General features: G+C 40.1%; 68 protein-coding genes, 18 long non-coding RNA genes and 1 pseudogene across 163 annotated transcripts; 40 read left to right on the forward strand and 47 right to left on the reverse strand.

The window, feature by feature from the left end:
* Positions 1-457: 457 nt before the first annotated feature.
* Positions 458-11,148, reverse strand: LOC124207538 (DENN domain-containing protein 2B-like). 2 transcript variants are annotated; one of them, XM_046605054.1, is made up of 10 exons: positions 10,982-11,148; positions 4,226-5,507; positions 2,741-2,835; positions 2,450-2,660; positions 2,152-2,376; positions 1,760-2,049; positions 1,512-1,689; positions 1,193-1,438; positions 886-1,114; positions 458-795 (listed from the first exon to the last, which is right to left on the reverse strand). In XM_046605054.1, the coding sequence occupies exons 2-10, from the start codon at positions 5,438-5,440 to the stop codon at positions 761-763; spliced, it is 2,724 nt and encodes a 907-aa protein (XP_046461010.1). In that variant the 5' UTR covers positions 5,441-5,507; positions 10,982-11,148; the 3' UTR covers positions 458-760. The 2 variants fall into 2 exon arrangements, with proteins under 2 accessions (XP_046461010.1, XP_046461009.1); XM_046605053.1 differs by lacking the exon at positions 10,982-11,148 and adding an exon at positions 6,442-6,645.
* Positions 11,149-11,319: 171 nt separating this feature from the next.
* LOC124207537 (neurobeachin-like protein 1) lies at positions 11,320-28,145 on the forward strand. Of its 4 annotated transcripts, none has more exons than XM_046605051.1 (44): positions 11,320-11,460; positions 11,682-11,873; positions 11,948-12,278; positions 12,348-12,436; positions 12,519-12,668; positions 12,735-12,870; positions 12,939-13,036; positions 13,104-13,187; positions 13,280-13,542; positions 13,608-13,794; positions 13,865-13,967; positions 14,031-14,163; positions 14,242-14,406; positions 14,474-14,561; positions 14,653-14,753; positions 14,825-14,925; positions 14,990-15,133; positions 15,209-15,393; positions 15,458-15,623; positions 15,700-15,833; positions 15,899-16,315; positions 16,382-16,540; positions 16,613-16,772; positions 16,831-16,973; positions 17,033-17,284; positions 17,353-17,398; positions 17,483-17,559; positions 17,643-17,839; positions 17,908-18,018; positions 18,078-18,598; positions 18,674-18,829; positions 18,895-19,073; positions 23,337-23,486; positions 23,986-24,143; positions 24,227-24,351; positions 24,613-24,760; positions 24,919-25,204; positions 25,275-25,427; positions 25,501-25,702; positions 25,776-25,890; positions 25,960-26,200; positions 26,274-26,383; positions 26,459-26,896; positions 26,967-28,145. In XM_046605051.1, the coding sequence occupies exons 1-44, from the start codon at positions 11,458-11,460 to the stop codon at positions 27,757-27,759; spliced, it is 8,190 nt and encodes a 2,729-aa protein (XP_046461007.1). In that variant the 5' UTR covers positions 11,320-11,457; the 3' UTR covers positions 27,760-28,145. The 4 variants fall into 4 exon arrangements, with proteins under 4 accessions (XP_046461007.1, XP_046461008.1, XP_046461005.1 ...); XM_046605052.1 differs by having other exon boundaries at positions 14,993-15,133; XM_046605049.1 differs by having other exon boundaries at positions 17,353-17,559.
* LOC124207540 (repetitive proline-rich cell wall protein 2-like) lies at positions 19,096-21,288 on the reverse strand. Of its 3 annotated transcripts, none has more exons than XM_046605057.1 (4): positions 21,171-21,288; positions 20,310-21,074; positions 19,932-20,279; positions 19,096-19,825 (listed from the first exon to the last, which is right to left on the reverse strand). In XM_046605057.1, the coding sequence occupies exons 1-4, from the start codon at positions 21,192-21,194 to the stop codon at positions 19,367-19,369; spliced, it is 1,596 nt and encodes a 531-aa protein (XP_046461013.1). In that variant the 5' UTR covers positions 21,195-21,288; the 3' UTR covers positions 19,096-19,366. The 3 variants fall into 3 exon arrangements, with proteins under 3 accessions (XP_046461013.1, XP_046461014.1, XP_046461012.1); XM_046605058.1 differs by having other exon boundaries at positions 19,932-20,096; positions 20,127-21,074; XM_046605056.1 differs by having other exon boundaries at positions 19,932-21,074.
* An 857-nt stretch (positions 28,146-29,002) lies between the features above and the next one.
* Positions 29,003-31,573, reverse strand: LOC124207543. Its single transcript, XM_046605062.1, has 5 exons — positions 31,272-31,573; positions 30,273-30,444; positions 29,891-30,033; positions 29,627-29,822; positions 29,003-29,536 (listed from the first exon to the last, which is right to left on the reverse strand). Exons 2-5 carry the CDS (start codon positions 30,434-30,436, stop codon positions 29,332-29,334), a joined length of 708 nt encoding a protein of 235 aa, XP_046461018.1. The 5' UTR covers positions 30,437-30,444; positions 31,272-31,573; the 3' UTR covers positions 29,003-29,331.
* Positions 31,574-32,752: 1,179 nt separating this feature from the next.
* Positions 32,753-35,293, forward strand: LOC124207542 (procathepsin L-like). Of its 2 annotated transcripts, none has more exons than XM_046605059.1 (8): positions 32,753-32,784; positions 33,291-33,428; positions 33,775-33,900; positions 33,959-34,108; positions 34,169-34,357; positions 34,416-34,607; positions 34,665-34,830; positions 34,891-35,293. In XM_046605059.1, the coding sequence occupies exons 3-8, from the start codon at positions 33,799-33,801 to the stop codon at positions 35,097-35,099; spliced, it is 1,008 nt and encodes a 335-aa protein (XP_046461015.1). In that variant the 5' UTR covers positions 32,753-32,784; positions 33,291-33,428; positions 33,775-33,798; the 3' UTR covers positions 35,100-35,293. The 2 variants fall into 2 exon arrangements, with proteins under 2 accessions (XP_046461015.1, XP_046461016.1); XM_046605060.1 differs by lacking the exon at positions 32,753-32,784 and adding an exon at positions 32,815-32,923.
* A 326-nt stretch (positions 35,294-35,619) lies between these two features.
* LOC124207539 (coatomer subunit gamma-2-like) lies at positions 35,620-39,769 on the forward strand. Its single transcript, XM_046605055.1, has 13 exons — positions 35,620-36,124; positions 36,311-36,444; positions 36,507-36,734; positions 36,793-36,959; positions 37,022-37,151; positions 37,236-37,484; positions 37,538-37,726; positions 37,793-38,320; positions 38,389-38,754; positions 38,827-39,001; positions 39,070-39,164; positions 39,227-39,464; positions 39,533-39,769. The coding sequence occupies exons 1-13, from the start codon at positions 36,085-36,087 to the stop codon at positions 39,667-39,669; spliced, it is 2,676 nt and encodes an 891-aa protein (XP_046461011.1). The 5' UTR covers positions 35,620-36,084; the 3' UTR covers positions 39,670-39,769.
* A 370-nt stretch (positions 39,770-40,139) lies between these two features.
* LOC124206970 lies at positions 40,140-49,639 on the forward strand. Of its 2 annotated transcripts, none has more exons than XR_006879702.1 (5): positions 40,140-40,274; positions 40,366-40,467; positions 40,527-40,649; positions 40,728-41,098; positions 44,072-44,271. It is a non-coding gene; the product is annotated as an uncharacterized LOC124206970 (long non-coding RNA). The 2 variants fall into 2 exon arrangements; XR_006879701.1 differs by lacking the exon at positions 44,072-44,271 and adding an exon at positions 48,969-49,639 and having other exon boundaries at positions 40,141-40,274.
* LOC124206971 lies at positions 45,425-46,089 on the forward strand. 2 transcript variants are annotated; one of them, XR_006879704.1, is made up of 4 exons: positions 45,425-45,464; positions 45,572-45,614; positions 45,676-45,812; positions 45,883-46,089. It is a non-coding gene; the product is annotated as an uncharacterized LOC124206971 (long non-coding RNA). The 2 variants fall into 2 exon arrangements; XR_006879703.1 differs by having other exon boundaries at positions 45,443-45,489.
* LOC124206973 lies at positions 46,786-47,793 on the reverse strand. Its single transcript, XR_006879706.1, has 2 exons — positions 47,729-47,793; positions 46,786-47,288 (listed from the first exon to the last, which is right to left on the reverse strand). It is a non-coding gene; the product is annotated as an uncharacterized LOC124206973 (long non-coding RNA).
* On the reverse strand, positions 48,051-48,654 carry LOC124206972. The gene is made up of 4 exons (XR_006879705.1): positions 48,595-48,654; positions 48,400-48,489; positions 48,275-48,317; positions 48,051-48,213 (listed from the first exon to the last, which is right to left on the reverse strand). It is a non-coding gene; the product is annotated as an uncharacterized LOC124206972 (long non-coding RNA).
* On the reverse strand, positions 49,411-54,190 carry LOC124206969 (leucine--tRNA ligase, cytoplasmic-like). Of its 2 annotated transcripts, none has more exons than XM_046604199.1 (17): positions 54,056-54,190; positions 53,702-53,988; positions 53,522-53,645; positions 53,282-53,451; positions 52,981-53,225; positions 52,682-52,907; positions 52,443-52,615; positions 52,195-52,367; positions 52,002-52,140; positions 51,631-51,935; positions 51,314-51,554; positions 51,039-51,239; positions 50,821-50,975; positions 50,320-50,753; positions 50,039-50,251; positions 49,723-49,957; positions 49,411-49,654 (listed from the first exon to the last, which is right to left on the reverse strand). In XM_046604199.1, the coding sequence occupies exons 2-17, from the start codon at positions 53,984-53,986 to the stop codon at positions 49,446-49,448; spliced, it is 3,528 nt and encodes a 1,175-aa protein (XP_046460155.1). In that variant the 5' UTR covers positions 53,987-53,988; positions 54,056-54,190; the 3' UTR covers positions 49,411-49,445. The 2 variants fall into 2 exon arrangements, with proteins under 2 accessions (XP_046460155.1, XP_046460156.1); XM_046604200.1 differs by having other exon boundaries at positions 54,042-54,163.
* Positions 54,191-54,847: 657 nt separating this feature from the next.
* Positions 54,848-56,014, forward strand: LOC124207679 (phosphoserine phosphatase-like). Its single transcript, XM_046605248.1, has 5 exons — positions 54,848-55,108; positions 55,181-55,238; positions 55,306-55,382; positions 55,445-55,752; positions 55,813-56,014. The coding sequence occupies exons 1-5, from the start codon at positions 54,969-54,971 to the stop codon at positions 55,905-55,907; spliced, it is 678 nt and encodes a 225-aa protein (XP_046461204.1). The 5' UTR covers positions 54,848-54,968; the 3' UTR covers positions 55,908-56,014.
* Positions 56,015-56,247: 233 nt separating this feature from the next.
* Positions 56,248-57,223, reverse strand: LOC124207681 (mitochondrial import receptor subunit TOM22 homolog). The gene is made up of 4 exons (XM_046605249.1): positions 56,880-57,223; positions 56,708-56,819; positions 56,481-56,608; positions 56,248-56,413 (listed from the first exon to the last, which is right to left on the reverse strand). The coding sequence occupies exons 1-4, from the start codon at positions 57,081-57,083 to the stop codon at positions 56,333-56,335; spliced, it is 525 nt and encodes a 174-aa protein (XP_046461205.1). The 5' UTR covers positions 57,084-57,223; the 3' UTR covers positions 56,248-56,332.
* Positions 57,224-57,375: 152 nt separating this feature from the next.
* On the forward strand, positions 57,376-59,699 carry LOC124207677 (ATP-dependent RNA helicase DDX24-like). The gene is made up of 5 exons (XM_046605246.1): positions 57,376-57,528; positions 57,591-57,779; positions 57,849-58,468; positions 58,531-59,131; positions 59,196-59,699. The coding sequence occupies exons 1-5, from the start codon at positions 57,520-57,522 to the stop codon at positions 59,628-59,630; spliced, it is 1,854 nt and encodes a 617-aa protein (XP_046461202.1). The 5' UTR covers positions 57,376-57,519; the 3' UTR covers positions 59,631-59,699.
* LOC124207678 (alpha-(1,6)-fucosyltransferase-like) lies at positions 59,697-62,639 on the reverse strand. The gene is made up of 7 exons (XM_046605247.1): positions 62,292-62,639; positions 61,534-62,114; positions 61,304-61,469; positions 61,057-61,243; positions 60,754-60,991; positions 60,514-60,690; positions 59,697-60,433 (listed from the first exon to the last, which is right to left on the reverse strand). The coding sequence occupies exons 1-7, from the start codon at positions 62,295-62,297 to the stop codon at positions 59,959-59,961; spliced, it is 1,830 nt and encodes a 609-aa protein (XP_046461203.1). The 5' UTR covers positions 62,298-62,639; the 3' UTR covers positions 59,697-59,958.
* A 709-nt stretch (positions 62,640-63,348) lies between these two features.
* On the reverse strand, positions 63,349-67,404 carry LOC124207682. Its single transcript, XM_046605250.1, has 16 exons — positions 66,745-67,404; positions 66,573-66,671; positions 66,323-66,502; positions 66,042-66,248; positions 65,894-65,978; positions 65,714-65,822; positions 65,452-65,641; positions 65,307-65,385; positions 65,175-65,240; positions 64,993-65,111; positions 64,814-64,925; positions 64,577-64,750; positions 64,358-64,514; positions 64,188-64,295; positions 63,965-64,117; positions 63,349-63,894 (listed from the first exon to the last, which is right to left on the reverse strand). The coding sequence occupies exons 1-16, from the start codon at positions 67,240-67,242 to the stop codon at positions 63,840-63,842; spliced, it is 2,391 nt and encodes a 796-aa protein (XP_046461206.1). The 5' UTR covers positions 67,243-67,404; the 3' UTR covers positions 63,349-63,839.
* A 1,394-nt stretch (positions 67,405-68,798) lies between these two features.
* On the forward strand, positions 68,799-73,297 carry LOC124208201 (serine/threonine-protein phosphatase 4 regulatory subunit 3A-like). The gene is made up of 9 exons (XM_046605948.1): positions 68,799-69,305; positions 69,378-69,532; positions 69,597-69,740; positions 69,802-70,179; positions 70,256-70,333; positions 70,395-71,163; positions 71,238-71,526; positions 71,588-71,966; positions 72,035-73,297. Exons 1-9 carry the CDS (start codon positions 69,164-69,166, stop codon positions 72,224-72,226), a joined length of 2,526 nt encoding a protein of 841 aa, XP_046461904.1. The 5' UTR covers positions 68,799-69,163; the 3' UTR covers positions 72,227-73,297.
* Positions 73,298-73,453: 156 nt separating this feature from the next.
* On the reverse strand, positions 73,454-74,221 carry LOC124208203 (cytochrome c oxidase assembly protein COX20, mitochondrial-like). 2 transcript variants are annotated; one of them, XM_046605951.1, is made up of 4 exons: positions 74,131-74,221; positions 73,946-74,011; positions 73,710-73,882; positions 73,454-73,644 (listed from the first exon to the last, which is right to left on the reverse strand). In XM_046605951.1, the coding sequence occupies exons 2-4, from the start codon at positions 73,970-73,972 to the stop codon at positions 73,512-73,514; spliced, it is 333 nt and encodes a 110-aa protein (XP_046461907.1). In that variant the 5' UTR covers positions 73,973-74,011; positions 74,131-74,221; the 3' UTR covers positions 73,454-73,511. The 2 variants fall into 2 exon arrangements, with proteins under 2 accessions (XP_046461907.1, XP_046461906.1); XM_046605950.1 differs by having other exon boundaries at positions 74,077-74,196.
* A 264-nt stretch (positions 74,222-74,485) lies between these two features.
* LOC124208202 (proteasome subunit beta type-2-like) lies at positions 74,486-75,449 on the reverse strand. The gene is made up of 3 exons (XM_046605949.1): positions 75,241-75,449; positions 74,927-75,120; positions 74,486-74,849 (listed from the first exon to the last, which is right to left on the reverse strand). Exons 1-3 carry the CDS (start codon positions 75,329-75,331, stop codon positions 74,529-74,531), a joined length of 606 nt encoding a protein of 201 aa, XP_046461905.1. The 5' UTR covers positions 75,332-75,449; the 3' UTR covers positions 74,486-74,528.
* Positions 75,450-75,576: 127 nt separating this feature from the next.
* LOC124206967 (microtubule-associated protein RP/EB family member 1-like) lies at positions 75,577-78,998 on the forward strand. Of its 2 annotated transcripts, none has more exons than XM_046604197.1 (5): positions 75,577-75,721; positions 75,972-76,138; positions 76,278-76,384; positions 76,848-77,106; positions 78,277-78,998. In XM_046604197.1, the coding sequence occupies exons 2-5, from the start codon at positions 75,979-75,981 to the stop codon at positions 78,624-78,626; spliced, it is 876 nt and encodes a 291-aa protein (XP_046460153.1). In that variant the 5' UTR covers positions 75,577-75,721; positions 75,972-75,978; the 3' UTR covers positions 78,627-78,998. The 2 variants fall into 2 exon arrangements, with proteins under 2 accessions (XP_046460153.1, XP_046460154.1); XM_046604198.1 differs by lacking the exon at positions 76,848-77,106 and adding an exon at positions 77,655-77,901.
* A 516-nt stretch (positions 78,999-79,514) lies between these two features.
* Positions 79,515-82,076, reverse strand: LOC124206966 (guanine nucleotide-binding protein-like 3 homolog). Its single transcript, XM_046604196.1, has 9 exons — positions 81,929-82,076; positions 81,256-81,822; positions 80,937-81,185; positions 80,785-80,872; positions 80,541-80,721; positions 80,321-80,463; positions 79,966-80,251; positions 79,724-79,901; positions 79,515-79,620 (listed from the first exon to the last, which is right to left on the reverse strand). Exons 1-9 carry the CDS (start codon positions 81,942-81,944, stop codon positions 79,556-79,558), a joined length of 1,773 nt encoding a protein of 590 aa, XP_046460152.1. The 5' UTR covers positions 81,945-82,076; the 3' UTR covers positions 79,515-79,555.
* Positions 82,077-82,319: 243 nt separating this feature from the next.
* Positions 82,320-83,036, reverse strand: LOC124208333. Of its 3 annotated transcripts, none has more exons than XR_006880422.1 (3): positions 82,925-83,036; positions 82,634-82,780; positions 82,320-82,570 (listed from the first exon to the last, which is right to left on the reverse strand). It is a non-coding gene; the product is annotated as an uncharacterized LOC124208333 (long non-coding RNA). The 3 variants fall into 3 exon arrangements; XR_006880423.1 differs by having other exon boundaries at positions 82,852-82,975; XR_006880424.1 differs by lacking the exon at positions 82,925-83,036 and adding an exon at positions 82,881-82,898.
* Positions 83,037-83,100: 64 nt separating this feature from the next.
* LOC124208330 (protein bicaudal D-like) lies at positions 83,101-87,244 on the forward strand. Its single transcript, XM_046606118.1, has 10 exons — positions 83,101-83,565; positions 83,729-83,923; positions 83,986-84,156; positions 84,215-84,452; positions 84,515-84,885; positions 84,955-85,161; positions 85,214-85,427; positions 85,495-85,794; positions 85,862-86,031; positions 86,104-87,244. Exons 1-10 carry the CDS (start codon positions 83,365-83,367, stop codon positions 86,470-86,472), a joined length of 2,436 nt encoding a protein of 811 aa, XP_046462074.1. The 5' UTR covers positions 83,101-83,364; the 3' UTR covers positions 86,473-87,244.
* A 302-nt stretch (positions 87,245-87,546) lies between these two features.
* On the forward strand, positions 87,547-90,085 carry LOC124208331 (F-box only protein 21-like). The gene is made up of 7 exons (XM_046606119.1): positions 87,547-88,163; positions 88,252-88,624; positions 88,689-88,825; positions 88,895-89,258; positions 89,319-89,408; positions 89,472-89,646; positions 89,715-90,085. Exons 1-7 carry the CDS (start codon positions 87,862-87,864, stop codon positions 89,867-89,869), a joined length of 1,596 nt encoding a protein of 531 aa, XP_046462075.1. The 5' UTR covers positions 87,547-87,861; the 3' UTR covers positions 89,870-90,085.
* A 263-nt stretch (positions 90,086-90,348) lies between these two features.
* LOC124208332 (adhesive plaque matrix protein-like) lies at positions 90,349-91,154 on the reverse strand. Its single transcript, XM_046606120.1, has 3 exons — positions 91,059-91,154; positions 90,845-90,958; positions 90,349-90,769 (listed from the first exon to the last, which is right to left on the reverse strand). Exons 1-3 carry the CDS (start codon positions 91,062-91,064, stop codon positions 90,416-90,418), a joined length of 474 nt encoding a protein of 157 aa, XP_046462076.1. The 5' UTR covers positions 91,065-91,154; the 3' UTR covers positions 90,349-90,415.
* Positions 91,155-96,119: 4,965 nt separating this feature from the next.
* On the forward strand, positions 96,120-160,638 carry LOC124206976 (titin-like). The gene is made up of 17 exons (XM_046604204.1): positions 96,120-96,385; positions 97,575-97,701; positions 98,407-98,922; positions 98,995-99,281; positions 100,697-100,967; positions 156,500-156,637; positions 157,704-157,901; positions 158,074-158,195; positions 158,315-158,402; positions 158,485-158,547; positions 158,657-158,754; positions 158,842-159,016; positions 159,120-159,247; positions 159,320-159,443; positions 159,547-159,636; positions 159,740-159,784; positions 159,866-160,638. The coding sequence occupies exons 1-17, from the start codon at positions 96,278-96,280 to the stop codon at positions 159,991-159,993; spliced, it is 2,706 nt and encodes a 901-aa protein (XP_046460160.1). The 5' UTR covers positions 96,120-96,277; the 3' UTR covers positions 159,994-160,638.
* A 4,812-nt stretch (positions 160,639-165,450) lies between these two features.
* LOC124207520 (flocculation protein FLO11-like) lies at positions 165,451-168,922 on the forward strand. Its single transcript, XM_046605031.1, has 6 exons — positions 165,451-165,608; positions 165,702-165,760; positions 166,663-166,821; positions 166,930-167,011; positions 167,098-168,561; positions 168,714-168,922. Exons 1-6 carry the CDS (start codon positions 165,584-165,586, stop codon positions 168,818-168,820), a joined length of 1,896 nt encoding a protein of 631 aa, XP_046460987.1. The 5' UTR covers positions 165,451-165,583; the 3' UTR covers positions 168,821-168,922.
* Positions 168,923-174,946: 6,024 nt separating this feature from the next.
* LOC124207027 (Down syndrome cell adhesion molecule-like protein 1 homolog) lies at positions 174,947-204,900 on the forward strand. Its single transcript, XM_046604272.1, has 8 exons — positions 174,947-175,407; positions 198,922-199,065; positions 199,170-199,249; positions 199,614-199,670; positions 199,743-199,821; positions 201,175-201,308; positions 202,747-203,005; positions 203,087-204,900. The coding sequence occupies exons 1-8, from the start codon at positions 175,302-175,304 to the stop codon at positions 203,176-203,178; spliced, it is 951 nt and encodes a 316-aa protein (XP_046460228.1). The 5' UTR covers positions 174,947-175,301; the 3' UTR covers positions 203,179-204,900.
* LOC124207029 lies at positions 189,711-190,495 on the reverse strand. The gene is made up of 2 exons (XR_006879728.1): positions 190,357-190,495; positions 189,711-190,290 (listed from the first exon to the last, which is right to left on the reverse strand). It is a non-coding gene; the product is annotated as an uncharacterized LOC124207029 (long non-coding RNA).
* Positions 192,728-194,066, reverse strand: LOC124207028 (prismalin-14-like). 2 transcript variants are annotated; one of them, XM_046604273.1, is made up of 5 exons: positions 193,958-194,066; positions 193,316-193,477; positions 193,164-193,219; positions 193,055-193,084; positions 192,728-192,979 (listed from the first exon to the last, which is right to left on the reverse strand). In XM_046604273.1, the coding sequence occupies exons 1-5, from the start codon at positions 193,970-193,972 to the stop codon at positions 192,943-192,945; spliced, it is 300 nt and encodes a 99-aa protein (XP_046460229.1). In that variant the 5' UTR covers positions 193,973-194,066; the 3' UTR covers positions 192,728-192,942. The 2 variants fall into 2 exon arrangements, with proteins under 2 accessions (XP_046460229.1, XP_046460230.1); XM_046604274.1 differs by having other exon boundaries at positions 193,164-193,207; positions 193,313-193,477.
* A 3,690-nt stretch (positions 204,901-208,590) lies between the features above and the next one.
* Positions 208,591-215,342, forward strand: LOC124206985. Of its 3 annotated transcripts, none has more exons than XM_046604214.1 (20): positions 208,591-208,750; positions 208,918-209,225; positions 209,361-209,429; positions 209,639-209,862; positions 209,934-210,031; positions 210,108-210,286; positions 210,369-210,774; positions 210,836-210,955; positions 211,028-211,153; positions 211,227-211,998; positions 212,087-212,235; positions 212,298-212,518; positions 212,595-212,745; positions 212,819-213,028; positions 213,111-213,322; positions 213,404-213,637; positions 213,720-213,995; positions 214,066-214,383; positions 214,453-214,746; positions 214,819-215,342. In XM_046604214.1, exons 1-20 carry the CDS (start codon positions 208,667-208,669, stop codon positions 214,964-214,966), a joined length of 4,599 nt encoding a protein of 1,532 aa, XP_046460170.1. In that variant the 5' UTR covers positions 208,591-208,666; the 3' UTR covers positions 214,967-215,342. The 3 variants fall into 3 exon arrangements, with proteins under 3 accessions (XP_046460170.1, XP_046460171.1, XP_046460173.1); XM_046604215.1 differs by having other exon boundaries at positions 214,069-214,383; XM_046604217.1 differs by lacking the exon at positions 209,361-209,429.
* Positions 215,343-216,599: 1,257 nt separating this feature from the next.
* LOC124207672 (cytidine deaminase-like) lies at positions 216,600-218,810 on the reverse strand. 3 transcript variants are annotated; one of them, XM_046605240.1, is made up of 4 exons: positions 218,689-218,810; positions 217,589-217,633; positions 217,239-217,516; positions 216,600-216,816 (listed from the first exon to the last, which is right to left on the reverse strand). In XM_046605240.1, the coding sequence occupies exons 2-4, from the start codon at positions 217,629-217,631 to the stop codon at positions 216,685-216,687; spliced, it is 453 nt and encodes a 150-aa protein (XP_046461196.1). In that variant the 5' UTR covers positions 217,632-217,633; positions 218,689-218,810; the 3' UTR covers positions 216,600-216,684. The 3 variants fall into 3 exon arrangements, with proteins under 3 accessions (XP_046461196.1, XP_046461197.1, XP_046461198.1); XM_046605241.1 differs by having other exon boundaries at positions 218,665-218,796; XM_046605242.1 differs by lacking the exon at positions 218,689-218,810 and having other exon boundaries at positions 217,589-218,522.
* A 284-nt stretch (positions 218,811-219,094) lies between these two features.
* On the forward strand, positions 219,095-220,189 carry LOC124207671 (coenzyme Q-binding protein COQ10 homolog B, mitochondrial-like). Its single transcript, XM_046605239.1, has 3 exons — positions 219,095-219,333; positions 219,397-219,585; positions 219,638-220,189. Exons 1-3 carry the CDS (start codon positions 219,233-219,235, stop codon positions 220,098-220,100), a joined length of 753 nt encoding a protein of 250 aa, XP_046461195.1. The 5' UTR covers positions 219,095-219,232; the 3' UTR covers positions 220,101-220,189.
* Positions 220,180-225,797, reverse strand: LOC124207669 (splicing factor 3B subunit 1-like). The gene is made up of 15 exons (XM_046605237.1): positions 225,672-225,797; positions 225,088-225,462; positions 224,463-224,542; positions 223,724-224,395; positions 223,366-223,659; positions 223,174-223,302; positions 222,729-223,109; positions 222,373-222,669; positions 221,979-222,308; positions 221,646-221,909; positions 221,347-221,583; positions 221,096-221,285; positions 220,755-221,028; positions 220,474-220,690; positions 220,180-220,412 (listed from the first exon to the last, which is right to left on the reverse strand). The coding sequence occupies exons 1-15, from the start codon at positions 225,760-225,762 to the stop codon at positions 220,254-220,256; spliced, it is 3,990 nt and encodes a 1,329-aa protein (XP_046461193.1). The 5' UTR covers positions 225,763-225,797; the 3' UTR covers positions 220,180-220,253.
* A 393-nt stretch (positions 225,798-226,190) lies between these two features.
* LOC124207670 (GPI inositol-deacylase-like) lies at positions 226,191-230,276 on the forward strand. The gene is made up of 15 exons (XM_046605238.1): positions 226,191-226,509; positions 226,571-226,724; positions 226,789-227,012; positions 227,073-227,342; positions 227,422-227,470; positions 227,530-227,654; positions 227,720-227,985; positions 228,075-228,225; positions 228,293-228,669; positions 228,753-228,968; positions 229,040-229,237; positions 229,300-229,462; positions 229,549-229,709; positions 229,791-229,886; positions 229,975-230,276. The coding sequence occupies exons 1-15, from the start codon at positions 226,369-226,371 to the stop codon at positions 230,120-230,122; spliced, it is 2,739 nt and encodes a 912-aa protein (XP_046461194.1). The 5' UTR covers positions 226,191-226,368; the 3' UTR covers positions 230,123-230,276.
* Positions 230,277-230,291: 15 nt separating this feature from the next.
* LOC124207674 lies at positions 230,292-231,450 on the reverse strand. 2 transcript variants are annotated; one of them, XR_006880079.1, is made up of 4 exons: positions 231,277-231,450; positions 231,127-231,205; positions 230,816-231,040; positions 230,292-230,737 (listed from the first exon to the last, which is right to left on the reverse strand). It is a non-coding gene; the product is annotated as an uncharacterized LOC124207674 (long non-coding RNA). The 2 variants fall into 2 exon arrangements; XR_006880078.1 differs by lacking the exon at positions 231,277-231,450 and having other exon boundaries at positions 231,127-231,270.
* Positions 231,451-235,412: 3,962 nt separating this feature from the next.
* LOC124207058 (cytochrome P450 3A24-like) lies at positions 235,413-237,742 on the forward strand. The gene is made up of 10 exons (XM_046604321.1): positions 235,413-235,605; positions 235,673-235,781; positions 235,841-235,893; positions 235,973-236,069; positions 236,131-236,235; positions 236,314-236,481; positions 236,555-236,746; positions 236,800-237,143; positions 237,211-237,351; positions 237,426-237,742. Exons 1-10 carry the CDS (start codon positions 235,535-235,537, stop codon positions 237,664-237,666), a joined length of 1,521 nt encoding a protein of 506 aa, XP_046460277.1. The 5' UTR covers positions 235,413-235,534; the 3' UTR covers positions 237,667-237,742.
* On the reverse strand, positions 237,706-239,231 carry LOC124207059 (p21-activated protein kinase-interacting protein 1-like). Its single transcript, XM_046604322.1, has 5 exons — positions 239,073-239,231; positions 238,849-239,011; positions 238,365-238,759; positions 238,107-238,301; positions 237,706-238,044 (listed from the first exon to the last, which is right to left on the reverse strand). Exons 1-5 carry the CDS (start codon positions 239,187-239,189, stop codon positions 237,724-237,726), a joined length of 1,191 nt encoding a protein of 396 aa, XP_046460278.1. The 5' UTR covers positions 239,190-239,231; the 3' UTR covers positions 237,706-237,723.
* A 1,048-nt stretch (positions 239,232-240,279) lies between these two features.
* LOC124207096 lies at positions 240,280-241,051 on the forward strand. Its single transcript, XR_006879748.1, has 3 exons — positions 240,280-240,419; positions 240,503-240,620; positions 240,691-241,051. It is a non-coding gene; the product is annotated as an uncharacterized LOC124207096 (long non-coding RNA).
* Positions 241,052-241,787: 736 nt separating this feature from the next.
* LOC124207095 (monocarboxylate transporter 10-like) lies at positions 241,788-244,635 on the reverse strand. The gene is made up of 6 exons (XM_046604384.1): positions 244,110-244,635; positions 243,817-243,968; positions 243,297-243,737; positions 242,852-243,218; positions 242,511-242,774; positions 241,788-242,418 (listed from the first exon to the last, which is right to left on the reverse strand). Exons 1-6 carry the CDS (start codon positions 244,366-244,368, stop codon positions 242,198-242,200), a joined length of 1,704 nt encoding a protein of 567 aa, XP_046460340.1. The 5' UTR covers positions 244,369-244,635; the 3' UTR covers positions 241,788-242,197.
* A 4,116-nt stretch (positions 244,636-248,751) lies between these two features.
* On the reverse strand, positions 248,752-264,744 carry LOC124207693. Of its 11 annotated transcripts, none has more exons than XM_046605266.1 (34): positions 264,140-264,742; positions 262,631-262,705; positions 262,460-262,567; positions 262,235-262,375; positions 261,924-262,106; positions 261,681-261,827; positions 260,994-261,308; positions 259,820-259,893; positions 259,640-259,748; positions 259,441-259,572; positions 259,301-259,374; positions 259,127-259,235; positions 258,928-259,059; positions 258,677-258,859; positions 258,460-258,591; positions 258,185-258,373; positions 257,971-258,111; positions 257,582-257,902; positions 257,303-257,488; positions 256,413-256,463; positions 255,236-255,613; positions 254,878-255,009; positions 254,631-254,813; positions 254,424-254,564; positions 253,996-254,325; positions 253,739-253,924; positions 253,532-253,660; positions 253,279-253,461; positions 251,502-251,642; positions 251,323-251,418; positions 251,141-251,215; positions 250,911-251,018; positions 250,274-250,414; positions 248,752-250,200 (listed from the first exon to the last, which is right to left on the reverse strand). In XM_046605266.1, exons 1-34 carry the CDS (start codon positions 264,342-264,344, stop codon positions 249,848-249,850), a joined length of 5,583 nt encoding a protein of 1,860 aa, XP_046461222.1. In that variant the 5' UTR covers positions 264,345-264,742; the 3' UTR covers positions 248,752-249,847. The 11 variants fall into 11 exon arrangements, with proteins under 11 accessions (XP_046461222.1, XP_046461221.1, XP_046461223.1 ...); XM_046605265.1 differs by having other exon boundaries at positions 251,323-251,421; XM_046605267.1 differs by lacking the exon at positions 256,413-256,463 and having other exon boundaries at positions 251,323-251,421; positions 264,140-264,743.
* A 5,126-nt stretch (positions 264,745-269,870) lies between these two features.
* LOC124207691 (PDZ domain-containing protein GIPC3-like) lies at positions 269,871-276,454 on the forward strand. Of its 2 annotated transcripts, none has more exons than XM_046605263.1 (8): positions 269,871-270,805; positions 271,456-272,031; positions 273,347-273,443; positions 273,514-273,647; positions 274,410-274,548; positions 274,752-274,858; positions 275,621-275,702; positions 275,777-276,454. In XM_046605263.1, the coding sequence occupies exons 2-8, from the start codon at positions 271,615-271,617 to the stop codon at positions 275,935-275,937; spliced, it is 1,137 nt and encodes a 378-aa protein (XP_046461219.1). In that variant the 5' UTR covers positions 269,871-270,805; positions 271,456-271,614; the 3' UTR covers positions 275,938-276,454. The 2 variants fall into 2 exon arrangements, with proteins under 2 accessions (XP_046461219.1, XP_046461220.1); XM_046605264.1 differs by having other exon boundaries at positions 269,958-270,747.
* Positions 276,455-276,959: 505 nt separating this feature from the next.
* Positions 276,960-280,773, reverse strand: LOC124207689 (ATP-binding cassette sub-family G member 5-like). 2 transcript variants are annotated; one of them, XM_046605259.1, is made up of 8 exons: positions 280,614-280,773; positions 280,280-280,377; positions 280,053-280,170; positions 279,425-279,504; positions 279,231-279,348; positions 278,756-278,895; positions 277,433-278,645; positions 276,960-277,331 (listed from the first exon to the last, which is right to left on the reverse strand). In XM_046605259.1, exons 2-8 carry the CDS (start codon positions 280,343-280,345, stop codon positions 277,138-277,140), a joined length of 1,929 nt encoding a protein of 642 aa, XP_046461215.1. In that variant the 5' UTR covers positions 280,346-280,377; positions 280,614-280,773; the 3' UTR covers positions 276,960-277,137. The 2 variants fall into 2 exon arrangements, with proteins under 2 accessions (XP_046461215.1, XP_046461216.1); XM_046605260.1 differs by having other exon boundaries at positions 280,280-280,381; positions 280,616-280,768.
* Positions 280,774-282,657: 1,884 nt separating this feature from the next.
* LOC124207687 (ATP-binding cassette sub-family G member 8-like) lies at positions 282,658-294,136 on the forward strand. Its single transcript, XM_046605258.1, has 10 exons — positions 282,658-284,113; positions 286,805-287,220; positions 287,605-287,925; positions 289,048-289,587; positions 289,672-289,916; positions 291,689-292,076; positions 292,187-292,370; positions 292,520-292,820; positions 293,220-293,325; positions 293,411-294,136. The coding sequence occupies exons 2-10, from the start codon at positions 286,965-286,967 to the stop codon at positions 293,917-293,919; spliced, it is 2,850 nt and encodes a 949-aa protein (XP_046461214.1). The 5' UTR covers positions 282,658-284,113; positions 286,805-286,964; the 3' UTR covers positions 293,920-294,136.
* A 758-nt stretch (positions 294,137-294,894) lies between these two features.
* LOC124207690 (rhodopsin, G0-coupled-like) lies at positions 294,895-305,629 on the forward strand. Its single transcript, XM_046605261.1, has 12 exons — positions 294,895-295,438; positions 298,670-298,805; positions 298,893-298,983; positions 299,049-299,115; positions 299,328-299,466; positions 299,771-299,808; positions 299,931-300,064; positions 300,297-300,419; positions 300,560-300,657; positions 302,800-302,967; positions 303,117-303,231; positions 303,791-305,629. The coding sequence occupies exons 1-12, from the start codon at positions 295,345-295,347 to the stop codon at positions 303,941-303,943; spliced, it is 1,356 nt and encodes a 451-aa protein (XP_046461217.1). The 5' UTR covers positions 294,895-295,344; the 3' UTR covers positions 303,944-305,629.
* Positions 305,630-309,313: 3,684 nt separating this feature from the next.
* On the forward strand, positions 309,314-314,413 carry LOC124207007 (histone-lysine N-methyltransferase 2D-like). Of its 2 annotated transcripts, none has more exons than XM_046604244.1 (3): positions 309,314-309,689; positions 309,807-312,139; positions 312,201-314,413. In XM_046604244.1, the coding sequence occupies exons 1-3, from the start codon at positions 309,656-309,658 to the stop codon at positions 313,923-313,925; spliced, it is 4,092 nt and encodes a 1,363-aa protein (XP_046460200.1). In that variant the 5' UTR covers positions 309,314-309,655; the 3' UTR covers positions 313,926-314,413. The 2 variants fall into 2 exon arrangements, with proteins under 2 accessions (XP_046460200.1, XP_046460201.1); XM_046604245.1 differs by having other exon boundaries at positions 309,355-309,689; positions 309,810-312,139.
* A 1,921-nt stretch (positions 314,414-316,334) lies between these two features.
* LOC124206974 (transcription factor SPT20 homolog) lies at positions 316,335-319,333 on the forward strand. 2 transcript variants are annotated; one of them, XM_046604202.1, is made up of 5 exons: positions 316,335-317,614; positions 317,698-318,123; positions 318,211-318,465; positions 318,555-318,869; positions 318,977-319,333. In XM_046604202.1, the coding sequence occupies exons 1-5, from the start codon at positions 317,243-317,245 to the stop codon at positions 319,127-319,129; spliced, it is 1,521 nt and encodes a 506-aa protein (XP_046460158.1). In that variant the 5' UTR covers positions 316,335-317,242; the 3' UTR covers positions 319,130-319,333. The 2 variants fall into 2 exon arrangements, with proteins under 2 accessions (XP_046460158.1, XP_046460159.1); XM_046604203.1 differs by having other exon boundaries at positions 317,141-317,614; positions 318,980-319,333.
* Positions 319,334-319,925: 592 nt separating this feature from the next.
* Positions 319,926-320,696, reverse strand: LOC124206975. Its single transcript, XR_006879707.1, has 3 exons — positions 320,579-320,696; positions 320,357-320,505; positions 319,926-320,278 (listed from the first exon to the last, which is right to left on the reverse strand). It is a non-coding gene; the product is annotated as an uncharacterized LOC124206975 (long non-coding RNA).
* A 57-nt stretch (positions 320,697-320,753) lies between these two features.
* On the reverse strand, positions 320,754-322,106 carry LOC124207648 (glutamate receptor 1-like). The gene is made up of 6 exons (XM_046605219.1): positions 321,910-322,106; positions 321,723-321,829; positions 321,570-321,657; positions 321,320-321,478; positions 321,069-321,237; positions 320,754-320,998 (listed from the first exon to the last, which is right to left on the reverse strand). Exons 1-6 carry the CDS (start codon positions 322,042-322,044, stop codon positions 320,754-320,756), a joined length of 903 nt encoding a protein of 300 aa, XP_046461175.1. The 5' UTR covers positions 322,045-322,106.
* Positions 322,107-325,518: 3,412 nt separating this feature from the next.
* Positions 325,519-331,306, reverse strand: LOC124207094 (interferon-induced very large GTPase 1-like). The gene is made up of 4 exons (XM_046604383.1): positions 331,163-331,306; positions 330,809-330,950; positions 326,876-330,659; positions 325,519-326,799 (listed from the first exon to the last, which is right to left on the reverse strand). The coding sequence occupies exons 2-4, from the start codon at positions 330,905-330,907 to the stop codon at positions 325,808-325,810; spliced, it is 4,875 nt and encodes a 1,624-aa protein (XP_046460339.1). The 5' UTR covers positions 330,908-330,950; positions 331,163-331,306; the 3' UTR covers positions 325,519-325,807.
* A 9,518-nt stretch (positions 331,307-340,824) lies between these two features.
* Positions 340,825-346,934, reverse strand: LOC124208210 (V-type proton ATPase 116 kDa subunit a1-like). 3 transcript variants are annotated; one of them, XM_046605960.1, is made up of 15 exons: positions 346,631-346,934; positions 346,164-346,469; positions 344,082-344,173; positions 343,664-343,790; positions 343,319-343,588; positions 343,133-343,252; positions 342,780-343,070; positions 342,357-342,709; positions 342,160-342,290; positions 341,973-342,088; positions 341,785-341,895; positions 341,602-341,724; positions 341,448-341,535; positions 341,199-341,370; positions 340,825-341,125 (listed from the first exon to the last, which is right to left on the reverse strand). In XM_046605960.1, the coding sequence occupies exons 1-15, from the start codon at positions 346,742-346,744 to the stop codon at positions 341,029-341,031; spliced, it is 2,511 nt and encodes an 836-aa protein (XP_046461916.1). In that variant the 5' UTR covers positions 346,745-346,934; the 3' UTR covers positions 340,825-341,028. The 3 variants fall into 3 exon arrangements, with proteins under 3 accessions (XP_046461916.1, XP_046461917.1, XP_046461915.1); XM_046605961.1 differs by lacking the exon at positions 344,082-344,173 and adding an exon at positions 345,268-345,353 and having other exon boundaries at positions 346,631-346,924; XM_046605959.1 differs by lacking the exon at positions 344,082-344,173 and adding an exon at positions 345,268-345,434 and having other exon boundaries at positions 346,631-346,912.
* An 86-nt stretch (positions 346,935-347,020) lies between these two features.
* LOC124207586 lies at positions 347,021-349,743 on the reverse strand. The gene is made up of 8 exons (XM_046605126.1): positions 349,265-349,743; positions 349,035-349,067; positions 348,841-348,961; positions 348,652-348,718; positions 347,861-348,573; positions 347,743-347,796; positions 347,546-347,685; positions 347,021-347,479 (listed from the first exon to the last, which is right to left on the reverse strand). The coding sequence occupies exons 1-8, from the start codon at positions 349,412-349,414 to the stop codon at positions 347,438-347,440; spliced, it is 1,320 nt and encodes a 439-aa protein (XP_046461082.1). The 5' UTR covers positions 349,415-349,743; the 3' UTR covers positions 347,021-347,437.
* A 324-nt stretch (positions 349,744-350,067) lies between these two features.
* Positions 350,068-350,978, forward strand: LOC124207590 (iron-sulfur cluster assembly scaffold protein IscU-like). The gene is made up of 3 exons (XM_046605131.1): positions 350,068-350,227; positions 350,321-350,545; positions 350,610-350,978. The coding sequence occupies exons 1-3, from the start codon at positions 350,138-350,140 to the stop codon at positions 350,787-350,789; spliced, it is 495 nt and encodes a 164-aa protein (XP_046461087.1). The 5' UTR covers positions 350,068-350,137; the 3' UTR covers positions 350,790-350,978.
* LOC124207588 (ADP-ribosylation factor-like protein 13B) lies at positions 350,962-353,137 on the reverse strand. Its single transcript, XM_046605129.1, has 9 exons — positions 352,726-353,137; positions 352,598-352,668; positions 352,432-352,519; positions 352,300-352,345; positions 352,091-352,206; positions 351,851-352,021; positions 351,564-351,786; positions 351,354-351,494; positions 350,962-351,279 (listed from the first exon to the last, which is right to left on the reverse strand). The coding sequence occupies exons 1-9, from the start codon at positions 352,767-352,769 to the stop codon at positions 351,094-351,096; spliced, it is 1,086 nt and encodes a 361-aa protein (XP_046461085.1). The 5' UTR covers positions 352,770-353,137; the 3' UTR covers positions 350,962-351,093.
* Positions 353,138-353,187: 50 nt separating this feature from the next.
* Positions 353,188-354,617, forward strand: LOC124207591. The gene is made up of 2 exons (XR_006880056.1): positions 353,188-353,373; positions 353,853-354,617. It is a non-coding gene; the product is annotated as an uncharacterized LOC124207591 (long non-coding RNA).
* LOC124207582 (kinesin-like protein KIN-7O) lies at positions 353,676-361,968 on the reverse strand. Of its 2 annotated transcripts, XM_046605120.1 has the most exons (14): positions 361,813-361,968; positions 361,037-361,740; positions 360,654-360,973; positions 360,376-360,573; positions 360,182-360,314; positions 359,663-360,051; positions 359,383-359,592; positions 359,194-359,313; positions 359,022-359,128; positions 358,552-358,957; positions 354,698-358,489; positions 354,446-354,589; positions 354,124-354,370; positions 353,676-354,062 (listed from the first exon to the last, which is right to left on the reverse strand). In XM_046605120.1, the coding sequence occupies exons 2-14, from the start codon at positions 361,728-361,730 to the stop codon at positions 353,809-353,811; spliced, it is 7,014 nt and encodes a 2,337-aa protein (XP_046461076.1). In that variant the 5' UTR covers positions 361,731-361,740; positions 361,813-361,968; the 3' UTR covers positions 353,676-353,808. The 2 variants fall into 2 exon arrangements, with proteins under 2 accessions (XP_046461076.1, XP_046461077.1); XM_046605121.1 differs by lacking the exon at positions 353,676-354,062 and having other exon boundaries at positions 354,228-354,370; positions 354,446-354,573.
* A 1,668-nt stretch (positions 361,969-363,636) lies between these two features.
* Positions 363,637-366,605, reverse strand: LOC124207587. Its single transcript, XM_046605128.1, has 5 exons — positions 366,398-366,605; positions 365,797-365,879; positions 365,305-365,373; positions 365,124-365,220; positions 363,637-365,040 (listed from the first exon to the last, which is right to left on the reverse strand). Exons 1-5 carry the CDS (start codon positions 366,456-366,458, stop codon positions 364,091-364,093), a joined length of 1,260 nt encoding a protein of 419 aa, XP_046461084.1. The 5' UTR covers positions 366,459-366,605; the 3' UTR covers positions 363,637-364,090.
* A 1,045-nt stretch (positions 366,606-367,650) lies between these two features.
* Positions 367,651-372,164, reverse strand: LOC124207584 (DIS3-like exonuclease 2). Of its 2 annotated transcripts, XM_046605123.1 has the most exons (13): positions 371,903-372,164; positions 371,554-371,827; positions 371,431-371,484; positions 370,930-371,352; positions 370,607-370,864; positions 370,312-370,544; positions 370,073-370,243; positions 369,801-370,011; positions 369,560-369,736; positions 368,983-369,492; positions 368,729-368,919; positions 368,467-368,659; positions 367,651-368,392 (listed from the first exon to the last, which is right to left on the reverse strand). In XM_046605123.1, exons 2-13 carry the CDS (start codon positions 371,671-371,673, stop codon positions 368,189-368,191), a joined length of 2,745 nt encoding a protein of 914 aa, XP_046461079.1. In that variant the 5' UTR covers positions 371,674-371,827; positions 371,903-372,164; the 3' UTR covers positions 367,651-368,188. The 2 variants fall into 2 exon arrangements, with proteins under 2 accessions (XP_046461079.1, XP_046461080.1); XM_046605124.1 differs by lacking the exon at positions 371,903-372,164 and having other exon boundaries at positions 370,939-371,352; positions 371,554-371,690.
* A 131-nt stretch (positions 372,165-372,295) lies between these two features.
* Positions 372,296-375,314, forward strand: LOC124207585 (vacuolar protein sorting-associated protein 52 homolog). Its single transcript, XM_046605125.1, has 13 exons — positions 372,296-372,446; positions 372,499-372,767; positions 372,836-372,950; positions 373,036-373,172; positions 373,237-373,339; positions 373,430-373,607; positions 373,678-373,931; positions 374,003-374,157; positions 374,221-374,311; positions 374,370-374,418; positions 374,485-374,660; positions 374,735-374,912; positions 375,001-375,314. The coding sequence occupies exons 1-13, from the start codon at positions 372,312-372,314 to the stop codon at positions 375,264-375,266; spliced, it is 2,106 nt and encodes a 701-aa protein (XP_046461081.1). The 5' UTR covers positions 372,296-372,311; the 3' UTR covers positions 375,267-375,314.
* A 23-nt stretch (positions 375,315-375,337) lies between these two features.
* Positions 375,338-377,236, forward strand: LOC124207589. Its single transcript, XM_046605130.1, has 3 exons — positions 375,338-376,741; positions 376,802-376,983; positions 377,054-377,236. The coding sequence occupies exons 1-3, from the start codon at positions 376,005-376,007 to the stop codon at positions 377,170-377,172; spliced, it is 1,038 nt and encodes a 345-aa protein (XP_046461086.1). The 5' UTR covers positions 375,338-376,004; the 3' UTR covers positions 377,173-377,236.
* A 1,046-nt stretch (positions 377,237-378,282) lies between these two features.
* Positions 378,283-383,023, reverse strand: LOC124207068 (RNA polymerase-associated protein CTR9 homolog). The gene is made up of 15 exons (XM_046604332.1): positions 382,848-383,023; positions 382,659-382,757; positions 382,355-382,594; positions 382,081-382,291; positions 381,768-382,021; positions 381,562-381,705; positions 381,290-381,505; positions 381,051-381,229; positions 380,772-380,986; positions 380,506-380,708; positions 380,195-380,431; positions 379,670-380,122; positions 379,367-379,609; positions 378,942-379,300; positions 378,283-378,852 (listed from the first exon to the last, which is right to left on the reverse strand). Exons 1-15 carry the CDS (start codon positions 382,884-382,886, stop codon positions 378,357-378,359), a joined length of 3,588 nt encoding a protein of 1,195 aa, XP_046460288.1. The 5' UTR covers positions 382,887-383,023; the 3' UTR covers positions 378,283-378,356.
* Positions 383,024-383,315: 292 nt separating this feature from the next.
* On the forward strand, positions 383,316-384,742 carry LOC124207082. Its single transcript, XM_046604376.1, has 2 exons — positions 383,316-383,486; positions 383,550-384,742. Exon 2 carries the CDS (start codon positions 383,580-383,582, stop codon positions 384,660-384,662), a length of 1,083 nt encoding a protein of 360 aa, XP_046460332.1. The 5' UTR covers positions 383,316-383,486; positions 383,550-383,579; the 3' UTR covers positions 384,663-384,742.
* A 104-nt stretch (positions 384,743-384,846) lies between these two features.
* On the reverse strand, positions 384,847-387,841 carry LOC124207074 (electron transfer flavoprotein-ubiquinone oxidoreductase, mitochondrial-like). The gene is made up of 10 exons (XM_046604357.1): positions 387,527-387,841; positions 387,353-387,466; positions 387,121-387,273; positions 386,869-387,027; positions 386,610-386,806; positions 386,325-386,537; positions 386,077-386,258; positions 385,630-386,021; positions 385,349-385,570; positions 384,847-385,286 (listed from the first exon to the last, which is right to left on the reverse strand). The coding sequence occupies exons 1-10, from the start codon at positions 387,561-387,563 to the stop codon at positions 385,123-385,125; spliced, it is 1,833 nt and encodes a 610-aa protein (XP_046460313.1). The 5' UTR covers positions 387,564-387,841; the 3' UTR covers positions 384,847-385,122.
* An 8,882-nt stretch (positions 387,842-396,723) lies between these two features.
* LOC124207081 (protein spinster-like) lies at positions 396,724-401,455 on the forward strand. Of its 2 annotated transcripts, XM_046604375.1 has the most exons (11): positions 396,724-397,003; positions 397,299-397,431; positions 397,492-397,707; positions 397,782-397,982; positions 398,073-398,207; positions 398,736-398,997; positions 399,095-399,193; positions 399,268-399,390; positions 399,457-399,500; positions 399,733-399,831; positions 400,457-401,455. In XM_046604375.1, exons 1-8 carry the CDS (start codon positions 396,928-396,930, stop codon positions 399,301-399,303), a joined length of 1,158 nt encoding a protein of 385 aa, XP_046460331.1. In that variant the 5' UTR covers positions 396,724-396,927; the 3' UTR covers positions 399,304-399,390; positions 399,457-399,500; positions 399,733-399,831; positions 400,457-401,455. The 2 variants fall into 2 exon arrangements, with proteins under 2 accessions (XP_046460331.1, XP_046460330.1); XM_046604374.1 differs by lacking the exon at positions 399,733-399,831.
* Positions 401,456-401,561: 106 nt separating this feature from the next.
* On the reverse strand, positions 401,562-404,441 carry LOC124207075 (annotated as a pseudogene).
* Positions 404,442-405,089: 648 nt separating this feature from the next.
* On the reverse strand, positions 405,090-407,618 carry LOC124207078 (carboxypeptidase B-like). Of its 2 annotated transcripts, none has more exons than XM_046604370.1 (11): positions 407,404-407,618; positions 407,182-407,292; positions 406,931-407,077; positions 406,679-406,847; positions 406,417-406,620; positions 406,167-406,277; positions 405,967-406,093; positions 405,814-405,863; positions 405,611-405,730; positions 405,454-405,538; positions 405,090-405,354 (listed from the first exon to the last, which is right to left on the reverse strand). In XM_046604370.1, exons 2-11 carry the CDS (start codon positions 407,253-407,255, stop codon positions 405,179-405,181), a joined length of 1,263 nt encoding a protein of 420 aa, XP_046460326.1. In that variant the 5' UTR covers positions 407,256-407,292; positions 407,404-407,618; the 3' UTR covers positions 405,090-405,178. The 2 variants fall into 2 exon arrangements, with proteins under 2 accessions (XP_046460326.1, XP_046460325.1); XM_046604369.1 differs by having other exon boundaries at positions 407,370-407,611.
* Positions 407,619-407,927: 309 nt separating this feature from the next.
* On the reverse strand, positions 407,928-410,304 carry LOC124207080 (carboxypeptidase B-like). The gene is made up of 10 exons (XM_046604373.1): positions 410,146-410,304; positions 409,865-410,005; positions 409,581-409,749; positions 409,302-409,505; positions 409,062-409,172; positions 408,855-408,978; positions 408,733-408,782; positions 408,511-408,630; positions 408,341-408,425; positions 407,928-408,257 (listed from the first exon to the last, which is right to left on the reverse strand). The coding sequence occupies exons 1-10, from the start codon at positions 410,220-410,222 to the stop codon at positions 408,082-408,084; spliced, it is 1,257 nt and encodes a 418-aa protein (XP_046460329.1). The 5' UTR covers positions 410,223-410,304; the 3' UTR covers positions 407,928-408,081.
* Positions 410,305-411,011: 707 nt separating this feature from the next.
* On the reverse strand, positions 411,012-413,463 carry LOC124207079 (carboxypeptidase A1-like). The gene is made up of 10 exons (XM_046604371.1): positions 413,328-413,463; positions 412,947-413,087; positions 412,699-412,867; positions 412,421-412,624; positions 412,188-412,298; positions 411,888-412,011; positions 411,757-411,806; positions 411,555-411,674; positions 411,388-411,472; positions 411,012-411,291 (listed from the first exon to the last, which is right to left on the reverse strand). Exons 1-10 carry the CDS (start codon positions 413,405-413,407, stop codon positions 411,116-411,118), a joined length of 1,260 nt encoding a protein of 419 aa, XP_046460327.1. The 5' UTR covers positions 413,408-413,463; the 3' UTR covers positions 411,012-411,115.
* Positions 412,997-414,215, forward strand: LOC124207086. The gene is made up of 4 exons (XR_006879746.1): positions 412,997-413,133; positions 413,198-413,233; positions 413,296-413,782; positions 413,912-414,215. It is a non-coding gene; the product is annotated as an uncharacterized LOC124207086 (long non-coding RNA).
* A 14,463-nt stretch (positions 414,216-428,678) lies between these two features.
* Positions 428,679-432,215, forward strand: LOC124207076 (trichohyalin-like). Of its 9 annotated transcripts, none has more exons than XM_046604361.1 (12): positions 428,679-428,929; positions 428,989-429,304; positions 429,372-429,428; positions 429,506-429,721; positions 429,809-429,970; positions 430,050-430,250; positions 430,338-430,499; positions 430,570-430,779; positions 430,867-431,330; positions 431,404-431,590; positions 431,645-431,935; positions 431,993-432,215. In XM_046604361.1, the coding sequence occupies exons 1-9, from the start codon at positions 428,795-428,797 to the stop codon at positions 431,055-431,057; spliced, it is 1,650 nt and encodes a 549-aa protein (XP_046460317.1). In that variant the 5' UTR covers positions 428,679-428,794; the 3' UTR covers positions 431,058-431,330; positions 431,404-431,590; positions 431,645-431,935; positions 431,993-432,215. The 9 variants fall into 9 exon arrangements, with proteins under 9 accessions (XP_046460317.1, XP_046460320.1, XP_046460322.1 ...); XM_046604362.1 differs by having other exon boundaries at positions 428,685-428,929; positions 430,041-430,250; positions 430,579-430,779; XM_046604358.1 differs by having other exon boundaries at positions 428,686-428,929; positions 430,041-430,250.
* Positions 432,216-433,541: 1,326 nt separating this feature from the next.
* Positions 433,542-437,630, reverse strand: LOC124207071. Of its 3 annotated transcripts, XM_046604336.1 has the most exons (13): positions 436,905-437,629; positions 436,441-436,824; positions 436,268-436,384; positions 435,956-436,194; positions 435,672-435,883; positions 435,513-435,609; positions 435,112-435,459; positions 434,932-435,049; positions 434,772-434,863; positions 434,484-434,712; positions 434,229-434,420; positions 433,974-434,162; positions 433,724-433,899 (listed from the first exon to the last, which is right to left on the reverse strand). In XM_046604336.1, the coding sequence occupies exons 1-13, from the start codon at positions 437,236-437,238 to the stop codon at positions 433,859-433,861; spliced, it is 2,592 nt and encodes an 863-aa protein (XP_046460292.1). In that variant the 5' UTR covers positions 437,239-437,629; the 3' UTR covers positions 433,724-433,858. The 3 variants fall into 3 exon arrangements, with proteins under 3 accessions (XP_046460291.1, XP_046460290.1, XP_046460292.1); XM_046604335.1 differs by having other exon boundaries at positions 433,542-434,162; positions 436,441-436,821; positions 436,905-437,630; XM_046604334.1 differs by having other exon boundaries at positions 433,542-434,162.
* A 4,654-nt stretch (positions 437,631-442,284) lies between these two features.
* Positions 442,285-444,553, reverse strand: LOC124207084. 2 transcript variants are annotated; one of them, XR_006879743.1, is made up of 5 exons: positions 443,818-444,553; positions 443,492-443,757; positions 443,141-443,402; positions 442,973-443,065; positions 442,285-442,900 (listed from the first exon to the last, which is right to left on the reverse strand). It is a non-coding gene; the product is annotated as an uncharacterized LOC124207084 (long non-coding RNA). The 2 variants fall into 2 exon arrangements; XR_006879742.1 differs by having other exon boundaries at positions 443,141-443,757.
* Positions 444,554-446,226: 1,673 nt separating this feature from the next.
* On the reverse strand, positions 446,227-447,665 carry LOC124207083. The gene is made up of 3 exons (XR_006879741.1): positions 447,543-447,665; positions 446,536-447,466; positions 446,227-446,473 (listed from the first exon to the last, which is right to left on the reverse strand). It is a non-coding gene; the product is annotated as an uncharacterized LOC124207083 (long non-coding RNA).
* Positions 447,330-449,333, forward strand: LOC124207085. Of its 2 annotated transcripts, XR_006879745.1 has the most exons (4): positions 447,330-447,469; positions 447,538-448,262; positions 448,325-449,156; positions 449,221-449,333. It is a non-coding gene; the product is annotated as an uncharacterized LOC124207085 (long non-coding RNA). The 2 variants fall into 2 exon arrangements; XR_006879744.1 differs by having other exon boundaries at positions 447,538-449,156.
* Positions 449,334-452,781: 3,448 nt separating this feature from the next.
* Positions 452,782-455,524, reverse strand: LOC124207077 (ammonium transporter Rh type A-like). Its single transcript, XM_046604368.1, has 10 exons — positions 455,246-455,524; positions 454,846-455,029; positions 454,613-454,763; positions 454,317-454,482; positions 454,060-454,253; positions 453,854-453,991; positions 453,735-453,775; positions 453,549-453,644; positions 453,294-453,475; positions 452,782-453,163 (listed from the first exon to the last, which is right to left on the reverse strand). Exons 1-10 carry the CDS (start codon positions 455,454-455,456, stop codon positions 452,982-452,984), a joined length of 1,545 nt encoding a protein of 514 aa, XP_046460324.1. The 5' UTR covers positions 455,457-455,524; the 3' UTR covers positions 452,782-452,981.
* Positions 455,525-457,324: 1,800 nt separating this feature from the next.
* Positions 457,325-463,963, forward strand: LOC124207072 (protein spinster-like). 17 transcript variants are annotated; one of them, XM_046604344.1, is made up of 13 exons: positions 457,391-457,602; positions 458,092-458,258; positions 458,344-458,671; positions 459,421-459,553; positions 459,614-459,829; positions 459,902-460,102; positions 460,193-460,327; positions 460,835-461,096; positions 461,193-461,291; positions 461,366-461,631; positions 461,698-461,741; positions 461,974-462,072; positions 462,703-463,430. In XM_046604344.1, exons 3-13 carry the CDS (start codon positions 458,353-458,355, stop codon positions 462,834-462,836), a joined length of 1,908 nt encoding a protein of 635 aa, XP_046460300.1. In that variant the 5' UTR covers positions 457,391-457,602; positions 458,092-458,258; positions 458,344-458,352; the 3' UTR covers positions 462,837-463,430. The 17 variants fall into 17 exon arrangements, with proteins under 17 accessions (XP_046460310.1, XP_046460306.1, XP_046460300.1 ...); XM_046604337.1 differs by lacking the exons at positions 460,835-461,096; positions 462,703-463,430 and adding exons at positions 460,431-460,695; positions 463,580-463,963 and having other exon boundaries at positions 457,405-457,602; XM_046604340.1 differs by lacking the exons at positions 460,835-461,096; positions 462,703-463,430 and adding exons at positions 460,431-460,695; positions 463,580-463,963 and having other exon boundaries at positions 457,405-457,602; positions 458,092-458,228.
* Positions 463,964-464,123: 160 nt separating this feature from the next.
* On the reverse strand, positions 464,124-469,211 carry LOC124207069 (structural maintenance of chromosomes protein 4-like). Its single transcript, XM_046604333.1, has 13 exons — positions 469,052-469,211; positions 468,369-468,965; positions 468,078-468,289; positions 467,827-468,013; positions 467,267-467,761; positions 466,980-467,204; positions 466,575-466,904; positions 466,301-466,505; positions 465,961-466,229; positions 465,623-465,889; positions 465,285-465,544; positions 464,957-465,221; positions 464,124-464,891 (listed from the first exon to the last, which is right to left on the reverse strand). The coding sequence occupies exons 2-13, from the start codon at positions 468,933-468,935 to the stop codon at positions 464,232-464,234; spliced, it is 3,942 nt and encodes a 1,313-aa protein (XP_046460289.1). The 5' UTR covers positions 468,936-468,965; positions 469,052-469,211; the 3' UTR covers positions 464,124-464,231.
* Positions 469,212-469,416: 205 nt separating this feature from the next.
* Positions 469,417-473,500, reverse strand: LOC124207100 (integrator complex subunit 6-like). 5 transcript variants are annotated; one of them, XM_046604390.1, is made up of 12 exons: positions 473,204-473,500; positions 472,765-472,842; positions 472,401-472,640; positions 471,992-472,304; positions 471,750-471,931; positions 471,523-471,675; positions 471,188-471,418; positions 470,875-471,124; positions 470,613-470,810; positions 470,413-470,549; positions 469,800-470,223; positions 469,417-469,640 (listed from the first exon to the last, which is right to left on the reverse strand). In XM_046604390.1, the coding sequence occupies exons 1-12, from the start codon at positions 473,321-473,323 to the stop codon at positions 469,579-469,581; spliced, it is 2,388 nt and encodes a 795-aa protein (XP_046460346.1). In that variant the 5' UTR covers positions 473,324-473,500; the 3' UTR covers positions 469,417-469,578. The 5 variants fall into 5 exon arrangements, with proteins under 5 accessions (XP_046460346.1, XP_046460348.1, XP_046460347.1 ...); XM_046604392.1 differs by having other exon boundaries at positions 469,755-470,226; positions 471,855-471,931; positions 473,204-473,498; XM_046604391.1 differs by having other exon boundaries at positions 469,803-470,223; positions 473,204-473,498.
* Positions 473,501-474,494: 994 nt separating this feature from the next.
* LOC124207098 (prostaglandin E2 receptor EP1 subtype-like) lies at positions 474,495-486,546 on the forward strand. 2 transcript variants are annotated; one of them, XM_046604386.1, is made up of 8 exons: positions 474,495-475,051; positions 477,364-478,549; positions 479,628-479,948; positions 481,753-481,886; positions 482,050-482,108; positions 482,283-482,701; positions 485,164-485,419; positions 485,733-486,546. In XM_046604386.1, exons 2-8 carry the CDS (start codon positions 478,313-478,315, stop codon positions 485,876-485,878), a joined length of 1,572 nt encoding a protein of 523 aa, XP_046460342.1. In that variant the 5' UTR covers positions 474,495-475,051; positions 477,364-478,312; the 3' UTR covers positions 485,879-486,546. The 2 variants fall into 2 exon arrangements, with proteins under 2 accessions (XP_046460342.1, XP_046460343.1); XM_046604387.1 differs by having other exon boundaries at positions 477,369-478,549.
* A 2,913-nt stretch (positions 486,547-489,459) lies between these two features.
* Positions 489,460-490,516, reverse strand: LOC124207066 (DNA-directed RNA polymerase III subunit RPC1-like). The gene is made up of 3 exons (XM_046604328.1): positions 490,243-490,516; positions 490,001-490,154; positions 489,460-489,936 (listed from the first exon to the last, which is right to left on the reverse strand). Exons 1-3 carry the CDS (start codon positions 490,284-490,286, stop codon positions 489,850-489,852), a joined length of 285 nt encoding a protein of 94 aa, XP_046460284.1. The 5' UTR covers positions 490,287-490,516; the 3' UTR covers positions 489,460-489,849.
* Positions 490,517-493,112: 2,596 nt separating this feature from the next.
* On the forward strand, positions 493,113-494,161 carry LOC124206999. The gene is made up of 3 exons (XM_046604236.1): positions 493,113-493,213; positions 493,293-493,520; positions 493,605-494,161. The coding sequence occupies exons 2-3, from the start codon at positions 493,326-493,328 to the stop codon at positions 493,788-493,790; spliced, it is 381 nt and encodes a 126-aa protein (XP_046460192.1). The 5' UTR covers positions 493,113-493,213; positions 493,293-493,325; the 3' UTR covers positions 493,791-494,161.
* An 8,545-nt stretch (positions 494,162-502,706) lies between these two features.
* LOC124207014 lies at positions 502,707-503,754 on the forward strand. The gene is made up of 7 exons (XR_006879725.1): positions 502,707-502,783; positions 502,849-502,946; positions 503,018-503,097; positions 503,186-503,278; positions 503,331-503,428; positions 503,500-503,579; positions 503,670-503,754. It is a non-coding gene; the product is annotated as an uncharacterized LOC124207014 (long non-coding RNA).
* On the reverse strand, positions 502,871-503,523 carry LOC124207015. Its single transcript, XR_006879726.1, has 4 exons — positions 503,497-503,523; positions 503,126-503,426; positions 503,015-503,052; positions 502,871-502,944 (listed from the first exon to the last, which is right to left on the reverse strand). It is a non-coding gene; the product is annotated as an uncharacterized LOC124207015 (long non-coding RNA).
* Positions 503,755-507,427: 3,673 nt separating the features above from the next.
* On the forward strand, positions 507,428-510,035 carry LOC124207063. Of its 3 annotated transcripts, none has more exons than XR_006879738.1 (7): positions 507,428-507,814; positions 507,875-507,974; positions 508,064-508,407; positions 508,470-508,611; positions 508,677-508,870; positions 508,933-509,559; positions 509,622-510,035. It is a non-coding gene; the product is annotated as an uncharacterized LOC124207063 (long non-coding RNA). The 3 variants fall into 3 exon arrangements; XR_006879739.1 differs by having other exon boundaries at positions 507,875-507,959; positions 508,027-508,407; XR_006879740.1 differs by having other exon boundaries at positions 507,875-507,959.
* Positions 510,036-529,672: 19,637 nt separating this feature from the next.
* LOC124207019 (solute carrier family 22 member 13-like) lies at positions 529,673-533,117 on the forward strand. Of its 2 annotated transcripts, XM_046604254.1 has the most exons (5): positions 529,673-530,182; positions 530,967-531,181; positions 531,306-531,487; positions 531,665-531,837; positions 532,038-532,862. In XM_046604254.1, exons 2-5 carry the CDS (start codon positions 530,968-530,970, stop codon positions 532,054-532,056), a joined length of 588 nt encoding a protein of 195 aa, XP_046460210.1. In that variant the 5' UTR covers positions 529,673-530,182; position 530,967; the 3' UTR covers positions 532,057-532,862. The 2 variants fall into 2 exon arrangements, with proteins under 2 accessions (XP_046460210.1, XP_046460212.1); XM_046604256.1 differs by lacking the exon at positions 529,673-530,182 and having other exon boundaries at positions 530,716-531,181; positions 532,038-533,117.
* A 3,973-nt stretch (positions 533,118-537,090) lies between these two features.
* Positions 537,091-537,726, reverse strand: LOC124207531. Its single transcript, XR_006880025.1, has 4 exons — positions 537,623-537,726; positions 537,495-537,555; positions 537,323-537,398; positions 537,091-537,259 (listed from the first exon to the last, which is right to left on the reverse strand). It is a non-coding gene; the product is annotated as an uncharacterized LOC124207531 (long non-coding RNA).
* A 2,715-nt stretch (positions 537,727-540,441) lies between these two features.
* Positions 540,442-543,210, forward strand: LOC124206988 (acyl-CoA:lysophosphatidylglycerol acyltransferase 1-like). Of its 2 annotated transcripts, XM_046604220.1 has the most exons (7): positions 540,442-540,949; positions 541,212-541,277; positions 541,346-541,551; positions 541,622-541,827; positions 541,917-542,181; positions 542,272-542,420; positions 542,497-543,210. In XM_046604220.1, the coding sequence occupies exons 2-7, from the start codon at positions 541,264-541,266 to the stop codon at positions 542,737-542,739; spliced, it is 1,083 nt and encodes a 360-aa protein (XP_046460176.1). In that variant the 5' UTR covers positions 540,442-540,949; positions 541,212-541,263; the 3' UTR covers positions 542,740-543,210. The 2 variants fall into 2 exon arrangements, with proteins under 2 accessions (XP_046460176.1, XP_046460177.1); XM_046604221.1 differs by lacking the exon at positions 540,442-540,949 and having other exon boundaries at positions 541,005-541,277.
* Positions 543,211-543,301: the final 91 nt, after the last annotated feature.

Here is a 543,301-nt window from a genome sequence, read left to right on the forward strand (position 1 = left end):
GTAAATGAGATAATATAGATGGAAGAAGCCACCTTCATTGACGGTAGTTCTAATCACGTAACGTAAAGGCCCTTCTCAAGTGAAATCAAATTTTTTACCCTCGTTACAAAACATAACATTAGCACCCCATTGGAGAATGGAGACTCTTTAAAAAAATTCCCCTCTCCCTTTTCCCTTTTTAAAGCTAAATTTTTGAAATCGAATGAAAAGATTAATGTAAAATTGAAGAAATTATAAATTGTAGGGGGGTGGAAATTAATAGGATGGGGGACACTAACGAGAAATAACTGGGGGATACGTTCAATAGGGAAAAGGCCGGAAATTTATTCTGGATATCCTTAAATACGAGCAGATTAGTGCGAGTAGTATCAGATTTCAAAATGATGACACTACTATCGATTATTTCAACTCTGACTGTTATGTAATTATTTGCATGTAACAAAGACGAAAATAAAAGAAATGTTCACTAAATGTATGTTCAGATCGTATTTTAACGTGTACAGAGATAATATATTTGATAAAAAGAAATTCATTGAATTTAGCATGAAGGCTTTTGTCTCAGCATATCAGACTCGTCCATATAGACGAGAGTATTTTAAACCAAAATTGTATTTTACAGAAACGAATTGAGGCGTGACTAGCAAATTAAATAAGGTCATGTTTCGTCATGGAAGCGGAGGGGGTATCCCAGCCCTCAAGAGAGCGTGATGTTATAATGAAGCTGTGGTGAAGATGATAGTCAGTGTCCAGCAGCAAGCAGTCAAGCAAACATATTCATCTCCCTCAGTTTGTCCCCTTATTTTTGTTTTCAAGGAAAATGATATATAAATGTATGAATGATTTGCCCTTCACCAATATATATATATCTCGTAGAAAATTAGATACCTATAGTTTTGATCTTTCGACCCAGAATCTTGGAATTGGGCAAAATCAGTTGAGTGTTGGGCCGGACAATTTGCATTGAATGTTCTAGGATTTTGTGCTCGAACAAGGTTTGGACGGCGTCGTGCCTCAGGCGAGATTCAATAAATAAATTGAACATGGCCGTCTCAGTGAACCATTCAAGAAAATCGCGGACACTCGAATTAGAATGGTTCCGAGTAAATACTGCTCGCTGAAAAATGGCCAGAATAAAGTTATTTTTCATTCAAATTTGACGGTCGACCAGACAAGTTGGTTATAACTGAATTACCTCAAAGTATTTGTGGCCAGAGTCGCTACAGTGGATGTTTTGCTCGTAGTGACCGCACAGGTCGACAAACATCCGCAAAAAGCTCTCGCTGTACAAAGCATTGCGGGCAGTTTCGGCTTGTTGCGTAATGTTGACAGTCACCTCCCAGTCGGACATGAGTTTGCGGACACTACGTCGAGGCAGGATCGTCGATTCATCGCCGACGCTGTGGAGAACTTTGCCGCTATCCAAATCAACCAGCATACCCTAGACAATCGATCGAACGTTGATTTAAAATAAACCCGCGAAGTTTAAACATTATTAAATTTTTCTTTCGTACCTGATCAGGGTAGATCGATTTCCAATCTTCGACGTTTTTGGACAAGAGTCCCAAGATGAAAGGTGTGGGAGCCGATGCGATTTCCGTCATAGACTGAGGGAGGACGGGAACGATCGTGTGTTGCCACACAAATGGATACAGCATGGATTGAACAGCGTCGATGCAAAGCGATAAAGCACTGAAAAATCCAAAATCCAAATATTAAAAATGACAACTTATACACCCAATTAATTCGTATGAATTTTTACCTGAGATTCTGACTAACAAAAATGAGTTTGCGTTCGAGCAGCACTGTGCCCAGAACGTGTAGGACGACCGTTTCGTTGAGTCGTTCAAAGAGGACCCTCAGATCGATATCCTCTAGTCGTCCGTCGAGTAATCGCTGGACTTTATTGACCTTGTTCCCGTTGCCGGGAGTTTCGGCGGGAAATTCAACAAAACGTCCCGGATTGGGAAATGGTTGTTTGTGCAAACAATCGAGCAAGGCTAGACGCTGGGAGACGGACGCCCCGTGACGCGACACCATGACGTTCAACAGCTGTCGAATTTTCCGAAAACGGCGATTAAAAAATATTTATAAAATTGGTCGAGCTAATAATAAAAATCGACTGATTTAGTTCGCATTCGAGTCTCCATTTACCTTGTTGTAAAATCCGGCCGCTCGATGGCGGCTCAGCAAACAATAGGTGATGGGAATACAGGTCTGAGCTCCTTCGGGAACCACCCGGCGGCAGTAGCCGTACATTCGATCGCCTTTGGAATCGGTCAGAACGATCGTGTACGGTTCGCCGGCCGTCTGCAGCGGCGGCGGCCAATGTGTCGAATCCGGGAAGCAGAAATGTTCCATTCCAGAAGGGACGGCCAGCTAAAGAACGAGACATGATGGATCGATGTCAAAAATAGATGTCGTTTGTAGAAGGCAGCTTGGCGCACGTTACCGAGTTGGGATAGCTGGACTTGATGTACGGGGTGTGAAGATGCTGATGGCGGTCGTAAAACAGGGCCACTTCCAGGAAAGCTTCAAAGAGACCGGCTCCGGGTTCGACATTGACTTTGATGGTCAACGGTCTCGAAGCTTTCCTCAAATCGGCTACGTTGCTGGAAACCCGGCGCACGTAAATTTTTCTATCTTCCACCAGCTGACTCTTTCTGTTTCCGAGCCAAAATCAAAAATTTTAAAAACCAGTAGAATAATAATAAATGCTGACCACTTTAAGATACTATTATACCTCAAATCGTTTTCCGACTCGCAGTCGCTGTCGTCGGTGACTCTCGAATCGTGGTGCCAACTGTGAATATCGTTGACTTCCATAATAGGGGAACACTGTTCAAAGAAAAACAATTGAAAAACGATTATTTTCATAGTCGACTAGAGGTATTATATCTACTGGCGAACATGAAGAATATTCGGGTAATATTCACGAAAGAAATATAGCGACTTTTAGTGTCGGTCAAGAACGTAACGGGCCAAAAATCGACGGTTGCAGCTGTTAATATTCCTTTCGGGTTAACGGTGGTTGAGCAGCAGCAGCACACACACATGTCACACAAGAGAGAATCCCTCGGCCTGGATGAACGGAATTTTTGTCTTTTTCCTTTTGCTGCCCGCTGAGAGATAGCTTCGCTATTTCTGTCACTGACGTGACGTGAGTCACATATAGGATTTGCCTTTTTTCAACCCTCGGTCACCACCTTTTCACCGTTTTTTCCCCCCGTCATCTGTTTTCGTTTGATCTCCGTCCTTTTGACGCGCACGAACGAGATGGATGAACGCCCCTAGCGGAAACGGAAGTCTCGAGAGATGGAAAAAACATTCGGTTACCAGCTACGATACTACACGTACAATTTTTTTTCCTTGTGTTAACCCAAAGTACCGAAAAAACCGACTCGAGGAAAAAAGAAAGAAAAATAGGCAAATAATCACAAGGGAGAAAAAAAGAAAAAACGTCGCCTTCTCACGGTCAGTTTGGGAATAAATATTAAAAATTCACATTGGGAACTAGTTTTACGACGACGACGACACGGCGCTTGGTAGATATTGGAAAACCATCGTCGATTGCCGTACTGCCACCACCGACCAGAGCAGATAGCCATCGTGAGAACCAAAAAAAGATCTCAAGAAAGAAACGAAATAAAAACGACGAGTCAGCTGTGGATGGCTTGGGTTGTTAAGCGACTTACTAGATTTCCACCCTCTCATTTTCTCCCTTAAGGCTCGTACACCTATCATCGCCATGCCTATTAGGCCAATGTGTTACGGCTTCTTTCCCCCCACTTGCCAGAGACCACCCGCAATAGCCCCAAAACATGTTTGAAGTTAAAACGCATTCTCGGCCGATCCGCGTTAATTCGTTTGGGATATAGTCAAGGACGTGTAGTCTTATTATTCCTTCACTTTTTTTCCCAGTGATTGAAACAATGAAGATTAGTACGCGACTGCCCCCCATGTGTGATGGATCGGCCCTGGAATTTTCTTTTCTTTTTTCGCAATGGCGTCGGTATTCGTTCCAGGCTCGTGTTGTTGTTGCAACAATATCATGTTTTCTATTCTTTTTTTCCATATAATCACACGAATTTGATTGTTGCATGTTGGCTGTTGTTTGAATCGATTGGCAAGAGAGCCGGAACAATAGAAACTGGTAGGGGCGGAATATATCTCGGCGAAAAACGAAAAATAAATAAAAACAAGAAAAAGGTCAAGAATGTTGCCTTACCATGTAATGGAGGCCACCTTCGAGCGTGGGTTGGTCGTAGACGGGTGGTTCTTTACGACTGTTGAATCTCTGCTGCAGTCCTGTTGTCGGCGACTGCTGCCAGGTCAACTCACTGGGACGGCGCCTCCCTCCATCGCAGCTCATCCTCCTGGTTGGCTCGTGTAATGGATGGCGACCGGCCAGCAGTAGGCTCTTACCGGCATGATGACGCGATCCGTTCCGTCCTGTTTGCAATAGAGCCGGATCGGCTATGGTCAGCATCGAGGTCGAAACTCTCGTACTGGACGTGCTGGTGGGTTGTTTCTTTAAAGGAGAGGATTTGGTCACGCCCGGACTGGGTGAGAAACTGTTCCATTGCACAGGGTTCAACCATCGGCTTTCATGGAAGTCGAATTCCACGTCGTCCAGCGGCGATCGCCTCAGGTCTTCGACGGCTGGCAGCTCTTCCGATTCCGTCGACTTTTTCCGACCCAACAGAAACGGTTCCGTTTTGGAGCGGCTCATCGTGAAAGGCGATCCCAGGGCGATGCTCGTCGGTCGTGAAGGTTTCGCCGGATTCGCTTGCTGTTGTTGTTGTTGTTGTTGTAAGGCTTTGTTCCGCCGGACGGGACGTGTGGGGCTGCACGAATCGGAATCGCCCACTTCCTTGGGAGTTTCTTGCTGCTGTTGCTGGATGAAGGCGTCGTGCACAAATGTTCGCGGAGGCTTTTTAGGTGCTGGTCCGGTCGGAAGTGGGGCTTTAAGGGCCTCTTCTATCAACGGATCAGCTTCGAGGTTTTGTGGCTCTGGACTGAGATTGGGTTTGGAGGTTCGATCGACTCCGGGCTTCCGTCTGAGACTCGGTTTCTTGTTGTTCTTGATGATGATGACGTTGGGGTCTTTCAGGCCTGTCCGTACCAGGGCCGGCTTCTTTAATAGAATGTTCTCCGGAATGGATTCCTTCTGGCCAGTTCGGAATGCCGGGCTTCGTTTGATGCTGGTGCGATTGTGCTGCTGGAATCCGCCACCACCGCTGCTGCCACCACCGCCAGTTGAACTGTGGTCACTTTCACTGGCGTTACTCGATCCGCTATGGTTCGAGTCGACTTCCGACGACGGTTCCGCCGGCTGCTGCTCAGCTGCACGAGTCATGGGCGGAGTTTGTCGCTGCTGGATTTCAAATCTTTCTCGAATCGATTGCACAGTAACGCGTCGAGGTTCGCACACGTTATCCATTTTCCTTTTTTTTTCTCTCCCGTTTTCTCTTCCACACGTTAGTCCATCTTGGCTTCTCTGGTCAATCCTGTCGTTAAAAAAAAGAACCCAAAAATAAAATAAAAATCTCAAACTCATTAGAAAAAGGGTTGACACTGGTTTGCTGATGATGGCAACTCACTTCACAAGATCATAAAAAAACCCAAAGCAAAAGAAAAAAAGAAGAAGGAAAAATATATAAGATGGGAAAGTCGTTTTCCCAGACCGCAAAAGACTCTCAGCAATCGAATATAGCCTGCAGGGGGAGGGTTTTTTGGTGGTCGACCGTCGAAGGTGCCAAGGAGGATTTCTATTAACGCCTTCTTCTTATTTGTATGGAATCAAACGAAATCTTGCAAGGGATTTCGGGAGAAAGAAACAACATTTTTCGTGAAGAAATATATAAATCAAACGTGTTTCTTTGACGCTTTCACAACAACAACGAAGAAGATAGTAGTTAAGTAGGCGCGGTAATTATCCAGAGATTTTTCACTGTCGTAACGATTTTTGTTTCGTCCCAAAATGAATTTTTCACCTCTCCAAAGAGTCTCTCTCTCTTGTGGTTTTCGTCGGAGGAAAAGAAAAATGAGCGGGCGGTGTGACCTACTTGAACAAACACACTGGGATAATAAAAACTGTACAAGTGGCAAAGGGCAGGTAAACAAGAATGGAAATCTGGTAATGAGTTTCTCGTCTAAAGTGACAACAGAGACAGAACGTCAGTTTCCACATTCACAGATTTTCCAATTTTGTTTCTTTTTCGCAACGAAATTTATAATCGAGTGAAAGGAAATGACAGCAGACGACGTACTACACAGCAAGATTACATATATTTCGTTCGTTTTCCTAGTGTGGCCGGCCTTCAAAAAATTGTTTGGGGTGTTTTGATTCAACAGTCGTCCATATTTGGGCAAAGGAATAAAAGCGAAAATCCCTGGAGATACCGGTTCCAGTTCACCGTGGGCGAGGAAATGAAAACTTACGGTTTTTATTATCTTGACGAAACTCCTTGACTTTTTGCACGTACAAGGAAACACACAAAACAAACAAAAATATACACCTCCAACTCTGACGGTAGTTCCAACGCAACTGACTCTCCCTTCCCTCCTCACTAGCAACTGTCATTTTCCACCCAAGGCGAACTGGTCGCACAGTTGCCATTTTCCACCGCAAGTGGCGCTGCAACCCGACCAACTCCCTTCTACTGCTGGAACTTGCGTAATTTGAACTCGGCAACGATCAAACAAGCGAAGAAGAAAAAAATAAAATAAAAACAACAATAGGTTAACGAAGGCGTCAGGGGGGGGGGGGGCTTCGGCTTTCCCTTTCTAAAAATAAAAAAAAATGACTTAATTTCCTTTTTTGTCTCCAAAACACCAAATTTTTATGACCGACCCCTTCTCAGGTTATTTTATTTACACACATGTATGTTTTTTTTGTTTGGGAGGTCTTTAATTGCGAGTACGGCTGTGTGCTTCGTGCAGCAGCAATCTCTCCACGACTTTTCACTTCATCTTTGGAAACTTTCTAAGTTTTTCACGAAGAAAAAACAAAAGCGGAACAATGGAGTAAGGGAATCTCTCATTTTGTAACGACAAAATCATGAACACGCTTGATCACCAGTCTATACAGTCAATATTTAACTTTCCAAAGCGATCTACATTACGACAAGATTTGTCCAAACTGTGTCTGGAAAAATGTGATGTCGAATTGACACTGTAGACGGCGGGAGAAATCGCAAGATAAACAAGCGAAACAACAAGGTAGTAATTGGATGCCGCCCCGACGTATACACCTATTCTATTCGTAAAAGTATAAAGTGTTGTAAATGGTCCAAGACTTAAATTCTCTTTACAAATGCAACACGATCCAGCGCTGGAAGGAGGAGGAGGATTATTCTATACTTAGTTGTGTGTGTGTGCGCTCGGCGTTCAATAGTTTTGAAGGGTTTTTCACCGTACATGGTCATATTGTTGAGTATTTCCAGCTGCTGTCGAGTCTATGTATCGTATGACAGGCCGCGCAGGAAATGCGACAGGTAATATAAAGTAGCCAGAGGTGGGATCAGAGGTTGCAACCTACGCCAAAGTAAGAACCCCTCCTCGTTTTATTTCTTGTGGCTTTTTAAATGTGAAGAAAGTAACTTTTAAATTTTTAGGCCCATCTGGTAAATATATTTTTAGATTTTCATCGCCGGTGTATTTTTCAAAGGTATAAGCTTTGGAATGAATTCCAAATTTTTAAATGAGATGTTAAAAAGAAAGGAAAAAATATTCCTAAAAGACATTGATGGAATGATGCCGCAACATTTATATACACACACAAGGATATGTTATGTACAATGTACGGTAGCCAGACGAAACTCGGAAGACCGTGACGAACCGGAGAGAACCTTCCCCCTCGCTCTTCCGGTTCTACACCGCGACTCGAACTCGGCAACACAACAGAGAAAAATATGTCTAGTATATATTCAAATACCGACAAGTTTTCTTTTCATTTTCTATCAACTATTTTTATTTTTTGTTCAGTGTTCACTCTCTAGTTGGACAGACTCTCTCTCTCTCTGCTTTTCGTATAAATAATGATGATGGAATCTAGTTTTTTTTCTTCTTTCGTTTCTTATTTAATAGAATTAGGTGAAATCCACCGAAACGGAGGCTCACCCTGCAGGGTTCCCCCTCTTGCTGCTGCATTCAAGATTATTAGAGCTCTCCAGTGATAATATCTATTGCCCGGCAGCCAAGCAGCAGCAAGTCTAATTATTATTAGAGAGGAGTCCCATGATGCAACAGTATAGGCGATTAACCCGTCCATGCTTTCTAGGATAAGTATAAAATGACTAATGAGATATATAAGAAAAAGATTTGCGGTTGCTCACATTTTATAGGGGCATGTAAAAAGAAATAAAAGAACGTTTGATGGATTCAACTTAGCCAGCACCAAACTTTTTATCCATTGACTAATCCATCAACAATGTCAAGGAGAAATCCGTGCCGTTCAAGTAGAAAAAGTTAAGGCCATAAAGTCTTTTAAGAAGAAGAAAAAAAGCTTTTTGGGTGCTATAGGTACATAAGGAAAAAGGGGAAGACCTCGATAAAAAGGAATGACAAATAAGAGGGCCTGGTATATAATATAATGACTGGGGGGGAAATAACGACGACCGGCTAAACATCTGAACCGTACCACCACGGCGCGGGAATATAATAGCAACCGTAATTGTTTTCTTCTTCTTTTTCCTTTTGGTGTTGTAACATATACACAAGAGTTTAGTGTCACGAGGAAGAAGAAAAAAGATTTGCTTATTCAGCTGTTTGCCAACTATGGGGGGGGGGGCGGAAGCGTGACCGTGAAAATGCGGCTATCGCGCGACACAATTTGCCCTTTTTTCTTTCACAATAAAAAGGAAAAAATAAAACTAACAAGACAGTGAAATTTGACCGAATTAATCGTCTACACTTTTTTTTTTCTTTGAAGACTTTGTGTTGCGCCACATTTTCCCTTACTGATGACACCAAAAATTTAAACAACAACAACACGAAAGCGGAACAAAAAAATGTAAGTCCGTTAATAGCACGGTGCATCTCGACTAGGGCCCAGTCTTCTTTTTATTTTCCAGTAATGTGAATTAAAAAGCCGCCCAACGGAGCGTAAAGAACCGGGTCATCCGCAGGCCTCGGCCATCATTTATCTTTTATTTCAGGTAGATAATATTATTTTTCCCAGCCGTTTTAAATAGGAATCGCTCTATAAAACATGGAGGCAATCGAATAATATAATATACGTACGTAGGATTGTATTTATCACCATCTGGAGAAAAAGAAGAAATAAGTCGTGTGGTCACGTAAGCGGCAGCAGCAGCACAGAATAACCGTTCGTTTTCTGTGTCTCCGGCTGGTTTTTCTAATGGCACTTATTTGATAATGTAGGATGATTGCACAGGTAAGTTCGCATGTTGTACATACAAAGCGAGCGTTTTTGGTCAAGAAAACAAAGACCTTCGTTGGCTTGTTTTTCTCTTCGATTGAGAAAAAAAAAGAACCGGTTATAATAATAAAACAAAAATTAAACCGCAAATGCCTTGCGTCAATATGCGCCTGGCCAACCAACGACCTTCGTCGCATTACGTCGACCTCCGGGCGGAATAGATATATACACCAGCAGTCCATGCGGTTAACTTAATATACAATACGAAGGGAAAAAATAAGAAACAACAAACATTTGGCGTCCGATGTTGCTGATCACCGAGTCGTTCGTATTTTTTCCGCAAAGGGAAACGACAAAATTAAAAGCCGGGGAATATATAATAATCTATCGCGGTCGTCGTTAATCCAATTATTTCTCGTTTACAAACAAGGAAAGAAAAAAACACACAATTCTCGATCCGGTTTTTTTTTTTTTTGTAACATCTTTGATGGAATTATAAATTTAGAATTTCCGATTGAGTTACCCCGACGAGCTGGGCTGCGCCGGCTGCGGTGTCGGATGTCAGACCATTCACCCATCGTGAAAATGCATCAAAGACAATGAAAAATAAAAAAGGCAGATGGGATAGACAAAATAAGAAGAAACACGAGCCTAACATCGGCCTGGCTTCGGTAAATCACGACGAGAGAGAGATCGGACTCTCACGACGTCACGAGACCAACACAGCACACGAGACTCTCCAACTGCTCCGGGACTGGATAGGAAATCCTGTTATCTCGAACCGAATTATTCTTGGCGGTCGCGTTTGTGAAGAGGAACTTTTTTATTTTAAATTTAAAAAAAAGAGAAAAAGAAGTAAAAGAAAAAGGGGGAAAAAATCCCACAGAGTGTTGGCGACTAGAGTCGGCGCGGTCTTGTTGTTTCTTCTTCTTTTGGAAACAATTTCTAGTTTGGCTCTGGGCTAAATAAGCAACTCACGCCGGCTGCTGCTGCTGCTGCTCTCACTGCTGTTATATTCAAACTAAGGGGGAGATGATGCCGAATTATAATAAGCAGTTAGACCGCTGAAGGGCACACATGTTCTTAGGCTCCATTGCCGATCGTCACATTGGCAGAGATAACCAAATTATATAATGCTGTAAGGTGTATACGTATAGTGGTGGGGGTACTACTCGGTCATGTCTTTTTATCAGTTTCGGTTGTCACGAAACCTTACAATAACAATGTCCGGGAGTGAGAGAAAAAAAAATTTTTTAAGCGGAAAGAAGGTCAAGTGAGCAATGAATGGCCGACGGTGACTTTCACCGAAACGTGGATAAGTTTATACATTTTTGTTTCGTTTTGTTTTCGTTACTCACCTGGACTAAACCGGAGCAGATGGTGAAGCAACAAAAAGAGAACGAAAACTTTGTCAGAAATCACACAATACATTATAACGAAAAGGAAAAACACACGTTTCACTCTAAGGTTCAACGATCCTGTTCCCATATTATACGATTTCGCACTGCCACTTTCGTTTAGAGTTCAGTGGGTTTCCCGTTTGCCGATAACAAGTTGGATCAAATAACAGTTTGCTATTGTTGATAACGTGATTCTTACCTTGATTTATTGTCGAATTGCTATAACAGTAGGCTGTATTGATTCATATAAAATCAAATATTTTGGGCGCGAGAGAAACACTTAAACTGTTCGATGCGTGTAACCGGAATCAACTGAACGGCTAGACAAAAACCCACTCGATAGTCGAAGAAACTGGTTCCCGTTACCTCCCACTCGTATACTACAACAGAAAAGGCCAAATGATGATTGGTATATTGTGGGTTGGGTCAGAGAAAAATGAACCGAAAAGAAAAACAGCCAAGGAAAAAATCAAAACTGTTGCTTTATTTGACCGATAGATGGACTGACAAGTATCGATCAGCTGTGAACGGGGATTTGTTTTTTTATTATTACCCTGCTGATCGTCTGTTGAAATAGGCAGAAACTTGAACAAGTTTCAATGTCACGGATGTCAAAAACGCGGTGATAACGTTAATTTTGATTTTTCTGCACACTGACGTACAACACAAGGCCTTATGGTAAGTTTCATTTTTCTTAAACATTGTTACATATGTAGTTTTAGTAAACATTATTTACAATTGATTCGCGTCGTATTACCGAGTGGTGCACGCAACATACTTTTTCATGACTTTTGATTGACAGTCAATCTACTTATAGTGTGCATTATCTCTATACATGTGTGATTGTGGTTTTGTGAGCAACAAGCTGTTGTTGATTATTGATTTGTAATGCTTTATAGGCTGATTTAAAGTTTGGAGATTTTGTTGGAGAATTTATTCGGCTTTGGGAAACCCAATTGGAAATCAGCTGGGATGCTGGAAAAGAATTTGTATGCATGTCTGAGGAAGGACCACACCTGTCCTTGTTACCAGATGAATTTCTCCCGTCCTTGGACCGTCACCTATTTCAGCTTAAGACACAGATTGAAAATGTATGGCATTTCATTTATAATTAATTAGTTTATCTAAATAATCGTAATATTATAACCAACATGTGTTTCTAAAGGATGTCAGTGGGCAAAATGTAGATGCTTTCACTAAAATCGTAAAGGCTCTCTTCATAGTGAGCAGAAACTTGGACAACATTCCATTTATTGCATCCTGTCAACTGATTCCATCATGCATATCTGTTTCATCAAATATTTTAACATGCATGATGAGCAGACAACTAGAAAAGGATGAAGTGGCTTCCGTTGTTTTAGTTTGCTTGTTCCTGGAAGCCCTTTATGATCCTTATTTTAGCTACCGGAAGTCTATAGTCAATGAAACAGTTGACACATCAAAAATTAAGTATCATCCTGCCCTGCTGCAAGCAGAAGTAATCCCTTTTATCTATGGTATTAATTTTTACATGTTAATTACATCTAATGAATATCGCTTAAGCATGAGTAATTACTCTCTATTAGATTGCTTTCAACATTTGAATGCCACCTCCATTCCAGTGATTGCTCTGAGTTTATTGCATCTATTTGGAGGCATCATAAAAGGAGGAGAGGTGATTATGACAGTTTAATCCACTTTTAATAGGTTTATTACTGTGTGAATAATAACATTTAAAACAAACCATATTTTATCAGCATAATGCAGCCAAAGCTATAGCTCCTGCCACAGTGCAGCTTTTACAAAAAGCCTTTCTTAATTCCAATGACAACCTTCAATTAGCCAGTGCCGTCTTACACTGTGAAACTGCTGTAGTGCATACGTTGATGAACACGCGACCTGATCAGGTATAAGAATTGAGACTATTTGACATTGTGGTTCAAATTAATAACAACATCTGTTTGTTCCTACAGTGTCAAATTGAGCTTGGTGAGGTGATGGAAATATATCAAAACACTGTAGGATTATTAGCCAATCAAGAAGCCGAGTTATTGATTCAAATATCAACGAACCGAACACCGATTCTTTGTCTCGCCGTGCAATCAATAGGTTGGCTCGATTGTTTGCTGCGTGCCATAAATTTGTAATTCTAATCCTACAACGCTTTGTTATTCTAGTTCAATTTTTGCGACACCGGCGCCGAGAATCGCTTCAAATTCTTTTAGTGCGAACGGGAGTGGTCGACTTTTTAATCATGCTTCTTTTTGATGCCAAAGTAAGATTTGTTGCTTCTTATCCATCATTTTCTCTAATTGATTTGAACTTGCTTTAACAAATTATAGTTGAGTCCCGAGGACAAACGAGTATTGGTTGTTTCTATTATCAGAGCCCTAACGGCTGTTTTACAAGATAACAAACAAGCCCAGGTGAGTCATTACAAACGTTGGAACTCATTATTAAAGTGGATAACTGTACCTTTCATTATTTTGACGTCTCTTATTACTACTTTTTATTATAGGAGCTGTTGTTAAGTAGTGGTGGTTATCAAAAATTGTTCGAGGCGATAAAATCTCTAGGAGAGCCTACGCGACTGATGATGGATAGCCTGATTGCCATGGCAAATGGTCGTGATCACGATGGCGGAGAAGAACGCGAGTCGATGGTTCGCAACGTGGAGCCTATTGCACACTTAGTAGATTGGCTTCCTGAAATCAACGACCATGAGCTGCAATTTGAAACTGCCTTGGCAATCAATCAGATTTGCTCTTCTTCTCTTCAAAGGTTACCATTTTCCCGCATAGCGACAGCAATAACAACATAAAAACTTGTGATTTTCGTAATTATAGCAAAGCGATGTGCTGTCAGCGTGGTCTGCTTCGTCATGTGATTTCTGTTCTGGAGTTTCACGCTAAATTAAACATCCGAAGTATCAAGCAAATGTTGCGGTTGATCCAAAGTCTCGGCTCCCATTCAATCACGGCAGCTGAACTGAAGCTAATATTACGACTCATGAGGGACACCAACGACGAAGAGGTACTTTACGAAATAGGTTTTGGCCATGGATCATTTAACGTTATCGAAAAAAAAATAATGTGATTTCCAGTTTCCGTATTCTTCGTACGTGCTCCACTGCTTGTCGTCTATGGCCAAAAAAGACGCTGCGTGTCAGGAATGCCATTACTACTTTGACATCCAATATGAAACGGGTAATTTTAAGAAAACAAACTTTTAAGTGAATTCTTTTTTGAAATTATATTATTTGTTTGTAGAAGGAATCTCAATTTCTGATATTGCGCAATGGCAAAATCCTGGGTATGCACTTTCTGTATGCTCGTGGCTGCGCTTGGATGCTTTCGAAAATCCGAGTTCCCCTGGCAGTAATTACAGACGACAATTTTTCAAGTACAGTTTAATATTCATAAGATTAAATGATAAATTTGTTCGGGATATATTTTAACGGTATTATTTTATTCGTTGCAGCTTGTCTTCGAACAAGGGCCACAGTTTCGAAGCTTTTTTCCTGTCTGACGGTACTTTGGTAGTAAGCGTCACTTGGAAAAAGGAATATACCACAGCCATGGTTCACAGTGTGATTTTAAACGATCATCAGTGGCACAGCGTCTGCATTTCATTTATTCCATCCAGGTGGGAAATTTTTTTAATGGCGATATTTTAATCGTTAAAGAGAAAACCGCATCGTTTCTATTTTCAGACGCCTTTTCGGTCAAAGTCACCTTTCGGTTTATGTGGATGGCGCTTTGCGGTTGACGGTGAACGTCCGAATCCCTCCAGTTGGTGAGGTAATAATCTCTGGCAGTCCAGTCGGTCTTGAGGCATAATGGATTTTAAGAATAATTAAATTATAGAGGGAAAAAAATTCTTGTTTTTCAGACATTTTCTTCTTTTACCATCGGTGCTCCCGCCATCTCAGACCAAGGCAATTCAAATAAACAGGAAAGCAGCAGTGCTTTTAGTCTTCCAAGGAAAAAGAGGTATGATCCGATTTACAATGAAATCATCTGCGTAACCAATTGTTTAATGTGATGTAATCTTAAATCATTAGTGACGCCCGCTCGCCAGGATTGTCGTCTCACATTCCCAATTATTTCTCTCTGCCCATAGCGCTCTCTTCACTAAAAACGCCTGCCAGCGAACAGCATAATGGTACATACTTTAATTGTATTGTTGTAAGATCATCCTTCAAAGACGATTCTTTGTTCGGAAAAAGTAGATCCTGAAGTCCGCATAATTCCCCAAGGAAGCCAAGATTCGATCTGGGGAAAGCCTACTTGTTTGCACGGCCAAATTGGACTTTTTGCCTTGTTGCAAGACTCTTTGAACCCACAGAACGTTCGAACTTTTCACGAAGCCGGTGAATATGATTTTTTTGGGGGGGTTTTCTCTCTTTGAACACACAGTGACATTGATTATTTTTTTGTTTTATCAGGAGCGAATAGTATGTCAATATGGAACAGTGAAGACGCCAACCTCGATGTTTTAGAATTCTATTCAAAGGTAGCAATTTGTCTCTCCGCCAGAGCTCATTACAATTCGTATTGTATGGATCTCTCATCCACTCACCAATTTAACGGAAGCACTAAAGCACCCGTCTGTACCGCATGGGATGTTAAGGTATTCCAACTTGAGAAATTTAAATATAAATTTAATTTCCAGACTAAAATCATTTTCTTTTTAGGAGGTTTTGAGCTGTATCGGTGGCGTTCAAGCTCTTTTTCCCATTTTAGATACCGTCGTACAAAGCGACCTCGTAAATCCACCTCTTACTGGTCCTTTGCTGAGTCCCGATTCTGACAAACCCGAAGTTGATGGATGGGAAGTTCTGCCTTCCTCGTCGTATGCAGGTTAGAAAATTGTTTCCTGATTTCCATGCGCTTGCAAAATAGATCATATTTTAAAATGTCATTTTACGTTTTTTAGATTGGAAACTTGAACAGAATCCAGTTTCTGGGTTCCTGTCATTACTAAGGAATGTTCTGCATCATCACTCAACCAATACTGATCAATTGGTCAGAGGATCTAACATAGCGATTATTGGAAGCCTTATGCAAAAGGTGAAAAATGGATGCTTTTCCTATAATTAATTCATTCAATCCAATATTGTGTGATTGAAATTCAGGTTCAGCCATCATTGATCGATGTGCAAGTTCTAATGGCTGTTCAACTCCTAGTCGAATTCGCAAGAGATGCTCAAGACCCCGCATTCCTACAAAGTCTCTACCAGCATATCCTATTCGATATGAGGATATGGGGTAGATCACAGTTCCACGTTCGTATCGGCCATGTGCAGTACTTGTCGAATTTGATTCACGAAGACCGACATTCATTCCGGAAAAAATACGGCCCCCAGTACTTGCTGGATGTAATCAAACAGCATTATCAAAATGACGACCAATCCGATTTGAGCATCGATGACAGAAAAACAATGCGCCTAGCTCTACTAGGCATTTTAAAAATGTACATAAATAAGGAGATTACCGCTGGCGACATTTCTGCCATCACGGGATTTCTCTGGTCTGTTCGTGACAATGAAATGGTAAGTTATACTTTTGGCGATATAAAATGTATCGTGACTAATCGCGTGTTTCTATTTGCTGAAAAGATCACGGAGATATTGGATGTTCTTTTAACTTACATTGAAAATAAGAGCCCAAAAGATCAATTTTATTTGTTAATGCTGGAGCCACGTTGTGCTGAAATACTTTACGCTCTGTTACTGGAAAAAATATTTTCTATCGAACTGCGGGAGAAAGTCTTAAAGGTAATTATATTTCGGCCTAAAGATTAAGATAAGATAAGTGAGATCTTTTTCTAATTATTGGTCTATATGCAGTTGCTGATCAACATTCTTAAAACGGATCGAGCCTATGAAAAGAGTAAAGTACGACTTTACTTACACGACGTAGGATTCCAAGGGCTACTCATGCTTATGCAAGGACAGCCGTCCAGCTTAGAAATGACGCATTTACTGACCGACATCATTCTTTCAAGAGGTTTTTTCAAACAATATGATCCTTCAAATACCTTCCTTATCTTTATATTTCTAAACAGATCATCCAAATAGTTACACTGGAGCAATGGCACTTGCCTTTTCTCTTGCTGAAGAAAATCTGGAAATCAAATTGGAATTCAGTAAAAGGCTTTTGGGATTTATGCTTTCGAGACCAAATGCTCCTTCCACTTTTGTCAAACAAGTAAATAACTAATAATTATTCTTCCAAGATAGCTGATTAATGTCTTTTAATTTCTTTAGACTAGCTGGCAAGAGTGTATTGCTCGCTTGTTGATTCGGAAACCGATCGCTTCTTCAGCCAACACGGGAATAAAGCCAATGGTACCGGATTTGATCGACCTAGATGTGGAAGCAGCCACCTATCGCGTAATATCTACTCCAACAGCTACCACACCCATGTCTCCATCTAAAATGTGGCCAACTACTCCTTCAATGAGAGATTCAACTGGGCTGAACCTTGGTTTGGGTGCTACACTGGAACAGGACATCAAAGTATTTTCCCCATCAGATCCGTATTTATTTGGTAATGCTAGACTATATTATTATGTTCTATGACACAGGATGTTGCCGAAAGTGTTAGCAATTTGGTGGCAGGTGCCGTGACTGGTAATTTAAATAATATTGCCATTGCAACCGGCAATTTACAAAATGCTGCCGAAGTACTTACGGACAATTTGCACAATGTTGCAGGCAACTTGCAAACCAATATCCATAGTGCCGTTAACAGCGCTTACAGTTTATTTCGTCAGAAGACGCTTCAAGTACAAGTAAGTTTTATCTAAAATTCTAACCACGTTAACGGTATGATATACTGAGTGCATAACTGCACATGCAAATTGTTGTCTTTTAGGGGAGTTTGGAAGAATTAGGTGAGAATACCATTCAGCGACTGAAACGCCGCAGTCAATCGGCTCAAGGAGCCCCTGATACTACCGATGCTACAGACACAGGAGCTTCAACAAATTCTTCTCCTCGATTGAAACATCCTTATAGATTTTTAGTTGCCCCTCTTGAAGTGGCTGTTGATGCATTAAACATCGATCACAGGTAATCAATAGTCTTCCATTAATCCAGTTTATTTTATTAGATTTCTAAATTATGATTGCGGTTTTCAGTGACGATGATTGCCCAAGAAATAACAAAAGGGAATCTTCGGTGAGCATATCTTCACGAACATCCGGACAAGTAACCTCAAAGAATTATAATGACTTTGGTCCTAGCGAGAGGTATTTTATTAAGTACACTCAAATAACAACTTAAAAATTAAATTATTGAATTATTGCAGTTTGGACGTTGAAACATACAGTCTTATCTCGGAAGTTTCTGGTCAGTGGTCAGGTTTAGTGCTTGACCCTACTTTGGATCCGGAAGAGGATCTCTGCTCGACAGTTCTTAGCATTTATCTTGTATTACTTTGGCGAGGCATCCCGGGTTGCTCGAAGGATGATTGGCGCGAAAGAAGCCAGATTCTAAGTTGCATCAATCTTCTTGGTCTCAACAACGAATTATACCGTTCCCATTTGGAGATTAAACGGCGTTTAATTGAAATGATCCTGCAAGCCGCTGGCAACGAATTGAAACAACTAGCGGTTAATGCGGCTTCCCGGAGCAACGTCTTGGTTAATTGCCAATACGCCGCTCGTTGGGTCTATGACTTGGTTGTACTAGATCCTCATGAAGATGAGGCTAAGAAGATGTCGCTGAAACTTCTAGAACTTACCCTTGCCGTTTTTGACGTCATGAATATTTTCCAAGAAGAAGATTTTGCATCAAGAAAATCGACTGAAATGTATCACGTCGCTCTAGGTATTGTTGCTTTAAAATTTTAAGTGCTTCTTTTTAAATTGATTGGGGTATTTCTAACTAAATCTACTAATACAGGGTTGCTTCTTCGATTCGCATCAAGTTCCAACTCGGAACTATGCGCAATTGCCGCTGCCCGACTTCATGCTCTTATTCAGTTCAAAAGCAATCCGGAAATAAACGAAGTTGCTTATCTCATCTTTAATATCAATTCCAGTCTACTGGCTGTTCAAGGTAAAACTTACATAAAAATACAAATGTTTTAAATTGTCAAGTAAATATTTTCATTATTTTTTAAGGAAAGGAAGATAGCTCCGACTGCTACGCTTGTCTAATACCAATCATGAAAGCTGCTCTAGAAAAAGTTGGACCGGAATTGGAATTCGAGCCGATATGTTCAGCATTTCCCGCAAAGCTTTTTGATCAGTTTCAACAAGTCAGCCAAGAAGAAGCGTGGAAAACTTGGATTGACGAAAAGGTATTTAAACGATTTTTTTTTAATTATTTAGGTGTATTGCTTAAATTTGCAAGGTTTCACATAAGAAGCGATACCTTATCATATATTTCTATATGATTAACCTCCATCAGACTGTAACAGAAACATCGACTGATTGAACAATATGTACATCATCAATGAGAGGAATAAGATAACTGAAAGGAGGGAAGGGAAGGGGTAGCAGGAGTTAACATTGATTAAATGGTTTTTTAAATTAAATTTTTCAAATGAAAACAAGCAAATATTCATGTTTGCAAATGATTTGAGCATTTTGTTCATCCTCTTAGCATTTGCTTGAAGAAATCGTCGAAATTGGGAAAATCGTTATTGTTAAAGAATCCCTGGTTACTAGGCCCGTTTGGATACCTGTTACGCTCGGGCTGATTGGGTGCGGGCTCATCCTCTGTTGCAAAGGGAGACTCAAAGGGAGACTCGGTTGGTGGAGAAAATGTGGGTACTACTTCGGTGAAGGCGGATGCCTCGGTAAAGTTTGGTTGCTCGGTGAAAGCCTGAGGAGGAGCAAAAGCTGGAGAGTCAAAGCTTGCAATATGTGGAGGAGAGAAAGGGGCTTCTGTATGAACAGGGATATCATAGCTCTGAGGAGGGTAGGTTGGTGCTTCAGTGTAGCTAGGAGGCGAATGTGGCGTTTCGGTTGGGAAATAATTGGAAGGCTCGTAAGCTGGTGGGTTGTAGGACTGGCTGTAATCTGCCGGTGGTCTCTCGTAGTTGGAACCCTGAGAGAACAAATTTGGTAAAGAATTATTATCGTGTTGCCAGATTAACTTTAATCGGAGATTATGTTGTTAATGGACGAATGGTTAAATTGAGCCGTATTTATACCTGTGATGCTGGTGGGAAGTTGGGCTCGTAATTGGAGGCATAACTGGATTCAGGCAATCCTGATGGTGCTGGCTGACTGTATTCAGGAGCGGGATAAGATGGTGTGGTGTATGCCGGAGTAGAAGGACTGTAAGCTGGAGCTGGAGGGCTGTAGGATGGAGGGCTGTAGGATGGAGGGCTATAGGATGGAGGGCTATAGGTTGGGGGTTTATAGGAAGGAGGACTGTATGATGGAGGATTTTTGGAAGGAGGGCTGTAGGCTGGAGGACTGTATGCTGGGGTCTCATAGGCTGGAGGACTGTAGGCTGGAGGGCTGTATGCTGGGGTTTCATAGGCTGGAGGGCTGTATGCTGGAGAACTGTATGCTGGGGCCTCATAGGCAGGAGGACTGTATGCTGGAGGGCTGTATGCTGGGGGGCTGTATGCTGGGGGGCTGTATGCTGGGGTCTCATATGCAGGAGGGCTGTAGGCAGGAGGACTATATGCTGGGGTCTCATAGGTTCCCTTAGGTGGTCCGTATGTTGCCTTGGGTTTTTTGTGGTGGGCCTTGGGTGCGCCATATTCAGTCTTGGGTGGTTTGTGTTGGGCCTTAGGTGCGCCATATTCAGACTTGGGTGGTTTGTGTTGGGCCTTAGGAGGTTGGTATGCTGGAGCGCTGTACGCTGGAGGATCGTAGGCCGGAGCGTTGTAAGCTGGAGCTTCATAGGTTGCCTTAGGTGGACCGTGAGCCTTTGGTTTGCCATGAGCCTTTGGTGGACCGTACTGGGCTTTTGGCTTTTGATGATGAACCTTTGGTGGTCCATATTGAGCCTTGGGTGGTTTCGGATGAGACTTGGGTGGGGCGTATTGTGGCTTAGACGGAGCGTACTGCGATTTTGGGCGCTTGAATTTGTCTTGCCACTTAGATGGACGGAATCCATGATCAGGATGTTGCTGTTGTCCATGATACTGCTGTCCATGTTGTCCGTGATGTCCGTGGTGTCCGTGGCCGTCACGAGTCTCTTGCTGCCGAGTTTCTTCCATTTTTGAATCATCCATTCGGTGCTCGACTTGCAATCCTCTCGTTTTGCTTTCTTGCGCTAAATTGTCATCCAATCCAGCGACTGTTAGAGCTAGAAGGGCCAGCAGCGTTGGGATAAGAAGCTGAAAAAATTGAACCGTATCCGTTTTTTTTTTTTATTTAATCCGTTTTTTTTTCCAAATAAAATTAAAATTATAGTTTACTTTAGTCAAAATTACCTTTTGAATTCCGGAACGTGTCATGTTGGCCGGATTTGCTGGTTTTACTTGGTAACTCAGTGCCAAAGAAGATGTGTTGTAGTCAAACTGGAGAACTTTACTGATATGAATTCCAAGTGCACCGATACCGGCTTATATCCAGTTGAGTCAAGCTCCACCTCCGCATTAAGACAGCCCATCACCCAGAGTCACGTGACTCTGGTTTCCCGCGTGCAATTGCTCATGGGTTGCGCTACTGACCGCTCTCCCGTTTCAATAATATTCTGCCATTCAGCGGCAGATTGAAGCCTCCTTCTTTTTTTCATTTTCTATCTCGAATACGGTATTGACGAAAAGGAACCGCATTCCGGAATATATCCCTGTTCTTCCTGACGAAGAAAAAACAAAAAAAAATCGTGCGACTCGATTGGCAAGAACGATATGCCTCAATTGCTTTTCTGTACGCCTGCAAGGCTTAGTTGTCAACTTTAGAAAGCTGGATGTCACTAATCGTTCTCTACAATTTTTTTTTTTCAAAATCGACCAAACACTTTTGATTTATGGTTAATGTAATTCGAGTAGAATTGAAAAATTATTTTCTTCACTTGTCTTGGACGACTTGTTCGTCACATAAAAACGTTGCGTTAAACTCTTCTCTCAGACTTGCAGCAAATTGCCAGAATATGAAAAACCCATAGCATATTGTCTTAAACATTTTTCCAGAAATTTGGGTTACATTCTCTGTTAAAAATAGGAGTGCTGTCATCGCCGTGCGTTTAAAATGATGTATTTGATGGAAGGTTTTTTTTTTCCCTGTTCCTGTAGTCAAGCAGGTGACGACCTAGTTTTATCATATGGTTCCTAAACTCAGTGAAGCCATTCTGCCTTTCTGTAAAAAAACATTTCATCGAGACAGTATTTAACTGCTGTTTACGAATGATTTGCTGAGCTCCGGCGTTTTGCGTTTTCTCAATTTTCAGCCGAGCAAAGAAAAACATCGATAATAGCCAAGAAAAAAAGTTTCTCTTCGCTTAAAATTAGATTTAGCTCCTATAATAGCTAGTTTGAAAGGGATACACGTTAGCGTAGTATAGTTAATAACGAATGCACTCTGTGCACCTGAGATTTAATAGACTATTCAACTGCAAGTGATTATTGAGGAAAATATCAACCAAAATTCTTTGGTTTCCTGGTTTTGTTTAGGAACATATCTTCATATTTTGTTTTCTTGAAATTAGAGCGCAACAATGCATTTTCTTCTATCTGCCAGGCTACACCAGTAGTTGCCTATCTTGGTCATAGAATGAACACACAATGTATAGGACTGTCGGAAGAAGTCTTGATGAGCTTATTTTTGTTTTTGTTTTTTTGTTTCCTCATTTTCTCATATGGATGTGGAGCATGCGGTAGTTGCTCATGTCCCCGCATCCAATTCGGGGTAGGAGAAATGATCGACAGACTTTGCGGAGTGGATGGTTTCCCTGTCAACAAAAAATACGACTCGAGTAGATGGTAGATGTCATTCTGTGGAGCTGAATGATTGCTGTTCGTTGCTACCAAGTCGGTCAGTCGAGATGTGAATTCATGGCTCGAATTAAGATTAAAAGAAGATCAAGATAGAAACATATTGGATCTATTTTGTTGAAGAATTAAGAGAAAGCGTTACCATTTCTGAAAGGGTTGTATTTCCCCTATCGCCGGTCATGGCTCACAGATTTCTTTGGCCTTTCAGTTAAGTGTTGACGATACGTTAACGACTTTTCGGGGAAAGCAAGTCATCTATAATGTGTGTACTAACTGCAACCCCTGCCAAAAAGCTATCGCCCGTAAGGGAAGAAAATCTGGACTTTTAAGCGTGACTTCGCATATGGTCACACATATTTTACCAGTTCATTTCTATGTTTATACTGTAGGAGAAAAGTCGTAAAGTGAACAACTCACGCTCTTATTCTTCTGCTGCGTTATTATACACTGTGGGACAGACAACCAGGAAATTTCGCCTAAGATTATTTTTAACGCAGTTTTATTGATTTTTAAAATTTTCTCTTTTTAGCGCTTTTAACAGTGGTTTTTTTTTACCAAACTAATAAGTAAATAACAACAAGTGATCCATTGAATTCAATCTTGTTTAAGAGGAAACAATCAACCAATTTTCTTTCAATTAATTTTATGATTTTTAAATAACAGATTCGTCCGAGGAGCGATCAGTTTCGCGCTCTTCATCTCCAAGCACTACCCGAGATCATGAACAGAAGCTGGGCCGAGAGTGACGAGTTGGCGATGTTAGCTGTACATCGAAGATGTCGAGAAGTCAACGAATCCAAAATCAAATTTCAGGTGCGACCTCATTTAAACGATTTCATGTGCAGTCTTAGATCTTTTCCGTTGTTTTTAGATTTTATTCATTTTCACCATATTTTTTCGGCCAATAACAAAAATATTCCGAAAGTTTTCTCTCATTTTGCCGTTGACTGGCAGCTGTCTTCCTAGACCGCAATAAGTACATTGTGTGTGGCCAGCTCTCTTTCTCTTTGAAATTGTATCCTTTATTTTTTTTAAAAACCTTACGGTTACATTTCCTGACCACCTGACGAAAAATGAAATCTAGTCTATTGATTGTGCCCTATATTATTATCCTCGAAAAGCTGATTGAAGTCTCATTTTCACGTCCGTATTCAACACAATTTTTCTTTTGGCGGCTGCTTCGATCACATTCAGTGGCTAAACTTGCGGTTTTGATTTCTAGCACCCCATGAAAAGCGATATTATTTTATAAAATTGGGACGACGATTTATATGGGCATCGAAATTCAATTGATTTTTTTTTCTTAAACTAGATGCAAATCCTGGATGCCTTCCGGAGTAAACAGTCCGAAGAGCATGTCCGATTCAATGCCTTTTTGAGTCATCAACGTGGTCACGCATTGGTCATTCGCAAGAAATGGCGTCAGTTGAAACAATTCCTTATTGGACCTCGTGGCTCTTGGGCTCAGCGGTAATAAATATTTGCCATTTCCTAATTTTCATTCTACCAATTAAATGCCTAATAAATGTACAATAATGTTTTTACTTCCTTAGAGTCGACTCGGAGAAAAGGTGGAAGTTGTCGCTTTGCGAAAATCGTTCTAGGATGCGCCTCAAACTTGTACCAAATCCACATTTTGATCCTCACATCCAAGCTAGTCGACTGAGAGATAATGCAGGTTAGTTAATTGCATTAATTTAACTAAAAATCTACTCAATTGTAAAATGTTAAAATGAAATTAATTATTTAAAGCTTTCAAAAAAGGACGTCAAAAGTCAGGTATACTAATCAAAATATTAACAAAAATCTTGGTGAATGGCATTTTCTTAGTTAGTCGGTATTAATGTGCATGAATTATTAATGCACATACAATTTACAAATTGATCACGAATTATTGTGAATAGGAATGTGATTCATTTGTTTGTTGTTCACCTTTCAGGCATTCAAGTGGACATTCAAAGCCCAGATTCACTCAATTGCCTGTTGCCCAGCAAGGTGGCTAATCAAGCGCTGAAACGCGCATTCAATGCTCAGGAGCCGGAAGACAGTTTAACGGAGGAAGATTTTGCTTTAGCTGCTTCCCTAGAGTAACATTTATTTTATTTAATAGTGTAGTCAATCGAGGCATTTTATTGATCTTGCTTTCACCAACATGTTGTTTGGTGAAAGTAGAATTCTGTCTAAAATGTCTCGGAAGAAGATTTAGTGTTCGGAAATAAAATTGAGCTTAATGTTTCTTTAACAGGAAAGAAGAGCTCAGTGAAGGGAAAGAGAAAGTGACGACAAGTGAAGAATGCGAACTGGTTACACTGATGTCAATCGTTAAAGGCCGCTTAGAGATATCACGCGGCTGGATCTGTTTCTGGGATGCTGGCCTCGGTTGCGAATCGGCTGATAGAGAGCGAGCTGATTTCAAATTCGCACTCAGCCAATTACAGGAAGTCCATTTGCGCCGTTACAATCTCCGACGTAGCGCACTTGAATTTTTCCTCATAGACCACACGACCTACTTTGTTAATTTTAATACCAAAGTAATTAACTTGGAAGTTATAAGTCATTCAAATTCACTGTAAATTAATATCTTTTTCGTTTTTTTTTTAGACGCGTAATCGAATCTACAGTCGGATTCTGAGTTTGCGCCCGCCCAATCTGCTTTACTACAGTAGTAGATCGCCAGCTGATGTGCTCCGTTCATCTGGACTAACCCAGCGCTGGGTTCAAAGAGAAATCTCAAACTTTGATTATTTGATGCAGGTAAAAAATTTTGTCACTTCCACTAATGTTTTATTTTGAAAGAATGTTTAAAATATTTATAAAAATTGGGCAGTTGAATACTATCGCCGGTCGGACGTACAATGATCTGTCGCAATACCCAGTTTTCCCATGGATCTTGGCAGATTACCACTCCGAAACTCTGGACTTAACTAATCCAACAACCTTTAGGGACCTATCACGACCCGTCGGTGTCGTCAATCCCAAAAATGCCAAAGAAGTTCGTGCCAAATACGATCATTTTGAAGATCCTTCAGGTACTGCTATTCATTTTTACTCATTTTTCTAAACATAATTCTCAAAGGGAAATTTTCCATTTTCTCATTACAGGTATTATTGCCAAATTTCATTACGGCACACACTATTCGAATGCGGCAGGTGTGCTTCACTATTTAGTTCGAATGGAGCCGTTTACTTTGCTGCACATTGAACTCCAAAGCGGCAGGTACGATAAATGTGTTACGACCAAGATTATTTAGTGGATAGCTATTTTACTGTTTCCATATTTCCACAGATTTGATGTAGCCGATCGACAGTTCCACTCTCTTAATTCAACTTGGCGGTTGCTCATGGATAACCCCAATGACGTCAAAGAACTGATTCCGGAATTCTTTTGCCAGCCTGAATTCCTGATCAATATGAACCGATTAGATCTCGGTATTCTGCAGGCCACTAAGCAGCCGGTTGACCACGTTGAACTCCCCCCTTGGGCGAAATCACCTCACGATTTCATCGATCAACACCGCAAAGCACTGGTCCGTTTTCCAGCAAAGTCACGAATATTTAATTTGATAGTGTCTTAATAATTTTTTTTTCTGGCTTTTCCAGGAATCTGATCATGTATCAGCACACCTGCACGAATGGATTGATCTCATATTTGGTTACAAACAAAGAGGACCCGCTGCGGTAGAAGCTCTCAACGTGTTCTACTATTGCAGGTGACGACTTCTACCTTTGCTTTACTGTTGATCGACCGTTATTTAAATTTGTTTTGTTTCATCTTTCATTTACAGCTACGAGGGTGCAGTGGATCTCGATGCGATATCGGATCCAGTGGAACGGCAAGCAGTGGAAGGGATGATCAATCACTTTGGTCAGACGCCCTGTCAGCTTTTTAAAGAGCCTCATCCGATGCGTCTCAGTCAAAGCGAAGCTCTAGCCAAATCCAAATATCCGCCTTCTATAGAACTGTTCTTTGACGGGCTGTCATGCGTTCACATTGCCGATTTGACTGTCGAAACGCGAGATTCCATCGTCTATTTGGGCATTCCTAATTCGGATATCGATTCTACTCGTAGTCGTGGCTATGGCTCTCAAACAGCTTCCATTCCAGACGTCTTGGTCAGTGTCAGTCGATCCGGTTGCATTGGCCTCCATGCGTGGGCTTCTCATGACAAAATGCTGCCCTACGGGTTCTCCTTGGAACGCGATCCAACGCTCAGCAATCCTAGGTGACATTCCGTTCATTCATTGCTGAAATTCGAGGATTCTAACATTTTTGCTTTGCAACATATTTTCCAGAAACCGGAGACGAATCAACGAATCTTTTCATCCCAGTGTCAAGCTCAATAGTCGATTGATTAGCGTCTCGTCTGACTGCAAAGTTTACGTCGGCGGCCAACTGGACAACAGTGTGAAGGTGTACGCTCTGCCACGACTGAGGCTGCTCAGTTCAGTCACCCAACACATTGACATCGTAACATGTTTAGCACTGGACGAGAGCGGATCTCAATTGATGACTGGATCGCGTGACACCACTTGCATCGTTTGGGATCTGTCGTCCACGGTGCTCAAATCCGTCCAGGTCCTCTACGGACACGACAAAACTGTCACGTGCGTTGGCCTCTCTACGTCGCTAGACATGGCTGTCAGCGGATCGCTGGACGGGACGGTGAACGTGCATACCATCAAAGAAGGGCAATACATCCGGACACTGCATGCCGCCGGACGAGCCGACTTTGATCGCATTGTCATCACCCAACTCTGGTTGTCTGATCGAGGCGATGTCGTCTTCGCTGCCGAAGAGAAAGACAATTTTTCCATCCAATCCTACTCCATCAACGGCGAAAGAATTGGCCTCTCGTACAGTCCGTTCGCGTTTACCGCTTTAGCTTCGGCAAGTGACGGTTACGTAGTTTGCGGGGACTCTAATGGTAATGTAACCATCAGACGCATCATCAGCTTAGTTCCCGTCTTTGACATTCCAATGCAAAGCTGTATCGAAGATTTGGTAATGGCTCCTCGCAATACCCAACTTTTAGTAGCTCTTCGAGATGGCAAAGTAGTAGTTGTCGCACCCAATATTCCGCAATAGACTCGACTCGTGACACGGATGAGTGTTTCGAGTCGATTATAAAAGTCATGAGCCTAGTGATATGAATCATGTCAAACGAACGAAACATTTTTTTTTAAGTTAAACATGTCCTGTGGAAACTTCCGAAAATTTTATGATTGCGGAAAATGTAGAGACTGCAATTTTTTTTTCTTGTCTGTTTATATCATGTCTGTGAAATTGTCAATGTTTTATGTTCACTAATCCATCGTATTTTCCCGTCATTTGCGCGATGCTTGTCGTGACTCTTCGAAGGGCTGTACAACAACCGTAATGAATTTTTTAATATCATTTAATATCTGTTTTAATTTATGATTAAGGCAGACACCGATTGTAAGTGATTTAATACATTCTATTTTATAATTCAACCTCATCGAACTATACAGAAGGTTATTCGGCCGAAGACACAGTGTAACGGGAATGCACATTTAACTGTTTATCCGCGCAGACACTGTAGCAACTGAATCAAAACGAAATTGTTTTCGTCATCAATGAAATGTACGTAATTTTTTACAATTGTTTTTACTTTTTTTTCTAGAATGCATTGAAGCAGCTCCTCATGGACTGGTCAGCGGTCGTCTTTGGTGGTAAAATAAAAATACATTTTTACACTTCCGGAAAAAAAGAGCATCGAATCGAAATGGAGGAAAAAGGTAGAATCATTTTATCTCTTTTCTTTTTAAAATTTATTTTTCCTTATTTCCTTTCATTTTCGTTTGTAGTACCAAAGTAGCTGTAAAATATTTTTTTCACTATCTCCCTATTTTCTAAAAGTCAAGAACACCAGCTCGTGTTGATGATCGGAATGGACTTAGAGCTGAAATTTTTATTGATGCTTGCTTCATTATTATTTAAAGTAGTAAAGAAGAAGTCACTTCAAGTCTCAGAAAATGGATTACTTCCTTCTTAGTTCTGACTAAAATCATTTTTTTTTTCACTAAGGTAGCTATCAAAGTAACCACTTTTCGAATATTCTTTTGGCTATAATTTTACTTTATTACAATGTTTTTACCTGCAAAAATGAACAGCTTTTTGTGGTAGAAATAATTTACATTGGGGTTTGTGGTTCAACACAAAAAATTCCTTCATTCACATATCATTCTAAATTACTGAATTGTACAGCTTGGCAAAAATATTGTATACAATAAGGAGATAGAAGTTGCCAACAAAGAAAACCTGCGACTTCCGGTTTCAAAATTTTTCTTTTGTATTCAGAACACACAGAAACAACAAAGATTTTTTTTTAGTTTTCATTATTATGTACAACTTTTTTTTTAGCATTACGGTTGTGTTTCTAGTAGATAGAGGAATGGAGAACACGCTTGAACTGGATTGTTTTCGTCGTTCTTTTTTGTTTGAGACGTGCGGGGAATGATAAATAGTAAAAATTGAAATTTCGGCGCGGCGGAGTTCGTTGTCTCCAACACTGCGCAACGCTGTCGTTATAACATTTTTTAAAAAAGAAAAATTCCATCACGGATGGATTTATTCTGTTCTTTTTCAGGGATGTTATTGTTTCATCCATGAAGACGAGATAGGCTACGTACTACATTATCAATTCAAACCGGGGAGGACTTCAGACAGTGAGGATTCCTGCTGGCCAACAGGGCGAGCGTACTTTGGACGACAGACGCAGCCGTTTTCCACCAAGACGTAATCTTGTCCGGTTAGCGTCACCGGACCTAGCGGGATAACCAGGAACAAATAGGGGACGTAAGTTTGAACGCACTCACCGTGCACGACGTCACACTCGGCCGAACTGTGTACAGACAAGAAATGACCACACATTAATAAAAAGAAGCTCTATACCCGCATCGCCTTTAATAAACACAAAAGGTGTTGTACTCACTCGCAAACCTCAAAAATGACTTGCTGCAGAAGATCTGGAAACTTTTGGACGATGGTGACTGGCTGGCCGGAAGTCAATGAAACGCCGTATAACGGGGCTGTTGTGTTGTACCGCGTTTTACAGAGACGACCGCCCGGTGCCGAACATCCAGTGCTGGCCCGGAACTGCGATTGTGGCAGATCAAACACGTTCCTTTCTGTAAATTTGAGTTTTATATTGTTGTATACAGTTGGAGAGAATTGGCCATTTCTTCCAGTTGGTTACCTTGGCGATGTAGCACCTGGCTCGAGTCTCCGTAGTTGGCAGCCTCGTGAAATTTGAGCAACGTCCGTTGCGTTTCCGCTGGATCAACAAGACGTGATGCCCGGCCTTGTCGATCCGATTTAAACATACGTGCGATGGCAGCCCTGAAGTAAATTTACGATTGAGTAAATTTTGATATTTTGTTACAGTGTCATTAGCCATATTTCATGGCCAACATAATTGATGATGTCGCAATCACATCAATTTTCTGGTCGTGAATGATTCACCAAAATTCCAGTCATGAACACGACAGTCAAGGACATGGGATTTCATGACGGATCCGGTTAAATCCATTCGGGCAGAGATTGATCACTGAATGTCAAATTTCGCAGTGTATACTTACGTAGGATAGGGTATGTTTTCTGGTCCCATACATGAGGTCATTCCCGACAGGGCGTCGCCGTTGAGATATTTTAAGCCGGCACCTTGACACGAGCTTAGCTCACTGTTGGCCAGACTCAGGAGACAAATTAAACTGAAGAGCGTCAAGTAGAGAGAAATTGCCATATCTGAAACTAAATAAGGTCATTACAGATTAGTTTCTTTGAGCGCATACACTGACCATTCAATCTATGTATGTGGGGCAGTGTATAAAGAATAGTGGGCGATTTTCCTATACTTGGATGCGAGAGCTTCTAGCAATAACGGGCAGCAACATCTTCCAAGGTTAAACTGATGCAGAGAGAGGGGTGATGGTTCATGAAACTTGGTCAGGTAACGGCACTCGAGACTGCGGCACGCAGCAGCAGTAAAACTAACTAACCGAGGGTCATTTTATGTCTGTCTATACATTATTCTTCAAACTGGTTATTCTTTTGTGATAAATCAATTGCTCAAGCGACTTCCGCAACTTATGACGAGTTTCGACATGGAGTCTAACGGCATCAGTGTTTGACTCGGCACATATGTATGTCAATGGTATTGTTACGAATTGCTCATGATGACAGAATCACCTAAATGGAACCCGCGCAGAAAGGATGTGATCCCGTTAAAATATTCATCAGTCGTGAATAATACGATCGTCATTGAATTGGGAGTCAACGAAGCTGCTGCATAGAGTTGTGGACGCCTTTTCCTCCTTCCTGGTCCAACTTTATTTTCCCCCTATTCCGCCTGAACACAGACGAGGGTCAAGAACCAAGAGGTCAATGTCACTGTTGACACGAGTTCTTTTCTTTTGGTAAGATCTTACGTTGTTTTTACTAGGCCCTAAACAATCAAACCAGGAAACCCAAATCTCTCTCGGAGATGTTGCCCTCTCTTGCGTCATTATTTGAAAATCATCCCCAAGTAGTATAATTGGGGAGAAAGATTTTAACCAACATGAGAAATAGAATTTTACCTTTAAAAGTATTTGTTGATTATAATGTTGGAAACTGGGCTAGAATCGGCAGGTAATCACTTTTAGACTTTTGACGACCATCAATTTCCAATTGATTAAGGTCGACGCGTTTACCACGACAAGAGAAGCATATCGAATAATTGATCTAAATGACTGGGGTTTTTTCAACGTTTTTCAAGAAAAGAATGTTTTAGATGTTTAGTCGACGCTACACCGTCAAGAACTGAACTTCAGGTAAGTCCCTGCTGGCAGCTTTTAACTTCCCAGGTTGTTTGGTTCTTCCCTTTTTTTCTCTTCTACTTCTGGTATTCCTTCTCTCTTTTTGTCTTGTATTCGTACAAAGACGGGTTTTCTTAGTCAGTGGGGACTGGGGGGGCTGAATGCGGATACTTGGGAATTTTTTTGAGACGGATTCACACCGCTTCTGAAGTCGCTTTTCCTTTTGTTCAAAGCATTCAACGTCGATTTCCATTTTGCCCTTGGGGTCGATTACCTGCCTGCTCATATTATTGTATACCCCATGATCGGCCAAATCGCTCAACTGTTTGAAGAAAAAAAAAATGTATTTACTACTACTGGTTTTAAGGTTCGACTAAATTGGAAGATAAGCTTTCAAGATCGTGAATAACTTTAGCGAGTCTCTGTTTATACATGATAATAACCAGTCGTCTCGACTGGGCATTTTGGAAAAAATTCAGTGGAATCGTGTTTTTTAACGAGGTCAACGTTTCTTCGGATCCGCACCGGATGTATATGTCTCCTTGTGGGTGTTTAATTGAAGGATTCCTTATAGGTCACAATTATCTTAATGGCAAACACAAATATTGCTCACTGTTCAATTTGTGTGATTAGTTGTATAGACAGTACTTTGGAAAAAAAAAAGGCTACGTTATGAACATTGTTAGCTGCTATTTTATCAAATAAATGCAAAACTGGGCTACAAATTAGCATAGCCTTGCTCAATCAAGAAATTCGAGAACTAGTTATCCATCATCTAATAACGTGTATCCTCTGCTGCACTAGCATTGGCTTGACAACATGTTATGTTCGTTAGGTTAAAATATAACAAGGAGCTTGCGCCATTCGCCTTGACGTCACAGTCGAGATCGTTGGGAATTCTTTCATTGCTTGCCGTACGCATCCGTATGGTTTTTCAAAATGAATCATTGACCTCAGCTCGATTCGTTTCCGCACACGAAAAAATGGCGTTGTGAATGCTCAAATAATTCTTCTATCATATACGGCCTTGTAGTTTTGTGGTAAAAACAAGTGAATTGATTGATGCACGAACAACTGTAGCGCTATGGCACAATGCGCTTGCCGTTGGCGCTTGGAGATGAAAACATTGACCCCAGTGTGAGTAGCCTACATACGAACATATCGATTTCTTTCAGACATCGGTATTCGACCTCGGCTGACCTTGTGTTTATCTTGGTATTGATCAATCCCCTGGATAGATGACGCTAAATAAAAATTAATCAATCCGAGCTGGATGGAGTTGTTGACTGGGAAGGTTTGGCAAATCATTTCATCCCTTAGATAATAATGACTAGCTGGGGCAGTTTTAATTCCTCTCGTTTTCTCTTTTATCTGTTTAAGTTTATTACTGGGTTCTGGTGAATCAAAATGATGGGAAAATTTAATTACGCAACGTATGTATTCAGTGCGCGCTATTAGAAATGTAAAATCTTTGGGTTAACCTAGATTTCCGCAGATGTTTTATTATCTTAAGAATAACAAGACAAACATGAAAACTTTTTTAGATTATAATTTGTGTTTACTGCATGACTCAGTTTTATTCTTGTTACGTCAACTCTACCCCGTTTACATAGTTGCATGAAATATAGTGTTGATTTTTATAATTTAAGTCTAACAATCCTTGATTTCTGGTAGATCTACTCAATTAAAATAATTTATATCTACTTTCGGAATGTTATTTTTACATAACTCCTTGAAAAAATCGTAAAACCAAAACAAAAAAAATTCTGAATTTCTTTTGTTTATTTTACTTGAACATAGTCGGCAACCTCGCTCTCTGCCCCCCTGTTTAGTTTATAAAGGAGGAGCAACAAATCAAATTGTTTCATTTACGTCGTTACATCTGGTCATCTACGTCGTAGTTTTCATCGCGAACTGGTTTGAAGGAAAAATAATCTGGTTAGTATCATTTTTTCTGTTGTACACGAATTGAAAAATATTGCTGAGTTGTACTATCATTCATTTCCTTCTGACATTGACAATTCTGAAAGCATTAAAAATGTAAACAACCATTACGATCGTATTACGAAATAGTTCTTTGTTGTTGATTCTCTAGAAAGTGCGTTTAATCGTGGTCCAATTAAGTAGCGTCACTCAAAGACGTAGGCACTTGCTAATCTATACTTTTAAGTTAGGTAAATTGTTAGATTGTGTATAGGAAAGATGTCACTTTGATATTCAGATTTATTTGATATTGCTGTTCTTTGTTCAGTGTTGGTCACTAACCAATTTAATTTTTTTTCAGGTCTGTGACAGTGATCCATTAAAAATGAGGCATCTTGTTCTTTCTGTCCTATTGGTGGTTTCCATTGGAATGGCTACTGCTGTATCTGTAAATAAGCTTTTTGCTGATGAATGGAATCTATACAAGGTGGGTTTTGTAATTTTAATTTATTAGGTACATTTGTTAACTAGACTTCTTGTCACAGGATGTCCATTCTAAGTCATACACAGAATTTGAGGAGAAATTCCGCCAGAAGGTGTACATGGAAAACCGCCACAAAATTGCTCGTCATAATGCCAGATTCCAGAAAGGAGAAGTAACCTACAGCATGGAAATGAACCACTTTGGGGACTTGGTATTAATGGATGAGTTACTTGTTCAGTCCAAATATTCAATGTTACTCTTTTTGTTGTAGCTTCATCATGAGTTTGTTGCAGTTATGAATGGATTTAAGGGCAAAAATTTTACCAAGTCTGGTGAGGGTGCATTTTTTATGGAAGCAGCTAATGTAGTCATCCCAGATTCGGTCGACTGGCGTACTCAAGGAGCTGTAACTGAAGTAAAGGATCAGGGCCAATGTGGATCCTGCTGGGCATTCTCATCGGTAAAAATAACTAAAGCACTTTCTCTTTCTCTTTTACTAAATATTTTTACTTTTAAAGACTGGTGCTCTTGAGGGTCAAAACTTCCGCAAGTCAGGAAAGCTCGTGTCTCTGAGTGAACAGAACCTAATTGACTGCAGTGGTAAATATGGAAATGAAGGTTGCAACGGTGGACTAATGGATCAAGCTTTCCAGTACATCAAGGATAACAAGGGAATCGATACCGAAGACTCTTACCCTTATGAAGCTGAGGTATGTTTTCTACATTGTAAATTAGAAGCTTGTGTTGATATCAGTTTGTGAATTCAGGACGATACCTGCCGTTACAACCCGAAAAACCGTGGTGCCGTTGACAGTGGATTTGTTGACATTCCTTCTGGCAATGAGGCTAAGCTCATGGCTGCTCTCGCAACCATCGGACCGGTGTCGATCGCTATCGATGCATCGCACGAGTCTTTCCAATTCTACTCTGCAGGTACTTATTGCATAATGTTGAATTTACAGTGGTTGTGTAACTGTCAATTTCCCTTTCTAGGTATCTATTTCGAACCTGAGTGCTCTAGCGATGATTTGGATCATGGAGTTTTGGTAGTCGGCTACGGAAAAGACAAAGCCGGTAAGGACTATTGGCTAGTCAAGAACTCGTGGAGCGAAAAGTGGGGCGATAAGGGCTACATCAAAATTGCCCGTAACCGCAAGAATCACTGTGGAGTTGCCACCGCTGCAAGCTATCCTATTGTTTAAGCTTTCATATTTAGAAAAAGATGCTCAACATATGTTTTTCATCTTGTCTGTAACCTTTCCCATTCTGTTCCCCTCGAATTCGTTTTTAAACCAAATTTTTTAACCTTCTTTCGGCATTCTTAAAATGGAAGATGTTGATTATTTTCTGAAGAAAACCTTGAATCTGTGAGTAAATACACCCCCTGACCAAAAAATGTGCGGTGGTTGCTGTAATTCGTTCTTCAGTAGGGCGTTTTATTGCTGAAATATGTCTAAATTAATCCCAAGTAAGGGGCGTAACCCCTGTCGATATTTTGTTACGCGGAAACCACCCTTTTATTACGTAAAATAATTTCAATTAAATTGAAAACAAAACTTGAAATATAAATTTGCTTTTCTCTCATTATCGGTGTAATGAACCACGTGCTTTAAACTCGAGACAAGACGATCTCTCGGCAGGTCTGATGGCACTTGAACTTGTTACCTTGAAATCTATGAGGGTACTTATAAAATGTAAAGCAATAACAAAACAAAGTAGAATAGCCGATGAATCTGGACCAAATTTGGACCTGCAGCTTCAGCTTCACTGACACATCTCATTCCTTGTTTTAATTCGGACTTTCAGTTTCATATAAATTGGTTGGATTTGGAAGTAGTCAACCTTTTAAAACAGATTGGATTAGGCAACATTTAAAAATAACCCTATTGCAAATTGAGGATTTAAAACATTTATGTATTCAAGGTTCAATTAATCTAATTTGTTGTATTTCGTAGTCTTTTTTTCTTCATTTCATATTTTTAGCCATTGCCACCCACCACCACTAGAGGGGTGTAGTGTAGAAGCAAATTAAGGAGTGGCGAGAAGTGAATATGTAACAGACGAGCCGCTCCAAGTTCCGCTCAAAAACATCTGTGGGTTTTGACAGAAAAGCAATCCAATACCAATAGTGACGTGGAAGTTGACGTTGAAGACCGGTCTATTTTAACATAAAATTTGCTATTTAAAATGATGGGAATGAAACGTGATAAAAAAGATGAAGAAGACGGTATGTTGTTTTATTTTATTTTGTTCACTGAATGGTTAATGTTAAACTTTCAAGAACATGATTGATCAGTATGTTCAGTATGGTGAAAATGTGTGTGGTTGTGGTAAAATTTGTTATAAATTATTTGACATAATTTAACTTCTCTTATTTTAGTCTAGTCTAGTCTAACCAGTCTTATTTTTACAGCGAGTGGAGGCAATCCATTTCACAATGTAGAGAAAACTGCCGTTCTTCAAGAAGCTAGAATCTTTAATGAAACACCAGTAAAGGCACGAAGATGTACTCATGTTTTGACCAAGATCCTTTATCTTATTAATCAGGTAAGAATATCAATCTTTATTGTGTGGATGAAGCTTTTTTAAAAATTAATCGATATTTATAGGGTGAAGTCCTTGGAACAACTGAAGCTACTGAGGCCTTCTTTGCCATGACCAAGCTTTTCCAATGCAAAGATGTTGTTTTGCGTCGGATGGTGTATCTTGGCATCAAGGAGCTGGCAACTATTGCTGCAGATGTTATTATTGTCACTTCTAGTTTGACCAAAGATATGACAGGAAAAGAAGATACTTATCGTGCACCAGCGATTCGTGCTTTAACAGCCATTACTGATGTAAGTCACGAAGAAGAAATCTCACTGTTATATAATAAATTGAATAATTTCTGTCTAGAACACATCATTGCAAGCCATTGAACGATACATGAAACAAGCAATTGTTGATAAATCTCCTGCTGTGAGCAGTGCAGCGCTAGTGAGCAGTCTGCACCTGTTCAAAACAGCACCTGATGTCGTTAAGCGCTGGGTGAATGAAGCACAAGAAGCACTGAATTCTGACAAGTAATATTTTGCTATTATTCCAGATTTGTTAAGTTACTCAATAATTCTTTATGCTTTTTCAGTGTTATGGTTCAGTACCATGGATTGGGTCTACTCTATCAAATCCGTAAGACCGATCGCTTAGGTGTTACGAAACTAGTGGCTAAGCTTACAAAAATGCCGCTCAAGTCACCTTATGCAGCTTGCCATTTGGTAACTTTTGTTTTGTCTCTTTGTGTATTTTATGTATTTATTATTCCAAGAGTATAATGCAATATCTTGTGGCCTTGATGACAGATCCGTATGGTTTGTAAACTTATTGAAGAAGAAGAAAGTGCTGGTGGAGAGGTGACATCGCTAATGGATTACCTTGAATCGTGTCTTCGCCACAAGTCTGAAATGGTGATCTACGAGGCCGCTCACGCGATTGTAAACCTTCGTCGAACTGGACCTCGCGAATTGGCTCCTGCTATCGCCGTGTTGCAGCTTTTCTGCTCCTCACCTAAGCCTGCCTTACGCTTTGCTGCCGTTCGGACCCTATCAAATGTAGGTATAGATTTATTTGTGCCTGAAAAAGCCATTCTAATAATATTTTGTAGGTGGCAATGACGCACCCCGCTGCTGTGACTGCTTGCAATTTGGATTTGGAGAATCTTATTACGGATTCAAATCGTTCAATTGCCACTCTCGCCATCACAACTTTGTTGAAGACTGGAGGAGAAGCCTCGGTTGATCGGCTCATGAAACAGATTGCCTCTTTTGTCTCAGAAATCTCGGATGAATTTAAGGTTTGTCTCGATTTATTTTAAAAATGTTTCATATCTCCTATTCTATAATTTAAAAAATTTGAATAGGTGGTGGTCGTTGAAGCTATTCGATCGCTGGGATTGAAATATCCGCGCAAGCACAGTACACTGATGAGCTTCCTGTCAGGAATGCTTCGTGATGAGGGTGGACTTGAGTACAAAGCTTCAATTGCTGACACTATCATTGCTATCGTAGAAGACAATCCGGATGCCAAGGAGGCTGGATTGACCCATTTGTGCGAATTCATCGAAGATTGCGAGCACACAAGTCTAGCCGTACGCATTCTACACTTACTTGGTCGAGAAGGTCCACGCACTAAACAGCCTTCGAAATATATTCGATTCATCTACAATCGCGTCATCCTGGAAAATGCTGCTGTTCGAGCAGCTGCTGTGTCAGCTCTGTCACATTTTGGTGCGACTTGCGAAGATCTGTTGCCTAACATTTTAGTACTACTTCAACGAAGCCAAATGGACACCGATGATGAAGTGCGCGATCGAGCTACTTACTTCTATTCTGTCCTTTCCCGTAAACAAGCGGCTCTTAACAGCCAGTATATTTTGGAAGGACTTCAGGTATTATCTATTGATTTATTTATTTTTTCTTTGTGAAAATTGAAAGTTTAATCGTTATTTGTTTTTAGGCCTCTCTTGTAACACTTGAAAAAGCTTTGTTGAACTATGTTCATCAACCAACTGATGCACCATTTGACCTCAAATCGGTCCCGCTTGCGCCGGTTGTCGAAGAACGACTTGTAGCTCCTACTGGACAAATGGATGGCGCAGGTTCGCGTGCGGCTCCGGCTAGTGTCACGGCTCCGACGGCTACCCGTCTTCCAGCAACTGCCACTCGTCAAGATGTTTACATTGAGAAGCTTAGCGCCATTCCCCAATTTGCTTCTTTCGGTCCATTGTTTAAGAGCTCTGCTCCTGCTGAATTGACTGAGTCTGAAACCGAGTATGTGGTGCGCTGCGTGAAGCATACTTATGCTCAACATATGGTTTTGCAGGTAGATTTTCAGTTACAACGATGCTTTTTAGTTTGAATAAGTAGCTTACAAAATCTTCTTTATCCTGAATAGTTTGACTGCACAAACACTCTGAGTGATCAGCTGCTGGAAAACGTGAATGTCGCTGTTGAGGCACCGGAAGGATTTGATATTCTCTTATCCATTCCGTGTCAAAAATTGGAGTACAGTGTCTTGGGAACTTGCTACGTTGCTTTATCTCTTCCAGAATCAGTGCTCTCCAGTACAGGTATTTGTCATTTCATAGACTGAAAGAAATATGAATGCAAAACATTCAATTATTAAATATGCCTGCAGGAACTTGTAGTGCCACGCTAAAATTTACCGTCAAGGATTGTGACCCGACTACGGGTCTACCTGATTCAGATGACGGCTATGAGGATGACTATGTGGTAAGCAATTGAATCTCATAAAAATTATGTCGGCTCCTCCACTGATCCTCTGACTTCTTTAGCTTGAAGATGTTGAGATAGGAGTATCCGACCATATTCAACGATCGGCTAAAGCCTCATTTGGCACTGCATGGGAGGAGATGGGTTCTATGAACGAGTTGCAAGAAACCTTTTCGTTACCTGCTATTCGTACCCTGGATGAAGCAGTTCGTAACATCATATCTTTCCTTGGCTTGCAGCCTTGTGAATGGTCGGACAAAGTACCAGAAGGGAAAAGTGCCCATTCCCTCCTACTTTCAGGTAGACAATAATTGCATTTTTAGTTTGACATAAATATTATATAATTTTATTTAATGTCGCTGTCGCAGGAGTTTTTCGGGGTGGATACGAAGTATTGGTGAGATCCAAATTGGCCCTTTCACCTGAAGGAGGGGTTACCATGCAGTTGTCTGTTCGTTCTGGCGACGCAGAAGTTTCTGAGTTGGTCGCTTCCGCTGTTGGTTAATTAATACTTCCCCTTTTTGGGCATTTATACGTTATCCGTTTGTTCCACTATTATGTACGGAATAAATTGGTCAATAAAATACAATTTAGCATAAAACGAACTTCACTTAATACTATTTATTTACAAAAAAAAAAAAAAGATTTGGTTTCATCATTTCTATTGCGAGTCGACTGACTCGATGTTGACTCGATGAAACGGTAGGGCGACCGTAGAACTCCAAATACAGAAGGACTCCACCGACAATAGAACCCCAATATTTTAAATAATTTTTAAAAATTTCTTTGTATGCGACAGTAGAACTCCAAAGATATAAGAACACCTTTTTTAAATATTATTAAAATTACCCTACAATGGAACTCCAGTGCCCGACACCGACAGTACCTATCCGCCTTATTTTTGAAAAAAAACCCGCAATTGCGATCCGTGCCGGCCATCTCGTGGCAGTCATCGAAAATTGATGTCTGATTTGGACCTCTTAAAAGAATGGCGAACACGTTGCGACTTGCAAGTGTGTGTCTGTCTGTGTCAGATTGTCAGTTGTCGCGTAACATACGATACGCTAACTAACATCAACAATTTGTGCCGTAATACCAATGAATACATAGGTAAACTCGAGTGATTTCGTCTGTAACTTGTAGGTGATGTTCTATTCCGTGTATATATTGAATAACCTTAATGTTTTTCATCAACTTACAGGAGGAAACGTGAAAGTCGTAGGGCCTACAGGCTACAGCCTACCATCAACAATTTTGTTCAAAATCACTGTATTCTGCTGAATATGCCATCGAAATTATACAGGTAACAATCAACCCTAGCTTTATATTGCTGAAACATATATTCTTCTCATTTTTTATTAGGATTCATCACAATTATCTGCTGTTTGTATTGGACTTGCTCGATCACCAACCCTGGCATGTACCAAGCTCTCATCTTCTAGAGTACCTTGGGTAACTAATCATCACTGATCAGTGGTTTCATGTGTAAGTTCACTTGTCTTTATTGCAGTCTAATATGTATTTAAAGTATTGATCTGCGCTTACACCTATCAAATGTTTAAGAGGCAATTCCGTTGTAATACTGACAACTATTTAATGAGAACAACAACAACAACAACTATTGACCGGAAGACGTCCATCCAGGAGTCCATCCGATTTTGGCAATTGGAGCGACGGACTGGCAAAGACCCACCCCGAGATGATCGTTGTCTTGAGCACTCCGCCCAACACCAACTTTATCCCTGCCATTGGGCGTCTTATTCCTCACGTCGGAGCGGCTCCGTTCCTCACGCCGTCTGCCCCCACGTCATCTTCTCTCTGCAGCCCATCGCTGCAGTTAACCGCAACAAGTTACTTTCTGCTGTTCTCCGCCTGATCCTCAATGCCACTGAGACCACCGAGATCCGTATCGCCGCCGTCTCCACATGTTCCACGTAAGTCCCAATCCAATCGAATCATAATAACATTAGTACATTGTTTTACTATCAACTACGCCGATTCCAAGCAATCCTTGCATGAAGCCTATTTGAACGTCGCTCGTGATGCTGTAAGAGCTCTGTTTTTACACCCGTTTCTCATTGTGTTCGCATTTAACGGATAAATGCATCAAAACCTGACTGGTATCTTTAAGTATTTAAGTCCTTTAAGTCCTTTAAGTCATCCTGTTCTCACCACTCGAAATGGCTCTCCATCTCTGGTTTCCGATTTTGACTTTCGATTAGCAGAAGAGCTACTACGAAATGTAAATGGAACAAGAAGAAATATGCGGACATTTTTTTTTTTCGCGGCTATGCGTCGCGAAGAAAGGAATTGTAGTATTTGCTTCTAAATCGGATATTTTTAAAGCTAACCAGGCCTCACCAAGCATTTAGTTGTTGAGAAGTAGTTTTGATAGAGTGTTGGATTAAGTTCAAAAATAATTCACGTTTGTTGTCTTTTTCTGGTCCCTCCTCCGTTTTCCCTCAATTAAGACCCAAATTTAAGTAACTTGATCCATCCTGTGATTCACGGTGCTTATAGCTTTGAATGCAATCAGTAGTTTCCCAGAAAAAGGAATGGGGGAAGGGTGTTTCATGTTGGAATTTACCCCTCTCACAAAAAAAAAAGGTTCAGAGTGGCTCGGTTATATGTTATTCTGCGATATCGAAAACTAACAGATAAACTTTCTTAAATTGTATTTTCATATTAGGTATCTGATTTAGGTAGTCAAGGAATATTCAATTATAAAATGTGTAAAAGAACTAAGTTGAAAGGAATTGTGTTTTAGTGTAAATGAGATCAAATTGATAAAAAGCACTAGCTTAAAAAATTAGGTACTTACAGACGCCGATGGGTTAGTGGATAAGGCATCGGCGTCGGCGTTTATCAGGATCTGGTCGCCAGGGTGGCTGATACTGGTTGGAACTCACGGTGACGGCTTCAGGGGGGGTTGGCGGTTAAAAGCGGGATCGAACTGCTACTTGGCAACCTTCGGCATAAGAAACTCGATCCGTTGCATGCAGATTGTTCCTCAGACCCAATTCGATAACGTTTTGTTAGAATTTTCAATATTTCCTTTCGTTTTGAATAAAGACGGCAAAAATGGGATGCGTCGTCACCTAAGAATCATGTCAGTGGTTCAAAACTTTGCACATGCAAAACTTTTTTCCAACACAGATTTCCATTTTGCTGTTTAAATCGATTACTTTTCCGCTTAGGATATGAAAAACATTATGTTGTAATTGTTTCAGAAAGTAGAAACTCATTTTGACGCGAGAAAAGATAGCTACTGAAAGCTACACCAAGCTACACAGTACACACGACACAAGCCCTTCCAATTAATTAATCAATCGCGCTCATTATGGATTTTAAGTTTTTAACTTAATCAGCGCATTATTAAAATGCGTAAAATAATTTCGATTTTCAAATCAAGGCTTGGGGGAAAGTTGTATAATTGAGATAAAATTGAAAGAAAGAAAGACTAGCTTAAAAAAATTAGTAGTAGTAGTATAGACGCCGATGGGTTAGTGGATAAGGCATCGGCGTCGGCGTTCTTTGATTTGGTCGCCAGGGTGGCTGTTACTGGTTGGAACTCACGGTGCGAAGGCTTCAGGGGGGGTTGAAAGTTAAAAGTGGGTTGGAGCTGCTACTTGGCAACCTTCGGCATAAGAAACCCGATCCGTTGTATGCAGATTGTTCCATACTTAGACCAAATCCGACAACGTTTTGTTAAAATTTTCAATGTTTCCTTTTGTTTTGAATAAAAGGCGACAAATGCGGGATACGTCGTCATATAACAATCAAAGTCAGCGGTTCAAAACTTAAAATATGAAAAAAAAAATTTTTAACTCAGATTTCTATTTTGCAATTTATTTTAGATTTCTTTCCTGTTTAAGATTCGAAAAAAACGTTGTTGTAATTGTTTCGTATCGTAGATCCTCATTATGGTGCGAGGGAATATAGTTGCTGAAGCTACCCAATAGCCCTAATCGCGCAATAGCACAATTCCAATTAATTAATCAAGTTCGTCGTAATTTCAAGTTTAATTTATTTAGCGCATTTTAAGAATTCGTTGAATAATTTCGATTTTTTAAATGAAGGCTTAAGTAAAATAATATGATTGAGATAAAGTTTTTAAAATACTAGCTTCAAAAATAAGATAACTTTGGGCGCCGATAGCCTAATGGTTAAGGCGTCGGCGCCTACGTTGTCGGATCTGGTCGCCAGGGTGGCAGATACTGGTTCGGAACTCACGGTCACGGCTTTGGGAGAGGTCGGCTGCTGCTGTTAGTTTAGGATAGGGTATTAGGTTAAGGTATAGGTTAGGGGTTATAGGTCCTCATCAAAGCCTGAACCGTTGCATGCAGACTATTCCTCAACAGACCCATCCGATAACGTTTTGTTAATATTTTCAATAATTTCTTTTGTTTTGAATAAAAGATGCGAGATACGTCTTCACCTTACAATCATGTCAGTGGTTCAAAACTTTGCACATGCAAAATATTTTTTCCAACGCAGATTTCTATTTTGCCGTATTTTTCTATTAAAATTTGATTTCTTTTCTGTTTAGGAGTTGAAACAAACATAGTTTTGATTGTTTGCTGACCTAGAAACTCATTTTGACGTGACAAAAGATAGCTGCTGAATAGAAGCTACATCAAGATTCAAGCTACAGGCAAGCCCTTCCAATTGATCAATCACGTTTGGATTTTAAGTTTAATTTATTTAGCACATTTTTAAATTTCGTTAAATAATTTTTATTTTTTAAATTAAGACGATTAAGACTTAAAGAAAATAGTATAAAATTTGAGATAAAATTGATTGAAATATTTATTTGATCAAGATTCCAATTTTTCATGTTGTTACGGCTTACTTTATTCATCAGACTTGGTCAAATATTTGTTTTTATTTGTTTGTCTCGCAATCAGTGTTGGTTCCACGTCGGGCACCCTTTCTACAAGCAGCACGATGACAAGCAGCACTTCGAGAAGTCTTTTACAAAGTTGAAAACTACTTCGGCGCAAGTAATACCAACAACCACGTTGGTAAGCTGAGTAAAAATCAGGAAAGACGACTCGATAATATCCAGGCGTTCAATCATGACTATAATCATCAAGGGCTCAAGGCGTTGATGGCAGTAATTGAGCTAAACCAAGAAGAAGATAACCAGCCATCACATTCAAAATTTCATGATAACTTAAGTTTGATTTCAAATCATAGACCAGGTGGGGAATCAATACTTGAGAGACTACACAAAAAAGAAATAAAAGATGGATGATGCCAAATGCTTGGGTTGGCCGCCCATATTCAAGTAATCGTCAATCTGATGCCCTTTGAACCAATATACGTAAGTGAAGAAGAAGCAGCAACAGCTGCCCTATCTTTAAAAGTGATCTCCAGTTTAATACAGCTGCCGAAATTGTCAGACACGGATTACGAACTTAATTCGCCCGTTTAGTGTCACTAATTTGCCATTATTTTTTTGAACGCTTGCAAAGCATTGGACTCCAACATCCCCACAATTAACCGACACAATTAACCGAAATTCGGACGCTATATTCTTGCCGGAAGGGACAACAGATATTCTACCGGGTAAAATTCCATTGGAACTATTTATGGCTTAAATGTATTCCCTATTTTTATTAAAATGCCAAAATTTTTCCATTCCAGGTTCGCCATCTCTCATATCGGTCTATTACAGCGGTAATCAACACTCAAGTACAACGGCGTATACAAGATTGTTCCTCGTCCGACGGTACGTAATCGATCTGGCTTATCTCATGTTTATTCTATCTTAAATGCTACATTAAGTTTTTTTTTGTATTTTAAGACCAGTCCTTCAAAAACTGAGTTTTGAAACGTGTCAAACAGATGGCGTGTTGATTGTGTCAGTTATGGGCTTATCGCTCATGGCGGTTTGCTGTCAAAACCTAAGCTATCTTTTCTTCGAAAATTACCAAGGAATTCATGGGTAAATTCGAGTGATTTCGTCTGTAGCTTGTCGGTGATGTGTTCTATTCCGTGTACATGTTGGATAACTTTATTGTTTTTCATCAACTTATAGAGGAGGAAACGTGAAAGTCGTGCAGCCTACCGTCAACTATTTTGTTCAAACTCATTGTATTCTACTGAATGTGCCATGGAAATTATACAGGTAACTAACAACACTAGCTTTATTACATGCTGAAACATGGATTCTTCTCATGTTTTATTAGGATTTACCTTAATAAATGGCTGTATATTTTGGATTTGCTAGATCACCAACCCCAGCATGGACCAATCTCTCATTCCATCCTCTAGAGAACCTTGGATAACTGATTGGTGGGCAGTCTAATATATTTTAAAAGTATTGATCTGTACTTACGTCTATCTAATGTTTAAGAGACAATTTCGAGTGTGTACTGATAAATGTTTTATTATTCTTTTAGATCATGGATATCAAGAACATTGATGGCACCAATTATAAACAAGGTGACTTATTTTTTTGTAATTTACAGGTTCCAAATTACAGGTTTCTAAATTGAAATTACAGACTTTATGAGAACTCGTATGTCATTTCAAGAAAAAGGACAGGATTATGCAGTCAATACGATTCATTGTTTGCTAACCGTTGGCTGCCACCATTGAATCTCCATTTTTACTTCCTTAAACGGGCCCTCTTGATTTGAGGTATTGTTTTCTGTTGCTTCAATTTTTTTAAATTATTGTCATCCAAAATAAATGTTCTTTCTGCTTACAGGGTAATCCTTCGCTACTTATCGTGGACTTCATCCATTGCTGAACACCGACGAGAGCATGCAGTCATTCAAGACTGATGAATTGTGTAGTTAGCAAAATTACAAGTGCATATGTGGGCTCCCTTCTTTTCTGTGGCCCTGTTTCCCTAACTAACCACTAACCAACGCCCGCCGGTGGTCACTCACCCGCTGTGAAACCAGGAGGAGGGGAGGGCTCTGGTCGAACGGGGACTTGGAAGGCGCATGATCCGATGAAAACTTTTGGAGGGTCATGAGTCTAACCCGGAAGCCTAGTATAACTACATCTCCCCAGTAAAACTGGCCTCGTACTTCTCTCTTCTTCTCGGTCCAGATACTATCTCTGGGGGCCGTAGACAAAACCTACAATTGCATGTGCGAGTTAAAACAAAGCAACCCACTACCCAATGAAACAAAAAGCCATGGTTTATTTCTTGCGGAAATCTGCATCATTCAAGATACAAATTTTTCTAATTCAACAACTCGCGTAGCATTTTGCATCTAGTCTATTAGTGCAAATCGCGATTCCATGTGTTTGGTAGTTAAGAAAATAGTTGTTTAAAAAACAAACAATGGGGTGTTCTGAGTAGCCAAAAAAACTCACCATTGTTTGTTTTGTAAACAACATCTTCTCAACTACCAAACACAAGGATCGCTATTTGCACCAGTAGACTAGATGCAAATTCGACAGAAGTTTTGAGTTTGAAAAATTTATAACTTGACTGACGCAGATTTCCGCAAAACTAAAACATCGCTTTTTGTCTCGTTGCCGCAGCGGTGGTGGCGGGTTGCGTTTAAACTCGTACAGAAGAAAAATGTCTTGAATCGGACGCTCTGTTTATTGAATTATTAATTTTTGTACATGACAGAAAAATAATAAAAGCTGATTTAATTTATAATTTTTTATTGATTACAGACATAGGGTTTAACACTGGTTTATGTGGTTTAGGGTATAAATTTGAGGGTTGGTAGGTGTATGATTGTGGGGTCTGAAGAATTGGAACTTGAAAGGTATAGGTTTGGTGGGTTTGGAGATTAATTGGTAGGGATATGTTTGTAGGGTTATAAATTAACTGTGTTTTATCCAAACTCGAAATATCCCCCCTCAAACATCTCCACTTTCCTTAATCCTTTCCCAACCCCGAAAACATGTTTATTATTTGTTTGACATAAGCATCCCATATTTGTTTTTGTTGCTTCTTAACTTATAAACGGTAAACTGCATAGTCACGATGACAATTTAACATAATAATGATGCAACTTCGGTAACACGACACCAGCATCAAGGAACGGCCAATTGAATTTGATGCAGAAAGATCTTTCTAAGGCATAGGCTGCGCGCAACAACGTACCACAGCGGACAGCAACTACGCGAACATACACGATAAACCTATAACCGAAATGAAATGAATTAATGTTCAACATCAATGGAAATGCTGTCAATGAAAAGACAAATTAATGACACTCTATGTGGTTTTAGTTAAATCAATTATTCTGAAAACAATATCTGATACTGATAGCTATTGTTGAAACAAAAACCAAGTGTGTGATTTAAACTACAAAAATGAAGATGGAGAAGCTAAGACTTTAACTGGATGTTAATCCTGCTTTAAAAAAATCAATTACTATCAAGCAGTGAATTCTCATGCGAAGATAACAAAAATGACACAAGTATAGTTAAACTACGAAATCTCTCAGTGTCAGTTAGCAAGCTTTTTGAATCAGCCAGACAATTAGAAAGTTGATTGAAATCATTACTTTGGTTGTTCATGTTTCTTCATAACACACAGCAGTACAGGTAGCAAGTGGAAGAGGAAGAAGATCCTTTACCAGCTGGCTGAATCAAATCCATGTGTACTTTGGGCAGCCACGACGAAGCTCAGACCTCACCAGACCGTTTATCAAAAAAAAAAAAAAAAAAAAAAAAAAAAACTCAATTACTATCAGGGACACAGCGTCTCAAATGACGAAAACAAAAATACAGAAGTTAAAGTTAACTATACAATCCTTCGGAATAAATTTTGCAAAGGAACCTACAGCTAGCAAGCTTTTCCAAGGAAAACAACTTAAGTTCTACAACAGAGGCAAGTTAAGACATAGTCACCAACTAACTAAGTCTAACAGTTAAAAAGTTGCACATATTTACCTGATTTGTTCTGAAGTGTTTCTTACAAAACATATAGACGGTACAGGAAAAAGAGACGACATCTTGGCAAAATGTTCAGATGCTCAGGCTCTGCTCAGAAGTTAATGAATCATATTGACTGCATAATCCTGTCCTTTTTCTTGAAATGACATACAAGTTCTCATAAAGTCTGTCATTTCAATTTAGAAACCTGTAATTTGGAACCTGTAAATTACAAAAAAATAAGTCACCTTGTTTATAATTGGTGCCATCAATGTTCTTGATATCCATGATCTAAAAGAATAATAAAACATTTATCAGTACACACTCGAAATTGTCTCTTAAACATTAGATAGACGTAAGTGCAGATCAATACTTTTAAAATATATTAGACTGCCCACCAATCAGTTACCTAAGGTTCTCTAGAGGATGGAATGAGAGATTGGTCCATGCTGGGGTTGGTGATCTAGCAAATCCAAAAGAAACAGCCAAATAATTAAGGTAAAAATCCTAATAAAACATGAGAAGAATCTATGTTTCAGCATGTAATAAAGCTAGTGTTGGTTGTTACCTGTATCATTTCTATGGCACATTCAGTAGAATACAATGAGTTTGAACAAAATAGTTGACGGTAGGCTGCATGACTTTCATGTTTCCTCCTGTAAGTTGATGAAAAACATTAAGGTTATTCAACATATACACGGAATAGAACATCACCGACAAGTTACAGACGAAATCACTCGAGTTTACCTATGCATTCATTGGTATTACGGCACAAATTGTTGATGTTAGTTAGCGTATCGTCTGTTACGCGACAACTGACACTCTAAGACACACACTCGCAAGTCGCAACGTGGTCGCCATTTTTTTTTAGAAGGTCCAATTGGATTTTGCATCAGCAATTTGAACTAGTTCAAACAAATTTGCTTATTATATTTACACTAGGCTCTGGGGGTAAACTTTCGTCAACCACTCAGCAATCCGCCATGACATGACATCACTTCATGGCCTAGACGCCTAGATACCAGTTTCTACACGCGTAGTTCAAAAAATGATCAGCGCCATCTAATGGTGATGAATTGGTTAAATTTGACCGACCCACCATCTACTGGCGAAAAAGTAAACAGTCACCTATTGCTGAAATTTCGAACTAACCCTTCCGCATCCGTATGTGCAAAGTTCCTCCCGTACCCGTATACCAAAAAACCTTTACTTTATTTTTACAGAATCCCTAAGGGAAACAAAGAAATTTAAATTAATACAAAGAAATTAATTAATTTCATTATTATTTCATTATTTAAAATATCGGGGTTATATTGTCGGTGGAGTTCTTCTCTCTTTGGAGTTCTACTGTCAGCAACCCGATGAAACGTATACGGCACGCAAGTGAGCCCAATTGTTGTATTTTTAAATCCTTGAAATTTACAATGCAACAATATACGTCAAACTTGACCCAATGTCAATTTGTACCCCATTTTCCTCGACCGCAACCGTGTTACTTTCAACGTTCACGAAGAATGTACTTGCTTCAGTCAGCTGAACCTTTCCTCTTTCTAAATCGTCACTCGTAGGAATTTTTCTAGGGCCAAGAATAGGGTCTTGGAAGCGCCAAAGGCTAACGCGTTTGGGATCTAAAATACAGAGTAAGTTGTAAAATTGTATTGATTATTTTTATTTCTATTTATTACTGCCAAAATACCTTTAATTTGTTTATGATGTTTAACCAAACGACTGACTAATTTTGCCGGAGTATCACCCTGCATTACTGTCAGTTTTACTTCAAACAAACCAGAAAGAGGTTGAGGATTGACGAAGTTGATGGAAACTCCAGGTTGGTGACGGAAAGTAATATGAGGGGTGCCAGGAACGCAGTCTTCTTTAATCTTCTCATCAGCCGTTGAATCATCAGAATAAAGGACGTTCAAACCCTCTAACTGCTCATACCCAGTCCCGCATTCAAATGAATAAAATATACAATCATATGCACACATATTTCGTTTCCTATGTTAACTTACGTCTAACGTTGCGGTGAGATACTCTATGTTCTTCGTAATTACTTCTACTTCGTCGAAATCCATGGTTAGATTGAGGGCACGAATGCCGTGCTTGGCAACTTTTTCTTTCGCCACTTGAACAAAAGGCATTACTTTCTTTAGAGATTTTTTCAATTCTGGTTTCGAGCTTAGTTCAGTTGACAGCCATTTGTTGTCAGGCATAACTCCGTCTTTCTGAAATCAAAACGAAAATAGTGAAATGAGAAACACACACGCAAGTTATAATTCCAGCTTTTTTTTACGTTAAATCTTTCTTGAAGCAGGGTCAGAATAATTGATTGCCAAGTAGGGTAGCTTTTGGCTATCCAGATAGTTCCGTGGGTGGGTTTTCCAGTTGGTACATTGACGGCTTTTTTAGCGCCTTTCGACGTAAGTGATGCCAAGTATGCTTTCAGTCGCAAGCGGAATTCGTGAGCAGCCTGGTCTAAATAAGCGCCCGCGCTGATGAGAACGCTGTCGTATTCAGGAACTGTCGGCCACCGAGATTTCAATATGCTTTCTTTATGACCAAGCAGTTCCCAAATATGTTCCGCGACGTGCGGACAAATCGGGGAGAGAATAACAGCTTGAGTTTCGATATACTTCAAAATTAGTTTTTTATGAACGTTGCCCATGCTTATTTCTCTATAGGTGTCACGGATGGCTTGGTATTCAAAGAACCCAGTTCGGAGAGCCTCTGAATAAATTAAAAAGAAAAGTTAGATTTTTTAGAATTATAACTTCGGCTCCATTTAACTAAGTACCTTTAAAGAGCATGCGATCGTAATTCTGATTTGTCTCAACGATTTTGAGATTCATTTCATTATCAAAAACTTGATCGTTAAACGTGTAATCCGAATCTCTAAGTTGATCCACTGTTGCAAGGCATTCTTTAACCCAATCAATCAAGGTATACAACCTGTACAAATAAAAAAGGGTCAACTCGTACGTTAATTCTAATTGCAATATAATATAACGCTACCTCAAAATACCAGCGTCTGCCATTGCTTCAACGAAGTTTGCGTCTTCCACAGAATCACCCGAATCAGCCAAGGCTAACCTCATACCGTCAGCGCTAAACTTATCAATAGCGTCAGAAAGAGTCAAGAAGTTGCCTGTTGATTTTGACATTTTTTCAGAATTGAGCAGCAAGTGACCATTGGCTCGAATGGCTTGAGGCCACCTGGAATATAAAATTTGTAAAACAACAAACATTTATATTGGTTTACTTATTTTTTCCAGCATATTGTTGATTACCTGTTGGGTTCGTTTGGCCAGATGGCAACATGGTTGTATAGAAAATAGGTCAAATGGTTGGGAACCAAGTCCTTGCCTGATACGCGCAAGTCTACAGGATACCAAAAATTGAATTCTTTCTTCAAAGTACTCAATTTCTCTTGAGGAATCGTAGTCTTGGGTAGGGATGCTTCTTTGAAGAAAATGTAATCCCAGACCTCGGGTGTCATTTGATCGGCTTTGATCCCCAAGGCGTTTTCTCCTGAAATGTAACATCATTACGAAATAAAAAAATGTTTTAACTAAGGTTGGATGTTTATAGATATTTGATAATGTACCTCTTCCATCAAAAGTATTTCCTTGCAACAAATGCGCGACCGTATAGTACGCCATATAAATGGTGGAATCTGAAAGCGATTCTATTAGCCATTTTTCATCCCAAGGCAACTTCGAGCCAAGACCATAAGTTCGCGAGCACGCATGCTCTTTAAGCCAATCTAGGGTGGCAGTAAAGTTTTTACGAACTTCGTCGTGATAGGTTTCAGTTTTCGCCAAAGCTTCTGTAGTGCGTTCCCTCCAAACTCCCTTTCCGTAATCGAGATACCATTGGTCACAGAGAGCAACCACGCACTCGTCACCTGATCTATATGTCCAATATTTTGCATTAATATAACACGACAGAATAAATATGTGAAAGAACATTACACACCTTGAAATGATCGTTTTCTCTGGTTCCATGTAAACAACTGCTTGCGCTGCTTCAATCATTTCCTTCTGAATCACTTTTTTGACATCTTGCACTTTCTTGCCCTGATGAGGTCCAACAAGGAGAACGCCATCGTAGAACCCTAAAACTCAAAATTAGATCTATTTCTAACTTTCGTTAATGAAAATTATTATACCTTTCAAATAAACAAGTTCTTTAGCCTCTTGGAGTTTATCTCTGTCATTTTGACTCTGGATTTTGAAGCGATCGCATGCATAAACTGCACTCAGATTCCCCAGTTCAGGAACTTCTACAATTGGAACAGGCTCAAATGGTAAAACCATTTCATCCTTGATTCCGTATTTTTCTCTGTAAATAATTTTAAAAATCCGAAAAATGTTTAGAAAAATGTGGAAGACTGACGAACAGGAAACTTGTAAATACCTTAAGGGAGCTTTGTTTTTCAGATCCCGCAGAGCCGCATAATCATCTGGAGAATCAGAAGGAACACTGGTTACAATACCAGTTCCTTTATCTTCTTTGATTGTCAACATAGGCAAAGTGTAAATCGGAGAGAAACTAGCCAAGGGAGACTGTAATGCCGCACCCAGTATTTGCTATAAAAAAGGGGTAAGATATAACAAAATGTAATGGTGAAAACAACAATATAACGTTAGACTTACTTCGCCCTTGATTGTGGCTAAAACCACAACTGTTCCCACGTCAGCTGTCATTTTCTGGAACGACATGTTCAAAGCTGCTCGGTAGGTGCAAACAAAAATCTCATTGGATTTTGTTTCAAAGACAATATAATCCATGTCAGGTCGCAACCAGCAATTGGTTTGACCATACATTGTTTCCGGTCGAAGAGTAGCAGCTACCAAATAAATGGATTTCTTATTAAAAGGCCTGAAAATGAAAATACCAATTAGATGCATATAAAATAGAAAGAAGGAATTGGCAATCATTGTTAGCAACTTACTGCAAGACACTGGGTAATGGATCCAACACTTTCATTTTGATTAGTGTGTATTCCATAGGACCAACACCTTCTCCCGATGCCCGGTCGTGATCCATGCATGGTTGGTCGTCCTTGGGTGAAAAAATGGTGTACCTTTCACCAAACTGGATGTGACCACGATCTTTTAAACGCAAAAACTGCCAACGAACAAAGCTATCGTAAAAAGGATTTACGTCTGTCGTAATAAACGACCGTCGCCAATCAACCTAAGAAAAATACCGATTTAATCAACAATTTAAACACTGGAATTGAAGGAACTCACGTGCAAGCCTAACTTCATCAAATCTCTTTTAGCTAACGGAGGGAAAAATTTAAGCCAGTATTCTGCATTAGCGAAGGGCTTGATTTCCTCATCATTTAAGCCAAGACTTTGCATAATTTGCCATTGGTATTTGGCTGTGCCTGATTTAGCAACAGCCTTGCTTTTTTTGCCTATGACAAAAATAAATAATTTAGTCATTATTAACTACTAATTTACACAAATTTATAATAAGGAAGATACCCTTGGATTTATCCTTAGGAATTGAATTATCCTGAACTTCCTCTACTACTTCTTCCACATGTTCCGGAAACTTTGGTGGGAATCCAAACTGTTCCATCTCTCGTTTCAGTTTATCTGCACATGCCTGAAAAAATTTCATTAAACAACTTGATTTGTGATTTCAATAGATTTTAAGTTTACCTTAATTGGCATTCCTGTGCAATGAAATCCAAATGGATACAAACATTTTTTCCCCTTCAATCGCTGATAGCCCACAGCTAGATCACACTTCATTAGTGTAAAAGTATGTCCTAAATGCAACAGCCCGTTCATGTAAGGATATGGAAAGTTAACAAAGAATTTTTCAGCAGTTTCATCTTCAGGTGCATCTTCTTCAAATATCTTGTCATTTTCCCATTTTTCTTGAATCACTCTCTCAAGATCCAGAAGAAAATCAACCTTGAATCGCCCCTTTCTCTCAGTCATATCTAATATAAATCAAATAAATACAATATTATAGACACTGAAAATCAGAAATAACCTGAGGTATTTTACTGATTGAAAAAGAAGAAAATCCAAGAAGTTATCAAGCGATGACTTTTACGTCCGGCAAGCAGACGACAGAATATTCAATTGGGAAACGCAAGTCTTGCCTTGCCTCAGCAATTCACGATTATCTGATTGACCGATTACACGTGTGCAACACGCTCTAGCGGCTATATAAAAAGGCCAGGAATCTCGTTTTATTTATGTGCACATTACATGCATGTTATTTTTTCTTTAATTAATTACATATTTATAACATACATGAATGGGGATTCGGCGAAAAAAGAAATTCGAAATCGCAAATTAAAATCCCTTCCTCAACGTTCAGCGATTTAATTATAATAAAGACGGAAAAGGGGCGAAAGCCTAAAGTAGCGCAAATGCGCAACCAGCAACGTCTGATAGCATCTCAATTGGTTTGAAAATGGTTCCAATTTCCAAATGATCTTTGCACGAAAAGCTTTATCTGTACAAATTGAATGGCAAGCTTTTTATTTTTATTTCAAATCGCGCATTTCGAAGAGAACGAAACTTTCATATTTCCAAATCTTTCCCCGATAGGTATCTCACAAACAATAATTAAATTAATTCCTATCTTTGCAGCATTAGAATCGAATCGCCTTGCGATTTTGCATAAAGTAGAGCTGTTCCACAATTTTTTGAGTCACTTTCTGGGTTCCTTTTTAAAACACCGGCTTCCTAATAAAAAAAAAAGTTTTTTCTTTAGGCCTATCACTTAAGTGCTTGAAAATTTTTTCCGGGTTCCGTTTCCCGCGTCCCACTGTTTAGTAACCACTTACTTTAAAAGTATTAGTGGAAGAGAATAAAGGGGGAGGTTTTTGTATTCTTTCGAAGCCTCAGAAACGCGATCATTCATTGCGCTTAAATTTTCAACGGTTTTAGATCTATTTTATAGGTGGAAATGAGCACAAAACAAGCCGTTATTACATTGCTTAAACAAGCTGATGCAGTTTGCTTTGATGTTGATTCTACTGTGTGTATTGGAGAAGGAATTGATGACTTAGCACTCTGTTGTGGAAAAGGACAACAAGTGAAGGAAATGTAAACACAACTAAATTGCTTATCTTTTCAATTTTGAGTTTGTAGCTATTTTCTATACATATTTTATGATAGGACAAGCAAAGCTATGTCCGGAAACGTGGATTTTAGAGAAGCCCTTAAACTAAGACTTGTATATTAATTCATGTTAATTAAAATTTTATTACATAATACTTTAAATGATTATATTGTCTTATTAGAACCTGATTCAACCTCACTATGATCAAGTAGTGCAAATTGCCAAAGAACAACATCTCAAGATAACCCCTCATTTAGAGTAAAAGCAGTTTTTACTTAATATTTCCATGAATTTTATTTGATCAGTAATTTTATTTTTAGAACTTTAATAAAGACCCTTCATGTTCTAAACAAAAAACCATATTTAATATCTGGTGGATTTGAATCTTTGATACAACCAGTTGCAGATCACCTTGGAATTCCCAAAGAAAACATTTATGCTAATAAGCTTAAATTTTATCATGATGGAACCTATGCTGGATTTGATGAAGATCAACCAACTTCCAGATCAGGAGGAAAAAGCAAAGTGATTCAAACAATTAGGGAAAAATTTGGCCATTCAATTATTGTGATGATAGGTGATGGGATAACGGACTTGGAAGCATGCCCACCTGCTGATGCATTCATTGGTATAATCTAAAAAGAATGTTTTGTTATTCTATACCTACAAGTCCTTATTTTGGTAATAGGATATGGAGGCAATGTCGCGCGAGAGGTTGTTAAAGCTAATGCTGCATGGTTTGTTACAGATTTTCAAGATTTGATAAATGTTCTTACAGATTAACATTGTCTACGAAAATTGTCGTCTTCTTTGAACTATTTGTTATTGATCTAATAATGCAGTTACTGATTGCACTGGATGATAACCTAGTAATATACATCGATTACAAATTTCCGTTACCGCTATTTATTCATCTTCGAGTCGTTCGTTCTTTTTCAGGGGCCATCAATGTAAAACAAAAAAATATGTTTTAAGTAAATTGCCATTAGAAATACTAAACTAGACAAACTTCTTTTTACAACTATTAACTGACTGTTAGGCCTACAAAAAAATTAAAAAAATAGGCTAGTATAATGTGTGTGGAAGGGAGAACTAGAAAAACTTTTGTGGCTCTTGAGACAAATAAATTTTTTAAATGTCATTAGTTGTAATTTATCAAGCCAGTTACATAAAAAAAGACTACGGCGAACGAAGAATCTGACGAGATCTTAACGGATAGGTGATGGAACTGGTGCCATTCCTGGATGAGGACTGCCTCCTGACATGGCAGCACCAGGGCCCAACAATATCTTTTAAATTTCAGTAATATCAATATCAATTGGATAAGAGTATAAATTGTGTTTTTCACAAATATACCTGTCGTTGCTGTTGTTTCTGCATTTCTTCCATTTGTGCCCTTTCAACTTCAAATATAATTGGAGCAAAGAGGATTGCAGATGTGCTGAATATAACCCATGAAGCAGAACGAGCAAAGGAATAAAAACCTTAATAAGAAAAAAATGTTAAAAGGCTGTAGTTAACAGACAAACATAATTAACAAATAAACCATGTAGATCAATTTTTTCATTAATTGGTGTACACACCTTTAGCAGATGAAAATGTACCATAAAAGAGTTTAGCAGTTGCAACTTGTAAACATGTTGGAAACATTTCTGTCAGACCAACCAATCTTTCGAGTACTGTTTCATCAAAATCCTGAAATAAAAACATAACAGTGAATGATGATTTTTACATTACAGAACTGTTCTTATTTACATCATCATCTTCGTCGTCTGAGTCTGCTTCGTCTAATGCTTTTGATGACGACAAGGCAACGACAGAGGCATCAGCCGATTCAGAGTTTGGTCGTTCAGGGGCACGTGCCGGACTAGACGCGTTTTCTTTGGGTTCTTCTTCTTCATCGTTGATACTATTAATAATCTCGACACTGAGATCGTCAATTTCTTCTATAGTTGCCATTCTTACAAATTCAACAAATTCTTACACGTTTTTGTATTACACTACTTGATTTTGGCAATGGAAATGTTTCCAGATTACACCGCTGACCAACTGTATCAGTGTATCACGGAAGAGACGACATTATCGTCTGCTAAGTATTAATGACAGAGAAGCCTGAGGCACCGGGCAACCGGCTGTAGCCTGATAATGAGAAAATAATTTTTATGACAACTATCTACAATAAAAAATAAATTATTGTGATTTTTTGTAGATACGTGAGTTTCTAAAAATTAACATATTTACTTTTAAGATAGTATACAGATTTGTATATGATGGCAACGCCACGAAGCTAAAATCGTCTGCACAATTCATGTTGGTTGTGGGTTCGTCAAGCTGACACGTGTTTTTTAAGTCAAATTATTGTTGTCAGTTCAGCACTTGTGCTTTTTATTCCATCATGATGAAGGTAAAACTTGTTATTTAATTTTTCACTGCATTTTTGTGTAAGCATGTTTCTCAATTATATAGGAAGAATCTAAGAGCAATCAAAACAATGATGAAAACAAAAATGAAAACACGGAAGAAAACATAGAAGAAACCAAGGATGAACCATTTGAAATCACACCTGATATGATTATTTGGAAAGCAATGTATCTTCCAGATCCAATAGTCAGAGCTGTCTGGGAGCTTGGATTCCAAACCCCAACAGCAATCCAGGTATGCTAGAGAAAAGATTTTGTTTGTATGATCTACACATGCAATTTCTTGATTGGTCTCATTCTCTAGCTTGCCTGCTTACCAACAGCAATGAAGGGAAGAAAAGACATTGTTGGAGCTGCAGAAACAGGGTCAGGAAAAACCCTTGCTTTTGGGATTCCCATACTGAATGGCATCCTTAAAGATAAAGAATTTGAACTGAAAAAGCTGAAACAGAATGAAGAAGAATCTGAAGATTCTGATGATGCAGATGATTCAGATGAAAATAATGATGATGGCCATACAAGCAACAAAAAGCAGCGAGTTGAAAAAAAAGCAGTTGTTGCTGAAGAAGATTCTGACGACTCTGGAGGACAGATGGAGGATTTTGGAGGTGGAATTGGGAGAGTGAGAGTATTTGATGTAGTTGAGTTAGGGAATCAAAAAACCAAAATAATTAAAGGACAGAAAAAATTACGAGCATTGATAATTACTCCCACTCGAGAACTGGCAGTTCAAATTGAAAAACATTTAAAGGCCGTTGCAAAGTACACAGACATATCCATTTGTCTCGTGATTGGTGGAATGGCAGCGCCTAAACAAGAAAGAATTTTAAGCAAAGGGCCAGACATTGTAATCGGAACTCCTGGTCGACTCTGGGAAATGATTGAAGGCGGAAATTCGCATCTTTCTCAAATTAAAGATATTCGGTTAGTTAATCAACATTTTATTTACTCTTCATTTAATAATTATTTGATGTTGTCGGTTTTAGATACCTTGCACTGGACGAGACCGATAGGCTTTTGGAGAAAGGTCATTTTGCCGAAGTCCGTACTCTGCTTGAACACATTAACAAAGACGAAGAAAAAAAGCGATGGAGACAAAATTTCGTTTTCTCCGCTACACTTACTCTGGCACATGACTTACCTAACCGATTGGGTAATCTCAAATCGAAGAAGAAGAAAGAAGCTATGAAACTTGACAAGTTGCTTAGTTTGGTTGGCGTCAGACCCAAAGCAAAAGTAGTTGATTTAACAACTCAAGTAAGATCGCTGAAACCCGCATCGCTTTCGGAAATGAAGTTGTACTCGGCCACCGTTGAAGACAAGGATTATTATCTCTATTATTTCTTGCGACACAATCCGGGTCGTACTTTAGTGTTTTGCAATTCAATCAACAACGTGCGCCGTCTCACATCTGTATTCACTTTGCTGGAAACTAACCCTCTTCCATTGCACGCGCAAATGCATCAGAAACAAAGACTCAAACATCTTGAGCGTTTTTCAAGTCTAGATAACGCGTTGCTGATAGCCACTGATGTAGCTGCCAGAGGACTTGATATCCCACATGTTCAACATGTAGTCCACTTCCAGGTAAATTTGTATTCCGATATCTTCAAAGGCTAATGTATTTAAAAATCATTTATTCGCCCACTAGGTCCCTCGAACATCTGAAAATTATGTCCATCGTAGCGGTCGTACAGCTCGAGCTTCTCGTGAAGGATTAAGTTTAATCCTGATTGAACCTGAAGAAGCGACAACATATCGTAAACTTTGCTCCACCTTGAAGAAAGACAAGAATGATCTACCCGACTACGACGTTGACATGCGAATTTTTGCCGCCATCAAACAACGAGTAAATTTAGCCAAGGCAATAGAATCATTGGAACATCGAACCAAACGAGAGAGGTCAGACAAGAGCTGGATGAAGCAAATGGCAGAAGAAGCAGATTTAGTAATTAGTGAAAGTGATCAGGATTCCGACAGTGGTAGTGCTGCTCAGAGCCATTCTCAGCTTTTAACAGAGTTGAAGAATAAACGCAAAGAGCTCACGAAACTTCTTGCACGACCATTTAAACGTTCAGTCAAGTAATACTAATGACAGTCGTGTACCAATGCTTTCCAATGTTCGAAATTGACAAAATAAAAAACAATAAGAAAATCTTGTGAATATATATTTAGCAGAAGAGCACCCTGTACAAAGAAAAATGCACTGTGCAATGTGTCAAGTCATAATCCCAAAGTCCTTAAAAGCTGTGTGTAGTGGCCAACCGGTAAGTAACCAGTACGGCACTCAAAACAGTGTATGGAAAGCGCTTGAAACCAAACTCAAGTTACCTTGATGTGACTGTGACTTCAGCACGTTTCAATCTGGTTTACAAAACTCAACGCAAAATGTTATTTACCTAAGCAGTCGTCACTCATGCAGCGACGGCCACCTCACTGTATGGGGGGAAATCAATTATATTGTACTTGTCCACGGCTTTGAAGGAAGGGTAGAGTCCAGATTGCTTGGTCCGCTCATTTGTACCCTTGGAGTAGCCGTCCCAGTGATTACCGGCTATCCCTAAAACATCACCTACTTCTACAGAAATCTCGCCAGGCCTATGGGCTTTGTGCGAGTACATAGCTATTTGTTGATGAGGACCTTGTCCACCGTAGTAGTAAATATCATCCAAAGACTTGAATTTGCTTGATGCATCAGGGTGAAGTGTTTGCATGATCTCGTACGCCAACCGACACACTTGAGACGAGAAAGTGCAAACGAGATGATCGCTGTGTGCAAGCATGTGAATATCGACCAAGATGCCTCGCAAGGACGAATCTGTGTAACGCGTTGCTACAGCCGCTCCTTTGGCTATCGACACATCACCAAGAAATTCATACTCCGGATATCTGTCGGGGGAAAATAAACCAGACAAAAGATCATTTAAGAAAATAAACTTAAAAAAGGGCATTACAAAAAGGGAGCTTACTTTTTCTTTGCTTCTGGAAGAACAGAAGGATCATCGGAAGCCAGGTAGACCCGTCTTACTTTGATTTGTTCTTTAATTTCTAGTTTATCAAAAAAATCTGCTACGTATAACATGTACTCGTCAATCGAATGAAATGCAGCCTCTGTTCCAACTTTATCAGTCCGCCGCACGTGGACACTGCAATAAAGTTTTTTTTTTTTTTTTTAAATCTTGACTGAAGTTATTGATCAAGCAGCTTACCCAACAACAGGACTCTCAAATTTCATTTTTTCTTTTGCTTGATCTAACATCTTCTGAGTCTCGGGCTGATATCGCAGGAGGTACTTCATAAACTGACCAATCCACCACACCTGAGGATCACCATGTAGTCTGATCATCCTCTCCGACAAGTCCCGAGGAATTGCTAATGGCAAGAACGGAGGCCGAGGAGACAACATATCCACTATGGGTAATTCGATGACCTGGGTTTCATTTGTTCCTTAAAATTGTACAAACTTTTAATGTCAAATGGTTCGTTCATTAATAAGAAATAATTTTTTTCACCAGGCCAATTACTCCTATCCAAACCAGACGGATCAGTGCAAGTATCACTAAGTGGCAAAAATACTTTCTCCCATCCACCACGATGGTATCGCCATTTTTTCGAGTTCAATATCAAAGTTCTCTTGGTGGCATAGGCCATAATGAAACAATAGGCAGCATGATGTATCTGGCAACCATATCCACAACTCTGAAAGAAAATTTCTATGTTAAATTACTTTTAATAATGTTATTATAAAAATCAACAGACCTTGTTAAGATTACAGATTAATTTCCTAGCCTTGGAACAGTCAGCTGGATTTTGAAGATAATGTAAGCGTCTTTGGACCAAGTCCGACAAGGCACGTGATTCTGTACTTCTCCAGGCATCATGGTTTTCCATGTTGCTAAGCTCTTGTATGTCATTCAAAAGAATACTGACAGAAAGGAATAAAATTAATTAGTTTGAAATTAACCTAGAATAATTTAAAAAAAAATTACATTTCATGCTCTTTTCCTGAGTTCAAAATTTCTTGAATCAAATTTGATATTTCAGGGGCACTTTGATCACGCCCTGATTTCTTCAGCTTTTCTAACTCTTGTTGCACGAAATACCAATTCTCTTGAACACCTCGGTAAATAGCTCGTCTTCTCACTTCATACTCCTTACTAGGTCCAGATGATTTCTTTTCAAGACCGTTAAAGTTAATGGGTAGTCTGATGTTGTCCTCTAATGTTGATCTAAGTCGCTCAACAACACCTTCTTTTATTTTTCCTGACTGAGCTTCATGACTGAAGTTTGTCAGTATCCACTGGAGTTCCTGATTTCTCACTTTAAGACTTTCAAGTTCTGAAACTGCTTTTGAAAGTCGCTGAAGCACATCACTGCTAACATCACTCTGTGGACTATTTAACAACGGTCTTGTCAATAGAATCAAAGCGACAACCCAAAAGAAGAAAAGAATTATGGCTGCCTGAGCCAGAATCTTGTTGGAGCTTCGTAAATTCATAGTCATTGTTGAATTGGTTTTCGTAGTCCAATTTGTCTTCAATTCAGGACAATTGAATTGGACTTTTTCGCCCTAAAGATAATAAAAAAAAGACATGATTGAAATCACTTGTAATGGAAACAAAACACATTCAAATTATTGTGACAGATATAACTAAACTGCAGTCTGCTAAAGAGCCTTTAAAGATAATAAAGTACATACATATTTTTTACATGAACAAATTTGAAAAGTTGTTAAATAACTACATACTTGCATGTTTTAATTTACCTTCACGTTTCAAAAAGTGATCCATAAATCATCAACCACGAATTTGTCAAGTGAACTATGGGCTAGAAGTACTCAGGTCATTGCGGAAGACGAGACCAATAGCCGAACAACAACTCAGAGAACGGTCCAATCAATTTTGACGAAAACTACGGCCTATCCAACATACAGAAAAACGTGACGGGTCTACAGCTACAGTCGTTGGCAATATCCGTGTCGTGAATTCAACAAAAATATCGGATTAAGCAACGGAGTGAACGAACGCACAAAAACTCTGAATACTAGTCAGCTCCCATCAGGAAATAAACCGCGGGAGACGTCAACAGCGAATGCCGAGAGTCCCTCCCACTTTTCTGTTCTTCCCTTTTCAATTGGCCAATGAAAAGCAAAGGGCTGTTTACCATGACCTGCCACCTATAGTTAGAAAACATTATCTTCAATTCAATTCAATAATATTTCGTTTATCTTACGACAATTATCAATATCAGAAAGTAACCAAAGCAACCATCAGTTATCTAAAATTTTGATTCCTAATAACGGAACGTCCATTGACTTTGTATTGTTTGTTATGCATGCTTTGTGCATTCACTAAGTTTAAGGGACATTTTCTCATTTTCTGTACCTCCTTCAAAAACGATTAAAAAATAAATAAACACAAAACAATTAAAATTATCTTGATTTTATTTAGATTAGTTCATTTGCAGCCAAATAAAAAGGTTAAAAAATAAAAATGAGAAATAAATCTAAAATAAAAGGTTAGTATTTATTTTCCACCGCTTGGGGCAGGTAAGTATTAACGGCGACCACACTAAGGACAATTCACCCATTCCGGATGTGTATTTTTTTTTAAGCGAGTAGCGCGGATGTCACAACACGCCCAAACAGCTGGAGAGTTGCAGAATCTCTTCACTCGTGCAAGTGTGCTGGAGATAAATCTCTTGGTTGCCGGGGGGAAAATAATTTATTAGAAATAATAAGAATTTCAAAGAATGATTATTATTACTATATCAAATCTCGAACAAAATAAAAATATTTACTGAAGTGGTTGCCCCATAAGTTTTCCACTTATGAATGTATTGACTTCTTTTCTCCCTGTCGCGCTACACAATTGCATGGATACAGTCAACCAAGTGGTATCGACACGGTATCTAATACAACAAATTCCATGTGGTAAGCCGACGACCCACTGATGAGAATTTTTTAAAATTACGATAGCACGCCGCAAAGTTTATAGGAACAGATATCGCGGTTTATTAGTTTACTTGAACGTGTGTTAATAATAAGAGGGCTTAAATTGAGGTTTTGATCAAACATGGCTGTAACGTTAAGGGAGATAAAAGTGTCTTACTTTGCGTTAGTAATGAGCTTAAAAGTGATAGCAAACATTCAGGTAATAAAAACATAGCCAAAAGCTTTCTAAAGGGCACCTCATACATCTAGTATGTATAAACGGTAAAAATTTTCTGTCCAAAGTAAAAGATAATACAATTTTCCACAATTTGTTTGCGTTTAAGATAACAGACCGTGTAACGTTCAATTGCGCCGTAGTTTTCGGTCAACAACGGCCGATGTGTCTTCAACGTATTCCCTAAATTCATATTTATTGGATTGTGTTTTTATCATTTCACGAGAAATGAAATAAATTCTACGAAACTTACAATTCCATAAAATGGACAGTAGAATTGGGGCACAAAGATTCCACTTTGACGTGACAAGGTTTATGGCAACGCAACATGCAGTCACGACACTCGTAGCCTTGCTTGCCAGGACGCCTTGCCAGAGGGGTTCCGCACACCTGGCACAAAGATCCGCTGTGCAAAAATCACGAAAACGAAAGAAAAAATAAATTGATGAATTCTAAATAAATATGGTCAATTATACCCAGTAAGGTGTTTGGCAACAAAGACGTGATCGCTAAAGATGTGCAATTTTGTGCCTTTCTTTTTCCACTTGCGCTTCTCAGCCAGCGCCATGGGGATCAAGTAATGTCTGTTTTTTAATAAATGAAATCAAGGAAAACAATTTAATCTGTAATTTGGATAAGAAAATACTTTTTAATTCCATTTTCAGTTGACTCTAGAACAAGAGTTGATGCTTCGTCAAGATAAGTTTTTGTCGATGCATTACTGATGGCCGATACTTCACTCAGACTCGATCTTGTCGAGTCAATTTCACCGCCCAGACCGGGGACAGCAAGTAATGATTGCCCTTCAAAATAATTTCATTAATTCAATTAAAATTCTCTGAATTAAAAAAGAAAATTAACACACCAGATCTACCGCGATCAGCCGAAACGGATCGAACAAGTGGATCATCTCGGTTAAGAGAATCATCTCGTCCTGGTGTTCCAGGATCTACGGATCTCGATCGGTTCTTGGATCGACTGAGACGTTCTTTCAGATTACGGAAGAAAGACCGTCTACGAGAACGTCCTCTATTACGATCTACCAAAAATAGTAATAAGACAACGTTTAACTAAAAACATCTTGAATAAAAGCCATTACTACCTTCTTCCTTTGAACTAAGTGATGACGCCATACTACCCATCAGCGGAGTGTACTGGTTTTCAGAATAATAATTATCTTTGAAAGATTCGGCGCCATCGGTAAAACCAGTTTCCTTAAAAATGTATAAACATGTTTGAATTAGAAAAATGGAAAATTAAATTCTTCTTTAATTAATATACTCTTGATCCGGGTAGGGTGTTCAAGCCTCGACGAGGACTTGGTCGTCGCGCTTCAAAATGCCTAGAAGCTGATGCCGCTGTTGACGGTTTGTCGTTGAGCTCATTGAAATTATTGATATCTTCAAGGAACATAAGAGTGGCTTAAATGCGGATAGTCACTTAAATAATAATTAGAAATTTACCTGAATGTCGTTGAGTTGCACGATTGTATGAATCTCTTCGCACTAGGCGGCTTTCGGCATCCATAGCTAAACAAAATTGTTAAATGTTAACAAATGGTGTTTGATAAAATTGAATTATAATAGCGTAATTACATGAAGTCATTTTGGTAGCGGAGGTTGCTACACCGGAAGGCAGACTGTTGGGTACATCGACTCCATCAATAAAAAGAAACTTGATTTGAAACCAATAGTTAGAAAAACCAGACGCATATTGGTGGATTTTTTGAAATGTAATTACCTCGACTGTTAGTGTTCCAGAAACAGAATCGTTTTCGTAAGGTCGGGATTGGAGCGGGATGATTTGACGTTGACTAGGATTCATCAGCAATTCTTCCATGCCCACAATTCCAAGTCCCAAGAAAGTGTTGCGATTTTTATCGCGATCGTAAAGCTCAAACATGATTTCTTCTGTATTGGGTCCTAGATCGCTGAAAAATAAAGAGTGTATAATTGCGCAATCGAACGTTTTGTAATTATTATAATTTTAAATTTCTATTTACAATAAGAAATTTTCATCCCAGAACGGGTTTTCAGTTCCTTGCTTTATTGTCGTTTGATGACGTTGGGGAGGATCGTCCATTTCGATGATGCTGTACAACTGGTGGCAACCTTTTCATTCAATAGAATTTTGGTCTTATTGTTTTGGCGAAGAATCGTGAATTAAAAATAAGTTGGTTTACCTTTCTGAGAGCCAAGGTTGTTGGCTTTGACTATTTTTACCAGCAATTTCTTGTCCTTTGAGGAACGCCTTAATCTGGTTTCTAGCTGTAAAAATGAACGACACTAAAATAATGGTAGCTTATTATTAAATGGATGAAGGAATCATACCATGCTATCGTAATGCACCGGAAGAATGGGTTCGGCTGGATTGACACTTGGAACAAATCGCGGAGAGTCGGGATAACGAGACCAATGCAATTGATTAGTGGCGGCTCGCAATGCGGCTGTCACCATCTCAATGATGATGTCTTGAACGAGCTGTTCATCGCCGCTTATATTTCCTGCTGTCTCATCTTTTATTATCGATAGTCTTACCTGAAATTAAACAGAAACACCAATGAACAAATGGACAGTATTATACACAACAATTATAGATTTAAAAAAATTACGTCTGGCCAGCCGTCAAATTTAATTGCAACTGCGCCATCACGGAAATCGGTTGAAGCGTTCAGACGACCCCGGAGTCGTTCAACTTGAAGACGATAGTCGGATATCGTTTGATGATCGCGTTGTTCACGCTTAGCACGAACAAGAATATTAAAACGCGATTCAAAATCTCCGGTGATAGTCTGTAAAACATCAGAATAAATGAATCAACTGAAAATGAATTGTAAGTCTGAATTGCTGCATTAAACTTACAGCCCTTTCATTTGGGGTTAGTTCGCAAAATACGTTGTTCAGTCGCGGGGGAAGGTCATCATGAAATAAAATCTGCTGAATTTCAACAGATACTCCAGTCTAGGAAATAAACAATAGCCTTAGTATACACAGTCTTTTAAATCATTAGTGTAATATAGACTATTTAATTTACTTCAATTTCCGATTGTTTGGTTTGATTGTTGAGCGATTCCTTCCATGTAGTGTTCAAGTCGGTTAAAATTTGAGTCTTTGCGTAGACATAGCTCAGGCAGTTAGTGACCCACTTGACACAATCTGAATTAGAACCTGTTACTGAAGGCACATCTGGGTGTTGGTCATCCGACTTTGAGACACTCTTGGATCTCGTAAGTTTTGGCAGGGCAGGAGGGGGATGCGATTTGAGAGTATTTATGAAACGTTCAGTGTTGCTTATGTTGGGCTTTTCGACTGTTGGCGATGCAACTGCTGCAGCCGATGTGGGGGGAACTGTAGAATTCAATGCATGGGTCTCCTTTGGTGGGTCCAACAGTAGTCTGGAATACACGAACTTTCCAACAATTGTCAAAATGGTACCAAATATAATCCAGCCGAGTAAGAGAATTGCAAGTGTTTCCATTGCGCTAGCCCCCGGATGGAAAGTACAAATCAGATCATCCAAGCGATCGGCCATATCTCAGCCCATTGTCATGGACTTTGAAACTGGCTGATAAAAACCAACACTGCAGATCGAGAAACGTTCAATGAACTTGTAAGAAGAATCGCGACTGAGGTGCAGCTACGATCACTCGTACATGGAAATCTTTTCTGCTGGCCAGAGACGAAAAGCTAAAAATACTTGGTAGCCTTGCTGGTTCATCACGGGCTAATAATAGATCCCCTGCACCTATCCTATACACATGTGCGATAATCAACTGTACTCGAGAAATAAGTACAGAAACCTACACATCCTTCCAATGTATATATTGTGTGAGTATACCAATGTTGTACAATACTGAAATATCTACTAGGAAATCGTATAGGAAATAAAAAGAATTAGAAGGAAAGCGATATCGAAATTTTGGTGTCGGTAAGTATATAACATTTCGGAACTGTTCTAAATAGCACATTGAGCCAATCTAGGAAAAATAGCTATCCGTTTTAATGAAATGCATAATTATGAGAAAACGAACGATAATCTCAAGTTTTTAAAAAATGTTGCATCGTTTATTTCTTTTACTTAATAATATTAAACAGAGGAAAGGCAACCGCGTGAACCCTATTCTACCCGCGACATTCAACTCAGAATGTTATATGGAACATGGGGAAACACTGGAAACAGTCCCAAACGTCTCCCAGGTTGCTTATGTTAGAGTTCTAAAACTTTCCTCGATTTTAGCTTAAATTTAAAAAGGAACAGTTAACCTTCAAAATTTTGAATAACTTAGACTTGCTGTCTAATAAAGTACACTCTCCATTTCTTTCGGATTATTCATCTATAAAGTAATAAAAGTAAAAAGAAAATTAGAGATCGGACTCGCCGTGAAAAATACTTTAGAAAATAATTCTTTGCTCTACTTCAAGTTCTGCTAACTTTCAGTACAATAGAGACTATTTTTATCCATTTTGATGGATGCAATATAATGACAAAAATAAATAAATACTGCATTAATTCTTGCCAAAATTCGTTCCGTTATTGGTTGCCATAACAACTTAATATTTAAGTTAAATGTAATTGGGTCTAGAAATTGCAAGTTGACGTGTATCAATGTGATGAATCGAAATAACACAATGTGGATTCTACGCGGTGAATTAAGGTATGTATATGCTTGGCACACTGACAAATGTGAAAGAGCCAAAATAATGATTGGCCAAAAGATTTTTTCTAATATAAATTTTTGGTAAAATGGGAATTTTTTTTTAAATGAGAGGTAATGTGAGATGTGACTAGCCCAACCCACCGAAAAAATTACAACTCCGTACGTATACAACCGCTTTGAAAAATTCGAATTTGGCGCGCACACAACAAAATGCGCCACAAACAGAATCGAACACAATGGAAGTTGGAAAAAATAATTTTCTTTTCACTACGATTGAATTCACGTCTCCTTTAAAACAAAATTATCCAATTAACATAAAATAACAACGACTTCATTTTATTTTACAAGAAAACTGAGATATTTAAAATTTGTATTTTAAAAATTTCGGCCATGATCCATGAATCTGTTTAGGTACTGAGGTGGCCCTCTTTCGGTAGCCGTCTAGTCAGAGCAAGCTCGAGCAGCAGCTAAAGCACTCAAAAGCTAGCCCGTGACTTTGGACCGAAAGTCCCCAACTTAGGTTTGGACAAATATGGCGGTTTTGATGTTGTTGACTTGACGCTAGCGTCCCGCTTTCCTTGACTTTTGTAAATCGGCGCGATAGTTTCCAAGTTGAGTGGATTACATGAATCGTTTAGTCCAGTGACAAAAATCGAGAATATTTCGTACTTATTTGCTGCTTTGATCAACTACAAGTGTGGCGTCGGGGCGTGCTTTTTTGATAAGCATTGACAACCGACAGACAAGAGCTGTTGTGTTTGAAGATTCGCTTTACGAAATACAAAAGTAGACAATATGACTGATACTCGACGACGAGTGAAGTTGTACGCTCTTAATGCGGAAAGACAGTGGGATGACAGAGGTACTGGACATGTCACATCTTCATATGTTGACAGGCTGAAAGGAGTTTCACTCCTAGTCAGAGCTGAAGTTGATGGTAAATATACCTTATCTGTAAACGTGCTTCAACTTCATTGAATGTAACAACAAATTTTTATGCAATTTTTAGGTTCACTACTTCTCGAATCCAAAATTCAGCCTGATACGGCATATCAGAAACAGCAAGAAACGTTAATAGTCTGGTCTGAAGGTGACAATTTCGATTTGGCACTTAGCTTCCAAGAAAAAGCTGGTTGTGATGAAATTTGGGAGAAAATCTGTCAAGTAAGCATTGAATGAGATTCAAATTTAAATATTTTATTATATTTATGCATGCTTGCTAATTCAGGTACAAGGCAAAGATCCTTCAGTTGACATTACACAAGATTTCGTTGAAGAGTCTGAAGATGAGAGATTTGAAGACATGTCCGACACAGCTCCGCCTGTGGAGTTGCCACCTTGTGAACTCAACAAGCTAGAAACCATAAATGAGGTATTTCTTTATTTCTATGTGTTTAATGAAGCAGGATGTGCTAATTGTTTGAATCTTGTAGTTGATTGCAAGCTGTCTTTCGTCAGCTGTAAGAAGAGAAAAATTGTCTACTGCTCTTGAAATTGAGGGTTACATTCGAAAGTTGTTGAACCTTTTCCACATTTGTGAAGATCTAGAAAATCTTGAGGGTTTACATCACCTGTTTGAGGTTTTCAAGAATATCTTTCTTCTCAACAAGAATGCCCTGTTTGAAGTTATGTTTGCGGAAGACACAATTTTCGATGTCGTCGGCTGTCTTGAATACGATCCAAATGCTAAAATCCGGAAGAAACACCGTGATTATCTGAGACAAATGGCGAAATTCAAAGAAGTTATCCCAATTACTAACCCAGAGCTATTGGCTAAGATTCACCAAACGTACAGAGTACAGTACATCCAGGTGGGTTGCCCCTTATATCACGAAAGATTTGAAACGTGGTTCTTGTGCTAACTATTATTTTTTAATTTGTATCTAGGATGTTGTCTTGCCGACGCCTTCGGTATTTGAAGAGAATATGCTATCGACGCTTTCTAGTTTCATATTTTTTAACAAGGTAATTATTATTTTTTCTGGTATCATTCGATTTCTTTGATTATACCATTCTTGTATCGTAGGTTGAAATTGTCAGTCTCATACAGGATGATGAGAAATTTTTAAATGAGTTGTTCACTCACTTGACGGACGAAACTATGGAAATCAGCAAACGACGGGATTTGGTTCTTTTCCTTAAAGAGTTCTGCACTTTTTCACAAACTCTACAGCCACAGAGTCGTGAAACGTTTTTCAAAACACTGGCCAGTCTAGGCATCCTTCCAGCGTTAGAAATCACACTTGGAGTTGACGATTTGGCTACCAAATCGGCCTCGATCGATATTTTGTCGTACATTGTCGAATTTTCACCATCGATGGTTCGGGACTACATGCTGCAGCAGGTCAACAGCGCTGAAGATGAAAACTTGCTTCTCAACATCATCATTGAGCAGATGATGTGCGACTCTGATCCGGAACTAGGCGGCGCTGTTCAACTCAGTGGCATTTTACGATTGCTTATCGACCCAGAAAACATGCTTGCATCCATCAACAAGTCAGAAAAAGCCGATTTTCTTAACTTCTTCTACAAGCACAGCATGCACGTGCTAGTAAATCCACTATTGTCTAATACAACCAATGATCGCCCGACGAAAGAAGACTACCCCACCGTTCAACTGCTGGGGCTCATCCTTGAACTCTTGTCTTTTTGTGTCGAACACCACACGTATCACATAAAGAACTATATCCTCAATCGCGATCTCCTTCGGCGTATCTTGGTCCTTATGAGGTCTAGGCACACTTTTCTTGTCCTCAGTGCCCTTCGTTTCTTACGGAAGATCATTTCACTTAAAGGTAAGGTTAATGTGTGGACTTGTATCTTTGAACCATTTAAAACTAAATGAATTTTTATGAATAATCTTTTGCAGATGAATTCTACAATCGCTACATCGTGAAAAGCAACTTGCTTTCGCCGGTCGTGGATGCTTTCTTGCGCAACAATGGCCGATACAATTTGCTTGATTCAGCCATTCTTGAACTCTTTGAGTTTATTAGGTCGGAAGACATCAAATCTTTGTGCGTTTACGTTGTCGACACCTTTGGCAAGGCACTGGATAAGGTCGAGTACGTCCAGACTTTCAAATGTCTTAGGCTACGATATGATCAACAGCAAGATAGAATAGGCGAGAGAGAACGATCGACATCAGCACTAGACAGGTAAAGTAGACGCACACAAACGATGAATCTTGAAATGCTAATCAATTTGTTTGTGCAATAGTGTCCCCTCAATACTGCGAACCACAAGATACCGACGTGATCCCCGTCAGCTGGAAGAGGAAGAAGAAATTTGGTTCAATTCAGAAGATGACGACGCCGAAGACAATGGGACCGACGCCGTGACACCTTCCCATACGGCATCAATACCCTCCAATACCCAGCAGGTGCAAACAGTCGCCCCTACAACATCTCCAACATCGCCAATCGCCTTTTCAAAGGCTAACGTGATATCCCCGAAAGCGAATCACAGCGGTGGCTCAAACAGTCCCATAATCGGTGCATCTTCTAATGGCGGCAGCTCTTCGCCTTCAACGTTGTCTCCTACGACATCTCCTGTTCCTCCATCAACAGATGTCCAGTCGCCCTCTACTATGAAGAAGGTAATGCGACTCGTTTATTGCTTGTTTACACTCATCTATAATTTTCATTTTGTAAAATTTATTTCAAGGCGTTGGTTGATTACGACGGGGACTCTGAAGAAGAAGAGGAAGCAACAGCAGCAGATCCAATCCCTGGGGAAGTAGCAGAAGAAGTGGAGCCTAAAAAGGACATTGATTCTGCTGTCCCTGTTATTTCCCCTGTTGACGCTGGCGAAGATGACGACGCGGAATCACCGAACAAACGCGCCAAACTGACCTGAGCTACTCGTCCATCTCTTAATTTTAATACTTTATTAGCTCCACTTTCTTCTCTCTTTCATTCCCCCTCTCTTTGTCCAGCTAGCCCCTAAAAGTTTATGATTTGCGGGTGTTCCCATTGGGAGTGCGTTAACGAGGCGGTAGTTTCAGTGCATTTTGGGCGGGGTAGAAGGGGGAAGAAGAGCAGCAAAAGAAGTGGCGAAAGAGTACATCCTCGGGCTCTCTTTTTTCATTCTTTCGTTTTGTGAAGAGAGAAAACAGTGTAGCATAGTAGCAACATCGACAAAGAGATGTATCAATGTGTTTTCGGACCAATATGAACGTGTGCGCATCGCATGGAATGTAGTAGACGAGAATCAAATGATGTAAGAGCGAATGTGCGGTCACTTGTGGTGTTGCTCAGTGATGTTCTGCTGCCGAAAAGCTTGCTGCTCTGTACATTTTTTCCTTTATTGTTATTTGATAGATTAGATGGTTGAATCTTGACGTCCGGCGTCCTCTCATCTCTCCCCGCTTGGATCCTTTTCCCCATTAGCTTTGCTCGACGACGCCTGGCACCTGACGACAGCTCCTTCTTTTCAAATTAAGCCTACCTACTCTCCCCATATATTATCCATCTTTTCTCATACATACACTCCCACCTTCCACTATCCCAAAATACCAATTGCTGTATATTGTATGTTAAGCCATACAGTTATAGCCGCACAACCTTTTTAGGGAAACTGCTGCGCTGCTCTTCTTCTTCCTTCTTTTAAATAAGTTAGACTGGATTTGTTCATGTGACACTGCTGGATTGACGGATCATGCGGACTCTCCTAATTGTTTCAACAGTTTACTCGTGTTCTCTTCTTGTCTCCTATCCTTTCCCCCAAGCGAACCTTCTTCACAATGTCCCTTGATTGTTGTCCTTCCTCTTCTCCCACCAACCCTTACAATTTTCATTATTTTCGTGCGTTTCCCTAAAAAGGCAGGATTGTGTGCGGTCCTTCCTCCTGAAAAAACTGTACTGTAATCGCGATTGTAAGATGTAATCGTATCGCGCGGTTTTTATAAAGAAACTTCACGGTCTGACAGTTTGTGTTATTTTCTTTTTATTACGTCAATTGAACAAACATTTTAATTGCCTTTTAAGTGCGACCTATCAAAGATAGACCGTAAATGTCAATTATAGTCATCTAGAACCGGATAATTTGGGCCTTATATAAGAATGAAGGAATCATTCCAAACACTTTTAGAAGTTTCTCCAATTTTTATTACATCAAATCAAATACTAATAATGATACAGAATCAACTTTTATCTTGTGGTCTGCTGAGTTGAAGATCAGTGTCAGTTCCTTCTCTGGCAACTTGTTCTTTCATGGCTGTTTTAAGCATGGTCACATTGAATTTGTTCTGTGACCAGGAATATCTGCAGTAAACCCTACACATTGAAATATTAAACCAATGTGAATTATATTACATTATCACACACATTTAAATCTTTACCAGTATGATAAAGTGATCCCAGCAAATGAAAGAACAGCTGTATTGCAGGCTTGCTTTACCTTACTGGTAAACAAAAAATATGTCAGTCCAGTAGCAAACCCGCCACCAATTCCATTTAAAAATGAACTTCGGAAACAAGGTATCGAACCCAAATCCCTCCCTAAAATCGATGCCTGAATATAACACAAAAGAGATTATCAAAATGGTTTAATAATTAGTATCTTAGATCAACTTACTTTGACTTTGTTATCATCGTTAGACATATTGCTGTGTTAGAAATACGTACGGTGTAAATCACAAACCTATTAATGTGTAAAATAAACATAAAATATAGTAGGTGTTCCAAAAATAAAACAATTGTTCTAACCGGATTTTTTAAATTCCGTTATCAATACTCAATAGATCATAAACAGTTTCCTACCTCAAGTCACAGAACAGAGAACAAACAATACTAACGCTGTAGCCTACGAAGTTTCGTCTGCGACCGGCGAACTTTCTTTATGTAACCGTATATAAATACTAATATTATAATAGATAACCATCCCTTTCGCTCTATGCTGGCATTACTTTCCTAGGCGGAGAACCTTTTCAAATGCCCATTTCTGATTTATCTTTTATTCTAATCTTTCCAAAGATTTTTCCAAACAATTTATTTTTAAAAATAAATTTTTTTTATTTTCTGTTGGAATTGCTCAAATTCAAAGAAATTTGGATTGTAACAATACTATAACCTAGATCATTGACGCTTAAATAAAACTTTTTTCTCGGAGTATGTATTAAACAAGTGCAAGACGTTTATTGTTAACCCATATTAATCGCCTAGGCAGTTAAGTTCTGGGATCTTATGACATCCAAAGCATGAATTCCATTTTTGTCCAATACTTTAACTTGAAAATTAGGAAGGTTGATAATAAGACGCTTTTGGATTTCCGCGACACACTTCTTCATGATATCATAGGCTTCCTGTTCTGTCAGATCTGGACGGTAATAGCGATCCATAATGCCGATGCTGAACATGCCTCCATATCCATGAGTAGCAAAGGGAGTTTTGATCATAGATGCTAGATAATCCATCCAGTAAAGCTCTGGGCCAGTCCTCTCACTGTATCCAGCTAGAAGGAAGTTGACCATGTAGGGTGACTAAAAACAGTTAATACAGTTAATACATGACATTTCAGAGAAAAACTGCAACTAAAACTATTAAGGCAGATATCTACCCTGCTACGAAGAGAATCAGCCAAGTTACGACGTGTAAAGTTAGCTGCTGCAGGAGGTGACAACTCATAACCATTTCTCATTTTGTAAAGCTGGATGTTTTTTTCAATGTATTCAGCAAACTGAGTGGTATCACCAGATTCTCCAGTTACTGCCATCAGCAGTCTATCGGACAGCTTGAACATTTTGTCCTCATCTGAAGGAAAAACAAATATTAATTTACAGTAACTCGGCGTACACTTCCAATAAATTTATAGTGGTGTTACATGAGATCAATTAATGATAACTAACTATCACTTCATGTGAAGAAACATACCTTGTTTATTGACAAGAATGCTGTGAGCATTAGTCATATCTGATGCCAAAATGACAAAATCATTGCAAGCAATACCCAAAACACACTCCATAATTAATATGACTTTAAAAGACTGAAATAAATGGAAAACTTCTGAAACAAACTGTCTGATCAGAGCGTAAATGCCGAAATTTTTCGGAAAGTGCAATGTCAGTTTTCCACTCTAACCGACGTTGCTATCAAAATAATAGTCGTTAAAATTAATATTTTAAAAATTGTATCTTAATATTTTTAGAATTTAAATAATAATCAAAACGCGTAATATAGAAAACCCTTAAATTTGTTTTATTAAAAAAAAATTGTTTACGAACCATTGGAAATATGGCACATTTGTAACGAGAATTTTCGTGTAATAAGACAGTTAGAGTCACCGGTTCTCGGCGTTTGGAGATTCGGGACATCTCTCGAGTTAAGTTAATTATTTCAAGCCTTTCAAATCCAGGTATGTGAAACAATGTCAAGTGGTTTATTAGAATATTTTGTGTTAAAAGTTTGATTGTGTTTCCGCGATAGTATTCTTTAATAAAATATGATAACGGAAAAATTATCCATTGCCTTAGGGGGAAATTTTATCGGATTAGGATTCTTGCCCTGCCTGTGGGGCTGGGCTCAAGCATAACTACCTTTTATGGCTTTTCACTGGCAGAGAAAACCCATCATTTAATCTTTTGTTCTGTTTTTCTTTTTTTCAGAACAAACATGGCTGTAAATGTGTATTCAACTAGCGTAACAACAGAAAACCTTAGTAGACATGACATGTTGGCGTGGGTCAATGATTGCCTCATGTCAAGCTTAACGAAGATTGAGGAAATGTGCACAGGAGCTGCCTATTGCCAGTTTATGGATATGCTTTTTCCAGGTAACAATTCCTCTTTCATTTGTAGTGGTTTCTGGTATCATTAAAAACAAATAAGTCTGCCACACCTTCTGACATTGTTCTTGATGTTTGATTCATTTGTTTATCATTGGTGATTCACCATTTCATTGATTTTTTTCAGGATCAATGATGGTGAAAAAAGTCAAGTATAAAACAAACCTTGAGCACGAATACATCCAGAACTTCAAACTCCTTCAAGGATCTTTTAAAAAAATGAATGTCGATAAGGTATTATCATTTATTTAATTATGACAAACCATTTGGGGTCCTGTTAAGCTAGTGACCCTGTAAAAGCTTACACATTTCACTCTGCAAACATATGCCACATAAATTTACGATCATCTATGGTTTAATTATTCCATATGATTCTTCAATTAGTGTCCCTTTATTAGAAAATAGTATTATTTAATCCTGAATAGTTACTTCCCCTATGATTTTATTATTTTAGTTAATTTATTAAAATTAATTTAGGAAAAAAAATCATACTTGGATCCTTTCCAAGTTTTTCACAAAGTAGAAAATTAAAGGCTTTACCTGAATTTACGAATTTTTGGTTTTACATGGAAAAATGATTCCGTGTTTTCTTTCTCGTAATTTGCTCTCAGCCCGTGCTTCTGTTACCAGTAGTTAGTTAGTTGGTTTTCCTGAACGATAAAACAAAACAAAAAACATCCCTATCTGTCGCTCACAGATCATCCCTGTGGACAAATTGATCAAGGGTCGCTTCCAGGACAACTTTGAATTTCTCCAATGGTTCAAGAAGTTCTTTGACGCCAACTATGATGGTTCACCATATGATGCACTCGAAGCTCGCGGTGGCGAAGTTTTGGGTCTTGGGCCAGCAACGCAAGGTGGATCCCAGTCTCATTTGGGAGGATCGGGTCGGCACTCGCCGTCGACGGGGTCTTACTCGCGACAGGCTTACAACAAGCCTGCCCCTCACAGAACTGGTACAACACAACACAATGGTTTTGCATATCGAAAGATCCCGTTGGAATCTTCTGTTATAGTCTTCTCACTACTTATTTTGTACATGTAGAATGGTGTTTGGTATTTAGTGTTCGGTTCTCTTACGCACCACCTTACCTCTCAAGCCACTTTCAATCTATATTGTCTTGTTATTTATGCTGTATTTCTTCGCACTGAATTTAGTGGTTGTGTCAAGCTTGAAGTCCCCGTAAATTGTTGGCGATCAAAGTCGTGTGTATCGGTTTCCCCTTAATTTAATTATTTTCAGTTGAGGAACCGTAGTTTGCTCTAGTTTATGGCGGATACACATTAATTTCATTCATTTAAACACCTACAGCTCCTTCCACGAATTGATAAAATACTCTTAAATGAGTAACACACGTATTTTTTTTTTTTTTTTACGTTTAAATTTTTTGGTTCCTTGGTATGTTTTTGTCCACTAGTCGTACCGCTTATTAGTGGCCGGCTTTACATTACGCCATATTTCTCTCCTCTACCATTCTCTTATTTATTTTGCGTGTCCTATCAGATCATCCCGATCGACAAGTTGGTGAAAGGTCGATTTCAAGATAATTTCGAGTTCGTCCAGTGGTTTAAGAAATTCTTTGACGCCAATTACCAAGGGCAGGACATGGAAGGGTACAACGCCCTAGAGGTCCGCGGAGGCGAGCAATTGGGTTGGGGAACCGGAGCAAACGTTCCGCGTTCTTCGCATCCGCCCATTACCCCTGCCACCGCTCCTCGGGCCCCTCCTCAAGCGCTGGCCAAACCACAGGGTACCATTAACCTCATCTTGCTTCCCGCTTTTCTTCAAACTGCTTCGTCGTCGTTCTTTCAGCATTTTGACTATTTATTTCTGTTTCTTGTTGCTTGATGTGTTGTGCTGCTCATTCTTGCTTTCTAATAGCGTCTTCTTGACCTTTTTCCCCTTTTGCCTTCAAATTTTTAAATGTTTGGGCTCACTTGTCTTTTGATCACCATGAATCCTCTTAAACTATCACATGAAATTTATGTCCAAGTGTAATTTTTTTGGTATGTTTTGACGGTCCTGTTCCTTGGATAATGGAGGATTCTGGTTGATCCAGGGAAAGTGTCCGAAATTCATATTCCATTTATTTATTCTTGTTTTTTCTTAAATTTTATGTCTAAAGCTGCCCGGCCTGCTCCTCCTAGGAATAATTCAACTCCAGCCTCCAACATGACAAGTGCAGCTCGAGGAGGTGCAAGTGTTGGAATGAATTCGGCTGGAAAGATCCATGAAGCCAAGATCGAAGAGTTGAATTCTTCGATTATGGAAATGAAATTAACGCTGGAGGGCATGGAAAAAGAACGTGATTTCTATTTCGGAAAACTTCGCGACATTGAGCTATTGTGTCAAGACATCACTCAAGAAGATAATCCCATCATTCAGAAAATTTTGGCGAAGCTTTACGCTACCGAAGATGGTTTCGCAGCTCCCGAAGAAGTCGAAGGCGTTCCTCCCCCGGAAGAAGAGTATTAATTCAAACTGGATTTGTTCCGATTTGCTATTCCTTCCCTCCCTCTTCGCCACCTTTCAATTACTTTCCTTTGCACTTTTTTCGCAACTTACAAGTAAAATCCCATTCTTTTATCTAAAGGCGATTATTACATTTTTGTGATGTTTGAATCGTTTCGTTGCGTTTTCTCCTCTATTTGCCCTCTTCATGAGATTCACAATAAAAAAACCTGCTCGCGTATGCATTTTGAACATTTGTGTAGCAGGCTCATGGCTATTAACGTACTGCATGGATCGGGAAAAAGCTGCCATTCTGTGGAGGAGTGTGGTCAGTATAGGGAATAAAACAGTTTCTTTACTTGTTCCATTACCGGAAATACAAATTATTCACAAATAGCTCACTCTTGTTAAATAAGTCATTGTTGAACTTTTTGTAAAGCTTGGATTTACGCATTCAGTCTAAATAACGGGAAAATGTTTCGCTGTAACATGTAATAACTAAAGAGTTAACCGCTTTTTCTCGTGAACCCGCTTGCTTGTCGACTTTCTGTTGGCTTAATAATCTCTTTTTAAAGCCTCAAATAACGGAACAAACGTCGTGACTGTCATTGCTGTTTTACTCGTTTAACATCAGGAAAAATTTCCGAGCGATTTTCTCAAGACGCCTATAGGAAATTGTTTTTTCTTTGACCAAATGTGTGGGATGTAGATCTGACATTACGTTACATTTCAGTAAAATACAATCCGTTTTGAATAAAAAAATCTTAACTTAACGTTTACTGTTTTGTTGTGTTAAAAGAAAAATTTTTAAATTGAGATCGAAACAGTTCAGCTATAACGAAAGTCCCACCAATATATGCCACAGCCAAGAAGGCTTACGTTAACTTGAAAAGAACTGAAATGAAATTGAGCTCGTCATAATGTCAGTTTTATTGATACAAAATGCGAAACGATTACATGGCTCCAAGACCACTAAACGCCGCTTCCATATCTGAAGACAGTTTCTCACCGACTTTTTCTGTAACAAGATAAAAGGTATTTAAGAAAACGAGACGCAAAAAAACTTTCAAGAATCGTTGTCGATCAGCGCTAGTAAACGTCATCGAATTGATTAGATTTACCTCGCCGTGCATGATCCTTTTTCGCCTTCTTCATCTGCAATCTTTTAGCCTTATTTGAACGTTGGTTTCCGGGCAAAAGAAGCTCTGGATTGCTTTTCTTCTGAAACACTACACTTTTCTTAACGCGATCCTTGTTTCCAGTGGCTGATTTCAGACTGCTTATCTTAACCTTTGTCGGCTAAAATAAATTTTAATAATATTGCTACGAATTGTTATTGCTATGGAATAAATTTAATACATACCGCAACATCTTTTCCGGATTCTGATTCTTTGTCATCGTCATCGCATTCCATGGTTGATTCTACTTCCTGGGAATCTGATTTTCCCTCAAAGATACCCATGGTTTCAACAGCTACAGTAGTCGATGGTCTAACAGATGGTAATTGTTCAATGTCATTCGTCTCCTTTTGATTGAAATCGGCGTCATCCAAAGAGAACTCTTTAGCCATGTCAGCAACAATAGAAGCAGCGAGATGGGTAGTCGGGGAGAACGTTTCCGGAGGGCATGTGAAATACTTGATCTTTCCTCTATAAATAATTGAACAACTCGATTCGTATTAACGAGCTAATAATTTGAAGAACAATTAAATTTCTTACGTATTCCATTCATGAAGAATTTTCTTCGCAGCACCTAATACATCTGGAACGGCTCCCTTTCTTAGTTGACCAGTGCGCTTGGCGAGAATGCAAAGAAACTCTTGCGTCGTTTCAAAATTGCTCAGACCATACTGAAGCATCATCTGTTAAATTAATTGTTACAGCATAAAATTTTGGGTATTAACTACAAATAAATAAATTTGAAAAATAAGTTATGTACATATTCTTTTCCGGTACGTTTCAAAATCACTTCGACCGGAGCAATCGCATCCTCCAGATTATCAATACGAAGAGCGTTTCGGAGAGCGATTGTTGTATCTGATGCATCTCCTGTGGCCATGACAATGCCAGGGCTATCTAACAGCATGATTTTCGAATCAAGGGCCACTTCCTGCATCATCCTGCGTTATTGAAAGGGTAAAGATTTTGTTTCGAGAAGATTAAAAATTTCAGAAATATCTTACTTGGTGACTCCAGGTACGGCACCGACATTGCAAGATTTGCTACGTTTTAAGCTGTTGATGATGCTGCTTTTGCCAACATTCGGCAAACCTTATCGATTAAACGAAACAAATAAGCTTTACATTTACAACTTCAAAATTAATGAGAAATTTACCAACTACACCAACTCGTATGGCGGTTTTGATTCCTTTATTACGAGCGTAGTTTCCCAAAAGAGTCATTAAAGTGTCAGCTCCCAAACAATTGGAAGTTTGGATTTCAGGTTGACTGCTTTTGAGAAATTTACTGCGAACACGTCCAAGTTTCGTTGATTGCATTTGAGTGCTGGCTTTGAAGGCAATTGCAGGAAGCTCATTCCTGAGGTATTTCAACCACTGTGTCAAATTTTCTTTTGGAACCAAATCTGAAAACACATGTGAAACAGAAATTAATAATAGGAATGCAAGCAACACACAATGAGAATTTTGATTTACCAGCTTTATTTAGAAGGAGAACAAGTCTTTTGTTTGCTCCTGCATCCAATACAGCTTGTTCAACTGTTTTACATCTTGTTCCAATGGGATCTCTAGCATCCAAGACTTCAAGAATAACATCTGCTGCCTCAATAACTTTACGGAACTCTTTGTAGAAGGCCTTTGCAGAATTATCATGCAAAGTTTCTGCTTGCTTTTGAACTTCAATGCATTCAAAATTTTTCTTCTGAAACAATGCATCTCGCTTTTCAGCGTCCTTGGCCATAGTGTCAATATTTCCTATGGATCTGTTCCCATTAAGTTTGGCCTCCCTAAATTCTTTCCGTCTTGCAAGGACTTCAGCTCGTTTTGCTTCTTGCTCTCTTTCTTTAATTTGTTTTAGTTTCTCCATATCCAAAAGAATTTCCTCCTTAAAAGGACATGAATTTGGCACCCCACGATCTGTACGAGGCTTGCGTTTCTTTTCTGGATTTCTTCTCAAATCACGATTAACCTTTCTCTTGTGTTCCTTGATCTTTTTAAGGATAGTATACTTCCTCCTGAGAGGCAATCGGTGACTTTTAGCGCCTAGAGAATTTAAAAAGGAAAATATATTTGATATTCTTAGGATTATACAAAAGAAAAAAACTCTCGAATAAGTGCGAATACATAAAGTGAATGATAAATAACATACGTAATTGTTTCTTCATTTTAAAACTGCTTGGTGACGAATGTTCAACAGCGCACGTGGCCAAGTAACACTAACAGAAAAGCTAGTGGACTAATGAGCAGACGAAAATCAATTTTTGACATACCGTTGTGAACTACCGATGCTGAAGCCTTTTCTGACCATAATTTTTCTTCCTTCATTATTTAAAATTTTAAAAAATTCTGACTAAATTTTAAGGGTTATTTGTTATTGATTATGTAATACAATTCGCACGTTAAGCAGAAATTTTTTCTTATTTGTCAATTGTCAGTTCTTAATAGGCTTGAATTTTAAAATAAGAAGCAAGCCAAGAACCTGAAAGACTAGAGAAGAAAGCAAAAGCACTTCCAATTTCTAAAGAATGACAAAACAACTGTTGAACCAAACAAATTTATTGACTCTGTAAACAATCTTTGGAAACAGTAGTTGAAACTGGTAAAGGGAATAGACTGGAAGGTGTTTTGAAATCAATGCTGATTACATCACTAGATCTCAAAAGAGATTGTTTACAGTTCCCCAAAGGAGTTTTTAGGCCAGAGACATGAAAATATTTTAAATCAGCACTGGAGCATTCATATTGACCAGTAACTGTAATATTTTCATGCATAGTGAAAACAGCTTCCACTCCTATAAATAGAATAAATAACAGTTAAAATACAATTGGGTTATGTTATATAAAGCTTTGATTACCATTGAGTTTGGTTAGTGTTCGCAGAAAGTGTTCTCTTAACCAGACTCGCGCTTCTTCATCTGATGACATTCCTACTCGTATTCAGAGCTCGTATTTGTTTTTTAAGATTACAAAACGACCGGCAATCAGGTTCTCAGGACGATCATCTGCAATTTACCAAAACACAATAAATATTGACTGATACAACTAGGCTATAGTGGATTATAAAACTAATCACCAGAGTTTTTTTATTAATGAAACAAATACTTAATTAGCTAAAAGCTCCAATGAGAAGAACAATACACCAATACCTTGTAAATTTGAAAAAGTATCAAAATATTCGCAATCAGAACAGACGAACTATTTACTCTTGGTTGCCACACCTCCTCGCTACTTTGTTGTGATTTCTCAAAACGTTTCACGACTGACACTAAAAATCATAAAATAAGTCTATTTTTAAAACAAATTTTTTTTCAAGTTAAAATAACGAGAGATTCATATTTTTAATAGATTATTATTTTTGTTAAAGTTTTTCCTGGTTACCATGCCTTTCTTTTGAGGGCATATGTGGTCAGCTGTTCAGTTCATTTTTTGCAGGGTCTGGTCTTGACAGTTTCACTCATGGCTACCGTCCTTCACCAATCCTCGTGAAACCTCTCGTTTATTTTCGCTGCACCCATCGTTTTTAACTGTTACAATTTCCCTCCTTATTAAGCACTGGTTAAGCACTCGTTTTAATTGATACCATAAAATGGAAGTGGGTAACGTAGAAATTTTAAACTTGGAAATCGAACGGTTGACGAGAGAGCTGGACCAGACGAACAGTGAAAAAATCCAGTCCGCTCAATATGGGATTGTTTTACTGGAAGAGAAAGAAAATCTTCAACACAGATGTGAAGAACTTGAAAGTCTCTTTGAGAACGCTCGACATGAGTTGGCATTAACCCGTGAGGTAACCTTCTATGCTTTTTATTTAAATGGATTGCACCATCACATACCTTGTGCTATCACCCTGTATATCTGTTTAGTTACTCTACATTGAGTTCTTATGTTTTATACATCAGATATTTTTTCTTGATATGTCTTAATAATTTGATGTAACATTATGTATACAGGCACTTGCTCGCTTCCAGAATAGTCACAAGGTTACAACCAAGAGTGGCATAGAAACCGAAGAATCTCTTTTATATGAATCAGCTGCAAGAGAAACATCTCTCAACTCTCAAATCCTTGATCTTGAAGCTGACACAAAGCATTTGCGCCTTGAACTGGAAAGGGTGACAGCTGAAAGAGACCAACTCACTCAACAAGTAAAGTAAAATAATATGCAAGTCTCACTTGTGTAATTATATTTTATTCACTTTTGAATTAGTTAAATGATACTGGGAAAGAGAGGGAAGTCTACATTTTTGAACGAAAAACTTTAAAAGCTGAATTGAAAGAACTCAAATACAGAGAGACCCGCCTTCTTAGTGATTACTCAGAGTTGGAGGAAGAAAACATCAGTCTTCAAAAGCAAGTGTCTGTGTTGAGGTCTTCTCAGGTAATGTTGAAAATGATTTTCCTTCCAGTATTCCATTTAACCAAATATTTTTGGCTAGGTTGAACTAGAGGGAGACAAACATGAACTACGTCGATTGCAAGAAGAACTCGAGCTGCTCAATCAACAAAATGCAGAGTTGGCGCATTTGCGAAAATTAGCTGAAAAACAGATGGAAGAAGCATTAGATGCCCTACAAGCTGAAAGAGAAGCCAAATATGCTATCAAGAAAGATCTTGATGCAAGAATGACTAGTGAATCCATGTTCAATTTGAGCAATTTAGCATTCAGCATTAAAGGTAATTGTGAAACCAATTTTTATTTAATTTATGTTTCTGTCATTTCCTTTTTTGTATTAAAGGACTATCTGAAGAACATGGGGCAAGTGAAGGTGAAGACGACGGTCCACTGTTGCAAAAACTTGAAGCCTCATTCCTGAAAACTGGTGGTGTAACCAATGACGGGACAGAAGGGGGCGATGGGAACAACAAGGGTGGTGGAGATTTGTTTAGTGAAATTCACTTGAACGAAGTCAAGAAACTAGAAAGACAGCTAGAACAAGTCGAAGCGGAAAAAGGGATGTTGTTTCAACGTCTACGAGATGCCCAAGATTCCTCCGATGTTGCCCGACACGAAGCAGCATCCAGACATGTTCAACTGGCCAAACTGGATGCGTATTTGGCTAGCCTACTTCACCTTCACGAAACTGTGGAAACTCCTACTAATGCTTCGGTAAAGCTATTTTCTATTTTTTCTGATTTTTTTTTAAGGTTTCAAATGATTATTTTTTGTTTTTCGTAGGAAATTGATCGGACACCATCAGAGCCGTCTTCTGCTCCTGGCAAGTCTACGTATCTTCAGCAATTGGTTGATAAATTCAAGCATCGTACCGCGCTGGCTGTTAGGGAACTTCAGCAAGCTCAACAAGAATTATGGGCTCTCCGAGGAGCATCTACCGGTCAACTACCAACTGATATGGAACAAGATTTCATCGCGTTGAAGAAGAGGGTAATTTTTGTAATACCTTTTTAATTAGACATTTACTCACCTTTTCGTGTAGTTGTTAGATACAGAGCAAAAAGTGTCAGTTCTTCACTCTGAAATTGCGGCCTCCTCCGAGTCGGCTGGTGATAGTCGAGCTACATTGGTAGCACTTCAGTCTGAACTATCTCCTCTTGTAGATGACATCACTGCCCTTACGCTACATCTGTGTGCTGCCGTAGGCATTCAGGCAGGATCAGGGTCCCATGCAGGAATTATCCGGAGCTCAACTGGTAAGTAGAACTTAGTTAAAATGAATTTGCTTTTGAATATTGACTTAAGATTCAACAACTACAATAGATGCTGGCAGTGGACCTAGTAGCTTAGCTTCGGATGTCGCTGGACCAACCTCTATCGGTTCCGAATACAATAAGGAGAACATCTCACCAGAATCCAGTGTTACAGTCACTTCTCTTCAAAATCCTACTCGACTCTTGCACATGCTTCAAGAGCAAGTTCGTCTGTTGCGCCGAGCTGCTGAAATGCTGGTCAAACAAAGCCACACCAAAGACACACCCAACGACTTGGTATCAGACAAGGATCGAGACAACTTCGAGTCAGATGTCGCTGAACTCCAAGAACAAATTGTTAAGCTCAAAGGTATATTATTGTCAAAAAGTATTATTAGGATTATCAAGTGTAACGGGAAACTTTGTTTTTGCTTCAGCTTTGCTCTCAACCAAAAGAGAGCAAATTGCCACTCTACGCACTGTCGTCAAGGCTAACAAACAAACAGCCGAAGTTGCACTGGCAAATCTTAAGTCAAAATACGAGACAGAAAAGTCGATAGTCTCTGAAACGATGAACAAACTTCGTCTTGAACTAAGAACTCTGAAGGTAAAACTTGAAATTGCATTTTCCCAAGTGATCACTTGATATTTTACTCGTATTTTCTCTCCGTTTTAATAGGAAGAGGCAGCTACATTTTCTAGTCAGCGAGCTTTGTTTGCTGCCCGCTGCGAAGAATACGTCTCTGAGAATGACGAGCTTGGTCGGCAGTTGAGTGCTGCTGAAGACGAGAAGCGGACGTTGAATTCGTTGCTACGAATGGCTATCCAGCAGAAACTTTCGCTGACAGAGCGCCTGGAAGATCTTGAAATGGATCGTGAGCGTTCAAATCTACGACGACAGCCTCAAAGCACACGTTCCACTATTCCAGCTGGCGGAGCACGAAATCCTGCACAAAGCCAGGGACAGGGAGCTGGATCTGGTCATCGATACCCTCCTAATCGTGTCCCCTCGGCATTCCGGGACTCCAATAGCAACCGCGATTATTAGAACCGAATTTTTATTATTGTTTAATCGATTCAGTAACCTAAACCGAGGTTATGAAGTATTTTTTGGTAAGTGAATCTAATGTCTTAACGACAGCTGATTAATGGAGGACGGGTTTCCAACATGTCAGCTTTTGGATCTGATCATAAGCAATATCGGTGCAGTTTTTTGTATTATCATAATTTTTTTTGTCATGCGAAACATTCGTTTACGAGAAGAGCAGAAAGGGCTGAACGTAAACGGAAGATTGCTCAGTGCATGTTATAATTTTGTTGATCAAACGTCCGTTTTACAGCTCGGCAGGTTACAATCACATGCTTGACTGGTACGATCAGATGTTTTTGTTGGGTAATTACGTTCTCGAGTTTTTGGATGAAACCGGTAGCTGCGCTAATTTCTGAAACCCTATCTTAATGAATTTGGGAAAACGTCCTATTACTGCCGTTCTTAAATGAATCCATTGTGTAATTGTGGTTTTTTCTTAGTTTTAACTACCCTTTATTTTGAAACAAATTATTAGTTGCGTTTCAAGGTCTTCGCGTGCCCCGTGTATGACCATGGTAAACGTACTTGTCCTTCACAGAAACGTTTTGCTGCTGACAACTAAATATCTAACATTTGATCCATTAAAAATAATGGGAGGATCCTTTGTCCTTGGTAACATTTTAAAAATATAAATTATTTACAAGTTTTTACATGGGGTTCATTGAGGATTTTTGCATGTGCCGCCATGTGCAAAATTGTGAAATGATTCAATAAAATCGTTCCAAACTGATCTTTTGTTGAATTTATTATATGGTAATTCATTTGAAAAGGTGAAGAATGATTGATTTGCTACAACAGCGAATGGAATACCTATAAATAAGGGTTACATTACTAGATCTTATTTGACAAATTTTGCATACTTTTTTATCGTCGGTTATCTTTTTCTATGTTTTTTTTTTCTTACGTCACAGATAGAGATATACTAAAAAAAACGGTTGAACTTCACACGCACGGTAAAAATTTAGTCTGCACTCTGCAGTGTGAGATACTAAGTTTGATCGTTTGATTATTAGAGGAGGAGAGAAACAAACTGGTCTGAATTTTGAAATAATGAATTTCGCAGATATTTATTATGTAGCTATATTTAAAAAATATCGTTTTCCAGCTGAAACAATAGATCAGATCACGATGAACCTGCCTGGGGCAGTCTATACTCTATAGCTCTGCCTGGGGGGAATATCGTGGTAACAATTACGTCATCCGTGGAAATCAAATTTGACCTGGCAACGTTGCTTGCATTGCAGCCGATTGCAGCGTGACATTGTTTGTTTGTATACGTTTGAAAAAAGAGGCTATTCGTTTTTTCTAAGTCTTTCCTGTTAGCACATTCTTGCTAGTAAATTAAAAATGGATCGTCCTGGCTTCCTCTCATTGCCAAACGAAGTTTTGTGCCTCATTTTCGATTCCATCATCAGTTTAAGTGATTTGTACAGTGTAACATTGACTTGTCGTAGATTCTTAGAAGTTATTAGAAAGAGCAACAACTTCTGGAAACTGAAACTGAAGGTTAGTGATACTCTTCAACGAATGTCTTCAATTTGCTATCCCGTTGGTGAAGTTCCCTTGGAAATTATGGACAAGCTAGTCATTGGCCCAATCCCTGAGATGGTTGAAGACATTCTACGAGAAACAATTTTTCACAAGGAGTTGTAAGTGAGAAGCACAAGTATCTGAAACACTTTCAAGTTCTTAATTTCTTAAATTAATATGCTGTTGTGTTCTTATTTTTTAAACTAGGAATGAAAACTTGACGATCAAATTCTATGCAAGAAAGATGCTGCAGCATGTAAGAGCTAGAAGTCTAGAAAAAAAGTTGTCGGAGTGGATGTCATCAGATTTTCAGCCACTCTTGGAGGGAGCCATTCTCATCTCGCAATATGGCCAGATGATGGAAGAAGAAGATCTCACTAATTTGAAGTCAAAAGTTGAGAAAAATCTGGAACACATCATCAACCAAGTGAATGCTGAACTCATCGTTGACAAATCTGATGTCAACCACAAGGAAAAGAAGATTCTGGCCTGCATTCGTCAAGTAATGTTTGTTAAAATGGGGTTCCAAAAGCAAATTTTGGAAAGTGACAGTTCTTTGCACAACTTTTACATTGACAAGGTAAATAATACAATTTTTAGTTTAATAAATACAGTTCTATATTTATTTGATGTATTTTTCTCAGGTACTTGAAAGGAGGACGGGTAATTTGCTGATGCTCGCAATTATCTATAAAGAGGTCGCGAAAAGACTTGGGATTGCCGCCATTGAATTTGTCTTCTCAAATACCGATGATGGTCGCCTTCTTCATCTGAGATGGAGGTAATATTTGAGAATACCACTTGAATGTCAGATTATTTTAATCCATTTTGTGAATTGGTACTATTTCAGTGAGAACGAAGATGAGTTCATTTGCCTAACTTTAGCTGGTGGTGATCTCAACTCTCCGGGCAACCCAGCAAATGTGTACGTGGTCGTTCCTGTCCAGCAAGTGTTTCGGTGGATATGCAACAAATTGATTGAATGCAGCCAAAAACAAGACAGAGAACACGACAGAAAGATTGATCGAAAACTTGGAAGTGATTATGCCATGCGATTCCTCTACGTCCTGCGCTCACGAAACTTGATTCATTTCCGTCGGTTGGCCTGCGCAATTTTTCCATCTGCTGGCACGGCATTGAAGTATGCCAAAACCGTCCGAACTTGTCACCCTCTCTGCGGCATTAACGTTGAAGAAGCCATTCACTTTCTTCAGGTATTAATGAAAAACGGACCATTAATTCATTCAAAAGTAACTAATTTTTTTTTCATGCAGTCAATCGAAGCTTTTGTGCGGTCAAACCCTCATAGGAGTTCCTTTTTGGATGATTGCCTTCGTGGTCAAATTAAGGCCGGAAATTTTGTCGTATGAAGCATTGTCATTTATTCCTTGTAAGGCTTTTCTTTTAACACATATTGTTCTTTTCAGAAAAATCAAGATGTCCACCGTCGGTCTCCTTCAACAATGTTTGCCGTTGGTCTTGTGGTAATCTACACAAGTATGTTCACTGGTGGAAAAGTAGTGGGTGTCATCGACTCGCGATTGGAAGGTTGTTTTCACCACGTTTTGTTGGAAGGAGGGGACTCTGATATGCTTCCTGAATGTACGTATATCAATATGTTGTCGTATGTAAAAAAGGTGATGCTAAAATTTCTTTTGATTTGTTTTTAGATGATTTGGAGCTGCATCCACAAGGCATGGTCGTCAACCACCCCTTGATTGGATTGCATTTTGAGCGTTTCAATGGCCGCCGTTACATCCCCAATGCGGAATTGAAGGCCCTTTTCCCAGACGATGATGCATACGCTTCTTCCTTGGTTGGGTAACTTTCTCAATTTGATGTAATGGTATCGTCGTGTAGCCTACTTACAAAATTTGTCATTGAAGATTCTACTTGTATTTTCTTCCTGCTTTTTATATTTTTCTAAGGTGTAATATTCATGTGTAAATTTTGCTTGTGTAAATTAATGTTCAATCCAGACAATGAAGTTTGATTAAAGATAAAAAAGCTGAAAGTGAAATTTGAGCTGGATTCATTTTTCCGTTGTCCTTGCGTTTTTAACTTCTTAGTTTTGCAATAATCCGAAAACCGAGACAACATTTATGTGGATTCGCATTTCTTTTTCGCCGATTTCGTGGTCAAGTTGGGCGTTGAATCGTCAAAAAAGAAACAAAAATGGGGAACTCCCTCCATGTTTGCTAATTTCCCATGTTACCAACTGGCCGGCAGCACTCAATGAGTTATGAGTTGTTTGGAAAGAAAAGAAGGGAATCAGTATCTTAAGAAACTAAAGACAACTTCGACTGGTGGAATAAAACATTTCTATTTCGTTCGATTTACAAATTTTAAATTATACAAGAAATGCATCCGCTTAATATTTGGGGTAAGCCGGAGCAGGGTAGGCGGGCTTATAGGCGGGTTTGTATGCGGGGTAAGCGGGGTAAGAAGAGGGATAAGCTGGGCTGCTGGGGTAGGCAGTAGCGGGCTTGTATGCCGATGGCTTGTACTCGGTGGGGTATTTGGCCTCTCCGTCGTATTTGACGTCGGCGACGTATCCGCTGTAGTCGTCGGCCTTGTAGGTGACCGTCTGGGTCCGGCCGTCGGGCAGGAGGGTGCGGTAAGAGCCGGACACGTAGCCCTTGTCATCGGCCGTCTCCTGGTGGGCATAGTCGTTGTAGGTGTAGTCGTCCTTTACGGCCCAGGCGAAGTTGTAGGGCATTGCGGCCTGCCGAAATCAATTTCATTTAAAAAAGGTCAAAATTTAAATTGTAGTTAATGAAATAAAAAATAAAATCCTTACATAATCGTAAGACTTGCTGTAAGATGGGTAAGCCGGGGCTGGGTAGGCCGGTTTGGGGTAGTAAGCATTTGAGGCCACGGTGGCAATCAAGGCAGCGGCGAGGACGATCAATACCTTTCAATACATTATTCAGATTTAATTAAGATAATAATTTATAAAAAAAACTTGAGACGCGATTGTAATATAGTCGATGGAAGTGGACCAGCTTATATACCTGCATGTTGATTCGAGTTTCTGGTTGTTGTACAACTGATAACTTTGAGACTTTTGGCTTCTGTTTTTATACCTGGTGTGGGGACTGGGACCTTCCTCTGAAACTCGCCATTCTATTTTCAGGTGATGCACGACGAACATTTTCGCACGAATAAGATTGTGCTTGCACAGATGGGGATAGAAATTTCGCTCTCGTAAAACTGGGTGGGGTCTCCGTTTTGGCTCTTTCGCCCTTGTGGTGAATTCTGACCTCATTTTCAATCTTCACTGGATTACTGCAAATAGGCTATCCGTTTTCATTCTGAAAAACGTTTCTTCCTATACTTTCGTTCAATCACGACTTGTTTCCTTCCCTAACCTTGATCCCGATCAAGATGAGTGAAGTAGCGAATCAGAAAAATTTTGTTGCGATACGAGGATCGATAATACGTGTAGTTGTGCTTATTTTCGTCGACCCATTTTGCAGAGTGCAGAGACGATGAGGCCTAAGTAACATTTTTAATCTATTCTTTCCCAGATGAACTGACACATCAAGGCGATGCCTTGAAAAACAACTGTCGTTTTTAACATTTTCTTTAATTATCGAGGCTATTAGTTTTTTTTATGAGAAAAGAGGTACTAACCATCGTTTGAAACGTTTGCAACTTGTTGTTGGCCTGTAATAATAACAATTATTTATAGAGAGATAATGTAATTAATTTAAAATACTCTGTAATTCAGGTTTTGGGTTTTTCTATTTAAATTTTCGTACGGGGTATGTGTGTGTAATCTAATGTCACGGTCGACTACGAGATGGCGCGTGACGGAATTGGAATTTGCAAAACTGGTACTAGAATGTGGGAAAAACCATAAGAACACTTTTAGAATTAAACGTTAAGGGGTTACTTATAACTTATAATTCACTTTTTAATTTTACTTAAAATAATCCTAATTGATCGCTTTACAAGAATATTAAGAGCGTAAATATTGCACTGCAAATAAATTCATGATTTTTTCTAGAGACACTTCTGGGAACTGAAATACCGTGTTTTACTGGATACTTTTCCTGCGCTGCATGGTTCTGAAATACTCAACTGCTGGCTTGCATATATAGTTATATACAAGCCGTCGAAATCAGTCGTTGACATATAGAAATAATTTTCACGAATTATGAAACCCTCGCCCACCCCCGCCATTGCCACGCGAACCGTCTTTTTAAAAAACATCGAAAAAAGCATATATGCAATTGCAACAGCATTCAATGATATTCTTTAATATAGTGGATAAAAGTATACGGTCTAACCTAAGTAACTACTGAAACCCTGCGACCTGCGCGTATAGACTGGACAATATCTATGAGTTGACTCGATCCTTCCGCTCGTCATTCCACCCCTCATCTGCGTGACGATAGTGTAATGGTGTATGACTCATATTCATGTATGGGGAACGGCTGACAACCAGCATCGCACGCGGCAGCATTTAGACGAGACGTTGATGAAGAGCCTGTCACTGTCACTCTGACTGGGCTCCAGTGTTAACGCATCCACCGTCCTATTTTTATGTACTAAAAGCCGGTTGCGCGGTAGTTAAAGCCGTAATAAAGCCAGAGAAGAACCGCAATATTACAGGACAATCTGCATAACTATATACATGCACGTGTGAGCGAGGGAAAACATTAATATTAAACCCTATATTTATATCAGGTTCTGTAAATGAGGGGGGAAGAGTTTGTAGAGTTGAGTTCAATCGACATCAACGTAACTGGATTGTTCATCCGCTATGCTTTAATATAAGTATTTTATAATAAAATTTTTTAACAAGAGTATTATATTTAAAGTGCATGTAATTGGCCTTTCGTTGGACTACAAAGTTCACCATCATTATAAAGTCCTTAACGAAGTGAAAAGGTGAGAAAAGTCACATGGAGGAGACACAACTTACAAGGTCTGAAGTGCGATCCGCCAAGACAGGCAACATGGTATATAGCAAGGTGAAGAATAAATGTCACAAGATATACTGGTGCGGTGCACGCACTGCCCCACTCGTTTCTCCCGTTTACGACTTGTTGTATTCTGAAAATAAAATTTATATTTCAAAGTTGAGAATTTCAGGTGATACGCATATCCTGCCAAGCTCGGAGCATCTTAATGTAAATGATGAATTATTCTCTATATAAAATAATCCTTTTCCAAGAATATTAGTGTTCGTGGAAATTTAAAATCACGCATGTTTTATAAGAAGCAGATTGCTGTTATCGAACGACGCTTTAAACGGAAAGATGTATTCAAAGCGGAGGGGTGAGACGGTCAACATTTCCAGCAAGTAAGGAAGAGAACCGAATACTAGATAGGGAGGTGGAGAAGAAAAGGGGAAATAGATCACCGATGGAACTCGGAAGTCGGAACTGTATACATAAAGACACATGAATGCTGTCCCTTTCATGTTTCTAAATGCGCCGGCGGTATATATACAGCATACACTACATGTAGCTTAGATATATCAACGATGCCATCTCGAAATGAAAGGGGTGGCTTTCTATAGGGCGGGCGAACGGGCTGTTGGAATTAGCTTTCCCTACCAGAGCTTTACCATCAGATATAAATGGATAGGAAATCGCCCTCAATTTCTAAACGTGAGAGACATGCCATAGAAAACGGACAGTACGTACTACGTAGTATATAATACCTTGCGGGGTAGATAGCATAGTTTCTGTGTATATAGAGTAGATGTCTAAATGAGGTGATGCAGGCAAATGAGCTCTACACAGACGAAGGGCCATGGCACGGATCACGTCCGACTCACGCCACCCGGTCATTAGCGTTTTTACCCTTACTTTTTTTCTTCTCTTTCTTGTTCTTCTATGCCCAGCTTATAACGGTGGATTTTTGGAAAAATACACGCTACCATTAGATCAGCAGAGTCGGTGAAAAGTCGTTTCAGATAATATCATCATCGCCGATGCGTAGGAAGGCCGGCAACAATATTTACAATAACCGGATGAATCAGATGCCATATTATATATAGGCACACCCAACAACAGTTAAGTAAAACTGATAGCGCAATCGGTTGTGTCAGCCGTATAGTTTTCTTTATAAGTCTTATATACTGTATAAAAAGGACCGATTCAAAAAGCATCTATATGGTGCAATAGCCGTATGCGCTTTCACTATATATCCTTTCACTAAAAAATTCAAATGATATTCCACTGATCAGTGTTATTTTCTCCACTAGCTATAGATTTATGGACTACACTATATAACTCACTAATGAACTTTGTCGGCTATCAAGCACCAGTCTAGCTACAAAATTATAAGAGTATCAATGATCAGTGGGTATTTGCCGCATCTACACGTAATACTACCAGGTTGTTGCGCTAGGTTAAATCACCTTGAGGGCAAAGATATAGATAGAGCTCGGATGGGAGAGAGCGAAGTTTAAAGGTATAGGGAATGACGGTGCGTAATTGAAATGCGGCGAAACATCAGCGGCTCCGGCATCGTTATTCAAGCTTCAAAACACACGCAGATCGTATGGTTTCCCCCGTCTCCTTAATATACATATCCTAGTCTCTCGCTAACGCTATGATAAACCCTGTGATCGATGTGCAGTCGTCTGTTTTGACGGGATACTTGGACCGAACGAGTTATCCGAACTTTGGCTGACTATATATGAAATGTACGCGCGTGTATAGTCGTCGTAGTCGTCGTCGAGGCTTTTCTACATTGACCAAAGGACGGAAGATGACGACGGGGGGATGAATCAGCTCCTGGCGTGGATGGGGATCCCGCGTGTTGTGTGTTTTCCGGACGTCAACGACTCAATGTGATATCTTTTGATGGTGACCGCCATCAACCCCGACAAGTGGATACATAACGAGCGTCGTACGGGACATGGGAAAAGAAGGACATCAGCGAATGATGATCGGATAGGACGAGCGATGTTGTTGGAAAGGAACTTTTTATTTTTAGGAAATAGAAAGACAAAAAGAAAGAAAGAGAAAACAAAAAAGAATGTCTTCTTCCTCTTCTTTGATCCTTTCTCCCGTGCTAGAGAGTCACAGAGTAGTGCTCTCTTTTCACAAATCTATATCAGACTGCACTTCTCTTTTCATCTTGCCCGAGACTCAGCTCAGTTTTGCTATTAGTCGTTAAGGTCCATCGTCTTTCTCGTCGACTCGTTCGTTATCGACTATTTTGCGAATTGATGTCATTATTTTTACGTTAATCGTGGACCACATTTCGTGATGTACTTTACATGAAATCGGAACTCTTTAAGCGAGAGCATATTAACAAAACAACGAGTCATAATGGCTTGTATAAAAATAGAAAAGCAATTGATATCGATTTTTATTATTTCGCCCCAATCCTGCTGTTATATCCCTCAACACCAGTTGAAGATCTCTTTTCCATTTCAGATTCGAGAGCAAAAGGTGCGGACGGGAAAAGTGAGCAATCACGCAGGCTGAGAGTGAGAGGAAGGACTAATCCTCTTAGACATCGTCTAAAGCGTGAGGTGATGAGGGGGAAATTATAAAAGCTTACAGCTAGCTCGTTGAGTTGGAAGCTCGAGGGAAACGATCGAGTCAGGGCAAAACAGGAGGAAAAGGATATAGAAAACTAATTAACAGCCGATCATTCGTCAGCATGAGTAATGAGCGCCTACTAAAATCAATTATTCAACTTATCCTCTAGGGTGTCTAAATACTTACTTGACTTCTGCCATTTCCAACACTATAACAGCCACCAGTTTTTCTATTTTCCATCTTCCAAACGTCATCTCTTATGTAGCAATAAAGATCTGAGTTTTAAAAAAGAAGCCGTTGACAGCACTGAAACACGCAAATTTTTATTTGATTTTATTTTATTTTTATTTTAAACCGAGAAAACCATAAATTATAGTGGAGCAATATAATTTATAACCACACACAAATTGCAAGAAGAAATTTGTTTCATAAACTTTGTTTAAATCAAGATTGATATTCAATAATCAAAACCCTACCGGAAAATATTTCAGAAAAAAAAAAAAAGAAAAAAACGGGAGAAATTTCGTGGAGATATTTTAGTACTAGAACCACCGCAAATACGTCCAATAGCTTTTACTGTCACAACACGTTTTGTTTTCTGTCTTCAGTCGGTTCCATCTCATTTGAATAGTCTTTGAATAGTTTTTTCTTTGGAAAGGAACAAAAGCTATTAGACACTACCATTTCTTTCTATTGACATCAATTTTCTTTCTCCTGAAATGGCCAACAGTGAAGAACAGGGAGAAATAGCGCATTTACGCTCATTGCTTAAAGACAAAGAAGATGAAATTGTTCGGCTAAAGCAACTCATTGGAACTGGTCTACATGTGAGTATACACAACACTTAAGACTGCCATTTCAGTTTTTCAGACCATTAAAATTTGTTTTTTACCCTGTGACAACAACTTTCTTTGTACAGCAAAACCAAAATATCCGAATGAAATTTCTAGGATTGAACTTGGGGTCCTATTAATTCATTACGGTGTATATTTTACTTAAGCTTGCACTCACATTATAAACTCCTTAATTTAAGAGAATGAGGCAGCGTGGATTACTGATGAAAATTATTCACTATTATTTCGCTTTTGTTTCAGTGTTTGAAAATTATGGGGTAGAATGTTTTCGACATACTGATTTATAAACTAATTAACACAAGTAACATGTCAATATTTAGATTACTTTCCCCGGGTGTGTGGGTGGGTGGATATAAATGAAAAATTAGCCATTGAATTTTTCTGTTCTTCAAAATAACAAACTCTGTTTTGGGCTGGCTTCTCCAACCTCTCGTTAGATGCCGTCGCCTCATCGTGAAATTCATGATTGGCATTCCGACCCTCAGAAGTCAGAAGAAAAGTCGTGAACCGAAACGTGCGAAAATGCCTCAACAACCCATTCTGTATATTTACACATTCTGACTCATTTGTATTCATGAAACGAAGAAGGATTCTTCGAAATCGATTTCAGAATAGCAAATCAAGGTTTCGGGTGCTAGGTCGGGGAAATGCGTGGGTAGGCTGATGCTCTGCACAAACGGCGAAAGAAAGAATGAAAGTTGTTGTTCACAATGCTCAGTGATTTTTACTTTATTATTTATCACTCGTCTTGTAGTACTGTTGACATCTCTCCCTCAGCGCCAATCGTTTCAAACAGGCTTCTATCGAGTGGCGTCGAGATTTGGAATTGGGACGGAAGTAAATGCGCAGTTTGTATACTTCGCATGTATAGATTTGCCCCAACTCGGCGGAATAAAATTACGCCACGCTTCAGTCTAGTTCTCTCTCTTTCCATCGTCTATTCTTTCGCCTCCAACCTACATCACAACCAGTTCTAAACACAGTCTTGCAAACTTTTCCAGCTCCAGGTTGCCTAAATAGTCGAATTTCAGGATGCAAGAGAGTTAAACTTGTCAAAAACTTAACTAAAAACTAACTTTTTTTTCTCTTCTTTTATACATGTTGTCCCTTTGAACTACGGTTCCATCTCGCTGTCGTGGAATGCCGAAATCGATCAACCTAGGAGATTGACAAAGGAGGTGATTGTTCTTCAAGAACGGAGAAGCTGCCCGCTCGCCCCGACTCATTGACGAAAGAAGAAGTATCGCGCTACAGCAGGCAATTAATTCTGCCTCAAGTTGGTGCTGAAGGTACATATGAAGCTGCTATCAATGTTTAACTTCTCTTTCTTTTAGTTTCCCCATCCCTTTTCTGTTTTAATGATTTAAACCAAAACAAAAAGTTCGATATGAGAACAACGGAAAAGAGCGTGGGGGAAAAAGTTAATTGCGATACTTTCCAATCGGCCATGCATGACGCCAATTGTAAATCATCAAAGAATTCCGTAGTTTCGATCGAAACAATTTTATTGTTTGGGCCTCCGTAGTTATTTAATGAGTGAATAAATCATCCAATAAGTGCTCCGATGAAATTCCTTCGGTTCGGTGTCGGACAGGCGCAAGCGATTGGTTATGCAAAAAACCCCTGGCACCAGCCGTAACGAGTATATTCCGCCTGTACCACCGCTGGGGACGCTTCCGCCTGGATGTACTTTTCTACTACAGGGGCAAAACTTTTTTTTTTAATTGCTCCACATAGTCTTGCTCGCAGACACACTCTACATCCACCGGTTGTAGAACTTGCATTTAAAAAATGATTACTTTATATCCCCCCCTTTGCCCTCTTCTTCTTTTTTGTTGTTAATGATGGTGTTATGGCGTGCAACTCTTATTCCCGTTGCGGAGCTCAAAGGGAGGGTCCCTGTTGTTTCCCGAACTTTATACGAAATGCCTAATTAAAAAGCTAAAGAATTTGGCAAAGTTGCTCACTTTCACAATGTTGAATCATTTCCACAGGGCAGACGCAATTGCGCAAGAGTTCGGTGCTGATTCTAGGAGCCGGAGGACTGGGCTGCCCAGCTGCCATTTATTTAGCGGCCGCCGGAGTTGGACATTTGGGCGTGGTCGACTACGACGTCGTTGAGCTGAGCAATCTCCACCGGCAGATTATGCATCGCGAGGCGGGCGTCGGGACCTCCAAGGCCGCATCGCTGGCCCAAGCCGTCCGCTCTCTGAATTCCCTCGTCCGGGTGACCACTCACGACGTCCAGCTGGATGGCAGCAACGCGATGGAAATCGTTTCTGGCTACGACGTCGTGCTGGATTGCTCCGACAATCCGGCGACGCGCTATTTGATCAACGACGCCTGCGTTCTCTCCGGCCGGCCTTTGATCTCGGGCAGTGCCCTCCGCTGGGAAGGTCAATTGACGGTCTACAATTATCGCGACGGACCTTGTTACCGCTGCTTGTACCCGACGCCACCCAATCCCAAGTTTGTCACCAATTGCTCCGACGGCGGAGTCATCGGAGCAGGTACTACGATTGCCACCCTCCGTCCAACCAACGAACGGGCCATTTGATTCGATTTGTTCCTTTTCCGTTTAGTTCCAGGTTTGATTGGTACCCTTCAGGCGATGGAGACCATCAAGCTTCTTTTGGCCGAGACAAGCAAGTCGACCGGAATGTCCAGCGATTGCCGAGTGGCCAGCACTGGCCCATCGTTCAGTCGCCGACTCTTTGTCTTTGACGGAGAGAGCGGAATGTTTCGTACCGTTTCGCTTCGCCCCAAGCAGTCGGACTGCGCCGTCTGCGCCAGTCCCGAGTCGAGGACCATTAGCCGCGTCGACGATGTCGATTACGCTCTTTTCTGCGGTCGAGGCCCGCACGACAAGGTTTGCGTTTTAAAAAACATCATTACTACTCGTTTTCTTTATTTGTTTTGTTTTCTGGTTTCATTTTCTTCAGTCGACAACATTTTTTTAAATTTTTTACGTAAAAACATTCAGTCGAATTGAATCGGCCGGAACTAGCCTGGGACGTCTCTCTCGCTCTTTAAGTCTGGCCTCATCCACTTGAAAGAGCCGCCTATACTTTCTTCTTGTGTGCTGGATGCCAGATGAAAAGCGAGAAAGAGAGCGGGGGATCATTTTCATCACTGCTTATACACTTTGCGCGCCATGTCTGCTAGCGTAATTCCACCGTCTTCCCCGTTTCATTTACAATATGATTCCCTGATACAGTCAAAGTGACTTCCTACGCGTACACTTCTTCCGTTGCCTTCGTACATCTTCTTTTCTCCGGTTTTTTTTCTTTTTTCAGTTCCGATTTCACTCTTGGAGCTGCAACTGATGTTGCCAGTTGTTGCTCACTAGATAAAATGCCGAGTTCTTTTTCTTCTTATTCTGGCGTCCGGGTCCCTATGTTACACCGACGCGCTTCAGCACTCTTACTAATTAAACTCCCTTCTTTTCTATTCCCAGCGCGTGCTGCTTTTTACCCACCCCCCGTGCACATCAACTGATCGCAGTTGTTTTGGCTCTGCCCCTTTTTTCTTCCTACCGTCGACTGGGTGCACGCTAATTGTGCTCGACGGGGATGACGATTGCTCGAGCTGCTACTTACCTTTATCCATAACATCTATTATGTAGTGTAGTTGCATCTCATCTTTCAACGGTTCCCATTGCGTATGGGTACATCTACTCGCCTTCAATTTAGCCATCCTTCTACAAAGGACTTGGGTGGGAGGGCGGAGAAGCTGCCTGCCGGAGTGTTCCGGCTGTGTTTGCCCCGCCCTTGTTTGTAGCTGTCGCGTGGTCTCGTCTACGTTTGTTTTCCTAGGGCTTTGGCGCACGAAAAAACAGAAAAAGTTCACGACTTTTGTGCGGCTTTCTGGGCTTTGCCTTAAAGTATAGCGTATAGTGCGTATCCCCATCCACCCCCTTTTGCGTTTTTCGCGTGACTTTACTCGTCAAGTCACAACTTTTTGGCATCGTCAAGTCAACAGGATTTGTTTTTCTCTGCCTAGGGATGAGTGTGTGGGAGGCGGGGAAGAAAACAAAAAAAGAAGGATCAATACGAAGCAGTCAACAGTATTTAAAAAAAAAATATGTATATAGACCCCGGCTCTGCCATCGACACAAGCACCTAGAGTGTGAAATGTATATAGATCCGGTTAACCTGTTCCAAATCACTGTTCAATCGATTTTTTTTTCACCCCTAGCTGTTGACTTTTTGATCTTGTTATTGGGCGTTGTGTGTTACAGTGTTCAAGCTATTACTTTATGTATTTATTTTTTTGACTGGGCAGGAAGAAGGATTGCAAGTGTTAAAGATGGAGGATCGCGTGACTGCAACAGAATTCCGAGACGCCGTTCAGTCGCTGTCATCGCAGACGACGACGACCATCACTCGACCGTATTTGCTGATTGACGTCCGTCCTCACCTGGAGACGACCATCTGCCGTCTGCCGGACAGCGTCAATGTGCCATTTGAGAGCCTGGAACAACGTGCCGACGAGCTTAAGGAGCTGGTCAGCCAACACTTGCCCCGGAAGGAGACGGGGCAATCCCTTTTGCCAGGTTAGTTATCATAAAAAAAACGAAGCGTACATCAACCGTAAAACGACGCACACATGTAACACAAACAACACCTTGAGATCGAAATAATCCTGTTAGACCGTGATAGTTCGTATAGTTCGTCATAGTCAAGTCTGGATCTTTGCCTCTCCTGTCCATTTTCGTTTTTCACTTTTGTGGTCTTCTCTCACACAAATGATTCATCGTCGGACACTGATCCCTCTGTGACTCTTTTGTCCGTGCCTAACTTGCCCAGTTGATCCAGGGTCTCGTGTTAGTGTTTCACTTGTTTTTTTCTTTTCTTTTCCTTCCCCCGACCGAGTCTATGGCCCAAATCGGTCGACTGGAATAATGGGCACGGTCCAGTGGATTTTACTTTTTTTTTTTCAAAGTCTGATGTATGACCATCTATCAGTCTTCCACTGCGTATTTATTGCAAACACCTTTGGAGCGGTGTCGGGAGTAAACTGGATCCAGACTTAATCCACTTTTATTTATGACTCTTTTTTAGTTAAGTATATCGTGGGTCTACTTAAAAGCAAAGAGGGGTTGTTGGAGGATTGATACTTTTTTGTCTTAAACGCTCTAGTACTTAAATAGCGAAGGGAGAAATGAACTGGGCTGGGCCAGCTCGCAATCTGCCGAGCTCCTCCACAACAGATGTCTTTGCCTCCAGACTTGCATAATGACGACGCCACCCTAGTGGTGTATATCCCCGCTCTTTTGTCATTTTCTTCTTATCTTGGGGTTCCTTTTTTTTCTTTATTTTCATGGGTGGGCTGTGGGGGTTGTTGTTTTTGTTGTCATTGTGGCCCGTCTGATGTGTTTTGTTTTGGTTTCCTTGTCGCTCCTTGGCAGTGTACGTCGTTTGCCGTCGTGGCAATAACTCACAGCTGGCCGTCGAGAAGATGCGGACCCTCCTGCCAGCCGATTGGCCAGTCCTCATCAAAGACATCGTCGGCGGATTGCAAGCCTGGGCCCAACAAGTCGATCCATTGTTCCCCACCTACTAGTCGTAGCCTCTTGTCAAATACAATCATCGCTCGAGCCCATACCAACTTTTATATATCGCCTTCCGCGCTCACAATTTCATGGGAAAAACGGGAATCAACAACCCGGAAAGTCATCTCAAAAAAGGTATAGAATACAGCAGCCCAAATATTCGCAATTGCGTTGTACTTGGTATATTAATAAAGTAGGTCGAGGAAGAAATAAAAAAGGAAATGAAGGTCTTCTAGGGGGAAAGTGAGCAAAATGAAAAAAATAAAAGACTATTATTAAATGGGGTTCTTTGAGACCGCGGAAACATAACTAAGGAATAACTTAATCAGATACGACTAACAGTACAACTTTTTCTTGAACTTTTTCAAACTAATCTTGATAGACTGTCAGTTCTTGGAAACGGTTTTTTGGGGTTGGATTGGACGCAATATCTAAAGTAAATCGGTAGAGAAGAAAAAGAGGTTGGATCCGAGTCAAAGTTCTTTTTTCTTTCTTTATTTTTTGTTTCGAATCCCGTTGAGTCTGTTTTTCATTGCTCTGGTGAGCTTGACTACGCTTTCACGATCCATTTCCAATTGATGGGCAGATCGTGCGGCTGTGAAATTCTTCCCCAAACGACCGGCCCGCCGACTCTGGCTGCATGCTCTCTGTTGAATTCTTAATGCTACACCATTGACACCGCAACGATTGCATACCCAAAAAGTCATATAATAAAAAGAGCTGCTGGCCAGGCCGCGCATCATCTTTTATTTTATTTTGTTTTATATTATATTCCAGACCAGCCTCCCCTCCATCAACTTTGCTCTTCTTTCCTGCGGCTGCATCTTGGCCCTATAGTCCATCATCTTCTCCTTTTTCTTCATCCTTATATTCTTGAGGAGCCCATTGTCAAGGACTTGTTCCTCCTGCTCATTTTCCCAAGTCATTTGTTCACAAAAACGTGGTGAGGAGCGTGCGGCTATGCGATATACAAATACCTATAGATACAGAGACCCCATATATACGGCGCCCAGCCATCTCAAGTATAACAACAAGAGCTGCCAAAGAGAGACGGGCTGCAGCCTGAAGAATAGAGTTCGTTTTCCCCCCACTGCTTTTCCGTCCCAATACACTCGAGAAAAGCACTTGAAAAATCTATTCTTTTATTTATAGGAAACGCTCGGAAAGTTCCGTCACATCGCCGTGTAGGGAAACGAAAAGCAACTGTGTTCGATACTACGCGGGACGACATTGATTCGCCTTTGTCTATCTTCTTCCTTTTAAAAAATACAAATAGTCGATGAAACACTTTATTTTTTAAAATCCGCCCGGCATGTTCGGTCGTGATTGGCGTGAACTAGACGCGAAGGGCACCACACTGATATTTGATGTATAAGGTATATATACCATCATCCATAGTGAATGGTCGGAGAGAGTAGCAAGTTTTGGAAGAGACGGACGAAAGTAGAAACGCACGTTACATCCCCGATGAGTTTTCATTGTAGAGTTAAGTCCAAATGGGCACCAAATGCAGTCAATTTAGTGTAGACATAACGAGGCAGCAACTGACGTATGGCCATGTGCGCTGGCCTTCTCCTCCCCCCCTTCGTCTATCACGTGAGTGTAGAGAAAAATATGAATTTTCTCGTTCAATTGAACGTCAGCACGACATATGTATAACTATCCCGAGCCATTTTTCTTTCGGGGTTATTCACAACCCTACGGGGTTTCTCTCTCGTTCATCTCGTTGTTTTCCCTGTGTTTCCCGTCTGTATTCCTGTCCGTCTTCTTCGTATTATTCAAAATTGACTGTCGTTTCCTCCTTCCTTCCTTCCCTCCAGAAAAGAAAAAATAAAGCGAGTCTGCTGAAACGCAAATTACACCGGACACGGAAAGGAACGCGAGACGCCCGCAAACGCGGCGGGTCTAACGAACTCGGCACAAAACCACGCCACACGTGAGCACACAAACAAAAAGAAAATGAATGAGTCAAAACGAAAGAGAAATGAAGAAAAGCGATCAAACGAACCAAAGCGCGTCCGACTCTTTTCTTTTCCGCCCCCCTTTCCCGATGTCCAGTATTTTACATAACCCCATTTCCGCCCACTACTATATCGCTAGCTCCTTTTCCCACCCCTTTGAACAATGGGATGTTATAGGCCAGCGCCTTTTTTTGTTTAGTCTAGTTAGACTTAACCAGGGGTTGGCTGCCAGCCATCAGGAAAAGAAAGAAATGAACGATCCGTGAAAAGTCGTAACGATTGTCGGGTCGCGTGAGTTCCGTGTTTGTGCCACCCTCCGTCGTATACACATATATATTTCACCTGACGTTGTGTGTGTGCAAGTCGAGTGTGCACAGAGACATACACCGGGGCCCCCAAGTGCGGACACACACGGTATAAACCTTACGCCTCTTTTTCGTACCTCTATGTAGATCATCTAGCTTATGCGTTCCTTTTTTTAATAAAACATTTTGCTTCGATTTAAAAAAAGAACAAAAATGTTGAAAAAGTGTTGCGTGTAAGAGCGTGCGAGTTATTTCATCACGTTTTTGTTTCCTTATATGTTACATTTTCGTTGCTGGCCTTTGGTGTTGTTTGAAGGGAAAAAGTTTTATTTTATTTTGTTCTTTTGGGGGGTTTTCTATTGATGTTCGCACCTCTTCTCTTATACTATGCCTGGCGCACAGACTCCGGAACTCGTTGCAGATTCCCAGTGTGACTTGGCCGAGAGTCGTAGACGGTCGCAGTTTTCACAAAAGTTTATTCCTCTAGCTCTCTTCGCCGAGGTTTGTTGTTGCCAATCCAATTAAAGAGCCGAGAGAGAGACGACCCCTCTCTCTGCCTGGCTTTGCTTGTTTGTTTGTTTGCTGTCGACACAACGACACGTATATATACCGTAGATATAGTTTACCCCCGTCGTCCAAACGCTTCGGGTTTTATCTGCACTTTGGGTTTGTGTTTTTCTTCTTTCCGACTGTCTTCGCGCGCGCTTTACCGCGGCAATTTCACGGCTCTCCTTTGGCCGTTTCCGGACTGCGCTATTTCCCCGTAGGATTGAATTGTTTCCGCACTTCCAGAATAATATATATATAACATCAGCAGCGGACTCTCACAAATTTGGGAGCTATTACATTTGTGATGAATGAACTGTGTGCTTGTGCAGCAGCTTTTACGGCCAAAACAGTTTCAAATATATACGTATAGGATAATAAACCTCAAGGCGAGTTAATTCATTTGAAATTTCTTTCGCTTCCGGAAACAAACAACAACACGTAAGTCGTTGAGTCTCTTGTGGATCAAAAGGTTGCAAGCTATATATAAAAGGTTTTTCCGAAGGAGAAAGTCATTTCAGTTCAGCTAAAGTCAAACAATGGAGAAAATCAGCAACTGCGCGCTGTGTGTGAATAAGAAAAGTCATCCGAGTGCACACATTAAATTAAAACTACGCGCAAGAGAGGCGCTAAAGGGTAAGTAAATTGTTTGCACTCCTATTACTACTATATAACAAACCTATCCATCTGCTTTTCTGTGAACGAACCGCCAACGCGCCAAAGTTTTCCTGTTTAAATAAAAATAGTGTCGGCATCGTTATAAAATCATTGAAGTAAAAAGACTCGCGTAACAAAACGAAACGATTTAAACAGAGTGGGAATCTAAGGTCGATCTCAAGTTAGAGTCGATGAAACATGAATCTAATTCTGAAGAATTCAACCCGTTTTAAGTGAAAAGTGTAAATCCGCACATGTTTAATTCTTTATTCACCGTTGACATTTGACAAAAACTTTCATCCCACGAATTTTTAAAATTTAGTTTTCCCACCAGTGAGTTGTGTGGGGGCCACTCGCGGGTGTTACATAAAATAAGAAATGGAGCTTGAAAAAATTCCGAGCTCAAAGCGCGGCGATTATTTCTCTTGCCTTTTCTAACTTTTGCGCCAAAGTTTGAAGGTTGAATAAGGCGATATAAAGCTAATAAATTTCGTATAGGTTTTTTTTTATTTTTTCAACGATGAAAAAACAGAAGCGATATATAATGGAAAGACCATCCATCATCATGAATTCCCGTCCAATGTTTTCGGCTTCTCCTTGTTGTTGGGAATATTAGCCAACGCGTGAAACCATATACTCTCTATATACTAAAAATCTATTATTCAGGGTTGCGGGGATCAAGTCTTTTAAGACCTTATTAAGGTTCCAGCAGAAAATGCTTGACACAAAACACATTTGCCGTCGTCTTGTTTAGCTGGGAATAAAAAAGGGACGCCAAATGGAGCGCAACAGGGAGAGAGGGCTGAACCGTTGACAAACTTCTCTCATTGTAATCAAGTGAGGTAATACGAGGACATGCCACTAGACCGTCTTACTGGCCGCGGCTGGATCCGTCCCAACATTCTTTTATTATACACAATGCTTAAATGTTACTTGCCATCCTATATAGAGATAGTCTCCTGGGCTTCACCCCCCACGCCCCCTTCGCTGCTGCTGCTGTCTACTGGAGGAGAAAAAATAGGACGTCTCAATTATTCGGTAAGTTGAAACCTATGGGTCGTCCGCTGTAGATCGTCGTCGTCTTCGATGGCCAAGAAAGAAACGAAAAAAAGATGGCAGGACTTTTGAGAAGAGGCTCTTTTGGAAACCCATGTGACCCTCAAGCTCCTAAATATATTTTTGCTTTTTTTATTTCGTCTTATAATATCTCTTTTTCTCTCTTTTGCCAACGCTAGACTTGTCCCCAAAACTTATTTTTTCCCCGTCTAGAGTAGTATATATATATATATTTTGTCTTCCCTTCCATCCCCTTTTGCGGCTGCTTCGACGAAGCGGAGCTGTTGAGAGCTCTATATGTTTCGTTAGATGGTAACCGGAGCGGTTGATGTGGGTGAAAGACGCAGTACCACCACCTATACCGTCCCTGTAGGAAATGTGCGCGTCAGAGTCGAAGGCAATCCCACATAGAGGCCTATAATATACCTAGAAAAAAGAATCTCTCTCCATTATTTGATCTGCCCGTGGAAACCTACCGGGATAAAATAAAACACATATATAATAAAACAGATCAAAGAAAAGAAAATCGTGTCTAAAAGGCTACACGATATGTCGAACAAAAAAATTCGCCACTTTGTCGATGTACAAGTCCAGTAGATACTCTGCTGTAAAGGGCCGGGCGCAGGAGGTGCAACGACGAGCAGCGCAGCAGTCAAATAACAAGAGGGAGAAACACCCACCAAATCGGAGGGTTGCTGCTGCGCTTCGCTTATACCGCCGACTGCGCTAGTCTCATACGGTTCAGTCCATCGCCGACCGTCTTGCAGTCCACACGCGCATTTTCGAGCTCTCCTACAATATACTGACAGTCGAGTATAAAGACACAACTATTTCATACAAGTGTGTTTGGGTCATCGTGGTGTGCCACTGCTACTATTAAACATCGCTCATCTCTACAGTGCAATTTTCCGAGTTTGTTGTTTTCTTTCACGCGGTTATTATTACGTGTCTAACTCAATCGGCCAGTGCATTCGATTCCCCGACACGCTCGATCAAACTTGTTGATTAACCGGCCATTGCGTCTAATAGAAAAAGGAGCTGCCAGCACCGTGGTTTTTGTTTTATCCTTGACTTTTGTTGTTGCATTGATTCAATCAGCGAGATGACTTCCATCCGACCGTGTGCGTCCGCACTTGTTTGCGTCCTGCTCATCCTCCAGCTTCAAGGTAAGAGCCCCCCCGGAAAAATAAAAACGAATTTAGTCGTCGCCATTCAATCCAGCGCATGATGGAATCCATCCAATATCTGAGAAAAGGAAAAGATGGAAAAGCCTCTTTTTCCCTCTTGAAAATCCCGTCGGGTGTTTTAATCGAAAAATGTTGCGTCTGGTCGTTGGTATTTAACAAAAAGAAAAGTGTCAGCGCGGCGGTGGTGAGGAGAGAAAACGAAATAAAAGGAATCAAGAGAAAATGTATTGGAACGGAAGACGCGGAGAACGAAAAAAGAAGCGGATGGAAGAGACGCGAGGCCTCGGCGAGATGAGTGCGCGCAATATCCACAGGGGGGTTGACAGGTCCAGAGCCCAGCGCGGCTGACACAGTCGGTTTCGTTCGCACACACACAATTGTGATATGTTGTGTGTGTGTGTTTTTTCTCCGTATTTATCTTCTTCTTCGTTTGTACTTTTTCCCTTTAGTTGTTGGACGTTTTCTTTTGTTGCTGCCGTGTGCGCAACTTTTTCCCCGTCTTTGCTCAGTTTTCACATCAGTCGGACGGGCAACAGTTCGTCCGAGTGAGTCGCTTGAAATCGATAACTTGACCGAAGAATATCAGAGAACGAGACTGTCGCGAGTTGTCGCCCTTTTGGGTGGTCCTCTCTTCGCGTGCTGGCAACCACTTTTGATATCAACATTCTGTTTTTGTCCCTTTTTTTAGTTTCTAATAATGTTATAGTTGTTGGAATTCTTTTCCAACAGCAAAACAGCCAAAAAGACAAACAAGTTTATTTTTTTCTTTGGGTGCAAATTGAATTATCAACGATGCTGATGGCCGAGATCAGCCGCGGGAAACGTTCCAGCGTATATTACATTGCGCATCTTTTTTTTAATTATTTGAATCGGTTGTACAACAACTCAACTGGGGAACCTCCGAAAAAATATACCAGAGTGTTGGATGGAGTTGAAAGCAATTTGATGCGAGAAAAGAGAGAAGAGAAATGATAGGTGAGTGTGCTGCTTGAAAGTGAAAGAAAATAAATACAATTGAGCTATAGACGGCCGAATGCGGCGTTCATCTGACCGACTTGTGTGATCACGCTGGACTGCTGATGCTGCAACGAAAGTTCTTTTTATTTCTCCCTCATTCTCTCTTTTTAGTAGTTCCCCCACTTCCCCCCTTCCCTTGCTTGTTACCGACGTTGTTGGCGACGTGTCACTGATTGGATTAGCCCCAGTACAGTCGGCGGGGATGAGGCGAGAGAAGAAGAAGCAAAAAGAATCAAAAAGGGAAAGAAAGATTCAGATGGAAGAAGAAGGGCCTCCGCACCCTCCACTTCTGCATCTCGCACGTGTCGAGAACGCAGAAGCCCATCGGCAGCGACAGCCCAAACAACAAACAAATCATAATAGATGTGTAAGGCTATTTGGTATACACAGCACAATGAATATCCCAAGTCAACAACCAACTTACATCTTAGGCTGCTAGCTGCTGGCCATCTGATTTTCAGTTATTTCATCACCACATCCAACAAATATATAAAATAACTCGACACAGAAGAGTAGACATATTAGTCACGTAATTTCCTGTTGGTTCAGCTGTGCGGTTGTGGTGGTGGTGGGGTTATGACATCGGCATCATTAGCTACATAGGCCGCTTTGTGTGTGCATGTGTGTCACGTTGAACTCTGCTGTTACAGAGCTGCTAGCTCTGTGCAGACAGTTGTGTGAAGCCGCAGGAAAGTTGAAACAAATGATGGTGTAACTCGAAGACACAAGTTGCGGGGGGAATTAGAACGGCGAGGCGGAGTCAACCCGAAACGGGAGAAACCCGAAACGCGCAGCCAAGAAAGAAAAAATAGCAGCCGAGAGTCAACAAAATCCATCATCGATTTTTGATATACAGTATATCCTATTTGCACATGCAGCTACTATTTATTCGGCGGAGAAAGCGCTGATCGATTGTTATAGAGAGACTACACGTACAGTGCTCAGTAGCCCAGCACTCGAGTGAAAACCAGACAGCAAATAGTTGTCGGCGATCGTTTAGATATTCAAAGTGCTCATCAGCTCCCGCATCTCCCGTTAGGAGACCAGTTGTCACTTGTGTGTTTCACTCTCTCCAGCAGCTTTTTATATTCACTCGGATGGCATACACTGATACTCCATTACAGCGTACACGTTGAGTCGCTTTTAGACTATAGTTCTCACTTCATCATTCCACTTTGGCGTCCAGCACTACAACTTTTTCACCACCCTTTCTTTTATTATTATTAGATTCTATAGACGTGAAAGTATATATACCACCGGGTTTCGTTTATATGTGGGCTTATTATTCGACATCGTCGCGGAATTTCTGCTAGAGATGTAATATACAACAATAGCAAAGTTGTTGCAACGGTTGTCAACCGGCCGTCAAACTTCTCGGTTCCGCACGTTCTATTTGATTTGACTTTTGACTTTCCCCCTTTTCCGGAGTGGGAGAAAAAAAATGTTTTTGGCCGTTTTTTCCACCTTTCATGTCAATAACTGTCGCCAATCTGATGCCTTGCCGGTTGGGTGGCTGAGAGAAGGAGGGCGGAGGTTGACGCTATTATGGTTCCCCCTTTTCATGAGCGACGCTATTGAATTGACTACAGAGCGAAAAATGGGAGGTCAGAAATAAGGCAGCCGACCTTATTTCTGATCGAATCAAAACGACTGACAACTGCGACACATGTCCCCCCCATCTTTTCTTCTTCTTTCGCAAAATTCCTAGGAATATTTGGCGTAAACGGGGTATAAAAGAAAAATGTAAATTTAAAATAATGTACTTCCGATTTTCCTTTTCTCAATTCAACGGGGGAAAATGGAATGTCTGGCGCGACAGCACGGGATGTCCATCACCTTTTTCTTCTTTCGTTATAAAAAAGAAATCTATCTAACACGACATTATTCAGTCGAGTGTGTTATATTTATTCCAGCCTGTGTGTGTGGGTTGTACTGCTGCTGCTGCTGCTGTTGGATGTGAACACCGACAAAGACATTTCTACATCTCCGCAGTGTTGTTGCCCTATGGCTGTCGCTGTTGTTGTCACCTACCACGTGCATGTTGCCGGTTGGATGAATTGACGACGTCAAATATCTTCGGCTCACGCGCGCGCGTGCGGTACAAGTTTGTTTTTCTCCGCCGCGCTTCGTTCAAGGTATTTCCTATAGACTCGGCGGCGGAGGCGTCGAGTCGTGACGTTGACGACGGGACCGACGGCCTAAACTTTTTGTTTTTTCAAAAGTCGAGAGAGACAAACAAATCGGGCCGTTGCATTGTGTCAAAATGGAAAGTCGTAATGTTTTTAGGAACGTGTAAGCAGAGTGATAAGAGTGTGCCGCTGTTGCGGAGGGGCTGCGGATGTATAAGACGGCGGAAGGCGGACGATGCGTCTTCGTCAAGTTCACGGTGTGCGACGGGCCGGCCGCTTTCTTCACGAAAGCCCGGCAACACAACACAACACAACAACAACAACAACATCTCGGGTCGAAAAGGGACGGACGTCCTTTTCAAAATCCGTCTCTTCTTGTGCAACTCACACACATCCACAAGATGAGACGGAAAGAAAAACGGACAGACATCAAGTCAGGCCGTCCTCCAGCGACTCCTCCCGCTGTGAAAAACAGACCAAAGAAATAATCATCATCGTCAGAATCAGCGGAAAAGAGTCGAGAGAACGAGACGAAAAAAGAAATAGTAGCTAGTGCTGCAAGTGAGTTTTAGTGGATAGAACGGGTTTCGGGTTTCTCCCCTTCGTTTGGTTTTTAAAAGAATGAAAAAAAGGGCCGTTTTGCCCGCCCCTCTCCATGAGCTTCTGCTTGTGGCCCAGGCGCTCGTCGGGAGAGGCCACTAGAGATTGCCCAGTCATCCATCAATGAGCTATATAGCGCCTATGCGGCCTCAGCCTCCTCCCCACCGAAAAACTAAAAGCGATTCTCTCTCTATGTGCGCCCATTGCCGTTTGCCCGGCTCTTTTGTCATTCGCTTCAACTGCTTCTCCTTGGCCATCCTATTGCAATGCCCATGAAAATGGGCAGATCCAATATCCTTTTCGCCTTATCTTTTTGCTCTGCTCTGCTCTGCTCTGCTCCCCTTTTTCCCTTTGGATCGTTAAGACACTTGATAATTGGCACCAGATCTCTAATTACCTTTTCTAGACGTTCTATCTCATCTCGACGACGGGATAGAGTCGGAAACGAGAAATTTCTTTTCCCTTTTTCCTCCCGATGGGACCACAGCAGCGAAACTGCAGTGAGATCGAGCAACGGTGTCGCCCGGCATTAAATAGACGTCGTCACCTATTTGATTCCGTCCTATTAGGAATCGCCCACCATATATTTCTGCATCCAGCGGTATTATAGAACGCATCACACTATTACTTAGATGTTGACTAGTATATTTATAGAGTTGGGCAAGTCTTTTTAAGATATTCTGTAACGAGAAACTCGTTGCTGTTATATGTGCCCGGCTCCGCGTTCAATTGCACACTATATACCCACAGCAGCAGCCGAGTGCTGGACTGCTGCTACATGGCCGCATCACGTTCCTCTGATGCTGGGCCTCCCCGGAGGAGGACTTATACAGATGTTCTCATTTGAAAGTAATAGAGCAACGCGCCCATATATATACATATAGAGCCTATAATAGCCTATAGCCTCGGCTGCTGTGTGTGTGTGTGTTTGATGCTTCTAAATTCCGGCTGGATACTCTTTCCGGATATACTATACATCGAAGAGGAGAGCATCCGGCGCCACGCCACCCGCTTCGGGTTATATATTCGGGTCCAGCATTACAGCACAAGGCCCGGCGGCAGACTATCCACCACCACCAATCATCATCAGCAGTACACACTCTTACACCGGCTGTGCCGCTTCTCCAGCAGTAGTAGTCCGATTCATTACGGATTCTTAACCCGTCGTTTATATTTCGGAGGGGGTGGCCGGAATTGCATGCAAGGAGAGGCCGGGGGAGAGGGAGGGAGGGCGAAATGGCCGCGGCCCTTTTTTTCCTTTTCCTCTTGTCAAGTTGCGTTAATACTCCGGGCACCCTTCTTTATTTATCGTCCGAGCCGGGCGTCACGTTCTTCATCTTGATCATCAACAATGATGATGATCAACATCGTATGTGTGCTGCTGCTCCAGGAGAGTCCAGGAGCAGCCGGAAAGGAGCAGCTTGATTTGATTTCACATCAATTTGTTTGCCTACCCATCCATATATATAACATCAACACACACAGCAGCATATAGGCCAGCAGCACAGCTCGGATGAGTTCGTCCGCCGTTGTTTTTCTTCGCCACCGCACACGGCCGGACCTATAGCGATACTTAATATTCAAGCCCACAACGCTCCTGGTGGTGGTGAATGTTTAACAAGAATAAGGGCGAGGCACATTAGAGAGCAAAACAGTCCGGCCCTCTGATCGGCTTAATGCATCGGGATTCCCGGCCCTGCTCTCTCTAGCGGTGTGTGGGAGTCGATAATGACTGGGCAGCTGCATTCTCCCGTTTGATGCTATCTAGAGAGATCTCGTCTCATTTAGTATATGGGTCGTATATACGGGGAGCATGCATCTCAGTTGTTCGTCCAACCGAGTCCCGCGGCCACTACACAACTGTAGGGCCTTATATCTGCCCAGTTGCTGCTCTCGTCTGTGTCTCCTTGTGGAAAACAAAAGAGCGTCTACTCGCTCCCGATCCTCAACGGGCGCTCTTGATTCATTTCACTTGTGCCGGCCGTACACTCGTAACACTTCGCTCGTAACACGCGCGCATACGGTCGCCCCCTCAATTGGAGCCCGCAGCACTTTGGCCCACATCTTCACACTCTTCCTTAACGGGCAAACACATTCTACTTGATGATGCTGCACTCGCCGCGAGTCTGACGAAATTCGAATTTAATTTCATTGCGCGCCGGGGCCATTTTTATTCCGACCGCGCGTGGATTGTCCAATTTTCAAACTCCCGCCACTGATATGGCTTGATTTAAATGGGGTGTAATGTCGTGCGGGAGTATTTTTATTTCGATTAATTCCATCCGCAATTTTGATCCGATTTGTAAGCCTATTAAGGATATAAACGAATCGACGTCCAATCTTATCTACAGCCGATTATATGCGGCGGCCTATGGCCGGCATCTAATATGTATAGTACACTGTTGTCGCCTTCGGATCTAATAAAGGAGCCAAATAATACACGACAATCAAAGAAATCAAATCTATTTTAATAAAAAAATAATTAATTATATTTGCTTCGCTGCACCACACCCTTTTTATACATGCGCATTTTAAAAAGAAAAATATATAATCTATAAGCCATGTTCATCAGCTTTTCTCTAATGTACGAATGTAATCCCGTCATTGTTGTCTAGGAATTGTTATAATCGGCGCAATCCTTTTTATTTCGCCGGAGAAAAAAGAAGAGACGCCGGGCCGAGTGACAAAAAAGTTCCGATTTTATCCATTTTCTTTTCTTTTCTCTCTCCTCCGATAATATAAAATATCTCAAAGAACAAAAGGAAACAAAAAAAAAAGAAAAAGTCACGAGTGAATAGGTTCTGTGATGTTGCACACACCATCCACTGTGTGAGCTGTTCTTTTTTGGTGGCTGGTAGAGCTCTTATGTAGATTGGATGGAACTCACTTGACAAGCCCCCAGAAAAAGAATTGGGAATATAAGAAAAGCGAAAAAATATATATAAGGCACACACTTTCTTTTTATTACACACAGTGCGCTCGGTACGTATAGCCTATATCTATACACACTAGAATGTATAGAAAGAAGAGATCTAGAGAGAGTATTCTATATTTAGGTTCGCCAAAGGGGGATACAGATACATAGATAGCGATATAGATACTGCACTAGCGCGTGTATCTAAGACGTGGCTGCATGCCTTTTTACTGACTGTAATGTAGTCGTCCCTGTACGCCATATAGTGCGCGAGCGGGCTCTATAATCTAAACGTATCAATCAGCCACCACCAGCACCCCAAGAGCCTCTGCTCTTGTATGTTCCTCCTCCTTCTACAGCAGGGAGAAAGGATTCTATATATCGTCTCGAAGTGAAACAGAATGAAAGTTCAAGAGGGCCCCCCTAGCACTATGCACAAGTGTACACGTCTCTATACACTACGTGTGGGTGCTGTGCTGAGGGCATTAGCATTAGCGGCGTAACGGCAGCACAGACGAGACGAGTAGAGAGAAACGGGCGGCCGCAACTCACGACATTTCCAGCCAAGCCACTCGGGTATATATGTGCAGCAGGGCCCATTGAAATACATCGCAGTCGACTCTAACGACAGTAGACAACAATGCTGCTCTGCTCCGGGGAGAGCCCCAGCAGCACTCGAGTTGCGTGTGCCCGAAACGACTAGGCGATGTGCAACTCTCGAGGCCACCAGCAGCGCACCCATCTTATTGCTCCCAAGTTATTTTTTTCTGGTATACAACAACAGAAGAAGAACAACAACAACAGCTTTCAAATGTATACAGAGACACACAAGCGCAGGGAGTAGAGATATAAGTGTCCGGACACAGGACAGCATAGCAGACGTCCGCCCGCGCAAACCAATTGACTGCGCGGGTGCGTAGTACTATTTAAAATGGGACGGAGAAACTTTAAACAAACGTTTAGCTTTTTTAACTCTCAAGTTCAGAGATATATACGAGTGACTGGAGTGCAGCACGTGCTGCTGGACGGTCGGCAAAGCGACAGCAGCAGATCGCTGTCAAGCCGTGAAAAGACTGAAATCCTCTGGGACTTTGGGTTGCTGCTGGTATCTTAAGTTTGTTATGTTTAAATATAGTTTGAACATTACTTTTTAGAAGGGACGATAATATACTATTCAAAGAAAAATGGAAATAGATCAACGAGAAAAAGCAGCTGCGTGTTATTCTGATTTCAAGTTTTAGCGCAGCCCCTTATATTATCTGACGTAATTGTTGTTGGCCCCCCTACGAGAATTAGGAACGTTATTTTATGCCTTGCGTCTTTGAATTGTTATTTTTTTTTCTAATGTAATAAGTCGCGAGTCGTCTAAATTGTATGTAATGTTGGTTATTGTTAATGTCTCGGGCGGGTCGCGTGATGTTTCCCTTATTCTATAGTGGGTGGCCTATCCCTTCCTTCCTTCCTTCCTTCCTCTTTATTCCTTGATGGAGACAATGTCGCTTTTCCTTTTCCCTTCTGCCAGTTGTTTCCCCCCTCTCTCTCTGCTGTGCAACGTATACACACATGCACATTGTGTATAGTATATATACTTGGGCGATATATCTAAAGAATACAAATAATAGGGCGATATATCTAAAAATACAACACAAATACATAAATCGTGCTGTAGACTAGCCAGAGAGATCTTTTCTCTGTTGCACCTTTATATAGATTTCTCTCGCTTGTTGGCCGTGTGTGTGTGTGCATCGTACAGAGTGCAGCAGCAGCACTTCATTGAAGGCCTATTGAAGGCCTTTTATTTTCTGTTTGGCTCACCCCAGTCCCTCCTCGAGGTTATAGGGGGGAGCAGCCTATAACCTTTTATAGATATATAGGCTCGGGGTTTCCCTTATTTTATAGATCTAGTGCTGCACACACTCGATGGCTTTTTCTATTGTCAAATGTCTATCGCCAGGAAAACGTTTCTTTTTTTACTCAAAATAAGAAGAAGAAAAAAAAAGCCCGTCGTCCTGTACTGCTCCTGTACTTGTATATAAGACCCCATTTTTTCTCTCCCCTCAGAGTCATTGGCCCTCCACGACAAACGACTTCAACCCTGCCCGCCTTCAAACTCGTAACTTTCCTACACTGCTGGAAAGAGAGGGGGGAAGAACCGATATTATTCGGTCAGCAAAGTCGACATCACACGGTATTAGGTCGCTGTGCTGTAATAAGACGCGTAGAGAGAAAATAGTAAGTCGATCGAAGAAAATCAGGGACCCAAAACTTTTGGGCAATCGCCTTAGATATCCGCCCAGCCATTCGTATCGGACGTAATTTATGTGTTTTCCCCCCCTTCGTTATATAAGAACAGAGTCACCCCGGCCGGCGACTGTATATGCCAAATCTAAAAGAGCACGGCGATACAACACAGAGAGAAAGGAGAGCGAGACTGCGATATGATATACACGAATAAATAGACTTGTGACTCTTGTGCTGCATAGCCTTTTCTATTTTTCTTGAATGGGCTCGCGACTCTCATTGCTGCTGCTGCTGACTGTCGCATCCAAGTTGGCCCAGCCCTTTATCTTCTTCTTCTTCATTCCGCTTTTGTGTGTTCTCTCATCCGCCCCTTTTTTATCGATATGGATCATGAGACTGGGCGACCTCCGTCAACTCCCCATTGTTTCACCGACGTTATATACAGAAGCGCGGAACGGCAGATATATTCACTCTCTAGACTTTGCTGGCCCAGCAGTTACACAACAGCAACTCCAAAGAGATAAAAGGGGAGAGGGCAGGAAGAAATAAACGCTCCTGTCGGGGGGGGCGAGAGACTTTTTCAATAGGACAAACAAATTGACATCCACCGGGGTACATGCAGACAGTCAGCCGGTGCTCGCCATTTATATAAGAAGAAATTGTGCGCAGATGCTCTGTATTATAAGGCCGTGATCGGGTCATTTCTCCAGCACTCGGCGCATTTCTATCGTCTCTTAATGAACCACACACACAAGTTACGAGCGTTTTTTTCTTTCTTCCCCCCTTTAACTCGATTCGACTAGTAACAGCAGTCTCTCTTTTCCTCTATACGTAATTCTTCTCTCTTCACGGCAGGGCAGCAGAGAGTGTCGGGAGATATACAAAAGACTGTGCGCGTTATCTTATCTCACCGCAATCGCACACAGCAGAAGCACAGCAGCAACAGAAAAAAATAGCTATAAATAACATTGCTGGCATTGCTGGAGGGCGCGGCTGTTTAACGAGCTATTGTGTAACCGATTGCCACCGCGCGCGCCAGTTTATTGATTTCGATTGGAAATAACCAAAAATCGACTCTTTTTTCTCTCCTTTTTTAGTGTATAGGGCTATAAAACATAAATTTAGTGTCTAGAGACATCTGTGCTTTGCGGTCAATTATATAGTATAGGAAATAGTATATAGTTGGAGGACTGCTGTCGCAGCACGGGCTTCCGGCTACTACCATAGTTAGTTGCCCCTTTTTTGTTGCTCTCGAGCGCTCATCATATTTATTTGACCAATCGAGTGGCCATCGCCAGATAAGCCTTTTGCTATTATATACAATCGCGTCTGTGCTGTTGTGTGTGTGCTGGAGCGCGAGCGGCTATATACACTATATAGAAACGACCGGGATTTCTCCTCGGGGCATTGTGTGTCTGGGTATTGTAATGGACGCCCGGTCCTTTTTTTACACGATACAGCTATATACACACAACACAACACAACACAGCACAGAACACAATATTTGACTATAAATTATTTATTACGTAATAAATCGTGTGCGGGTTTTGCGGTATTTCTGATGGCGGGTTGTTATTCCGTGTTAGCGACAAATGTATATGTTTCATTATAACAACAACAACAACAACAACAACACGGAAAAAAACGAAGAAAAATACACCCTTGTCCTTCTGCTGATGGTATAGTTATACGATGTGTTTTCCTTTGCTGGATGGCTGGCTGGATACATGTCGTACACACAGCAGGATCGAATGTATACAACGCTCGGACTCTGTTTCCTTATATTTTCTTTCTTTCTTCTCATGTCTCCTGATGGATATGTATGGCCCTGATGGCCCTAGACATTTCTTTTGATTATTTGCCATTTCCTATTTGATGCACAGCGGCGAGCACACAGTCGATGTCTATACCATAGATACGATACTACTTTCTTTTTTTCGCCCGCACAACCGAAGGCTGATGGATGGCGACCGACGACGACGACGCTCGCAAGAGAAAAATACAAAATAAAAAATAAAAAAGAGGAAGCTGGGCTGCTGGACTTGATGTAACGTACAACGCCTCGACGATTTGTTTCTCGTGGCTATTAGATATCCGCCCATCGGGATCCGTGGGCCGGATCGAGTCGGAAAGATTTCCGGCAAATGAAAAACTGGACTGGGCTTCTCATTTCTTTTCTTGGTTGAGAAATACAGACGCCGGTTGTTGTTTTTCTTGTAACCTCTTTTCCTTTTTTACTGCTGCTGCTGCTGCTGGGCTCCTTATAGCTTCTAATATAAATGACATGTTGTTTGATAGAATTACGATCGATTGCTCTCCTATATAGTATAGTTCCTATATGCTGGTGCGCGTATTAGAGTGTTGACGTCTATAACGCAGAGAACCGCTGTCTACACAGTTGTGTGCAGAATTATATTGGCCGACGTGGCTGCCCCACCCAATATGCAGCACGTCTCTCTCTCGTCTCGTCTCTCGTCTCGTTCGCCAATAAACTCAGACTAATCCCGAAGATGGAGCATCTAGCAGCAGCAGCAGACCAAATGCAATTATGCATTAAGAGTCGGCGGGGTGGGGCCAGCCAGCCACCCAGCACTTTATATAGTAGGAAATATGTACATACTAGGAGCTCTACTCCAAATTTATTAGTTGATTAGGGGGGACTTGTTGTTGTTCATTTTGACGAGCGAGTTTGTTTGATGTGTTGAAGGGCTGCGCCGGGCATCAGCAGGGCGAAATTTATTTATTAATGCCCAATAACGACATTTGCTTTGCTCTATTATGATCCATCATCCATCAACTTTGAATCTAAACTTATTGATGATGTTTATCCAAACATGTTCGAAAAGCCTTTCTCTATTTAGATTTGGACGCCATTTTACTTTGTAGAGTCTTGTGCAAACAAATCATCTCTATAATAAGTATTTAGATGCGTATATAACAATAACAGTCGTAAAAATGATTTGGGCAACTTTCCTTTTTTCGATTGTGTAAATAGGGGGGTTGCTCTTTTATTTTCTTATTTTTGTTATTTTTCGTTGAATAAATATTGTTCCCATTTTTCTGGCGCGGGGTGTTTGGGTGGAATTACCATTTGAAAAAGAATGTTGTATAATAATAATCATCGAGGGCACAGGCGTGCCAGGGAAATGACGCGCAAGGTGGGGTCTCTCTTATCGCATATAGGCCAGCTGTTGGCCGTTGAGTTTCACGCGCACAGATCGAGTTCGAGATGTGTATCCCACGTCTAGTAGAATTTTTACGATGTGCCGTACTGATTTTCCTTTCCATATTTCAGTCGTTTTATTCGCCGGCTGCCTTGTGTAGCGGCCCCCCCCCCTCCAACCCTCGATTATATTATATAATGCAGCAGACTGCTATAATAAAAATGCATAGAGAGGGAACCCTAGATACATATACTTGGGTCCCATAATCCGGATCGTATAGGTCAAGTTTCTGTCATCTATTTTTTTCTATTTTTTACGAGGCGCAGATGAGAGCGTTTTGTCAATGAATGGGTCTCTATAACCGTTTCAAATTTCCCGCTATTTTTTTCAATTCAAACTTGGCAAGAAAAAAAAAGATGATAATAATTAGCGTTGAATTGGATTTCATTCGGTATTGCGGTTTCTATAATTCGGCACTTTGGGTGTAGTAACTGCTGGCCAATGATGGCTGTAAGGCCTAATTCACATCGTCACATGGGGTGGTAATAGGAAGACCGTCGGCTATATTATAATAGAGCTCGCCGATCAAAAGGAATATATAAAAACCACCCATGATAAAACTTTTCTCTCTTTTATATTATTTGGGTATGTGTGTGGTTTTTGGAGAGATCTATCACCGGCGGCAGAGTGTGTGTGTGTACAGCCACTAGAGAAATGGATGGAGAGCGGGTGACAGAGGGTGGAGTAGCAGAGGGAAGTTTGCTTTGATAGCAGCTAAACAGGGCGACAATAAAAATACCCAAGTGAAAGAAGTAGAGAGAAGAGGCCTTTGCGAGCCCTCTCCTTAAATGTCCATTATTTATACGATTATTCCGCTCTAGGGGTTGCATAGAAAAGCACAAGCAGCCAAAAAGATGCTGCTGCTGTGTGTACACACACATAGTTATATAGGCTGTGTTGGTGTCTAGTTTTGGTAGAAATGACATAACTCATTTCTCCGAGTTCTCTTCTTCCCCCCCTAGCTCTTTTCTTTATTTCATCCGGACGTGGGGCCGCTGGGATGATGTCGCCCCCCGACCAAAGGGACAACAGAGAGGACAGATAGTTTTTCCGGGTCGAGAAAAAATGAATACAAATTTGCCGCCTCTTCTTTTTCTTCTTAGACATTGGCGGATCATCGATCAAATTTCCCTCTTCTTCTTTTTTCGCCCTTCCTTTTATTTATTTATTATTTATTAATGCAGCACACAAAAGAAAGAGCATTAGCTTTTGTGCATCAGCTTCTGTGAGAGTGTAAAACTTTCTGGCGTCCATCCGGTTTGTCTCTTTTTCTTGCGATATGCTGGGCCGATATTTTTTATACGACGAGTTTCGGCTGTTGTACATTGAAACTCTGCTGCACATACAGACAAAACGGTGGCAGGGTTTGTGTGGCTGGCAATCAAGCGGAGCCGGTTAGTATATAGAGACACCAGGGACCGCAGCATACATCGCCCCAAAACCTTATTCTCCTTCATCTCGATCAAGCAGAGCAGCTCAGCAGACAGACAGACAGACAAACACACAAATATCTCTCTGCTGTCTGCTGTCTACTGCGTGTGTGTACACAAGCAGCGACAGACAATCAAACCATCCATCTATATGCTCTTATAGAGTAGCTACAAGGAAAAGGGGGTTATAAGCATTTATATATATCTCTACGTATATCGATGGGTATAGATTGATATTAAGGTGGAAACTCACGGGATCCCACCCGCAGCGACTCGATATATATGTTTGTGTACACTGTGCTGCAGCTGGGGTTGCTTCCCGGGATCTATACAATATATAACATGGTCAAAATAAAAGGCCTACTGAATAATATCAATGTATATGCCGTGGAGCTGCTCTCCTATATTCATGGGCCACACAGGAGTGAATCGAAGAAGCAGCAGCAGCCATACATGTAGATAGATGTACATATGCATTTTAGATTGCCTCCTCTGTTGCTGGATATATTGTGTATTATATATATCCGCGTCTGTGTAGATATCATCAAACGTCAGGCTGCTGCCACATCGAAAGATCGAAGCCGAAACCGGGCGCGGGAGCGTTCAAAAAAAGGTGCCGAATAGAATAGACGGGAGCTATTATAGCAAGAGAAATAGAAACGTTGAAATATTGAAATGTATTCACCGCGTTGCGTGATGCTGTGTGTCGTCTCTTCTATTCCATACAGTCGCGGTTTGATGTTAAACAGTTTTTTATTTTTTTTATCCTGGCCGTCTCTGCTGCATCATGCCTACTTACGTATGGCATATTTCATTGTATGTTGTCTAACACACAGTAGCTGACTGGGTGTAGACGTCGACGGGCGCCATACAACAGCTGCCGTATCGACTTTCGCCCAATTCCCTTAGATTCTTTTTGATATTATCCCAGCACAGAATATAATACACAAGTCTATACTGCTGGATATGTATTCCTGTGCGTATAGGCTGGCGCCACTGCTAGTGTAACTTGATTTCTATCTCTTCTTCTTCTTCTTCTCCATATTTCTTTACATTAAATACATCTATGGCTATTGCATGAGGCCCGTCTCTTTTTATTTTTCTGGGGGCCTCCTGCCCAGCTCCTGCCGCAATAATATAATATCAGAATAAGACAAAACAAAAAACGACTTGGAGAAGAAAGAAAAGAAAGAAAAAACGTTCACACAGAGTGACTGATGGTGCACGAAGCGAAACAAAGAGACGACACACGAAACAAACGAGATAAAACGTGTGGAAATGCACAACTCAAAGAGAAATGAATACAAACTAAATCTATATAAGGAGAGAGAGAGAAATAAGCGGACGGACGCGTGCCGGGCTCATCCAACACGAATGTCTGTACAGCACACTTTTCCCCTGCTTCTATAATTTATATTTTAAACAATCGGACGAGAGAGTTAGCTAGGCGATGGGAAATGAGGATAGATTTCCATATTTCCATGGGCTGATGATTTTCTTCCAGTCGGTCGTGCCTCAAATGGTTTTCCCCTTTCTCGGCAACAGCAAACGGAAATTTCCTCTTTTGTGCGCTGCTGCGCGTATCTTGTATAATATGCAAATAATTATTTAAAAATAAAAAAGCCAAGAAACAGGAAGGCAATTTGAATCGGCTGATGTGCGCGCGCTTATTTGTTGTTGTTGTTGTGGTGTATAGCCTGCGGGCATTCCAGCAAACTTCTAAGAATAGCTCCAACAATTATAGACGAAACAAGATATAAGAGGATGTGAAAAGTTTTTGGGAAAGAGAAATTAAAATTTTGACAAAATAAAACAAAAAATTGATTAAATCGTTTTATTGCCTCTATCTGCTACAATGTAATTTTATGATGTCAAATGAACAATAAGTATTCAGATGTGACGCGTAATAAAAACTTATTGAACTTTGGATAATCGTATAAATTAGTTGATTCCTTACAGTTCTAAAATACAGATCTCATCACCCTTGGTATTAGAACTTGTTTGCATAAGATTAGGTTTATTTCTTCATTAGTTTAAGAACGGCTGGTTCAACTTCGATATGTCCATTTAAACACGAAGATCGCATGAATGATCATTCATGGGTGGATAAAAGGACAAAGAAAACCTCAAGCTTAACTAGCCGGCATCTTTCTTCAATTCTTACTAGATATCAATCTAGAATATAAAAGAACGTGCATCCATACACCCTCTAGTAAATTTACATAGAGAGAACCACAGTTATAGGACATATAGTACTGCCGAATCGCATAGATTCTTACATTGATCCATTGTCCTAAATTGCATGTATATTGCTCATTATACAAAATACAGTAATTTTTTATATTATCTGATAATGAAGCAGGTTTTGTGTTTTTGAAAGTGAATACGGGGAGAGGACGTGCATATTGGTTCGAGCAACGACGCATAAATTAACCGACGAAATCAGAAAATCTCTAATTTTTAAATTTTTATGTAAAACCGTTGGAAAACAGACACCGGACATGTAGAGCAAAACATAACTGATAAAATTGGCCAACGGGAATGACTTATTATCTTTTTTATTTTTTTCAAATAAAAACTCGGTGTGTATGGGAATTTTAAATATATGAATTCGCTTCTTCTGCGTGACCAACTGCGGGATGCACTACTGCTGATGTTGATGACGAACTTGTGTGTGTGGTCTCTCGCTCGCGACATGGCCAGCGCAAAACGGTTGACGTCATAACGTTCATAAATGATGTGCTAGCCAGTCCTTTATCTATAGTAGTTGATGGAATATAAGAAAAAAAGGGAGCCAAATAAATAAATAAAAACAAGTATATAACCTGTAGACAAGGCCCAGGGGTTACAGCACAATATGTGCTGGACATATTTTTTTGGGTGCTGTGTAATAGTCTATATCTACTGGGCATTTCCCATTATAAAGTACAGGGGAGTTGGGGTCCGTTTCTCTAACAACAACTAGACAAGAAAAACGTTTGGCCCTGTCTCTATCGACTTGTGCTGGCCGTTTTGCGCTTTGCCCCCGAAGGCGCAGCGGATGAAAAGCGGACGAAGGGGGAAGCAGCGCGTACATATAGGAAAAGGGAAGAAATATCCGGAAACGGGAAATGATGACGGCCAACAGCAGCAACAGCAGCAGCAGAAACGGACGAAAATCGCAGAGACGAGCGAGCTGACGGGCTTCTTCGTCCGCTTTTGTGTCGGTTTGGCTGCTGGCCGTTTTGACAAGAAGAAGGAGGGGTCGGGCTGGGCGGTATATAGGGTGAAGGGGGGGTGGGAGGAAGAAGAAGAAGAAGAGATAGACGACGTCGTATTTATCGTCGTCAAACGAACGGTATTACTGAGACTGTGCACGCCGTCCGTTCATCGATCTCCTCCTCTTTTTCTTTTTGATAAAAGAAAAAAAGCCCAGCACATATAGAGTCGTGATTCCTGGCGGGCTTCTTTGATATTCTTTTTCTATTTACTTCCTTGCTTCACTTGATTCTCCTTTTTATATATACTATATCTATATGTATTTATATAACGCCAACCGAGTTGCTACATCAGTATGGGCGGGCATGGACAGCATACAGCAGCAGCTATATGTTTTCTCTGGTCGGTTGTGCAAAAGCCGGATGCTGGCCAGTCCCCCCCTATTCGCCCAGTCTAGTCTTCCATTAGGTGCTTATTCGGCGTTTTGAGACTTGTCAAAGTATAAAAAAGGGGATTGCAGCCGACGACTGCTGTGCCAGAGCGAATACACAAGTCCGTGTGCTGTGCTGTGTCCGCCATCAGAGAGAGAGAGGGGGGTGACTATGTAATAAATTCGGATGAAACCAGATATATATGGCACAGCGCTAAATGTATTGGCCAGCAGAGTAGCAGCTACTTTGTATAATCAAGCAGGAGCCATAGCCAGTGCTTATATATAAGAGCCATCGGCGCAAGACACTTTAACACAACATTAACATCGGGATCAAAGTTGATGGAATAAAAAAAGAACCCTGCACTGCTGCACCCCATTAAGAGTGACATGTCCATCAGGACTAGCCATTATGTTATACACAACGCCTTAACGTTTCGAATCTAGAAAACAACTTGTGTCTTATATAAATCTAAATTCCATCTAGACGCGTACATGTTATACACTGGGCCTGTACATTTAATATTCTGAGCAGACCGACTGGATATTACATATTTTCCTTATACATCTTACCACAAGTTATAAGAGGATTGAATGAAAAAAGAGGGGAAAAAAGAAGATAGAAAACATCACAGCACACACAAGTTCAGAGCTGCGCGCTGGACAATATGTATTATACAAGACTTTATATAGGCCTTCCTATATATACATGGACATGTACGGCCTATGTGAAGATTGCATGACGCCGGCATGAACGTGTACGTGGGCAGAAGCAACTAGAACCGCCGCCAGGCCACAAAAAAAAATCAAATAATAATAATACAAAAGAGAAAGAGAGAAAAACTTGTGCAGTATAGTAGAGAGCTCTATATATATGGGTAAGAGTGTGTGTGTGTGCTGGATCGATTCCGGAGCGACACTATATACGCGTATATACATCTACTGTACTGCGGTCGCATTTATATCTCGCATAAAAGTGTATAGCTGTTGGTTTCATTCGAGACGGTAAAATACGTTGATGTAGAAGTGCAGATGCTATTTTCGAAGCGTATAATATGTTGCCTACTGCCTAGGGTGTCGGATAAAGAATAGACAGTAGCGAAATGTTATATTGATATATATATTTTCATACACGACCTTTTGTATAAATCTACGTAGAAAGAAATACGACAGGCAAAAGGGCAAGGGTAGTATATATTTCCTTCCTTCCTAGAGGACCACCTCCTTTTGTGTGTGTCGTCGTCTCCATAATCTATTTTCAAGATTTATTTACACGCTTGTAGAGTGACTATATAAATAGGCAAGTCTCTCGTCGGCTGAAAAAGAATACGAAAAGTCAAAAAAGTAAAAAGATGGCGGGGAAATGAGGCGGCAAACGGAGTCTCTCCTTAGCTTACTTAGAGTGCAGCAAAAAAAAAAAAAAGAATTGTCGAGAGCACAAGTGTGTCGTGCAAAATGTCATTGGGCGGCAAAGGGCAAAATGAGGAACATTGGCGAGCGTCGTCCTTTTTTGGCTCTCTTCTTATTCTTTCTTTTTCTTTTGATTCGGCCCGCTTGCTCATTGTCTTCTGTTGGATATGAGATGTCTTGTTGGATTGTTTCTGTTGTTATGCTCTATACATACACACACGCAGAGAGCATGCACACCAGAAGATATATATAAACAACTGCGCAATATTTGTTGCCGGATGAGCGCCCGCCGCCTCGAGTGGATATGCTGGAGTAGGTTGAATGGACGCTCGGCGTACATACATATATATCAAAAAGAAGACTTTTGGGCAGAATAAAAGCGTGACATTGCCGTCGACAAATGAACGGAAGGGCGGGCGCTCGGCAGCATCATATCTTTTCATTGCTTTCCTTCAAAAAAATAAAAATAAAATAAAATAAGTTTTTTATAAATTCTATTATTTGCGGCTGCTTTTATGTTCCGCTTTTCTATATTTATTTGATCAGCCTTTCTTTTTATGATTACGATTATTTTTATATGTACACGGACGACGTCGTCATCTACTTGATGCATTTCTATAAGAGATCGAAAGGTCCATCGGAGCTAGCGCCCAGGGCAGCCTGTGCAAAAGTGGAGAGTCGAGAAAAAATGTCTATAAAAGAGAAATGGGTGGTGGTGCGTCAATCTTGATCAGGACTGATCTGACAAGATGAGGCTCTTAATGGGAGAATTAAGGAGAGGGGGGCACGAGACGTCACCACAACAACCAGGAGCTCGCTGAGTGACTGTGGTGGTGGTGCACATCCCCCCCCCCCCCTCCCTTGATGTCTCTGCCCTGCCACACAGTCTGTCACTTTCATCCCGCAACGCATCTTTAAATGTAGATTGTATTATATAACACTAGATTACAATCCCCCCCTCTATACCTCATCTAGCTCTTGTTGTGTGGCAGTGGCAAATCCCCGGGTCTTCTTCCTTCTTTTATATTCTATTCTTATAATATTAGATAGAAATATAGTCCCCATTCTGGTTGATATTATATATGCTGGTGATGGAGAAATGAGGGGGAATAACAGTCGAATCTCATCAATCTACGATTCGACGAACATGCCTACAAGCTCCTCCTATCGACTCTTAGACGTACATCGGGGGGTTAGAGAGAGAGCCTACCACAACCACTGGTCACCGACTGCTGCTGTGCTGCTGTGTAATTAAATGCGGGAGACTATAACATCCAAAAGAGATGGTTGATCCCCAAACCAGCAGATCAAGTTTTATTTTTTTGTGTTTAGATTTCGTGACCCGCGACATACACAGACTCATTTGCGACGCACACTGCACAGCCCAAGGAATTAAAAGGGCAGCAGCGCTCGTCACACGAAAATTTGATCAATTTTCATAGAACAACAGGGTGAGCCCGGTGCTGCTAGCTGAGGCTGGACGGATTAAGTGCAATCGGCTTGAAAAGAAAGAGCGCTCGCAGCTATATATGCGGTCGTCTATTTCTATAATATTCGTCTCTCCTTTTTGTGATTGCATTGGCTATATGGCGGTCGCGCCGGATATCTCTGTGTGCGCTCTGCGGTTTCATTTTGTTTTTTAGCCGCCGCTGCTGCTGGAAGGATTGACGCCTCCACACACATCCGCGTTGCGGCTCAAAAGTCGTGACGCATGCCAATACGACTGGGGGAGAAAAACAAACAAAAGAATATAAGGAAAAAGTTTATAGACACTTGATCCGGTTCGATATCTATAGATAGACATCCGCAAAAGTCTATCTAAGCACACACACGTGCCGTCCTTATATATTCCACGCGCACTTATAACAAACGTTACACTATAAAACCCACTACCCACGTGCGGAAATCATTGAAATAATTTCCGTTTCAAGATATGATATGCAAATATATTCACGCCGGGTGTGGATAATACATAATGATTTTTTTGTTAAATAAAAAGAGAATAGGAAGAAGAAGAAGAAGAAGAAGAAGAATGGATGAGAAAATTCAGTTGTCGGGGAAAATGAAACAAAAGCCGCCGGAGAGAGAGACGGATGACACGCTCCGAGCGACTACTGCAACAACAACAACAACAATGGCTTCTATTATATACGTAAATAATTTACATATCCGAGAGAGAGAGGCGCATTTTGAAAAAAGAATAAAACAAGAAAAGTTGATGGAACTTTACACGAAATAGACGGAGAAACAAGAGAGCGTAACGAAGCGACTCTTTCACTTTTCATTTTTCGATTTTTACATTTTATTTTCCGTGTGCGGTTATGTAACCAAACAAAAATTAAATAGACGCGCAGCCGTGGGCACAGCAGCACAAGTCAGAGGTTATATAGAGCTGCTGGACTTGTTTTCTTATGGGTGGCCACAGCAGTTGACTGCTGTTGGCTGTGTCCTGGGCCCCGCCGCATTAGACTGTCAGTTGTTTGGTATAGAGCCGGATGATGCATTCGGCCCTGGCCGGATGATGCATTCGGCCCTGGCCGGAGAGTGACATGGCTCGTTCATCACATCCAAGCTCGGCCTTTGAGTTGTCCGTCTTGTCTCTCCTCTTATATACATATACACAAGACCGAGAGGGCTATATAGCTGCTGGCCTTTTTCCCTATTGTATACATCTAATTCGTCATTTTGGTGTGGTGCGCTGCTGCTGCTGCCGGATGATGCAGTGGATGTAAATTCAATTGTTGGAGGATGAGCCGCATACACACTGCCCCCCCCCCCCATATGTGCGCAATGACATTTAGCGATGAGCAGTGCGTGTCTTTTCCTTTATCCTCTTGATTCCACCCCCGAAAAAAAAGAAAAAAGATATTATTATGAATCTAAAAGAAAAGTTTGGCCGCCGCCGCCGGCGTGCGCTTTCATTATGAATCTTTTCTTGGCTGGGCCAATCAAAAAAGCTCTACGTATATAACTTTAGATATATATATATATATATAATATGGAATGGCGTTTTGTTTTTGTTCCCAGCTCTTGGTTTTCTCTATACTACACCTGCAATGCGTGCCGCACGTCATCCACACACAGCGCAAAGCTGATTGCAAATGGTCCGCCGAAAAAGAGAAAAACAAAAGAATTTAATGCGCTGCGCAATCAGAAACGAATGTCGACGAAAATTGAGATTAGTCCGTTATTTAAAATGAATGCCAGACATTATACAAGGCCAGCAGCGCATGAGCAAAAAAAAAACGCGCGTCCGATAGATATATCTAATATACAAGTGCAATTCTTTTCTCTCCTTTTTTTATTTTCTGCTACTGGCCAGCAGCATAGAGGATGTCACTCAGCAACACAATACGGTTAATGGCAGTCGGAGAGGTCCTCTAGCATATAGCAGCCAGCCAAAAAACAAAACAAAAAAAGGATATGTGTGTGTGCTGCTGCTGGATGGGGAGTGTGGATTGGGAGACGGCCAGAGTGCTGGTGTGTGTCTACATGTCGAGGGTTAGAAAACAAGAGAATGACGGTGCGGATGAGTTTATGGCGTGACACATTTGACCATCCAACCTCCCCCCTCTCCTTCTTCTTCTTCTTCCACACAACAACCACCAGACAGCACCACAACCCACCCACCGTACATACGTAGTACGACTAGTCGAAGAATAATAAGGGAGAAGAAATATTAGATTTAAAAGGATATACTATCTTTGCTGAGCTGCTGGCCAAAGTTTCACTCTCTCTAAGCCAAAAAGAAACTCTGGCGAAAAAAAGGGCAGTGCCCCCCTATAAGTTTGTGAAAGAAGAAATAAGAAGCAGAAGAAGAAATAAGAAGAAGGAGGAGGAGGTTCTGCGGTTCGCTTCATGTTTAGTCGTCTGGTTATGGCTTCCGCTCCCTAATGCTGTTGAAAGATGCATGTAAGACCCAGCACAGCAGCTCTTTTGGCTGCCGTTTTGGCTGTTGGATTCAGTGCTGGCTGGGTTGTGTGTCTAGAGAGGACTCGACACATCTCGAAGCAGTCGAGTATACTCTAGCTACTCTATAGTATTATTACGTCGCTCCCATGGAGTAGAGAGAGAGAGAAACTGTACACACAGCAGGATCATCCAATGTAATACAGTAGATATGTGTAAACACGGGCGACGAGAAGAAAAGAGAGAGGGCAGTTCCAGCTGGTTTCCTTTTAGACCAGCGCAACCAGTATATATACTATTATTTGGCATATATCTTTTTTTTTTTAAATAATAATAAAATAGAATTTCTAGACGGGAATAATATATTTTCTGAAAGGTGATGGGGTATATACACCCAGTATTTTCATGTTTTTTGTCCTTGTACATTCCTTTCCGGCGTCTTTTCTACAAGTTGACGGGCGAAAAAGAATTTTACGACCACTGTGTGGCCCGTTTTTAAAAATAATCATTTCGCGCCAATGTCGAGCAGCCCAGCAGCCACTTTGCATTTCACAACGTCCGGCCACTTGTTATATTATTATGCTCCTTATTATTATTATGATGATTATCGCTGGAAGCGTCATCGCCGCCACCGTTTCCTTTTTATGTAAGCCAACACGCCCTCAGACTCTAGACTCTCCTCCTCCGTACGTACACATCAAAATGGTTATTGCTTTTTGCTCGACATGAAAAGAGAGCGACGGCCGAGAGCGCCAACAAGCGAATCGCATCAAAATAACAAGCTTCCACAAAAAGAAAAATAATATAAAAGAAAAAAAGAAAAACCCTGTATGAATAAAAGAACCAGCAAGCGGCCGATGACGTAAAAATACCAACTTTTTCTTTGTATTTTGCCTCGTTTTTTTATTCTATTTTTCTAACGAATCCGTCGCACATCAAAACTTTGGCGCACCGTCTATCTCCGTTTGACGTCAATAATACACACTTGAGTCACTATATCTAGACATATAAATAGACGCTTTCTATTATATACATCCCTATATCGATAGACTTTTTTTATTTCTTTTTTCTTTTTTGGGTTCGGTTGTCAAGTTAGCGGGAAATACGAAAACTCTAGACACATGTCCCGACGATGCTCTACTGAGACTCTCTCATAATGAGAATATACACATAGGCAAACAAGGCGACGCGGATGCTGGGTATAGCAGCAGTAGCCCGGCCAACGCGGAAACTTGTTGGCGCCCCCCGAAAACTAGTTTTCAAAATCATTCAAAGTTTGACATGTATTCACCAACTTTTTCAGCGGAATTATCGGCGTCTCTATATACGTATGTGCTATATAGGTACCGTTTCCATTTTATTCTCTTGACTGATATTATAAACGAATAACAAAAAGCTCTGCGGGTCGTCTCTTTTCTAACTTGTTGGTTCGATATGAAATAAGCGCGCGGAATAAAAGAAAGAGAGGAATTATGATGATGATGGCCGGAAGACGGATAGTTGATATAATGATGATGAACGATGAAGGAAAGTAAATGAAGTTTTAATTTTGTTCAAAAAAAGTAAAAAAAAAAAAAAGAGTTTCGCCTGGCGCGGTTGTTTTTGTTATTATAATTTCTTGAACAAACGAAAATTTAAAACCGGACGCGCTTTGTAATAGAATTTCATATGGGGAGGAACGACAACGAGCGATACCCAATCACTTTTTCTTCTTTGCGTATACAGCATAACCATAAAAACCGTTAGCTGCTAACCCCCCACCAGTATATAGTTGACTTTAATTTTTTTTTTAAGGAAAGAAAAAAAGTTTGAAAATGGGAAATCTGGGTGCCGCATGGTGAGTGTTGGGCGTCGGATTACCATCAGTCTCTCTTGCTTGGCTTTTTCTTTATTTTTTCACTCATTTTATTTGGGTTCATAATTTCCCATTTTTTACGACGCTATACATTTGTCAATTTCCGTCGCCTACACAGCAACATGGACATGTGTATTTTTATGCTCTCGCAGTTCTATATACACATGCATGCGTAAAGAGAGTTTATAGCCTGCTGCTGGGCCAGTTCTAGCTGCCATGCGTTTTTATCGTTTTATGATGATTTTGTCTCGACCTCGTCTAGAGCTCTGCTCCACTGCTGCACGTCGTCTCGTATTCACACAAACGTAATTCCTCGACGCTGTCGCCCCCCTTTAGCCTTTTTTTTTCCTTTTCCTTTTTGCCCACCCACTCACCACTCCATTTTTATTTTTCCCTCGTCCCCACCCGGTTCTTTTTTAAAAAAAATCAAATGTTCCATACTCCTCCCACTTGGGCAAAGAGAGCAGCAGCAGCTAAAGCAGCAGACAGTAGTAACACGGTTTTGATGGATGACACCGGAAGCGGGATTTTCCTAGCCCACCTCGTCGTCATCATCATCATTCATATCCCCCCCTCCCTTTTCTTCTGGCCCCTATTTTTAAAAATAAAAAAAGGGCGAAATATCTTTTTTTATTTTTATTTTTATTTTTTTTTGTCCTGTTGAATTTTCATAATGATTATCATCATCATCATCATCATCATGACGGTCATGATAGGATTCTCGATTCATCCGCCCCTGTTTAGCCAACCCCCATATCCTCCTGTTTATACACACACACACCCATCGCATCATTTTCCGGTTAGATATAAAACCGTGTTGTGCTGGGCATAGACGGAAGAAGCGGCGGATCCATATATATTCACCGGCCATGCATTTATTATATAATAGCCTATCCGGTTAGACGTCTCTTATATTAGATTCTGACGCTCCTCTTTTGCTCCTGCTCCTGCTCCTGCTCCTGATGTTGCCTGTGCTACACATTTATTTTTTAAAGATGGATTGGATAGACATCGAAGCTAAACACACATTAGGGCGACATGTGTGCTGTGTGTGTGGGCCGGCCGGCCTGCGTATATATCTAAAAGATTTACATGCACAATGGGACCTGACGGATGCGTGACACGCATCAACCAGACGGACAACACATCAGCCTATATAGAAACGCATTGATTTATTTCAAAGAGGAGGTTTGAATGAACATCAACCCGACATTTAAAAAAAAGACTAGAGACAATTAAATGGGGAGAAAATATAACGGCCGTTTGAATTCGTTCAGTTTTACGCGCCATTTCCTATAGACAAGTGTGGATGGGGTATATATAAAACACGCTCGTTTAGTTGTATATAACCTATACACATATCCCAGGCTGACCGGACGCAATCACGCGCTTTGCTTTTATATATGAGGCCTATCGTGTTACACATTTCCACAGTACTATAGGCTATATATACAGCCCGTGACTGTGTGTGTGTGTCAAGCTCGACCGCGGGAAAAGAAAGAAATGTGATGACACATTTAGTGCCGTATTATACGGCGCGGGAGCTGTTTGATACTAACGACTTTGAACAGCCGCGCCGACACCAAAACCAAATCGCATTACATTGATTTAGCTGGGCCGATTCTTACATGTACATGTACACGTGTTCCAGAGCTATAGGCTATACAGCAGCCAAATGTTGCCGGCATTGTGCGTATAAATCAAAGTCGCGGAAGCTTTTTGCCACAGTCGAACGACGATTAAGAGGCGGGGCCGGTCGTGAACGGCCGCGTTCATCTAATGGATGGGCCCCAAAGTGAAAACAGAAAGAAGAAGAAAAAATCAAATAAAAAAGGGTTGGACATGTACAACATACCGATGATGCGCTTGTATAATATAATACAACACAACAACGTCAACATCTATCCCCTTGTGTAATAGTTATTACACAAAATGGTCAGCAGTTTCACCTTACATATTTTTTCGGCAGGTAACTATACAATAGACGCGTGCAACGGTCCTATTCAATCAGAAAAAAATACATTCGAAACTATAACAAGCCCCAGCATTATATAATGTCTTGTACCCACACAAACTAAACATATATTAGAGACTGGCCGGTGTACCGTGTATAGTATAGAAAAATATAACAAAAAGTCACAGATGTGTATATGTAATGTATATAGTACCTAACGGGTTTCCATTTTGGGTTACTTTGGAGAACTGCCAAGCAACACGCATTCACGACCGGCGTCTAGACATTATATACAGTACACATAGCCAATAATAAAATAAACATTTAAAAAATAAAAAAGAGAATGATTCGGGTGAAAATGATATTGTGATGAAAAAAAAGGGGGAAATACAAACACAATAAAAGTGATCCCCCCTCAGTTCTGTTAGTTCCGAAAAAAATAAATATATAAGAAACTTAGATATATATAACGGTTCGTCTATATAGATTTGATTGTGAGCTGTATAGCTGCTGTATATTAGATACATAATAGAGCGCAACTGTTATTATTATTATCGAAGGAAGCGACGTATAAAGGGAGAGAGATGGAGAGAGGTGCGGGATAAATAGCCGTTTGGTGGGTGGGTTGGGGGGAGGCTATATAACTGGGAGGAGCTGGCAACACGCCCATGATTTCCGGAACTGCCGGTCGCTCTGTCACGGGTCACCTATTCAACGGCGGCTATAATATAACGAGGTCTATTTAAACAGTGACCAGTCGCCTATATATACCAAACTACATTCTATTGTGGGCGATATATGGCCGTCTCTATTCAACTGTATTTTATATAGGTAAAAGGATTAGATGTATAGAATACGTCACACGGGGTTGTATGGATGTATCATACCATGCGGGTTGAAAAAAGGTAAATAGCGGTCGTTTGCTTTTGATGATGAGGGTCAGAGAGGATCGTCAAACTATTTGTGGAAATCATCACATCAAACAATCATTTATTTCAATGGCCAGCGCTCAACTCGGACGACGGCTGTCACCCAGCTTTTATTGATGTTCTTCTCTCTGTCGATTATTTACACATGTTGTGCTGGCTATACCGTGGAACAATGGAGCCTTGTTATCATTACTTGTGTTTAGCATGATATCTTTCACACGGCCATCAGCAAGCGTGACTCATCCTTTTTCCGGCTTACATCGAATAATATATAAACTCTTGGCCGGCAGCATCATCAAAAGTCCGGCTCAAAAATGATTTTCTATTCTTGCATCTTGTTTCCGCCTTTTTTAAAAAAGCCCGCCATTATCCTTATACGATGCAAAGACCTTTTTTCTCAGCTTAGAATATTTTTTAGGGAGAGCCAAGACAAAAATGAAATCTAAGAAGCCAGTAGCAGCCAGCCCAGCCAGTGCTGAGCGCTTGAATGTATATGGTGTAGTATAAAGTGTCACATGCCGTCCCATTATAGTCTTTTTTGAAAATGCCGCGGGATTTACGGGGCCCATCCAGCAGACGATATTCCGCCAGCAACGGATGTCTTACAAATGTTTCTCTTTTTTCCCTTTTTCTTTTTGGAGGGGAAACTTGTTCAGCGGGAAGAGGCCGCGTTTGTTGAATCATTATTCTTTTACGATCTGCTCATCCTGTGATTTATGACAAGGGCCTCCCACTCTGTTTTTCGGCTGCTGGCCTATTTATATATCTATTTTATTTTTATTCCCCGTTGATCTTTATATGCGCATACATAATTCCCCCTGCTGCTGCTCTTTTTATTTAGGCGATATACATCTATATTTCTATATTACATTTGTGATTTTATTTTATTTTTGGCTCCCCCGGCCGCTAGACTGTGAACGCGGGAGCGCAGACATCACAGTAGTCTTATATAAGAGATGAAAATCCGCGCTAAATATGACGTGTGTGGCTTTTCTATCCAGCCGGGACGATTTCATCCCTTTTCGTCGACAGTCTTTTCTTTATACTATGTACATAATAAAGTAGACATTTGCAGCTGTAGAGCTAGAGAGACAGAGCCGAAACTTGTCTCATTATAACTCATAACAAAGTCGTCGTCTTTCTGGCTGCTCCTTTGGCTGGCTGGCTGGCTGGGCTCGCCTGATGATGGAATCGGATCGAGATCATTTTTATTATCCGACTTTTCTCTCTCTAAATCCCCCCAAACCAACCGAAAGTCATGAGTAGCGTTTCTCTTTCGTTATCATCTTGTAGTATATAGACGTTTATTATATATCTAGTCTTGTCCGGGCGTCTAAGATATAAAACAATAGCCAATCTACAGTCTAACACATGAAATATACCAAAGCTATATTATTGTTAATAGCTCTGCCAACCATAGGCGGTTGCTTTCATTTTCTTTTCCTGCAATGAAATTGCCGCGGCGTGTGGATTTTTCTTGGTGTAATCAAATAAAAAGGGAAATGCAGGGCCCAATGAAATTGATAGCCGCGCTAGTTCTTATCATTTGCTGCTGGACTAGAGACTAGAGAGATCGCCCGGCGTCCCGTCGACCAAAGGCGTAATTGCGCCAAGAGAATATCGAAGGGCGTCCAGCTCATATCAGAAAATGTTTTCCAAGACCCCAAAAAAAAAATAAAAGAACCAAAATGGTTGTTCGACATTTTTTAAAAAAAGAAGAAGACGCCATAAAAATGGGGGCCGTAAAAATATATACCAAAGATGGCGCGCAGCACATCAGACGGAATAATGGATACACACCAGCTATATAGGAGAGACTATATATACTTGGAATATATGGCCGACGGCGGGAGCTATAGCGCAGCAGGAATAACGGAAGCCGGAAACGATTCCGGCGCTATACGTACGTACACTGTGTCCTCTCTCCTTTCTGCTTGATTTTTCTTTTCTTTCTTTTATTTAAAAAATAGTTTTTTATTTTATTTTAAAAAGAAAAACCTTTTCCTGTGCTCGTATAATGACTACTCGTTTTATTCTGCTTTGTACATGTCATTAACGACCACGGAAAAAAGTGGGGGGGACTAATAATCGTAAAAGAAGAGTTTGTTATTATCAGCAGACCTTAACGCGGACACGATCTGATGACTCTGGTGCTGCTGGCCTGTGTGTCGACGACAGCGTTGCACACACGAATCTCTCTATCTGCTGTTATGTAAGACACACGCGTGTAAAAAAAAGTCTACAAATTGCGGTTGTGTGTATATACATCGTTGCCATGACTACACGCTTTTTGATGAAGACAAATTTCTTTTATAATAATATTTTTTGATATCAACCGCGGATTCGTTGAATTTTGGTGGCGGCTGACATCACGTGCTGTCCAGTTCTCGGTGAATTGCCGTATCGATTCACAAGGAATCGGATCACGTGGACTTTCTTCTTCTTCTTCTTTGAGAGATATTCACCACCACCGCCTTTTTATTTCAAACGTCAAGATTGATAAACGTTTTCTGCTTCAACGGGGGCGTATCGAATAGACATGAAGGATAGAATACAACAGAGTTAGACATATAGTACGTTTATATAAGATATGTATAAGAAACAAGTTCTATTACGTATATATAGGCGTGCACGACTTGTTGGCCGAGAGGCACATCTGATAGCTGTCCGGCCTCTTTTTATTTTATTTTCTTTTCTTTTGACGTCAAGACTTGCGTCTCTAAGGTTATGGCATCGGTTGTTGGGCTGTTGCTGGCCTGGCTGTGCAACTGCACGCACAGCAGAGGCGGGTGGGCACGGCTGTACGTATATATATAGTCGATATAGTCTCTCCAGCACACAGCACAGCAAATCGATTTCGCGACCTGCTGAGTGACATTCAAATCAACTAGCTGCCGGCAACGCGCATTCACTTTCACACAACAGCCGAGCTCTTTTTTCTATCTCTCTCTAGTCGATAGAGACTCGGCGGTCGCGTACTCTGTACACCAATGGCCGTCTGTTGGGAAATATATACAATCACCATGTATAGAATAGTACTACAACATAATAATAATACATCTTCGCATTATAGATGCTGTAATAGAGAGGGAGAGAGAGACGGATGAATTTCAATGGAGATATCCTCCTCTCAGCATCAGCATCACAGTCCACATAGTCTATAGAGTGTAGGATGCTCCGCACATTCTATGGGTAGGATCAAACCCCTGACAGCAAATAATCAGGACCCATTTCCTTATGCACACATCTGCACTGAGCTGCTTTTTTCCACCGAGTGTAAAATTCTGAGAAATATAATAAGAAGGACGCAACACGGCGTGTATTATATAAGACCGTGGCTGTGTGTGTGGCTTATTATACCATAACCGGAAGAAAAAAGGCGTCGAAGTTTATTCCATTTTTCTGTCAATATTATTTTTTTTTTATCCTTCAAGTCGTCGGCGGGAGTGTTGATGTTGGCGGCAAGCGATTCAAATGGGCCAGCCCAGCAGCATCAGCGTGTATAGCGACGATTGAAAAGAATTTTCGATATCGATCTCATATGCTGGGCTGTCACCGACATGCAGCGGCGGCAGTCGCATATTCTCTATTTTCGCTTGTGTATTATCAATGGATATAGGCGATCAGTCGGTATGACGTTCTACATTTCCCTGCGTGAATGTGCCAAAATGAGAAAAATAAATAAGCGACGCCCACAGTGTATACCAACAAGAGGGAGCGGCGTCAAGTTCTCCCGCCGTTTGACTTGGCCATTTTTTAAAAATACATCTTTAGAAATGTCTATAATTTTTAACTTCTTTTTCTTGTTTCGTTGCAGCCCTTTTTTTATTTTTATTTGGTTGTATATTATAAGAGTTCCCCATAATTTGAATGGCGCTATATAGCTGCCTCGCGCCCTCAGATGTATAAAACTCGGCTTCTCTATACTAATGGCCGCCACCAAAGAGAAAATGATGGGCTCTTTGGTCTATATAGTTTGATTGCCGGGCCCCTCCGTTGGCTCTATATGCTGTGCTGTGCCTTTTCACCATCGGCAGCTCTTATATAGCGCGCGGGTTGAATCTATATAGATGTATTTTCACGAGCGACAATCAAAAAACGCCGGAGCGCAGCAGCAGCAGCAGAGCCTATTACGTGCCTGTCAAGGGCTTGGCGGGAACAACTTCATTTTCAAATATATATTCCGAGATATATCGCCGGTTGGCCGTCGCCATGTAGATTTCCATTTCCGCTCCGCTGGGGAAAAAAGGGGAAGAAAAGTGATGGACGAAAATTCCGGCGGAGCGGCGGGAGGAGAAGATGAAAACGAGTTTTGGGCGAACGCGCGACCATTTTGGGGAATATATATCTAGCTATAGCTATAGGACTACTCTTGAAATCTATTTGCTGATCTCCAGCCGTGCTATGATGATCCAATCGCGGGCCATCGCTATTTGATGAACTGTCCAAAAACGCGTTCGACTAGATGAAAAGAGTTCTTGGTTGTTGTTGTTGTTGTTCCACAACTGTGTTGTTGCCGAAACTGCACCCCCTGTTGTTGGGTCAATATATAGAACGGGTGCTATGGGAAGATGAAGGAAGAGAGCGTGGGCAGAATACACACAACACACACATCTACCGAAACAAATCTAAAAGAATATAAAGCAGAGCGGGGGGAAAAGAGGAGGAGGATCGATGATGATCCATCGCGAGCGCAATAGAGGCAGGAGGGCAGGAGCATAGAGCGGCTCTCTTCCGCTTATAATCCGCCGCCTCCGCATCTAAAGCGCAGAGTTTCCGCTCCCGTGATCGGCAACAATTGACCGCAAAGCACACAGCAACAACAACAACAGTCTGTGAGAGCAACTACAGCAGTCAGCACCGCGCCACACACCTCTCCATTCCAGCATTTGCCCATTAACTCTCGTCCCCCCACCGATTATATATTCTCTCTGATATACTTATTCATAGACTACACGAAATGCTGGGCGTTGTGGAAGACGGTGGTGGGGGTTACCCAAACCAAAACAGTTGCTGTGGCCCCCCACTTTTGGCTAATATTTATCCATTTCTATTCAAATATTAGACAATGGTCAGTCCAGAACGCGACCAGTTATATAGTGTAGGCCTATAATATAATAGAGTAGGATAGGTATAGATAGCTTCAACTTCTGTCTATCTATGAATGTTTTGCCCTGTGACCATCAACCTAATAATAATCACATCAACCATAGTCACAACAATACTATACAGACCTATACAAGGAAAAGTAGTGTATGGAAGAAAATCTGACAGTTGAGACATCAATCTATTTTCTGTTTGTAGGGGTACAGTACCTATATGTGTGACACTAGACGGGTATTATTATAATGGCTATAATGTGCTTCTATATAGGCTTGGAAATTGACGGGGGGTGAAAGCTTCTTCCTTCCTTTTTTACTTTTGGAGAATAAGGAAAAGGGAAATGAACACCTTGTCAATCCCATTTTCAAAACAAACACAACACACACAGCAAAGCTCGGTATACATATAAATATATATAATGCAGCGGGGGAACGCCCAGCAACTGCTGCTGGCTGTGAACAGTATAAGGGTGTTATGCTGTGCTGCTGAGCTCTGCGTGCTGTGGTTTCCTTGTTTCCGCTAGTCTCATTTCCCCCATCTTTTGTCCTTCTTTTTTGAATGATGACGGAATAAATAATATAACTCGCCATTATCACCACCGTTTTTTTACGGTCAGCTGCCCACACGTTGCCCTTTGGGGGCTCAACAGTTTGACTCAATCGCGGACTCTCAAAGTCCCCCCGTGCTCTTGGGTGGCCCTCAAATGAGTCCATCCAGACAGTCATATATAATTCCAGTTCTGCGCCAATAAAGGAATTAAAACTAACGTTATAAAGCTCTACAAATAACTAATAGAGATTAGCCAGCAAAGAAGAAATTCATGATCGCCGTACCTGTACAAGTTGTTGAATCTAAGTTGAAACTTTGAGAGGGCGCGTGCTATATACGTAAGTAATAAAACAGGTGGATAAGCTAAAGCTGCAGGAGCTGGACTTATACATATTTTGGAGAGAACTGCGTCCGGCGTTGAATTATTCGTTACATTATATAGTGCTCAGTGGCTAATGCGAATATGGTTTGCCCAAATGGATTTGTCATCATTTGCACTGGCCAGCAGCGGCGGACATATTCTATATTCGCCGCTCCTTTTATATATATAACTGATGCTCATATCTCGCTGCTGTGCATTTATATATACCGTAGGAATCATCAATTAGAGACGTCCTCATCTCGTTCTCGTATATAGTTGTAGTTGATGGGCGAGTGTCTTCTGTGTATAAACCCCGGCGTCGTCTCTCTCTCGGTCTCAGCAGTGAAAAGAGCCCGAAGAAAGTTGGACCGTAATAAAGGGTCACGATGATGTGCTCCGTGCACTGGCGCACTTGAAAACCGGTCAAAATGCGACGACGGCCGAGAGCTTATAAGGATTTAACTCCTCAGCGCCAGTCGTCTGATGATGGTAGTGGCTCACAAACAAAAGTTTGGCTCGCAGCAGCACTCCATCATTTATTCAATTGGACGATGGCAGCAGCAGCAGCCAAAGGTTCTATGGTACTACGTACATACACTACTGGTGCTCTCCTCTGAACCTCCAAATCCTATTTATACTGAATAAAACAACGGATAGAAAACAGAAAAGAAACAAGAGAAAAATGAAATGAATTTTCAACCTGCTGTGAGTTGTTTGTTCTTTGTGAATAATGAATTATAAGCGCACCAGCCTTTTTCCTAAATGGATTTCAAATAGTCATCATCTATACTTGAGCATAACACTTCACTCTCTCTAAACAATTGAACCTCATCCAGCTGAAATTTGAAATGGTGACACTGAATCATTTGTACTACATCTCAATTATTACTCAACCCAAAAGACCTTATCGGGTCGGGAATAGAAATGGCGAACCCCCGCCTAAAATAGAACGGGAGTGATTGGATAATCATGAGACTATCATCGCATAAATCATCGCGTACGCAACAGCTGATCCGACGCTAATCTTAATGATATGCTATTGGATCCGACAGCAACATCAGCCTCCCTGCCGTATATTCTTTTCCCCAGAGACGAATCAGACCTATACACAGCAGCGAATTTATAATGTATACAACCACCAAAACCACGATATACACCACAGATGTTTTATCGCTCACACAAGAGTAGCAGCAGTTGCTATATCAGAGCTGCGCCAACGTGATTACATATATCATCGACATCACAAGGTCCTTATATTATTATACAATTCCCTCCTTTTTTTCGTTACCCCCTTACCGCGCCTACACGCTATATTTTTTATGCAGTTTGTTATATATTATGTTACCTCTCGGCTCCCTGAATAAAAAATGGGAATAAAAATTCGGTCTCCACGGGTTATGGGGTCTCGGCGAATCAAAGGGAAAAATGGAAGGAGGGTCAATCGCCCGGGTCTTGTGTGTGGGGGGAGTGTCAACTGCTGTACATGTATATAACTAGACTTATACACTGCATCAGCCAACAGCTCGTATATACATATATATAGAAGATGGATGGATTATGTATGTATATATGTAGAAGAAAGCCAACCCCCACAGCGCAGTGGCACACACAGGATTTCGCTTGTTATTTTTTGTCATAATTGATCACGATCTCCTGCGTGACCTTTTCTCCAGTAGCAATTAGTCCGCTATTGTAGACGCAGAACTTCCTTTTTTTCTTTCATTTTTTCTTTTTTGTTTTGTTTTTTAGTATTCAAATATCCCGCCAAAACTCATAACTAACTAGCGCATTCTGGAAATGACAGATAGAGAGAGAGAGAAGCGTCGCTGTTTAATAACCACACGACGCCCAACTTCATTTCCATATAGCTAGCTACATAGGAAACAAGAAATTATGCCGGCCATGATTATACATTCCGGATTGAAGAGGATGATAATGGGATGGGAGATCACATATAAATAGAGGAAGAAACGACCCCCAAATTTCTATTCGAAATTTATCTAAGAAAATTCCTATTTTCTATTTCCTAGACTTATTTCCCCCATTGTTGCAGTTTCTAATTTCATTTCGTTCGGCCGAGTTTATTCGCCATCATCCGAGACGTCAGCCAAAGCATTATTAAAGATGCATACACGAATGTTTTGCACCGCGGGAATGGCCGATGACGGCGTCGTCTGTTCGACATTGGACGGAGTTTTGTTTTGTTTTTTCTTTGCCTTTTTGTTGCCACCAGACTTTTGTCTAGTTGAACTTCTCTCAACGGTACGTTTATTCTTTATGTGCATTCGTGAAAATTCTCTCGACGACGACAAAGCGATTCGTCGTGTAAGTACATGAAGAGACGTTACAAATTCAGTCGTCTCTCCCAGCTTCCATTATCAGGTGACTCACAGCCTATGCAGTATACACACTCTGGCTATATACAGACGACGGCGAAACTGTTGATTTATTGTTTATTGATGAATGGATTCGACGAGGGACGACAGCGAGCAAAAGTCCACAAGTTCCCAGTCAAAATGTCACTGGGTTTTCTAATGAGCAAGTTCGGCTTTTTGCCTCCTACACAATAATACACAATAATACAGGAGACGACAGCCTCTGAAACTGTGTTGGTCTGTTGCTAATAATAGCCTTCGTCTCTATAGCACGCGTATATATAAAGTCACGAAACAGTGATACTATATATGAAATATCGATTGTTATTTTCCCCTCCGGCCGGATTGGCGAAAGAGAAGAAAAAAGAATAAAGGTGAAAAATATCCTATAAGAAATTCAATTCAATTTACAACACCATCAATAATAGTGGCTGCTGTTGTCACGAACAGAAATGTAATATTGACACATGACGGAATTCAAAAAAGTACATATACAGATAAATAAAGCGCGCCAATAACATTTATTTTTCTTCTCCACCTTCTTGTTGTGTTACGTATACATTTTCGCGTTCCGGGAAATTCGGAAGGCCAGACAACAAGTCGCGTGTTTGAAGTGAGCGAGAGCTATAATAGGAATAAAGAATAAAAAAGAGCGACAAGGAAAAATGTCGCCCGCAGATCGAATTGGATCTCTACCATCATTTTGGAATTGTTAAAGCTGCTGCGCACGTCGATTCTAGAAAGAATAATAAGAGTCTAGTCTAGACGGCGCAAAGCTTTACGATCGACTGAACCAACACTTGGTAGAGACTTTTCTTTTTATTGTTTGCTGTTGCCTCCCATTGTTGTTGCATCCGTCATCCATCGACTTTTTTTTTTCCAATCAATCGCGCGAATTGACAACAAAAAAAGAAAAATTGTTTTCGTTTTATTCCAAGCATTGTTATACTGATGGGCTGCCTTAAGTCCACACAATCAAGTCGACTTTTTTTTTCTACCCCGGCCCATTCGATTAATTGCAAATTTCCCGTTAGACATTTAAAAGGTCATATATGACGCAGGACGGTATCGACGGCCATATCTGTATCAATATATAGATGCGCGCAAAGTAGAATGTGTATTAATATAGAAGAGAGCAGAAAATGAAATAAGGAAAGAAGGAATGAGATTGGGGCGGGTGGTATAAATAAGAACAGCACAAGTGACGGAAGCGTCACTCTTTGGCGCTATCCATCACGGTATCAACAGTATAGCCTATATAGCCCTATATATACAGCAGCAGCAGATAGATAATATTTTTTTGTTTTTTTTTTTTTTTTTACTGAGCGTTACCTCCTGCAGGAGTGTCGCTCGAATGTATTGTACAGTTTCATGGCAATATAGATACAACACATATATACAGGGAACATTGTGCATGGCGAAAACTAATACACGAATAAAACAACACGAATAAGACAACACGAAAAGGGAAACTGGGCCTATTTACACCACGCTGGGCGGATAGATAATATAGAAAAAGAGAAAGTCTTGTTGGCAGTAGAAGAGAGTCTGTATCTAGGCAGCAGAGAGTCCCGGAGGTCCCCTGGTGTTTGATTAGCTGAGTCGACCGCATAGAATAAGAGTCCGCAGTCGACGCGTCAAGATAGATATAGTACTATATGCTGTGCGGTCAAAACCCATACGCCTTTTATATAAGCTAGTCTGTTGTCTTTTTCCCCCCCTCTCTCTCTCTCTCTCTCTCGACAACCGGCACTACGCACTCGGTAGAAAGCCATATCCGACACTGATACATCACCCAGCATGATCCAGCGTCCTATATACTTATGCAGTTGCTCTTCATAGACGCAGTCCTCCTCCGCGCCTGTTGGATTGAATGGAAAGTGGAGGGGACCCCCCAACAAAAATTTGATTTAACTAGACTCTATCCAATGGTAGAGTGAACACACAGAAGCGCTTGATGTATGCTACCACCAAGCATCGCACTTGGGCCTATACATTATATATAAGGGTAGAACTAGATTTTTACACCCCGGCAGATGGCCGGTTTGAATAATTGAAATCCAGCGGCCGAAACGATTCAGCACCCTCCGCTTTCAAAACTCAAAGTTCTTTTTTTCCACCCTCTTTTCTTTCTAGAGTAGTGCCACTTTTTTTAATGCCTCCAGGGGCCGTGAAAATCGTTGGTATTCAGGGAGTTTTCCTACCGAATTTTCGCTTTTAGTTTTTTCTTATTATTTTATAATTCATCGAGGATAGTGGGCCGGGTCTAATCGAATTAAATGACTATCTAGTCCTCTCGCCCATTGTAGGATATATATATACTGCAGTGTCGTTGCCCTTTTAACTGCTGCTGCAAATATACTCTATATAGCCTACGTATTATACAGGCGAGAAAGACGACTAAGGAATAATCCATGAAGTCGTACAGCAGCAGCAGCTTTCCATATCTATTCCCCTGCGATCTCTCCTTCTCGCCCTGAATATTATTAGGCGAGATGGAAATGCATGCAAACACACCGCCATAGCCTATATATATATATATATATATGTAGCAGCCGCATCTGCATCAAACAGGTTGAAAGATTCTTGTCGGCAACTGCATTCAGCACGTCCTTTTTGCGACTTGGCGACTATATTTCAACTCTCGTTGGTGTCTTTTCATTTCACATTACGCCAACGCAAATGGCAGGCTACAGATAGACACACACGGTGGGCGCGTATTAATATCAATAACCTTCTTAGACGGATATAGATAGATACGTGAGATGTACACAAAAGAGCCTGTATGTAAGTACATGATGGCAGTTGCTGGAGATAGATAAGAGATACGTCGAGGTTGAATGCGCACGGGTCGAAACCAGAGGAGGAGGATATCGATCGGGCCCATAAGACGAGCCGAGTCAGCAGCAACACAGCAGCGGCCACAACGATCCAAACGTGTGTGTGCTGTCTATCAAGCAACATTGTCTCACCATCAGTTTCACCATCGTGCAAAGCGGAGCAAGCGAATGAGAGCTTGTGTGATTCATTTATATCAAACGCTCTTGAACGCTCCCGACTTGAATAATGCACCAGCGTCCATTGTTCGATTATATAGCTCTCGTTCAATCGTCGATAGGTATACACTCTATAGACACAGCAACACTGTGCATACACGCTGCCCGAATATTCTCCTTGATCCATCGCAAAGGTTAAAAGATCTCTGTCAAGTTCGCCGTGAGGTCTGTTATAGATTTAAATATCGATTTATAGCTGTTGACATTTAAGCGACGATCAAACAAGTCGATGAAATGCTTCAAAATTCAACCCACATCACGTGAACAATTTGAATGATTTCTCTTTGACATTCAGACCATAAAGTTCAAAGTGAATAAATCTACAGAAAATAGTCGAATTATTTGATTGGTAAATGAAAATTCTCTGATTGCCTTGTTTATAGTTTTAAAGGCTCAAATTAAAATGGTTCCCACAGTATATCAAGTCTGTCGCGTGCCGCGTATGTCCCCAGTGCTCCTGTGATGTGGCATTAACCAGCAACAGGAAGTCGACAGGTAGACTGCTGCTGGTTGTTATAAATGTTTTAGTAGACTCTAAAAAAACAAACCTATAATAACGGCATGGGTCTACATCACGGCGGGGCATATATACACATATAGAATGCCCCAACACCTGCTGAATGCGCAGCACCGGCTTGGTGTAGGCGCTAGATCGACCCAGCATGGATACCGGTCCATCTACGCGTTAGCTTATTGTATAGATATTCTCATTCTTGGAAAATAAGAAAGAAATTACGGAGTCTCAACTGTATAGGGTCTCGTTAAAAGCAGCAGCACTCTATTTGGAACGGAAAAGAAAAGTAGGTATATATGGCCTCATTATTTATTATTAGGTGCTGATGGCTTTGACTCTTGATATAGGCTACCATTTGATGATGGGCCTCATATATAGTTTCAGTATCAGAAGCGGCGCGGAGCGGAGAAAGCCAACTTGTGTGTTAACTGTGTACAACAATTCGAACGGGATTGTCATGTCGATAACGAGCAGGTGCAGCATCAAATATGAAAGGCACTTTATGGGTTGAAAAAAGTAAAAAAAAATGTTTAGAAATCGATAGATAGCGACGACCCGTTTATTCCCCCCTTTTCTCCTATATATACCCCGGCCAGCATTTGAAAAGTTAAGTTTTGTATAGGCAACGCGACAGTTTTGGGAGGAAGGGGGATCTACTAGATACAGAGAATGCGCGCGTTTCCATAGACATTTGAAATTCTATACAACTCTCCATGGAGTAGCTATAGCACATTTAGAAATGTAGAGTAATAGCCCCGGTCATAGTCGTCGCATATACTGTACACGGACTCTATACAATATTCCAATTTCGGAGTTTTATCTATTCAACTTGGCACGAAAGTTAAGACTCTTTGATGAATCGTGCCGAAATAGCTCAGAAATTTACGTCCCAACATTTTCGTAGGGACGTTGCGTAGTTTCTAGTTAGCAGATGGCAAACTGTCACAACGGAGATTTGATACGGCGACAATCGACAATAAATCAGCGCGAATACCTTGGTTGCCATAGAGCAAACATGCAAACACCGCATAGATATATGTACAATTATATGATGCTGCGTAACAATAACACTGCGGCATGGTAGATTGTTATAATGTAAGAAATATAGGCAGCAGCCAGAAAGGATAGAAAAGTCAAAAAAAATAAATAAGAAAAGGTAAAAAAAAAATGACGTCACCGAGCAACCTGAGTATCAGTCATATTATAAGTCTCCCCCCCCCTTACAAAATGAAATGTTCTCGACATAATAATAATCCCCTGTATAGAAAAAAAAATTTCCTTTATAAGCTGCAAAGTCTTTAATCATTTTCAAGGGTCGTGGATTAAAGTCTGAAACTTGTCACAAGATCAAAACTCGACGGAGGAAAATGTGTCAACAAAGTGATGAACGCAAATTGTTTTAAAAAAGTCACGGGATAATATCTAAAAAAGAGCGTGTCGACTTGTGTTTTCTTCCGCCCTTCCGGCGTTTCCGAGACGATGGAAATGATACAAACAAAACTCTCGGATGAAGCGCCCAATGACGAGAGAGAATAACAGAAGAGAGCCAATGAACTAACGCTCTGTCAGCGCTCTTTGTTTGTCAGCCATCACCGTTTCATCCTGTTAATAAGGAGCTCTTAATCAGCTTCGTTAACCTGTTTTATAGTACGTGGAAATATAAACTCCAAATATTCCCCATTTCTATTTATAATTCCGTTTGTGTTGTCGGTATAAATTTACATGGGTCTGTCGTGTTTCATTTGTGGAAACTCTAAACCTGCCAAGTTCTGTTTGACAAGATACATCATAGAACGTTATCTATTATGTCATTTTTATTATGTTCCTTGTTTTCTCTGACTATAGCTACTATAGTCGACTATACTAAGTCGATTTGAAAAAATGGCTGCGTGCGCGGGAAAGTGGATTTGAGTTGAGCTTTTAGAACGTCAACCCGCGTGTGTTATTTCCTGTTTGCGGTTTTTTTTCTTTTTGTTGAAAAGCACACACACGGAGGGCCGTGCATAATACAAAGAATCTGATGCGCCGGTAAATAAACAAAAGCCGGCCAAGTTTCTTGGCTGCTGCTCTGCATGCTGTCTCTCATACTATTTTCCGCGTGTCTATAGGAGAACACATCCAGCAGCAGCCCTTAGGCCGCCACTGATCTCTGAGATGCATCTCCTCTGTTGCTGCTGCTGCTCTTATATATTTTCTACCCCCTCGCAACTTCTCAAGTTTTTCTTGTGTACACACTCAAACAAACTCTGGGAAACTGTTGCTGCTCTAGTTATTAGATGTATAACTTTTCACAGAAACAAAAAACCGGCCAGATTTTCCCTTTTTTGTCTTCCTCCCCAGAGGCCAGCAGACGCCAAAAGACTGGGTGCGCGTCTTGTACGCAGTATATTATGCAATGCAGCTAGGACTATATATACTATAAGCTCTTTTTTTATTATTCTAAAAAGAGATTTAAAGAAAAATTTCAATTCGAAAGCTGCTGCTGTCGCTGTTGTCACGCTCAGTCGAGCAACAAGAACTGTATTGCATTTAAACGGCCCGCGTCCTTGTGATGATGGTCTTCCCGTCGCATTGGTGAACTCAAACAATCACCGCCCTTCTTCGCTTGTGTGTCTGTGTGTCTATATACAACACAAATGTTAAGAGAGAGAGAGCAGCAAGTGATGTACGGCAAGGAGCAACAGTCTCGCCTTCATCTTCTTCTATTCAAGTTCTGCTATTTATCGCATGTTGTTGCAACCGCCCAGCAGCCAGCCAGCCAGCAGCTGCTTTAAATACTGCTCTCCCTCTTATATATTCTGGGTGGCTCCGTCTTTCCCCCGCTCGTGATTGTTTATGTGATGTGAGTTTAGGCAGCGCAGTGACAAAATATATATACGCCGCCAGAAAATTTATGCGGCCACATTTTTCTTCTTTTCCTTCCTTCATTTTCGCCATATTTGTCATCTATCTAAGACCCTGTTGTGCGGCGGTGGCCCATCAACTCCTGCGTAATAGACGTCATCGCTCTCTTTCATATTGAGGATGTTGTTGGGCGTCTACCCCCCAAAAAATCCTGGCGCGCGGCTTATTGAATTTTGAATCGTCTAATGAAGGGGGCGGGTGGGCGTTAGCGAAGGCTCAATAGATTTGCGGCAAGTGAGTACTCTCTATACTGTTGTGTTTGATATATTAAATCCATGTTGCCAAACAGGGCCAACTATACAACAACATCACAGGAAATGAAGCGGAATCCGGCCGGAATGAAGGCTGGATGGATCCTCCCCCGATGACATTTACCGCTAGTCGATAAGTATATAGTAGACCGCGTATATGACGGGACATTATTCAACGTCTATTATCGAGTGAAAGGGGTGTTGCTGCTGTGCTGCCTAACTGTCGAGTAAAAAGTCTGACATTCAACCTCGTCATCATCACGCACCGCTGTGCGCCATGTCTAACGAGTGCTGGTGGCCTCCATCATCGTGAACTGAACTCATCACACAGACAGTTGTGAGAGTTTGATAATAAAAATGCCGGGCAGGAGGTTCGGCCGAGAGTTTTCGGCCAGGTGCCCGCCGCCTGCCGTGCCGAGTATAACTGATTGAATTGCGCCTGGCGGTGAAACTTTGCCAACATCACGGCGCACGTGCTTTACAACTTTATCCACACACGATAGACGATAGAGTATAGAAGGATATATAGAGCCACTATTAGTTGATGGCAATGCCCTTTCTATCTCTATATAAAGAGACTATATGGGCCGTGTCAAATAAAGCGACCGAGCCGCCAGTTGGCTGTCAAACTACAGTCAAGTGCTGGTCGGTGCTGGTCGCATCACTGACCCCACAGGAAGAAGAAATAAAAGAGAAATAAAGAGCATATATTAAAATAAAGTGGGAAACTTTAAAGGACTTGTCAAACTTGAGCTTTCAAGTGTATAGGCCATATACCCCCCTGGGTAACATATAGTAGTCATTAATTCAAATTCTATAAATACTCTATTTATATGTCGAGCGATATACGAGCCCTCTGAAATATGCAAATCTACAGCAAAGAGTTGTTCAGGTGTTTGCGTAGATAACATCTGCAACCAGCGTCGTCAATGCCATCGAGTTGCGGCGCCGCGTCTCTTACGTGTGTGTTTTCTTTTTCTTTTTTTGGTTATTTCAAAGCAGCTCGAGAGTAGATCGACGGTATATAACGAACTCATTACACGGTCGAGAGAACCGTCAAAAAGAAGATTTGAACAGAGCGCGCGCCGAGTTTCGGGAGGTATATATCTGCATGTGCTGGCGTCGTGTATTGATTGCCCGCGACCGGGGTACATTCACCAAGACGTAAAGGAAAAAGGAGAGAAAGAGAAATGAAAAAAAAAAATAGAAAAAGGAATAAAATGGGGGGGGGGGAACGAATCTTGTTTTGATACGGACGTACAAAGTGATGACAGGTGACAGCGGGTGACAGGTTGAGAGAAAAACCAACAGCCCCCCCTCAAAAAAGAATAAAAACTGGGAGGAAACATGCAGAGACAGGAAGAGAGTGGAGAGGTTGAAGAGTGTATTATGTGCGCGTCTAGAGAGAGAGAGAAGGTTTTGTATGCCGTCCACGTCATATGCACGAATAGCGGCAACGCGATGGGTGAATCTAACAAAAGAATACAAGACCATATGTCTAGGAGAACAGAGACGCGTATATAGTTAGGTTTAGATCCTGAAAATGGAAAAGTTTGATCTCTTATTCGACCCATCAAGTTGCTATGTGTTTTCTGGGCTGGTTGTTGATTCACAAGGCGTCGGCCTCTCTTATATATCAGTCACCCCCGCTCTTTTCTCAGCCTATCTCTTGCATTAGATATTTATAGACTGAAGCAACAATCAACAGTTTGATAAAAGACGAGGGGCGGCTCACAAGAGTCTATCAACACGTCATTCAACCAGCACTCTTTGGCCATTCATTTTTGATGTTTCTCTCCTATCCGGCAGACCCACATATACATACATACTGTACGATATTAAAAGTCGTCGACACAACACCGACAAAGAGAATTGACAAAACAATCACTCAAGTCTATCAACGTGTACTTCTTCTTCTTTGTATTTCTCATCCAATAATAAAAAGTCTAAAAAGCTCTCGAGGTGTAGAGTGACAGCGATATAGGGAATACACGATTGTCTTTTCTCATCCACAATGAAATTTTAACTCGCGTACACATAGAATCCAGTTTTCTCATGGCGCGTTAAGCCGATTCTCCGGTGTAAAAGATTTCCTATACACTTTTTTTCCCGGAATTGCCGATTATATTTTTATCTTTTTTTGTTTGGCTTTTGTTTCAAGCGACTGACGTTATTCCCTTTTATTTCGGATATTCGTGGAATCGGAGCCAAACTAGCTTACAGCGACGACACAACTAGAGCGAGCCAAAGAGAAACATCCGGTTGTCGTCAACTTAACATTTTTAAGAGACACACAGAAACTAAAAGGGGGAATTGAAGAGAGACAGAAAAACAAAGGATCTTGTCACCTTGGAGCCCTTCAGCGTCCGTAATTCCGCCGACGGATCCATTTTCTATTTTTCTTTGATAACCACATATCCAGCAGCCAAGTTTTCTCCGGAATTCTAGATGAGAAAATTAGGGAAATATTTCGAAGTTGCGGAGGGGGGTCACCAAAGCGATGACATCTCTTCTTTTATTTATATTCTGCTCCGGCAGATTGCGAGTTAAAGGAACCGCGTCGTCACAAGACGCCGATGCTTTTCGGTATGATTTCTGTGTGTAGATTTGAAAACAGCATATCATCCGGCAGCTCTTCAGTTTTTGATTATTCTTTCTTTTTTCGCTACATCAAAAAAGGGAAATTTAGAATTTAAAAAAAAAAGTCGCTGACGATCAATAATAAGCCGAGCGGCGAATGTTTTTCCAAAGACCAAAGAAATATAGAAAAGAAAGGAAAATAAAAGATTGCTCATCGTTCCGTGTTGGATTGGGAGAGACGGTCGCGGGTTATATTTATACGTAGCTGATTTAGCAGTCGAAATGATATTGGCCAATTGGGAGCGGCATCCCACACAAATCCCCCCGCCCGCCCCCTCCAAAATCATTCTTTTATTATAAAAGCTTCTGTAGATGAAAGAGAATCTTGAACATTTATACATTATATTCCCCGATTCGGCAATCGCTACTTTCTATATGAATCGTTTTCGCTCCAATCACAAGACTGACAGTTTTGTGGGAGACTCTCAAATGATGTACTTCGTTAAAATGAGTCTTAAGCAGTATGGTACGTACAACACATCGATAACAAATCAAAATAAGAGAGAAAAACCCGAGTACTTGTGCAAGGGAGTAAAAGACCAGGAAATGTCACGAATCAGGTCTTAACAATAAATTTCCTATTATGCGCGTATATATAGTTGAGGCTATAGAGCATAGCCGAGGCCGTGCTGGCATTGAACACGAAAGCTCTGTGAGCACATCAGACAAACTATTAGCTGACATTCCTCTTTGACATGCGCCCACCCCCGACCGTTCGTCTATAGACGAAATCTCCGAAATGGGAACACTCGAACCGAGCGCACGTTTCCCTTATTTCTATGGCCTATACAGCACACAGGAGACTCTTGATAATCATTTTTTTGTGTTGCCTCCTCCATGAACAACATATTCGTGCAGTTCTCTGTGTTCAAGTGACCGACCCATAGAAAAAAAGGGGCGGGATGATTTGAGAGAGTACACTTGTTTTTTCTTTTCCTTTTTTTCCTGATTCTTAAATTGTATTCCACCTGGTTGTTGATGGCGATCGTGTCCGCTCTCTCTAGGGTTTTTTCTGTCTATGGCTGACGTCGCTCTTTTTTGTCCTTCATCCATCCAGCATGCGCTGGATCACGCGATAAGCCATGATTTCAGATCGTGACGCACACCCGCGGATGGTTCCGATTGTGGACTCTCGGACGCGCACATCATACACAAAACCGCAGTCAGAAAATGAAAAAGCGGAGAAAGAAAGAGAAGATCTCGATTCCAATAAAAAGGAATCCAAAGTATCAAATGGGTGTTCCGTAATGCATCGTCAAAAATGCAGACGTTATAGCTATGTATTATATAAGTTGGAGGACGCACAGCACATGATGGCCGTATTATACAGATGATTACAACAAAGAGGGGATAGAAACAAAAAAAAAGAAACAGATCGGTGAAGTAGAGACAGTACTATATACCGTATCGAGCGCGTGTGTGGTGCTCTACTTCTCAGATCAGCGTTCCATCATGTACTACATATGACATTATTCGCTCGTCTGGTTTTTCTCTCTCGTTTATCACAAGAGTTTTGCATTCGACGAGACAAGTACCATTCACGTCATGTTTCTTTGTCCTACACATACATATACGTTGGCCAAACTTGAATGGTTCCGCTCTCTGCTTTTAGATTATTCTATCCGTGAATAAATGAGTCGATGGATATTACAGAGTGGCTGCTGGCCCACTGGCTGATGGGTGATGGACACGAGACACGCCATGTTTGATGTCGTCATTCTATATGATGATCGAAGAGAGCGCTAACGGCCGATGATGCTACACTTTCACTTATTAATATTATTTGCCCATCCCGTGTCTAGTTTGAAAAGCAGCGGCGGCCCGCGCTTTTCAAAGGGCGTCAACAGTGCCAGCATTGACTCTATTTAGGAGCCACGACTTTTGAAATGGAATCAATACTCAAACGGCCAACTTTTTAATATCACGAAAACTTTATGCGCGCATCGCAATTTCTAATACTGGGCGCGCCCCGTTATTCCGTTTAGACGATGACCTAACTTTCTGGTCCTCTCCAACTTGACGTTTGGGTTGAAATTTACATATCAAACTCCCGAACGGCGCATTGTCCCCCCTAAATGAGACTCTGCGCATATACAGACCGTCAAGAGAGAGCTCTAGTGTGTCTAACATGTTGATACAAGTTGAAGAATGCAATCAGCAACTGATGTGTATATAACGAACAAAAGCGATCTGCGCTAGCTGTGCGCCATCAACATGTCGGTTGTTATCTTGATCGACGACGACGGATAACAACTGTTGGGCTAGACGCCGTCATCCGGAACACTCTATATACACACACGCTGCTGCCGCTGCTATAGAGTGTAGCGCTGCTGCGTGATGTGCAAAAGGAGAGTCGACGACAAAGAGAGAGGCGGATGCCGGACGTCTTAAATGCATGAGAGAATTTCCGAGAAGAGCGATGTTAGCGCCCGGCGACGGACCGGAGCACAGCAACAACACACACACACATACTATAATATGAAAAAAAGCCAACTCTGATTGACTTTTTTTTGTGTGTGTTGTTTCGTCTGGGTGTATAACCTTTCGCTCTGCAAGGGAAAACTAGCGGAAAGTCATGGGGGGAAAAGCTAAAGGGACACGGCAAATGGCAATTGCTGGTAACAGCTGGACCGACGTCGACGACGCCTCCCTGCGGGATTGCCAAGGAGGGCAGCAGCAGCTAGGCAGTCGGAGGGCCGTCGGGACGGAATTGGTCTTTCCCCTCTAGCGCATACGAACTGCACGCGCTTCCGCCCGCAGTCACAAACAGCGCACAAATAAAAGTAGCCAATCTCCATTGGCTCGGCACAGTCTAATTACCTCAGACTAATGACATCACCACAGCGCGCTAGTATATAAGTTAAGTTTTAGCCGGCGACAGCTAGACAGCAGCAGCAGCAGTCTCTTGTCGACAATCCCGGCGGATTTACTTATATATTTTTATTTCTTGGATAGTTGGATATGTGTGTAGCTATAGACGTTCACGCCGGTTGCACAAACCCACGCTGACGTTCTATCGCTCACTCGGAGCAAGATGTAATTCTCGAAAGTCTCTTTTCAAAAAATTCAAAAGAATCGCGACTCGCGCCAGCAGAGAAATGAGTAAATAGTATTACGTTTGTTACATTTTTACATGTGTTACATGTACCGGGAAATTCTTGGTGGTGAACTTTGCCAAACATTTGATGCACACAAACGGCACTGAATAACTGTTAAACAGATGTTACACGCATATTTGCAATGTTGTGTAAGAAACACCTGGTAATAAAGCTCGAACTTCGCTTTCATCTTCCTTTTTTTATTCCTTAGCTTCTTGATAAAATGAAGTTGCATCAAATCAAAGAATAAGGAAACACCGTTGGCTGTGCTCTCGAAAGAAAATTTCAATTCCTCTTTGTTATTTGAATCGCGTTGAAATTTGGTACACGTGGATGTATGTGTATAGACGAGGAATGCCGAATGCGAAGCCAGCAGCAGTCATTCCAAGCGTCTCTTGTATTTCCCATCTGAAATTCATTTTGTGTGTGTGTTTTTTCAAAGGAAAAGATTGGATACATATCATCACCGCGTCCTTGGCAGGTGTATTGTATTCCAATAGCTTGACTCCCATATTTGTTGACCAAAGACAACAAAGATGAAAGAAAGCGCGTGTTTCCAATAAAGAAATAACTTTATTGGTTCCCACCGATACTCGTATAATATGCCAAGAATGCCATGTCTGTATAGTTGTTAGTTGATAATATCCGACTATTGATTCCCCGCGATGTTCGGCATCCAGTCGTGTTTGCGTTTCAATATTTACATGATTTCACCTGTTTTTTTATTCAGATGTTCGCGGAAACCCGGCCGTGGAGTCGCAGACATCTGGAGCTTACACCATCATCCCCCAGTTCAGCAGCCCTAGTCAGACCGTCAACATCAAAATCGGAGAAACTGCCCGTTTACCCTGTGAAGTTCAAAACCTCGGTAAGTCGATTACAAAGGCCAGCTCAATAATGCCGTTAAAGTTTGAAGATTTACCGGTGACCCGATTCATATACCGTAAAGTAAAACCACAATTTCTACCAACGTGATCGTTTATTTCTTGATTGATGATGAAGTTTAGCGTCAGAGTGAGATAAAAGTGGAGCGCTCGCTTAATATTTTGACCAGAATGGTGATGCAATAAACTCAACGTGAATTCTACGACCCGAAATTGCGTTTGTACATGAGAGATCTTCATCAAATGAGATCAACTAGTCCGGCAGCTAGCGCTAGAATATATGACGTAATATGACGTTTGAACGATATGTGAACATCACATTTATGTAATTGACAAACCGACGTTAGGAATCAAGGGAGTGGCCCAACTTTGTCAGTTACTTGGTTATTTCGTACTAAAGTTCATCTTGAAACCCCACGGATTCTGTAACGTATTGCCGTTCAAAGCGCGTGATGAATGCATCGACTCGTACCCTAACTAACATATTACAAGAATCGTTATCTAACACGATAACTAGGGAGATGAAAAAAAGTAGTCACTTTTCGTTTTCTTTTCATCCTCCGATTCTTTAATTGGCTTTCGCTACTACTCATTTTCTCTGACTGTTTTCGGTCGTATAAACATATATCAAGCGAGTAGAGCATACAAGGCTTATTCATCTAATTAGATGAAAAGTTCCAGTTGGCATTACTTCCATCCTGAGCGTCATAATTACGAGACGAGAGTTTCATTCCTGTGCAGTTGCTGATTGCCGAAACGCATATTCTACTGTAGAAAACCAGGCATTTTTTGTTTGCAAATTTCTACGAAGTACGTGAGGTACCATCTAGCGAGAAACACGTTCAATACTCTTCCGGAAAAACAGCGGGATTATCTATCTCTACTCTGTTCTATTGATTTAGTTATACTGTATTTACGCAATACCTGGAAAATTTGTTACAAGTTTTTTGTGAGCCATTCGACAAGTTGTGCCACTTGGACAAGATGTTGTCCTTTTTTGTTCCACTTGTTTGCGTAATAAACATTCTGAACATTTGTCCTTGTTTACAGGCACTTTTATGGTTGTGTGGAAGAAAGAGGCGACGCTCATTTCGGCCGGCAGCACCAAGGTGATCCGCGACAGTCGCCTCACCGTGGTGGGAACATCGCTGGACATCGGCAAAGTAACCAGCAAAGATTCGGGCAATTACACGTGCGAGATCAACACCGACGTCCCTTCTCACGTCAATATAGTTCTCAATGTCCTTGGTGAGTTGTTTTCACGTTCAAATGACGCGCGGTACATTTTTTCCTTTCTCATCCGCAAAGAGCGGCAAATTGAAACAGAACTCTAAAATTATACACACAACGCCGTTCGTGTATACATATTAGACAAAGTCCGACTAACATCATTTTGAATTTGCCGTTGCGTATTATTTAGAACCGGCGAAAGTCCGTCGATTTCCAGAAGAGGGCCGCATCCAAGCTCGCAAGGGAGATCCGGTTACTCTGAGATGCATTGGCGAAGGTAACCCGCCTCCTTCCATCAGATGGAGCAAACCCGTAAGTTGATTCTACACTATCTGCAACATGTTTCTGTGACACGTGTAGATTAGAACTGTACAGAAAAAAAGAAAAAAAATGTATTATTAATTTTTTTTTCCAATTAAATGACGACGTAGGGATATTACTTCCAAAACGGTGATGACAAATTTCAAGGATCAGTGCTCAGTTTCCAGGCAGTCGGTCGCCAGGACGTCGGTCTTTATGGTACGTAATAAATACGCATTCAAATGTTGATCTGCTCTCGAATTTGAATTTGATTCTTATTTTTTTATTTTGCGCGCAACAGAGTGCTCGGCTGATAACGGAGTGAGCGAACCTGCCACGGCAACGATCGACGTGAAAGTTTTATGTGAGTATTGAGCGTCGAAACTATTCGTTTAACGAACTGGGGAAATGATTAAGTTTTTATCTTGTTTATTATTATTATTATTTCCGACGCTTATTGACGTCGTCGACAGATCCGCCAGAGATTGAAATTGAACGAAGCTGGATTCACACCGGAGTTCACCAGGAGGCCTACCTCACTTGCATCGTTCACGCCGAACCGGGAGCCAACGTAATATCAATACGTCTAATAAAATAAATAATTGAAACGTTTTTTAATATAGCATTATTATTATTAACTTGTAATTTCGAAATATAGGTTTTGTGGTACCGAGAGGAGCGAGTGATTGTTCCGTCTGACACGCGCATCCTCGAATCTTCCAACAACAAACACACTCTCATTTTGCGCAATGTCGAGGAAGCCGATTTCGGACTCTATTCGTGCACCGCCGATAATCTTCTTGGACGGTCCTCTCAGAATATTGAACTTTCAGGTATTATACAACTTATTCCCTATATAGTTTTCCTTGATGTATAGATCAGAAATATCGATTTGAGGTATTAACGAGAGCTTTTCTTGATACGTTTTTGATCCAGGTCGACCGAGCCGGGCAATTTTCAAAAGTGAGCCGATGGGTAACTCGGCCGACTCTTACAATTTGACATGGAAAATCGACAGTTATGCGCCCATCGAAGAGTACAAGCTCATGTTCCGCAAACTGTTTGTATGTCCCAATTATACCGTTCGTTTTCGTTTGATTTGTTTCTCTAATAACTCCGAATCAATTAAAAATTAGTTCAACGAAACGGACGACCTGAACCGCGTCTGGAAGTCAATGATCATCCCGATGAACCAGGGAAGTTCTAGTGGGCGTCACCTTCATCACAAGCAGTCTTACATGTTCCTCCAGCTTGAAACAGGTACTATATTTAGGCTGTGACGACAACATCCACTTTTTTTTTCAAAAACTGTCGGGAGGGAATTGGCGGCATAATTAATTTTCTTTCGAAATCATTAAAAAAGGATCGATCTACGAGGCTACCGTGACGGCAAGAAATCGTTATGGCACTTCCGAGGCTAGTGAGGCGTTCCAATTTCACACACTTGGACCTGGTAAACTATCGATTTCCTCTTCTTTGTTTTTTTTTTGAATTTCTTCCCCCATTTTTTAATTAAGAGACGAAATCTAATTTATTCTTCGACATTGATTGCGCAGAATCTGTGCCGAACGCCAAGAACCTGGAAATCAAAGACGTCGGAGGTATATATATCATCATATAATGTCCTTTCGGAGAACTGCGTTAATAAGCTCGATGAATAATCAATAAAATCTCTTACGCAGGAATTGACATTGGCTTGATGGGCAGCGGCAGTAGCAGTCCCGCCTACAGCAAGCGGATCAATGGACTCCAATGCTTGAGCTTTGCCCTTTTGGCAGTTTTGGCTACCAAGGCCTTTGTATCCGTTTAATTTCAATTCAATTTTATCGGTGTGTCTATTTTTTTTTTCCTCCCCCAATATTTTTTAAACAAACAAAAAAAGTATCTTTTCCTTTCATCTCGTCGTGAGTTGTGTGAACGTGTGCGTGTTTCACAAGTTGAATATCCCTTTTACTATAAATATTTAAATGAACCCCTCATAAAAAAAAATGAAATAACAAACAAAAAAAAATAATCAAATAAACGAGACGGACGAAGAGCATCAGATTGACACGGGAGAGGCGTGTTAGGCATCAGATTTTGGTATCACACAGCAGTCCTTTTATACAGCATATATATATTTATATGTTGTATCAATACTTTTCGGCGTCCATAATATGTACTACTCGATATAACTAAACAAACTACACTCGATCGTATCCGATATATATTTGCATAGACTGTCTAGCTGTCATTACGTTATATATATTATTCGTCTCATATTCCTTCATTCTTTTTTTCCATTTTGTGTTACATTGCGAGTGTCATCCTTTCAAAACTGTCGTATCCTCATCTTTTTACTAATAACCCTTCGTCAAGTCTTTAAAAACAAAAAAATTCTTTGCTTTTTTTTCCCTCGATGCCCACACACACATATACACCGACGAGAAAAAATATACGAAAAATGTCCGAGAGACTTTCCATTTTTCTTATAGATAACTGTTGTTTTTTTAAAAAAAATTTCGCTCCCGCTTCGTCATGCAAGCGATTTTAGACAAGAAGGGCTCGGATGTTGCTTATTAGTTATATTATTACGGCATACCGCAAAAGGCGTCGTTATAGTCAGTCACTAAAACATTTGAAAAAAAAATATTGACCGGATGCCAGAAATTTCACTTTCATTTGTTAATCAAATGAACTCTCTTTAAGGACATAAAAAGCAGATGGCTATAGTATATAATGTATTTTACTAAAGGAAAATGGGGAGAGACCAAAATAAAAGGGCAGAGGGAGTAAAAGGACCGGGGCAGAACGAACCGTTTAGAAAGTTGTAAAAAAAAAAAAAGAAAGACATTTTATTTTCGTTTCTGGTAATATTCACAATAGTCATACATGCAATTTTGATTATTATAGACGACGAGTTAACGCCTTGTGAGGCGGAGGACTCTCCATTTTCTTTATTGCCATTTTTTTTCTTCTTTTCGAAACGAAATTTGGAAAATGGATTCAAAATTTATTTGCTGGGTCATCCCGCTCTAAATAGGACGGCGGTGAAAATATTACAGTGTCGTCACATACGTGTAGACTGAATTTCCAAAGTTATCTTCGTCATCTAACTTGATGATCTATTCAAGCAAACACCGTCCAATACTGCACCGTGGTTATGTATGAATAGGAAAGAGAAGGTGAACTACATAATGAAAATTTCCCCCTTCCATTTTCAATTCAGAGCTTCTAAAAAAACAAATCGTTCATCAGCAGTCTACAGAACAAACTAACCGAGCACATTTCCATCGATGTGCCTTGTATTGTTGTTGATTGTGCTGGCGGTATATAGTATACCCGAGAAACAGCAGCACTGATTGCCGTTTCTCCGAAGAGAAACAAAACAAATGATGCAATAATCTTTTGTAACGACAACACAATATGAAATAAAAGCGATTGAAAGGGAACGTGCCCGACTAGACAGAAAAAACAACAACAAGGCGGCCGACTGATCGAAATGACCTAGTTCTTCGCTCTTCTAACACGACAGCAAAAAATTCAAAAAAAAAATGGGAACGTTTTAAAGGTAATTAAATCTCAAGCGTGAACAGGACAGGCCGTGAAGAAGAGAGACCCCGGCCGATATATTTTTGACAAAAAAAAAATATCACTTCTCTTTTTTTTTATATATATACAGCACTTGCCGGTGATATGTATACACACACAGCAGCACAGCAAGACATAATGAGGAACAAGAGAAAGGGAGAGAATGGACTATTATCATTATTATGTCGCATTAATATTTTTCATGAGCCAAGGTCTCCGAGCTTAATATCTCTCTGGCATCTCTCTCTCCTTACCGAGAAAAGAAACAACAACTTGGCTTTGATGTCATTTCTCCGCGTAGTTCTTTTTCTAATTTTTTTTTTATTATTTATTTTTGACTAGAAAAGTTCCGCACGGAAGGTTCCGTGAACCAGCGGAAACAACGCGGAGAGAGGCCATTTCAGCATTTCATCAACGCGTAAAATGTGTAAACCTATTATCCACTCTGCTCTTTAAACGAGCGGACCTCGTTCCATGTTGCGTATATACCCGGGTTTTAGTTACACTGTGACACCGTAATCGTGTCAGTAAATCTTTGAATAATGAGACTCTCTTACAAGAAGGAAAAACCAGCCTTTCTCGTCAGAGAAAACGGGGCGAAACTTGTCAACAAGCCTTGACTCGCTGTTCCAGCCGACATGTTTCGATGGCCAGTTGCAGTGTAATCGGAAAAAAGATATCCGAATTTCAACTTAGCCCATGTGCTGAGTGCTGTAATCATTGGCACAAATCAAAAGTTATTAATGTCGCCAAAATAACCACCGAAAGTTCTGTCACATTGCTGCTCTTTCCCGGACTGTAATATCTACAAGGATGTGTGAAGGAAAGTCAATCGCCGTCGAAACTGAAAATACAAATGCAACATAATGCGGGATGTGTGGCGAATATTTCTTGTCAAACCGACGCTGTGAATGGGTTGGAACAACAAACATGTGACTTTCACCGAGCGCAACGCGCGCACCACCTGCATCGAAATGAAATGCGGACAACGTCAAAAGGTTCGCCAAGCACGCCGGGGCTCTTATAGATTGGAATAAAGAGACCACTAACAAACACCCAAACCGGAACCGTCGAATAATTAACCTCATTTAAATGGTGACACAATAGCCTCGAATAATGCATAACAACCAGTCAACCACTGATCTCCACAATGGCCAAGTCCTTGAACTTTTCACTTGAAATCCTGTGGTGTTACACTGTGTATAGGCTCGCCTGTCACCAAAAAATCTTTGACAAAGAATCTATGACGGATAACGTTCCCGTCGAATTCTCAGACTAGTTGAATTTAATTTGATGTTATTGTCCAGATCTGACGAAATAAACCCGACTAATTAACTAAATGACTCATTAACTAAATGGACATAACAATTTCATTTGTTATGTCGTCGCATCACAGTATCGCACTCGCACATTTTATTATTATGTTAATTGATAGCTATTTGACTGCTGTTTTATGTTGGTGTATGACACGAAGAAACGTGATACGGCGCACTCATTCTTGTTAAATAAATACCTACCACTTTGCAACAAAGACAAGTGACGTCTGTGTCTATCTTTAATATCCTTTCCAAAAAACTGATTTTGTCTTTTTTTTTTTTTTTTTTTTTTAATGGGCTCCGGTGGAAAATTCGGTGATTTCATTTGACCGTTTCATTTCCCCCCAAGGCCGTGTTTTATTATATAAAACATCACACATTTCTCTAAGAATTTTGGAATGCACTCAAAAGAAAAGCGAAACAATTTCTCGTGATGCTTGTCCGTCCTGGTTTGACGCTGAAACATGCGGAGAGTAATTTCACAAGGCACGGTGAGAGACGTTGGTCTAGCACCTTTAATATGTCTACCTGCTTATTGTGTACACACAAACACACACTTGGGCATGTACATATACCTTGTGGACGAGATACACAATAGTTTTTATTTTATATAATAGGGCTCTTCGCCCATTGCGTTAGCAACGGCTGTGCGGGCTTGCCGGTCTGGCGGGTTTCATTGTTTTGCGCTTTTTTTTGTTCTTTCTATTTCATTTGACGTAAACAAGCTCTTTAATCTCCGAGAGAGGCATATGTTTTTCGGACGCGGAGGGGGAGCTATAATGTGACGCGCGTATCCGAAAATCCTATCTACCGAGAACAACCGGCAGCAGCAGCGCGTCAGCAAACATTCAGCACGTGAGAAACTTTCACGGCGAGGAACATAAATTTCGAACGTTGAGATGGGCGCAGCACCACACCTGAAACAAAAAAATTATTTTTTTTTTTTCGTTGAACATCCCTCTTTTGATAATATTCTCTTTATGGAAAGAAGAAAACAATAATAACAAAACTAAGGCAGCGCGATATAATGCGGCCCTTGTTTTCGGTGTGCAAGAGAGTGCTGGCTCTCTTTGAGCACTGCTGTTGGATAGAGACGACGGCGATTGCGGTTAACCGTGGCTCTGTCAAAATAAGTAATAAGCACCAGCTGATCTTGGGACCGCAGAACATTGGTCAGCATAAAGTGTGTGAACGAACCTTGGATGGCAAGACGAAAACGAAAAACACGTGCAAGAGCAGCAATTCCGATGGATAAATCATCACCATAGAATTCGCTGCTGGAGTGTTGTCGGCTTCTGTAAAAATCTAAGCTTCGTTATCACGACTCATTGACGAATCAATTCAGGCATCACCGCGTTTCGTAAGCGCTTGGCAAGACAATGTCTAATATTCTTATTTAGCTTTCTTGCGCACTAGCTCAAAATAAACCTTATAGAAGAAAGACGCACATCTGAATTAATTAACAAGTTTTAATGGTTTGGGTTGCGTATCCTTTGAAGGGAAAACATCTGACATTTTTGGAAGGGATTAAAGCAGTTCATTCGGTTCATTCGGTTCTCTGCCAAATTTAATGAACATAATTACGGTTTCTCGGTAGATCACTAAGTATTTTGCCTATACCGAGCCCTGATGCCATGCCTACGAATTAAATTTTTTTTGTTTTTGTTCTTATAAGAAAGAAAAGCCAAATCGCACAGGAAAAATGATGAATCTCATAAGTTGTAAGGAGAGGGGGAAGTTGGGAGTATCGGCCAGCAGCACACGAATCACAAAAGAAATTCGAAATAATAGGAAACCGTTATTATCTTTCATCGGCTTCAAAGAGCTGGAAATTGATGGTTGCACGGCTCCGCAGACATTTGATTCAGCTGGTTCTCCCAGCCAAACTTCTAGGAAAGAGTATATAGCGCAAGTAGCCAATCTGATTGAAGAGAAAAAAAAAGAAGAAGAGGCTTTTTCAAATCTATAGCGAAAGTTGTTGTTTGTGTCGCCACGGTTTTAACCTGAAAGAGAGAGCGCTCCTCGATACACTACTATACTTCAAATTGTCGATTCATTTCCTGGCTTTTCACGTGCTGCAGCATCGAAACGGCAATCTAGCGTATATGCGTATCATCTACTTCCCGCGTGAATGTTGGTGGAAATGATCACAACTTTTTTAGGCTGCTGTCTATAGACGATCTCACAGCATTCGATCGGTGTGTATATACTGACGTATACACTGGCATATGCATCACGCTCAGGGCCACACCTCTCTCTCTCTCTCTCGAAAATTGGTGGGGATATACCGTAACTAAGAAAGAGAAAGAGAGCAACAAAAAAAAGAGAGAGAGAAAGAGAGAAAGGGACGTCTATATAAGACAGTTCTTTGCTGACCAGCCGGACACTGTCTCATGCGTGTTCGCTACTTATAGTGCCAATCTGGAAACAAGTCTCACGATATTAAGAAACTATATTTAAAAGTTGAATACCTTAATTGCTTGCTGCGGAAAACCTTAAATTAAACAAAGCACGATGAGTCTTGCAAGCCTTTATTTGGGTAAGCAGCGAGTTAATCAATGCATCGCTTTGCTGTGTCTTCGCTATCTCCAATATTATATCTGATTATGTTCTATATGGCTCCGCTCTACAGGTGTATTTGTTCTAACATTCATCGTGGTTGACTGCGCCAGCATCATGGAAAACACAAAGGTAAGCTTTTCATTGATTTCTCCTCTTTTATAATCAAAAGCTAGTCTAATAGTAGTTCTGTTAATTTTATTTTGGAGTTCAAAATTTAACTAAGTCTAATCAAATTGAAAAAAAAAGACACGAATAAGGGTTATTCTAGACACTGAAGTGTGGTTAAACGATGTTATTACGTCCGAATCTAAATTTTTCCTTATCTCAAAATTTTAACTTGCAAGAAAATGTACAAAAGTAGAAGAAAGTGAAGAAAGTTTTCCTAGTTAAGTTTTTTGAAGAAACAAATTTCCTATTTTTTAATTTTTGGTACTAAACAGACAAAAGTATTTCTTAAAAGTGTACTCTGCATACCTCTAAAAGAAATTGATTACACAACAGAGTTGTTGGTTATGGTTACCGACATTTGACAGAATGAATTAATATGAGCATAATCTCTTCAATTTTGAAACATAGAAACCGAAACCCCAATAGGGAGGGTTTAGTGAGTAAGAATCTACCAAAGACCTCGGACTAGATTTTCAATCTATTGAGCATTAGAAAAGAAAGCCTGCCATGAGTGACTGATTGAAAAATCGTAAAACAACCCAACCGTGTAGCACAGTGCGCGAGTAACGAAATGAGTTGTCGAATTCATCCGAGCATAGGCGTTAGGAAGTTTGTGGCCAAATAGATAAAACCTATAACGGAAAGACCACCAGCAGCGGTGGCTGCACACTGATGTGTAAATCGTATACAAATGTATCAGCAATTAAAGATTATTGCAGTTTCAGTATATAGAGCTATACAGCATTTCACTTTAATCTATATAGTTCAGTCTATCGATGCATATACGCAATAGTTCTGTGTAAACGTTGACACTGACGTCGCTCAATTTCATAGTAATGATTAATCATTTGTATACTCTAAAGACATTGGGAGAATTTCGCCGTCAACCGTCTCGAATCGGCCGTAAACTCCTCGGAGTAGCCGGGGAAGATTATCCAATGTTCCCAGTCGTCCCGTCTACAGCGTTCAAATGCAGCCCAAACAAACCCGGCTACTACGCGGATGTCGAAGCCCTTTGTCAGGTTGGCCTTTGCCTCATTCGTCCCTTTTGTGGCTGTTTCATTTGTCGTGTTTGTGCTGTTCCATTAATATTAATCGAACGTCACCGGTGATGGTTTTTCCGGGAACAGGTGTTCCATGTCTGCCAGATCGACGGACGTCACGACAGTTTCCTCTGCCCCAACGGAACGCTATTCAATCAAAATTACTTCGGTAAGTTTGGATTATGATTAAACTGTACGTGATGCCAAATATGTTTTGACAAATGACTAAAGTGTCGAATTATTAACGGGCACCAGTTTGCGATTGGTGGTACAATGTCGACTGCTCCGCCGCTCCTTCGCTGTATATCCGCAACGAGATGTTATTCCAGCATCCGCAGCAAGTATTATCTTCCCGGGCGCACGCCAATTCAAACACAAGACTTGTCAATCCTGATCCATCGACAGAGAATTACAACGCTCCTTCCCAGCATATTATCTTGCCCGCCAGACCGGAGAACGTCGCCGCCAGTAATACCCACCACCAGCAACAACAAACGGTTACCGCAACCGCCGCTAGAGAGCAACAACAACATCCAATGACGTCGAATGCCGGAGACAAATACGTATCGAAAATTCCTAGCGTCAACCGAATGGGCGGACTCGACCCAGTCGAGATTGAAAATCTGTTCGATAATCACAAAATCGCTTTCGTCGCTCCTGTAACCGAGTCGGAAATCTTGGTGGAAACTACCGAAGCGAATCCGACCAGCACAATCCAGCCGTTTGACGAGGAAGAATTCACGTCCAACTTGAAATTTCAATTGAATGTCGAAGAACAGCAGCAGCTCGCCGTTGTTCCAGTCACGACCAACGCCCCGGAAGAATTCGACGATAGCAAAATCAACGACGACAAACTAGTCGCTCCACAAACCAACAAGGAATCCTACAACAACTTAACCACAGAGAAATCAGCCGAGTCATCAACGGTGGACGTTGGAGTAGAGTCCGTCCAGAATGTCCTGACCGCTAACGAGTCGCAGCAGCCATTGAGCGAGGAGTTGACTACCACCGTCCAACCTAATCTAGCGAGCGCGGACGCTCAAACTTCAGCTGTTGTTGTCACGTTAAATTCCGTGTCTGAAAAGGATTTAGATGCTGACGATTACAGGGCGACAACTCTGGCTAGTCCCACCACTGATCCGGCAGCTCACTTTCTTGAACTTCCTGACGTTTCACCAACAGAAGAGTCGACCGAGTTCAGTTCGTCGACAAACAAAGCCATCGCAGTCAGCAGCAGCTCCGACCTGGTTGACGATTCAACCCAATCAAACTTTGTGACTGGATTAGAGACGACGACTTTTATTCCGGACATTTCCTCCGTGCAGAGCACAGGATCAGACAATAACGGGCTGCAGGACGAGCTGACGGAGTTGAAGGCGACGTCGCCCATTCCGGATGTATTCTCCTCGCCGATCGTTGAGAGTTTAGATTTCAACGTTATCGCCGACAGCAATTCTTTCAGTTCGGGAATAATCATCAGCGACGGCAATGCAACTGCTAACATTCAAGTTTCGTCATTCGCTGAAAGTTCCAGCGCGCCGGGCAATGGCAGCCAATTATTAACGCCCACCGCCTCGTCTGCCGTCACGTCCACCACAGCATCCTCCTACACAGAAACAACGCCGTCGGCATCAACAACGACTCAACCCATCATCAAGACTACTGACTCGGCTGTCATATCGTTGATCGCTTATAAGGACGGAAAACGAACTCTTTACGGTAATGACGAGCGCCACTGTATATTTTAAAAGGCTTCCGTTATATTTAGGGTGCGAGACAACGAGCTGATTAGCTCCAGTTTACACATCATTTTGTATCATTTGCATACATCACTCAAAATAATGCCATTTGAATTTTGCGCTATCTTACAGATAAACTTAAACCGGCTATAGTTGGAGACGTTAGGCCTATCGTCCCGGCCATGTACGGAAGGAAAATTCACCCGAGGAACGGAAACAAAATCCCCAAGTCTTTTTAACAAATTTTGTTTTTTATTAACGTGTATAACCTCATATCCAAGTGAACATAACCCACATATATAGATATATAAATATATACATCGCGCTTGCTGTATTCAGAATTCTTGGTTTATTATTATATGCTAGCTATCTTCGAAAAAATGTTTAAGTCTAAAAAGTGGAAATTTGCGTGAAATGCCTATTGTTTAGCTGGTTTAGTTGGTTGCGCTTTTAACTGAGCCGTAAAAATTTGTCTTGTCGATTAACTAGAATTTGCATGCATGAACATCACTAAGGCTACATTGTATAAAAACATTTATACACATGAACAACTAAGTGAACTGCGTTGCATAAACAAACTGGAAATCACTGAACGGGAACGGAAGTGGTGCTATCACGATTCTTTTATATAACAGGAGACGCAACGTCTATAGTGAAACAAAGAAATCAGCAATCCGTCAATAAAACAAATTTCGTCAGAATATTCTTTCGCTTCAAAATGCAATTTTCAACTTGGCCGAGATTTCCTGGACGATGACGGTTATTGGAAGGCAAGAAAAATGCGTTCATTTGATGGCGCGCTGTATATTTATTAAAGTTTATGCGCACCGGTATAAAAAAAGATGAAATGGCGCATCTAAAATCTCGACATTGTTTATGGCGGTCTAAAATAGACCCAATAATTCCGATCCAGAATATTTTCATGTATTCTATTTGATGTCTTTTACTTTTATACAGGGCAATGTGACATACGTGGTTGAAGTGGAAGCACGTGTGCGCCGCGATGAATATAAATGGGCTCAATTACCTGTTGAATAAACAATTTGATTTTTTCCGAAAGAAAATAAGTGAATCAATCGGTCCATTCTTCTGCCCATCGCACAGCGCACACGCGTGGGTGACCTCTGGCAGCATACATCCTTCCTTATTCGACATGCATTATTTAAAAGAAGAAGAAGAAAGAAAAATGTATCCTTATATATCCCGACTCCGGCCCGTCAAAAGGGAGAGAAGGGTGCCGGATGTCACCCAGCGCAGCAGCAGCAGCGGCACAGCACATGAACTCGTGACACTGACTCTGATAAACGACGAGTGACATACGTGTCCTAGCGCTCACTACTGCTCACGTTCAGATTTTGATGGAGTGTAAAAGGACAGCCAGAATTATTACTAGCGTATAGCGCAGGCCGTCAGGTTGGTTTCATCTATTTTCCATCGATTTCCGTGAGCCACCGATTCCACAACAGCGGTGATACACACACAGCAAAACGATGCTGGGGCTTACGCTCACTGAAGCACTTCAATCACTTCGCTGATGCACTCGAAACCCACAACAACAAACAATAAGCCTGGCCGTTTGGTCGCAAATAATGCTGTGGCAGGTCTATTTTCGAGTGTCTTGTTTTATTTATCATTCGAATCGCCTCGATGCAGCACAGCAGCAGCTGTCAAAGTTTCTCCAACTGTACGTGTCCTGGAGAAATCACCTGTGACTTGTGCTCTCTGTCTGATTGTTTGTTGGCAGGCAATTACGTATCGGAACATGACGGGCTCATTTAATATTTCATCGAAATACTCAACTATATAAACTTCTCTTCTTTTCCGCTTTTTCTAGTGGTGGCTACTTTCATGTTGTTTACCTGTACGATTTTATTTAATAACATTACCCCATTCTTTTATAAATTGGTATATAAAAAACAAACAAGAGAACTTTAACATTTTTAAAAAGAGATACAGGAGTGAACAAAACAGTTTTGTGAAAAATGTATCATACAAGACAATAACTGCACATTTTCTTTGATATGGTCTCGAGCAGAGTATGAAAATGTTATGCTCTACCACCCCTGCGATCCTGTATATTGTAAACATGAATTGTAGGTACACACAGGATAAAGGATTTGTCTCCACAAGGAAATCCCCCTTTTTATTTTCGGAACTACCGCAAAATTATACGCAGACATAAAAGTCGACCCTATTTTTTTATATGCCAACAACATGTATGGCCTACACATGCTGGACTAGACATGTCTTCTTTTTGTGGCCAGTCCTGTCCTCTAATGATTATTTACCGGCATACAAAATTCCCATTAAATTCACAAAACCGAGTTTAGAGTTTACCTTTCTTCCATTAAAAAACAGCCAATTTTTCTTGCCGTCATCCTGCCGGAGACTTCCACCAGATGACATCCATTACAAAATTCGATTGTATTTATAGTTGGTCTGCGCGGTCAAAGGGGATATATAATACAATGCGGCGGGTGTATTCATTTGTTCCGTGTACTGTTACGTGCGCGGTCACTTAATAATTCGGTTCCGCTCTCTGCGTGGGGCTGGTGGGCCTTTCAAAAAAATCAAAATTGACAGAATTTCAACGATGAACAATTTGCTTTTACTTGATGGCGCGGGGATGAAAAAGCAACTTGCACATTATCTAATAATCGAGAGAGAGAATATCCTTTTGCACCCGAAAACTCTTCCATTATTGGCAAATCGCTTTCATGTGCGTATATGTAAGGATCGTCGTCGTCCCGTGACCCGACCCCAAAATTCAATTGTCAATGCTAGGCGAATCGAATCAACTTTCCCGTCACCTTAGGCTATTCCCATGAGTGTAGACGGTGTGTGCGCCCAACTTCTTGCAGGCAAAAGAACGGGACTCTGTATAGGTCTATATATACACTATACATACACAATCCAGTAATCCCCTTATGTACATGTATTCTTTATGGGCACGAAGAATTTTTCTTCACTAACAAAAAATCTGATATCAAAAATGAAACAAAAAAAAAAAAATGAAATAGCTTTCCACTGTGTTTTTCCCGGACGACAGGAAAAAAACCTAAAAAATCATGTCAAAAATGTTGAGCGTATAAAGTACAAACGGAAAGGAAAAGCCTGTCACTGGTGTACAAGTCGGAATCATCTAATGCGCAAGTGTTATTTTTTCACACATGAATTTTGATTTGTTGCAGTTGGGGACGGTTCTAAAAGCTGCAAGAAGCCGAATGCTGCTGGTCTATACAGTCCGATACATCCATTATAAATATAGGCCCAGAATGCCATAGTATAGTATATGTGGGAGTAGAGATATAGTCTGTCTATAACATCTAATATTCTGTGTACACAGACATGTACTCAGCGGAGCATAGTCTAACAGGTCCTATAGACATCCATCAGCAGCTACATATTACTGGGGCATAGTCGCCGGAGAGCACCAGCACCAGCGCAAAATAAACAAAACGCAACTCTATCCACGGACGACGGTGCATGCGAGAGAGCGACTGAAGCGACGCAGAAATGCTCGGCGAAAGGCTTATTCCATTAAGCCGGCTTTCCTTCCTCTTCTCCTCCCGCAGAGGCCGGCCGGAGAGCACATGCAGCAGCAAGCAGCAGCCTGGGAGCCATAGAGTCTAAGTGCCAAGTACTGTTTACATCTAAACTTGTTTTATTATAGATGAAGCTGTTGGGCCAAACTATCGGGGCAGCGCTCAAGTTCTATTACGCTCCATTCCGTTACGCCGTTACCTGTTGAACAGGTTGTCAGTTCGAGTCAATCGCATATCTTATTCGTTTTATTTCTTGGTTGCTGGATCAAGGCTAAAATGAAAAGGGTAGATGCGTTAATCGTCGTTATGGAATCGTACCATTCAATCATCGTCAGCCCCTTTTCGTATTAAATAGAACCCTATAACTTTGTAAGAGAGTCAATTCAATTTGATTGTTATAATATCTTTTTTTATTATTTTCTCTTTTCCTGAATTTCAATTCAGTTTTTCTTTTTGTGAACTACACGCCGGGTAGGGACCTATTTATTGTGAGAGATTTTCATAAACAGGCTCGTCACGTTCCGGCTGGAATCACAGCACTGTGTAGTGTGCGTCAATCCTTTTTTTTATTTTTTATTTCGTGACTTATGTGGGACAGACGACACACGGAGGAGGACCGTCCCTCCAGCACTCGGCCAACATCAACCCGCTGAATGTGCATTCCCGGTTTCCGTCTTTGTCGAGAGGGCCAGCAGCAGACAGTCCAGCATCTCTCCATCGTTTCTTTTTTCAAGGGGGGAAAATAAATTCGCGGCCGTTAAAGCTTTTCTATAGGAAAAGTTGATTCTTCTTTTGTCGTTATGTGTTACGTGTATAGGGGCAACAAACATTAAGCCGAGTCCAAATTGGGGCCCATTGCCAACTATGGACTATATTATACACTACGTGGCAGCTCTGAATTATATTTTATTTGGTTGACATTGTGACTCAAAGGAAAACAAGCTTACATACGACGTTATAAACTGTCGCCCAGCGTTTCCTGGCACCCGCCAAGTTTGAAACCGAGTTTTTATTTCTCGTGAAAAACTTCTCGGGAAGATTCTAACAAGCGCGCTTTTGAAATGTTTGACTTTTTATATCCGTACGAGTATGCATGCCAATTAGCCGGGCACACCGGCAAGAAAAATTAAAAATGGGAAACGTGAAGAAGAAGGTTAAGCGATTTTCGGAAAATAAATAATTTGAGAAGGTCTCCACGCGCCGTAAATAATAAAGGAAAAACAGTTAACACTTGATGAAGCATTCGCCAAGTGGCAGTTTATCCTCTCCGCGTGTAAGCCCAATCAACTTGAAAGAGTTTTTCTCGGGATCAGATAGTGTATCTACACGCAGACTTTGTACTGGGCGACACGAGAAAAATGACGATAGTAGTTGGATATATAGTACAAGTTTTTTTTCCGACTAAATTCCCTTGTCCTTAAAATATTAAAAAAAAGGGTGGGGGAATTATTGATCTTTATTTTGTTTTTGAACCAAAGTTTTTTCTCCATAATGAGATTTGGATTATGTATTTCCAAGCTGCGCACATTTCTGAGGAAGAGCAGCATCCGAGTTGGCTAACATCTATAACATGTTTCCTATATGTAGGTACCAGAAAACTGGCTGAAATATTCCCGACACTCTGCCCTGGTTATATTCCCAACGTCGTTTAGTAGATATACTTTTGGGGGGTGTACAGGCTTCATATGCATGGACACAACGCTCCGAGAGAGAGCGAAAGAGTTGAAGAAGCGCTTCAATCGATAGCGCATAAATAGGAGGAACGCGGAATAATAAAAAGAAAAGAAAAGAAAGATGAGAGAGGAGAGAAAAAAAAATAGTAGCTGTATGTATATACCGCAGGAGACTTTGAGCTTCGATGAATCTTGCGTATGACGCCGTTTCCCTTTGACAGACATCGATCGCCTTGTGCCTCCACTTTTATGGCATGTTTTGGCATTCGCCAACACGCGCCCCCACGTCCAACACAAAAACCGGACTACCTTTTCTTAGTGGAACACTTTCCCTTATTACGTTGGCGAGGTCTAAACTATTTACCGATTTTTTTTTAAATCTTTCACTCGATATGCGCCAAAAAATCCAGCTGTCCGCTTACGTTTCAATTTCAATTTTCTACTCAAATTGAGCGCGCGGGGGTCAAAAATTTGAAATTCAAAAGGATCGAGTGCGCTGGCGACTTGTCAAATGGGCGCCCCCAAAATAAAAATTGAAAAATCAAAAAAAGTTAGAAAATAATAATAATAACAATAAAAACGGCGGGAAAGAGAGAAGAGATTGATTGCGAAGGCAGCTGGTAAAACATTGGTGGTCCCCGCGGCGTGAATAGCGACAGTTTTATTTTGTTTGATCCGCCCTTGTTTTACCGTTCACGTCCACCTCTCAAGTCGTCCTCTTCTTCTTCTTGTTTTAGCTTTGCGCATTCACGGCAATTTTCCCCGTGACGAAGGTGATGGGCAAAAGAAAAGAGGCAGAAAGATTTAACACAAGAGATGGAGAGGGGATGGATGGGGGGATGTTATTTTTCTTTTTCAAAAACCTGTGTTATTCACAAGCGAGAGTTCTTTTTTAAAAAAAAAAATAAAAAAAAGGATGTCCTAGACGAGCCTGTGTGAGCTTGTCACACTTGATCTCAGCTCGTGTCGTCGAAGCGCCGTTCCTTTTATTTTTTCGCCTTTCTTCCCCCTCACCCCACCCATCGCGCGTCTATATAGGAAAAACAAGAAAAAATCCCGGAACATGAGGACGAGAGAGAAAGAACGAACGAACTGGGGCCCCGCCCCTATCATCATTGAAATATGGATGTGGAAAAGGGAGGCAAGAGGAGTAGAGAAAAGAGGAGTAGAGAAGCAGCCACCAGCAAGCGAAGCGTAGAAACAACGCGGGGGCTCTGATAATGTTCCGGGCAGAAGCAGCAGCAGCAGAAGCATAGAGAAAGAGAAGAGGGTGCTGTATAACGCCGACATAGGCGACTGCATCAACTGGGCGGCCCACGGTCCCTTCAGTAGTGTTTCACGTGTCGCACTGACGAGTCGCATACACTCCATCTCTGCTCGGCTCTTCTCTCTTCTCTCTCGTTTGTTTTGACTCTGTCACGCCAAGTCGAAGACGAATTCCTTTTGATTCTCCCAGCGCGTTCCCTCTCTCATTCTCTCGACTCTCTCTCGTACACGTCACGATGTTTCCCTTTTTGTGTCGGTCCAGCAGTCAGCGACGCCGTGAATCTACAAGTTTCAACGCCGCCGCATTGCCAGCAACCGCTCTCGTCTGCTTCCTCTTCATCGGTGAGTGAGCAAGACTTTAGACTTGATTGCACCCACAAACTGCCCCCCATGTATAGAATGTTTTGACTCTTATTATGTCGCCAATGCGGTGGAAAATACCACGCCGGGATTTAAATCGAATCAAAACTGAAAATCCTTGTATTTAGTTAGGCTATACTACGTAACTATATCGACAGTTTATCTAAGGCTTCCAGTTTTTAAATTCCGTTTGACCTGATTTTTCCAAAGTTTTGAAAAAGTTTGGCCGCCGTCAGCGCGCACCCGAGTGGATTTACGTCAATTTCAAAATTAAGTCGGGAAGATTATCTCGCGAAGCCTCAATAGTGTATATACATAGCGCTGCTAATAGAGATTTGGATAATGTTATAAAGACGGAAGCGGGCCAATGCGGATATACCTTACGACTTTTTTTTCGTTTTTCTTCTACCCCACATTGACATGTCCGGGGAGGAAAATTCGCCTTGTCAAATTAGGCGAAACCTTAACAAAATGGCAAATGGGCGGGCCGTCGGTGCTTACACGCGAAAAAAAGTAAAATATTTATAAACGTTAGTTTGATGGCCGATTTTATTTCTCGAGTTATGTTGAGTAGTGCGCCACACTAGAGTCTATAATATAGCTACCTGGGACTGCTGAGCACTGTGATGTTCGTTAAATGTCAAAAAGGTCCCAAATTCCTGGGATGCATAAGACAGTGATGGACGGGTTGTCGAGTGTGTTCCACTTCACCCCCGGCGTGCAGCGCAGGGTGGCTCTCTTTGATAAGAATAGGAGAGCTGCTACTATACTACTAGACGACTAGTCTATACTATGGGAGCTATATAGTGTTACACAGGATTAGATCATTCCCGAGATATTTCTTAATGCTGACAGACTTGAGACGGGACGAAATTTGACAGAGAGGAAAGTGATTCAATCAAGATGGCTATCAGCAATCTAACCCATTTTGCTTTCGGCTGGGGCTGGGCTGGAGCTGGAGGAAGATCTTATCTTAACCATTTTTTCCCGATGCCGGAATTCTTGATTATCAAGAGGGAAGAAAGACACACACAGGGCCAAAGGGCCCAACTAAGATGTAAATATCAAAGAAATATATTTACGGAGCGAAATTGCGCACAGCACAGCAGACACAAGGTCCCCCCACCCCACCCCACCCCTCAATAACTCATTCAATACTATTATGCAGTCGAAAGTCTATATCCCCCCTCTTTTGATGTCCGTTATTTCGTGTGCTGCTGCACAAGGTATTTCCACAGAGGCGCGGAGGATGTATTATAGATGTGTGTGCTCTATAGTGTGTAAAGTTGAGAGAGAGCCTTCTTGGTGGAGCGGGAAAACGCGCGGGAATATTATTCGGAGAATTCAGTTTCAAAACGAAAAGGCAAGGAATTTGCCTAATGAAGTCTACAGCAGCAGCAGAAAGACGTTGCTTCGCTCATTTCGGGATCCTGTTGAGTGCAATGACTTGAGTCTTAATAGTCTATCCAGCGTCCATCCCATCCCATCCATCCATCCAGTCAAAAGAAAATCAAGACTTTTTTTTTAGAAACGAGTTTGTTATCATTCCAAAAGTTGCGCCACACCGAATCAACTTGATTTTCATTTTTTCTTCTGGCCTGAGAACATGCTCGTTAAACAGTTTATCGAGTCGACCAACACGATTATGCGCGATTCTATAGGTGTAAAAAGGGAGAGAGACGTCTATAAATTATTTGGATATTTATGCGCACGTACGGCCACGCGCGGAGAGCCTATGGAAGAAAAAAGGAACACACATTTAGGCATCAGCATCCGTCAAGGTCCATTCACTACATAAACAAAGTGTAGCCGGGCAAATAAGACGGGCCCCAACGGGATACCGTATTCCTGCTTTTCAGCCGTGAAAGATGCTAGTAGTACGTAGTAGTAGTAGTAGTAGTAGATGTTTGAGTTTCCTATTGAGGCCGGCATCTAAAAGAGAGAGAAACCATTCAACAAGGGTGGAAGGAGGAAGTTATTCAAACCAGCGCGCCTTCCCATCAAGTCCAGTCAGTTTTCCCCATACACACATCTAATAATATTCTATGTAGTACAAGCTTTGCGATAGCTGGGCTCATCATCTCTTTTCATCCTGTACATACATACACGCCTCTATAAAACTGTAAGAGCTGCACACCTTGTCAAGAAGAGGAAAAAAAATGAATTTGAAATACGCGCGCTTCAGCCAGAGAGTCCTGCATTAGTCCGTGGAGAGTATCTATAATATATATATATTATTATCTAGCCAAAGACAAATTCAATGAGCGTCCAGCACATACACATCTAGACACATAAAGAGGAAACTCTGCTGCTGGACTTTGGAAGGGGGGAATTTGATTCAAAAGCCGGCGACGGACCAAAGCCAATGGCAAATGGATCAAACCCGAAGAGAGATAGAGAGAGAGTTAATATGTATAGCCATGAGGGGATATGTATAGAGAATGACTCCCCTTTTAAAAGGACCGCCATGCAGATATCTATATCCACCAAAGTACAAAGATGACATCCATCTCTCTCTCCAAGTTCTCCTCTCGTCCAGTCGCCGAGGATACTAGAGAAAGCGTCTAATTTTCTCTGATGATTTTGCATCAGCGCTGCTATAGTCCAAACGAAGTTATAGAGATGCTCCTCAAGGAGCGCCGGAATGACAAAGATGTATATGTATAAGCCATGTTCTCTCTCAACTACGTTGTAGCTAGCTTGTAGCTACGTTGTATTTTCATTTCATGCCACCTTCTCATTTGGAATTCTTTTTCGACCGACGGACCCCGAAAAAGTCCAACAGCAAAAAGGGAGGGCAGGAAATTTTCCGCGTTCCAGCCAATATATTTGATGCACTGTGTGTTTACAGACGGAATAGCAGAAGACGGCCGGAGTTATATATCTATCTATCTAGCGAGCGAGAGCGGAATGAGATTTTGTATTTTTATTTCTTTTCTATTTCTTTTGGCCTATCCTCCTCCGCTTCTGTAAGGGCCTTGATGTCATTGTCGTTTTTTTTAGCTTAACTCGATTTCAAATTCCAATTTGGCTCGACAATCTTGAACGGGAGTTGTCTCTACAGCCCCCCCACCACCCACCAGCCCATTGATCTAGACACACATAAGGCGAAATCCATCAAGTTGATGCTGGCAGTAGACTGTGCTGCCTAGAGAGTGATTGCATATTGTGTTAAGATAACGTTGATGTCTTACGGATTCCGGAATAGAGCAAAAAAAGACCCACAGCCGAATAGGAGGAGGATACACACGTATACATGTGAAGGGTGGAAGAAGCTACAACATATGAGAGACATTGGCTCTGATCAGATTCCGCGAGCAGCAGAAAAGGGCGGGGCTTTTTTTCTTTTTCCTTTTTTTTCTGCCCGCGTGCAACCTACACCGGACGTCGGGACGAGCCTTTCACGCGACGCCACTATATACATGATCGAGTGTAAATCAGTGGGCGTCCTTATAAAGAGACGCGCGAGAGAAATGTCAACTTTTTCCTCTTTTTTAAAAAAGAAAATCTAAAAAATCAAAGAAGGAAATGAGGAAACACAAGGGTTGTAGGAGGAATATGTTGGAGTAGTAGTAGTAGCTATATGTATGATGGGATAGCTCTTCTCCCGCACGTCGTGCGTGAAAGCTAAAGAAGAAGAAGATGACAAGAGAGGGGGGCCGGAGCCGTGGAGGTCTGACATGTCACATGACAAAGGCATACCGAACTTTGATTGCGCCTCGCCCCACTGGACAAATGAACGCACGCAACGATGGCTGCTTATACACACACACTTCCGGCCAGCTGCTACTGCTGTGCGCGGATCAAAGCCCGGCCCTTCCCCAACACACATCCATGTCAGACAATATATATATAATATCAACCAACTCATCGGCAATCTTAGATAAAATACGTATATCGATTGCGTCTACACTTTCAAACTGTCATTATGTGCAACTGAATTGAAAAAAGTTCTTTTCAGCCTCTTTCTTATATAAGACACACAAGTGGACAGCCCACCGGAAAAAGCCTAAACGTTCTCGTCACATCTTGAAAAGAAAATTAGAGGCCCAGGTGTGGGATGTGCGCTTAGACATAATAGCCTATACGTGGAAGACGGACTAATAAAGAGATGTGAGGTGTTTGGCTGGAGGTGTAATATTCGTTACTTGACACGTCGGTCGAAACTCGAGAGGCTTCTGAATGGGCGACACACACACAATGAGCTGTACCGAGAAGATGAGAGAGGAAGCGCCTCGTTAAGGCTCACAACTTCCGTTCCCTTCCAGCCCCCCGCCGGTCGCTATTTAGCGCAAAACTTGCCGTAGGGCATATATATCGGGTCCCAAAATATATCTGGGTCTTATACATATATATCTATCTGGCCTGCCCGTTGCTTGATGATTAACCTGCCTTGACAAAAGAGCAATTTCATACATGTAACAACGACCGAAGCCCCGCGGATTGGATGGGACAATCTACTGTCAACAACAAGGATCTTGTGTTTCCATTTTGAATGTGGGTGGAGTCAAATGGCCATTCTTTTTTGAACATCATTGGGACTGTGTGTAATGCCTTTCACGTGGTGGAGAGAGAGAGAGAGTCCAGCAACAGTTGACTGAGTGGCAATTCTTTGAACCAGTTGTGAAATAAGGCGCCAAAATTCAAACGTTTGACATTTAAACCATTTCTATAATTAGTATCCCCTCGCGTTAGACGAGTTATAGGCGTTTCGTATATCATTGTTGGTCTCTGTATATGCAAATGCGTACCGTAACTACCGGAGGGGCGACATTATATATACAAAAGAGCTCGTTTTATTCATTTGAATACATTAGACGGCGTCGACTAATTTACGCGTCTAATCTCTCCTCGGCGCCGTGTCTCACCAGTAAGCGCTCAAGAGTTACGTGTGGGCGCGCTTGATTATTAAAAGTTGTTCGTTACTACTTTTGAATAAAGTTCGACGACACATCAACGCCTTTTTGTACATTGAATTTTTATTTTTATTATTTCCCCAACCGATTTGCATGCTTGCGCATTATGCGCAACACCCCCGCAGCCCTTTTTAAAAAATAAGAAAAAAACCGGATGGGGGAGATCAAGGTCCTCTTAATTGTGATCCATTATGCACGACACTCTTCAAACATCTTCAGCCAGTCAACAACAACGTGAACGAAAATAAGCCGATCGCTTTTAAATCTAAATATCACAACTCGGAAAATATGAAAGAGAACGGACCCCAGCAGCGACAAATTTGTATATAACGGGGGTGTCATCATAACGTGCCGATTAAACGACGACGGCGCTGTATATAAATAATGCGCCTACGCTCCATCAACCGGGACACGTCGAATGACGTGAACGAATAGTTTTGGCAAGAGGAGGAAATAACAAAACGATCGGCCGCTCTTTTATTTTTCTTTTCTTTTTTTCTCCCGCTGTGAGCGACGATCGTTTATTTCCTATCGATAATGTTGTGTAACCTCTTTAGTGTCGAACCAACGACTGATGAGTGGCGTCTGGTAGTTAGCGCGCTCGATCCAGCAGCCGCGCTCCATCTTTCTATGTGTGTGGACACACTCCACAGCCAGTCACGATGATTGACTCATCCATAATCAGCGTGTAACAGTTGCACAGCACTGATTCAACTTTTGCTCTCTTCTCCCCTTCTTGTAGTATATGTTGTCTTTTCCCCCTTTATTTTTTTATTTATATTATTAGGGCGACTCCTGCCGTGCGCATCAGTCTCGTCGACGTCGTGCACACCCGCGGCCAAAACAGTTAACCGGAGAGCTCTGCCGCCCGCTATATAGTCCTCTAGATAGTTCCCCCCAATGTTTTTATTTGTGGATGGATGGCCGACATTGTTGTACTATAAGAAGAAAAAGGACATGAACAGGAAAACTTTAGTAGCGCGTATAGATGGAATAAATAGTCTTGGAATATAGACGACGAGCCGGAATGATTGCATCCTCTTCTTCTTCTCCCTTCACGATCCATTGTCATCATATAGAGAAGGAGCAAAAGAAACCCCCCCGTCAAACTATAGAGTGTACATGTCGACTACTACTGTACACTACTACTACTACTAGACTGGTGTATATATGGTCGTAATCCTTCGTTCTCCTTACCACCCTCGTTTTCCTTTTATATATTTGTCCTTTTTTGTTTCTTTTCCTTTTCTTTTCTTTCTTCAGTATTATTTAGACTGGCCTTTTTTCCTTGGTTCTATTCTCTTCTATTCCGGTTCAATCCATTCAATCGAACGCCCATTTGTCGTCACTTGTCCCGGCTCCGCTGATGCACTATTCTTGTTAGTTCTCCTAGCTATCCATGTTGATACTTTCAGACGTTTCTACAATCTCAAATGGCCGAGCTCCGCTTGTTTTTTAGTATCCCTGTTGTGCTGTTTCTCTCGACCATTTGGCGGTTTGCGGTGGGGTTAAGTTTACATCTTATATTATATCCCCTCCCTCTTCACGTTGAATTAAAAACTATTTCGCCGAGCGCCAATGTTTTTTAAGTTCACATCATCACAGCCCGCCCGGGAATGACGTCATTTAATATTTAAATCTCCCCGGCTCGTGCTGATTAAATTCGTCAAGGAAAAAATGAAAAAAAAGCTTTTAGACTAATCAATGTCGCTTTGTTTTTCATATTAAAGTCACGCCAGTTTTTGTGTAGTATAGTTCTAACGCAAAAAAAAAAAATAATAAAAGTAAATCATCCGCTTTGCTGCTGGGACGAAGGTATTAATATTTTTGGGACACGAATCAGTCAATCAAAACATGGTAGATAGAAACGGGCGGCCGTAGATAGCTACTAATTAATCTCGTTGGCGACAGCCCTATATCAAGTTAATGAGCTTTGCAAATGGTGGGGGGGGGGACCATTGCTGGTGGAGGGAGTCCTATACATAATTGTTGGGCGGCCGGCGCGCCCGCCGACGCTATAGACACACACGGCGCGTGCCGGTTGTTGTATAGGAAAAGGTCGCGTGTCCGTTTGTTATTTTTGTTGGCCACGATGACGAGCCGCGTTCGAAAAGAAGAAAAAGGGAAGGAAAAGAAGGAGGAATAATAAAAATAAGAGGGACGATATATAGACCATCAAACTGGGCAAGCGGGCTGGCTGCTGCTGCTGTCCGACGCTTTGAAAAATATAAGGTTTCACCCCCCTCTCTCTTTGGTGAATCAGGTTTCCTTTTTGTTCATTCTGTACTTTTTTCTTTCTTATTTCTTTTGTGTTGTATGTGATGGTTTGACTGGTTGACTGTTATATCGAAAATGGTCGGCCGACCGGCTGCTGGACTGGGGCTGGACTGAGGCTGGACCATGGGAAAAACGGATGTTTTATTTATACAAGCGCGGGATACTCAAAAGGGAAAAATCCTGGCCAACGAGAAAAGAGATGGGCGATGAGAGGTTCTTATATTATATCGAAAAAAAGAGGCAATTCTACACACACACACAGTCTGTGTGTTGTGTGTGTCTAAGGTGGAGGGGGGTATATATACGGGTCGTCGGTTTTCCTATCCCTCTGATGTTGGATAGATCCAAAAGTAAATCGATACTGTATAAATAGAGACATCCCCAAATCTTATTTTTCCCGTGGACGATGGGATAATGAAATCTTTGGGGCCGCATCTTTCAATTGGATGTCCGTCCTGCTGTGCTGATGTATAGAATATAGGCCCATAGGGGTTTAAAAGGCAACCTATTATGTGGACACTGACAGACCAGACCAGTCTGGGATATCTATCTATAGATAGAAGACCAACTGATAATTGATTAATAATAACGTTAGATTTATTATATTAGAAAATCGCCGTTGTCGATGGTCAGTCTGGCTGGCTGTCTATTCCCCCGGTGATGGTCGATCCTGTATAAATCTTGTGGCCGGCCCAACGAAAATATAATTTGCTCTTTGGTGGTTTGATATGTTGACGTCTGGTCAACACACACACACACAGTGGGCAGATCGACAGCTTGATGGAGCCCCACCCTGGCTAGCAGCTAGTTCTCTTTACATATAGAGCTACTTCCGTCTATACGTGTACACCAACCACGCCCTTGAGGGAACACAGCACGGCGGAGACTTGTCTCTCTCTCCTGCCGAGTCATTCGTGATCATATTGAAAGCTTCCCCCCGCCAACAACAACAACCCAAAAGGGGTTCGAACAACAACCAAACAAAAAAAATGAGAGAGAAAATAATAAGAAACGACGTTGTCACATAATACACAAGCAGAACCCCACACCAAGCCTTATAGGACGACGCCACGCAAAAAAGGGGTTGGTCGGCCTTTCTAATGTATTGATCATCATCAAGCAAAGAGGGGCGGCTAATACAATCATTCATCATCACGGCGAGCGGGGCATCTCATCATCATCATTATTGCACCGGCGGCGGCGGGGGGCTCTCTAGGCTGCTGCTGCTCCGTTATTTCACTCGATCAGTCAGTGTTGCTCCTGCATCGGGATAGTCTCTCTCATCGTCTCTCCACGCCCGAAACTCTCTCCCAATACGCGACGTTACTATCTAGAGAGATCCCCGGCGCGCCAAACTTTACACTCAGCCAATAAAATAGATATAGGCACGCCGCTGAGAGAGAGAGAGAGAGAGAGAAGAAGAGCTCGATGATTGTGTGTGTGGTTTTCACCAGGGCTATAGTATACCCGTTGATTTCGCATGCAACTGCGCTCTCTATTTATAGCTCCTATTATATTTGATTTATCCCTTGCTAGTTCTATATCAACTTGTGTGTGTATCACCAAATCGAAATGGGGTCGTCCCGCTCTAAGTTTGGGACTCCACTCTAAAGATCTCGAGTAGATATTTATTCATTTGAAAAATGTATCAAATGGGCCAACTTTGTGAGTTGAATAATTTGACGAGGTATCGGGTTCGTCGAAGGATATCGCCGTATTTTTTAGGCTTTTTTTGTTTCCCTTTTGAAACCAATATCAAAAGGGGCTGTGCTGTGAACATAATAGTAGATTGTGGGATGTATAAATCCGTGCGGCGAGCGTATCAACACGTTTATTGGCGGGGAGGAAAAACTGCGAGTCGTCGGTTAGGACGGCCAAGAAACGACGTCAACGATCGCGTCTCTCGCCCGCTCCGCTCTCTCTATTTCTTATCCAAGAAATTTGTGGAAAGTGGCCCCTCGCGCGCCAGCACAGACTAATGAAAAAAGCGACACACTCGGATTCGGCGCAAACGGCCGTCGGACGGACGGGCAGGGGTGTAAAAAACAAACAAAAAAAAAACGTCCGTTTTCGTGAGAAGAGCCTTCGCCATATCCTGAAAACACTTTGCAACTTTGAAGATATTGCTCACAGCACACAGCACAGGACCATCAGCTTTTCTAAATAAGCAGTCAGCTGATGGAACAGCTCGTCTTTTAAGCGTTCGGTCCCCCCTGCCATTTTTGTTTATTTATTTATTTATTCTTCTTCTTCTCTGTAGCGCGGGATTCAGGAAATAGCCTCAAGTATATCACGCGCTCTTACCGCCCGTTTGATGAAACCACTTTTGCTTCCCCCCCGACCGCGTGTAACCACGCGCTGGAATTCCATTGTGTCCATCATTCTTCTCGTGCGGGACCCGCCGGGCCTATATAGAAGAGACCCCGACCCCAGCAACAATAACCTCAAAAACTGCGCTCGCCCGGCCCATTTCAAATGCCAAGTTGAATTCAAATTATATACGTACGTCCGTGTGTGTATATAAAGTTCTCCTTCTTCTTGCAAAAAGTAATTTTTTTTTTTTGGGTTGGAAGTAAAAAAGAGAAAAGTTTATTTTCAAAACTGAATGGCTTGGCAGTCGGCCATTGTGGTGGGAGACCCGCAGCAGTCTCGAATATATAAAGAAAGAGAAAAAGGAAAAAATGCAACTATGTATAATGTATATTATTCGAGTAAGTCATGACAATATAGCGGTGGCCAATGGACCATCACGTTCCCCATGTCTGGTCGTGCCATCTCGAAACATCAGCGCTCCTAGCTGCTCCTATACTACTACTCCCTACTACTCCTACTACGCGGCTCCTAATAATAAAAAAAAAGGGAGACGGAAAGAACACACACACACACATTTATACCGTGGCGAGAGAGAGACAACACAAAAGAAGATTGTGTGAAAAAAAGGAAAAGAAAAGAAAACTGTGCATTGCATAGACGACATGTGTGGCAGAGAGAGAGGAGGGAACATAAGAGCCTCCCAGCAGCGTAGACTTGTGGAGATGGCCATCACCACACACGCGAGTTTGATACAATGAACCTCATAGCAGAGCTGCTGCTGCTGCTGCCAAAAAAAGAAGGGAAAAAGCTGCACTTACACTTCATAACAATTAGTTAGTGTGTACACAGCAGTCAGCCAGCCAGCCAGCCAGCGCCAGCCCCAGACAGACAGACACAACGCAAGAGGATATCCCATTGATTTCAAGCAGAGACTCTTGCGTAGAGTATATATATGTGTATGACCGTTTGCTGTCAACGATGGCCAGTTCCGAGTATGTTCTATTTATATGTTGTGGGGGGGTTATTATTCTTTGATTGTTGATGCCAAAAGGAAACCCCCCTCTCTTCGTCTATACACAAACACTGGAACTGGAACGTCTATTCTCCGCTTTCTTATTTATATATTTTTGAATGGCGCGCGCGGGTGTAGGATTCTCTTTGAACCGCTGGTGGTGGTGGTAGTACAAGTACTCTAGTACTTTCTCGGTGTGGTGTGTCATATAGTCTATTGGAGCAAACAATAGACCCCGGAAAGTAAAGGAAAAATAAAAAGAACATACTGAACTTGAACGAAAGGCCACAGCTGTCGCTGGTTAATATAAAGGCTGTACCCTCTATAGTCGAGGTTATACAGCGAACTAATAAATATAGTACTAGTGAATTCGAATATAGTAGCTGGACGCCGAGAGATGATCGGACTAGATATATCTGCCACCCTCGCTTATTTTCGGTATAGATGTCAGTTTCATCGCGAGCGGGTGAATGACGGCTGGGCAATAGGTTATTTGGCGCGGGTGATCCTTTCATTTGATATCGGGCCCCAGCGGGTTCTTCAACCCCTCTCCGCTGGCCATCGCAGAGATGACCAGAGCAGCCGCGATAGAAAACAAGGGAGGAAAAAAAGATGCATCCGGTTTTTGGGACAAGTTGACGTTTTACTTCCTAGTCCGTCTTTTAATACATATTTATTGGATCAGCTAGCGGCGAGCGGCGGCGTCTAACCGTAAAACTTTTTGGGAACCGTCTGGCAGCAGCAGGTCGTTGATCCTCTCGGAAACGTCAATTCACAGCGATAGACACACGTAAATCAAAGATTAAATATTTCATCAACTTGTGTAATATCAATTGACGCCAGGGGAAATGTTTGCTGCCGCTGGTTTTCCGATCATTTCTAATCGAAATTCAATTCATATTAATGCTGTGAATTACAGACAGGGCGTATAGAGCATCATCATATGTCTACTCTGTCATCATTTGACGCAGTGTTAATGTACAGAAAAACTCCTTTTCTTTCCACAGTAGCCGAGAGGGTCGATCGACCCAGATTCCGTCTCGATTGTCGATGCCTTACTGTTGATTGTTTTTGTTTATCTTGAATGTATACCATTTTTTCTAGCTCTACAAAACAATGTCAAGCCTTTGGCCATGGCCCGAGGGTCCTATCAATATCATGAGAGGCGTCAGAACATGTGTCGGAGATGTTTTTTTCTTTTTTCTTCTTTTTTCGTCCGTCCGTAATCACCGTGCCCATGTTCTAAGAGCATCCAGCCGGGATGGAATGGGATGGAATGGGAGGGGGGTGTTCTGTGTTTTGTTTTTCTGATGTCCTTGTGCTTGTGCTATATATGCTTGTTTGCTTTATACATTCTATTATTTAATGATGTTACTCCGGGGTCGAGGATCAAAGGGGAAGGAGGATGGCAGAGTGCTTCCATATAGAGCCGCTGCCGGAATTCTACACATCATGGCCTTTTTTTCTTTTCTGTTCCTTTATTTTTTGATTAATTCCAGCTCCGCTGTGTGGGCTATACGATCGATCCAAAAGTCTCATGCCATGGCGTCTAGCTAGATAGTCTATAGTAGAGTTGGAGGCAATCTATTTTCTCGGCCCTTTTATCACGCCAAATCTATCAATGATATTCCCCCCCGCAAATCGGGTGACGACACCCTTTTTAACACAAACACACAAACGAGTTGACTTGTTAATTGTCAGGCGCACCGCGCAAAAACATCAATAAATGTTAACCCCAAAAGACGTTTGAAAATCCCGCCATTTTTTTCAAAAAAACTTTGGGCGCCACTCGCCCAAGAAGAATTTTTTAGGTCGTGGGGGATCTTAAGAAAAAGGAGTGGCCAGTCTTTTGCCTTGAACTTTGATCCCGTTTTTTTCCGTTTCCTTCTCCTATTTCGTATGATCCCATTTTTATTTTTAAATTCTGATTATGTATATTTATACTTACGCGCGGCTGATTGGTGTCTCCCACTCCAAGAGAATGGCCTGGAAATTCATTAGAAACGAGTCGAAATGGAAAGAGATGGGCAAATGCCGCCCAGCGTAGATAGTAGTCCATCAACTGGAAAAAAAGGATATGGAGGAAACTATATAGCCATAGCATATCTATATGGATGGATATGAATCTCTCCTCGTTGCGCAATACCGCAGTAAAGTGCTGCTGCTGCTGCTGGCTATATATATAAGAGAGTTGACAAATTGCTTTGGCTCTCCTCCGTTTTTCCCCACTTTCTCTACATGTTTCTTCTATTTCGTCTTGATCGAATCAACGCGCCGATAAAACTGCCAGCAGAGAAGCTCCTACACATAGTCGACTGGCTCCGCGTCTCTCCCCCACCGCCAATGATTTAATCAAATAGATACCCATTCGTTTTGATTTGATCCAATCCCTTTTGCCTGTTGGCTTCACCCGCGCGCCTGTCGCTAGCGCCTATTTTGACTTCCGGTATACCTCACCACTGCAGAGACAAACTACGTATCATACATTTATCTATTTATATATGTGTGTCCTGTGTTATTTATTGGGAACAGTCGGCCGATTTCCATCGCGCAACTATAGCGCAGAAATATTATTGAACGAGACCGTCAAAGCAATGTTTGAATGTCAAAGAATAGCGCAGTCGTTTTCTCCCTTTCATCACGAAAGGGGGGAAATTATTTTGTTCGGCTCTGTGTATCACTACAACTTTTATATTGCCACATAATGCGGCTCAGAACTTGAATATACTATACCCATATCAGCGGGTGGATTGCAACGTATATATAATAGTAATTATGACTCCTGTTTTCCGGTTCGGCAATTTCATATGAGTCGAATGACGACAACTTTTTCGTAATAAATAAAATTCGCCGCGTAACATAGTCGCAGAGTGAACTTGAATAAGAGTAGAACCAAAAATAGAATATATGACGCAAAACAAACAAACAAACAAAAAACAAATAGTCGTTCATGTCATATACTATATATTTATTTCCCAATAAAGTATATAGCTAGATATATATATATAGCCGGCGTGTATTGAATATATAACCGTTTAGGACAAGTTATATGTCATTCATTTTGTCGTCAAGTATAACTTCCACCTGATAAAACATGTTGAATTCCAGTTGAGACCCAAATAAACTGCGGTTTAATTTCACATAATTCATACAACGCGGCTGAATTTGCTTTTTGGAAGTCAACTGCGTATACAAATGGCAGACTGGACATTGTCGGTTTACAAATGTGCATCTTATACTTCAAAATGTGTAGTCAAAATTGTTGGATCAAACAAACGGTAGAGTCATGAAACAGCCAACAATCGAATTTATATGTCAATGTTCCATCCATAATATAATAGATGGCGGTTTATGTAATAACTATAAATAGCATACTTGATGTTTGCTACTTTGCTGAACACAATCGATGCGCTCAGCATATTAGGCAGCGATTTCTTCTTTTAGAACTCCCAATCGCATGCCCAGTCACATCAGCAATCGCACGTGACTGACGATAAAGGCGCAGCAGTTTGAGTGTGCGTCAACTCAGAATTGCCAAGTAATAAAATTTCAAATTCAGTCGAGAGGTTCATATAGAATTTCAGATGATATGAGATGAGATATTTCATTGACTTGAGATAGTATATATACGAGTTCGTTCCAGATATATTAATAATTGCGCTAAATTGTTATACGGACCACTAATTTTGATTTGACATCATCGCATCTTTGAATTTTCGTGTCGATATTCAAGTCCCAGTAGGAATATAAGTTTCAAATAATACCGATTCGTTTTCAACAATTGAGTGTATTTTGGTTTTGTTTTGCTTTGACATTTCGGTTGCCATGGAAACAGAGGGGCAGCCAAAAGAGTACACAACAGATCAGATTTGAGACAAACTACTTGCTCGTTTCGTTGTTTGTTATAGTACTTGGAAGTCGGTCAGTATAACTGTCAATGTCGGTAGTACAACGCACACTCAAACCACAAAAGATCAGAATGAATACACTAAATTAGAGGGGGGGGGATCGTATATATAAACAAACACTTTGAACAACCATCGGTATTATATAATTTGAATTCATCGTCTCCTCTTTCTACCATTTCCACCACCAGACTTTCTTGTGTTTTCCTTCCCATTTTTCGCCGTGATGTTCTCCGTGCTTTTTCTTGTCCCAGTCGTGCTCCTTTCCGTACCACCACCAGTGCTTAGTTTCGGCTGGCGACTGGTCCGCTGTTCCCTCCATGGCTAGCTCTTTCTTATCGGGACTCAAAATTCCGGCCGGCTTCTCCAAGTCTGTCGCAGGATTGGCGTCGACCGCCAGGCAGCACAAGGCTCCGATGAGCAACACGATCCAACCCGCAATCTGTTTAAACAGAAATCGATCAGTTTGTTTTAAGAAAAATAATTTAATGAATTTGCAGTGACTTACTACGTAAGATTTCATGTTGGTGTTTTTAGAAAAGTAGTTGGATATGTTCAAGCTTTGCTGTCGATGTGTCGAACAGTTGTGAGTTGATCTACGGTGATGATTTCGGTTTATAAAGGATGACTAGATCAGTGAAAGTCTTTAGTGTGACCTTCGTGGACTGGAATTAATTACCCAAATGTTAAAAGCGCTTTAATCATTCCAAACTCGTCCCACATTCGAGGTGAGATGGAAAGTGGAAACAGCTGATTTCCCATCGCTATATACTGTGTCACAGCTGTGCTTTTTTCATTTGGCAGGCGTGGGTCTACCACGGTGAACTCAATAATTATGTAACGCCGGTAAGGCCTAGTTCAAATCATTAGTAAGTCCACCACTTTCCTTTTTTTTTCTCTCCATCTCTAAAAGTTAACGCTCGTCATGTGACAAACCTGAATTTTTTGTATTTGGCGAAGGATTTTGATCTGCTGACAAAAGATTTGGCCCACACACGAATTGATAATATTATAGACACAAATTCGCACCCACCGGCGTGTGAGGCAACCGAGGTTCAGGCGACGAGCCGAAATCCGTTTTGACTGCATTATGTGATTATAAAAGCCCTTTACAAAAATCATAACACACACACAAAAAAAGTAGGACGAACATTCCAACTTTGTGTGAAAAGTTTGGCACTAGAAGCAAGCTAGAAGGTATAAAGCCCCCTGCTGCCTCCTTCGCATTTATACTCCTATATACATATAGACAAAAGTGAGTTGATTTTCAACTATTCTTGAAAATAAAATATTGTATTATAAAAATGTCCGTGTTGGAAGCAGATGCGCGCACGTGGGATGTTTACAAACTACTTTGAAATTACAATACCCCGAATCGGCTCGCTCTCCTGAATGTCGACAGATATTTTTATTCTACGGAAAAGAAAAACAAAAATTCTCACATTTCATTAATTTTTTTTTTAATTCTCTGATGCCGTTATTATTCGTTTTTTGTTACCGTCATGTCTATAGACGTTTTAGGTTATTGGCAATTTTTCAGTTGATATAGTGACGCAAAGAGGGGAATTTTTCTAAGCCTAGACTCTTTCGACAACAGAAGGTAGTGTCATTAAAAGAGGCTGGATTTCTTTTAGTTATATATGTAGGGAAAAATCGTGTGAGAAAGAAGGCTGGTTGTTCTATATATCCTCTGCTCTCTCTCCGACAGAGATGACCTTTGGCTGTAGAAAACAGACAGCGATCAGCAAAAAAGAAATAGCAGACTGTTCGGTAATAAATAAAGTCATTTTCTGGCATAATAAAAAGGTTTCTTACTTCCCTAGCTTTATTTTTCCGAGTTGCTCTTCTTCAGAGCTCATTTCGTCTTCAATTTGTTATTACTCTTTGCATTTTTTGGTGCATTATTTGTCATCGAATGCGTTCGCTTGAAAGTACTACATTATATGGCATAATATCATGTACAGAACTTTGTGCAACCCAACAGAATGTGTGTGTAGCGCAATGACGGCTATTTTTAAACCAATGGAATTTTCCCCCCAGAAGCTAGAAATTACTTTTGAATTCCGGGCGCTATCCGGCTATCCGCCCGTACCCAACAGACCTTACAGTACGCCCCCAAAAAGTTTCGATGTCAGTTACGACGGGGAGAGGGGGGGGGATGAATGCAATTAAGTGATAAAGATTTCCAATTATCAGGGACCGTAAGAGAGAAATACGTGCACAGTCGTTTCTACCGTATAGACTACCGGTATATGCCACTTTATTCTGGAAGAAACTTTGGTCCGCCCCACGCCCTGCAGCAATTTGACATGACGTCAATTGTACACAAGGAAAATAGTGGAAAATAGTTGAGGCTATACAGGAAGAAATTGTTCGTCTCTTTTTCGCACTTGTTAATGGATTGAGAATAAATAGCAGAAGCGAAAAAAGTTAACAATGCCAACAAAGGACAAAGCAAATTTGTGAACGACTTGCTACTGCACTTGTCAATCTAATCACGTCATTGCTCTCTAATTATCTGTCGATTCATCCTCTTGAACTGCGAAAAACGCATCGTCATGACCTTGTGTGTTATCGTTCGTGACATGCCCGTGAAAGAATCCAAACCAGTTTTGGTATATCCTAGCGCTTTTGGATTTATACGCAATTTATAGGCTTGCACTGTTATTTTTTTAGTGCTCAGCAGTAGTGGAGTTCTCAACCTTTTGACAAGTTAATTGAAAGATTTGGAAAGTTGAAATATTTTTTTTTTGGTACGGCAAATGAATGTAAATATGCGCTAATTGTTTCTATCGTTAAATAGACTCACGTATTCTACGCCGCTGATGTTTTGTCAATCATGCGAAAAAGAATGAAAGTATTAAAAAACACGCAAGCAATTAAAAAGCGAAACTGTTTTGTATTTGCTAAATGAATAAGGCACCGGGATTTTTCACAAGTTGAGATATCAAAACACTTGTTATGTAATTGTGTTCAAGGTAAATGACGTTATCCGGATATCAAAAATTACTACATTTAGCTGAAGACGCCACTTGGAAATAATTGGAAAAGGGAGTCAGAAGAGAGCCATTTTTGTCAAGTAGTCGTTATCCTTTTAACCGTAAAATGGTCTGTGACCATAGCCGTAGCCTCTGCAAAAAGTAAAACACGTACATCAATTTAGCAAGGCACGAAAGATTATTCTTTTCGTAGTAAATTAAAATTACCCGAAACCGCCGCCGTAACCACCGTAACCCCTATAGTTAAAAAAATTTCATTTCATTTTTTCATTTAACAAGAAAAACGTTTTAATATAAAAGGCCTTATTTTAATTACCCGCCGTATCCACCGTATCCACCATAACCCCCGTATCCGCCGTAGCCACCGTAAACCTTTATATAAGATAAGAAGAAGAAAAAATCGATAATGATTAAAATTTAATGAATAACGGCATTTTTAGTCAATATTATTATTGAAAAATTGCTAACCGGAAATGGTCTGGGGAGGATGAAGACTGGCCGATGTTTGGTCTCGTCGACGTTCAATCCTTCCATTCCGGCTGCGAAATCGTCAGCAGTCGAATCCTTGGTCATTTTCTCATCAGCACGAATCGGTGACAGCATTGCCAAACTCACCAGAACCAAAGCCATCTAAAAAATTGATTTAAAAAATCAAAATTTGGCGCACAAAAATATAAGTGTTCCGGTAAAAAGCGTCGTGGGTAAATAATATATAAGAATCAAACTGAAAAAGTCGACGAGAACTATAGATATCCTGGAGTTCATTCAATTCCCATCTCGATCCGTCCAAGCGGAAAATACAGCTGATTTATGCAATATACATGTGCCGTAGTATACACACCATAGCTTATTTCAAAGTAGGATTGCGTAATAATAATATACAGATATTAAAAATAAAAAAGCTGCACGAGGGTGGAAAAAAAACTACTACTATATGGAGCCTATAGATAGAAAGAAAGTGAATTTCACGTGAATCGATCTAAAAGGTTTGCCTCTGCCTACTACGTATAGTATAGTGAAGGCGAAACGGGCGTGCAATCAGAGCGCATTAGAGACGGTTGTTTTTACTTATCGAACTAAACCGAAAGCGATGACACGGAAATCACCTACCAGAACGAGTTTCATTTTGAATCGAGTGTGTCTTGTCAACGCTGTGATGCTGCTGCTGCTCTATACACTTCGCTTCCAACCGGAGACTTGGCGCGTTCATGTTCAACCAGCCGATCGAAACGCCCTTTTATACTCCACGAAAAAATAAAAAGTGGAAGGCGTATTGATTATGCAAAAATATATGGGAGAGTTGGCCCTTTTTATTTTTTTTATTTTTGTTATAAACTTATCTTATATTTTTCCTTCAACTGTGTACGGGGGTGGGGGCCTATGTTTCGCCACTTTGTCGTGTCGCACGCTCCGTGTGTATATCGAAACTCGATATAGCAGGAAAAAGGAAAAATAAAAGGTACGTTTCCAGACTTCCAGTTGATAGAGTTCCGATGGATAGATACACCTGGATAGATAAGCTGACGGTGGAGGGGAAAAATACGGAGAAGTTTGTTCATTATTCAGATGGAAATCAAATTGTTTCCTTTTACTTTCCTTGATTGTGCTGTAGCGCTGGCAACAAGTTCCTGTATGTGAAAAGGAGGTTGGCACAACAGATGATTGACAAAATCTGCACTGTGACAAAAACAACTTTTAATGGCCTTTGGCTATACAAAATAAAAGAATGTTGTGAGCTTTCTGAATAAAATACACCCACATTTTTTTATTATTGCAACTCCTGCGTATTTTGATGGGGGTTAAAGAAAAAACTTGAAATTATACGCAGGGCGTATCCGTTCACTTTCCTATAAATAACTTTATATAATAATAGGTGGTCAAAACGTTCCAGCCGTCATTGGTTCACAAAGGGGATGAGCCCATTATTAATAGAGTTTTGATGTATGGAACATTCAAAATCGATTTGATTTTGTGTCAGGGTCATCCAGACGAAAGGGGAAAAAAAGCCCGCGCGTTTATGTAATTTTAAAAAAATCTTTTGAACTTGGATGTTTTGTTTTTCGTCACAAAGTTGTTGTCGGCCAAGGCCGCATATTAAATCACGCCCAGCCCAATAGCGCGTTGAATTCTTAAGTGATGAACTATTTCCCGACTGTCTAGACAGCTGTCTTATTGTCGTCACTCTCTCTCTATGAATTGCCTATGATACCCATTGCGCCACTTTAGCTGACAAGCTAGATTGCCTATACGTTGCGTAACCATTTGCCGTTTGAAATGGCAATTGGCAAATGGCAATTGGCAACCAAGTGGCACAACACTTCCTCGAGAGCTAGGCAATCATACATCAATACATTAAAAGTTTATTTCGGATGAATTGCGTTAATTATTCTATAAACGGTATAATAATTATTGCCGTTTAATTTATGTGTAGATAAATACTCCGGAGCGGAGGAAAATAACCATCTTAACTCCGAAGCGCAATTGATCGCGTCATTACTTAACTTATCGCTTCCAAGCACATACACACTACGTCTAAACATATATAAACAGGGGCATTGTTTGGACGGTTCAGATGCTGTTCTCCGGCTCCAAATGCAGTCACCCGCAATCAAAGTTAACTCAGTCGTCCCGCTGTGTGTGTATACATTTGATTGCTCTTATTGTCAGCGGTGATCTGTTGGCTGCGTGTACCTACTATACAGCGATGTCTCACATCAATGGAACCACTAACCGTAGCCATCACCATAAACTATCGACGAACCAACCAACTGGCTACCAATTGTTTTCAATCGATCGCGGATGCTTATATACGGAGAGATGAATCACAAACCCACATCACAAAAGAGCAATAGGACTCAGGAAGAAAAAGAAAAAATCCTGGCCATCCGAAATCCACTCGACAACATTCAGGGCACGTGTCTTGATGTGTTTTGAAGCCACGGTTAGAACTCTGTGAAGTTGAAACCGTTTGCGAGTCCTCGGCATATAAATTTCTATAGAGGAAAACTAATCGCCGGATCGCTGTGCAAGTTATATAGTATACCGAGTCCTCCGTTGGCTCTCGAGTTTTGTCTTTGCTTTTATAAACGAGCCAATCGATTCACACACACACACACACACAAAGTTCATTCATCGTTTCCCCCCTGCAAACAAATCTGTTTTATTTATTATTTTATTTTAAAGATTTATTCGAATGGTATGAAAAATAAGGCACTCGTGTTGATCACTCGACTGATCCTCTGCTGGCGGCGTAGTTCACTACTACTCTACTTTTTCCCTATTAGTTTCACCCCCTTACCATGCTGTACATAGCCAACTCTTCTCGTATTGTCGTTTTATCTTTTGTTCTTTACCTTTTCTATGGTTCCACCTTTCATGTTTATTTCGATGACTTGGAAGCACGTTTGCTGTGCTCCTTCTTATTCCTACCATTGAAGCAACTTGAAAAGTTGAACGAAATTCCCGCGTCTATCAACTTAAAAGAAAAACATAACCAGCCCTTCTTGGGATAGATTTTTGTTTGTCTGTATATACCAAACTCTAGGACGTAGACATACCGTCGCTTTCATCCCATGTTTTTTGATCAAATCGGGCCTTGTTATCCGCACACTCCCGCGTGCTGCTGCTGCCTATATAGACGCGCTCTTAACACACGTGAAATAAGTTTCAAAAGTCGACGACGCCAGTGTCAATTGCAGCAGTGGGGGGTGATCTTCTTGGATGCGAAACATTTTTTTCTTATCTACAGACGGAGCATCTGAAAACGGCAGATGTTTGGCGGTTTTTAAAATATACGTGAGCACTTGATTGTCTCCAAAAAAATAATTGAGCCACTTTTCGGTCGAATTTGAACAATGAAATAAATAGAAATATAATATGTAGAAACGAATCTTTTTGATTTGGGGGCGACCACATAAAAGACGGCAGGTATACTATAATATAGTACCGTGCATGCCTTATGATAGAGCCTAATCAGCCACAGAGATCCGTGTACGAGTGAGTATAGTCCGTCTAGGATATTATAAGAAGTCTACTTTCAAAGCTCACAGCTCACTTGACTTGATGAATCGCTCGTTGTGCACGTCATCGTCGTTTGATGGATGGCCGGATCGCAGCATATAAGACTAGAGTCTCGACCAGAATGGTACTTCTGCGGCTCTCGCAGAGATTTGTTTTATATGCCAGACTGTATACTATCCCTACTCCGCGGCACTCAAATAAATAAATGTTACGTCATTAATTTTTTTTTCCAAAAATTTTCTTCACATTCAGCTGGAATAATGGCGAGACAATAAAGTAATAGGCTGTGGCATTTTTTTTTTTGGGGGGGGGGGGTGCCGTCTGTTTCGTCATTTCCCCACAAACTGTAGACGTCATCGAAGGACAGTTAATGATATACGACATATCTTTAATGAATAATGGGCTGCCAAAAATCTGGTTTTAACACAAACCGGAGAATTCGTCCGCGTGTTCTTTGAAGCCAATTCTAAAATAATTAGAATTCGAAACTACAAAGAAGAAGAAATAAAAAACACAATTTCTATAGAGGGAATAATACACTTCGAATACACTCTATGGCGTTTTCAAAGCTGATGTAATAGCGCGCGGGCGGGGACAAAAAAGCTTTATGTATCACGGAGACATTTATGGAAGTAGCATGTGAATATTTTAACCATGTAAGTAAATCTGTATTATGACGTGCTTCCCTGTTGTATAGCCTCGTTCTATGGAGGCGGGGAGAGTACTATATACTACTATTATATATATACAATACATATATAGAGCTGGTGCTGCTGAATGAAATTCATTGATTTACATGCGACTATAAAAGTGTCAACCGAAATGAAATAGTCAGGCGAGCCTTTTTGCCCAGCTGTCTGTGGCCCATCCTAAAGATCAAAAGAACCCATACATATATATAACTAAGAATGGATAAATTCTGATTATTATAAGCGAACGGCACGCGGTCGGAAACAAAAAAGTGCTGAAGGAGCCCATCCAGCAGAGTCCAAGAAGGGAAAATAGCCTACGGATCTCAAGAACAAGTCGTTGAATGTGCAACGTATTCTTACTCAATACCGCATATACGTTAGACATGCGTAAATGTAGTACAAGTAGCGCTGTGTATACCTACGGTGTGTCTAGTCTACATATGCTGCGTAGAAAAACCAGATGCTGATTTAAATACAAAATATAGACCGTCTGAGTGGATGGTGCTCTTTGATGCCATCATGATCCGCCATAACAACTTGCCGATTCAAAAGTCTCGCTTCCGTAAAAATAAAAAAAAAAGGAAAAAGTAATCTACACGAATCATCAGAAGAAGTGATCTGTTTACAGCTGTACACACCAATTGACGCTATATTACATCTGTATATATAGGCACTCTATCGAGTTTTTATCGCGACGCTTTTTGCCGCCTCTCCCGATTTAGCATAGTCCACAGTTCCGCAACAAATATTCATGAACGAATTTATGCTGGTTGCGCTAGATCCTTTTTCTGTCAAGTCCGTCAGGTTCTTCTATTTCCCTCTCTTTTTCTTTTAAAAGGGGCTTAGATTTAATAGACGGATGCATATGAGCTTTGATTGTTATTTACAGCGCACATTACCCGATTTGAGAACTCAATTATTATTACACTCTAGCTCAGTCTGCATTTAAGCTCCCGCCCAGCATATGCATTAGAGTGGGAAAATAAAAGGCGGAATTCGTCGCAAATTTTCTCTCGTCTTTTGACGCAGCGAAATGTTTCCCTCGGAGCTGAGAGCTGACGTCCCATTAAAAAATTAAGGAGAATTAGTAAAATGATAGCTTTATTGATTCACGATATCCCTGCTAATTTTTATTATTAACAGACAGAGACCTTAATTCTTCTTAAGCTTAACGGCGAACTGAATTTCCCACTTGTACAGTATACTACAGGATATATGAAATAATAAGGACTTGGCATTATTGGATATTTAACTATAAATATAATGTTGCATGTTATCTAGCGTCTCTCTAAATGCAATAGTGATAAATCACCAGCAGCGCTAACATTCATTTCATTATAAATCCCATGTTTATATTGATAGGGTGTGGCTGGCATGACGGCGTCGACGGGCTAAAGCTACTGCAAGTGCAAGTGCCAACCGAAGTGGAAAGGGGCCGTTCGGCCGTGCTGGGCTGCCGGTTCGAAATGGAAGGCGACACCCTTTATTCCGTCAAATGGTACAAAGGTATAAATTGACCCGCTCGCCACACATATATACAGCAGACTTATTCAGCTTATTAGGTTTCCAGCGGGTTGACTTATCGGTATTGTTACATAATAACATTTCAGGTGGTAAAGAATTCTTCCGTGTGGTGCCAAAAGATAATCCTCCGGCCCAGACATTTAACGTCGAAGGAGTCCAAGTTAACGTAAGCAAACCGAACCCCAGGGCAACATTTTTTTAAAGAATGATATATAAAACATACGTAGTTTGGTTAAAGGTATTTTTCAATCGTCAGTCCTTTCCAATTCTAAAATAAAACATCGCCTGATGACTGATTGATCGATGGCTTGTCTTCTCATTCGTTTCGAGTTTCTTATTTTCGTTCCGCTTTTACTTGTTTTAAATCAACAGTTTTCACGTCAAACAAACTCGTTTGTTTAGTTTTTTTTTACATTCCGCAACATTCTATTTCCTTGTTGATTATAAACACTTGGGTCCAGTGGTCCACACGTTCTTCCGCTTGTATTTAATTTTTTAATGTTATGTTTAATTTCATCCTGTTTTATTAGTTGGCGGCCTCCGATCAAAACCAAGTGGTCCTGGATAATCTGAACCTCAAGAGCGAGGTGATTTCCCACAATTTCAATCCATTCATCGAATTGTCATAATTTACACGTCATATTTATTCATGCCAACAGGGTCGCTACAAGTGTGAAGTCTCAGCGGAATCGCCCAATTTTCAAACCGTTTACGACATCGCTGAAATGAGCATCGTAGGTAAGGGCGTTCAGAAAAAAATGTTCGATCGAATTAACTTTAAGCCTAGTATATTCCTATACATGAATATACGACGCCGAATCGTAGTATTCGGAGCTCGTGAAAAATAACCAAATTATAGAGCTTCAAAGAAAATGGTGAATACTCAAATCAAGTGACCGCAGCAACCGAATGCTGCCATTTTGATATATAATCAGGGAAAAAAACCAACGCGCCGCGGGACTTTTGAATTAAGACTGATGATGAATCTCGGCTTAAATGCGGGGCGTATACAAAAGAGCTCTACCATCAGCAGCGTCGACTGTTGGGTATATACCGTCTAGAGTAGACCTTTTCAGCATTCCGTTTTTCTTTGACTACATATACCACACGGTCTACATACTATATGAAACAAAAGGCTACTGATGAACGAAAACACGATACAAAACATCATCATCTGTCGTGCTGGGCCCGACGCCGCCGCCGCCCTCCTACACATTGGCGACGTCTTTTCTTGAAGAATCTCTTCGGCGAGGCTTCTCTTTATTTTTTGGAGGGGGAACTCTCGGGGTGCGAGTGTTGATGACTGCAAAGTGTGAAAGGCCCAGTGAACCGTGCTGGCGTCTCTATACACCGCCCATGCAGTACGTATACCGTCAAAGAGCTCAGTTCGATATATAAGGAGTTGAGAGTGTGGGCTGCAGCAGATCAGAACACCATTAGCTGATTGAAATCTAACACAATATGTGGGTTCGATGGTACATAACAGGCACAGGCACATAACAGGGGCCGGCAAAGGCTGGAAGGGAGAGACCGAGAGAAAAAAGAATGGTATATAGGTTATACAAGCGCAGCAGAGGACGAGCGAGCGCGGGCGGGCGGGGTTCTTAACTGTCACTTGCACAACAGCGGCGGGCTCCACCAACTGTGAATAACTCGTCTACTCTCTCTGCTGCTGTGCTGCCCTATCGTTCAGCAGACATTATCTGAAATTGTATATACTCAGCGCATCACGGCTGTATGACGCATGGATTCGAGTTCCGCCCCAGTCGACTGAGCATCAGATTAGAACGGACATTTCGATTTCGAATGCTCTGCTTTTGCGCATAAATATGCCGGCCAGATATGTATATGTAGTACATATACATGTTGCAACATGTAACACGCGCGCATGTATAATAATAACGGAATCGAAATAACTTGAACAGACGGGGGTTATTTCCTCCCCCGGTAATTGTTGGGAATCGATAGTCAATTTTCAAAACGCAACTACCCATATTTGAGGGTCTATAATATAGGCTACATCGTTCCGTGTTGTTTCGGCTATTTTCTTCCCCGCTGTATTGATTGTATTCTTTTCTATTTGGATGGCAGTTCCACCGAGAGATTCGCCGGTGATTAATTCGCCGCAAACGGTTTACCGCATCGGCGAAGAATTCACAGCCAACTGTTCGTCTTATCCGTCGAGACCGCCGGCCACCATCACCTGGACAATTTCAGATAAACCGGTAAATTAATAAATAGAAATCGTTTGATTAGATAGAAATTAAATCCCATAGATTGGAGTATCAATTTAAAATGCTCTTTTGGTTATTATTGCCAGCCGGATGACTTAACTTCCGGTCTGTACGGATATACTAGCGCTAGTTCCGTGTTGGCAATGCTATCGACTATGAGCCAAGAAAATGCATCTTTTATTTCTTCCCACTATAACCAGTACTATATAGAAATATTACATGACGATGCTGACCGCGCGCGAATATCGATTGATTTGAAAACGTCCGAATCAATCATCTTTTGGACAAAATAACTGAGGAACAAATCAAAGAGCTTCCTTCTTTCTTGCGTATAATACTGTATAGTTACAGTGTGGCTCAAGGTGACACCAGCTTACAAAAAAACAAACAGGAAACACAACAATCGCGCTGCAGCAGCATGCACCCCGTGAACCGAATAATAATAATAGCGAATAGTCGAGCGAATACGCAGCGGGTATTTTGTTATTACCTGCGCATTACTAGGCAACGCTCGGCGATTCGCCTTTGATTGATTCGTCATCAAACATTTCTAGGAATCAGCGATCTTTACAAATATTGACATATTACAGCTATGCAGCCAGCACAGTCCAGTCCGTGGGCGTCGTACAGTATTGGGCTGTTTATGGGAACTCCGTTTACGTCACTTGAACGCGGCCGTTTTATTCCCTCAAAGCAGATCAGGAATTTAACCTATTCATATTATATCTCGCGCCGAAATATTATTCGACTTGTTCTTGAAGAACCGACGAGTCCGCGCTTGCGATCTATATCGGGATAACAGCAGTATATAGGCCGGCTATATAAATATATCCGTATAAAACTGGCATCACCCCCCGGATGCGCGCCGCGGATGAAAATTCAATTTAAAAAACGAAATCGTATGTGTACATCCTCTATGTGTAGTACTGATTTCCTCCTTTTATAGGCTATATAGACACGGATCTGCAGGTTATTTTCTCTTGACGTGGAAATTTTTCAATATGGTGAATTCATGCAAGATATTCAGCTAGGAACGTGCTTCTTCGATTCCATTCACGTCATACTCGTCTATACGTTTCACTATAGCTATATATCCTATCTTCTTCTTCTGCTTCTTCTTCTGGGACTACTAAAAGATGATTTGAAAGCCGGCAGACTAGAAATGATGTACATGTGAGGACGTGATGCGTTTATTTCTACCGAAATGGACGCTTTCAAAGTCATTAAATCGTGTAACTTCTATTATGTTCCGCGTTTGTTTGTGTTGACTGTAATAATTAAACCGAGAACGAATGTGCCGAGACAACTCAACTAAATGAAAATTTCGGCTTTACGTTCGCCGTCATAGTATATACTTACTACTGCTACTACTACTGTAGTGTACTTTTCGGCGAAATGATGATATGATTGTGGGTGTCTATTTAATTAGGTAATGAAAGAGGACCTAATACAATATCCATCCACACTGACTGATGGCGGCCTGGAGGCTTCCGTCGTGGGTTTGCACCTCAGACTTCGGGATGCGCATTTCGATCGCAAAGGCAAGATGAAGCTCACGTGCACGGCTTCGGTCGGAAGGATGCGCATCGACGGGCGGACCGATGTCAACATCAGCGTCGCCGACCTACCCGTCAATGGCGACTACCCCAGGCAGAGATCGTTGACGCTAGACAGCCGGTCGGGCGCTGGTAATTTTTTCTCAATTATTTTTAGGCAACGTGATTTGGCATCATATAATATTATTTATAATTTGTTCTTTTTCTATTTAGGAATGTCACAACAAATGACATTTTGGAACTGGAGGTTATTCTGTCCGGCGATTCTGCTCGTCGCAACTCTTCTGTGTCAAACGTTTGGTTAAATTTTGGGAATTTCTTGGCTACTATTATATAATGAAAAACCGAGACCTTTTGACAACGTTGATTTTCACTTGTATGAGAGAGAGAGCAACACCTTTTCTCCTTCAATTTATAGAGTCATTTTCTCTCTTTCCCGTTTGCGATTCCCGTTTTTCTTTTTCTTGACGTATGTTGTATCCAGTCATCGATCGAGTCGCATCCCTCCAAACGCCCGCGTACGTTCGTTTCGTGTGCAAAATAAGCCACACCCCAGCAATTTTGCGTTGCAAATGTCATTTGTATAATATTTGACACTTGATTCCGATGCGATGATATATAGGCTTCATCCATATATATATATTTTACGAGATATGTTTCCACTGTAAAACACACACCCGCTCGTCAACTTATTCACTTCACTCTATAACGAAATGATATGGAGTGTTGTTTTGTTTTTTTACTTTAAAAAAAAAATGCGTGTGACTTTTTCTTATTTTTCTTTTCACGTTTGCAAAAAGAGTGATTGTTTTTTAAGTTTTTCTTTTTTTGTTTTTTGAAGAGCTGCCCGGTTTTGGTGGTATATAAAAAGAAAATAACCAGGGCCTAGAGTTTTTGAACAAGAAGCCATATTATTTAAAATAATAATAAGAAGAAAAAGAAAATAATGTGAACTGTTGCATTGTCACTTTGTTGGAATAAGCGCGCCTGCTGTGTTATTGCTTTTAAATCTCTTTGTTTGACTATATGACACGTAGCTTCTAGATTATTACATCCAATTAATAACATTGTATATGAAAAAAAAAACGAGCTAAAGGTACGATTTTATCACAGTCATTTTGTTCATCAAAGTTCTCTTTTTGATTATCTTCAAATTAATGTTTGTATTTACCGCGGATTGAAAACTCGGTTATTATTCATTCTTTATTATACGAGTCTTGTTGAGGAATTTGTTTTGCGTTGGAGTGCGACTATACTACTATATATATTTTAACTTCAAGTCTTACATCATGGCGATAACAGACGCAAGAACGACACCAGTCATCACAGTCACACGTCATATTTCTCTTTCCTCCAAACTATGGTTATTATAATACTTGAATTCAAGAGACTCCCCCCTTTTCGGTTTGAGCCTTTCATTTCCTATACGCGTGTACCATCATCTGAGATAAGGCTTCCGTAACTTGATGCTATAACGGATTTGTATTGGAACTCGGCAAACAAAAAAGGAAAAAAAGAGAAAATCGAACCGAACGATGCTCTCGCTCCGATCTTTCCAGCTTTAGCGGATGTGCCACTATCTCGTTGTGTCCTTTATAAATCGCTATTGCCATCAGACAGCGAGGAAATGCGCCAGCAGAATACTCTCGCGCGTCCATATTTAACTGCCTGCTGATGCCATAATAATACAAGCCGAAGAAAAGATCCAGCAGATTTGGTGCGAGAGAGCGCGCGGTATATCCGTTGGCTACAAGTTTGACGCGTTTCTTCATTTGAACTGTAATTGTCGCGCGCCCTTATTGTGACGAGATCTGATTCCTTGATAAAAACACGCGGACGACGGCGGCAGCATTTCCAGATGGGGGCCCACATTCTGTTATATTGCGTTTTGGGTGTATCCAACATGTGCTGAGTTCATATTGTGTTTCCCCTTTCCCCCCACATGCATTGTCACTCAAACCATATGTAAAATTTTATATATATGAAAAGAAAAGAAAAACGGAATACACCGCTGTAACTTCCTTCAACTCCAACGTCAATCAAATTATCAATGCGCCTATAATATCAAATTCATTTAAATGTTCATTAATAGTCGAAATAACAGGGGCAAATATAATCAAATGAGTGTATACTGTTGTTTAAAAGTCATAAGGAACTTTTAAGCGTGAGTGAGTTTATAACTTAGTACAAGAAAAGTGTGACCGTGTGAAGTGTGACCGTGTTCGAATAATTCTTTACGCCGACGATTTTGTTAAAGTGCCGCGATACATCAATGCGCATGTATTTCAAGGTTTCTTTTGTATTGAAAAGAAATGACTAGTAGACGTCGTCGTGTAACTGCTGCTGGGCGATCAGTGAATTTATAGGTGGGCTTTTGTGGCCAAATTGCCAGTTGGAAAGGAATTCGGATGTCCTTTTTCTTTTTTATTGCAGGCCGCTAAACAGCTTATCGGGACTCGAACAGTCAAACACCCAATAAAAGCTGGCCATATAGTATGTGGCTGTGGCCATCTATCGAAAGTAAAAGACCCATTCAAGTCAGTTCCGGCAGTTCACGCCATGGATGGTTTTTATCAACTGCTTTTCAATAACGTGGTTATAATATTGGCCTACCTATTACTCCGATAGTAATCGGCAATATGTTATTTAAACGTGCCATAGGACTTACATTCGACATATACGTGTGCTGCACGTATACGGGAAATGGAGCGTGAAACACTCAACGAGTGTTCAGTAACTTTTTGGTAATAAAATAAAACTGCGGGTTTTATCATCGTACACAATGGCGCTCTTTTGAATTATCGTAAAATATCGACCCCAATAACGCTGTTTACAAGCAATCCGAAATCAACATTGAAATTTATCAATTGGAGAGGTAGGAATAGTTACTCGTAACATTAATTGCAATATAAATTTTGGCCATGTGAAATTTTACGCATAGCCTAAAAAATATGCGCTGAATAAGTTTTAATCCAAAAAGAGCGCGCTCGAAAGGGATAGCTTACATTTAAATCAATCACGAAATTCAATCACAGCAATGTTTTTTTTACTCCTAAACAGGAAAATAAATTTAATGTAATCAATTTTAAAATAGAAATCTGCGTTGAAAAAAGTTTCGCATCTACGAAGATCAGAACCACTGACATGGTTGTAGGGTTATATAAGACTATACCCGATTAATGTCCCGCGTCTTTTTCTCAAAAGTAAAGAAATTATTGAAAATTGTAACAAAATGTCATCGGATGAGGAATATTATTTGGCCGATTTTCCTTACAACCTACTAGATCTGCCGTGGTGATCTCGTGTTAGCTTAAGTCTAGCTTGCCCATTCAACGTGTCATCGGACACAGGTTATAACCTTATTTCGAAATATCTATAACCATGGAAGCTACACTCATTATAAACAGCTACTTTTCGTCAAAGGGCTTGATAATTCGGTAGGTATCGAATCAAGCTGGAACATCTACGGACGTTTCTTGAGAAACTAACAAGTAATATCATTTCTTGAACACTGCACAACCTTTGACGACACACTAATTATAAAAGCCACAAGATTTTGGGTGATCTAGGCAAGCCCGATACTGCCCGGTCCCTCGGGGTTCCCAAAGTTTGCAACTATTATATTTGGCATACTTGCAGAAGTCGGGAGAGACACCCAACTTCAATATACGTAACTCAACCAATTTACTCACTTTTTCTTCTTGTCATCTATACATAATTTGGCCGAAACCCATTTTTTCCTTTCCATCCCATTGCATGCAACGATTCAGCCACCCTGGCGACCAGATCCGAAGCGACAACACCGACGCCTTACCAACTAAGCCATCGACGTCATAATGAAACTAACTTGTAAAAGCTAGTATTTTAACAAATTTTATCTCACTTATACTATTTTTCCTAAGTTTTAATTTGAAAAATCGAATGAAATTATTTAACGAATTAAGAAAATTAGCTTAAATAAGTAAAACTTTAAAATTTAAATCCATAATGAACGTGACTAATTAATTGGAAAGGTTTGTGTGTAGCTTGATGTAGCTTCAGCAGCTAATTAATTTCCTCACGTCAAAATGAGTGTTTACGTTAAAAACTATTACAGCAATGACTTTTCGACTCCTCAATAGAAAATAAATCTAAAATAATTTAAAAACAATCGAAATCTGCTCTAGAAAAAGGTTTGCATCTGCGAAGATTTGAACCAATGATGTGGTTGTGGGAAAAAATTTCATCCCGCATTTGGCGTCTTTTATTCAAAACAAAAGAAACTAATTGAAAATATTAAAAAAATGTTATCGTATGGGTCTCTTGAGGAATAGTCTGCATGCTTTTTATGGGGCCCTAACCTAAACTTAACCTAACACCCTATTCTAACCTAACATCAGCCAACCTCTCCCATAGCCGCGACCGTTGAATTCCAAACCAGTCAGCCACCCTGGCGACCGCATACGACAACGCCGACGCTGACGCGCTATCCATTAAGCCATCAGCGCCTAGAAGAATATAATTTTTAAAGCTAGTGTTTTTTATCAGTTTTATCCAAATTTTTATTTTCTCTGATGATTCTAACAAGAAAACTAAATTCTGATAATATTGATACATCTTGTGAAATAATTGGCCTTAATGTAATATAGATGTTTGCAGCAGTGGTTAATGTACAGAAGAAATTATAATTTTATTATATTGGTTTGTAACCATTCATTATTATTATTCTTTCCCTTAAATGCAGCAGATATTCCATTCGAAAGAAATTTTATTCGCGGGTTTTTGTATTGATAGAATGCTACGCCACCTATCTTGCAATCAATGAATTACAAGGGTGATGAGCAGAAGACGCTAGTCTATGTTTCAAAACTGTTTCAAAACTTTCAAATTTTAATCCATAATGAACGTGACTAATTAATTGGAAAGGCTTGTGTGTAGCTTGATGTAGCTTCAGTGAAGCTAATATCTTTCCTCGCGTCAAAATGAGTGTTTACGTTAAAAACTATTTCAGCAATGACTTTTCGATTCCTCAATAGAAAATAAATCGAAAATCATTTAAAAACAATCGAAATCTGCTCTAGAAAAAGGCTTGCATCTGCGAAGATTTGAACCAATCTTCTTGATGTGGTTGTGGGAAAAAATTTATCCCGCATTTGGCGTCTTTTATTCAAAACAAAAGAAACAATTGAAAATATTAAAAAAATGTTATCGTATGGGTCTCTTGAGGAATAGTCTGCATGCTTTTTATGGGGCCCTAACCTAAACTTAACCTAACACCCTATTCTAACCTAACATCAGCCAACCTCTCCCATAGCCGCGACCGTTGAATTCCAAACCAGTCAGCCACCCTGGCGACCGCATACGACAACGCCGACGCTGACGCGCTATCCATTAAGCCATCAGCGCCTAGAAGAATATAATTTTTAAAGCTAGTGTTTTTTATCAGTTTTATCTAAATTTTTATTTTCTCTGGTGATTCTAACAAGAAAACTAAATTCTGATAATATTGATGGATCTTATGAAATAATTGACCTTAATGTAATATAGATGTTTGCAGCAGTGGTTAATGTACAGAAGAAATTCTAATTTTATTATATTGGTTTGTAACCATTCATTATTATTATTCTTTCCCTTAAATGCAGCAGATATTCCATTCGAAAGAAATTTTATTCGCGGGTTTTTGTATTGATAGAATGCTACGCCACCTATCTTGCAATGAATGAATTACAAGGGTGGTGAGCAGAAGACGCTAGTCTCAATGTTTTGTGTCGTCAAGTATTTCTTGCCAAGCGACATCTCAATTTTTTAAGAAAGATGGCCCGTTTTAAGACGGTCCATCCCACTTTGGATGAAGAGTTTAAGTTAAGTGAGGGAGAAAATTCTATCAATCAACCTCAGGTGAGAATAGTTTCGTCTAAAACGATTGTTTTAGACCATGCAAAGGAAATGGTTCATGTCCCTCCCTGTCTGTCATCTTATATCTGCACTCCATGTCTGCACTCCTTGTCTTGCGGGCGATCACTGTAATATTAACAATTGTCCTGTTTCATTTTCAATTATTGCAGAAAGAACCATTAAGATTTCACCTGGATACTACTCTTCTAGCTCCACATCTTGTAGATCTTGTTCTGGAAATCCAGCGAATAGCAGAGAGTACCCTCTTTCATTGGAAAACCTTTCCTCTCAACCTGCCCCAACCCATCGCAGTTCAAGAATTCAGTGAAGGTTCAGCATCCACCAGACGGAAACCCCTGGTTGTGGAAAACCTTTTTGACATTCCCTCATGGGATGACCTGGATGTTGTATCTGTTGATGCACATGGTGAAGCTAAACACCTCAGCAATAAGCAGTTGACATCAGTTAGGCAGCATGGGTACGTGTGATTTATTTCCATTCAAGTATTCCACTTATTTGAACACTCTTCATTTCAAGCGACAAACTAATGTGCAATTTATAGAATGTATCATAATGATTCTATTCTTCTTATTTTCCCTATCACATTCATTAGTATAACACAGAAAAATGGTACTTGGAGAACATTAACAGCCGATCAACTGCGTTCCATAAGCAAAACAGGGTAGGAGTTTTGGGAATCAGCATGCATATCTGGATATTTCCTTGAATATGCATGAATGTTGCACTATCTCTGTTGTTTTTCTTTTTATTTCCAATATTTAGGATACTGTGGGAAGGGTGTCAATTTCGTTCTTTTTTTTTTCTCGGTTAGGTGCATGTTCCCGTTTTAGTTAAAAATATATTTTTTTTTGTGTGTTGATGTATATGTAGGTCGTTCACTGTGGCCAGTGTAAATTTCCCCGGACAGCAACATACCTGGCGAGTGAATCCGCTATTGCAAAAAGGCTCAGAGGTAGCGATGGATTCACTACTCAATACATTGGCCTGGTCAGCCGCAGTTATAAATTTGACAGCTAGCGAGAGGTTCACCGGCGATGTGTTTAGCGTTCGCAAATCAATCCGCAGCCTCCGCATGGGATTTCATCGCTTTCTGGGTAGCTTGCACTTTGAAATTTCAAGTCGTTCTCTCTTATTTATATCGGATTTCTTATTGGATTTCATGTAGATTTGATATTCGGTATGCCAAGTTTGCAGCCACGAGACTTCGAATCACGCCTGCACGAAGAGCGAAGCCGCTATTTAGTGGCAGAATTGTTATGCGCGGTACTTAGAAACAAATCAAAAATTAGAAAATCATTCAAGGGAAAAGAAAATAACAACTGACATTTCCTTTCGTTAGGTTGAATGCCAGGAAGAATATATTGCCTTGTGTCGTTTCATTCGCCATTACCTTGCCCACCAGCAAACGTCTGGGGGTAGCGGGCGACTGTCGGATGTCCGACAACAAAAGCCCCCGCCTCTCCCTTACATCTTCCAAACCCCCAAAGGTCTTTTGATTGACCTTCGACTTTTTTCCAGGTACATTTTTAGTTGCACAACGTGTGTAGAAGGCTATGTTTAAACTCCATGTGTTTGGGTTTCTATTTTGGGTTTTTCGCAGAGATATCATGGACAAAGTCAAGCCGGTGGTAAATATGGTGTTGCAACAAGAGTCTAAAACACGCTGGTCACGTCATCACGTCCCAGAGATTAAAGTTGATCGGAAACGTAATGAAGCCGGTCAGAGCGGTCCCGACGACGACTTTCAGGATTTAATGAATGATGAGCCCCTGAATCGTATTTGGGATTCAGTTCTTCACAACGCCGATGTAGAGCAGCTAGGGCCCGGTATTGCCCAATTGCTTGTCGATCAAGCACGAGCGACTATCACAATGAAGAGAGCTGTTGCTAAAGTGCGTGAAAGATTCACTGCAGACTTGATACAAGCCGAACTGGACATTCGCTTGCGTCATCCTATGCTCTCCCTTGTCAAACCCTGGATGGATAAACAACTTTACAGCGTTAAGGTGAGATGTTGTCTTATTTACAGGGTTTGTGTATATAACTTGAATTAAACTCTTTATTCAGACGAAGCTGGCTAAAGAATACCAATGGAAATGCCATGAAGAAGCTATTGAGGCGTGCCGCCGCAAGTCACTCGATCAGTTTGTTTATTTCCTTTCCCGGGATCTTGCCTTCCTCAGAGATGTATATCAGAGCCAAACGTCAGAGTATCTGCTTCTCTTTCACCTTACCTTATTTATGTTGCAATGTTTTTAGCGGGCGCCCATCTTGAGTAAAGAGCTCTGGGCAGACAAACAGGCCACTCGCTCTTTCATTTGGGACACTTGGATTTGGAATCCCAGAGCTTGGATCATCCGCCGTTATTTTCAAGGCACCGCTGAGGTACGAAATTCATTCCACTACCGTCAGGATCGTCTGAGGTTTCATTGGTCGTGCAAATTATTTTTCTTTCCAGGTAATTCCTACCCACCTCAGTGGGACGCCAACTTCTATCACCAATCCAAGATGCAGCAGCAGTGGCAGTGACGGCCAAGAGCAACCGGTTTACACTTTAGAAAGAAGTAGCAGAAGAACGACGACGACACAATGGCCGCTCTGGCGCTGGGCAAATTTTTTGCAGCGGGCCTGGGTCTGGTCCTGTAACGGCGCCTACGCTTGCGGTTATCTTGTTCCTTGGTGCAGCCCAATCGGTTTAAGAGCTCTTGTGGCGAATCAACCTTTCTACGCCGATCTTGAACTGTCGCAGGTCAACGGAACCCTTTGTCCTCGTCGCTCGGCTTACACGCCAACCCTCAATTCACGTTTGGCTTCACTCTGGCGTCACATTTCAAAGTCAAGAACCGAATTTGAAACGAAACCCGACACGGGTTTCATGGGCAAAGGCTTAACCCGACAGCTCAATAGAGCCTGGAATTACGGCTTTAAAGGTCTCCTATGCAGTTTGTTGTTTCTACTCATCTTCCCGGTTATTTGTATCCTATGCAGCGCCGGAGGCATTTGCCTGGCGCTGTCCGCTCCTGTTTGGGCTCCTGTCTTCGCCCTGATCTACCAGGTCTGCATAATCCTAGTCTGGGATGTGGATAACCCTGACCCTAAGCGTGGCCCCCTCCTTCCTATGATCCGTGTCCTCGTTCGTGACCTGCTACTCGATGGACTCCTTCAACCTATCGCCTGCTTGGTCACTGCCTTCATTGTTTGTCCGCTGATATCCCTACTCTTGGCCGTTTGTAAGTCAGGCTCACAAATTATTACTAGCTTTACTAAATCCTTTTTATTGATGAAATTTATCCGGCATTTCATATTTTATTTATATAGATGGTATGCTTCATTGGATGACGGTTCGTTCTCGAGACGCCATTATTTACAGTCTCGCCATCCGCCCAAGAGGTCGCATCCCTGCATCAGAAGGCTTCCTAGTCAAGCGCATCGCTGGGCCAGGATTGAATACCGAGTTTCAATACCAGGTAAATTTAATTTGTTTCTGTTATTATTGTGAACTAAAAGACTGTTTTTTGTCCAAATGAAGATTTCGAAAGAACAAGCTTTGGCTGCGTTTGAAGCTCGCTTAGAATCGGACCGTCTGATTGCTTATCGCCGACAAACGGAGCGCTTAATCCGCCGCCCAGCAGAAGAATTTCGTCTCTTCGTTCAACAAGTGTTCTCCCCTTTCTCGGGAACTGCTTGGTGTCCTACTCCGGTCACTGAAAAGCCCGTCGACAAGGCAGACGCTACTGCATCGAACTTCAAGTAAGTTATATAATATGACATAAAATTAAAAATTTGATAGTTTGAAGGTAATCAAATACCTAATACTTTTGACTAGGTCATCGAATGTCGCTGCACAGCTGGAGCGCGAGACGCAAGCTTTATTAGCGTCGCTGGAAGAAAAGGTGGAACGTCGCTTGGAACAACTGCGAATGTCATTGAATAGCAACGCCTTGAAAAAGATTCGAATGTCATCTGCCGATTTAAAAGTAATTTTTCTTCTGCCAACCACTTCTTTCTAACGTTAGCTAACGTCTTAACGCATCGTTTAAAAATGTATAGATGGTATTAGTGCGATCAGCAATGATGATGCGCACTTTCTACCCGACTGAAATTCTGGTGCGCCTCGGTGTCAATGAGTCTGAACTATGGGAACGCTACAACGTAGAAGAAGGAGATTGGCTTGCTTTGTCGGCCATCTTTCTGAGTGAAATATTTAGTTCCTCAATCCTTAATCCCCTTAATGATGAAGAAACTCGCATTCAACTCCAGGTAGTACAACTTTCGTATTTTCGTAATACCGTGATGAGATTGCGTAATTATTCGTTTTTTCCCCCCTTTTCGGCACGTGTAGGCAAAAGATCTTAATCTGGGTCGTTATGGGGCCATGTTCACTCAATCCGATCTTGACAGCGAGCCTTTCGAGTGGCCGCAACGGGCGTTTCAACCAGCGGTTGTTCCATTGCCTGATTTCTCCTATTTTAGTCCAGTGGGTCGCGACGCGGCCAACAGCAGTCCGCCGTGGAAGAAAAAAAGGACGACACAGGTGCATGGCCATTCAGGACGGTAATGATGAAATTTCTTTAAAAAATCTGTTTCTGGTAGATGAGTAACTAATTAATCAATATTTATTTTTTATTTTTCCAGTCTTTCCGAAGGAGTAGCTTCGTGGATGGGAAAATCCGTCACCGTTTCAGAGCCGAGCCGAGCTGGATGGAATTCGGAGCTGCTAATACCCCTACCGGTCTCCCATCCGGTGCTCATTTGCATACTCATCTACAACCGTCATCGAGATGTCGGTGCCATTCCCTTAGAATCGGAATCGTGCCGCCTTCTCATTCGTTTCTTGGAAGGATCGGTCACACTTTCTCGAAGAAAAGAGTAAGTTTTAATCCATGTGTATTATTCATGGCACAATTTTCATTTAACGAATTTCTGTTCGTTTAATTTCCCCACATAAAAGAAACACAATATCTCGGCCACCCATGTTGCTGGATGCTGCGGCTAGCAGAAGCCCAGCAAGTCACAAACCTTTACTGGGCAGTTCGGGATCGGATCTGGCTTTGTCACAACCTTCACTGGCAGTTGATTTCTCCAACACACCCAGCACTAGCCCCTCACAGCACGACACGCTCGTTTCTATTGCCCAGGACGGAACTCTTTCGTTGGTCGGTACACTCGTCTCGGAGCACGCTTCAGTCGATATTGACATGGGCTTAGACCAGGAAAATATTGCGCAGTAAGTCAAGAATTTAGAAGAGAATTTAGAGTTCTCAAAAATTCATTTCTATCACAATTTTCTTTTCTAGAAGTTTATCAGCTTCTAGAGATGTTGATGCTGATACGGTACTATCGAAGAGTCTAGGTTCAACCTTAGCTCGAGCCGCCGACACGTTGCGCATGGCTCTTTTGGGAGAGAAAGCAGAAGAGACGTCGTCTGCGTCTGGGGGTCGTAATAAATATGCAGTTGAGAATTTCGAGCTTTTACCCAGCAGCGATGAGCACCTTACCGCCACTAATACTGCACCAGAGAGTCGCCCAGAAGCGACTGAAAAGAGTAAGAAGTTTCCCACTTACCAACCAGCGTCTTTCCGTAGTTGGCGTATGAATCTTCCTTCACCGATACGGTATGAAAATTTGTAAATGCCTTCATTTGATTGAAAGTATTGACAACCCATTTTTTCCCACTTTGCCAGATATGATTCTGATCCGAGGTTGAGGACCTCCGTAGACTCAAATCAACCGCAACCGACGAGTCCTCGACCACTTGGTCTTTTTGAATTAAGCAGAGGTTTAGCCCTAGATCGTGGGCCTGCATTCAGTCCAGCCCAACTGTCGATCGGTAGACGTTTGATGGAAAGGGGCGAGATGGCGGCATCAGGCAGCCAAGATAGTTTACCTTTTGCCGAAGAAGACGCGTCTTTAGTCGATTCACCAGATTGCGATCTTTCAAAAAATGCTCCGATACGCAAAAATCCAGAAACCTTGGGGTTCGTATTTAAAATTGATTTGATTCCCTTTTCAATGCTTTCATGATTAAAGTCATTTGATCTTTTATTTAGGAATACCGGCCAGTCTTATTGTGAAGTCCAGACAGTGCAGCAATCTCGACCGGCTGCCGTTTTAGCATCGATCGAAGATTTGAGTCTCAGTATTGACAGTCAACATACTCACTTAGATATTACATCTCAACTTGGAACTCAAGTTTGACATGGTTTTTCTTTACACAATTTTTTGAGTTTATATTCTCTACACATTTACAACTGTTGAGCCCGGAAGCGATCCAGCCCAAGACGTCTTATGTTTCATTTATATTGTTTGAAAAACTCCGCGTGTGGCTCGATAATCTATCGCCTTTTCAATAAGCCAAACTATCGCGGTTATTAAAAAAAAGAAAAAAAAAAGGACAAATTTGCGCTGACGCTTTTTCCTGTTGAACACACGGCTACGTTTTGTTGATCTTGATGCTTGATGTTTTTAATTTTCTAATCTATTGCGATGACTTTTTCATCTGCTCGTGCAATTGTTTCTTTCCCCACTCCCCTCGCGATTCTAGTCACTTGAACAATATACATTTTCCTTTTCATTTTCAAGTTTTTCATTTTTTTCTAACAAAATCAAACTAATCAAGAAGAAATTGAGTTTGGGGCACCATGTTTACGGTACTAAAGAAGATTAGACTTAAAACCAAGTTATATTGATAGCAAAATTATAGTAAAACTCGAACCAGAGCTCGAACCTTCATTGAATTTTGTGGAATCCCTCACTCAGATGGAGAATTCGATTCCTTCCAACACCATCTAGCCATGAAGACTTAAGTACATTCTGCACTTCATGATCTAGCGAAGAAGAAAACAAATACGGAATGCTGCCATCTATAACAATTAAAAAGACAAGAGTCCGGGAAAATCGCAAAACTGCGCAGTATTTGAAATAAGAATTTATCAATGGTCTTAAAATAATTTCTAGGTTCCAGACTGTGCTCGTCCAAGCGGGAGATCTTATACCCTATCCATATTTCATATCTCATATTCCAATTCCATAACCCAGGGGAGCGGAGGACGGCGAATATCCCACCGCTTCCGTCGTCGAAGATGTCGTTGCATCAGTTACCAATGGGCCCATCCTTCGCCGCATTGGTCACATCCGGAAGCGTATCGCACGGACGCGACGTGTGATTGTGTGTTTATCTAGTCGTTTCTTTGCCCCTGAAAATCCGACTCAGACACAGTTAGTTGGTTGCCTTCCATCACACTGCAAATGTTGTATATTCAATATTCAACCGATAATAATACAATCTACTTTTTATCATTTTCCCTTTACACTTTCCAGGTCTACTTTGTCCTCCCAGAGGCCTACCTTGAAACATCATTAAACTATAATCGTCTTGAATGTCTAGCAAAAAATAGGGTATGGCGACCGTAGAACTCCAAAGACAGAACTGGCGTTCGAAGAGTTCTATTGTCGGAAATTCAAAATATTAAAAAAATTATTGGAGTTCTATTGTCGCGTTGTGGAGTTATACTGTCGGGCAATGGAGTTCTATTGTCGGGTATTTTTTTAAATATTTAAAAAAATGAGTTCTTGTGTCTTTGGAGTTTTACTGTAACTGTAGTTCTACTGTCGCATACAAAGCAATTTTTAAAAATGATTTAAAATATTGGGGTTCTATTGTCGGTGGAGTTCTTCTGTCTTTGGAGCTCTACTGTCAGCAGCCGAAAAATAGTTGTAAAATAAATATCGTTTTGAATATTATTTAAAGGATCCGTAAAATCAAGAACATACAGTAGTCAATTGCAAATGACCTAACTACAGTGAATCTCAACAATGAACTTTACCCATGTGATTTTCAGCGACGTTTTTATTTTTCGCATGAAAAAAATACATGTATATTTCATACTTGTGCTTTACATGTTATTCTTTGGATCTTATTGTGACGAAAACGAAACTGAGTTCGGCGAGAAAAATAGCGGCAGTAGTTTATCCATTGAAGTTTTAAAGATTTCGTTATTTGGCTTGCACAAATAGACATCCATATTGATATTAAACTCAGCTAGTACCTGAAAAAGAAAATTGCAAGTTTGATTTTGGACATTTATAAAATTTTCTTCAAAATAGCAAATTGATTTTTAAAAGCATCAAAACTATTCTAGAACTGCATTCTTAAGTTGGGAAGGAGAAATTATGTAGTACGGTAAAGTAGAAATAGAAAAATAGATCTAATTTCTCGAAGAATTCGTGCTACAGAAAAAAAATTTAATAATACGTAATAATTGTATCCGCCCTATTTCAGCAAAATTTAACTTTTTTAGTAACCAACTCATCTACTTTTTGGTTACAGCTAGAAATAGTTATGATTTATGAATAAAAACATGTTCCTTCCCAACTTGGCTACTTTGAATTTGATCTATACCAGTATCTTTTTTATAATTTAAAAAAAAAACCTTCATGTTAAGATGAATTTAAATAAAGAGATTTTTACCTGGCGACACGCTCCACAAGGACTAACAAAATGTTCTTTCATCTCAGCACAAATTGCTATGCTCTTGAAAACCTTCTGTCCTTGTGAAACAGCTTTACATATAGCAGATCTTTCTGCACAGATTGTTAAACCGTATGAAACATTTTCAACATTGCAACCATCAATTATTTCTCCATCGCCACACAACAATGCAGCACCCACCGAAAAATTGCTGTATGGGCAATATGCTTTTTCTCGTACTTCCTTTGCTTTGTTCACAATTTGTTTTACTGAAGCGTCTGAAAGATGAACTTATCGTTAGAAATAATGGTGCGTAGTGATAGTGACTGCATCAATAATTATGTTGTTACCTAGATGTTCAAATTGTACCGCATCCTGATATTTGTCTTCCATTTCTGTAAATATTCCTCAAATTATTTTTTTTTTCAGTTTATTCGATGTTATATCAAATAGAATTTATGTTTCATTATTATCATGCATTGATCAGTATTGTTAATTTTTTTTCTGGGATATCAAATGTTACATTTTTCTCTTATATATTCTCTTATATATATAGCATTGCGGCTCGCTTGGTCCGACTTGGTCGATTGCCCCACTCTTACAGCATCTGTAATACCACGACACGGCAGACCGCAGACTGCGTTTTGCGAATAAAACAAAGTTTAAAAAGGTGTCGCACAGCCCTAATATAGCTCAGGTAAGAGCCAGAGACATTTCCAGGGAAATGTCTCTAGGACCAAAATACTACTGTTTTTTTTTGTTTGTTTGTTTGTTTTTTAAGCATAGAATTTGTAAGTTGCACTGCACTCAGCATCTGTTACTGGGCTATAGTCTATAGACCACGAACGGACGCTGCGCTGCCAAGTGTGGAAAAGGCCAAAATCTCAAATGGGCTCAAAATGAATAAAGCATACAGTATGCATATGATTATGTACAACTTTCTTATGGAGCTTCCTTTTCAATTGAACAATTTTATATTTTGTTTTTCCTTGAAAATTTGGCGTATGAAAAAGGGGGACCCATATTTTCATCTCTCTATTCTTCCCTCGGACCAATTTACCCGATTGCTCTATGAATTAGGTCTCCAAACTTGTAAACATCTCTCGAAAACAAATATTTCCCCCAGTTTTTAAGGCCTTCGAAAAAAAAAAGAAATTTAGTAGAATAATGGATCACAATTCACATGAAGAAAAAAATAAGAAGGGGTGTTATAGCTAATTATTTAATCGAAAAGGAAGCTTTATAAGAAAGCTGTACTAACCACAGGTATTTGAACCAATGTGAGATATTTGTTCTTTACCTTTTCTTTCCACGACTTAAAAAAATTATTATTGTGATTGAGATGTGTACGGAATTTATCAAGACAGTTCTTCACATTCGTACAATAACATAGACAAAACACACAATTTCAGCAATTCACTTATACCTAGCAAAAACTTAAGGTTTGTACTTTCCAACTGCTGTGCGCCACTGCCACGTCTTGATAGCTGAAAGATTCTGAAGATCTATAAGTGTAACCGTATTTATGCGTGCCGTCAATGCCCGCTTAACGGTCACTGAATCCGCTAGATATAGTAGATAAAAAAATTGCCTGCAGCAGACATTAGCTATAACCTCATTCTCCTTCCTTTTTTTATATTTGTTTTTTATTTAAAGAGTCCGGATACGCTTTTGATAACCTCTTCCACTTTTAAAAACTCGTTGCCTAAAAATATTCGGCAGTCAAATCCTAAAAGCTCACTTCATCTCTGATACCACAAATAAATACCATTAAAAACGCTCAAAAATTCAAATAAATGGTTCAGGATGGGGGGGGGGGGGGCGCTTTTAACGCCAAGAAAAAAGAGAAAACCGGCAATGCCTGAAATCACTTTTCACTAAGATAACTCTTGCGAAGTCGTCTGCAACCATTCATATGTTTTTATGTTATTCAATCAATTCGGTATGATGGAGTAAAAAATTCGGATTGATTTCAATCATTTCTAATACTAGAAATGTCAAGTTTCACGCTGCCTTTCATTGCCATTGCAAGACCCGCTCGTCGTAGCTGGTGCAAGATGTTTCATGCGCATAGAAATTTCATTACCTTATCTAGGTAAATAATCTTTAATCTCTTCATACAGTTTGGATTACATTGTGTAACCTCTCTTTTATGCAGGAAGTTAACTGTAATTCAATGTAGTGCATTACAATATACTGGAAGCCATTCTGCTTGTCCAAGAGTAGTTTCGTCAAGTAACTCAAGTTATGGAGCAATTGACCTAGCTATTCCTAGTCGTGGTTTTCAGTTGCCTGGACTAGGAATTGGAAACAAAAGAAAAGACTATTCTGAAAGAAGGTTGTTGGGGTAATATAAAACAAATTAATTTTGCAATAGAAATTAAAAATGAACTTTCTAGGTATTCAATGGAACAAATGTACAATGTTGTGGCCGAGGTGGAGAATTACAAAAATTTTGTTCCATATTGCAAAAGCTCTGTAGTTACCTCACGAACTACTGGTCATCTTAGAGCTGATTTAGCAATTGGCTTTCCTCCTTTGTTAGTAGAAAGCTATACAAGCAGTGTCATGCTTACCCCACCAAACATGGTGAAGTCTGTGTGTTCAGAAGGGAAGCTATTCAACCATCTTCTTACTATTTGGAAATTCAGTCCTGGACTAAAGGGAAATCCTAAAAGTTGCACATTGGATTTTTCCATTTCCTTTGAATTTCGGTCTGTACTTCACTCTCAACTGTCACATGTTTTTTTTGATCAGGTTGTTAGGCAAATGGTTACTGCATTTTTGACAGAGGCTAGGAGACGTTACGGACCAGCGTCAATTAATGGTCAAAGGCCACAGATGTTATCTACACACGCCTAATGACTTAATCAATAATCACTAGCTAAATTGAAATGTTAAATAATATTGTATCTAAATTTGATGACATTACACGAATTGCGACGGCTCAAGTGAGTTTATTTTTAATGAAATCAGTACATGAAACTTGTGTAAAAATGTAGTACAGAAAGTGAATTACAATACATAATCGAGTTCATAACGATTAAAAGTGTTTTTCCCTTCGTTGGACACTCGAGGGTACCCACACACCAGTGAATCTTGACCGCCGATGTATAGTGAGTTGTAAATCTTCCAATACACGTCACGAACTTTCCGGGCCGGATGAAACAGACCCTATATAGAAAAGAAAATGGTTTAAAACTGAAATTCTAATTCAATCAAATAATTAAGTTACCTGCAGTGCGTATTGTAAGACTTTAATAGGGCCCAGGGCTACTCTCATACCCTCCACAGCATCCATAAAAGCTTGAACCAAATGAGGGGATGTTTCAAAAATATTGGGCCAAACGTAGTTCAACAGGTGTGTGAGGGCATCTTCACAACCAAAGCCGAAAACACCCAAAGCCATGTGCTTGATGGCTGCACAAGCAGTTTGACGATGGACCAGGTCACTAAAATAAACAGATGTGCTTCATTAACTAATTAATCATAAATTCAAAATAACTAGAAACTTACCGATCCATCAAAGCGTCTTCTAAGAGCGATGTAACTGAATAAATGTAATCCTTCCCCATCTCGCCAATGTACTCGAACAAGAATGACATCGACTTCAAAACACCATTTTGAACATTAAGTTCCGGGACTCTATATTCGTTCATAAGACCAGGGAGGACGGTGAAGGGCGAACAAGTTTCAGCCACAATTGCAATGGCAACGGTTGTACAAACACGATTTTGGCGCTCCTGTACCTTCAAATTATTAAGCAGTGTAGCCAATACATCGTGTGGGCCTGAAATTTGTTGTTGAAAAATAAATAATTATATTGTACATAATAACCATGACAATTTCGGTCTCACCAATTGCTTTGGCGATATAACCAAAAGTGTTGACTGTAGCTCGTCGAATGGCTTTCTTGTGTGCTTTCAAGAGTTCTAAAAGCTCAAAACAAATGCGCATCCACTCTCGAGCTGAAACGTACTCTGGCCCACGATCGGCAATACGCCCAACCAAATCGATGCAATTTTCCTGTACTTTTTCATGCCGATTCTAAAATGATAATAAAACCACAATAAGAAAAATAAATTACTGATATGTTAAAAAAGCGAACCTTCAAAATAGGTGTTAATCGGGGAAGTAAATCTTTGATTGGCGGTGTCATCTTGTGCATGCCAATTACGTTAACAATAGCTTTAAGAGCAGCTAAAATAGACCCAAGAACTTCAGGGTACTCTTCGCCAAGATATTCATAGAGAACAACTCCCAGATGCCCCATGAGCTTTTCTTCCTGACAAGTTTTCATTACTGCTGCAATACGGCTAATCAAATCAGCAGCTTGTTGCCGAACCTATGGAATAAAAATCATTATATTAAAACGAACGTTTACAAATAAAAGTTGTATAACATTACTTTTGCTGATTTGTTGTTCAAACGCCATAAAATAGTACCACAAATTTGTGGCAAATAAGGTTTAACTCGTTTGGAAAGTGAGTTCACGATTGTACCGAATCCATTTAGCATCACAACATCTTCAGTCGTTTGTTCCTGAAATGCGTAGAGAATACCGTCGATGAGCTGCTCTTCCAAGCGAGCGTCGATATCAGCGGCACCAAGATTACCCATGATCTTTTCGACCGTTTCCATAACCATTTTCCGGTATTGTTCATTTTCGTCCTGTTAGGAAAAATATTCAACATGTTATTTGACTGTCACTGAATTATAAATAATGAAAATGAATAAAACCTTTAAATCGTCAACCACTCGGCCAATAATTTCCGCTGCACCAACACGATTAGCGATTTCAACTGTTGTGTCAACTAGCTGGCGATAGTTACGTCTATCTAATGCCATTCTATGATTCCAGAAACTTTTGAAGAAATGTGGCAAAATTTCTGTTTTAATATACTGAGGTTCCACACCGTCAGTTGCGCAACACTGTTTCACCACTTTAAGTACAATCTTTTTCATTTCTTCGTCAGGTGACTGAAACTCGCGAATTAAAATTAACATCACTTCGCGAGTGTAATAATTGGCGTATTCGGCATCCATGAGAGGAATCAAATAGCCAATAGCCTATTTTTTTTAAACAAATAATATTACAGTATGCAGGATAATATTTTACTTTCAATTAACATACCTTAAGGAAAGCAGCCAATCCCTTACCACGATGAGTTCTTATACCCTTCCACAACGGTTTTAAAACAGAGTCAAAGCTCTCAATACCGTACGGAGTCGCGGCTTCTGCCAGCGCAGCAATGGACAAGGCAGTGATGGTGCGCACTTTCTGTTGCTCATCTACCAATCCATGTTCAATGATCTCAACCAGATTTCGCAAGTGAGGTAAAATAGCACATCCCATAAGAATAGCAATTTGTTGGACGATTTTGATGCCAGTATGGCGAGCTTGCCATGACTTTTTACTCTTGCAAACGGCCTAAAATAAAAATAATAGATAAGAACAAGCCCATCTTAAAACTGAAACAAACTATATACCTTTAGAAAGGGAAGAAGGGAAGGAATTCCCAGTGCAGAAGCTACCACAGCAAAAGCTCTTGCAGTAGTGTTACGAACATATTCATCAATGTTATCGATATCAGGTCTCATGGTAGAAATCATAGTTGCTAAACCAGCTGCTTTGGCTAAATTAGAGATGATTTCTCGACCTTCAACACGAGCATAATAGTCTTCGTCGATTAGCAGCGGTTCAATAACGACAAGGATTTTGTGGACGTATGGACGCACTAGATCATCCAATTTGTAGAGAATGCGATCGATAACTTTAACGAGCAAATGTCGCTCTTGGTCTTCAAGGGTAGGAGACATCAATAAAGGAAGGATCTGATTGAAAAGTGGACCAGCTCCGAATTCTCTAGCCTATTGAAAAACATAAACGCAGTTTGAAGATACAATTACTTTAAAATAATATATATCAGTTTACCTTATCAGTGATTTGTCTTAATGCAGATTTACGCATAGGTGGGGTACCGTTCTTGATTTTAAGTAAAAGAGTCATGATTTTTCGTTCTTTAAGCTCTTCTGGGCTCAATGAATCTTCATCAACATCAATCTGCAAAATAATAGAGTAAAAACTTTTTAATTTTACTTAAAAGAAATAGTTAAGTATAATTACCAATAGCTTGTCAAAATATTGGGCATCTTCTGGCTTCAAAAAGGGCAAGTTACCGCCTTTGGGTTGTGTGTCCATGTATTTTGAGGCAGTTTTATCTTCTTGTTGCATGTAGAATCCCGAATTGGCCCCAGCTAATGGAGTGGGAGTTGCAGTTAATTTGCGCGCCGGGGTACGTAGAGGAATGTATCCAGCTGGAGGAGGCAGGACCTTGTAGCCTTCTGGAAACATCCCGTCTAGTTCATCATCTCCAATTGGGCGGTTTCTTTCGTCGATTTCTCTTTCCCATCGGTATGCCTATTTCGATAAATTTCATTGTGGGTTACATATTGAACATCAAAACGGATAATGCACTGATTACTTGTAGTTGTTCAGGAGTCATGGTAACAAGGTGTCCTGGAGTTGGGGTAGCCATGGCCATAGCTTTTTGTCCGATTGGAGTAGCTCCACCCGGTGTCATTCTTGGAGTCATAGCTCCAGATAGTGAAGGAGTTTGCGGAGTCATTCCACCAGACGGTGTCGCACTGGAATTAGCTGGTGTTTCATCCCAACGGCTGCGACGTTTCGATGCCGAAGGAGTTGGTGTCTCCTGGATTGTGTCTCCTCCACGATCTGTCCGTGGTGTCTCAGCCCAACCAGAACCAAAACCAGGAGTAAATTCGCCGGCTCTTTCAGTTTTCGGTGTTTCGTCCCAGCGATTCCGTTTGCGGGAGTCGTCATTTCCCGGCGTAGCATCCCACAGACGACTTCCAGGGGTAACACCTCCAGCTGCCGGGGTTTCAGAGCCTTTGGAGCGAGAAGGAGTTTCATCCCAACGAGCTACTGCTGGCGTTTCCACTTCCCAGGTTTTCTTCTTTACCGTAGGAACAGTTGGTGCTGCAACTGGAGTGGCAGCAGGACCTGTGTCACCTTCACCTGTTTGATCCCAACGGGCTGCACGTTTCCGTGGCGCTTCATTTGATTCGCCGTTTGATGGTACCGTTACAGCTTTTAAGGTACCATCCTTAGCTTTGTCGGCAAGCTTCCGGCGGACCTAGAAATGAATACAAATGATTACATGTATAATCTCAACTACACCATAAATTATCCATTGTCATTACCTCTTGCTCTTCTGCGCGCAACTGTTGTTCACGAATAATATGAGCGTAAGTGCGAGATCCAACGTCTGGGGTTTTACCGCCTGCACAGAATAGCAATATAAAAAAGGAAAATGGGTTATTATTCAAAGTAAGGAAGATTTTGTAATCGAAATTTAAAGAAAAAATTGGCAGTCGAGACCCAAACTCCCTGTGAGCGACGGAAGTAGAAAAAACTCTTAAACCAGTTTCTTCGCCCACAAGAAGTTACAAATACATACGTGGTGATGATTACGGAAGGGGAATTTGAGCAGATCAGCTCCTGGCCCACAAGTGAATAATCCACCTATAATTAAGTAGCTTGTTCTAGGTTAATATTGGCTTCTAGTATCCTTAATAGTTTCTTGTAACAATTCCCCTTTGAGAGCCTTAGATTACTCACCTCCAAGAGCTCTTAACTTAACTGGTTGCTATGGCACTCTTTTAATTTGCCATTGGGTCACGACATGAGAATATAGATAAACAAAAAGAGTTTACTTCACAATCACAGATGTTCTTAATTCTAAAATAAGATTAAATTGAATAATGTGTTCCACTTTGCATTACAACAAGCAAGTATACTAAAATGAATAAAAAATATTAAATTTACCTTCAGCAAATGGATCAACACGTTCTGGGGAAATAATCAACTTCCGACGCTTTGCTCTGTATTCATCTTCTCTGTCAGCAATAGTTGGTCTGCGATGTTCAGCAAATGGGTCAAAGTCTTCTCCTGCCACTTCATTGAGAATCGCAGCTGGTGCTGTGAAAGTTTGCCTGCCTCCAGTGGCAACTGCTCCATCATAATCTTCTTCTTCAACTTCATCAGTTGTGGCAATTGAAGTTACATATCCATCAAATCGACTTTGAACTTCACCGTAGATTTCTGAATCAAAAATGCCTGATTCGCCAAATCCGATGCGATCTTTTTCAGATATATCTACCTTGCTCCTTGACTGGATTTCCTGAACTTGAGCTGCAATTTCTGGAAAGACATATCAAACCACATGTTAAACACAGTTAATATTATGGCATGTTCAGAGTTGTTATGAGACACTTATACACATGTGCAACTAGAGGTAAATAAGTTAACCAAATAATCCAATGATAAAAATTTGGGTAGCAAAAAAAGCTGTAAATTATCTTATCTTTGAAATAATTGCCAATATGATGTAAATAGAAAAACAATATTACCGTCGTACGTATTCGGTGCCTTATTATTCGCGTCCATTTTTAGAGCTTCTCCACTCTTCTTTACAACGCACTTTGTTGCCAGATCATGCATGAAGATTTGTTGCTGCTGTCAAATCAAATCTCAAATGCGTAGAAATGCAAATTATACATTTCATCGTCGAATTCCACCAAATTGTGTGTGTCTATAGTTTCTATTTGTAGACGAAAGTTTTTTTCCGTTTCTGTATTAAATATTTTTTATAGAATAATAAATCTGTATTTATAAAATGGCCGGTGCGGACGTGCGGCTCCGGTCAGCCTCTCTTGACTCTTGACTCTTGAGTTGAGTCTTTAAACGCTTGAAAAATAATAGTTGAAGGCAATTTCTATCGAGTAAGAGTCATGAAATGCCTTTTTCCATACTATATTATGATTTCCTAATCCTTATTACTCATGGTTGTTATCGAATATCGACGAGTCAAATATTTTTCAATGATTTCTACAGCATATTGGCAACAATGCAATTCGGATGTGCAGACGACATTCTTAGTAAGTATTTTGAAATGTCAAATGACAATATTTTCCTTTTTGTTGTCATAGTTTTAAGCTAATTTCATAGTTTACAAAAAATATATTTATCTTGGTATAATATTGCTTAAACTATTTACTGGTGAAAAGTGTATTGTCGTGAAGGGAGACACATAAATTTTACGTGAAAATGAAGAAAAACAATTTGCTCAAACTGTTAGTTGGCTCCCTTCTCACGTTCTCCTTCATTCGAGGGATTCATCGTTTTGTTTTCGAATTGGAAGACAACAAATGCGAAATGACCTTCATGTTTGAATATCCGCAATATATTGTAAGAGTATTACTTCTGTCCTTATTAAAGATTGCCATTTTTAAAAATTCTGTTATTATAGAAAATCAAATTAAATGAACCAACATCAACTGAATTCCCTAATTACAACTTATTTGTTTACGGAGAAGGAGAGCAAGCTGAAAGATATAAAAAGGGTGAATTTACTGGAATTCCAGTTCTTTTTATACCAGGAAATGCAGGGTCTTATAAACAAGGTATAGTTTCACTATGTCATGAACTTGTTATAGCAAAAATTAATTTAATGTGTGGCAATTACAGTTCGGTCTCTTGCTTCTTTTGCTTATCGCAAATCTCTGGATTCAAAGAAACATTTTCACTTTGACTTTTTTACAATTGATTTCCATGAAGAGTTTTCAGCTCTGTATGGGGGTATACTGAAGCAACAAACTATGTTTACTAGTAGTTGTATTAACAGAATTCTTCATCTCTACAAATCTACTCATCACCAACAAAAGTCACTGCTTTTAATTGGCCACTCTATGGTTGGGTACTGACAAATTTAATATCCAACATTTTGTATAATTATTCTTTATATATTTCAGGGGGGAATGGTTGCTAAAGCAGTTTTTAGTGAAATGGATTTTGATTCTGCTCTAGTGACCACCATTATCACTCTAGCCACCCCACACAAAAGTCCTGTTATAGTGCTAGATGAGGACATGGACAGTTTTTATCAAGAAACCAGTACATTTTGGAACGAATCGACAAATCGAACAAAACACGTCGCTTTAGCATCAATCGGTGGAGCGGACAGAGATATTCAAGTTCGGTCTGGGCTTACTGCTGCTAATTCACCAACAATCAACGTTCTGGTAAATTAGCAACAATTAAAATATAAATTTGTTAAAATAGATTCAGTCAAAATGTATAAATTCGATTTTTATTTGCCAGACTACCGAAATGCCGACAGTTTGGCTTGCTGTTGATCATCTGTGTATAGGTACGGTACTAAGAAATGCTAATTACGCTTATTTGTGTAAGTAGTAATGTAGTGTTTAGTGTGGTGTAAACAGGTAGTTTCGACAGTAGTTCGATCTCTATTCGATATGGTTGAACCTTCAACGCAGAACTGGATTGAACGGGTTGATCTACGAAAAGAAATTCTCCTCTATCACCTCATGAAGGTTATTAATTAATCCAAATTTAAATTTCATATTTTCCAACATTTTTTTTTTCCAATTTACAAAAGCGCAATGAAGGGAAAAGCTTTAAAAATTTCCTGAATGTAAGAGAAGTCGATTTTGATCCAGAAGGACGATGGAGAGAAGTTGTTGTGCCACATTTCACTGCCAGCATTGAACAAGAAAAGGAAAAATATAGCAATAGCTATTATATGATTCCGTTAGTCGACAACGCTTATCGAGATCGTTTGGCGGCTGTAGCATCTGGACTACCCATTAAATATTGGGTTTTCGGCTGTGTTGCTTTGACTTGGCACAAAAATACTAGATTCTGGTAATTATCACACATTTTTTATGATGAATTTAATCTTAAATTTTAGTTTTTCTTCATGTATTGTTGTTTTTTAACACTCTAATATGTAGTGAGCGCGGTATCGATTTATCACATCAAACTGTTCTGTTACCGAATGCCGGTGATTTTGTTAAGCGGAAGTTTGTCTACCTGGACTTGGTCAAACTCAAAGAGAATGGTTTCACTCATATTGTATTTTTAATCCCCAAAAGTTATCAAAAGGTACTTCGTTAAGTTCTTTTCTACAATTTAATATTTAATAACTTTTCATGTGTGCCTTTTACCATAGGGATCTATTTTGTTTGATGTGCACCGCTCTATTGATAGAAACGTTGAAATCCGCTTCCCTTTCGCAAGATACATCCCATTTGCTTCAGCTGGAAAGATAGTGGTTCCGAGTAACGCCGTTTCATTCAACGTAACTTTACCAGACCTCAATAGATCATGGCAGTCAATTTTCCTTAAGATCAACGGAAACGATTGTCCTATGGAAAAAAATGCAATTGTACGAAAAATTGTGCCATGGTCTCATGAAAGCCAATACTTTCTGTCAAATCAGAGCTTCTCTGTTCACCTTCATGTTCCTAAAGCTCCTGTCGATAGCGAATATGATTCAGTGCATCTTCAGTTTATCAGTCCCAATCCAAAATGCACTTACGAAATCGAGTATGAATTGCGGTTTTAAAAGATTCTTATAATTTATCATGTACATATTCATAAATTAAATTTTTTTATTATTTTCCTAATAGAGTTTCTACTGACTGGATCGGCATGTGTGCCCAACTGGCCCGGTTTTATTCGCCTTTTCTTTTGCCGATGCTATTTGCAATTTTTTTGTATTGTTTTTCAAGGCAACTTAAAGAGAAACAATCTAATAATGCAGTCCCGTCCATTTTAACTTGCCTTGTCGAAATGCCAGTCATCAAAATGGCCCTTATTCCTGAGGCTTTCTCTATTTGCTTTGGGTATTACTTGTTGAATTTAATGAGACCATAGTATATATTTTTTAAATTATTGACACTTTTAATACTTCTAGAATTATCGATTCGTTACATCTACCGGCGTGGCCTTTTCTGCCGTCCGATGAATTTCTTCTCCGGAATCATGGGCTTGGCTTTCCTTTCATGTACTTCATTCTTGGATTCATTGCCTGGAGTTTAGCCATCATGCTGTCCGTTATTTTCTGCCTGGGAATATATATTGGAGGAAATGTTTTGCACACCATAATAATCCGGTAATAAGTTTCTATCTTCGTAATTGGAAAATGTTTGCGTTTATTTAGTGTTTCTCTTCTAGATATCTGAGGAGTTCCTTCGGAATATCATTGATTGTTGCCGAGGTTGTAGCGATTGGCCTGTCTCGGATACCTTTAGTCATATCAGTGGCTCTCATCGCAATCGGATGCAGTACCTGCGGTTCCCTAGCGCTGTTTCTTGGCCTTGGTGTTTATATATGGAAGGTTATAACCATTCATTATATAATAGTTAATTTATAATTTTTTTTTCTATTTCACACCAACTAAGAGTTTTTACGTTTTATTTCAAGTTGTTCGATTATTTTGAGGACGAATTGGAATCTATGTTGGGTGACGAAGAAAACCAAGAAGTTGATGATGACTTTCATATTAATACAACAATATCCTTACTATGGTTTTCTACAGCCATCCTCAGTCTTCCAACTCTTGTTGTGTGGAGCACAAGCCCAAGGTATTACTTTTAATTTAAAAATTTTGTTAATATGATTAAGTAACCACTAACCACTCTCTTATCCTTTTTGTGTTTTTACAGCTTAACTTTGCCGAATGATTATTGGTTGGTCCCTAGTTTCGTCTGGAATATATGCGGAATGATGATTTTACAAAAATCGAAATCTGTCCATGATAGGTGCGTCTCTTTTTGTTTTTGTCTTACAAGATAAAAAAATCCGTTTGATAGTTGAAATTTAATGTTGTTTTTCTATATAAAATCGTAGTGCTGCTGGTTCCTATGGCTACTTGGGTAGCGCGTTCGCGGTTCTCTCCGTTTTATTGGTATCCTACAGTTTAGTCTCGATCTATCGCATCCAGTACTTTGTTACAGCTGCAATCACCATGTATGCTGCATTCAAGTACATAATTTGATTCTCCAGTTGTAAATGTATGTTGGTTTTTCTGGTAACCCGTTTGGCCGTATTATCTTTTTCTTAACTAGTAGAATTCGCCAAAACTAGTGTTTCCTTTTTTTTAAATAATTCTTATCGTGATAAAAATAAAAACGACAAAAGGTTCACGATTATTAATGGCTTCATTGTACGATTTAAGATTCTATATTGGAACATCAGAGGCAGGTATAATTCTCATAGAAAATTCATTTTAGCACGTTACATTTCTTTTTTAAAGATAAATTTGTGTCGTAAAATGATGTCTTCAAAATTAATTGAAATGTCAATCAAATTAAAATAAAAGCAAAAGAAGAAAAACTGACAATGGAATTCAGGACAGAAAAATTATTATACAGAATGTGGGTGGACATTGAACTGAATTTTGACTGAGTTTCAAAATTCAGGGATCAAATCCAGTGCTTCTTGTCCAATTGGCACAGCATGGTGAAATGCCGAACTTGGCAAAAGGCCTTCGTGAGTGCGAGAGTTTTCGGCAATGCTGATAGTTGCCACGATGAGCATCACCAACAGCATGTATCCAAATCCTAGCATCTTCGATTTATTTTTCCCGACGTTTCCCACGACAGTAAAATAACTGTATTTTTTAAAAAACAATGAGCACTCCTTTTGGGACTAAAAGGATCTTAGAACAAACTGTCAAAATCTTACATACCTTACTCAACAGCAAGCTTCACAGTTAGAAGAAACGTTAACCAACGTGCCTACTGATACGTTGCACTTTTAAAAATTGGAACTAGGATCGGACTTTGTGGAATTAGGCCGTACAAAATATCAGAGAAATCTCAGAACTCCAGGTGAAATTTAATGTCGTCTAGTTCTTGTCTTACTTTATCCGGCTTTATCTCATGAATTAACGCTAGTTAAAGTTCACTGAAGTCTGAAGAAAATGGAGTGAAAGTGAAATAGAATTAGTTGCAGTTGGTGTAATAATGAGAAAAATTGTAGAGCGTCAAGCTAACAAACCTGTCACGAGGTTGTCGGGTTATTACTGGTACGACGGGTACGACGGATGATTTCGATCGACCTCACTGTTTCCTAATTCCTATTCATGAAATAATGGAATAAAGGTGTAGCGCACCTACCAACACATTCACAGAACACTGACGCCCATACCTTTACTACGCGGATATCTTTACTAAATTTTGTCTTCGTTGCTGTGATTGGTTTAATGGTCCATAATAGCCTTACCGCCTTTAATTTTGTAAAAAAAAATTATAAACGTTGCAATATCTAGTTATATTTTCTATTGTTGTAGGGTGGTGTATGTATTAGTATTACTAGAATGCGCGTGCGCGTTGCGCGGACACTAAAATGCGCGGAATTTGTTTTGCGCGCAAAAAACTAAAATGCGCGTCCCAAATTCTGGAATTTTTGCGCGGAAACGCACTAATATGCGCGCATTGCAGGGGGAAAATGCGCGCCCAGACACTAAAATGCGTGCTGGTCGAAGGAAATATGCGCGCACCCATACTGAAATGCGCGCAAGGCCCAAACTTGCACAGTTTAATCCAGCGCACAGCCAACACTGATGCGCGCAATCAAACGGAAATTGCACGCAACTAAGCGCTGGACTTTTCGATCCATTATTTAACCCGGAAATAAGACTTTTTGACGAAGAATTTTAACTTGTTATTTAATTTGCTGTTTAAGACTTTTATTGAAAGACTTTTTTCACGAGAAAATCCATTTGGCTGTATCAATGGATCCCATGCTGATGCATTTTGACGGCGACGGTGGCAAACTGTGCTGTGCTGGATGCTGGAAGCTGCTGCTGCTGGATAGAATCTATATAGGACGCAGGGGCCCAGCAATACAGTAATATTATATAAGAAAAGAGCGAGAGAAACGGGCCAACGCGATTTTTGGCACAAGAGATTCTCTCTATATATTGAAAAGCCCCTCAGCAAACAGTCGGCACGTCATTTATTGATAAAATGCACACCACGCCAATGCCGCCGCCCCGGTGCTGCTGGCCTGTGTGCTGTGAGGAGCGCAAGCGAGCACAATCACATCGCACAATATAAAAACCAAGTATATGGCAAGACAAGCGGGAAGCCTAAACTATATATTTTTCCTATTATTAAAAAAGAAAAAAAATCGGCTTAAAAAGCCTCATGTAATTAATAAGCACCCGGCGCGCAACACCGACCGACCAAACAACCAACAAACACATCCCGCGCGGTCACAATTTCATTTCTGCGGCCCATCGCGCAACTTTTTCCTCATCTCTTGGCATCTGCTGTGTGATCGCTCCTTTAAACTTTTTTTTTAAGGGGGATATTAATCTCGCGCACAAATAAATCACGAAAGATTATGCACACAGCAAGCAGCTCTCGCGCGCACTTGTTGTAAATCTTTTTTGACGTGGGAAAGAATAAAACGATCGTCGATTTCATTCCCGGCCGTTTTCCTTTTCCGATTAGCCGCTTTTTCTGGTACATGCCATCGATCCAATCAAATCTTTGATGGATTTTCAATTTTCTTTACTTTGTTATTCTCAACGATCGAAAGGTGCAGCCATTAGAGTTGATTGCCATCGATTGGCCCAGCAGGAGTGGCGCAGAGAAACTGAATTGTACACCTGCCAGGTGATAGTGCAATACGACGTTCAATTCTCGATTTTCAGTTATTTGTTTCAACTATCGACCCATTTGAAAGTTTTTATATAATAATAAATGAACTGGATAAATGAGAAGTTTGGGTGTCGGTGCTTGTCGCCCATTCAAAATTCAGTGCAGAAATGAGCGAACTGCAGCGTATTTTCTTTTGGCGTAATAACTAATAAATTTTAGACAATTGGAACGCTTATGAGAACACATTTTTACTTTTTCTTCTATCAAAGGCTGAGGATAAGGTCAAAATAATGTTTTCAAAGAGCAACTCGGTCGTAACGCAATGTACATTGCGTTATCAGTTGGTCCAAAATCTAACCTTCCTCCATGCTATGTCTAATTCTACTGGTAAAATCTCCCAGAATATAAATTGCACTACGTCTCAAAATGCGTTGATGTGAGATCATGACCGGCAACTGTGGAAAGTAGTAACCCACTAAATTGATCATGAATATTTTTAGAAGGTCCGTCATCTCCTAATAGTCTTTTATCTTGCTCATTGATTGGAAATGACGTCATTGTTTGTTCAAGGACAACATTTGTATTTCGGTCTCTCCAATTGACCAATCTCTCTCGGATGAATCAAAATCTCGTGTGTGTCGTATCGCTCGAGGCGTGGCGGGTAACGAGAAACTGCAAAAGGTGTGTGTAATACGTGTACACTGTACCTATATTGACGTTGCCATGACGCAATGGCGAGTGATAAGGAGGGTATATGTCTTGAATACCGAGCGCAGCGCCAACTACTTAAATGTTGGAGCACAAAGGGACGGGCGCAATTGACAGACTTATACGTAGTCCTCCAGTGTTTTCTATCAAACATTTTTAAAGCGAATTCCGTTTCTTTTATTTGTTTTTCCCGCCCATTTTAGCAAACAAATTTTTATTTCCGGCCGTTTTCCTTTCCGATTAGCCACCTTTTCGGTATTTACCATCGATCGAATCAAATATTTGGATCGAGTTTGGATTTTAAATTTTTTTTTTGTTTTTTGCGATCGAGTGTCACAGGAGTGGCGGAGAGATAATGAATTGTACACCTGCAGGTGATGGATGAATTATTATGGTTTATTCTTGATTTTCAGTTATTTGTTTCAAAAACTATCGACTCATTTGAAAGTTGTAAGATAATAATAAATGAACTGATTTAATCATTTAATGAGGAACTTGGGCGTCGATGTTTTTCGCCTATTTCAAAATCAGTGGCGAAATGAGCGAGTTACATCGTGAAATCACTTTGTGTAATTGCGATTCCACTATTATTTATTGTTATCGATATAAGGCATTTAAATTATGTCAATGGTAACAGCTGATGAAGTAAAAGCGTCAGGGAGAAATTCATATGATGTTGGAGCAGGCAATATTCCGAATTTCCATTATAAGTGATATTACCTGAGTACCTCATTGAATGCTCATTGCAATTGAACTGTCAAGCTGTGTCTTATTTTGCAATGGAAAACTCCCCGAATATGAACTGTATTTCCTCTAAATGTCCGTTGACGTGGATGCACGATCGGTAATCTTCGTACGATGAAATCCAATTAAATACCCGTGAACATTTTCACAATTTTCGTCATCTCCGAATGGCGTTCCATCCTGTTCATTGTTAGGAAATGACATTATTGTTTATTCAAACAGAACATTTAGGTGATCTCCATTAAGCATTAACCGAACTCTCTCGGATGAATTGTTTTCGATTGACGAAAATCTCGTGTGTGACCTACCGCCCGAGAGCTGTCGGGTAACGTGAAACTTGCAAAAGGTGTACATTATACGTGTATGTACACTACCTGTATAGACGTTGCCATGACGCAATGGTGAGTGATAAGGAGGGACAACGGACCGTCTATATTAATACCGAGCAGCGTCACAACTTGAATGTTGGATCAAAGGGACCGGTGCAAGTGAGAAGCTGCTGGGCAGAGCTGGGCTGCTTGTAGGTACTTAGTCTTCCAGTGTTAGTTATTTGTTTCAATCATCGACTCACTTGAAAGCTTGAAAGTTTTATGAATTCTAATAATTATAAATGAACTGGAATATTGAGAAATTTGGGCGTCGAAGAATGTCTCCCATTCTGACATCAATGGAGTTATGAGGGACCTACAGTCGAATTTCGCTTTGGGTGAATACTAATTCGTATATCACAATAGGAATTTTCTTAAACAATAATTTAAATTATTTTGTTAACACTGACTAAGGATATTGTAGTGTGGGCGTCGATCTTGTAAAAGAAATTTCTGTAAACTTTCGCCGGTCAAGCCGGCGATAGTTTTCGTGTTTTTCATCAAGAAAACCCGTGGCAAACCTTTTCCTTAGTTCTGTCTAATTTAACTGGTGAAAACTCCCAGAATATCAGCTACATTGCCTTAAAAAGTCCATTGACTTGTAATCACGACCGGGAATTACTGAACGATGTAAACCGATAACTTGGCCGTGACCATTTACGCAAGTTTCATTATATCCAAATGGCGTTCTAACTTGTTCATTGTTTCTTTGTTTGGAAATGATATCATTGTTAATGTCATTATACTTATACTTACTTTAGTAAATACTAAATTCCACGGTATAATTTTATCCCCCCGCGGCTTTTTCACACGCGAATTGGCTCCTCCCCCTTTTTTAGGGGAGGAGTTTGCTATTCCGCGGTGCAAATTTCTGGGACCAAAACAAAAACACAAGATTACAACGAACATGTCCAACTGACTGAAACTCCATTCTAATCATCTCTCTCTGACGTTTGCCTTGTTGTTTAAAGAAAAACTATGGGAAATAACATTAGCGGGTTTTCTTCTATAATATGTGCTAGTGGGGTACTTATTTCAATTTGGGTTTTGTAAGTAAGAGTCGATCGAAATCCTTAAATATATCTGTTTTTATCCATTTATTTTTATTTTATATAGCCAAAGATGGAAAGCACTAAATTATTTACAATCGTATGGGATTGTTTGCCCAAACAAAGCTCACTTTATATATGGCAATCTCCACCAGCTGCGATGGTCAAAAACCAAAGTATACTTGTATACTCAGTTAAATCAAATTTCAGTTTAATAATTAATTAATTCTGACAGAGTATTCAAGAAAAACAAACTGAATGGCTGACGAAATATGGGAAAGTTGTGGGGTAAGACAACATATATGAATTTGAATTAATTTATTAGAATAAATATGTTAATTATGTTTTTTTCACATCTTTGTAATAGCTATTACATGGGACTTAAACCCAGAATTATGTTGGCTGACCTTGACATTTTGAAAGAAGTTCTTATGAAAGATATCAATATTTTCACCAATAGACCAGTATGTATAAAGGTTATAAATGTTATGCAATTTTTTAAACTATCCCTATTTCCATATTTAGGATGTCCCACGAGGTATGCCAACACTAGTTTCTTTGAGAGATGAAAGGTGGAAAGAAGTTAGACATGTCCTAACACCAACATACAGCCTTCTTAAATTAAAAGCAGTAAGTCTATGAATTAATGCCTCATCTATTTTACAACAATATTAAACAAACTTTCCCCTTTCAATTTTTTTTATATAGATGTTCCCTACCATAAACGAATGCACCGATCTCTTTATCAATATCCTGAAAGAGAGATCAGATCCTTCAACTGAGCTGGAAATTTATGAACCATTTCAAGGTCTCACGCTTGATGTGATTAGTCGTTGTGCGCTCGCGCTTCAACTTGATTGCCAAAGAAATATTCAAGTAAGCTTAACTTGGCTTTGGTTAAATACCATAAATACTTTCCACAGTAAACCAAGCTTATGTTTTAAAATAGGACGAAATTCTTGAAGCTGTCAGAAAGTTTTTTCGCCTGGATCTCAGTCGGATTGTGGTCATGCTTGTCTGCTTCCCAGGACTTCGTTCTTTTTTTCGGATTCTTTTTCGTTTCGCACCGTCTAATAAACTCATCGCCTTTGTCCTCAACCATGTTCGACTTGTAGTTGACCGGCGCCGTCAAGCTAAAGAGGTAATTACCGAACTAATCTCACTGATACAAAAATTACAAACTATTTTTTGTAGGCCCCTGCATTGATTGACGCTCTGCACTTGCTTTTGGAAGCTTCTGAAGGAAAGCATTCTGAAATCAAAACAGGAAAACTTTCGTCAGCATTATTGAATGACGACGAAATAGCTTGGAATGCCTGCGTTTTTCTTCTGGCCGGCTACGAAACTACTTCCACTGCATTGGCATACGTTACGTACTGCCTTAGTCTTTATCCCGACATCCAGGAAAAAGTCTTCGACGAAATCATCGAAAAAATTGGATCTGATCTTTCAGCTCTTAGCTATGATGACGTTTCCAAGCTCCAGTATTTGGAACTAGTAATTCTGGAATCTCTACGTTTATTTCCGCCAGTGCCACTGTAAGCTGCTCATTATATAATGTATATATTATGTAAGTGCACTAAAAATTAACTATTCTTTGGGTAGGTTCGTATCGCGAGAGTGTAAGGAAACCACAACAATCAATGGTATTACTATTCCTGTGGATTGTGCTATAGACGTTCCTGTATGGAGCATTCATCGCGATCCAGAGCTGTGGGAGGAACCTTTGACTTTCGACCCACTGAGGTTTAACAGTCATTCAATTATATATTGTAAATATGTGAGCCGGTATTAAATTTATTTATATGTCTACTACACAGGCACTTACCGGAGGAAAAAACTAAAAGACATCCATTAGCTTTCCTACCTTTCGGCGCCGGCCCTCGCAATTGTATAGGAGCTCGCTTCGCAATGCTTGAAATGAAGTGCACAATTGCGAATCTCGTACGCCATTTTACTATTAAGACAAGCGAAAAAAATCCTGTACCGTTGCCGACGGTGGTGAGAACAACTATAATGAACCCTTCAAATGGCGTGTGGATTAAACTAGTTAAACGATAGAACATGTATAACTGATCGTGTAAAGAAATTTAAAATAGATACAATTTAAGCTGTAATTTATTCAGTGAAGGTCAAACGAGGTCGTTTATCATCTCTAATTTTTATGGGCTCAGCTATGAATGGCCCAGATGTAGTTTTCACAATTACTGCCTTATTACCAATCTTTCGTTTCAGCAACGACTTAAGTTTTAGGGGATCATTCTTGTCCGGGCTGGATAATTCAACAGACACTCCGGAGGAATTATGGGACTGAATGGTAAGTGGTTTAACATCCTTTTGCATAGACGGGTTGGAGTTTTTCTCAGTCCACAAGGACAAGCATGTGATCCGACAAGTTGAGTCCACTTGAGTAACTAAAACAGGTTCCTCATTGATGTCCTAGATAAAAGGTTGAATTATGTTAGTGTTGTAGAGTAAATTGAAATGAATATAATTTTTACAAGAATTTGCCAAAGTTTGATAAATCCATCATTTGACACTGTAACCAAATGAGGTTCTTCCAGTGTGTTTAACTTAGTAATGGCTGCAGCTTTTACTCTTCTCTCATGTGCTTTGAACTGAGAGAGAAGTTTTCGTTGACTAATGGAATGGGTTACAATATTAGGCCCTTCTCCTCCAATCAGCAAAGTGTCTTCCTGTTAATTGATAGCATAAAAATATAATGCATGTTCAAGAGGTAAATACACAAAAATACTAACATTTAAAAACAAGACAAAGTTGACTCTTGTTTTAAAGTCTATTGTATGCTTGATTCCTGCAGACTTGACTTCATAAATGTTGACTACATTGTTGATGGATACTGCCCATACTGTTCCTTCGGGACTCCATTTTACAGAATCAGCAACAGCCTTTATGTTTGTCACATAAGCTGTTCTGCCTTTTATCAAATTCCATGTTTTCATAGCTCTGTCTTTTCCAACAGTGAGCGCTAATTTTCCAGAAGGGTGAATTGAGATGGCAGTAACTCCACCTTCATGGGCTTTAAGTGTTTTCTCACAATTCCATGTCCTTGTGTTCCAGACACAGACATTTCCGTCATCACTTCCACTAAACAGAAAGCTTTGCTGGAAAAAATCCAAGCAAGTGATTGTTCCTATTACAAATTAAAAGTGAATGACATGCACCATTATTAATAAACTGCGCTATTCAGATTTCAGAAAACCACACAATATTGAAACATACCATTATGCTGTTGAAGAAAGCCATATTCGGAGCGAGTTTTTAAATTAAATAAACGGATGGATTCGTCGGTACTTCCAGAAGCCAAGAACTGTTTGCAAGTAGCAACTGAGCGAATACTTCCACAGTGGCTATGATTGGTAAAGCTGGGGACAAAACTTAATCCCTGCAAGATGGTATAATGTTAAATAAAAAAATAAGGAAAAACACATGTAGTGGTCACTTACACCTTCAGGATTTTTGGTTAATCTGAATCCCAAGTTAAATTCTTCATATGTACCTACTAAAACTTCCAAGTTGGGTAGAGCGTCCGGAACACGTGTGTCTTCAATTGAGACCGCCATTTTAAACTAACGTTGCCATGTCAGTCGAAATTACGCTATTTACCTATTTGACAGCCAACTAGCCAGAGGCCAAGAAGCCCCAGAAGCAGAGTCATCTAGAACTAGAAGGCAACAGCAAACAGGAGGAACAGCAAAAGCAGAGCTTTTATAACTATTATAACTCTGGCCAAAGCGTTCTCAAGCCCAACTTCTTAAACCCTGAACAATTTAAAAAACAACAAAAAATAGTTTTAATATTTTAAAACAGTTTACATTACTGCACAACACAGTTTATACAAATTTCAAATGTCAAATAATCCAACCCGTCATTGCCGATGGCCGATGCACATTCATTTAGTTTAAAAAGAATTTCCAAAAAATCAATTTTTTTCCGTTTTTGAATCAAGTAAAAGTAATTACTAATTAGGCGTCTATCTAGCTGGATATAAAAATATTTAATTGCTGAGTAAAGGGTAACCAGAAATGGAATAAATTCAGAGTCATGAACCACCTCCATGAAATCTATGAAATTCCTAATACCCAAATTTAACAACATTCACTGTTGACACATGCCGTTCGTACTACTTTGCCCTCTCTATAACCGATTCAAATTATTTTGCTTTTTGTGTGCTTACAAATTGCGCATTGTTTTATTTGTGTGCTATTAAATCTGCGTTTTATTTAATATTTCAAAGCAACTATACGTAAATTTCTTCGGCTTCTATACAACATCCTCATCAACATAAGTACGGTAGATGGTAATTAGTAAACAAAAATTGTACGGTGAATAAGTTTCACGCATACTTCAATAGCGGTTGCATAGAACAAGTATATTATCAAAAGCTGTAATGTGGAATTTGACTGGAATTTTCCGGAATTTTCTTCGGGCGTATCTTTTTCGCGCATATCTTTTCTAGAACGTTAGTACCTTGTTCTTATACACTGTTAGTTAAGTTCACTGCGAATAGCATGACGAGGAGAAAGTGAAAGTTAGTCGAACTGTAAAAGCTGTCTAGCTCTGCAGAAAAAGGAAATTGGCCTTGGTTTTAAGTATGGTTTCTCCAGCTCCTTTCCTGTTGGATACCAAATATGGTCTATTTGATGACTAAAGTTGGCTACAGTAACATGTATAAAACGGCGTTTTGCAGTTTAGTGATCGCAACAGTGTTTACTGAACCACCGACAAAAGTGGAAGGCTGAAATCTGAGAATAGCGGCTTTTGAAGACAAATAATCGAAAATGAAAGTTTTAGTAAGTTTCACTTGAGTCTGGCTTTATAAATTTGCAAACCATATTTGAAATTACAATTATTTTTTTTTTTAACTTTCCCGAAGGTCGTGGTTGCATTGCTGGTCTCTCTGGTAGCTTGCATGCCCGTGAGTGACGAACCCTCTGACACGGCCGTCGCCAGCGCAAAAACGGAGGAAACAGATATGCAAACTAGCGAATACTGTACGACTTTGTAAAGATATTTTCTATTATCGGAATTCTAAATAATTGTTATTTTTTTTTTAAATTAAAGATTTCAATCCATATTTTGGCTATGGCTATGGATATGGCTACCCTTCATATTATGGATATGGATACCCTTATTATTATCCGCCAGTTTACCATCACCACCACAGTTACCCGTACTCGTACTGGGGGTAGATTAATGGAAACAATGATCAGACTTTTTATGATGAGAAATCATATGTCTTCATTTCCTTCCTTAATAATTCTGCATCCTTAATTTTGACTAAATTCAAAAAATTTGTGCATGTTACCTATGCCTATACTAAAGTTGTTTTGTACATAATACGAGGTACTCGACTCAAGATAATAATTTATTTAAAGATATTTAGTGTGCATATGGCGTTAATTTCCTGAATAAATATCGCTGTTAAAAATTTTTGTTTTCTTGTATTGAGCTTAGAATCTTTCATGTGGAGGGTTTTGAAATAATTTACTCATGTCTATTTTTTTCTTCGCTCAGTCGTTAAATTACGATGATTTTAATTCAGGCTGAAAGTATAGCCCTATAAACTAGAGGGAGGATGTGACTTTTAGCTATCCCCTTAGTTTTTATTAATTTAAACAAAATCATTTGTTTCGTCATCACTTTGCATTAAAAGAGAAATTCTGCACAAATAGATTTTCGAAATACTTTCATACCTCCAAAAACACGCAAATATGTATTACAAAAACAACAACATATTAGTTTTTTCTTGAATATTCAGACGTTGACTTTGTATTTAAATAGTGAAGTGTTGACATTCGGAATCAATTGAGCCTTGCTGATCAAATATTTGCACATTTTATTGTAGTTCCACATTCTTTTAGCTTTTGCAGTGAAAGGATCTGAGATTGTTTGCACATGGTTACGTAATTTATACCGGTCCAGAGAGAGTTTCGCCGAAACAACGATGATGGCAGCAATGTCCTCATTTTCAAAAATAAGTATTTTACTGCCACCCGTAGGGCTTGTCTTAACTGGGTGCGTCCTTAGCACGAGCAGCTGAAGGGAGAGTAAATTACTACTTGGAAACTCGTTGAAATGACATGAAATAGCGATTATTGATTGAATTCCAAAATAAACCTGTAAACATTCTATTAATGATATAAATGATAGATTTGAAGTCATAGTTTTCACTTTTATTCCGGTACCTCATTCATGTGTGTGACCTATTTACATAGATCCCAATTAAAATAATAATGGAACAATATATTCAGGTTTCAGCTAGTACGCAAAAAATAGGAAGTAAAAAAATTTCAAAATATTTGCGGTTAGCTTATTGGCGAGGAAGAGAAAATACTTTATCTTGACAAAAAGATAGCAGTTGGTGTGTTTAGTATACCATTGCTTTTCTGTATAAACTATTATTAATTCGTTTCAATACAAAGATACTTTAAAGGAAGAGGTAGGACTGACCAGCCGACCATGTTCCTTATCCAATGTATCGTATTCTGTCATTTTTATTATTAAAGAATGAGATTTTCTGCGCGATTGAGATTCCAACCTCTTATACATCATTCTGCTCGACTATTATTCACCATAATATGGAAGATGTGTTTGGCTGGAAACTAGTAAGAGAAACTGGATTGGGGCTCCGTTCCGTGGTCCCATAAGCCATCGGTGGAACGACGTGGTACCTGCCAACAGCCGGAGACCAGTTGTTCAAGTTGGCAATAACAGGCTTCCGGTTGGAAATGACCACTTCTGTCTGGCCCAGAACGAGTCCGGAAGTATTATTTGCAACCACGCATTCGCCTTAATAAATAAAAAATACATAACATGTTTTAAAAGTGTGCACGAATTAATCATCATTTGTTATTCAAACAAAATTGAACAGAAAAATCAACCTTTCAAGTTATTGGGCGAAATGGCTTGAACGCCGTAAGATGTCGCTGGTTGAATGTTCTGATTCCCGTTGACATCGGGTTTCGAACTGGATTTGCGCTTGATTGAATTATTTGCGCTCCCGACAGATCCGTCAGATTCATCCGATTCAACGTCTTGGTCTTTAACTCGATGGATCAAAAGCATAATGAATGCGCAAATGATGAGCGGACATCCGGCAAGTAAAAACGGAATTCGGTAACTTTTAAGAGCTCCGTACATCGCACCTATATCCGACGAAATAATATGTTTGGTTACAATTTGATTTTACTAGGTTGAAATTAAAAATAAACAAAACATTTACCTGCAACAGTCGGACCAGTAGTCATGGGTAGCGAGTGAAGTCCCAGTAAAAATCCTATAGCCTGGGAAGCGTTCTTTGGTCCACAAAAGTCAAAGGCTATGGGTCCGACGAGTGCGATCAGACAGCCATCGAACAAGCCCAGGAAGAGGCATAGGATAATAAACCAAGTAAATGAATTGGCCAGGGTCAACAGCATGGTGACAACTCCAATGGATAAAAAGGCTATCTGCTGAAGGATAACGCGATTGACTTTAGGATGGTCCCCGACTTTGCCAAAAATCAGCCGGCCGATGCCGGAAGACAAGCCGATGCAAAGGACCAGAACTTTCCCATCGGCCTCTGGTAGGACGTCTTTAACGTAGGAAACCTATTTCATTGTTGTTGTTTTTTCAAATTATACATTTTAATTAAAAACGTCTTTGAAAGTTCGCATCATTCAACTTACCAAATGGACGTATGGGACGAAATAGCCGAGCATAGCAATAGGGATGGCAATGGCCCAGATGACGTACTTCTTGTTTTTCCATATGGAGAAGTTGATATACTTCTTCCACAGCCTTGAGCAACCTGCACTTCCCTCCACTGTACCGGCACCATTGATTTCGATGGTCGGCGGCAATCTGGGCACGAAAGTGACAGCGCAAACCATCAGAAGTCCCATCATTCCGGCGAGGATTCGGAGCGTCGCTTCAAGTCCGAGACCCAGGATGAATTCAAGGAAGAACGGCAAGGTGAAAGTGAAAACCGAACTGCCAGCTGTCACCAAACCGCTGACTAAACCCAAACGTTTGCGGAAATAATGGCCCAGGATCACTAGTGAAGGATTGTAAGCCAAAGATGTTCCAGCGCCGAAGAGCACCCCGTAAGTTAGGTACAAAGCTTCGACCTATTGATGCGTAAAAGATTTGAATGACATTGTAAAACTTATTATCAACAGTAGAATCAATTTGTTTGAATGCACTAACGTGAGCTAAAGCAAATGAAGAGGCCAGCATGCCTACGGTAGCGATTGCGCCACCCAAAACGGCCGTCCTTCTCAATCCTATCGAGTCGATCAAGATTCCGGCGAGGGGTGAAACGAAAAAAGTCATTCCAATGGAGAGAGACCCGACCAGTGCTGCAATGGAGAAATATAATAAATCAAGTTCACGCGTTTACGCAATCGTCATTGACAAAGATTTGGACAGAGTCCAAAAAACAAAGGGTGGCTATGAAACTTTAGAACGGCAAACGAAGGATTTATGTAAGAATGACTTGCATGCTTTCAAGGCTGCGTCAGCGACTCCAGTCCGCTCCAATTCCATCCTGAGACGAAGGTAGATGATTCCGTAACAGTTGTGGATGCCGAAGATGATGCCGTTGGTCAGGAAACTGGCGAACACGATGAACCAGGCGTGGAGTCCACCATCGGGCGGAGCGCTCGGATGCTCCAACTCGCTGCTAACTTTTCGTCGGCTCCTGTCGTTTGCTGCCGACGCTTCCACATCACTGCTGATTTGTTTCACGGGCTCCGTCATCTCGGCCAATTATTGCGCGAATTAAAATTTGTCCACTGTTTCAATATCCTTCGCTATATATCGTCTAAACGATAAAAATTGATGAAAACCAGGTTGTAGGTTCGAAAGACTTAGTCGAAAACAGGAGAAGGATCTTATTGTTGCTTCAAGAGGACTTGAACAAGAACTGACTGAAATGGACCGACGCAAGCAGCATCACATCACTTAGTTAGGCTCCACCTCTTGCAGAGGATGAGGAAACAGCCAAGTGAGGAAAGGTAGGAAATAAGAACAGACTTTGAAACGGTAGTAAGTGAAAGAAACCAGCGGAAAACACCTGAAAAACAGAACAAATCCAATGGTGCTCAACATGTATGTGCTGCCAAGTCTCGCCAATTGGTTCCAGCCTTGAAACAGCCTTCTGGTTTGCTCAGGTGGAGAGCGAAGGTTTTCCTTTCGTTTTGTTGTGTTGTTTGTTAGAATTTTACGCACTCGAGTCGTTTCTTGGTCATTTCTTTTTTATTCCTTCTCCTTTCAGAGTTCCGGCCAGACGTGAAATAATAAGAGCGGAAGCTTATTTAATTTCGCTTCGATAATTTCAAAAGGATTTGTTTATTTATTTTTTAGAATTTTATTAATTGTCTCATTATAGAATATCCATTAGAATGAACCTACATCCAGGGGCTAGGTGATTGAATTCATGATGGTGCAATGCCACCAAAGGATGGAGACGAATGAATGGAAATTTGTGTCAGTTCCCGAAGTAGAAAATAAACATTATTAATGTGACCTCATACGGTCCGTAATCATGCAGTCGCATTTATTTAAATCACGGTTAAAAAAAAAAAAAAAAAAAAAAAAAAAAAAATTCAAATCAAGCTCGTTTCTTCTTTACTACACCATCATGTATCATTTTCTAGCGGTGTGTTTTGAAGCAGCAATAAGTCCTTCGCATTAAATTTTAGAGCAACAGTAGTGGAGGCTCTGGACTTGAATAAATGTGCAAGAGACAGCTGTTGAAATCAGGCGACTCCACAGAGAAAATGGTGTTGAAGACTAATATCTCAAGAAATCGGCGGAATATAATAAATGCAGTATATTGAAACTGGCACCAGCATTATATTAATACTATACGAAATAGTCTACATGATAAATCGAACCTGTCTGGTCTGGGATCTGAGGAGAAAGACCGCATGCTGTTAAATAGGATTGTCGTATTAATAGTTCATACCCACGGAATCCGCTTAATAGGTAGTCGTGACGCCAGAAGGACATATTTGCAAACAAAGTGGTGGATCAATTAGCGAATAGAAGAAGCTTGTATAGTATAGTGTGACCCGACGGATATATATACATATGATGGGATCTCCCTAAGGAGCTCATTAAAGTTGAATTTGGCAACGATAAAACGGATGGCCGTGACTCTACTTGTTATCAGCACAGCCATCCTTGACATAATGAGTCAGCCAGCGGCAGAAAACAAGTCAAACAGCGCGATACGGTCTGATGTGATGCAAGACGTGATCTGTTCAAATCTCGTCTCGTCTTCCTTTGTCAAAAAAGATACACGAGAATTCGTGATTGGAATCGAGACAGCGTGCGCGAGCTGACTGGGTGTGACGGTTGCGTGTCGCCAGCCACCGTCAGCATCGTCGTGAGCGACCTTCTGCAAGGGTCGAATGCGTTTAGAGTGGAGGCTGTGCACAGCAAGCAGCGCGGCCGCCGAGGTTGATTTTATACGCCCATTATTCAAGACGTTTGGTGGGAAACTCGAGGGTCGACAGCTCAGTTTCAAGGTGTACTAGACCACCATTCTCAAGAAATCCAACTATTTTCAAAATAATTTAAAAGACCTAGTAACCTTTATGCTGCCATATTTATTTTTCAACCAAGGAACTCAAAAGAAATGAAGTGCATTTATAAAACAAACCCGATTCATCCCCGGGAGGCGAAATCAACCAATTCTGAATTATTTAAATTTATTAAGTTTTGACGCCACAGAAGGGGGAGTGACTGACAAGTTCTTTGAAAGCTATGTTTTTCACTTCAGCAAAGCAACCGACGAACTATTGCAAAAAACAAAACATCTAACTCAAAATCTTTGAAAAATCAGCTGAATGTAGAAAACCACTGAACTGGATATATAGATCACGTGTTCTCTCCCAAGTTTATTTGGAGCAAGGTTGATGACGCTGCGATTCCGCTTTAGCGGCTGTGGTTGGTTCTCAGTTCCCCAAACGAAGAGACAATTAAAACGAAAAACATTGATGTATTACAAGCACTAAAGGAAATGGACTGCAAGTTAAATTAAACAGCAATACAATAATAATGGCCGCATAAAGGGTCTATAAAAGCGGAAAAAAACGGCCTTTTCAGCAGGAATATAACCTAAATTAAAAGGTAATCGAACGTTGGAAGGCCGGCGGTCGATTAAACTAAAAAACATCACCTTGGAATAGCCGATATAGATAACGAGGCTGTTAGAGTAGTCAAAACTAGTGGTACAAGGCGTTCCACATTCGAAGAATCGTGTATATACCGTCAAGTGGTAACACAATATAATAAATACCAAGCCTATGTACTAACTTGCGTAATAAATGGACTACTCAATGTCACATATATCTGTCCGTGAAATTAAAACAAAATTGTGCGCTTGCTTATTTTCATTAAGTTTAAAATCATCCGATTCAAGTGAGACTACGAAAATATTCTAAAATACTGTATGTATCATTTAAAAAATAACAAGATATTATTCCATAACTTTCCTACACTACAAATATACAATCTATTTAGTCTTGATTTCTGGTAAATTTTAAAAGCTGATTTTAAAATGAATAAATCCTGAATATTAAGAAAGATGATTTCCACTTATACATTTTGCAATCGGCAACGCACTTTGGGCTTTTTAATTCATCAAAACGGCTCACACATACCAACTGAAATAACAAGTTTGTTTTGACATGTTTCCTTAACACAACGTTCGGGTCTGTTCTTTTGGTTATTTGGACACAGTTACCATATTAGGTGTTTCCCGACTCAACAGATTGTTTGGTTGCGCGCTTCTCCATTCTTGACGTGCACTTATTGCGCAAAATGTGGTCAAGCAACCTTGGTCATCCCTACTATATCCACGAAGGCTAAAAAAATGTCAAAATGGGATTTTTCGGATTTTTTCTTCAACACATTTGCATGATGAGGAAGTCTAAATATATAAGACGCAAAAATCGTTTCATTTGTGTGCACCACTAGTTTTTTTTTCTTTTTTTCAATTGACGAAATAACGAAAGTGGGGGCTTTCCAATCACTATATACACACTGGATATAAAACGCAGATGGAACATTCAACTGGCAATTTCGAACCCGTTATTTACTCCAATTAATCAAGATTGATGCAATTGCTTACATTAGGGTGATAAAGGACTAATGAACAAGAGACTGCGCAGTAACATATCGTCATGTGCAAGTCACTGTCAAATAGAGTAACAAAGAACGGTACAGACTGATATTGATCGGAAAATGTCTCCAGTGAATACTCAAGTGAATTTATCTTTATTGCAGTGCGTTGTAGGAAACAAATGGTGGTTTTAAGAAGGTGAATAAATCAAAAATTTGTTTCCTATAGCGGCACTAAACGCTGACAACAACCTTTTAGCCACTTTTAGCGTTAGCGGCGTTACACTGATGGCACAACCAGTTAATGGAAAAATATTGTAACCTTTTAAACTTACCCGGACTAAAGAAAACAAACAAAATTTAGTGTGTTGCAACGTGCAAGAAGTGAAACGCAGTATATACTAACACTACATGTTCTCGCATTTTCATCGCTATACTTTCCCTCTGATCGCGTCGCAAAAGAGATTCTATTTAATTATGTTATCACATCGATTTGGTGACCCAGGATTTTGACGATCGAGTTGTGTCGGCAGCTTTCTTTCTTGTTGGCAAACGCAACAAGGTCAACCGAAAATAGACTTTCACTTTTTGCGAACTTTTAAAGTTGCAAGTCATCGTTCCTGATCAGCGCAACTCTTACATATTTGATAAAAATGTGCGCTTATATAAGTTCGATAACCTTAACATTTGAATTAAAGACTCATTTTTGGACACGATTAATTTTTTTTCATTTTGTTGTTGAAAGTAGTGGTATTGCGACATGGCGCTTAACCTAGATTTAGCGATTTATATAACCATTAAAAAATCCCCACGTCTTTCAAACTAATAAAGACATTAGCTTGAAAACAAAAATACAGATAATTACATGCAATGAGACTTTCACTATCAGAACCCAACTCCGAGTGACATATCCTGCAACTAGGTAAACTGGTGCCAGAATTTTAGCTATAGACACTTGGGCAGCTCAAACGAAATCAAATCAAGCCGGATATACAAACTGGGTCAGTCGAGTGGACGTGTGACATTTCGTGTGTAATTGATCTCACCTGACTCACAGCAAAAAAAGGCACAACTTTATACTGGCAATGAATCGAGAGAAGATGAAGTATAGTTTAAAGATATAAGATTGGGCTAGGAGAGAGACGGGCGCATAGAAGTTAAAGAGGACAATGATAAAACCCACAAAACTATTTGCCCCATCAAACACAAAAGGGAAGTGCGACAGGAGAGAGGAAGTAAAAGAGTTTGGAAACCAGAAAAAGAATCAATAATCAGGGCCAATCCATTTCATGTTAGTGTGCGACGTCAGTAAAAACGAAGAATCACGCGATGGCAGTATAAGGTCAAAAATGTTTGAGAGAGGGGGGAACAAAGAATCGTAAAAGTTAACACAAGAGTTTGTAGAATGCGTTTTTTTTTCTTTTCAAATTAGAAGAGGAAGCAGACAAAAACTTGTTATTGGCACTGCGGTAAAACGTGACTGTACAGCCCTGTTGTTATCTCTTTTTTTTTATTATTATTATTTTGTCGTGAATATTTTTAGATTCTTGTTCGGCATCTTTTCTGGTCTCAAATCCTTTTCGATAATGGATTTGAAAACTTTTGAAGCAGGAAGAAGCCAGTTCAAGTCAAAAGGAGACAAGAGAACAATTACCCTTACACAAATTATTAGTCACACTCTGCGTCGTGTTTTCCCCCATTCTCCTTGATCTGCCGTCAGCACAAGGCTAACACACAGTAGCAGCAGATTATCAACGAAGAAAAAAAAAACAAAAATTGCGGCCAGAAAAAAAGAACCCCAAAAAACATGAATACGTCAATGAGTTTGTCATTTATCTAGTAATATGAACAAAAAGTATTTGTTTCCATCTTTTTTCACTTCGTGAATTTCGCGGTGATATTTTGAATTCAAGGGGATCAAATTTCAGTCGTTCTTTTTTTCAGGGGGCAAAGTATGAGAGAGAGACGAAGGGATATATGGGACATGCGTATCGACTCTTTTCTCTTCGGGTAAACAATCCAACGCATCGACTTTGTGTTCCTGTTTTTTTTAGAAGGGCAATTGAAATGGATTTAACGCACGCGGAGTTACGGGGCAGTGATTTGTTTAGGCAGTCTTTTGATGGGGTCCTTTGAAGCAGAAGAGAAGGAAAATGGTGTAGAAGACAAATCCCGACGTGATGCCGCCAAGGGCGTACATGAATAGATTGAGCTCTGGTTGCTTGAAGCGGTTCTTTTGAAGCCACTCGAGCACCTCCTCCTCGGCCATCAGATCGCCTCGGTAGATGGACGGGAAACGACGCCGGAAGTAGACCATGGCGGGGAACTTGGTGACGCCGTACTTGCGGGCGTAGCGGGTGTCGCGAATCTTGACGAAAGTGATGTCCAAGTTGTCCGTCTCGGCATCGATGTTCTCCAGCTCTTGCAGCACCTCCTGGCACTTTGGGCAATTGTTCTCATCTGTTGAAATCGGACTAATCTGATTAAAGAGTTCATCAAGCCAACGGATTGCTATTTTTATCAGATGACATACAAAAGTAGACGGAGACGAATTCATTTTCGTCCAGCAATTTATCCAGCATCTTACGGTTGACCTCTTCAATCTCGTCCTTAATCTCGAAGACGTCCTGCGAAGTTAGCCAACCCAGGACACGCTGCTCGTCCAGCAGATCACCTTGGGAAAGAGGAAATGGTTTTTTTCGTGAAAAAATAAAACTGGAACAACAGAGCGCGACATTTTGATTGCTTCACGTGTTATTCGACTTAGTGTGCACTTGTTATCGACATCATTCTCTCATAAATAATGGGATAAACTTCCTTTCATTCTTTCCGAAGTGGCCCGCCGGAATGGATGGATGACGGTGACAAGATAAAAATAATTTGACATTGAATGGTAATTCGCGTTTCGTATTATATGATTCGGATGGCTAGCGAAGTGAGAGATAATGACGCAAAGAGACCATGAAAATGCAACGCTGGCGATCCCCGCACAGTTTCGTTTGGAGGCAATTTCCTGAATGTCAGCTGCACGGTGGCTTGTTTTTAAGAGATAAAACCAAGTAAAGGAGATATTGCGCCACTTTGTTAAAAACCCACCCCCGCCAAAGTACATGTCGATTTGAAACGAGTATCTAAACTGAAATGGATCAAATGAAAAAGTGATGACCTACCGTCATAGATCATGGGTGTCCGCTTGCGGAAATAAACCAAGGCCGGGGTGTGGACTATTCCAAACTTCTTTGCCGTCTCCTCGTCGTTGATCTTGACGAAGTCAATACCTACATTAATCCGTGAAAAAAAAAAAAAAAAAAAATACACCATGACAAAAACCGCAAAATACTACAACGTACTCACGAATCAATTTGCCATGCGATTAGTGTGGTTGATTTCCTTGACTTACCAAATTTATCTGCTTCGTCGTCAATGTTCTCCAATTCGGTCAAGACGGAATTGCATTCAGAACAATCATTGTCGTCTATAGAAAATATTTTTTTTTGTGTGTGCAAAATAATGTGTTGAAAAAAGAAACCGGTTACTCAAGCGAGTATGAAATAAGTCTTATAACAATCGGTTACAAACGACCTTCCTCATTCTTATACTGGGAACTTCTAGCCGCTAAGAGACCTAAGACTAAGCACGCGTTGTTTAAGGCACTGGAACAAGGGAAACATGAATGACCTGCTTAATATACGAGTGAGACGGAAACATGTTGTTGAGAGTTGTTATAGCGACTAGAGTGAGTCGGCACGCATAATACTTACAAAAGAAGACGGCTAGAAAAGGCGATTCGTCGAGGAGCCGTTCCAGCATGCGGCTGTTGACGGCCTCGATTTCGTCGGCCAGTTCTCGATTCTCGTCATCCGACAGCCACTCCAACACCGAATCCTCGTTCTTTAAGTCTCCTATTGTGTACATACATAAGTCCGGATTCTGTTAGGTTTTTGTTTTTAGACAAAAGACAGCACACAGTTTTTATAACAGTCAACGCCGGTCAATTTTAACTCGCCCGGACGTGAACGGAAAAACGTCTGCTGATTTTGATTAGTTTTTTTTTTGTTTACCATAAAACAAGCATAACACTTGACATGTTTTAATTGGCTGGTTATGTACAATTCAACACTGACGGACATTTTGGCGCGCCAGATTTTATTTTTATTTCGGAGGGTTGATTTCTCAATGATAAGAAATCATGAATTATTCATGAAATTCAGGTTTCGCAACAAAAAAATAACGAAGTGAAAGAAATGAAAATGAAAAACAGTGAGAACTTGATTAGAAAGAAGCCAAAGACCTGTGATTATTCATGTGTTTGTTAGATGATGACTCATTTAAAAAATGAATTCAAATAAAAACGCTAGAAAAATAAAGTTATAAACCCAGACGATTACTTGATTAGTTGACTTTGAGAAGTGGAGCAAAACGAAAACTAGAAAACTACCACTACACACGTAATTAAAAAGTTGTTTAAAAAAAAAAGCTCACAGGACGGACAAATTAGGACGCAACAAATCAGTTCTTAGATTCAAATCAAACGCCTTACCTTATGTCAGGGGGAGCCCCACAAGGATATTGTAACGACTTTTCTGTTTGTTTCTTCCTCGTCTAATTAAAGCCAGGTCTATTACCTAGTAGCCTAACGAAGCATACTATATTTACTAGTTGTGTATATACTAAGGAAGCATTTTCAATTAAACTAAGTGGTTATTAGATCTAAAATCGCTAGGGGATGTTGCTATATAGTCAACTACTGTAATTTCTTTTTACATTTAGTTGAAGCCGGTAGAAAAAAAAAAAAAGAGTAGAGCGCGTTTCATTTGTTGCGGTTCAGTGCCATAATACAATTATATAAGGAGTCAAGTTCAACCGCTGTTGGAGTGAGATGTTGTTATATGAGAAACAAGACTGGAGATATGATAGGAAACTGGTACTTACAAAATAGGACAGCTAGGGAGTCGGAGCCTTCAATCAGCTGATCTAGCATGTGGCCGTTGACTCGCTCGATTGCGTCGACCAGCTCCCGATTATCCTCGTCGGTCAGCCACTCATAAAGCAGTTTACCGCGTCGCAATTCGCCTACGCAGATCGACGACAGGGGAGATAGTGGTTGGTCGGGAATATGTGGTAGATGAATAATAGAGGGGGGAGATATCCGTGAGTTTCAGTGAGGGACCGATCCGGAAGCAATTCAGAATCATGGAAGTCAATATTATACGGTGCCAGTCACATCACATCAGAGAACGATGCCGGCCTATTGTTGTGTGTTTTTATGTAACGACACCATCTGAAGCTTTTTTCTTCGTGGGACATATACGGTGTTGACATTCAGCAAGACAATTTCAGTTTTGTTGGTTGAATAAATCAAAATTTGCTAATTCAAATCTACTGGGTCATGCATTGCGTGTACTATTAGAGAGAGAGAGTCGATGGCTTCTTTCACTTCTTTTCACTTGACTGAATTTGAGAAAACGTTTACCTCCCTTATCCTAATGTAATCACAATCCTTTCAAGGGAAAAATATGAGAAAAGTTCCATTGTTACCGTCGTAGAGGAGTGGATTTCCATTGCGGAAGTAAACCAAAGCCGGGAAGGTCTTGATACCGTAGCGCTTAGCCAACTGCGGGTCCTGAATTTTCACCATTTGAATGCCGAATAGATCACATTCGTCATCAATGTTTTCCAGTTCCACGAGGACCTGGTCACAGGCTTTGCAATTGGGCTTGTCTGGGAAAGTAAGTTAAGGTGAAACTATGGCGCCATCGCACCCAAAAGAATGTCGAGGTTATTAACTTACAGAAATAAACGGCGAGATACTGGACGTTGACTAGGAGGCTTTCGAGCATGCTTCTGGTCACTGTTTCGATGCGGTCTTCCGTCTTTTGCTGGATGAGCCATTGAAGAACATCTTCCGAAGTTAATTCTCCTACGCCAAAAATACAAATGAATTATTTTTCGTTCGTTTGTCCAGTTTGTTTTTATAATGTTGACTGCCTGTATTTACCTTCGTAAATGCTGGGCACTTGGTTCTCGAAGTAGATCACCGCCGGAAATGAGTGCACTCCAAAGTTGGTGGCGATGTTAAGGTCTTGAGTCTTGATGAAACTGATACCATGGCGATCTGTGTCATCGTCGATATTCTCCAGTTCGTCCAAAATGACGGCACATTGCTCACATTCTTGCTTGCTATCTGGAAATGATCAATCAAATGTAAACTTTTAAGTAATGTTTTAGTCGGTAAAGATGAGTTGGGATTATTACAAAAGTAAACGGCGACAAACTCCTGCTTGCGGATGACTTCCACCAGGGCTTCATCTTCGTATTCCTCGATCATGTCGCTGGTCGGATCTTTCTGGATGAGAAGCCACTCCAAAAGACGTTCTTCGTTCTTGAGGTCGCCGGCGTAAATGACGGGATCCAAATGACCGTGCCGGAAGAAGACGACCGCCGGCAAAGCGAAGACGCCCATTTGTCGGGCGAAATCCTTGTCGTCGATTTTCACGAAATCGATGCCGGCCGAATCGGCTTCGTCGTCAATGTGTTCCAGTTCTTCTAGCACCTTGTCGCATTGTTTGCAATCCACGTCGCTATCTGAATAATTTTTTAGAAATTTTAAACGGAGAAAAATTCGAAATATTTGTGGATAACATTTCGACTGTTTCCAATTAACTCGGAATTCACTGAATTACAGAAAAAGGCCGCCAAAAAGTCGGAGCGCTGAAGAATTCGGTGAAACATTTTTCGATTGACACGTTCGATGCGATCCATCGACTCCATATTTTCCGGATCGGTCAACCAGTCAAGAACTTCTTCTTCGTCCATTAGGTCTCCTAAAAAAATAAAAAAATAAATGGCTTGAATTCTTTGAACAATTAAACTTGTTGCACGATTCAAACCTTCGAAATGGAGGATCTTTCCGTGCCGGAAAAAGACTAGACCCGGAGTAGAACGATGGCCATATTTCTTCGACATGAGATAGTCGTCACACTTGACGAGCAAAGTTCCGTATTCTTGAACTTCCATGTCGATGAGTTCCAGACGACGCAAGACTCTTTCGCTTTCCTCTTCGCCGACGGAATCTAATGAAAAATGAAAACCGGTTAAAACTCACCAACTTTTTTTTTAATGTAATCATGTTCCTACAGAAGACAACGGCTAAATAGTCATAGTTTTCAACCATGCTCATCAGCGATTGGCGCGAAACGTTCTTCATGGTGTTGCCGTGATGCATCTCCAGAATCCAGTCGAGCACGTTGTCCTCTTCAAAGACTTCCTCTGTCATTGAACATTTGACCGTAAACGGCCCAATAAAAATGATTGAATTTTCAACACTACAGACTTTAACATGAAACAACACGGCGCCTCCAAATGTACAGTTTTATGCGTATGCTCTAGATGGAAACTTAATCATTAAGAGGCTAAATAAATAAAATTAAGAAGTATAGGAATATGGTGATGGATGGGAAATTTGATCTGATGCACATGTACTGTGTGTGAATACCTGCATCAGTGACAAACTCATCATCAGAAACGTAATCGTATGACTGAGCGTGCTGTGGCGATGGTGTACTAGCGGAGTGGTCGTGCTGGTCGGGATCGGGTTGGGATGGGTGCGGTGGTAAGTCGTCATTGTCATCGTCGTCATCGTCGTCGTCGTCGTTTTGGTCATCGTCGTCGAGGAAATCGTCGTTTTGCACGTAGTCATCGCAGTCGTAATCGTCTTCATCGCCGATGAAAGCCACCCCTTTGACTAGATTCTGCTTCGACTTCTTATTGGAAGATTTCACCGGGCAGCATTCGAATTTCCGCAGTTTTCCCGGCTGATTGGGGTCCTCCATTCCCACCGTTTGGCACCGCCTCCCTCCGGTTTGCTTGCGGCCTATGGACACATACAGACACACGCAGATGGAAGCAACCAAACGAATGCACAAATGTTCCAGATTTTGTAATTTTTTTTTTGTCTTTTGACTTTTCTGTCGATTTTGCTTTTTGCTGTTTTTAATTTTCTCGATCATTTTTTTCTTCATTTTTTGGTTTTTTCATTTGAGATTTTTTTATTTTCAAATTTTCTTCTGAAAGCACACATCTCTCTTGCGGTCTCCGTCGTTTGATTTATTTTACACCCGGGGATGCGTCGATGTCAGAAAACGGGTGCGGCGTATAGTATAGTTAATCGAATTATACATATATATATACATAGTTAGTAGATTATGCCTTGAACGGAATTAAAAAATAACCCAAGAGATGAAGAAATTATGGCTCGATAGGTTCCTTCCAGACTCAAATCCAATAATCCACTTGTCGCGTTGTTTTGTGTTAAGATCCAGTGAAATCGGCGTTAGGTAACTTTGGGTTTCATCAGAAATAAAACTAACACAGACAATAAAGATAAAACAAGCAGCAAAATTGGCGTTTTAAAGTAGATACAGCGGATGCAGCGGACTACGATGACTTGTAACATGTCACGGAAAAGCCAGACGAAAGCAAGGCAAATTAATTTCAAACCACGAAAAAAAAAAAACGAAACGAAACGGGGAGACGCGAAGAGAGATGAAGAGGACTTCACAAAGATCGACTGATTTCATAATTTCCTTTTCTAATAATTCTTTGCATAATTTTTTTTTCCTTTGAAAGTCGAAAGACATGGAATTGAAGTTGGATTGATTTGGACAACTTACTTTGACGGGAAATCAGCCAATCCAGAGCGTCGGCCTCCTCACTCGGATCACCTGTTGGGTGGAATTAATTTGTTTGTTTTTCTTGTTTTGTTTTTGCTCTTGATTGTTTTTTTGTGTGTGAGCTATAAGTTACAAGAACACGAAAGGGATTTGACGGCGGCCCCGTGAAATAAGCTTCGTAAAAAACAATCACTTGCTACTTGTAATGGAAGGCGACAACCGACAAAAAAAGATTAGCCAAAAAGAAAAGCTTCAACATCGCAAGCGACGGAAAACGGGAAAACCATGAAAATTAAATAGAAATGTAAGTATTATATAACTTTTAGACATTGGTTCAGCCCCAGCCCCATAACCTTCAAAAAAACCAACCACGAAAACAAATAATTATGCAATGGGCACAATTGTTAATTAAGGTCAAAGTTGTTTCCGTATTTGTCGCGAGCGTGTCTAGTCATTTGACTGCTCAAAACATTTACTCGTCGGTGGAAAAAAATTTCGTTTCTCCAATCTCTCAGTGAATGAAAGTTTGGGATAGTATAGCACCGTTTCCATAAATTCGCAATCGTCCAAAACTATTCCGTATTGCGGTCGTTTGTTCTTTCTTGCTAGGATTTTTTGTTTTTGTTTCAAATGCAGGGAATTTTTTGTGTTCATTAAAAAATAATAATAATTAAAAAAAAGAGAATATGTAAATAAAGAGAAATTGAAGAACGAAAAAGCAAGGGGGTGTTTTTGGATGCCGGGCAAAACTACGTGGAATTGAATTTCCGGGGGGTTTTCGTAAATTAGATATATAAATATAGACTGCAGCTGAAAATCATTCTAGATCATGGCCACGTTAGGGAGGCGGGTGACGACTTTGGTTGGCCGTTGATTGCCGGCTTTTTTACCGTTGTATCTGACCGGCTGGCCATCCTCGAAGTAGACCAGCGCGGGCAGTGGGTCGATGCCGAGCCGGCTTGCCGTTTTCACTGCCGTTGATTTGACAAATTGGATTCCATGGCGCTCAGCGTCGTCGTCAATGTTCTCAAGACGGTTGAGTGCCACTTCACAGGATTTACCGCAGCCCTTGGGATCTAATTGAGGTATAAGATATAAATATATAAGTATGCTATTATATATATAGAAGCGGGCATTAAAACGAGTCGAAGGTAACGGGTCTAACGTACAAAAGTAAACGACGACATTGACATGATCGTGGAGCATTTTCTCCAAGGTGGCAACATCCACTTCCTCGATAACATCCACGTCCTGCTCTTTGGTGGTCGTGACCCAGCTCAGAACGCCTTCCTCATCCGTTAAATCTCCTTCGAAACGGATGGGCACCGAGCGCCGGAAGTATACCAAGGCGGGCAAAGTTGTGAGTTTGAATGCCGGCGCCACGCCAGGGTCGGAGATTTTCACGAAATCGACGTTGAGAGCGTCGCATTCATCGTCGATATTTTCCAATTCCTTCAGGATGGCCACTGCTTCTTTGTTTTTCTCTTCATCTAGAAATGAATAGGGAAATTTGGGTCATTTCTAAAGATACGTTCTAAATGGCAACACAATTGATTACAAAAGAATGCGACGACGTGAGCTGATGAACCAATCAGTTTTTTTAGCATCTTCTCGTTGACTTCCTCGATTTGGTCCGCCAATTCCAAATTGCCTTGGTCGGTAAACCAGGCCAATACTTTCTTTTCATCACCAATTTCACCTGTTTCGTGAAAAATAAACACACGTACAAATATGAGAAGGATTGTGTTTTAAATGTTTAATTTTCAGCTCACCTTTGTAGATTAGAGGATCTTGATTGCGGAAGAAAGCGAGAGTCGGGAAAGTTTTGATGCCGTAACGCTTGGCCAGTTCAACCTCCTCAGTGGTGACGAGGTGAATGCCATGCTCGTCGGCTTCGTCATCAATTTCCTCCAACTGGTCGAGGATTGAATCGCATTTCTGTCCCTCCTCACACGGCCCGCCTGTAGTAGTAACGCAGATGGATAAAATCAATATAAATAAATGCATTGAAATTATTTGGGAAGTAAAATGCCAAAATGAAACTAACTAAAATAGACGACGACGTATTCGTTTGTTTTGATAATGGTCTCCAAGAGCTCGTCGGTCAACTCTTCAATGGTGTCGCTATTTTTCTGTTCAATGAGCCAGGTCAATACTTGCTCCTCCTCGCTCAAATTCCCTGATTTAAGAAAGATAATTTAATACAAATAAATTCTTTTACACAAGCTGCTAACTTTTTTGAAGAAGCCCAAAATACACCTTACCTTCGTAGACGCTGGGAATCCTGTTCTCAAAGTAGACAAGTGCCGGTAATTCATCAAGTCCGTATTCTTTAGCCTCGTCGAGGTTGCTGATCTTGACAAAAGAAATTTCGTTGCTATCGCACTCGTCATCAATGTTCTCCAACTCCTTTAGGACGGCCAAATGATTGGGCTTAGTCTTGTCGTCTGTAATTAAGTTATGATGAGTATTTGCATTTTGAATAAGTTTTTTTTTTAAAGAAGAAAATACTTACAAAAGAAAGCAGCCAAACTCGGTGACTTTTCGATGAGCATGTCCAGCATCTCGTCGGTGACGTCTTCGATTTCGTCGCTCTCCACTTGGTGCGTTAGCCAGGCCAGCACACTTTCTTCGTTCTTCAGATCACCTATGATAACATTCGATCGACGACTGATTGAAAATACTAATCAGATAACTATCCAAAATGATTTTACCGATAAATAGACTCGGGATGCTGTTCTCGAAGTAAACCAAACTAGGCAAGTGATCAATGCCGTATTCTTTGGCTTCATCTGCATTATCAATCTTGACGAAAATAATACCCTACATCCAATTGAGAAGATTAAAAATCTGCAGGGATAAATGAATAACATTTAAAAAATCCAAACCTTTTGATCACATTCATCGTCAATGTTTTCTAATTCAGCCAGAGTATCTACGCTGGCTTTTTCGTCTTTGTCGTCTATGTAATCGAATCAAAGTAAAATTTAATCACAGTGAAAACAAACAAAATAATTAAGCCTATTACAGAAGAGAACGGCCAGATGCTTGGATCTCTTGATCAACATGTCCAGCATCTCATCGGTGACATCCTCAATCTCGTCACTCTCCACCTGATGGACAAGCCACTCGAGGACCTGTTCTTCATTTTTCAAGTCACCTGTTAATGGAAAAATAAAACCATAAACATTATTAAAAGTTGAGATGTATTAGAAGTATAGTGCTACCTTCGTAAATAGACGGAATGCCATTTTCAAAGTAAATGAGACTGGGTACGTCATCGATTCCGTACTCTTTGGCCTCTTCTGGGTTGGCGATCTTGACGAAAGAAATACCCTGAGAAAAAAAGATTCAAATGATGGAATGTCGTTTATGACTCGATGGTAAAAACATCCGGTTCTTTTCACCTTTTGGTCGCATTCGTCATCGATGTTCTCCAATTCGGCAACGACTGCAGATGATTGGCTATCTTCTTTATCATCTAGAAAATAATAATAAAAAAAATATCAAAGAAAAATGGAGTCCACAGCGAAGAGAAGTTATGACACAACTCCAAACCGGCTACTCGCGCTATCTCCGCGATAACAACCTCGGTCTCTATGAACTTCCAGACCCGTCCAGACCAATGTCGGAATTCCAGGTCACGGTAATCTCGTTAGAACTTTGAATACTTCCGCTCTTATAGCTTCGGTTTCCTCGAGCCTCAATGGAATTAGTACGTAAGGTATTTCAAAAAAATGACAAAAGAAAGAAGACATTGGTCGCGTTGAACTTGCGGCTACGACGGCAGCACAATGCCGGTCTCTGGACAAACCACTTTGACACCTTTTTCCTATAAGTTCTTGTATCTAGTTCCTACAGACTTATATCTCACACTCGCACGGTTGAATCTATTAATACATGGAATAGTAGTGGCGGCATATGGTCCCGGCGAATGGTAGTCGCACATCGGCTGAGCTGGTTTTTTAAAAACAAAAGCAAAGAAAACCAGAAGAAAATGTCGGACATTCTTCTACAGCCGATATCAATTTCTGTCTGAATTACAAAGGAAAAAAGGAGCGTCCTATTTTATTTTTTTTTTTTTCTTTTATCAATTTTAGGAATCAGTCCGTAAACATATCAAAACAATTCACAGAAGAAACAAACGAGTTCAATCCGGATGAGCAAAAAAAAAAGGGTAGCTCATATAGGAGTAGCAAAGTATTTTCTGGGAACGCAAACTCTCTCGTCGAATCGCGAACAAGAGAAAGAGAGAGAAAAAAAAAAGAGTAGCTATTTCTGTCGTAGTCTCTGACGTCCAGCTAGACGACGAGTCATTCTTAAAACCTTTTGGATAAAAACCATCGTCAGTTTGAGACGGCGCGGAAACTGCTGGCGGAACGATAAACGCAGACTGTAAATGTACTGCTAGGCTTCCTAGACCGTCTCGTCTCGAAGCCTATTAATCAATTACGTGACTCCTTGAAATAACTTTTCGTTCTGACGTATTGGCCGCTGGATAAACCGCTGGAAAATTGGGACCGACAGCCAGCAGCGCGGAGGATTTCAACCATTTGGTTATCAAGGTGGTGCCAGACTTACAGAAAAGGACGGCCAGATGGGACGATTTCTTGATGAGTTTGTCGAGCATCTCATCGGTGATGTCTTCAATCGTGTCGGAGGCCAGTTGCTCAAACAGCCAGGCCAGCACCTCTTCCTCGTTGGCCAAATCGCCAAAGTAGAGGCTCGGGATTTTGTTCTCAAAGTAGACGAGCGTCGGCAGGCTGTCGACGCCGTATTCTCTGGCGACGTGGTCGTCGTCGATCTTGACGAAGGCGATTCCCTTCTGGTCACACTCATCGTCGATGTTCTCCAACTCGGCCAGGATGCGCTGCGACTCCTTGTCGTCGTGGTCGTCTGGTGAATTGCCGTCCGTGAGTCAGCAGTCCAGGGCCAGATCAGATATGAAAATCGCAACAAGATAGATGCGGTGAATACATGTGTCATCAAAGTGTAGATTGGCGAGTGCTAGCAAACAGGAGGAGGCTGGTGACAGCACACGGACGAGTATATCGCAGCAGGACAACTGTCAAAACAAGTTGTGTGACTCATGCTGCTGCTGCTGCTGGAATCGACTGCTGGGCGAACCAACGCCATCCGTTTGCATTTCGGTTGTGTTGAAGAGACATACAAGAGTTTACAGTGCGTGGAACTAGATGCACCGTGTCGAGTTTTTGGAAAAATAAAAAAGACCCAAGCGTTGGAACAGCATGAAAATAGAAAACTCACAGAAAAGGACGGCCAGGTGTTGAGCTGTGCTGGTCAGGGTTTCGAGGGTTTTGGCCGTTACGTCCTCGATCATGTCCTCGTCCTCGCTGGCAGTGTTCTTGTTCTGTACCAGCCATTCCAGCACGTCTTCCTCGCGCATAAGATCGCCTGTAAAATATTTGTACCGTGATTTAGTCAAACGGTATATTGCGAGCTGGACAGCAGGCCAAGCCTTTTGTGTGTGCCGTTTCAGTTGATTTTTACCTTCGTAAATGACGGGGATGCTGTTGCGGTAGTAGACCAAAGTGGGCATAGTGCTCAGGCTGTATTCTTCGGCCAGTTCCTCGTCTGCGATTTTGACGAAAGCGATGCCCAGCTGGTCGGCCTCGTCGTCAATGTTCTCCAATTCGCGGAGGACTTTTTCGCTCTTTTTGTCCTGCGGCCGATCTGGCAGCAAAAACATTGAGAGAGAAGAAAAAAAGTGACAAATGAAATCAACAGACAAACAAAAACAAGTTGAGGTTATTTGGCCCGCAGTTGCTCTCAGTGTACATAACTATGTATAGGTTATTTACAGAATAGAACGGCGACGTAGTCCGTATCGTGGACTATCTTCTCCAGGATTTTGGCGTTGACTTCTTCGATCTGATCGGGCAAATCCATGGCTTCTAGACTGGTCAAGAATTCCAAAACTTGCTCCTCATCCAAAAGGTCGCCTATAGTTCACGAGAATTCGTTGGTTTACGTCAATTTATACATCGTCCTGTCCGATTCATTTCCTAAAATCCACTATGACATACCTTCGTAAGCGATGGGTTCCTTATTGCGGAAATAAGTCAGGGCTGGATATGTTTTCACATTGTACTGCTTAGAGAGCTTCTTGTCGTTGATTTTGACAAAATGGACTCCTGCGTGGGAGTGCGTGTTATTCGTTAAAAATCAATCAACAATATAAATGATTGCAAACTCACCAAAGTGGTCCGTCTCGTCGTCAATGTTCTCCAATTCGCGCAAGACCTTGTCGCACTGCCGGCAGTTGCGTCCATCTGCGTGTGACACAAAAAACGGAGCCAGCAATCAATCTCAATTAAAGTAAATCTGAATACATTCGAGGAGATAATTTTGATTCTTTTTCGGTTGTTGAGGCTTGAGGATAAGCGAAGGCGATTTGTTTATTATATAATTTCTTTCCGTCATCTTCACCTCGTTTCGTATATACACGACAAAAACGAGGCGATGCGCACGGAATGGATTACAGAGTGTACACGGATGTCGAGTGGGATGGGGGGAAGAAAAAATGGGAGTGAGTTGGGTGGGCGTAGGGCGGTGGAGGTTTTTTGGGAATCGGTTTCTCCGAGAATAGAAGCGATATTTTTAAAAGTTCCTTGCGCTGCGCCCGGCACACTCTCAGCATTTCCCTCCTGTTTGGGGGTTCTTTTCTTTTTCGGCGCGTCTACCTCAAAATCCCGAATCTCATCGTGGGAGGCACTGTGACGTAATCGACATTCGTCCATTTTTTTTTTTGTGTCTAACGTGACCTCACGGACTCTTTTTCCAAAAGAGATTTAACCTCCTTGGGGGGCACTTGACTCCAAAGGCAAACGAGGTTAAACGACGACGATGGATACGGAAAATCTCTTTTTAACAAGCCAGGCTGTCGTTGGATGGGCGGTGTATAGAACTTTTTGTACTGTTTATCCGTTTGTCATCGTGAACTTGTTATAAACATCGCAACTTACTGCAACATGTGGGCTCGAGCAAAACAACAACAAGCCGCCCATTCGGAGGCCAGCCGACGTCAAGTTCCGCCTGTATGTACAGCGTTCCTGGATCCTTTTTTTGCTCAGGTGCGTGGCCGACGAATTATAATACTGCCAACAATCTTCCGCATAGTTTCGCCGTCTCCGCACAAAGTTATTCGGTGGCGCAAGAGAGTAGTATGTGCGTTTGGGAACATGCGAGACGACAAAAAGGAAATCTGTCGGGCCATTTTGGGGTTTCTCGAGTGCTGGGTGGCGCAAAAGCCGCCAATGCGCCGCTCTGCTCTCTTGAGCGTTGGATAAAGTCTGCTGGAGAACTTTACACTAAAAACAGGGAGTGTGTGTGTATACTAGACTATAGCAAATGGTCAAACCCCCCCGCCGTATGTACGTCAGAGGGAAGTAGGCAACCGAACTTATCGGGGTATATAGGTGGTAGCGGAGAGAGAGCGGGAGAGAGTAAGAATAGCGTCCGCCACATAGTGTACGGAGCCGCGCGCAACCTAAAAATACATCCGGAATATCCTCTTTTCCCTTTTCATCAGAGGAAAGACGAGAGAGAGAGAGAGAAAATAAAATAAAGATGCAGACGCGATTATGGAGATTCCTCATGGCCTATATACCGCTGCTGCAGATGAGGCATAGAGGCAATTAGAAAATATTCTGGAACATTTCAAAGACGACGGGGGGAATATAATCATTTGATGGACAGACACTTACACCAATAGACGGCCACATAGTCTTTCTCGTCCAGTAGCCTTTCCAGTTGTTTGGCATTGACATCCTCGATGACGGCCTCGACTTTCTCCTCGTCATCGGCAGAGCCCGCTTTGACGGCTGCTTTCTTCTTATCGGCGGCCGATGAGACTCGATGGGCGGCCGCCACTAAACACACGCACACTAACCAACACCACGTCACTTTCATTTCGTTCCGCTTGTTTCCTGGACGCTTATTTTACCGGGGGGTGATTGTGCGATCGACGAGACTTGTCTTCCAGATCTAATTGCACCCACACATCGGTGACGCACAACACTTGACTAAAAGATTCAAAAATCAAAAAATCTTGAAATCTTCTCCTTCCTGTTCTACTCGGGCTAGAGTCAACAGGGGTGGGAAAAGAGGGATGATGTGTATAATAGTCCTTTGCTGGCGGCCGATATATGGACGGACACGGCAAGTCAAAAAGAAGGGAAATAAAGGAGGAAAAAAAAAGGGAAAAAGAATTAAACTGAAGTAGAGCAAGAAGAAGAGTCGGTGAGTTCAACTGCGGCCGCTAGCCAGACTCACTAGACTGACGAGATTGCGGCAATCCGAGCGCTCGACGTCTCCGAGTTCTGCACGGCAATTTCTTACCGTGTTTTATTCTTCTAAAAAAAATCTCTCAATGTGTGGCGGGTAGCGCCATCTTGAGGCAAGACTATCGGGTGCATTCCATGGACCGGCGGCGTCTCTCCGGAGATTTATTTATCTGGGAAAGGCGGAAACGAAAAAACAGCAGACCCCCAAAAACACCCACTCGACACGGCGTGCGACGAACGGGAGGATCCGAAAGGCGCCGAGATGCAACGGACCGCCGACCTTCCGGGTTGTATATGGTCGCCATTCGTTAAAAAAAAAGGGAGAAACATAATCAAACAGAAACGAAAGCGGCTCGCTCTCTCCTTTTGGTAGCTGGAAAATATAGTCTACAAAGACAATACTTGTCCTGGAACAGAGGGGGCTGCTAGGTAAGGTGTAGTGTAGTTCTCTGCTTCTATACACAGATTATAGTAGAGAGAGAGAGGCGGGCGCCAGAAAATGGACTCGGACGGGTAAAAAAATTCCAACAAGAGAACAAGGAACATAACAAGAGAGAAAGAGAGGTGTAGGCTAAATCCTATTTATAGTGAACGGGTCTTAGTCTTACTCAGGGAGCTGAGCGTCAAATGACTGGTCGGGACAACCGTCAACATGTTCATCTTTTTTTTATTTGTTTTGTTCGGTTAGTTTTTCTCTTCGGCCGCGGTGAGAACCATGTCGTTGCGTGAGGAGTCAATCGGCCGTCAGTCTTTTACCCCAGAAATGCTTTGAAAGGAAAAAAAAAACCATCGCAGATAAACGCTGGATTTATGAGCCAACTGTGGACTACCTAAATATAAGAGAGAAAACGGTGCTCGGCGAATTTACTGACAAATTGTTTGATTTAACGCTCCTTTTCCTAGCAGACAGTCGCCCCCTTTGCAACAAAAGAAATATAACAAGAAATGATGATGAGACAGTTGGTCCCATAATAACTTTCAACTGTTGTTTTTGGTGTCCGGCCGTTCGTTGAGCGTTTCGAAATCCCCCTTGTTTGCCTAATTAGTTGGATGACCGTTAGGATCTTTTAACCGTGTAACGATTTCGTCCCTTAGTTACATCCGGTTGTTGTCTGTTCACGTATTTGTTTGGCATAACGAAATATTCGATAAAATCAGCAACGAGCAATTAGAAAAAGGAAAAACAACCATAGATTTATACTGATTTAATTAATTAAAATAATTTGTAACGAGGAAGTACGTCAGGTGTGGGGGGGGGGTCCCTCTTGGACATACAATTTTATAGACTTTGCACATTGTTTGAAGTGTTTAAAGTTAAACAATTTTTTGAATTTGATTATTTACCTACCGACAAAGTTGTGAGGTACAAAAACATGCCTGATCTGCAGTCGCTCTACAAATGAGTTAACACCCTGATTGAGATAACAGTCTAGCTCAGGAATAATTGTACTCCGTAAGGTTTTATAACCAACGCCACCAAAAATTGTCAAAAAGGAAAAATAGGGATCAATTTTGTCCTACCTTTTATAAGCCCGTGAAATTCACAGCCAGGCATCCACAAACTGTGCTCTATTCGCAGAAATTAAGTGAATCCTCCAGTCAGGATAGGAAAAAGGGGTGAATATACACACACCTTCGCACGGGTGTACACGAGGACAGAGTTTTACCAATTAAACTGGATGCTGTTTATCTAGACAAAAAATAAAAAATTGGTTACGAAAAAAATATTGCAGAGACAAAAAGTAAGGAAAAGTGGCTGGCTCAGACCTGAAATCTGCACAAAGGTAAAGCAGGTTAACAAACTTTGCCAAGCATCAAATACAAGCATACATGATGATGATACAAGATGATGAGTCACTGTAGTTGGGTACCAACATTTCACAAATTTTGAACAGGTTTAACTCTACTGTATAAGCTCTCAAAATCATTCCATTCGTATTCTTAGTTTAATTTACCTGAGAAACAGCATGGAGTAGAGAGCATGGTGGAGTCAACAGGCTTGTCAACAGGACACCAAAGTTCACACGACGACCACATTTTATTTTGTTCACTTCTGCTATTTCTCTTGCAGACACGTACAGGTTTCCGTGACCAGTGATCCGTTCATTTTTCTACAATAAGAAATATCTGAAACACTTCGTCTCTTTTTGCTTTTTCGACTGTGAAACAAAGTGAAAGCAGACGACACAAATATTCTAATTAATCACGCTTTAACATATCGATATTAATAATTCCCGCCAAAATCAAAATGCAAAAAAAAAAAAAAAAAAAAAAAAACGAAAAAAGCGGTTTAATCACCAATTCGCCAGTGCTCAAGATCCGCTGGACAGATTGGGATTATTTTAATTTCACCAACACGGGCAAGATCAAAGTAACAAATTTAACGAAACCCGCCCTAATAACACCCCTGCAGGACTCTCTTGGAAGCCAAGATTTTTTAAAAAAGATATTAACAACAAAGTATTCGTATTTAAATTGTGTTTGCAAAGTTTTTAAGTTAGAGACCGAAGTAAACTAAATGATTATATATTTAAACTGGTCGAGTGGAAATCGGTTAGTGCAGATTCGCTATGTTACCTCCGAGTTCTCGGTTACTAGCACGGCTAGCTGTGTAGAACACATAAGGAAAATCAATTAACGACGCTGACTTCCGCGAATTGCAAAAAAAAAATTGCTGGTTAGTCATTGAAACGGCTAACGAAAAGACCCGCTCGTAAACAATAGAGCAGACGCACATTTACGTTACAGGTGCTATTTTGCACGCCAACGGTTTTTATATTCTCCGAGTTGGCCCACAAAAAAATCACATGTTCATATTTGCCATATTCCCAATTAGGCTAGTTAAAAAAGCACGATAACATATTTTTATTATTATTCTCAAAGTTTCATTGTTTATTTATATCGAGTAACCACATATCCTTAACTGAATTATTTTCATTGGCAATCTTTAATCAAGCCAGCAAAAACAAGTATACACCTTTACCGTTATAGTACCCGCAATCGGTCAGGACAAGGTTATTCAGGTGACATAGTCATATCAGCGAAGGCCAAACTGAAAACGTCCACTCGAATTTTTTGGCCGACAATAGTAAATGCCAATATAATTCCGTCCCGTTGCTTTTAGCGCTTCACCACCAAGGGGAAAAGAGGACGCAGCGCTATACTGACTGAGGGGTTGAAAAACACAAAAAATCATCCAACCCTGCGTTCGGGCGCCGTGCTTATTATTGCGCCAATGTGTGGGAAACGTTCACTCTCGACCGACGGCCACCAAACCCACAAAAAAGGAAAAAAATAAACGAACATATGGTCCAGTCCAGCACGCAGCAGCAGCGTCATACGTTCATTGCGCTTTGCACAAAACGCCCAATAGACGGAGCTGCAAGGCTGAAAAATTTGGGGAGGGCGTACAATACATTTTCCCGGAGATTCAAACGAAATAACAAGACGTTGAATTGGTGTGTGCGTATACATGTAACGTTATATCAATAGAAAAATATATATCTCCCACCTTGTGACGCAATTCTCTACGTTTTAACGTGCGACATTCTGAGACCTACTTCGGACTCGCTGGGTGGCTATGCTGGCGACGAATGAAGCGAAAGAATGAGGCAAAATAATAATAAGTCGACATCGCCCTTGGTATCATCGGTGATTTTTCCGTTTAGTCATGCGAAGCGCGCGCTATACAGTCGAACGTGGACAACAACGAAAAGAAGAATAACAAAAAAAATCTTCTTTTTGTAAGAGTCAAATTAAGGGGCAATCAGGTAGCTCAGATTGGTGATGTTTGGCTGGAGTCTGCTGCTGGAACGGTGGTGGGAAAAGAAGGCGGAATGAAAAGAAGCCGAGTGAGCCCTGAGCCAAACAATTCCGCACCATGTCGCGCCCGTCTTCTTAGAAACAAGATATTTTTCTTTTTCTTTCACCTTCTTTTGTGTTGTCTATTATTAACTACTTTTTTTTTCAGACTTCCAAAAAAAATTTTTTTTTTCAACATCCAGCCGAGTCTGGCCGTGGCAGTCGAGCGGAACTCTCTCCGTTCAATGTGTATATATGCAGAGCCTTTTTCTGGAGGGAATTTCTGTGCTACACACAACAGTCACACACAGGTATAGTTATACCACTTGTAACATCCAAACAGAGAAGCAAAGGGGCTCGCGCTCGGTAGCAACTATACACTCTTTTTTCTAGATTTTCACGGTTTCGAATTCAATATGACAGACTATATAATGTTACACTCACTCCCATGGCAGTGGCAACGCCAAATTAAAATGAGCCATGGCACGAAATGTGTTGCATATTTAAAAAAAAAATCGGGACAGTTTCATTTGACTATTGAAATGTATTTTCAATAGGCCTCTTGATCTGATAAGCTGATAATCAAAGGAATGCAAATGATTTTATGGTTGACGAATGTTTTATTTTCAATTCGATCGTCCTATACGAAATAAAAAAATAAAAAGTCTAGCTCCTCTTTTGTTCAAGTGAATGATTCGTGACTTGATGATTTCCGGTTCGTGTCGATTCGGCAATCGACACGTGAATGATCTAGTCAATACAACAACAGTAATGGTGTGTGTGTGTGGAATACCAGACCAGACAGTTGTTCCATATGACAGGGGGATTGGCAGAGATTGGCCAAATAGAGGCGGCCGTGATGTGTGAATACATAATGTAAAATAGTAGTAGTAGGCTAGTATAGCCAGCGCACCGCGGAGCTCCAGCTGGAGGGGCTGGATGGAAACGAGTTAGGGGGCAACCGACTGCAGGTGAGTCGAGTGGTACTAACCGTTCATCGCTAGCCACACTGCTGCCCACCTGTCACGGTCTACTGGCTGACTGGCTCGCCTCTGTACATCATCCTTCTATTCCCTCCATTCCTCCATTCCTTTTGATTCCTTTTTGTTTTCGTTATTTCTTATTTCCCCCTCTTCTCCTTTCCATCCGTCAGCGTTGACTGCGGTGTAAACGAACGCGCGTGAGCCATAGCCCCCGCCGCCGCTTGCGCATGGTGTTCTCGTCATCCCCCCGGCAGGTAGCGCAACCGTGTGCATGCAACGGAATAAAGTAGGAGGCGGCCAGCCCCATCAGCTGGCCCAAACCATTTTCTCTCTCTCTCTGCGCTATGTGTGTTGGGTGTTGTTGTATTCTCTTTTGATAATCCATCCTTTCCTATGGTCCCTCTTTTTCTTTCTTTCTCTCTTCTCTCTTCTCTTCTCTCTTTTCTCTCGGTCCGCCTAGATTTGTTCAGTGCGTCAGCGGATCCCGGCCGATTCGGCTCGACAACCTTATCGCTCGCCGTGTGCCTTCTTTTTTCCGTGTGCGGTTGTTTGCCCAGTTCTTTTCTTTTTCTTTCCATCCCACCTCACGTCATTATTTTCCAAAGCTCGCCATCTCTATCTCAACAGCCACGCACGACCTATCGGCTTGATCCTGCGTCAATGTAATCTCGCCGGTTTGTTCTCGTTTTAGACTTTGTGCCAGCGTGAAACTGCTGCGCTTCGTTGGCCTTTTGATATTTTTTTGTTTATCTCCATTTGGGCGGCCCTGGAAAAATCAGCTAAGACAAGGGCAGGCCAGTCAAGCTCAACTCCGGCTCAGTGTCATGACGGACTGGTTTCCATAGTTGAACGTTTTTGTGTGACCACCTCCAAAGTGTCGAGTATTCATCGCCTTTTCGTCCGTTTTTCGTCAGTGCCTTTTGATTTCATTTGTCGAATTGAATCATCAGTTTTTTCTGGCCAGCTGATAACAGTTTTGGAATATCTAAGTCGCATATAGACACACCTGCAAAACTCTATTCATTCCGAGTTCTATCTATATTTGATCGAGGTTTATTTCCATTCGTTTCGTGTTGGTTGGTCAACCCCAGCGGCTGGGGGTTTTTCATTCCTAACAGTTCTGTGCTGTGTGTGAGTGTGTGTCTCTCCCCGTGTGTGTGCGCTAGTGTTTTTTTTTTATTCCAACTCGAAATTGTGCGACAGGTGTTCCAGGTCTACCCACACACACAGAGATACGAGTGAACAGTGAGCAGCTTTGCTTGCCTTATTTTCTTGTGTTTCTCTAGATCATTCCATAGTCCAGGTGAGTTGCTGTTGTGTCCAGCTCTTTGTCGCCCTTGTTCTTCTCCTTGCAGACACATTTTATTTTTTAAGTTACACACGTGCCATTTTTTCTTTTTCAAAGAGAGAAATAAGTTAACTCGTTTTTTTTTTTCTACTGCTGCGCTTGTATCCGAAATGTTTGTTAAACGGTTTGTGGGACGCGAGGAACCATTCCCAGCCTATCTGGGCCATTGCCTACAAACTCAATTGAACCAAAAGCTGTTTGCTACATTCGAATTGATCAAGTCTGTCGTTCCTTTTATCCTTATATTCCTATTATTTGAGTTCGATCAGCAAACAAAAAAGAAAAAGAAAGGCATGATTGACTATTTCCAACCATCAAAAGGTGTTTATTATTGCACGTTAAAATCGATTCGTTGAGGTGTGCGCTCATTGAGGTGATTGTGTTTCATTCTTCTTCATTCCCGATTCTGAAAATCAATTCGAGTGAACGAACTCGAAACGGTTTCGGTCTTTATGCCTACATGCAGTTCCGTCTTCATGCTCGCTTGTTCCGTCTGCCATATCTCAACGCTTCGCCTTTTGTTCGCCCATCACCCATGTTCCCAATTTTTCAAAAGAAACGGAAGGAATTAATTCCATTCATTTTCATTTTATTTATCGCGACAGGTTTTTCAGAGGAGGTGATTTTCCGATTTCGGTTTTGCGGCTCAGCGGGTCGAATCGCCAAAGTCAAACAAAACAAGACGATTATATAACATTATCACTTTTGGGCGATATCCAGAGAGAGTGAAAAGGAGTTCAACTTGCAATCGACATTCGGCCAGCATGTCGCTCTTCTCGAAGAAACGCAAGCCGGTCAGTCACATGACGGGCGAAACGGATCATCACCACAACAGCGGGAGCAACGGACCGTCGTCCATGATGGAGGAGACGGCGATGAGTGGCAGTGGCGGTGGACGCCATCCGCATCACCCACTGCCTCCCATACCCACTAACGGGCACCACTCGATGCCGTCGACGCCGTCACGTCACCAGCACCAGCAGCAGTCTCAGCACTCGGCGCCGGGCGGCAACAGTAGCGCCGCCTCGTCGGCGGCCGCGGCAGCCAAAGTCACGCAACCCAAATTGGTCTTCCACTGTCAGCAGGCCCACGGGTCGCCCACCGGACTCATCTCGGGCTTCACCAACGTCAAGGAGCTCTACGAGAAGATCGCCGAGTGCTACGACATCCAACCGTCCGAAGTATGATGAGTCACCCTCTCTGGCCGCGCGCCATTTTTGAATTGACCTTTTCCTTATTCTTTTGCTGCGCAACCCGGAATCATAATTATTTATTATATCTAATAAGCCGGGCGGTGATCGCGGCCGCATATTTGTTGGCAGACGTCACAGGAAAATCTTATCTGCCGTATATATATTTTTTGACGGTTTATGGATGCTTAATAACGTTGGTTATCTCATCAGTATTATCGTCGTAGGTTTGCGGAGAGATGGGAATGAGAAGCCGGCAGCGGGGGGAAATTATTTTTCCGAGTTCTTTTTGGGCGGATGACGAGGAGGGTCTCTCGGACTGTGTTTAAACGTGAGATGCCGTGACGGTCAGACGAATGAAGGAAGATGAATAATAACTGAGTTAAGCCCCTCTTTTGCCCAGTTGCCCGTCGGCTTGAATCCAGTCGAGGAAAAGACCTGGAAGGGAATCTGAGAGATGCTGTCTTAAAAAATAAAAAAATGCCGACAGCAATTCAACACTTTCTGGAGGTTAACTCATCTGTACCATATACACGAAGAGAGAAATTTGTAGCCAAGAATATATTTTCCCTTTTTCAAATGGTCAATAATGGCCCGTTCTATACCTCCTACGGACATAAAACGCAGACAGAAAAATAAATAGATTTCCAGCTAAAGTCTACGACCGTTTTCTTTGCCTCAATACTATAGACGATGGGGTTCGGGCCTATACACAAAAGGGGCTTCTTTAATAATACAAATGTGTTTAACTACGCACGGGTCTTCTTCCGCTTTCCAGTGGCTTCTGAGCTGCTCCCACCCCATTTGTGTCTCCAGTTCGTTCCACCCACGTACGATCGTGGGACGGTTCCATGAAAAAACTCGGCCCGCGTTCGCCCCGAATTGCTTATTAGTATTACCTTCTTCTCAAATTCCCATTTCGCATTTGATTGAACTCGACGGGCCCGGCGCTGTCGGTGGATTTCGTCTCTTCCTTCCCCCCCCCCCCCCCCTTTCTGTCTTCTTCCTTCCATATTACGCATAAATTAACCGGGGGAGACATTTCGACAGACTACCAGCACACGCTTTTTGTATAGGGAATAACTGGAAATCTGGTCTCCGCGTTCGTCTACCTGTAGATGTATAATTCAATTAGCCTGAAGGAAGGGTGGCATTTGGGTCACTGAATTTTGTAACACGTAATAATAATACAAAAAGAATCCCGCGTGCTCTCACGAGAGAGAATACCGGTTGGCGCACGAGTGATGTTTCTTTTTTTTCTCAAATAATAATAATTGCTGTTGCGCTCTGCGTAATATTTGGACAGATTTTGTTCTGCACGCTCAACACCCACAAAGTCGACATGAACAAGTTGCTGGGTGGACAAATCGGGCTCGACGACTTTATATTCGCACACAGGAAAGGTATGACAATGATTGAAGTTGTTGAGTTCAGGTGAATCTGATTATCAATTCATTTGCATTTCTTTTAAAGGGCGACCAAAGGAGATTGAAATTACCAAGAGCGAAGATGCTCTCGGACTGACCATCACAGACAACGGAGCCGGCTACGCTTTCATCAAACGTATCAAAGAAGGAAGCATCATCGATAGGATGAAATACATCAACGTGAGTTATTTCGGATATTTAAAAAAACAAAAAAGTGGAAATGTTTTTGAATGACGATTTTACAGGGAAGATCACGTTGTTAGTCTCAAAGGTCTCTTGAATTTTGATTTGATTCAGTTGAACGAGGGTCTAGAATGTCGTTAAAGGTCATAAAGATCGTCTTCGTCTTATCAGTCGGTGAGACGGGGATTCTTTTATCAGTTTATAATTGTCTTCCATTTCCCAAGGTTTAATGTCATAAAGTGTTTGTCCAACTACAGGAAAAATGTGAAGGTGATGACATTCGGGGATCTACAGATCGAGTCTATTATTTGCCATTACGTCACATCCTTTTGCTTTAGCCGGAATACTTTTCTTATGGAAAAATCTGGACACAGTTGTTGGGGGACGTTGAATTTTTTTGTTTTCAATTTTTTGTTACATTTCGACAAAAATGGGTTGGCTATTTGAGATCCGATCCGTTATATATACCTGTTGAAACTGTCGACTAGCTTATACTAGACGTTCCTTATATGGCTGTTGGATGTTAAGAATACCTTTCAGCCAAAACAGCTGTTTGTCGGGGCATGCAAGAATGTTTCGCAGTTGTTGAGTCGACTGGCGACAGATTATCCACTTCTGAAATTTGCCAGTTGGCCATTCATTCGCTGACATAATGGCCGAGCTCCCAATAAAAAAAAAACGGAAACCTTTCCCAACAAATAGATTAGACACTTCTTCCATTCAGATTCAAAGTGTCTAAATGTTTTCTTTTCAACAAAGGTCGGTGACCACATCGAGCGTATCGATCAAACCAGTCTGGTGGGTTGCCGACACTACGAAGTGGCCAAGATGCTTAAGGACATCCCGAAAGGCACCACGTTCATCATGCGGCTCGTCGAACCCCTTCAAGCCGGATTCTGTAAGAGCTCCTTTTTTCCAAAAAAGAATCCCGTTCTTTTTGTTGTGATGTATAAAAATAGCTCACCACCATCTTCTAATTTGAGATTGCATCTTTTTTTCCTTGTATGTTTTTTTAACATATTTTTTCTTCTTCTTCTTCTATTTCGCCTCTCATCTGGAATGCCGAATCACATGAATTTCTAAACAACAACCAAAAAATAGCCAACATTGGGCCGAGGACGAATCCCGGTACGGCCAAGAAATCATACGGTTCTGGCAAAGAAACGCTGCGTCTGCGTGCCAACGGACCGGCTCGTGTCGAAGAAGCTGTAAGTATATCATATTCCGTTCGTATTATTTTTTATTCTTTAGCTTATACCTGGAATGATAAACGTATGATGTCACGATGCCTATACAAAGGGAAAAGAGAGAATATCGGACTGTGATTTGTTGGTCATCCTTTATTAAAGAGAAAAAGAAAATAATATACGTAAGCTGTAATAACAGACCCCTCAGAGGGTGGTATAGACCAAAGATACTTTCAACCGTGGCCTTCACGCAGGTTTTTCTTGTTATCCACCAATTATAATTCTGGGCTATTGCTATTGTGTTAACGTACTCATTTCTCTTTCTTCTTCTTCTTCTTCTTTGTATTTTTTCCTTTTTGACCGGGAGCTAAAGAACGATGAAAGAGGAGAAATGAGGAATGAAAACGAGCTATAGACAACAAGAGAATGAAGGTGATACTAGACTTTTAAGGTGCGACTACCAGTGGCGGACGGAAGAGTTGCGGTTTTCCTTTCCGGAATTGGAAGGAAGGAGACGAGAACTATTACGTGTAGTAAAGAAGAAAAACAAAATTCGAATTTCCCAAAGGCTCTTTTGCGGCTGTTGAGGGCAATCGGAATAGACTAGATACATGGAAAAAAAAGAGAAAAATCATCGGTCGCTAACCAAACACAAATCGATAAAATTATTCTAGCGAGTCTCCAATCATTTGAAAGGATGCGGTTGAATGACACTTGAAAACGTCACTGCATTTCTTACATATTTTTATTTTATTTTTTTGTATTTCTATGTTTTACGTACAGCCGGACAGCGTAGTGGAAGCAGCCGTCGAAAAAATCAACAGTCTTTTGGAGAGTTTCATGGGTATCAACGATGCGGACCTAGGTAATAATTCATTAATTTGGTTAAAGAGCCAATGAAAGTTGTAATGACGAGAGTCTATTGTTTCACGTGAATAGCAACCCAAATATGGGAGATGGGCCAGGAGAAGACAAACACAATGGATTTCGCCGAGGCCATCGACAATTCCGACCTGGAAGCTTTCGGCTTCACTGACGACTTCATTTTCGAACTGTGGGGCGCCATTACGGACGCAAAAGCCGGCAGATTAAGGAAATGAATCGAACGATGAAAACAAAAAATGAAGAAAAATTAAAAAATCAAGAAAAAAAAATCGAGAAGGAAAAATAATTTTGAAAAAAGAACCAAATAATGAGAACATCTTCGACTTCCAGGCTAATAATGTCGTCATCCTTTCCTAACCTACCGACGCCCCATTGTTTTCTTTTTTTTTAAATGCCACTTGTTCCTGTAATTAATACCTAGGAATTAGGATTTGAATGCGTTCATCTTTCTTGGCTCTCGTATTATTTTAATATTCTTATACCTTCCTGCGTAGTCGTCATTTGTCCGTTTCAGATTTCTATTATATACTTAACAATAATGAGCCCCCGCTAACAATAACTATATATATATGATATGCCTATGGCAAGAGTAGAGCATCCGCCGGAGGTCTAGAATTAAAAAAAAAAAAAGCTATTTCCTTGGGTTGATACTTTGATGCAAATAGAAATATATAATAACATGAGCTTTTCTCTTTTGAAATGCTAAACAATATGTAGGTACCGTATTCTTTGGAGAAAAAAAAACATGTGTGAGTGAGTGCGGTATGCGTGCGTAACATGTTTCGTCGACTGATGCTATTCCTTTAATTCTTGGAAGAAGTGAAAAGGCAAAAGAATAGAAATGCTAAATCACCATTCCAACATCATCCAAGTCCAGTTATATAGGTGTTATTTACCATATATACTAAACTGCTGCAATGTGCAATCTAGCGTTTTCTTAAGATTATACAGAAGAAGAAATTAACATTCATGAAAAAATGTTCTTATATATCGAAAAAACGAATGTGTGCGTGAGAATTTGAAGCGGTGACATCTGGGCGCAAAAGAATGTTTCTATAAACATATGTCTTTTATGTGTTATTTCCACCCCGTTTAATACTTGTTTTTTTTTAATATCCTGTTTTCTGTTTTTTTCGTTTCATTTCTTTCGTTTTCAACTTATATACTGTATACCAGTTTGAAATACAAAGAATTGTCTTGTAATTTCCTGTATATATATTGAAAAACGACACGGCAATCAAAATTTTATAACGTAGGTGTATAATAATATATTCATAAACGTACAGGTAATTTTATACAGTAAATACTTTACACGTCGAAAAGGAGCGGTATAGATTCAAAACGGGTATAATATTCGATGGGGGGGGGGGATCGTTGTATAACGTGATTATGTGAAAAATCAAATAAAGACGGAATCAACCGCGGAATTTCGATTTGACGAAAGCCGGTAACGGCACAATATGCAAAATGATGTTGGCGAAGAACATGGCGCCGGTGAATAGGAAGTTGAGTCCGAAATTCAACCAGAAACGCAAATCGTCGTCATAAGGCGGATGCGTCAGGTGGTAGCGCTCCATCAGATAATGAGTTCCGTTGGAATATCGGCAACCTAATTTAATTAATTAAAACAAAATAAGTCGGAATTATTCAAACTATTTCCAAAAACGAATAAACCGGATGCACAAAAAACATTAGCGGCTATTGGATTACCGTAATTGGAGAAGGTGGTTCCGGAAGGACAGGGTATGGATAAGGTTGCGTTCAAGACGGACGGCAAGGAAGAGAAGTTGCGGAAGTGCTGCTCGTTGAGAACGGCGGCGGCGTAGCGCGACTGTGTGACGTAAGTCAGGTAGTAGAGATAGTCGGGCAGGCCGGGAATGGCACGGACCATGGCGCTGCCGACGTTGAGATAGACGATGCCGAGGAAGAGCGAAGTGAGGGCGGCGTTGAAGGAGCTTTTGACCAGCATCAACAGGGCCATCGTCTGCTGTTCCATGAAGTAGTGGACGGCCCAGAGGGTGGACCCGAACAGAAGGTACTGGAACGGATTGGTCGAGATGGGCATGCCGAAATAGATGATGGCAGAGGCGGCCGCCACGGTCATCACCGACAGAGGCAACGAGGCCAAACTGCGGGCCAGGATGAAAGACGGGCCGAAATAGAAGCCGTCCCGCGACTCTTGGTAGTAGCGGGTCCGCAGGGCCGGGTGGACGGCCACGGTGGAAGCGACCGAGAGGAACATGGTGCCAGCCAGGCAGCTGTAGAGCAGGCCGTTGCGGGAGGCGTAGGACTGTTGGTTGAGCGGCAGGTCGTAGTAGAAGATCCAGAGCAGGAAGAAGAAGACGGGCAGGAGAAGGAGCCGGAGGAAGAAGTGACTCCGCCCGATGGGCGACCCGCAATTCCACAAAACGGCCCACTCGCGGGACATGAGATTGGTCAAGACTTGTGTGGTGGTGGGCCGTCCGTAGGCCGTTAGCGGCAGCCGGTGTTCCGTTTCCATGACGTGGTCGGCGTAGGAGACGGCGCACTTGCGAAACGGGCGCCCGTCCAGGCGGAACTTGTCGACCAGGGCCGCGATTTGGTTGCTGGACTCGAGAAATCGCTCCTGGCTCCTCCGGTCCACCGTCGACAGGCACAGATAGAACATGAGCGGGTTTTCCAGCTCCGGGCAAGGGAATCCCAGATGGCGGAAATAGTCGAGCATCATCCGAGTGGCGCCCGTGTAGACGACGTCGCCCAGGCACAGGTAAGTCACTCGGTCCAGGAACGGGAAGATGTCCGAACGGGGCTTCTCCGTGCTCAGCACCACGATGCGGTTGTACTTTTTGGCGTGATTCGACAAAATGGAGACCACCATGTAGGTGTGTAACGGGTCCAGATCGCTGGTGGGTTCGTCCAGCAAGATGACGACTGGATCTCGTAACTGGAAAATTTTGATTTAAAAAACATAAAATCAAATGAATTTGGTGAGGAAATGAAACTGGTTTAACTTTTTTGAAAAAAATCTTCTTTCGGTTTCAACCAAGTGCATACCAATTGAATGCCGATGGCAAGTCTTCTGTATTCACTCTGGTTGAGAAAGTGGACTCCGTGATTGGCGACGTGAACGAGCGCAAGGTCGGCCATAACTTGTTTGACGCGAGTCGACTTGACATAACTCGACACTTTGGAACCTAACAAGTCAATCAAATCAACGGAAATTAATATTAACGAAAGACCAAATTCTATTGAGTATACTCATAATCAGCCCTTATTACGGTTAGCATAATTTTAATATTATACTGCTACTGATGATGATTGCTTTGTTTTTTAATTCATTCTAGCAACAATTAGGCAAGGGGTCCGCAATTTCGCAATTCATGGCAACTTTCTATTCTATTTTCCGCTTTTTGATTAATTGACTTTTCTTTGTCAAAGTCAAACATTGGAAGGTAAATTTGTGTTGGGAGCCCCTTGGTGTGTAATTATTAAAATGATTAGAGCACTGGCGTGAATGATTTTCTCGTACCGATCGTTAGATGAGCGGCGTAGTAGAGAGTCTGTTTGGTGGTAAGTCCTTCCAGTAGATGGCATTTCCGTCCGACGTAAGCGCAGCTGTCCTGGAATAACCGCATCGACATGGGAACCTGTTGAGACGTAAATGAAAGTGACATGATGAGCAGGGCTCCGTGAAATCAATAGCACATCGGGGAATCATCTTACTCCGTTCAACAGGATTTGTCCGCGAGTGGGTCCCTGGGCCCTGCGGGCGATCACGTCCAGCAGTGTCTTCTTGCCGCTACCTGTGTCCAAAAATGGAGGGAAAAAACAATCTTTAATATAAAAACAAAATATATTGTTTGAACATCATTATCGGCCATTCTTCGGTTTCACTCAATCAGACCCATTCTTCATCGTTTAAAATGATGTAATAATACCCAACTCCCTTTCCTCTGTTTTCTCCACTTGTAACAATGCGCATTAACCATCTCTGGTTTCTAGCAGTTGAAATTATTCCTCAATTTCTTATTTTTTCTCTCTCGTTTGATCCTTTGAGTGCACTTTCTTTTATGATCGTCGAGTTGGTTATAAGGTACCGACAGAAAGCAAACAGACCGAAACCGGGGGCGAGAGGTAATCGTCATGAAACGCCTGAAGGCTATTTCGATCATCATTACGTAGCGACGAGCGGGAATTGCAGAGGCTTTTTCCAAGAATAAACAGCGACGATCTTCCAATATCATTATGCAAGATATACGACGCACCAGCTCTCTAGAGACTATCCGAAGGCTTCTCCCCAACCGAACGCACATCTCTACAATATATCGAATATGTTATAATATTAATATACCTTTGGAGCCGAGGACGGCCATCAATTCACCGCCATGCACTTCAACTGAGACGTCCTTCAACACGACGCCCACGGAGCTATTGCCGACCATCTTCTCCAAACAGGTTGATGCCTCCATCTGTTATTGTATAATTTCGAGAAGGATGAAAAAATAAAAAACATACGGTTATTTTATTTGATGCTTATTTTGTGATGAAAAGAAAAGTGCAAATTTTTTTTCCTTTTACCTGGCCGGCGTGGTAGACATTGTTGAGTTCCAGCACGTAGTCGTTGGTAACGTGGAGTCGTGACATTTCCTATATACTCGTCCGCAAGCTGAGGACAACTTGAAAGAAACAATCAAGAAATTGATGTGATCAAATAAGCGATGAGCTCTACAGGTCCTAATCGGACGGCGGAAGACTATAATCTGATCTCCTGTCTAAGATTTTACTCTCGGAGGTACCTCGTCGTAATAAATGTATTACGGAATATATAACCAGCAGTCGTCTGACGTCTATACCGTCCAGATTGAAACTACTACTACTTGATGGTATATAACTTCTCTTTTTCGGTTCTTACCTTGTACCCTCTCTTGCGTGTGTGAAGAATCCTCTGTCGAGCGGATCTTGATAGTTGCTGCACAAAACTCGTGGAATGAGAAGAAACGAATAGGAGAGATTCTCACACAAACACCAGCGATGTACTATAACGAGCAAGCGACTGTCAGCTAGTGCTCGGGCTGTTGGTGGCCGTCGGGGGTTCTCTTGCCTTTCTTCTTTTTCCTTCTATTCCTTCATTTTCTTCTTTTTCATCTTCCTCTTTTTTTTTTCTTCCAAACTTCTTCTCTATTTTTTTCCTTTTTCACAACCATTGCTACTATAACGGCACGACAGTGTTGTTCCCTCCCACTCTTCTATTTCTACCTGCTCAGGTTTTTTTCCAGTTTTTTTTGTTGGCGCGGGGTCCTTCGGATCGCACCCACATCCGGTGTAGGCCAGATGCCGTACAGTATATAATTCCTGCTGCTGTGCTCCTGCTGCTTGCCTCTTTTCTCTTTATATTCATTTTTGTCTTTAGCCCCCCCAAAACTTTCATCGTCTTCCATTTATTTTGTTCAACCTCCTTCTTCAATCCCTACATACATTCTCCCGCTTTCCCACGTCTTGGCTGACTACTCCGAAAGAATTCCAATAACAAGTCAGAAAAAGAAAAGAAAAAAATACATTAAAACTTTACCATATCCAATTTTTGTTTTTCTGAACTTTTATTCCGCGAATTTTCAATTTCAAAAATTTCGTTGCTCATTTTTTTTTTTGGTTGCTGTGAGTCGAATGTTGAGATGAAGTCACTAATACAACTCTCTCGTACGAGTTTGGACGCCGGAAGCGGTTCGTGAGCAGCGCCCGCATTGTTTCGCACGATGTCTGGCTGCTGCTGCTGCTAGCTCGGGCTGTCGACATCGCATTCCTCCGACTTTTACCCCCAGCCGCTCAACGTCGTTATTGTCCAGGACTCGTTTCCCCCTTTGCACAGCACAACATACGTCCAAACCTGGTCCAAACAACAACCAGAATGAATTACAATCGAATGAAAAATTGTTAAGATACCCTTCCGGCCATTAACGTGTTGCTATTCACATTTCCCAAATTTTTTTCTTTTTCTTATTCTGGAGAAATTTGAAATTCTAAAAATACTGTATAAACGTGTGTAATCGTTCATAGCCTCATAGGTGTTTTCTGAAATGTTTTATTCAAAAGAAATAAGAGAGATGGAGAATGCACATATGCTGAAATCCTTGCGAATGAGGTAATCGCGCCAGAGTTGAAAACTCTTTAATGGCATTTCGCATGCGAGATAGCGTGAATGTGGCTAGCTGGCTGGTGGGAACGAGCGCCGTCACAGGAGCCATACTGAGCTGCAACCTTCACCAAAAAGCCCATAAACTTGGTATACTACGACTTGGGTGAGGCATGTGAATAATAATCTACACAGCCTAATATACCTTTCTCTTTCAGGTGTACACATGCAAAACGGAATTTCCGCTGGTTTGAATAACAAATAAGACAAGTCGAAAATTGGCTTTTTTTGACTTTCGAAATCATTTTCTGATGGTTCATCTTTTTTTTCTGGTTTTACCTGTGTACAAACTGGTGAAGTGATGAGCAAACAACGGTCCTTTTTTTTAAATTTGATTGGGAGAAAACAGGTATCTTGTTCTGACTGGTCATCTTGACGTCAACCCTCTTCGCTCAGGTCGGGTCTCCCACAGACATACTTTTACATGCTACCTGACTATATGTTAGAAAGGGAGCAATGCACTGCGTGTGCATAGAATATGGAAAGGTGAAGTGCATATATATGCGTGTGTGCAAGTCCACAGGGCCTGTGTCTAGCAATAGTAAGTTCTTTTGTTGGACCCGCAGGGTTGTGTGTGAGCCCACCTTTTCGAAACTAAATTTTTATTTCATTTTTGAAGTTATTTGCACCTTCCGTCTTTATTCATTCTCGTTTTCTTTAAATCCCGCCTCTACCTGTAGCCCTTTTTTTTTTCTAAAATACTCCCCCCTTTCCTTTTTCGCGTTCCAAAATAAGAGAGTCGGTTCAGCAAACCGGTGGTTAGTTTTTATAACCCGTTCTCCTCGCATCGTCGTCGTCGACCACCTGCCATTTTGGTAAACCGAGCGAGAGCTGGAAAAAGTGATAGAGGAAAAGACAACTGTTGTTATTATTTTTTTCCTTTATTCTTTCTTCTTCTTTTTTCTACCGGTTGTTGTTCCAGTCAGCGCCAGCCATCCGCTCCATCCAACACGGACCCTTCCCCAATCTATCCTCGGCGCTCCTCCTTCATTCACTATATACCTGGGCACCTGGGCTCTTCTCAGCTCACGGCAAAAGAGCGCCTCAGGGCGAAATTGGTCTTCCATTTTGTTTTGTGCTTATTTTCTTATACCTTTCCTACTTTTCATCTCCATCTTCTTCTTCTTCTTTCCCCCTTTTCGGCTCGATTTTCACTTGTGATGATCAAACCTGAACGAGTGGTGGGCCGTACACAACGCGCCATAGCGACGTTACCAAGTCTCGGCTGCTACTTATTCGTTCAAAGTCAAAATCTTCTTGAAATAATCATATCCGTTTTCGTCCGACAATTCCATTAGCGTGTGATTTCCTCCTGCCTTGGCCATTTCGTTCCGCATCAAAAGTGTCGTCCTCTGTGTCCAGTGTCCGTCATGACATCACCGATTGCCTCTTGCATTATTATTCAGTCGCCCTACTGCTGCACGGGACCATATACCTACACGAACATATAACTGATGGCGGTTTCTCTTCTTCTTAGTTGAATTGCGTTATTTCTTCGCTTGTTTCCGTCCCCCATTTTTTCATATCCGTCTCTCTCTCCATTGTGTGGCCTTTCGGTTGACTTGGCCCTGAGCAGCCCCGGCATCCAGCTAAACAAGCTCGTAGAGAGCGTAGCCAAGAAAAATCACCTCTGCAAAGTCTATAATCAAACTCTCTACGTTGCACGTGTTGCCGAGCTGCTCTCGGCTTGGGCCTTTCAGTTGACTGCCACCTGTACCGGTGTGACTACTGTGACAGTCGTTATTTGATTTGAGAATTCGCCAGCTGTTGTTGCTATTCTTCCCTGCCCAGTTTGGTTTAGTCTTTTGAACAGTGTGAAGTATTAGTTCGTCTGTTGTTTGGCAAGTGAGATTTTGAGTGTGCACTATAGAACAAGTTGACGAGCGTGGGAGTTTTGTATTTTTTCGTGGCTTCCAAACATTCCTCCGGCGTGTGTACGCGTGAACGTGTGTAGTATAGAACCCTCTGCTCAGAAGCAGTCGCGATTGGGCGCCAAGTGCGAACCGTGTTTTCTTCTTCTTCCCTTTTCAAACGCTCAAGAATTCCAATTTCTTCGTGACAACCAAAAGTTTGGCTGATTTTTCCATTCTTTTCGGCTGCTTCATAATTCAACAGTCGGCCGGGAAAACTCGACGAACTCCACATTCTTTTCAATATATTGTTCTTCTTGTCGCCAACGACCCCCGAGCCCAAAACAGTCACAGGCGATTGGCTTTTTCCAAGTAAGTTTTTTTATGTTGGTTTGGGCTTGTTTTATTTCATTTGTTTTTATAGCTTCATGGGCTAAAGGAACAGGAATGATATCTAATATAGAGGAACTGCTGCAGCTGCCAGCTGCCTCACGAGTGGTAGCAGCCAGTTTGCTCATTAAACGGCCGGGCGTTGTGGCCAACAGAAAGTCGTGATTCGCTTTTAATAGCCATCTGCTGGCCCAGCACCCTTGTATACGTATACAAGAGGTGTAGTGCCACTATTGCGTGTTAAGGAAACGTCTCCTAATAGCCAGAGGGGAGTGGGGAAAATGCCGAATTTCTCACATATAGTCACAGCTCGAGTTCCTGTATCGTCTGTCATTTTGAGATACAACACCAGGAAACTCGAGAAAGAATTGGACAATTTCTTTTTCTTCTGTCGTCTACAATGTCTGATATATCTGCTACTTTTATGTTGGCCAGTCTATATATGTCTGGATCGCTGGTTTAACAATGGGTTGATAACGTCAATTTATTAGATTTCCACTTGGATTTCCAGTTACATGCGAAATGCATATGCGCCGTTGAGCAAATTACGTATTCAGTGACTCAAAACGTGGTCTTGCGAACGCTATTGGCGCTAATTATTTGACTGATTGCTGTCCCATGCGGAGTCGCTCAAGTCGACCGACAATCTTGACGAGTGGCGAGGTCCTTGGAACTCAAAAAATAATGAGGCCGGAATGCTGGACGCGTATAACCTTCGTAGCGAGTCGTTATGACGAAAATGCGTTCTTTTCTCTTTCTCTCGGTACGCTGCAGCTGAAACGCGGACGGGGTAATTAACCTGAAGGCCGTTCTCGTTGGAACAAGTGACTGCTGTCAACGCCTATCTCAGGTAGACCTTGTGATTTGCCAGCTGTCACCAGTGTGTCGCCGTCATTTTTGTTTGAATCACATTCCTTTCACGAACCCCGCTACATAGTGTCAGATTAACCAACGGTAGATTATTACGACACGAGATGTACAATGGCGAGTATAAACGGGTTGCAACGGTTTTTCCTCGACATCTAAATATTATTCAAAGGCCATACAGCGTCAGGTTTTTTTGTTAATAGTTTTATGTTGTCTCCAAATTTTCTTATTGGTGTCGTGATTGTCGCCATTTTTACGGGCCAGGTCATTGACTGTTGTGTGCCATAGCTGGCTTTTCTCAAGGCTGACACAGCGGAGAAAAATGTCTGGGAATGGGCTTGGAAGAGGATTGTGAACGCAGCAATCGAAATGAAACTGTGCAAACAAAGTCTAACGACCCGCGATCTAGACTGGTGAACTGCCGACCTGGAAATATGCTCACATTTTCTAGCAGCACGTAACAGGCGTCTGGGTAACGAGATTGCCAGGTAGACGACACAGTCGCTGAGGTAACAGTCTCTCCCCATTCGGCAAACCACGAAGAGTAAAACAACGAAGACGGAAACGAAAAAAAAAAAAAAACCCAAAAAAACGTCAAAGACGCAATTATCCGGAATGAAAAGCTTGCCAGAGACTTTCAGACTGTACGCCAAAAGAAAATAAAGGGTTATATGCTGATGGATGATGATGAGAGACTAGGAAACGAGAAAAGAAAATGGAACTTCCCGTGACACGTCACCTCATTTCTCTTTGCCGATTGCCAAATCTACTGGCATCCCTCTGTCACAACGCAACAACGTGGGTCTATAAGTGCATAATAGCTCAGTCACTGTGTTTTGTTTCATCTGTTTCCGCTTCGAGGATTCGAGCGTCGAATGCTTGACAAATTAGAAAGTTCTTTTGTTGGTGTACAGGTATAATAAAGAAAGTTTGACGATAAAAACCAAACAATCAAAATATGTGTCAAAGTGGCTCAGAAACGATAGGTGGTCGGCGGGTGATCTAATTGAGCGGAAATCCTCATCCCTTCGTCATTAACTTTACACATTAACACACGAGTATAATCAAGTAAAAGCGTAGATCGAATTCGTCACAACCTACTTTGGGCAGAGAACGTTATCGCTTGATGGCTTGATGCTAATGCGCTTATGTAGACCGCGGCTCATTTTTCTGTCTTAAAGGTATTTTTATTTTTTTATTTCGCTAATTTCCCATTCTTGTGGCACGCGCCTAATCAATAGTCGATTGGCGTGACTGCGTGATGCCTGGCGTGATGTGGCCCGTGACAGTCGTGATGTGAAGATATCAGACTATCAGACTAGACACTACCCGATTATTAATTTTCCCTGCACCGCGCACAAATTATTGTGAAAACGGGGCCAATCATCGGGCGTTCAGTTCAATCCTGCGGTCTGGGGTATAGCAGAACTTTCTCATCATCTCAGTTGGCCAATTAGAGTCCCCGCGATCTATCCCAAGTGGAGAAATACACCGAATGCAAACAGTAACAACAGAGCAAATTTCTAATCCATCAGCTCAAGACACTTATTATCCTATTGTGCGCGCACAGAGCACACAGAACACGCAGAGAGAGAGAATGAACAGTACGGCCAACTCCTCCCACTAAGCTTTCTCCTTCTTTTCACTTTTTTTGTTTGCCGTTTTATCTTTTGTGTTTACTACTAGCAACGATGCACTTTGTTTGGAGGAGAGAATAAGAGAATGTCTACAAGTTATTATTGATCCAGAATGGAGGAACTAACTATGTCTAACTGAATAATTGATATTGGCTCTCTTTTGTTTTAGATTTCACCGTGACGGGAACCCGGAGAAACGGGCGAAAGAATTGTCGCTTTCAACGGGAGGAAAGCGACTACAAACGGCGCCAATTTTCCTGGGACCGGCCCATCCCAGCTGAGAGTTTGAGAGGCATTTCTGGCCAGATAATAGAAAATCATAAAATACAATGGCTGAATCGTGGGAAATGACTGGCCGTGAACGACGGTACTCGGTGCCGGCCATCGCCCAGCTGCAATCCAGCAGCACCCCAACGGCTTACGGCGACAACAGCAACAACTCCCGTGCCAACAACACAGCAGAAGATCTACACGCCTGGTCGATCTATCGGCAAAATCTCAATTCGGATTTCGCCGACTCGGCGCTCGGCAGCAACATGAAGGCTCCCTTGCCTTATGGAAATTTTCAACTCGACTCCACAACTAGTACGTATCATATAACTACACAATTCAGAGATCTTTGTGCTTTTCTCTCTCAACTGGATTTATTTTAAAAATCCACAAGTTTCCTGGTTGCCAACAGTAGACGTCCAAAATAGTTCACTTTACCCAAAGAGTTCTTTTTTCAATTCCTCGGAAACTTACTGTAATACTTCTAGTAAGGACTACTACTAGGACTAAAATCTACATAGATACTTACCGGTAGATGACGTCAAGTTCTTAAAAGAAAAAATTTTTTTAATAACATATTTTTTTGTGTTAAATATTGAAACTTTTGTCGTAAAATTATTTATTTTTTATTCGCTTTGAAAGGAAATGGATTTGTACCAATTTAATTCGAATTTAATTTTCATCTTATCTCGTCTCTAGTCAATTCGATCATGAACCATCCCAAGTGCGGACCCAAATCAAATCTGGCGCACAATACAAACGCGTATCTGAAATTCGGTTTGCCGCGAGTCGTGGCGCGCTCCGGCCGCGAAGAGTCGAGCGGTTACGACTCGAGCAACGACGGCTCGCCCGTCATGCGTTCAAAAAACCTGCTGCTGTCGCGCAGCGATCCAGACTTCCGCAAAAACCTCATCCAGAATCCAAACGGAGCGGCAGCAGCCGATGGGCCACAACACGGAAATAAAAGCAGAAGCCGGGAGCAGCGCATGAAGAGCATCAGCGAAGCCAATCTTTTGTCAGGTATAATACTATATATAACGTATACGCTTTTCACGTCAGGAAATGAAATCCATTTGGCGGATTATGTCTTTAAAAAAATAATAATAACCTTTCCGCAATGACGAAACTTTCAATTTAAACAATTTTGGGTGGGCGGGCACTCAACCGCTGTATGTACGGCTTACTTGATGATCCGGAAAATCTTGAGAACAGGAAGATGTACTGTATGTACTTAAAAGAAAAAGAATTCGGGGCGGGTGAAAAAAAGAAAAAAAAAATGTTTAAAAATCCGGCGGCCATTGTTGCGGTGCGCAGTGCGATATTATACCGGGAAAAGCCGCTTCCGTTGATCCGGCTTCCGAAGATCGCAGAATTCTTCGTAGGTTTCGGGGATATTTCAGCTTGTTGCACGGCAATACAGAAACGTTATAGCCCATCCACATCTAAAACTAGTGTGTTTTTTTCTTGTTTTGTTATGACTGAAAAGATCGGGATTCGTTTTGTGTTATTTGTCCTTTAAGGGTTTGTTATTATATTACAGTTGTTAGTCGCAATTGTTACGGATTTAATGGGTATATTTTTTCCCCCGAGTACAGTAAATACCATAACATTACTATTTCGTTTACGGTTCATGTTCTCCTCGTTTTGTGAGTGCGTTCAAGGTAACAGACGGTAAAAATAGCTAAGGAAACAATAGCTATCCCGACCGCATTGATTGCTGAAGCCGCTGAAGCCCCCGCGGTACAGATTAACCGGCCCCGCCTTCGTGAAGCTTCGGCACAATAAACAAAATAGACATGGTTGCTCTTATACACTACCTTCCTTCTCTCATGAGATACTAGGCCCAGCACAGTCTGAGCCAGCTCAACTTAAAATGAGCGCTGGAATGCGTGACGTCCATGTAGACTATACGTGGCCTCCAACCTCCCGGCCGAAAAGAATGAAGCTAAATTATCGCATGCCATTTTAATTCTTCTCTTGGTAATTTCTATTCGCTCTCTAACCGAACGGAACGAATTCCGAACCCGGCGACATCACCGCCACAGAATACCTGCGTGGATATCAAAATTTTATTTCTTTACTTTTAATAGAGACCGCTAACGATCATTTGATTGTAATTTACAATTTTTTTTTATTATTTAGCTGAAGGATACCGTCAAAGACCAGATCCGACGAGTCATCATCTTGTCGGCGTCGGTGGTGGTGGCGGAGGAGGAGGACTCCACAGTCGGCCAGTCAGTCAGCAATCGAAATATTCGAAGATGGGCGGCGGAGGAGGCGGCGGCGGTGGTGGAACGCCATCGCACCTGTCGTTCCATTCGCGTCAGCATCAACGCAGCCGACACATCCAGGGCCTGCCTACCGGAAGTGCTGGCATTGTCGGAAGCGTCACGGGAGCCGGATTCAGCGTCTACCCGCAACGAGACGAGATCATGCTCAACGAGAAATACTTTCCGCGCGACGAGTACTTTGCCCAGCAGCAGCAGCAGTTCGGCGATGGGAGTAACGACGGTGACGAGCTGATGGCCCACCAGCAGCAGCCGCACATCAAGCATCCGCACTTGCAGGTGCGTGGACTCAGCTACGACAAGCCGACAGTGAACCGCAATCGAATCCACCTGCTGGACGACATCTCCTTCGAGGCCAGGGCCGGCGAGATCCTTGGCATTTTGGCGACCTCAGGTGATTAAAATTGATTGATCTTATTGGTCGTCGATTCAAATGATTTACATTGACTGACTCTGGTTGGTTGTTTTTTTAATACAGAGCGGGAAGGGACGGCCTTGCTGGACATTCTGGCCAATTTACCACGGCAGTGGGGCTTTAAAGTGCGCGGCGATCTGGTTGTGAATGGCGTGACCACAACGGCGTCCGGCCTGTCGGATCGATTGGCCTACGTGCAACAAGACATCCGCTGGTGCCCGGACATGACAGTTCGACAGACGTTACTTTTCACCGCCTTGCTGCAGGCCCCTGGCCGGCCGGCACGCAATTTCGACACCAAAGGCCGAGTGAGTTGACATTTGAATAAATCCAATTTTCGGTGCGGAGCCTAGCAGACTGCCTTCCACAGCAGAACTATTATTATAGTACGCTCAAAAGAATTGAAAATCTCCGCTATTTTTATCACTATTTTTTTGCGGGGGACGTTCTCCTTTGAAGTAGGAACTAATGACCGTACACTGTAACTGTGTAGTCACGAATCTCTTTTCATCGCGAGCGAGAGGGAGAGAGAGCGTGGCATTAAACGAGAGTGAGAATCTGGGATATCTCCTGCTAGCTACTGACAATCAGATGAAAGAGAAATCAGACTGGCGGGACGGGTGAATCGGGCGCGTATTGAGGTACCAAATGAGCCCCCATCTAGTCATCTGCCGTCTTTTCAAAGTTGGTGGCCCATCAAGTTTTCAACGTAGACTATACTAAGGGGGAAAGACGAGCGTCTTTTGAATTCAACTGACGTCTATACTATATCCCTCGCATCATCACATTTAACTTTTTGAAAGCAAATCTTTCAGCTGAATAATAAAATAACGGCGATTCCTCGCAAAAAAAATATAAGGGTAAAAAACTCAAACCCCTTAGACTTGGGGATATACTTGAAATTTTTAAGTTATAGCGGCTTTTTTTTTGGCTGTTGCTTGGCATCATAATTATAAACCATGTCCCTGCTCTTGTATGTTTGCCATCTGTTTTCTTGTGTTTATCACGTTGTTGCAGTAACTTGGCAGCTGTCCGTTAATACCCCATAGCGTTACCAAGGAAATCGTGTGGCAGAAATAATTAGAATTAAATGTGTTGGATCCACCGTCCCTTTTTGAATCGGCCAAGTCCCGGCGACGGAAATTGGCATTTGTCATATTATATACTGTAGACAACTCTCGATCAAATGGAAAAGGAAAAGTTGGCGGAAAACCTTTTTGCCAGTCGCCTCTGCGGGCTCTCTGTCTATTTTGCTTGGCTGCAGGCTCCCGAGCAGCGGGGGTCATAAAAGACACGGATTTGACGAGTGATAACAAACTAATGTCACGCACAGTTGACACTTGAAGCACTAAGAGACGTTCAAATAAGATTTCCAATAATAAGGAGGGACACATCGATGGAAGTCCTGGGCGAGCGTCTATATAATATCCAATCGAAGATTCCTAAAACTTATTGTGTTTCTATGGAAACCATAGATGTCGGCGGACGTTTTCGTTATGCTGCCACAGCGAAAGGGGAAAGTTGTGAAGGCTTTTATTTTTCTCTAGACTCTTATTCCGCTCTATCTCTATTCAAAATTGAACCTTTGACATTTTCGACGGCCATATAGTCGTCCTCTCCCCCTTTCCGGCACCTATTACATAAGCGGTAAAAGAAAGTTTGTTTTTTTTTAAATCAAAAAAGTTCAACAGTCAACAAAGCTTCGCAATCTGTGACGCACAATATACACACCAGCCAAAGACGGACTGAAATAGTGAAACAGGGTACACAGCAACCAGTCTGTACCATTTCCCAGCTCAGACCAATAGCGTCGCGCCGCTTCGTGAAACATAATCGATTGACGTCGTGTGAGAAATAAAGGAAAAAGTATTTTAATATAAATTGCATGCAAGATTCCCGACAACATTAGAGGAGCACAGCTTACGCATATAGACTCTAACCGGCTGTATGCTAGATCGATGATTCAATTTGAACTGAGAAACCAAATTCAATATTTGCTTTTTTCCTCGTTCCCTTTCATTATTTTTCCACGGCTCAATGAACTCGCTCGTGAAAAATGTTTTTGAACATGTTTGCATAGATCGACGCTTTAATTACGGATCTTGGGCTGGAGCCGGTGCGGAATACGCGCGTTGGCCGTCTGACGGTGTCGGAACGGCGCCGGCTCAACGTCGCCTCGCACCTGCTACTCGACACGGATCTGGTCCTATTAGACCAGCCGACTAAAGGCATGGACATCTTCGACACGTTCTTCCTCGTCGAGTACCTGCGTCAGTGGGCGGCACGTGGAAGGATTGTGGTCCTGACCATCCACCCGCCCACGTACGAAATCTTCACCATGCTCTCCAGAGTGGCGCTCATTTCTTCCGGGCGGATGATGTACTGCGGCCGGAGGCGTGAGATGCTTCCCTATTTCGCCTTCATCGAGTTTCCCTGTCCGGCCTACAAGAACCCGTCCGACTACTACCGTAATTGAATACAACCACAACAACAAAACCTGATCCGCACACATCCAGATGATATCCAGTGACGACGGAATATATTTTCCAAATTTATTTCTATCCCTATCTATATACAGTTGACTTGGTGACGTTGGACGACCTGACGGGCGAGGCTCTTCTCGAGTCCAGCCAGCGAGCCGAGCACTTGGCGGAGACGTTCCGTCGTCGTCAAGAGCCACTGTCCGATCCCGGTCCGCCCGGAATAATGCCTCCGCGCAACAAACGCGCCAATTTCCTCCTCAAGATTGCCGCTCTCTGGATGTAAGTTGAAACATAAGCTTCCGGCATTCTAATGAGGCTTTCTAGACAGCTTTCTATAGATAGTACTCGTAGGGTATTATCGATCGATCCTTTCCATTTTGGAAATTAATGATTCATTTCCATTTTGTGCATTCACTCGGTTGTCGTAGTCGATCACTGGTGTTTACCTTCCCGACCAACTTGCGACGTTGGTTGTCCGTCTTCATCACGAGCGCCGTCATGTCTCTCATTCACGGCGCCATCTTCTGGAACGTGCGCTCAACTCATCACGGGACGCTGGCCGAGCAGGAGGACATTAACGACAGACTGGCCTTCCACTACGTCCTCGCAACGGTGGCCATTTGGCCCACCCTGATGCTGATGATCAGCGACGTCTGGAAGGAGCGCGACTCGGTGGCGCGTGACGTCAAGGATCGACTTTTCGGCCGATGGGTTCACTTCTTTTCCAAGGTATAATATCCACCGTGTCCATTTACCCTGCCCCCTGCCCGTCCGCCCGTCCCCTTCATTCTTTGTGTGTGTCTCTCTCTCTCATCTCGGAACTTCACTCCAACTAATCAAAAAGAGTTGCAGACAAGAGCGGTATTGACATCGCTAGGAACTGCGCAATAAAGATCCCCCCTATGAGTTTCTTTGAGGAAAAGAAGATTCAAACATGTCGAGCTCGGCTGATTGAGTTTTGAAAAGAATGAAATGAATCTATCAAAGGGGGGGATTCCATTGGCTCATTGTGTGAAGAGCCTCCCAATCACTCTGTCCCCGTTTTCTAAAGCACATTGTGCAATATTGGAATTGGAATCGACGTGACTCTATAATTATGTTTGTTTCGCTTCATCGATTGCTATACAGACGACTTCGAGTTTCTTGGCTGCCGGAGGCATTTTCCTCGGCTATTTGCTGCCAGCCTTCACTCTAGCAGGTTTCCACACAACAGAGAGCCTGTTTACTGAGATAGGTACAACATGTTTGGTTCAAAATCGAATGATTATCCAATATTTTGGCCTATTTGGCGTATTGATCAAATTCATTTTCTCTCGCAGGTTACATGATGTTTTATCTTTACGCCGTTCGGATCATGACCCTGGCTCTGACGAGTCTGTGCTCATCAAGGCACGTGGCCACTATGGCCAGCGCAATTGCCTTGACGTTGACCGCCCTCGGCTCAGGATTTACCGTCCAGCTGCAGACGATGAATGCGTGGACTTCGTGGCTCCGTTTCGCTTCGCCTCTGCGCTGGACGCTCCATGCGCTGCAGAGGCTGGACTTTGGCAATGCCACCCAGTCGTTTGAATGCTCGCGCAATCCTCTGACCAGGCAAGAGGCGCCGGGGTTGGTGCTGAAGATTCCGTGCGGCCTATCCAGCGGGTCGCAAGCGCTCAATTACTGGGCCCACCAATTCGACCGATTACCCATGGGCAACGTCCTGCTACCTCTGCTGGCCGTCTTGGCCTTTTGGGCTTTGTTCGCTCTGGTTCAATCGGTCGTCCTATTGTGTTCCAAGCCGGCCGGCCGCAAATTATCGCGACACAAAAAGATGAAGCTTCGATAACTTTGAACTGAACATAATTAAACAATCGATATATTGCTCTCCTCTCGAAACCCCGGAGGCTCTCAATTTTCCATAGTATATAATTAAAATAGGCTGACGACGACGATTTTGTGTATGTGTATTTTTGTCATATTATATACATGCTTAGAAAGACAAAAAAGGCAGCGCTGTATTGGGTGCTGTCGAATTAAACGAGCAAGCGCAACGCTAAAAGACACTTTCCGTCGACTTTTTTCTTCTTCTTCGTATATTTTGCTGCTTCCAACAACTTTGGCAGTCCAATTGACGAGATCAAACGAGAATTGCATATTGGCACATTTGGCAGAGTTTCGTGCATGTAGAGTAGTTGGACTAATTTTTCTTTGAACAGCCAGCGGTGCCAGCCAGGAGTCGGAATGAATCGGCGAGCAACCCCCCCAGCACAATGCCAACAAAAGCGGGAAACATTTCGGCTGCATCATCATTCCCGATTAACGGCAAACAATGACATCTCAAAGGCTCAACGGTGACGAGCTTATGCTTGAAGATTCACCAAGAAAACCCTGTAGATATTAGTTATAAGCAGAACGCTGACGAGTCAATTTCAGTTCTATACGCGCTGCTCCCAATCAACGCTCGTTCTCTTTTCTCTTTAATTCTCCCTCCACATCATATCTTTTTATTTGTTGTTTTGAATAAAGCCGCTGCTGCTGCTGCTGGCGAACCCGGACGAATAGTGTTCTCTGTACCCTTTTCGAATCAATCGTTTCACATTCTACGATATCGCAGTTGCAACCGGCGGGTTCTATTTTTGCTTTTGCTTTTTGACTGACTATTACACATCTCTTGATCGATTTTGAATTATCTCGACTTGACGATACAAGAACTCGAATCTTTGATGACTTGGGATTCAAGCTGGTTTCCGATTGTGATACATTAATAAGATGGTTGCTATAGAGGCGTCTGTGCCAGTATAAATGCGTTATGATGTTTCTTCTCTTCTTCAGCTCTTCTTGGTACTGTCGATCGATCCTCACTCATCATTGATCAACGAGCCGGAAAACCGGGTACACCATGCAAAAAGAACTGGAAGCTGGATCAAAGAACATCAAAAATACTGTATCCAAATAAAGGCTTTTTTTTTATTCGTGCGCACCACAATTAATTGATGTTGCATAGCATCAGGAATCCAATGTCCATCAAGAATTCGGCATTTAAGGTTGATTGCGCATGTGCAAAAACAAAACAAAAACCGTCAACATTTCCTCGTCTCCCAAACATCTTGTCGCCTTCGAAGTAAGCTCCCAACTCCCGTCTGGATCGGATTGTTTGAAATAGTTCCATTTCTTTCACTCAATAGTTTTGCATAAATTTAATTACAGACGAATAGTTTGTTTTTAGGATCGTATTTTTTTGGTTTTGAATTCGTCTTCATCGCTCACCAGCATGGAAGAAGACGGTTCATCGTTGTCTACGCGACCTGTTGTCGAAGTCTCGCAGGAAGTGCTTACCATCACTGGAATTTTCCTCACCATCGTCGGTAAATCTTTATTTTAATTTATTTGCCTACTATTACATCAATAGATTATTGGATCCGCATAATAATTTTTCCGCTTTTAGAAAAAGGATTTTTTTTTTTTAGTTTTCAGTCAGATAATATAGAAAAAAATTAATAAATAGGTGCCAACGTTATTATCATATATAATTTATAATTTAAAAAAAAAGACCGCGAATGAAATTTCTGAGTGGAAAATTCAATTATTGTCGATTACGGAGAAAATGGCATCCCAGCAGTATATCAGTATATCAGTCATAGTAACACAAATTCTGACGAAACAATTTTCAATTAAACAACATTTTGATCCATCGTGTGAGAATAAATGTCGGCTTATTACTTTCTCGACTTGCCGTCACCGGATTTTATGTAGCCTAATCAAAGGAAAATCTAGTAACGACGCGCAGTAAAATAATGATCAATTTTCTAGGAACCTCCCGTCTTATATGTGTACTTGTGTAGCCTTGTTAGGCTATTATCAGATAATATAAAGAACGTCAAGTGCTTCAACGTATAATCAACCATTCAGTATTATATTTTGTATCATGGCTTATTATTATCTACTGCTTAAACCACTCAAACTTTTCCTTAAAAAGGTGGCAAACCCGTACGGTATTAACTATACCCCCATGTTCTATGTACAGCTGTCTGCTTTTCAGTTCATCGACGTAGCCTAGCTACTCCGATTTCTTGTTTGTAGATGCGTATTTAACAGAACTTTTTGAAGAGACATGTCTTATCGTGCAGCTATCGATTCTTATTATATGAGTGCGCGGAGTCTCCTGACGTGCAATCGGTTCGCCGTCTGCAAACAATGCCAGATTTTATTTTGAAAAGGGATATATGCTATAGATTCACATGTTTTACTATGAATCCATTTCATGCGTATATTTCAATTGGGCTTACACAAAAATCAGTTCTTGGTATCTCTAATGCTTTTTGCTTGTACTGAAGAATCAACGAATCGTTCGCTTATAATGTAAGGATTCGCTATTATAAGGAAATTGTCCCAGAAGTTGAGGTTGTGATTGTGATTTCACTGCTTCGTATGCACACGGCTTTTTAAAATTAGATCTTGTGCACGCTTGCTGCATTTAGCCTACTATACTCGACTCAAAATCATATAATAAGGCCCTACACGTTACTTCTCATTAAGATTTATTACGATTGCCACTTATACTTCGGGCCCAAAAAGTCAGAGCCGTTTCACCGAATTACTTATTATAACAATACTTTGGCTTTTGAGGACTTTCGGTAGTTCATTTTCCCGGAACTTGTGCGCGGAGTATTTCGGGCGGGAATCGTTCTCGAATACTTGATTAATTTGATAATAAATAAAATGGATCAGAAAAATACATGAGCGCCAAGCGCGTAGTTACAGCTTACAGCCATCGAGGACTTATATAAGTTTTAAGGAGAGTAAGAACTTTTATTTAATGAGCCCTACAGTAAAGCAAGGTAACACTTGGGCAACACAGAATTGATATTTTAGAGAGCTTAATAATTTGCGCCAAATAATTTAAAATGTACCGTGATGGTATACAGAAACTCCGCTGAAATACTGTTTCAAGATTTTGAATAATTTAGTCCTAAGTGCAGCAAGCTGACAACAGCTATAGAGAAAAACTCGATTCATGTTCGTAGTTTCTGTTTATAGTCAACTTTGGTTTTCATAATAAATACGAGTGAATTTGGGAAACTGAACCGATATGTATTTATAGCTGTTTCGCGGATATCCGATTGGGGGACACAGATTGATTAAAAGTTGTGCGGGCGTGGGTTGACAACCGGAATGAGAGATTACCTCTCGTGGGAAAAGACTGGAAAAGACATATAGTACTTATACTAAACATCTTTTGATGTGGTCAGACATAACGAAAAGCACGACTCTCGAGACTAGTGCGTCTTTCCAGGCCGGTCAATAAGAATAACTCTTGCTATTTTTATCCTTTCCAATGCATAGGTATAACAACGGGTAAAAATGGAAGTAAAGATAAGCATCTATAAAAATACGATAGGATTGGAGTGCACGAAACACAAAGAAAAACTCACAGCATCTAAGTAAAGGCTTATGAAAAACGCACGTCTAACATAAAACCGCATAAACCCGGAATTGCTGAGAGCGATCTAAATCACAAGATGGAAGAATACTGACATCAACAGCACTTGATCTTCTCTATTTTTTTTTTCCAAACTTCGCCTATGCACTGGGTGCAATATTCTATCGATCGCACAATTCCTCGTTTCTTATTAGATTCTTTCTTTTTTTCTTCTTTTTTTTTTGAAATTTCTAGTAGCCTATAATGTAATCCTGTTGCAGAATTTTATAATTTCTTTAAGGCAACCTTGAGCTGAGCATCAAGAGACGGATTGCGCACGTTTCCTTCTTTGGAAATATGCTTATGGTGATATTTACCCAAAGTTCAAGAAGTCTATGAAAGTAAATCAGTAATGTAGGATTTGATTTTCCCATTTCAGCAATTTTAGATTGGTAAGAGCGCTTCTCGAATGAACAGGTATTGACCTTTCTGTAATCGAATAAGCAGCGTTCTCTGCTGTCTGTTATCGCAGGGATAAGGTTATCGGGTTATCCCTCTATAATCGATTTATGGAAATAAATCCCTTCTTGCAGGCCCAATTTCATTTTCTGAGGGGATAAACATTGAAAAATTGAAAAATCCGCACAATTTCTACGTGGGCGATGGTTCCTTTTTTAACAGCATCGGAAAAAAAGAGAATAGAATGAAAAAATACATAACTGTAGGAAATTAAACGAGGAATATGTATGTAGATGCAATGTAACCAAATCACAAAAAAAGCTTTTTTGTGTGAAATATGGTTCACTATTAGAGCATCAATGATTTTCGAATCAAAGCGATATTTACGATCGACCTACGCAAAAGCACTATCTAGCTGTGGATAATGGATGGCCAAAACCTTTTAAGCACGTCTTCTAATGGAGCTATGTTTTAAATGTTTATCCACGTTTATAAGTGAAATTTATTATCCTAGACCTATTGATCGAGCTGTGTGAAGCTAGCCAGAACTGAAAATAAAGTAGCCTATCTAGGCAGGCAGCGGGCATCAGTAGACAGTTGATAAACCCGCATCTCGCTCAGACAGATTATAGCCTACATTGCTGCTATAGTACTTGTGAGATGACGTGGGACTCAATGCGTGAATAATAAATGTCTAATGGAATTATTTATTTCAAAGCTATCGTCTCGACGCTGGGAAACGGATCGTTTATTGCCGTCCTACTCCGCAGCAGAGGATTTCGTCGCGACGCTCACCTCATCTTATTAATGAGCATGGCAACTTGTGACCTGGGAATCTCCATCTTCGGTTACCCGTAAATTAAATTATCTACTCTAGAGAAATGAATGAAATTAGAACACTCACGACGAACACAAAGGTGAAATTTCCATTCAAATTTTAGGTTCAACATTGTTTCCTGTTTTGCCGGCACTTGGGTTTTTGGTGACTTTTTCTGCCAGATGTACGCGTTTATGTGCTTCACCCTGGCCATGGTAATTTGTCGTATATACCGACCAAAAATAACATCTAAATTTGCCGTAAACTTGCATTTTGATAGATTTCTGCAAACACGCTGGTGGTTATCTCCATTTTCCGTTACATCATCATCTGCAAGCCGCAAAGTAGTAAGAGCCTCGCATGTTTAAATGAATCCAGTAAACGTCTGCGCAGCATATTCCGCATTATTGTTGCAGTTCATCCGGCCATGCAGTTCCGACTTCCGAGTTCCTGGATGAGAGGATTATCGAGATCGTCCCTCATCCGGGCGGAACCGGTTGGCACTTAATGAATACATAATGACCCTGTCATTTTGTTTTGCTCTCGTTCCATCTCTCAGAGCATAGGCTGACTCCCCGAGTGAGTTGCATTTGCATCGCCGCTACCGTTTTCTACGCTCTAATTTTCACGCTGTCGCCCGTGTTCGGCTGGTCGGCGTACACTTACGAACCCTTCGGCGCTTCTTGCTCATTTGATTGGTACACATTTTTTAAATAGCACTCGACTCCGTATTTTACATAGAATAATAAGTAAACTTCCGAGAGGAGGCGGACAAACTTCATTTACCTCTCAGTAAAATATATGACAATACCATACATAATTCATGTCGAGAAAACGAGAAGTGTACTATTTTGATTAAAGCTTGAAATATTTGTTGTCGCAGAGCGGATGTAATGACGTAGTTCTTTTGAAAAAATGCGATAAATTATGGAAGCCAATATGGCATATTGCAGCTCTATAGAATTTTTAAATTTAATCTTTAATTTGTTATTGGCTGCATAGGTATGACCAGAGCAACAGTGGACTCAGCTATTCAATCTGTAAGTTTAATGTGTTCCTTTATTCCTTCCTATACCTTTGAGTCTGTGATTAACTGCCATTGACATTCATATTCGTTCATATTCTAAAGAGAATCACGTGTTGCCTACTTTTTTTATTCCAGCTGCAACGATTTTCTGCTATGTAGTTCATCTGTCAGTCATGAGCGTGTGCTATCACAAGATTTACAAGCGCGTCTCACAACTTAAACTGGATTCGCTGACTCCACCACTGTCGTCTGACACGGAGAATAATGAGGTTAGATCCCATTAGCGCATGCTATAGTCAGTTCTATTCAGTTTCCAAAGTTTGTTGTATGTCATATTTGTAGTTGTTGTATGTGACGCCCACTTTTTACGCCGTGCCAACTGACGTTGTGTAATTAGAAACGCTTCCGTGATCAGGACGTTGTTATGACTCCCAACCGCTCCCTCCCAACGTTGGCCAGGCTATTCACTATGATGATATCTAATTATCGTTTCATAAACAGGAGGAGAAATCTTGTTTGACTCGCATCTGCTTTGATGCAGCCCTAAACTTCGAGATAGACCAATCAAACATCAACCATCACCGGAATCAAAGGACTTATAAAATTGAAATCCAAGTTCTCAAGGTACAAAATGTCGTATACATACACACAGAATTCGCTGGAAATTTAATTTTTAATAACCCCCGTTATTTAAATGACATGGCATGTTTTATTTTTTAACTCTGCGTTATAACAACACATTTTCTGTTTTTTTCTTAATGTAGCTCAACTTGCTCATGGTGTTGACTTTCTTCGTCATTTGGTCTCCCTACGCCGTTATGTCGTTCGTCTCCATCTACCATCCGGACTTGCCCGCTTTCTGGTATATTTTGACTGGAACATTTTTCTAGAACTTTCAAATCCAACTAGTTTCCTAGTTTTCCCGTTTTTGTTAGGTTTTGTGCGTTGCTTATTCACCAATAAGTTTCTTTGCTAGATTCCTAGATGGGGCCCTTGTGCGTTCTATAGCCATAAGCCAGCCTCAATAACCCCGTAATACGTTTAATTATCAAGCCGAAATAATCAAAGGACGTTGCGTCGCTTGCTTTTTCTTTTCATTTCCTTAACAAACCGTTGGACAGGAGCGTTAACTTCTTGAGAGAAGATTAAAAGATTCTCTCATTTCCCCAGACATTTGTTATTCAGTTATAATATTTTGAGTGGCAGAAAAACGGGTCGATTGAAGCTGTTGGCAAGGGACTGACATCAGTCAAAGGCTTTTCCCAGAGTCATAAAACATGCAACGTGCCATGGGGCTTAGGAGTTAGAACTCAAGAGGTTAAAAAATCGAAAGGGGAAAATTTCGTGTTACACTGACCTCAATCGGAAGAAACTGGACGCTGCTGAGTTCACGTTCACGAGAGAGATCCACCACCGGAAAAATATCAAACGTCTCGAAAACCACTCAGAGGCAAACAATCTCGTCAGGCTCGGTTGTGTCCTGTTTAGAGGTAAAAACGCCGTCCGCGTTCGCTTACCCGGAAAACCGTGTTCGAGCTGTGATGCATGCGGTGAACAACCGCCACAGAGGCCAGGCACACAGTGCCGAGCTCGCAACACCGATCCTCCTTCAGCCATCATCCATCAAGCTCTAATCATTTTTCCACTAGGGGAAATTAACACCCTGTTTCTCCATTAAAAAGCCCCTAAGATATAATAAGATACGAAGCAACTTCCCATGATGAAACGCTTCGTTTGATCCCGAAAAAGAGGGGGTGTTGTACGTCCTCTTTCATTTTCATTATTACTAAAAACGAGATTATAAATCTGTTCTTTTTTCTTTCTTTCTCTTTTTTTCTAAAAGAGAAAATTTCACAACTTTCTAGGGTGGGAACTTAAGTAATTTTTGGCAGAATAACGGAACTATGTAGAAAGTTAAATTTCTTGCCAAACATGTTAACAAACATAGATAACCGACTAAAATGTTGAGACCTATGGGGATTAGAGATTTATTGTCTGGCTTCTCCTTCATATGTTGTATAGACCCGGTTCAATGTCGTCTACGACAATCGATTCGCTTAAATTTCATATAAAAGGCCAACCTCAACCAACTCGTACATGTCTATAGTAGGGACGAACCCGTTGTCTGGCGTCGTCCTCTTGAACTATATAATATCTTGAAGTCTGCCAGAAGCGAAATCTACATTGCCATTCTCGGGATTCTTGAATACAAACTATTATTGCATGAATTATATTAAACGCATAAGACGCTTCCGAGCAAGTTGAGGTGAACTCATCACGGAGGAGTTCATATACGTACATTTAATCTCCAAGTTAGTCTAGTTCAGACATTTCTTATACAGTGTTCCGCGACCCACTAATAAACAGAGCGAGATCGTTAACAATAAATGCTCTAGTCTAATAGAATTGCAGTTTTGTACAATATGCTTGCCGGTTGTTGGTGCTGCAGGTGTTGGTGGGCCAGACTGTAAAGTACAGAGCAACCGTTTAAAAACCGAATTGTGCTCCAATATCCAATATGGCATGCTAGTCGTAATAGTTGCAATTATAAAAGTCAGAGCGTATAACATATCCGTAATAGACGAGACAATTTTTATTTGATCGTAATAGCGCCCTCCTTAGTCAAGTTATTTGGAGCGTGAGAAGGTATATGTGATAGACGAAATAGCCGTAATATCGTTCGGACTAATTGTCATTTTTTTTTTGTCATTATTCTATTTCGGGTGGTATTTTTGTTTTTCCGTGGATAAGGCGGCCGGTGGAAAGTCTGAGGAAGAAGAAGCAGAAGGAGGGGACGTATATAGAGATATGGGCTAACGATGTTGTGGGATACCGCTTTTGTTCTTGTGTGTGATTATAAAACATCTGAGTGTGTCGGTAGTAGTAGTTCTTGTGTTGCTCGGTATACAAACTCGGAATAGGTTTATAAATACTACACCCATACCACCGATTATTAATGACACCGATTACGGTCTATACGGCCTATTGTTATACGTTCAAAAAGGTACATCTTCCCGACGGTTTTCGCCAAAATGTCGTGCATGATGAACCCGCTCCTTTACGGGCTGACCAATTCCTCGCTGCGTCGCGAGCTGCGCCATTTGTGGCAGGACATTTGCTGCCAGGGTAAAACGGACGCCGAAGATCGCCACTGTCATTACCGCAATCGCAGGTTTCGTTCGAGACGATATGATCATTATTATTTTTTATTTTTTTCTCGTTCGTCCTTTTCTCTTCGTGTTTTAAAAAATGACAGTCATTGAACGATGATTCGTGTAGTATTGGAGGCCATAAAACGTATTTATTTTCTTCTTCTTTTAGATACGGAAAAGACGGTGAGATTGACCGGCCGATATACGACAAGGAAGGAGTGTACCTCGGTAAAGTGAACCAGGGCACTTGCATGTGCTCTGGATGCGTCGAATCGCGCAGAGAGGTAAAAAAAAATAAACAAAACAAAAAAACAGATAAATAAACAAGGAAGCCGAACGAATCGAGAGATGTATGAAAAGAAAAAAGTTCAACTCATCCGGTTTTCGGATGAAAGAAAAATAGCGCATTTGATTTGAATTTTTTCTGTCGCAAATGTTTAGCTATACTTGGAATTTCCCGAAAATCGTGATTCTGTTGGACCACATAATAGTAAAAGGGAAAATATTGTTATCAGATGTTGCTCGAATTGTTGCGCATGAGTGGAGACACTCGGGAGCTCGACCACTTGACAACCTGAATAATTGAGTGCCTTAACTGCAATTTTTACCTCTCAACCAGTCAAGGAGAAAGAATGCAATCACTCTTTCTAGAATTTCCTGATGCTTGTAGTGTAGCCTATAGTCGCAATGGCTGATCGCCTTTTAAAATATTTTTTTCTAGTTTTTGGGTACGATTTGAAGTTTTCACCCAAAAGATTGAGAGGAATGATTTATAGCTGGCCAATAAAGCATGTCATCAGCCTCACTATAATAATTCTGTCACGCTGCATTATTCCAAATTAGGTCGAATTGCTGATCCGTCTTCAGACGCAACGCTCACGAGACTCGGAATTGAATGCGACATCGATCGTCGAGACCAGCCATTCGGGAGAGGAATCTCATTTGAAGCAGAACCCAAAAAAATTGAATGGCGAATTCACGGAGGTTGAGGGTTGATCATTATTCCCATCATTGGCTCTCTGATGGTTTATTGGATTTCTTATATTCCGCCATTTTGATTCGAATTGAACTCGGCCGGACGTTTGGGTCCAGAATGATGACGTAAAAAATGCGATCGATGTTTGCAATATTTACAAACACATTTGAAAACCATCGTAAAACTATAGAAATACAGACATTAAATAAGGATGAAAATGGGGAAAAAACACACAAAAACGTACAAAATATATACCCATCATACCGTTGAAGTTGCTCTAATTGTTTTTTTTTGTTATTTCCTGTTGTCACCCAACGAACACTCGTATACCGGTACTATATAATAACGTTTCCGTTTGGTTGGTTTTTATTTTTATATTTTAGCGCTTTTAAAAACCATCTTGTATCTTATACGACCCGACAGCAGCAACCAATCTTGTTTTAGCTCCCAACTCCCCTTATTTCTTTCATTTTATGAGACACTAGCAGTCATAACCGTATTCCTTGGGCGTAAAAAAAAAGTTGTATATGATGACTACCTCTGTAATTACCATTTGTCCAATCCTAATCACGGTACATTATATTCGTGGGACCGCGTCTATATTTCCTGGCCAAATTCATCCTTTTCTCTTCTTCATTGTCGTCCTCTTTGTTTGATGTTTTCCTTTTTCTCTCGTCTGTACATATACTCAAGTCTGATACGATTTACTGTACACATTATTATATATACCTTTGCCAAAACAGAAAAAAAAGAAAAAGATTATTTTCCTCGATCAGAAGAAGACGAAGAAGAGCTAAAGCCCAAATTGTACACAGAGCGATGGTCACGACCGAAATTTCCGGGGACGATGACGACAACCCAGCCTCCCGTGACGGCCCATTCCATTCCAAACTTATTGTACTTTTCTGCCTCTTATCGATCCGCTTCGAGCGGATTTTTTAAAGCTCTTCTGGCAGCGCCAAACTGTTGACAATGTTGACACTTGGTGAGCGTGTGGATGCCAGCGTATTACTTAACCTCTCGCGTGATTGCGGTTTTTTTTACACCTGTCTCCACATACATGTATAGTACTCTCGAGCTGTTTTTCTTATATATATCTGGTTTCCTCGCTTGCACATCTTTTGGGTCTTACGGTTTTCTATTTTTCCAGTTTGTTTTTTTGGCTGTGTGGATTTTTTTTTCCTCCCCCAAAGTCTGTGCTTTTCTTCCTCTCGAAAAAAAGAGCCGGCGAAGAAGAACAACATGTAAGAAGAACGGCTCCCGTGGGTTGTCCGGCTGCTCCGCCATGTAGATACCGTTTTCCCGGTGCGCAGCAGCAGAAGAGTAGCGACAAATACAAGCCAACAGTGAATTGTGCCAGTTGTTCCACTTGATTGGACATTCTTCCTCCCGCCCGTCTCATATACATGTTGAAGACCACACAAGCGTTTATATGTGAATTCACGGGCCAACGAGGATTATTACCATAAATTGCGGGAAATTTATCAAAAACCTGCGAATTTGACCTTTTCTCTAATCTCTTACACAATGTCCGTTTTTATGTTCTTTTTTTAAAGAGTCGTCTCCGTTGATAGTCGAGCCACGATTGTGCATCCTCCATTTCTTTCCTGGTTATGTGGTACAATTTCTTATTTTTTGTTTCGCTGTGATTATCTCATTTTTTTTTTTCGGAATACATTTAGTATGTATCACGCCGTCCATTATTTGCGTGTAGGACCAACGTCTGATAATGCGAGCGAACTCAAATCACCAAGATGTGCTCTTGCTGTACAAAGCCCGAAAAAAAGTAACGAGACTGGTAGACCCCAGACGATATGTAATTGGCCCGCCGGCCGCAAACGAGGTCTACTATCTATCTCTCTCGTCTGCAAGAACAATGGAATTGAAACTTGAAATCGTAAAAATCACGAAAGAAAGCAGAGCAAAAAAGAAAAAGAAAAAAAAAGGAAAAATAAATAAAATGATTATTAGTCTTATAATATATAACAATGTGTGCAGACAATGGCAGAACCCATTTGTTTTGGGTCTCTCCCATCTTGTATGGCTCCTTTTTCGCAATTAAAAGAAAATTTTGGCACTCAGACAAACCCATAAGAAATGGCGATTTCAATCCTGCCCCTCCAAACAGACCCCAAACATTCCACAAGTGCTCGTAAAGCCATCGGTCGTGTATTATTAGCTTTTTTAATAGATCTAGTTTTGTTTTTTTGTTTCCCCGGTCCAACAGCACAGTGGTCAGGTGGAAGAAGCGGACCAATTGATGGCGAAAGCGTCTCGTAATGTGTAGCGGTAAACGCTTAATCATTCAACATTAAACAACAAGCCACAGGAACGCGACGCAGCAGCGGGAGCGGCGGGGGTGACTGCTGTGCGCAAGTTGCTATTGCGCACGTCTTTTACGCATTGAAATCGAACGAACGAACGCACCTAGACGTACACAACAAAGAAATCAACAACAACAAACAAACAAATTCAGGTTAGTGGGTGGCTGGGGTTCGCTGCATCCGAATCAACCCCTCGAGGGTGTTGGAGTCAACGGCAGCAACAACAACAACAACAACGGGGCGACGGCGCATCAGCAGCGGCGCCGCGTCGAAGCCGATCAAGGGAGTAAAAGAGGAGGCTCTCACACACGCACAAGAGAGCGACTGTCACGGTGTGGACATAACGGGTTGCCCAGATGCAACGACGGAAAACGTGCGTGAATTTCACGCTAAGTCAAATTTGAAAGATCGTCGAAACGCGCCATCGGTGAATAGAGACAGCCGGGTCACAATGGATGTCTAGTTAAAATGAAATGAAATAAAATAAAATAGAAAACTACGCGGGAGACAGAGCGGAACCAGAACGCCAGTTTTCCGCGGGGGCAATCGCTCTCCTTCTATAGACGCGTCTAATAATATTAATAGACGCGCGCACAATCTGCTGGCCTCAAGGGCGAAAAAAGAAGAAAAGCAAAAGAAGCGCCTACCTATATAGTGGAATAAGTGTGGGGGCTGAATGGGAATATATAAGGAGCAAAAAGGCCCATGTCGGCCGCCTATATAGGAGTCGTTATATACGTTTGTATCCGTACGCGAGCAGCTGTTGTGCAACAGCAACGAAGATTTATGCACCCGAATTTGATTCGCTGAACTGATCTCAATCGCCCGAAAGGGGGGAAACAAATTCCACCAGGGAATAATATAATAGAAAAATAATTCTTTTTCATTTTTTTATTTCAGAATGGAAAATGGAAGCGCGTTTGTTGTGTTTCGGGATGAATCGCCGACTTATTTGGAAAAACTCCCCGCGGGAATCCGGAAAAATTTTTCTCCGCGCTATTTTATAATGGCGCATTTTGTTGGTGGGGGGAAAACAAAAGAAGAGAAAACGACAATAACGCAATCGCTCGTCATATAAACCAGTCGGAATGTCGCTGTGTGCGTGTGTGATAGCGCGGAATGGATTTCTCATGCGGAAAATTCGGGTTATGATGGACGGCGTTTAAGAGAGAGACAAATCAAAAAGAAAATATAATAAAAATAGGATTCTTTTTTCTCATTAAAACGCTTTCTCTGGTTGTGATTTTTTTGTTTTTCAGGCCATCTCGTTTGCTCCCGTTTTATAGTCAATAAACGGAGGGAGAAGAAAATGTGATGTGATGATAGAGCGTCGTCGTCGTGACGGGCCCGATGGAATCCTCTTCACCCGGCCATTCAGGGTCACAATAAAGAACAGCTGGAACTTGCGCACACAATGCGCATCATCAATTGCACATCAAAACAGTCGAGGAAAAAAAAACGGGACGGCCTCGTCCGTGCAATGGGGGCATATTTTACACAAACAACCGGATAAAAATAAGAAGAAGATAATGGCAGGGCTCTTCCTATAAATCACCTTCGCAATCAGGTGGTATAGTGATGATCAGCTCCGCGATTGGACCTTATGATTTTGCATATTAACCAGCGCATTATTATGAAATTGACTGGTGGCCGCTAGTGCCGTTCTCAATTTTCCAAAGGGAGAAGAAGAAGAAGAAGGCTGACGAAAAATAAAATTACGAGTTGGGATAGGAATGGATGTACATAATATACGTACTGTTAACTTGGAGGGAGGCAACAGGTGGCCAAGTCGTTTTTTTTTTTTTTATTTTTTTTTAGAACGCGGCTATTGTTGGCTCCTTTTTCTTTTTTTCCCTTTTTTCTTCGTTCGTTCGTTCGTTCGTTCGTTTCTTTTTCTTTTTGGGGGCCCGTTGCTGGACCCGTAGCTGGAAGGCGTTTTGTAGATAGAGGGATATGATCACTCACGCACGCACAAGGTACCCCGGAACACATTTACTTGCTTTGGCTATAGCACAGACACACACATATACTCTACGTATAACAAAAACCCCGTCAAAATAAATCGAGACATTTTCAACCAACCGAAAGATAACTTCTTTTTATAACGCCGATGAACGTTAGAGATGTAGATTCTCTTTTAACAGCCGTCCATCTGTATAAAGTGTATATCCATTAAAAAAGTAGGAGAATAAAACAATCCCTCGGGTTTCTTCTAGAACTATACGCGCACCAAGAAGCCGAAAAACGAGAAATGATAAAATTTCTGAAAAAAAGAAGAAGAAAAATGAATATATTTAAATAGTATATACACGAATAATAATATTCCATCAAAGTGAGAAATAAAAGGGGGAAACAAAAATACACGGCAGCTGTACCGTAGCGGTGATGGGCCGTAAGGGTCATTTGGGCACTCAGCAATCTAGGTTATCATTTTTTTGGTCTGCTGTGGAAAGTCCTTTTTCCTTTTCTAAATGGTCGTTATGTAACGCACAACAGACTCTGGAAGAGTGTGCGATTCCCGTCACCTATGCTGAGGCATTCAGTTCGAATTTTCTTTATTTTTTTATGATAATAAGCGCCGCGACGCGACCGTGTAAGACAGCACCGGTGCATCTGCGAAATAACGGACCAACCACACAACACGGGGCTATTACGATTGGCTGCTGTGTGCACTGCTGTGCTGCTGTTTAACCAGGTCGAACAGTTGGATATTGTCGCACAAAAAAAAGAAAGATGCGCATAAGAGTTGGCCGCGGCAGCAAGCTGTGCCGAGATATACAGGCTCCCATCAGCAGCATCTTCCTCTTCTCTACATATGAATTTGAGAGTATCTAACCGGATTAGAGATAAAAATAAAAAAAATGAAAGATGCGGATGACTGCCGTTCCCTTCTTCTTCTTTTCACGAATTTTGTTTGTTTGTTTGTTTTTTCCTCCTTCGAAAATTTTTGTTGCGTTTTTTTTTCCTCACGCACACCGGTGGCCTATAGCCGGTGCCAGCCGAAAAAAAAAGCAGGCCTTTGGGCTTTTGGGTATAGTTTGAAGCTTCTTCCTGAAAGCTTGAACGAGCCAGAAGAGCGTCATAGCCCATGTGGCTCTGCTGGCTGTGGTTCACTTGGCCGCCGTCAGTGTTACAAGAAGGCAGCGCTGCAACGGTTGCGACTTCATTAACCAACCAGCTACTGACGACGACGTTAGTTCGTGGCTCCGCTCTGCCTTCCTACTATTTTTGCTCGACTGTTTTTTTTTTGTCTTCGTGATTTTCCGTTCCGTTTTCATTTCATCCCTCCGCAATCGCATTGATTCGCTACTTAATTGAACATTTTCGTTTTCCCCACATCCACGTGATTTGATTGAATATCCATTGATTGAGTTTGACATCATCCGGATTTGACACATCTCCGCCAAAATGGGGAGGCTCAAGTGTTTCTTACTCTTAGCTGGTAAGTTTTTGAATCCGTCCGGAATTTCATTTCATCAAATTCATTTTATAGTTTAATTTGCTCATTATTTTTTAAATTGTGATGGCGGTCAGTTAATTATGATAATGAATTTTTCAGTAGCAACTGCGACGCTGGTCAAAGCCGACGACGGCTGGAAGCGATTGTTGGAGCTCAACACGGCCCAGGAAAGCCGATCGGCCCAGTGGGCCAGGAGCAGCAACGGCGCTGGCGGCAATCGAGTGCCATTCGTTCCGGAAGACATCGCCATGCCACCTCCGTGGCTCCTGCCTAACCAGCAGCCGCAAGTGGCCTTCCCGGTGGCCCAGGCTCAGGTCAGAAGTTTCTTCGACGAAGAAGTCGTCGACTGGCCGCCCCGGTCGCCCAAATTAGCCTCGGGAAGGTCGCAACATCCGCCGGAGCCGTCGAGTCGCCAACAGCCGCCGCCGCCTCCGATCCACACGACTCTTCAGCCGCCTCGCCGGCAGTGGACCGATTCGCCCATCCGTCCCGTCCAGCACGTTTGGCTGGACGGCGATCGCCAGCAGTCGACGTCCCAACGACCCCAGACGGCCACCAAGAAAGCGACGTCGATTAAACTGCGAGATCTAGCGGCACCTGTCACCCAGCAGGTCGTCGATCTAATAAAACTGCCGGCCCCTGTCGAGCCGGAAGAGCCGTACCAAAAGGCCCCGGCCAATGAGCCGAAGCCGGAGCAGAATCGCCGTCAGAATAAGCAGCAGCAGCAACCAACGGCCAATCGAAAGTCCGTTATGAGCTCGTACGACTCGAGTGAATACGACTACGACGACGTTTCCAGCAGCGGCCATCAGGAGAAGCGGATCATCAACGCCAAAAGCGACCACTACGACGAACTGGACTCGAGAGATCAGAGCTTCTACGACGAATCGCCTTCACTGACCGAGGTGGACGCCACCATGTCTGTCGGTGGCGGCCAAGAAGATTTTTACGCCCAAACGGCCGCACCACCTCAGCGCCGCCAACAGACTGTCGTCCAGCCGTTTCAGGCGCCGGAATCGCGCCGTCAGCCACCGCAGTTGCAGCCCACCAGCGTGGAAGAGGCCGATGTTGAGCAGCACCAAGCGTTCGATTACGGCAAAACCATTTTCCGCACTCCAGTCAACTCGGGCCAGAACGGCCGGCAACAACAGCAACAGCACGCCTTTCCTGCTCTTCACGAGCCGGCCCAGCAGAGGGAAAACTTGGGCCGGCCTTCGACTTATGGCGACGAGCCGCTAGAGACGGAACGACAGCAGCAGCAGCAACCGGCCAAAGCCAAACAAGGGCAGCAGCAGCAGACAGCTGTTAGGAGGCCAGCACAGCAGCAGCAACGGCAGCAGCAGCAGCCATCAGAGCGGAACACATCGCCAGCAGAAATGGCCGTTTTCGAAGCCGAACGACCTAGTTTCCATTCGCCGAACCTGCAGGCCTCGCCGCCCAACCAGCAGCAGCGACAGTTTGAGGTCGGCCAACAACATCACCACCAGCGACAACAGGTGCCGGCCCAGCAGCAGCAGCAGCAGCAACAAGTTGGCGATTGGCCACCACCACGCCATCCGGCGGGGGATTTGAATCGCAAAAACAAACCCAGAATTAATCCAGCCCACCACCCGGAAGAACAGCAGCAGCAACAATCAACGGACAATTTTGGCAACGTTCCAAGGTACAAACCGAAGAATCCGGCCGTCCAACCGGTCCAGCCACAACAGTACCAAGAGGAGCGCGAAGATCCTGATCTACAACCACCCTACCATCATCAACCGCCACCTTACCGTCCGGAAGAAATCGGATTGAACTACGACCAACCGGAAGAGCCGGAGAGACCGCAGGAGCACCACAGGCCGCAAGAGCACCATAAACCCATCTACGATTACCAAGACGGCCAGCAATCACATGGGCCGAAGAATCAGCGAATTCGTCGCCCGCCTCCCACCGAGTCTCGCCCAGCTCCGGAATTCGACCCGGCCCCTCAGAGCAATCCTTGGCAGCAGCACAATACTAAGCAGCAACCGGAAGAGAACGCTTACGATCCGTACGGCCAGCAGCCAAATGCCGATCCCTACAGGGAGCCTGAACTGCATCAAGTCCAGCCATACGAGCAGGAGGCAGCCCAAGAACCTCATCACCAACCGCAAGAGCATCAAACGGAAGGACCCCTGCCGCTTGCTCCGGCTCCGGGACGACGCCCGGCCAGCGGTCGCCCCTCGTTTCAGTCCGGCGAAAGGTTCAACGGAGCGGCCCAGCACGATGAAAAGGAAAATAATAACAATAACGACGGGGATTTCGACTCGCCTGGCCCATTCAAAGCGCCACCACCGCAGAGACCGCACCACCCGCAGTCTAATAACAGACAGCGACCTCATCGGCCGCCACCCACTCACCAGCGGCCCAAAGACGCCTCGCTTGTCACCCAGGGCCTCAACACCCTCAAGGTAAATTGAAACGAATCAAAACTATTATGCAGAAATCGATGACTAAATGACAATTTTATAGACGCTGGTCGGACTCCAGACTTCACAGCAGCAGCGTCAGCAACGGCCGCATCATTCCTTCAACCGGCCCGGAGGACCCCGGAGGAGACCGCCCCAGCATCAGCCAGGAAATAATTTCGATAATAACGGAGGTGAAATAGGTCGACAGGATCAGGATGCCAGCGAAGAATTCGGTTCATCCGATTTGAATAATTTCCCGGTTCAAGCCCGTCACAATGTCCAGCCGAATATCGACGAGCCGATGGAACACCGCGGCATTCCCGACGATGACATTCAGGATATCGTTCCGCCTTCCGTGTCGACCACCGAGACGATTCCACCACCGACGAGGGTCACGGCTCCATCCACTCGTCCGTCAACTCGGCCGCCGACTGAAGCTCCGGAGCTACCCGTTCCGGTGTCCAGCACAGCGGCTCCGGAGGAGACCAAGAGCACTCTGTTCCCTCCGTTCAACAAGCGAGTCCGTCCTCAACCACCGTCTCCGGCCCAGACGGAAAACAAGGCCAATGCCGGTAAGGACAGTCCAGCCGGCCAATTGCGGATCACTTCCTACAAGCAGCGCATCGAAGCCATGAAAGAGCGGGCCAAGCTGAGAGAGCAACTGGCCCAGTCAAAGAAGGACACTGAAGGCACGGTTGAACAAGCGCCGGAACCGGTTAGTCCGGTCTCCGTGTCCAGCACTTCCACGACGACAATTAGACCGTCGACAACGCGGCCGAAAATTCCACCCAGGATGCCGGTGAGGAGGCCAGTCACTGCCGGCCCACCTTCCTCGACCAGCAGCACCACAACGGAATCTGTTCCGTTGATGGAGAAAATGGACAAGGTGCCGGAATCCAGAGAATCCAGCAACTACGACCAGTACAAACGTCGTTTCAAACCGAAACCTTCGTTCAGCCGGCCGTCGCCCAAAGAGGAAGAGCCGGCCGCTTCGCCCAGCGAAGAAGTCGCTTCTGCCAAAGTTGCTGACTTCCGTGAAGAGGAAGACTCGTCTTCCAGCCGGAAGAACCTCTTCGGCAAGATGCCCGGCAGTCCGTTCGTCAGGAGACGGATCCAGCAAAAGCAGCAACGAGAGGAAGAAGAGCGTCTGCTGTCGGAGGAGAGTTCCAAAGGTCCGGCAGCAATCAAAAAGGAATCTGTCGACAAAGAAGAGATGCCCGCAGTGCCGGCCGGTCCAGCTCTTCGACCCAACAAGAGAATAAGGCCGGGCCAATTCGCCCGCACCACAACGGCGGCGCCGATCGTCGAACCGTCGCTGGACAACGAAGACGAGCCGGCCTCATCCGTCCTGGCGTCACCCGAACAATGGCCGCCAACATCCGAGCCGCACACTCCCGTCAAACCGGAAATATCCGGCGGGTTGACAGCAGCCGAGGAAGAAGAAGAATCGCCCAAGATCGAGCTGGTCAGCATCGCTCCCGCTCCGCCGGCCAACGAAGAGTCTGACAATCACCAGCCGCAGCAGCATCAACCGGCTGAAGAGCCGGAAGAATTCCCAACGCATCAGCAGCCGCCGCCATTCGCTTTCGAATCGTCCGGGCAGCCCTACCTGGACAAACCGGACGTGTCCAGCGAGCGGATGGGTACCGAAGAGGAACAAGCGGAGCCGATCCAAGTGCAAGAAAAGCCAAGGCATTCATTTTTCACGATGGCCACCAACGATCCCATTCTGCCCATCGAAGAATTACTCAACATCCGCGTGAGAGACAACGGCAAAGATATGTAAATCTCCCGCGCTTCTTAAATAACCATTAACAGCTAAAATTATGGACGGCAGGCATTTCGTTTTAATTTAATTCACAGCAATATTTTCCGCTTGTCCAATCCACTTCCCTGCGACCTTATAAAAATTTCTTTGAATAAAAACTGGCCAATCAGCATTTTGCGCTCTACCCCCCTCCCCCAACCCCCCATTTTCGTGCTACGTTATCGACGAGAGAGAAAAACAAACATAATTTTTTTTTGGTCTTGATTGTTCTTTTTATTATTGGTTGGTGTCGTTTGTAAATAAAACACACACTCTATATTATATAATGTGAGCTCTATTTTGTGAATCGGTTCCACACACACACCACCACCACATCGTAGGTTCTTTTTTTTCTTTCAAATTTTGATATGTTTGTTTGCTTTTATTTATTTTTAAATTTTTTTTTAAATCTGTACTATTTTTTTATGTCGATTGTAAACGAAACAACAGGTTTGTGTTCTGGGTGACATTCTTTATTGATATTTGCTTTTCTTTCTGCTGACTCGGTTGATTTTTCCAATTGGTTGATTATTTTTAGACAAGTAAAATAGCAATTTTCACTGTTATATAGCCTGCAGAATGTTTAACCACTAAACAGTCGATTTTAAAGCATTTGGAAATTTCTCCAGTAAAATAGGAAAACTAAAAAAATTCAAAAAGCAGTTCACAAATTGTTTTGGGTCACGAATTGTATTCCATAAGACGTTTAATTTGCCTTCGAGGTGTGTACATCACCGAAATGCCTCCAATCGGAAGTCGGTGCATTTTCCTGCTGGCAATTAAAATAGGAAACCCGGAAATGTGTGAACGAGGAAACTGAATTTAGATTACGAAATGGCGTGAAATGAATTCACGGATGACGTACATGACGCAAAGCATAGTCTACTGCCACCGAGGTGAACGTAATCAATACATAAAGTCATTACGTTGAATCACACGTCAAATAATATAGGCCGGCAGTTGGGCCACGTAGGCAACAACAAACGTTGGCCTGATTTGTGATGGGCCCTAAATCTGGTTGTTGTTGTTGTTGTTGTTGGTCTACCCTCAGTCCGTTCTTGCCGCCGGGCCAGCCTTTTCTTTGCCGTGCATGTTATTCTTATATTTCTTCTCGAATGTGCGCACCATGTTGTCTATAGTGCCGCAGTCTTGAGCGCTACCAAGGGAAACCAAAAACAAGCCGGGAGGTCCGTGTGTGATGATGAGATCGTCGCCATCCACCAGCATGACCCGCCCCGGAGCATCACACCGCAACCGGCCGAAACACCAACCATCTGTTGCGGTTTCATTTCAATGTAACGCGCGTCGACCCCTCCAAGAGAGTCTCTCTCCTCTATGAGTTTGCAATGTCACGGCCAAGGACTGTAGACCGCGCACATATTACAGTAATACTCATCCAGCAATAGTGTCTGCCAGCAGCGGATTAGGCACAGATGACTTTTGTACATAAAACATTCGCCCGAGTACAAGGACCCCCTTCCATAGCCCGGCGCGTTCAAACTGCAATATGGTGGTGCTTATATTCGTGCGTGTTGTTATGTTACTGGGTCAACACAACTTCTCTCTCTCTCAGATGTTATATAAAGCAAAAGACCCATCACACGCGATGTTGTTTAATTCTTTTTTCCAAAGCGCCTTTTGATCTTCTTTAATTCACTGAATCTTTTTTTCTTTTTTCGGTATATAACTGGAACCGACAATATGTTACACGTTTAGATTTGCTAGTCACGATGGCAAAGTGGAAACGGCGCGTCTTTATATTTAAAAAAAGTGACGTACGCTGGCCCATCAGGTGAGTATACAGTCGCCATTATCAACGTCCGGGTGTGTGTTGCCCAGGTTCTCGGTCGTTTATTTTTGAAGTAGAACGCAGCCCTGACCGTTAGTCGGGAGTCTAATAGAACGAGAGCTATTGCACACACCACCACCACACTTGTTTCAATGGCTGCCACGCAGATGGGCCCTTTCGGGTCGTTCATATGTATACTATGTATACAGACGTATGCTGTGCAAAGACGGCAGTGTCAGGGGGTGCAGTGAACCGATGAATGACACACACTAAAAATATATCCAGTTAAAGATGAGAATAGATATCTATAAGTCTATAGCCACTAGCTCCGGATAACAGTGAGCATTTTGTCTCGTCTTTTTGTGTTAAGTGCGCGTGAGTCCATGTTTAAAGAACACACACATGCGCTTAAAGGTACTATATATCCTATATACTATAATATAAAGATAAAAATAAATAAATAAAAACAGTGACCGTCAAGCTTAGTTGATCACCTCATGACCCACTTCTTGAGTATTTGTCCGTTACGTCGTCGTCGTATATATTTTTCTTTTCTTTTCTTTTCCTCCCTGATACCATCCATCATAATGGAAGTCATCCGTGTTGCCGGTCACACATGCATGCTAGTTATTTGCTTGAAACAAAAGAAGGATGAAAAGAAGAAGAAAGAACTCCCCGGGTCCCTCGAATGTTACATCTAACAACCGTAATTGCCCCAGATGGAAGAAGTTAACCACCACCACATCTCTCGTCTCTCCCCACTGTCGCCGCTTGTTGCATCTTAAAATATTCAGCGTCGTGACCGTGACGGGGTCGGCTCACGACCTCTTGGAAAATTTCCACACGTACCATCCATCCATCCATCCATCCATCCATCGCTGTAATTGAAAAAAAAAAGAAAAATGTTATTTTATCCTTTAATGGCTAGGAAATACTTCGGCGCATTCTTCTTTTTTTCTTTTGATAGCTCCGCAATCTGCGCTATTATTATTTACGGTTGATACGAGACTACGACTCTTCACTTCGTGATGATATGTGAACATATAAAGCAAAACAAAAAAATAATAATAATATTATTTCTTGAATCACACGTCCGTATTAAGAAAAAGAACAAAAGACGTACAGTAGATTTTAAAAGAATATGCCTGACATTATCAGTCATAAAGGAGGAGTCGGTGGTGGGGTGGGTGGGTGTTGGATAAGTCGTGGCTGGCGTTTTGAATGAGGACAGGCGATAAGAGGTAGTCCCAACTGTTCCAGTACGTCCTGGAAAAAAGGGTGGCAAGTGGGAGGAGGGAGAATGAGCATAGAAGACCTGGAAAACCAACGGAGTTGCGTGTGCAGAGAGGGGAGCTGGTGGGGGTATGGACCTTCCAGGGCGAGTATATAAGGCCATAGACTTGGCCCAGTATCTTCAGTCGTCTTCATCACTCCAACGAATCAACCCGAAAGGGAAACAACACATTGCAACTACAAGCACCAGCCCCATTTCGAGATACATAGCAACATGAAGTTGTCGTTGGTCTCTGCGTTGTTCGTGGCCACAGCAGTGCTGTCCGTGTCGGCCGAACGGAACGAGAGGCAGCTCTTCTCCTCGTCACGATTCTCCTCTTCGGGACTCGTCTTCCCAGGGCCGCCGGCCACTCAAGCCCATCCACCCAAACAGCAGCTGCAACAACGGGCTGGCATCCAACAGAGACAAGCCGAACTTCCTGCTGGCGCTGGCAACCAACAGGCGTCGGAGAAATCCGATGCGTCCGGTTTCGTCCCGTCCAGCCGTCAACAACTGCCGCAAGCGCAACGTTTCCAACAGGGTCCCAACTTCGCCAACCGCCCAGGAAATGGCCCCAGGCCTCCGTTCGTCCCAGGAAGTCAACAGGTCAGTACTCAAGTGAAAATAACTTTTGGGGTTCATTTTTAAATTCAAATTGAAACATAAAATGAATTGATTGGAATCAACAGGAAAGAACTTTGCCGCCAGTCCCACTCTCGTTGATCGGCCAACAGCCGGAAGAGTTCATCGCTGCCGCCCAACAACGCCAACAATTGCAGCAGCAACAGCAGCAGCAACAGGCGCAACAGGCCAGACAGCAACAACCCCAGCAGCAGCCCCAGCAACGCCCTCAAATCAAACCCGAAGAAGAGAACGAGGAACTGCTCACTTCGGCCGAAATTCAGAGGGAATTTCCGGAAGAGTTCGTTCCACGCGCACCGGTTCGCCCACAACCTCAGCCTCAACCTCAACAAAGAGAGAACCCCGAGAAGCCGATCCGAATCCGACCCCGACCTCAGCAGGATGAACGGGCCGAGCCATCGATTCCTCAGCCAACTCAGCAGCGCCGACCCAACTACCCGTCCGACTACAAACCGCAAGGTCGCCCGCAACAGGTGGCTAATAATTTTGGCTTCAAAAGCTATTCGAATCAAAATATTAAATTTTAGAAATGACCTAATTTAATTTTCGTTTGATGACAGAATAACGGACTGGACGATGAGCGACGCCGGCCACAGCCAAACCAGGCCGCCGAAGCGGAAGACGAATTGCTCGATGAGGAAGAAGAGGTCAAGCCGGACAAATTGCAACTGCTGCTCCAAAAGACAGATTTCAGCTGCGTCGAAAGGAAGGATGGCTACTACGCTGACGAGGCCGTCGAATGTGAAATCTTCCACTACTGCCAAGATAAGACTCGCCACTCTTGGCTCTGCCCCGCAGGTGCCTCTTTCCATCAGGTATCGCCATCATCGCTAATATTCAGCGTCGAGAAACAAATTTAAGAACCAGTTATCTAGTTTTAACCGTTATTTTTTCATTTCGCCAGGTTCATCTCATCTGCATGCCCGTTGCCAAGGATAACATCTGCAAGAAGTCGTCGCAATTCCACTTTGTCAATGACTACTTGTACCAGCCGATGCAGGATGAGGACGGTAACAACAGCACTCTGTACGCTGATCGATACTACCCGGACGGCTACCTGCCAGGAGACGATATGGCCGATGTCGTTGAGCCCGAGAAACCCAATCTTCAATACAACAACCGACGCCAGCAAGCTCCTGCACAGAACAATAGGTCGCAGCAACGGTACAATCCCGACAGGCCCAACCGGGAACGCGTCCCCATCAACGAAAACCGAAGGGTATAAATATAATTCAATTATTTTCCGTCTTATGTAGCCAAACGACAGAATAATTAACGTGTTGGAATCGTTTGTTTAATTTCCCCCCTTACATTAAACGATAATAGCAGGGAATTGAGCCAAGACGCCCAGCGTTCCAGGCACCTTCCGCCGATGAGGATTCTGCTTACAACAAATCTCGTGGTGAGGATTCGCCGAATCGCCGCGTCGCTAGCCGCCCCCAAATGGAGGCAGCAGAAGATGAAGAAGAGGAACAGTAATTTATTAAATTTTTAAAAATTCAGTTATTGACATATTTGAGAAGAGAGTTTGTTTCGTTTCTGTTTTCCGTTTTTTTTTTGTGTTTCCTTGTTTTCCCATTGATCTGCTGCTTTGACCGCTAGTGTCACTCGTGTCCTACTAACCGAGAATGCGCGTATACTCAAATTTTTAAGGAAAGATTATTACACATGTGTTGCACGAAATTTATTTCAAGAATCAAGACAACAATTGGGTTATACAACCGGCTACAACGAGAGATTGAATATAAGCACTTTAAGAAATACGTGAGAGAAAAAATTCTGACTCCGAATTTCGTTAGTTAATTTTTTCTTTTGGTTTTTACCGAAATATTTGTCGGTGTTACTTAAAATTTTTCTGCCAAATATACCCACTTCAAGAACCCTGCCAACAACCAATAACCAATACCCCCAATAATTAATGTCAGCATGCATTTATTAAAGAGATATCTATGTAGATAGTATACCGAGTCTTAATACCTGTCTTCAACTAACAGACGACCTTTCCTGTTAAAGAATGAGCAGGAATTCTGCACCTAATCTCATTAAAAATAATAAGAAGAATAATTAAATAGTACAGAGAGTAAAATAGATATATGAGAGAAAAACAAATATTTGAGGATTCTTTCGCGCTGTGAGAAACCTTGCAAAGATTTCTACTCGGTTTTCTAAAAAGATACAAGCGTCTACAAAATTTAAAATGGACAAACGGTAAATTGAAAAAAATGAAAAAAAAAAAAAAATCCACCAAAAATTTCAAAATTTTTCTTCAATTGCATGTTTTAAATTTTCTCTTAAATTTCTAAAAATTCTATTAATCCTCTAGATTTTCGGCTTTTCAATTTTCCGGATAAGTGAATCACGGAAAAAAAATTGGCAACCCCTCAGTGAGAAATTTTGCGAGAAGAATCGCGCCCGAACAGGCGATTCATCATGAATTCGACCAAAAAGATGAGAATTGAACCGCTAATTCCAAATATCAATAGAATAAACGCGCTTGTCAAATTTTGTAGGCTAATTCGAGAGATTCCGTTTTTCTCCGCGTTTTTCTTCAATAAACATTTTGTCCCTTCAGGGTTGAATGTTTCCATCCACTTCCCCAATAAACCAGTTTCCTGCATCCTTAATATTCTAATAATGTAATGAAAACGCAAGTTATTTTATTATTCAACTGTAGCATACTGAACGTCAAAAAAATTTATTTCATACCCACGATTAGTGGTTTCTGTGTAGGGACTTTTCTTTGACAACAACCAATAAAGATGGCCCGCCATAAAAGTTTCTGAAGCAACAGTAAAATGGCATGATCCTGTCCGCTCTCGATCCATGGCAATAATTTTCTGGACGATCGGTTTTCCCTATTTGTCGAAACAGTAGTAATGAAACGAAATTCATTGTGACGAACACAACATTAATTCTCTGCGTACTTACGTGAATATAAACGTAATTTCCTGATCGAACTTTGTCAAGGCAAAATTCTGTTTTATTGCAACGAAGACTCGGATCTTCCCTCAGTGAATCACCAAGTTTTTTGTAAATACCAAAATCAGTTTGCTGTATGCCAAAAGAAAAAAACAAATTAACAATTAAAAAAAATACAAATTATTTAGGCAGATAAAGCGGAAAAACTTGCCAGCAGCTTTATATCTGCTCCATAATCTCTGTCGACTGTGATTTTTAGACCGGGCACTTTAGGAATATCGTAAACTGAATTGATTATGGGTTTAGTATTTGGTGACGTAATGAAAGCGATCAGCGTCGAACTGTAGGCTTGAACAAGAACGAAACAAGCCAGACACCAGGCAGCCGCTGCTATACGAAACGCTAGCTGTCTCTTCTCGCAATATGCACCTTACGATAGGATGTTCCAATTTCTCCTGTGATTTTTAATATTGTATTATGTGTCTAAACAGTTTCGCACCTTGAGAAAGAATGACGCAGACGACATAGTCGATTATTTGAATACTGCCACCGGAATTATTTTCTATTGGTTTTGATCCTATTCGCTTGTTGAGTGCGTTAATACATTTGCTCAGACCAATCAGACTTGCAATGACGGCCGGAACTGATAGAGCGATGCAGATCCACACCTGGAAAAATGACAAACAGTTACAATATTAATTGTATTGTACTGTATGTGAATTTTATAGTTTTTGTATGTATGTTTGATACTTCAGTACTCATCGGCTCAATCAATGCGCCAACATTAGCAGAAGAATTGGGGATGGGAATGAGGATACTAAATGGAGAAGACAACCACGGTGCGGAGTAATCTGCATATTTAAATCGGGTTGGAGATCCGACAATAGCACTGATGAACAAGTCAGCCTCCTGAAATTAAAAAGGTGTAACATGCTATAAAAGCTTTCATTTACAGCCAATGTAAACAATCATGTTCTGTATAAGGTTATATAGAAGTAACCCCTTGACGTAAGTAGCCTATTCCTCCACGTTTGTTGGGCAAGTCATCCACGTTTATACGAGGTTCAAGTATGGGAACGTAGGAGTATCTAAAAATTACAAGAGTTATCCATTGAAGATTTCATGGTTTAATGACATATTTTTTATGTTTTACGTGAAGTTGTAGCGATGTGAAAGCCAATCGAGTGCGAGAGGAAGAGGTCCCGCTAACTGGACGACATGACCAGTCGAGTTTCTTTTCAAGTCGAAAATTCCATCGAGCTTTTGTCCCATGGAAATGTTGAGAATATTATAAATATTATAAAACATTATTCTGGACTTTGATAAGAAAGATTATTTACTGGATTAGCAAGCAAGCGAAGGTGTTTTCCGTTGACTGGAAAAATAGATTTCGGTTGATCACGGCGCCATACGTCAGTGACTGGTTCCCCATAGCAGAAATCCACCAAGAGGATTATTAACCACGCCAGTTTCATCGTCAGAACCTTCTCAGAGCAGCTGTTTCTTATGGGATCTTGTTATAATATTATAACTTATATGCTTGACTTCTACACAAGAGAGAGAAATTTATTGTCATTTATCTTCGGATGCTGGATGCCTTTATTTTTCACAACTTAGTAATCAATTAGAAAATATACAGTAGCACAACTATTTTTTTAAAAACTCCCACACATATATTTACCTCTTTTAGCTATAATATGGGGACAACAGAGGATGTAATCTGAAGTTAAACGTGCATTTTAACTAATGAAATTATCAAACCTTATCAAACTGTACAGCTGAAAACATGAAAGCTGATACCAGCGACACCTCTTCAGGCTAGCCGAGACGATGGAAAAATGAGCAAACAAATATATATATATCCTAGGTACTAGTCGTGTTCCCGCGTTTGCTTGACAACCAAAATTTGTACCTGGCAGCGGATTACATATTGTTTGTCATATTTCTATCTGATTTTACTTCAAACTTCTATTTTTCGATCAGATTTGTCAGCTTCGTCCTTTATCAAAAAAACAAAACAACGGGAAACTTTGAAGGTTGAACAAGACTGCAACGGATATTTCATCTGAGAAAGTTATATGCTGTTTACCACAGTAAAAAAAATTCGGCATTCACACAGCTGCAGTAATTCGCATAGTTTTGCCTCTGCTCTCAACGATCTGAGTTCCTATTGGATATTCGTCGTTATCTATTCATGTGTTTTACTCTTCCCATTCTTCCACGGTTTTGCTCCTTTTGCTCAACAATTCCGCCGTGTAGCGTGGGGGTGGGACAGTACATTATGGACTTGAATCATTGAGTAATCTGGCAATGCTGCTATACAGTATGTACCCGTTTTTGTCGTGGAAAACTTCATGGCAACGAAAATTGTCGTGCGGAATGCAATCGGTTTCAAACAGTCACTCTATTGAGCTATTCCCCAGCTATTCCATCTCCCACCATTAAAAAAACAAAATCGCGGGGAAACATTGAAGGTTAAACAAATGTTCAATAGACATGCTATTGCTAACAGTCAAGTCATATGCGCCAGGCATCACACTGAATGCATATCTTTGGAAATTCTGCGTTTACCGCATAATTTTGGTTGGTTCGATTATTCTTAACGTAATTTAAGCTAGTATTGACAAAAAAAAAATAACAATGCGCACAAGGGATTTATTCTATAAATCGTGGGGCAATATAGTTATATTGACATGCGATATACAATACTAAATAGTTCGTAGCTCTACGACTGCGTGTGACGTAATTATCTTTATCGATATCAACTTTATGAGGTTGCCCAACTGCCTGACAAGAGGCAACAAAACGGTTAAGAAGATGTGTCTTCATTGACGATCAGACTGTCAGACGCCAGTGATTTCTGATTTGTTTGTCTGACTGATTTTAATTCAGATCTAATCAGATGCGGTTGCGCCGGATTTTCGGGGTCGAGCTATAAAACTTCTATATATAGTGAAGCGCGGAACAGCATATTAACGTGCAATATAGAATACTAAATCAAGCGTACTAATAGATCTTAAAATGTCTTTCTTATCAGTTAACTAAAAAATATTTGTCAGAAGTGGGATTTGAACCCACGCCTTCTATCGAAGACCAGAATTCCAATCACCAGGATTTATCCTAGTAAGCTTCCGCTTGAGTCTGGCGCCTTAGACCGCTCGGCCATCCTGACATATCTTGAACCCACCGGCCTGCTAATGTATCATAAGTCAACATATCTCGTGACAAGTTATGGAACCGATTTTCCATACGCATTTCTGTGTGATATCCTGTTGATATCCGCCCGTTCCCGCCTGGATTACATAATTCACAAACCATCACGTTGTAAATGGACTTCGATGGCCGATTGGTGAACGTGTTTCAGGGTATAACTACGTATTGTGTCATTCGTCGATGGAATAAGGTTTTCCAATCGTATTGTTGAAATTAAAATGAATTAAAGAAGAATAGAGCAGCGATACAATTTTAGGGTCGTACTCGAATATTTTTAGTCGATCCGCTTCCGGTTGGCCGTTAAAGAGTGGTTTCCGGCGGTAAATTTCAACAAAGATGAATCCGCACGACCAAATAATGTCGACTGGTCTGAGTTAGGTAGCCGTCACTTCCGGCGATCGATACCATAACACCATGCACCATCTGTGAAAGTCAACGACGTCACACCATTTCTTCGCACAAAATAAGCAAATTAAAAGAATATTAATTATCACCTACCAACGAAGTGAAGTTGAACTAGGATCATGTTAAAGTTGTAAATGTGAGCCAGGATAACGACGTAACACTGTAGAAATTATGTTCTTACTAGAATATTTTTGAAAGTTCATCCGCTTCCAATTGGCCGCCAAATTTGCCAAACTACAAAATACTGAAATAAGTCTTTCCCGCATTTGTGTGATGCCCCTTACTCTAATCATTCAAAACAAAAAACAAAAAAGGGAGGAAGAATTTTTTCTCTAAATCCAGATACCAAAGCAATTTTCTCAAACCAATCAAGTGAATCTTCGTGACAAAACAAAATGGGAGAGAGAAAGAACGCAATTATTTGAATTCAAAAAAGAAAATGGGAGACGCAAAAAATATTTAAAAGAAATACTTATTCCAAACGATGTTGGATAAAAGGGTGAAACCTACAGCGGTTCACTAGGGGAAAATTCAAACTTCTATATGCAAGCCGAAACGGAAAGGCGGAAACCTTCGGAGAAATGATTTGTGTGGTGTAGCAGACGATGGCCATAAAAATAAAACAAAACGTCGCTGTTTGTTTCGATTAACCGGTGTTAGTCGGTTAACCGATATTTCATCATAACTATTGTGAGTTATTTGCTAACCTGTTAAAAAACTCCTTTTAGCTTTTCACATGTAGATAGAGTAATGAGCACATTCATACACATACAAATAAAAAACCTGATTTTAACAGAGCTTAGCGCAGACACTTGAAAGAGCCGTCACAAAACGAAACATCTTGCTTCAAAAAAAAAAAATAATAATAATAATAATTGCTTTAATTTTTGAAAATGAATGAGGAGGGTTGCCCTTAGAACATCCTCCATCTATCTGAGCCTTGGTAAATGCTGCATTAAATACACTTAATGCAGGAGATTGAGGATGAGATGTAAAGTTTTCGTTTTCTAAAATCTATTTTTACAGCTAACCAGCAGGTGACTGGAGCCCTGGAGGGCGGAGGCTGCTCCCTCAACCGCATACAACAAAATATTTTATTCGAGTTAGTTCTCCCAATTCAAACAAAAATTACCTTTCTGACAATAATGCGCTAATCTCTGGAAAATCGGCGAAGTTTCATGAGATGCCCGATAAGATTCCCGATAAGTTTTGAAGCGTGGCATTAAATCATGTGGAAAGTAAACCCATCAAAAAATGTTGTTGTTTAAGAGTGAACCATTTTTACTTTTGTTTGAGTTATTTAATTAAATAAAGGAAGGCGAAAGGCCGAATTATAAAAGAAGAAAAGAGTGAATTTATTCTTAGTTATCTGTGTCACCATTCACAATGATCGCATCGATCACATCTTCCATGGTTACGAAATCAGAACTCAACTAAACAAAACAAAAAAAAACCAAACATCTAGCACACAGTACAGAAATCAAAAATTTCGTTTCCCCATCACAAGCAATCAATCCGAATTAATCATCACTATTCATTCCATGATTGAGTATACATTATCACGTTTCAATAGCATACGTATCATCAAGAAATTATAAATCGAATGGACTCGGTATCACCTCAGTTTTGTAGTTCTCTCGTGAGTTGATCCTTAACGGTGGCCAGATCGCGGAAAAAACTTGAAGGAATATCAGCGCAAGGTTTCACTTTGTACTTTTTGGCAAGGTCTTCATTGTGAGTAGCAAGAATATATTCTCGAACTGGTAACTCTTCGTTGATCCGAGGATTTTTCCATCCAGGGAAGACCTTGTCGAAGTTTCGGTATTTATGAATTTGCTGGTCGTTTTCGTGAATACGGAATGTGGCATCACATTCGTACGACTGACTGCACGTTTCAGAATACAATGTACGGCTTTTGCTGCAATGAATTCCGGCGACTCCTGCTGGTTGATGGATCGCATCATGTGGTCTGAGATTCGTGTCATGATCGGCAGTCTCGATGCATAAACTCCCACACATCCTACAACTTGCACCACAACGCGGAAGGGCCGCAGGATCATTCAAGGCCTTCATGTTTTTGACAACTTGCGGGTTCAGTTCCTTGGCGAAATCTTGCTGATTGTTGGGAGATTTTGTATCATTCAGAATTTGCATCAAACTGCTAAGACACATCTTTTGAAACTCCATCTTGCCTTCACTGTCACAGTCCTCATATTCCCCAGTGCAATCGATTAAAAATGCATAGGCTAGATGTTCACTCTGCAGGTAGCCGTTTAAAAACTCGTTCCGAAGTTCGTCAACAAACATCTGAGCCCTACCTTTTACTACGTTTGTAGCAAGGGCGGCGTTTGTGATCGCTTGCTTCAGATGATTTATAAAAGTTGGCCATTCTTCATCCACTCCGGGAACTTTTTGAGCAATAAGTTGCCCAAGCACCACATCGTACAAAGGTTTTGGTTTCTTAATAAACTCGAGCACCTCAGAAATTTTCTTCTTTTCCAGTAAATCAACCAGGTGGAGATCCAAATGCTTGTGCATGAATCTGGCGTCTTGCAACCATCGTTCGTTACGAATCCGGTTCGAAGTTTTCTTGACCATTTCTTTTTCAAAAGCTAAAAAAAAAAAGAGAATACAACAAAATTACAAGCCATAATACAATTAAATAACTACAACCATCAACAACATTACCAGAAATGACGACCGTCTCCAATGCGCTGGCCAAGGTTGCGGCAAACAGCTTAGTCTTGTCCACGCCCCTGGAAACCATCATGAAGTAATGGTGCAAATCCGCTTTGACTGTCCTCTGCTGCAGTTTGGCAAATACAGAATTTTCTTCTTCCCATCTTTTTTCGATTTGTTGCATCAGATCGATAATTAGAACTTGGCCGTAGGTATGCATCAGATGAACTTCAGAGTTTAAGGAAACATTGTGTTCAGTGATTGCTGCATCCACATCACAGATGGCATTTGAAATCACGCTATCATCGTAACGTAATTTTCCAGACACGATTCCATTGACTATCAAGCGAATTCTATCAAGACAAGAATCGATGACATTTTGGTGGCATTTCTTCCCCAACACCTTTGAATACAACATGTCGAAATATTTCTTCGTGTTCCACAAAAACGACGGATTGGAGTTGGAAGAAAGATCCTTTTCTTGGTAATTCTCACAATAAGCAAGGTCTGCAGTCGGGTTTATTTCAATCTGCCTTTTCTTGATCAAGTTACTGTTCTGATAAACCTTTACAATTTCAGCAGGGATATCTTTCGGGGGAAATTCTTGACGAGCCTCAATCAAAATGTTGTCAAATATATCTTCAAATATCTGATTTCTTTCGTCATTTTGGCCCGCTTGCATGTCCAATTTAAAGAGTTCGTTAATTCTCTGGCGCATCTTTTTCTTGTAACTTTCGACGTGGTGTTCGTAATTAAACAAAGTTATGAAACTCGTCCTCAAACTGAAGACCCAATTCCGGGCTTGATCTTTCTTGTTCATCTTCCAGAGTTCTTGAAATTGAAGACACCACTTTTCTCGGCCTTTTTCTGTCACAATCTCCTTCATTTCGCGGTCCAAACTTTGCTCAATTTCGGACATTTCTTCGCGTAATTTTGCTTCAAACGATGACATTCGACTTTCGTTGGTAATTTCGTTTTCTTTCCACTCCGACGTTGACCCAATCGTTCCACCTTTTTCTTCGATCATTAGCTTCGTGATACTGTCAAAGGAATCTTGATAGGCTTCAGCTAATTTTCTCTCAATCGTCTTGTACTCGAAATCCAATTTGTCAAAAGTGGTGCATTCAACAATAGAGGCAAAGTTGAAGGTGAAATCGGCCGAGCAGATGCATTTCCATACTTCTTTTATATAGCTTGAAAATTCGTCAATCGACTTACTTCTCCAGATGGTTCCATCCTCACGGCGATGAGTCACTCGTCGATGGATGTGCTCCCGGAACTCGACAAGAGCTTCACCGAAGGCTGGATCCGGAACGTCTCCAGGTGGCTCAAACTCTTTTTTCACGTTGCCGAGGATGCAGACGTCACTACCGGATGCGTTTGACGTGTCAAGATTGAAGCTCCTGAACGGACTGCTCTCCGACTTGAGGTGGGCCGAATTCCCGATCAACTTTTGCACTTGGCTAAAAGATTCATGGAGGGACGTTCCTAGAGTTTGAACGATGCTGTTCAACTTGTCCTTTTGGCTCGTGTCAATCCTGTTGTAAATGAAAAACATCCTGGAGCTCAGTCGGCCGCCATTCTCTTCGGCCAGTTTCGATCCTTGGTAGGCCATCAACACGACAGGAAGGATTTCTTTGATGGCAGCATCATTTTCACCTGGAGTGACGACAATTGTAGCGTCCGCCAGTAAAATACTAAGTGTAGCCATCTGATTGTCGCGTTTTTCGCTGCCTGGAAGACTGTGATGTTCGGGGGATCGAGTTCCCTCCGTGTCCAGCAATAAAATGAAGTCATATTCGGAACGGCCCTCGACTGCCAGCAGCTGCATGTTGACTCCCCGGGTGCACTGTCCGACACTCGTTCTCATGTGAACACCAAACATCGTGTTGAGCAACGTCGACTTGCCACTGCTCTGGACGCCCATGACGGACAGGACAAAGATGCGCTCCCGTTTCAAGTTTCCAACCAGCATTTTGAGTTCACGCAAAACTTCATTCACCCAATCAAGATGGATCATGTTGGAGTCGCCATCAAGAAGCTCCAGACAGAATCCATCGAGTAAGTGCTGAGCGGCCAGACGAGGAATGTTCTTGATTGTCGCTGACCGGCTTGCTGGTTCCATGGCGGTGTACAAATGACTCAGTTCTCTCCACAGGTGTTCGATGTTCAGTACGCTCTCGATCAGTTCACTTTTAGCCGAATCAAGTTCATCTTGCGCTGATTTCAATTCTCCTTTTCTAATTTCATCGTTGCTAAGCTTCGGGCTGTTTGATTGCTTTTCGACATACGATGAGTACATGTCTTTAACCTTCAGCAATAGAGGCTCAAGTTCTACTTTACCACGTTCGGCTAGAACTTTTTCGAGTACACGGATAGACAGAACACGAGAACTTGAATCTTCGTCTGCTAACAGATTGAGAAAGAGCTGAAGTAATGGATGTTTTTGAACATCGCGGGCATCAGCTCGGCGCAATTCTTTACATTTCTTGATCTCTGCTTCTTCTTCTTGAAACTTTTCTTCGTTCAGGCGTTGCTCCAGTTTAGCTTGCTCGTGTTTTGCCTGCTGCTTATAGTTCTTCTGTAAAAGGAAATTGTTTTTCTTTATTTCTCCCAAGTTCACAGCTGATTCAGCGATTTTCCGTTCGATTTCTGTCGGTGCCACGCACTCCAGCGCGCTGAATCCATCGTCCAACAAAATAGGAATTTGGTACAAACTCAGTCGTTCTTTAGAATAAGACTGGGACTGTGTTTCAACATTTTCCATTGCCATATTGACCACTTTTCTGATCATGGTAAGAGTTTTTCCAGCGAGCTTTCCGTTGATGTGAAACTGCTGGAAACCGCCTAGCTCCGTCTTTTTGCAGAAAGTTCCTCCTAACGAAGGTTTCCAAACACAGACAAATGGAAAGGCTAATGTCATATCTGACGAACTGCCGCTGGTCGATGTTTCTTCTTCTTTCTTGAGAAACGTCGGGCAGAAACTCTCCTCTTCGACAGTAGAATCTTCGATTAATAAACAGTCAGCGAAGTGGTTCAGGAACGGCCACAACGATTTGAAATCCCCAATAACGTGGAGTACCAAAACCTGCTGACCTTTTTCCCGTCCAGGTCCACTCGGTAATACAAAACCATTTCCCATTTCAGCTATGGACATGTTTGATAAGTTACAGTCATTTGATAAATCATGGGAATGGACGCTCTCAACATGAAAGAGGTTCTTGAGGATCTCAGTAGTTTCACTCTCTTTCCGTTGGCGGCAGGAGATCACAGCAACACGCATCAGTGTCTTGTCTTCTCCTAAACGGATCCCGTCAGGCAAGGTAATGTGCCTCAATAGGCTTAAATAGTGCTTCTTGGAGTCCGGTAGAAATAAGGGAATAGCGATTCTCCGCTCAAGAAGTAGACGAAAAATCTCTGCGGTTCCAGCTGCATCAAATTCGTTGATAAGCTGAAGTAAGGTCTCGTACATGTTGCTCGTTACTTCCTTATTTGAGACAAACGGGTAACTGCCAGCGCCACCAATTTCTCTCGAGGTTAGGAGATCGTCGAACTCGAAGCAATCGTCGGCCGTGACGCTATGTTTACCGGTTCCTATCTTGGAATGAAACGGCAGGCGCAGACGATGGCGCAAACAGGTCATTAGACTTAAAATCTTTTCTTCTGATTTGTCTAGGATTGTGTTCAATGGCCTGTCCACCAGTAACACAGCATGGATTTTCTTCATCTTGCCAACGGACAGAAACATTTGTTGCACCTGCTGGTTCTTCTGCTCACTAATGTTTCTTATTTGCTGCAAAAGTGTAAAACAACGATATTATATTTTAAAGTTTAAACTGATGAATTATATATTTTAAAAAATTATTTTGAATATATTGATTAGGCCTAAATTGCATGGACATTATAAAAACATTCTAAATGAAATAATTTGATAATTATTACCTCAAATTTGTTTTGAGGTGCAACCTGTTCAATTTCTTGATCAAGAAATGAAGACGAGAACTTCCTCTTTCTCTCCAGAAACTTTTCATTTTCATCCATTTTATTTTAATTCACGTTGTGATAACAATCCAAACAGTAGAACCTATTATTATGGACCCAAAAGAAATTTTTTTTTCAGTCAACATAAGTTTAACAGAGAACCACATAAAACACTTATTCTAATAAATATTTAGCTTTTCTGTGTTCATCATGTCTTACTATTTCTATCCCTATGAACAAATAGACTTTATATTGCCTCTAGATCGACAGATATTTGAATAAAACTAAGAAATAATTGTGTAAGTTTATAATTACCTTACGAAGATATGATATCAGTGTGCCAAAGTTCTGCCAAGTGCCAACAACCAAAACAAAACCAGACCGACCAGACAAGACACCACAAGACTTTCGAGAAACGTTCAAACTACGTCACTACGATTCTTTATGGAATCCCAAAACCGCCACTTTTTCAATATAATAATGATTTTCAAAATATCATTATATAAAACAGAAAAGAATATATAAAAAACAAATTCAACTGAAAAAAGTTTTATATAAAAACCAAAAAGAGTGTAATATAAAAAACAAAAAGTTGATATAAAAAGCAAAAAAAAGTCAATATAAAACCCCCAAAAAGTTCAGTGTATAATCCAAAAAAAGTTCAATATAAAAACGGCAGCCACCTAGCGGTCAAAATAATTACTTCATGCCACATCTCCACCCCCTTTATAGCCAGTTTGAATCCAGTAGTATACAAACGGGGATTTAATCACATAATTAAAAAACGAGCAAGCGCTTAAATAACGCTACTTAATGCAAATCGCTCTAAATTAACTTTTTGTATTTAATCCAAAGGAAAACGACTGCGCTGACTGGTTAGACGAGTAATGCGAGCCCTTTCGCTATTTCCGCTAGTCCTTTCGCTGTTTTCGGCGGATCATTATATACGTGAAAAATAATTCATTCAAATGTTTCACGCTAGATCTAGCGCTATCGAAGCGATCGTGGGACTAGCTATGTGTTTGCGATAAACTTGCGCGTGATGCGCTATATTTAGCACAATTTATTTTATTGCATTATTTAGGAAACCCGCAAGCGTTTCGTTAATTTTAATAAAAAGTTACGAAAGGGAAAACGATTACGGCAAATGGACGAGACGGGACGAGAAGCGCGCGCCCGTACATCATATTAGCGCTTGTATTAGCTTTGTTGAAATAACTAGCAAAAATAAATATTTAGCGCGAAAAATAATGAAGTCAATATATTTTGCGCTAGATCTGCGCTAAATATTTATTTCAGCAAATTATATGAGCGCTTCTTAATTTATGTAATGAACTTAATCCGGCTATTTAGCGCATTGAGCGCAAGTTAATCTTAAGTTTATCATAAGCGAGTTTACGATTTCGCAGCGCTAAAACTATGACATTTTTTGCGCAGCGAAACAGCCTTAAACAGCGGACGGACGACGATAAGCGCTAGGACAAGCAAAATTACTCGTGATAAGCGCTGAAATAATGGAGCCAGTCGCGCAATGGTTTTCTTTTCCTGAACCATTTAGTTAAATTAACGAAGCGCTTACGCGTTCCATAAAATGCTACGATGGAATGAATTGCGCTAAATAATTTAGCGCATTGCGCGCAAGTAAATCGCAAATACATCACTAGCGCCATGCGCGTTTATTTAGCGCTAGATGTAGAGTGAAAATGTGTTTTAATTTTTTTTCGCATAATGAGCCGCTGAAAACAGCGGACGGACAACAACGCTAACCCAGCTTGAAGGACCAGCGATAAGCGCTCAAATTATTTAAGCGCAAGCCTATACGCCTAGCGCCGTTTTTTAATTAAAGATTAAATAAAATGCTCAAAATTTAGCATGTCGCGCGCAAGATGCGTATTATTTACAAAACGCGCATAACCCGTGCGCAGCGAGTCGCCTTATTAAACAGCGGACGGGCGACGATAAGCGCTACGACAAGCAAACTGACTCATGATAAGCGCTGAAATAATGGACGGGCACGTGCTACTCGTCCGGTCGCGCAATGGTTTTCTTTTCCGAAACCATTTACTTTAATTAACCAAGCGCTTGCGCGTTTCGTAAAAAAAATGAGATGCAATGAATTGCGCTAAATATATATTTAGCGCATCGCGTGTTAGTTTATCGCAAACAAATTGCCAGGACACGCGCGCTTAGATATAGCGCTAGATCTAGCGCAAAACATTTGAATGGATTATTTTTCGCTTATAATGAGCCGTCGAAAACAGCGGACGGGCGACAGCGCTAAAACAGCGGACGGACCAGCGATAACCGCTGGAAAAAACAGACGGGCTCGCGTTACTCCTCTGACCAGTCGCCGCAGTCAGCCGCAGTCGTTTTCCTTCGCATTAAATTTAAAAAATAATAATTTAAAGCGATGCGCATTAAGTAGCGTTATTTAAGCGCTTACTCGTTTTTTAATTATGTGATTAAATAAAATGCTCAAATATGCGCTTATCGCGCAAGAATCCCCGTTTGTACTACTGGATTCAAACTGGCTATAAAGGGGGTGGAGATGTGGCATGAAGTAATTATTTTGACCGCTAGGTGGCTGCCGTTTTTATATTGAACTTTTTTTGGATTATAGCCTACACTGAACTTTTTGGGGGTTTTATATTGACTTTTTTTTGCTTTTTATATCAACTTTTTGTTTTTTATATTACACTCTTTTTGGTTTTTATATAATACTTTTTTCAGTTTTTATATTCTTTTCTGTTTTATCTATTGATATTTAAAAAAAAAAATGTATATTGAAAAAGTGGCGGTTTTGGGCTTCCATATCTTGACGATTTTAACACCCAACCCCCACCCCAAGGGTATATCAGTATTTACTGTCAAAATGGGTGTGAGACTGAGAGCAAAAAGGAATGCATCCCGTTTTTTACGAAGGGGTTCTTCAATATAAACTGTAGTATGAAAAACGTAGATTAAAGATAATACCTTTTTTTTATTTAAAAAATGACTTGCAAATATCCTTCTTGTAATTAGTCTAAAAAAGTATCTGTCAGAAGTGGGATTTGAACCCACGCCTTCTATCGAAGACCAGAATTCCATTTGCCGGATTTAATCCAGTAAGCTTGCGCTTGAGTCTGGCGCCTTAGACCGCTCGGCCATCCTGACATGGTGGTCGGAATCGGTTTGCTAATATATGACAAGCTATTTTTTTTAAATGTAGATTTCAATCTAATAATTTTTAATTCGATTGCTGAGACGCTAATAGACTAAAAATCAAAACATTAAAATTATTCGTGTATGAAAAAAGAAAGGTGGATATTGTATATGCTGGATGAGTATCAGAGTGCAATATTGATTATTCATTCCCTTATGTTGATACGGAAAGTTCGGCTAAGATAAATATTAACGATATTCAATCCTATTTAATATATATATAAACATGTGCCTTCTTATATAATATATATTATTGCCGTCAAAAGTGCATTAACTTGTTAACTAGCGGGCATATTGCGTTTATTTATGAGCACCTGCGAAACTATGAAAATTTTATTGCACCAATCGATGGACTACTCCGTTGTAGACATTGTTCATTTTTCTATATTTACATATCTTGAATAAGTTGATAGAAGCAACAGTAAAAAGGCAAATTATGTCAGATCAACCTAAAAGCCCCCCGTATCCGTGACAAGCCAATAACATACTGGCATATGACAACTGGCACATAATTTGCATTTTTTCCTTTTACTGCTATTAAATTATACCATAGATGACTTTAGATAAATGAAAAATGTGCACTTAACACTAGTACATGAGTTGGTGTGATTGTGTTTACATATTTGTAGGTAAGCATTGATAGTTGCCGCATGCACATTTATTATCTAGCTTATGCAAATTCCTTACCGGATTGCTATAAACATAAAGATTTTCATTTGGTTAGTTTACCCATCAGTGCGTGTCGCGTTTCTATCCGGATATTGGTCACACTCATAGTATTGTATTGTATTGTATTGTAATATTTATATAGCGCACTATCCATAATGAAAGATCTAATGACGCTCATAAGTATAGACACACAATTTAACAAATTTATCAGCGGGGAAAAGCCAGAGAAAATAAGTGAGTCTTTAGACGAGACTTGAATAGTCGCTGGTTAGTCTCAGATCTCACTGAAAGAGGGAGCGCATTCCAAATGGACGGGGCAGCACATGTAAAGGACCTCCCCCCATACTTCGCAAGTCGAAAAGGTGGGGATACAATGGTACGGGAATTATCAGACCTAAGATCACGTGTGGGCTTGTACAATTTGACCAAATCAGACAGATAAACTGGGGCAGAATCATTCAGGCAACGAAACGTCAAAACCGCCGTCTTGAAAACAACCCGCTGCTCGACCGGCAGCCAATGAAGGTTCTTGATATGATCAGAAACTCGATCATATCTACCCGCACCGACAACTAGCCTAGCAGCAGCGTTCTGAACGCGCTGCAGTTTCACCATCAGAGTTTTCGGGAGGCCAAACAAAAGAGAATTTGCATAATCAAGTCTACTAAGCACAAGAGCATGAACTAAGGACTTGGCCGATTTTGTATCAAGGTACTTCCTTATCCGACCAATAAGGGTGAGATGGAAGAAAGCACATTTACAAATGCCATTTACATGAGGGACCATTGTGAGTTCACTATCAAAAGTTACACCCAAATTGCGAGCTTGATTAGAAGGGGGAAGAACAGAGTCACCAACAACAAGTGGAGATAGTACAATGGCCGAGGCTTTACGTGGTGGAATGGTATAAAGTAGCAGACTCTTTCCGAAGTTAAGCTTCACCCGATTGGCGGTAAACCAGTCCTCGATATCCGCCGAACAGGCGGAGAGAGATCCAAGAGCCATAGTCTGATGATGAGAATCAAGGTGGAAGTGGACGTACCCTTGGGTGTCGTCAGAAAACTGCTTGAGTTTAACCCCGTGGACAGCAGCAATGGCGGGAACCGGACTGGTGTAGATGTTAAAAAGACATGGACCCAGAACAGATCCTTGCGGAACGCCAAACGGAAGAGGTACCGGGAATGATGTAACTCCAAGCGCCTTCACCGATTGGGTTCTGCCAAAGAGGTAGGACCGGAACCAGTTTAAGGCAGATCCAGAGACACCGAAAGCTGTAGCCATCCTCTCAATCAGAATACGGTGGTCAACCGTGTCGAATGCGGCGCTGAGATCCAAGAGGAGGAGCGCACTACCCAAACCAGCATCCCCAGCAACGAGTAGGTCGTTCTGGATGGAAAGCAGGGAAGTCTCAGTCGAGTAGTTCATCCGATACGCAGATTGACTAGGAGACAGCAGATTGAATTCCGCGACATGCGATGAGAGGCGAAAAAGAACTACACGTTCAATAAGCTTCGAGAGGAATGAAAGGCCAGACACCGGGCGGTAGCTGGCCATATCTTGGGGATCCAGTGACGGTTTCTTAAGAAGAGGCGTGATGACAGCATGCTTCAGCGAATCAGGAAACCGACCAGATGCCAGCGAAGAGTTTACAATTCTCGTTATTGGAGCGGCCAAGGTACTTACAAACTTCTTTAGCAAAGGAGTAGGAAATGGGTCCAGGCAGCAGGACTTTGCAGGTGAAGACAGAATGAGATTTATCACAAACTCAGCTGTTACCGGCAATAGCCTATCCAAACAACAACTTTCGCCATAGAGCGAAAGGAAGGACTCCTCTTCAACGGCACTGTCAGAATTCCTAGATTTGGCCAAAGAGTCAAGGGATGAGCGGATATCCGCTATCTTGGTGGAGAAATAGACACTGAACTCCTCCGCAACACGGAGGAGTTCCGTGAGAGGGTCCCGTAATCCTGATGTCCCTCACATTCTGATAGAAATCGGATGATTTCTATCATCATCATCATCATTTCTATCATATTTCTATTTATACATCTCTGGGACATGTTAATAGCAGCAACAGGAAAAATGCAAATTATGTCAAATTTCGCATTTTGCGTTCTTTTATTGGTATAACTACCGGGTGCGCAGTAGGCATGTTTTTGTTTGAGGAAGGTCACGCACAAGCACTTACCATCGAATGTCCTTGCACATGCATCTATATTGAAACTTTAAAAAAATTGCCCTTTAACGAATTGTTTTGAAAAAACTAATCATCGTCAGAGTAATAGAGGAGGGGTCAAACATTTTTAATTAGTATTTCTGTTCTGATAAAAAAATCTTAAACTATTTCACAAATTCAACATGGAAAACTTAATGGAGTTGGAGATAAATCCAGAATTGGAGGTGGAGACTAATGATTAATGAAGTTCCCAAAAACTCGTACTTTTGTCAGAAGTAAGTAGGCCAACTATTCATCAACTGTGAATGAAATAATTCATACTTTTTTCTTTCCCAAGATGTGGATTCCTTCACCATCCGTGGAGCATGTACTATGCCCTATGTAAAAATGCTAACAAAACATCTGGTAAGTGAAAAAATTACATAATATTTTCCTTACTACAATGCAATTATTTACCTGCATGAAGCTGTTCCCGAAGATGATGTTTCTCTGAAACTGGATGAAGAAAAGCAGGAGGAAGGGGATGAGGAGTCAAATGATGATGATGGTAAAAAACTTTAAGCCTGAATGAATAAGAAAAAATTTACTGAATTAATTATTTTAGTGAGTAGCGAGTCCAGCTCCAGCTCAGCTGAAAAGCAGCAAGTAAAGCGCAAGAACTCATTGCAAAGACTTGAGGAGGCAAAACGCTTCAAGAAAATGGAAAAGAGAGGCCTGCCTACTGTTGATTCAGATGACGACCTTGGAGACATGACTGATTCGTTTTCGTCCGAGATGCTCTACCTACGACTCAGACGACTCAGACGACTGGAGTGACTTCGAGGACAAAAATCCATCAAGCTCTTCGGAAATCGAAGATTGAACGATTTTGAAATTTAATTTTGTCCACATTCCCCCCTGATATGATTTTCATTTTGCAAATTCTCTAATGTTTGTCTTGTTTTGGCGGTTTTCTTGGGGGCTATTTTGGGGGCTATTTTGGGGTTTCTCTTGTGGAAAATGCTTTTTTCTTGTTTTGGGGGGGTTTGTCTTGGGGAATAAATGCTTTTTCTCTCAATCTTCTTTTTTAATTTAAAGTGCTTCTTGAACCAATCTTCCACCCGAGGTTCCATCGTCGAATTCTTGGCGGGGGTTTCTTGCTCAAAATCCCATCCGGCACGCCCAATTACTACTCAAGATATTTCCACCAAATTCCCTAATCTTTGGGAAAATCAGAGATGATTGTGATTGAAGTGAGCTCATATAAATTATTAAATAAAAGGACTCACCTAAAATAAAGACCATGGGCATTCTCAAGAATCACTTCTACAACCCTGGGTGAGACTTGTAAAGACTAATTAGTACAAAGAAGGAGTCAAATAAGGGTAGGGAGAAAAAAATGAGGGGTTCTCACTTTTCAGCAACGTGCCATCTAGGCAAGAAAATGGAGGACGATACGGTGTTCTGATACGGACGGTGTGCGTACTTTCAAGCTGCGTTGCCTGCGTATAAATCCATTATGGAAATAAATTAATTTGGCAATGCCGCCGTATTTTTTTTTTCTGTTTCTATCCCAACCCACTCACCACCTTATCGGCAACTATAAATTAGTGGGTGGTCATGGACCACCCAGGACCCCTGGACCCCTGAACGCCAGTCCTAGACCACTCGTCCAGCGCCCAGCGGCGCTTAATCCGCGTTATCTCCTTCCGTCAGTTAGTGCTAGTACTATCCAAGTACAAGTAGTATGAAAAAGGAAGAAAACTTATACTCTGTTTGTTTTATTGTTCTGCATATTCTTCCACATTGGATATCATTGAGGATTAGATAGATGTTGATTATTTAAATTGCGCTTCTTAATTTTTAATGACTAACAAAACCGTCTTGAAATTTTTTCACACACTGCCGTAATTATCTTGATCCCTCATCAAAATTTCAGCACTTGACCTATTCATTTGGGAAGTGATTAATTAAATTATATTTTCTGAATTACAGCAGGAGTTAGTCAAGCAGCACGCTTTACGACAAGATGTTGAACATCAAACAACTGTGTCGTTTCTGGGTGCATCGGGGATTTCTAACGAGATTGTCATCTTACAGCCTGGATCGTCTTCGGATGCCGGATTGGAAGGACAAGCTTAAATTTACCAGGCCATGGAAGAGTGACAAATTGGTTAGATATTTCCCATCTGTTGTGCATAATTTTCTTGTTCCATTTGAGTTTCAAATCTGTGTTGACAGTAATCTATTTATGAATTCATTATCCTGACTGTTCCAACTCTGAAATCACCTTACGCGTAAGCACGACAAATATATTATTAAGTGTAGATAGTTTATTTCTCGGGTATAATCGTAACACGGAATAATTAATGCAGACTTTGTTATTTTGTTACACGTGTCAGCCATTAACCAGTTTTTGATTTCTCAAAGGGGTTCTGCTGTGTTGCCTTTTCTTTTGTTGCAATAAATTAGATCATGACTGTTTTATTAATAGTCTACAGTGAATTCATCACTCACTGTGTCAACTGTGCTGTCAACAGTTTAGTTAAACAAGTTAATTAAGTAGTAGAAAACACTTAATTTTCAAGAGTTAATGCGATGATCATCAAGACGTTTTTGAAATCGAGAGCGGCATCAATCTTGTCCATTACGTACAGTTGTGTCGGCTTGTAATAGTGAAGAGCAAAGACGAGGGCCAGTAAAGAGAGAGTTTTCTCGTCTCTAGATAGATGGGAAATATTCTTCCACGTCTTTTTCGGTGGTCTCACGCTAAAAACGATGCCCTCACTGAACGGATCAAGCGAATCGACGAATTCCAGCTCAGCATCACCTCCCAGCGTAATCATTTGGTAGAACTCTTTCAATTTGGTGGTGATGATTGTTTGATTGATTGTCCTGGCGACGTATTGTTTACTGTTTGTAAATTTTCTTTCAATTAATTGCCAAAGTCAATGTCAGCTTCGCCCTTCAAGTAAAATCCCTAGGAATCGTTGAAGGTTGACTATTGACTAAATCTTCATCGGACATATAAAATGTCCAAGTCATATGCACGGAGTTCTATTGAAAATTCTGCGGTTGCACGGTAGCATGCATTAATTGGGTCGTCCCAACAGTCAACAAACGGAAATGTTACCATAGGCATCGTGCATAACAAAGAGGGGTTGACCACACGGTAATAAGCGTCTACTTTTGGCTAAAAATTTTCTGCATAAAATTTGCGTAAAAAACCTCTTGGTTAAAGTCGTTAAAGTGTACGAAGATTTTATTTAGATGGTGAATCCCTCGCACAACAACAGAGAACATTGAATATTATTCCGTTGTCATTGTTTGTTATTGTAATAATTATTTTTGGAACAAACCAATAGATGAAGCAACATGTATACAGTGTTGGAGGCTTGGAGCATACAAACGAAATTAAATGTAATTCAATATCGTTCAATATCATATGCATTACACGGATCGCTCTGCCTTCGTGGTCCGTTATTCCGCCCAATGACATAGATTTGCTCAAAACTTGAAAATCATTAAACGCGTGCCGTCCGAAATGCGAACAACGTCATTAATGCTCCGTGGCCGGCGGCACTAAAGTTGATGGTAAAAGAAGCTTGAATAAGGTCACGTGATTAGTAAAACTGGTAAAACTGAGGAAGACCACCATACTCATCTAACAAGATCCTGAAATTCAACGACAAACTTAATGGCGCTTGTTCGTGGGGTTAGAAACTGGTGGTACAGGAATAAGCACCTACACAAATAAACATCTGGTGTTGGCTTGTTGGGAGACTCGAAGCAAGACGAAGCATGTTGCTTTAAAATAATAAATATTATAAAATAACTAATCGGAGGCAATCCTTTGCTCTCTAATTTATTATGTTCTAAAGATCTTCCGATAACAGTGTTTATCGACTCTTTCGAGATATCCGTTAAACTATTTCTTACACAAAAAAAAGTGTTTCGCTGCTAACTGAATTATATTGGATCAAGAAACAGTACAGACCTTATTAAAGAGAAAAATTCGAAGAGTTTTACAACACCAATTTGCTAAAATCAACAACTACTATGAAAGAGATTATGTTTAGATCTTGCGTATTACATATTACACATATCGTGCAAAAAAAGATATGAAGAAAAAACAAAAAAGATCTATCGTTAAAAATTATTCTTCGCCTGGTTGGACTTCCATGATGTTCTCGAACGAGAATGGAACGAATAGATAGCCCGCACCAGCATAAAACTTGCTTTGAAATTCGACCCTAAAGAGAAACACACACGAATAAGATGTCAAAGTTCTACTTTAAACGTATTATGTGATTTGAAGTTGATTACCAGTGGAGACGCAAAGTGTGCAGGAAAGCAGAAAGTCCTTCCATGAGGACGAGAATACTGACTGTCAGAGCAGCCCAAGCGGCAAAGATGAAATACAAGATGACACCGCCATACCAGTCCTGGAACATGAGACCTTTGCGGAGCACCATCAACCACAAAACTTCGGACAACTCTGTAACAGTGTTGGACGTGAAAATTTAAAAATTAATAAAAGAAAAATGAACCGAAAAAATACACAAATTAACTTACGAGAATGGGCCAAGCTGAGAGCCCACAAACGAAGGTATGAAGCAGTGTGGGAAACGGATCCCAGCACATACTCAATAGTGTGGATAGCCTGAATAGTTGCAATTCAGATTGAAGTTTTTTTTATTTCTCCATTTGTTTTTTTTTTAGTTTTTACCTGATGAATCATGACGTCGCTAAACTCATGCGGCTCATCCCCTCCTTCATGATTTTCGGTTTGTGGAACTCCAGCTACTTCCACATCTTCGCCTTCGGCAGTGCCATTATGGTTATGCAATGTCTGAACAAAATTGGGTAATTTACTGAACACATCCAAATAATCTGAAAGAAAATAACTTACGGCATGATTTTTGGCTTTGTTCATTTCCATCTTAAACAGAATGGGCTTGCCAAAAAGGAGAATTGGAACCACGAGGACTGCCGTGATAATCATTACTTTTTGAAGCGTCTCCTATTAATGCACAAACATTTTAGATATTACGGCTATATTTGTAATATCAAGTCGGTTTAAAGCGAATGCTATCATACCTGCCCAGGATACATGTAGTTTTCACAACCGTCAAGTGCAACTGTGTCGTACTTGAACAGTACCATGCCAATAAAGGTGATGAGAATCGATGGTGCACATCCAGGGGTAAGAGCCTCTGCGGACAGACAAAAAAATTTTTAACGATTAAAAAAATCGTACATTTAACCAGAAAATAGTGGATCTTACGGTCTTCAGCTCCGGCGTAATATTTAGTCCATTTAATAAACATCAAGATGCAAAGGTATCCGAAAAGGAAAATCAAAAAGATGATTTGTGGCACAAACTCGACGAGGATATTCATATTGCGGCCAAAGAAACTATAAAAGACAAAAATTCAACGCGTCATTATGGGATAATAATTTTTCAACATTTGAGTTCAATACCGATGATTCCAAATGCCAAGGATAACTCCAAAACCCATGTGAACAACGCCAAAAATGATGGAAATCTTCATTTTATAAGCGTTAAGGTAGGGAATCTTATTCTCAGCCATCATCCAGATGGGATCGACACCAAATGGATAAGGTGTTTGCCTGTAATGGTTATTGGCCTCGTTTGGAACCAACATTCCCGAGTGATGATGCTGCAGCTCATGGTCAGTCAAGTTGACCTTGTAAGCCGATCCAAATATGTTGACACCTTTGGAGAAAACGTCGTTATAGATGAATCCGGCATAAATCGAGAATAAACCCATAAGCAACATGATGTAACGACCGGCGAAGCAAATGACCCAAATCTAGATGTTTAAAAAATAAAAGCGAATGAATATAATTTTCTCAGAAAGACATGTTCATCCTGGACATTACCTCGCTTTGAATTTTTTTGGCCGCCAGAGGTTTCTCCTTGACTACCATCCAAAGAGCGAACAACGTCATCAAAAGTCCGTGACCAGCGTCACCGAACATCATAGAAAACAGGAAAGGGAAGCTGACTATGGTGAAGGAAGCTGGGTTAACTTCACGGTAAGTAGCGACACCGTAAGCGTCTACGAGATTCTGAAATCCAGCCGTAAACTTGTTGGTACGGTTATAGGTCGGTGGCACCTCTCTTGTCATCATGCGATTCAAGATGGGGGGAACCGAACTTCCACTTCGCTCCTGTTCAAATAATACAATTAATCTCTCGGCATAAAAAAATCTAAAAGAAAAGACACAAATACCGTTCCACGCCGAAGGGACATTTGAATAGTTTCCATGTCAGTGACTGGTATCCAGCATTCAGCAATCAAGCATTTTTGCGTCACATCCAAGTTGAACAAGTTCAGGGTGTGATAGATGGACTAGAAAATAACAATTTAAACATATTTAGAAGAACGCACTCTTAATCGTCGCTGAAAAGGATTTACCTTGATTTTCCTAACTTTGACGAACCAGTTTTTGATATTCTTGGCCGCAGCTACCAACACGCGGTGACGATGATCCTGAGTCTGACCCAGAACAGTATTCAAATCCTCAATGCGAGTCATGACGCCAATGGCCATTTCACGACGCTCAGCTGGAGTTTCCGGGCACGGATACAGTGTCGCACGGAATCCTTCACAAATTTTCTTGACGCGGGTTTTAAGCTGGTCTCCTTGGAAGAAGATGATGAAGACGGATTTGTACACTTGATCTCCCTGTAGATAATTGATGCCAAAATGTTTAAGCTGAGGTAATTAAGAGCTATAAATAGGTTCATTCTAGATAATTACAGTGACCGGATCTTCGAGAGCAGCGTCAATTTCAGCCTGGCGAAGAAACACGTTACCACGGCAAGCGCGCCACAACATCCTCTCGAAGGCAGGAAGACGCTCGCGAAGAATCACCCCTGCTACAAATCTATACGCCAAAGCCAACAGATTATTACACGAAAAAACGGCAAAGATACAGTGATGATGGCGACGAAATGAAAAGAAAATTAGGGAGGATAAAAATAAAAAAAAAAGAAAAGATGAAAATCAAATAAAATGAAAATGTTCGGCGAGAATTTCCCGCTAATGTTTCCCTTGGTTCGATCTGAAATTTGAATCTTTTTTTTGAATAAAAAAAAACATGTTAAGCAACAATGTATCATTATGCTGGGCAATAGCGAAATGACAGAGACCCGTTGTTTAAATCTTTCTTCGTTACCCGAGATTTTGAGGGGAGACCACCTGTCTGCTGGTCACATCTTCTGGGATTAAGGCTCGAGTCATACTCTCCGTTTCCATCAGACTTTCCCTCTATTTCAACGTGCAGTTTGCAGTTTGTGAGTGAAGAAAAGGAGCGGGCACAGGAGATAAAAGAAATACCGAAAAAATTGAACATAAAAGCGCACCGTTAACACTTGAAGAAAGAAATAAAAAAATACATTAATTTCCATTTGACGGTCAGCCCCAACATAAGTAAAATTAAATCAGAAATAGGGTTGAATTTGGTGGGCATTTTTTAAGAGGCTGTACGCCAGGTAGAAGAGTATAGGCTGGATCCTTTACAGATTTCATCAAAGGTTATTGATGAGTGGATGTGGTCGAGTAGAATGTAATAAAATTTGGGATTTGGTGCGCATAAGCGAAATTTAACCCAGCGCGAAAACCATTTACAATAATTGAATGCAATTGTTTCAATAATTATGATAATTAGAAAAAATAAACTGGGTCTGAAGCGTAAAAAAAACTTTAGCTAAACCGCCACCAGCAAAGTCAAGCTGGACATAAAATGCCGAGTTAGAAGGGTCGATTTGTTAGTCCATTCAATATGCACTTTTAAAAGTCAACAGGAAAGTGAAATTGAGGAGTGTTTCAGGTAGAGACTCGGTCCGAAATGTTACAAAGGCCGACTGGGTTTGACTGCCAGCAACGTATGAATTTCGTATGAACGTTCAATCACTTCAATGCTGATTTTCTATCATTTCCTCGCAGATTAAAACACAATCTAAGTAACGGACAACTAACGGGAAATCCTCACCAACAAAAAAGTAAGAAGAAACAAAGAAAATAAAACAAACAAAAATATTATGAATTGTTAGATCCTGAAGACACTGTCTTCGAGATTATGCACAAGACTGGATGTTAGTAGACACAAACTCCGGCAAACAATCAATTTAAAGTAAAAATGTTTGGTAAAACAGAAAATTAATTACGAATTGATTGTTTGCCGGTAAGTTACAATATTCTAACTAAGAAAATGCCTGCTGGACTGTTATATCTCATTAGGCAGTTAACGACAAGAAAAAAAAATATTGAAATTTGATTTGAATCTTTTGTAGTTTAAATCTTTACGAATTTTATAACGGTCCACACAAGACTTTCAAAACGGTTATGGTAGGTTTGTATACCCAAGTTTTAGCACTTGTCCGCCAGCGCGCAGTCCGTCATCGCCGAGCAAGTTGGCATGCTCATCTTCGTGACCCGATTCGGCCATCTGTAGACGTATGCCATGCCGATGAGTCGTAGCTGGTTTTACTCTTTCTGTGACCGTGTCTTGACTAAAGACAGCTTCAATCTTGTTTGTGTTGTTTTGTGTGCGTGTTTTATGTTTTTAGTTCAGAATTGTCCCATTCCGACCCGAATGTGCATGCATAGTTGTGTGTGTTTTTGCGTTTCGTGTAGGCGTGCGTGTAATAAAGTGTTTCATATTAGCGAGCCAGCGCGGAGGAGCGGAGATTATGGAAATGTCAGGGGCATGCAAAATGATGTGATAAGGGAAATCAGTAGGAACAGGGTAAAATTAAATGCATGGGGCATTCAAAAAGTAAAGGTGGTAAGACAGAGGGTGTTGGGAAGATAAAAGAAATCAACAAAACTGAGAGTTAGGAACAGAAAAAAAAAACTAAAGACTACTCATGCGCACTATGTAAAATTAATTAAATTATTAGAATCATACAAGCTTGTCGAGATTAACCTTAAACCAAAAGTAGGAAGTTAACAAACACATGAGTGTTAATAATTGAACAAAATTAAGAGTTTAGGAAAACCAAGTTATAAAATAAAAACCTTTCTTTGTCTTACAAGGTTGTGGGGGAGGAGAAAGCTGTGTTATTAAGCTTGACTTTACTGTCATTTAATACATATATCCTTCCTTCTTAAATTTGCATTTCTTAGAATATTGTTTAAATTATACCATGTTATAAATATAAATGTGATATTTAAAATGCTACTTATTACATTTTCAAGATAACATAAATAACACTGGTCTATAATCATGTCGATAGTAAAATTGAAATGTTCATACCTCATCAAAGAATGTTTGAGTTTTGCGTAAGATGTGCTTCAATTCTGTCAGCTCTAAAAAGTTTTTCTTTAGTGCCTCTGAATTTTGGTTCACCTCACGAAGCTCATTTTCAAGCTTTTCAAAAGCTGCTTCCAAATCAATCATCTCTCTGGGTTGTGGAGCTTCAGGATTCTCGCCAGTGTCCAAAATTGGGATGTCATCTCTCTTGATTTCTTTCTCTAGGTAACGAAGTTTTCTTTCCATTTCATCACAACGCCTGACTTCATTGACAAATTTGCGCTGGAAAGCACTAACATCAGGATTCAACTAAATTGAAAGATTAACACATGTTCAATATCATGTCCTCATAAAAGCCTTTTTTATCGATATTTGGTGAAACTTTATAACACTACATTTTAAGCAAAGTTGTAAAATAATCATCAATGTAATATTAATTGAACCACATTTGAAAAAGAAAAGATACTTACGTCACGAAATTGGGCAAGTCCCAACTCTCCCAGTTCAGCTACACAAGCATAAGCAGCTTCACTTTGCAAAAAAAGCTGACAAAGTGTCATTTCTTCGCTTCTGAAAAGCGGCATTTTGAATTGTTGCTTCAAAGCGGGCTTTCTTCAACGAGATAAAAATATTTTAAAGTGACTAATTCCAGGTGAAATCTTTCTGTTATCAGACAGATGACTTTGCCCTCAGAAAAGGCCGAAACGACTGTCAATCTGTTCAAGTTACAGTCACGGGACTTTCTGTCAGCTGTTCCAAGTCACAAGACAAAAGTTATCGATTTAATAGTACTGACAATCGCCGTTAGGAGTAAACGACACCCCTTTTCTTTTGAAAATTCAAAATAATTAGAACTGAGATTCAACATTTCAACGTTGTATTACTGTGTTATCTGCATTCTGCAAAGAGAAAATCTACACAGACCAAAATTGAAAACAAGAATTTCAACAGCAATGTGTGTGAACAACAATTTTTCTCATTCATTTTTAATTCGCAAGAGTAGTGTATACTGTATAAGCCGAAATGTCAGCCTATTAACCAAAGAGAAAACCGTGTAAGGCATTAAAGCTAACCAAAACTTCTGGTTGCATCAATCGAAGACATAATTTAAAAGATATCAACAATTTTGAGGGAAAGAAAAAATTACAACAGTTACTCCGTCTGCGTAAATCAATTATGGACAAAATTATAAGAGGGGAATCGCAGAGTACGCTGGGCGCGTTTAGTTGCAAATATTTTTCATCGTAAACCAGCTTTCAGAGATCTTTTCTTTGCGTTCAGAATGCTGAGCGCATGTATGTTGTTTTCGTGCTGGTAATCTAGAGAAAAAAAAAACAATGAATCATAATATTGTCAAAAAAGCAAACAGACATGATACTGCATACCGTAGAGCATCGAACGGTAAGCTGTGAAGCTTCAGATGTAGCTCTACCAGTGCTAATACCAGAGTCGGTCATCACAGCCTCATTCCTCCCAGACAAGGGTTCTTGAGTGAATGGCTCAGGATAACTCACGTTTCCGGTATCTATAACAGGAAAATTAATTAATAAAAACTTACTTGAGTGAAATACAACTTAAGTACCTGCTGAAGCAATGGTGTTTGAAATTGACATCAATTGAGTGCTGATTGTGGAGCCTAACATAAAGAGATGCATAAAATCCTGATACATCTATCTTATCTATATATAGTTCAAAATTACCAGCTGAGATTAAGGATGAACTTTCTTGAATACTTCCTACGACATTAACAGTTAACAACGAATTCGGTTCGACTTCTCTACCACTAGTCGACTGCAGGTTAATCGGTCCAGTTTCTGCTTCCTCGTCCATCGGCTCGGTTTCTGCTTCTTCATCCATCGGAGCAGTTTCCGCTTCCTCGGCTGTCTTCATCTTCTTATCATCAAGGGGGTCTTGTCGCTTGTCATCGTCAACCTCCGTTTGTTTCGAGGTTTCAGATATAACGATTGACATATCCGACTCGAATTCTGTGGGTGGCGTCGGAGGACCCGATTGCTCTTCGGTTGTCGCCGCAATCTCTTCATCAGATATATTTTCTTCGGACAAACCAGACGTTACGTCACGTTGTGCAGTTTCGATGGGCACTACTTGTTTTGTTCTACTATCAGGAACATTTTGAATTGGATTTGTATTTTCTATCTGAAGATTTCTGTCCACTGATGGCGCATTTGATGACGTTTCTCGTTGAAGGTCAATACTCTTCACCAATTCATCTTCTTCCATAGATTCCTCTACATCACCTTGCTCTGTTACTTGGCGAGCATTACTGAGAAGAGGCCGAGGTACAGTCCCAAAAATCTCGATTTCGACAGGCTCTTGATTATTTCCTGTGACTGGCATAGTGGGCGGATTATTAATTACTCGACGGGCGTGGGATCTCTTCGCATCATCATTCCTTGATCCAACGAAAAAAGGAAAATAAACATTATAAATAAGCACTATTTTCCTTTACTAATCCAAAAATAAAATTTACCGAGAGGTTAAGAAGCTAGCTACTGCTTTTGAAGCTTCACTGATGGCATGTTTTGCCAATTCCCCAGCTAAATAAAAATAAAAAAACCGTTTTTTAATGTCGATTAAAAGACTAATAAGAGCGAACCAAAGAGACGTGCAACTTGAATCATCCGAATACAACAAAAAACAATAACAATAATTTACTTACGCAAAATAAGTCTCGTGGCTGTTTGAAACTCAGAGGCCGAAAGGGTTGATCTTTTCGTCAACTTCACTAATCCAGCAGCTTCCGAAACCAAACGTGAATAGATGTCGTGCATGAAATCATCCTTGTTTAAAAAATTCAAATAGATTAATTGATTTGCTTGGTAACGTCCAAAAATTGCATGGGACACGTCTTACCATTACTTTCATGGCTTTATTCGTCATGGACAACTGCGTGACAAAATTTAAAAAAAAATAAACATTACATCAGCCATATTGTGTGGACAAAATACGAAATACAACTATCTTTTAGTAATTCGACGTACAGTAAACCTAAACGGAATGTTCCATCAATACACTATCAATAAAGCTAATAAAAAACAATAACATGGGAATTAAAAAACAAAACAAAAACAAAGCAAACTTACCTGTGGGTGAACTTGTTTGAGAACTTTGAACACATAATTAGAGAACCGTACTGGTTGTTGAGATCGCCTACGCTTCGCTGGCCTATAATTCACCGTTGATCGACCCATATCTTTTTCAACCGACCCTACACCCTTCTTCCTTCGAGCCATTTTTTAGGTAATTAATTATCACCAACCCAGGGAAAAAACGAACTTTCAGCAAGAAGTGGGGCTACAAATTTTGGACAGCAAAAGTTTGACGACTACTCAACGTCAAAGCAATCGGTAAACTGACTCATTAAGCCCCTTGACCTTGGCTAATGGCAAAATGTGGACCTACTAGCGCCGGAAATTTTTTCTCTCTCTTTCCTCCGTTTAAAAAGAAGAAATTTTTTTTTTTTCGTTTCCTTCCCCTCTTTTCTTCTTTTGTAGCGAGGTGTTGTTTAACCACACGAACACAAAATAATTTTACTAATTTCAAATTTCAATTTTTCTTTCGTTTATCGAGTCCCAACTCCCAAGAGACTCGTAGGGTAAAAAGGTAAAAAGAAAGGGGTAGGCATTAGAAATTTAGAATAACAAGATTTTCTTGAATCACCTTCATTTGTTTTGTCTCGTTGCGCCAAATTTATTGCGCCTCAAGCAACCATGCGCTCTAGCCTCTCGAACTTACTTTTGTTGGCTTTGGAAGCAAACATTTTGTGATATGTCCTAGTTCATATTTGTCTCAAAATTAAATAAGATAAATTCGGTACCATCTACTAATACCAAATAGGTAACGTTTACCGATTACCGAATCAATCAGCCATTCAGATTTTCAGTAACTAGAATGTTGAAATGGCAACCGTGTAACATGTGATGTAAGACATTCAGAACGATTCAGACATCTGAAAAATGGCGATGTATCAAAACATTTCTCGTGCCCTATTGAGGTCTCGTTCGGCGAGCCAGCCTACAATTTCTTGTGCCTCATACCACCAAAAAGTAAGCATATCAAACTTTGTTTGATTGAGTTATAATGTTATATTTTGAAAAGTACGGCAATTCTTATATATCTTGTTCACTGTTTTCGATTAGGTAATTGACCACTATGAAAAGCCAAGAAATGTCGGTTCAATGGACAAAAAGGATATCAACGTCGGTACTGGCCTTGTTGGAGCTCCAGCCTGTGGGGATGTTATGAAACTTCAGATAAAGGTTGATGAAAATGGGAAGATAATTGATGCCAAGTTCAAGACTTTTGGCTGTGGCTCGGCCATTGCTTCATCCTCCCTAGCAACAGAGTGGGTGAAAGGGAAATCGGTAAGTAACAAATATCTTTCTTAATAAAAATGTGGCCATATCTCAATGTTTTACTGTTTGGTAGGTTAATGATGCTCTGAAAATTAAAAACACTGACATCGCCAAGGAGTTGTCACTTCCACCAGTCAAATTGCATTGCTCAATGCTTGCTGAAGATGCAATCAAAGCAGCGTTGAAGGATTATCAAGTCAAACAAACTTCACACAAGAAAGCAGAGGAAAAAAGAAATGCTGTTGCCCAGTAGGTTCTGGGCTTCATGTAACATGTTTTAGATGTAGAGGTACCTCTACCAATCCATGTGATGGAGAACTAAGATATATTTCCGGTGGCAGATAGCAATGGATACGTAACAAGAAGTTACTACCTTCGCTAGCTTCGCTAAAATTATCTTTTAAAATTGTAATGTCGAAACGAAATACACGCTAAAATGAAAGATTGTTTTAGCATTTATGATAATTGATGACAGATCCATTATGTAGAAATAAAGCATGCAATATAATTTTGATTTCAAGAAGACTAGATATTTCGGACGGTTTCGGTTAATTTCATCATTTATGGGCGTTTCTTTTAAGCGGTGGCAACGCTTTTCCATTTGTGCGCTGATTTTGTTTTTTGGCTACAGGAGATGCAGAATTAACTTTATCGTTTCGGTTTAATATAGGCGCCTTTGGTGTAGATCCACTCATTTCAGCGGGTGCCGAAGTTATTCCTCGAACGTCAATTGGGGTTTGCTCCTTCATTAATTGGGATTTCATATGGTAAAAAACTAAAAAGCATTTCTAAAATTTGAATTATAATTTACACGTACCGGTTCTGTTATCTCCGAATCTACAATTTCTTCAATTTGATCGATGTGTGTTTGAGATATTACGCTGTCTGTTTTCTCAGGGGATTCCATGCCGATTCCGTGATCAACTTCCGAGATCGAACCAGGGAGATTCCACTCTTCCTAAAACAAAAACGCGTCAAATCACATCAATAATTTAACTTCTCTCATTAAATATGCGCAAATATGTACCGTAATTTCTTCAAGAGGTTTGAATTGATTTCTTCCGTTCAGAGATTCGACACAAATCTGAGCAACAGTTTCTTCCACTTCATTCTGCAAAGCCTTTAGTTTCTGTATCCTCTCTTTTCTAGCTTCCTTTTCTCTCTCCTCTTTTGCCTTTTGAGCCGCTATGTCGTCCGTGACGCGACGATCTATCTTTTCAAAATTTCGGAGGATGGTTTCAATCAACCAACTAACAAAAATAACGAAAGATAATGTAAACGATAAATATTGAATCGACCAGTAAAAGACATTACTGGAATCCGATACGTATAATTGGATCAATGTTTTTCCCAGTCCCTTGTGTTGCACAGCAAATTTCTATTCTAGTCGGTGTTTGGCATGCATTGGCCAAGATTTCAAGCTGCAATTTGTCCGCAACGTCTACTTCATCTAACGCATCAAAATGGTCTTGTTTGTTGGCTAATCTGAAAAGCATGGAAAACCAAAATGTAAATTGATTTAATACCTTGTAACTTAATGCAAATTTTACTTACAAAAGTAAAGGTTTTCCTTTAAGAATAGGGTGTTTCATTAAAGAACTTAGATTTTGTTGAGCTTCCGCTAATCGCTGCAAATCACTGGCATCCACAACATAGACTACACCGTAACACTACTCCACAAAAAATGTGAGGTGCATTAATTTAAATTAATTGTAAATAAACATCTTTTATTGCGCTTAACTCATAAACGTAATAAACTTTACCTCCGCAAAGTAATTATGCCAAATATCGCGAATCCTAGAACTCCCCCTGTATCACACAAATGAATAACAATTAAAGATCAAAACTTGAATTAATTTGAAATATAGATTATCTTTAGCTATCAGCACACATACCCAAGATCATAAATGTTTATGGTAATTCCTTTTTGTTTGGTTACAAATTTTGAAAAACCAATGGTTGGAACAGTATCTGTAAAAGTTTCTTGAGAAGAAAATAATTGTTGAAATAAAAATAAGTTTTAAAAATAAAAACTATAAAAAAAAGACAGTAAAAACATACCTCCAACTAAAGCTCGACTCATGCTGGTTTTCCCAGAGTTATCCAAACCAACCACAATAATAGTCAGCTGTCTGTTACACAAAAACATTGTTGTTTTTAGATTTCATGCAAATATTTTTCAATTTTACCTTTTAAGGCCAATGTTATTGCAAATTGATCCTCCATTTCCCATTGCACACTTGTGGTTAAGGAAGAAATGTTCAAGACAAGTATAGCATTAAAATAGCCACAATAAACGTGGGGAGATCAACTCTTTGCGACGTGCGTAATAAAACTCACAAAAGGGAATGGACATTTACCCAAACAAGGCTTACCAAAAAACCTATGGCATCACTGACAATTTTGGAAACTTGAGAAATCTTATTATACGAACTTGCTCGCTATATTCTGAGAAAAACTGCACGCGATACGTAGTATGTATAGATTAAACATAATACGGAAATACGGTAACGAAAAAGAGTGGTGATCAATTATATTCATATACGGGTAAAATGTGTTGATGTAAACACATCACATAGCAACGAATCACGACTCGGGATTTGGACAACGATGCCAATCCTTTTCTAACGTGTTTCGGGGTTGGAAAGTTCGTACTTCGTATTACTTCGCAGGGAACTTCATGTAGAGTTGGGTTGGGTTTGCATCATTTCTCTTCTTCAAACGACTCGCATCAAAAAGAAGTTTTAGTTTCTTTTTTATTTATTTATCACACTATTATATTTCATTCGATCCTGAAGTTTTCTTCGACGCATGCATTTACACGCAGTAAATTCCAAGTATGAATTTTTTTTTACAAAATTCTTATTTCTGAGAAATAGAGTAAAAAAATTAACATGGTAGAGAGCAAGAGAGATTGACGAATTTAGTGCACGAGATTGTGTTGTTGATTTTCTCCACCATTTCTCATTACGTGAGCGATTCTTTTTTCACGCCGAACCAGCAGATCGATAACGGGCATGCAGAATACTTCTGTCTTTCCTCTTTATTTTTTTGATCAGACTCTTCAAAGATGTAAAATTTTCTCGAAAAGTGATGAAAAGTGAATTCAAATTTAAAATGACGACAAACTGTGGAAAAATCTTTTAAAAAAAGTTGCCTTATTTTATTAATTGAAATATGAAAAAAAGAATAAAATATGAAGAGGAAAAGGGATTGAGTTAAAATTTACGGAATGAACATTGAATAAACAAAATTAAAGTTCAAACATCTTTTTAACTAGGATTGCAATTGTTGATTTTCTCCATCTCCTCTTTAGTTAAAGATTCCTTTTTTCTGCCGGACCAGCGGGTCGATGAAGATGCGGTCATCGCAGGCTTTGCAACTCCAGTTGATACTCGAGCTTTCGCCTCTTCCTGATGCGCTGCTTGTAGTGCTGCTACAGGTTGGGAGCTTATCGATGCAGGAACTGCAGACGCAGCCAAAGTTTTTCGGGTTGGATTTCGTTCCAAATCAACATTGGGGCAATCTGTCATAAAGAAAAGAAATTTAAATATTGGTTCATCTAAATTCTAATAACGTTTAATTACCTGCAACATTTTCTCGGCAATTTGAAGAATTGGAAGAAGTAGAAGAATGGCGTTCCATTGGCTGCGACGAATGGTTGGATGAACTGCTCGACAGTCTTCCATGAGGGTCTTGGCCGGTCGTTTGAAAGTACAGATTTCGATACTTGATCAGTTTTTCTTTATAAAATTCCATTCTTTCACCGATTTCTGAGACTTTTTTCCGCAGTCTTTCGTTGTCTGAAACGTACTGATCCATTTGCCAGCGGAACTATAAATTTAATATAATACAAGAATAAATTTAATTTTATACAAGAAAGCTCTTCGAAGTGAAATGAAGACTTACGCCAAACCCTTTGTCAGCAATTGGATCGGTTTGGATGGATATTGACTCCACAACGATTGAAAGGCGAGGCTTTGGGAGGCTGACTGTGCCGTCTTCGTTTTGCCGATCACGCAGCAACCGAAGTTGTTCTTTGCATTTCACATACTAAAAAAAATAAAATCAAAGTATTATTTTAAATGAAAAAAACAAACAAAAATCAAAGTATTATTTTAAATGAAAAAAAACAAACAAATGATCTATAAATGAACTAACCTGTTGCTTTACAGTTTCTAGCTCTTTTTCCAGCCTTTCAATCTTTTTCTTGCGATGGTCCTCTTCTGTTTCGAAATTTAAATGTACGATTTCATTTTTCGAACGGGTTTCGACAAGTTCACGTTTCAGCTTGTCAACAGTTTCTTCTAATTGACGTTGAACTTGGAACTTGGAACTGGACTCCAGTGCATTTGCTTTCGTCCGCACCTCTGCCATTTGATCATTCAACATTCTCACTTGGTTGCTCAATTCATCCCGTTGACGCTGCGCGATATGCAGTTCGTTTTCTTTCTGAGTCAGCGCGTTCTTGACAGTTTGATAATCTTGAAGGATGGCTTCTTTCTGTGACTCGGACAGAATTCGGTACTGCTCCAACGATGACTTCTCTTCAGCTATCACTTGTAGTTTAGAACCGAGTCGCAATATTTCTTCTCTTGATTGCTCTTGATGCGTCAAAATTTCGTCTCTTACTAATCTTAGTTGCTGGCACTGACTGACGGCGTCGTCGTATTGAGCTTGCAATGAATTGAGACGTTGTTTTAGTTGAGTTGATAATCCACGCTCGTTGTGTACCTCACTGAGTCCCTGGCGGAGGTCTCCAATTTCTTGTTCTTGGCATTCCAATTGTGATTCCAATAAACGAACGCGCTCTGCTAGAGATGATTTCTCCGACTGAACTAGTTCCAACTTTGAATGCAACAATTCGAACCTTTGGGTGCCGTTCTCCAGATTTTTACGCAAATCACCATTCAGGTTTTCTTTGTCGCTCAGCTTCGCGACCAAGTCATCGTTGAGGCTTTGCATAGACTGGAGAGAAATCCGGATTTCGTCCAACTCCCGTTGTCGCTCCTGAAATCTTTGATCAGCATGTTGCAACTGCGTTTGGTGGTTACGTTGACTCTCTGTGGCTCGAGCTAGTTCTTCTTCTAAGCGTGCGATTTCATCTGTTTTGCCATCGATGATGCGAGACATTTGGGCTGTTTCACCATCTACATTTTGTAAACGGGATTCAAGCAGAGCGATTTCTTGCGTCATCGAGCGAAGGTTAATCAGCTCAGCTTCTTTTGACTGAATGTCGGATTGGAATTGGGCAACCATTTGATTGAGGTTCACATTTTTAGCTTCTTGGCATTCCAGTTGCGATTCCAACAACCGAACGCGCTCTGATAGAGATGATTTCTCCGACTGAACTGATTCCAGTTTTGAATGCAACAAGTCAAATCTTTGGGTGCTGTTCTCCAGATTTTTACGCAAATCGATATTAAGGTTTTCTTTGTCGCTCAGCTCCGCGACCAAGTCATCGTTGACACTTTGCATAGATTGGAGAGAAATCCGGATTTCATCGAGCTCCCGTTGCCGCTCGTGTAATCGAGCCAGTTCTCCTTCTAAGTGCAAGATTTCCTCTGTTTTGTCATCGATGATACGAGACATTTGGGCTGTTTCACCACCTACATCTTGCAAACGGGATTCAAGCAGAGCGATATTTTGCGTCATCGAGCGAAGGTTAATCAGCTCAGCTTCTTTTGACTGAAGATCGGACTGGAATTGGGCAACCATTTCATTGAGGTTCACATTTTTAGCTGATAGGTCTTTAATAGTGCACTCGAAAGATTCTGCTTGATTTAAGGCAGCTACTTCATTTTGTTCCAGAGCGCGAATCCTAGCTTGAGCCGCTTCCAGTTTGTGGTAGGAGACGTTTAACTGTGTTGATTTTTCTTCTAGCGACTCTTCCAACTGAAACACTCGTTGAAGTGCCTCCTTTAGTTCTGAAGTTAACACATGAAGCTCTTCGCGCGGCACTCGCTCAGTGCGGCTAGTATTCTCCAGCTGAAGTACTTCGGCTTTTGCGGCTTCCAATGCGGAAGTGGAATGACTTAGTTCCAGAGTTAGCCTAGCGACTCTTTCACGATATTCAAGAAGTTCTCGGTCAATTTTCTCCTTTTCCTCAACATTCGCGCGAAGCGTCACAGCAGCAACGGAAGCGGCTTCTGCGGCAGCACGTTGAACTGCTACACGAACGTCGCATTCCGATTCCAAATTTTCTTCCAGGTCAAGAATTCGTCTTTTCGATTCATTGAGTTCAGTTTGAACGACTTCTTGCATAGACTGGAGTTCTGTTAATTGAAGGTTAGTTTCTTTAAGAGTGACTTCCAATTGTTGGATAGCTTGCGTCTTCCTGTTCAATTCAGCTGAATAATCTTTTGAATAATCTTGATTTCTTGAAGCAGCTTCTTCGTTGAGAGCAGAAAGAGCAGCATTCGCTGACTGTAAATCGTTGTAAAGATCGTCAATTTTTGTCTTGGCCAGATTCAATTCACTCAAAAGTTCTTCATTAGACGACTGGAGCTGTTGGGCTTGAGATCGAGTTTTTTCAAGTGAATCCTGCAGTGCATGCACTTCAGAATCATTACGGTGTACTGCATCCATTGATAGTCGAGCTTTCTCCAAGGCTGCATCAGCGTTGATTCGAAGCTCCTCTTCAATCGTCTCCTTCGAGGCAACAGCGTCTTTCTTCTCCCTTTCTAACTGTTCGTTCATACGAACGAGTTCTTCAGTTCTTGCACAGCTTTCTTGGAGATCCTGCTTCGCTCTTTCAAGTTCAGCACCAGTAGCCTCAAGTTTCAAGCGCACCTCGACCAATTCTGCTAGTGCTTGATTGATCTCAAGCTTCTTTTGTTCAACATCTGCGTCCAACACTTCATTTCGGAGAAGAACCTCTTGTTTAGCTCCTTGGACTTCATTGAGTTCTTGAATTTTCAAATCTAAATCATCTTGCAGACCGTCGAGTTGACTAGTTAATTTTTCAACAAGCTCTTCAAGTTGATTTTTTTCCACGTAACTCTCTTCCAGTTCATCTACTTTCGAGCAAGCTTGCTGGATAGCGTTTAGAGCGGCGTTGAGTTCAGTTGTCTTGAGTTCTAACTCAGATTCCAGTGCTTTGACGCGATCGTGAGCAAGGTTGAGATCCTCAAGAGTTTTTTCATACCTCACATTAGCTTCTTGATCCACCTGGCTTGGAGGAGCTACTCGATCCACTGAATCGAATCCAGTACGGGCGGCTTCGAGCTCTTCGTTTGCTTTTTCAAGTCGAGATTCCAAAAGTTCCTTTGCGACGAATAATGCACGAGCTTCAGCACGGATTTCTTCAAGAGTTTGGCGGGTTGTTTCTAACTCTTTGGTCACCAAAGTAGAATCCTCACTTAATAAACGCATTTTTTCATTCAATTTGTCGAGAATTGATAGTAAATTCTGCCGTTCTCCGTCTCGTTGCTCCAGAACCTCTATAGTCGATTGGGCAGCTTCAATGGAACGTTGTTTCTCTTCTATCGCAGAAGTCTTTTCTTCGACATCTTGTTGAAGTAGTTCAAGTCTCTCAGTCAGTTGGACCAATTCTTCTTCTAACTGCTTGATTTTGTTGGAATGTTCTACTTTTTCTTTTCTTTGTGCTGCAGCTTCTGAAATTTCGGTGGAAATGGACGATCCACGCGTGTCTGTAAACTGATCCCGTAAACTAAGGAACTGATCGTCTGACTCGCACGACTGTTCCATATCGATTACGGAAGTTGAAATCGACGGTTCGCCAACGAAGCAACTGGAATCCAACATTTCTTCTGAAGTGTCTGATTTTTTAGCAAAGTTTTCTTCATCTTGAAGTCTCCCTACTTGCTCGACTTTGTTTTTCTCTTCACGGAGGCTTTCTATTTCGGTTTGGGCGTTGAGAAGTTGGCTGTTCAGTTGTTCTTTTTCTTGACTGAGAATTTCGTAATCTTCTTCGTAACGTACCAGCACAGACTACAATGAATACGAAACGGATCAGCAAAAGTAATATGTAATAAACGAAAACAATTATATACCTGTAATTCAACGAGATATTCGCGAATCTCCTTGACTTCTGATATATCCAATTCTTCAGACACGTCTGACTGTATCGATAGTCGGGTCTTTTTGCTGGGTTCCATTTCGTGTTCGGTAGAGTCCAACATGCATACTGACTGATCCATCTTTGCCAGCGCAACAGACAAAATTGAACTAGGACGTTTGCGGGTTCGGTTGATAGAGCGAGGAGCGAAAGAACAGTCCTGGTTCATAAAAACATCGCGCAATTCATCTGCCATGCACATTCCGATCAGAGAACTATTATGCCTGTCATCGTCGCCTTTAACTGAGGCTTGCGGTACTGGCACAGCAGATTCTTTAAATTGTCGCAACTCTTCCGTAAGCGAAGCAATTCGAGATTGAGCATCACTATTGAACTTTTGCCTGTAAATAATAAAACACTTTACCATCAAGTTGAAAAGAGATTAAACGAATAATTCAATATTACATTTCGAGAAGTTCTTGCTCCACTTGCGTTAGCTTCTGCTTGGAATTATAGTTTTCTTTAATTGCGTTTGGATCTTGACCAAGAAGCTCCAACTGTCCCCACGCTTCCTACAAATAAGAAAGAATAACAATGATAAAATAAAAATTCAATAATAGACATTTGATTTTAATACTTGAAGAGTCTCGCGAAGATCAGCTTCTCGCTTAGCATGTCGTTCACTAATTACTAGAAGATGAGTATCTGATTCGGAATGATCTTTTTCTAATCGCTCGAATTTATCCTTGAGATCAGCCTGAGAAAAATTAACATATCAAACTCAATTACTGATGCATCGGCTGTAAGGAAGACATTCTATTCTCACCAGTTCTTTGGCGAGACGCTTCTTTTCGGTGAGCTTGGTTTCGATTTGCAGTTTATGGTCAGATTGCATCGCGTGGATTTCACTTTCGTGTTCGGCTTCTTTGGTTTGAAATTCCGTTTTGAGTTCGCTTAGCTTACGGTGTGTATCCAAGTACAACACTTCCATGTCATTCGCCGTCTGCAGAGCTCGATGTAACTTATCGGCCGATTCCTGTACAGGAGAAATAAAATATATGATTGATTAAGGTGGTTGACAAATAATGCGAGATTGAAATAAATACCGGGGAATCAACGCTTTTAGCTGTAGCTAGTGCATGAACGCCAATATCCTGCTCTAATCGTGTAAAATTCTTCAAGTCTTCTAATTCTTCTCTCAGAGTTTCACTTTCTTGTTCCTTATTAAATAACGACATGCGCATTCGCTGTAATTGCTCACGCAAAACTGGAACAGGGGTAGAAGGCACGGCAGGCTGTTTGAAAGGCGATTCTCTGACATCTGTCATTGTTGCTACGTCTACTTTAGCAATAGGATTGTAGTCTTTACTGAAGACCATTTCAGCTGGCAAAAATATCTCCGAGTCAAGATCCTCGAGTTCTGGGGCTACCTCATCAAGCGTTTCAGAGCGTCTGGTGTTGCTGGTGCGCTGGCGACTTGCAAATACTTGTGCAACTACAAAATGAAAAAAAATAAATAAATAATTTTTAAACGAAAATAAAAATATTCACACTTCATTTAACAGCCAACACAGGGAAGATAAAAGATACATCCATGTAAGGTAAAGAAAAAAAAAATAAATCACCTGTTCGTGAAACTTTTTCCGAACATGGAACTGGGGGTGTGTTCACTTCAAAAATTGCTGGACCGAGCAAATTTAATTCTTGCTTCAAACGATTACCTCCCCATGTCATTCGCCGCAAACTTCGCTGGGCACTCTGTAAAGTTGATGAAAGGAAAAATTAGTTACGAGTCGTTCTATCAAATAATATTATTTACCGTAAGACTACTTTCTGCTCGTCCGGATACTACGTCACTCGAAACGACAAGCTGTTCTTTCAGCTCATTGATTTTCATATCTTTCTCCTGAAGAAGTCGTCGCATTTCTTCTATTGCTTCAGGCTTCTTTTCCAGTTCCTTCTCCTTCAGTTTCTTCTCTAAATCTTTGATGTAGTTGTTGTACTTGCGTAATAGGGCCTGATTTTAAAAAAATATTTATGTTAAAAAGTTACTTATGGTGAACTGTTAAAATTTAAAATAGTTTTTTGTTAACACACCTGATCAGAGAGAACTTCGTTTACTTGAGGCTGGTTCTGTACAGCTTTTGCACTACAAGCAAACTTTAGAGTTGAGGATGTCTCATCCAGGACTGTGGGAGTAACATTACAAATGATGGCAGTACGAGCATTCCCACCCAGTGATGCACGTAAAATATGGGTTAGCTTGCTATCACGAAAGTTAACAAACCCTTCGCCTTCACTTAGCTGCTTGATTACCAAACTCAAGGCAGATAGACTTGTATTAATAGCACAGCCTTCTCGAAAGCGATCGCCAGTGGCGTTGGTCTGGGAAGCTTTTTCAGAACCAGCAAGATCAACTATAGGGGAAAAAAACTCTTTAACTTTGAATGAATGTAATAAAATATTAGAAAATATCATACCCAAGTTGATATGTGATACTATGACAGCAGCATCAGAGCGATCAGCTTCATCACGAGGTAAACTTTCCACAATTATTCTGAAGATAGTATGAGATCTAGAACTTCTTTCATTCATACTTGTTCCTCCTACTTTTCGCTGTTTGTTACCCTGTTGCATTAGCTTGAGAACAGCATCAGGGGTGTTCACATTAGTCTCAATCAAATTGTGGACCACCACATGACCTTCTGCCAGTTCTTGTACTTTTAGCTTTTGTGGGTTTGAAGAGAGGAGATCAGAAATGGTTTCGTTGTAGATTTCAATGTAAGAGCATCTAAGTAAGAAGGCTCGTTCAGGATACTGCTCGATGAGAGTAAAGATTCTATTAACAGCCAATTGAACAATACCAAGCTCTTTTTGGCTGCCCATCATAGTATATGTTTTACCAGATGCTGTTTGCCCATATGCCAAAACTGTTACATTAAACCCATTCATAGCAGAATCAATAAGGGGCTGAACCAATTTAGTAAAAATTTGATAATTTTGAGTTTCTGTTCCAAAAACTTGGTCAAATAAGTAGGGATTTCCGATTCTCTTTGGGGTACCAGGTTCACACTGAAATACCACACCTTCTGACCAAGACCAATGAATTTCGACATCTTTCTTTTGAAATAATACTGGCCGAACTCGAACGGCCACTTGGATTTTGTCTGCCATTCTTTAGGAACTGTCAATAAAAAAATTTATCATTTAACTATTGGTGATCATTTATAATTACAACAAATCAAAAACCACTTACAAAAAGAATTTCACTCTCACTTTTGCGGTCTGGCCTTTATTCTTAATTAAAACTAATTTTTCGTAATTCGACATTAAAAAATTTACAGCCGTTCAGAAAAGTTGATTTTCAAATCTGACTTTAACGTTAACAACGTTGCCAACAATTTTATGTTATGCGTCGTTGCCAGGTTAAAGGATTCAAAAATAAAAAATCGGAAATTCAAATTTGTTTGAATTCGTAATCGTAATCGTACGTCGAGTCGTCGACAATCAAAACTGCCCAAGACTCAAGAGAAAGAGTTCAAAGATAGGGTTATTATTATTATTAAAATTTCTTGATCGTTGGGGAGTTTATGTGCTCATTAATGCACATCTTTTCAACGAGACGAACATCAATAATGCGAATGATCTGGCGTAGTAACTTATTATGTGGATTTAAACTTACAGACCCCTACAAGAATTTTTAATAAAATTTATTACCTGGAAAATGATGATTAAAATAAAATAAAATAAAATTAACTCTTCTGGAATTACGCGTTACCGGTAACACCCAGATTGGTTGTGTAAAGGATCAATTATTAAGATAAGTATCCACCCATATTCAGTCAAATAGGACATAATCGTCAATTTAAATACTAACAGCAGATTGGTAAAGGGTTAAAAATGGTATTAGTCAAATAAGCATCCATTTAAAGTCTATACAATACTTAATTATGTCGGATATTTGACTTTAGATAAATGAACAATGTCCGCAAGGCACTAGTACATCATTTGGTGTTATAGGATTTTCGAAATTCCGTAAATGCACATTAATAGTTGCCGTGTGTCAATTGTTCCCTATGCAATGAAAATACTTTCCCGGTGGACTATAAGTAGTTTGAATTGAACTCCTAAATTTGTGACATGAATTATCGATAATTATGAATCTTCCTTATTTGGAAAATTGAATAATACTTCAACTCGTGAAGACCAAGTTATCATACAAGTACACCTTGTTCTGATGATTAGAAAATTTTCAGTCTTCCGGAAGATAAATATTGACGACATTCAATCATATTTTGAACAAAAATCATGTGCCTTCTTATATATTATTGTCGTCCAAAGTGCATTGACTTGTTAACTAGCGGGCTAATTGCGTTTATTTATGTGCACCTGCGAAACTATGAAATCTTTATTGCACCAATCGATGGACTACTCCGTTGTAGACTTTGTTCATTTTTCTATATTTACATATCTAGAATAAGTTGATAGCAGCAACAGTAAAAAGGCATATTATGTTAGCTCCAAATCTCAACCTAAAAGCCCCCCGTATCCGTGACAAAGCCAATAACATACTGGCATATGACAACTGGCACATAATTTGCATTTTTTCCTTTTACTGCTATTAACTTATACCATAGATGACTTTAGATAAATGAACAATGTGCACTTAACAATAGTACATGAGTTGGTGTGATTGTGTTTACATATTTGTAGGTAAGCATTGATAGTTGCCGCATGCACTTTTATTATCTAGCTTATGCAAAAATCCCTTACCGGATTGCTATAAACATAAAGAATTTCATCTAATTATTTTAACCATCAGTGCTTGTCGCGGGTCTCTCCGGTTAAATGGATTACCCTCATAGGAATCGGATGATGAAGTTCTCCCTAATTCCCATCAGATGAGGAATTAATCCCGCCGACCAAGCACCTTATTTGAACAAAAAAAAAATGATGTCTTAAGGGGTATTACTAAGAAATGTGCAGTGGCTTCATATCTAGATTGCACACTGTAGGTATCGCATGCACCTGCGGAATTATGAAAACTGAATTACACCAATTGATGTAATAAATCGTTGAATACATTGTTCATTTTTCTATTTATACATCTCTGGGACATGTTAATAGCAGCAACAGGAAAAATGCAAATTATGTCAAATTTCGCATTTCTGAATCGTTCTGAATGCAACAATCGCGGTACATAAATCATTAACATGAAAAAAACTGCATACAGCTAGAAATGGACAACAAGTTTATTTACGTGTATCTTTCAAGTGTTTATAGCTACGAGATGCACACCGCGGTAAGTGAACGACAAATAGTAAAATTTAATAAAGTGCGAAACTGTTTTATATCTGCGCAAAAACTAAATAATGACGATTCAGACCTATATTGTTTTCAGGACAATAAAATTGTGCATGATGGTTACACTGTCCAATATTTTCAATCATGGAAAGAATAAATCCCATTAAGAATAAAATATTATAAATCATTATGACGATTGAATAACTTTTTCCCCGTCTATCATTAGCCAATTATTCGTTGTTAATAGCAGACGATTTGATGACTGCTGTTCGCTGTTTATTTTGCTTCCGGATGTTGTGAATTTTCTTACAGGGTTTCGTAAATTCCAATTTTACCTGCTCCGTTGCTAGTATCCTTTGCTCATGCTGTCCATTTCCAATTAACGGTTCGTCACGCTTCGATTTGTCACTGGTCGGGGGTGATATTGAAACAGCGACGAAAGAATTGCGTCTAGATGTCGGATTGCTACCATTGTGTTTTAGCGAAGCAATTTTCTTCCAGAAATTCGGCCCCAGCAGACTACTTGGCCCGGGTTGACTAGTAGTGTTGTGCACTTTATGGTACAGGAACTTGGGGTGACTTTTAGTGACTGGCGTTGAATCATCCAGCGCGCCACTTTGATTTTGAGAAGCCAAATTCTTCAAGAATATTTTGGTCGTCTTTGCTTTGGTTCGTTTATCTTGTTGCTGGTGGCCTGCTCTGTTGGCCAGGTGTTTCAATTTAAGCGGCATCATGCGGCTGAATTTCGTCAACTTTTTCAGCTCTTCTTCGATTTCGTTGAGTCGTTCTTCAAAATTCTTTTCTGATCGGAGCTGCTCTGGCTGATTGATTGGACTTGATGAGGACCCATATCGCCCTTGGACACTTTGTTCCATCTTTGATTCCCCGGTTTGTTTATTATTCTCCGAAACCTCCAGTTGCGGGTGAAGTAGTCGAGGCTCTTTAGGAACGGTGGAGGCGAACAGGACGTCCCTCCATCGCTGGAAAGTCGTCTCCAATGAAGGAAGAGGTGAGATATCGACATCGGCACTAGTTACGTTCGAAAGAATGGTCATTTTGTCATCGGGTACGTCGTTTCTCTTGTCTCCGGGCCTATCCAATCTTTTATTTATCCAACCTAATTCACTGCGAGTGGCATAAATCCTTTGAGAGTAGGCGGCATTGTTCGCTTCCAGAGTTTCTAACCCAAGAAACAAACCCACCCTCAACGTTAAAACAATATTGGCTAAGAAAACAAAATCGTCTTCTTATAATACAATATACCCAAGACTCGATGGATCTGTTTCCAAATAGCCGGATGTTCCGCTATTTTGACAATGAGCTCCAGAACTTGTTCGCTCGCCTTAGGATCGATTAATTCCTAGTTGGGAAAATATTATGGCGACAATGAAATATGATGGCGCTTTTAAAATATTCAACGTGAGAATAAAAACACTCCAGATACCATTGCGTCGAGTACAGCGCTTCTCCCGCCTTGCGAGTCTAGTGCTTCCTGGTTTTTCTCTAGCGGTGCCTTTTGGGATACAAAAAAAAAGAGTGAAGAAAGAGCCTTTATTGACATTCGAGATTCATAGTCGAGATGACGGAACATGCAAGCAACGAGACGCGTGGGAATACAGACAGCACACACTGGCTTCTCTGTTACGTAATTTCTTTATTGTCTAGTTTTTTTTTCTTCTCCCCATTTATAATATTTTATAATATTTTTCTATCATACATTTTGTGGCAGCCAAAATGTCAGAAACCAATGTTAAAAAACTCTTGTTCCTTTTTAGAAGAAATATTAAAATGAAAATAAAAACTCTTGTCGACAATCCTGATCGACAATACCGATGCTTGACAAGTATTAACAATCAGAAGACCATTGAAAGTTGGCGAAGACATACAGAAGCCGCGGTAAAGAATATTGAAGTACGTGACTACGTGTCGAGTATACCTTCGGGAGCGGTGAGACTGTAATAGTAGAGTTGCTGGCGAAGCCTGCGGACGACTCGGGTGTTGCAACATGGTCAGTGCCGCCTGTATATAGCAAAATTATTAAGAATATGTTTTTTCTCTTTTTTTCTTTAATCTAAACGTTTCTTTTATAATCGAGTCGATTTTTTTTTTACAATCCGCACGCTAGCGCGTCAAGCCGGTATGGGATTCCAGACTACGTATGTTTGTACCGTGGCTTTTTAAAACAAATCACTTTTTATAGCATAAATATTTGACAGGGTTTTTTTTATGTGTACAGATGGGAAGTACACATAGCCTATGCGACAGTATTTTTTTTCGATTTGTCGTCTTGTATAGTAGCAACGGTAATGACACGTGTCAGAAACACGCAAGTATATAGTTACAGTAGCTTTTTCATCTGGATTACAACCCATACACGAAACGGCACAGTGAATTAAAACCAGAAAGAAAATCTATTTTTATTGCAGTATACTCAGTTATAATGAATAGTTTTACTTGAGATGCTTTAATTGAGAGGAAATTAAATAAACTTAAAAGATCTTGCAAAGTTCAACCAATTTTATTGATTTTCATTTTACCTGATGAGGTGATCAGCAACACGACGATGACAATTAGAAAACGCGCTGTTTTCATCGCCATAATTTCACACCAAAGACTTTGATAATACAAAAAGATGAGATTGCCGGATATGTAATAACCAACGGTCGAGTGGACTAGACGTCGAACAAGGAAATAAAGACCTATACAGGCGCGGTCAGCTTCTCTTTTACCTTCTGGATACAAAGTCTCAAGATGTTCCGCGTCCAGCGGATGTTATCAAGAAAAAGGCGGTTTCTGAAGTGCGCGCTTGCGCATTCGATTGATGGCAATCGGGCCATTGCACCTTTTACTTCCTCTCCTTCCTCTTTTCACACTCTCAAGCGTATCTATCACTAAGGGAAAGTATAAATTCTAGCGAGGACGAGACTATGTGATCGTCGGCTTTGGGGCGAAGAGTAATTTGTTTGGCATTGATTTTCCGCGATTCCAATTTCTCGCAATTTCTAAAACTTGTGAATCAATTTTTTAAAATTTCTATTTGGATGATTTTCTCGATAAAAAATGACGAATCACGGCGAGCAGAACATTGAATCGATGGCCGGGGAGATTTCGGGATAGTGAAAAGAATATCGCATCAAGGCAGATGCACAGCAGCCAAGGTGGCAACCTCGTTAAATATCTCATCAACCGACGGAACGGAAAATTGACGTTCAAGATGCTGGTAATGGTATGTGGCGATGAAGGTGACGATTCCCATTACGAATCGATGCGTAGACGAGGGGGGAAGGGTAACGGTCCCGACATCTTCTTTTCTTTTTTCCGATTAAAATAAAGCTGCTGTGTATGATGACACACGATCTCAGTATCAGCACTCATCAGACTTCGCGAAGACTCATTAGTCAGGAGTAGAAAATCCCTTTCTCGCCGTCTCGTGATGAACCGCGTCCACTTTCTGACCCTCAAGTACAATGCGCAGAACAATAACAACAAAAATCTGACGGAAGGACCACGGAGAAATGGGGAGCGATCGAACGGCTTTCTTGTTGACCAGCGTTGATTAAATTTCTCCCCTTGTCCACCTCGAAATGGTCGGCCCATTGCCAACAAGAGAAAGAATGGTCGATGGGAAACACACGCACAAAAGGAGGAATCGAGAAGGCTGGAAAAAGAGACTAACCACGCCTCTCCTACGAGATTTGAGGTCACAAACCAATTAGTCGTTGGGTCAGTTCAGGAAAGAAGGCGGTGAAATGTTGGATGCATTTCAAATAAACGCTTTCGAAACACAGCGTCCTTCAACAAAAGTGTGTATTGGTTAGCTTGATCCGAATTTTTCCACGAATCTCCTTACAACATTATGAAACATTTCCTATGGACGATTCAATACCAAAGGTTATTTAAGCAGTTAACAAGATTGTTAAGTTCAAAATTTTAGAAGGTTGGAAAAGTCTTGGCGAACAAATCGAAGACAACACAGAACACAGTGCGAATCCCCCAAAATAAGTTGCGTCAATCACAAAAATCCGCAAGTGCCAAATTGTTCACTTTCTAAACAGCAGGTCACAAGGAAATCAAAATAGGAGGTCAAGAAAAGTGAAAAACAGAAAACAAAATTCAATGCAACTGGCCTCCACGAGACAAAATTTCAGTGTGACGTAGAAATTCTGTGCGAAAAAGAAACGAACGGTCCTCTTTAGTTGCCGACAGGAAGACAAAAATAAAAAAGTAAGAAAAAGAAAAAAAAAGAGAAAAAACAAAAACAAACAAGGAAACAAAGAAATTGGAGCCAATCTTTAAACCAAATGTTCTTGGAGACGACTCAAAGAAATTTACTGCACGTAATTTGGTCGCTGCAATACCAGAGTGAAATCAAGTTTGTCGTTTTCAGCATGTGGAACGAGAAGGATCTCTAAAAGACTGAAAACAGAGATGACTTGATGAGTTGGCTGGGAGCCAGGGGACTCGGGATCCCACACTAAAGTCAACTTCCCAATACCGTTGTACTTCTCGTGTGTCATCTTCAATGGTAGTTTCTAATAGTAAACATAAACCCAAAAGCGGATTAAACGAAAATGCTAACCTTTATGTCAGTAAAAATTCAACTTACCTCTATGTAGAGGCGGCGAATAATTCCCAGATAGATTAAGACAACGTCAACCGAATGGTCAAGCACTGCCAACACAATTCCTTTGACCTCGATCGAACCACTTTTTCGGATCAAATTAGCCAGATGAAGTTCAGAATGGGTTTCTTGGAGAGCTTTGGCAGCTAATTTCCTTGAATTGCAATTGTCCAACAACCTAGGAAGACAAAATTATTTGATTGACTTAAATGATTCTAAAGTTTACGTGAAGGTACGAAAGAAATACCTTTTAACGACACTTTGCTCCCAGTGATCCAATGACTCTTGTTCCAAAGCGGCATCAAGCAAGCGATGGACAAGGATATCTGGATATCTGCGGATGGGTGATGTAAAGTGAGTGTAGAAAGGCACACTCAGGGCGTAATGCCGAAATTTTTCTTCTTTCTTGACAACACCGGAACATATATACGAGGCGCACTAAATTACAAATATTTATAATTTATTAACCATTAGACATTATATAAGAAACAAAGTGCTCACCTTCATTGGTTTTGCCAATAGATTGGATATCACAAGATTTCTTCCCATTGATATTGGATCGCTACTCCCTTGACCGTAGCGCAACAAAGATTCCTGCAGCGTCGCGGAACTAGTAACATCGAGATGAATGCCGATTGTTTGCAATGTGTCGGCCAGTTGCTCTAATTTATGACCGGGCGGTGGCGGATGGGAACGAAGAACGGCTAACGCAGGGAAAACCCCGTAAATTTTCTCGGCTACGCGCATGTTAGCCAACAACATAAACTCTTCGATGAGTCTATTCGATTCCTTCAGTTCGTAAACTCGGAATCCGATGGGGGTTCGAGTCTCCCAATCCATGCTGAACGCCAAACGAGGCAGGTCGATTCTAAGGGCACCTTGATCCACACGTTTCTTACGCAAATAACCAGCCAATTCCTGGAGTACTAAGATAGTTTCGCGAATTTCAGCCACCGAGTAAGGTCCCTTGATCTCCGGACAATTAACAATTTCTCGATCTTCGATAACAGCCTAATAAAAATTTTGATTTGTTTTAAAACATTAAAGAATGTTTGGCAAAAAGAATTTATGCACTAACCTGAGCATGGTCATAGCTAAGTTTCACACACGAACGAATAATTGAGCGTCCAAACCATTCTTCCAAAATTTCGCCTTTGTCATTTACAATCCATTCAACGCTGAAAGCCAAGCGATCCTCTCCGGGGTTTAATGAACAAACGTGCTCGCACAATACGGACGGCAACATTGGAATCACCTTCAATTTTCAAAAACATTAAAACACTATAAATGTGATAACAATTAAATGCATTAACTCATACCCTGTCGACTAGATAGGTGCTGGTGGCTCGCCGAGATGCAATTCCGTCAAGAACAGTGTTGTCTTGAACAAAGAAGCTTACATCGGCAATATGAACGGAGACCCGATACAATCGTGTAATCCCATCATCAGCCATTTTGAGAAAACGACCAGAGACTGCGTCATCAAGATCACGAGCATCCGCTGGATCAATGGTGAAAATACACTGCTGTCTATTAAGGGGAAAAAAAAATTATAGCAAATTGAAAATGAGGATGAAATGTGTTAACTAACCTGAAGTCTCGACGCTTTTTAATTTCTTCTGTTGGGATACTCCATGGGAGTGAAGGCAGGTCATCGAAGACTTCTTGGGGAAAATCACCATAGTCAACCTCGTGTTCGAGTAGAAGAGCTATTGTCTCTGCTTCGATATCACCCGATTTACCAATAAAATAACAGAGCGATCTAGAGAAAGAAAATGAAACTATAAATCACAACGCTTAAAAATATGAAGTAATAAAATCCTTAATTACCCTAATGGATGATTGACATCTTCCCACGAATCTATACGAGCTAAATAGAGCATATTGGGTTGTAATAAGCAACTAGCGAGTTCTGGCGCAAACGGAATTTTCAAACGAGGGATACGGTGGTCTTTGGGTGCGAACAAAATCCAACTCGGTAATGGTCCGGATTGACCGTAAGGCCATTGTCTCAAACTGCCAATAGCACACCTTGAGTGCTTTAGCTCTTTGATGAATACAACCTGTCAATTAGAAGCAATAATTTAAAACATTTTAAAACACTTCATGAAAATGACGAAATTACCTTGGCAATTTTTCTTGGGGTATTGACAATATTTGGGTTCTGTTGACTATTTTCATCAATTGTTCCAGCCGTATTTATGTGTGATTTATTCTGTAAAACTACGCTTAAAGTTTCTACTTGAACGGTGGTAGTCTTCGTTAAAGAATCCTCAATTGTACATGATGCGCTTAATTGTGCGGTGAGATTTTCAACAATGACATTTTTCTTCTTTCTTGGCCTGCGAGTTCTTTTTCTCTGCTCTTCCGCAGGATTATCCAACTAAAGAAAGCAATGAGTTTCTAAGTTATTATCTTCAAGTACATAAAAAAAAATAAAGTATTTACGTTAGTTACATTTTCGGCCATTGTTGAAGGGGTTTTTAGACCGCTTTTGTCTTGCAATTCTGCACCAAGATTTAAATTTGAAACATTTTCCATCAATTTCTTCGGCTTTTTCCTATTTTTTGGTCCCAGGGTTTTCGCGCCCCTAACTTCACGTGAAGCGGCTAAATCTGCATCCACACACTGAACTTCCTTTTCAGTCACTTTTGAAATATTTTCTTTGAGTTCACTGGCTGCAGCCAAATTTTTTGGAGTAATAGGCTGTTCGTTTTGCTGAATGTTTGGTGAACTCGGACTCTCAGCAAAACTTTTTTCACATTCTTTGTTTGCAGTTTGTGTTGGCAGCATCTCACAAACAACAATATCTCCATTAAGTGCTCTGTTTCTGTGCAAAATTCCTTCAATCAGAAAATCTTCGGTTCCATCCTAATACCATTGAGATTTGTTCAGTTAGTTCTTTTGAATATCAAAACTTGTGAAAACAAATTTGCAAGCAATACTTACAGGTGCAGAAATGTATGCCTCTTTATAGTTTTTAGGATTGATTCTTAAAACACCCTATAAATACAACAAACACAGACAGTTAAAACATTACATCAATTAATTCTGAATATAACCAAAACCTACTTCAAAAAGGGACTCATTCCGTAATCCTTCTTCAACATCCTTTTGGTCCCAATAATTTTCAAAAGTTTTACTACGATTGGGTCTCTGTGGTGTGGAGTTTTTACCAATTGACTTTGCCATGATTAATTTCTTGTATGGGCAGATTATGTATAGAACTTATCATCAATGTAATTAAGAAAATGTAGGAATAAATGCAAATTGGCAGATCAGTATACAAATGTCAGTTATTGCTTTCCCTCTGTTGGAACCCTTATAAACTGGTTACTGACCAGTGCTAAAAATATTGAGTTAAAACCTTTGTCAGAGGTTTGAAAGTCATAATAAATCTCAACACTCGTCAGATTACAACCTGATTAACAGTTGACGAAAACTCTTCCACAAAATGTTTTACTTTCTTGGAAGCATGCAATGAGCAAAGATTCTCACTCTTGTCGTGCAAAAAATAGCCGTACTATCTAGACTTCAATCGTTGCTTCAAATTTGAGTAAAAAAAATAAAAGTTTCGAAATTCAGGGATATTCGGCTGACGCTAATATTTTCAAATGAGAAAGATAACTTTAATGGAAACCCTAATCTCTGGGAGATATTCACAATTTTTGCATCTTACTCTTGCACAATCTCTTTGACAACAAGCAGACGATATTGGTCGTCTGCAAACAGCTGAGAGATTTCGTCACGATTCCAGACAAGCCGCAATAACAAGTTTGTGTCAGATTTCGGTTAAAGCCGTTAAAGCTGATTAAAAACATTTAACAGCCATGGAAGATCATTGCGACTCTCAGATAAAAATGGATTTAAAAGTTAGTCTCAAGGACAGCATAATAAAAGAAGCTCTGAATTCGGGTGTAGATTTGAGACAGTATTCACAACAAGTAGAACAACAATTACAAGAGGTATACATTTTTGACATGTTATGAGTTCAGCTAACCAACTTCCTCTTTCCAGGTTGAACTAGTGTCTGTGCAAGATTATGTCAATCAGGGAACATCATTAGCACAGCTTCATTCACAGTTCACCCAATGTGATGTCGCTCTTGAAAGAATGGAAGTGCTTCTAAGTACCTTCAGATCTCAACTAGGTGGTTTAAGCAGTGATATTTTACAACTCCAGCACCAATCAGCTCAGTTGGGATTACGTTTGTCTAATCGACAGGCAGCTAGATCCTTGGCAGGACAAATAATTGATGATTTGGTAATTCCTGAAGCCCTGATAAGGTAAAATTACAAAGTACATCTATTTGTCTATGTGTTGTAATTTTTAAAAATTTAACATTCTTGAATAGACATCTACTTGAAACTCCAGTGACAGAGCCTTCGTTCTCTGAACAGTTGATAATACTTCAAGCAAAGTTGGCTTTGAGTGGTGATCACCATCAGAGGTGCAGTAGAGCTGCTCAAGTGAGTAGGCCTAACCATATAGTTTGAGTTTGTGATTTAAAAAAAATGTCTAATATTTTCTACCTAATATTTTATGCATTTTAAGGATGTGGTTCCTGTCCTAGGTGCATTAAGGATTAAGGTGGTTGAAAGACTTAGGCAGTTTCTGCTTTTGAAACTACAACAACTTAGAAGGCCACTTGCTAATTATCAACTACCACAGAATTCTCTTCTAAAACACAAGTAAGCCTCTGGGTTTTCTTTCTGGATTCCAAATACAATTCACATTTATGTTTTGTTTCACTAGGAATTTTTACCACTTTCTCATAACCCAAGAGCCTGAAATAGCTTATGAAGTGAGGCAAGACTATGTGCAGACAATGTCAAAGCTATATTTCTCTTATTTTAAGGTTCGTGTTTTGATTTAAGAAATAATAATAATTTGTTTGGATATAAATTATGATTTTTTCGTCTATATTCTCAATTGTTTCTTGTTCTAGAGCTACTCCACGCGATTACTGAAACTTGTGGATTCAAATAGTGTTAATAAAGATGATGTTCTTGCTTCCGAAGATGCATCGTTAGGTGCGGCTGCTGCTGCCGCCGCAAGGTCCTTGTTTGGAAGAGCCGCTCCTAGTGGGCGTAGTTCTAGCAGTAAATCTACGGTTTTTACCTTAGGTAACCCCAAAAATTCTTTCTTGCAATATATTTGCTTATTTTTTGCTGTCTTCTTTTTTTAAAATAATAGGAACTCGAATTGAAGTTGTTACAAACTTAGAAGCCCCTGTTCTAGTTCCTCACGCAGCTGCCACTGGTACCAGCGCTGGCCATAAAGGTGAAACGAAATATTCGTATGAAATCGTTTTCCGATCTCAACACTACGCATTGGCCGATAATGCTTGCCGCGAGTATTTGTTCCTCTGTGAATTTTTCCACGTTGAAAGAGCCCCTGCCATGGAGCTATTTCAAGAAGTAATGGGGAAGACCTGCACTATTTATATGGTAAGTTTACTATACACAATGCGCAGCATATTATTCCTTTCTAGCGTCATTTGTTTTTTTTTTCTTTTTAGAAATTTGTGGAAGAATATGTTTCGTCTTGTTATGACTCACTTGCCCTTTTTCTTTGCATCCAAATGGTCCAACGTTTGCAATATCTTTGCCACAAGAGAGCCGTTCCAGCTTTAGATTTTTATTACGAATCTCTCGTCTCCACGTTATGGCCTAGGTAATACTGTTAAATTTAAATGATTTGTTGACTTTTTTCTTTAATATTTGCCATATTTCTTAGATTTGAATATTTGGTACAAGCAAACATTCAGAGTGTCCGTGACTGCGATCCATCTAGACTTTATTCAAACATTGATACGCGACCACACTATGTATTTACCTTAAACATACTTTGATTAAATTTCTAAACTAACGAAAAAACATTAATAGGTAGTGCGACGATACGCCGAGTATACTTCAGCCATTTCTGCGATTCACGGTTAAACACTTTTTTTCCTATTGCATTAATTCTTGTGTCGTAATTTTCTTTATTTTGTATAAAAAGAGCATAACAGTATAACTTCAGCCATGGACTGGACTCCACGCCTACACCATTTACTTTCGACCATGCAAGAGGAGGTTGAAGGCTTCACGTTGCGCCTTGCTGCAGCCTTTACTAAACGAAAGGATCAATTAGTAGCCCTAATCAACAACTACGACCTGATGCTGAGTGTGATGACCGTAATATAACTAGATTTTAGTATTTTACCGAGTTTCTCAGCTTATGTATTAAAACTTGTTGTCTATTTATTAAGGAGCGCAACCGAGAAGAAAGTCGTGAAGCCGCTCGGTGTAAGGAATTGCTGTCTGCTAGAATTTCAGAATTTGTCGAAGAAATTCTTTTTTTCCATTTTGAGGGACTCGTCCGATTCGTCAAAGACTGCGAAGTCATGCTTACTCGAGGGCTTAACGAAGCGTTGCGGAACGAAGAACGTATGCATTTTTTAAAGTCTTTAATTTTATTATTAGTTTTGTCTCTCGATATATAGAATTGTTCCGTTTCTCTTTAATCGGCTTAAAGGTCGGGCCACGCAAACCATAAACGCTTTCATGGCTGGATGGAAGAAATCTTTGGACGAGATTAATAAAGAAATCTTAAATCTGTTTCCGAATTTCAAAAACGGAACCAACATTCTACAAGCGACGTTGACTCAACTCGTCGAATACTACCACCGTTTCCAAAAAATCCTAACCCAACATCCATTCCGCAACGTTCCTGCTCGTGCTGATTTGATTAACATTCATCAATTAATGGTAGAAGTCAGAAGGTACAAGCCAGCTTTCTAAATTTTAAAGATTTGAAGCCTGATTTGTTGAATACATGTATTAATATTAGTTAAAATGGGAATGACTCGTGAATATTGATCGCTGACTAGGTTAAAGGGAATTCATAATATTTAAAAAAAAACGTTCGTTATTTTAATGTTATCGATTTTAGAATTAAAGCTTGAATGGTTCTGAGTAATGTAGAACTTTCTTAAAGTTAATGAGACAGAAAGTGTGCTCTTGAAATGCCAGTAGAGTGCACGTTAGTAAACGTCACCAAAAACCGAACAGCAATCCTTATCAGGCGTACGTATAGATAAAATTCGTGCTTTGTATGCCGTGGGAGAAACGGGACGTGCAGTTTGGTCCTATACTCCTGGTACCGGTAGAGTTTAAGTTAAATTCTTTAAAGTCACTAGTTTTAGTACATAAATTCTCATTATCAGCCGAGGAACCGCAAATAACTAAAAGATGGGGTGTTGATTCAGTGCTTTAGTTATGCTATATAGAATACAAACTTATGTTATACTTTTAACTTTAAAGAAAAATTTGTTCTTGCAAATCCACTTGGAGCGTATGCAGCATGATAACGTCATAACGATGATAACATGTCTTATGTAAACATTTAGTACGCATTCAGACGAGATACTCTCCGTCGTAGGGTACTTCAAATCGGTTGGCTCAACTCAGTGGTTAGATTCTTTTTCTTAGAAAAATTGTTTATTCTTTACTAATACCGAATACATTTTCAGTTTGAAAATGGTTTTAACTTCCTCGAAATTTTTCAAATCCCGTAGCCTATATATATTTTTATTTATCGCCACCATCTTCTTTACAACAATCTATTTCACAAATCCAGTAAAAATCTCTGCGCCTGCTGTTGGACAACTGTACACGTCAGCTATCGCTGAAAAGAAACGCGCCGAAAAGAAGCCTGTCGATACGGAATCACACGACAAGTCAATGTTCGACAATTTCGATAATGTGACAGGTGCCGAGCACTTTATTGTACCCAACATTATACACTTCATCCGCTTCCAAACATTCGAGTTGAATTTTGTCGATTACATGGTGCTGCTAGCTGCCATGCGCAATCACAAACCGGATCAGTTTTTCTTTCACACCGATGTAGAGGATGTTCAATTCACAGGGAAGTACTGGGGCTTGGTTAAACAGGACGAGGATCTATGGTCACGGATTAAAGTGTTCTTTCTTGAAGCTCCCGCTGAAATCTTCGGTCAAAAATTGAATGAAGGATGGCGCTTTTACCACGGAAGTGATATTGGCCGAATACATGTTTTAATGAAATATGGAGGAATCTATGTTGACAACGATGCTTACGTAATTCGTTCCTTGGATAAGTATCGCAAATTTGAGTTTGTTATAAACTGGGATGAAAATCAATTCATGGGAACTCAAGTTATAATCGCACACAAGGACGCCCGTTTTCTTCCACTTTGGCTCGACTCTTATAGGGATTACCGATCGGACAAGTGGTAAACCGATCGTTTACATTATTGCTGTTGAAACAGACGAATTAATGGTGTTCACATTAGGTACTACAACGCTGGAGAACGACCCACTACTGAAATCCTGCATCGAAAACCAGAGTTAATTCATCGAGTAAAGGGCGATTTTGGAGCTGCAGTAAATGTTTCAATGCAAATCTATTACAACCCAAAGTTTGACTGGCGCAGTTACGATGCTCTTCACTTGCTTACGAGTCATCGCTATTACCGTAACTTAACTTCATATTTGGCACTAAAACATTGTAATGAAGCATTAAAAAAATTACTATGAATTTGCAGTGGATCTACATTTTAACAAGACGCCCGTCTTCGACGAAAACAACATACGTGAATACGAGTACCCCATTGGAGACATGGCTCGCGAAGTTCTCGACAAATTTACTGGAATTATTGACTGATGATGAAACCATATTTAACAATCTCAAACTCAAAGAATACGAATACACTTGACTGAATTACAAATTAACAGCATTGATTAAGTGTTTTAGCGCTAAGGCAACGCTGGAGTATCATAACAACTGTGTCGTCTGCTAGTTTTAAGAATCGATTCGAAAAAAATATCGAGTATCGAGTTTTTAGATGTTTTCATTTTTGAATCTAGAATATTTTTTATTTGATTTGGACTCAGTTTCTCATTTATATAGCGTTAGACTATTTCTTTGAATTCCCAGAGTTCGAGAAAATGGAAAGGGCAAAAGCAAAAAAGTATAGATCGAAAAACTAGAAAATATTTATACGCCCATGGTCTAGTGGTTAAGGCGTCGGCATATAAGACAATTAAACATACATGTGATGAATGGTATAGTGACTAAATGTGATCACTTATGTTCCCCTTCCATGAACGGCGCTGCTTGGGTCTATAATAAATAAGTTATAACCCTGTAGTTAGCTGTATAAAGGGGACCGCCCGTTGAGAGTGAAGCGGGAGCCAGTCTCTCAGCCAAGAGTTAAGTCTCTCAACGCTCCGAAGGAGCATGAGCTTGTCTTCGAATTCATCATTTTGCATGATTGAAAAATTTTCATCATTTCTAATCTAAAATACTAAAATATTTTCTAGTTTTCATGTTAATAATTTTCTATTATTTCAATTTCCTCGAGGAGTTTACGAAATAGCCCATCGAGGTTCCTCGTCAGTGGTTCAAATCCTTGGACAAGCTATTTTATTTTTTAAATGTAGATTTCAATCTAATAATTTTTAATTTGATTGCTGAGACGCTAATAGGCTAAAAATCAAAACATTTAAATTATTCGTGTATGAAAAAAGAAAGGTGGATATTGGATAAGCTGAATGAGTATCAGAGTGCAATATTGATTATTCATTCCCTTATGATGATACGGGAAGTTCGGCATAACTTATTTTTAAATTTCAGAATATTTGGCGCGTTATACTTACTATTAATTTTTCTTTCTGTACTGTATTTGTCATTCAATCAGTGTCGTACGACAGTTGATGAATTTTGCATTTGAAAAATCTAAATAAACCCTTAAAAAATTTAACGGTTTCGTAATTAAACTGCGAAAGAAAGGGAGAGGTTTATTTGTCGAATTTCTCAAGGTTTTAGTGTTACATGAACAAAGGTTTTCAATCCGAATCATCAGAGCCAGATTTTGGTGTTTTTGAACGAGATCCAGATTTCGAGCGAGATGTTGACCGCGAACGTGAACCGGATTTCGATTTTGACCTGGAACGTGACGACCGAGAAGAACGCGAAGAACGGGATGATCGACTGACAGAGCGGGATTTAGAGCGGGATTTAGAGCGGGATTTGGATCGTGATTTGGATCGTGATTTGGAACGGGATTTGGACCTAGATTTCGATCGGGAATTTGAACGCGAACGCGATTTGGATCCGGATTTGGATCGCGATTTAGATCTTGAATTCGATCGTCCAGAGGAACGTGAACGTGAACGAGATCCTGATCCCGAACGAGAACCCGAACCAGATCGAGACCCCGACGGAGATCGCGATTTTGCTGGAGAACGAGAGACAGACCGACCGCTGAAGCTCTTTTCTGATCCGGAAGCAATTCTCCTTCGTCGGCTAGTTCCAGCTCCTTCACCACCACTTTCCTCTCCACTGAAAACAAAAGTAATTGTAGTCGGTGAAATAAATTCTTCTGCTTATTAGGAGCTATCGATTTTATTAGAAATTCAAATGTTACTCACCCGCTAGCGATGCGCAGTTTACCACCTTCTTCCGACGAATCATCATCCGAGGAGGAAATAATGGCTTTAGATACAACTTTGCTTTTCTGCTTTGAACTAAGCCCATCGTCGACATCGTTAGATGACTTTTTCCCACTTCCCTTCTTGGCTCCTCTGCCTTCACTTCGACCTTTCTTCTCTTTCGTTCGTCCCCGTTCTTCGCCGCTTTTTCCTTTCTTCCGTGACTTTGTCTCAGTCTGGCGCGGTTTCCGTTCTGCCTTACGTTTCTTTGATGGCGGACCAGCACCCTCATCGCCACTTTGAATGCGATCACTACCGTCCGTAACGAATCCATCTTCGTCATCCTTCTTCTTGCGACTCTAAAATATTACAAAAGGGAAGATTTATAAACGTTTTCTCTATTTAGAATAATCAAGTCTTAGTACCTTCTTGCCCTTTTCGGCTTTTTCTGATGGCATCTCGTTAAATTGAGTCGCTTTCTTCGTTTTTTCAATGAACTCTTCGCGCAACTTGAGTAGCTTCTCTTGCTCTTGTCTACGACTTTCTTCAAGTCTATGCTGTTCCTCGCGCTGCTTCGTACGGAACGCCTCTCTCTCTTCTTCCTGTTTCTTCCTCATGCGCTTCTCTTCCTCTGCAAGACTGCGAGCGCGTGCCACATGATATTGAGCCTTTGGAAAATAATTTAGTTTACAACTACGCTTAATTAACACGATAAAAGATCGATTTACCTGAGAGAGAAGATCTCCACAATGTCTCGCTTCAGCAGCAGCAAAAGCCAAATCATAGCGCATGCGATCGCCATTGACAGAAAGCCACTGGAAGAATTTGTGCGATAGCTGGAGTTCACTGACAGCCTGTAACACCGTTTGCAGATCCGATTTCTCATCCTTGAGAATTTGGGTTGCCAGTCGTTGCAGCACGAGAGCCGTGTTAAACAGGAGAACCGTATCGTGTGGAGCGACGTGCTGGGCTTTAAGTAGGGATAGTTTTGCTTCGCGGAGTTTACCGGCACGAAAGTGTGCGCGTGACAAGTACTGAAGAATTTCAACATGCGGATGTCGAAAAAATTTGCGGATGCAGTTTTCGTACATCTGAATGGCCGAAACATACTGCTTTTGCTCGACATAGATATGAGCGATGTTCAACCACACATCAGAAAAATCGGCAGTAGCTTCACGAACCTAAAAAAAAAAAAAAAAAAATTGTTCCGATTACGTGAAATAAACGAGGGGGAATCACAAGAATTCACTTACTGATGCAAAGATATCACGTGCTTCAGGAATACAGCCTTTGTGAGCTAGCACACAACCGATACCATTCGCAGCCCAAATATTACGATGGTCGTTCTTCAGAACTGTCTTGTACAGTGTAAGTGCGCGGTCTTGATGTCGTTTTTCCTTTTCCTTGTCTCTTGTAGGTACGTGCAGAGTTTGGAGCCAGACGTTACCAAGCGCAATCAATGAGTATGAATCGGTTGCAGTAGCAGGTTGCTAGAGTGATGAGACAAGTTTTTCTCGGTTTAAAAAAGTAACTTGTTACATACTAAAAACCACAAAATATTCACTTTAAGGATGCGCTCGAATTTCTTTTGGCCAGGTCCCCATTCCATTTTAGCGAGATGAAGGTTGCCAATAAGAGACCAGGCATCTGGATGCTCGTTATTGATCTGAAGGGCTTCCTTAAACCAATCTGACGCTTCATAAATTTGACCGCGGTCTCGTGCCATGCAACCAAGCCTCAGATAACAGTCCACATAGTTAGGATGTTCTGAACAAGAAAATCTGTATTATTAAACAGTCCTGCAGAAATAACGATAAATAGAATCATTACCTTTAAGGGTATCCTTATAGTTTTTCTCTGCTTTGTCACACAAGAACAGCCCCTCATAAATTCGACCCAAGTTATAGTTTGTCGTAACGCAAATAGCATTTTCCACCTGTGGTTCCTGCTCAGAGTTCTCCGCGGGAGTCTCTTGCTCAGCATCCGATTTGGCACGCTCAATTGACTGCTCAAAATATTTTCTTGACTCCTCCAAGTTTCCCAATCTTTGGTAAAATCAGAAATGAATGTGTTAAAAGTAAGCTCACAAATTTTTAATTGTTCAATTACCTATAATATAAAGCTCCGACATTGTTAAGAATCTCAGGAGGAATATCTGCCTGGACTTTTTCTTTAAGAATTTTCATTGCAGTGGAATAAGCTGACAGGGATCCCTGCAAGTCAGATTGCTCTAAAATCTGTGCAAGCTCAATCCATGCTTCAACGTCATCGGGAAATTGCTCCGTAACCTTTAACACGATTTAAATTTTTTTGAAATGTTCAGGTCAAAAATTGAAATACTGAGGAACCTTCTTGAGATGAGTCTTGGCAATATCCCTCTTCGACTGACTACTAGAAGCTGCGTACAATGAGCCAAGAATTTTCATTGTTTCGTAATTACCCGGCTGAGCTTTAAGCACTCGCTCGAAACATTGCGCGGCGTTTTCCGTATCTCCACGGTAAATATACATCTGGCCCAGACCAAAGTGTGGCAAGATGAAATTTGTGGATGCAAATTGAGTAGCCTAAGGGAAAGCATGTCGTTAGTATAATGCTTAACAAGGTCTACCTGCTTTTTTACCTGATAATAATATTGAAATGCTTGATCGTAATCGCCTTGAACATGGAAAGCTCTAGCCATTTGGTAGCACGATTCAGCTCGCATTGCCTCATTTTCAGTGTTGTGAAAAGCATGGAGCGCCAAATGCTGAACTTTAGAGTAATCCTGCAGAATTTAAATTGAAATAACATGAGTAGTTTATTGTCTGTTGAAGTTGAAGAATTTACCTTTTTGAAGAAGAAATGGTTTGCAAGATGATTAAGAACCATAGGATTACTGGAATCTACTGCGTAAGCACGTGACAAGAGCTGAACGCCGTTGCGAATTGAATCTGATTCTTGCAAGTTCAACTCCAGAATAGCCATTCCAACCAAAGCTCCCACACATTTTGGGTCCAAATCAAGAGCTCTTTCAAACGCCAACCTTGCTTTGTCAGCATTGCCCAGTTTGAGGAAACAGTGACCCATACCCAATCGCACACCTGAAACAATAAATTCAGGTTAAATATTGAACTTAAAGAGACTTTACAATTTCAAATACCAGCTGGACAGGTTGCATTAGTTCTTAAAGCTTTTTTATAGTAGGCCAATGCAGCTTTGTAATCTTTTTTGTTGAAAGAGATGCAGGCTTTTCCCAGAAGAGAAGGAATGTTATCTGGAGACTGGTTCAACACAAAGTTGAACTGAGCATCAGCTTGATCCATTTTATCACCCTCCAACAAACAGAGATAGGCACGACCTAGCAGATGGTTCTGCATTATAAAGAAATACATTATGAGAAGCACATTAATTACCAATACAGAAGTATATTTTACCTGATCATACATGATGATTTTGTCAGCAGTTGTGTAGAGGTGTGTTGCTTTAGTGAAAAGTTCACGCTTTTTGTCTTTATTTTTTTCTCGATTGGCTTGTTGGACATAGTGAGCAGCTAAAGTATCAAGAGCCTTCATTTGATCCTTCTCTGAATCTTTATAGTTCATATTTGACTCTGTACGTGATGCCTCTAACACCTTAACAAAATCTGCAATCTTGTTTTGGTTGTTATACTCCACCTTCGATTAGAAGTACAAGTATTAGATTACTACATAATATATGAAATGCAAGAAGTTATATTACCGCCAGAGTAACCCAAATATGAATTTGGGCATGTTCTTGCTTGAGAATCTGGATGACTTCATCTCCATCAGGAAGTTGATCAAAGAACAGCTCAATGACCTATTCAACAAGGTAAATATATCATCAATAACATGTAAAAATGATATGATAGTATGTTGGCTGTAAATAATAAGGCAGGAATCCACATACCTCGTCGGTATCCCGAAGAGGGATTTCGACAGAACCCATTTTAAGCTTTAAAAATTTTCTTCGATAAAAATTTAAATCAACATGAACCTTAGGCCGAATATTGTTGAAAATAAACTTTCGGATCGGCGTTCACGAGGTTTCAGAAAACGTAATAAACAGTAACTTTTACTACTCAACTCTGTCTGTCATTTATATATGAAAACCTATGAAAACATTACTCAATTATTATTTAAAGATAAATTCTTATTATTCTTTTAATAAAAAATTTTATAATTAATTTCAGTGATTAAAATGAAATATTTTAATATGAAAGTTTTTTGTAGTCCATGACTCCACCGTCAGCCACGCCACTAGTCTACCATGGTGGTCTATGGTTTTTACAAGTTTTTATCTGTGAGTCTGTGACTTTACGCTGTGTAAAAATCCACCTTGCATCCCACTGTTTAGTAAACTCCGGAAAGGCGGAAATGTACATACAAAGACGTTTTGTAAGGTAGGCTTTTTGAACAGTCACTAATAATAATCAGTTGTTTACATAGCAAAGTGCGCATTGGGCGCTGGTTCGTTAAGTGTCATTCGTTTTCTATCCTCACAATTTCGCCAGTTATTTAATTGTCAGAAGACTTATTGACTTGAAGTGTAAGTTTCTTACATTTTCTTTTTCTGAACCTTCAGTGTAACTTATTTTGCTCTCATTGCTAGACTACATGTGCTGTAGCAATTGTTAGAAAAATGAGTCAAGTTACAACAAGACATCGCAAAGTTTCGCAAAATAGTTCGAACGCAGATTCAAGTAATCAGAAAACAGATTCTTCTTTGATACCACGACCACAACCACGACCATCAATTAAAGATAAAGGAAAAGAAAAGGGTGAAGCTGCCATGGTAATGAACGACTTGGAAGTAAAAGAAAAAGAAAGCCAAAACATTGAGAATATTACAGACCATGATGTTACTTCTGGTCCTCCGTCTATACAACCGCAAAATGAATCATTCTCAAAAGATTGCAAGTTCAATCATATTTTTAAAAATTTGTTGATTGGTGTTGCTGGATTATCAATAATTTCCTGTGTTGTTATTGTTTGTAATAAGCACACCTTCTTGCATTCATTCAACTCAAGTGTTGGAAATTACATAAAGCCAAATGTGCCAGCCAAAAATGTCGATCATTGGGATCTAGCAATGGATCTTATAGATGAAATGAAAAATTCTTTTCCTTTACAAAAGAGGGAAACCTGGATAAGCTTTATTTCTGCACTTGGTAGTGTTACAGAAAATGAAGAGCCCTCCCAGCCAGCAGTTCTTCTTTTTGTTGGAGGAAACACTCTAATTGCAACCCATACTATGCAGTGTGTTGCTTTGACTTTGGCTAACAACACAAATAAGCTATTACCACCTGCAATGATTTCTGACAATGATGTCTCATCAGAAGTCATAGTTAAAGTTGATACATTTGCCAATCTTCAAAATCAAGAAGAAATGATAAAGAAAGAACTAGATGATCGAATCCGTTCCATCCTCAACAAGTCTCACTCTGTTGTTGTTGGTCCTTTGGAGAAAATTCCACCTGGAGCAGCCACAATTTTGCACGGTTACTGCGACAACTTCGAGGCTCCATTCAAGAAAAGTGTGATAATTTTGACTGCCACATTTGATTCTGACAAGCCACTTAATTCGAAACAATTAGAAAGAAGACTTCATGAACTTTGGGATCACAAATTAAGCAAAGACAAATGCGCCTCTATAGTCTCACGAATTGCCAACAACGTTGTTTTTATCGAACCCGAAACCGGCCCCATGCCATGCACTATTTGACGCACCAGAAAGTTTAATAGAAAAGGATGTTATCATGTGAGAATACTTTGTGATAATACACATTTGTTTAACCAATTAAATGCAGTATCATGTACGGCGGCATCTCAGGATGTTATAATTGTTTAAACGATAAACAGAGAATTTATAATTAATTAATTAGAAGACAAATTTGATAAAATCCTGATAATTTCCGTAGAATGTATTTCAATATGCCTATAAATGCAAAATGCATGCTTCTTCAAACAGAAGTCGTGGACACCACAGCATAGCATTTCTCTAATCAGGTTAACATTCTTTTAAACAATGCTAAAGATCCTGATTCAGTCACTCAGACTTGCATGGAGAAATTTTCGATAAAATAAGTTGATAGGTCTATTGAAAAAAAAATTGCATTGATTTTTCCTGAGTTATTCAGGCCTATTTAAAATTCATATCCTTCAAACGAAGCCGAGTGCCCTCTTTACATTCCGTTGTATGCAGGTCCGCCACCTCCTTCGGGTGCGACCCAATTGATGTTTTGACTGGGATCTTTGATGTCACATGTTTTACAGTGAATGCAGTTTTGGGCGCTAATTTGAAACTTTTTACCCTGCCCATCTTCCGTTGGCACGTATTCGTAAACACCTGGATTAAGAATCATTTGAATTAAGATTAGGTCATCACAACAAGTTGGAAAATTTTTTTACCAGCAGGGCAAAAGCGACCTTCTGGACCATCAAATACAGTTAGATTTTGCTTGATTTGGATCGTGTCGTCCATCAGAGTCAAATGAGGCGGTTGATCACCTTCGTGGTTCGTTCCTGTTAAGGCCACTGAAGTCAGTAAATCAAAAGTAATTTTTCCATCTGGCTTGGGGTAATCAATGGGCTGGCATTGAGCGGCAGGTTTTAGCTTTCGATGATCGGCTCCTGCGAACAAAAAAGTGATTATTTATCCATATGAATCCAATATTTTCAAGAGAGTCTACCGTGATGCGTAAAAGTCCAAGGCTCTTTCCCTCGACCGAGAACATAAAAAAGGCCAGTGTATAAAAGCCCGCCATATAATCCGAGTGAAGAGCTAAAAGACGGCCTCACATTTCTGACGCTTTGGAGTTCATTCCACACGCAACTGTTGCGAATGCGCTCCTCGTAGACAACGGGGTTGATGCCGACCGTTTCTTGCGGGATTTCGCTGTTTATGGTGTCAAATATACTTTCAGCTGCTAACATGGCACTCTTCATAGCGTTATGTGTTCCTTTGATTTTCGGGACATTCATGAATCCAGGTGAACAGCCAACCAAGCAACCTCCCGGGAAAGTCAATTTTGGAATTGATTGCAAACCTCCTTCATTAAGAGCACGAGCTCCATAACCAATCCTAATGGAAAACGATAATCAATTAAGTGGAAATGAAAATTTAAAAGGGATTATACCTTTTCGCTCCTTCTAATATCGGTTTAACGGAAGGGTGAAGTTTCCATCGCTGGAATTCTTTGTACGGGCTAATAAATGGGTTACGGTAGTCAAGTCCAATAACGAGGCCCATAGCTATCAGAGGGGTCTTGCTTTCATCAGTTACGTGGTAAAGGAATGATCCTCCGTATGTCGTTCTCTCCTACAACCATACCAGAAGAATTAAGTAGTACGTATGTTTAGACAGGAGAGTTAGTTCAATACATACCAATGGCCAGCCGACAGTGTGTTCTATCCGTCCTGGATGATGCTTAGCAGGATCAATTTCCCACAATTCTTTCAACCCAATTGCATACGTTTGTGGCTCACATTCGGTGCGTAAGTTGAATTTTTTGTAAATTCCTTTGGCCAAGTGGCCATGGCAACCCTCGGCAAAGATTGTGCATTTAGCGTGTAACTCCATGCCTCTGGCAAATGTATCCTATTTGAAGAATAAATTAACATTAAGAATGCAACGTTCGAAAAGAGCGGAGTTGACATTTGGATTCATTACCTTGGGAGAACCATCTTTTGCTATACCAACATCGTTAGTGGCGATACCTTTAACACTACCGTCTTCATGGTAAAGAACTTCAGATGCTGCTATGCCAGGATAAATTTCAACACCCAACTCTTCCGCTTGAGAACCCAACCATTGAACAAAATGGCCCAGTCTCACAATCATGTTGCCATGATTGTGCATTGGCATACCTATACATAGCACACATAAGAACTCAACAACAGCAGCAAATTGGTTTAAAGTCTTAAATTACCAGGAAATATAGGTAGTGGAACTCTGTGCTTTTCAGTTAAAAGAGCAAATTTATCTTCAGTAACAGGAGTGTGAAGTGGAGCTCCTCTCTCTTTCCAGTCAGGAATTAATTCATTTAAAGCCCCAAGTTCCAAACAAGCTCCAGATAATGTATGTCCACCTGACGATATCACATATTATGTAATCCAACATTAAATTGACGTTGATGTAAATAATCATTAAATTAAACTAATCAGGTGTCACAATATAGTACCTATTTCTGCAGCTTTTTCAACAACACAAACTCTCATTTCTTTCTCATGTTGTGCAGCAAGTTGCTTTAGTCGTATTGCAGCAGACATACCAGCAGGTCCACCACCAACAATAACAACATCAACCTCATCTACTGCTCTTTCCATGTCCACACCTGGTGAATATTAATTAACAAACTGTACTGCCATTTCACTTATTTAAACGAGATTTATTGCCATAAACTTGATATATACCTTCCCATCGTGCATCCTTTTCTCTTGGATGGACAGTGTAATGGGTCGTAATTTTAGGGAAAGACTGTTCTGTCCACGAATACAAACGTTTAAAAACTAAACCCCCGTTTTGACCTGGATAATTTAAATTTAAATATTTGAACTGTTAAATAATAGCTCTTCAGAATATTTTACCATTGTGCAGCGATCGTAAAACAAGACCGGGAACCATTTTTGTCAACAACTCAGTACAAACAAAATCGCAATCTGGTGTAGAAGCAGACGACGCGGACTCACTGAGTCAACATTTCTTACAATAACTCTGGGAAAAAATTCTAGGGTTTTTCCTTAAGGAGGAGTGGTCATTTTAAAGATGGAACTTCTCTCTAGGTTATAAAATCCCAAGGGCCTACGTCCCAGAGAGCCTACGTGACGTTTGGACAAGCAAATGATAACGGTCCTCGCCCCTTATTCGGAGACCTCACGTCCACCACCAAAGCGCTAAGCGTTATAAACAGAAATCGTAATCTCTTATATTTATAGGTCACCAAGAACTTGTATATTGAACAAAACACATTAAATATCTGTTACAAGTATCTATTAAAGGGAGAAGAATCAAGATTAAGTGGGCTAAAGGCTGGCTAAAGATGAATGTCAGTTTTTACTATCCGTTACTATCACACTGTGTCTTTACTTTTCGCCATTGGAAAGCCCGTAATATGTTTGCATTCAACAAATCAACAAAAATTTGATAAATAAGAATGTATTAAAAATTAATTAGGGTTGCGGCGTCGACACAAATTTTTCTTACCAAAATACAGTCTTTTTTTTATTAGCAAAAAAAATTATATTCGAAAAACAGGCGCTATATAGTTGCGTCTTTTGTGGAATATACGACTGTTAAATTGTTTATTACATCAGCAAATAGGGAGGTTTAATGCTCTTTGCGTTTTTGTGTGTTCAACCATTGTGATTCAAAATGATGTCTAATTTAATTGCTTTAGCTACAGTCAGACGATATAAATCGGTACGCTCTACCTGTATTGACGATGCCATGACGCAATGGCGAGTGATAAGGAGAGTACGTCTTGAATACCGAGCGCAGCGCCAACTACTTAAATGTTGGAACACAAAGGGACTGGTCACTGGTGTAATGGGAGCAATTGACAGACTGCTACGTAGTCCTCCCGTGTTTTCTATCAAACATTTAAAGAGAATCCCTATTCGTTTATTTTTTTCCCGTCCGTTTTAACAAATAAAATTGTTCTATTAATCAATAGGCGATTGTGAAAGAAGAAGAACCAACAAGAGCAGTGCTATATAGTTGCGGCTGTTTACAGCATACAGTATAAACCGGCCTCAAGGCTGGAAATGTTTTGACGGAGGAGCGTGAAGCAAGAAATTCAAGAGACCCCTAACGAATGAGTATAAAGAGTCTACCACACCCTGGATAAAAAAATGGTGGGTAATACTATAAACAGCCGACAGAATTATTCAAGACAATTTGGTATGTAACAACAAGTTATATTTATATGATGATGCAGGCCGAAAAGATTCGATTACGTGAATCGGGAAAAATAAGCGTGTTTTTATTGTATAACAGCAAGCGTCTTTTTTATTTGATTTTCGGGGTTGCTGCTGCTGCTGCTGTTGAGACAGAAATTGACTTTGCGGCTCGGCGAGCATCATCAGAGGTGTCGAAATCGGGAAAACCTAAGAAGCTGTGACGGCACAGCACACACGGCACGGACGCCAGCAGCCACGCCCTTTCGCTCACTTTGAAACGTCTTCTCTTTCTCTCTCTTTCGTCCGCGCGCGCGTTTGCCCGGCTTCTTAAATAAGAAAAAATGGGCAGCCAAAGTGACAGCAGCAGCGGCTGATGCTAAAAAAATAGTCCAACAACTATATGGAACAAGAAAAATAAAAGACACAAAAGGTTTTCTATACACTAATCTCGTCGGCTCCTGTGCTGTGCTGTGTGTGTGTGTGGACTTTTGGCTTTTATTTATCTACCGTGGAGGAGTGTTCTCTCTTTTGCTTCAAAAGAGTAATGGCGACTGTATAAGGTGACCGCCAAGTTGGCCGCATTTATACAAGTCAGGGACGCAAACTGTATAACAAATGGATGGTTTTGTTTCGTTTGCCTACGAGAATGGATGGCCCTTCCTCTTGTTCGAGTCGTTCTGCTTACAGTCCACAGACTAGAATATACACATCTAAATAACGATCTTCATTATGTTAAGTTGGCAAGTCAAAGTGGCGTTGACATTTCCAACTTATTCCGTCGTCAACTTTCTTATACACCCCACAGCTGATGACTGTGTGTTGAATTGATGTTGAGAATTTGCACACACAACACACACTCGCAGCACTTGTTTGGAAATCTATGACGTATGAAAAACGATCGTCGATTTCTATTTCCGGTCGTTTTCCTTTCCGATTATCCGCCTTTTCGGTATTTTATCGTTTATCGATCGAATCAAATATCGAGTTTGGATTTTCAATTTTTAGAGTTTATACTTTATTGCTCGCTTAATTGCGATCGAGTGGCGCAGGAGTGGCGGAGAGATAATGATTTGTACACCTGCAGGTGATGGTTGGATTGTTATGGTTTATTCTTGATATTCAGTTAGTTGTTTCTAAAACTATCGACTCATTTGAAAGTTTGAAGATAATATTATATGAACTGATTAAATGAAAAACATGGTCGTCGATGTTTTTCACAAGTTCTACAATCAGTGGCGAAATGAGCGTATTACAACGTGAATACATATTGTGCTATTGTTATTCTACTTATGTTAATTGAAATCAATAAAACACATTAAAGTTTTTTCATCGTCAGTAGTTGATGTAGCAAAACATAGTTGGATAGTTGGCTTGGGATTCATTTCAATACCATGCAACACTCCCATGTGCTGATAACTTCTTTGCACACTTCTTGAATTTCAAAATTTGCTTTGCACCATCACACTTCGTCTAATTCTACTGAGGAAAACTCCCAGAATATGAACTGTATTGCATCTAGAAGTCCGTTGACGTGGATGCACGATCGGCAATCTTCGTACGGTGAAATCAAATTAAATACCCGTAAACATTTTCACAACTTTCGTCATCTCCGAATGGCGTTCCATCCTGTTCATTGTTAGGAAATTACATCATTGTATATTCAAGCAGAACATTTTGGTGATTGGGTCTTTCCATTAACCAAACTCTCTCGGATGATTTGTTTTCGATTGACGAAAATCTCGTGTGTGTGTCGTACCGCCCGAGGGCTGGCGGGGAACGTGAAACTGCAGAAGGTGTCATAAGTTGCGAGTGTGGGAGACTGGGAGAGAAGACCTGCAAGTGTTAGTGAATTATGTTATTTAATTCTAGATTTTTAGCTATTTGTTTCAACAACTATCAGACCATTTAAAAGTTTAAAATATTATTTAATGAACTGGAATTATGAGAAGCTTGGGCGTCGATGCTCGTCGTCCTTTCTTTAATCAGTCCAGGAATGAGCGAACTGTAGCGCAATTTCTCTTTCCGTGACTACAAATTCTTTTGTGAAAATGGTAATTGTCTTAAACACACATTTGATATTTTAGATTTTATTCGTCCAACAAATAGCGTAAGACGGATGACAACTGTGTTTCTACTCAATATCACTCAATTAATGAGTAAACATCAAAATAAGCCACATTTCTTTCAATTGTTGGACTGATTTCCTCAAACAGGACTGGACCTTACACCTAGAACATAAACTGAATCTCTTCTTAAAGTCCGTGGACAAGATATTACGACCCGTAACCTTTGAACGATTGCTACCGCTTAATCGTCCGGGAATTATTCCACAATATTCGGCTTCTCCAAATGGTGTTCCGTCCTGTTCATAATTAGGAAATGACTTTTCTCTGGATGGAAACCTTTGATTTTGTTTTTGGCCGTTTTTTTCTTTCTGATTACCCGCTTTTCGGTATTTACCATCGATCGAATCAAATATTGGAGTTTGGATTTTCAATTTTGTTTCAGCGGTTGAAATAAGCAGCAGCCTTTTAGAGTTCATTGCCACCGATTGGCACACGAGCGGCGGAGAGAAACCTGTAGGCGTTAGTGAATTATGATGGATAATTCTTTTCGGTAATTTGTTTCCATAACCCATTTAAATATTTTAAGATAATAATAAATGAACTGGAATAATGAGAAGCTTGTGCGTCGATTTTTGTCGCTTATTCAAAATACAGTGCAGAAATCAGGGAATCACAGCGTAATTTCGCTTTACGAGTGTACTTATTCATGATTGATTATGGGAAGGTTTATAAACTAAAATTTACATTAATTTTATATCTAAATCTAAACTTAATTACAGTGCGGAAAGAATGGAAGGAAAAAAGATATCGGATTCTCGGGAGGGTCTCATCTCCCGGGACTCGCAGCAGAGCCTGGTATCCGCCTGGTATTAAATGACAAAACTTTAATTTAAAAAAATGACGAGATTGACCTTGTGACCATGCGACAGATAAGTTTCAAAGAAAATCCGCAGTATGTGATGGGCCTGCCCGTCGAGTCGATCCTGAAAAACGAAGAGAAACGATATTTGCTGCTGGTCGAGCGCGGCGATTTCAACGGAGTCCGCAGGTTGGTCCCAAAATTCCATTTCCTTGCCAAATGGCCAATTCCGACCTCCAACTCAAGTGCTAGCTGCGAACCAACAAGAATCCGATTTCAACTCAATGTTTAGTCAGTCACACGCCCGACCGATTAGTCAGTTCCATATCCTTTCTAGAAATGGTTGTTTTTCATCCGCTCGAAAGTTGACGGAGAAAAAGGAGTTTATGCATGAAGGAGATTTTCCAAAAGAGGAGAGAAAAAAAATGAGGAACTCTACTGAAAGAAATCTGTTTCCTGCTGGATCTGATGATTCGATTTTCTGCGTGCCTTTGCACGCGGGAAAAAAAAGTTGGGTTTCTTTTATTGTTTGGGGGGGGGGGTCCCTGCAGTAGTATTTATGTAGACACTAGGAAAAGCGCTCCTTGTTGAGTCTTACTCGGAAGTCCTCGAGCTTAAATATGTGGGAGGGGAGAAGGGTGGATAAGTTTTCTCCTTGGGAGAGGGGCTTTAGCTGTGAATACATATATTTTGCGGATATTTTGCAGTTTTTCCTGTTGCTGCTACTTAATTATGTCGGATATTTGACTTTAGATAAATGAACAATGTCCGCAAGGCACTAGTACATCATTTGGTGTTATAGGATTTTCGAAATTCCGTAAATGCACGTTAATAGATGCCGTGTGTCAATTGTTCCCTATGCAATGAAAATAGTTTCCCGGTGGACTATAAGTAGGTTGAATTTAACTTCAATATTTGCGACATGAATTATCGACAATCATGAATCTTCTATAAATTGGAAAATTAAATGATACTTCCACTCGTGAAGATCAAGATATCATGCAAGCACATCTTGGTCCAAAAAGGTGCAGTACCTCAATTTCCCGGAAGATAAATATTGTCGATATGCAATGCTATTTAATATGAAAAATCATGTGCCTTCTTATATATTATTGCCGTCAAAAGTGCATTGACTTGTTAACTAGCCAACTGATTGCATTTATTTATGTGCACCTGCGAAACTATGAAATCTTTATTGCACCAATCGATGTACTACTTTGTTGTAGACATTGTTCATTTTTCTATATATATACATATTGTAACATACAAGGATAAGGAGTGTATTGCTAATACTACATTCTAGTACAGTCACTGTTAGACAGCCAAGGACAGCCAGGGAACAGCCCCGATCAGTCCGATGCTCTACGCTTATATACCCGGCTAGGCCGGCACAGTCATACAGTACGTCCGGTTGGACTACATACCAGACGTATCACATAGCGTGGTCATTGACCACGCGACATCCCCCTCTTTAACTCGCAGTCGTCCCCGACTGCGGCAACACAACGACAAAATTCATTCAAAAACATACAAAACATATCAAATAACTCACATCAGCAAAAAAAAATTACTCGTCAGGAAATATCTCACACGTGCACGTGCCGAGTAGTCAGGACAAAACAAAGCAATCGTCAAAAAAATATCCACAACAAAATAAATCTATACGAACAAAATTCACGCATCGACAGCACAACGAAATAATTCATTCACGCTTAATTTCCTATCACACAAACACAAAATCCATACAATAATAACTAATAAATGCATCTCTATGGCAAAGAAAACCAAACCGGAACAGTACTACGACTTAAAAAAAAATGCACAAAATACTGCAACCATTTGAAAAATCAATCACGTACAAAATGTCACAAACTATGAACTCAGTTCGACTTCCAGATCGTCACCCGTTAGTCTCTCTGATCGAAAGCAATACTAATATGTAATTTTAAAAAAATAACGTGACAACAGGAAAAACAATTTTTCGGCGCATTCCGCCCTTCGTCTAACACTCAACCGTTCTCATCGTCACTTTTCTCTCCGTTCAATCACACTCCGTTCTCTCCTCCGTCGCTGTCTCCTCTTTCCTCTGTCGCTCTCTCCTCTGTCGCTCGTCGCTCGTCGCTCTCTCCTCTGTCACTCATCGCTCTCTCCGCCGTCACTGTTTCCTGTGTCGCTCTCGTTCCTTCTTCTTTCTCTAGCTTCATTGTTTCTATCCCGCTCTGTCGTCTCCGTCGCTCTCTCTCACCGTTGTCTCTTCCGTCGCTCGCTCCTCTCGCCGCCGCTCGTCGCTCTCGCCGCCGCTCGTCGCTCTCGCCGCCGCTCGTCGCTCTCGCCGCCGCTCGTCGCTCTCGCCGCCGCTCGTCGCTCTCGCCGCCGCTCGTCGCTCTCGCCGCCGCTCGTCGCTCTCGCCGCCGCTCGTCGCTCTCGCAGCCGCTCGTCGCTCTCTCCACCGTCACTCTCTCCGCCTCTCTCTCTGTCGTTCTCTCTCTCCGCCTCTCTCGTCGTCGCTCTCTCTCTCCGCCTCTCTCGTCGTCGCTCTCTCTCTCCGCCGCTCGTCGCTCTCTCCGCCGTCGATCGCCGCTCGCCTTGCTGTCGGGCTCCCGACCTTCTGCCGGTCTCGCAGCTTCTCTTCTCCCGTAGGTCTCTTTCAATCGCTCTCTCTCCGTTGGTCTGTCTTCTCCGCTCCTTCACCGGTCTCTCTTCGATCCTCTCGCCATCGCCAATTCTCTTGTCGATCTCCCGTTCCATAGGGGCTGATCAAGTCTCTCTTTCCACCGGTCCAACTGCCTTCCTCCTTCGGCCATCACTGTTTTCGTCTCCGTACACCATACACAGCACACTTTTCCACAACACAACAAACACACACAAAAAAAAGAACACGAACAAAACACTAAACGACCCCGGCATGTTGCAACCTTCGAGAAATGAAACACTTCCCGTTGCTCACCGTGCGTTTTCAGTGACCCCAGATCTTGCCCGCGTCCGAAAGCTTTGACACTTTCCGCTGCTCACTGTGCACTGTGAACGACCCCGTTTCTTGCGGAAACCGAAAAGATTTACACCTTTTGCCGCTCAACGTGCGCTCTCAAGCGACCCCAGGTCTTGCCCGCGACCAGAAGCTTGACGCTTCCCGCTGCTCACTGTGCGCTTACAAACCAAACGACCCCGTTTCGCGGACAAAAGGCTCACGCTTTTTCCCTCAACGTGCGTTTTTTTCCAAGCGACCCCAGGTCTTGCACGCGGCCAAAAAGCTCGCTGCTCACCGTGCGCTTCCTACAACGACCCCGTTTCGCGGACAAAAGGCTCACGCTTTTTCCCTCAACGTGCGTTTTTTTCCAAGCGACCCCAGGTCTTGCACGCGGCCAAAAAAGCTCGCTGCTCACCGTGCGCTTATAACCCAAACGACCCCGTTTCTTGCGGACAAAAGGCTCACGCTTTTTCCGCTCAACGTGCGTTTTCAAGCGACCCCGGATCTTGCCCGCGGTCTGAAACCCGCTGCTCACCGTGCGCTAACAACAACAAAACAACAAATCAACAATCAACAACAAACAACAAATGCTACTCCCAAATTTCTACTTATCCCCCGCTCCGTTCTCCTCACCCTTGTTACCAGGGATCGCACTCAAGGCGCCGTTTTCTCCGTCACATCGTAGCTTGGCCGGAACAAATCCGCACCACCGCAATTTCACGGCACACACTGCGAATAAATTACAACACAATGGAGAAAAACGGACTTACCCTATGAGGCCTGCATCTCCACCATGTAACATACAAGGATAAGGAGTGTATTGCTAATACTACATTCTAGTACAGTCACTGTTAGACAGCCAAGGACAGCCAGGGAACAGCCCCGATCAGTCCGATGCTCTACGCTTATATACCCGGCTAGGCCGGCACAGTCATACAGTACGTCCGGTTGGACTACATACCAGACGTATCACATAGCGTGGTCATTGACCACGCGACAATATCTAGAATAAGTTGATAGCAGCAACAGTAAAAAGGCAAATTATGTCAGCTCCAAATCTCAACCTAAAAGCCCCCCGTATCCGTGACAAAGCCAATAACATACTGGCATATGACAACTGGCACATAATTTGCATTTTTTCCTTTTACTGCTATTAACTTATACCATAGATGACTTTAGATAAATGAACAATGTGCACTTAACACTAGTACATGAGTTGGTGTGATTGTGTTTTCATATTTGTAGGTAAGCATTGATAATTGCCGCATGCACATTTATTATCTAGCTTACGCAAATTCCTTACCGGATTGCTATAAACATAAAGAATTTCATTTTTCATATTACATTTTACATATTACATTACATTTATACATCACATTTCATCACCCTTCAAAGCCAGTAGCGGGTCTTTTCGGTATCAGTATGGGAATTTAGGGCATAGGAACCGGGCGAGGAATTTTAGATTCCCATCAGATGAGGAATTAACCCCGCCGACTAGACACCTTATTTTAACAAAAAAAAAATGATGTCTTAAGGGGTATTACTAAAAAATGTGCAGTGGTTTCATAACTAGATTGCACACTGTAGGTATCGCATGCACCTGCGCAATTACGAAAATTGAATTACACGAATTGATGTAATAATTCGTTGAATACATTGTTCATTTTTCTATTTAAACATCTCTGGGACATGTTAATAGTAGCAACAGGAAAAATGCAAATTATGTCAAATTTCGCATTTTGCGTTCTTTTGTTGGTATGACTACCGGGTGCGCAGTAGGCATGTTTCGTTTGAGGAAGGTCACGCACAAGCACTTACCGTCGAATACCGTCTATATTGAAACTTTTAAAAAATTGCCCTTTAACGAATTGTTATGAAAAAAACTAATCAGTCCATTGATTCTCGAAAGAAAAAATTTGAAATAAATGAGCAGAATTTTGGTCACCTGACATCAACGCGGTGTGTTATTTTTTTTTTTCAAAAAGTTCGTCTGCTTTGTTGTGGTGTACGATTGTAGGCTGCTCACGTTTCACGTGGTTCGCATTTTTCAAATTAACGCAGTGCTCGACATTCCATTGTAAATTCAATGGCTTCCAGCAATAAAACAAAACTGAAGTGACCTGTGCCTATTTCCTGCAGACAAAGAAAAGATATTGCCGAATGTCAGTTAAGACCGGACGCAAGTTCTGCGGTGAGCATGCCTCTTTGGAAGTGGCCAATCAAGTCTGCCCTACATCAGCTGCCAAATATGCACGTCCCTACGACCCCAATCAGTAATAACAAACATGATTATTTAAATTTGGTTTTCTTTTATGGAGATATGGTCTGTTGTACATTAATGGACACATTTACAAGTAATTGGTGGAATTCTTGAATCTGTTAGTTACATCTTGACTGAACAATAACAATAATGTGTCACATTTTCAGTTCATGTTTTGTATCACAACTGGCAAAGCACATGGAGAAGTGCAATTCAAAACCCGAACCTCTGCCAGAATGAAAAAAAAAGAATAAAACACTTTGATATTTAGTTAGTCACATTTTAATCTTGATTTTTTGTTTTAACAGGAATTTTAACCCAAATACAATGTGATCCCAATATCGGAGATACAGAGGGTGGCCTGCTTCAAACAGCTTCCGTTGCCATTTACATGATCTGCGCCCCCGTATTTGGCTACCTGGGTGATCGATACTCTCGAAGGTATTTTCATGTTATTTGATTTCCGGATTGTTCGTTCCAATATCATTTTTATCCATCCAGGCTTATCATGGCTGCCGGTATTTTCGTCTGGAGCCTGACAACATTACTTGGCTCTTACATGACAAATTTCTGGGCTTTCCTGGTCATGAGGAGCCTTGTAGGTTTGGGAGAAGCTTCTTACTCAACCATAGCACCTACCATCATTTCAGACTTATTTGTTGGCGATACTCGCTCAAAATTCCTAGCCCTATTCTATTTCGCAATTCCGGTCGGGAGGTATAAATGATTAATCTTCGTCCTCGTTACTCTTGACGGAGCTTTTGTCTGATCGTAGTATCAAAAACTTCCAGTGGACTAGGTTACATCGTTGGCTCAGAAGCATCTAGAGTGATGGGATCGTGGTATTGGGGCCTTCGAGTCACGCCAGTTTTCGGGGCCATAGCTGTGCTCCTGATTTTGCTGGTCGTCCAGGATCCTCCACGCGGCGAATCTGAAGGCGCTCATCTTTCAGCCACGAGTTGGTGGGACGACATTAAATCACTCGGCAAAAAGTCAGTCAAGATTAATTTTTAATTATGGCCTTGTGCGAGTGTGTCGCTTAATCAGCGTTTTTTAATTTTTCGTTTTATTTGTCACGACAGCAAAAGCTTTGTGATGTCCACAGCAGCTTGCACAGCGGTGGCCTTCGTCGCTGGAGCTCTGGCATGGTGGGGTCCCAAGTTTATCGCATTGGGTTTGGCCACTCAACAAGGTCACCAGGATGTTTCATTGGATGAGTACGTCAACTTCCATCTTAACTCGTTTGATTTGCTAGACTATATCTAAACTGATTTATTGAACTTGAAAATTAAATGGGGTTGCCAATTAATTATGATTAGCGTTCCGCTCATCTTCGGCGCTGAAACTGTGTTGGCCGGAATTCTGGGTGTCTTAGTTGGATCTCTTTTAGGGCAGAGACTTCGTCGGGTCTATCCGACTGCCGATCCGCTTGTTTGCGGATTGGGCGGGGAGTGGGCCTATTGTTAAGCGCACACTTCATGGTGGGCACCTTATTGATTCTGGCTTCAGGTGCATCGGCCATTACTACATTCACCCTCATGTTCTATGGCCAGTTGTTTTTAAATTTGAACTGGTCCCTCGTAGCTGACATTACTTTGGTAAAAATTAAAATCGTGTCGATTACGTTGCGGCCATCATGTCGTGATTGTGGGCTTTTATCAAGTTATAGTGAGAGTGTTTCCCATGCTTTATCCGTCAAACGTGTCGTCATTTAATATTCTTTGTGTTTGATTTTTGTACCCTAGCGTATCGTACATTTTCGGCTTGATTGCCATGATCGCTGGTTTGCTGGGCGTTCTCCTTGGATCTTTCCTCGGCCAAAAATTGCGCGTCCGCTATCAGCGGGCCGATCCCATCGTTTGCGGCATGGGTATGCTGTTTTCCACTCCGCTCATGCTAGCTGCGTTGTTTATCGCCGGATGGAACACTACCACTTGCTTTGTGGTCGTCTTCTTTGGTCAAGTCCTGCTCAATTTGAATTGGGCAATTGTGGCTGATATCCTGTTGGTATATGATTATTGTCATTGTTCTTCCGTTCGTTTGGTGGTCGGTTACTGTTATTTTTCCGCTTATGTCTAACTTTGTTTTAAATATTTTTTTCCAGTATACGGTAATCCCAACGCGACGATCAACCGCTGAAGCGTTTCAAATTCTATTTTCACACGCACTGGGTGACGCCGGCTCTCCTTATTTGATTGGCCAGGTAAAACGAGAAATTATCATCATATGATTTTATGCTCTTTTAGTTTATCAATCGATTTCTATTATTGTCATTAGATCAGGAACGTCATCTATAGATCTCACCACTGTTGAAGGCGACTTCAAAGCCCTTCAGTGGGCCATGTCTATCACGATAGTCGTGGAAGTTCTCGGTGCTCTCTTCTTTTTCGGAACAGCATGGTATGAATTCTTTTCATTAAGAGAAATCCAAGTTTCCCAATTGAAAAGATTCTTTGTTAAATATAGGTACATCGTAGAGGACAAAGCCAAAGTTGATCGCGCAGTAGCAGGTCAGTGCCGTTTATACTAACATTTCATTGTCAAAATTGATTGTATCGCTTTAAAGTGAAGACGCATGATCGTTTTGATGGTACGTCGGTCAACTAATACTCTTTCTGGTGGCTTTTGTCTTTTTATGTATGTGGCTCCTTCTGCTTTCTATCGGTTCTTTCTTCCCGACTGGATTGTGTGTCCTGTGTGCATGTTTTTAATCAACGCTCACCATAAAAATAAAACGCACAGACGGCCCACGCGGTTTCCGAGCCGTAAGCATGAAGGAGTTGCCCGCGTCCTTGATGTGGAACGGCCATCCCTCTGACTTGGTGACGTCTAAAAAAATAGGTTAGTCGGGCCGACTTTATCGTCGAACCTATTAGACAAATGGGAAATGAGATCGTATTGATAAGATTTGATGCGTAGATCTGTGATGTTTTGATTTGATTTTCCATTTACGTTTTATTTCAAAGTACTGAATTTTCTCTACTTTTAAAGTGATGTCACAGTGCACGAGTGTCCTTTATGCAGAGTTTTGGCTTTGTTTCAATAACACACACTTCAGCTGAAGGGCTTTAAACTTTGATGTTGGGTAATGGACTTAAAAGAAAAGAGAAGTGGATGATGGCACGAGTTTTTTTATTGTCTTGGTTTCCAGTTTTATCTGTGAATTTGTTTGTCAGCGTGAATGGGTGAAATTTTGCCCAATTTGATTCCTTTTATTTCTCTATTTTTTCAAGTCCCTTGCGAGTATGCCATTATACTTGATTTGTTCATTTTTGTTTACATCCCGTATGTTATTGCGTTATCTATTTCGTCATTGACTTGTGGATAGTGCAAGGTGTATTTTGTTTATCTGCGTTGTGATCCATTCGTGGTTTAATCTGTCGATTGGTGTCGAGTGTCAACGTTTTGACATGCGGGGAAAGCCGATGAGTCAACGATACTATTTTTCTTTCTGAAATCTCTGTAGGTTTGGGATTCGATGATGAAACGAGGCAACTATCGCCGTCAAGAAATCGGCGGCCAGACAGCAATGGAACACCCGAAGAAGAGCAACCCATCACCATCATCGCTCCAGCTTCCGATTATCTTTCGGTCATTTAAAAAAGGAACAAGAAAAGATCCCTCCTGAACATATTAAGAGTTGTTGCGCATTCTTTGTTGATGGACCCTTTTGTTTCTTCATGGACAAACCCAACCCCTTGTCTAGTCTTTCGTGGCTCCGTGTTTAGACTCATCCAAATCAGGACCCCTTCCTTAATTATCCGTCTCTCATTCCCGACCTGTTCCCGACTTGAGGCAAAAGGCTGTACGCATTGACTTAATTTATACGATTGTTATCAACCGAGATGCTCAAAACATCACTGTTGTAGACAACTCCTCTTCCTAGCACCGACTAGATTTTTTTTTTCGTTGTTAAGATTCTCTTTATGTGCGTGCTTTTTTAACAACACAAATAAGCTATTACCTGCAATGAATTCTGCCAATGACATCTTATCAGAAGTCATAGTTAAAGTTGATAAATTTGTTAGTTTTCAAAATTTAGAGGAAACGATCAAGAAAGAATCAGATACCCGAATCCGTTCCATCCTCAACAAGTCCTACTCTGTTGTTGTTGGTCCTTTGGAGAAAATTCCACCTGGAGCAGCCTTCATTTTGCACGGCTACTGCGACAACTTCGAGGCTCCATTCAAGAAACGTGTGATCATTTTGACTGCCACATTTGATTATTACACACCACTAAATTCGAAACAATTATAAAAAAGACTTCACGAACTTTGGGATCGCAAATTAGGCGAAGACAAATCCGCCTCTATCGTCTCACGAATTGCTAACAACGTTGTTTTTATCGAACCCGAAAACGGCTCCATGCCATGCACTACTTGACGCACCAGAAAGTTTAAAAGAAAAGGATGTTATCATGTCAGAATACTTTGTGATAATACAAATTTGTTTAACCAATTAAAAATGCAGTATCTATATGTACGGCGGCATCTCAGGATGTTTTAATTTTTTAACGATAAACAGAGAATTTATAATTAATTAATTAGAAAACAAATTTTATTAAATCCTGATTAATTTCCGTAGAATGTATTTCAATATGCCTATAAATGCAAAATGCATGCTTCTTCAAACAGAAGTCGTGGACACCACAGCATAGCATTTCTCTAATCAGGTTAACATTCTTTTAAACAATGCTAAAGATCCTGATTCAGTCACTCAGACTTGCATGGAGAAATTTTCGATAAAATGAGTTGATAGGTCTATTGAAAAAAAAATTGCATTGATTTTTCCTGAGTTATTCAGGCCTATTTAAAATTCATATCCGTCAAACGAAGCCGAGTGCCCTCTTTACATTCCGTTGTATGCAGGTCCGCCACCTCCTTCGGGAGCGACCCAATTGATGTTTTGACTGGGATCTTTGATGTCACATGTTTTACAGTGAATGCAGTTTTGGGCGCTAATTTGAAACTTTTTACCCTGTACATCTTCCGTTGGCACGTATTCGTAAACACCTGGATTAAGAATAATTTGAATCAAGACTACGTCATTACAACAAGTTGGAAAATTTTTTTACCAGCAGGGCAAAAGCGACCTTCTGGACCATCAAATACAGTTAGATTTTGCTTGATTTGGATCGTGTCGTCCATCAGAGTCAAATGAGGCGGTTGATCACCTTCGTGGTTCGTTCCTGTTAAGGCCACTGAAGTCAGTAAATCAAAAGTAATTTTTCCATCTGGCTTGGGGTAATCAATGGGCTGGCATTGAGCGGCTGGTTTTAGCTTTCGATGATCGGCTCCTACGAACAAAAACGTGGTTATCTATCTGTTTAAAGCCAATATTTTCAAGAGAGTCTACCGTGATGCGTCAAAGTCCAAGGCTCTTTCCCTCGACCGCGAACATAAAAAAGGCCAGTGTATAAAAGCCCGCCATATAATCCGAGCGAAGAGCTAAACGACGGCCTCACATTTCTGACGCTTTGGAGTTCATTCCACACGCAACTGTTGCGAATGCGCTCCTCGTAGACAACGGGGTTGATGCCAACCGTTTCTTGCGGGATTTCGCTGTTTATGGTGTCAAATATACTTTCAGCTGCTAACATGGCACTCTTCATAGCGTTATGTGTTCCTTTGATTTTCGGGACATTCATAAATCCAGGTAAACAGCCAGCCAAGCAACCTCCCGGGAAAGTCAATTTGGGAATTGATTGCAAACCTCCTTCGAGGGCACGAGCTCCATAACTAATCCTAATGGAAAACGATAATCAATTAAGTGGAAATGAAAATTTAAAAGGGATTATACCTTTTCGCTCCTTCTAATATCGGTTTAACGGAAGGGTGAAGTTTCCATCGCTGGAATTCTTTGTACGGGCTAATAAATGGGTTACGGTAGTCAAGTCCAATAACGAGGCCCATAGCTATCAGAGGGGTCTTGTTTTCATCAGTTACGTGGTAAAGGAATGATCCTCCGTATGTCGTTCTCTCCTACAACCATACAAGAAGAATTAAGTAGTACGTATGTTTAGACAGGAGAGTTAGTTCAATACATACCAATGACCAGTCGACAGTGTGTTCTATCCTTCCTGGATGATGCTTAGCGGGATCAATTTCCCACAATTCTTTCAACCCAATTGCATACGTTTGTGGCTCACATTCGGTGCGTAAGTTGAATTTTTTGTAAATTCCTTTGGCCAAGTGGCCATGGCAACCCTCGGCAAAGATTGTGCATTTAGCGTGTAACTCCATGCCTCTGGCAAATGTATCCTATTTGAGGAATAAATTAACATTAAGAATGTAACGTTCGAAAAGAGCGGAGTTGACATTTGGATTCATTACCTTGGGAGAACCATCTTTTGCTATACCAACATCGTTAGTGGCGATACCTTTAACACTACCGTCTTCATGGTAAAGAACTTCAGATGCTGCTATGCCAGGATAAATTTCAACACCCAACTCTTCCGCTTGAGAAACTCAACCTCTGAACAAACTAGCCTAGTCTCACAATCATGGCATGATTATGCATTGGCAAACCTAGACATAGCACACATAAGAACTCAACAACAGCAGCTAATTGGTTTAAAGTCTTAAATTACCAGGAAATATAGGTAGTGGAACTCTGCTTTTCAGTTAAAAAAGAGCAAATTTATCTTCAGTAACAGGAGTGTGAAGTCAGGAATTAATTCATTTAAGGCCCCAAGTTCCAAACAAGCTCCAGATAATGTATGTCCGCCTGATATCACATATTATGTAATCCAACATTTAAACTGAACTTGGGTTAATCAGGTGTCACAATCTAGTACCTATTTCTGCAGCTTTTTCAACAACACAAACTCTCATTTCTTTCTCATGCTGTGCAGCAAGTTGCTTTAGTCGTATTGCAGCAGACATACCAGCAGGTCCACCACCAACAATAACAACATCAACCTCATCTACTGCTCTTTCCATGTCCACACCTGGTGAATATTAATTAACAAACTGAACTGCTATTTCACTTATTTAAACGAGATTTATTTTCATAAGCTAGATTTATATACCTTCCCATCGTGCATCCTTTTCTCTTGGATGGACGGTATAATGGGTCGTAATTTTAGGGAAAGACTGTTCTGTCCATGAATACAAACGTTTAAAAACTAAACCACCGTTTCGTCCTGGATAATTTAAATTTAAATATTTGAACTGTTAAATAATAGCTCTTCAGAATATTTTACCATTGTGCAGTGATCGTAAAACAAGACCGGGAACCATTTTTGTCAACAACTTAGTACAAACAAAATCGCAATCTGGTGTAGAAGCAGACGACGCGGACTCGCTGAGTCAACATATCTTATTATGCAATAACTCTGGGAAAAAATGCTAGGGTTTTTCCATAAGGAGGAGTGGTCATTTTAAAGATGGAACTTCTCTCTAGGTTATAAAATCCCAAGGGCCTACGTCCCAGAGAGCCTACGTGACGTTTGGACAAGCAAATGATAACGGTCGTCGACTCTTATTCGGAGACCTCACGTCCGCTCACGTCCACCACCAAAGCGCTAAGCGTTATAAACAGAAATCGTAATCTCTTATATTTATAGGTCACCAAGAACTTGTATATTGAACAAAACACATTAAATGTCTGTTACAAGTATCTATTAAAGGGAGAAGAATCAAGATTAAGTGGGCTAAAGGCTGGCTAAAGATGAATGTCAGTTTTTACTATCCGTTACTATCACACTGTGTCTTTACTTTTCGCCATTGGAAAGCCCGTAATATGTTTGCATTCAACAAATAAACGAAAATGTGATAAATAAGAATATGTGCGGCGCATACACAAATTTTTCTTACTTAAATACAGTTTTTTGTTTACCAAAATAAATTAATTTTCGAAACACAGGCGCTAGTTGCGTCATTCGTGGAAAATATTGAATTGTTTATTACATCAGCAAATAGGGAGGTTAAATGCTCTTTCCGTTATTGCGTGTTCAACCAGCAATCTCTCTTTGATTAAAAATGGTTGCCTAATTTAATTGCTTTAGCTACAGTCAGACGATATTATAAAATCGTACGCTCAAATATTTTTTAGTAGCCTATTATGCAAGGTATTACGCATTTAAAAATTTTAACTGATACATTTTCAATCTTTATTTTAGTTTCAACAGAAAATCCAAGATTTTTTTTTCACCGGGTACCTACAACTGCAGTTGTCGACACCACACTTAAATCGCGTTAACAAAAGCCTTGATCCCGTTCCACGTTTCGATTGCTGTCGGAACTATTTGATCAGGCGGCAATTGGAAGCCGTAAGTTCCATCGTCACGTAACTCAATTGTATACGAGTGAACCACTCCTTCAGCCTCGTAATAATAATCAGTGGTGACCCCCGATCCGACATCTATAAAGTAGAACAGCAACAAATTACCTCACGCCAATTAAGATATCTGCTGATGAATTCTTTATATAGCCTACACACTATTACAAAAGTGAAACTTACAGAGAGCGGTGGCGAAGCTGCCATATGTGTACTGAGTCCCATAAACAGCAGTAATTGCATTGACACCTATTTCCATGGCACGCAGCTGAATTAAGGAATATGGAAATGTTAAAAAAGATCTGCATTACAGCAATTTAAGCCGTTTAAAACGAATCACCATTTCAGCGTATTCTGGTGGGAATTCAGTGGAATAACCGTAAGGAGAAAGCCACTGTTGGTCGTATGAATGAACGGAGATGGCCGATTTGACTCTTCCGCGGTCGGCGGCGATTAAATCCTTCGGAGTGGCGCACGAAATTAGTATTTAAATTTGATTCAAACAAACAAATAGGGAATCCTTTTAATGATAAAATTACCTACCCTAATTGCGCAGGACTCTAGCTCAGAAAACGCAACTTCTCCACTGTAAGCTGATAAAACATAGATAATGTTAGGTAGAAATTAAAATGCAATTAAAATCAAAGTAATGCAATAAAATTAAAAAAAAAAAGTAAAATAAAATTTTCTTTTTACTAGTAGAGCATGGTGAATCAGAGCTACCACTCGAGCCACCAAAACCAATCAGAAAGTTGCGGTTGACATCGACACCGCGACAAGTTGACCCGTTGTTGAAAACGCGATTTTTCCTCCACAATCGGTCCTTGGAAAAATTTAATTTCAGAAAAGAAAAGTCACACATTGTTCAGTGTGAGCAAAATAATAGCCACACTAACGTTACTCCAGGTGTATGCGTATCCATCTGGATTTGCGATTGGAACAAATTTCCAATCATATTGATCAACGAGTGCAGTGATCTCCGAATCTGAACCATATCCGGATGTTATCTAAAAAGAAAATACATTGATAAACGTGATTATGTGTCGCCCTAAAATATTTTAATAATTCAAGCGCGTTAGTTGAATTTAAAAAATTAATAATTCAAAAATTGAAATTAATAAATAAGATCATTGGAAAATGGTTAACCTGATCTATAATCCAAATGCAAGTAGCGGCGGTGATCCATTCTCTTGCATGCATGTTGCATTCGAAAAAGAGGACGGTTTTATTAGCGGAAAGATCACTGCTGATTATTGTTTGAACAATATCACGACCCTCTTGACTTGAACCTCCAATTTTGGTCGAAACTAACGCATTTGTGTTAGCTAGATCAGCCAAATAAGCCATCACCTGTGCAAAATACATAATAAGTCATGCATCATTTTCTGGGCAAAAAGTGAATTTTTACCTCTTCGTATGTGTGATAATTTTCGAGATCAATGGCCTTATTGCCATTGTAGAGTGCACGGCGGAGAGCGATGTTCTGTTGTTCCTGTCGTTCCATCTCGCCCAGATTGGCGATTTGAATTTTGTGAAAAATGTTCATGTCCCTTAAAGTTTGGACAACGGAACTGTACCTGTTAGGAAAATTATTAAAATATATGCCTGTATGTATTGGTCATAGCAATGCTATTTAGCAATTTAACAGTATGCATTGTACCATTCGGGACTGACGTGAATGTCAACAAATTTGCCGATCTTGGTCGGAAGGAACCAGAAATAAACGAAGTTAATGGATTGCGTGGACCAGTCTTTCAATACTTCCAATTGTTCCGTTGTCGTAGGAAAGGCTCGGATTACCACATGCCTTCATCAGCAATAAATGAAAGCTTTTTGAAATACTCGGACATTTAACAATAACAAATTGCAGAAGTAAATAATAATATCTCTTCTTTGATAGTAAATTAATACCCGTTGTAATCAATTTTGGCCGCAGCTGCGATGGACAGCAGCAATCCACAATACATCGCAATGGGGATCTTCATTTCTTTTGTTTTTCTTTTTACACTGAACTAATCACGACTGCGAAACAAAAAACACAAAAGTCGAAACTGAATTGTTTGGAAATTGTAAGTTATAGGACATATCCCATCGATCACCTTGAGAACCTTATCTTTCACTTTTACGTTTTACCTGTCGTCGTACAAATCGTGAGTCGATAGCCTGCTACTGACAACTGAGTAACAATTATAAAAATATGTTGCCTATGTCCCAGAGTTAACCAAAAAGACGAAGCTTTTGAAAATGGATATTCGAAATAAAAGTTGTGCGGCACATTTAATTTGTTACATATGTAGAACACGGTTGTGCAAGATGCGTTGCATTTTATATTATATAATTATGAATTACGAACACAAAATATACTCTTATCTATTTTTCTGTCTTCTTTTTTATGTCGTGGTGTCTTTCAACTTCATACACGGGACTGCTGACCTGACAACAAACCAAAAAGCAAAATTTACACTTATCAACAAGTAACCAGCAAACAACACTACAACAGTTATCAGCTAAAAAAAAACAGTCTGCAATAATATTTGAAATCATAAACGTAAAAAAAATATGTAAATGTACCATACAGTACTGATTTTTGAACATTATATTCAACCAGCGATATTAACCATAAACGACGAGTGTTCACCACAAACGAGAGAAAGAGGTTGCTGTTCTAACATAATATTGTATTTATTTCTTCATGAAAATAGGTTTCAAAAGTAGCGAAAAATAGCATTTTATTCCCGCCGCATTAGACCGACATCGAAATATATTCTCTCGCATGTGGATAATTTCTTAATTTGCGAAGCTGTGCATCACTTAGATTGCGTTGATCATTGCTTTCAGTCCGTTCCATGTTTCGATGGCCGTCGGCACAATTTGATCAGGGGGCAACTGGAAGCCATAGGTTCCTGAGTCACGAAGTTCAATGGTGTAGGAATGAACGATCCCTTCATTTTCGTAATAATGATCAGTGGTCACGCCAGAAGCAATATCTGGAAAATAATTGGAATTTTTTAAAATTAATTCCGTCTTATTAGTCTAAAAACTATTCACGAAAAAGACTCAAACTCCTCACAAATGGTAACTGCAGTGTTTCCGTACGTGTACTTAGTCCCGTAAGTAGCTGTCAACGCACCGACGGCGATTTCCATTGCACGGAACTGACGAGAAAAATAATTTATAATCACAACATGTATTTGAAACCGAAAATATTTCGATCACATTTTAAATTTTACCAAATTTTACCATTTCGGGGTATTCTGGAGGCAAATCAGTGGTGTAACCATAAGCTGACAAAAACATTTGAGAGTAGGAGTGCATGGACACAGCTGTTTTCACTCTCCCGCGGTCAGCGGCAATAAGGTCCTTTAATTAAAAATCGAGATAAGAAATTAAGATCCATGGATTTCATGCATAGAATTTTCGTACAATTAATAATTTCTGAAAAATAAAAAAAAAATTACTTACTCTGAGTGCGCTAGACTCTTTCTCGGAAAATGCAACATTTCCTCGGAAAGCTAATCACAGAGAAATGTTGTAAATTCTGGAATAAAGAATGTCAATCTACAACTATTGAAAACAATTTATACTATTGGAACAGGGATCGCCTGATGATCCAGTACCGCCAAACCCAGCTAGAAAGTTGCGATTGACATCTACACCAATACACGTGGAACCGTTGTTAACGATGCGAGTTTTTCTCCAATTACGATCCTATGCTTTTAGATTTTTAATTCAGTTAGAATAAGATATTTTCACACATTTTCAGGCAGTTTTTATCAAGTCTATTTACTTACGGTGTTCCAGGTATAAGCGTATCCATCTGGATTGGCAATAGGAATGAATTTCCAATCATATTGATCGACGAGCGCAGTAATTTCAGGATCGGATCCGTATCCACTTGTAATCTATGCACATAAAAGTTTAGAAAATATTCAATTTCACAGTTTGATAAAACTAAAGATCCAATCGGTTTTATCAAGGAGAGGAGCTATTAAGGGACATCAGAAAAAATATTCTACTCATGCATAAAATACCTGATCAATAATCCAAATGCAAGTGGCACCGGTAATCCACTCACGGGCATGTATATTGCAGTCGAAGAAATGGACGGGTTTATTGGCAGAAAGGTCACTGCTAATAATTGCTTGGACAATATCGCGACCCTCTTCACTTGTACCTCCAGTCTTGAGTGAAACTATCGGATTGGTGTTAGCTAGGTCAGTCAAGTAAGCCATCACCTATATGCAGAACGAATGTATAACAGTAAAAGCCATGTATGATGTCATTTATTGGGCAAAGAGTTAGATTTTTACCTCTTCGTATGTGTGATAATTTTCAACATCAATAGCTTTGTTGCCATTGTAGAGTGCACGGCGTAGGGCAATGTTCTGTTGTTCTTTTTTGTCTAGTTGACCGAGATCAGCAATTAGGATTTTATGACTGATGTTTCTCTCAGCCAATAGCTGAGTGACGTGAGCGTAACTTGGGAAAGAATAGCAAAATTAGAATAAAATCTACTAACGCACGTACCGTAAGATCAAAAAAATGAAAAATTCTGTAAGTTTATAATATATTGGCTTAAAGAGTAAAGACTCACGATTCTGCATTGATGCGAATATCTGCAAATTGCTTGACTGCTGCAGGCAAGATCCAGAAATCGATCGAACTAGTTGATTCCCAATCGCGCAAAAATTCTAATTGCTCAGGAGTTTCGGGAATAGCGCGTAACACTAAATTCCTATAAAAATAGTTTGATTATAAGGTCCCATCAAGTGTTAAAATCGAGTTCTGGGAGATTTCGATTTCAATTTAAAAAACAAATTATCCTTTCGTATACTTATGCATTATTCTTTAAAAATTATATTTTAAACCTTTTACCCGGAATAATTAATTCTGGACGCTGAAGAGATGGCTAAAATTAAGGCGAATATGAGTGCTATTACGCAAAGCTTCATTTTCAAACTTAATTATGAATCCTGGACTTGTAACCTTCAGCACGCAACCGGTAGAAACTGGTGATAAAGAATTAAAGATCATGTAGCCGATCGTTCTCTTTGCTATTTGGCAATAATATCACACATCAGCCGGATCTGTTATCGCACGATAATCTTGTTTTCATGTACTTTTGTACTGCTGTGCCAGCATCAACAGTCAACAAACAAAATTGGTCCATGGTGAACGAGACGACTTTAGAACGTAAACAAGTCAACAACAACAAACTTTCGATTATTTGCTTTAGCGCTATCAAAATTAGACTGTTCTAAATTGGGCCCAACCATCACTATAACCAAGTACAGTCTGCTGTACTGTACCGTAACCCACGTCAACGAGAATCGAGCTCCAGACTTACGTAAAACGTTAAGCGACGCACACACGGACTTGCGATAAAAGAAAACGACGGGAAAAAACGTTGATATAAGACATACACTTTCTGTTGACACGAGGAAAGAGACGTTTTATAGATAAAGTGTATTTTGATGTAGACGTGCAACTAAACATTGTGATAGATTAATTTCGTCCATTCGTTTTGACAACCCATATCGTTCCTTGCGACTAAATTAGAATATACCATACTGAAAATTAAATAAGGAGGTTAAATAATGGCTTCAAGGGAATTTAAAATTTTTAATAATGTTGAATAGATTTGGCGGGAATAAATCTTGCATAGAAAGGGATATTTATATGTTCAGCGAAATAAATTGTTCTTTTTGTGATGTAATAATAATATAGGATGCAAGACGGAATTCATTTATAAGGGTATATTATTTCATTTAAGTGTATACATATTTCTCATCATTATATCTGTATAGATGCAGAAAGCTATATCTGTTTCGTTGCGGGTGTTTTTTTAAATGGCATTTATGAAGGCTTTGATTCCATTCCAAGTTTCGGTAGCTGTTGGCACAATTAGTCTTGGGGGGAGTTCAAAACCGTACAGACCAGTATCACGTAGCTCAATAGTGTACGAGTGTACAACCCCTTCATTCTTATAGTAATGATCTGTGGTAGTGCCGGATGCGATGTCTACGGTTTAAGCAGAATTATGATGGTTAACAACAAATAAAACATTTTTGGAACGCGTAATAGAAAGTAAAATCATTCAGGAATTTAGAAACTTACAGAGGACAGTGCCGGTGCTACCGTAATCGTATACAGTTCCATAAGTAGCAGTGAGTGCATCGACGCCAGCCCTCATGGCACGTAACTAAAGTGGAAAAAAAACGAATTTTAAACTCATCTCGACTCATCTCTATTGTGGTGCAAGATAATTATTTTTCTCGTCTTACCATTTCGGGGTACTCCGCTGGTAAAGCACTTGAATAAGAATAAGAAGATAGCCATAATTGAGAGTAGGAATGCATGGAGATGGCTGTTTTCACTCTTCCGGCATCGGCGGCAATCAGGTTCTTTTTTGACGAATAAGTACAAAAGATTTTTTGATTAATCGTCGAATTCAAATTAGTGAAGGTGATAACAAATTTGATATACTTTGAGCGTAATAGATTCCGGCTCGGAAAATTCTGCCGCTCCGTGAAAAGCTGATGGAGAAAGTGGTATTTAGCAGATTTCGAAAAAATTTTAAAGTCATACATGGTTTAAATAGCAAAAGCAATATTTACTTTCTGAACAAGGACCATTTGAGGAACCAGTACCACCGAAGCCAACAGGGAAGTTACGGTTAAGGTCGACGCCCACACAAACAGAGCCAGGGTTGACCGCACGATTCTTTCGCCAAAGTCGATCCTATAAGCATTGCGGAATGAGTAATGGTTTAAAGAAAAAAAATTGTTGGATTTTACTACTTAAAAGATTATTACAAAAAAAAAATAAAAAATTAATTCAAATTTTTTTCCCGGAGTCTTCTCACCCATCAATGATTTTATGGATTTTACTTACATTTTTTAGTTATAGCTACTTACATTGGTCCAGCTGAAGGCATACCCATCTGGATTGGCAATAGGAACAAATTTCCAGTCATACTGATCAACGAGCGCAGTTATCTCCGGATCAGAACCATATCCAGTAGTTATCTACATTATTTACGTATGAAAGCAAAAAATAAAATAAAATAATAATAATAATTACAAACTGAAATGAAATCCGACGAACAAATAATTAACACCCTGGCAATAATAAATGTTACCATTCATACCGTGTCAATAATCCAAACGCAGGTGGCTGCGGTAATCCATTCTCTAGCGTGAATGTTGCAGTCAAACCAGGCGATTGGTTTATTAGCGGATAGGTCACTGCTGATTGTTGCCTGAACGATATCGCGACCCTCAATACTGGAACCTGCGACCATGGTGGTAACTAACGGGTTGGTGCTGGCCAGCTCAGCCAAATAGGCCATCACCTTTTAAATGATTTCAGTCTTAAGATTAAATATGGGTCGGTAAAGACCAAGAGAGTTGGGATTTAAAAGATTACCTCTTCATAGGTGTGATAATTTTCTACATCGATGGCCTTGTCACCATTGTAGAGCGCACGGCGAAGAGCAATTTCCTGTTGTTCCTGTCGTTCCAGCTCTCCGAGATTGGAAATCAAAATTTTGTGGTTCAATTTTTTATCGAGCAATATTTGGGCAACATGCTTGTACCTATTATCATCGTCATTACATTAAACAAAAGTATGTACAATGCATTATTTTTAACGTATATAATAAGCCAAGCGCATACGATTCAGGGCTGACGCGGATGTCGGTGAATGTTTTAGTTGTAGCTGCTCGGGACCAGAAATCAATAGAGCTGGTCGATTCCCAATCGCTCAAGAATTTTATCTGTTCTTCCGTTTTGGGGGATACACGGATCACCATATGACTTTGAAAGGACAAAATTAATAAATTTTATTGCTCTTAATCCTAAAGTAATACAATTTGTTTTGTGGATGCTGCATGATTGATTGCTATATTTTTCCTACTTTCTTACAGATAGGGAGCAACGGTTACACATGACACGACTCGCTGGTAGAAAACAAACATTATCGTGCCTTGCATGACTGTTGAAAATGCATTATTTTCTAATATAGGACAGATGATGCTGTAAAATGAAATAAAATACCCGGTGTAGTCGACTTTGACAGCTGTAGTACTGAGAGCCAGCAAAGCACAGATACAGAAGACCGGTCCGTGAATTCTCATTTTGAAAAGTTTTACAAAAAATGTTGCGAATGAATTCAAAATGACAACGTACAAAACAAAACCAATGAACGTAATGCAAGGATAAATTGCCGAGTCAGTTTTATAGTCTCACGATCAAACTTGTTATCATATTTAGAAAGCCTTTTTAAACATTAACGTATATTCATTTTTATCATGATCCCATATTTATCGACTAAATCTACTAACACAACCAAAGTCTAATATTAACCTTCACAAACCTTTGTCATTGGCCCATTGCGTAATCAATGCGCTGCTATACACTTTTGGTTCGTCAATATCGGTTAATCATAACCAACATGTCCTACTTGTGTCGTTTGGTGTGAACTACTCGCGTCACAGAGAACAAAATAAACGGTGAGACGACAAACAAGTTTTTTTATTTCACGAGACGTGAACACGGCAGACAGAAATATATATTTGTAATATATATTTGTATTTTTTATATTATTTTTTTATATTTAGTATTCTTTGTAATATATTCAGAATCGAGTTAATTCTAATTCTAACGATGGCACGAAATTGCTTGGCATCACATTTTGCCCAACACGCATTAAAACTGGGCCACAAAAGCCACAAAAACATGTGCATTTGTTGCATTTTGCTGTCAACATTGCAGAGCTGCCGCATCATCCCAAATCCCCTTGTAGTAACAGTCATTTTAGCATTTTCACCCAAAACAAATTTTTAAAAGCGATTTTTTTAATGAGCTTTATTTATACCGATGTTTTCTTACTCTGTGTAAAACCCGCCCAAGAAAAAATAAAGGCGTCATATTAAAATGCGTTAAAAAATTAACTATCTGCTAAATGGTTTCTTTTTATTTAAAATTTTTTATTTAAAAAATACAGGGATAAAGAAAATTGGAAGATTAACTTAAGTTCCAATTTTTGTTTAATTTCAATGTAATTTAGTATTTTATTATTATTTTATTAGTATTTTTTAAACAAAAAAATGAAAAATCCAAAGTGGGAAAAATAAAAGAAATTTCAAGATATTAGCAAAATACAGATTTGGAATGATTTGACAACTGTGCAAGAGGGGAAATGAAGGAAGAAAACGACTAAAATAAAAAAAAATTTATTTGAAATTAAATCGTCCCCTAATTTGGCACCACTGCTCCACCCCCTTTTCTCGTACTGGCCATGTTCACCACCTTCAAGCCCTTTGTTCAACGGGGCAGTTAGAAGAATTTTTTTGATTAGAATTAAGACCTTCTAGATTTGGGGAGGAGCAAAAACTTTTCACACACAATTTTCTCTGTCATGTAATTTTTCAGTTGCAAAAAACATACCCTCATGTATGGATTCTATATTGCTTTTCAATATGGAAATTGCTGTCACATATGAATTATGCTTTTACTGATGCGTTTCTTATCCATTATTGTCTGTGCTAGTACGTTACGAAGCTGATTACGAAGTTCTTAGCGGTTCTTAGTCAATAAAAGGAGCATTTGAACACCCAACTTCCCAATGGGAAAACCAAAATAGCAAGCCTCCGATGGGTTTAACACTAAATTTTTTTCTGTACACCTTGCCCAAATGAGGTTAATTTTAGCAAAGTTTCTCATCTTTCAATATACGCAAAATTTAAGCAAAATCGCAAATTACGCAAATTGCATTGCAAAAATATACAAAATTAAATAAAACTCAAGTAAAAGCTAGGTTTCAACAAGTTTCAATACTGAAACTAAATAAAAAATTTGTGACAAAAGTACGGAAATAATAAAACTAGAACAAGTACGTGAATTACGCACAATATGTGCAAATCTAGCAAATATGCGGAAATTACGCAAAAAATAAACAAATTACGCAAAAATAGCAAATTAAGCAATTTATAATCTTCCAAACTCCGTTTCTTTCATTTTTGCCTTCCGATTCTGTCACTGCAGTGACTTCCTGCTCATGAGCAGGAAGCGTTCATTTAACTCCTTGTCATGAAATTCCCTAGAAGTTTGGCCGGACCGGGTGGGTTGGTGGTTGGTTGGTTGGCTGGGTGGTTGACTGTATCCAAATGTTTTCTCTCCCATTAAGCCCTTTTTGCTCTCTTCTGTTTTGATGACCTAATTTTCCTGTTCCAGTCAACCCCCACTTCTTTTTCTTGAAAATATGTAAGTAAACAATAACTGGAGGAAGTTTGACAATATAACGAACACCAGTACAGAAATCTAAAAGGTTGAATCGGGAATTTGAACGTTTTTTTCTCTTATTTTTGTGTTATGTTTGGCTTTTTCAATTATATTGTTCTTCTTCCTCCTCGCTCGTGCTGCAATTATCCGAGAAGCTTTCGCATAACTTTTTTTCATCAAAGTCCTCTGAAGTTGTGGCTGGACTGGGTGGGTTAGTATCTGGATGATTAAGTTTATCGGAATGTTTCTTTTCCCACGTAGCCCTTTTTGCCCTCTTCTGTGTTGCTGACCTCATTTTCCTCTTCCAGTCAATCACAACTTCTTTCTCTTGAAAATCTGCATTGGTTTGGTTAATTAATTATTCCTTGTTGCTTTTAATTTTTTTTTTCAAATATGTTACAGGTATACCTTTGATTGGAATATCGTTGTTTTTAGGATCAACAGAGTCTGGTGATTCCATTTCAGACTTTATGCAGTACGCTTCACATTCATCTTCTGTAATTACACAAAGTAAATTGGTATTATTATATAAAGTAGCTTATTCAAAATATTTATAAGGTATGGCTCAACAAACAAAAAAAGAGAAAAAATTCTCTTTTTTTGTTTGTTTTGTTTTTTTCAATTTTATTGTTCTTCTTCCTCCTCGCTCGTGCTGCAATTATCCGAGAAGCTGTTGCATAACTCACTTTCCTCAAAGTCCTCTGAAGTTTTGGCTGGACTGGGTGCGTTTTTGGCTGGATGATTAACTTTATCCAAATGTTTCTTCTCCCACTTAGTCCTTTTTGCTCTCTTCTGTGATGCTGACCCCATCTTCCTTTACCAGTCAACCACCTCTTCCTTTTCTTGAGAATCTGCATTGTTTTTGTAAGTTAATTATTCCTTGTTTCTTTTATTTTTTTTTTAAAAATATTTTACAGGTGTACCTTTGAAGGGATGATCATTGTTTTTAGAATCATCCCCAGAGTCTGATGATTCAATTTCAAACTTTTTTGCAGTAAGCTTCGCATTCATCATCTGTAAATACACAAAGTAATCAATGTTGCACTCTGCTGCTGATTCAGCTTATCTATTTATTGATTTTTTTACCCAAAAAACCTAAATGTTTTATTTTTAGCCTATTAATGTCTCAGGAATCGAATTAAAAATGGTTATAATTAAGTCTACGATTTAAAAAATAACGAATTGAAGGATTTAAACCACTGACAAGGAACCTTGATGGGTATACTTTCAGAAATTATCGTATACATCCCATATTCTTGAAGAAATTTAGATAATAGGATAATAATAAACATAAAAACAATCGAATCTTTTAGATGAGAAGTTCAGTTTCAATAATGCGATGATGGATGCGAAGACAAGCTCTTGCTCCTTCGATTCGTTGGAAGACTTCCACTTTATGGGGCCTTTTCAACAACCGTTTCACTTCCAACGGGTTCGCTTATAAAGAAGCACACTGGTTTTATAACTCGTATCTATATTACAAACCGTGTCCCACTTATCATTTAGGGGGAACTCAATGATCACTTTGTCACTATCCCATGCATCATATTGTTTATAGTTCAAGCATCCTACTTTGTTGACGCCCTAACCACTAGACCATGGGCACTTTAACAGTTTACTTATTTCCAATCTATTTATATTTGCCTTTTGACTTTCAATTTTCTGGACAAGATACATCAGTATCTTGTAAAATAACACGCTACCTGAAAATAAATTATTTATTCATAACAAATAGTTTGTCTCCCTATTCTTTTGAAATAATTAGGGGGAGGGTTAGTTGATGAAATGTATTAACTGGACTGATTCTAAAATTTCCGGTATCCCAATATGCAATGTGTTACACACAAAAATGGTTTTTTGAGCAAAAAAATAGATCATACGTCTTATATTTTCAGAAATAAACTTGATAACATTACTTGAGCATGATTACAAAAAAATTGGTACAAAATAAGTAAAGATTCACCATTAAAAATCTCTCCGAAAATCATTGTTTCTTCATTTTTAAATCAAGTGACAAAATCGGAAGGTGAAAATTGAAGAAAAGGAGTTTGGAAGATAATAAATTGAAGATGTAGAGGTCAGATGAAAGATGAATCTGGTAAATCGTACTTTAAAACCCTTCAAAAAAATGTCAAAGTTTAAGTTTTGCTTGAAACAATTACCTTAGTTTTATTTGCAGAAACTGACAGCGAACAGAAGTTTCCAGAAAGTGAAAATTTTTATAATGGTTCTTTTGTGTGTGGTAAGATTTGGTATGCCACTTAAATTTAAAATCTCAACACAAATAATTAATTTTTTCTTCAATTTCAAACATAAACAATGCATATATTGAAGAACAAAAAAATCATTCTTCCATTTTCATAAGATGTCCTGATTGTCCTGGTATAACAAATCCATGATAATATTGAGGAAATTCTTTAACATTCATACCTTTAGAAGAGGATCAAGAAATCTTGGATGAAGATGACTTATTGTCCGACGGTTTTGCTACAGATAGTGATTACTCCCCCGAAGATAATGAGAGTGTGAACTTGAATGAAACCGAACTGGATTCTGCTTTATTCCTGGCACATAAAGCATATGGTTCAGCATACGGTTCGTACCTTATATATATATTGAATAAACTACCTTATATAATACCTAATTATTCATTCCCTAATGGGCATACGGTATACACGAAATAATTTTTTTTTAATGAGTAATGTGTTAAACTTAGGATTCTCAGAAATTGTTCTTTCTGCATTTTTCTTTCAATCAGTATCAAACGAAATTTTGTGCATTTTTATTTGAAATATCTAACTAAACCCTTACAAAACGTTCAGAACTCTATAAAGGCTAATAAAACAAATGCTCAACGATCTGTATTTGTGATAAACATTTTGCAGCAGCTTGGTGTGCTGATGCTTTTCTAACTAGAAAGAAACTGGAAACGGCTAGAACCACACTTAATTATAGTTACAAGCATTTTGAAAAATAAATGCAGTATTTAAAATTACAATTTTTTAATTTTCCGTTTACTTTTTTCCAAGGTTTTATACATCAATTAACTACTTTGATATAAACAAAGTTCATTTAAAATAAATTTAATGATAATTTCTTTGGTGTCAAATGGCTGTTCTGACCATACCATACATGGGTGAGACAGGAGGTAATCATACCGGTAATCATACCGGTAATCTTACCGGTAATCATACCGGCACCCTTCAATTACAAATTTAAAAAGCTTGCAAATCTTTCGACTTTTTGAACCCCAAGTTCTCAATTCCAAGATATTTAATAATTAGAAAAGGCTTTTTGAATTTATCAAAATGTTGGAAATTATTGAAAAAAAACTCGGAGAACTTGTCAGAAGTGTGAAAAGTATGTTTATTTATGTATAAATCTTTATGAAAAAATAACAAATAAGATTTCCCAGGTAAGAGAGAATAATTTGTAATTTTTCAGATGTAGTTTGATGAACCATTCATCAAACACTGCTTGCGATCCACAAACCAATAATCGTACAAACTAATAAAACTAATAAAATATTTCGAAAAATAAAAGATGATACCTTTAATTTAGGGAATTTTAAATAGAATAAAACATTTGCTCAGACAAGATTAAATAGAAAAGAATACAGAGACAAAGTTGCTGTTAACGATGCCATAGACACATTTGATGACGTTAAGGAATGGTGGAAAAAACACCAAGCTACAGGCCAGGAAGATGTAAGATATCTTGCTTTTAAAGAATACAAAACATATGAAGGTGAAACTTTAATAGAGAAATGGGTACCAGGAATGTTTATGTTCCAATATATTAAATCGGCTGGTACGTTTATTATAAATTATCACGGAGACGATGGCAAAATTTAGCCAATTTATTTCGTTCACGATCACGTGTAACCGATGTGCTACGGTCTTGAAGTCAAAATCCTAATACGATGTCCCAAATGTCCCATATACAATCCATAAAAGTTATGAATCAAGGGATCATAAAAAAGGAATTAATTGGAAACCTGTTTACTCTTTCTGGTCCACATTAGAAGATCCATCAAGACAATCCATAGAAATTCAGAAGAAGCAGAGGCTGCAGAAAAACAGTTAATAGCAAAGCAACCACTTGAACCTGGTAGAATGGTTAAAAACATTCAGGAACAGATAATACTGAGAAAGAATACGAGGAAAAAAACCACGGTTGACAGAATATGTTGAAAATGTTGATCCTGATGAAGTAACTCGTGGACCCGATTCAGAATAGGTTATTCGTCCTGCAAGCCCCGAGACAGCCAGACGTGTAGGAGAAGAAGCTCTATCGAGTGCTAGAGACAGACAAAGATCTGAGGAAATGAGTGAAAATCAAAGAAATAATCAAGCGGCAGCTCCTACTGCCGCTGCTGCAGCACCAGCAGGAGCTGCAACAACAACAAGAAGAACTAATTCAACTTCAGATTCTTTAAAGTCTTCCAAAGAAATGCAATTGGTAGGTGGTATGTCTATTGATCTTGGGCCAACAAGGAGTCTTATTTCACTTTAAAACTACATTTTACTTGTGATGTTATTATTCGTGATTTTCATCTATTGAATTGGTCGGTTGGTGATTCTATATTTGAAGGACAATGGGCAAAACGTACTGGAATTGTAGAATCTACAGCGGATGGAGATTAAAATAAGTTAGATTGATTTATTTACGCAAAAAGGGTTGCTGCCCAATGTATTCGTTAGATATAACTGCAATGTGTTTAGATAACAAAGGAAAATGTGATTTGGATAAAATTACTTGGAACAAATGTAAATTTTTAGGTGGTTCAATTCAAAGTCATGCACCTCGACACAAGGAAATCAAACAATCAATGGAACAAGGTTAGCGTATACTGATGGTGGACCTGGCCTTAAAAACACAGAGATCAAAACATTATGTGGAAAATATATGACAGAGAAAGAGATTATAATAGAATATACGACGCTAATAATCAAATTGGGTCAATTACTGCAGGCGTTGGAATGGATACAGCTGAAGGTTGGACACCAGTATCATTTTTAATGAATCTGATGATGATCGAAGAAAAGTGCGTGTTGGTAAAAAAAAGAGTAATTTTAATTTTATTGCCCCAAGAAAAATTTTTCCATAATTAAACAAGTTATCTACAGACATGGATGGAATTGATGGTACCAATTGTAATGGTGACCGTCTTTACGAATCTATGCAAGACCAAGCTTTAACCGAAAGACAACTTACATTTCCCATTATGGGTTGGCCATACTACGTAAAAACCCAAGAAAAGAATTTTGTTTTGATGATTTGTTACTCGGCAAGATGCAGACGCTACTTATACTCCACAACAAGTAGCTAATATTTAATTTTTAGGACTTAGATATCATACTATGAGTGAAATGTGGGGTGGCAAATTTAGCTTGACTCATAACGGGCCATACAAAAGTGATTTAAATATAAATCAGAAAGCTGATGGTAAACATATCACTTTTCCAATTTCTATGAAAAATTACCGAATTTAGTAATTGTTTTGTCAAGTCAGTTGGCTGATTATAAAAATTTTTTATTTATAGTAATGGATGTAATTTTGTTTACAATCGATGAATTCATCACAAGTAAAAAACGAAAACATGTAGCAACGGTTCTTAATAACTGTTGCTTCTTGCATGCAATAGTGATATAATGCTTTGTTTTAGCAAAATACTAAAGGGGTGCGTGGTAAAGTAACCCCCTTTTTTTATTTTTTACATTAATTACTATTACTTGCTACGGCTTGTCCTTCCATAATTTTTGCAACAAATTCTATTCTAAGTTCTCCAATATCTGGCTCATAAATCAATATTAATCGTTTAACGGGTGCATCATTCAATGGAAAAGAAGTTTTTTCGTCAAAATCCATAATATCACAATAGAATCTAGATGATTTTACAATGCTATTGGAAAATTAACTTTTTCCAGCGTTTGATGGCCCATAAAACCATAATTTGTTAATTTTAATTACTGATTTATCCACTACTGCTTTTAATTCTTCAAATAATCGTATTTTATCTATACCATGAAATGTCAAAAATTTTTTAGCCAAATTACTGAAGTGTCTACGTGTACGTCGTAATATGAATTATCGTATTTGCAATGATCTTTATTACTTTTTAATCATGTTTTCCAATTAGATCATCTCAAATCTTCATTTACAAGTCCGATTGCTTCTTCAACTACTTCCTTGAACTTTATTGAATGTAATAACGCTTGGAATTCCTGGCATAACTCTGGTTTCGCTGTAATCCACTGTCGTAACCCTGAGACGTCTACTTTGCCTGACTCGTTTGCAATTCTTTTACCTGCGGATATTATTGCCAAACCACTTGCTGATCCTGCAACTGCTGACTCAGTAGCTGTTAAAATTTGGGACTGAATCTCATCATTAGAGATCCCTGTGGTAGCGGCATGTGAAGGTCTAGGACAATATGACATTTTGTTCGTGCTCTCACATTTACTGTTATCAGGTTTGACAGGTTATGAGTCTCGACAATAAGACCATGTTTTCTTGATGAATCCCGCGTCACCTTCCGCGATGTAGATATTTTCAGCACCCATGTGAGTCTGTACATCTGCTGAAAGTCCTGTGACCTGCAAACAACACAAGCATTTAATTACATATTAACAATGAAATGCTTTTATTGCTTACCTGGAAACTTCCTAAAACAGAAGAAATTTTTTAGAAGTCCTTTTTTTGACCTTGTAATCTCTGGAATATCAGAATACGTGAATGTAAGGCTGTCGTTTAAGTCCATCTGAAATACGTTTGTCGTATTCGTATATATGGAATACGATGCAGAAAACTTCTGAAAAAGGGGCTCTGCGTACGACTGACACGAGTTCGATTGCAATGCGTTGAATAAATGCTGATTTTTCATCGTAAGTAGCAACAGATTCTAACTTGTGATAATAATTATCAAGGCTTAAACTATACGTAAAACATCCATGTCACAAATAAGAATTTTTGTTTGACGTTTTCATTTTGCCACGAAAGCACAGGTCAATTCTTGTCTACGCTGGAAAAGGACTGAGTGAGAAACTGACATCACCTGTTGCACAACCTACTATGTGATATGGAGGCTAGGGTGGAAATTTTTTAAAAATAATTTAAAGAGAAATTCACGAAAAAAAATAACCGAGTGTATTTCCCCGGCTATACCTGTTGTTCTTCCACTGCTTCGTTTACTTTTTCTTCCTCTTCTGTTTACATCTTGGCAATTCCAAATTGGCCATTTAAAACCCACTATACGTGAAAAGCACGACAGAAATAAACATTTTTGACTCTCAGTTAAATTATTTACGTGAAAGAAATCTCTCCTGTCAAGATGCTTCATTTGCGAACAGGGAAAATAACTAAATTCTATTGGCAACTTATGGCAATCTGTCCAGAAAATCATGGGGGATCTTCGCTTCTTATATTTTCCATGTTCATGACAACAAAGAGAATAAATTCTCATAAACGGTATTACCAGAGATAAATTGATTCATAATCATGTGTCGTCATTTTCTTCCAAAAAACATTGTTAGCATTTTTTTTTTCTCTTTTCAAAGCTAAGGCTTCGAGCTCGAGCATCTTTTTGAACGGAAGTTTCAGGCACTGTTGTCCTAGGCATCATGCATTCAAACAATTTGTCTTCTTCGATGTTATCATCCAAATCTGGTTGTTTTCTTGCTGAGGCAATATTTTTTAACACAAAACAGACCAATATAATTCTGAAAAAGAGATTTTTTTAGATTATTTCTCATCAAGCCCAAATGTTTATAAATTTGTCTTATATAACACTTGCATGTACAGTACCCACTCTAAGTTTGGAAACACGACGAGTGTTTCCGCGCTTTTAGTACGGCGGTTTACGAACCAAAGTGTTCCCCTTTTTTATGATAACTCACGTTTATCGCAAAGAAAAACTTTAAAAAATCCTCTTGTAGACGGAATAACAAGCTTTCATCATGGTTTTTTTGAAATCATTGTGAAAAGCACTTTATTCGCAAATTAATAGATTTTAAGTTTGGAAACATTGGCTCTTCCGCCATATGTTTTCATACTAAAATGTAAGGCACTTGAAACATTGCCACACAGGAATTTCACTTTCACTTTGCATTGCACTTTGCAAGTAAACAACACGCCAAACAAAAAGTTCGACTGCTTGTGTGTGCCAAACAGGCTTTTGAAGGAAGATTAGGTGTGAAAAGGGAGGAAAATGTTTCCTAATAAATATTAGATTAGAAGGGCCAAAATTAGAATCCAGTGATTCTTTGGATTGAACCCAAATCTGTTCCGAATAGAGATTGAAGTATACTTAGAATTGAACTACCAATCCTAAGCTGGATTGGGTTTCAATAAAAGTTCAGAATACGGCCCCAGGTTGGCAATGGTTGAATACTAATTCAACTAACAAGTAAATTCTATGTGTGTTTTTATCTGTAATTTTTGTGTGCATTGTGATTGGATTGGAGTTTTCAGAATTAGAGCAAAACAAAATTTTCCCACAACTTGCATTGGTTTTGGATAACCAGGAATGTTAAAATAACCATAAAGACCAGAGTTCCTATAATGAAACAAAAATGTTAGATTCCGTACAAAGGTTCTCAAAGATGTTTACTCATTCTTCGCATTGTTCTAACGATATTATCAGATTTTTTAGGCAGTCATAAATAGGTTCATTACTTCCAGATAATCTGGCACACAAGAAAGCTAAGATTACAGCTTTCCTGTGTGTCTTTTCCACCACAGCAGGCCAAGTTAAATTTTTATGAGAATCACTGTTAGCAAGGTATGGTACTTCTATGACAATCAGTGTACGTATCAAGTCCCGAGACTTGCAATTCACAAAGTTAACAATATGGACCGGCAATTAGCAGTGATTTCTTTCTAACTAAATGTTCAGACTGCAGAATTTCCAATATTCTGCGTAATGGGCTAAATTGCCTAATATGAAAATAATTGTATTAGTACTGAACGCAAAAGTTTTTCTTTAGAAATTACACACCATTCAAGTTCTTCTACAATTTTCTGCAGAGGAAATTTCATTCCATTTATATTGTGAGATTGATTTATCAACGCTTGGAAAATAGTTATACTCAGTGATTCAGCATTCACTCATTCTTCATTCATGTAGCAACGGCCTAGATGTTTAAATCCCACATTTTCTGAGAACAATACGACATCATCTGGTATAGCACCATGCTCGGAGCCTAAATTATCATCACAAGAATTTTATATTTTAGCAAGTGGTGTCTTTTCTACAAATAAAAAACATATGTTAATGATTGTGACGACGATTAAAAACATGTGTTCTGTTACCAGGTTGGTTAAAACTTACCTTTCAAAGTTATACGCAACAGCAATTGGTTCTTCGAATTGTTCCTACTTTTTTTTAAAGGTTTATTTGTAACTGCAAAGAGATTGTGGAAACTATTTGGCACCAACAAGTTTTTCTTCACCGTGAAGGTTTTTCAAAAATTTCCAAAGTCTTAATTTCAAAATTTTTGGTAGACGAACAACTTAAAAAATTCAAGCAACCATTTATATTCAAGTTTTCTGTGACATTCCAGAATAAACCATGATGACGAATTTTAAAGAAATATTGGAATTGAGATGCTCATGCAGTCACCTCGAAATGATAACTTTAGTCAGGAGGAAAAAATGTCGGTTGTTTCGGCAAGGCAACTTGCCTGTCACACTTCTAAATTGAGAAGGATTTCTCAAGTGGTTTCCACCCCAAATGAAATTTTGTCATACGTAAAATAAAGAGATGGTATAATACCCAAATTCTTTTAGAGCAAGTGGCTTTTGTGCAGTAAAAAAGTTACTTACTTACATCAACAAATATGTGAACCATTACGATGGATTTGTTGCAATTACACTTCAGTTGTTTCTTGGCCCTAAAACAAATTCCAAAAATTCACATCGCAGTTGAAAATTGCAATACTTTCGGAGTACATCATTGTATGAAGAGTGGAATGTAAACCCAAATGATATCTTGTAATAAAAAACTTCTAAAAGTAATTTTTTAGTTTCGTCACTTCACTTATAATGCTCTAAATGCCTACAACTTGTTTGAGTGATGTAGCATCAAAATTATTGTTATTAAATTTGAAAATATTTCTTTCTTTATTTCAAATCTTTCTTTTTTAAATCTATCGCCATTAAGCCTCAAGTTCACTTACGACGTTACCCAGCTAGCAGAGTATATTTCCCAAATATTGCTAAAATATTATATTCCTACAATTGAGATGTTGGTAAAATAATTGTTTTAAATATTTTTCCAATATATTTTTGCACCCAAATTTGTTGGCTCACAATATTTTTTCAACTTGTTTTACTTATTTTACTTTTATTGGTGAAATAACAGTTTACTACTTTTAAAATTTTGACGGAAATCTGGTTATTGTGTTTATGGTTATATAGTACAGCGTGGACAATTGTTCAACTTGTTATTAGACAAGTTCTTGTTTTTGGTCTTATGTGGGTTTGAACCATCACACCTTAAGTCATCAATCGAATGCTGTAACCACTACACCAACAGCGATATTACAAATGTTTTTCGACTTGAAGCAATAAAAGTTTTTAACTTCTAGAAGCCACGTAAACAAGGGCTAAGAAGTGATTCCCTATAGGGGTTTGTCCCGACAGGCAATAGACAGATCCAGAGGATCTCGCCAAGGATGTCCCTACGGCCAGAAAAGGGATAAGTCTAGTCCCGTAATGTTAAATATTGTTTTCCGAGAATGTTCTTCGGTCGATAACCCACATATTGGTATAATATTAGATTATTACTTTGCTGCGTCAAGGTGGCTGTTAAATTGTTTTGTTGTTTTCCCAATGAATGACTATTATGAAAGATGAATAAATCAATATTACTTTTTGTTATTTTCCCAATAACGGACCATTAAAAAAGTAATAAATCCTTTTTTTATGAAAAAGCTATAGTCTTTTACATTTAACATGCGTTCAAAATCCTAAATGTTTTATATCGTATTCAATTCGTTAGTTTTGCATACAATTGCCTAAATGAACAATCCAATTGTCTTAAAATCCAAATCTTGCACAAGTCTCGAACAACTAACTTACGTACTTCGAAATTAAAACTCTACCTTCACGCTAACGTGATATAATTTATCTTAAACGTTAAGGAGATGAAATGTTAAAACTGCTATTAATATATATCTATATAGGTAATTCTATGGAGGTTGGTTCAAACCCACTTTCAGCAAACAAATGACTTATGAAACAAATAGTCTCAATAATCATAAATTCCTACACTGATGTAATTAAATCGATTTTGCTCACGCTGGGCTATAACCATGACAATGTGTAAGTATGCACTATCCATCTGGTCACATCGTGACTTTATTATCATCTCCGTTGCTGGCAACCTAGCCTCCACATCTTGAGACAAACCTTTGTCTTAGTTAGGGGTCACCCATTCAGACAAAGGGTTTTCTCAAGATTAGTTTTATTTGTTTTCATTTTTTGTTTTTTTAATCTTTGAACTGATATTTTTCTTCGGAATTATAGAATTTTTTCACACCCTTTTTACGTCTTCTTTTATGTATCCACTTCCGAAAATGCTTCTTGAGACAAAGCTTTGTCTCAAGATTTTAAATGTGTTATTTTACCGAGCCAATTCATTTAAAGCTCTAGTGTTAATAAATAGAGTAGTTGGACATCCTGCGTTGCGCATTCTCCGCAAATGCGAAAATGAAATTTATGTCTTTGCTGGTCTGTGTCGCCTACAGCGTCTTATGGAGAAACAAACTTCTTTTCGTTGAAAAAGTTGTTTTCTTACCTGTAACTTTGATTTTTCCCCTTTTCTTCCTAACAGTGAGTACTTTATTCATTTCTCTATTAACTAATTTTTATTTCTATCCCCAATTCCAACTGGTTAATTTTTAATTAATTTCTGTATGTGACTGATTTTTTTTTTTTCTTGAAGCAGGAGAATTTCGTTTTTTGCGTGGTCGATTCTGTCTAGAAACGTCTAGAAACGTCTGCTACAGAAGACGAACAAATAAACCAGTCAAAAACCAAAATTAATTAAAAATGAACGTGATTGCATCGGGGATGGAAATACAAGTTAGGTAATAAAGAAATGAATAATGTATTCACTGTTTGGAAGAAAAGTGGGAAATCAGAGTCATAGATAAGAAAACTATTTTTTTACCGAGGAGAAGTTAGTTTTCCCATAAGACGCTGTAGGCGACACAGACCAACTTGGACAAAAATTTGATTTTCGCATTTGCGGAGAAAGCGCAACGCAGGATGTCCAACTACTCTATAGCTTGGAAAAACAGGTGTTTTTACATGTAAAAAATTACCGAAAACAATTTGATTTTTGGTATCTTGCATTCAATTGTTGAGAGAATTATTTGTTTCATTATGGATTGAAATATATGAGTTTGTTTGGTCGTAAAATACCGTGGTGTATTGTTGATGCTCTGACATATTCACGTATGCATTGAATGTGAGGTTTTCGTAGTCTGTTATAAAAAATCTTTAAAAAGTATATGTGTGGAAGTGTATATAATTATATTGTGATATTTATTACTGCAATTGTGCTTACAGCATCTTGAGACATCGGTTTTTCTGAAGTTGATATACTATGTGAATAATTACTTTTCTCAATTTTCAAACGACTTTAAATTTTTCTGCAAATAAATAACTTACTTACTTTATAACGCTTATAAATAAACGGCATTATACATTTTTATTTGGTTTTGTCAGTAATTTTCGTTGCGTAGCAGTTCGAATTTCCAAACAAAAATTTAAATTGAATATTTATCGGAACACGGTGAACGAACGCTTTTAGCGGGGGAAATCCGGAAATGGCGGATGTACAGTTCTACACACTCCAGATTACCAGGTTCGCCGACTTTCCCAGTTGATTGTTCGAACGACCGTAGCGCCCCAAGTGTTCAGTCACATACAGAAAAGATGGTATTGAAAATTTTTTTGAAACTTGTATCTCAAAATTCTTTGTTTCATTCCTTTTTTATTATGAATAATACGTACATTTTTTACTATTGTATATTTATGTAGTATTAAGCTATTATCTTCAATTTGACGATATTATTTCAACTCGCAATTACGCAACTCCACTATTTGCGTATGTGATAATCGCCATTACTTGTTTGGATGCTGTTTATCATAACTTCGGTTCTTGATTTTCTGATCTCAAAAATCAATTTCTCTTCTAAAATTCTCGATCAACTATTAAGTGTAATCTGCAATGGAATCGAATGACCATTGTGAACTAGATCAAAGTGAAATGGTTAAGAGACTTAAAAAGAAAAAGAAAACTCTCGGAAGAGTTTTGTCAAAAAAAAAAGACAAAGCAAAAAAAGAAAGATTGGCAGCGATAAAGGTATGAATTTACAAACTGTTGGCTGATACTTAGATTGAAATTTTTTTTGGAAACTTTAGATTAAGTATGGGAATGTTACAAAGAAAAAGTCTTGTGGACCTCCAGCTGATTGGGATTTGCACTGGGGTAGTATGAGTGAAAAAGAGCAAAGAAATCTCTCTAGGCGTCAAAGTCATGCAGTAGCATCATTGTTAAAAAAGATGGAGGACATGGAAACCCAATTTGGAGCCAGTATTTTGGCAAACATACGTTTCCCAAATGGATCACAACAATCACTTTATACAATGAAAGTTGGTGAAGGAATCAAGTTTGCTGAAAGTAGTGAAGGCTTGTTGTTTATTTCATCCTTCAAACGTTACTTCAATAAGATTCAGAGTAACAAATATAGTTTGTCTTTAAAATTTCAGTATTTATTGATCATAATTTTGTCGACACTTTATAGAAAGGAGAATGGAGACTGTAGAGGAAGTAAGAGGACTTTCCACGAAGAAAAAAAAGTGTAAGGCTAAATTTATCTGTCAATTCTTCTATAAATATTTTTAATATTATTCAATCTACATTTCTTTTTTCTTAAAGGTTTTGCAGACAAACAGCTAAGGAAGGAGCTCCGAAAGGATAAGACTACAACTCTACCTGAATATTCAGATTCAGAATCAGCACATGAATTAAAGAGTGATGAAGAAGAAAATAGTGTTCAAGAAGGAAATAGTCGTCAAGAAGTAAACAGTGATCAAGAAAGAAGAATTGAGACTGTAGAGGAAGTAAGAGGACTTTCCACGACGAAAAAAAAGTGTAAGGCTATAATTTATCTGTCAATTCTTCTACATATATTTGAAATATGTGAAATGTTATTCCATCTACATTTATTTTTTCTTAAAGGTTTTGCAGACAAACGACCAAGGAAGGAGCTCCGAAAGGATAAGACTACAACTCTACCTGAATATTCAGATTCAGAATCAGCACATGAATTCAAGAGTGATCAAGAAAGAAGAATTGAGACTGTAGAGGAAGTAAGAAGACTTTCCACGAAGAACAAAAAGTGTAAGGCATCTGTCAATTCTTCTATATATATTTGAAATATTATTCAATCTACATTCCTTTGTTCTTAAATGTTTTGCAGACAAACGACTAAGGAAGGAGCTCCGAAAGGGTAAAACTACAACTCTACCTGAACATTCAGAATCAGGAAATGAATTCAAGAGTGATGAAGAAGGAAATAGTTGTGAAGAAGTAAACAGTGGACAAGAAGTAAACAGTGATCAAGAAAGAAGAATTGAGACTGTAGAGGAAGTAAGAGGACTTTCCACGACGAAAAAAAAGTGTAAGGCTATAATTTATCTGTCAATTCTTCTACATATATTTGAAATATGTGAAATGTTATTCCATCTACATTTATTTTTTCTTAAAGGTTTTGCAGACAAACGACCAAGGAAGGAGCTCCGAAAGGATAAGACTACAACTCTACCTGAATATTCAGATTCAGAATCAGCACATGAATTCAAGAGTGATCAAGAAAGAAGAATTGAGACTGTAGAGGAAGTAAGAAGACTTTCCACGAAGAACAAAAAGTGTAAGGCATCTGTCAATTCTTCTATATATATTTGAAATATTATTCAATCTATATTTCATTTTTCTTAAAGGTTTTGCAGACAAACGACTAAGGAAGGAGCTCCGAAAGGATAAGACTACAACTCTACCTGAACATTCAGAATCAGGAAATGAATTCAAGAGTGATGAAGAAGGAAATAGTCGTCAAGAAGTAAACAGTGGACAAGAAGTAAACAGTGATCAAGAAAGAAGAATTGAGACTGTAGAGGAAGTAAGAGGACTTTCCATGATGAACAAAAAGTGTAAGGCTATAATTTATCTGTCAATTCTTTTATATATATTTCAAATATTATTCAATCTACATTTCTTTTTTCTTAATGGTTTTGCAGACAAACGACAAAGAAAGGAGCTCCTAAAGGGTAAGACTACAACTCTACCTGAACATTCACAATTAGAAGGAAAGGTTAGTCGTCAAGAAGATCAACTTTTGCCGTCAACCCCCATGATGCAGCCAATAGTTCTTGTAAAAAAGTTGGATTTGTCTCTTATTAATTCCCTCATTAATAATTGGAAAAAATAAAGTGTGTTTGGGATTTTGTATTCGTTAAATGAATCAAACTTATTTTCAGAATTGGCGGTTAAACTGTCATGTTTACTTTGAGGTCGCGACATCTATTATTCATATCATAGTTCAGTATCCTTCAATAAATTCCGAGGGGGGTGCTTGGAAAATGAAGACATCTGTCGGATCCCAAGTAAACTCTTTGAAAATATTTCGCGCAAACTTGATGCATTGCAGACGCAAACTTGACGTGTAGACCGAAAAGGTAATCATAACAACTCAGAACAGCAGGTAATTGTTTGACTATTTACAACATGGCGTTTTCATATTGTTTAATGGTTTTTAACAACGTGATTTTGAATAGATGCTAAATGATTTTGCTTTCGGTTTTGACTTGGCGTCTCATTCCTAGACTGTTTGTGAATGGGCTTTTAACATTCTTCAAAGTCATTCAAGGATTCAAGGAGGAATTGAACAAGAAACTGGAAGAAGAAAGCAAGAAAACAATTCATTCAAGATCTGAAACGCAAGAATTTATCCAGCAACTGACGGTATAAATACGTGTTAGTCAAAACGACGCCATTTTATTTAATTTTTTGTTGTAGGCCTAGACATATGTCAACAAATGTTGGAGGAGACAACGACCAAAATGGAGGATCTTTGTAATCAGTTGTCGATTTAGAATGAACATGATAGAGATCTTGACAGGAAGACTCGTAGAGCAGAATACATATTGGCTGGCCAAGCAATTAATATCTGATATGGAAAAACAAATTGCTGATCTCAAGTTTCAGTTGTCTGAAAAGGCTATTGAACTCCAGTGTAAGAAAAAGAAGATTGAAGAAACTGTGAATGCCTTGAAAGACTTGTCGCTACATTCTCATAGCAATGAACAGGTATTTTTAGAAACATTTTAAAGGAAACTAACACTTAAGTTATCATTTTGATTTTAGTTGGCCATTGTCGAAGAAAGCAATCGCGAACTTTAGGGCAAATTTGATGAAAAGGCCCAGGAACTTGAAGCTGCTCTTGTTTGTCGAGAAAATTCACAGCGATTAAAAGACGATCTCGATAAGGAAGTTGCTGATCTCAAATATGCCAGCTTATGTCAAAGTCAATAGAACTCCAGTAGAAGTTCTTTTAGAAATCTTTATAATAAACTGGCTTTTACATATGTATGCTCGCGTTTTGTGTAAATTAGTTTATCTATAATGTTAGAAAAAACGGCCTAAAAATAGAAGAAAGCGTCACACTTGAACTGCAATACAGGCAATTTTCAAATTTTGAGGTGGTTGAACTAATCGGAACTAATGCTAATGCGTCATAAGCGGATAAGAAAGTTAATGAATGCATGATTCAATGCTAGCATCAATCTTTTATTAGGCTCATCATAATGAAATCCACTTTAATTAAGGAGCGTGTCTCCCGTTCGACCTGTTTTTTTTAAATTTCTCATCAGATATTCAAATTACCCGCTATTCAAAAATGGCCTTCAGCTGCTAGTAGCTGATTGGCCGTTAATCATTTACATTTTTTCATAATAAAAACACCCTATAAAATTGATTATTATGCACCACTAGATGCACTGTTCTACGAGGATTCCAAAAATCATAATTTTAAAGAAAAATAACAACGATAAATGCCCAAACGAGCATGTCAAAGTTTCGTTGTTTTGACTCATCCCCCCTCCTCCCAGATTTGGGCCAAAATTTTAAACTCTGATTGCGTCTAAATTATTGATCAAAACTTGAAAAATTTAACAGAAATGGATAGGTCTTGCTGAGACCTATCGTTTGGTGTAAAAATTGAATTGGAAAAAGTAAACAGAAAAATTTTTCGAACAAGTTTCTATTTTTTCGTTTTTTCGGTTCAGCGCAGTATTCATCTTAACTGAAAAAAACCAAAAAGTAGAACTCGTTCTGAAATTTTTTTGTGATGAGTTTTTTACACACAATTTTTACATCAAACGATAGATCTCAGCTAGACGTATCCATTTCTATTAAATTTTTAAAGTTTTGACCAATAATTTAGTCGCAATTTAATTTTTTAATTTTTGCCTAAATCTAGGGGGAGGGGTGATGAGTCAAAACAACGAAACTTTGACATGCTCGTTTGGGCATTTATCGTTGTTATTTTTCTTTAAAATTATGATTTTTGGAATCCTCGTAGAACAGTGCATCTAGTGGTGCATAATAATCAATTTTATAGGGTGTATTTATTATAAAAAAATGTAAATGATTAACGGCCAATCAGCTGCTAGCAGCTGAAGGCCATTTTGATTGGGGGTAAATTCGAATGTTTGATGATAAATTTAAAAAAAGCTCATAAGGCAGACACAAACTTACAACATATGGAGTTGATTATGATGAGCCTAATGAACAGATTGATAATATAGGGTTTGTAATGTATTACTTCACTTACTTTTCCACTTATGGCGCATTAGTTCAACCGGCTTTATTGTATTACCTCTCATTGATGTTCAACCGTGATGATATTAAAGACGGAGCAAGAAATTTTTTAATTTTTAGCACGGTATATTCTGACATCACATATCTTTTCAGTACAAAACGCACCAACGATAGAATTCATCTTATTAACGTGATACATTTTGTTTTATTCGGAACCGTGTTTTACAATCTGACGTAGCTTAATTTTGTTCGCTATCAGTAAACTCGAATGATTCCTGGCTTTCTTCTTCAGTGTCTTCATCCAATTCATCGGAATCTTCGGTCAGCGAGCTTTCAAAGTCATGTGGTTCCTCAGAAGTGTAAGACTCGAGGTCACTTTCAACCTCTCCTGCAGAATGAACTTCAATTGCTTCAAATTGGGTGAGACGAATAAAGTCGGCTTCTGAATACAGCTGAAATGTTTCCAGAGACTCTTGAATCTTAACATCTAATCTGGCGATTTCACATCGCATCAAGATTGCTTTACCAGCTATAAACTCATTAGTTTCCTCGCATGAAACGTTCTGGTCAATGAGATTTCTATTCAAGGAGGAGCGAGTTGAGTCAAGGTACAAGATATACTCTTTCATCTCCATTTTGCAGAGCGTGATCTCCTCCTCGGCTCTTTGCAGTAGCATCCAAGCATCAACGAGTTCATACTTCTGACTAAGTGACACTGTTTACCAAGAACAATTAGATAACATTGCGTACCACTAGTGCAGAAAAAAAATAAAGAACTTACAAGTTGAAGATTCATTCTCTGAATCATCTTCGGAGTTGACATCCCAGGGGAAAATGCCCTTCTCAAAGTCATCCATCGAAATTATTCCATGTATTGCTCTGTATTTTGAATTAATTAGTGAAAGTAATTTCACAGCTTTTCCTTTAAGTTTAGTTAACACTCCCCGGAACTTCGTACGAGTCTTGCAGGATTCTAATTGTAATTTTACAATTAACTGTGGAAAATTATAAGTAAGATTATTTTCTGTAAAGTCACCGGCTTGAGTGGAGATAAAAATAGAGACATTCTTCATTTGAATGAAAAGCCCCTCAAGGTTTCGTTTCAGCTTATTAAAAGGAGTCTTTCTGTTTTGTCGTGATCCAAGATTAGCCAGGGCTTTTGTTTTCAATTCTTTTAAGATTTCTGGAAGATCTTCAATGTTACACTGATTGGAGTTCAACAGAGAGGTCAATTTTTCATTATATACCGCTACACACTTCGAAGCCTTTACGAAAAAAAAAATTACCTATAAATAGTTATACACATTTTTTAAAAAATTTATACCCTTTTTAATCGTTTACTGAGAATCGAAGGCATTCTTTCAATTTTACCCCAGTTCCAGTACAGAATTGCAGCAGAAAGTAAATCCATCCGGTCTAAGAACATACAATCGTAAATCAACGAAGAATAATAATGGATGGGAATGTAATGGGGAATGACTTACTTGCTTTGCTCATATGCTTCGTTACATAACCATACAGAGACAGTTTAGAAAAAACTTGCTCGTGCTCCTCACCAACAGTGAGACCAGCTCCTTTCTGCCAGTGGGGATTATAGAGAATCTAGAACTTCAAAAATTGAATAAATCTGTAACTGAACTGTAACTGACACATTACGGTATCACCTGACACGGCCAATGATGAGCTTTGGCGTGCATTCTGGGTAAAATGCCTTTCATTTTACTTGTCATCTGCTGATACTCCGGAAAAGCTATAGCCACTTTTCTTACAAATTTTTCGTATCTGCAAATGACATCATTGCAGAAAAATTTGCAGTTCAATCCAAATACAAGTTTTTGGAGAAATAAAGTGTATGTCATAGATTCCCCTTCGTGCATGTTGATTGCACCCAGCCCTATTCCATGACGGCAGACACTGAGAAGAAGACCGGTCTCATCGGATTTTGACCTTTTACAAGAATCCACCTTCGCAGCTTTAAAAGCTGAGCCTCCGCACATCTCCTTTTTTTGTGTCTGAAGAAAAAAATTCCTTTAATCAGCTGTGTTAAATAATTAAATATTATTACTTTTTTTATTTTGGTGTAAATTCTGTTTCGAAAATTTGCTACGTCCTTGTCCGATTTAATTACCAAGTCACCAAACCTCAGTGCTTCTTCTTGGATGCTAGATATCAAATTAAAGTTATCAATTGTATAAATGGATTCTTTAATTAACTAAAAATAAACCTTTCTCTTTCGTTTTGTGGATTTAGAACCTTTCCAGCAGAGGCATGGCGTTTCAACTTGACATTCCCGTCTGAAGAGCCCATTACGGGAGATTTCCCACAAGGGGGACAAGACACTGTGCTCATATTCTTTATTTTCACCTTGATATTTAAGCGACAAAGCTCCCATTCCTTAAAGGCCCTTGAGAACAAAGGGTCATTCACAATTGGACTCTAAATAACAAAAAAAATTATGATTTACTTTTTTATGAATCATATAGCTTATTTAAATTCTAAACAATTTACTCTCCCAGATTCCTTTGAAATTTCTTCTATAGTATTGATAAACATTTTTTCAGAATTCAAAGGGGATTTATGCCTCAGATGATACCACATAGCAAATAATTCTTCGCAAAACAGATAACTGATAGATGTTGTGGCACGTGCAGGCCAAAATCCAGAAAAAATATAGTCGTTTTTGTCAGCGTCTGTTATCTCTCTGCAATCCTTGCACAAGAAGCTTGCAGCTCTTAAATCAAAACGGCCTTTTTTAAATAAGAAAGTAAAATGTTTTATCATTAGACCAGATATATACATAGAAAATAAAACATCAAATACCTTGATGCATAACAACTGCTATTTGAAGATTTGGGTCAGGGTTAGGTATGAGTTTCATATTTCCTTTGCCGCTACATTTCACACACTGAGTTGGAACAAAACAAGGAACACAAATATCTAAAAAAAAATGAAGTTGAAAAATATGAAATACATTTGGTTTAAAAATACATCACCTTTCAATACAGATTTCCAATCTTTGTCCCAAAACTCACAAGGTTTCAATGGCTGCAAAATTTCCTTATTGACCAAATATCTATGGTGAAATGGTTGTCGACAATGCAAAACATCATCACAATCCCAGCACAGGTGATTTTTGCAGGTCATGCATCGAACAGCAGCTAACTCCAAAACTTTTTGACATACATTACAACAAGTATTTCTGAAAGGTTGCTTTGAGACATAACTTTCAAAAATGTCAGTTCGAACATTTTCCCATTCTTTTCTCTGATCACATTGCCTTTCTTGCCAAGTTTTCCTTACGAACTGGTTTCTTGAAGCAGCTCTAAAGTCTTCTTTTAAATTTTCAATCAGTTTTTGGTGAACTTCATCTAACTCTTCTGAAACAAAAAATAAATTATAACGTAAATATTAAGAGACCACTATGTTTGGAGGAGACACATTTATTAGAATTACATACCAAATAGAGGAGAAGTATCTGTGAGTTGTTGGTGAATTTGAGAGGTTGTGGCAGAAACCATTTCATGGCAATTAACGTTACCAATTTTATTATTTGAACATTTTTCTTTTTTTTCACGTTTCCTACCAGTATAGTTAAATGTTTTCCCACCAACCTTGCTGTTAATATTCCTTTTTGTTTTTTTTCGATTGTTTTTTTGTTTTTCAACAACTTGTCTGTCAGCTAAAGATTCTCTTGTATATTTACGTTTTCCCTTCTTAGACCTGGAAAAATTAACATCTATTTCCTCGCAAGGTTCATCACTTGAATTTGAAGTTTCACATTTTTTATCCATAATGTTTAGATAACAAATTCAATCAAATGTGTTTCGAAATGACAGAAATCAATTAAAGGATATTCATAGGAATATTCCACTTTGAATATGTCCGTTAGGTGGCACCATACAGTGACAATGTAAATAAACGAGATAGGAAAAACAATGGATTTAGTATTTCTATAATTATTTTTTATTTACTTTTTAACAGTATTTCGATATTTACAAAATAAAAACCTGCATAAATTTTGTTTCTAGGTAGGGGTTCTATCTCGTTTCATTTTATAAAAGATTCAAAGTGTTAAACTCACTTCCTAACATCTCATAAGATGGCGCAGTACCTCTTAGACGTATAGGATAGGTTCATAGCCTACTTAAATGAGTAGCCTATTAGTACAGTCATTTTAGCATTTTCACCCAACACAAATTTTTAAAAGCGATTTTTTAATGAGCATTATTAATATCAACGTTTTATTACTCTGTGTAAAACCCGCCCAAGAAAAAATAAAGGGATTATAATAAAAAATCTGTTTAAAAATTAACTTTTTGGTTTATGGTGTCTTTCTATTGAAAATTTTAAATTTTCAGTTTTTGTAATCAACAAACCCGCTGGGGGCTTCTTGTTGCAAAAGTTGCAGCGGCTATGACAAGAATTCCCCCCCCCCCCCCAGCGGGTGTGTTGATTACTAAAACTGAAAATGACGATTGGGGGGGGGGGTCTCTAAAAACACGAATAACTTAAAGAAATATCGGTCTCGCCTTCAAAAAACTAATAGAAACTTGAAGTAGAAGAAACAATGAATAAAACGAGACTAAGTTTGTAATTTTAGGTCGTTTAGGTTACAAATGGGAGAGATTTTAAAACTGTCGTTTCCCCATAAGCGCCATGTTAAAACGCGCAAAGAAATTTTCGACGGCTCACCGATTTTTCAATAGATTTTCATTTTTTAAAATACTAAATTACATTGAAATTGAACCAAAATTGAAACTTAACTTAATCTTTTAATTCTCTTTAACCCTGTATTTTTAAAATTTAAAATAGAAAGACACCATAAACCAAAAAGTTAATTTTTAATCAGATTTTTTATTATGATCCCTTTATTTTTTCTTGGGTAGCTTTTACACAGAGAAAGAAAACGTTGATATAAATAATGCTCATTAAAAAAATCGCTTTTAACAATTTGCTTTGGGTAGAATCCCTTTTTTGGATAAAAGTGACTGTACTATATGGATAGGGTGAAAGTATAATGTAATTCTAAAAGTCTGAAATTCTATTTGCGAACTATTTTACAACCATGTTTTTCAATTTGAAAAAAAATATATTTCTTGGTTCTTATTTCGCTTACTATAACCACTTATCTCCCTTTAACAAAAAAAAATCAATTATGTTTAAAGGCAAAGGGTAAAAATTTCAACGAATAATAAAAATAATAAAGCAATTTATGATATTTAATCGTTTCAAATCAAAATGTTACCGAATTAAAAAAAATTAAATTTGAAGACAAAGCAGTTTCTCAAGAAAAATTAACATGAGAGACAATGGATATTCTCAAGATATAAACAGCAATATATTACAAATCTAAACGAATAGTAGGAATTGGTTTCATTTTAAATCATCTGTCATACCTGAATTATTTCAATCTATAGCTTACAGAATCGACCACGCAAAAAACGAAATTCTTCTGCTTCAAGAAAAAAAAAAAATCAGTCACATACAGAAATTAATTAAAAATTAACCAGTTGGAATTGGGGATAGAAATAAAAATTAGTTAATAGAGAAATGAATAAAGTACTCACTGTTAGGAAGAAAAGGGGAAAAATCAAAGTTACAGGTAAGAAAACAACTTTTTCAACGAAAAGAAGTTTGTTTCTCCATAAGACGCTGTAGGCGACACAGACCAGCAAAGACATAAATTTCATTTTCGCATTTGCGGAGAATGCGCAACGCAGGATGTCCAACTACTCTATTTATTAACACTAGAGCTTTAAATGAATTGGCTCGGTAAAATAACACATTTAAAATCTTGAGACAAAGCTTTGTCTCAAGAAGCATTTTCGGAAGTGGATACATAAAAGAAGACGTAAAAAGGGTGTGAAAAAATTCTATAATTCCGAAGAAAAATATCAGTTCAAAGATTAAAAAAACAAAAAATGAAAACAAATAAAACTAATCTTGAGAAAACCCTTTGTCTGAATGGGTGACCCCTAACTAAGACAAAGGTTTGTCTCAAGATGTGGAGGCTAGGTTGGTTGCTGGTGTAGTGGTTAAAGCATTGGATTGATGACTCAAAAGATGATGGTTCAAACCCACTCTCGGCAAAAAAGGCAGCAGCTAATCAATCATTTGGAATTTTGAACGTGTGGTAAATGTAAAAGACTATTGCTTTTTCATAGAAAACGATGTATTCCTTATTTAATGATCCGTTATTGGGAAAATAAAAAAAAAATTATATTAATTTATTCATCTTTGATAATAGTCATTTATTGGGAATATAACAAAAAAATTTAACAGCCATCTTGTCGCAACAAAGTAATAATATAATATTATACCAATATGTGGGTTATCGATTGAAGAATATTGTCGGAAAAAAATATTTTTCCAATAAAGACATGCTAGCTGGGTATATACAAGTTAGACACAACTGTCTGCATTACATTTTGCATTTCGAAAAAATAAAACCACATCAAATTAAAAAAATAGCAAATTTAAATATTTCATATTTAACTGTTTCATGAATAATTTAATGTTTGTGTGCTTACATCTTGCATAAATAACTTCTTTTTGCCAAGTACTGCAGAACTGGTCAATTCATTTCTATTGATTTCACATCGATATTGTCAAAGTTTTATTTTTCAATCAATTGCGATTGCGGTTATGCCAATAGATTTCTCACTATACTTATATCTTTTTAAAAGAGGCCATTCCTTTCCTGGATTCCGGTTTGGGTTGACCTGGAAAATATAACTGATTTGCACTTCTTTATGAGACTTGTTGAGCAGCTGGTTGGCTTGTCCCCCTCCGACAATGCGGTAGAGTGGCCGTTGTGTCTGCTCTCAGTTCTCGGAATCCTAACATATGGACGGCTAAACACGAAAATTTTTTGAGGATGTGAAAAGAGCGCAGGTAAACCTCTTATTCTGGAGAAAATTTACCTACATCGCGTAACAAATTCAGGTGGACGCATTGCGTGCATTTCGAACCACTATTAGTTATCATAAACGAAGAGAGCAAAAAAACTAACAAGGAGGTTTAAAAGTTTAAGTTACGTAAAATACAACAAATCTGGGTGGAGAATAGGATTATATAGTCCAACGAGCTACTTAAAAACCATAGCTATGGTCATGGCGGCTATGCGCCTCTCTACGCTATGTGCTGGGTGAGGCACATAGCGATTATTGAATTATATTCACAAAATTTGGTCCATCGGATTCGCAATAATCCATCCATCCATCACTAAACCAGTAGCAGTGATGGAGTGGGAGAAGGGTGATGGAGTCACATGGTCTACTTGCCGCCGATGCGAGACTGCAGTGGCCGTGTGGACATCTTGATCGGTTTGGACCATGCATCCCTAATCACTGCGAGCGAGTCTCGATATGGCAGAGATGACACCGTAATTACCTTGATCCCTCACCAAAATTTCAGCACTTAACCTATATTCATTTGGAAGTGATCAATTAAATTATATTTTGTGAATTACAGCAGGAGTTTTAGTCAGCACGCTCTACGACAAGATGTTGAACAGCAAACAACTTTGCCGTTTCCGGGTGCATCGGAGATTTCTAACGAGATTGCCGTCGTACAGCCTGGATCATCTTCGGATGCCGGACTGGAAGGAAGAGCTTCCATTAACCAGGCCATGGAAGAGTGACAAATTGGTTAGAATTGCCATCTGTTGTACATAAATTTTTTGTTCCATTTAAGTTTCAATTGGGTCGTAATCTCATTTATGAATTCATTATTCTGACTGTTCCAACTCTGGAATCACCTGCGTAAGCACGACAAAACTATTATTAAGTATATAAGTTATTTTTCGGGTATAATCGTAACACGGAATGATTAATACAGATTTTGTCATTTTATTACCCTTGCAAACGTCAGTGTTTTGGTTCTGCTGTGTTGCCTTTTCTTTTGTTACAATAAATTAGATCATGACAGTATAATTGATAGTCTACAGTGTATTCATCACTCACTGTGTCAACAGCTTTGTAATTAAACAAGAACATCAAAAGGTAGAAAACATTTTATTTTCAAGAGTTTATGCAAGGTGGTCTCGACCGTCGGTTTGGACCATGCATCCCTAATCACCGCGAGCGAGTCTCGATACGGCAGAGATGACAAACCGACCGCCTCAAAGACTTGGCTTGAATGGAAGCTGCAGGGAGCAGTGGCAACCATAACGGAACCGATATTGTTAGGATCGATCAACACGTGTAGGCGTCAGCTTATTGTACTTTTATACTAGCCGAGCAGATCCGACGATTCTGTGACACAGAGTCGTTCGGCACTGAATTCAAGTCGGAGTGTATTTCGGCTGAACACCAGAGAGTGGTGACAAAGTTGGAGACGGAAACGGAAAAAACTAAGTGTAGGATATGCGGCGCCCGTATTGTGGATCGATGACGTAACTCCTGAAATCCCTGATATGCCTGTCTGGCAAAAATATGCCAGACAGCTCACGCCAGAAGAAATTCAGTGAAGCCCAAGCAAGTATTTCCTTCCGCTCTTTGGAGTGCCGAAAGGCCGGGCGGCTGGATTTACGTCTTGTGTTTGATGCTGCCGCAAAACCGCACGGAAGATGTTTGAACGATTTTGTCACCAGTGTCTCTGCGTTTTAGAACCCCTTGCCTGCCGTTTTGATTTGCTTCAGAGAAGGAGAGAAATCATTTGTTACAAGTACCACCGTTGGAGCTCTCTGCGCACAAATTATTGGCGAGCCATGCACTCAAATGACCCTAAAGCCCTTTTAATTGGCTGGTGTTTCTTCTATGAACATATATTTTATTCTATTTCTTATTCCATTTTTGAATTTTTTTTATTTTTTTTTATATAAATAAGAAAAAATGTTCATTTGAATGATTCTGTATTGATAATTCTTTATTGAAATAAATAAATGAATGAATATATTACTCGTGTTTCAAAATTGTTCACACGTTGTGTTTCAAAATTGTTCACACATTGTGTTTCAGGTTAGGCTTGAATACTTTATAACACGACCGAATCTTGAACGAGTCGAAGTGGTTCTTCCTCGGTAACAGAATGCTCTTGGATGTTTTCTTTGTCTGCCTTATCCTCTTTGTTCTTGTTTTCCCGTTGGATCCTGCGTTTAACTGTAAGGGCGTGTAGCAGGAATGTTACTTGGGTGTTGGGTTACTTCCTTCAATGGAAGTAAACGACGTTTAACTGCATCTTTCTTGTTCTCCTTATCTTTTTTCTTCATGTAATCTTCTTCAATCTTTCTGATTTCTGGTAAATCTATCAAGATCCGTGTACAGTATCTTGCATAAAAACTGGGACAGCCGCTAGGTGGTTCTTACGAGTATCCTGCGTAGAACCCCAAAAGCTGTCCAAGTTTCCATGCAGGATACGATACTTCCTAATTTACCAGACGCCCTGCGTGAACCCTTGGATGGTATTACCTTGGAAAACGGTCGAATATTCTCCAGAATCTCACATCATCACCTTAAAAAATGTTTAATGATCAAATGGAATTGAAATCGGTGAAGTTTATGATTACTGTTGTCTTTATCATACCGTTTGTGGAATTTACGTTGTTTATCTCAATTGCTGAACCAGCGGAAGCCTCATCGGTGACGTCTTTAGTGGTGGTTGTAGGCTGAGTTGGATCTAAGAAACGAAACAAAATATTGAGGAATGCTAAGAAACACTAAGCGTCAAATACAAAATGCATTATTTAACTACCTGGTCTATCCGTTACTCGACTAGGAGTGAATTGAGACGAAGTAATTCCATTTCTATTAAACGGCCAAATTCCATGATTTTTTAAATCCTGCAATGATGTTTTCGGCAACAATTTTGGTGCCAAATGGAACTTGTGAAAGAGCGGCAATATCTTTTATTCCAATGTGTTGACCAGGATTAGCTTGTAATCACTCATTTAGGCTGTGTCCCAATGCCCGATTGAATGGGAAATACACTGAAACGTCAAGAGGTTGCAGTTTGTCTGAACAGTGCGGGGAAAGTTAGTAAGATAATCCCATTTTCTTTTGCAAATTTCACACATGGAAATTCAAGGCGACTGGAATGAATTACCATTAGCTGTAATACTGGATCCTTCTTTGTGGCCTTCACGTGGTATTGGAAATGAATTAAGCTTTCGGGAAAATTTCCCCCAGTCACCCAACCAGATTCATGATATAATCCTAATAACGATCAAACGACAGTGCCTAGTAACAGATTGGGATTTGGTTTCTTGCAAGGAAAGACGAATATTGGTGGAATCGTAGAACCACTGGCACTAACAAATACTAGCATAGTTATACATTTTACCCTCTCTCCGCAGAAACTGTTTCCTGAACCTAATAAAGAATTAACGTTAGAGTAACTTTTCAACAACTAATTATCTATTTATTCATTACCTGTTTCCTTCCTGTTGGTGTTATGACTTCTATCGGTGGCATAACTGTATGGTTTCCGGTTTCATCTCAATTCCGATCCCTGTGTGCTGGAAATTTGTGCTTGACGCATAATTCGTCTAATTTCTCGTAGAATATTTGCACAACAGGCTCATTACATCCAGCAGCGCGGTTTTGACTGGTGGCTTCTGGTTTCCTTGTTGACAACGACTGATTACGTTTTAAAAAACCTCCCAGCCACTCTTTTGACGCCTCTTCTTTTTCTTTCCAACTTTCAGGAATATTAAGATTATTTGCAATTGCATATGACAACGCTAGCTTCTTTGTCTCTTTTGTAGAGAGGCTATGATTGAAAAGGCAGCATTCCTTTAAATACGAAACAAGCTGGCCTTCTTGTTTGGAAGTGAATATTTTAAGGTGATGATCTTGTCTATTGATAGATGTGGCCGCCATGACACTCGCATAAGTATGCTGTGATTTTTTAAAAAAACACAGTAGATTTCTTGACATTGTAAATTTCTGGACCTTTTATAGTTGTGCAGCGTCCACTAAGAACATCTGTGACAGCAGAATAAACCATGAATGGTTTTGCAGGTAGATTTTCAGTTCCAACGATGCTTTTTAGTTTGAATTGTTCAAGTAGCTTACAATATATTCTTTATCCTGAATAGTTTGACTGCGCAAACACTCTGAGTGATAAGCTGCAGGAAACCTTGAATGTCGCTGTTGAGGCACCAGCAGGATTTGATGTTCTCTTATCCATTCTGTGTCAAAAATTGGAGTACAGTGTCTTGGGTCTGTCAACTTTCTACGTTGCTTTATCTCTTCCAGACTAAAAGATAGACTAAAAGAAATATAACAATGGCAAAGCATTCAATTATTAAATATGTTTGCAGAAACTTGCAGTGCTAAGCTGAAATTTACCGCCAAGAATTGTGACTCGACTACGGGTCTACCTGATTCAGATGACGGCTATGAGGATGACTATGTGGTAAGCAATTGAATATCATCAAAATTATTTCGGCACCTCCACTGATCCTCCGACTTCTTTAGCTTGAAGATGTTGTGATTTGAGTATCCGACCACATTCAACGATCGGCTAAAGCCTCATTTGGCACTGCATAGGGAGGAGATGGGTTGTATGAATGAGTTGCAAGAGACCTTTTCGTTGTCTGCTATTCGTACCCTGGATGAAGCAGTTTGTAACATCAAATCTTTCCTTTGCTTGCAGCCTTGTGAATGGTTGGACAAAGTAACAGAAGGGAAAAGTGCCCACTTTGTCCTGTTTTCAGGTAGACCATAATTACATTTTTAGTTTGACAAAAATATTATATAATTTCGTTTAATGTCACTGTTGCAGGAGTTTTTCGGGGTGGATACAAATAATTGGTGAGATCCAAATTGGTCCTTTCACCTGAAGGAGGGGTTACCATACAGTTGTCTGTTCGTTCTGGCGACGCAGACGTTTCTGAGTAGGACATTTATACGTTATCCGTTTGTTCCACTATTATCTACGGAATAAATTAACCAATAAAATATAATTTAGCATAAACAAACTTCACTAATTTATTTTTAAAAAGATTTGCTTTCAGCTGTGAAATTATCGTACATTACCTGTTTAAATGTTTCTTTCAATGCATTCTATTAACCGATCCTTAGCTTAGCTTAATATTTTATTTGCCTAGGAGTGCAAATTTAAAGGGGGGAGTGTGTAAGGATCGGGTTAACTCACCGCTCTGGTAGAGAGTAGTACCCGAACCCAGCCACGGGAGGGCACCCGTAACCAGCAAACAAGCGGCGCATCTATAGCACCAACAGCCATAAGCGCGCAATTCAAAAGGCGTATGCGCAAACGAGTCCGTTGAGCAGATAGGATCCGCTCACGGACACCGGGAGGTTGACTCACGGGAAGTATCAAGTCCCGACACCGTGAGGTTGACTCACGGGAAGTATCAAGTCCCGACACCGTAAGGCTGACTCACGGGAAGTATCCATTGCCGACACCCTGATGTCGACACACGGGAGGTATCCAGTCCCAACACCGTGATATCGACATCAGCCAGAGTATCAATCCCAACACGGCAATAACAGCAATAACGAGATCAATCTACGACGCTGACTTCCGCCTTGACCAGTATAAAAGCCCCCTTGTTTCCCTTGTATAACCAGTCTTCCCCGAGCAGGCCTTCACGCTGGTAAACTCTTTCTCTCTTATTATTCTAACATTGAATAAGTCGTATTCGTGTATCTGATGTTAAAACTTGTGTATTCAAATACAAAACGTCATCCTCTTACAAGTCGTTGCGTCTCCATTTTGTACAAGTAAAGTAAGGCTGGAACGAGCCTTACAACTTTTACACGGCGGTGGAGGCGGTAATTAAATGACACGATAAAACGTATACGGCAAGCAAGTAAGTGAGCCCAATTGTTTTATTTTTTAATTTTTATAATTTACAATGCAAAATATATGTCAAACTTGACCCAATGTCAATTTGTACCCTATTTTCTTCGACCACAACCATGTTAATTTCAACATTGACGAAGAATATATTTTCTTCAGTCAGCTGAACCTTTCCTCTTTCTAAATCGTCACCCGTAAGAATTTTTCTATGGCCGAGAATAGGTTCTTGGAAGCGCCAAACGCTGTGGATCTAAAATACTGTGATAGTTATAAAATTATTTCGATTTTTTTATTTCTATTTACTCATTTTGCAAATGTACCTTTAATTTGTTTATGATGTTTAAGTTTACCCCGGTATAACCAAACGACATGCTAGTTTTTCCGAAGTATCGCCTTGCATAAAATCATTTTTCCATGGCCATGGGCCATGGCCTATGAGTTATTGCGTAAATCATTCACTGGTGATTGGCGTAGCATATAGATGATGAACAGACTGGACAATAAATTACAATTAGCGAGCTCTAGGAACCAATTAATTTTTCGGAGATTAATTAATTAGTCGGGAGAATGCGTAGATAGACAATCACTTTTTTGGGTCATTCCAGTTTTTTTAATATATTTTGCCGTACATCATGTCACAGTTAATATCTGTCTGAGACTCACGCTCGGGGTCTCGTGACAGCTCAGATGCTTTTTGAGTTGTTTCCCTCAGCCTTGTGGCAAAGTTCATTTCTTCAGGGCCGTCTCCATTTTACTGTGGTTTTTCTAGTTCATTAGAGCGGTTGACTAATCGTTCCGCATCGCTCGTAGTCACTAGAAGTCGTCATATATACGTACACCTTGCTTCAGAAAAAGAACAACGTACTAGCTACCCATTTTGACTCAGCCGAGCGTGTCAAATGTGGCTCTGTCAAGCACGTCATCGACCGCAAGTGATTTTGATGTCTCCGGTATTGCTTAGATTTGAACTACTTGTATACTAATCAATTAACAAGAAAGCTTTTGCGGTTTTATACCACTTATTCGGAAGCTGTCATAGCAAAAAATTTCACAATCACTCTTCTCCTTCTTCTTCTATTTCTTGAAGAAGCTGTCAATACAATACAGACAACCAAAACAATGGCACAAAATGGCGGACATCGAAACAATTGACACGCGAAACCGCGATGTGAATAGCTCCTATTACAAACTCTACCTAAAAAACTACGCATTTTTTCAATCGCTATAATGTTCACCATGATACACCATGTCCTGGTAAGTGAAAAAGAAAATACTAATTATGTTAACAACGTTTATAAGATTTTACCTAATCTAATTGGTAGCTTACGAATACATAATTTTGGAAGATAACGAAGTGTCGGTTGACTATGATTATAATGACAAAAGTTCTGATCATTATTCTGATTCAAGTACCTCTAAAGAAAACATCTCCGTTGCAGAACTGGACACTGAATCTAACATTGAAAGTATCGAAGGTAAACAGAAGTTGTATAATACCTTAAAAAAATAACCGATGACGAAGTGTTGGTTGACATAAATAACTTTATTCCCTGACTTTCTCTCGTTTGATTTAAAAAAAATAAAAAAAATAAAGAAATAAAAAAGTAGATAAAACAGCCGAATCTGATAACGATGATTTAAAAATAATTTCTCTGAGTCATGCAGCACGTCTGATTTGGAGTGGGATTTCATGTGTGACTTTACCAAGATGCGAATCCGACCACTTCATATGGAGCCCATATTATGAGCAACACAATGTAGTAAGTAAGTAACAATTTCAAAGAAATTTCGAGTATAAAAATGAAATTACTTAAAGGTTCTGATAACAAGAATAAAGGGATGAAGATGTTCACGAATATGAAGAGTGCAAATTGTCAACATACAGTCTGAAGATAGTAGATTGAATATTTCAATTTTACATACCTGAACTTTTCTATTTGCAGAGCATAAATTTGAACCTTTGGTTTGTTATTTGTAGTAGATACTTCTGATCCTTCGGAACATCGAAAGGAGTTGAATGATGCTGATGATATTGAAGAATTTTAGGGTATGAACATTAAACCTAAGTAAAACAGTTAAAAATATTGCAATCAGCAAAATAATTTTCAGGGAGTGATGGAGACAACGAAGAAGATGAAAATGAAGTGAAGAAACGAAAGAAATCATAACAGAGAATGAAAGATAAGAAAAGAATGAGAAAGATGGAAAAGGAATGATCAGTAGCAGTAGATGCAGACAACAATTTGGGCGACCTTTCGGATTGATTTTCGTCATGTAACTCGTCTGATTCTTACTCAGACTGGGGCTCGGACTGGGATGTTTAAACAAAAGAAAAAAGCTATGCTTTTCTCTCGAGAGATATCCCCAACCCATATTGAAATGGTTTAACTTAAGATATCCTACAGGGGTTTGGGTTCTCATTGGAACCTCCGAATCTTGGAATCGACAAAATATTCCAGTACACCGACAAGAAAGTGTTGGGTATCCTTCGGAATCCACAGACGGGCGAGTTCTCCTTCAGTCCAGATTGCATCATAAGCGAGACATCAAGGACGGGTTGACAAAACGTCTGTCATTTTAGCGTGGCACTAACTACGTACGGCCCATTGGTTCTCATGATCATGAACCTAACAATGCTAAAAGGAAAACAATCCATGAAAACCAATGGTTAGACGATACCAAATTGGACCAGCTCGTGAAATCAGAATTGATCGAGATTTAGGAGAAATTCATTTCCGAACTCATCTCTACCAGATAAAAATTCCCCGATGGACGCAGATAGACAAAAAGAAGACTAGCAAACTTTACATTTTCTGTGATGCCAGCGAAACTGCCTATGGAACGGTCGCTTATGAAAGCAAGAAGGCCCTATAATCGCTCTAGTCACCGTTTAAAGTAACCCATAACGGAGAAGTAAGTAAGTGACTAAGTAAGTTTGGAGGTAAGTTAACCTTTAAGGATTATTATTGAAAATAAACTAATGTTAACTTTTTTTTTAAATTGAGTTGATGACAAAGACTTTGGAGAAGATACTAAACATGTTAAGACAGAAAACTCACTTCAAACCCTAAAAATTTCAAAAAGACGGAGAAAAATGGGAAAAAAGCTGGGCCTCAGGACAGCAAATGCGATACTGATAGCGATACTGATAGCGACAGTGAACTCTATTGTCCATAAGAAAGTGTACGAATGGAAAGACAAAGGGAGAGTGAAAAAAGAGGGACCGACCCCTTTCTTCCCCCTTCTATTCATCCCTTCCTTGACTGTCCTTCCTTTCGTACCCTTTTCTTATGGGCAACGTCAATGCTTTTTTGTTTGAGGTTGCACAAAACTGGGTTAAAACCCATCCAAGATGGCAACCTCGAACCACTCTATAGAATACTGGTAGCACCACTCATATGGCGAGCCCTTCCATTCCTTTTTTCTCTGGGAGTGAAGCCTGCTTCCCTGCCCTGCTCCTTAGCTATAAGCGCCACGGCGGGTGTGTTAGGAAGTGGTGAATAGGAGGGGTTGTGGAATGGAGGGAAAAGTGAAGGAATGGCAAGTGGCGAGATCGATATCTTAGCTCCTATTTTCAATATCGATTCGCAAACTTGGCTTCAGCTCCAGAGAAAATATCTGAGAGGAGTTAAAATGGCTTTGTGCTACCAGTATTCTTTAACTCTGATGGTTTCCAAAAAAACGATATCTCCTCCATCTTATTATAATCGCAAACACTTTGCCGATTCAACAAAAACGTTGACTTTTGAATTTTCAGTCTCTAATTTTCTATTTCTGTTCTTATCGCTTTTAGTCCCTTCTATCTTAACATTGATCTTAGCGAGACAGAAATTCTAATAAAAAGAAAAAATTGGAATAAATGCTGTTGCAACTTGTTGTCCCTACTATCACACGTACGTCCATAGGACGCTTCAAAGTCGTCCGCTTCGTTTGGGGCTGGACATCCAAGCCGGACGTCATTTTTCATTGCTTTGGACGTCGAAATGTCCTCTCCAATGGACGTCCAAACTGGTACTCCATTTGGCGTCCGAAAACGAACGTCAAATGGATGATGAAAATGATGATGATGATGATGATGAAAGAAAGAAAATAAAACTGAGCGAAAAAAGATTCGATCCGTTCTCGCATCGAACCCTGGCCGTCAAGCATTCCGATCTCCCGCTCTATCAACTAGCCCATTTTACTTATTCGATACGTTGATTATGTTATGTATTGACTTGACGAAGCCATTCCACCAATATAAAATACTGATGCAACTCCATTATGGGTATGGAATAATTATGCAATACCCGGAAACAACAACATAAAACAATAATTTCAATTTTTTTTAACTTTATTTTATTATTTTATTATTTATTTTCTTAAAACTAAATAAAAACATATAAAACTATAGAAACTAACCTGTTAGCACAGTTTGATAGGCTAACAATTGGTCTTTTTCTATCAACTGATAGAAAAAATTAATGTTTTGGCTAGGGATGTCTCGTGGATGTCCACTGGACTTCCAGTTTTGTCGTTAAATGAACGTACAAAACTGGACGTAAATGGGCGTTCAATTGCCGTTCCAACGAACGATTAGTGAAACGTCCAAAGTATGGTACAAGCTGACCATCTGATGGATATTCCTACTAGGACATCAAAAACAGAGGATCAAAATCGTCTGTTAGAAGGATGTCCACAGCTGCCGGAAAACGGACGGACCTAGTTTGGATGACCGGACGTTCTATGGACGTCCTTTTGGAAGACTTGTGCTAGTAGGGGTATTTGTCTTGTTTGTGTAATTTGGAAGTATAAACAGCGAAATATCCAAACTAGGTAACTACTTACTAGGTATAACTAGGTAGGGGAGAGGGGGGCTAGTTGGCAGGTGGGGTTAGTTCAATCAAGAAAGCCTTTTACCAAGTATGAAAGACAACACCCAGATTGCTCATACAAAATTTCAAAAGTATACGACTTCCGCAACAGGAGTTATAGCAAAAAGAAAAAAACGGCAATAAGTTTTTTTTGGGCCTCTCAGCACTTTTTATTTTTCTCATAGTATAAAACCCTAAGAGTGTCAGAAAACCCATTAGCAAAAAAATTAATGTTGGTCTTATTATTAAAAGAAACCCGACACTTTTACATTAAAAAGTTATTTAGTTATCAATTTATTTGTTCAAAAAGCACCCTTTGGGGTTAGTTGTCAGAAATTTTGAGGGGCATGTTGCCATACGTAATTCTCACCAGATGCTGAGTTGTAAGTTTTCAAAATTCGACCTATAAATTTTGGAGCAATGGAGATTGGAGAATCGTCAGCAGCCAACTTACCCCGTAGTTGGGGGAAGTTGGCAGACTTTTTTTTGCAGTTTTTCTCAATTTCTCAATTTCGTGTCAATGAACATTGTAAAATACGATTCATAGAGAATTGAAATCTGAATCTCATTCATTCATTCATTTTACCAGTAGTGTACTCAAAAAATTCACTATTGATGAGTAAAAAAAAATTTCTTCTAATCATCTATTTAGAATTCAAATTAAATTTTAAAAAAGTAAGAATATTGGGGTTTAAACATTTTTTTAAAGGCCTTATCGAAGATATGTGTGCGCATCTCGTGTAAAATTTTCAAGTTTTACCCATGCTTTGTTAATTAGTTATGCATTTTTAAATATTTATTTATTTGCCATATCTTTTGCACAGAGAACATTAGCGCCACTCAACGGGCACCGTGGCAACTCTAGGGACACCCTGCCATGACAGTGAAGGGGTCTGTGCAATTGAAACGGAGAATTGAAAAATATTTAAACATGCATAACTAATTAACAAAGCGTGGGTTAAAACTTGAAAATTTTACGCGAGATGCGCATACATTAGAGCTATTGATGAGTAAAAAAAAATTTCAAATCGAAGTTAACATATCTTCGCTAAGGCTTTTTTTAAAAACAAATGTTTAAACCTCAATATCCTTACTTTCTTTTAATTTAATTTAAATTCCAAATAGATGATTAAAAAGAGAAAAAATTATCTATCTTTCCTTTGTTTTTTAAATCTATAGCAAAAACGGTATCGGAACAAATTGAATTTTAACGAAAAAAATCAATTTTTTAAATTTAAAAAACCAAAACTTTAAAATTTTTTTATCTCCCACTCTGTAAACGGGAAAAAATTTTTCCCTTTACAGAAAATGTTACACAAACACAATGAACACACTGTAAAAAATAAAAAAAATCGGTGATGTCGAGCGCCAAAATTAATTCGATTTCAGCGGAATTACCCTTATGAAAACATGTTCTGAATGATATTCAAATGTGCTTTAAAAATATTTTTGAATTATATTGTCAAGCGGACTTTTTAAAAAATTCAAACCTTCGCGCCAGGCGAATGCGCCATTTTTTTCAAAATCACTCTGGGAATTTTTTTTTAATTATTATTATGAATCAAAAAAGCCTAGTGGCGATCAAATCCGTGAGATGGTCACCACAGGTTTTGGTCTTTTTCATATGGAATCACTCAAGAGAAGCACGAACAAAGTGGAAACATTGCGGATTCCACAGGAGTGCGTTCACAAACCAGGGGGAGGTGGGGGGTACGTGTCAGTCACTTTCTCTATTATAATGAATTTTTAAATAAATATTTTTTATTTTTATATATTACAATTTGTATTTCTTTTCTTAAACTTAGGAGAGAAAAAGAAACGTAAAGTTTCGCTTTGAAAAGTAATAATAAAACCTAACGTCAGCATTTGCTTTATCAGTTTTAGTGTTTTACCAGCTAAAATGGCTTTACCAGTTAACAAGTGGACGACAAATTATCGGTCAAAATAACGATTGGATTAGTTTCGCTGGTTGCATCAATAACGTTTAAACGTCTTTCAGAGAGCAATAACTGGTCAACAACAAGCGTTAGCTGATCAGGTTGCGAGTCATTTTCTTCATACGGTTGACGGAAGAAAGACAACGAAAGAATCGTCCCTGAATTAGCACCAAAAGGCATCCATAATCAACAACTGATAAATCCACAATTATCAGACTTTAAAGAGTTGTATACATAATATATGTATATTCAATACGATAAATAAGACGGCAGCTAAATTATTCTCACCTGTTACAAGGCCTCCTATAATTGCGATAACTAGGGTCACGATAAGTGTAACAATCTGAAATCCTGCTTGTTGTAAAGCTGTTCTTTCTCGACCAGGGTCAATTTTTAAATCGTAGTACTGAATTTTTGAGAACTCGCTGGAACTATTGAGTGGAGATCGTGCTGGAAACTGTCGGTAAAGGCTGTCGTGATCCAAGAAAATTTCTTCTTCAAATCAACACCCAGCAAAATTATTTGTTACTCTAGATCTAGAACCTGAAACCATAATCTTCCTTAGTCGCAGCGGCCGATACAATTGCGCCCACAAAACCAGCTACAATACCTGGGATTCCGTGCAAAGAGATTACTCCCCTTGACATCCGGAACCATATTTAAACATTGTTTGTTAGCACAGCAGCGTTTTGTGAATCTGACAATTAGATGTTTCAAAATGATCTATACCATGCGTTGCGCATTCCAATTATACGGTGAACAGCTTTCGTCTTAAAGTAAGAACACGCCATTAGAAACTTAATTGAACTACCGAAATTTAATGCCATGATATCTAAATTGTCACTTACAGTTGAAAAACGATTGATGAATATAGATCCTGCTCCAGCTAAACCACCAATTATCATGGCTCCCCATATGTTGATCATCATATCGGCAGATGTACCGATCACCACTCCACCAACCAGGGTCGAGTTTTGAAAAACAACCTGTATATAGGCATACAATTATCCTAACCAAATTTCATCCGACTTGAGTAGGCTAGTAAGATATTTGCCATGTTAAAACTGCGTCGTCTGTTATCTTCAGCGCACACGAAGCAGTTGAAAACGAGAGACGAGACGGCAAACGCTGTCACGCAACTGGCCGATAGTGAATAATAGGTGTTGATGATGGCTCGAAATTGCTCGGCATCACCTTTTGCCGAACACGCGTTGAAACTAGGCCACAAAAGCCACAGAAACATAGTGCCTGTTGTTGTCCCCAGAATATTTTACATGAGAAATTCATTGGAGGATAAGTTATGCGTTATACCAACAGCAGTGGAAAGGGTTTCGCCAATTGAGTCATTGCTGGCTTCGTCTTTGCTGGACTGTCTCTCAGCGCAATAAGCTGTGCCGCGATATAAAACGAAACTAACAGCCAAACCAAAGTACGCCCCAAAGACGTGGACGAACATGGACGATCCGACATCTGATGCCTGGTAATACATAATGGAATGAAATTTTTAATAAGGATGCGTTTGAAAAATATATAATATAGTAGTATAGTATATTGAAAACAAATGAATGCAGCCTAGGCTATTTTCCCTTTTTTTTTTTTAAAGTTACCTGGAACACTAAAGATCCGATCCAGTTATTGGTGGAATACAAGATAATTTCCAACAGAGACATCAAGAAGATTTGTAGCGGTGTCGTCAATTCCGCAACCGCTGCACACGAAATTAAAACTGCGGCGCAGGCAAAATCAGCATTTAATAAACTATGAATTTAAAAAAATATTTCGTTCACTGGCATTCGTAAGTAGTATGTAATATTCAAGTAATATGGTATTGGTTATTTACGTATTAATGTTTAGATGAATTTTCCCATTGATGGTGCGAAAAAATCCATAGCAGAGGGTTCCCCATTGAAGACTGATTGCCGTGACCAGAAAATATGAAATTAAAGACTTGTGATCGGACCTTTTCATCAATATTAGAAGGTATCCAAACCCGATGAACATCATCACGTGAACATCCTGAAACACTAAATATTTTCTCCGCATTAAAATACCTTCGAATACCTTCGTCAACATATGCGTGGAATTATTATTATTATTTTTTTTGCAAGCTTTCATGATAACAAATACCGGTTGAACATGCAACCCCGTTGGAAATAGATAATTTCTTTTTATTAGGCCGTCTTACAGTTATGACACGATCAATATTTTCCAACTTGTTTTATTGAAAAAGGAAAAATTACTGTAATAGCTGTTGGGTAGCGAATTTTTTCCGGATTTTGGTCCGCTCACTTGTACAAACACTCCATGTAAACTGTTTCCCAGGAAAGCTCCATTGGATTCGTTTCCGTATTCGACCAATAAAGTAAACGCACATCCGAGAAGCAATTGCACAAGAATAGCGCAGACCAACAGTTTCTCATTCTTCAATATTTTTTTACATGTATTCATCATTTTGGCTGATGTGAAACAAAATACTTTATTGTAAGCGCGTAACACTGAGTAGGTAAGAAACGTGATTGAACAAGCAGGTCGAGAGAAACTTTCTTATATATGCAATACGCGCAAGATTTTTTGTCCTTTTACCAACGAAACACACAGTTCCGTTTTGGGTTTTGGCCTCTGACACTTAACCTCGACCTCGTCCTCCGCAGTTTGTTCTTTTCTCCGATAGATGTACCGGTATTGTTATGTGATACGATTTTTTTTATTTTATTTCTAAAACTGATAACACTTTAAGATAACTGAACTTACTGAATAATGCCAGCATATTCTAGCATCACAGATATTTATACTTAAGAACTATCGATTTGACTAAATATCAGTGTACATTATTTTTCCATGGTTATGAACTGCTCTTAGAGGCAACGGGACAACGGGAGACAGATTGACATCTTCCTCAAAATTGATTTAATGAATGAATGAATTCCTTTGTAGGTTGATTTCAGCCCATCGCAACCCAGATAAAAAAAAAAACAGTATGCGCCAGTTTTACGCTGACGTGTCTTTATCTCATTGGACTTAAAGGGCAGAATCTGTGCCGCAATTAAAAGAATAAATCAAGCCTAGCACGCGTATATTTCGGTGAAACCAGTAGAACGTGAGAAATATAGAGAAGAGAAGATGCAATGCTATTACGGGACGAGCCATGCTTGCCAACAATTCCACAATATCCGTATTATCGTCAGCAGACTTTTTCGTCTCAGATCAACGATGACGCAAGCATGATTCATACCGTTACCGATCGATTTCGTCGCCAATTTTGAGTTGCGCGCGCAAAATGGTATATATGCGAGTTTGCATCGATGACAGAAAAACATAAACCAATATCTCGTGTTCAATTTTATTTTAAGACTGATTAGTAGATGCTGATAAAAACCTTGACTTCGATACCACGGCTTTGAATTGAATAGAGTATTTGAAATTAAAAATAGACTGGTGAATGCGCATGACTGATACTACGTTGCATGGTCCTAGAATAACCATATGAATAAAGTATTAACCACTTTGAATAACTCTGCTTATGAGATGTCATGAAATTGATTTGCAATAAAAACAGTTTACGACTTTACTAAATTCGACTAAATTCTCTTTTTTTTAAAGATTAATCCTTATGAGTTCAATTTTGCTAATATTTTGTGGTGACAAAAATAAATGCTCGACAAAAAGTAGGAAATTTTGAAAAGAAGGTTAATTTCCAGAGTCAGTGGATTTCTCTTGATTGCCATTTAAAAAAAATACATCTCCGTGTACGCTCCTACATTCCTTTTAAATGCTATGAGGAATTGAGGACTAATTTATTTTACCAAAATTTTCTGCACCACTGACATCGGGGTTCGTGAATCGCGAGTTCGTGACCAGACTTCGTCATATTGCAAAATACGTGTAATTAATTAAATGAAGACCTTCCAACACTGTGCAGAGCTTATTATTGACGTCAAAAATGCTAAAAAGTAAACTATTGAATGTAAACGAAGCCATATTTTAATAATGGGCCGTTAATTATTTTCCGCCTTTTTTATGATCAGAGAAACCGAGACACGTGCGGGTGTTGATCAAAGTTCCTTTGATAGTTTGTTATTGTGGCCTTATTTGTAATCGAAAAGATAAAACAAGATTGAATGGGGCTACAATATCCGCCCCAGATAATCGTTTTCACATTAAAACTTGCATAGCTGGCATAAGAACTTAAAAAAATGTCTAATAATGTGAAATTGTGAATGAAACATTTCGGTTCTAAACTCTAAAGTGGCAGTTTTTCTACTGAGACACTTTGATTGCGCGGTAGATGGCATTCTAGCGCGAATAGATGACGACGACAGTATTTTTCCCATTCCCCCCCCCCCCTTAAATAATAATACTGCGCTTAAATACTAGTTAAATGCAATACAAGCTCGTTTTTTTTACGGTCATGTGAGATCTATTTACAACTAGCTGCACTTTCTCTTCTTCGCCCCAAAGAAATTTAGAAAGCAAGCTGTAGCCTATATTTTCTCATTTTCTCTGTAACATCGTATAGCTGAACAACACCAGCAGCAAGAAACCTACTAAAAACGTTGTTTTTGGCAGAGTTTGTTTCTCCCTTCACTTTCCAACGCAGGTAAAATAAGAAAAACTATTTCAGCATTTTTTTTATCTCGATTTAACCACATTGATGTGTCGACCACAAGACGTTTCCTTTTCGCGGAATATGTTCGAGGTCACGCACAGTCTAATTTATTTGATTTCTCAATCCCCCTTGTGGCACAGAGAGCCTCGCGATAATGTTATCTATTCGGATTAGAGATTACAGTTGCAGTAATATTTATCCATGTGTGAATATGTATTCACGTGTATAGTTTTTTCAACCTGTTTCCGTAAACTACATGTTTTAGTGCTAAACTGCGCCAATTTGTTTGAAAATTTGGAAATTTGACAATTTGGATGAATGACGTTGAGACAACGTTAGTCAAATCCATGCATCATAACAGAGGATTTTTTAAAAATTTACAATGATCATTAATTCTCTAGTTTAACGACTGTTAATAAAAATGTAAAGAAAAATCGATTGTCAGCAAAATATGTCATACATTGCATTTTTACTGACTAGAGAGTAGGGACTCGGAGCTCGCTCGTCACTGGCCAAAAGCATCGTACGACACAGAAAACCGTTGAAAAGTGGGCGGGGCGTCCACAATTCCGACGAAAGCAGTCTGCTACTGGTACTCTGCTTGGCCCCCATTCCAGGTTTTAGTCGATTCCAAAAGCCGGTTCAGAGTCAGTGACAGATAGTTCATATCACGGTGCATATCTTCGGTCCGTTTTTTAACTAACTTTCGCGGTTTATTAACAAAACAAATAGGAAAGGACCATGGATTCGTCCGGAATTCGTGCTAATATGTCTGCTCAACAGTTGATCGACCATGAAGTATACGAGCGTTCGTTAAGGAACCCCAATAGTCGGCAAGATGGAAAAGTGTCAACAGATTCCAGCGGATCAAGTTCATTATCCAGTTCGAACACAAAAATTGACGGCAAAGGAATTCCCTCTGCAAGTGATTCTTCTGCCAACAGCTCTTCAGGAGAAAACCGAACAGTTGAGCATCCCCTGACCAAACGACAGATAATCACAGTCACCATTCTCTGTTTTGTCAACTTAATCAACTACATGGACAGATATACAATAGCTGGTACATAGTTTATCATTATCTATAATTTTTTGTAGGATTTTGTTTATCTAGTCATCTTTCGAGCAAAATGCAAATCCCATTATCTATGTAGTATGTGATCTCTTTTTGGTAAATCTTTCAAGCATACTAATTGCATCATTTCGTTTGCTCGCGTGCACCGGTGTCAGTGACGTGGTGGTCATGTGGGAGTGGCCAGTGTTGGAAAAATTTCCATCATTCCATGTGTTGGCCCTAATATTTTCACGTGAGGGTTCAGTGACGTCAGATGGCGTGGTCCTTGTTCTTCTTCCGATTGGCTCTCAGCTGACGTGGGACGATCCGCTATACACTCACTCCACAACTTTGAATGCCTATTTGTGACACTAGGAAGCAGCATTTGTTATTGATTTTGTTTTGCTTCCTCCACTCGATTTGGGCTCTTTCGCGTAGACTACTAGTTTTGATGACAATTTGCAACTTTTCAATGAGTAGTTGAGCGGAAATAGCCGCCCCATTTTCAAAATTGCCTCGCCCAACCTATTGGCATATGTTCAATAGATAAAAAATAGCCACGTTGCAGGCATAAAAAAAAAACATACAACTTGGAAAGTCGCCTATTTAGCGCTGTCTAAAATTGTTTCTTCTGGAAAATGTATATGTGTGAAGGTTATGTTATTTGTATCCTCATCCGTCGCAGCGAAGTAAAGCGTCACGTAAACACTTTGATATTTAGTTATTCACATTTTAATCTTGATTTTTTGTTTTAACAGGAATTTTAACCCAAATACAATGTGATCTCAATATCGGAGATACAGAGGGTGGCCTGCTTCAAACAGCTTTCGTCGCGATTTACATGATATGCGCTCCCGTATTTGGCTACCTGGGTGATCGATACTCTCGAAGGTATTTTTGTGTTATTTGATTTCCGGATCGTTCGTTCCAATATCATTTTTATCCTTCCAGGCTTATCATGGCTGCCGGTATTTTCGTCTGGAGCCTGACAACATTACTTGGCTCTTACATGACAAATTTCTGGGCTTTCCTGGTCATGAGGAGCCTTGTAGGTGTGGGAGAAGCTTCCTACTCAACCATAGCACCTACCATCATTTCAGACTTATTTGTTGGCGATACTCGCTCAAAATTCCTAGCCCTATTCTATTTCGCAATTCCGGTCGGGAGGTAAATGATTAATCTTCGTCCTCGTTACTCTTGACGGAGCTTGTGTCTAATCGTAGTATCAAAAACTTCCAGTGGACTAGGTTACATCGTTGGCTCAGAAGCATCTAGAGTGATGGGATCGTGGCATTGGGGCCTTCGAGTCACGCCAGTTTTCGGGGCCGTAGCCGTGCTCCTGATTTTGCTGGTCGTCCAGGATCCTCCACGCGGCGAATCTGAAGGCGCCCATCTTTCAGCCACGAGCTGGTGGGACGACATTAAATCACTCGGCAAAAAGTCAGTCAAGAGTTATTTTTAATTATGGCCTTGTGCGAGTGTGTCGCTTAATCAGCGTTTTTTAATTTTTCGTTTTATTTGTCACGACAGCAAAAGCTTTGTGATGTCCACAGCAGCTTGCACAGCGGTGGCCTTCGTCGCTGGAGCTCTGGCATGGTGGGGTCCCAAGTTTATCGCATTGGGTTTGGCCACTCAACAAGGTCACCAGGATGTTTCATTGGATGAGTACGTCAACTTCCATCTTAACTCGTTTGATTTTGCTAGACTATATTTAAACTGATTTATTGAACTTGAAAATTAAATGGGGTTGCCAATTAATTATGATTAGCGTTCCGCTCATCTTCGGCGCTGAAACTGTGTTGGCCGGAATTCTGGGTGTCTTAGTTGGATCTCTTTTAGGGCAGAGACTTCGTCGGGACTATCCGACTGCCGATCCGCTTGTTTGCGGAGTGGGCCTATTGTTAAGCGCACCCTTCATGGTGAGCACCTTGATTCTGGCCTCAGGTGCATCGGCCATTACTACATTCACCCTCATGTTCTATGGCCAGTTGTTTTTAAATTTGAACTGGTCCCTCGTAGCTGACATTACTTTGGTAAAAATTAAAATCGTGTCGATTACGTTGTGGTCGTGATAATGGGTTTTTATCAAGTGATAGTGAAAGTGTTTCCCATGCTTTATCCGTCAAAAGTGTCGTCATTAAATATTGTTTGTGTTTGATTTGTGTACCCTAGCGTATCGTACATTTTCGGCTTGATTGCCATGATCGCTGGTTTGCTGGGCGTTCCCCTTGGATCTTTCCTCGGCCAAAAATTGCGCGTCCGCTATCAGCGGGCCGATCCCATCGTTTGCGGCATGGGTATGCTGTTTTCCACTCCGCTCATGCTAGCTGCGTTGTTTATCGCCGGATGGAACACTACCACTTGCTTTGTGGTCGTCTTCTTTGGTCAAGTTCTGCTCAATTTGAATTGGGCAATTGTGGCTGATATCCTGTTGGTATGTGATTATTGTCATTGTTCTTCCGTTCGTTTGGTGGTCGGTTACTGTTATTTTTCCGCTTATGTCTAACTTTGTTTTAAATATTTTTTCCAGTATACGGTAATCCCAACGCGACGATCAACCGCTGAAGCGTTCCAAATTCTATTTTCACACGCACTGGGTGACGCCGGCTCTCCTTATTTGATTGGCCAGGTAAAACGAGAAATTATCATCATATGATTTTATGCTCTTTTAGTTTATCAATCTATTTCAAATATTGTCATTAGATCTCCGAAATTCTGAAGAAATCCTTTTCGACTCCGGCTGCATTCGTCGAAGGCGCCATGGTTCTAAACTCGACTGTTTCGTCAATTGTGAGCGACTTTGTTACGAGTTCACCTGATATGAATGTCAGCGCAAACTGTTCCAGTTCAGGAACGTCATCTATAGATCTCACCACTGTTGAAGGCGACTTCAAAGCCCTACAGTGGGCCATGTCTATCACGATAGTCGTGGAAGTTCTCGGTGCTCTCTTCTTTTTCGGAACAGCATGGTATGAATTGTTTTCATTAAGAGAAATCCAAGTTTCCCAACTGAAAAGATTCTTTGTTAAATATAGGTACATCGTGGAGGACAAAGCCAAAGTTGATCGCGCAGTAGCAGGTCAGTGCCGTTTATACTAACATTTCATTGTCAAAATTGATTGTATCGCTTTAAAGTGAAGACGCATGATCGTTTTGATGGTACGTCGGTGAACTAATACTCTTTCTGGTGGCTTTTGTCTTTTTATGTATGTGGCTCCTTCTGCTTTCTATCGGTTCTTTCTTCCCGACTGGATTGTGTGTCCTGTGTGCATGTTTTTAATCAACGCTCACCATAAAAATAAAACACACAGACGGCCCACGCGGTTTCCGAGCCGTAAGCATGAAGGAGTTGCCCGCGTCCTTGATGTGGAACGGCCATCCCTCTGACTTGGTGACGTCTAAAAAAATAGGTTAGTCGGGCCGACTTTATCGTCGAACCTATTAGACAAATGGGAAATGAGATCGTATTGATAAGATTTTATACGTAGATCTGTGATGTTTTTATTTGATTTGATTTTCCATTTGCGTTTGGTTTCAAAGTACTGAATTTTCTCTACTTTTAAAGTGATGTCACAGTGCACGAGTGTCCTTTATGCAGAGTTTTGGCTTTGTTTCAATAACACACACTTCAGCTGAAGGGCTATAAACTTTGATGTTGGGTAATGGACTTAAAAGAAAAGAGAAGTGGATGATGGCACGAGTTTTTTCATTGTCTTGGTTTCCAGAATTATCTGTGAATTTGTTTGTCAGCGTGAATGGGTGAAATTTTGCCCAATTTGATTCCTTTTATTTCTCTATTTTTTCAAGTCCCTTGCGAGTATGCCATTATACTTGATTTTTTCATTTTTGTTTACATCCCGTATGTTCTTGCGTTATCTATTTCGTCATTGACTTGTGGATGGTGCAAGGTGTATTTTGTTTATCTGCGTTGTGATCCATTCGTGGTTTAATCTGTCGATCGGTGTCGAGTGTCAACGTTTTGACATGCGGGGAAAGCCGATGAGTCAACGATACTATTTTTCTTTCTGAAATCTCTGTAGGTTTGGGATTCGATGATGAAACGAGGCAACTATCGCCGTCAAGAAATCGGCGGCCAGACAGCAATGGAACACCCGAAGAAGAGCAACCCATCACCATCATCGCTCCAGCTTCCGATTATCTTTCGGTCATTTAAAAAAGGAACAAGAAAAGATCCCTCCTGAACATATTAAGAGTTGTTGCGCATTCTTTGTTGATGGACCCTTTTGTTTCTTCATGGACAAACCCAACCCCTCGTCTAGTCTTTCGTGGCTCCGTGTTTAGACTCATCCAAATCAGGACCCCTTCCTTAATTATCCGTCTCTCATTCCCGACCTGTTCCCGACTTGAGGCAAAAGGCTGTACGCATTGACTTAATTTATACGATTGTTATCAACCGAGATGCTCAAAACATCACTGTTGTAGACAACTCCTCTTCCTAGCACCGACTAGATTTTTTTTTTCGTTGTTAAGATTCTCTTTGTGTGTGTGCTTTTTTCAAATCCTCCATAAAAGTCTAATTTTTTATGCCTGTATGTTGTATAGGTGTACATTTGTCTGGCTTAAAAGGATTTATTGTATTAAGGTGTCATATCGCCACGGAATCAAAAGAAGATCGAAGACTGTTTAAAGTCCACGAGTCTCGTGGTAGTATGAAAAAGGAAAAAAAATTATTCTCTGTATGTCATATTGTTCTGCATATTCTTCCACATTGGATATCATTGAATAGATCGATGTTGATTATTTAAAATTGCGCTTCTTAATTAATGTGACTAACAATACCGTCTTGGGATTTTTGCACGCTGCCGTAATTACCTTGATCCCTCACCAAAATTTCAGCACTTAACATATTATATTCATTTGGCAGTGATTAATTAAATTCTATTTTGTGAATTACAGCAGGAGTTAGTCAGCACGCTTTACGACAAGATGTTGAACAGCAAACAACTTTGCCGTTTCCGGGTGCATCGGGGATTTCTAACGAGATTGCCGTCGTACAGCCTGGATCATCTTCGGATGCCGGACTGGAAGGAAGAGCTTACATTAACCAGGCCATGGAAGAGTGACAAATTGGTTATATTTGCCATCTGTTGTACATACATTTTTTGTTCCATTTAAGTTTCAACTGGGTCGTAATCTCATTTATGAATTCATTATTATCCTGACTGTTCCAACTCTGGAATCACCTTACGCGTAAGCACGACAAAACTATTATTAAGTAGATAACTTATTTTTCGGGTATAATCGTAACACGGAATGATTAATACAGATTTTGTCATTTTATTACCCTTGCCAACGTCAGTTTTTAAGACATTGGTCAAAAGGGTTCTGCTGTGTTGCCTTTTCTTTTGTTACAATAAATTACATCATGACAGTAAAATTATAGTCTACAGTGAATTCATCACTCACTGTGTCAACAGTTTTGTAATTAAACAAGAACATCAAATGGTAGAAAACATTTTATTTTCGAGCGAAGTATATGCGACGGTCTTCCCAATGAGTAATATGGATTTCATTTTGTATCATTGTACCGTTAGGCAAACTAAGGACTCTAAGCTACGGTCACGTTTGAAACAGCAGTAACATTAGTATTGGAATTTGAAGCAGGATTGGTGTTCTCTGTTTCGCCACGCTTCTCAATGGTATTGGGGTTTATCGCTACGGATTTGGTGGTGTTGTGAGTCTTGTAGATGCCAACCAATCGATCAGCAAGCTCGAACATGTTGGAACGCAGGGAAATGATGATGAACTGGGCGTTGCGAGTCCGCTCCTTGATGTAGTTTCCAACAATGGAGACGTTTTTGAAATCGAGGGCGGCATCAATCTCGTCCATGACGTACAGTGGTGTTGGCTTGTAATAGTGAAGAGCAAAGACGAGGGCCAGCGAAGAGAGAGTTTTCTCGCCTCCAGATAGATTGGAAATATTCTTCCACGTCTTTTTCGGTGGTCTGACGCTAAAGACGATGCCCTCGCTGAATGGATCAAGCGAATCGACTAATTCCAGCTCAGCATCACCTCCCAGCGTAATCATTTGGTAGAGTTCTTTCAATTTGGTGGTGATGATGGCGAATCCAGTCATAAACTCGCTCAGTCTGGCTTTGCGCAGACCGTCGACATGTTTTCGCTGTTCGTCGCGCTGTTGAGTGACCTCGTCCAGTTCGGCAACTCGCGCTAAGTAGATTTCTTCTTTCTTTCTGTAATCCGCAATAGCCTAAAATAAACGTTTGAAACCTTTATCGTTTCGGGATGAATGAAAACAAATAAACGGATTCTTACCTGCAAATTCGGAGACATTTTTCCTAATTCTGCCTCCGTTTTGGTTATCTGATTCTGAAACGTATCCACTCGGATTCCATCTAACTCTTCCTCTGCGATTTGCTTGATTTCTGGCGCCGGATTCCCATCTACTGCGGTTAGTTTGATTTTGCTCATTTCTCTCTTCCAGTGCTCAACTTTGGCTCGATGAGATGCGATCGCTTCGTCAAACTTTTCCATTTTCTGGTCGTAGTCGATCTTCTCAGCTCGAACTTTGTTCTCCTCCCTAAACAAGAAAATTTGGATTAACTCAAGTTTTGTTGGCGATAACTAATGAGGGTTGACAAACTTGAGAGCTGCATCACGTTCGGATCTGAGGTCAACCAATTTGGTCTTCATCTCTTTTTCATTTGCCTCTAGTGTTTGTTGAGAAGATTTGAGATTCGTGGCCTCCTCTTCGACCTCCTTACGGCGTTCTTGCAACTTCCGTAAATCGTCCTCAGCATCTTTCACCTCCTGTTCCAGAGTGGCGATTTTGTCTTCCGACTTTTTGGCATTGCGCTCCGAAGTTTTGATTGCCACACCAAGTTTTGTTTTTTCCGAGCTTACCTATGGTGAAATAAACAAAAATCGAATTTGTTAGCCATACTGTAGCCGAGTTAACACGAATTAATGTTGTGTACTCACTTTGGATATCTGGGAAGTGAAAGCATCTAATTTTTCCCTTGCTTTACTCATTTTACCCTCTGTCAATTCCATGATTTGACTGTGGACTTTTTGAACTTTGGACTGTATTTTGGATGCCGTTTCCGTAGCGGCATCGTATCTTTTACGTTTTTCGGCGATGGACATCTCCATTGTCTTAACCTGCTTCTTATCCGCCATCGAATCAGCCACTATCTTCTCTTGCATGTTAATCTGCTCCTTTAGAGTCTTTTGTTGTTCCTCGGAAGCCTAAATCAATCGAAAAAATATCTATTGCAACAATCCGGCCTTCACAATCCACACGTGTAGCTCTGTCTTACCCTAATTTCCATTTTCCACTTCTGAAGGTTGGTCGTTCCATCCCGGGTTAATTTGTTAAGTTCAACCAACTCATCTTCAAGGGTCTGTTTCTTCTGACGCAGTTGGCTGCACTGTTCGGTAAGTTGCTGCATCTTTTCTTCCATCAAGGCAATATCTTTGGCAGAGGTCTCGTTGCCCGAAGTGTCTGTAGTGACATTCCGGCCCATTCTTCCGCGCTGACATCCATTACCTCCTCCACTCATGGTTCCAGATGGCTCAATCAACTCACCTAGACGACGGAGAAAACACATTTTTGATCATTAAGCGACGAAGAACAAAAGCACCGAGATAGGGACCGACCTTTCAACGTGACAATGCGGTGTCGGGTACGAGAACCATAGCCGATGCGAGTCGCCTGTTCCAGATTTTCTGCCACCAGCGTGTTTCTCAGACCGCTATAAAAGGCAGGTTTGACTCGCTCGTCTTTGACGCGGATCAGGTCGTAAAGTCGTGGGACGCTCTCGGGAGCGTCAAACGGTTGCCGGGCGACGTCGATCAAGTGATGCTGCAGGAATAGTGCACGGCAAAATTAAATTGACAGCAATTCCCCGCAAAATAAAAATCAATCACCAACCATTTTCTCCAGTGCGATAAAAGAAGCTCTGCCCAAGTTGCCGTTTTTCAGGTACGCGATGCATTTTTGGGCGGTATCAACGGTATCGACGACGATGTTATCTAAAGGGCCACACGCTGTCGAGACGGCTCCGTCGAACTTCTCATCAATAGCGCCGAGATCACCCAGGCGTCCATATATGCCGGGTAACGTTCCTTTTCGTTTCTGCTCCATTAAACCGTCAAGGATGCGTCCTCGGCTAGTGTTGGCAGAAAAAGTCGATCGGCTTTGCTCCAGTCGGATGCGTATATTCCTGAGTTCTTCGCTTTTCGATTTATCCTCGTTAGTGACCTTTGATAGAAACGAGTTAAAGTTACTAAAAATAAACAGAAATAAGAAGGAAATATAGGAAAGAAAAAACAAAACCTTTTGCAATTCAGTCTGTTTTTCCGAAAGGGACTTTGCCCACTTGGGATTATTGGATTCAAGTTCTTGAAGATTACGATGACGTTCCGTGTAATTTTGCGATGCTTTTTCAAGTTGCTCCTTCATAGAGTCGAGGACATTTTTTTCTTTCTTTTCTGTGCTGAGGTAAATATCCAACTCGGACTGGGCAACGTCCATCTGAGCTTGCGTTTCATTTACAGCTTTCTACATAATTTTGAAAGTTTAATTAAGGGGAATTGGCATCGATTAATTGATAGTTTCGTTACCTTGAGTTGAACCAGTTCCAGTTCATGTTGTTGCTTCTCGTCTTGAAGTCCCTGCGTTTCCGTTTGCAAATTTGACATAATCTCGTTGAAGTGTTTTTCTTCTTTTTCCTTCTTCTTCTCCAAATCCACCAGCACTTTCTCTAATTCTGCAATTTCTTTTGTATTTTTTTCGGGAATTTTGCTCAACTCTTCAAACTTGGCCTTCTCGCTCACGATGGTTTCTTTGGCTTTTTTGCGGCTCGTGTTGATGAGACGGTAGTCTTCAAACATCTTCTCGTCATCTTTGATCAAACTTGCCATTTTTTCCACGGATTTCTCTAGCTTCCGGTTGGCTTCTTCGTGTTCTTTGGAGCATTGCTTTAAATCCTTTTCCTTTTGGGATTTGAACAAAGTCAGTTCCTCTAGTCTGGTCTTCAAATCGCCCATTTCTTCGTTCACCTTTTCTTTCTTTTGTTCACTGTCGGCGATCACTTTCAAGGATTGATGAGTGTAGAGCTAATTAAATAATAAACAGTGTAACGTTTAAATGCAGTAAGATTAACCTGTAACTTATTTCTTACTTGCTGGAGATTATATTTAAACTGTGCGAGATCATTTTCCAACTTGATATAAGCCACTGCTTCGTTCTTCGGGCCCTCAAGTTCGTCCTTTTCTTTCTCCACCAGCTTAACGCGATTAAGCTTTTCAGTTCTTAGGGTGTTTAGCGATTCTACTCTTTGACTGAGTTCCTCGGTCGGCTGTTTGTACCTATATCGATGGCCAGCAAATAGTGATAACATTTTACCATAATTTGATTATAAACAATCCCTACCTTGAAGTTCCCATGATGTCTTCTAAAAATTCAAGCATGCCACCTTCATGCTCATTGGGGGCTTTTGGTTTCATCATGGCAATCTGCTCTACTTCTCCTTGTAAGATGAGAAATCTGTTGTGATCAAGATCAATACCTTGATTTCTCAAAAGTTTGGCGACATGTTTAAACTGAACTCGTTTTCCATTGATTTGATAAAATGACGAATTATCCTGCATGTTAAAAAAAGAAATTTGTTAGTATGAAGAAAATATGGTAGATAAAAATGACATAAATAGTATTTTTTATTACCTTGAAAGCTGTTCTAGAGACAACAAATTGGGACCCAGGAACCACGTTAAATTCATCGTCATTAATATCTTCAATCATCTGAAAGTGGACAGCTACTGAGCAACTTTGTACATTTGGATGGTTTTCAGAATTATGGATAAGGACTGCTACACTTTTGGATCGAATTTTGTTGGCACGATAACCAAAGACAAACAGCATGGAATCAATGACATTGCTTTTCCCACTGCCATTAGGACCAATGATGGAAGTGAAACTCTTGTGAAATGGACCCAACACTTGTTTCCCAGCATAACTTTTGAAGTAGAAGTTTTCAATGTGGGTGATAACTAATCTTGGGCCACTGGCATCCATTGTAAGAGATGGGGCTGGCGCTGGGGGGATGTAAATATCCCCAAAGTACATTCCACCCTCATTTCGATCTTCACCATCTTCATCTTCACCACCTTCATCGACAACATCAGCATCTGGATCCTTTAAAGTGTCAGAAGCAGGTTCCTGTGTTTTCTTCTGACGCTTATCCACAACATGATCCTCATTACCTTCCAACCTATTTTTTCCAGGTGGCATTGTGTTTTAGATAAAATTTTTCTGGAAGATCTGTCAAGAAAAAGTATGGAATAAATCCCTGAGATTCATAGTTCACTTGTCTACGGGAAAATTTGAATAAACGCATTAACTTATACCTTATACGAGGAACTTTCCACTAAAAAAATTGCAGGTTGAAACCAGAAAGTAAAAAAACGAACTAGTCTATTCACTCTATTGCAACAGTTGCGACAGACGCTTCGCGCCAATATTATGCCAGACGATAAACCGTTGTTTTTGTGTTCGAATTGGTGTCACCTAGCGGTAAAGATAAGCACCATCAACGCAGTATACTATGAGAACTCGACTTTCAAAAGCGACTCGGAAGTCGGAAAGTCAGAGTCTTTAATTTCCTATTTCGATTTTGTCATCCATTGCTCATAAAACAATAAAGTCATAACTTAAAATAAAAAAGAATAAACCTTTAAAATGAAGTAGACAGTTTTCGTAATGAAAGTTGAAACTGCGAAAATAAGAGATTTATTTAATTATTTGAATATTTGGCCAATTTTTCAAGGTTTCACCGTTACATGTACATACAAGGGTTTTTTTAATACGAGAACAGAACGAATTTTTTAGTCAGTTGATCTGAAAATTGCATTAGCCTCGATCCATCTCATCACATTTAGTTCTTGAAGTTGATCGATTGGTTGACACTGACTGACGCCCCAACGTGAGAAAGAAATACTGAAAACAAAAAAAAAATCATGACTTGTCTGCTAGTTTAAGGAATCGATTCGAAAAAATTTCTTTATCGAGTCTTTAGTGGTTTCGATTTTTGAATAAGCCTCAATATTGTACCATTTTCAGTCAAAGTTTGGAGTGGAGAAGGCATAACTATATTACCACCTGGAGGATCTTCCGTAAGCGTACACTTTGAAGTCCCATTTAGAAGAGATGTCTCAGCCGGTGGATCAATACTATAATCAGCTATGACTAATAGAGAATCAGATTCATCTTCGCTGTCTACACGCCCAACAGTTGGCGAAGAGAACATAGGAGAATTAACATTAGGCAAAGGACTATCAGGTCTGATTTCCATGTCTCCAAGCAACATTGGAATAGGAGAAGGTTGCGGAGAAGGAGACGCCAAAGACAATGGTGAGAACGGTCGTCGAAAAAAAAAATCGCGAGGCAACGGACCAGCTTTCCGTTTGGACGGCCTAACAGGAATTGGATTAGGAGATTCAGAAGGACGCTTGGCTCCATGTCCACCACTTTGTGAAGAACTGCCACCAACTAGGTCAATATCAGCTTCATCCACCATCATCTGCTAAACAATAAAAATAAAAAATCAACAAAACTATGAAATGATCACCTAAACATAAAATGCATTAACATATTTAACAAGAATTATTGCTAGTGACACAAATAAACCGATGGGGTATATAATAGAGCGAACCGCAACTAAATCACCAAATTAACGATAATTGCTATGACTAATAAATTTCACACAAACCTTGTCAATTTTGAAAGAATTTTCAAACATATGTTGTCTAACCGGTGTCGATTCGATCTCTCTCAAAGGAGGGGCTATTCGCTTCAAATATTCCCGACCATTTCTGGTTTGACCAACAGGCATACTGTGTACATCATCTATAGGAAATTTAAACAAACACACATTTCATCGCGAGAAACAACAAATTAAGAAATAACAACCTTCGTCTTGCAATTTTGTGAGTGCTGCTGGAGAAGGTTGCAAAAAGTTCGCCCTCATTCTGGCAACTTGATCCAGAAGCATGGATCGAGGAATATCAAAAGGATTAAGAAAATTTTGAGCTCGCATTTCTCGTTCTTTCAAAGCTAAAGCAAAACCAGGAAATTCATTCATCTGCTCACGTGAATTCAGACATTTTTCTGCGATAGAGATAACAAAATTAATACAAAAAAATTTAAATACTATAAATATACTCGACCTTACCAATAAGGTTGGGATTGGTAATGAAGTCTTTACAAAACGCAGATCTTGGAATGACTTCAATAGAATCAACAACGACCTGCCGAGTTCCTCCAACTTCGGAACAAACTCTGTCGAATTCAACCTTGGCCTGATGTTTCAGCCTTTTCAGATAATTAACTATGCTATAACTCATGTAATTGTCCAATGACTCAGGAATCAATGTAGAGGCTAAATTAGTGGCACCCATCCTGGTCAAAGCACGCCGCAGTGGCTGTGAGATGAGAAAATAAAACATGAAATAGAATTAAATAAGGCATTTTTTTTTAAATCTTACTGTGGCATAATAAGGTGGCATAGTTCGCAGGTAGTTTGCGAAATGACCTCGCCATTCAGCTGTTGGTTTCAAACGATGCACTCGGAAAAGTTCGTCCAAAAGTGGGAGTAATGCAGGATAGTTATAAGGCATCACAATAAGATTGACTGATTGAAGATTTCTGCTTGCTTTAAGATATCCAAATGGATGCTGGCCAGACTCAGAACTCCTGTAGCTGTTGGGAACAAATACCTAAGTAATGGAAAAGAGAGAGAGAAGTTTTGCTCGTTAAGATACGTATTTAACATCGTTATACGTGTGCACTTGTTAACCATGTCAAAGTCTAAGAGTCACACCTGCCAACACGTAGACGCCTGCTTTCTTGACAGAATGTATTGAGTTAATGGACAAGGTTCCACTTCATATTTATCGAACGGAAGATTTTCTATTATCATGGGATTTTGATTAGTGCATGTATACTGGATAACGGGATGAGCAGTTCGAGGAGCCTGTCGTAGAGTTTAAATATGAAAAATAATTAAATTAAAAACTGGAACTAAAATTTATATATATGTTTACAAACCAATGAGCGAGTATTCACGTCTGGCCAAAATGCCTCGGGAATAGGCCAAAATCCAACAGCAAAACCTTTAGCTGAACGTGGAACATGTATCATTCTTCTGCCAACCTGCCAGGATGATTCTGCAAACACAGCTTTACTATCGTCATCAAGCAAAACTTCACCACTTGAACAATCATCTTTTCCTGTAGATAACAAAACTTTAAACAAACTGTTTGGGAAAAAAAATTACAAAAACACTAAACCTTCTGTTAAAAGTGGAGGATCGGGTCCAATTTTTTCGAAATACATAACTACGCCACTTTGAATCTTTTGAACCAAGCTATCAACACATTGCATCAGCATACTGTGCGAGGTTATGGCATACGAACGTCCTCCTGTCGCTTCACAAATTGCATCAATAGGAGAGCCATCCCTAGGCACAAATCCCATTGGAACACTTTCAAGAGGAGGAGTTCCAGTAAGTCTTAATACTAAGCCAAACAGCCGCTGGTCCCAACGAAACGGCTCACGTGTCAATTCAGCACCAGGAATGTTGTTGTTCATTGGCAAATTCAACTATGAAAGACATAATAAATACAATAGTTTAAATCACAGTAGCAGCAGCTTTAATACTAGAATTAGATGTAAATAGACAGAAACACTATTGCAAACCTCTTCATGGATTCCCCCATTGTAGGCTAGCTTCCCACCATCAGTTATTGCTACTATAACAGCAGGCTGTAGAAAAAAAGGATGCCTTCCTTGACCATACATGTCAATGCCTGTTTCCATTCGTTTGACGTTTAAAAGGTCAAATGCACTTTTTAGTGCAACCTCCAGTGTTGATAGTCCAGTTGCTTGAAGATTCTTCAATTCATTCGACAATGTTTCCAAATTTTCCTTCCAGCCAGCCTGAGTAAAAAATTGCAGATATTTGTATGTACAAACAAATGAAAATTACATTTAAAAGACACTAAATTCTGTTGAGCAATAATCAACTAATTTTTTTAAAGGATAAACTTGAAAATGTATTTACCTTAATATTGAAAGGAGGTTCTTCAAAAGTGAGGAGCATGTACCTATCGCCATGACTTTCTGGAGACCTTTGCCTGATCTTTGAGGACAAAACATAGTTTAGTAAACTTCCAGTTTAAGAATAAATGACTTAAAGTATTTCACTTCATAACATCAACAAACTACCATGGATAAATTAAGTACTATTAACACTTCTACATTGCTGCATATGTGGACATTCAGTAAAAGCATTGGGATGAATGATAAAACATTTAGTATTGCAACTTATGCACGATATGTGATTTAATAATAATTGGTTTCTATTTTGATTGGAACTGTTTTCCATTTGTCCCATTCCAGAAACTGTAAGTAGCTAAAATTAGCCCAAAAATGTTGACCAAAACTTTTCACACCCATCAACTCTTAAAACTAATGATAAAATCAACAAGCACAGTATTTACTTTTACGAAAGTCTCAACAGCATTCTTTGCCACGTCCAGCAATGAATGACGCCGCCCTCCTAGATAGGCACGTTGATTCATAGAAGCCGATGTATCAACAATGAAGACGATTACTCTCATTTTAAAGCTTTTGAATTAACGGAGACGAATAAGTAATTTCTGCTGAAATCTTCCGTTCGACTTTAGTGGCTTTAATTCCATGAAGCAATATCAAACATATCAGACTTTATTCAAAGAGCTAACCAAACACAAGCAACATACACCGATCCGACTTCCGAGTCCAACTGATCCATGCTTGATCCATGCTCGATAAAACGTTGTTTTTGTCATCATTCATCAAGTACAGGTGTACTTCATGGTTTTTGTGTTCGAATTGGTGCCACCTAGCGGTGAAGAGAAGCACCATCTGCTTCGAGTCATTCATCAACTAGTGAGTGGAGCTTTCAAAATCAAAGGCGACTCGGTCGAGTCTATATGAGGCAGAACAGGAAACCGAGGTGTTACAAATAATTAATGGTCATGGCGTGTTAAAGAGAAACTCGAGCGGGGCGACGGAAAAAAAATTGGAAACGTCACACGTGTCCACGAAATCCGATCCAATCGAACTGGCATGACACTCCCCCGTTTTTCCTCGGTTTTGCAAGGTGAGAATCGAATCAATCTCGCGTAATCTCGTTGAGACTGATGGATGGCAACGGGTCGGGACTCTCTGCTGCGCAATGTCGACAGATCTTTTCCAATGCCCGTCGATCCGGAAAAAAAGACACAGTACATACAAAATGTTTTGGTTTTTTTTTCTGACTTGAGAAACAACCAACTTGAAAATGTCCTAATTCGGTCAAAACAGGGCGGAGGTGGCCCTATTTTTCTGCTAGAAATTTTTGGCGTCTTACACATTGACGACAGCGGGAGATAAAACATTCGTCAATCGCTCTGGTCAGAAATTGTAACGCTGCTTTTCCGCCCAGCAGCCAATATAATGTGTCTCGTTAGGAAAGAGAAACCAGACTTCATATCAATCGAAAAGCTTCTTCTTCTTCTTTCTATAGCAAACTTTTTTCCACATCGTTGGGCCCTGCAGCAGCTCGTCGATTTCATTCAATTCGGGAGTCATTGGGATTTGCGTTCACGCGGGACACACACAGCAAGATCGCAGGAGGCGGTTTGGTTTCTTTTCCTTTCCCTGAGATGGGTGGGCGCCGGGGAGGTGGTGCTTCAGCCGGCCGATGCACCGTCGTCGCTGGTTGTTGCTGGCTGGCTGTGTACAGTCACAACGGGAGTGAGAGAGCGTGAGCAGCAGCGTGTGTGTAGTATATAGCGGGAGATTTCCACCCAGTTGTGCTTCAGTTGGCTGTTCTCTGTTTTTCGTGCTACTCGCATCTATACGCTGGCCGGCCCTCCGTTTCGCTATATAAGTCCCCCCCCCCTCTTTTTTTGTGTTGGGGGTCCGGGCAGTCGTCCAGTTTGTGCCAGAACAAATAAAATCACCCACGCGAGAGAGTCTCTTCATTCGTATATATAACTGCCGCTTGATATTAGCGTCGGACTACATCACCCAAAGTTCTACTCTCGTTTAAAACAAAAACTAAAATAGCTAAAAGTTTCTGCGCTTTGATTTCCTTAGTATTCCCGTGCGGACGAGTGGCCCGTCGTCGCGAGGTGGTGGGGGACATTGTGTGCGTGAACTCATTTCTTGTTTGGTTATTTCCGCTCCTGATTGTTCTAACATTTGGTTTGTTCGTGGCGAGAATTGAGAAAGTCCCAAACAGCTCACTGTGGAGAAGGGGCGGCGGGCAGGTCCGGCCCCAAAACAAATGGCCAGTTGAGGTGCTGCTGCATTGTCGAGAGGTGAGTCGCGCAGCATTTATTTGGTTGTTGTTGTTGTTGTTGTGTACGTCGCCACTATTTATCGCTCATTCGGGGCGGAGTATATTTATACACTTTGACGGGCAGTTGGGTGCAAAAGAGATTGGATGACGGGCCAGACGAACTTGCTACTTTCACAAGTATGTACACAGAAGAGATGAAGGGGGGATGTTGTCATTGTTCGATCGGCGTCAATTCGCTACTCTGCGATATCTACGTAAGATAGAAGACCGTCAAAGTCAATAAAGAACATAATGACTTTTTTTGTTCTTTTTTTTATGATCGCGGATGATCGCTTCGAGTGTGTGTTTTTATTCCGTCGCACACACGCCGGATCCGCTTTTTATTTCACACTCGGTAACATTTTCAATTTGAAATGACTTTATTTTTTCTTATTATCATTTTCCCATTACCGTGTTCTTTTTTATTACGACGTGGATGGCCGATTTGATGATACAGAAAAATAAGACTCGGGGAGTTTCAGTCACTTCATTATATAATAGCGCAGCAGTAATACCCCAGCTGGGAGATGATCTAATAGCTAGACGGCCATTTCATTTGAAAAGTTGTTGTCGCTGCTGGAAGTTGAGAGATGGACTGCGTGGTAAGAGGAATAACAGAGCGCCGGATTAGAAGCGAACACGATTTTCAAAAAGCCCAACGTAAATTTTGCTGTGCGACGGCCTGTTGTATTATAAGAAGAGGAGTGCCTTTTGTGAAGTAGCCCAGGAAAAAGACGACGACGAAGACGATGCGATACGGTTGACACAAGATGGACAGATCCATCATGGCGAATCCATTCAGCATTGTCAACACGACATGGCGTATCTCGTATGCGAGAACACGATTCCCCCTCGGCTCTCCTTTTTCGAGCGTGGCCCATTTGAGTCAAAGAAACACAAGGATGACTATTGTCCTCCCATTTATTTCCTCAACTCTCGTCTCTCCGTCCACGTATATTTAGCCGAGTTCAGAGATAGATTTATATATAAAAGGGCGGACTCGGCAGGAGCAGCTGCACCCAAATTGGCTACGACATTGGCCTATACACGCCGCGTTGTTGCTGTTCCTAGAAATCAAATCGAAATCATTTGTAGCATTGAATTCGGCGTAGTTGATTTGACCTGTCAGCCAACATAGAGTACAGCCATCCATTATACTCTACCAGTTGGGCCAAAAGTGACTAATAAGTCACACACATTTAAAACTCTTTTGCTTCTGGAATTTCCAACTAGAAAACGAAATGAAAAAAAGGAGGCGATATAATATAAAAACACGTCGTCCATTTAAGACAAAATAAAAAGAAAGAAAATGGAAAACGAATTTTATTTGGCATAGACTTGCAGAGCTCTAAACAACACTCGCATTTTCTTCTTTTGAGAGTCGGAAACTTTTTTGGCTCGATGCTGCTGACTCTCTTTTTCTTTTGTTTTTTCTTATTCTTTTTCCTCCGCTGGTTGCTGGTTCTGGCTGGTGGTTCAAAGTCTTCCAGCCATCTGGTTTATAGCCATAAGAGGCTCATTGCATATCCTATATACTTTGAAGTTTGCAAGATTATGCCGAACGGCCAGCCAGGAGCTAGAGAGGGACGCGCGCGAGTGATGTGTCCTTCAACTTCTTACGGCTGATTCTATTTTCCTTTTTTCTTTATTTTTTCCATTTCTTTCTCTCTCACTGGCGGACTCAAATTGAAGCTATAGTCCAAGTACGTTTTGTTTTTGTTTTCTTGCGCGCTTAGATAACGCAAACGAATCGTTTTCGCGGTGTTACTTACGCCGAGGACGGACGGCGGCGGCGCACAATGGTCCGGCACTAATTTTTTCCCTCCCCGTTTTGGCGTGGGCCATCTTCATGTGCTGCCGTTGGCTGGCCACGGGGAAAATGAAATGTCTTGTAAAACAGAAAAAATCCAAGACAAAAGCTGAGCGCCGGGTTTTATGCGTCGAATTCTCGCTAATAACTTCAAGTTAATCTACGCGATGATGATGACGCCATTTCGTTTCTCGTTATTACACCATCGAGAGACTTTTCTTTCATTCCCTTCGGTTGCCAGGTGTTTTTCTTTCTTTATTTTTTAATTTCCAAAAAGAAAAGAAAAATAAAAGAGATTCAAAACAGTTCATTTGTAAAATTAGACAAGCTGCATGGCCCGTCCGTCTGTCCGTCCTTCTGTGTGTGCTCAACTGTGGCGAGAGAATCCAGCAGCAAATTATGCATAACATATATTATATGAAAAGAGAAAGAACGAAAAGAAAAGAAAGGGACACTTTATCTACATTGTCTTCCTTATTTAGTATAGGATGTGTGCGGGGGACGTTGTTGCCGGAGAAGAAGAAGCGAAGAAGAGATGCGGCCACGGCCAGCAGCAAGGAGAGGACACCAATAATCTAACGGCCAATGAAATGGGCCCCGCCGATGTCCCGCGTCATCTCGTCGTTCCCGTCTAGGAGCTTCTCTTCGCTGTCGTTCCACTTGAAAAGAAAGAAAGAAAAAAAGGAGCAGCCGCAGCAGCAGCAGTCATTTGGCAATCAACGACCTTTTTGTGATTTTTATTCGATATTTAGAACGACGTCGACGCAACCCAGGCCCGGCCAATGTGAACACCGTCCATTTCCTATAGACTGAGAGACTCTCGCACAGCACACAAAATCCTATCCTTTTCATCAGCGGGGGGAATATCTATCCATTTCTATCTATAAATGTCTATTCCTCTTCTCATACATATCGACGCCGTCCTCGAAACGTGAAACGACGCCGAATAAAATAAAAAAGAAGAAGAAGAAGAAGAAAAAAAAACCGCACGTTCGTGAAACCTGAGCGCGCACCCATACCGTGTGTGCCTATAACATAACCCGACCGACACTGTGCTGTGCAATATCGACACTGCTGGATGCTAATGTGATGGCATAGCCTTCTCCCTTCAAAAGTGCATAGCGCCATATTATATCCCGGCAGCTTTTTTGATAGTTATTTCCTTCTTTTTCTTTTCTTTTTCTTTTTCGTTTTAAATTTCCTGCCGTGTGTGGGAAGATCCCGCGTGGCGTGGAGAGTGGGCGGAGTGTGTGACAGTTGATGGACGACACCTTATTCCATTTCTGCAACGGTGGGAAAATAAAAGAAGAACATTAGAAACATACATACCTCTTTCAGATCGAATAGAAGAGTGAAAAAAGAAAGAAAGAAATAGCGCAAAAAAATCTCTGTTTGGAATTGGAGCCAAAAGTGTCACTAAATAGGATCACCATGGAGACGGCGCTGAGGGATCTGCTGGAGCAGCAGCAGCAACAGTACCAGCAGCCACCGGAGCGCGTGACGACCGAGGCCGCCGCCGTTGACTTTCTATCGATCGCCTCATCGGCGTTTGTGATTTCGCGCAACGAGACGGGCGGCATTGGAGGAGGCAACACGAGCAGCCTCCTGCTGGCCAACAGCATCGTCGCCAACGTCAGCGGCGTCCGCCACTTGAATCCGTCCGTGCAGGTACGTCCATCATGCCGGGAGGAGAAATTAATTGGGCAACGCCGTACTACGTATATAGGATCATCGTTGTCACATAAAACTTGATTTACCATCCACCTTTCTGGGGCTGCATGCTGCTGGCCAGTTGCGTATTGCGCTCGTTTCTTTTCTATCTGGAGAAAACGGACGGGCACTCTTATTGTTTTTTTTCTGTTCCATCCCTTTGGCCATATCCCACCACCTTATCGGCAGCTATAAATTAGTGGCTGGGTGGTCGAACGGCGCTTGTCCGCGTTACCTCCGTCCGTCGGGTCGGCCATTCTGTCACCAGCAAAAGAAGCAACTCGTTCGTCTTTTTCTTTTCTCTTTTCTTTTTTTATTTTCGGGTTGTTGTTGTTGTGATATATGATTATCACGGGCAGAGAAACAACGGGACCGGGTATTACTACACTATATACGTAGAGCACTTTCAGTTGTTTTTCTCACTCCATCTGCGATGTATATAGTATAGTAGTACTTGATTTCTTGTTGGGCTTCATTTCCGTGACGGAAAACGCCAAGACTGATTGGTCGAGTCCTCCGGGGGGCAACATTGCTGGGGCTGGTGGTGGGGGGAGGGTTTTATATGCGTTGGACTAAGAAACAATGACTATGGTGTCTGTGTTGCCTTGTATAACATTAGATATATCGTGCCAGCAGCAGCAGCAGCAGCAGGGGTAGAAGGATTTTGGGAAATAGTTGTGTGCTGCTGGTGTTCTTATTTTCTAGACGGAACGTCATCCATCATGTCTATTAGACGTCATGGGAGCTGCATAGGAGAGACTATATCTGTAGGGACGCCTACTAGTACTACACTACTAGCCCAACGAAAGAGTTATTGGATTTGGAATGACAATAGACTGTTGACTAACGCTGTCACGCCTCATATATAAAATGTGGCTGCTGGACGGAATATCATATCTCTATTGGGTAAAAATGTATTCAAAATAGATGCGGGCGGGAAAAAAGAAAAAATTTTAATTTCTTATTATTAAACAGTTCTTTTATTCTTTCCTTTAAAAAAAAATATTTGAATTGTTGTTGTTGTTGTTGTGCGAAGGCGATGTTGACGGTGTTTTACTTGCTGGGCATCTCCGGCAACATAGCGGCGCTGATCATGTTGGGACGGAACGAGACGGCGCGCAACAAGCGACAGACGCTGATGCTCAAGTGTCTGGCGTGGAACGACCTGCTGGCCGTGACGGGCAGCTCCATCCAGATGCACTTGCAAATCTACATGCCCAGCCGATGGGTCCTCACGCCCTACTTCTGCGGCGTCCGCGTCTTCTGGCGCGCCTTCGGACTCGGATCTGGGGCCGTGGCGCTGGCCATGGCCGTCGAGCGATGGTTCGCTCTCACCAAACCTTTCGTCTATCAAACGGTAATCGTATAGCGATAGCAACTACAACAACAACCTATACCAAACCAAAGAGGCAGCGAGCCAAGCCGATTCCGTTTGTCTTATACGAGATTTTGACTATACGTCCAAGTCTTAAGAGTCGGCCGGCCGTCGGGCTGATATAACCACCCACTAAAAACAGAACAGCCGTTTCAATTGGACAGAGCGCCGAATAGATTATTGTATAGACGAATATTCTTCTTCTTCGAGATTATCGAAACAAGTCCGGCTAGGAATGCGCCAGCAACAACTTGAACTAGTCTCTCATCCACATCAGTAGAGAATATACCGGCCAGGGTCAAAACCCATCGGCGGCCCGCCTTGTCGGACGTAATACAGAACACACAACTGCCCCTGTTAGCTTTTGTTTTTCTTTTTTACCCACCGGGATATTCAGTCGCAAATCCATATTTAGGCCTGGCCGGGACCCCCATAATAGGTCCGTGTTTTCGTCCTGTTTTACAAACTGTGTGTGGGTCTTATCCGGTTCGATATGAATATCCACTATACACGCACGAGCGTAGTTTTTCTATTTAAAAAGAAAAGAAAATCGAAAGTCTTTTCCATTCATCAAGGGAAACGGCCCGGCTCCTGCTGGTCCTTGAACGTTCTCTAAAACCCACAGTCGTAGTAGTACATAGTAGATTAGTAGCTCAATATAATGCACTCACCAAAGTGTGTAGTGCGTAGACTCGATCTTGAAAAAAGTTTAGTTTTTTGATTTTATAAGGGCTTTTTGAATTTATTTCTTTTAAAAAAAAGAAAGAAAAGAAAACTGACAGCCAAAAGAAAGAAAAAGTCAAATTATTTATTCCGCCAGAGTCAACTTTTGGCTCAATGCCGTCCGCGTCTATAAAACGTATCACCTACATTTATTTCTCTCGTTTTTTTTCAAAAAAAAAGCGCGCGGGTATATCGAAAATATAGTACTTGGGGATATTTCGTACTTCATTATCTTCCGGCGGGGAAAGATCATCCGAGATATCGATCCCCTCTCCTCTTTTCGGCATCAGCAGCCTTTTGGGGATACATGCACCATTATGCAATCAGCATAATAATATATCGCAGCAGTTGCCGGGCCGCGCAAAAAGAGAGAAGAAGAAGAAGGAAAAGTTCGCAAAGAGTATTTTATTTCGGAACATAGACACACACACAAGATGAAGAACTTTTTGAGCGCAGGAAACAATATAACATGTGGCGAGGGTCTTTGTCCAACTTCTTGGGTTGTCAATGAGTCGAGTTGGCCGAAAACATGGCCGAGTATCCATGCTGAACACACACACACAGAGTAAGAGTAGTGTGTGTGTCTAGTCAACATTGTTGTAAACAAGCAGTTTAGAAAAGTGTAGGACACGCGGAAATCGATTGGTATTCAATGCGGGCGCTGTGCACAGCTGGACGCTGCCTAATGGATATGACGCCCGCTATATCCATGTACAACTGACTGGCTGCGTTATTCTATACCATGTTTAATCGCCAAACGATATGTTAAGCAGCTGGATATTTTATATTCACTTATCTTATACATACCAACAACAACAAAAAAATATAATAATAATAAAAAAAAAGACTTTGATTCATTTTAAAAGAAAAAGTAAAGAACTAAATTACAAGAATCAAAAGAGAAATACAATTTATTTTTTTTGCCATTCTTTATTCTTGAGAAATTATAATTATATAATGTTGTCCCTTTTCACATTTCTTTTATTTTCTGAAAAAAAAATAAAATAAAAAACGAAAACAAAAAAACAAAAACAACAAAAAAACAAAACAAAAATATTTGCAGAAAGTGACATATCGCCGAATTCAGAGCTCAATCTTCGGATTGTGGATTCTGGTCACGATACTGTCCTGTTTGCCGTTTTTCGGTTTCGGTCTCTACTACGACACGTCCCAGGTCGGATACAAGCGCTGCTCCAGGTAAGACAAACTCCAAAAATAAAAATAAAAAATACAAACCAATTTCCCAATCAGAAATAACACAAGAAAAACCGGACGAAATCAAAATAATAAAGTCGGCATTCAAATTTCCCGCCAATGATTAATCACCTTTTCCATACATGTTTCATTTTTTCGATTGCAGGTACCGGTTTGGCACGACTCCCGACGATATTGCCTACGCCTACATTTGGTTCGGTTTCGGTGCGATTCTATTTCACCTTACATAACTACTACATTTAATTAGAAATCCAATTTCACCTTGAAATCGATTTTCTGTTTTTCTCAAGTTTAAATTATGCGCCTTGTTTCTTTTTTGGTTTATTTGAATTTTAAAAACTTTCGACTGACATTTGGCGCGGTCGTTGGAGCGATTAGGTCTGACCATGTGCGTGCTGATTGTTGCGTGCAACTTGGGCGTGATCGAGGCCCTTTACCAGATGAACCGGCGGAGTGGAAACCGGCGGCTGACTCGCTACCCGGCGGAATTGTCGTCGTCGTCGGTGACGGCGGCCGTGAGCCAGCAGCATCTGCCGCTGCGGGACAAGCAGAGCCGGCGGTTGTCCTTCTCGGCCAGGCGGAGCATCGAGCTGGACAACAACAGTTCCTTCTCAAACAGCTCGACCAGCCGCCACCACCTGAGCGTCAGACAGCGCGACTCGTCCGGGAGCTCGTCCGCCTCCCGGCGCCACCACCGCCACCACGATCCCAGCAACCAGACGCAGGAGGAAATTAAATTCGCCCGTCTCATGGCCGTCCTCTGCATCTTCTACGTCCTCTGCTGGATCCCGCAACTAGTAAGATCCCATCTCTTGCGCCTACACATATCAATATCGATTCCATTCCCATTTTCGGCTGCGGATCGTCGAATGTTCCAGACATTCAAATGGGACCCATAAAAACATTTGTGAGCATCGTCACATGCAGAAGCTACAGAGGCGATGAGCGGGCGGGAGTAATTTCAAGCTAAACGAATCAATTCGAAATCAAATAAAATGTTGAACGACAAGACCCACAGCAGCAGGCCTTGCCAATCTTGATCTCGAAAAGAAAAAAAGAAATTTCCCAAAAAGCTGCTCGCCCTTGTACATCAGTTTGCTGTTTAGATCGTGGAGCAAAGCCTTTTAGTCGAATGTTACGTAAGGCGGGTGGGGTTGGGAGGAAATCGGGCGGTTTAATATGAAAAAAAAAGAGATAAGAATTTAACGAGGCCGAACAGCAGAGAGGACAAGACACTCCGTCGTCGTCGTTTGAGGGCCGCCCGCGACATGGCAAACAAATAAAAGGATCGTTCAGTAATTTATTACTCTTTTTTTTCTCTTTCGGTCTTTCATTGCGAGTTGACAGGGCGCGCCCGGCATTTCTATACATATTCAAATCGGCTATTTAGTCGTCGAGTCGCATCTAAAAGGGAAATTGTATCAATTTGAGGCCAACTGTTGAGGCCCCGTGTCACCCAGATAGTAGAGGAGAGACCATGACCACCACCACCACTCTACCAGGATCCCGCGCCGAGTGCTCACAAGGTTGAAACCTTCAGGATAAAAGGGTATATATAGTATAGTACAGATAGTCGTTTGTGTGTTTTAATGTATGCGCACATCAATGACCTTTGGCTCTGCTGCTGCTGGATTCTGACCGGCTTTTTTTATTTGTCTCCCGCTCCGTGTGATCATCGCCATGAAATTGAAAGAGCTAGAGAGACTTTTTCTTCGTGCGCTGTGTGTTATCCAAGTCTGTCTTATTATTTATGGTCGAAAAAGTCAACGAGCGGGTCGCGTCTTTCTTTTCTTTTTTCTTGAAAGAAAAACTGAAAAAGAAATTTCGTTCCGCATCGGCTATTTGTCGCCGAGTGATATATTTAATTGATTTTCAATGTAACCATCGTGAAAGCTTCGCAGTCGTATCGGATGTCCGGCCCCGTCGTGATGGCAGCGAGCCGCCCGCTGAACCAGCAGCAATATATATAGGATACACATACATACACTATAGTATACATTTTTATCTTTATAACATGTTATGTGTGTGCCGCGTGTCTGCCAGACTCTGCAGCTTATTTCGTTTTTGTTTAGGGGTTATTTGGTTTGGTTTGGTTTAAAGCGCGGGGAGTAGTTTAGTTATTTTGGGAGGTTTTCCTTCTTTTTTCCCCTCTAGAGCTTGTCTCCCGTGTGCCAGAGATTGCCGTATATCACTTCACCCGATGTCAAGCGCACTAAACTTCGCGATTGAATAACACAGTTGGCCCAAGGCGAGCGTGACAGTCATCTCTTACTTCTTCCTTTTTTTTTCTTTCACGAAATCCATTTTAATATTGTAAATGGCGGTAGGAGGGAGCTAAGCCATGCCATAATCGGAAATCGGCCAACTAACCCATACCAGACGACTGCTGCTGTTGGTTAACATCAGTTTGCGTTTGTTGACGTGGATGTTGGATGAAAGCGCTCGACAAAAGGATTACACGAGTCGAGGAGGTTCAAACTTCAATCAAGTTGCCATTGAAATTGCACACCGCACGGTTTCTTCTTCTTCTCTTTCAAAAGGATCATAGAATAATTTAGCGAGTCATATATAGAATGATGGCCAAAGACCCTCCCGTCCATAATTCCATTTATTTTTCTTTTCTATGGCCCGACCTGTCAAAATTTGTTTTTCGCAATTTTTGTTTTTTTGTTTTCTTCTCTTAAATGTTTCGCAAATTCTTCGAGATAGTGGCGGCGGGCGTGCATATACGGAGCGTCTAACATACAATCGGAAAACAAGCATATACCAATTTTTTGTTATTTTCCATTGGCGCGCACGCGGGAGTAGAGCCGGCGATAGGAGCGCTTCGTGTGGCATTCAAATTGACGGCGATCGTTATTAGAGGCGGACAAGAATGGCCATGTTGCATGAGCATCTTCTCTGCCTAGACATTCGATACACACCGTATAGAGGGGAGAGTGTCGGTTTGGTCTGTTGTGTCTTGTAGGTACGGCGGCCGGCGTACAGAATAAATTCGGCTCACCAAAAACGTCCGATGCGCGCACACTAGAGTGTGATAAAGGGCCGTCTAATGCTATAAATCGACTGGCCACAACAAGCGAGCCCAACGTTTTTATATAATCAAACCCAATCTTCTTCTTTTTTATCTTCAAATTCAAATTCAATAAAGAAGAAGAACGAAACAAAAAAACAAAATTTCGAAATTTGTTGAACACGAAAACGCATTCTTTTCTTCTTTCTTTTTTTTTATCCCGACGCGTGTGTGTAAATCAAATAGGTGGCCATTCCGATGGGTTTGGCCAATCCGAGCAACCAGGAGCGGGTCTTCTTTCGAGTGGCCGACGTCTGCATCGCCCTCAACTTTGTGCTGGATCCTTTCATCTACGTCCTGTTGAGGGGCCAGTGTGGGCGCAGTTGTTGCTGCCGGGCCTGCAGCCCGTCCCGCTGCTGCTGGCCGTGCTGCCGCAAGATGAATCGCCAAGAAACGTCGTTCGCATCCCAATTGGCCAAGGACGACGACGCCAAATTGGCAGGTAAAAATCAGCCCGGCCTGCCCACCTATTATCTATCCCTGTAACTACTAGGCCTACTACTACCGGCCACTAGACCAGCACCATAGGCCATATATGAGGCCACTAATGCCCGTTTGGCCCGTTTAAGGTCATGTAGCGATATGTATACCAGGGCGCGGACACAAACGCCAGCTACTTGTTATAAGCTTCTTCTTCTTTTCTCGTCTATTGTTTTTTAAATTTATGATGATTTCTTTTTCTCTTCTTTCTCCTCTTTCCCTCCTATATACCACCTTGCGTGTGTGTGTGTTGGGGATTTTTCTTCTTCTCTTAGTCGGCGACCTTGCCTTTGGAATGCAGACTCAAGAGACGACAGCCGTGCCGGATCGAGATTACGTTCCGCTCAAAACTCTGCTGGCCAACAACGAGAATGGCCTCCTCATGCCCGCAGTCAATAACAGCAAAGAACACCCGGTCTGAAATCATCCGACGAAACCAACAACCGCAAAAAAACAAAACAAACCATCGTCTAGATATTATTATTATATATATACATACCGTAATACATATATACAACAAACGATGTAATTGAGAAGCTACAATTAGCGGGTGCTTGTGTTGTGTGTGTGCGCGCGATCTGGCGTGTCTATATAACGACGGACTGCTGACGGATGAGACGACACAAACAAAAAATTATGTGCGGATCAAAATGATGCCCGTTTTTTTGTTGTTGTTATTTAAAAAAAAATTGTACTACACTTTTTGTGTGCTGGGCTTTTTTCCCATCACATTTTTTTTCATTTTGTTATTAACTCCTATTGGGTTTCTTGTTTATATTTCGCTGGAAGAAGAAAGAAAAAAATCCGTCTGTAAACAAATGGTCGCCAAAACTTATCCCACAATCTACTCTTTTTGGTACCTCTCTCTCCAAAACAATCCCCAAGTGTGTACGTATAACGTTTGTCGTTTACTCGTGTGTGTTTGTACTATACTTTGCTGTAGTTTTTACGCCTCGAAAACAAAACAAAAAAAGAAAAGAAAAAAGGAAAAAAATAACGAACAATGTTCAACCCGAAAAAAGTCGTAAATAAATCCCTCCCCAACAAGCGCATACATCTATACATAACATACAATATGTACAAGTTGCATCTATACTATCTATCGTGAGAGTTTGAAAGGGAATAACGAACAACAGATGCAAAAAAAAAGAACATGTCCGGTCGCAATTATTTGCCTAAATTATTGCACAACGCTGCAGCAGCATAAAAAGAAGGAAAGTGTCTTTTCTATTTTCCGACGGATAAGTTATTTGACCGAGTCCGGTAAAAAATAAATTACGACGTTTACTTTCATTAAAAAAGAAAAAAGTTTAGACATACGGGCTCTGCTCTCTCTATATATTCTGTCGATGAGTGTAACTGAAAGTCGCGTTGTTCTGTGCACAGGCGCGTGGGATTTTCATTTGAATTGACCAAGTTGATGGATGGATTGATGCTCCTAGCTCGTCATGATTTAAGTCCAACGGCCAGCACTGACAGCCTCCATAGACTTGAATGGAACTCTTTCACCCACCTAACGAATTTTTCACCATAATTGACGACGTAGCGAAGCCAGCCATAAGCCAAACAGGGTAAGTGCCGTTTCTAACAATACAAAACTGTCGGAGTTTTTTTTATTGATTTTTATTGATTATTCGCTTTAAAACAGATTCTTTTTTATAATGTGAAACAATATACCTACATCTATTTTCTCGGTTGTTAACTTTGTCCACCTAAAAACAAAACAAAAAAAATATTTATCACTGGTTATGAATAATGTTCTAAATGGATGAAATTTAATTTTAGTCTTTAGCAAGTTAATTTATTTCAGGTATGGTATGTAACCTTCCGTTGAGTGCAGCTTCTAGTCTGTTCTGTCTGTTCATCGGATCGAAAAGTTTTGAATCTCGCAGCAAGATTATTAAAATAATTCTAATCTCATATAAAATTTAATTAGATTTGAATTACATGTACGTATCAACAAGATATATACAGACGTAGGCCAAGCCATTTTGCAAGATATAAACCTAGACACGCTTATAGACAGCGACAAATGGTTAATATAGTTGATACAATAAAAGCTCATGTTTGGAAATCCCCTAAATATTTGTATCTCATTTGACCATTTGAAAATAGTTGCGTGTATGCAGTGTTAAAAAAAGGAAACAAAAAAAAAAAAAAAAAAAAAAATAGATAGAAGCAAACGACATAGCAAACGACATATTTCTTTTGGAAGCTCTCATGTATTGGCCTTAAATTAAACCGGCCTTCATATTTCGTGAAACCATATTTCTATAGGTCTAAAAAGATAAAACTTTCTGCTGGCTTCCGCAAGGAACGCGGTGGAGAGTAGAGAAGACATCGTTGTGTCCCAAAATAAAGAAGACGAAGAAGTGGAGGATGTTTTAAGTGACAATGATAGTGCTGTTGATTCCGAGGATGATTAATTTTAGCCTAATTATGTTGCTTTTATTGCTAATTATTTATATGTGAGCCTATGAAAAAAATAACCAAGAAAAACTCCAGGCTCGCGTGACTACGACTACCCCACCGTCGCCACCATACCTCCCACCATATTTAACCATATTATTTCTCGGTAATATTATTAGCTAAGGAGATATGTAGACAATATAAGCTCCCACAGCAGCTCCCAACAAAACAAACGGTTTGACACCGTGATAAACACTATCACGTAGATATCTTTTTGAATTAAGCGCCCAGGATACAGTGTACAGTGTTGCCGGTATCCACAAAGGAGTAAAATTACGTGAAATTCCGTTACACACCGCCGTCTGGTGCCCCAAGGACTCAGATATCGACGTGTGTAATCTGGGATTATAATAAATCAGATGTTTCTCTATATTTTAATGTAAAAATTGTATTTTCTAAACAAAGTTGAAAAAAATTACGGTTTTATTAATTTTTAAGATGATCTGTTGGTATTATAGTCCCGTAATTTGACGTCTGTCATGCGGGATTATTGATCAACATAATGTTAGCTTGCTTCCTAGAGATAATTTGGGCTTGCTAAACAAAGTTGATTTTTTTACGGTTCCCGCTGACCTCGGGATCCAATCACGCTTGAACGCCCCGGCGAGTAGACAGACGTGGCTTTTCTTGTGTCTCATCCCTCTTTCTCTAACCATATTTCAGCCTGAAACCTTTTGCGAAATTATAATCATTTTTTTGTTGCTGAGCTCCCAGACTATGAAGGTCTACCCTCTTTTATTGGTAATTACAATATCGAAATTGCGGAATATTCCCGGTGATTCGATGCGTAAAACGTTCCCGTAACTAACCACTGCTATGAACCTCAAATCTCTCGGACTTACCCTTAACCTAAATTTAATCACGACCACTAGATGTCATTAAGTATTTTATGTTTTGTTTCCTATACCAGCCGATAGAGAGTTGAGGCGGAGGCAGGTAGACTCACCAAGTCTAGCAAAGTTTCCACTTCTTTGCGATACGCCAAGCCGAGAGGGCAGCTTAGAGGCTTTGATAATTCAAAGCTCCCTCTAACTCAAAGCAAACCTCCAACTATAAAACAGCTAGCTATCCCTTGCAAGAATTGTTAGCGGAAATGTATATTTTTTAATCTTCTTATTTCTTCTTATTTCTACTTAATTCTACTCTCATATCCTTTCGTGGTGTGATCCTAACATCACATAACTTAATCATCCAAGGCTTAAAGGGTAGGACATGCTTGGGATAGGTTGGCGCAAATAAGTTTTGGGTTGGCTTTTGGAAACCAGAGTTGCTTTTAAAAACCGGTTGATTCGAACACTTTGAACAGATTTAACATTTTGACATATGAGACAGATTTTGACATTATTGAGAGTGATTTTTTTGTTTAGTATCCATTGTGTCAAATGTTTTTTTGGCATTTATCAAAATTCGGATACTTTTTCATTTTAATGGTAGTTTTTCACGTAAAATACTCCAATTGCTCGAGCTCGATCTTGAGGTTCTCGAGTAGGCAAGCCACAATTTTGCGCTATTTGGTGGCCGCGTACTTTTCTTTTTTTTTTGGCAACAAGGTTGGACAAGTGCGCCCTCGGAGAAACGATAGGTTATAATATTCTCTATAAAATACTGAAAATATGAGCAGCAATGATGTTAATTTAGGATTTAAAAAGTAATGTGATACTTGATTTTCCAAGGATAGTAAGTTAAAGGATTCCATTCGTCATGTTGAGACTAAGGGGAAGTCAAAGATGATGGCAAAATGATGCAAAACATATGGAAAAAGTTTTCTCTTATTCCAACGATTCTTACTCTCAAAAATTATGAAGGAAACAAGAAATTGTCGATATAAAAGTTTTTTTATCATCACATTTTTATAACTGTTTCGTTGTTATTCCACAAATTCTTCTTAATAAAAAATTTCTTCGCAAATTTTTATTTTTTCCATCATAAATTCGTAACCAAACGGATCCTAGACGTTCTGTCCCGGATCATCTGTCCCAGACGTTCTGTCGCATCTTTAACACTCATCCCCTGAAAACAAAACACACATTGTAGGATTTCAGTGCAATGTCAATGTTTAAAACTAATAATTTACCATTTTCCTGTCCAACATTCCATATTGAACGGGTGTTCTGGAAGAATCTTGATTACCAGAAGAATTCTCCAGATACAGTTTTTCGCTCACTATTTGAATGTGGGCTTGTTGTTGGATTTCATGGGGGCTCTCAATTCCAAAGCTTATTTTAGCTCTGTTAATGAGAATGAATACAGTGATTATTAATGATTATGGACAATTAGTCCTTAACTTTATTTTATTTTAAGGAAAAAGAATCTTACATCTTTCTGATCACATCAGTTTCTCGATACTGTTCTTTTACCATTGTTTCTACCTTATTTCTACGGTATACGAGGGGTTTTTAGAACGACTATTGTAAAAACACGTGTAATTTTACACGATAAAGGAATGTGTTAAAAAATGTTGAAGACGCTGTTTGCCTTGCAACTTGCAGCACCAAGCCAGCAACCGCCAAGGCGCCAACGAGCAACTGACCGTTTGACCAATTTGAGCAGCTACTGTTTTTCTTTGAAAAGTGGCGCTAAAAATCAAAACAACTACTCAATTTTGAAGTTTGGCGTCAGCCACCTGGCGTCAAACATTGAAGCCTGCCACAAATTACAAACGGCCAACTTTTTCAAAAAAAGATGAAGGACGTGATAGTAGAAAATCTGGATGAAATCCGTTTAAAGCAGTTTCTCGTAATTAGCTTCCACCAAGGATGACCTTTCCTTCTAAAGAACCAAATTATGAAATCTTCCTTCTACCTTGTTACTCTTCCATTATACTGTACCTACACTAGATGCTTTTAAGCAAGTTTCGTTCTTACCCCTACTTTTCAGCCCGAGATACATACCAAAATATAAAATTTGTTTCTTTGGTTGCTACATTGAATTACTCATGCTTTAGCTCATTTTTTCACTAAACCACAACAAAAAAAGACACAAGAAAAAAATAAAATTTGAGAAAAAATTATCCAGAAGACTTGTCTCCACCACGACAACTCTTCATGAAGGCAAAACTAACTGAAGCTGGTAAACATAGTCGCAGCCTTCGAAGAACAGTCTTTCACCCACTACTCCCACCATAAAACACCCCCGCAGCACCTCACAATCGTGGGAATTGAGAAGACAAAAACGTCTTCCAGTCGCAGTCTTCCAAGAAAGAGTCTTCCACCCACTACTCCCACCATAAACAACCCCCCCGCAGCACCTCCCAATCGTGGGAATTGAGAGAATGAGTAACGCTCGCACCGCAATGGTGGAGTGAGGGGGGGGGGGATTGATTGGATGGGAAAATCAAACAGTCGTCAATTCAATAATCTCTCGGACCAGTTCGAAACGAAATTCCACGACCAAATATAGGATGAAAAATTCATTTTTATTAAAACAAAAATGAAATTAACTAAAAAAAATAGATTAAATTTCAAAACACCAAGAAAAATGTTTCACCTGGAATGTGAGAAAGCAGTACGAGCCCGACGATTTGACGCTAATGAATTTCGTGAGGTACTCGAAACTATCAATTTAAAAAAATCATAATGAATACAAACATTACCTTTTATGGCAAACTTAAAATGTTTTCTTTGCTTTGTCACACGAGATGGGTCCCTCATAAATTCAATCCACCTACGATATGTCGTAGAGCCAATGACATTTTCCACCTCAGGTTCCTTCTTCGAGTTTTATGCAGGGGTTTCTTACAAAATTAGATGTTTCACAATGTGTTTCATCAATGTTTCATCAATATCTGCGTCATAAGCTGCATCACCATCTGAAATTCAAAAAATTTAATTTACACTCTTCTTAGTTTTAGTTTAAAACTAATTAATGTTTGTTTGGCTTTTTTTCACTTCGGCTTTTTTTTCTCTTACCAGACAAATGAGATTGGCACTCTTTTTCTTCTTGGACACAGCCTGTTTTCTCAAATTCTGGCAACTTGGCGTCACCTATAATTTATAATCAGGTATTAAATAGTTATATTAATTGAAATAATAACATTTTAATAACAGTTTTCCTACGTGAGTGTTCAGGTTCCAAATCCTCCACTTCAGGATCGTAGTCTGGTATTATCCTATCTTCTTTAAATTTTAGGTATGTAATTATCAATTAGGTAGATTCATTTGTATATGTATTACTTACTGTAGTAATCCAGCTGAAATTCTTCTTCTTTACTTTCTCGTTCAAAGGAGAGAAATGGATTGTCTAGTTCTCTGGCTGCGGTAAAATTTTATGAAGAAGGCTTTCGTTTAGCTCGAAGATCGGTGAATTTTTAACAGTTATCCAGCAAAATTGATAATGAAACATCGGTATTTTGTTTAATTGGTGACAGTTGAAAAAAAAAATCATCTGGCAACGGCGTTGCCTTCCGTTTTGCCGGGAAGACTGAGCAGACGACGTCAGCTGTTAAAGTTGATACAAAAAAGTTTACAAAGGCTAACCAAATAACCAATTTCAAAGTTTAATCCGAACGACCTAATAAGTATAAATATCGGTTAAATAAAAGATTATTTAAAAAAAAAATAATTCAAAAGTGACTAAAGCGGAAATTCAGTGAGTGGATGTAGGATTGGCCACTTCACGTGAAGTTAAAGGTCGTGAAAACCCTCGGACCAAAAAATAGAAAAAATTCGAAGATACTGATTGAGATCAGATTGGGAATCAGAAGAATGACTTCGAATGGAACTATTAGTGTCTGTGAAATAGTGGCTTCTACTTCTAAAACATCATCCCGTGTGGCTGGTAGAGCAGTGCCGGAACCGGAAGCGGGCGAGTTTCCCCTGTTAAAAACTACTCAACAAGCGCATCAGGTACAATCCTATTTATCCCATCTCTCTCTGCATATTTTTTTCAATCTTGTTAATTTCTTTGTCGATGACAGGTCAGCGAGAGTGAGGTTTGCTCAGAGCCGCCGTACATGTTTCGCCCCGTCCAAAATCCTGACGATGAAGAAGTGTAGGGCTAGGGCCGTGTTCGCACACGAACACGCACGAAATTGGTATACTTACTGTACTTCAGTTGTCTGATGTAGACCGAACAAGCCTGCTTGAACTGTTTTCTTTCCTTTTCATTTTTTCCTTCTCTGTCGTCTTTTGCGATAAGTATGGGGGTACAGAACGCGCGGAATCGACCCAAACAAGACAGCTGTAACAACAGCCCGGAACCGTAGAGCAACGAGCAGCGAAGTCACCGCAAGTCGCCCAGCTCGGCCAGCAACTGTTCGTCATCGTCTTCTTCGGTCGTGCATGAGAAGGTGCGTCATCTTCCTCACTTTTTTTAATTCGCGTTGGCTTCTTGATTGTCTTCATTGAATTGATTGACTCTTGTCACAGGATAAAGGCAATAACGGCAACAAAGCCAAGTTGATGGTGGGAAGTCCGAGCAAAGGGCACAAGAGACGCCAGTCACGCCACGGAAGAGGAGGAGCTGGTGGGGACACTGCTGGTGGGGGAATCGGTGGTGAAGTGCCTGGCCCAGATGGCGAGCAGGCCGGCAACGGCAACGAAGATGAGCGTGGCCAACCCCGCCAGAAGAAGAAGAAGAACGACGCCAATTCTAAGGTGAGTCTATCGATTGAGCCTCTCGCTACTTATTGGTTTAAAATTTAAACAAATGATTTGATTTTCCAAATCATTTTGCCACAGAGTCCGTCCGAGAGCGTCTCGAGCGAAAGCAGCTCACTGGAGGATAATGGCATGAATCATAGCCTACTCTATATAGGAAGCCGAAAGGAAGGATATCTCTCGCGTGTTGGAAAAGTGAAGCCTACTTTGCTCACCTTTCCTCCGATTTCGCATCTTCCAAGTGGACCCAGGGGGGCCATCTGGTGAGCGAAATAATGACACGCCCTCCGAAATTTCGAATGTTATGGTTTGGGGAGATTACCCTGTAATTTATGAAGGCTCCATTAATATGTTGCCGTGAGGGATTTCATGACACTGTTACATGGAACGGTGTACATTATTGTTTAGTGAATGGCCCTTCGTAGCCTCCATCTTTCAATCTGATTCCATTCCTTCGCGAATGAAATCATATCGATAGAAACGTAAACAAATCCGTGTTTTCAAATATCGCCACTAGACGATAAATTGGCTCCCGTGGGTCCACTTTGGGCGGAGCCAAATAAGAGGAAGGGAACCCAAATTGGCTTCCAAAAAAAGGCCAAACCTTTCGGCTTCCTATATAGAGTAGGCTATGCATGAATGGATTGGACGGTGAAGTCGATCAAGATCTCGAACTGAGCGAAGCTCGTAGCGCTGGTTCTGGATCCGCTGGCGGTGGCTCCCGAACCTCATCTCCAGAAATGCCGGCCAGCAAGAGCACCGATGCAAATGCGCCAGCCATTGCCGAGCAAGTGGTTGCACCCAACGAGTCCTCGTCCGCCAATCCTATTGCTACTTTGAAAAACGCTTCTTCCGCCATTTCTGCCTCAGCTACCAGTGCCATGCTAGCCAATGGAGTGGCATCCAGCGATGGGGCACCAGACGAAAAGGAGAGGAGCGACTCTCCTAGTCCCCTACTCACATTGGCTGGCCCTCGCCCAGGAAGCTTCGAGGCCATGAAACCCAACCAATCCGAGGATCTGCCACCCATGGTCAAACTGGAACCGGATTTCAACCCGGCCACCACCGGTTCGACAGCGAACGAAGATATGAAAAGTCGTCCGGCAGCGCTGTTGTCGCCCACTTTATTGCAAGACAAGGCAGTGACTCATGGGGCTATTTATGGGGGCAACAAGATACTCACGCCGGCCTGGCTGGGCAAAGAAGACATGTCGCTCTCTTCGGGTTTCGGTGGCCCTTCCTCGCCCGAACTTCCGTCACCTACCACGTCGTCCTCGTCTTTCCCACCTCCACTGGACATGTCGATCGACAGTGCCAACGGAGCCCTCAGGGATGCCAATAGCAGCGGCCCGCCAGGGTCTGATCTGCACTCGTCGCCTGTCATGGTGCCGCCGGCTCATTCCGGCTTCATTCGACCCTACGCTCCGCTGGAATCCACCTCAGTTATGGTCGACGCGGTCCCTTATTCGATGGCCTCGGCCGCCCCTACGACGACAGCTAATCATCCGACTATTGCTCCTGCATTGGGACGGTTGAACCTGAACCCGTTGCCCATGTCGGCCCCGCGTGACATGCCCGAACAGAGCGACCCGCAAAACTTGAAAATCAAACAGGAGATGGTGGACCCGTCCGCAGTTTCGGCTTCTGCTTCACCGGCTGTTTCTGCTGCCTCGTTGCGGGACATGTCTTCCATTCCACGAGATGGATCAATGCCATCCGTGGGAAGTGGATTTGCATCTTATCCCCCCAGCGTCCCAATGGCCTCTCTGATGGAGCCCAAGCGCGAACCTGGACTTGCTCATCCGCACCCGACAGCCTCTCCTCGGCTGGAGAAATCGTCGAGTGGGAGCGGCAAGAGTGATTTGCGGTTTGACAAGCGGTCAAGTTTCCAGCAAGGGTATATATTTACAAGTAAATATCCATTCAAGCATTATCTGACCGCTAGATGTGCTGTGTACCGGCCAGGTTTAAAGAAGGGGATTACGTGTAAAAAGTTACACTAAGGGGCATATAGCTCGAAAGCCGGCCTAGAAGTTAAGTAGGTAGGTAGGTAGGCCATCGCTTAACTAACCCCAGGCTTGCGACTGTCTCCAAGTATGTCCACTGGCTCCCACTGTATGAGTTCATTTTGCGATTTCTGTTAACTCTGTACAGGAGCCTGTCATTTTTTACCCAGACCGGACCCAAAACCTACAAAAAATTGACTTCCCGATCACTTTGATAACTATTAAACTACAGAACTGAAAGTATTCAGGGGGTGATATAGGAATAACAATTTAGCGCAATTAAGTAAAAAAATAAACACATATGTGCATTAGAGAGTTGGAATAAAACGGGAAAAATAAAACTGTCCACTATAGGTCTGATTTACTCTACTTTCTTAAAGAAAACTGTTTTCTTGGTTTTCCGGTTTCGGAATTCTTGGATTCTGTTACTGTACAATAAGAATAAATTTATTGTTCCCTTAGCTTTCTGACATTGAATTCTCCAGAATTTTTGGCTGGACTTGCTTTTTTCGACTCTGTCCTCTCTAGCTTTTTTGGCCTTTTTTCGTTTATTAATTTAAACCTTCTTCCTCTTTTCTCTCTTCGTCTGCTAATTCAAATAATTTATTAAAAGAAATTACTATTTGGAGGTGTTTGAAGTTAAAAATACCAAATTCGATTCCTTGATAGGTGTCTTCAGTTTCTATCACTTCTTTCTCTTCTGGCACTGAAACTTTGCCCAAATCATCTACGTCATTTCCTGACAAACCGTCATGCGACTTCGTCCTCATCATCTACAGAGACTTCGTCCTCTTCATCTGCAGATTTCACCCTCTTCTTCTACAGAGACTTCGTCCTCATCATCTACAGAGACTAAGTCCACTATCGACGAATTTCGTAAAACAAAATTCAAATGAAACGTTATGTCTTCCCAACTAGCACCAAACAAACTATAAACGCATTAGGAAACAGTGACTTATGCAGCTCAATGCAGGTTAGAGATCTGGGAAGGGCTTGTATAATTATTCGATCATAATTCTCGATGAAGAAGGAACATAATCTCCTTTTGTAGAAAATCATGATTTTCACTTACTTTACCACATAAAAGTTGTACACATATTAGAAAATTCCGACGGGCCAACTCAGGAGGAAAGAATTTGAATCGAAGTAAATGAAACACAAAAAAAGGAATTAGACAATGACACGAGCCTTCTGGCTTTGCATCGTAGGCGTGACGAACTTAGTCTTTCTCATCTTGTAGGCTTTTTTTCTTCCTTTGGGGGTCTGCGTCTTCCCCTTATTAAAAAAATGACATTAATTTTTATTTACTTCATTCTTACAGGTAAACTTACCTTTCAATTCACCATCCTTACTTTCCTCATCAGGAACGGCTTCTTCTGGAAGATCCATTTGAGGTTTTTGAACTTCACTTTCAGAATTTATAAGTACCAAAACAGACGCAGGGATATTTTCAGCACGCCGCTATGTAATGAAACAAAAAACAATTTTCGATAAGGGATTACATTGATTGAAGTATACTAGCATCATGCATAATAGATGTGTACTTCTCCTTTAGTGTCTTTCAAACGGACACCACGTTTCCGTGCTGACCGATAGGTTCTCCTGAGTCCTTAACACCAAGAATAAGATTTCGTCATATTTCAATCGCACTTTCATTTTTTGGTGAGTAAGACGGTACTTTTCAAGTAATGTCAGTCCACAACTTTTGTTATATCTTTTCTGCATTTTCTCCTGTTTCTCTTTTTTTTTGCTTTTTTCAAATTCTTTTTTCTCTGCTTTATTGTCCTTTTTTCATCAACATCAGCAAGATTCCCCAAATTAATTAACTGTCGTCTAGACAAATCCCTTAATCTATCAAATGTCCATGCAGTCCAGTAAGTTTCGCCACGAGACCCTTACGTCCAAGATAGAAATTCCGTCATCTTCCAATTGGATAAGAGACGTGATTTTCAGTAACATTAGTCCACAAGTGAGTAGTACTGTCAGTGCACGAGTCCCCCTTTTTTTGGAAACGTTATCCATTTATTATTTCCATTACCGTCTGCATTTTCTTCTTAATTTTCCTTAAGCTCTTGTTTCTCCATTTTCTTTTCTCGTTTTATATCCTTTTTTCTCCGTATGTTTTTTTTTCATTTCACCTCATCAATGTCAGCCAGATTGCCATCTATAAGTAACTAAATTCAGCTTTTGTCTAACACGATGTTCATTTTACTCTTTACCATTCTGAATTCTTCAGAAACACCTAGACATTGTTCGATTTCCTCCTTGAACTCATCTTCATACTTGCCTCTATCTTTCTCGCGGACACCTTTATCAAAAATTAACATTTATTCATATCTTTGTCATTGACACAAATGAATATAAACAATATCCTCTCTCACCTCACAGACTTTATCTTCGTCCTGAGCTTCCCTCTGTGACTATCATATTCAACTTGTGGATCGCCATCATCTGCAATTAAAGGCAAGTTTAATGTAGATGGCTTTTATTTCCATTGATTTGCCTGAAACGGCTGTTCACACTCTTTCATGTAACTCCTCGCGTAAGAGTCTCACAACTAAAAAAATGTAAATATGGCAAAATATTACTATGTTTTCACTGAATAATTTTATTGTTTTATGGTAAGTAGTGGCACATATAGCTCCCTTCTGCCAAATATTGAAGAAATGTATTGGTCAATTTATTTATTTTTTAAAAATTCTATTCAAAAATGAAGTGTCCAAATGATTGCGATTGCTTTTCGAAATTCTCACTCGAGTCAGACCAGTCAGAATCGCAGCACTTCATAAATTGGTGATGATGGCCATAATTTCTAGTGATGAATACAAAAAGATGCCGAATGAATGGATGAAGAAAATTTTATCTGAACGTAAAAGATCATTTTTTCTGAGATATGGCAGGAAGAAGTTGATTTGAGATTTTATTGCCCTTAACTCCAATTAGTGTTTATCTTGATTAATGAAATAATAAACAGCAAAAAAAAAATTTTTTTGGGTCTCCAAATGCTTTGGAATGTAAGAGGGGTTATCTTTTGTGGAAAGGGGTTACAAGTGGGAGGGGGTACAAAAATTTGGCTTACGTCATTTATGGACGGCCTCTCCTGTAATCTTTTCGGGCCAAATAAGCTCCCATAACTATAATTTTATAGGATTGACAATAAATTGACAATAAATTGACAAATCCTGTTATTATATATTTATTTGTCAGGCTACTGGAGAAAACAAGGGGGTGGGAGGATATTATTCAAAGGGGAAATGGTCGCTACTCCAATTTGTTATCGTGATTTATGTAAACAAAAATTCCCCGCTTGGAGTTGTAAGAAAAGTTAATGATTGAATGACATATTCAATGAAAGCAAAAAAAAAAAAGAAAAATAAACTTAATTTTTCTCTGGTTACTTCTTTTGAAAGCTTTTGTTTTTAGCCTGGGTATTGGCTATATTTTCTGGAGGTTATTGGCCTGAAAATAAGTTTGCCATCCTCTTGAAAAGATTCTATCGAATCAATGTTCGTTGGTAGGGTCGATTGGGCAAAAAATTTTAATGCAATTCATCTTTAAAAAAAATTATTGCATCAACTCCGTAGATTGCTTTGTGAGTCGCATTTTCATGTTCCGACTCTTGTGTAGGAGTCGTACGTGACTGGCCAGAGGGTATCCTAACCATTATCATTTTTATTGCTACTTGAATTGACAACGTCTTCTGTGCTTTCTTTTTAGTATTTTATCCTTTTCTGTGCATTCTCCATCTTTATAAATCTTTCGTCGTATTTTTGCGGTTTCCGATGGTGAAGAGATCTGGTGACCTGATTTGTCCACTGCTCATAGGCTTAGCTTAGCCCATTCTTCCAAACGTTGATTTAGCTTTGTTTCTTTACAAAAAACAATGTATTGAATAATTTTAAAAACTTTCTTGTTTACATTTCACACTAGAAGGTGGTTTCCCATCTGTGGCAAAGCAAGATTCGTTCATTTTATCGCAAAATTTGTTTTTTCAAGTTCTTCATCATGTGCGACTACCTCATTTTCTTCTGTATTCTTGCTCTCTTGTTTCTCCATTCTCTTGGCTTGTTTTAAATCTTTTTTCCTCTGCATTTTTTTCCGTATAGAAATTTACTTTTTGACCTCATATATTATATAACAAAGATTCACAATGTCACACATCTTTACGCGTTATACTTATTTCTTTCAATTTGATTTGTTTGATTCCTCATATTTCTATGACGTGATTGTCAGCAAAATTACGTGTCGTATCGTATTACGTATCGACAATTTTGCGAATTGATGTCATTATTTTTACGTTAATCGTGGACCACATTTCCTGATGTACTTTCACTCCATGAAATCAGAACTCGTTGAAACGCGAGAGCATATTCTCAAAACAAACGAGTTATAATGGCTTGTATAAAAATAGAAAAGCATTTGATATCGATTTTTATTATTTCGCCCCAATCCTGCTGTTATATCAACAGGGTGAAACTTTTGTAAATGAAGAGGACGCAGCGTCTCTGTAGATGATGAGGACGAAAGTCTCTGTATATGAAGAGGACAAAGTCTCTGTAGCTGAATAGGACAAAGTCTCTGTAGATAAAGAGGACAAAGTCTCTGTAGATGAAGAGGACGAAGTCTCACTATGGAGTAGATGATGCAAAATAGGAGGGAATTATTTTCAAACGGAAGAAAGAAGCCATGAAAAAAAGAAGGCTAAAAGAGAAAGTTTCATAAAAATTTTCAGCTGAACAACCCAGTCTATAAGAAATTCCTGACAGCATCGATGTTGGAGGAGCCTATAGCAACCACTTGTGTTCCCTTTCAAAATCGAAATGTTAGTGGGTAAAATGTAAACAAAAATTAATGTAAATCCAGACTTATTGAATCCAGGTGATAATTGAAGGTATACCAATAAAAATAGAGTCAGTTTCTATGATAAATAAAATGTTGATTTATGGTTAAGCATGACAACCTTGAATTAAGGTTGCAAGGACAAGAATACTAAATTAAAGAATTCCATTCTAAATGTTAAGACAAAGGTGGGGAAAAAAGATTTTGGTTACATAATACATAAAGGTATTACATTGTGAATTGTCTTGTCTTAGATGAAAAACTGCGACAAATTAATTTTTAGGGACCAATTTTTTGTGATGATGAGAACTTTCTGCAGATAATGAGGACGAAGCTGATTTTTAAGAGGACGAAGTCTCTGTAGATGATGAGGACGAAGTTGGTAAGAGGATTACCAGGAAATGATATAAATTATTATAAGGAGGAAGTATAAGTGCCAGAATAGGAGGAAGAGAGAGAAATAAGGTGTTTGTAAATGTCCCAAAAGTGTATTCCACCCTCATTACGATTCCACTAAACAAGAATTAAAGATTAAAACCAGAAAGCAAAAAACGGGATATAAAGGAAGTGGTCAACTGAAAGTGACTGGCAGGAGTGACAAATACCGTTACCTCTTGGGAACAATTTTAATGTAAAAATTTTATTTTCTAAACAAAGTTGAAAAAAATTATGGTTTTATTAATTTTTAAGATGATCTGTTGGTATTATAGTCCCGTAAGTTGACGTCTGTCATGCGGGATTATTGATCAACATAATGTTAGCTTGCTTCCTAGAGATAATTTGGGCTTGCTAAACAAAGTTGATTTTTTTACGGTTCCCGCTGACCTCGGGATCCAATCACGCTTGAACGCCCCGGCGAGTAGACAGACGTGGCTTTTCTTGTGTCTCATCCCTCTTTCTCTAACCATATTCCAGCCTGAAACCTTTTGCTTAATTATCATCATTTTTTTGTTGCTGAGCTCCCACACTATGAAGGTCTACCCTCCTTTATTGGTAATTACAATATCGAAATTGCGGAATATTCCCGGCGATTTGATGCGTAAAACGTTCCCGTAGCTAACCACTGCTATGAACCTCAAATCTCTCGGACTTACCCTTAACCTAAATTCAATCACGACCACTAGATGTCATTAAGTATTTTATGTTTTGTTTCTTATACCAGCCGATAGAGGGTTCAGGCGGAGGCAGGTAGACTCACCAAGTCTAGCAAAGTTTCCACTTCTTTGCGATACGCCAAGCCGAGAGGGCAGCTTAGATGCTTTGATAATTCAAAGCTCCCTCTAACTCAAAGCAAACCTCCAACTATAAAACAGCTAGCTATGCCTTGCAAGAATTGTTAGCGGAAATGTATATTTTTTAATCTTCTTATTTCTTCTTATTTCTACTTAATTCTACTCTCATATCCTTTCGTGGTGTGATCCACAACATCACATAACTTAATCATCCAAGGCTTAAAGGGTAGGACATGCTTGGGATAGGTAAAAAAAACATATATCGACAGTTATCATTCCTTTTTCTTTTTTCCATCCATCCCATTTGCGTTTCCATCAGTCTCATTTTCCTTTGAAGCTTTTGAACGCTTTCTTTTCATTGTCCGATAATTGAGAGAATCGTCTCCACAAGCGCCTCTCTCCAAGAGTTCCTCAGTATCTGCACAAACAGGTATTCGTCATGAACGAACGAACCGAACGCCAATGGCGCCAGAGACATAACTTTTTTCGCTGCTGGGATTTTTGGCAGAGGCGAAAGAAATTTTAATTAACCAAAAATCAATTTGACCGGGCCTATAATACCTCAATAGGAAAAAAAAATTTCGAGAGGAGAATTTATTTCAATCAATAAAACTGGGGATATAGTGATAGGATGTTTTCTGAATGTGTCCTCTTTGTTTGGATTTTTGTCAGGACAACGTCACCCCCTAAAAATGACACTCCATCACCAAGTCAACATTGAATCAACAGCACATAGTTTCCTTCTTTGTTCCATCGCGACATCGACGGAAATATCTTTCACGATCCAGTGCAGAATTTATAGCGTTTTCCACTTGCCCGTCACTGCATCTCAACTACATCGGGAAGTTCGAACAAAATTTTGATTCCATTATCTAAATAATTGCCTGTATACTAACGATGGGGGAAATGATGACTTCACCTTGTCGCCAATTAAGGTGTTTGCACATAGGCATTTTACTTACCAGAATCGCTGTCGTCCTTTTTTCTCTCTCATTACCTGGCAGTATGATTTCAGCTTTAATTAAAAATAAGGTATTAATTAGTTTTATTTCATTGAAAGTACAAGTTTAATAACGGTTTATTTTTACGTGAACCATCAGGCTCCTCGTCCTCCACTTCTACTTCTTGGTCTTCAGGATCGTAGTCGGTAAAACAATCAAACAGTGTCTTCTTTAAATTTTAGGTAAGGAATTATGTATTGTTCATTTAATGTATTAACATATTGTATTGTATATTGTATTGTATTAGGCCATTCTTTTTCCTTGTTTCGTGGAATTGTGAGAAATGGACTATCTGAGTCTGGATAGTCATGATCAGAAAGGGAGTCCTCCAATAACTCTGCCTCTGTAAGTATTAAAGCATTAATTATATATTTTTTTAAATAACCATTTATTAAATCAATATTTATACTTACTAGGGCATATGGTCAAGGCTGGATGTTTTTCACCAAACCTGAAAGTTAAATTTTGCTTGTTAAGTAAAGGATTCTGCCCCAAGGTAATGTTTTTTCATAAATATAACTTACAAGTCACACAGATAACTATACTTGAACATTTCAATGTTTTTGATGTCTGTTTTTTTTCAGTTAGATAAATTTAGAATTTGGAAAGACTGAAAGTCTGAAAACTGTTTGATTCAATTTCAACAGAGTCTGACGTCGTCTGCTCACCGGAATTATGTATTATTCACTAAAGTATTAACATATTGTATTGTATATTGTATTGTATTAGGCCATTCTTATTTCTTGTTTCGTGGAATTGTGAGAAATGGACTATCTGAGTCTGGATAGTCATGATCAGAAAGGGAGTCCTCCAATAACTCTGCCTCTGTAAGTATTAAAGCATTAATTATATATTTTTTTAAATAACCATTTATTAAATCAATATTAATACTTACTAGGGCATATGGTCAAGGCTGGATGTTCTTCACCACACCTGAAAGTTAAATTTTGCTTGTTAAGTAAAGGATTTTGCCCTAAGGTAATTTTTTTCATAAGTTTACTTAAACGTCACACTGATAAGTATATTTGTATATTTCATTCATGTTTCTAATGTCTGTTTTTTTTTCAGTTAGATAATTGGAAAGACTGAAAACTTTTTGATTCAATTTCAACTTTTTATCGTTTATTTCTTGTTCTTTCTTCGCCCGCTTTAAGTCTTTCTTTTTTCATGTTATTCTTTCTTTTTGGAGCTTGAGCTTTAATTTCATCTATGTCGGCTGCATAGGCTGCATCAACATCTGTAAGTCATAAAATTAAATTGTAATAACACAATTAAGTTTATTTTAGATGTTTTATTATTGACATTTTATTTTTCCTTTTCATTTCTTAAATTTTTTTCTTCCTTTTCATTATCTTCTTAGTTTTTGTTTTAAACTAATTATTAATGTTTTTTTTTACTTCGGCTTTTTTTTTCTCTTACCAGGCACATCAGATTTACATCCTTCTTTTTCTTGGAAAGAGACTTCATTTTCTGGCAGTTTGATGTCACCTATAATTTAAATTTAGGTATCAAATAGTTATATGAATTACAATTATAAAAATTGTAATAACAGTTTTCTTATGTGAGCATGCATACTTTTCATCCTCCACTGCTGACTCAATTTCTTCAGGCTCGTAGTCAGGTAGAACTATGTCTTCTTTAACTTTTAGGTATGGAATTAGTTTTATTCAATTAATTTATAACCATGTTATATATGTGTTACTAACTGTAGAACTCTTGTAATGCGTTTGGGGTGTCGGCCCTATTACAATCTTTAGTTGAATATAAGAATTACGACAATGCTACTCAACGGAAATTAACATACCTTAAATTGACTTACGAACGACTAAAACGACTAACGACTAATGACTAAAATGCAATTTCATTTAAACCGTTATTCATAACCTGCGATACCTATTTTGCCTATCAGGCCTGTTTTTCTATCTCACAACTTTGTCTGTGGGTAAACAATTGAATTACAAAATATTTTAACTATAAACACTTCAAGTAAAGTGCAACTCGAAAATTGTATGACCAAGAGAGATATGCCACTGCACCTCCTCGTTCTTCTAAAGAAGTACAAGTTATTAGGATCTTCACAGCTGTCGATCGAAAAATACTTGTCTGATGACAAAAATATATATATGTGCCAGAAAATGAATATGAAGCTTATCAATTGGAAAAAAGTTTTAAATTAAACTCATCCAATTAACAATACTATTTAAAGCCTGATTTTAATTTCCGGATGATATTTATGAACCGGCAAACGAATTTCACAGCTTTATCTCACAGCTGTTATATTCACAGGGGCTTACGTGACAGGAATGATTAAAAAAAAAACAAGGAAATGGGTGAAGAAAACTGGACTTGAATTCATATAATCAAGTCAAGAGAAAAGATACATTATTTTTTTTAAATTAAAATTCAGACAAAAACTATACAGATGATGAAGAAAAAGAAGAAAGAGTTAATTTCAAAAAGAAGAAATTTAAGAGAAGATTTACTGAAATTCAAAAATAACTTCAAGGAAAAATTTTTACTTGCAAGTTTTGTCGAGAAAGCCATCTGAAGAAAGAAAGTGGTCAAAATCAACTTAAAATGAAAAAATACGAGTAGACGTTAGTCACATGTTTGTGGACAATTTTTGCGAAAAAGGTAAATAAAAAAACTTAAAAACGAACTTAAACATAGAGAGCTACAGTCAAATTTACTTCTTTAACCTGTGGAATTCTCCACTCTTCTACTGGATGACAAAGTGTACAGGTTCAGGTAAAGGAAATTTTAATTACTTTTGTTATATTAAAAATATAAAAAAATTAATACTTAAATTCAATTTAGGTTTTTTTTTCCCAATCAATTTGCCACAGAGTCCATCCGAGAGCGTCTCGAGCGAAAGCAGCTCACTGGAGGATAATGGAATGGATGGATTGGACGGTGAAGTCGATCAAGATCTCGAACTGAGCGAAGCTCGTAGCGCTGGTTCTGGATCCGCTGGCGGTGGCTCCCGAACCTCATCTCCAGAAATGCCGGCCAGCAAGAGCACCGATGCAAATGCGCCAGCCATTGCCGAGCAAGTGGTTGCACCCAACGAGTCCTCGTCCGCCAATCCCATTGCTACTTTGAACAACGCTTCTTCCGCCATTTCTGCCTCAGCCACCAGCGCCGTGCTAGCCAATTGAGTGGCATCCAGCGTTGGGGCACCAGACGAAAAGGAGAGGAGCGACTCTCCTAGTCCCCTACTCACATTGGCTGGCCCTCGCCCAGGAAGCTTCGAGGCCATGAAACCCAACCAATCCGAGGATCTGCCACCCATGGTCAAACTGGAACCGGATTTCAACCCGGCCACCGCCGGTTCGACAGCGAACGAAGATATGAAAAGTCTTCCGGCAGCGCTGTTGTCGCCCACTTTATCGCAAGACAAGGCAGTGACTCATGGGGCTATTTATGGGGGCAACAAGATACTCACGCCGGCCTGGCTGGGCAAAGAAGACATGTCGCTCTCTTCAGGTTTCGGTGGCCCTTCCTCGCCCAAACTTCCGTCGCCGACCTTGTCGTCCTCGTCTTTCCCACCTCCACTGGACATGTCGATCGACAGTGCCGACGGAGCCCTCAGGAATGCCAATAGCAGCGGCCCGCCAGGGTCTGATCTGCACTCGTCGCCTGTCATGGTGCCGCCGGCTCATTCCAGCTTCATTCGACCCTACGCTCCGCTGGAATCCACCTCAGCTATGGTCAACGCGGTCCCTTATTCGATGGCCTTGCCCGCCACTACGACGCAGCTAATTATTCGACTATTGCTCCTGCATTGGGACCGTTGAACCTGGGCCCGTTGCCCATGTCGGCCCCGCGCGACATGCCCGAACAGAGCGACCCACACAACTTGAAATCAAACAGGAGATGGTGGACCCGTCCGCAGTTTCGGCTTCTGCTTCACCGGCTGTTTCTGCTGCCTCGTTGCGGGACATGTCTTCCATTCCACGAGATGGATCAATGCCATCAATTCAGAAGTGGATTTGTATCTTATCCCCCCAGCGTCCCTATGGCCTCTCTGATGGAGCCCAAGCGCGAACCTGGACTTCCTCATCCGCACCCGACAGCCTCTCCTCGGCTGGAGAAATTGTCGAGTGGGAGTGGCAAGGGTGATTTGCGGTTTGACAAGCGGTCAGGTTTCCAGCAAGGGTATTTAATTACAAGTAAATATCCATTCAAGCATGATCTGTTCGCTAGATGGGCTGTGTACCGGCCAGGTTTAAAGAAGGGGATTAGGTGTAAAAAGTTACACTAAGGGGCATATAGCTCGAAAGCCGGCCTAGATGTTAAGTAGGCCACGGTAGGCCATCACTTAACTAACCCCAGGCTTGCGACTGTCTCCAAGTATGTCCACTGGCTCCAACTGTAAGAGTTCATTTTGCGATTTCTGTTAACTCTGTTCAGGAGCCTGTCATTTTTAACCCAGACCGGACCCAAAACCTACAAAAAATTGAATTCCCGATTACTTTTATAACTATTAAACTACAGAACTGCAAAGTATTCAGGGGGTGATATAGGAATAACAGTTTAGCGCAATTTAGTTAAAAAAATAAACACATATTTGCATTAGGGAGTTGGGATAAAACGGGAAAAATTAAACTGTCCACTATAGGTCTGATTTACTCTACTTTCTTAAAAAACAACTGTTTTCTTGGTTTTCCGATTTCGGAATTCTTGGATTCTGTTACTGTCAGAGATAAGGAGATGGGACACTGCCGTGTTAAAGCGGCCATGACACTTTTCCGCTCGCCATCTAGCGGCTAATGCCCTCCCTTCATCGTTAGCAGACGAGTTTCTGTCATCTCGTTTCCCCAACTTAAAACTGGAATGTTAACACGGTGCAGTTCGATATTGAAATAAGAGTTTTTTAAAACACAATTTGGTTTACATGTTGTTGTATAATATCCGCTTAGTTAACTGGTTGCGGTTAGAAGATACATTTTGGTTGAATACTTTGATATAGGATAAACATCTTACTTTAAGAAACCTCAAAGCGACAGATTTGACCAGGTTTTTGACTTTACATTTTTCTGAATGTGCTGGCAAATGAAGACTAGGAAACATGGCATTAACATCAATAATTGTAAGTAATTTCTGGGTTGACATTGCAATTACATCACATGGAGAAGATTTTAATCTTTGTGACAACAACATTTGGAAGACAGACTCGCATGCAAGTACAATTTTGTACACAGAGTTCGAAGGTATACACATCAATCTGTTCTTTCTTAATTTTTTAATGTTCGCTGCATCTTTATCCAAAGGGTCCTCAGTAGAGTCATATAGTGCTTTTCTGCACATGTTGCAGTCAAATTGACGTTCCATTTTCACAACACAATATCCAGCAATGTATGCAAGACTTTGGTTTGTAAACGCATCTTCAATATTTGAAGCATTTAACTATTCCTCATTACAGAACATCTCCATTTCAATCGCAATCTCTTCCTCCACAGGATTTTGTTCAATTTGACAATTTTGGTCCTCCAATGTGGTTGAAGGAAGAAGTGAACAGTTGGATGATAAAGAAGCTGTCACACCACCACTTTTTATGACGAGAAGCTTTCTCATAATGTACTTCACTTGGATTGCAGTGGGATTGTTATTTAACCCACCCCTTAATCGAATAATGCTAAAGAAATGCTCGAGTGGATCTTGCTGAGTAAGTCTTGTGCATAGACAACTTAAGGAGTTGGATTGAGTTAACACGTCCCAGGCAAGTGCTACAGTAGATATTATTGTGGCTGTAAAGCCAACTGCAACTGCCTTTCGCCTACTAGTACAAACAAGTGTACCCGTAGTGAGTTTCAAAGATGTAAGAAATCTTTGGAATTCTAATAATTCTTTTTCTTTTTCTGGCAGGTTTGAAATTGTCAGTGGAGCTTTATCGTTCGTTTGTTTCGGATTCCACGAGTTCAGCATGTCGAACAACTTGTTGAATTTACGGCAATACTCTTCTGTGGCCTCACTTCCGACAAACTAGAGAAACGAGTAAATTACAATGGTAAAATAAATCAAACTTGTTTTCGCAACGCAACTAAAAATAATTTTTACCTTTGGGTGTTTTAGTTCGTCGCGTAAATGGCGAAGAGCATCCGCTGTTGAGTTACTCAATACTTGCGCAGCAAGAACTACTTTCATCTTATGTGTACTAATGTCGACGTGGCTTTTTGTTAATTTGTTACCAAGACGAAATCCTTGAAGGTTCTGGCATTCAAAAAGCTCGGTGATGAACGACCATTTTGCTAGACGAGAAAAGCCAGGTATCACGATTCCTTTCTCTGTTTCTGATAATAAATTCCGTGCTAATTTTAACATATGGCAGGTATCTAACATCACGTGTTGTCTTCATTTGTCTTGGGATGACTGAATGTAGTTTTCATTGGTGCGTACTTGATGTGGTCGGCTACTATTTGCTGAGGAGTCCTCTTCCTTGGCCGTCTTGGAATGTACGTTGGTCGTTTATCTGGAAATTTGATGTTTGCTCCAAGACAATTGACCATCGTCAAATTTGCAGCCAACCCGTCGAAAGTAACTACTTTTACATTTACGTCGAATTCGTGACAGGCAACAATAACATCATTAAGCACTTTTGACTGGCTTAGCCCCGTTAAATGAGTCGTGAAGTAGTAAGCGACGGGAGATCTCCATTTTCCATCCAATCCAACGACGTAGAACACTAATATTTGAGTAGCAAGAAGTTGATGATCTGTTTCTCGACTTGATTGTTTATCATCAGGAAAATCTGTGAATCCCAAATATTTCTTTAATTGTGGATCGTAGCATAACTTAATTTAACTTAATGGACATCTCATCCACACTCAAAGTTACATCTTTCCCGTGTTTTCCGTCTGCGATGTCTTTTTGTATTTGGGATAATGCGTTTCTTAAAATTCCGGAATTACAACCAACTGGCGCAAGGTAGCGCCGAAGACTCCGGACAGATGGCAAGGTAAAAACCGATCTAATTTTTTCATATGCGGTGTTGGAATAATAACTTAGGTTTATTGCCAGGTCACGGATGAACTTCGAGTATCTGCGTTTCTCCTTTTTCTTTCCAGAATTTAACTTCTCGTTAACATAGAGTTGGTAAGCGGTTTCGGACAGGTCGGTTTTCTTGATAGTGTTTTTGTTAGCTTTCTTTAGATCTTCACATTGCATTTTTGACTTCTTCAACTGCTGCTTCAATATTTTAATTTTACCCTCTTTGACGTTTAGTTCAATGTGGCTCTTGCGCTCACGGGATGCCATTGCGGCCAATTTTCTCTTTTTACCAACATTCACTTGCTTGAGGTAGTCTATTTCACAATTGTGCTTCGCATCTAGTTCACGAATTTCTCTCTTTAGACTGTCTATGTGCTCTTTGTATTCCTGCCTTATACGATTGTTTTCTTCTGTAAGTCTGTTGATGTCATCAATACAGCTATTTCTGTTCGGCGAAAAGTAATCTCTGTCATGTAATAAAGCTTTTTCTGTTGAGTTGATGAAACTCGCAGCACCGTCCACAGCTTCATCAAATTCATTATCTTTTTCAATTGGACTGGTTCACTTCCTAGGTGGTGTTTCGGGTGTTTCACAGTTTTTATCTAATCTTGCTCTTTTAATTGGAGTCGTAGATTCAGTGATGAGTTGCCTCCGAACAGAGTGAGAAGAGACCGAGGGGGATGTATTATGTTGACTGTGAGATTCTGTAACCTTGACTGGTGTGTCGAAATTAACGATTTCTAAATCGTCTAGAGGTTCCGCTGCTTCGGGGTTTGCATCCAGATCAATAGGATTAAGTTTGCTGTTTCTTAATCTATTCGATTTGCGCCGAGGTGTCCATGTCATCAAAGACGGATCAAAATGAAGTGAACACAACACAGAATGTTTGGATGGCTTGAAACCAGGCACACAATATTTCAGCCATATAGCAAGTCGCAAAGCGTCACTTGGAAAAGTATGGAATGAAACTGATTTGTCACTTCTCTTTGATTGACACTTAACAGCACTACAATTTGGAGCCATTATGACTTTGTGAAGACAGAGCGAATATGAACTTAATATGAATATGAAATATGAATATGAAACTTCTTGAGCTACGGAGCACAACTGGTAACTAAAGCTGTGTATTTATCAAGGTTTTCTTCGTTAAAAAGTACACCAGGGACCTGTGGGAAATAACCCCTCGATTCCTCGAATTGGCTTCACATAAACTCCGTGAATTATGAGTCACATGGTCTACTCTGCCTATACCAGAGCGAGTCCTTATCCGGCTTTCCCTCACGAAATTCAAATCATCCGCCTTACACATTTTGAGAATTCGTCCGCTAAAGATGAAGGGTGGGCATTAGCCGCTAGATGGCGCGCCGAAAAGTGTCATGGCGGCATTCCTTACTATGTGTCCCATCTCCTTATCTCTGGTAACTGTACAATAAGAATAAATTTGTTGTTCCCTTAGCTTTCTGACATTGAATTCTCTAGAATTTTTGGCTGGACTTGTTTTTTTCGACTCTGTCCTCTCTAGCTTTTTTGGCCTTTTTTCGTTTAATAATTTAAACCTTCTTCCCCTTTCCTCTCTTCGTCTGCTAATTCAAATAATGTATTAAAAGAAATTACTATTTGGAGGTGTTTGAAGTTAAAAATACCAAATTCGATTCCTTGATAGGTGTCTTCAGTTTCTATCACTTCTTTCTCTTCTGGCACTGAAACTTTGCCCAAATCATCTACGTCATTTCCTGACAAACCGTCATGCGACTTCGTCCTCATCATCTACAGAGACTTCGTCCTCTTCATCTGCAGATTTCACCCTCTTCTTCTACAGAGACTTCGTCCTCATCATCTACAGAGACTAAGTCCACTATCGACGAATTTCGTAAAACAAAATTCAAATGAAACGTTATGTCTTCCCAACTAGCACCAAACAAACTATAAACGCATTAGGAAACAGTGACTTATGCAGCTCAATGCAGGTTATAGATCTGGGAAGGGCTTGTATAATTATTCGATCATAATTCTCGATGAAGAAGGAACATAATCTCCTTTTGTAGAAAATCATGATTTTCACTTACTTTACCACATAAAAGTTGTACACATATTAGAAAATTCCGACGGGCCAACTCAGGAGGAAAGAATTTGAATCGAAGTAAATGAAACACAAAAAAAGGAATTAGACAATGACACGAGCTTCTGCCTTCTGGCTTTGCATCGTAGGCGTGACGAACTTAGTCTTTCTCATCTTGTAGGCTTTTTTTCTTCCTTTGGGGGTCTGCGTCTTCCCCTTATTAAAAAAATGACATTAATTTTTATTTACTTCATTCTTACAGGTAAACTTACCTTTCAATTCACCATCCTTACTTTCCTCATCAGGAACGGCTTCTTCTGGAAGATCCATTTGAGGTTTTTGAACTTCACTTTCAGAATTTATAAGTACCAAAACAGACGCAGGGATATTTTCAGCACGCCGCTATGTAATGAAACAAAAAACAATTTTCGATAAGGGATTACATTGATTGAAGTATACTAGCATCATGCATAATAGATGTGTACTTCTCCTTTAGTGTCTTTCAAACGGACACCACGTTTCCGTGCTGACCGATAGGTTCTCCTGAGTCCTTAACACCAAGAATAAGATTTCGTCATATTTCAATCGCACTTTCATTTTTTGGTGAGTAAGACGGTACTTTTCAAGTAATGTCAGTCCACAACTTTTGTTATATCTTTTCTGCATTTTCTCCTGTTTCTCTTTTTTTTTGCTTTTTTCAAATTCTTTTTTCTCTGCTTTATTGTCCTTTTTTCATCAACATCAGCAAGATTCCCCAAATTAATTAACTGTCGTCTAGACAAATCCCTCAATCTATCAAATGTCCATGCAGTCCAGTAAGTTTCGCCACGAGACCCTTACGTCCAAGATTGAAATTCCGTCATCTTCCAATTGGATAAGAGACGTGACTTTCAGTAACATTAGTCCACAAGTGAGTAGTACTGTCAGTGCACGAGTCCCCCTTTTTTTGGAAACGTTATCCATTTATTATTTCCATTACCGTCTGCATTTTCTTCTTAATTTTTCTTGCGCTCTTGTTTCTCCATTTTCTTTGCTCGTTTCATATCCTTTTTTTTCCGTATGTTTTTTTTTTCATTTTACCTCATCAATGTCAGCAAGATTGCTATCTATAACTAACTAAATTCAGCTTTTGTCTAACACGATGTTCATTTTAATCTTTACCATTCTGAATTCTTCAGAAACACCTAGACATTGTTCGATTTCCTCCTTGAACTCATCTTCATACTTGCCTCTATCTTTCTCGCGGACACCTTTATCAAAAATTAACATTTATTCATATCTTTGTCATTGTCACAAATGAATATAATTAATATCCTCTCTCACCTCACAGAAATTTATCTTCGTCCTGAGCTTCCCTCTGTGACTATCATATTCCACTTGTGGATCGCCATCATCTGCAATTAAAGGCAAGTTTAATGTAGATGGCTTTTATTTCCATTGATTTGCCTGAAACGACTGTCTCTTCACACTCTTTCATGTAACTTCTCGCGTAACAGTTGATAGTCTCGCAACTAAAAAAATGTAAATATGGCAAAATATTACTATGTTTTCATTGAATAATAATTTATTGGTTTATGGTAAGTAGTGGCACATATAGCTCCCTTCTGCCAAATATTGAACAAATGTATCGGTCAATTTATTTATTTTTTAAAAATTCTGTTCAAAAATGAAGTGTCCAAATGATTGCGATTGCTTTTTCGAAATTCTCACTCGAGTCAGACCAGTCAGAATCGCAGCACTTCATTAATGGGTGATGATGGCCATAATTTCTAGTGATGAAACCGGACAAAAAGATGCAGAATGAATGGATGAAGAAAATGTTATCTGAAGATAGGGACCCGATGGAAAGTATGAAAGTACCCCGTTAATTCCCGTAAAAGATAATTTTTCTGAGATATGGCAGGAAGAAGTTGATTTGAGATTTTATGGCCCTTAACTCCAATTAGTGTTTATTTTGATTAATGAAATAATAAACAGCAAAAAAAAAATTTTTTTTAGGGTCTCCAAACGCTTTGGAATGTAAGGGGGGGGGGGTTTATCTTTTTTGGAAAGGGGCTACAAGTGGGAGGGGGTTCAAACATTTGGGTTACGTCATAAGTTTGCATAGATAATTCTTCCGATAATAAGACGTGTTTTAATTCTAATTGCATACGTGTTTATTTCAACATTTTTTCTAGAAACAAGAATTAAACAGCAAAATTATGCACTATGTGTTTTGTTCTTCTATTTCTGGGTGTGCTTCTTTAAAAGCTTCAAGCACAAGTTTTAATGGCTGCGATTTTACACACTGTTTGTCAAGGCCACCGTCCTTCTCCGCTGTTCTGGTGAGTAAAAGAATGACCACAGCAAATCTATCTGGGAGAGAGGAATAAGCCAACGGGGGAACCTACGGATTGCGTTTGTAAACAAAAATTAAAGTTAAATTAGAAATTAACTTCCGAACTATCAAAATAATAGCCTACCTGTCACAACATTAATCATCTATTTTTGATAAAAATGAACTTGCGATTTCGTTTCTTTCCCTCGTTATTGGGGAAACAGCTTGGGCCACATTGTCTTCCCCCAAGAGTGACAGAGACATATTACCAAACAAGTATCGAAACAGAGTTAAATGTAGGTGAAAATGATTACACACTAATAAAATATTTAATTTTGTTTAGCCTCAAATTAAAATGAAATTTTTTTTAATTCTTTACCATAGTTTACATTCTATGAACTGCAATGCTTTTTTTCATTCAGACCTTGATAAATTTGAATCTCATTTACTTCCCAAGTTTGTTAAACTATAACTAACACTCAGAATTTTCTTAATCTTATGTTGGAGACCCCTTCTTTTAAGTTATAAAACCTTTCTGTCCAAATTTGAGGTAAACTAAGACTGAGACTGAGGTGGATTATTAACATAAATTCTCATTCTGTCTCTTTAGGCGATTGGATGTTCATTATGCAAATTAGTAATTAATATTAGAATGAGAAAATTGGGTGTCATATATGATGAAATGGGGAATAAAAAGAACGTCCATCATCCACGAACGCCCATGAAAGCGCTAGACAAAAGGTACGCGCGTCTTGATCAAATATTCTCGTCTCCACAAATCTACGCACTATACAGTAGTGGAAACCTTGAAGAAGCATTGTGTTAATTTTTTGTACAAAAAAATGTCTCCAAACAGGAGTTGCAAGAGGATAATGGATTTAAAGTAGTCGGTGAATCTGGAAAGAATAGTATCCATGAGTGAACAAAATTTACAATAACAGTTTATTTTAAATTAAATTACAGATGGATAACATGCAGATGGCGAAAAAGAAAAAGAGAAAGTTGAACACAAACGGGATAGCGTAATGAGCAATTGAACATGAAAAGTTTTTGTGATTCAATTGCTCATTCCTCTACTGAAATTGAAATAAATTTTACAACAAAAAACACAGAAAAGATTTTCATAATCCCTTATTGCATCTTAAACTTATTTAAACTTTTATAAGACTTATATTTCTCAACATGTCATCCACTTCTTTAGATATATCATTCCCTTCCCACGCAATACTTCCCATATGACTGTGGATATCTGGGAAAGGCCAATGGATTTACAAGTGCTAGCAGCAAGCATTTCCTTCATCCTTGTTAAGATGTTAACGTTATTCGATGGGTTTTTTTTAAGATATTCCACACTAATCAGACTACCCATAGCTGTAAGGTTTTCTGCTGGGATGGTCAAAGAGTCCAGAGAGTCGCAACTGAAGGAAGGAACATCACTCACTTCATGACAGAAACGTAGTTAATCACTATGAAAAACCCTTTTCATCCAAGTTTGAATCCAATGGATAAGAAGATTAGTGGTCAACATGGTTTAAGTGTTAAAATGCACAGCTGTATTTGCCTAGCGCAACTAAGGACTTCCAGTCACATCTGTAGACCTTCGATATATCTATCCACTGTGATTCCCTTGAATCAATCTCCCCTGTATGGTTCTGTCTCTGGTTCATCCGAGTAACAAATGAGTCATTTCTACTCTTCCTTTCTGTATTGAATTTTACTGTTTTTTAAAGCTTTGATCGCTGTTTTGAATTGTTCAAGATTCTCAACCTAATACCCTAGCTCAGCCTGTTTGTAAAAATGCTAAAACTGTGATTTTGATAATTACAACTCTTTCAAACCAGTTCTCAACAACTTCAGATCTGGTGTCTTCCGAAATTGAGAAGTTTTCATCCATGATCAATCCTCTAAAGTACCGTCCATAGAATTGGTTATCCATTGGCAATCCTTCCTTGACTCCTACGACAATTTCTATACAAAACCTTGAATAAAGTTTGTGTTGCTCTGTCCCTTTTACTTAGTGTTTATGGGTTGCGATTGAAAGTCGCATTTTTATCCATCTCGTGTATTCTAATTTTATGTGTAGAAACAGGAATGTGTTGTTGTTTGTTAATCAAGGTACGAGTATAGAACTTTAAATTAAAGTTAAGCTTACTGTATGTTCAATTCAAACTTAATTTTTAGCAGTTTCACTCAACACAGCATAATAAGTTAATAACATCCTCAAGTGATCATCTTGATTCTTCTGGGTGGATTGAGTCGCGTATGTTTTACGTAGAAATACTATATCTTTATATCTGTCACTGATTTGGCATTCATTGTAATAAGTTAGGGATCTTAAGAAGATACGGTATGCTTTCTTAGGGGTTGAACCAGTGAGCTATTGGTGTTTTAAGCAAGGCATAATATCTCCAGTATTGATTATTCAAAGATTTTGTAAACATATTAACAAAATAAATTTGCAACTGTTGCAAAACTAGTTTTGCAGCTGCTGCACATTCATCACTTTGTATCCCCTCTGATTTTCCTGTACAGAAAAACAAATTTTTTGCACGCCGCTGTACAAATATGCAAATTGTATATAATATACACCTTTTAGCAAAAGAGAGATAACAAATATCTTTCTACCGATCAAATTTATCTCTCGTCCTCATTATCAGGATGGGAATCGGACACTGGCTACCTTTTCCACTGGCTACCGATGGGGGCTACACTTGCTACCCCGACAGTGGCTACCTCCCAATTCCTTAAAGTAAATCTGGGTAACAAATCCTGGATAAACATTTGATTTAAGAGGCTTTTAATGAAATGATAATTGTTGAAAGTGTTGAAAAAAAGCTTGTAGCAACGACGTAAAAGAGCCCGGAATTGGTTTTTCAGACCGAGCAGACGACGTCAGCTGATGGACTGAAATTGCAAGTAATATGTTTATTTTAAAGTTTAGTCAAGACATTTAATTGAAGAAATAAAGTTATCAAGAATAAAATAGAGGGAGTTCAGAGTATCCAGTTTATCATTTGTGTCAAGTTGTTTTCCGACAGCTTGCCGATCATCTCACGGAGAACAACCTGAGTTACAGTTAAATCTGCTTATAGGTGTCATCACTCATCACTCAACGGAGACCGCTCTTCTGCGTGTCATGAATGACCTGCTTCTTGCCTCTGATGATGGTAACGGTACTCTTCTTACACTCTTTGATTTAAGCGCCTACTTTGACACCTTTGACTACGGGATTCTATTTGAGAAACTCCAAACCCGCTATGTTATCGTTGGTGGGTCTTTAGAATGAATAAAATCCTACATGACGGACCGTAATCAGGTAGAACACCAGAGTCCATAAATATCTACCCCCCCCCCCTCCAAAAGAAGGCAAGAAAAATAATAGTACCGCAACAAAATTGGTTGTGCGCTTACTGTCATGTAAACAATATGCTTATCACCCATCCTCTCCACTTATTTTGCGTTGAAAAAAGACATTTCTAGATGACTTTCTTGACCAAGAATCTACAACACGCCTGATTTTTGCATTTTTTTCTCTCACTGCTTGATAATGGGAACTCTGTCCTTTTTGGACTGCCCGAAAGCTCTTGAAAAAAAGAAGAAATAGCTGCAATCAATGCAGCATACATCAGAGCAGCACGCGTGGTAAGTGGTCGAAAGAAATTTGATCACATTTCTGATGTGGTGAAATCTCGTCACTAGCTGCCAATATGTATCCACATTAAATTCAAAATTACGACGCTGGCGTTTCGTTGTGAGAATCGCGATGCGCCTTCCTACATCATGGAGTTTGTGAAGCCTTATCAACCTACTCACAATTTTCGTTCTGGCGACAACGCACTTGAATTGGTTGTGCCACGGGCGCGTAAGAAAAATGTGGTGGTTCTCTCACGAACTGCCCCGCTTATTTGGAATGAGTAATCTCTTTCCATTCGATCATCTAACTCCCTGTTGAGTTTCTGCGTAAGGCTGAAGACACACTTATTCAATAAATCATTTAATACTTGATAGCATGTTTTTAACTCTTATGTGTGAGCTGGACGATCTTTTGTGAGCATATATGATAAAAAGCGCTACATGAGTACATACATTACATGAAATTACATTACATAAATTTGCGCAGATTGTTAGAATAATTATAACATACTTTACCTTAGGGAAGCTACAACAAAATTTAATTTCTCAGATGTGGATTTCTTCACTTCTATTTCTATCCTTCTATCCTTCAAAACAGCAAAAGGTTTTTATATTATTCATATATTTTATTGTCGGATTGCAATCAATGGGCAATCCCATCAAATAATGGTTATTCCGTTCAATCTTCAATGAAGGCAGCAACTGTTTGAATTTCTTACAAAACACGTAAGAAAAGCACCAACAGTGCGATGCACTAAAATTTTGGGTAAATATCATTCAACAGTTGTGTTTTCTGTAATAGTTTTTCATTAAAAAATGTTTCCCTATTCTTAACATTACATATATATATTTCTATTTAGGTGATCCATGTATAGCAAATTACAGTTTCACAAGTGAAAAAACAGCATGCTGCACTGTGTAACTTTTTATCTCGATCACTTGCACAGCATCGGTGCCATGAATGCCAACTTCAATCCTAGTGAAAAAATCCAAGAGTACAAAAACATAGCTACAGTCTAAACAAGGCCAGGAATAAAATTGGGTCATTTTGTTAAGCCATTTATCAACATCAGTGAAAAATATTGAAGGTAATCACAGTTTTTTTAGTAAGAAATTATTTTTGATCAGCCACGCTTTTTTATGATTTTCTTGTGTTAAAAATTTGAAAATTTAGTGGGGAACTCATCACAGGTTCAATGAGTCATTCGCAGTGAATGTCATCGGCTATTTGTGCCAAAACCTGGTTGATAGTTTTCATTACAATAATGTAATACAACAATGAAACATTGCCAACACAACAAAGTAAAATAATGCCGCATTACGTGTAAATTAAGAAACTTTCGATAGGTAACCCAGCAGCAAAGTACTTGCGCCAATAAGATTGTCAACTAGTGTGCATGAAACCAAGATATAACGAGAGTATCTTTTTTATTCTATATTCTCTTTGTACCTGAACGAAAAGAAACAGTCGGTCAGCGTGAACGGCATCTCTTCATCCCCACTCCAATGAAGTAAAGTGTTCATCAAAGTTCGGAGCTTTATCCTATCCTTAACAATCCGAACAACTCTCTGATGCACGAAATATAAGTAGCCGTTGGGATCCTTTTCCACTAGTTTTATAAATACTCAGAGGAATATCACGTTTATTCCATCTTTTTTGCAGTTGATAAATAATACGCCAGGGAACTAGTCAAAAGTGGCTAGTTGTCAATATCTTGACCTGAACGAAGACAAATTAGATGCTCTCCTTTTCTCTTCAAAACATAACGTACGGAAAAATGTATCCCATCGATTATGCTTGTGATTGGTCAGCATGATCCCTTCTCCAGTATATTTTTCATCGCTCTCAGGTATTCCCACTACGCAATAGGACAGCAGATCCATACAGCAGAACAGCTATTTCTGTGTATTTCCATATCGTCAGGATAAAAAAATACCACTCTCTTTGCAGTGATTCAACTAGTATCGGCTTATTAAATGTCTCTATTTGATAACGGCATCAATGCTTTGATGATTAGCCTTCCAATTTTCAGTGAGTTTAAAACTCAGCGCTTGACTGATCTTTGAGGTTAGTATATGTAAATTTATTGCACCGATTCTCCGTTCTCTTGACTTTCCCCCCGTTTATAAGCGCATTTTGTTCTAATTGCCTGTGCTTGTATTTTGATTTCTTGTCTTTCTATCCCCACGAAATCTCTCTGACCTATAATTAGGCTCCGAGATACTTGCCGTAAGACCCATTTTCTCCTGTCAGCTTCATTTTTTCTCCTAGTAGCCATACTAAAAGTTTTAGTGGTCACATGCTTTCATAAGTGCATCTCCTCAAATATGGAAATCACTTCCCGATGGGCTTATGACTTATGGCTTATGACTTCCGTTCTCTCTCATCTAGAAGTTTCGATACAAACTAAAAACGTATTTGCTTGAAAGACGCTTCTAATATTAATTGCAAATTTTATTATATTATTATTTTTAGTACAAAAATCATTTTATGGCCGAAGGTTTTTCGCTACAACCTGGTTTCAATAATATTGAGAGTACTATAAAATTCTTGCTACCCATCACCATCAACGCAGACCACTGACATGTTATTGACTATCCATTGCCCCGACTCAATATCTTGAACTTTCAAAATTTGATAGAAAACTACGTTTTTTGTTCACGAAGTCTTGGATTCTGATGTTTAGCTGTACGCCTGTAGTTCTACGTACGCCAATCATAAGGAAGCATCAGACCAGACCAGGAATATTTCGTCATTTGATGGTTAAAATTATTATACGGAATAAAGCAAGCTTATAGAAAATGAAAAAAAAAATAAACTATTTTCTTCTTCTGTATGGCCTGGCCAAATTCATAATTCACTCCATGTTTTCATTTTTATCATCCCAAATGATCCGCAAGATCAATCCCTTGGATTTATTTGTTTAAGACGATATCGGGTGTTATGGTTTTGAGAAAATACAGGGTGAGGGCCTTGGCCATCGTCGATCATCCAATACTTACAGATTACCTTGGAACCACTTGGTAGGTCAATTTACGTCCTTCAAAAGTGGTGGCAACCTAGTTAGTAATCACTACCTAGTTTTCGACAAATTAAGATAGCAGCGGCTTTTTTCTATTTAAATAAATACCCCCTTTTGCTCCAATTTTGTTATGTTTGACTAAAATTAAGTAGTTTGAAAATAAAAGTGGTTCTCCAAAGCAAGTTAGATTTAGAATATATGTAATTTCAAATTTAAAAAAAATAATTTACTAAATGATTAAGAATGTTTTTTTACTTTTTTATCCCATTTTCCCCTTCACGGTGTTGTCGAGTTTTTTCTTTGTTTTATTTTAAAATTACAATTACAAATCTTACAACAAAGGCCGATACCCCCTCCCCACCAAAAATACAAAAAATGGAAATGTGTGGCAACTTCGTTTCTTTTATTACCTCTGCTAGACCAGTGGACTATTCACACAGATTTTAAAGAGAAATCTGTCAACAAGCATTTTTTTCAAAGAGCATCTCGAGACTGTGAATGTCGTCCAGTATGTCCACTGGCTTATGTCACGCGAGAGCAAAAGGAGACATTTAGACAATTGCCACCTGATATGGTATAATTTTTGTGTAACTCAACTATTTTCACTACTAAACCATCTCCCTCTTGCATATCTAATTAGCTCTGTACCAATATAATTCGTAGTCCACTTGATTGGGTGTCGAGAGGAAGAGACAGAGAGACATATCAATTCGGGGTAATTAAGCACAATGAGTAATATACAAAAGTAAATACAATGTAATAGATCCATTATGAGATCGAGGTGCGTGTTCTCAAAGGGTGTACTGCGTGTATAATAAGTAAGAAAGTAGTAAAAAAAAGAACTACAGAACAGAATTGAGTAGTAGAAAAAAAGGAACACCAAAAGAACAGGAATTAAAACAATTACATTGGGAATTTTTACACTTTCTTTTCTCTTTTTTTTCTTTTTCGCCATTTTAAATTTCTGGTTCGTCTTCCTCCTCGGGTGATGCTGCAGCTTTTGAAAGATGTGCTCGAAATGTCACTGTCACTGTCATGAACATTAGCAGAAGCTTGGGCGGTCACTTTTTTTTGTCAATTAGGCACTTTTAGCTTTCATCATGGCTTTTTTTTGTTTTCGTTCTTCATAATTTTATTCTAACATTCTTCAATAATTTTTACTTACTGAGGCACCTTTCTGTTAGATTTGGGTGGAGTACTCCACATCTGAAAGCTAAATTGTGTTTTAAGGGGCATTCATTTCCAAAAAACATTTTATTATTTAATTTTCAATAGCTCTTGTTAAACTATACAGTACGATTTTAGATTGATTTTATTCTCTTGGGAATATGACTTCTTATTACTCGGAACATGAGCAAGATTCTTTCAGTTACTTGGTTAGCTTTTCCATTTCTTTCTTTTTCACATCTGTTGTTGGGGGTGAGAGAACTGAGGGTGTCTCTTCTTTGGTCATATTATCCTCTCATAATCAATGAGAGGTTGGGGCAACAAACTCAATCCAACAAACTCTTTCCAAAAAACATGTTATCATTTAATTTTAAATATCTATTGTTAGATGTACAGTCGATTATAGATTAATTAAATTTTGTGGCATTTTGATTACTTTTTACTCGGAACTCGAGCAAGATGCTTCTAGTTGCTCGGTTAGCTTTTCAATTGCTTTATTTTTTGCATCTGTTAGTGAGGTTGAGGGAACTGGCTGCTCTTCTGCGTTGCTTGGAGCCTCGTTTGCCTCTTCGTTTTTGGCCGTTTTTGCAGCTTTTGCAGCCCGCTTCCTATCTTTCATGGGTTGGACGTTCCTCTTCCATTTTGGTGTAGGTAAAACGAGTCAACTTTCTGTTAGATTTGGGTGGAGTACTCCACATCTGAAAGCTAAATTGTGTTTTAAGGGGCATTCATTTCCAAAAAACATTTTATTATTTAATTTTCAATAGCTCTTGTTAAACTATACAGTACGATTGTAGATTGATTTTATTCTCTTGGGAATATGACTTCTTATTACTCGGAACATGAGCAAGATTCTTTCAGTTACTTGGTTAGCTTTTCCATTTCTTTCTTTTTCACATCTGTTGTTGGGGGTGAGAGAACTGAGGGTGTCTCTTCTTTGGTCATATTATCCTCTCATAATCAATGAGAGGTTGGGGCAACAAACTCAATCCAACAAACTCTTTCCAAAAAACATGTTATCATTTAATTTTAAATATCTATTGTTAGATGTACAGTCGATTATAGATTAATTAAATTTTTTGGCATTTTGATTACTTTTTACTCGGAACTCGAGCAAGATGCTTCTAGTTGCTCGGTTAGCTTTTCAATTGCTTTATTTTTTGCATCTGTTAGTGAGGTTGAGGGAACTGGCTGCTCTTCTGCGTTGCTTGGAGCCTCGTTTGCCTCTTCGTTTTTGGCCGTTTTTGCAGCTTTTGCAGCCCGCTTCCTATCTTTCATGGGTTGGACGTTCCTCTTCCATTTTGGTGTAGGTAAAACGAGTCAACTTTCTGTTAGATTTGGGTGGAGTACTCCACATCTGAAAGCTAAATTGTGTTTTAAGGGGCATTCATTTCCAAAAAACATTTTATTATTTAATTTTCAATAGCTCTTGTTAAACTATACAGTACGATTGTAGATTGATTTTATTCTCTTGGGAATATGACTTCTTATTACTCGGAACATGAGCAAGATTCTTTCAGTTACTTGGTTAGCTTTTCCATTTCTTTCTTTTTCACATCTGTTGTTGGGGGTGAGAGAACTGAGGGTGTCTCTTCTTTGGTCATATTATCCTCTCATAATCAATGAGAGGTTGGGGCAACAAACTCAATCCAACAAACTCTTTCCAAAAAACATGTTATCATTTAATTTTAAATATCTATTGTTAGATGTACAGTCGATTATAGATTAATTAAATTTTTTGGCATTTTGATTACTTTTTACTCGGAACTCGAGCAAGATGCTTCTAGTTGCTCGGTTAGCTTTTCAATTGCTTTATTTTTTGCATCTGTTAGTGAGGTTGAGGGAACTGGCTGCTCTTCTGCGTTGCTTGGAGCCTCGTTTGCCTCTTCGTTTTTGGCCGTTTTTGCAGCTTTTGCAGCCCGCTTCCTATCTTTCATGGGTTGGACGTTCCTCTTCCTTTTTGGTGTAGGTAAAACGAAATCATCTACATAAGCTTCGTTTCCATCTGTAAGTTATTAAATAAATGTTATGTTTTCGTTTTAATTTAATTACTAATGTTTTTTTCACAAAGGCATTTTACTTACCAGACTTGCTGTCGTCATTTTTCTTTCTCTCATTACCTGGTAGTATGATTTCAGCAATAATTTAAAACAAGGTATTAATTAGTTTTATTTATTGAAAGTAAGAGTTTAATAACAGTTTATTTTTACGTGAACCATCAGGCTCCTCATCCTCCACTTCTAGTTCTTGGTCTTACATCTTACATTACATATACCAACACAACCTACGTCTATCAAAAAGAGTGTATGTGAAAAATGTCAGGGATCATTCACATTTCAACCAGAGGATTTGAAATCAAAAGAGAGGTGGCTTGGATTTTTTTTCGAATGTTGACATCATGCCCATCACAACCATGGGATACCAATCGAAAGCAAATGGTTTAGGGATGATGATTGAGGGGAAATGATTGAGGAAAACATCAGCAAATCCTTGAATGGGGACCCATCAACAGCCCCAAGCAAAATTATCAATGAATACGGAATTGGCTAGAGAAAACGACGCCTTCGACACGATAATAAGGGTAAATACGTTAATAGGGGGTAGACACTAGCAACCGTGACACTAGCACCCCATTCTGGGTACCCATAACCAAGAATTTTTTTGTCATATGTAAAACTAATTAGTATTTATTTCATGCAAAAAGTTAAAGTGTTAGTAAAAATGCCGAAATAATTTTAAAATATAAATGTAACAAAATTGAAATTGCTGTTGCATGATTCTTGCACCAAAAAGCAAGGAAATCGAATAGCTTTTTAAAATTATACAATTATTTTTGCTTGAAATAACCCACATGACCAATGCAAACTTATTAATTTCACAAACGATACAAATTCTCTGAAGTAGAATTAAAACAGAACATTTCTCAGAGACTACTTCTCTGACTAGAAAGAAATTTATGGCAGAAAATGAATCTGAAGCTTATCTATTCGAATAATATGGAACATATACAACTTTCTATAAATTCCATTAAAAATATTATTAAATAAATAAAATTTACAGATGGCATTGATCTACCAGAAACTGATAATGAAGTCTACCAGCTAGAATTCCTCGTGGAATTGATGTATAACCTTGTTGTTCAGATCAGATAAGAATACTATAATTGGAATTTTAATTCATTTAATGAGTAAAACTATTTCATGCCTGATTTCAAATTACAGATGATATATTGACGTAGCAATATTCGTTCTCTTTTTTATGGTTTAAAACTATAATCTTTTCTCTCAACGTAAAGGCTTCATGGACTTATGGCTATTGTTGACCAAATGCCGTACACGTGCATTTTTTCGAGGTGGCTGAAGTTTAAGAAGAATCAATGAAGCCAGACATTTTTTTTGCGGTTTTTATTTTGACAATATAGTAGATAGTTATAAATAGAGTGTTTCTATAATTTTATTAATGTAACTATGCAACCGCATCCGTTGGATCGCTATATCAACTAAATCTTTATCCTACCATTAAAGAAAATTGGAAGTAAAAATAAGAAATGATGATGTAAATATCATTATATTCATAAGAGAACATCTAATGCGGTTCTTTCTGTATCAGCCGCGGTTGAGAGGCTCTCTAGTCTAGCAAGGCTGATTTTCACTCTAAAACGAGGCAACCATACAGATGGAAAATTTTAAATGTTACTCTTTCTTCGTATAACAAGGAAGTGCTTGCCAATTGGTGTAATGAATAAGTTGACAAAAAAAAATTAAATTTTGACTCAAAGATTGCGTTTTTATCTGATCTGATTTTTTAATTATCGGATGAAAATGATGAATCCGATGGAGATGATGAATCTGATGAATCTGATGGAGGTGATAAATATAATGCAGCTGATGGAGATGACAGAGATGAGATAGTAAACCTAAATGATAAAGTAAGATACAAATTATAACTTATTTTAAGGTAGATGATCTAACTTTATGCTCAGCACAGAGTCTAAAAATGGACAAGTCGAAGAAGACCAAGAGGTGGATGGAAAAGCCACCAGTTACCCGGAAGAGATGAACGAAGCTGCAGCAGGATGTAGTCAAAATTTTCGTGCTGATTTTCATGCTGATTCTAAAGGTAAGTAAACCTATGAGGATTATTGTGTAAGATAAACACATGAAATTAATTTTTCTAAAATTATTCTATGAATTCAGACGATAAAAAAGAAACTGCTAGCAAAAATAAAAGAAAGAAATTATTTCAAAATCTAAAGAATTAAAAAAAAAAGATTTGTTAAAAAAATCTGAGGATAACAACAGCACCACTGGCAGTGATGCAACACAAATTGTTTCGTCTGAAAATATTGAACATGAAGATTCCAATACTAATATGGTAATATTCTAGTTAACCTAAGTTTAATATGTCAACATGGGAAATATTATTTCTTAAACGAAAAATACTGTTGTGCAAAAAAAACCGCTAACAGGAATTGTTGTAAACATCCAACATGGTTGAACATGGAGACGCTACTGCGGCTGATAAGATTTAAGTAGCTATCTGTTTAAAATATCAACACAATTAATTTATATTTTATTATTTTTTCAACAAAAACAATGCAGATAATGAAGGATAAAAGTGCTAAATGGAACACAAAAAATCGTTTGAACACCAACCTACTCCATCTCCTAAGTCCAAGTCAGCCAAAGTTAGCTCAAGCTTGTGCAAGTTGATGACAATGACACAGTGACAGTGATCTCTCGAAAACCGAGCATATTCACACAAGTTATTCTGTGCACGGAAACGAGCAAAAAAACTTGGCGGAGGAAGTAAATTTGTCAGACGAGGAAATTCCAACAATCAGGAACCACAAGGAGAGGATAATCAGGATGCCAGAAAAATCGGATTTGGTAACGTTCAAATATAACGTTATATAAATAAAAGTTATTCAGCAGACAGCAACAATGAAGTAAATTTGGCAGAGGATGACAATGCCAATCAGGAACCACAAAGAAAGAATAATGAAGATGTAATTGAAGCAGATGCTGATGACCAATCCTTTTATTTATCACTTCGAGGAAGGAAGCTACATGTGTGTCTAGTAGGGGCTAAGTAGAAAGCAAATAAAATTTTTTAAGAAAAAAAAAATAATATTTTGCCATACAATTTGTTTGTATGGTATGGTATCATGATATTTAATACTTTGAAACTCAATGTGCAGAGAGAGCACTTCAGGAAAATACAATTTAATATAGAAAAAAAAACTTCAAAATGAAACTTCCCTTTAAATACAGCCGATGTGGATGAAGATGTTATGAACATTGTGGGAACAGAGGAAAGCTCAACATGGATTTCAATTAAATTGTCTCAATCAAAGACGTAAAAAAATATTAATTTTGAATAAAGGTGTCGTTTTAATGGATGAGAAGGGTTGAATTGGGATAGAGAATCTTAATATTGTGAGATGAGTAACAGTTACTCGTGGTGTGGGGCGTGGTGGGCGAGTTTTGACAAGTAGGCAGAATTAACATCGTACCTACACCTTTGCGACATTTCAACTGAACAGTCAACGGTTGTTCCGAATGCTTTATTCTCAATCATTTCTGCCTGTTTCTCCTCTGGCAAAAGTATTCGAGTCATAAACGAATTTTTGTATCGAACGTTGACACGTGAACTTTATCACTCTATTGACAGTGTGTCGGAGACAAAATTTATTTTAAACGGAGTTTTGTATTCACTCACATACTTCGCAGATTATTTATTTGACATTGCTATCGGTTATTAGTCAGCAAAGGTATTTATATTCTGGATTAGATTCCAATTCTTTTAATGTGCTTGGGACCAAGCATGGTTCTAATAGTTTCTCGCCATCAAATGAAGAACCTTGTTCTCTAACACAAGAAGAGATTATGTTAAAACCTATAGTAGTACGTCTTATGAAGGAATTAAAATGAATAAGTAAGTTTATCTATGCATCTTCATGATTCCGTCACTATCACTTATTATGAACGACGGCACTCGCACCTGGTCCCTCAATTGGAATAGCATCAGATTAATTCGACATTTTATTCAAAGGATAGTGAAGTTCATTATTACATTATTGTTGTCATAACCCAATTAGTAGTAAATCAATCTCAATTTATATTTCCCAGTGCGATTGTAATCAATAGTGAGATGGCAAAATCATCATCTTGCTGACTTGTTTTCACTACGCGTCCTCCTCGGGAAACTTTCAGATTTTGATTCGAAGCATTTAATAAGCGTAAATTACCCATTAATTTGATTTTCTGACAACGAGCATAATCAAGAAGCAAACGATGCGCAGATTAAAAAAAAAATTATTGCGGAGGTTTATTGCGTGTTGTAGTTCTATATGTATTTAGTATTTGTTTATAGATTTTGTGTTTTTAAATTATTGCGTGATATATTTTATAGTCGTTATTTTTTTAATTCTAATTATAAGCTCACTTACGGTTGAGGTACTTATGTCTCAGTATTGTCATTCTCACAATCGATCAGCCGCACATCGTTATTCTGCAAAGTGGAAAGCCTCTCTTATCTAGCGAAATTTAAAGTTAAATCTTTACAAAAAAACTAGGTATTTATTCATATCCCCTTTCGATTAATAGCTTGTGAAATTTTTTTGCTTTTTCTGACCTGATAATAATTGAAGTGGAGATGACGAAAAAATTTACCATTTTTTAATCAATTCGTATCGTTTCCGCCGAGACCGACTGAAATGCTGTGTACGTACGACCAGACTATTTTGTTTCTGAATCTGCGATTGAAGCTTGCTGATAACTTTTTCTTTTACAATTTTTTTTTCGCTCACTGAAACAAAGCAGCTTATAGATTATTTTTTCACTGGCTCTTTTTATTTTGTAGGAAGATGATGAATGGTCGCTGTACCGGTGCCTCAGTAGAACCTTTGGTCGTGTTCAAAAACCATATATGGCAAGCAAAAACACTTTTGCAAAATTTTTTAAAGCTTCGGCCCACTATGTGTGTGTGTGTGTTGTTTTTTTCATATGATATTTGTTGGTCACAAAGCGTAGTGCCAATTATGGGTGTTAGATGGCGTGTGGAGGAAATTTAGAATTTTACGCGAGATTGTGATGAAACTCAATTTGCTTGAAACTGATTTTGACTTTGCTGGGATTTTTATTTAAAGAAAGGTTGTGAATTCGTTCTCGCAGTTGTGTGCAGTTGTTATGTTGTTAGGATTTTAAAAATAGAAACTGTTTCAGTTGACAGCAGAAGGTTACCGCCGAATAGTTGTCTGCGGCCCCCACATAATACCAAACGAGTTTCTCACTGCAAGTGCGAAGGTTATTTAGGGTCCAAGTTCCATTTTAATCATTGCCAAAATTTACATTTGTCTCCATTTTCATTGCGACCTCGTTCCCCCGAGGTTTTGCTGGAGTCCTGAGGCCTGTCCATGGAGTCCATAGAACTTATTTCTATCAGTCGTGCGGGAAATCCCCACCTTGCGTTTCTTGGCGTTGTATTTCGTGACAGTGGAGAAGACTATTTCTTTTTGCCAATTAAAACCCAAAATATCGCAAATTAAAAAGAATAAGGCACTGTAGAAAAACGGACTAACGATTCATTTCTTCCGGTGACTATCGAATTTAATTTGCTGGCTGCTCCAAATCAAATTAATTTCTGAAGTGATTTAAGCTCATCAACCGATTGTTGCGCAACTAATAATAATTTTACTGGGTAATTCTTCGTCACGTTTTTGCACATGTAACCAAATGGCTTTCAATCCTTTGATCCATTCAGTTTTGTCCTGTCAGTCATTTAACAATTGCAATTTCACTGTTCAAAGTCAGTGATAGCAATCTCGAATTTTCTTCTCGTTACGTCACACAATGAAGGCCATAGCCAAAAAAGCAAAAATAAGTTTTTATTTTCTTACACACTCGTCTCGATCTGCATTTTCATCCGCAGATAGAACTCGTTGTCTGTGCCCCCGAGATTTGTTTGGGGAGGAAGCCAAATTTATTTGCACTTAAATATTCTGCTTGATTTTTTTCTTTTTTTTTTCTTTTGTAATTATTCAGTTGACAACGGTGCTCGATAAAAGACTGCTGGCGCTGAATTCGATGCAGTTGACGTTTAAAAATCTGGCAAGAATATTATGCAACAGTGCAGCGACTACCCCTGAAGCTTTTTGATTGGTCAGCCGATGTAAATGACAGACACTATAGCACACCGACCAGACGCCAGACACTGCACACGACACAGGACGAACGATATAAAAGACACGACATTAACGACACAGACGCAACGCGTAGGGACAGTGCACTGGGGATGCAACAACGCGAGCAGAGTTGGCGAACGTCAAACATTTCATCAAACATAAGACACATCAGCCGCGCCGGAATTGAGGTTACTTTTGGAAAAACAGGTAAATACCATTCCTATATTTGAAGAATCCCTAACCGAAACGTTTTCCTAAATGAAACGCCGTAATGGAAGAGGAAGTGAAATTCGTTGAAATTGTATTAGGAGAATAAGTTTTGGACAGGCTAGGGCCCATTTTGAATTAGAAATTCCCCGTTCGGAAGGATTCCTGGCATGTGCAGTTCCTTATGTATACGTCGTCGTACTATAGGCTACTGGATATTACCACCGAAAAATAATCTGATAGTTCGACCGATGCTAGACCTACCGACAACAGTCGAACAAGGCCTTTTTGTCGAACAAATGATCTTTACTATAGAGGTTGTCAAGCGTAATAACAATCTTAGTTCTGCTATCGGCCGCTGTGGTGCGCATCGGCGTAAACTGCACACGATTTTTTGCTCGACTACTACTTTTTCAATGGTATAACATCTATAGGCTGGGATGAACGTCACATTGACCAAGCCTTTTTCTCTTGATTGAACTTTTACGTTGATACTTTTGCCGCATGATAAACTTTCTTAACTAATTGGAGCTTTTTATTTAATTAAAAACGATCTTGCGTAACTAAACTAAAATTTATATGTATGTATTTAAACAAAAAAGCCAAGGCTATTCGGCTTATCCGATTGAGTTGAAAGCCTGTCGGAATGAAGAGGAAGGTGAAATTTTACCTTGTGCCTTTGATAATGAAATTCTAAAGCATTTCCATCCTTCCATTTGTGCGCCGAGCTAAAAAAAACCTAATTGAAATTCATTTCATTTTCTTTTATCACTTCCGGGAACAGGATGGTCCTTACGGTCGTGTATGACGGCTACGTCCGCTCCTTGGCCATTTTACCTTACAGCGTTTTCATCACCAACAGTGTGGCCGGAGCCCTGGAATTGCCGGCTGATCTGGTGCCGGTCGTAACGCTCGATCGACTGTGCAGAAGATGGACCCTGATGATGGCCATGGGCTTGGCCGGACTAGCCGGCATAGCCACCGGACTCGTCCCCCAGAGTAAGCAGCATCTCTCATTACTCTTGAGTCTTTTTATTGCTGTTTGCCCGTTCACAAAATGGAACCTGCAAACTGTCACGTCCGACATTTATTTTCTCTTAAATATTTTGGTTGCGTTATTCAGCTTCGGCCATGTTGATAACGGTGCTGGCCATGGCCAGTCGCTTCTTCACAACCACTGCTATAAACTCGGATCTCCAGTACACGGTCGAGCTCATTCCGACCCAGTTGCACGGACAAGGCACTGGCGTCATCCACATCACTGGGCATGGCGCCACATTCTTCGCTCCCTTCATTCTCTATCTGGTAAAATAAACATTAAACATTGACTGGCCAGGCCCTTGTATGATCAGAAAAATCCGCTAAACATTCGCTCACTTTCGCCCAGTCGGCCTAACCGAACGACTGACGTTTGGGTTCGCCAATAGTTTTTACTCCGCTTTTGATGTCTCAATTCTTTTCTCTGGTCGTATAATTTTATAGAGTAACTACAACAAGACCCTGCCCTACATCGTCCTGGGCTCTTTGTCTGTTTTTGGCGGACTCCTCTGCCTCCTTTTTCCCGAGACGGCCGACCAGAATCTGCCCGAAACGGTGGCCGATGCCGAACATTTCGGAGCCGATCAATCCTTCTTCCAAATGCCCTGCCTGTCCAAGTGAGTCTATTATTATTCATTAACCCAAAATAAGTTTTTTATTCGTTTAATGTCCGTTTTGTCTGGATGTCACGCCCGCGAATAACTCTGAATGGGAATGAAGTGGATATCCATTACTCTCCCATTTGTTGATATTTGATGGAATCTTTATTCGGTCTGTCGCGTTCATCCTCTTCCACCTGATTTGTATTTGTCAATAGGCGGTGGGAGCGTCAATAAAGGTTGAACGACGCCAAGGACGCCGATGTCACAATAAGTTCACCCTCGTTCGAAGACGCCCTGGGTGGTGGGACCGCCAGGCCCGCTTGTCAATACGTCAAGGACCTATCAGATCCAGCGTTCACGGGAATCGGGAGCGCCAAACTCAACCGGCAACAACAAAATAAACAACAGCAAACGGTTCCGCATAGACTGGAGCATCTGCCGACTGATGGATGGCACAACAAAGCTTTCGCTTCGAGCGATCCTTCTTTGGACAAACATCAAACCTCTCGATTGTGACTCCTCCTGTGATTCTTAGATCCTGAAAGGAACAGTCTGGGAGTTTTTTTATTCTCTTTTCTTTTTCCCTTTTTTTCTTCTCTTAAAAAAATTTAACGTCCGCCATTTTTTCATTTCGGCATCCATTTGTACTGCCAGTTCTTCCGAAATGAAATAAAGTTTTCTAAAATTATTCTATGAATTAAGGCGATAAGAAAGAAACTACTAGCCAAAATAAAAGAAAGAAATCATTTCAAAATCTAAAGAAATAAAAAAAGGATTATTAAAGTAAATTTGAGGATAACAACAGCACCACTGATAGTGATGCAACACAAATTGTTTCTTCTGAAAATGTTGAACATGAAGTTTCCAATACATCTGGTAATATTCGATAGTTAACCTAAGTTTAATATGTCAACATGGAAAATCTAATTTCTTATACGAAAAATACTGTTGTGCAGACTAGTATAGTCATTTTAGTTGTTGTAACTCAAACAATTAGTAATGAGAAGTTTTATTAATGAGCACTATTTTTACATACTTTTTAAGTAAGTGTTTAAAAAAATTCAAAAATCGTACGTAGGGATCACATATAAATTTTCAATTAGAAATTCGAAAATAAGAAATGGGGGTCTAATTTTAAATATTTTTTTGTTTTTATTACATGTAATCAAACTGTATGTGTTAATAAACGTGTGTTTCTAATTTAAATGTTTTTTGTGTAGATTAACTATTTTATTTTAAATTTTAAAGTTACTGAAATTGGTTTCCGCGTCGAAATTTTTTCGCCGTGTTTAACACGGCGCTTATGGCGCTACGCGTCTTGTTAAAATTGATGCTACATAAAAACTAAATAACCTAAAAATCCCCAAAAAATCTAGTTTTGTACCCTATATAACCTAGTTTTTTTGTATTGATTATATCTTATGAATATAGCACAGTAAAAAAGTTATAACCATTACAAAAAAAACTACCCTTTTTTAAGGTTTTTCCAAATTCCGCAAATCTGGCTGGGTTGACTATAAATGAATGGAAAAGGCTTTTGTGACTTTCTTCTCTTTAGTCTTTTTGCCATCTTTCGTTTAAGAGTTCTCTTCTTTCGTTTGTAACCGTCTTCCTCTTCTGAAAGCCAGTTTTTAATTTTTTTTTTCATTTCTATATTGTGTGTGGTTATTTTTATTTCTCGTTGCTATAATCTTCAGATTCCTACTCAATAATTTCTTCTCTTTCAAAATGTCGTCAGGACGATGTAGAATGAAGAAATGTCCACGACATGTCCATATCATTTTTGATCTGTTTACCATGGCTCATCCTCCTCTTTGCCCAATATATCTTCAATTATACCCGTATGCCTAGTCTCTTATTGGCATTGGCTTTGCCAAAAACATTGTCTTGTTTGTTTTTTATTCTTCTTTTGTTTACACTTTACATTAGAATTAGAACACACTTTACATTCATATTAGAATGATGGATTCTCATTCTGAGCAAAAGCAAGAGTCATGCAGTCATGCAGTAATGCTTTTTCAATTCTTTCATCATTTGCATTAGGTATTTTAGGGGGTTTGCATTGGATGGTTTGCATGCCTTCACTGTCTTCTCTCGTTCCATGCTCTGTTGTCTCTTGACCCGCTTCATATCCTTCTTTTTTGCATATTTTTCTTTATTTTACGAGGTTGCTCTTGTGGCAATTAAAACTTATGCCAATCCTCCAGAGACACCGAAGCCCAGTTATGTGATGAATCAGATATGTCGTTCCCCTTCCAGCTGCTTGACAACTAATTAAGAACAGAGTAGACCGCATGATTGTTATCAAAAATAAGTTTGTATTCAGAATTCATTAACTTTGCATCTTAAAAGATACACATGTATGAACAAATTGCTTCAACGAGAATTCCCCGACATCTACGATTTTGCTGACGATGACTGTGGAGGCGGAAATGAGGTGGGCGTGTAGGCTTAATTTTTTTTCATTTTCTTGTCTGTCCTCTTCTAGATTTGCAGATTTGCTTCGCTTATTCTTGTGAGATCTGTTATCCGACTTTTCTTCTGCACAGGCAGTAACCGCCTCAGTTATATCTTCATTTTCCATTCCTTTTGAGTACTGTTTGGCATCTTTTTCCTCTGCAAAATCCTTTTTAGGCGTTTTATTCTGACCAAAACTACCATATTTGCTACACGGGAAAAATATATAGGGCTAAAAAAAATACGGGAACAAAGGCAATTTTTTTCAAGTGGTTGCCGACTCTTTTTTCCCTGGTTCAGTTGATGGGAAATCGCGGAAAATGGGGAAAAATGGGAAAATTGAGCAAAATGGGGAAAAAAAGGAAAAAGGGGAAACAAGGGGAAATTTGGGGAAAATCGGGGAAATCGAAAGAACCTTTGCAGAGGATAATAGCGTTCTGAAAGTCACCAAAAGTCACACTGTCAAGGTTTGTTTAATTTGATTGGTTTATTATTCTAAAATGAGGTATTTTTGTTTTTTCTTATTATACTTCAGGGTTGAATTTTATTCATTTGATAAATATTAATCGTATTTTAGGGAAATGAGCTTCGAAGTAGACGTGTATGATACACTTAAGACGAATGAACTAATGTTGGCTCCCCATTGTGAAAATAATAAAATAACTTGGCTACAACTACAGTACCCACGCCAGGTATTGGTTCACCCCGGTCCAAAATAGGCGTTTTAACCCGCTCGAGATAGGCCTTACGGTGTCTCGCGCGGGATTTTTAAAAAAATACTTAGGTTAGACGTACGAGGTTTATTTTTTTTAATCAGAAAGATGAAGAAGTAGTCTTCATCTTTCTGATTTTTAATTTCCAAAACGTGTTAAGGTTTTATAGGTAAATTCATCGTTTTGAAATATTGGTTCACCCAAAAAATAAAAAAAAAATGTATCGCATGGCCTGTCCCTACCCGCGGCATGGCCTTAGGGTATGGCGGGGAGAAATCCTTTGTCTGCCATATCCTAAGGCAATGCCGCGGGTAGGGACAGGCCATGCGATACATTTTTTGGGTGAACCAATATTTCAAAACGATGAATTTGAACAGCTGCCCTGTCCCTTGCTGGAATTTTCAATTTTGACCAGCGGATTCGGAATCTTAAGGGTAAAAATTATATATTCCATTTACTGAATAGAAATTGTCGTTTAACTTTCAAAAATGAACAGATGCTAATGACGAAGAATTCTTACTGAGCGACCCGTTTGTGGATGAGTGGCAGGGTTCGCGGATGCAATCATGCAATCCAGTCCAGGAAACCTATTTAACCCGAGGGGATCTTCGAATCTGCCCCTCCCGCCCTTATTGTTAAATCGCCATCACTTTTCTTCGTTTTCCGTTTTAGAAACCTAATCGCATCCTCAAAAGTAGATTTTTCTTGATCTAAACTCGTCAACTCAGTTTGCCCTTCATCCAGAAGTTTGCCGTTTTCTCCGGTTTTGGTTTCGGGGAAAATTTCTTGCAAAGTGAGATGTTATAGTGATTAAAGTCCAAAAGAAATCCACGTCCGTCCGTGCAGTGAAATTTTTCAAACAGTGCACATAACGAATGAATTTGACATTTATGTTGCCGTTTTTGGGGGTGTTTTCAAACTAGAATCCCAAAACATCATTTAAAAATTTTTAGCTAATTTTCCCGTAATTTTTACAATGTAGCTCGGTGACTTAGCCGAAGGCGCTGGTAGTACACGCCGGAAACAGGCTTACTAGCGCCAATGGCCTGAAAGGATTTGGACTTTCAGGCCAGTGGTGGGGACTATCAGGCCACTGGCCTGAATGTCGCTGGCCTGAATGTCACTGGCCTGAATGTCCGGGACCCTACCTGTAGGAATGAATGTTAAATATCTATTAAAATTAATGTTAATTTTTTTTGAAATATGAAGGTAATCCCAAAAGAAAAACAGCCCAAAAGCAAAGAAAGGAAAGAAGCTACAAGATTTCAAACGCCAAAAACAAGACAATCAAAACGATGTTGACGGAGCTGATATGCACGTTTTCTCTGGTAATGAAGGGAAAGAAAAGATTTCCGATTAATTTTCTGATTCTTGTAGCAGAGATTCAGATTCTGATTATAAAGTATTTTTTTCGAAAAATTCCCTTATACCTTCTTGAAAATACAAACTTGAAAATTTAAATTTAAAAATTTTTGCTGTTGGCCCCCGTTTGATTGGAGCAAATTTCACGCGATGGAAATGAAATAATAAATACACAAAACATACCTTCTGGACGATTATCGGCTCCGTCGTCGACTCAGATTTCTGGCGTAATATCCATTGAAATAATCAATCCATCCAATAATCTCCAAAAGTCCGTTTTCCCTACGCTGTAAAGTTCCTATTTTTTAAAAAAATTTGAAATTGATAACCCTTTTATTGTTAATCCAAGTAACGATGAAAATGATGAGGAGGAGGATACCCTCTTCAACCTCACGTACACGACTCCTACACAACTACGGATTCAGAGTCAGAACACGAAAAAAAGCAATGAAAATAGTATGAAAGATTTATTTTTATTAACAAGCAAAGGTTTTTTATAAAGGGAGTCGTAGAGCAAACCACGGAATAAATGCAAGATATATTTTTTTTAGATTAATTGCATTAAAATGTTTTTGCCCCATCGACCCTACCGACAAACTTGAATTCCATAGAATCTTGGTTTTGACTTTACAAGAGGATGGAGGCAGGGAATGGATTTTGCGGCCAATAACCATCAGGAAATAAAGCCAATACACAGACCAAACACCATAGCCTTCCACGGGACACACAAAAGAGAGAGTTTAAATTTATTTTGTATTTGTTTATCACATTGCTATAGGCCTATATCTTTCGATCCTTAACTTGTCTTACAACTCCAAGCAGGGAATTTTGGTTTACATGCATAACGATAAAAAATTGGAGCAGTGACGATAATAATACCAATTTCAAAGTTTAATCCGAACGACCTAATAAGTATAAATATCGGTTAAATAAAAGATTATTTCACAAATTCATTAATTCTTTAATACTGATATCAGTGGAGGAATCATTTGAAGACTCACAATCCGAGCATGAATATCCAAATTCGGACAATCCATTTCTCTCCTTTGAACGAGAAAGTAAAGAAGAAGAATTTCAGCTGGATTACTACAGTAAGTAATACATATATAAATGAATGATACCTAATTGCTAATTCCATACCTAAAATTTAAAGAAGATAGGATAATACCAGACTACGAGCCTGAAGTGGAGGATTTGGAACCTGAACACTCACGTAAGAAAACTGTTATTATAATGCTATTATTTCAATTAATATAACTATTTAATACCTGATTCTAAATTATAGGTGACGCCAAGTTGCCAGAATTTGAGAAAACAGGCTGTGTCCAAGAAGAAAAAGAGTGCCAATCTCATTTGTCTGGTAAGAGAAAAAAAAAGCCGAAGTGAAAAAAAAAGCCAAACAAATATTAATTAGTTTTAAACTAAAACTAAGAAGAGAGTGTAAATTAATTTTTTTCAATTTCAGATGGTGATGCAGCGTATGCCGCAGACATTGATGAATTCAAGGAGAAAGTTCCAAAAAGAAAAAAAACATGACTAAAAAGAAAAACTTGAAGCGGACAAGGAAAGAAGAAAAAGTGGATAACATGAGCAAAGAAATGACATCCTCAGTTCCCTTACCCCCAACAACAGACGCAACAAAACAAGAAATGGAAAACCTTACCAAGCAACTGGAAGTGTCTTGCTCTTCTTCCGAGTCCGAGAGTTCCGATGTTCCGAGTCACGTTCCGAGTCTGAATCCACGAAAATGAAATTATTCTAAAATCTTATGATGATTACTGTCGATATGTTTGCAAGAATAAATTAAATGTGTGTACGATTTTCAAATACAGTTCAAAATTCAGAATATGAAAAATCTTAACCCTAGTCTGTTGTTAATGTCATGCAGTTGGGGGAGGAAGGGAGAGTGACAGAACTCCTTGGTTCAGAAGGCCTTGGATCGTTGATATTGAAAACTTATCTACAAACCAAATCATCAATTTCCAACTTGCTTCCTGAATTTGCGGCAATGGATTACACATTGGATTACTACAGATGTGGAAAGTAAGTAAAAGAAAATTTAAAGTTTGTCAGGTTGTAGGTTGTACTTTAATTTGTCTTGTATCTTATTATTTCTAGGTGTCTGAGTTCACATTTCAGCTGGTGCAAGATCTATGAGAAACACCTCAAGTATCGAGAAAGTAAGTTTCACCTTTATGACTATTAAGATAAATGTATAACTTACTGATTTGATTTGAACTTACAGCCTCTGATGATGAAAGTTCCGACAAGGAAGATGTTCCCCCTCATGTTGAATCCTCTCAGGGGGAATCGGATACTTCTGGAGACCTTAATTCTGGAAACAACACCCCAAATGATTCTGAAAGTTTTGAAGGTAAGACCTCATAATCAATCACAAATTATAAAATAAAAATTTTTAAATTAAAAACCTAGGAGAAGGAGAGCGTAAAAGGAAGAAGGCCGAACGTAAAAAGAAAGCCAAAAAGGCCAGGTTGGAAATTGAAGGAAACAGTACCTCGGACGAGGACAGCGATCTGTCGAGCGCCTTTTCCGACTGCAGCCTCGACGAGGATGAAGAGTAAATGGCCATAAGAGAAAAGGAGGAGAAATTAAAGTAAAAAAATTCAGATTTAAAAGCCTTCATGTGTTTGCGTTAAAAAAATGTCTGTCTTTATGTTACCTTCTCTCTTTTTCCATGTTTCTTTCTTTACTTTAAAATAAATCACTTCATCTCCACATCCTTCCTTGTTGAATCTTTGTCTTGTTTCTCCACTTGACTTGGGATTGCACTATCTGCCTTCCACTCCATGACGGTTGCCAACTTAAACTTGCTTTTCAATGCAAGGATCACATGAGCAAAGAAATGACACCCTCAGTTCCCTTACCCCAAACAACAGATGCAACAAAACAAGAAATGGAAAAGCTAACCAAGCAACTTGAAGTATCTTGCTCATGTTCCGAGTAATAAGTCAATATTCCCACGAAAATGAAATTATTCTAAAATCGTACTGTACAGTTTAACAAGAGTCAAACATGTTTTGTCAGCATGAGGGGGGGGAGGAATCGAATTCGGTTACCCGAAACTAAAAGGAACGACGTAGGAGGTCGTAGGAGGTCCGGTCCCTTTGGCCGCCGCCAAGTTCAGATTGCCCGTAGTACCGAGATCCTTACTTGGATCTCTGCAATAGCCATGCTATTGAATAGCCCTCAGCCCTCTGCAACCTCACGTATACGACTCCTTATTTTGTATTTGTTTATCACATTGCTGTAGGCCTATATATTTCGATCCGTAACTTGTCTTACAACTCCAAGCAGGGATTTGGTTCACATGAATAACGATAAAAAATTGGAGCAGGGACGATAGCCTCCTTTGACAAGTGGCTCCCTCTTCTCGGGTTTTCTGTGGTTGCCTTATTAATAACTTAATAATAACGGATAATAACAAGATTTGTTCATAATTAACGACTCTGACTTGTATATTCAACCCTTTGCAATTTACCCAGCCCAATTTATTCCACACCATTCCCTTTCCAATTTATTGTTTGGAATAAAATTTCCGTTAGAAAACGTCGCGTGAAATAAAGAAGTAGAGAAATGAAGAGAGCGATAAAAAGTCACTCCTGTTAAAACAAGAGCAAGGCATGTTGTATGAGAGGGAGAGAAAAGTAGGACCTGCCGTTATGCGGGCAAGGCCACTTTTGGTTTAGAGTGGTAGAGACAGTAACCTTTCGTGGCGCGGGTTAGCCGGTTAGTTCTGTTCTGGCATGTTTTAGAACAAAGAATTGGGTGTTGAAATAAGGGGATGAGAGATGGTTGTGAAATGAGTGATGCAACATTGCAATTTGCAACATTTGAAACGTAGAATAGACACTTGAACAGCTATTCAATTTTGGCGCCAGGTATAAGTATTTGACAGACAGAGATCTGAATTTGCACTTGAACGCCACCTAGGAGACAATTGGATGGATCAGCGTGGAAAAGATATTCGGTCAGGATATTGGCGTAGTTCTGGATTCAGTTTACAGGGGCGCTAGTGTATGCTTGTGTTCTCGTTCAAATCTTCTCAAATCTATTCCGGTTTTATCTGTGGTTGTCGTCTACGGGTCGATACTCGCCCAGCAGTCGACGATGACAAGTGCCGACGCGGATTTTCTCGAGACTTTAGTTGGCTTTACGTGTGATTCATCTTTAGATTTCTAACTAGAAAACCTATTTTCTACGCGGATATTGTGGAACAAAAATGACAAAATAGAATTAAACAAGTGCCCTAAAAATTTAGCAATCTAAACCAATCCCAAAGTCTAATCACATTTTTTAATAATCAAAGGGAATCCCTATAGTGTTTTTCAACCGTCGTGTGCTCGTGTAGTGGTGACACGGTACCTTTTTTTTGTTCGACGTTTCTTTTCATGAAATGTGCCGGTCACTCCTTCGATTTTATGCCGGCGCCTTTTACCACTAGTCGATACGATTTCCCAATTTCTCCCGGGTTGTTGCGTTTTCCCTCCGTCCAAATCTTTAAATCTCATTTGTGGTCATTACTAGAAAATTCGAGTCGCTTGCCTGTTCGTCGTATGTGATTATTTTCCTTGACGGTGAGTCTGAACGGAAAACTCGCGTTTTGTTGTGCTGCTGTTCAATGTATCAATGAGCCTAAACTTGAGCAAACTTGACCCTTGTAGCCATCAGCTAGTCAAGCTTATCTCACTGATAGTGGAAAATTTTCTGCCAGCAGACAGTGTATTGTAACCGTAAATTTAGTTTAAGAGCTCTGTAGTGTGCCATTTCTTTCATTCGTCAGCAAACCCTTTGCTGTCACTTGTCTCAACAAAATAATCTCTCTTTTTTATTTGCCAGATTTATTCCTACTAGTACTTAATGGACTGAAGAACATCAGTGAACAGTCACAATGGATGTCTCAAAGTATACATGTCTTCCGCAATTGATCTCTCTCTCTCTCTGTTAATTAATTGTTTCGTTCTATCTTGCAGGCTACCAATGTACATCTGGGGTTCTATACGGTTCTTCTTGATCATTGTCAACAACTTGTACTGCATACCCACACACTGCTTGTGGTTGCTAACCCTCTCGCCTTTAAAATGGTTTTTGCCTAAAGTTTACTTAACTTTGGAAGGCTTTGGTTTCCAATGGCTACTTTCCATGGTGTCTGCATGGAGTTATACAGCTGGTTATAGTGGTATTTCATTGAACCTCGAGCATTCATTACAGTTAGTCTTCCTAACACTTTGCACATTTTTTTTTTTCAGTTATTGAAATGGGTGATGACATTCACAGAGTAGTCAATGATAAAGCTCTAGTGTTAATCAATCATCAATCAACCTCTGATGTGCCATTGATAATGGCGGCCTTCGACGGTCGTACCCGTAACATTATGTGGATTATGGACAGAATGTTCATGAAAACCAATTTTGGAGTGGTTTCGTGGTTCCACAAGGATTTCTTCATTAGCTCGGTTTGTTACTTTGTCCCTTATCTCTCGCTGGAAAATAGATAAAACTAACCTTGAATTACTGACTTCATTTTTGGTTTTGGTTGACATAGGGGAAAGCGCGCCGAGATCAGTCCTTGACGGAACTGACGACACACCTGTCTGAAGTCTACATGCCTTTGAATCGAACTTGGATCCTGTTGTTTCCCGAGGGCGGTTTCTTGCGGAAACGGCGTGAAATCAGCCGTAAATTCGCCCTACAAAACTCTCTACCCATATTGCATCACACGACCATACCTCGCGTCGGGGCCGTTCAGAACGTCGTCGCTACAATCGGCCCTCAAAGGGCCAGGAATGTGACCAACGGCAATCTCTCGCGTAAATGCCCGATGTGTTTCCCATTCGATCTGACTGGCAGGACCGTCCGCTGACCGCCGGCTTTTCTGGTTTTGTTTTGATTCCTTGCAGCTGACTGGGCCGACAGCAGTCTGAAATGGATCATCGACTTGACGATCGCCTATCCCAACGGTAACCCCTTGGATATTCTGACCATCTTTATGGCGTCCGCCCCTCCGTGCAGCACCATATTCCACTACCGGTGCTATCCCATTGCCGAGGTGATTCGTCTTTATGACTTCCAAAGGCCCCCCTTTGTTAAAATGTACCTTATTCTGATTTCTTTTTATTGCCCAGGTGCCCACGGACAACGAGTTGCTGAAGCAGTGGGTCTACGATCGATACATCGAGAAGGAAACGCTGCTGGCCACGTATTACGAGACTGGCAAATTCCCGGATCACCGCCGACCCGGTGAGTTTTGCCACCCGCGCCCAGTACTTCACGACGGATTCCGTACCGTCATTCTTCACGCCCTCTACATCACGTCCACTCTGTTCCATTGGAACCTGCTGACATTGCTCTCCTCTTCGATTTTCTGAAATATTGAGGTGATATGGTTTCACCCACGTGTTCGAGTCACATAGCTTTTTTTTCTCTCTCATTTTTGTTTTTTGTTGAAATTTTTTTTTCCTTTCGTTCTCCTCAATTCGTGTCGTCTCGTGTTGCACGCCATTGTTCGTGCTGGCCGTTCTGTCAAGTTTCCCATCCGCACGGAGTAGAAATCCTCCTTCATCCAACTCCTCCCGTCTCTCTCTCTTACCCACATTTATCCATCCATCCATCCCTACCGTTTCCGACCTTAAAAAACAAAAAAACAAGCGAAATTCCTGCCCGTCTCTTTCCTTAGCACCCGTGCAAAGTCAGGGACTTCATTATCATCGTGTGCTGTCTGTGCGCCTGTGGATTCGTTCTGTACGTAGTAGCAAATGGTGTCTCACACTGTTTTGACATGTTTATGGCCGTTTTTTTATGATATAATCTTTGAGTTGATTATATGATACCTACACTCACCTCGACTTATCTCGAGTTTAGTCTGTTTTCGCAACCCCCACAGAGAAACCTTCAAAAGTATTAGTCAATTTTTCATGTAGATTCGACACT

This window comes from Daphnia pulex, chromosome 11 (assembly GCF_021134715.1).
Source record: "Daphnia pulex isolate KAP4 chromosome 11, ASM2113471v1".
In the NCBI taxonomy this organism is placed as follows: Eukaryota; Metazoa; Arthropoda; class Branchiopoda; order Diplostraca; family Daphniidae; genus Daphnia; species Daphnia pulex.

Excerpts from the sequence above, each read along its gene's own strand:
- LOC124207582 (XM_046605120.1), bottom strand. The coding sequence starts at position 361,730 with ATGGCAGACAAAATCCAAGTGGCCGTTCGAGTTCGGCCAGTATTATTT. Across the intron at positions 359,593-359,662 it reads CTAAAAGCGTTGATTCCCCG|GAATCGGCCGATAAGTTACA; the intron begins GTATTTATTTCA and ends TCTCCTGTACAG. Across the intron at positions 354,371-354,445 it reads TTGCTGACAAAGGGTTTGGC|TTCCGCTGGCAAATGGATCA; the intron begins GTAAGTCTTCAT and ends TTAAATTTATAG.
- LOC124207689 (XM_046605259.1), bottom strand. The coding sequence starts at position 280,345 with ATGTCACGACTCCACGTTACCAACGACTACGTGCTGGAACTCAACAAT. Across the intron at positions 280,171-280,279 it reads ATGTCTACCACGCCGGCCAG|ATGGAGGCATCAACCTGTTT; the intron begins GTAAAAGGAAAA and ends ATACAATAACAG. Across the intron at positions 279,505-280,052 it reads GGCCGTCCTCGGCTCCAAAG|GTAGCGGCAAGAAGACACTG; the intron begins GTATATTAATAT and ends TTTTGGACACAG.
- LOC124207540 (XM_046605056.1), bottom strand. The coding sequence starts at position 21,194 with ATGACACGTTCCGGAATTCAAAAG. Across the intron at positions 21,075-21,170 it reads CACGTTCCGGAATTCAAAAG|CTTCTTATCCCAACGCTGCT; the intron begins GTAATTTTGACT and ends CAATTTTTTCAG. Across the intron at positions 19,826-19,931 it reads ACTTCCCACCAGCATCACAG|GGTTCCAACTACGAGAGACC; the intron begins GTATAAATACGG and ends TTGTTCTCTCAG.
- LOC124208210 (XM_046605959.1), bottom strand. The coding sequence starts at position 346,744 with ATGCCGCTTTTCAGAAGCGAAGAAATGACACTTTGTCAGCTTTTTTTG. Across the intron at positions 345,435-346,163 it reads CTCAAACATTCTTTGATGAG|ATTGAAGCTGTCTTTAGTCA; the intron begins GTATGAACATTT and ends AACACAAACAAG. Across the intron at positions 341,126-341,198 it reads CACACTTTGCGTCTCCACTG|GGTCGAATTTCAAAGCAAGT; the intron begins GTAATCAACTTC and ends GTTTCTCTTTAG.
- LOC124207007 (XM_046604244.1), top strand. The coding sequence starts at position 309,656 with ATGGGGAGGCTCAAGTGTTTCTTACTCTTAGCTG. Across the intron at positions 309,690-309,806 it reads GTGTTTCTTACTCTTAGCTG|TAGCAACTGCGACGCTGGTC; the intron begins GTAAGTTTTTGA and ends TGAATTTTTCAG. Across the intron at positions 312,140-312,200 it reads AGGGCCTCAACACCCTCAAG|ACGCTGGTCGGACTCCAGAC; the intron begins GTAAATTGAAAC and ends ACAATTTTATAG.
- LOC124207679 (XM_046605248.1), top strand. The coding sequence starts at position 54,969 with ATGAGCACAAAACAAGCCGTTATTACATTGCTTAAACAAGCTGATGCA. Across the intron at positions 55,109-55,180 it reads GGACAACAAGTGAAGGAAAT|GACAAGCAAAGCTATGTCCG; the intron begins GTAAACACAACT and ends ATTTTATGATAG. Across the intron at positions 55,239-55,305 it reads AAGCCCTTAAACTAAGACTT|AACCTGATTCAACCTCACTA; the intron begins GTATATTAATTC and ends TTGTCTTATTAG.
- LOC124207542 (XM_046605059.1), top strand. The coding sequence starts at position 33,799 with ATGAGGCATCTTGTTCTTTCTGTCCTATTGGTGGTTTCCATTGGAATG. Across the intron at positions 34,109-34,168 it reads TGAACCACTTTGGGGACTTG|CTTCATCATGAGTTTGTTGC; the intron begins GTATTAATGGAT and ends TTTTTGTTGTAG. Across the intron at positions 34,831-34,890 it reads TTTCCAATTCTACTCTGCAG|GTATCTATTTCGAACCTGAG; the intron begins GTACTTATTGCA and ends TTCCCTTTCTAG.
- LOC124207076 (XM_046604358.1), top strand. The coding sequence starts at position 428,795 with ATGGAATCGAATGACCATTGTGAACTAGATCAAAGTGAAATGGTTAAG. Across the intron at positions 429,971-430,040 it reads TTCCACGAAGAACAAAAAGT|GTTTTGCAGACAAACGACTA; the intron begins GTAAGGCATCTG and ends TTGTTCTTAAAT. Across the intron at positions 430,500-430,569 it reads TTCCACGAAGAACAAAAAGT|GTTTTGCAGACAAACGACTA; the intron begins GTAAGGCATCTG and ends TTTTTCTTAAAG.
- LOC124206988 (XM_046604220.1), top strand. Across the intron at positions 541,828-541,916 it reads AGGATTTCTTCATTAGCTCG|GGGAAAGCGCGCCGAGATCA; the intron begins GTTTGTTACTTT and ends TGGTTGACATAG. Across the intron at positions 542,421-542,496 it reads GGTGCTATCCCATTGCCGAG|GTGCCCACGGACAACGAGTT; the intron begins GTGATTCGTCTT and ends TTTATTGCCCAG.
- LOC124207080 (XM_046604373.1), bottom strand. The coding sequence starts at position 410,222 with ATGAAGCTTTGCGTAATAGCACTCATATTCGCCTTAATTTTAGCCATC. Across the intron at positions 409,506-409,580 it reads ATTATCACACATACGAAGAG|GTGATGGCTTACTTGACTGA; the intron begins GTAAAAATCTAA and ends TTCTGCATATAG. Across the intron at positions 409,173-409,301 it reads GCATTTGGATTATTGATCAG|ATTACAAGTGGATACGGATC; the intron begins GTATTTTATGCA and ends TTATGTGCATAG.
- LOC124207074 (XM_046604357.1), bottom strand. The coding sequence starts at position 387,563 with ATGGTTCCCGGTCTTGTTTTACGATCGCTGCACAATG. Across the intron at positions 387,467-387,526 it reads TTTACGATCGCTGCACAATG|GTCAAAACGGGGGTTTAGTT; the intron begins GTAAAATATTCT and ends TAAATTATCCAG. Across the intron at positions 386,022-386,076 it reads ATATTAGAAGGAGCGAAAAG|GATTGGTTATGGAGCTCGTG; the intron begins GTATAATCCCTT and ends GTTTTCCATTAG.
- LOC124207027 (XM_046604272.1), top strand. The coding sequence starts at position 175,302 with ATGTTTCCCTTTTTGTGTCGGTCCAGCAGTCAGCGACGCCGTGAATCT. Across the intron at positions 175,408-198,921 it reads CGTCTGCTTCCTCTTCATCG|GGTGTGGCTGGCATGACGGC; the intron begins GTGAGTGAGCAA and ends TTATATTGATAG. Across the intron at positions 203,006-203,086 it reads AGACAGCCGGTCGGGCGCTG|GAATGTCACAACAAATGACA; the intron begins GTAATTTTTTCT and ends TTTTCTATTTAG.
- LOC124206966 (XM_046604196.1), bottom strand. Across the intron at positions 80,464-80,540 it reads AACGTACCGGAAAAGAATAT|ATGATGCTTCAGTATGGTCT; the intron begins GTACATAACTTA and ends TTAATTTAACAG. Across the intron at positions 80,252-80,320 it reads ATTCTTCATGAATGGAATAC|AGGAAAGATCAAGTATTTCA; the intron begins GTAAGAAATTTA and ends AATTATTTATAG.
- LOC124208332 (XM_046606120.1), bottom strand. Across the intron at positions 90,770-90,844 it reads ACAGCAAGTCTTACGATTAT|GCCGCAATGCCCTACAACTT; the intron begins GTAAGGATTTTA and ends TGATTTCGGCAG.
- LOC124207693 (XM_046605265.1), bottom strand. The coding sequence starts at position 264,344 with ATGAAAGTGACGTGGTGTTGGTTAGTGTGCGTGTGTTTAGTGGCGGCC. Across the intron at positions 255,010-255,235 it reads TGAGTTTGTCACTGATGCAG|AGGAAGTCTTTGAAGAGGAC; the intron begins GTATTCACACAC and ends GTTCAATGACAG. Across the intron at positions 250,415-250,910 it reads GACACCCATGATCTATGACG|GTGATCTGCTGGACGAGCAG; the intron begins GTAGGTCATCAC and ends CTCTTTCCCAAG.
- LOC124207079 (XM_046604371.1), bottom strand. The coding sequence starts at position 413,407 with ATGAGAATTCACGGACCGGTCTTCTGTATCTGTGCTTTGCTGGCTCTC. Across the intron at positions 412,625-412,698 it reads ATTATCACACCTATGAAGAG|GTGATGGCCTATTTGGCTGA; the intron begins GTAATCTTTTAA and ends ATCATTTAAAAG. Across the intron at positions 411,292-411,387 it reads TAGCACCGGCACTGTCCTCT|ACATCGCATCCGGCACTACC; the intron begins GTAAGTTTCTAA and ends CTTAAACCGTAG.
- LOC124207078 (XM_046604370.1), bottom strand. The coding sequence starts at position 407,255 with ATGAAGATCCCCATTGCGATGTATTGTGGATTGCTGCTGTCCATCGCA. Across the intron at positions 406,094-406,166 it reads ACGCATACACCTGGAGTAAC|GACCGATTGTGGAGGAAAAA; the intron begins GTTAGTGTGGCT and ends AATTTTTCCAAG. Across the intron at positions 405,731-405,813 it reads TAGAGTCCTGCGCAATTAGG|GATTTAATCGCCGCCGACCG; the intron begins GTAGGTAATTTT and ends GCCACTCCGAAG.
- LOC124206985 (XM_046604214.1), top strand. The coding sequence starts at position 208,667 with ATGGCCCGTTTTAAGACGGTCCATCCCACTTTGGATGAAGAGTTTAAG. Across the intron at positions 213,323-213,403 it reads GTGCATGGCCATTCAGGACG|TCTTTCCGAAGGAGTAGCTT; the intron begins GTAATGATGAAA and ends TTATTTTTCCAG. Across the intron at positions 214,747-214,818 it reads AAAAATCCAGAAACCTTGGG|GAATACCGGCCAGTCTTATT; the intron begins GTTCGTATTTAA and ends TCTTTTATTTAG.
- LOC124207520 (XM_046605031.1), top strand. The coding sequence starts at position 165,584 with ATGAGTCTTGCAAGCCTTTATTTGG. Across the intron at positions 167,012-167,097 it reads ATTCAATCAAAATTACTTCG|TTTGCGATTGGTGGTACAAT; the intron begins GTAAGTTTGGAT and ends AACGGGCACCAG. Across the intron at positions 168,562-168,713 it reads CGGAAAACGAACTCTTTACG|ATAAACTTAAACCGGCTATA; the intron begins GTAATGACGAGC and ends GCTATCTTACAG.
- LOC124207059 (XM_046604322.1), bottom strand. The coding sequence starts at position 239,189 with ATGGCGGTCTCAATTGAAGACACACGTGTTCCGGACGCTCTACCCAAC. Across the intron at positions 238,760-238,848 it reads CTTTCTTCAACAGCATAATG|GAACAATCACTTGCTTGGAT; the intron begins GTATGTTTCAAT and ends AATTTGTAATAG. Across the intron at positions 238,302-238,364 it reads ACTTTGTCTTGTTTTTAAAT|GAAGACACTTTGCTGATTGG; the intron begins GTTAGTATTTTT and ends ATCAATTAACAG.
- LOC124208203 (XM_046605951.1), bottom strand. The coding sequence starts at position 73,972 with ATGTCTAACGATGATAACAAAGTCAAA. Across the intron at positions 73,883-73,945 it reads ACGATGATAACAAAGTCAAA|GCATCGATTTTAGGGAGGGA; the intron begins GTAAGTTGATCT and ends TGTTATATTCAG. Across the intron at positions 73,645-73,709 it reads GGGATCACTTTATCATACTG|GGTTTACTGCAGATATTCCT; the intron begins GTAAAGATTTAA and ends TTCAATGTGTAG.
- LOC124207682 (XM_046605250.1), bottom strand. The coding sequence starts at position 67,242 with ATGGCCGATCGCTTGGATGATCTGATTTGTACTTTCCATCCGGGGGCT. Across the intron at positions 66,503-66,572 it reads TAACCCCAAATGAAAGGGCT|ACTATCACCGGAGATTTTGA; the intron begins GTAAGTTTAATG and ends GATGTTTTACAG. Across the intron at positions 64,751-64,813 it reads ACTTAGTTCAAAGGAAGAAG|ATCGTAATAGAGGACGTTCT; the intron begins GTAGTAATGGCT and ends TATTTTTGGTAG.
- LOC124207690 (XM_046605261.1), top strand. The coding sequence starts at position 295,345 with ATGGAAGAAGACGGTTCATCGTTGTCTACGCGACCTGTTGTCGAAGTC. Across the intron at positions 295,439-298,669 it reads AATTTTCCTCACCATCGTCG|CTATCGTCTCGACGCTGGGA; the intron begins GTAAATCTTTAT and ends TTTATTTCAAAG. Across the intron at positions 300,420-300,559 it reads TTGAAATCCAAGTTCTCAAG|CTCAACTTGCTCATGGTGTT; the intron begins GTACAAAATGTC and ends TTCTTAATGTAG.
- LOC124207077 (XM_046604368.1), bottom strand. The coding sequence starts at position 455,456 with ATGATGAATACATGTAAAAAAATATTGAAGAATGAGAAACTGTTGGTC. Across the intron at positions 454,483-454,612 it reads TCGGATCTTTAGTGTTCCAG|GCATCAGATGTCGGATCGTC; the intron begins GTAACTTTAAAA and ends ATGTATTACCAG. Across the intron at positions 453,776-453,853 it reads TCATCAATCGTTTTTCAACT|ACGAAAGCTGTTCACCGTAT; the intron begins GTAAGTGACAAT and ends TCTTACTTTAAG.
- LOC124207071 (XM_046604334.1), bottom strand. The coding sequence starts at position 437,238 with ATGGATAAAAAATGTGAAACTTCAAATTCAAGTGATGAACCTTGCGAG. Across the intron at positions 435,050-435,111 it reads CTCATCATTGGCCGTGTCAG|ATTCTCTATAATCCCCACTG; the intron begins GTGATACCGTAA and ends TTGAAGTTCTAG. Across the intron at positions 434,713-434,771 it reads TCAGTAAACGATTAAAAAGG|GCTTCGAAGTGTGTAGCGGT; the intron begins GTATAAATTTTT and ends TTTTTCGTAAAG.
- LOC124206969 (XM_046604199.1), bottom strand. The coding sequence starts at position 53,986 with ATGACTGAGAGAAAGGGGCGATTCAAGGTTGATTTTCTTCTGGATCTT. Across the intron at positions 53,646-53,701 it reads GCACAGGAATGCCAATTAAG|GCATGTGCAGATAAACTGAA; the intron begins GTAAACTTAAAA and ends AAATTTTTTCAG. Across the intron at positions 50,976-51,038 it reads GCAGACGCTGGTATTTTGAG|GTTGTATACCTTGATTGATT; the intron begins GTAGCGTTATAT and ends TTATTTGTACAG.
- LOC124207585 (XM_046605125.1), top strand. The coding sequence starts at position 372,312 with ATGGAAGATCATTGCGACTCTCAGATAAAAATGGATTTAAAAGTTAGT. Across the intron at positions 374,661-374,734 it reads TGATGCTGAGTGTGATGACC|GAGCGCAACCGAGAAGAAAG; the intron begins GTAATATAACTA and ends CTATTTATTAAG. Across the intron at positions 374,913-375,000 it reads AGCGTTGCGGAACGAAGAAC|GTCGGGCCACGCAAACCATA; the intron begins GTATGCATTTTT and ends ATCGGCTTAAAG.
- LOC124207669 (XM_046605237.1), bottom strand. The coding sequence starts at position 225,762 with ATGCATGATCTGGCAACAAAGTGCGTTGTAAAGAAGAGTGGAGAAGCT. Across the intron at positions 224,396-224,462 it reads TGCGCGCAGAAGAGCAAGAG|GTCCGCCGGAAGCTTGCCGA; the intron begins GTAATGACAATG and ends ATTCATTTCTAG. Across the intron at positions 221,029-221,095 it reads TTATATCGCCAAAGCAATTG|GCCCACACGATGTATTGGCT; the intron begins GTGAGACCGAAA and ends AACAAATTTCAG.
- LOC124207019 (XM_046604254.1), top strand. The coding sequence starts at position 530,968 with ATGGTCCTTACGGTCGTGTATGACGGCTACGTCCGCTCCTTGGCCATT. Across the intron at positions 531,182-531,305 it reads CACCGGACTCGTCCCCCAGA|CTTCGGCCATGTTGATAACG; the intron begins GTAAGCAGCATC and ends TGCGTTATTCAG. Across the intron at positions 531,488-531,664 it reads CTCCCTTCATTCTCTATCTG|AGTAACTACAACAAGACCCT; the intron begins GTAAAATAAACA and ends ATAATTTTATAG.
- LOC124207588 (XM_046605129.1), bottom strand. The coding sequence starts at position 352,769 with ATGGGAAATGGAGGATCAATTTGCAATAACATTGGCCTTAAAAG. Across the intron at positions 352,022-352,090 it reads AAAGGAAAACCTTTACTTTT|ATTAGCCAACAAACAAGACC; the intron begins GTAAGTAAAATT and ends CATGCTTTTCAG. Across the intron at positions 351,495-351,563 it reads AACCTCTTGAAGAAATTACG|GAAGAGTGGAATCTCCCTGG; the intron begins GTACATATTTGC and ends TTTTTGTTTTAG.
- LOC124207670 (XM_046605238.1), top strand. The coding sequence starts at position 226,369 with ATGAAGAAAAACAATTTGCTCAAACTGTTAGTTGGCTCCCTTCTCACG. Across the intron at positions 227,471-227,529 it reads TGTTGATCATCTGTGTATAG|TGTGGTGTAAACAGGTAGTT; the intron begins GTACGGTACTAA and ends TGTAGTGTTTAG. Across the intron at positions 227,655-227,719 it reads TCCTCTATCACCTCATGAAG|CGCAATGAAGGGAAAAGCTT; the intron begins GTTATTAATTAA and ends AATTTACAAAAG.
- LOC124207587 (XM_046605128.1), bottom strand. The coding sequence starts at position 366,458 with ATGGCGATGAAAACAGCGCGTTTTCTAATTGTCATCGTCGTGTTGCTG. Across the intron at positions 365,374-365,796 it reads CAGTCTCACCGCTCCCGAAG|GCACCGCTAGAGAAAAACCA; the intron begins GTATACTCGACA and ends GTATCCCAAAAG. Across the intron at positions 365,041-365,123 it reads ACAGATCCATCGAGTCTTGG|AAACTCTGGAAGCGAACAAT; the intron begins GTATATTGTATT and ends TTCTTGGGTTAG.
- LOC124207028 (XM_046604273.1), bottom strand. Across the intron at positions 193,220-193,315 it reads TCCTCCCCAGACCATTTCCG|GTTTACGGTGGCTACGGCGG; the intron begins GTTAGCAATTTT and ends TCTTATATAAAG. Across the intron at positions 193,085-193,163 it reads GGATACGGTGGATACGGCGG|GGGTTACGGTGGTTACGGCG; the intron begins GTAATTAAAATA and ends TTTTAACTATAG.
- LOC124206999 (XM_046604236.1), top strand. The coding sequence starts at position 493,326 with ATGGTGGGAAGTCCGAGCAAAGGGCACAAGAGACGCCAGTCACGCCAC. Across the intron at positions 493,521-493,604 it reads AGAACGACGCCAATTCTAAG|AGTCCGTCCGAGAGCGTCTC; the intron begins GTGAGTCTATCG and ends ATTTTGCCACAG.
- LOC124207094 (XM_046604383.1), bottom strand. The coding sequence starts at position 330,907 with ATGGATGAAAATGAAAAGTTTCTGGAGAGAAAGAGGAAGTTCTCGTCT. Across the intron at positions 330,660-330,808 it reads CACCTCAAAACAAATTTGAG|CAAATAAGAAACATTAGTGA; the intron begins GTAATAATTATC and ends ACACTTTTGCAG. Across the intron at positions 326,800-326,875 it reads GGAGACGGTCGTCATTTCTG|CTTTTGAAAAAGAAATGGTC; the intron begins GTAATGTTGTTG and ends TTTTTTTTTTAG.
- LOC124207681 (XM_046605249.1), bottom strand. The coding sequence starts at position 57,083 with ATGGCAACTATAGAAGAAATTGACGATCTCAGTGTCGAGATTATTAAT. Across the intron at positions 56,609-56,707 it reads TACATTTTCATCTGCTAAAG|GTTTTTATTCCTTTGCTCGT; the intron begins GTGTGTACACCA and ends TTTCTTATTAAG. Across the intron at positions 56,414-56,480 it reads AGAAACAACAGCAACGACAG|ATATTGTTGGGCCCTGGTGC; the intron begins GTATATTTGTGA and ends GAAATTTAAAAG.
- LOC124207590 (XM_046605131.1), top strand. The coding sequence starts at position 350,138 with ATGGCGATGTATCAAAACATTTCTCGTGCCCTATTGAGGTCTCGTTCG. Across the intron at positions 350,228-350,320 it reads GTGCCTCATACCACCAAAAA|GTAATTGACCACTATGAAAA; the intron begins GTAAGCATATCA and ends GTTTTCGATTAG. Across the intron at positions 350,546-350,609 it reads AGTGGGTGAAAGGGAAATCG|GTTAATGATGCTCTGAAAAT; the intron begins GTAAGTAACAAA and ends ACTGTTTGGTAG.
- LOC124207066 (XM_046604328.1), bottom strand. The coding sequence starts at position 490,286 with ATGGTAAAAGAACAGTATCGAGAAACTGATGTGATCAGAAAGAT. Across the intron at positions 490,155-490,242 it reads ACTGATGTGATCAGAAAGAT|AGCTAAAATAAGCTTTGGAA; the intron begins GTAAGATTCTTT and ends TCTCATTAACAG. Across the intron at positions 489,937-490,000 it reads GAATGTTGGACAGGAAAATG|GGGATGAGTGTTAAAGATGC; the intron begins GTAAATTATTAG and ends TTTTGTTTTCAG.
- LOC124207098 (XM_046604386.1), top strand. The coding sequence starts at position 478,313 with ATGGAGACGGCGCTGAGGGATCTGCTGGAGCAGCAGCAGCAACAGTAC. Across the intron at positions 481,887-482,049 it reads GGATACAAGCGCTGCTCCAG|GTACCGGTTTGGCACGACTC; the intron begins GTAAGACAAACT and ends TTTCGATTGCAG. Across the intron at positions 482,109-482,282 it reads CTACATTTGGTTCGGTTTCG|GTCTGACCATGTGCGTGCTG; the intron begins GTGCGATTCTAT and ends TGGAGCGATTAG.
- LOC124207589 (XM_046605130.1), top strand. The coding sequence starts at position 376,005 with ATGGTTTTAACTTCCTCGAAATTTTTCAAATCCCGTAGCCTATATATA. Across the intron at positions 376,742-376,801 it reads GATTACCGATCGGACAAGTG|GTACTACAACGCTGGAGAAC; the intron begins GTAAACCGATCG and ends TGTTCACATTAG. Across the intron at positions 376,984-377,053 it reads TACGAGTCATCGCTATTACC|TGGATCTACATTTTAACAAG; the intron begins GTAACTTAACTT and ends ATGAATTTGCAG.
- LOC124208201 (XM_046605948.1), top strand. The coding sequence starts at position 69,164 with ATGACTGATACTCGACGACGAGTGAAGTTGTACGCTCTTAATGCGGAA. Across the intron at positions 70,180-70,255 it reads ACAGAGTACAGTACATCCAG|GATGTTGTCTTGCCGACGCC; the intron begins GTGGGTTGCCCC and ends ATTTGTATCTAG. Across the intron at positions 71,967-72,034 it reads CGCCCTCTACTATGAAGAAG|GCGTTGGTTGATTACGACGG; the intron begins GTAATGCGACTC and ends ATTTATTTCAAG.
- LOC124207068 (XM_046604332.1), bottom strand. The coding sequence starts at position 382,886 with ATGGGTTCTGTCGAAATCCCTCTTCGGGATACCGACGAG. Across the intron at positions 382,595-382,658 it reads ATATTTGGGTTACTCTGGCG|GTGGAGTATAACAACCAAAA; the intron begins GTAATATAACTT and ends TTCTAATCGAAG. Across the intron at positions 380,123-380,194 it reads CACGTGATATCTTTGCATCA|GTTCGTGAAGCTACTGCCGA; the intron begins GTAAGTGAATTC and ends TTTTTTTTTTAG.
- LOC124207058 (XM_046604321.1), top strand. The coding sequence starts at position 235,535 with ATGGGAAATAACATTAGCGGGTTTTCTTCTATAATATGTGCTAGTGGG. Across the intron at positions 236,482-236,554 it reads ATTGCCAAAGAAATATTCAA|GACGAAATTCTTGAAGCTGT; the intron begins GTAAGCTTAACT and ends GTTTTAAAATAG. Across the intron at positions 237,144-237,210 it reads TTATTTCCGCCAGTGCCACT|GTTCGTATCGCGAGAGTGTA; the intron begins GTAAGCTGCTCA and ends TTCTTTGGGTAG.
- LOC124207648 (XM_046605219.1), bottom strand. The coding sequence starts at position 322,044 with ATGAAACTGGCGTGGTTAATAATCCTCTTGGTGGATTTCTGCTATGGG. Across the intron at positions 321,479-321,569 it reads TAGGCTACTTACGTCAAGGG|GAGGCTGACTTGTTCATCAG; the intron begins GTTACTTCTATA and ends TTTTAATTTCAG. Across the intron at positions 321,238-321,319 it reads TTGAGCCGATGAGTACTGAA|GTGTGGATCTGCATCGCTCT; the intron begins GTATCAAACATA and ends TCATTTTTCCAG.
- LOC124207100 (XM_046604388.1), bottom strand. The coding sequence starts at position 473,323 with ATGAGAGTAATCGTCTTCATTGTTGATACATCGGCTTCTATGAATCAA. Across the intron at positions 471,932-471,991 it reads TCCTCCACTTTTAACAGAAG|GAAAAGATGATTGTTCAAGT; the intron begins GTTTAGTGTTTT and ends TGTTATCTACAG. Across the intron at positions 470,550-470,612 it reads CACAAAATTGCAAGACGAAG|ATGATGTACACAGTATGCCT; the intron begins GTTGTTATTTCT and ends AATTTCCTATAG.
- LOC124207095 (XM_046604384.1), bottom strand. The coding sequence starts at position 244,368 with ATGACGGAGCCCGTGAAACAAATCAGCAGTGATGTGGAAGCGTCGGCA. Across the intron at positions 243,219-243,296 it reads TCGTCCCATACGTCCATTTG|GTTTCCTACGTTAAAGACGT; the intron begins GTAAGTTGAATG and ends ACAATGAAATAG. Across the intron at positions 242,775-242,851 it reads TACTGGTCCGACTGTTGCAG|GTGCGATGTACGGAGCTCTT; the intron begins GTAAATGTTTTG and ends CGTCGGATATAG.
- LOC124206974 (XM_046604202.1), top strand. The coding sequence starts at position 317,243 with ATGAAGTTGTCGTTGGTCTCTGCGTTGTTCGTGGCCACAGCAGTGCTG. Across the intron at positions 317,615-317,697 it reads TCGTCCCAGGAAGTCAACAG|GAAAGAACTTTGCCGCCAGT; the intron begins GTCAGTACTCAA and ends TGGAATCAACAG. Across the intron at positions 318,124-318,210 it reads CGCAAGGTCGCCCGCAACAG|AATAACGGACTGGACGATGA; the intron begins GTGGCTAATAAT and ends GTTTGATGACAG.
- LOC124207069 (XM_046604333.1), bottom strand. The coding sequence starts at position 468,935 with ATGCCACCTGGAAAAAATAGGTTGGAAGGTAATGAGGATCATGTTGTG. Across the intron at positions 467,205-467,266 it reads TGGAACTGGTTCAACTCAAG|AAAGCTGTAAATGAAACGCA; the intron begins GTAACGAAACTA and ends AAAATTATGTAG. Across the intron at positions 466,230-466,300 it reads CCGCATTGTCACGTTGAAAG|GTGAGTTGATTGAGCCATCT; the intron begins GTCGGTCCCTAT and ends TCCGTCGTCTAG.
- LOC124207543 (XM_046605062.1), bottom strand. The coding sequence starts at position 30,436 with ATGGCAATTTCTCTCTACTTGACGCTCTTCAGTTTAATTTGTCTCCTG. Across the intron at positions 30,034-30,272 it reads GAAAACATACCCTATCCTAC|GGCTGCCATCGCACGTATGT; the intron begins GTAAGTATACAC and ends AATTTACTTCAG. Across the intron at positions 29,823-29,890 it reads CCAGGTGCTACATCGCCAAG|AAAGGAACGTGTTTGATCTG; the intron begins GTAACCAACTGG and ends TCAAATTTACAG.
- LOC124208202 (XM_046605949.1), bottom strand. The coding sequence starts at position 75,331 with ATGGAGTGTGTTTTGGGTATTGCTTGCAATGATTTTGTCATTTTGGCA. Across the intron at positions 75,121-75,240 it reads CATTCTTGTCAATAAACAAG|ATGAGGACAAAATGTTCAAG; the intron begins GTATGTTTCTTC and ends TTTTTCCTTCAG. Across the intron at positions 74,850-74,926 it reads CTGATTCTCTTCGTAGCAGG|TCACCCTACATGGTCAACTT; the intron begins GTAGATATCTGC and ends AACTGTTTTTAG.
- LOC124207081 (XM_046604375.1), top strand. The coding sequence starts at position 396,928 with ATGCCTCTTTGGAAGTGGCCAATCAAGTCTGCCCTACATCAGCTGCCA. Across the intron at positions 397,004-397,298 it reads CGTCCCTACGACCCCAATCA|GAATTTTAACCCAAATACAA; the intron begins GTAATAACAAAC and ends TTGTTTTAACAG. Across the intron at positions 397,432-397,491 it reads GGTGATCGATACTCTCGAAG|GCTTATCATGGCTGCCGGTA; the intron begins GTATTTTCATGT and ends TTATCCATCCAG.
- LOC124207687 (XM_046605258.1), top strand. The coding sequence starts at position 286,965 with ATGGCTGAATCGTGGGAAATGACTGGCCGTGAACGACGGTACTCGGTG. Across the intron at positions 292,077-292,186 it reads GAACCCGTCCGACTACTACC|TTGACTTGGTGACGTTGGAC; the intron begins GTAATTGAATAC and ends ATCTATATACAG. Across the intron at positions 292,821-293,219 it reads GGGTTCACTTCTTTTCCAAG|ACGACTTCGAGTTTCTTGGC; the intron begins GTATAATATCCA and ends ATTGCTATACAG.
- LOC124207584 (XM_046605123.1), bottom strand. The coding sequence starts at position 371,673 with ATGGCAAAGTCAATTGGTAAAAACTCCACACCACAGAGACCCAATCGT. Across the intron at positions 370,012-370,072 it reads AAAAAGCGTCGAGACTTCAG|ACAGCAGTGTATTTTCACCA; the intron begins GTTAGTTAACAC and ends TCCCCTTAATAG. Across the intron at positions 368,920-368,982 it reads TATTGGCAAAACCAATGAAG|TGCGCCTCGTATATATGTTC; the intron begins GTGAGCACTTTG and ends TTTGTAATTTAG.
- LOC124207082 (XM_046604376.1), top strand. The coding sequence starts at position 383,580 with ATGAGTCAAGTTACAACAAGACATCGCAAAGTTTCGCAAAATAGTTCG.
- LOC124207072 (XM_046604337.1), top strand. The coding sequence starts at position 458,353 with ATGGATTCGTCCGGAATTCGTGCTAATATGTCTGCTCAACAGTTGATC. Across the intron at positions 460,328-460,430 it reads CAGGATGTTTCATTGGATGA|CGTTCCGCTCATCTTCGGCG; the intron begins GTACGTCAACTT and ends AATTATGATTAG. Across the intron at positions 460,696-461,192 it reads TCGTAGCTGACATTACTTTG|TATACGGTAATCCCAACGCG; the intron begins GTAAAAATTAAA and ends TATTTTTTCCAG.
- LOC124207671 (XM_046605239.1), top strand. The coding sequence starts at position 219,233 with ATGTCAAGTTTCACGCTGCCTTTCATTGCCATTGCAAGACCCGCTCGT. Across the intron at positions 219,334-219,396 it reads AATTTCATTACCTTATCTAG|GAAGTTAACTGTAATTCAAT; the intron begins GTAAATAATCTT and ends TCTTTTATGCAG. Across the intron at positions 219,586-219,637 it reads TCTGAAAGAAGGTTGTTGGG|GTATTCAATGGAACAAATGT; the intron begins GTAATATAAAAC and ends TGAACTTTCTAG.
- LOC124207539 (XM_046605055.1), top strand. The coding sequence starts at position 36,085 with ATGATGGGAATGAAACGTGATAAAAAAGATGAAGAAGACG. Across the intron at positions 36,125-36,310 it reads TAAAAAAGATGAAGAAGACG|CGAGTGGAGGCAATCCATTT; the intron begins GTATGTTGTTTT and ends TTATTTTTACAG. Across the intron at positions 39,465-39,532 it reads CCATTCCCTCCTACTTTCAG|GAGTTTTTCGGGGTGGATAC; the intron begins GTAGACAATAAT and ends TCGCTGTCGCAG.
- LOC124207586 (XM_046605126.1), bottom strand. The coding sequence starts at position 349,414 with ATGGCTCGAAGGAAGAAGGGTGTAGGGTCGGTTGAAAAAGATATGGGT. Across the intron at positions 348,719-348,840 it reads AGCCACGAGACTTATTTTGC|CTGGGGAATTGGCAAAACAT; the intron begins GTAAGTAAATTA and ends ATTTTTATTTAG. Across the intron at positions 348,574-348,651 it reads GCTAGCTTCTTAACCTCTCG|GAATGATGATGCGAAGAGAT; the intron begins GTAAATTTTATT and ends CGTTGGATCAAG.
- LOC124207677 (XM_046605246.1), top strand. Across the intron at positions 57,780-57,848 it reads AAACCCCAACAGCAATCCAG|CTTGCCTGCTTACCAACAGC; the intron begins GTATGCTAGAGA and ends CTCATTCTCTAG. Across the intron at positions 58,469-58,530 it reads TCTCAAATTAAAGATATTCG|ATACCTTGCACTGGACGAGA; the intron begins GTTAGTTAATCA and ends TGTCGGTTTTAG.
- LOC124208330 (XM_046606118.1), top strand. The coding sequence starts at position 83,365 with ATGGAAGTGGGTAACGTAGAAATTTTAAACTTGGAAATCGAACGGTTG. Across the intron at positions 85,162-85,213 it reads TCATCGCGTTGAAGAAGAGG|TTGTTAGATACAGAGCAAAA; the intron begins GTAATTTTTGTA and ends CTTTTCGTGTAG. Across the intron at positions 85,795-85,861 it reads ACAAATTGTTAAGCTCAAAG|CTTTGCTCTCAACCAAAAGA; the intron begins GTATATTATTGT and ends TTTTTGCTTCAG.
- LOC124207672 (XM_046605240.1), bottom strand. The coding sequence starts at position 217,631 with ATGGAAGACAAATATCAGGATGCGGTACAATTTGAACATCTAG. Across the intron at positions 217,517-217,588 it reads GGTACAATTTGAACATCTAG|ACGCTTCAGTAAAACAAATT; the intron begins GTAACAACATAA and ends TTCATCTTTCAG. Across the intron at positions 216,817-217,238 it reads CTTGTGGAGCGTGTCGCCAG|GTACTAGCTGAGTTTAATAT; the intron begins GTAAAAATCTCT and ends TTTCTTTTTCAG.
- LOC124207537 (XM_046605049.1), top strand. Across the intron at positions 12,437-12,518 it reads GCATCATAAAAGGAGGAGAG|CATAATGCAGCCAAAGCTAT; the intron begins GTGATTATGACA and ends ATATTTTATCAG. Across the intron at positions 14,926-14,989 it reads TGCCAGCGAACAGCATAATG|TAGATCCTGAAGTCCGCATA; the intron begins GTACATACTTTA and ends GTTCGGAAAAAG.
- LOC124207538 (XM_046605054.1), bottom strand. The coding sequence starts at position 5,440 with ATGGATAACGTGTGCGAACCTCGACGCGTTACTGTGCAATCGATTCGA. Across the intron at positions 2,377-2,449 it reads AGTCCAGCTATCCCAACTCG|CTGGCCGTCCCTTCTGGAAT; the intron begins GTAACGTGCGCC and ends CTCGTTCTTTAG. Across the intron at positions 1,439-1,511 it reads AATCGATCTACCCTGATCAG|GGTATGCTGGTTGATTTGGA; the intron begins GTACGAAAGAAA and ends TCGATTGTCTAG.
- LOC124208331 (XM_046606119.1), top strand. The coding sequence starts at position 87,862 with ATGGATCGTCCTGGCTTCCTCTCATTGCCAAACGAAGTTTTGTGCCTC. Across the intron at positions 88,625-88,688 it reads ACAACTTTTACATTGACAAG|GTACTTGAAAGGAGGACGGG; the intron begins GTAAATAATACA and ends TATTTTTCTCAG. Across the intron at positions 89,259-89,318 it reads AAGCCATTCACTTTCTTCAG|TCAATCGAAGCTTTTGTGCG; the intron begins GTATTAATGAAA and ends TTTTTCATGCAG.
- LOC124207678 (XM_046605247.1), bottom strand. Across the intron at positions 61,470-61,533 it reads TCAGGAAAAGAGCATGAAAT|TATTCTTTTGAATGACATAC; the intron begins GTAATTTTTTTT and ends CCTTTCTGTCAG. Across the intron at positions 60,691-60,753 it reads TTTGAGAGTCCTGTTGTTGG|TGTCCACGTGCGGCGGACTG; the intron begins GTAAGCTGCTTG and ends ACTTTATTGCAG.
- LOC124206976 (XM_046604204.1), top strand. The coding sequence starts at position 96,278 with ATGGCCAACAGTGAAGAACAGGGAGAAATAGCGCATTTACGCTCATTG. Across the intron at positions 97,702-98,406 it reads GCCTCAAGTTGGTGCTGAAG|GGCAGACGCAATTGCGCAAG; the intron begins GTACATATGAAG and ends TCATTTCCACAG. Across the intron at positions 159,785-159,865 it reads GGAAATCAAAGACGTCGGAG|GAATTGACATTGGCTTGATG; the intron begins GTATATATATCA and ends TCTCTTACGCAG.
- LOC124206967 (XM_046604197.1), top strand. The coding sequence starts at position 75,979 with ATGGCTGTAAATGTGTATTCAACTAGCGTAACAACAGAAAACCTTAGT. Across the intron at positions 76,139-76,277 it reads TATGGATATGCTTTTTCCAG|GATCAATGATGGTGAAAAAA; the intron begins GTAACAATTCCT and ends GATTTTTTTCAG. Across the intron at positions 76,385-76,847 it reads AAAAAATGAATGTCGATAAG|ATCATCCCTGTGGACAAATT; the intron begins GTATTATCATTT and ends TGTCGCTCACAG.
- LOC124207691 (XM_046605263.1), top strand. The coding sequence starts at position 271,615 with ATGTCGCTCTTCTCGAAGAAACGCAAGCCGGTCAGTCACATGACGGGC. Across the intron at positions 273,444-273,513 it reads TATATTCGCACACAGGAAAG|GGCGACCAAAGGAGATTGAA; the intron begins GTATGACAATGA and ends TTTCTTTTAAAG. Across the intron at positions 273,648-274,409 it reads ATAGGATGAAATACATCAAC|GTCGGTGACCACATCGAGCG; the intron begins GTGAGTTATTTC and ends TTTTCAACAAAG.